The following is a 576,716-nucleotide window of genomic DNA, read 5'->3' on the forward strand; positions in this document are numbered from 1 at the left end:
AAAAGTAGCGTTATATCGAGTCAGGTTGCCAGCGGACGACAACGACGCCTCCCAAGCCTTTATCTTGCGCGGAATAAAAACTTCATCTCACTCCCAGAGGAATTTAATTTGGAGTAATGGAAGTGTTATATTGACTTAACAGGCCAGAAGCTCCCCTAACGCGCAGTTACAGTTATTAAAATGGAGAAATGTATTATTAGCATTTCGTTCGCGTTACACTATTTACATTTTAATTTTATTTGTTCTGTGATTCCATTAGTCACAGTGAAATTCATTAAGTACATTGAATAAACCCATCCATAAAAAGTCTTAGTGCGTCAGGGCGAATTCAATTGTACGGTTTCTTTAATTACTAGCAATATTTCGCTGAATTTGGCAGAGAGCTTTGTATGGTTAACCTAACATTTTAAAAATCAAACTACTAGTATGTTGCGTACGACTTAATTTTAATTTTAGCACATTATTGCATCAATTTATAATTGGAACTCGATTTATTTTCTTTCATGTCGGTACACTGGGGAATAAAATTGTCAAATTGTTGTAACAAGAAGTGTGACACGCACTTGCACCCAGAGTGTATCATTTATAGTCCTTTTGTCGCCGAAATTATATTTACAGAAGTGAGCAGACAATTTCACGCTCTCTTCCCTACACCCCATCGTGGACTCTAATCAATGAGCGACGAGACACAGTGGACATGTACTTAACCCAAGTAGCAAACAAGAATTGTGATTAAGTCATATATGTCTAAACTTTAGCTAAAGTGAGATTTATTCAAATCAAATAGGACTAAATAGGACTTCATTAAATCATTTCTTTCTTTAATACTATATAGTTTTCAAAAAATCCTACTTTAGATAATATAGAATACACAAAACCAAGTTAAGTATTCTCAAAACTGTTTAGTCTTAAGTCAGCCTTAGTCTTAAGTCTAAAAGTGTTTTTTTACTATACTCAGATTATTTGAAGGCTCACTTAACACTAAATTGATTTACTGAAGTATGAGTTTAGTCTTGTATAGTAAAAATTGATTCCCAAGATATACTTAAGGCAATTTTAATACTAAGCTTTGATTACTCTAGCTTTGGTTGCTCTTGAACAAGACTGTTTTATTCGTTTTTGACTAAAATAAGTAAAACATAAGAAAAGTCTATTAACTGGACGATAAAATCGAAATAGAAGCAAGCAGAAAATGGACAAACTCCAAAAAATAAAAAGATCCGGTGGTTTTCGAAGGCGTCTATCCAAATACCAAAAATTAACCTGTGTCAATGCACATTCTACTGCTTTTGTTAGCGATGCGATATCTTTTTCGATGCCATCAACATCAATATCAACAGGAAGTATCGTTCTAGAGGAAAAAGAAGAAGAAAATTTGGAAATCAAATCGATGTACAGTGATTCCGACTCTAATGAATCGATACCTGAAAATGATTTTAATTTTAAAGACCAATTAAGAAATTGGTCTATTGATAACAATATACCCCACTCTGCAATCAATAGCCTTTTAGAGATAATAAATAAACACGATCCAGGTTTAGTGCCAAAAGACGCAAGAACACTCCTCAAAACACCAAAATCTATAGATATTAAGTCTTGTGGAAGTGGCGAGTACTGGAATCATGGATTTAAGACATATATTGTGGAATATTTCGGGAATTTGAGTAACGATATCAATTTACACATAAATGTAAATATCGATGGGCTACCCACATTCAAAAGTTCTAAAGTAGAGTTTTGGCCAATTCTATGCAACATCCATGAAATGACCGCGGTTCCCGTAATAATCGTTGGCATTTACTGTGGAGTTGGAAAACCACAATGTAATGAATTTTTAAGACCTTTTGTAACAGAAATGAAGGAAATTTTGCAGAACGGTATCAAAATTAACGACTATTTAATAACTATAAAATTGCGATCATTCATATGTGATTCACCAGCAAGAGCTTTCATAAAACGTAAGTATTTACTATTTTTTCTCTATTTCTTATTAAAGGTACATTTTCTATATACAGGGTGTTAGCGACATCGTAACGAACGCTTTGAGGGATGATTCAGACCATGATTTTGAGTTGTTATAAAGTGGAATTTTTGGTTGCAAAAATATGGAACTGATTAAAAGGTCTAAAATTTTCTCGACTTTTCAGACGGAAAATTCTACTTGATATTAACTCAGAATCATGAGCTGAATTATCCCCCTCAGTATTAGTTACGGTGTCTCTAACACGAATCATCCTCCTCGGTATTAATTACGATTTCACTAACACCCTGAATATTGAATGGGTCTGACTGCATTGAGTAGCGAGAAGCTGCAGTAGTTTTAGGCGGATGAGACATTCGTTATGTAAATATTTACGATTCAAAGTGTAACTATGTTACCTACTGAATAAAGATACTGAAGAAAGTGGAAGTCTTTGTGCCTGCCCATGGGACTGGAACTTCCTATCTACTTAAAACACATAATACCGGGTTCTAGTTTCTATCTATTTATTTGCCTTTTATCAGGCATGACCTCAACCCTGACTCTACGGTTGCTGGAGTTGGTCATTCACCTTAAAACCGTTAACTGTACGTAAAAGTACAACTTCCTTAATAATTAATCCTTTTTATTTTATTATTTCAGATATAGCTAATTTCAACAGTCAAAATGGATGTCCGAAGTGCACAGCTGTTGGAGAATACTCTTATGAATCTCATTGCAATGTATATCCTAGGCGTGAGTTTCCTGAAAGAACAGATGAAGGATTTCGTAACAAAATATACGAGGATCATCACAAAGGTGATACTATTTTAACGGAGTTGCCGATATTTTTGGTGGGATTAGAAACCATGCACACGCACGACGTTAATAAATTGCAAAGGTTCCTTGTATATACAATATTCAACAGATACTTGTTAATTTTTACAAATAAAATAACATTATTTTCGTTGGCAGTTAGAAACGCGGTGATCGTACCTAATTTGCGTCAGCGAACCATGTGCTACCTATGAGAATGTAAGCGCGGTGGCTCGTTAGCAAATTGAGTTTATGTTTGTTAGTTCCATTTGTGATAAATATTAAACAAGTAAATCACATTCCTATCCAAGTAAGAACTCAGCATAACAATATTTTTTATCTTCCACGAGTCGAAAAAATTACCTCTTAACAAACGTACTTTCCATAGTTTTTAAAAGCATGTTCGATTTTAATTGTTACTTGTTACATAAATGATTCTGGCACAAAATAAACAAACATGATTTTACGACATTACTTCACTAAATCAAAATAGAGGATCACTTTAGATATAAGAGTTTTAAGTAGGAATTCACTAAATACTTTTTGTCTTAAGTTGGTATACTCCTAGACAATTGAAGTAAACTTTATCTTAACTAGTACTTGATGAAGTGCAACTTGACTTTACTTTTCTAAACTGATTCTTACTAAATCATTTGTTTCTAAAGTCTTACTTCATTTAGAAAAATATTACTTAACGCCATTTTGCACGTACAGGAAGAAAACATGTAATTTTTTTTTGACAATATTATCTTCAAAAACTGAAGTAAATTAATATATATTTCTATTGTAGTAACAATTACTGCTTTCAGCTGTCACATATTAATATAAAATGAATTTCTCTGTACCATATGTGACCATTTTTTTTATTTGCTGAATAATCAATCCAAATTTTATTATTATTTTTCTGATATAATCAAGGCCCTTCTGTTTTTTACCACTTTCTATCGATTTTACACGAGAAACAATCATGCGTTTATAATTTCCTGTATGTGAAACGGCGGAATAACCTTTTGTAAAAATAACTTAACAAGTATTTTAGTCGCCATTTTCTTACAGACCGTCATTTCTTGTGTTAACGTAAATGTTCGCCATTATATTCTAAAATAAAGACGCGTGAAGTAAAAATCGTTTTAAGTATGACCTGAAGTTTTACTTCGTTAAGTTACAATTGACTCAGTGCAATTCAATCCTATAGTCTTAACTAAGTATTGTAGATATCTTCAAGTGTACATTTTTGGTATTAAGTGATACTACAAGAATTCTAAGTTTAGAATACGCAAGAACATTGTCTAAAGTAGGGTTTAAGTCTGACTTAGCGTTGTCTTAAGTCTGTCTTGTATAAGAGTTAAAGTATGTGCCCACTTTTACTAAACTGTGTCTTCAAGATATCTTGAGGGATATCTTGGAGACATATAAGACTTATCCAAGACAAGGGCTTGATTTAGTCTATTTGCCTTCAAGATATCTACAATTCTCTTTTAAGACAATCGGTTGCTACTTGGGAATAAGCTCCAAGATACTTAGTGGAAATGCAACGTTTTGCGTAGTCGTCATCAATTAAATACATTATAAAACTCCTTACGTATGCATTATTTTTAGTACTTCAAAAGAGTCTAGTTGTTTAAAAAATCAAACCAAATATGTTTATATGTACAATTTATCAACCAGTCATTCAAATCAAAATATCTAAAAAATGTACCTATGATATCCCAAAAACCTGCAGTCCGTGATATGGTTTATACATAGTAAAATACACGAATGTGACGTTTCGGCAGGTCTTGTTTATTCTAGCGGTTCACCCTCCGACCAATAAAAGGGTGAGCGGACATATGAGCGTAAAAGATTGTCCACATGTTCTGAATAGGGCAGCGCGGTACTCGCTGGCAACCCGCGCGGTTCTCGTCCACAACCCGCGCAGTTGTCATCCGCAAACCGCGCGGTTCTCACCCACATCCCGCGCGGTTCTCGCCCGCAACCTGTGCTCATCTGTTGGCGCAACGAGCTTGCGCCTGCCGTTCTCACGTGTCACGTTTCACGCTCGATACAGCCAAGTTCTCGAAGGTGTAGATAACTCTTTATAATTATTAGCATTAGTTATCAATCACTTTACTACGAACCGATTGTTTGCTAATCGATTCCATCCATCAGTATCTCGGAAGCTTCTCTTAATCGTAAAGTTTTAGAAGTTACACACCAAACAACATGTTTTACAAATAGATAAAATTTTAAAAATGATTCACCATTGTGCTTCGCTGCGGGTTTGGTCCCCGATCTTCCAGTACCTCATCTAATCTAACATCTTCTTGTACATTGTAGCACGTAAGCTATTACATAATATCTAGGTTTAAGTTTAAGAAAGTATGAGTTCGTGTGCATTTAAATTCCTCTGAGTAATACGTTATATTATGCAGTATGACATCGGCGTACATTGTGAACAATCATAGCGTCGTCAGAGTCATAGATACTTCCTGAAATTGACAAGCAAATAAATTGTTGGATCAAAGCCATTGAGCGTTAACAGTAGCTTAGAGAATATCGCTAAGGGGCGGCGGGTAGTCCGTCATTTGACGGCACAGGAAGCGAGGACAGCGATAGGAAGCGACGGAAGCGAAGCATGGCGCCGAGCGAACCTACATCCGCCTAAGGCGCCTTCACTTATCCCAGCGGGGGGCACAGAAATTGCCCATCATTCCCCAATATTTTATTTCCGACCAATTTATCATTCGTCTCACAAATACCTACATACAAACAATTTTGACTCAAGATCATTACGTAAAATATCTATTTTGTTTTATAAATAAATCAAATACTAAATTTATACTTGTAGTTGTACTTTCATTATTGTTTTGTATACATTTACACGCGTACACAACCACGGCCTGTGCGATAAGACGTCAGGAGACACGTTACAGCCACTTCTGATATTGATGCTGCTGTTGATGTCCAACTGTAAATAGGTAATGAGGAATTATATTGCGAAAGGAAAATTCTATCATTAATATTGGTTAGTTTTATTTTAGTTGGTAGACTTCTAGTTACTCTGTCAAATTAGGTACTTATTGGCCCCGATTTCCACAGACACATCCCAATTTTATTTTAAATTATACCTCTCATTTTTTATCCGCCGAAAAGCAAAGGGACGCGTGAACGGATGATTGACAACTGTTAAGTTCAAAATGAATGACTAACCCGGACGAATAAAATATGCATCTCGTTCATATGCAACCCGTTTGACGTGTGCTGTCAACTTAATTTTGTCGGGATGGCTAATATAAAATTTTGGAAGGAATTTTAAATTTCTGCCTTAAATTGACGTGACTTTTATTCCTGTCGATTACCTGTCTCTTTCTTTTTCAGCTGATAAGAAAATTACAGGTATAACTTAAAATAAAATTAGATGGTGTGTACAGGAATCAGCACCAATATCGGTTTATTTTAATTTAAAAAAATATATTTAAACTTACTTAGGTAAGTACTTATTTTCCATTATTGGCTTATTTTTTGCATACGTGCTTTTCAAATACCAACAGTATAATAAAAAACAAAATGGTGGTGAGCCATAGTACAATTTGAAATGTAATCATAAGTGACTCGGGAACCACAAAATTGCCATAAAGGAAGTAGTTATCAATTTTCAAAATCAAATCGTCGGTTTCATCGCGTGCTCTGGAAATTAATTTATATCCACTTGTTTATTTTTGGGGTTCAATACAACAAAAATATAAGCCATCTATTGTTTATACTAAATAGAGGTAGGTACCTACACAGTGAACTTGCCTGTCCTCTTCTTGAAGAATATGAGTGTCGCGGAAGAATGTTTTAAAAGGAAGCATATGATTTTGGAATGTTAAGACTCTAATAACTGTGTTTTTCTATTTTACTGATTACCAGAAAATTTATTAAATAACTTTTACTGAAAATAAAAAACGTATCAGTCAGATATACCAGTCAAACCCATCAGTTAGTTTTTGGTTAGAACGCGTTTTCCCTACTTTAAGCTAGTTTTAACTAAGCGAAAACTAGAAATTCCGAAAAAAATATCTATACTTAGTAGGTTAGGCAACTTACCAAATCCTTAGTTAAATTAGTATGCTCATAACAGCAAAGAGAGCTAAATTTTAGTTTTAACAGAGGCTTAAGTGAAGTAAAAATTAAAACGCCTATACTAAAAACTGTATTTTGACTAACATTTTCATTTAAGTACTTACATAAAGTAAGTACATACAAAAACACATTACGACATACATACATACATTACAACACACAAGAGTACATTACGCTGTCCAATGCTGGGATTATTTTGTTCACACGAAATGTAGTATCGTTTTTTTTTTTAAATTCAATGTTGACTTTTCTAAGAAGGAGTCTCTGCAATAACGTAACGTAATTAAGCAGTATCGGAGGAAGGAAAGTTTCTATTTTGTGAAGAACCCGCGGTGTGTGTGTGTAGCTCACGAGTGCCGTGAGGGCTGAGTGCGGACCTGTGTACTATAAACGACTTCTGTAATGAGTTCCGCTAACTGCCAGGGACATACGATAGGTAGCCAATTTCCAAACTATTTTAGTACGTTCCTTACGATAAGATCAACAACACCGAGGTAAGACTTCCCAACAATTTTGTAATTTTCTCAACAAACGTAAATGAACTTGAAGTTTATTGGTTTTAAGGGTTCGTGACTCTGCCAACGAATTTGTTTCGCCTTAAACTTAGATGAATAGGTATATATTTTTTTTATTTATTAGGTTCATTATTAAGTATAACAAGATTAGATATTATCCTAATTGCGTAAAAAATATAGTTAAACGCCGCTTACACTAATCTTTTGACGTGTTGTGACGTAAAATAATATTTAAACTTGACATTTTTTTTAACTTATAACATACCCCTACACATACCCTGCACATGTTTAATGTCGGTTATTTCATGGCAATCATTGTACAGCTTACAGATTCTTGGTAAATATTACGTAAAAGTAATAAATATTACTTACAATATTAATTAGTGCCTATACCGCCACATTGACCTAACACTTACAATTCCATTTACCTATTTTTTTACTCCGTATGATCGCTAAGCTTGTAAGCTGCTTTGACTATCGAAAGGACACTACACGTGAGAGACAAATAATAAAGTACTAATACCAATTGACTACATGTATCTTTCATCGGATTCCATTATCGGAACATTGTGTTAGAATTAGATCTAACAAACAGAAAGCTGTATCTAATTCTTAGGTCGTTTTCATTTTCGAACTGGATGGTGTAGTAACATAATAAAGTAAATCAGGCAGAAAATAATAAATTGCACCAATTGTGCAATGTGCAGAACAAATGGTGCAACGTGCAAAACTCACGGACTGACGGACATCTGGCTGGTGTTCGACGTCGGTCGGACGCACAAGTCCCTAGAGGCGCTGCGACTGCACGCTTCGACCTTATTGGTAAAGAAAACACCAATGTTACGACTTTCACAAATTTAGACATGTCTTAGATTAGTAAATTTGCCCAGGGCGGCATTCAAAATAAATGGGAAGCGATGTGTATAATTTCACCCGAAGCAGAAATTAATTACAACAGCATAAAGCAGACTATCGTACACTGGATGCAAGAGTACCTATCTACAATGATTAATACTAAATGTATGTTTCGAAAAAGCTACCGTCAACATTACAGAATATTCATGCCACTGATTAACTAATGTTCCAGTGTGATTGAATATTGACTGTTAGTTTGTCGTAGAATTCACAATGCAGACCTGTACCGGCCAGGGGAGCGTCTCTGCGCTCACGCTACAGGAAACATTACAGACTACTATCATTATTGTTTTATTTGCGAAATAGCGCGCAATGGCCCGCTAATGCCAGGGCTCGCTTCACATGGTACTTAACAACGCCTTCTTGAATGACAAGCCCCGCTTCTAACAGGTAATCGCTTACTCAATTGTGTTGTCGTAATAAACGCACCGCCTCACACCGACAATGGAAGCACAATAATCTCTGCCTTAAATACAATCCGATACTAATTCATACTCTTATGACTCCACCTAGCCTTATAGGAAACCTGCCTATACAAACGTACTTACGTTTTTATTTAACTACATGTATTCAAACAAAAGCGAAAATTCCCGTACCACAAATGAAATATTTTAATTAAATCACCTTAATTGAGTTTCCTAGGAGTTCTTTACAGCTCAATAAAATTCAGTTAGCTATATCTTTATAGGTTCAAGAAATTATCGATACGGCCGCAGAGGTTCGCGACGATATAGAGTTCAAATTGGCTTTTTATATTCATTGTAATGGAATTTAAATTGCAGCAAAGGATAGCTTCCTTTAAACCATTCCAGTCTCGTTTACTGTGAACTCTTTCTGTAGTCACGACGCTAAATTATATCTAAATATAACCCCTGCCTATTTTAAATGTGCTATCAGATGCTTCTAAAAATGTTATAAATCTGTTTAGATATTAAATATTTCTTTGTTTGTAAATATATTATATACTTCACACAAACAGGAAGATCAAAAACCATAAGTGACACTAGGCTAAGTTTTAGGAAAGGGATTTTATAAATTACTTAGTATTTACTTCAGCGGGGTCATCAGGGTCGGCGAGGTCGGCGCGGCAGGTGCGGCGAGGTGGCAACGTGGGGACCACTACGCGCCGCACGCGCCGTGCAACCCAATGAGATCTCAAACGGGCGAAACATTCAAATTTGCAAACCGCCCGCGCCTACCCGTATCAAATGTTGTTTTATAGCTAATTCCCAAATTCGGTTATGGCCTATAAACGATCCGGTAGAATAATTTAAATGCGAACCCACCAGTGTAATGTGCGTACTTTACTTCGAAATTAGGTATTTGTATGTGAAATGCGTTTTGAAATAGGGTTCTCTGTTGACTTTTATTTCTTGCGCGCGGAGATTCCGCGAGAGTCGAAAATTCGCTTCATTATTCAATCATTGCCAGCGACTTTACCGCGAATCATTTTTACTGGCCGATCGCTAATGATTATTAATTCGAAGGAGTAATAAATAACTCTGCTTTACAGGATTCACATAACTTTCCGATGAACGCTTTTTCCGTTGTGTCTGTATGGTTTCTTAGAAGCACGAAGTGGTCACGTCATAATGTGGAGCAATCAAATGACAATACTTAATAGTTCTTTAGAATGTAAAAACACTTTCTGTTACATTAACAAAGAACAAGTAAACTACATTAGTTCCAGGCAAGCACTCCACTTTTCAATTTAAAACGTTTTAATATAATAAACGGTGCGCTTTTAAAGGTTTTCTCTTGTTTCCGAGCTAATTTCCAGACGGACATTTCCGTTCATTCAATATGACCAATTGTTTATTGGCAAACTGCGCTTCGCAAGACAATTGAACAGAATTACTTAGTTTAACGGGACTACGTGTCGCTTCAACACTGCTTTATATTTCCTGAGTTCAACCGTAAGCATAAGTATTTAGCTATTGGGCTGACAACAATTTGTGACAGAAGAACAAATAATAATATCCGAGCCATCAAACACGTACTTACAACACGTACTTATATAAGGTTGATGGGGATGGTAATCCACCTCACAACTCACACGATAGAAGAAGAAGGATATAAATAACTAGATTCCTATGTGAAGATAGTGAAATCAATGACTCGTTGTTATGGCAATTTATCATATTACCAGTATCAACGACTCATCTTCGGCTGCCAAACTAACGGCACGATGGACGAAATGTAATCACGACAAATCGAATGCCACCTATTTATGAAGACGAATGACTAAACAGCTTTTTAATACGATTCACACGTTAGCGGTTATAGTTAGTTAATTTTTTATGTCGGAACATTTCACGGTGCGATGTATTCAACTCTTATTATATGAAATGTGATGCCACATACCGGCTACTGATGGGATCTATTATTGTTGATCCACGGATCAATATTCAATCATCATGCTACTTCCATTTGATAGACTGCTCGTTATAAAAACACATTTCATTCCAATTCCACCGTATAGCTCTCGATATAGTTTTCAATAAAGAAAACTCGTTAGTAATTCTAATGACAGTTAAACTTAAATTATAAAGTTGCTCAGTAGTTAGGTACCTACTTAAAAGTAGGAATACTGGAACAACTTGCAATGTCGGAAGTCCATTAGTCTCTTGTTTAAAAAGCAGAACAGGAGACCTTTAATTATAAGACGCCTTTAACTAATTAATCTTAAAAAACATAGAATGCAGCACCCTCACAAGGAACCGAATGAGTGCAAAGTGCATACAAAATCGTGATGCGGCCTTTTAATCGGTTTCACGTTCGTTCCCGAGCCAGTTTTTGTATTCGGATTTCAGTCTGCCAATCTGAGGGTTTACTGGCGACCGGGGCTCCTTGCATGTGGGTTAAACAAAAATGTGTGATCAGAGTATTGTAGTAGAGCTTATTTTTCTAGTTCGGAAGAGTGGAGGATAGTCGTGTAGCTCTAGGAAAGTGGTACAGTAATAAGATAAAGAGGACGCATTTTGTTTTGTAGCAAGCTCACTCCAATTTACGCGGTGCAGTGGCCATTAGCATAAGTCCGGCGCTCAGAGCGTGATGCGCGCGATCGCGAGCGGCGTGACGCCCGCGCCGCCGCCGCGCCGCGCCGCCTGCGCCCGCGCTCTGTAATTGCACTCGCGCGACACATTTGTTTACTATTGTAAGCCGTGAAGATGCCATCGTACACGGCACCGACTTCACTCTTTCAAATTAGCACCCTTAATGTTCGCTCCTTGCTTTTTTATCTTCACTATGATGTGTGTAGTCGGCTACTTAACTGTTTAGATATGTATACGTAGCAGTAACGTATTAAGTACTAATAATTTCTTCTCATTTAAAGCATGCCTATTAAGGATGGTGATGGAATATTACATATTGACAAACTCGTACATTGGTATGTAGAGCAAAATATACTGGGCCTACATTTTAAATTATACTTAATGGACGTAATAAAATAAATTATAGTCACTTATTTGTACAGTTATTGGCGCAAATCATAAACGGCGAGAATAACTAACCGAGACACGGCTGTGGTAAGGACGTGTTTCGAGATAGGTATAATGACATTTTAATTAGATCTCGCTGAGTCGAAAATTATTATGATTTTTAATCTTCAAAAAATGTTATAGTGTCAAACTATTAGTATAGAGACTTCGCCGATAATAATAGGAATTTAAGAAAGTCTATACAAAGTAGGTAGAGGTCTAGTGTACGTAAAGTTAAGAAGTATTCTGAAAGTTTTTTTAAATTTTAAACCTCTGTCATTATAACTAACGTATAATTATAAACAATTCTGTTTTGTTTTTAATTCTGTATTGTATGTTTTCCTTATTTAAGACTACTCTATTTCTATTTGTAATATATACCTACTAGGTACCTATCTTGTTTCAAATTCAAAATTTGAAAATTGAAATTCAAATTATGGTGGTTATAAGTAGTTTGTGGTGCTGGTTGGTGGTGTGAAAAAACGGAATAACGCTAGGAAGATGAGATAGTGGTTTATGGTGAATTTTTTTTTTTATTTAGTCGTATCGCTTGATATTCCTGAAATACGGATATGAGTTAGAATTAGAAATGAATACCTACCACTAATACCAAAAGGCATGTAGGTACTTAAGTACGCCTCTATTTGCCGTTACTTTTGAACGAACATTCAAATGACCATTTTCTTAACATCTGATCCATATGAAAATAGAATGTCGCGTTTGCTTGCATTGTATGCCGGATATGATGCAGGTAGGCTAAACCGAGATAGCCGCAAAGGCGTTAAGTATAAACACTGTCGCATTAATATTGATTGATGCCTCCACATTCTCAGTACCCGCGTCATTTGTACCTACTTCGTGTTATATCGGCCGAGGAGTGCCGGGGCAGGGCTGGCCAACCTAGACCAACGCATAAGTTTAAAATCATATCATTCAAACTATAAAATTAAGTATTTTGCACCACAAGTTGACATAAAATATACTTAGACGAATTGTTTAATTAGCTGCTTCACCATTACTAATTTAAGAGCCACGCTCTTGTCGGTGTAGCATTCTCCATGCTGCTTTTTTAGGGAAATAGGGCAGTGGTTTCCCTCTTGCCTTCCGCCCCGCAGTACTCTGTTTGACGCGAGTTTGATGGCGCCCACAGTAGGCTATTTCAAAGCCGTACTATGACTCCTGTCCTCCGCCTCTGAACAGTACTGACAGTTACTACTGCTCTCTGTCAGAAACCAGGTTACAGTCCCTGTGACTTGCCCCTTCCGTCCTGCATTACCGTTCCGATGGCTCCTATCTCCGCCTCTGCAACCGTTGATTAGCTGCTTACAAAAAAAAAAGAAAAATAAATGAATGTCGGTTATGGCAAATCGACATATCCTAAATAACATAACAAATACTCCTACCTAATAATAAGGCAGGTCAAAAAATTCAGTTACCACCTAAGACCTAACCCAAGCACCTATTAAATCCATGTAAAAAGCCTAGGAAGGTTACGTTTATAATCCTTAAAATCCATAAAACCGCGCTACCATCCATCCATCCGTGCTCCATTGCGAATTTCGTTTTCTTAGAAGATCTCTGAAATATTACAATTGTAGGAAAAAGCAAGGTATAAGGAAAAGAAAAACGAAGAAAGCCCTTTGCCCTACAGCACAGAGCAACATACAGTTATGAATAGGTAATAAATAAATAAATATAAAGGCACGACTATATTCCCATTTGGAGTAGTCAGAGGTACATCATCGCATGGTGAACTAAGTAACCGCTTTTCACCCTGTATTATTAGACCAACGTGATAGGCGGTGAACCGTATCGCTGCGCAATCTGTCATTAATGTAGAATTATTAATGTAGTCATACCTACTAGCGACATCGATGGAGACAGCCCTACACGGGTGCCGCGAGTAGCTGCGCACGCGCGAACCGCGAGCCATCATTAGAATGTAGCATCTCGAACGATTTTCCTACTTTAGACACGGTAATGGCCATAAAAACTGCCTCTAAGGAAAAACTCACTGCATAAAAATATTGTATCCTTACTGCCTATAAGCCATAGCCATTTCTGAAAATCATACGGAGCGAATAGCAAAACCGAGTCGACGCACATATTTTGCCATACTCAGGCGCAGTTAACGAATGCAAGGAGGATTTTAATGCCGCTAATGTGATTCTCGCAATATACATTTATATGTCCCGCTGATACTTGCATTAAGTAAGCTGAATATTTAACAGCAGTAGGAGAGCTCAATTACATTGTAACTGCGCTTTTTTTGCTGTAATTAAAATAAATACCGTTCGATTTAATTAATCCTAAATTTTGAAGAGCCGATTCTATTTAAAGCGCCACTATTTATTTAAAACATTTACATTAATAGGTATTTTAGAGGTTCCATGCGTGGTCTAGCACTAACAGAAAACTTATTTACGTTGTCTATCGTCCCGTATGTAGTCAACAACATTTCTTTATGAGATGTGATAAATAAAGTAACAAAACTAAACATAGATACTTTAAAAAATCTACTTAAAATACGAAGATTAAATTCAATTTACGGGAGCTAATAAAATAAACAGGTCTTAAAGTCGATTGTGAAGGAAGGTTCATTCCCAAAAAACTAATCGAATAGGTACTAGACTTGACTAGGTTAATCTAGTCAAATGAGATAAATCTCATGAAAAAAAAGAATCAAAAAAAATTTTCAAAAAATATTTATTTGCTTATAAAACATGGTTCAATAAAAGTTTTACAATAAATGTGAGAATCTCATGTACTACTATGTATACTTTTTTACGAATTAAGTAAGGCGTGGAACTCATTGTTACGTCCTAAGTAATTAATTTGAGTTCGTAAATCTAAGTACTTAAGTCAAAAAGGATAAATATTTTCTGAAGAATCTTGAACTTACCATTATTTTAGAAAAATAAGTATAAATAACAAAACACCGATGTCGCGTTACATTCACCTTCATTAGAATATTACGTTACTTGTCGTGTCCGTTATATGACGTCCCGTTCGCGAGATCGCGTATGCGCAAGAAATCTTGGAAAAACTCGCACTTGAAAGTAGTGCCAAACCGGGCGACGGTCATTAGGCCCCATACCATAACCGACGCATCCTGAATAGGTAGGTGATGAAGCGTGCCCGGTCTGTAGCAGAACGTGTCTACACCGCACACAGCCGAGCTTATAGGCATAGAATAAGGAATAATACTGCATATAGGACGGCAACTCTCCGCTCCCCACCAGCGGCTGAGCTAGGTTTACCTCACCCTTGGTCGGTCTTACTTTAGTCTTCAATCGTATGGGTGTCAAGTGTCACACACACGTCAATGTGTAGTAACTGTGTAAAATAAGACGTTTTGTATGAAGTGTCCGGAGGTTGTTTTGTTAAACGGGAAAGGAATAATATTTATTTATTTCCTTGCATCTGTACTAAACTGATCATAGAACGCGTGTCTTAAAAACCTACAGAGGGATAACGTCCTCTTACTACGTGAATGTAGGAGAGGTGGGTTCATGGGTGGCTGCCATTGACCTCGTATATAAACAAATAGACTACCTCTGCAAAGAAGCGTCCGAGGCGCATCTTGTCACTAAGCGACGGTGTGTCAAGATCGAATTTAGACGCAATGGGCGTAATTACTGAGTAACTACGTACTTAAATATGTTTTTTTTTTATCAGTTTTAGACAGTCTTGATCGACGGGGCTGGCATAACAAACTTTGTTAAAAACCCCTAAGTAAAAGAAAATATACACTATACAACCGATATTGTTCTTTATTTTAACAGCCATAAACAACATCTTAATTTCTACGTAACTTAATGTATACGTATTTGTGGTATTTACAATACGGTTCGGACGCTTTTTATAGAAAAACTCCTTAGCGAATGTGACTCTACTTGTTTATAGCATCTCAGTGATAGCTGCTTTTCATATTTGACATATTTTTTTGATACTTCGCTATAATTACAATTGTAAACGGGATGTAAAATACAGAAAGTATCAGAATATAACGACATAATCAAATATATTCTCTGTGATGACGTTATCTGAATTTTTCAAATTAACCAATTAAAAAGTGCTTATGACATACCGACGGACGGACAGACAGACATGACGAATCCATAACGGTTCCGTTTTTGCCATTTGGCTACGGAACCCTAAAAATTGACCTTATCTGTTCTGCTACAGTGATTATAATTCCATAGAAAACCGAAATTTTTACAGCGCTTACGATGCGTAAGAATTTTGGTTTGCTCTCAGCTAAAAAGGAACCTTCGGTGATTCCCGAATTTTCCAATCTTCCTGGTAATACCTAATACCGATTTTTCTTTCCATTTAAACCACATTTGGACTGAAAATATACAGGTTCTACTTTACTAGTAGATTAAACTCTATAAAGAAGATCTTTCCTCGTCCAGAATCGTCATGTATAATCTTTCTTTGTCCGTTTTTAATTTAAGAGGAAAGTTTTTCTATGACTCTTAAAGGCAACCGCAATAGTTTAGGACCATTTGCTCTATTTCCAACTGTAAAAAGTTCTTGTGCATACCAAGATGATTATATTCCATATGTAGAATAACATTTGCCTTATAGGTTTAAACGTTTACGTGCTCTTCACATTGTTTGGTATTATTAACCGACTTTATAAAAAAGCAGGTTCTCAATTGGACGAGTGTTTTTGTGGTATTTTGTACCGATTGCGCCAAAACTACAAAACCGATTTGTGCTATCATTGGTGAAGTAGGTAACACTTTTTGCCCAGACGTGTTTAGATTGTTACTGAGTAAATCATATTTATATTAATACTAACTTATAATAAACGTTATCTTTTTAGTAAATCGATAAAAAATGTGTACAAAAACATACTTTACTCACAGGTTAGCTAAGTGTAATTTCTATTTATTAAATTTTCTCCGTTCTTAGATAAGTAAGTACCTTTATAATTCTTGAAATTGATCACCTAACTCGAAACAATTTTAGAACACATTCAACTCTCTCGATGGTTAGAAGTATATCTTTTGATAGAGACATAATAATCGAATGATATTCAATTTCATAAAGCGATCACGCGTCATACGATTGTTAGTGGAACATTGAATAGTAAGACAATACATAATTAGGTAAAATGTTGATGTGGCGTGAGAACGCGTAGGGTGGCCGGCCCAGTGGTGGTCGGCATACAAATTGAAACAGTCAGATCGGGCCGATCGCAGCCCCGCGGTGCTCTCACGGAAGCGATTACCCTGCCTAAGACAATGCTCGACAAGCCGTGCATCTATTACCCTTTTTAAGCCTTCGCCCTTTGAATGACTGTCTAATGAATGATATCGACTCTGATTACCGCTTAGTATTAACAGACACGTCCCTCGTTATGTCAATCGTGTTGTTGTAGAAAGTTGTCGCCTTAATTATGGAGACCTTGTACGTTACGTGTTTAAAATTAGGAACGACCGTGTGTCGACTTGAGGAAACGCATAAATAGGTAAGTACTTACCTATTTCGATCAAACGACCTTGTCTAGGAAACAGGAGTACGATGCAAGATATGACACGGACCGGATCTGACACTTTCTCTTAATACACTGTCGAGTATGGAAGGATTCTATTATACTGGTAGAATGAAAGGCACATAACTAAGACACAATATTGATATACACAATAAAGTGTTGCAAAACAAACAATAGAATTATCCTTACCTACATTTCCGAGACATTGGGGTGGGTGAAAAAGTATCGCAAGGATAATGTTATTGATTGATCGGCCGCGGTCCCGGCCCACTTCGTTCCTCTGTTTGTTCACTTCATACACACCGGAACGGTTATTTCCACTTTCTGTACACACACACACACACACCCATTATTCCCACACATTCCCGCATCAAGGACTTACCTCGCACCACCCAATCTTTGTTTTTGTTCTAATAGGACATCATCTTGGCTGACACAAGGAATATTTTTATTACTACGAATTTCCATTTGTAAGTATACAAATATGTAAGTAACAGTAATAATTAATATGGATTATTTTGCAGTGAAATAGAATAAGGAATACGGTTACAACCCTAATTCGTGAACAAAATGTGTGTACTCAATAAAAATATCATTTGATATTCTGTCAACAAATCAACAATAAGTGCAATATCGCGGTGCAGGCTTGCGGGGCAGAGGGAGGGCGCGACAAACAAATGACGTACACAGAAACGTACTCCGCGCCCCACGCCGCGCTAAGCTCTATGCAAAATAAAACACTCCATTGACATCTCTTTGAAATTTATTAAAAATTCACCCGGCTCCGACTTTAAATGGGGGGTTAAACGCTCAAGTGAAAGGATTACCTTACGTCTGAAATGTCGTTAACTTTATCCTTGTTATTTATGAAAGGATTAATTTACTTATCCCATAATATACTTATTTTATTGTGACCCTCATCTTGGCGTCCTAAATGAATAGTAGACGAATGATGTATGGAGGACAATGCGTGTAGAAAAGAGGTAAAAATGTGTATTTATCAAAGATGGCGGGTTATCTGTTTATGATGATTAGGCAGTGGGTGGTTGCTAGGCAACGGGGGGCAGTGGTCAGCGGCGGGCGGCGCAGGGGGTCAGTCGTTCCTCATACTCGAGTCATCCGCACAAGCTCCCTCCCCGACCCTGATAATTATTCTCCTTGTACTAGACCGTGTTAACTTTAATGTTGCTCCATCGTTATATGTCTGGACTTCACTTTATACGAATTTGTATAATATGAAGGGACGTGCTTAAATTAAACAAGACGCCTAATGGCGCAGTTCTTAGGACTTTTAAGGGTCTTAAAGGATTTCCTTGATTATTGTTTGTTTATTATAACCATTCTGTACTAGATCATATACCTACGGAAAATATACAAAATAATACTTCTCTTTTCAAAAACGTAGGCACATTTTACTTCTTCTCTCGTGTGGGTTGTGAGGTGGATTACCAACCTCATCAATCCTGGTGTCATGGTTACTATTGAGCCGCCAAAGGCCCCTGGCATAACTCATGTAACGACTACTTACTTAGATCAGTAAGTAGTAACCGGGACCAACGGCTTAACGTGCCTTCCGAAGCATGGATCATCTTACTTTCGGACAATCAGGTGATCAGCCGGTAATATCCTAACCAAACTAGGGATTACAAAGGAATTTTTGTGATATTTCCCCACCGGGATGCGAACCCGAGACCTCCGGATCGTGAGTCTAACGCTCAACTACTGAACCACGGAGGCACATTTTATAAAAATTCATATTAAAAAGTAAAGCTTAAATCTTGAATTAAGAAAGATATCTACCCAAATGTAAACGAGATCCGTTTGAGCAATCAGCCGCACGCTCTAGCTGGTATTCCATTTTAACGGACGTCGGGTCATTAAAGAAATAAAATGAGCACAATCGCGATGCAAAACGACACAGTCAAGTACTGCACACACTCTACGGGATTTTTCGGCGGTTCCATCTCATTTCTTCCTTTACGGACGGATTCGGGAGATCGTAATCGCCCACGGTCAAGTGGCTAGCTAAACAGCTCATGGATTATTTCGTAGCGAGTTAAAACACTCTTTAAATTGCATTACCATATACCTAAATACGAGACCTAGATACATATAGAATTATATATACTCCCTACAGGACAATATTATTCTTCTTTCGTTGATGAAACTGGTCAATGACCCCATCAATCTTCTTACCAAGATTATTTATTCTTAGGCCGCCAAAGGCCCCAGACTATACGTATGTAGTAGTAGCAGGGAGCAACAGCTTAACATGCCTTCCCAAGCACAGATCATTTTACTTTCAGACAATCAGGTGTTCATCCTGTAATGTTCTAACCAAACTAGGGATCACAAAGTGATAAGCATTAGCACCGGGGACCTCCGGATAGAAAGCCCAATGCCAACCACTGGACAACGAAAGCCGTTAAGGACAGTACCTATTAGTGCAGTGAAATTGCGTAACAAAATTTATAATATCAGTAGTACTTACCTAACTTGTACCTACTTACCTGATATCCGCACACGAAAATGGCGATGGATTGTTCATGTTGTTAGAAGAACACCCGACCCGACGAGCTCTGACCTGGTGTGCGTGGAAAACACAAAAGGGGGCGGCCCAAAGAAGCCTGGCGCCGCTCGGTTGACCGACAGTTGAAAACTCTCGACGTGTCATGGAAGCAAGTTACAGAGGCTGCAAAAGATTGCGAGGAGTGGAAATCTGTTATTCGCGCCCTACATCCCAACAGGGGATAGAAGGTTTAGAAGAAGAAGAAGACCTACCTAACTTAAAATGTAAAGTTAGTAACTACCCAAACAAAAATAAAAAATCTGTATTATTTATAAATCCTTATTATGTATAATACGAAGTTGGACAGAGATCTATATATCAATTTACCTAGTAAACTAACTTATTTTCTAATGGAAGAATATTCTAATACAACTTCGAGTACAATACAATAAACTATCGCACTATCAAGAGTGCATTCAACTCTAACGCGGCACTATTATTAAACGGAATTCGATTTAAAGCCGAACCCTCCTCGTCGTTTGTGAAATTGACATTTATTCTTCGTTTTTCATTGTTGCTGCAGTCGGATTCGATCTATTGTTAATTAGCTTAAACGGCCCATGCGCTATGCCACGCCAAACAAAACCTGACGGCGATACTAGATAGCTCCCAGCGTAAAGCACGATTAAAACGACCGTATTTTTACTTGTGAACTGAATTTTTTGCAAAGTATTTTTTTACTTCTGCCAACTTATTGGCGCTGTTCGCTATCGGCGAATCGTGGAACTACAAAATATTGGCCTACTCAGGTACACGTAGCGCCATCTGTCATCGAATAGATTTACTATATAATGTAGGACAGCTTTAAGAAGTTTTTCGATTGGTACCTGTTAAACTAGATTAGATTAAACATACTATCATTTATATTTATTATTTAGAAGAGAGAAATGTCACTTTAATCTTTGCAAGATTCTAAACATATTAGTCTTATAAGAAAGTAAGTAATGGAATTCGTTTTAGTGCTTCTAAGAAACTTTTCCTACATATTTTACAATAATATTATTTTTAAATGTGTCACTAACGTTTTGTATTATTAAAAGCTTTACTTATATATTAATATGAACTAATATGAATTCCGAAAATGTTGGTAAATCTTTTTACGATTATCCTCGATTGTCTCGCGACAGTTTCTTGTTTCGATGTTATCAGTGGTACTGTGTGTGATAGCACCTCTCTGTCGGCCAATTGTCAGTTGTGGATGCAAGTTTGAAAAGAGATTAATGTAATTAATAGACAACACAAAAATATATACTTTATAGTTGACCCATAAGCGCACTTTACTTAAGTATATTCATTATGTAAAAAATAATTACGTACTTACAGACTTTATTTGATAACAATATTAATGACAAGAAAACAAAAATATACAAATGATATAATAAAGCAAATAATTAAGTAGATACTCGTACATTTGATATGTTTATGACTTGACACAATATACAGGAGGTGGGTGACGTATATTCGCATTATAAAGGTGTATCCACAGGCACATTATTACATACGAGAGTTATTCGCTCCCCATCCAGCGAGTGCCTCGATTAAAGCCGTAAATACTTTGAGATTAATTATCTCGTAAACAGTCGCAGTGCGCGTTCGCGACGACTCGAATCGCTCACCTACGCCGTGAACGCGATACAAATTCAACTTTTCCAATTAAATTTCGTGAGGCATTAATAATTATTTGGGTACATCAATTTGTTTCGTCGCGCCGCCCGCGCTGCCGCCTTCTGAGGGCGGGCGGCACATCGCCAACTCCCTACGACGACGTATCTTAAGATATTTTTAGTATATGTTTCCGATTTGAGCAGCAAAAAAATTTAAAATAACGTGTTGGTAAAACAATCCGTATTTAACCAGTTGTTTGATACTGCAGCAGAATTTTATTGTACCAATATTTGTGCCATAGTTAGCAGTGGAAAGGAACGGCCGATTTACACAGCCGCCCAAACCTCCGATCATACTCATTTATATGTTAGACTAAGTTTTTATTAATAAATAAATTAAAAATTTATATGTAATTACAAGCATAATTTGTATTTTACCATTTAATAATAAAATACAACAATATGAAATAATAAAAGAACTAAAACTTATACTAACAGAAAAGAAGGCAAGTCAATGTGGTAGTTTCATATCTTCAGATTTGTCCCCGAAATTCTGCGCTACTACTTCTCCTACAAGCTCTAACTTTGGAATTAATTAAATTAAACTTGAAAATGAAATATTAACACTTTAACGTATAAAATTTAATACCGTTAAGTTATAACGTTATTATTCAACTCCTCGGCAATTTCCAAAACATCTTGAAAATTAAATTCGCTGAGCGATGGCAGCGCCTCTTTGAGCCGAGCTTCCGCTTTTGTGCGCGAGGCGGGCGAGGCGAGGCGGGCGAGGCGCCGAGCTCGCCACTTCGCACTCTGAAATTAATTTTCTTCGTCTTTATGTAATTTAATTATAAACATTTCAATATGGCGCTCGGGGAATTTCCGCCTGGGAGGGAAGTTAAATAGAAACGTTTGATACTTATCTTCTAATACACTTCTGGGATGATTGCGCGATTTAAACGGAATTAATTATTTTATTTTATAAAATTTATCCGTGATTCAAACTGGAATCGCAAGCCCGTTTTCAAAATTTATTCACCGTTCTATTTTATTTGGCGCGTAGATTAAGTTATTCATTTAAAACGTTTAGAAGCTAATGTTCAGTTAGATGTTAATCTATGTAGGTAGAGCATTGTTCAATGCGTTTGTACAGAAGAATCGTTGCCCAATAACATCCCATCTACAAAATTAAAAGTATCTATTTGTGCAGAACTCGCAGTTAACAGATGCCACTAGCGTTAGTGCAATTTTGCTCTTAAACCGTTCACGCTCCGACGACGAGAGGCGACATCAAACATACGCGCTGCCTGCGAACCTTTTGCCAGCTTATCTCCCATTCACTATCTGAATCTTCCCAAAAATATCTACAATCCATCCATTGTACGATGTTTATTAAATTTCATTTTACGTTTATACAACAACACTTTTGTCGGCTACTTTTTGTAGTGATTTGGGACATTTTACGGGTGGATTAGCTTGTGACGTCTGCTTTTGTGAGCGCCGGCAGCGACGTGTTTTTGTGCTGGCCCAGCATTATGGTCGGTATTGCGCGCATTATGTCATAACAGACGAGCACTCGACGCACTCGCTTGTAAGCTTTTTGTCAAGCCATTTTATCCTAAATCGAATTCTACGTTGACAATGTCATGTCGGTAAACGTCCTGCCTTTTTGTGTACTTTTAATAAGTCGTCGGTTGCACTATACCAAGTATAAATACACTTATGTAGGAGTTTAAGCCGGAACTGCAGATATCAATTCTGCTTTTTATTGAATGAATAATAATTGTGCTTTTCTGCAGACCCGTAATTAAATTTTAAGTGTCTCTATAAGTGGCAGACATCAACAATGATTGTCTGAAAGAATAAGTAGTTTGGCCTCGAAACTATACACCTTAGATTAAAGCATCGAGCCCTGCGCCGGTACTAAAAGCAATAAGACTTACAACTCCGCCCCTACCAAAACAATCCTGTATCTCGGTGTCTTCACTAATGGCGCAAGTTCGACAGTCGAAGTTAGTTCGAGTGTTCTACGGCTGCAATAAAGATAAATCCAGCAATAATATGTTCGGTTGGCCTTACGTGTGGGATTGCTCGGGCACCAAATTGAATTTGCATGGAGTCTTAAGTCGACACCGATTGAGACGCGGTGCGCACTCAGCTGTCTCCTTCGGTGGACAATTAGGAGTTCACCAACTGTAGGGACGATTACGCAGTTAAGCCGATGGACCAAGCTCCGAGATATCGGCCTAGATATCGACAGCAATTGCGTGTCGTGTACCACTTCCTGTGTGTGTAAAACGAACGACATGGCGTACTAATACTGAGTTTTGTTAGTTAGAAGAAATACTTCCAAAAGTAAAATGTTGTTTTTACCGACATTTTTCATATAGTAAGATGAGAGGCACGTTCGTAAAATGTGTGACGTGAGCAGCAATCTTGCTCAGTGGAAGCGCTCTAATCCAGCCGGCGGCGGCGGAGGGCCAGTCCGTATGAAAGGACGTTCCTTATCCCTTGATCCCGTTGTTTACCAGACATTAAACAGATAACAACTCTGCGCCCTGATACCCGCCAGATTAAAGCCTGGCTGCAGTAATCCGAACTTCGATTAATTTCATCCAATACTCACGGACTACTTCTCTGCTTACTCGTGATCACGGTAGATTACTTGATCGATATAAGTTTAGATAAATACAAATGTGTTTGGTATGCCATGTTGTTCAGGTCTCTTAAACATTCTTTACTCATAACAGTAAACATGATTGTAACTGTAAGCCACCCTTTTACAAAATTACACTCTTGTTTTTAACCAACGAAAAAAAAAAATCCCTTAGTTATTGTTATTACCTACTGTTGGAATTGCCCAATATTCTTATAAGAATATATGATAGTCTATATCGGCTTTTAAACATAGCATAAGCTCATAATTATATCACAATTGTAGTAGTCAGAGGTACATCCATCAACGTATACTAACCAAGCCACGCCTCACTGAGCTTTCTGTTACACCAATATGATAGGTTATGAGTCGTATTACCAAATATCAATCAGCCTGACTCATCCCGCTGTGTAAAGACCTCCTCCATTTTACACTCCACAATATTCCGGCCGTTGCAACGATGTTATCTGACAACCGGACCGCTGGTCTACTCACTGACCTTTTTCCTTTGCCGTATCCACCATTCTGTAACAGCCATTGTCCACCGATCATCTTCGCGTCTAGCTAAGTATCCGGTCCATTTCCACTTAAGACTCGTGGTTCGCCTACGCACGTCAAAGACGTATATGAACATTGGGTACGCTATCCACGAGAGAGATGAACGCTGCATGGGTCTATGTACAACTTTAACTTTGTGCATGTGCTCTTTGCTAAGCGTCCATGTTACAGTACCATACGTGATAATGAGCAGGACACGTTGGTTGATAATTACTTATTTTCTCAATGCTCGGGTATATAATTATTCAAAAAGAAATTGTTGCTTGATGTATGAGATAATTGTATAGAATTATATTGCTACATATATTGCTTCTCTGTATTTTGATCAGAATAGTAATGGGTGTAAGATGTGTTGTGCCTGGGTATAATAACAAGGGCCATCATTTATACCCAAAAACGAAGGTAAAAGAGGCATGTCTGTTATCTTTAAAGTGAGAAGTTTAAACGAATTAGTTTATTTTTATTTTTTTAAAGAACGTCTAGGGCCCTGTGCCGAGGTTTTTCTTGCAGCTTCTTTTCCCCGGCTATACAGGTTGTGAGAAGCTGCAGTAGTTTTAGGCGGATGAGACGTTCGTTATGTAAAATTGACGATTCAAAGTGTAACTATGTTACCTATTGAATAAAGATATTTTTGAATTTGAATTTGAATTCGAAGGCAACTCTGTACAGCGTCATCTATATTTTTATGGGGTACGTGGCCTGGGAAGTCCCTGATTATGTACACAAATCTTAGCAAAATAAAAGAGAACCACGATACGTCGATTGTAAGCACATTGATATACATTTATTTTACTCTAATTAAAATCGGATTTCATCAAGTTAGATATCAATCAACTAACACAATAGAGTTTAAGATTTGCATGATAGGTAATTAATTATGCCAGTCTTCCCGTGACACGTCGAAATGAAGACATCAATATTCAGGTGGTATTCCACCGTCCGGCCTACTGATTAGACTACCGGCTCGACCAACAAGACTGATTCCAATATTTGTGTTGGTGTCTTAAATCACATTTACCTGAGCCTGTAACAAGCAGGTATATTTGTCCACCGATAAAATTTAGTTTGTCCTGATTGAATTCAAGTCGTGTGCCACCGGCTCGAACAACGGTTAACCACACACGATAGTTGTGCCCTGGAAACACAAATGTAACCCGCGCACGTCCAACTTTCGGGTTAAACACTTACTTTTTCACTTATTAAAGAATTTATATGTCTGGCTGCTGACAAATTAAGACGGGTCCACCGTGAGCAACAAGTAACCATTTAAAAGCCGTACAAGTGGGAGACCAACCATCGCACCATAGGGTTCTGTACCACCATACTAATTATATTTATCGCATATTTTCCCGAGCCTTATTTACGTATATATTAGTACCTACGAACTACTACGGAAACTAAAAAGACTCAACGGTAAACAAATACATCTTTATTTAATTACAGTTAAAATATCTTACGACTTCAAAAGTCGTCTGACTTAACAACATTATTAATAATATAACTTCTCAACCACAGGCATTCGAATGACAAACTGTAAGGCGAAGTCTCAATCTGCAAACACAAATATAAAGCTAATTAAAAAGTTTCAAACTAAATTATGAGAGGGGTTACGCGATGGTCTCCGTACCAAGATTGCCGCAAAGATTTAATCAAAGGGGTGTCGTTGGCAGGAATGCGGCGCGACGGAGCTTCGCGCGCGGCCGCGGCGTGTCGCGCGGTGTCGCGGCGGCGCGCGGCGTGTCGTGGTACCGAGCGGTTGTTTGCTCGCACGCCGCGATGCCAGCACCAACAAACATCGCTCTCACACTCAGAGAATTCCAAATTTAGATTACATATTCATAACAGGCACCGAGGATCTGCTCATTTCGTATAAATCCCGTCAACGGCGCTACCGTTACCGAGTTCCAGCGCGTGATACAGTTATGGGAATTTAATTTGCAAGCCACTTTTTTGGACGATTTCCCACATTTTACTTGCGAATTTTTAACACGATTGTGCGATGTGCTTAAAGAGGGGCAAATAAAACAATAAAAGTGCGTTCCCCGGAGACGATCAATTCAAGTCAAAGCTTCGATGCGACAAAGGCGAGTCAGCTCATAAAATTTATAGGCGATCGAATGAGATAATATGGTCGACGTTAAGAGCAGCTTAGACAGTTTGGAAATTTAAATGTGAAGTAAGTTTTGCGAGATTGGTGGGCATAAATCAGGTGGCGCGAGCGCGGGCGATAAATCCGCGACTCCCCCGGGCGCGGCGCGGACGCGGCTGCGTCTGCCCGCGCACCAGCAGCCGCAGCAGCCTCACCTAGTCATTTGACAAACAACAGCAGCACCAAGTAATCTAAAGATTCTATGTATTGTGCTCTAATTAAATCCTCTGTCTATTAAGAACAATAAATAAATAAAGTATGAAAGCAGTTTAATTGAGATGCCAGCCTTTATAGTTACGAGCTCAACTATGTGACGACAAAATTTTGTAAGTTGTCAAAACATTAAAAGCAACCGGAAGTTAATTACCATATTTTAAGTTAGCACTTATCCCATCCGTCAAGCCGTAGCGTTCAAAGTATTTCCGCGATCTCCCTAATTCTTTTTCACGCTACATTTCAACAATCTTATTTTTGTAATTACAAAAATGTCTAGCAGCCGACGTTATCCTTAATTGCTGGACATAAAAATTCCATTTAAATTTCCCTTTTAACGATCAGGGAGAAGTGTCTAATTGTATAATACACTCGTTTGCGTATTTTTATTGTCGCTACAATAATTAGAACATAACGTGACTTCGCTCTTTTTAGTAGTACTGTAATTAAACTTTTCTGAGGAATTGTAAAAGAATATTGTGCGATGCGAGTACCTTCAGTGGAGCGGCAGCGGATCTAGCGTGGTGTCGCGGGCAGCATGGGCGGGGTTGGGCGGTTATTTAAGAAATGGAAAGAAAAGCAATTTACTGCTTATCAACGGGAGGACCGACCCACGGGTCACTCCGAATAAAAAAGTAATGTCGACTGAACTCGAACAACCTTTGCGAAATCCTACTGACTTTTAATAGTAAACAATTTTTTACTTTATTACCTAGCTATTTCACTTACAAGTTGAAGGGAACGGGTTTAGAGCGAAGACCTCATCTGTGTCTGAAGCAATACAAAAATGGATGAATCCCGAAGTTTGTCTATTATAAGTTGCGATAAGTTTAGTGGAGCAGGTTAGTCGACAAATTCCGCCTGTAAGTTCCGGCACCTGCCAGCGAGCTCCGCTAACTTTTCGCGACAGTTTCGCATGACACCTCTCTAAGCGCAAATTACTTAATACTATTACTTACTCCACGTAATGCATTTTTGTTTCACGTGACTTATTGTAGATTTGCCGCTGATAGCATAAAGTAAGTATTTGACTGGACAGATGGGGAGCTCTGAGGGCTCTCACCCAGTATAAAATAAGACGGGTTCACCGTGTAAAATCAAGCCTGATGGTACGCAGTCGGGAGTCTACTTCAGCTCAGGGAGAGGATAACTTATATATTTAAAATAATAAATCGACGATAATGAGCTGATAGTAATAAGCGCTGAATGAGGGAATACTTTGTACACGCCGGCGGCACCCGGTGGGTCGCTATCGGAGTCCTGAAATGTTTGGTAGCGAGCTGATTGGCCGCCTCTATCTATGTAATACATTGTTATGTATAATATTACTAAAAAACATTCTTCTTATCGAGCCTAAAGTGTTCCACTGCTGTGCAAAATCCTCTCTCCATTTCTTCCAGGACTCTCTCCAGTGTTTCCTCCGGCCAGCCTTTCAGGAAAGCATCCAAGTCGGTATGCCACGCCTGCGTCTGTCTCTATTCGGAGACCATTCTGTGGTGATCTTAGCCCACAGATCGTTAGGCATTCGACAGACGTAACCCTCCAAGAAAACATTAAATATCAAAAATACCTGTTATGGTAAATATATTTTTCTATAGGTAGTAGGTTGTTATCAGAATAAAACTTACAACCTGCTTGCTAAATTAGTTAAGTATAGTCCGAAGCGAGAAAAACGCATTCTCATCAAGGAAGTTTTCTTCATTCGTTCATTTCTCTGCTGATTTATTCAACTACGTTAAAATATTTGAACATCAGAAATCGTCTACAAAACAAGTGTCAAATATATGCATTGATAAGCGAGGGTGAATGCGTTGGGTGGATGTAGGGTCGCGACCCCCGAGCCAAATATTTAGGTGTCAATGCCGACGGTCAAATAGGATCAACATTGGAATGGCATTCATTCATTACAGTACAATAGAGAATTTTTATTAAAAATATTAAAAAAGAAAGGGTTTCTGCAATTTTTTTTACATTTCTGCGATGTCCTCGAAGTGTCTGATCTCTTCAATGAGCAGCCATAGCATATTCAAATTCAAAAATATCTTCATTCAGTAAGTAACATAGTTACACCAATATCGTATTTTTTTTACGTAACTTTCGCAGCAGCTTTTCACAATCACAACCTGAATAGCCGAAGAAAAGAAGTTACAAGAAAAACCTCGGCACAAGATAAACTAATGTATGTCGGATTTGTTTTCGAATTCATGTTTAGATTATAAATGATTATCACGTTCTCAGCGGTGAAGGAAAATATCGTGAAGAAATCCACATTCCCGAGAAATGCATTTTCGGAGGTATGTGACCTAACCTGTATTGGGCTGGTTTTCCCTTCGCAAGTTGGAAGGTCGCTTCTGTAAAAAAACGGGTCTGTCAAATTTTCAGGTTAGGTAAGCGGACCCTGTGGAAAACGGGACTATGCTAGGGGGATCATGAAAATCCGAGGACTTCTTTTGTGGCGCGGATTTTAAACTTTATCTAGTCTTAATTTTATAATAAGGCGAAATAGGTATTACTTATTAATGCAGAGTCGAATCCTGTAAGTCATTATAAAATAAAATAAAAACCAAAACTTCCCTAATGATCGATGGTTTTCAAATCAGTTTAATGTTTATTAACTGTATAAATTATACAAAAGCTGAAATTGCGCTCGATCACTTATAGCCAATATAAATTCCGGCGATGTTCCTTGAAACGCTGTGTCAACCTATCAATCAGTGTAAAAATTCCCGGTTGATCCCCTTAATTTAATCAAAAGATCGCTTCGGCTGGTCATGGCAAGAAAAAACGAATGACGTAACGACGACACGGCGATATAAAATTTTCATCGGACGGCGGAGGGGGGCGGGCGGGGCGGGGCGGGGCGCCGATGTAATATCCAAGTCGAGCGGAGTAACCAATAAATTACAATTTGACATAAACAAAACCCCACTCTACTACACGTAGCTTCGAATTATTTATTACAAACGCTCGATACCTACCTTCTATTGGAATAATACCTGCTCAAATAGCCTCATTGGGATTCCAATGTTAACTTTAAGTAATATAGTTTCAATATGCATTTATTTTCAATAGACAGAATTAGTCAATTATTATGGTCTTATTTTTATTGATATAGATTACCTAGTAACTAGATTAATTAATTAATGTGCGTTTAGACTTTAAGTACCTGTTTTTATAAGCCGATGGTTAATTTAGGAATAATAACTGTTATGAAAGTAATCAAAGTTATCAACGGAAATTACAGATAAGGACGTCACCTTAAGGAATCGAGTGGTATATTATGGATGACACGAGATGACACAGGAGCTGGTGTAGCCGAGATCCGCGCCCCCCTCCCCCACCCTCGCCCGCAGATGTAATAAAATTTGCATACTTTTAATCAAGGGCCGTGTCGCGGAGAAGTTTCCCAATAACGGAGCCCCGTGATCGATCTGCCAGCTTGTCCTCCCATTATAATGCTGTTTGTTGGCCCGGCACACAAATACCACTCTTAATAAAATTACAACCTTAAAGAAAAATTTGGTAATTAAGTATTTTACTCTGATAGTATCAGAATTTGCGTGGGACTTTTTAAATTGGGGTGGGGACACATGGGGTGTCAGGCACCCGAGGCAAAAGTTTAACTAGTGAATTTACACAAAGAAAAATGTACGGTACATCGGCATGTAATATTGTAAGGACTCCTGTAGAGCAGCTTGCAATAAATTAGCCAGCTTCTAATATAAAACGACAAAACCCCGACGGAGCATCACGTCCGCCCCGCCCGCCTGTCCATCTCCGCCCCGCATTAATCGTGTTTAGTTAGCGGATATTGGCGGCGGAAATTCAAATGCAATCAAATGAAAATAGAATTGGAAAAAAGCAAAGAAAACAAACCGACAGGCGTCAGTCTAGCGGGGCCGGCTCCCGCGCCGCGCCGCGCCACGCCACGCCACCCGGGCACCCGGAGCTGACCGTACTTACACCATTTTAAATTGTACATATCTGAAATTCCGATCTGTCGCGCACCCACCCCGCGCTATGAAATGAAACAAAATAAAACTAGAACGACACGGTGCGCCCGGAAAAAATCAAAATCGAAATTAAAAATAAAAGGCTTTTCCGAGCGAGGGAGGCGGTTGCAATGTTTGCGGCCGTCATTCGATGCAGTCCGCAATAAAAACATGCGCCTCACGTCTACATATAAATATGTGTAGCGGGATTGATTGGAATTGAATATGTGTGGGTGGGGTGGTGCAGGAATCGAAGGTGAGCGCTAAGACTGTAATCGGTTTTGCCCGGGGCTAGCGCTCGAGCGGCCGCGCACCGCTCACAATTAAACTTTGTTTGTACATGTGTCGCTGGAGATTAGCCACAATGCTCTTTTTAAGTGCACCAGCTGCAGTCCCGCATGCAATTTAAGAATCTAGCACAAGTTTGGCAATTATCTAACCTGTGCTTGGTAAGCCGTTAGTGCGAGCGCGGTTGTTAGGAACAATTGTTTCTTTTATTTCAGTAGGTACCCACTTTCTAATGTTGAAGATCTAATTTTATTGACACTGAATTAATACGATTTAATACTACTTATCATTAGTATTAAAGGCGATAATTTGGTTTCCATCAGACACTACCAACACTTTACAGTTCACCATCACATGTACATGTACAGTCGCAACATCACAGGACAACTACCAAAAGACCTTCAGGGTAGTTTTATTCCTTCGTTCTCATAATATTATATTCTCAAAATATTACCTCCTGATCACTAAGTGGGTTCTGTCTATGAAAAAGAATAACGACGAAACGCATGAATAAAGTACCTGTCATCAGAATTTGTCAATGTCTGTCAAATTCCAAGTGAGCGAGCGCCGATCATAGCCAGCAGTCGCAAGATGTAAATGCGGTCGGCGGGGGCACCGGGCACGTAAATCATGAGGGGCGCTGATTGCCCCCATTATGGCATTAGCTTTCATGACTAATTTTATATTGCCCCCGTCTGCCAGGTCAACTACTGCGATCATTTGTCATGTCGTTCCTAGGTACGGTCACAAGCATTAATATGTATACACATTGGTACCATGTTACATTCACTTTTTTGACAAATTGAACTGTAAGTTTCACTAAATGTCAAATATATTAGTGCGACAGAGTCCTAAAGTGGGTACATTATATTGCTCATTACTGTACAGACAGAGAAAATGCAGTCGTTTTACTGTCAAGTCTCAAAATTATCATGTGCTGTTTTACAGTTTGTCATATGTACAAAAAATTCGTGTAATTCACAAAACAAAAAATATTGTTTGAAACTGTTTGAATATTTCAGATTTTGATCATACCCACACTTACTCCAAGGACGGTTTTCGCACATTATTTTTTACCGGCACAATTAAAGTCTTTCTGATTTTCTACCTAATTAAATGGTAGAGTAAATACTAATAACTGTTTAGGCCTCAAAAGACATTCCTCCATAAATGGTGCACTCTACCCCGCGTAGGTAACTCAGCAGCAGTTCAATCGATCAATCACTCCCGACATAACGGTTACAACCGTAAAGTCTTGAGGGGCAAGACAAAGATAATTCCCGTTTAACTTCCGTTTCCAACTTATCGAATAATTTAACTGAACATTTATTTTTGCGCGCTCATCAATCAAGCGCGCCCGCGCTGCTCCGATAAGCCGCGCCTCGACGCCGAGAAATGACTAGGCATTACATAAATCCCCTCGGATGATGAAAAGTGAAGTCTAACAGATAAGAACCGACAAAAAGTTACGATGAGAAATGAATCGCGATTTATATCCGCCCGGCAATTCCCGCAGTCGTCGCGCCGCCGCCCGCGCCCGCGCCGCCTCGCAGCCTTCAAGCGGGCGGAGTTACCAGCACGCGGTTAGGCCTCTTATGAAATTTGTTCCAGTATTGGCTACTATGAATATTCATGAAATCGAATTACCATTCATGAAATAACATTAAAGTTATTGGATAACAAGAAAAAAATACACGAGACGTTGAAATATTTAAAAATGAAATATTTATAAAAGGTTAGACGTTAAGCGACACAATACATTTAACAGCAAAAAAGTCAAGAAAACTCCGTACATAAAAAAGGTAAAGTTTAATCTAAAGTTTTCTCCGGGTGGCCATTATTAAGATAAACAGTACAATACATAAGCCTATCTCGACATTTATTTTATCACGGGTTCACATCACGCCCGCTATTCGCTGTTATGATACGGCCCGTACCTGAGTGGAGCTGAAAGAAAAGCTATAAACCTGTTCGGAGCGTTCCTTCCGGCGCGCCCGAGCGTCGCGGACGCGCGCCGACTGCCAACACCCGCGCGCGCCCCCCGCGCGCCCCCGCCCGCTCGCTCCCGCGGCACCGCCACTTGCCCCCCACATCTGCCGACCATATTTTCCACTTTATGTGTGACAGTTGAGGTAATATCGAGACTCTCGCCGCTCTCTGATTGGACGAAAAATACACATTAAAGGAACCTGCCGTTTGCGAGCGAGCGATTCGAAACTGTATTCCCGTGGAAAATGTCGGAAAATATTGTATTATGGGGGTGGAAAATTGCCACCCTCCCACCCGCTCGCTCGACTCGGCAAAAACTGTCGAGTATTTGTTTTTGATGAAAACGATTTATTATTCTACGTGGGTTGGAGGCAATAAAGATAAGCCGGCGAGGTGGCGGAGCCTTATTACGGCTAACCCTCGCCTTTGTTTCCTTATAAAGAATAATAAATGAGGCCGCCACGCTTATTTACCAAGTTCCTTAATTATTTATTTATGCGGAAACATTGTTGATATTTGTTAGATAAGCAAATTGACTTTGTGAATATTTCCCCTCGGTGTTCGAAGTTGTAAGTAAGGTTTGTGGAGATGAGAAGAGATGGTAGGAGATGAGCAGACGTGTGGTGGTAATGATGGAGGTGGCAGTGAATCATGGTAAATCCGGCGGCGGCAGATAGCCCGCCATAACGCTAATGCCACAATTTGCATTAACACCCCGACTGCCGGCCACGCGACACAATCCCGTGTAAACATATCTGATATCATGATGCAATTATAGCAATGCAATTTGTAAGCTAGATAGCCACTTGTGGATAAATCATCTCATATTATGGAAACAAGAGAAGTAAAAAGATGTGATGACGTTACAATCATTCACAGAAGTTTCTAATGAATAAAAAAGAAAAACAATTGCAGCCTTTAAATAACCCTAAAGCGAATACAAAACGACGATAAGTAATTATAAAACTAATTTAAAGATAACTAGTTGTCGTTTTCATGCATTGTTTAATATTATGCATTTTGATGAGATGGGGTGTATGAATCTGTGCAGTAATCTGAGCACCCCTGCTGTGCGCACGCGTCGGTAAACGCACCGTTTTGTCACATTCATAACTTTTATTACGGACATAACACCGACATGCATTCCACTTGTTTATATCATCTGTCGTGTTTGGTAACCACATACTTTGTTACTATGATTAATATTAGACGGTTATATCCAAACAAACTTGCTAATCATATGGACTATTTCTTATATTTTCCCCTCTATATTTTGTAAAACGCAATTTTTATTTTAACGTAGGAACTCTAGGAACACATAGTGATAAGTTACATAATATCACAAAAGCTATTTTGTTTTATACTGTTCTTCGATCCTCTAATCTTTAAAGAAAATCAAACCCTTATAACATGATACTCGTATAGGTAAGTAGTTAGATACAAAATTAATTCTAACTAGAGAGCCAATTTTAATAATTAACGTGCTGACAAACGAGCCAAGTAATCGATAGCATGTTACAGTTTAGCTTGACAATTTGTACAAACAAGCTGCTAGCAGTCCCTGTCTGGGCGACGTTTAAAAATTTAAATATCGACAGCCGACCCTCCTAAATTAAACTGGCGCATCTCTGAAACTGGACGAAGAGCCCGAACGTTCCTCGGGCATACAATTTTCCTTGTCTCTCTTTATGGACGGTTTTATGCAATGATTGTTATGAGGATTGTCATGTTAATATTAGTTTTTAATTTTATTATAATGTAACTTCGTAAAATCGTAATCTCATAACAAAAGGAAAATAATATTATTGTCGAAAACTAACTTTGTCTTAAATTATAGAGGAATTATAATATAATACAGAGTAGAGCGTGCAATAAAGTGTTATATTATTATTATTATTTAAATCATTCATACCTATACTAGGTACATTTACAGTACCTAAACTTGATGAACGTCTAAACACGTAACATCGCATAACGCGGTCCGAAGTGCCCCAAAATGACGCGTAGCGGATGCGGTATAAGTTAACTCGTACTATTTAACCATCCGTTCATACGGCGATGACACGGCACCCGGCACCCGGCTCCCGGCGCACCCCACGCGGATCGCTCATAAATAAAATACAATATGGTGAGCAAAACATTGAATTATGCTGGTATTATGTCACATTTGGCCTTTGTGAATTAGTCGCTGTGAATAGACAGGGGGAACAGATTGGATGTACATCGGTGTCGTCAACCGACCGACACATACCGTTTATTAACTTTTTATTGCACGATAAAAACTTTGTTTCAATTGATAAAATATCCTTATTAAGTAGGTATTTTATATATACTTACAGTCGATTCCTTATTGATGTAGATACTACGACAATACAAAAGTGTAGAGAACACTACATAAACATAATCTGAAATCAGTTCACCGAAGATACCTCCGCTGTTTCAGCTTTCTGTATTTTAAACGAGTAGCACATTGAAAACACTTCAATTTATAAACAAAATGCTCACTCCGCCAGGCTATAAAGGGGAAAACGGCGCGCCCGATTCAGCGAAATCATAGAAAAGCACATAAATTGGTGCGCATTAACATTTCCTTTATCCTACGTGTCGGGTATGACGGGGGCGCTCTCCTCCGCGCCCGCCCAACACAATAAATTTACATATTTCACCCCTCAAACAGACCTTTTTTGCCATTCCGCAGAATTACGCACATATGGGAATATTCTGTTGAATATATCAGCAGTAAGGAGAGATACTCTCAGAATAAAATTATCTTATACGTCGCCACGTTTGCGATAAAGAGCCCCTTCGCTTTGACACCCTTAATACGGAAAATTGAGTTCTTTTATATGCGGAGGAATATTATATTCTTAATCACATTAAGTTCCATCGAAAATGAAACCCTCTATCCCACATGTTTATACACAACCTTTGAAAAGTAAAAGGAAAACTGTAACTATATATTATGAGCATTTTATTGCCAAAACTTGTTTTATAACCATTATTTCCTCGTTCGTCCCTTGTCTATTTAATATAAATGTCATTCAACTGTGCAGTAAATGTTTTCAATTCGCCACGTGTATAATATGTATTTAGCTCGTTTACCTACTATGGCGTGTCAGGTATATAAGCAGATTCAGAGATGGAAATGTAATTTTGCGGTAGAGACACCCTTCAAAGGGTCAAATCAAAATCATTTTCACAGTCCAGTGAAGCGACGTACGGTCGGCAGCAGCACTCTGTATATGTGTGCGTGTGTGTAGTTGCTATCCCTACTCTATCTTTGCTCCTGAATAGTAAACACGTTCAGAGGATTATAGTAATTTGGTCGGAACTTTGAGATAAACTGGCTTAGACGTATATTAGATTTAATCAAAAACAATATTAATATGTTTTTCGTAAAAGAACACATAAGGGAATAAGACTTTCCTGAATATAATTACTATGTGCAAATATACAGTGCAATATTAATGGAGTTTCCGTTGAGAAAATTACATTATGAATCAAGTGTAAGATGGTTTTCTTGTGACAAAATTCTTACGTTCAATTAAAAAAATATTTCACTTTGCCTTCTATCCCGTACTGAATGCGGCTTCAGGTTTTTCAAAGCGGATTATGAACATGATTCTACGTGAGCTTTTCGAACGCCTATCATGAATATTTATTTAGATTTCAAAACGACACAAAAAGAGATAGATAGTAATCTAAAACGTATCGCAAAACGCTTAATTCACGGAGGCATCACGAATTCGAATTTTCAGTGCATACGACCTCTGTATAGACGGAGTACCTATCGGACGGACAGACGGGTGACACTAATACTCATTAGAATTACATGCCGGACCGCCGCCGGACCGGAGCCGCCCGTTCATAGCCGGATTATACCTCTACAAACTACCGACCTTCATATATTTTCAATTTGCTTCATAGATTGTTATGAAAGCCGTTATAATAGTTCCAGTTAGACAAATAACCTTATAAATGATGTCTTAATTATTTTATCAAAAAATATTTAGATGCGGGTATTGTAATTAGAAGTAAATACTTGGGGACTTATTAATTCGTTTATCCCAGAGTCCTGACCAAAATAAAAACTTATATCTTTCCATAGCATAGCATCACGTCTATATCCGCGAAAGGGTACCCACCCTTAAAAGGTGTATAATATTTTAGTATAGTATTATTATTATTATTCCTTCCTGGCCGTATTCGGCCACAGCGACTCGACAACTAATGAGAGCGTCGTTCGTGTGCTCTCATGTGACTGACATATCCGATCTTAGCATTAAATGTACGACCGCATTCAATGCACGTCAGCACTCCTCCTAAATAATTATAATTTATGGCAGCAGGTGGTCGTGCCTTGAGCTCGTCTCGTTTCGTATCGAGCTTCTGAAGTCTCTCCTTCTCGAAGTCAAACACCTTGGTGTTCACTGTACGCCTCCATAACGACCGTTCAGCTGCCTTCGCCTCCCATTGCAACGGGTCTACGTCAGATTGTACTATGTGACGCTTAAGCACATCTTTGTACCGCAGAACTTGCCCGCCTTGTTTCCGCTTGCCAATCTGAAGTTCCGAATAGAAGATGCACTTCGTCACTCTGTCATCAGACATCCGGGAGACATGGCCGCACCACCGCAACTGCCGCCGCATTAGATAGGCCTCTATTCCACTTTTTAGTATAGTATAGTAACTCCTCGTCAACTAGAAGTCTCATGTAGGGAGCCGGCCTATTACCATTAACTGGCCACAATCCTGGAAACCACGTGATATCAATTATCTATGTTCCAAACATGAATTCAAAGTCATAAAATGTAATTCAGTGGTTTTAGACCCCAATGCAGGATTCGAACCCGCGACACTGTTGTAAGTAACGCGTTTTCCTAACAGGCCTTTCGCGGATTTAGATTTATTTAGTGCCTACGTACTATTATTCTTTATTCTATGACATAAGAAATAAAAGAGGTTAAGGTTTATGCAGGTATATGTGTAATATTACTGGGAATGATGCAGCGTGGTAGTAGAGGAGATCAAATGGAACTGGGGCGCATCAATATTCATGGATGGACAGTCTACATGTCTCTACACCAGATATCTGACTTAACTGAGTTATTGTCCGCCTGCATACTGAACCAGCAACGGAATATCGCTCGCTTCTACCCCACATGAAAATGTGGGGAAGTAAAATTGTTTCTAACATGGAATGATGTTTTACATAACGCGTTTTCATTGCAGAAAATAAAGTCATCTTGATTATAATCAACTCAACACACGATAATTAACTTATTCATGCGAAATTACCAACCTTACTTAGTTAAAAGTTGACGACGGAACTTGAAGTAGGAGCGCCAAAATATGCAAGAATATAATGTAGAGTGAAAGCTCATAAATAAGAATATAGAAAAAATATATAAGAGGATAGATATGGAAGAGATTGCTACTTAGCAATAAGGCTGCCTATTGTACTCTTTCTTTTTCTCTTTTGTTTTGCATTTTCCTCTTTGTGCATTTAAGTAGTTGTTATGTTATAGAGTGAAGCTTAAGATAGTACTATAATAAGTAACTACGAACAATTTAATTAATAATGTAAGCTCCGGTAATAAATAAACGGATGTCAGTTTAAAAATTGTACAAAGAAAAAACACAGTACCTAACATACCTACAAATGGTTTAGGCGCCTGATAGAACACACGCCGCACCTGTCTGTGGTTTTGCCATAAGGAACATATTCTTACAAGTTTGGCTCAGGCGTTTTATAAACGACGTAGTTTTTTAATGTAAATGTGAAGTTCAATTTAAATGAAATTATTAAAAGTCGCGTTAGATTAGGCGTAATATTATTGGTACGAAGCACACAACAACCCTATTCTGATTTGATTTTTATCATGTCAATCTCTACCTACAGGCAAGTTTGTTTCATTAACAAACAATAGATACCTACACCATCAAACCGTATAACAAAATCCACCCCCAAAGGGAGCTCAAGTTGGTAATACTTCTTACTCCGATTGTATCTTACGATGTATAGCGTTTCTGGGAAATATCGCATTCTGTGCACGAATTCCACCACAATCGATAAGAGATGACCGCTGGCCGCGGGCGGGGGTTGGGGAGATGTTATTTGATTAGTCTTACCGAGAATGAGCTCGCCTCTACTTAATGGGGTGAGGGCCTGCAACCCAACCACGTATAATTTTCACCACTTGTACTCCCAACTCGCACCCCACACTTCAAAATCAGGAACACAAAACCTAACATCGCCTATTAAATCTACTTATCCAGAAACAATGAAACTATTCAACGGCACGTGTACGAGTAAACCCAAAAAGCGTTCATCCTATCATCGCTTAATAGACACGCATTTCAACATAAATGAGTTTCACTTTAAATTAATTAGTAGCACATTTTCCATTATAAGGACAAATGTAAAAGCGACCGCTTAATAGCGCGGTGGAAAACTCGCTAGTTTTCGCTCGCGAGAATACGGCCCCAGAGAAATTGCGGATAGACATAATCAGTCTTCTGGCTTTGAGGCCGCCGAGCCCTAATGCCGCTGCCTCTCCACCTGATGAATACACACGCATTACTCGCTGATGGAATTCAATATCCACGTTTCATTTGTTCGGGGAACAATTAAAATTTTATACGACTCTCGTCACAAGATTACTTGTTTATGGTGTTCGCACAGGTATACGTATAGGTACGCAGTCTACTTAACTGGATCTTCGAGAAAAGGTGTCTCGAGTTACGATCAAAAGCCAAATTACAACACCATAACAGCAAATGTGTTGAGAGTAAAGTTTTGCAAAACGGGAGGTCGGCACGAGGACCGTCCGCAGCCGTAATGACCCTGCCCCGATCTTACAAAAGGCAATTACAATAAAGTTCCATTCGCACATGCTCGTTAACTGGGCGATATATCTTGGATTCCCTCAGTCAAGTCGCCGTACGCACTCGTTTCATCTCGCCGACTCGATACCTTACGAGACAGTTTTCATTTTCAAAACTGCGCGATTTAATGAAATCGTTAAATTTGTGTCTTTAAAAATGATTGCTTAAGATCGATAGTGTGATTCTAAACTGTACCTAGACAGCTGCAGGTAGGTACTATCTTAAATTATGTTTAATTTTCTTGTGTGACTCATAATTAATTCGTGTGAAATGAATTGACAGAATGATGAGCAGTCGTGGTAGAAGTGAGTAACACGGTAGTTGCCGCGAGGTGTGTGTGTGGTCGCCGCCCCCTACACCTTAACTGCCGCCGCGCACACTTTACGAGCGAGGGATTAACCCGTGTAACGAGATTCATTAATTCTTGTCGTTAAAATTTGTCGTTCTCGATTAATAAGGAAGTCCCGGGCGGGCACGTTATTATCAGCGGACCGCAGCGCGGCCGGCGACGGCGGCGGCGCGGGCGGCGGAGACACCCAGCGGCGGGGGGCTGCCGCGAAACTTCCCACTCTGCCCGCTTTATTTACACTATCGAGTAAATTAAACTCGCGCTCGAGTGTCGGAGAAAACTTTAACAGAACTTTGTGTGTAATAAGTGGTGCAACAACACGAGTGGAAGAGCAAACGTCGGACGCGGTCTCCGCTCCGCACTTCTCTCCCACTTAACTCTTTGGGACATATTTATTCGACCCTCCGGCGACCGCTGCGGCACCCGCCGCCCGAGCTCGAGAAATTAACCTAACGAATCAAAGGCGCCTTTAAATAGTTACCGACCGTTCTTACGTAGAATCTGTGCCCATTACGTTATGAATGCTCGCCGCAACCTCAATCGATTGAACATTCTATAAATTTTTGATCGTTCTTGGAAACGAATCGAAACAAAGAAAGTACGGCCGCATTATTAGCGTCCGTTCCTTCTGTTTGTATGTAATTTTTAATGCGGGGTCAATCAGGGAGCTATATCGTAGATCTCCGTCGGGCGAGGCAGTAACGATAATGAATCGACGCTGTAAGTGCGCCGGACCGCACTCACGAATTATTAAGAGCTGCGGGGATACTTGGACAACACGACCGTCCACTCTATTAAATACCGCTCTATATACCTATTCGCTCATGTCTTATATTGTTTAAGCATGTACTAGACCGCACTTACCTATTTTACTAAAAGGGAGTCTACAATGGCCACTACCTTGCTTTGAATATAAGATTAGCAGTAGTGGTCAGTGTCGTAATACGGTTTCAATTAGATGCCATTATTAATGCACAAAGAACACCTTGCGGTTTTTCACACTGGCCGCATTTCCTTGTCCTCTAAGACGACCCTCCCCGTGGAGGCGCCAAGTCCACTATATTTGTTTTGCCTACCTGCGACCCTCCTACAATTGTCCACTAAGTGTTGATTGCTTGTAAACATTGTGTGCTCTTTGACTGTTTACATTCAACCGATTCTTTGAAACTAAATGTTTGTAAAGTTAGCAAAGGGACACTTATTTAGTTGTACCAGGAGGCTGCGTCATAAGTTTAATGCGAGTGTGGAGACACGCGCGGGGGGATTGATAAGACGCGCGCCAACCTTTGCGTCTATTGCTCGAAATTTATTGCTGTTTTGGGTTTTTATTGTTCCGTTTTACGGCCTCCTCGTGTATAAATCGTGGAGATAGAAGATGAATTCCGTGCTGGAGCGACCGCTATCGAAACATCCGATACTTCTCTACAGCACCTTTACATATTCATGCCAACCGCCATCCTTAGGGTATAAGGTAGAAAGATATTATATGAACATTCGGAATAAATAAGCCTTGCGGAAAGGCTATTATTTTCCGGCCAAATGCCACCCTACATCGACTCACGACGATTTTCATAGAGGTCCATCACGACGGGCGGTGGCCACGATATATCACACGAAATTATAGTCGGGCACGTGCCGCAGCGGCGAGCGCGACAGAGACGGCGCGCGAGACGCTGACCCTCGGCCGTAATGTACGGTCCGGTTAGGTACACGACTTACGGGAAATAGGTACCTACGTAACCTCGGACCCCGCGCCCGCGCCCGCTCCCCGTGCATGAAATGCTTATTATACGCGGCACGTACGCCGCGCGCCGCCCGCCCGGCCGCCGCCCGCCCGCTCGCACGCGCGCCTGCCTGCCTGCCAGACAGGGACGCACGACCGATATTATAGCAAATCGAGGATTGTTATGTCCGGTCCGGCAGAGGTCGGTGTAATATATGGCCACGGTATTCCGGACACATATATTAACACAGAACTCGCCTCATACGAAAAGATCTTGCACGATGGAAACAAATGGCAAGGAAAATTTTGCCAGTAAAATTCATTGAGACGGAAGAACCAAAAACGGCGAGAAAAGTTGCGTAATTTTTAACAGAACCTAAGTAGTGCTCGTAATAAAACTAGGTGATTGAAGATATTACTGAAAAAATAATTATACCTAATATCAAAACCCGACTATACGCTCGACTGCGTGGAAATAAAGCAAAATAAAAAGAGGTACCTACCTAATCAATTTTTGCTTCACAGTCGAGTAAAAAGGATTTCCATTACACACTAAATATTTTCCTATGTTATCTTACTACCGAATTTTAGTCGGGTTTTTTTATTTACGTTTCGTTATTAGTGTCTAAGTATAAACACTGTTTCGATGAGACGTATAGATGTGACCTGATTCTACTAACACAACTTTCAGGTTGTGTATTACTTAAACGGAGCTTCTGACCGTAAAATAGTCTAGGAAACATGGTCTTCATTTCGAAAGACCTATTCAATGATATGCATATGCTGTATTTATTTTTTTCGTCTTCACCGCCATATTGTATATTTCGCCCGCCATTTGGAATTTATGAAAACAAAGCCATAACCGTAGCCTTTACCATTAAAAACAAATGAATATACGTAAACCTCATTCAGTTAAGATGTTTCGCGGATATAAAAAAAATCCACACAAACATAGATAAGTACGTGTGAAACTCATAACCCTTCTTGACAGTCAGGAAAAACTACCAGCATAAATAGGTAATGAAAGAAGAATTTAAAATGCTAAGTATTCAAAGCGTGGGTTCAATACCTTAATGGAAAACTTGTGAGACGGTACGAGGCGTACATAGACGGTCAAGGGGATGATCAGGACAGGCGGCGGCAAATGAAGAATGATCACCGTTGCAGCGGAGCAGCGGGGGGACGGGGGGACTGCACTGTATGACACGTCGCGCTAAGTGAATGATGACGCCGCAGAAAATATATCAACCACTTGCGAAACTAAACTTATAAGCGAGTAAACGATACGGTGATATGGCATTTTCTATCCCGCGTACCTACATTCACAAGTAAGTAGTACTTAAGTAAGTGAATGTATTCCTACACACATTTTTCCTGACATGTGTTTTATACTGAAAGTAAAAGTAGGAAAATAATATTGACTTATAAGGTCAGGCCATGGCCTTTGCCGGCGACGTCACCTACCAAGCAATTTATATTGAACTGCGACATTGCCAAAGTTTCGCTAAGTGAACTAACTGCCATTCGTTTCAAAACTGATTATTTGGCGACAGTCGCCGGTGACGTGGAGACAATAGTTTTTCAACGGAAAAATCAAGGCCTTGGTACCCTCGATGCGCAAGTCGGGCTTGCTCTTGACGTGCTTTTTTAAACATAAAGACAACCCAATGTGTTGTTTTCTTTGGTCACTATGAATAATGTCACCAAAAATCTAAATAGCACTAACATGCCGCCCTCGTCTTAAAAAATAAAAGACCGTAAAATGTGTGTGGGGTGACCGTCAGATTATCATGCACTCACTTCACTAAGATGGATGAGCTAGAAATGTGTGATGCATTTATCACCTTTTATACAGAACTAAGCTGTGTGTACACTTGACAGAGGGCGATGGAAATATTTTATAAATAAAAAACTTTCAACAAGTTGGAAGAGCGTAAGCGATACAAAACATCTTGTACATTATAAACACAATCACGCCCTCGCGATAAACGTCTGGGGGGCTCGCCCGCGCCGCCTAAACGAATTTAAATAAAATCGGGTATTAAAATCTCCAGGCGATCTCACAAAATATACCTATGTCAGGAGAGATTTGAGCGGAATAAAAATTCCTCAGACTCGTCGCATTATCGAGGGGCGGGGGCGCTCCTGTTTTCTTTTATGGCTGTCGTAAGGTATAATCTTCAAGAAAAATGCGATATTTAAATGAAGGGAATTCCTCCAAGGGGATTTCCTTAATACCCAAATTTTTCAGTTGCAATTTCGTTTATTAATTCCGAGAGGTGTCTGTTCCTTGGAAGAACATTGTTACAAGGTTATTATTCTGTTCTTATAAAAAAACCAACATTGTTACATTATTATAATCAGACACAACTTATTTATTCAAGCAGGATTTGACATTCTACAATCGTGGAAATGTAATCCATTTCAAAGCATCAGATTTCCTTGATAAATGGCTGTGAGAGACAATAAGGATTATTATTTAAACGTATCGTTATCCTGGCGATGGTGCATCATGCCGAACATAAACATTGCAACGCGAGCCTGCGCGTGCGGCGCAGCGGCTCAGGGGCACGTGCGCGACACGCGCGACACGTCACTAATTGCCCTTGCATAGGGCTTGTGACAATATTGGACAATCCAGTGAAAATAACACCGACCTCTCGGGTGTAACGTTTGAGCTGACAATAATCTCTCATTTTAATAGATAAGTGGAGGCGGAGTCCTGTGATTTGTTAGCTTTCGCCGCCACCGCTTTGTTCCTTCACCCTCGCAACGATAGCTCTGTAAATAATACGCCTGTTATAAAACGAATATGCTTCGTCCGTAATTAAACTGTGATTAGTATAATCAACGCAGGAAATTACACGACAAAAAAGTCCGCAGCTAACCACATTTTGTGACCGTTCCAATAAAATTAAAAGAAGTTAAGTCGTGACACAAGACAAACTGCCGCCTAGAGAAATAAAGAGAGCAAAGCAAATGAGAAGAACTCATTTGGACGGCCGCTGAATTGTGTTCGAGAGGATAATAAAAAGGGAAGCCATCAGTGACACGCACAATAAGCATCAACCTCAAGAATATCATAGATAACTGCGGGCGCGCCGCTGGGACCTCATTAGGAGGCCGCAGGGAAATTAAAAAGAAAGCAAGATCTCGGACTCGATTGCGACCCGAGAAAAACGGCGGCCCTTCCTCTCATAACATTACATACAGCCTCCGTCGATTTTCCGGACAATTATTATTTTGTGGTGCGTAAGACGGGGCCGGAAAAGTAGTAGTTAATGGCGGAGTGGCGCTGGAGTTGAAGCCAGCACGACGAGCATAAATCAGGCGACAGGCGATGTAATTACCGCCAGACCACGCCGCGCCGCCGCCACACAAGGTACATACCTCAAGCATAACATATAAAAACATTACCTGCCATAACATGGCATTCATAATTTGTATTGATCAGGATTCATTATTTTATGAATAAGTAAATAAATACAAATATGAATGGTATAGTGAGTTCTTCTAATAAAGCTGATGCAGTAGGTAGGTAATTTTTTTATATTATTTTTATCGCTCGCTAGTATTTGCAAAAACCTATTCCAGCTCCACAAATAAAGGAAACAAAAAAGGTATTAGACTCGAGCAACATAAGTTTCGACTAAATACCTAGATTATCAGCTTTATAAAAGAATGCAACTAGAAGAAACGAAGGAAAACAATTAATTGCCTTTTCCGAGAACAAATTTCGAGTCTTCGAACTTACTCGATTTGCTAGAAAGAAACCTATAGAAATCTTGCATTTATGCAAAACAAAGGCAATCAAGGCCCGAGCGAACAGAAGAAATGAGCTTCATTAAGCGACGGAATGAAAACTTTAATAATGTAAGATGCAAAAAAGTCGACAAAAAATACTTAAGAAAATCTGTCGACATAAAGGCTGTTGTAACCGGGGACTCGCCGTAAAATCATTAAGATGCTAATAAAAACTTCCTTTTGTAGCGCAGAGACGAACTCCGGGGCGAACGGAAAAATATTCAAATAAAAAACTCGATCGGGGAGCGGAATGGGAAACGGTGGCCATGATTATTCTTCAAAACATAATGAAGAGAATTAATGTAAATATTCTTTTGCTGGAACTTTTCGCCCTCCGGAAAGTTTTATTTTACGTCGCGTCGTTTAACAACGTCCCTACTTATTGACATTCAATTCGAGGGGAAATTGATTTATGAAGATTGTGTCCTTAATTGAGAGAAGATTTTTTATAGAGTTGATAAGCTTGTAGCATGGAGAATATGAAAGAGTGGTGTATTGTTTGCTGAGAGTGTGACAGTGTGTTGCCGGGGGACAATGGGCTGCATTGTTGCATTATTGAGGAGCGGGAGGTGCAGCTGCAGTGATTACCGCGTCACTGTCAGCGCACCCGCGACAAGCGGAACAAATGCCGACAATTTTTATTCATTATCCATTAAATTAGTAATATAGCAATCACTATATTCAACGTTGTACGCAATAAAAAACAAACAAAAATTCAAGTTGAAATTTTAAAACACATGTCGTGTTTAATGGTATTTAATCATTAGATCATGCCTAAATCGTTTATACCCTTAGAAGAAACACTAAAATGTACTTTTATTGACGTGACATATGAGACGTTTGGCTCAGATGGCAGTAATTATTTGGGCGGTATTAAAATAGACATACTAGAGAATTGTATATTTTATACAATTACTTGTAAGTAACTGTAAGTACCTAAGTAGTACCCTTGTATATTTTCATTTCACATTCGTGTACCAACATAATGAAACAAAATGAATGAAACATTTTAAATAGCAATCCGTATATAAGGAAATCCATACAAAATGCTCCTCGGAGGAACATTAATAAGGCTCGGGAGAAGGTATCCTAATCAAGCATAAGATAAGTACGATACCCTTTTACCGGTCAGTATTTTTCGGGATTTGGAACAAAATATCCGTAAATAATTGGAATCTCTCCAGAGGAGCCGTCGTGGAAGGGTCCACACAAGGTCCGGCACCTTTTTACGGTCGATAAAAATAATAAGTCGTTGCGTCCGCCCCTCCCCGCCCCCTGGGGGGACCCCCGCCCACGCTCGGACACCGTTCATTTCTTGTTCGTGACGTTTTTCATTTACGAGCATTTCCAAATGCCGAAGTAATTAAATACAGCAGGCAATACAGAAATAAAGGCTTTGTGCTGGAGTCACCGGCTCACGCCCGTATCGACGGGAGGTCACGTGACCGGGTAATGCCCTACACAAACACATTACACCAAGTTACACACATTAAAAGTTCCCGAATCGACTCCTAATATGCAATCACATACTTTATAGAAAATTTATCGTACCTATTACAAGATTCGCATTTAACTACCCAGAAAATCTTTAACCTAAGCTTTAAGCTTATAAAAGCTCGGCGCTAATGGCCGGATACCGGAAATTGCGCTCTCATATATCTCCCAACAGATTTATGAAAGTACCCACACATGTACCGGTGTCTCCGCCACACACGCGCCACCTCCACATACACACTCACACAGTCTCCCGCTAAACTTTGACACTTATTAATTTAAAGGATCATTAATTTTGGAGGACTGAGTAATCAAAGCACGAACGCTAACCACGTTCAACAAAACTAAAACTTTGATAACTATCTCGTCTACTCAATGAAAATTCTTTGAACTAAGAATGTATTTACTTACATGATTCAAACTGATAAATAAGCGTTCTTTGTCAACTAAAGTGCGTTTAGTTCAAATCTATACTTTATTTAGATACAAATCTTGGACTTCTGCAAATGCTACGCTCGTAGCAACGCTACATCGTAGCTGCGTAGCGGATAATCCGCGTCCAGCGGCGTAGTCACACGCCTCCTGGCGTAGCCGCCGATATGACTGTGATGGTCTTTCCTTGTCATGTTTAATGCATCTGTCAACCCTGCATACATGTTTAATAATAATCATGCAGCTTTGCACCCCACGCTCTAAGCTGTTTGTCCTCGTTTGGATTAGTCTCTGTTTACATTTCATTTCATAGAGTAATTTAAAACCCCATTTACTTTATAAATAAAATCATAAGTTTTAATTTTAATGTTTAAAATAAAAAATTAAGACCAAGAAAAGAAAAGATGACCAAACACTTCCATCTAACTCATTTCACAAAAGTGTTTCCACTCCCAGCCGCAAAAATAAGATGGAACTCTAAACCACTTCGTCAACCTAAGTCAATTGTGGTAAGAATATTAGGTATATTCGCGGCTGGACTGTTTTTTTAGGACGGTAATCTTTTTTGGCGTATCCCGCCTGAGCTCCGGCGAACACGTACCGGCCATTGTGACGTGGAATACGTCTTCCGTGGCGCTTCTTATATGAGCGTTACAAGTGCTTTCTAAATAATCTAAGTCCAGCTGAAGGAGAGTATTGTATTGACACAGTGGAGTGGTGGCCGGCCGTATAATGCGGCGCGGGTGTGTGCGCGTGTCGGTGCACGCTGGCGTGGCTGTGTGCGCTGATAGAATAAGCAAGTCCCCGCCGCCCCCCGGGCCGGCCGCCCCCACCACCCCCGGCATCTTCAAGACTGGACTCGCCGCCCCCTGCCCACTACATGTCTTCTGTACCACTTCCCGTGGCCGCATCCCGCTCTAATGGGCCTTTATGTTATTTTGTAAGCAAACTTTATCATTACATTAAGGCAGACGATAAACATTGTTTTAGTGGAACATATTTCATAGAAAACAATGCCGGAACTAACTGTCAAGTAATTGTGTATGACTTTTGAATTTATTACTTTATTTCTAACTAAGCACTTATGACTAAGTCCTTCTTCATCTATTCTATAAAAATAAAATTGAAACAGAATCAGTAAAACTAACCCGCTATTATTATACTTGTACAAAATTTTCCTGTACCCAAAGGTTGCCTGGAAGAAATTGCTGCATGAGCAATAAGGCCGCCTGTTGTGCTTTTCTGTATATGTTGTCCTTATCTCTGTATTTTGTGTCCATTGTGCTCAATAAAGTATTCTATCTATCTATCTATCTATAAAAAGACATACTGCTTAATTTACTTTGTAAAAGTACTTACTTGTTGGAAATGCAAATGATTATTAAGATTAAAAGCAGAAGTGTCTGCCTAGAGTAACATTGACGCCACTGCACGAGAATACAAATCATATTAACCAGACGGCATGTTCGCATGTCGTATAAAGTCTAAATGTAGAAGGTAACTGAGATTATTCTACGTATTTTAACAAAACATTGAAAACCTCAGAGTCAAAATTGTATGAAATTTGCCACTTTTTTGGGATGTGTTGCATCTATGCTATATGCTAGTCAAATTATAGAGACGCCTTTACGTAACCATGGTAGCAAGAAACATTCCAAGATTTTCTATTGAATCCAGACCTATAATCTTTTTTTCCCATTGTGTGTATTAAACATTATATTTAATCAAACAAAACATATTTGAAAACCTAACGGCGAACAACCCCGTCGAAGTTCTATAATATTGGAGATAAATCGCGCAGAATGTTCGAGAACAAAGTGCTCGAGCCATAAGTTATGTTGGAATACTTTTAACGGGCGCGGGCCGGTATGAGTAGATTTACAATAAATACACCAAACAAAGAAAAAGGAATCTCTCTGCGGGGAAAACTTCGCCTTTTGTGCGCCGGTACATTGGACGCTAGGTGAAGTGGCCGCGCTTATGTGAATACAGCTTACGTCATACCTTCGCGAGTACCGGTTAGTATGTATCGTTTGTATCCGATATGTAACTGCGCCTTTGTTTCTTTTCGGGCGTTTTGAACTATCTGCGGGTTTAGTTTGTTTCTTTCATTAAATGTATACATGAGATATAACGAGTGTTTAACTTCAATAATCAAGCCTCATTCAAGAGTCGTATTATGTAGATGTACTACTTAGTAGAGACATTTTGACAACCCTCAAATGAAAAAAAAATGTAGCGTTTCCTACAGACTTTAACAACCGCCATTTAATAATTTGATATATATTTTTTATTATTATTAAAATAAATGAGTGCCCATTTATATTTAATCTGTTGATTATTCCTTCTGCAAACTTTCATCGCAGCCACCCAATACTAGTACATCAAAGTTGCCATAACAAGAACAAATCACTCACATAGGTAAGTGAGCACAACTCGCTACGGATCTCATCCAATGATCCGATGTTCCTGAAACGAATTGATGCCGTCAATATAATGCGGCGGATAGAGGAGCGTTCAAAAGGCAACCTGACAGGAGCAAAGACATCGCAGACAAAATAAATAGGAGGGCGTCGTGGCGGCGAGGCGGAAGTATTGGGGATCAACGCGACGAGTTTTGAAGTTCAATTATATCGCAGGTGGAGCCCGCGGCAGCCGTCACCCGCAGCCAGTCAGACACCAGCCCAGATGCAGCCACTTCACATCAAATGGAAAACTAACTCAAACGTGAAATAGATTCCCCATTTTCTTCAAACTGTCTCTAGGATTTCTAATTTTATAATAAGTTCTTACTCTACTTCTTCTTAATAAAACGGGAAAGTTTCGACCGAAGACATTAATTACGAAATCAAACAAAGCAAAAGAATCGCGTTTCTGTACGCGATTCTTTTGCTTTCACAATCTAACCTGCGGTCGGGAAACATCTTGGCTAGTTACGAGTAACGACGAGGGAACTCCAAAATCAGCTCATGCAAATACAAGTGTCGTTTTCGGCCACTCGAGTAGCAAATCAAGAAAGAAACTCGGGCCGGCGGTCGAGCGTCGTTCACGCCTCAATCAACCGCCAGTTACGAGCCTTTGTACGGCGAGGGCCTCCTCTACCCACCGCACTCCGCCGCACCACTTGCTTAATGAATTTCAAATCGTTACTCTAAAACTTCTATAAGTACTGAAACAAATACCTCAGTTAAAATAATTGGAACATTCACGTCCCTCCTTGTAACTACGGAATTGAAATGTCAGCTATGTAGAGAGCCGAGGCAAAGGACTATTCCAAATATGAAAATAAAGAAAATAAGCTCGCCCTGACCGCTCCTCCAATCGCGCACCTCGCTTTTATTACATCCATAAATTCATCATATCGCGGCGGCAGCGCGCTCGCCATTGGCCGAGCGAGCGGGACCGCCGCCGGCTCTCGCTCGCACCTCCTTCATATTAATATTGAATTTTTCTCGACCCCCTCCCGCCACCCTCCGGGAGGCTCTACACTCGTTCGCCCCCGTATTGTTGTTATCTTTAATGTTGTGGAAAACGCGTTTTCTTGTGTCGTTAACTTTTATATTGCACGAGTGATACTTTTGCAGGTTTGATACATAAAGTATGTGAAGCTTTAACATGACGCAGAATATTGAAATTTCGGTTTAAAAATACCCTGTATGTGGTTTCTTTAATAATCGTTTTAGCTTTGTACAAACACAATTCACTAAACGTTTTTTGCAGTTTCTTAAATGAAATTGATGAAAATGACTTTTCAGACATATTAATGCCACAACTTACTCACATTATATAAAGCTTTTAAAATAACAATATATTTTATGGGTTATAAATTGAATACACTGTTTCATACTTTTATAAAAGTAGTCACTAACAAAGTAATCAAATGGTTTTATTTCCGTTAACAATATAATAACCGTCATGTTCGAGCAATCCACGTGCTGCAATAAATATTAATTGCTCGCAATTTGTCTCTATTACGACAGTCCCCACCGTAGCCCCACGAGCCCCCTATGTATTGTTTTATTTTACCAAAATCAAAACAGAAACAAAGGACATAATAAATTAATCACCAGGAGTGGGGTCGCGGCTCCCCCGTAATGTTTTCCTTTAGTGCATTGTCTGCTGCCAAAATTAAAAAGAGGAAACAACCCGTCTCCGTTTTAAACGACAACGACCTCTGGTATTTGTTTTTTGAAAAATGGCCGCCTTTCCTAATTTAACACTTCGTCATCCCTACAGTTATCCTGTTTTTCACAGGGTCCACTTACCTAACCTGAAAATTTGACAGGTCCGGTTTATTACAGAAGCGACTGCCTGTCTGACCTTCTAATGACCCGAGAAGGAAAAACCAGCCCAATATAGGTTAGGTCACTTACCAACGAAACGTATTTCCTGGGGCTGTGCGTTTCCTCGCGATGTTTTCCTTCACCGCTGAGTACGTGGTACACATTTATGATCTATTTATGATTTATTTTGCAGCGCGACTATCGAACGGATGCAACGCTGCAGGAACGCGACTAATTTGAAGGCGTCCCTAATATAATATTTTAAGCCAATTAATAGAATTTCGGTATAGTAGGTAATTAAACGCTCATCTATCAAAGTCAACTCAACAAATAATTATACATACGTAATTAAAATTTGCACATAATTTTTATTTTATTTTGTACAGTCTTTTTTGGTATTTAAATTTTGAATACGTTTTATAAAAATATTTCCCTATTTAATAATTGGCTACGAACAGTAGAACAACAAGTAGAGTCCTAACACCGGCACTCCAACATCCTCTACTTCTCTAGTAAAAACATAATTGTACAAGGATAGTTACATCAGGTTACATATAAGTAAGTAAATATTTTTTATATATTCTGTGGTTCTTTCATGTTACAATTCCTTTACTCCGATCTAAATTTCCATTACATAAATAGCAACGAAACATTCACATTGTGCAGCAAACTCTGAAATCCGAATATACATAAACATAAACCGCACATACAGAAAAGAAAATACGCGGAATCTTTTTAAATTCCCTCCCTTATATTTCAAAGCTCAAAAGAAATCGCTAGCAATATCTGTCTGAAAAATATATCGGATTGCTTTGTCGCAGCTTTGGAAATCGAAATCTATTTTCCTTCAAATCTAAGTGAATCCCGCGCGGATTGGAAATGTACCCTTTACCTACCGGCGGGCGAGGCAATTGATATTCCAACAATACAATGTATGAATAAAATATAAACTGAGTTCTATCAGCCGTGTTTGCTCCGGTCCACAGTCGCCGCGATTCTTTACTAAATTTTTTATTATTTTCTAAACTTGTTTTCATGTTTCACGGGAATTGGCTACTTGACAGAGTTGTAACAATAAAATATGAAATAAGTATATCGGATATGGTAGTTTATCATTTAACTATCCGATTTTTTTTTAATTAAGAATTTTTTAATTATTTTATTATTACAAAGAAGTCATATTTAAAAAACTATCTATCAGGTTTCAAGTTGTACTTACTGTCTGACAGTTTCTTTGTTTATTAAAATGTGACTTCTCTCGGCAAAATGTCACGTGACCAACCGTTTTCGCGCGATATTTTAAATAAATTAAGAAAAATATTTTTTATTTTTCTATTATTAAAAGCTTTTTCGAAACAATAAAATACTTTAAGATGTATTTTTATACCTTAGATTATTGTGACGCTTATTTTTAAACGTTTTTAATTTTTAAAACACTTATCAGAAAACTGTCAAATAATCAATTCAGAATTTAAACATAACTTTTGATACAAGTTCTTTTAACTCATAAGATTATGTAATAATACGTATAATTGTTAGTAAAATCATCAAGTAGATTTCATATTTGCACGATTCTCGATTGAAACTATTAACGCTCTAAGTAGTTACACCTATACTAAGTTAAGTAAGTACATCTCGTCTCTACAACCTGAAAATAAAATAATAATACGCAATAAAAGTACCTAGTTAGCTGTGTAGGTAGATCTGTATCGTAATTTTCTTTATTGTTCCTTACCGCGACGGGTAGTAACAAACTCGGCGTCCTTATTCTGAGCTATTTAGCAACCAGATTTGGTAGAATTAAATTTGAATTTGGATTGATTACTAATAAGCCGGAGCAGGCAAAGTACTACAAACAAGCATAGTAGCAAAAGTATGATGCTAAAGGAAATGCCCTCTAAGAAGCTCCGCATAAGTACGTATGTAATTCCTTCTGTTGTTTATGTTATGATTATAATCTACGGACAACTATCCAAACATATATTAAACATAGAAACAACTTAACTTGTTTATTAGACACAAATTAATAATAAATAAACAAATACATTCCAATAAACTAAAATTGTAACAACACACAATATTAAAAACAATTTTAAATACTTAATAATAATTAACTTATAAGTAAAAAATGTCCTCCACATCGAGGCAAAGTCCCTAAAATACTGGCCACGTTGCCTCTCTGCACCGCCAAACTGACTCTTTGTTCAAAATAACTACCAGCTCTAGGGTCGGACGTTGCCTCCATGAGACGCGCTAAAATACATACACGCATGTTTCTAGTGTATTTTTGCTTGGTACGATTCTGATTTCCTGATGTACCTCTTTCCGATCAATCTCATCTACTTAAGTCTTTGTACGTGCTTGTCAGTACCCTATCTATCTATATGTATGTGTATATTAGTGACTATAGGTAGCATTTATTGAACACGTCCTCGATTGAGATCTGCTACGTAAACCATCTTATACTAAGTACCTATCTCTTTCGTCTATTTTATCAACGCATAAACTGTAAATCGTTTCACTTAAAAAAATAAGTACCTATATTCATTATCTGTATACTTACCTACAACAAATCGTTAAATTAGTTTTTGGCTTTTATCTCTTAATCTGATGGGTTAATTGAAATACAATGGATGATTATTATTATTATTATTTATGATTTTTTTATCTATTACTTATAGATTTTAAGAAATTACAATGTTTGTAAGAGAGAGTTCAAAAATTGCAGAATAGGTACGCAGATGTTACTACGTCCCCTACTCATTTAGCTGTCGGAGAGTTATTTAATACTGCGAGTGACCCTCAGCGAGCTTGGACGCTGTAAATGTATTGAACACATCTGCCGGACATTCGAGACACTACCCATACTAATAAATTAAGGAATTTAAATCAATCTTGATACAATCTCATAAATTATTGTCAATTTCTATATGTTTGTTGCCAGATATATACCTATATGCGTTAATGTAGAGTTAGAAGCCTAGACATGTTGACTTTAATACATTAGGCCACCTGATTTATAGATAAAGGAAACCTAATAGAGAAACAGCTTTAGTTTGTAAGCCTACTTATTAATTAACTCGCAATCCAAGCTCGCAATACAATTACTTTACGACGTCTTAAACACTCATAGTCAAAACACAGCACGATCCCAATGTCCGTAATCTTCAACATCTTAAATAAAATAGTCCAGGGTAGTGCTATATGGCCGGTATCTTATGAATTAAATATGAGCGCTTTATTCGATTCCCGAGTCCCTCGATATCTGATAATAAAAAAGAAATTTATCGCACACATGGATGCGAGCGAGGCCGAACTCATCGCTCGCTATTTTTTACGGCGTCCTTCCGTCGACAATCACTTCATAGCGACTGCCGACCCCTGTCCGAGCGTTCGATGACAGAATTATTTATCAGTTTGAAAAATGACGGGAAATTGAATGTAGTCGCAATGTTTACAACGCATTTTCTGTCCGGTGTCCTCGGGGGCTCCTTCCCTCGCGTTCCGATGTCCACTTTTCAAAGAGGCCGCTCGGACGAGGGTCGAAAGTGTCCCCAGAGTAAAAAATAAAAAAATATATATTGTATCTTCGTTCGGCGCATGTTACCTTACATGTGTACGGCGCGGCAGATGACAAAGAAAGAGTCGCCTCAGATGAAAGGAGGAGAGGAGGCCGTCTGATACTTTATTCATTTTGTCGTATAATTGTTTAGCCGTGGGCCGGCGGGCACGGGGCGCGGCGGCGTGCGGCGTGCGGCGTATGACGCAATCTCCTCGAGTGACCCGAGCGGGCCATATGTCCGCGCACCCACTCCACTACTTCCGACTTCTCCTATATTGAATTATCTAACTGTGATAAAAGAACTTCCAGATAACAGACGGGAACTCGAAATGAAATGTATTTCTTGTAAAATACACATTGACTTACTGAAACAGAAAGATCAATTGTAGGAACCTACAAGGATTTAATACTTAACATGTTATTTAAGTATTTGTGAATTTTACTCCTCTGAACCCCATAAAATACAATGTGGAAAGTAATCTTCTTTCTACTGTAATGTAAAACAAGATTACAATAGGTACATACGTAATATAATAGCAGTAACTCTACTAGTAAAGATTGATAGATCAGTGACAAGATTACTAAACCACCCCGTGTCGTCGTGTGGATTACATACAAACACTTTTATACGTTATTACCTGAAGGCATATAGTAGATGTAGATGTATGTTATAGCACCCATGGCCGGTCGTAAAAATGTTTTATTCACCCCATACTGCGTCGTAAAAGGTGTAATAACGCGAGAAGGTATCGTGGAAGCAATTACCGATCTGTTATAGTTTGTTACAACGCGCTTGTTTATTATCCTTTTATTATCTACTCATTTGGCGAACAAGGACGCTGTTTAATCCAATACACACTTTATTACAATTGAAATCCGGCGAGATCGCAATATGAATCCATTTGAATACCATTACCGTTCGCCGCGAGAAAATTCGTAACCCGAACTTGAAGTCAAATTTGTATGTGTTTATGTTCTGTTTAGTTTAAGATAAAAATATCCCGATATGAATAAACAGATGACATGAAGTTAAACAAAGAAACGAAAACGAATTTCCCAACAGAAAAGTCACAACAGAACTTTTTTATCTATCTCAACAAATAATCAATATGAAGACAAAGTTCCCAAAACTCGTAAATCAAAAGTGTACCTACTCCGAGACTTAAGATGAAAGTTGCGCAACAAATCCTTATCTACGTTTCAGGTCACGATTCTGCAAAATCGACGAAAATAAAATCAAACGTTCCGCCGCTCAGTTGACGAAACGGAAAATGTGATATCGGCGAGAGGCTCGGATGTCATAAGACTTGCGGCTTTACTCTCTTTCCTCCGAAGCCCATAAAGAAACAGCTCAAGCAAGACTTAATACCATCTAACTCCTGAATTACTCCAAGACACGACCACTGCTGCATAAAATACCTAGCTTCTTCTCCAATACATTTTACCTAAAGGAATACATACATAACGAGCACTATTAATCATAATCTAAAACAAACGCTCGCACATAGCGACCCCGGATTGGAGCAGATGCCCCTCGCTCCCTATTATAATCATAACAGAATATCATAAGCCCGCCCGCCCAACGCGGAAAAACTGGCGAGTGCAGCCGACCCGCCCGCCTACAATATCATAACGCGCTGCGATTGGCCGTATGACTCGATATAATATCATAACGCGCGGGGATTGGCGGAAGATGCAGGGCTGCCCCCCGCACTCCTCGTAAAGGTTAGTGCACCGTAGATGGTCGTCGTTATAATAAGTTTTACGTCGGTGTGCCCCCGCCTCGATAAATATGTGGCGCGGGGGAGTATGAACGGTAGGAAACTGCCGGCCGGCCGCTAGCTGGATCAATAATAATACTCGGCCATATCTGCAGTGGACTGGATGTGCTTGAGAAGCCGCTGCCGCGAGGGAGGGAGGGATATACAAACAATATAAATCATTTTCCCGCGCCGCCCGCCAAGACGCGCCCGCAACCACCCGCGTTACACTGCCACAATGTCCTATCTTTCATTATTTAAGACGAGAGTAATCACTAAGTATTGCTTTATGACGTTTTAACAAATAAAAATATACTGGAGTCTGATGGTAGGTATTTACTGAAATTCTGTAAGTAATATTATTATTATGTTGTGGGCTATGTTTTCTTTTTACAGTTAAATAAGGTTATTTCACAACAGGAAACGCATTCTCGTCATAACCATTTTTTTTTTCAGGGCGTTTCATTAATATAAGTTTTCCTGCTGTGACCTACTCTCCGTCGTGATTGCGATATTGTTTACATGTGACATCGCGAGGACATTAACGGCCCGTGTACGTTCACTCGATACGTGCCGATCGAGTTCGTGGCAGAGCAAGAGAACTTTGCACAATTTATCAAATTGAGTTACCGAGGGGCAATATCGCAGAGCGAACGCAATATTGCAGCGCGTGACCGCGTCTGCAATACGCGCTCAATACATCGGCCGGCGCCGCACGTCCGCCGGCGCCCCCCGCCCGTCTTCTAGCCACCCAGCGCCCCCGCCGCTGACCACCTAGATATTTAGCTAACAATGGCTCGCGCCGCCGCCGTCCCGCTCCCGCCGCTGCGCCCGCCGCACACACAACAGAGACGCCCGCGCTACCCTCCGGTCATTGCTATATTTATTGGCGACGCTCATAAGTACGCGGGTCAGGTTATAAGTTCCTCGAAATGAATGTCCGAGGCACGTAGCGGGTGAGCGTGCCGCCGTACCGCGCCACCGCGCCGCTGCTCGCTCCACAAGGAGCCTCCACTCGACTTGGCAGGGGGAGGCGACCGTCCCCGCGTTATAATTAAAAAACAAAAGAATACAAAGCTACTCAGCCTCTTGGCTGCCGGCAACCCCCATTCGACTTTCATGCGAAAAATGCAACGAGTGACAGAAAACCAATAAACTAAGTAATGTAATATACGCTATGGGATAATTTTAAATAAAACAGTGTAGTAAAATTTAAGTATTACAATACAACCGACTGAACTTGTTTATCTATAATAAAACGTTTCCTGCATAGGTGCCCTATTAATTTGGGAAGCCGGCTGAAATAATGAAAAGAAAATCACTGGGCGCCGCCCGCCCACCCCGTCTTAATGAAATAAGAAACAATCCAGATGGATTTTTTCTCTGGAGTTAGGTTTTGTACCATAAATGTGACGTCTATCTATTAGTGTTCTGTTATTAAGTACACACAATACAAGCTTAGTGTTTCACTGTAATGAATTCTGGTTAATAATACTTACACGTTTTAAGTACTAAGTAGTTCTTGATCTCTTACCAAGTTAAGTATATTTAATTTATATTCGCTTATTAACATTACGATACTATGTATTAGGATTTTGTAATATAATACGTTTTGTTAATTTATGTTGTGCGGGCAAAAGGTTCAAAAGAGAAAGTTCCGGCGGTCGATGGTATCCAAATTAATGTTATAAATAAACCATCAGACCCATGTGTTCGGCGGCGGCGATCACAACTCATGCGGCCCGCTCCTATTACAAATACCATTACGGAGTTCGCAGATGACCGCACGGTTTTATAATGCGAAGGCACCGTCGTCCGGACCCCTCCCCCCGCCCCGCCCGCTCCCTTGACCATCGACCGACAATTGTAAATGGCACATAAAATAAATGAATGTGCAGCGGGACTCGCCTCTGCAGCAGACAATATAAATTACGACCGGACGATTATATTCCGGCGGGAATGAAGCGTTTTCCTTCAGATACATTTTACACCGCGCGCCCCGCGCCGCAGCCTCTCCGTATAATTCAGCTGCCCACCACCCGCTCTCGTTAGCCGTGCGTGTAATTGGCTACTTTGTTTTCAGAACCTACTTTGATTAGATATAATTCCTATTCTAATTTCACCTTCGACTTTGATAATTATTTTGTTGAAACAGTAGCGAAAACTTTCACGAGAAAAGCGAGTTGTGTAGTAAGTACCTATTACTTATGCCTGCATGATTTAAAGAAACAATATAGTGAAGCCCTGATATTTTGCAAGCAGTAGCTACTCAGTGTAGGTACCTATATCTATTGTTTTTCACATCGAGACAATACCTATTAGGTATCAATATAACACAGTCAATCTTGCAAAAGCAATTTTCGAAGGGTCTCACCCGTGATAATTTAAGTCCAGCGCAGACGAACCTAATGGCAAATTTCCAATAACATCTCATTGATCTTGCTAAGTGAAATTTATGGTATAATTAGGGCGGCTGATAGCTCAGTGAGCACACAAGGCGCCGTTAGTTTGTTTGTGCTTGGCGAGCTGGAATGGCCATCGAATTACTGATGCACGGAATAAATACGAAACGAAAATTGAACAGTCCATCTATTACTTTCATCAAAACCTTTTTTTTTTCTACGGAAATAGTCACGTTGTTGAGTACAAAGAGAAATAGCCTTTGCCCATAACATTGAGACAACCAGAGACTAATCACGAGCGGAATGAGTCATTCGATATCGCAGACCAGTCATTTGGTCAGTGTCGCAAAACTAATGACACATAATGACGGCCGGACCAGCGACCGGGGAAGAGCGGCTCTGCTACCCGCAGATACACGCGGGCTGGAGGATTGTAGGTCGTATGTGCAGGCACTAGGGTGGGTGGGAGTGCGCGCACATCAGTCAAGGTCTGTTAGCTGTCTCGGGGGGAGGTCTTGCCCACTCGGGTGCAGTCGCGACCAGCGGCCACCTGACCACCCCGCCACACCTAATTGGAGCTCCCTACGGCAACGCGGCACAATCTAACATATTGTACGATTGTCATTCATTACAATCATTTCTGTTCTAAGGACAAAATAGAGATAAGGGAGGTTAAAATGGCCACATCGGAGCAATTCATCTAAGAAAGCAATATTGCAAATTGACATTTGCGCATAAAAAAGTAAGTGCGCAATGCAAACAAATGTCAAATAGCAATATTGCTTTCTTAGATGAATTGCTTCGATGTGGCCATTTTAACCCCCAAGTTCACCTGCACAGATTCTTTTTAGGTTCATCAACATGTTCTAGGTACACACAAACATTTTCTAAACTTGTTTGCGCTGCCGATCAATCACCCTAACATGCAGCAGTTATGATTCATTAATGGATAAAAATAGATTATATCGTATACTAATTAAACATAAAAGTAACAATTAAAGTGCACAAAGTGAAAAGTTTGTCTCGCAAGTGCAACGCGAGCAATGGAGTGAAAGTGAGTGCATGTGCGGTAACACGCATCCGTCTCCAGTGGAATTACAGCTCTACATTGCAATTGTAATAAATATCGATAATTCACTTTGCAATTATAAAACTCGATTAGAAATCACTACCGGATAATGACCAGTTCTTAAAGAAATAATTAGTCATTTCAAACATTAACGTACAATGAAAGACACATCATCATAAACAACCTATATATATTATGTCCCACTGCTGGGCTCAGGTTACCCCAATACCGACCCCGCCGGCGTGGTCGACGACTTCCCTCAATCAGCGCTTATCGCTATCGACCCACTAGGATCGATTAATTCTTTCAAATATTTTTCCTCTCAGACCACGCCCTGATCCGAGGTTCGCGCCCAACTGGGCACCCTGAGGCCTGTTGTCTTAAACGTTGTACCGGGTGAGAGCCTTCAGCGCTCCCCATTTGTCCGGCCAAGTAGTTAATGTCACGTCAAAAAAAAGCGGGGCTCAGGCCTCTCCTCAATCAACAGGAAGGGGGTATGAAGCATACTCCACCACGCTGCTCCATTGCGGGTTGGTCTGAAAGACACATAATGAAAATAATATGTTCTACCACACCTTTTTGTAAACGTATTTACTCGCTCATGACCCTGCCTATCGGACAGGTTTATTAGGGATCTGAGATGTAACTTACGAAGATCGGACAGCGCCTTGTAATGGCAACACGGTAATCGGTTCCAAAATCAAATTGACAGTTTTACAGACAGACGTTATGGTTTACAGGACGTCAGAAGAAGCAGAACAGGATACCTAATCAAGAGAACTGTATTCTAAACGTACCCCAGAAAAAGTACGTATGTCGCAAGAGTATAGTTGAATGCTCGGCGCGAAAAGTTGAGTGCTCGGTGCAAGATATCTTTACAGGTGCTAGGCCTTAGAGGGACCCATCCCCATATAATACACACAAAAGTTTAAATCTTTCTTCAAAAGCGTGCATGTACGAAACTCGTACGAGTGATGTGTGCAATTGATTACAATGAAGCCACATAATCATAGCTTGCTACAATATGTTTTTATTCGCGTGTATCGTGATAATCCATCATTCATCATATTACGTCGATCACTTACCTTCTGCGATGGGTTAATCTGTCATATTACAGTTCACATCCTTTTCTAAAAGACGCCTCAAGATGTCTTCTGTCGACCTGCAGTACAAGCGATAGTTTAATTCCACATTTAAAATATTGATTAATTAAAACCTTTAACGTTCCAAAGTTAGGTATGTTTTGTATTTGTATCAACATCATCAGCCCATTAACGGCCCCACTGCTGGGGCACGGGCCTTCCCTATGGATGGATAGGGAGATCGGGCCTTAAACCATCACGCGGTCCCAGTGCGGATTGATGGTTATTAACGACTGCTAATGCAGCTGGGACCAGCGGCTTAACGTGCCTTCCGAAGCACGGAGGAGCTCGAGATGAAAACTTTTTTTTTGTGGTCACCCATCCTATGACTGGCCTTTGCGAAGGTTGCTTAACTTCAACAATCGCAGACCGAGCGCGTTTACCGCTGCGCCACCGACCTGTATTTGTATAATAGCAGATATTTGGCCTTAAAAGAAAAGGAAAACATTCTCCATAACCAACCTTACCTGATTTGCTTTACTTTCCTGTAAAGATACTTTCGATAATAAAATACCCATAAGTAAGTCAATAACCCACATAATAATACATGATTGTTACCTAGTCGGATAGAACCATGTTTAATAAACCGCAAGCCCTACAGTTAGATCCGACAAGCATCGTAGCCGTTTAAGTGTTATTTTCTAGTGCGCGCGCATCGCAAATCGGAGCAGTGGGGCAACTCCCGCGCATGTCGCATGCGTGACCGCGCTGCGCGTGCGTCCTACAGGAAGCTGGGAAGTTATACTGTACTACACTGTATCGTGCACTTATTGCCATTAATATTATAATCACCAGCGACACGCGACAAGTATCAGAAATATACTGCTCATTTATCTATATAGCGATTTATGCTAATATCTAGTTCAATTGTATTGTGTTTATTCGCAATCTGTAGCGTGTTTTACTATATGTCTTTTTTTTACTTTCAATGTGGTTACGTGATGTCCTGTGTACAACTAATAGAGAATAGCTTTCTCGATGTTATTTTAGGGAACGATAGAATAGCACTAAAATACTTAAACCAAAAAAATACGTACGTACGTAAATAATTTTTAACATTAACCATTACAGAATTGAAAACAAAGATAAAATTATGAGAATTGGAAATTTTAATGTAGATAAGTAACAACTTATACTAGCTTATATAGTATCAAAAGAATACATTTATACTTAGTATGTAGTAGGTATTACAAGAGGGTCGAGCGTGTGTGGAGCGGCGGCGGACGTGTGCGGGCTAGAAATGAAATTGATGAACTTTTCTCGCAGCAATAATGGCTTTGGCACGTACCAACATAATTCCCGGCAAAACTTCCTCGCAGACCCGCCCCGGCTCAGGGCTGTGTCTCCGTACACGGACACAGCTTCCATACTTAAATACATGCTAATTCTGCAAGGAATTGCGTCTTCTGAGATATTATAGGTAACATCTACGAAACAACTAAATACCCCCCTCGTCTGCAACCCCCTTGACTGAAGGTTATACAAATACAACTATTCTTTATTGCACGAATAAAGAAACGACTACAGAAGTAAAAGTGACATCTAACACGAGGCAAATAGCGGCCTTATCACCTAAAGGGATTTCTTCCAGGCAACCATAAGGTGAGGAAAAGAACACCAACATACATAGTCAGAGGCACAACCATCGCAAGATGAACTAAGTACCCACATCTCACCGAGCTTTGAATTTTTTAAGTAATAGAAGAAATATTACTTTATAACATATACCTAATGAATATTGTTATTATATTAAATGTTATGTAGGTAAGATGTATTTTAAACGAAATACTACAAAGCGGTGACCGTAGTCTAAAGTTCTACAATGGCAGCTGAGCGCATTCAACTCATATTGCACCCAAGAAAAAAAAACAGAAAGTTAGTCTAGTGTACGCTATAGACAATTGAAAAATTAATAAAATCCCCGTAAAATTGATTCCCGTCTGTTAGTTAGTGTTAGTATAATACTTACTTCAGTCTAAACATTAATGCACATCCATCGTGTTGAATAGCCCTCAGCGCTCCCCATTTGTCCGACCAAGAGTTAATGCCATTTGCGGCAAATCTGCATTAAGTCACGTAAAAAAGGGTATGCTAGGGCTAATCATTTTATTGCGATTGTTATTACTCTTAGATTACCGTGGCTTTCACATTTAGCTCATTTCATTGTATAATATAATATTGCCTTCACAAAAATAGATCTCTATTCCTAGTTTACGTACTTTCAATTAAATTTAAGAAAGCCATTGGAAAATGACTTAAATTCTTAGAAACATACAAAATCATATATGATGAATACCTAAGTTTGTTAGTTTAATATACTTACAAGGCTCAATCAAACAACTGACATCCAAGTTAAGAGTGCGGCAGCTTCACTATATTTAATATTAATAAACGTATTTCAAGATAGACAACCAGAAGATAATTGTATATAATTATTCAAAAATGTTTTCTTTTTTATAATGGTTATCAATGTTTCCAGTGGACAGCCCTGTTACAAAGGACAGCGGACGCGGCGGACGGCGGCGGGCGAAGAAGGGAGCACATCCAATATAAGAAGAGAACAAAATAGGTTTATGTTGGATACTTTGACCATTCGCCCGTAAAGTAACTTTGCTGTACGAGTGACGCCCGCAGACTCATATATTATGTGCGCCTCTATAATAAAACACACACAAACGCGCTATCTTCAACATTGAAATGAAAATACTTCACGTAAATGTGAATCCTACATAGAACGACTTCCACATTGAAGACTGATACCGACATCTACTAGTTGGTAGGTACAATATACAGACTAGATAATATACACATGCCTAAGAGGTAGGTAAGCCGGTATAAATGGCATCGGAATAGCAAATTCTCCATTATCATTACTCAATTAGTAATCTAGAGAGACGACACGATTGTTGGCCTAATTTGAGACTTGGAACATCAAGTATTGAAGCGGGCAGCCGCCTGAGTCGCTCGCCACTCGCCAGTAATATTAGCAATGCGATGGACACCCCGTCCCGCGGGATCACAGCACCTGTCACATCCAACACCCTTGATAGTCGACACGCTATATTTATCTTCAGGTACAATAGCAGAAGATGTTTATTTCATATTATAAATCTGAAATACGAATTATAAAAAAAAACATGTAATTTTGCAATACTTCCTATAGTGCCTATAAGTCAAGAAAAACTATATGAAATAATACGTTGCTTATTCACGAAGAAAGTTGTAAATAGTCGGTTCATATGTAAGTAGAGAACTCCAGCTTAGTTTCAAAGACACGCTTCGAATGTCGGACTCGAATGAAAGTGTCATCGGTAAGACAAATAAGGCACGATTCGCTTCATTGATCCGGAATCGGACGCATGCTCGATAAACCTAAAATATTGCAAATACAACTACTTAAATTAAAACTCTTGTAAATGTGTAAAATACGAGTGGGGAAGTTAAAGATTGACAAAGTCCAAAAGGTAATCAGTCCACACGATATTCGCAGGGCTCGCTGACGTGAAGCCAAAGTCACCGCGAGTGCACCGCTTAATCAGCGTTGGACCGCCGGCCCTATATTTGCGTATGCAAAGAGCCGGTCGCATTAACGATGCCATATAGCCAGCGTAGCGTGCTGCGATTGGGCAAACACATATCTGCATTATAAACAGCGTCCGAGAGCACAAACGCGCACTGTGGTCGGCCTGCACCGGCGCACGGCTAATCAACGCGCTGACCTCCTGCGAACAAACGCCGCACCACTCACGCCACACGCCGCAGCATCGCCGGAAAATACTAAACGTCCTGTCGGTCACTACTAGCCTGTATACTAGCCGGTCACTGTTCTGTAGCAATACATAAATTATCACTATACAGAAGTACTTAAAAGTTCTAATTACAAACAAATTCAATAGTTTCCAAATGAGTTGTGTTCAACGATCTCGACTCGATAATAATATTACTTGCGGAGGTCCGTGTTGCTCTATATATTATTATTACTTACTTAAGTAAAATAATCTCTATAACTTATAAATTACGAAGACCATAGAAACGGATTATTCGATAAATCTATGAAGACAGTAACGTCAGTCAAACGTGAAAATCCATAATTGGGCGCATTAGCCACATTACCTCGATGGGCAATAAAGCAGAAATGATCATAACAAGCCATGTATTCCAAGTGCATGCGTGCATGTGCAGTGAGTCGATTAAGACTTTCTACTTTCCACGCTCGTAGCCAGTGCACCCACATTAACGGAAAATCTCGACACATTTCTCGGACTCCTCTCCACTAGAGCGAAGAAAGAAAGCGTGTTACTGCGATAATTAAATCATCGACTTTGTCAGATCCGCAATGAATAATGTACAAGATCAACAAGCCAGAAGAATACTATAAAAACTTGGTCAAACTCGGATAACTGTCGGCTATGAAAAAGGCATGTCTCGCTACCTGCCACCACGGAAATGGTAACTAATTACTAAAAGTGATTATTTTAATGCTGAAATCAATACCCCCTATAAGTACTTGTAAAAGTTCATTCACTCGTACTGTTAATTCCGTGCGGTAGCATCGAAAGGTTTCGTGATTCAAAATATCATGTCAACACGACACCAGGTTCTCATTACTGCCTGCTTCATTAAGGTATCGTGTTTTGTTTAAACTGCTACAAAATTTTACTCAACCATTTCCGCGATACAGGACTTAGCATACATTACTTCCAGTTTCTGATTTCGACAATATTTTAAGATTGGAGCGTCGGCAGGTGGGCAATAAAACTAGATTACGGTGTGACATTTCTTTTATTATCTCTTACATCACTTTAATAAATTACGTTAAACATACAACCGTAGTCACAAATAAATAAATTACATTAAATAATTTACTGACATAGATTTGAGAACGAAAGTGGACGACCTAATCGTCTAAGTAGGATGTCCACGACATGGACGTTACTTTGGTTTGAGGTTATTTGTGTGGGTGTCGGCGCGGCGGAGTCGATTGACGATGGCGATGGCGAGGCGGCGGGGCGGCGGGTGGCGGCGCGGGCGCTGCGGCGGCCGGCCGTGCTACGCGCTCACCGTCGTCTGCTCGGCGTAGTACCGGTAAGGATCCACCGCGCTTGCTTTTGCTGGCCTCACCACATACAGATTCCGCCTTCGAATTAAAGACTAGAATTAAAATATTTTTAGAATTAAAACATGCAAATACATTCATAATTCCATTTTGAATAAAAGCAGTGCCAATGCGCGAAGCATAAACACGGTATCAACTCATATATCCGACTTACCTATGGTGTCCATCTGCATGGACCTGGAAGGTTGTCTCTCCGGTTGCACCGTCGTGACTGAACAGCTTCTTGAGGGCGATGATGCCGGCAATGGTCAGCGCCACCTTACTGGCGATGAGCGCTTTGCCGGCGATCGCAGCCAGGGTCTTCAGGGCCATGCCTCCCACAATGCTCACCGTGGTGAAGATACCGAGCAGCAAGTACGGCAACACCTTCTTACCTAATATACGACAATTGAGTTGATAATTATTAAGCACGTTGAAATATAACGTACCTATAGATCTAACTGTGGTCAATGTTGATACATACCTCGGCCTCTGCCCTCTGAGGCAAGATCCATGCTGACGGTGTGCGTGTTCAGTAATTGTTCGAATTTAGACCGTAGCAAAGTATCGAGCTTCTCTTCGGTGGACATGCCTGGGAAGAAGCGGGGCTCCGCGACCGCTGCGGGAGCGTCCGCCTGCTTCACCAGCGACAGTCCGTCCGCGAGCTGCACGCTCTCCTACAACACAAACAAACGTTAGGACACTCAACTCACTCGGCACCAACAATAAACACTATTTATGCACTAGCTTCACCTGTTCGACCGCCCTCGTGAGGGCTGTGAGGGCTTTCCCCTTCAGACACATCGTCAAATGTTTTTGCGCACTGCAATCGTCATAAACTTTCTGTAATACTGCGAACTCCGCCGAAGGCCACCAGCTCTCCTCAGCTCTTCCACTGTCGATTTCGTTCTGCGCGTAATCCTCGACGTCCATCCTGCGGGATCTCCGCGGCCCGTGCACATGGCCGGAGGCAACGACCACACAGATAACAGATACGACGACTATCCGGAAAACGGAGCACATTTTGATTAAATTCCACACACGACACTAAAACTAAAAATGGACGAGTGCGAGGGTGGTCTAGCGGCAACTGATGGCCGGCGCAGCGGGTGCGAGCTTATAACAGCGCGCCACTTCGCCGTCGAGCACCACCAAACATCCGCTATTCCGCACCAATTCTCCAGCACGCGCACTTACGTAACTGAACTTGAACATGATCGAGAACCATTTTCCAAGTGAATTTCTCCGATAAAATGCACGACAAAAAGCGAGACACACATCTGTTGCCAATTATGCTGTGTGTTGCACTACTTATTGTGTATGTGTGAGTTACAAATCGTAATTACAGATAACTTTGCGTGCATCATGAGGACCATTCAGTCCCCCGTTTCACTTGCGGAGAACCGATTTCAGTTGAAACACATGGCTTTGATCAACGCAGGCAACATCGTTGCAATGTTAATCGGCTGCGCGCGCGCTGGCTGCGAGCCCAGATTTATCCATTTGCAGCTGTCTATGCTTATGTCTGTCATGGAAATATTTTTTTTGTACATATATAAGAAACAGCAATCATATGTAACAAAAGAAAGTAAAAGCGAAACCAAACGGTGTCGATACATTACCCAGATATGAATTGGCAAATATCTGTAGGTAAATATCCATAACATACCTACGTGAACTAACTCAGACGTTGTTATAAATGATCTTTTCAGGCTTAAAATTGCGGAAATTCTGAGATTATTCCCGCGATTTATAGCTGGAGCCACTGTCCGTGACCAAATGCGATAGGAAAATAATTTATACACCGTTTTTATTAGTCATTGTAATATTGAGATTTCAAGAAAAAATCAGGTGTGCGACGCGCCACACGCCACACTTGCAACTCGTCCCGTCTCTCCGACTTGCGTGATCTCTTTACTGTATCCGCTTAGCGACGATTTAATAGGTATGCATCAGAACTTTATTGAACCCACATAATTACCTACCTGTATTATTTTAAAGCCAAGAAACTTGACGCTTTTGTATCACCACTACATGACAAGTGTCTGTTAGCAAAAATTACAATCCGTTAAGAGATAATATACGTAAATGCAACTAATGAAGCTTATTAACGATCTGACATCTCATTAGAATCAATTGAGGCAACATTCCCAGCATTATCCCGTTTTTCACAGGGTCCGCTTACCTAACCTGAAGATTTGACAGGTACGGTTTTTTACAGAAGCGATTCCTGTCTGACCTTCCAACCCGCGAAGGGAAAACCAGCCCAATACAGGATAGGTCATATACCTACTTCCGAAAATGCATTTTTCGGGAATGTGGATTTTCTCACGATGTTTTCCTTCATCGCTGAGCACGTGATAATTATTTATGATCCAAATATGAATTCGAAAACAAATTCGATCATCATTGGTTTAGGCCTGTGCTGGGATTCGAACCTGCGACCTTAAAGTGAGAGGCAAGCGTTCTACCAACTGGGCTACCACAGCTACAATTGAGGCAACATGTCGTCTGCAATAATGAACCTATTTTGATATCATAGTCAATAAGTAAAGCCCACATCACGATCAATCATATTTATCTTAAAATAGATTTATTATGAGAGAAAGAGGCTCCAATATTTAACTTTAATAACAAAAGTGATTGAATCACCTACGTGTGATCCCGAAAGAATTTGACAGTGTGTGTTTCGTAAGTATAGTATGTAGGTAATTAGTGTACCTAAGTGCAAACTACAAAAGTACAAGAAATCGAATAGAAAGGGAATATATATTTTTAATGGTATTGATTTCCGTCCAACTGTGAGGAACAGCACGGATCACGCACGTATGTGTAATTATAGGCAAATATCACGGTTGCTCAGTCAGTGTAGTTCCTGATGAAAGCGGATATAACGATGTACATAGTACGAAATGTACTGTACCAACACTACGACCAACCACTCAGAAAGCAACATATATATACAGGGTGTGGTGGTACATATATATATATATATATATATATATATATATATATATATATATATATATCCCTCAAAGTTTTCGTTACCTAAGTGTTCACTACTTTATAGCTGAACACTTCGACGAAACAGCTTTGACCACGGGCCTTAGCGCATTTTTTTTTTTTGCCTAATCCTAGTTATTATTAATTTGACAAATTAGTAATACGTTCAAAGTACAGGTAAGTAGGTAGGTACAGGTACCTACCCTTGAGGTTCTACATGTTAACCCAGTTGGGGCTATCTAGCAAGCAATGTCAGGGTGAAAACCTCATAAAAAAACATGCGAGTAGAATGAAACAAAATGTATTGTAAGAAAACTGGGTTAATTATGAAGTTTTCACTCTTCAGCGAGGATTTGTGAAGTGGCAAACTAGATCAACATTTGTGAAAGATTTCTCGCTTCTGGTTAAGTTAGTTGTAACGCTTCAGTGGATGTGTGGAGTCACGAGACGTGAAAAATACGCAATTAGTACGGTTTTTATAGTCTCGATATATATTCTCTTAACTTACCTAAGTATATCATTCTGTTAGGTGAAAAGGTGAAGCAACCTCAGGCGCGTCTAGTCCTTTACCAACAGTACAGTTGACGTGCACATACATAGTACTTTGCTCTATACTGTGATTGGAACTATAGTGCAGACTAAGAACTACACTAACTTTACGATGGATATATTCAATAGAACTACAGGGAAAATAACAAAATTTAGCTATCGGGTGAGAGCCCTCAGCGCTCCCCATTTGTCCGGCTAATTAGTTAATGCCATTTGCGGCAAATCTACAATAAGTCACGTCAAAAAAATATAATACTAAACAAAATTTGGTCTAGAGTTCAAGCTTCACAGAGCAAGTGAAGCTAAAAGACGTTAAACCAAGTTGAACGCCTTCGGGCGACTGGGGTAGTATTAGATCAGTTGCAAAACTATAACACTTTAGTGGAGAACTTTACATCGCCTCGCTGATTAAGGGAATTGTGTCCTATCATTAATGTTTTACTCTGCTGAATATAATGTATAGTAGGTAATTTCCCTTTGGTAGGACGTTACAATTATGGAGTCGTTACACGTCAAATACAATGGATAGATAAAGAATGGAAGCGGAGCGTAAGACGTACCAGTGATATAGCGAGTTTAAATGATGATGAATCAGTAACATATCATTATTATACATCAATGAATGCCAATATCATCAGCCATCTTGTACAATAGACTATTGTCATGTAAAATAATCCAGCTACTGACGCGAGGAATTTGCCAAAAAACCGCACCGTGCTGTGAACTGTCAATGTCAGCGACGACGGGACAATTTTATTTATGCGAGTGTCAACATTTGAAACTAAAATATTATAAAGTGGTTTTGAGTAATTTTCAAAGGTAATGTTTGACTACTAGCGCCACCATTAATAATTTTGTATATTTGTAAAAGGCAGAAACATGTGGCAAGCTGTTGAGTGAAGCTTTAGCGAGTGAAGTGATTTTGGGAGTTGTTGACATACATAAGTTATTAACTATACTGTTAATAAAATACGTACTTAATAGTTTTAAAGTAAATTATATATTATGTAAGTAATATTTAAATACTTACTATTAACTATCACAATTAGGGATATGAAAATATTATCATTGAAGTTTTTTTTAAGTTTTTAAATGGAATAGTGTTGTAATGGCCCCGATTCCTGCAGACATCTCTTAATTTTACTTTAAGTTATACCTGTCATTTTCTTATCCGCCGAAAAGGAAAGGGACGGATGATTGACAGCTCTTAATTTTAGGAAGAATGAGTAAATAGATGAATAACCCGGGCGAATTTTTAGACGGTTGTTTTAGATTTGTGCTTAAAATTGACGTGTGTTCCATAAATTTTATGCTTGTCGATTACCCGTCCCTTTCCTTTTCGGCGGATAAGAAAATGACAGATATAACCTAAAATAAAATTAGATGGTATTTACAGGAATTAGCACCATTGTAACAATAAAAAAATACCTTATCATTTCAGCTAGGTATTCAATAATGACGACGGAAGATCTGTCATTCTATGGCAGTGATCCAGGAGCTGTGAAATATGGGAATTTTATAAACTACTATTCATTTCATAGTGCCAAACAGAGGATAGACAATCTCCATCCACAGATGTTCCCTCGGACTACTGAGACTTCAATACTATGCCTGGATATTGGATGTAACACTGGAGAACTTACCACTGAACTACATTCCTATCTAAAAACCATATACTCAAATGTAGACATACACATGCTGGCTATAGACATCGATCCAACCTTAATAAATAGAGCTCAAGAGACCAACACCAATTCTGATATCTCTTTTCAAGCAATAAATATCATGGAAGAAACTGATTGTGATGTAATTCATAAGTATTTGAAATCTCATGAAAGAAAATCATTCGATGTAACATTCTGCTTCTCAGTAACAATGTGGATTCATTTAAACAATGGTGATGATGGCTTGAAACAATTTCTACAATTTATAAAAGATATTTCTAAAACAATCATCATGGAGCCACAACCATGGCACTGCTACAGAAATGCTCAAAGAAGAGTCAAGAAATCTGGCAACAGTTTTCCTTTATATGAACAACTAGAAATAAGGAGTGATGTTGATATTGTAATAGAAAACATTTTAACACAGAATTCTCATAGAAAAAATTATGAATCATCTGCATCTTCTTGGAAAAGAAAAGTTCAAAGTTACCAGTGCTCATAACAAATAATTTGTTAAAGAGAATACTATATTTTTTGTGATAATAATTTATTGTATACATAATTAATGTAATATCATAATTATTGTCAATTAATTCAATTGTTACCTAGACTATGTGATTGAGGCACAAGCACTTCATGTGGTCACTTCTTCAGTACTGCCTTCAAATTCTAATTTTACTTCATTCCCTATATCGTCTACATCCATTTCAGATTCCTGAGCATTCAACATATTGAGTGTCACCTGCAAAAACCACAATAACAGGATTAATATTATTAATATTTCTATAAAATATTCAAGCCATAACATACCTGCAATAACTAAAATATTGTATATTAAGGCAACTAAAAAGCTTAGTATAATTACTAAAGAATAAAGACAATTTTGAATAGCAAAGACCTCATCAAAATATGTATTTTAATATAAAATGTGATATTTCAATGCATCTCATCAAGGCTTGGGGAGAAGCAAGAGCTGATAGTTATTTTTGTCAAAGAGTAAGTCTGGCAATTCAGAGAGGCAATGCTGCCAGCTTCTTGGGCGCCTTGCCTCAATGTGACGCATTGGAGGAAGTGTTTTATAAGTTAGATATGTGTTTGTTTGTACACTTGATATTCTAGTTTTAAAGGAATATCCACACCTCAGCTGATAGGTTTGGTAAAATGAGTGATGTCGGCCTCATATTAACAAACTGTAACAATTGTTTTTAGTGTGAAGTATGAAATTGAAATAAAAACCTGTTGTGAAATAGGAGTGCTATGGACATTCTGTTGTGCCTGAGCTGGTGCAACATTTGTTGGAGTTGTTTGTCGCTCCTCTACCTTCTTCTTAATAGGGGTTTTTGTCGCAGGTTGACTACTAAAAGGGAAAATAATAAATATACATTTGTTAAAATCTGTTACACATATTAAAGTATAAAAAAGTAAAATAAGTATAGTTCAATCAACTTGGGAAAACTTACTTCATAGGCAATTGTTCAGCCATAGGATGCAGCAACATAGTCATCTCTGCTAGCTTATTGAAGGCTGCACCGGCTTCCGTAAATATTTCGCCAACCTGAAAACAACATACTATTTTTTATTTATCAAAATTTTGAGACAATACTATGTCTATGTTGTTATATCCTGTGTAGGAAAGGGATGTTTTTAAAGGCTGAATATTATTACCTATGTCGATAGGTAAGGCAGTATGAAAAAAAAACAAATAAATACCTTTGCCGCCGAGTTATTCATTGTAATTTAAGGAAGTACAGTAAAGGGGCTTTGCTACTAAAGAAAGTTTATTTATTTTTTCTTATTTGATCTAGGCCAATCAACTTAAGTAATTGTTTATATTTCATTAAAAATAAACAATTAAACTGGGACGCAACTGACTGTCAGTGACCGCACGGAGACATTGACAGTTGACAACTTGACAGATATCAAAGACCTTATAGAGTTAGGCCGAGGCGACCTCTAAACGGTCAATTCCAAGCCACAGACCAAGTAGAGATGCTACATGGGACTTTTTGGCGGGAGAGAACGAGATAGCCGCTTTCTTTATTGAATAATTTAAATTATTAGTACGAAGTAGTGTTTTGTGGTTAATGATCGCATTAATTTAGTCGGAAAACATTCGCGATCATAGACATAGAAAAGAGTATAGTATAATTTCCTATCTTTATGTTCGCGATAGTGTTAATTACACTTCTCATCAAAAAAATCGAAACACTGTTTGTTTCTGTGGCTTTTCGGCGGGAGACGGGAACGGGACAGTTGCTTTCTTCATTGAGTAATCTAAATAATTAATACGAAGTGGTGTTTTGTGGTTAATGATCGCATTAAGTTAGTCGGAAGACATTCGCGAGTGTTATTATATTGGAGTATTCAATGAACAAAGTGTATCTGCCTATTTTCGCTTCGTGCCGGGAAGCCGCTTCATAACTCAAAAGTTTATGCGGACTTTTGAGTTAATTCGTTTGGGGTTCGGAGTAGGAGTCTACTCCGAGGGTGGGGGCTTAGGTTTCATCATCATCACCTTTCATCATTTCATTAATCATCAAGAAAAAAAATACGTCAGACATGGCTGTATGGGCATAGTTCCCTTTGCCTTACCCTTCGGGGAAAACCAAAACAAAAAAAAAAAAAAAAATGTTTGTTTCTGTCCGAATTTAACATAAAAAAGAATTCATACGATGAAAAAAAATACATAAATGTATAGCTGGCAGTTTGGCCATTACAGTAATAAGCGAAAATTCTAAAGTCAAAATTAGAATTTCATTTGTTTATCTTATAAACGAAATGAATCACTGTTTTGAGACAAATGTGTGTTTAGGGTTGGAGTACATTTAGCGTTTAAAAACTAAAAATTGGCGCCTATCCTTAAACTTTTTGTTTTTTATTTCAATACTGTGACTTTGGGGCGTCTGAAAAAAGGTTTTTTTTCTAAAACGTATGGATACTTCGCCCACAGAAGCCGCCCAAGTTGTGGCATTGCTGGATTCTGGCCTTAGTCAGCGTGTTGTGGCTGCAAGACTGCATCTAAGCCTGTCATCTGTTCATAGAGTCTATAAACGTTATCGGGAGACTGGTTTGTTCACGCGCCGTTCAGGATCTGGCAGGAATCGGGTCACTTCTGAGCGAGATGATCGATTTATTGTAACAACTTCTTTAACCACTTGACAGTCCAGGCGCACTAGCAAATCTAGCCTCAACAGTCCAGGCATTTCGAACTTGCGCGGCGTTCGGTGGGCGATATCATGGCGTGTTATAAATAGGCTTGTAACTCAAAAACTACTGTGGCTATAATAAAGAAAATTCAGAAACAGCAAGCCAGACGTGCAATGATTCTAATTAGATAAAAATAAAAAAAAATTACATTATACAATCTATCTCAAATCCAATTAGAATTGACAGAATCCGCTCATTTTTTCAGTTATCCCAGCCATGCCTGTTAATAGCATGTAAAGTATCATGTTCTAGGGACTGTAATAATTTTTATTTGAAAGCGCATTTCTTACACTTTTTACTAGTATTCAAATTATATTTTAATGTTACTTAGTTTAAACACAAGAAATATAAATATAACACCTGGTGACGACTTATTTGTAACACCGTATTCTTACCAAGATGGCCGCCCTCGCTAAGTTTCTGTTCGCACTGAGCGTTCCTGCCTTTTTAACCTCGTAAGCCCTGGGGTCCTCTGAGAAGGACCAATTAATTGTAGTCATAAAGGCCGAAGGTTTTGAAATAGTTTGTTCTAATAATCAACGAAGGTACTTTTAAAAGTACCAAAACTTTGCCTGTCAATTTAATTCAAACCTTTGCGCCGATTGAGAAAAAAAGTATTTTGTCTATGAACTAGTTCATTCAATTTCGTGAATAGGTGGCTTTAATAAAAAAGAAATATGTATCACTTGTCGTAATTTGTCATTTTATTGGTAAAGATGGTGCGCACACGGCGACGAGGTAAAAAAAAAATCAAGTCAATAATCGAATTTCGTAGTTTTTCATACACATTATTTTCAGAAATCGCAGGTAATATAATAATCAACAACATGACATAGTTATTTTATCAATTTCGTATCGATATCGTTAGCAATATGAAAGCAAACTTTTTTAGTCCTTTGCAAGGGACTTTAGGTGTCATGTCCGGATATTTTTCAAATACTTTTTTAAATTGTTATATGTGATTAAATCATACCGGTATAGACTGACTTACTTACGTGATCTTATTATTAAAAAAAACTACCGTCTTCATTTTATTTCCTTTTTCCTTCTAATGATGATCTAGACTGACACCATGAATTAATTTCTTTCCTAATAATAAAAACCTAATGTACTTCCAGAGGGACTAATCACAAACTACATCATAAAAACTAAAACTCGTTACTTATTTTATATTTAAATATGTAAGTATATACACATATTTATGACGTAAAAATAGGTATGTATGTTAATGAAAAAATACATAACCCTTTATAATAATAATATTTTTCAGATTTTACTAAAAGTAGTGACTTCAACCGGGAGTCCTTCTGGAAGAACTAAAAAAAAAACGTATTTTTTTTCAAAAATGTCTTCTATTCATCCTTACATAGGTCTCCACTTAATTTGAACCCGATCGGATAACTCTAACACTTTAAAATTTGTACTTGAAGTGCTTGGCCTTTACGACTACAAAAATTTGGTCCTTTTCAAGGTACCACCGTCGTTTATTACTTCGAAATCGTAATTATGCTTCGGCGTTACGAGGTTAAGTCGATGGTAACTATAGTTACCAATAACGGGGTAAGATTAACATTTTGTGTATGTGATTTCAGGAATTAAAGAAAACCAGTAGAAAAATTAAGGTTTATTAATATGAACTAAAACCAATTTATAATTGAATGCTTGTTTTATTTACATTTTTTACCAAGCACTTATCATTCGGACCTTAAAAATATTTTTTTATTAGAATTTAAAATGACAGTCTTACAATACAATATACTTGATTGCACAAAATGACGTACCAAACAAATAAATCGAGACACTAGAGACAAAAGGCGGCCTTATTGCAAAATCTAATTGCGCCTGCCGCTTTCTGTCCGTAAGCTCCTGTCGGACATCTACTGACAGTTTGGTAATTCGTTTTTTTTTGTAATTACTCTCTGTCTCCTCTCTATAGCTGAACTATAGCATCTCTGAAAAAAAAAGTCATTGTTTAAAACTGAAGTTAAAATAACGCTAGCGCTCCGTTTGTACGAACCCTTAAACCCAGACAAGTCGATGGTAGGTTTAGTTACCATGATGAAAGTTGACCAAATTTGGTGTACCCTGTAATCAATATCCTGGGCATCTGCTGAAATAATTGTTTATTTCGGTAAATAATGTGTTTCCACGAGTAACTAATAAGTAACGTGATATATTTAAAACATTATAAAATATAATGCGTCGTGTAATATTCTGTAATTTGCCTCCATTGTAGTGTCAGGAGACGTTTTTTTGATACGATATTTTTCTCTTAACGTTTTTGGAACAAAATCATGACTTAAATGTTCAGGTTTTCGTAGAAAACGGTAGAGGATATATTCAAGATGTATGCTAATCAATAAAAATAATATATTTTATATACTTACGGCATATTTCTTGTCTAAAACACTCACTCGCAAACACAGTAGTTGACAGTAGACTCGACCAACACTCGTCAGACTTTAACAGTTGTTTTTTTAATGTTACCAACTCATAGGGAAGAGATGCAAATACCACCTAGTAAGGATTTTTATAGTACACAATACTAGTATAATTTTATAATCTATACTAGCTTTTAAAACTAGTTAATCCATAAAATTGGTCACCCTAACGGAACCCCGACTATTGGTAAGTATAGCTACCATCGACTCCTGAGGTGAATTTGGAATCGGTAGCTATAATTACCAACGACTGTAGAGTGGTTAAGAAATCGACGCCTTAACGCTTTTCAACTGCAGCAGCGGCTTCGTGTTGTACGAAGGGTGGCTGTAAGTGACTCTACAATTAGAAGAAGGTTGAAGGATCGTGGACTGGTACCGCATAAGCCAGCAAATGGGCCGAAATTAACTGCAGACCATCGAAGAGCGCGCCTTAACTTTGCACGTGAGCACCTAAATTGGTCATACCTACAGTGGAGCAAAGTTCTCTTTTCTGATGAGTGTAAAATTATGCTGTATGGTAACGACGGAAGGAACAAGGTCTACAGAAGAGACGGAGAACGCTATGCACAATGCTGCATTGAAGAAAAGGTCAGCTATGGTGGCGGTTCGTAGACGGTTTGGGGAGGAATCAGCGCCGACGGTAAGACAGAGCTTGCTTTCGTGTCTGGGCCACGTCTGCCTGCACTAAACTGTCATCGGTACGTCGAAGAGTGTCTCGAGCCTCATGTGATGCCCTATGCACATTTTATTGGCAACGGCTTCATATTCATGCACGACAATGCTAGGGCTCACACCGCGGGCGTCGTACGAGATTATCTTAACGAAGTCGATATCTCTATTATGGAATGGCCAGCAAGAAGCCCGGACATGAATCCCATTGAACATCTGTGGGATGAATTAAAGAGACGAATTCGAGCAAGAGATCCTGCCCCAGAAACACTTAGCCAGCTGCAAGATGCAATCCAAGAGGAATGGGACAATATACCACAGCATGTGATCGTGACTCTCATCCGATCGATGAAGAACCGTATGGAAGCAGTAATTAGAGCTCGGGGAGGGAATACAAGTTATTAAATAAACGTTTTTTACCTTTTTTTTTCATTTACGTGTGTTGTTTTATCCATTTCCTTTATACTCCATACGGAATAAAAATGACTCATTTAACAAAATACGAAACCTATGAAAAATTCATTTAAATTTAGAACATTAACATTAAGATTTGATAAGCTCATATTACTCACTATTAAACGACATTTAACATTTATTCCTAAATGTACACATTTTTCTGATAATCCTGACAAAACGTAAACTTGCAAGGTGTTTCGATTTTTTTGATGAGAAGTGTATATCGGAACGGAATATTCAATAAACAAAGTGTACCTATCTATTTTCGCTTCGTGCCAACAAGCCGCTTTATAACTCGAAAGTTTATGCGGACTTTTGAGTTAATTCGTTTGGGGTTTGGAGTAGGAGTCTGCTTCGAGGGTCGGGGCCTATGTTTCATCATCATCACCTTTCATCATTTCATTAATCATCAAGAAAAAAAAACGTAAGACATGGCTGTATAGGCATAGTTCCCTTTGCCTCATCCTTCGGGGAAAACCAAATAAAAAAAAATTGTCTACATACATACATATGTCTGGTGCGCTATGTGGTTAATTCGAAAAGCAAGCGTGAATATTATTATATTTCTTTAAGTATTTAAACTATTTACCTCTTCAGCATGTACAGACCACGCCTTCCTTTCATGGCTGATAATTATAAACAGAATTTTAGGCCGCCGTTTCAAATAAGGTCGAATTTTTCGCCAAGAGGAAGGCCACCGCGTTTTGGATACCAATCCAACCAAAGAAATAATTCATTTCCAAGGCAACACGATGAAGAATACTGGTGTGAAACTTGCGACAGAGGGTTCCCAAACGCTGGAATTCTGGCAAAGCATAAACAAGAACACGAGGTTGGTTGAATTATCGGTACTTAGTATTAACTAGTTTTAGTTTAATTTTAAATATCAGTGTTGTCCAAAACAAAGATTAAACTATAGTCCATGTCACGAAAGAGGTCCCGCAGCCGCGGCGCTACAGTCACCGATTCTGAATTTCGTGATGCAGATTATCATTTTAAACCTAGTTGGTATCATTTTCATTTTATAATAACACTGAAGGTATCTTCTCATAGTTAATGAAAGTGAATCATGAACTACTCTTTAATGGGTATTTTACTTTATTGACTTGTTTCAAAATAAGACTTATTGAATGTTATTATTTATTTATTAGTACACAATGAAACAGACACAAGAAACATACAAAGAAAACAGATAGTACAGGCAAGCTTATCTCTAAACAAAGAGATTTCTTCCAGCTTACCTACGTGACAAACCTATGTGTTAGTTTTATTTAATGGATTTTATTTAACCAATCAAAAAAATAATTTTCAGACTTGTAATATAGACGGATGCAAATTCACAGCACATCCAAAAGTGATCACAAATCATATTAAAATGCAACATTCCTCGGGATTATTCAAAAAAATTGCAAACTTAAAGAACCCTGAAGAAATTGAAAAATGGAGAGAGGAAAGAAAGAAAAGATATCCTACTAAAATTAATGTAGAAAAGAAGGCAGCAGAAACAAAAGAAAAAATTGAGAGGGGAGAGAAAATGGGTTTAAAACATGACAAGAACAGAAAATCAGGTTAGAAAAGAAAATACTAAAAATATTCAATTATGAATTTTCTTTAATATAATAATAATATTTTAATTACTGAATTCTTATTTCCATTTTTTCACAGATCAAACCCACAAAAGGACTCATGAAGGAAGGAACAATGAAAGTGGTGATAAAAGAAAGAAAATTGTAAAACCTAACCTGCCTAAAAAAATGCCTGCTAGAAAAGAAATACCCCTACCTGTATTCGAATATAATAGGAAACTGAAACCTTTTGCTGGGATTTTGAGCCTGACAATTGATAGTGACAATGAAGAGAATGCTAAGCAAGATGTAGAGTGCAGTTATATAATTGAAGATGATGAAGATTGTCCCCAACAGACTGTTCCAGAAACTAAACCTTCTAAAACTGGGGAACCGTCAGTATGTAGTGCACTATCATCTCTTATGTGTGAATATGGATCTTCTGATGAAGAAAGAGAAATAACACATCCACCAAATATTTCCATAGGTCCAAGTGTAAATAATTCTAAAGAAAGCAAAACACCTATAGAGTCTGCATTATTATCTCAACATAAAAACACAATAGAAAAACATGAAAGTGATGATGATAGTGGCCCTGAAGAAGTAAAGGTTGATAAACAAACAGAAAATGAAACTGACATAGTGCCTGAAAATTCAAAAGAAAATATAATAAGGAGAATACAAAATAAAAGGCATAATCCACTTAAAAAGCCTGTGAATAGGAAACCAAAATCAAAATTGCCTTCTACACTTCTTCAGAAATTGCTTCATAGAGAAATTCAGCAAGAACGCAATATAGTTCTTCAGTGTATAAGACATATTGTAAAGCATAATTATTTTGATAAGTGATTAAATAAACTGTGACGTAGATGGAAAATCGACAGCAGGCAGGAAATATTTGTATTACTTACAACTATCTGTAGTAGTGTACTATTCTCCCTAATAATCAAGCTGAAATATGTAGACTTAATTCTTATACATATGGTTGTAGTATTGCATCTTCTGGTAGGGTGAAAAAACTAAATATAATTATTGTCTAATTATGATTACCAGAATATTTACATGGATAGCAGAGGTGCTACATGAGACTTGATGCATTTGTGAGACACAGTAAACAATTGTATTATGTATAACATAGAGCTCCCTGACGCATCAATAAATAAATATTCGGGCTGGTAAGCATAAAATAGATAATAATTATTTTTCGCTTTAAACTTTTAAGTACCTATAAAGATAATATTTACCTATACATAAGGTATCATACTGTAGTGGTTTTTTTTAAATTTTACTACACCATTACGCATTTCTACCGCATCCACCGACGTCACGAGATGAGGGTTCCATGTTACAGCTACAGATCAAGTTGCACCCCCAATTCCATCATGTTGGAATAAGATCAATCAAACGAGTCCATACTCAAGAGGATTGTTGTTTAGATCTTATGACGACTACCTTCCAGCGTGTGCGTCAAGCTAGCGGCCTCAAAAAAATAGTACCTGTTGTAAAAAAAATAGTACCATCACGGTTTTTTTTTATTTATTTATTCATTCATTACAAAAGATATTATAAAATTCTTACATTACGACACTGAAACCCATAATGGGTTTAAGATGTGTCAAATTCACGTCAGGCAGTACAGGTATAAATTAACCCTTAACACAATAAATTTAAGGTTGAAAAAGTAATATAGGTACAATACGAATGTATCCGCGGGTAGTAACTCGGTAATCAATTAACAAAATATAGTTGGACGGTCGGACCGGTATATTGGTAGGCACAGGCGAGTGCAAGTGAGTTTTACATTCGCCTGTCCTTTACATAGTGCTTTGGTGATAAGACATACAGGAGGCTCCTTCTTTGAGAAAAGATTTTATTTTATTATTAAATTTTGCAGTACCGAATTGTGTTCTTATATTATGAGGTAGTTTATTTAGCAATTTAGGTAAGATAATTTTGGCAGTCCTTGTTCCGTAGTAGTTGGTGCAGGTAGGAACAATGTATTTTTGTGCAGTCATAGCGCGGGTGGTTATCCTATGGGATATTTTATTCAGATGAACGTTACTGGCAGAGTTGTTATTATATTGTTTTAACAGTGTTAATTCAAATTGTTCCGTTATTGGTAAAGTGTTGAAATGATGAAAATGGTTCTGGGTTTATAGCCATGTTTTATTGCACTTGCTAGCTTGACGGTGAGCGAAATTTGGCGAGAGTTAACGACAAGGTCTTTCGCTTTGATTTAAACGCCAAAAATAGTACTTACCGAAATAGTACTCACCCCCTGCAAAATACCGAAATTAGTACTTCAACGGTTCCAAAGTTATAAAGGCAGTTCTTTGATCCCGCTGGCTTGACCTTTTTAAAATACCTATTATCTGGGGAACGCTTGCATACTTCAGTATGTAACTTGGCAATAAACTCGTATGAAATAGTACTCCCTACCATCATAATTTTGATCAGATTCTCTTTGTAGAAATATGTGTTAAAAAATCATTATAACCTATGTCATACATTTATCAAGCCCTGCAAAATACCGAAATTAGCCGTGATGCTTCGTCGCCACGTCACGCGCGCAATTTTAGAATAAATAATACACAAAATATGTTCGTAAATTGTTCGTTATTTGTTCTATATTGAAAAAAAATGTACTATAGTAGATTAAGAAATAATAAATAAAATATGTGGCGTTGCGACGAAGCCTACTTTCTGCCCACGCCACACTTAATGAGATTTAATAAGGTCTTCTATGGTTCCAAATACATCATTAAATAAATGTACTGTTATTGTTCGTTGCATTAAACTTATAATTCTAGGAAATAAATAGACAGAACAAGAAATAATTAAAAAATAAAAATAAGGAGTGGTAACTTTCGATGTATAAGTTCACTAGCAATACGCACAATGAACGTTTGCATTGAGAGAAACATCAGGCGTTTATTCAGTTAGTTTCCATCACAAACTATTTTCTACTAATTACTACTACTAATTTTACTATAATTTTTTTATTATACTAATTTTTTACTAATAATACGTAAATAAAAATAAAAATTGTTAATTTTTTATAGGTTTAATTCCCTATGTGTAAAAAATCTTCAGAATTATTTACTTATACTCGTTACTTTGGTTAGCCTTAAGATCAAAGGATGTACACATAATTTAATTGTTTGTGTGATGTGCAGAGAACAAAATATGATTTACTATATAAATAGATAAACGCCCTTTTTTTATCCTTTCCTTATTTTTAATTATTTCTCTATATTTCTTGAAACTGTATGTTTAATAAAACTAACAATAACAGTACATTAATTTATTTAATTTATATGGAATCTGACCAATAACGCCTGATGTTTCTCTCAATGCAAACGTTCATTGTGCGTATTGCTAGTGAACTTATACATCGAAAGTTACCACTCCTAATTTTTATTTTTTTTATTTTTTCTTGTTCTGTCTATTTATTTCCTAGAATTATAAGTTTAATGCAACGAACAATAACAGTACATTTATTTAATGATGTATTTGGAACCATAGAAGACCTTATTAAATCTCATTAAGTGTGGCGTGGGCAGAAAGTAGGCTTCGTCGCAACGCCACATATTTTATTTATTATTTCTTAATCTACTATAGTACATTTTTTTTCAATATAGAACAAATAACGAACAATTTACGAACATATTTTGTGTATTATTTATTCTAAAATTGCGCGCGTGGCGTGGCGACGAAGCATCACGTGAAATTAGTACTTCAACGGTTCCAAAGTTATAAAGGCAGTTCTTTGATCCCGCTGGCTTGACCTTTTTTTAAAATACCTATTATCTGGGGAACGCTTGCATACTTCAGTATGTAACTTGGCAATAAACTCGTATGAAATAGTACCTCCCTACCATCATAATTTTGATCAGATTCTCTTTGTAGAAATATGTGTTAAAAAATCATCATAACCTATGTCATACATTTATCAAGACATGTTTTAGTTTTATTTTAATTTTGTTTCATATTTTTCTAATATTTTTGTTACAAACTGAAGTATGCAAGCGTTCCCCAGATAATAGGTATTTTCAAAACGTCTAGCCAGCGGGATCAAAGAACTATACGCCTTTGGACATGGGACATTCTGGGGGATATGGTCTTTCTGGGACGGACTTTTTGGGATATGGACGTTTTGCACCCGCTGGACATTTCGGGATTTGGACCTTATGGACCTAAAGGTTTTGAACCTATCGATGGTATAGATGATTTTCAAATATCGATAGTTCGGCAAAACTAGAAAAATGAACCGACCAAGATCTGCAACTGATATCGGATTGGAAAAAATGCGTATAGGAAAAAAAGAGAAACCAAGTGTTTTTATAGGTTTTTTATTCTTATAATAGTCCAGATATTTAGGACGATGGCGCAGCAGCCGGAGCGGCGGTGGCGGCAGCCTCCTCGCGGATGCGGTCCTTCTTGAGCGTGCCCATGAATGCAGCCTTGTCGGCCGGAGTCTGGAAACGACCATGACCAAACTTGGACGACGTGTCGATGAACTTTAAGTTGATCTTCTCCAGAGCCGCCCTCTTGGTGTGCACGCGCAGCGACTGCAATCATAATTTCCAATTAATACCAATTATACTTATCAATAACAATTATCAGGAACTTGACATTAGTAAAGTTTGCATTCCCTTTAACTACCTAATAGTTTATACTTACTTTTCTTAAGGTGATCACACGCTTCTTGGGACCCATGCAGCAACCCTTGATCATGACAAAGTCATTGTTGACCTCACCATAGTGGGGAAAACCACCCATGGGGGTGATAGACTTCTCAGACAAGTCATATTCAGTAGAAGCATTGTTCTTAATGACTTTGCCATCCTTAGTGTGGATACCTATGGAAAAATAAAGTTTATTGTCAGTCTACTAACCTACCAAAATCAGTAACTTACCAATAGTATGTAGTATTTCCTTATTCTATGCTAATAGTAGATATCAAATGAATTATTTTTTACCTTGTCCAAGACGGTAGATCTTCTTGTTCATCTCAGTACGGTGATGGTAGCCTTTCTGACCAGCACGGGCCACAGTGAAGGACACTCTTGAAGGATGCCATGCTCCAATACAAGCAACTTTGCGGAGACCCTTGTGCGTTTTACGTGGCAACTTCTTTGTATGCCAACGGGAAGTGACACCTAGAGAATAGTAAGATATTAAATAAAAACTTCTACTCCCATATAAAATACTTTCCCATTTCTTGCAATTCATTATATTCCAATATAAAATGACAATATGTTTACTAACCTTTGTATCCTTTGCCCTTGGTGACACCAATGCAATCAATCATCTCATCCTGGGTAAATACAGAGTCAATTGGGATAGGCTTCTCTAGATGTTCCCTGGCCCATTTAACTTTGTCTTCAATAGTTCCACCATTGACTTGGATCTCCATGATGTGAGCTTTCTTCTGGCGCTGCTTAAGCAGCTTCATCTGAGTGTGGGCAATGACTCTAATCACACTGCAGTAGCGGATCATTTTCTTGAAGTCCTTTTCAATGGACTTGCGCCCAAGCTCATCTTGCCACTTTTTGCTAGCCTTAGTAAAAGCCTTCTTCTTGCACTTGTACCTATTTCAATCATAAGATGTAGGTGATGCTGAAAGAGATCCAGGCAGTCTCATCGTTGAGCGGAGACCACTTGGTAACAATATGCTCCAAGCATATCAGGGTTATCAACTCTCATCCAGCGATAGGAGAGCTATTCCAAGTCATTAATAAAAGTTTATAAATATGTAATTTTAAAATTTAAAGAACTATTTACAAAAAAAAAATTTACTTAACCTCGTAAGCCCTGGGGGCCTCTGAGAAGGACCAAATAATTGTAGTCATAAAGGCCGAAGGTTTTGAAATAGTTTGTTCTAATAATCAACGAAGGTACTTTTAAAAGTACCAAAACTTTGCCTGTCAATTTAATTCAAACCTTTGCGCCGATTGAGAAAAAAAGTATTTTGTCTATGAACTAGTTCATTCAATTTCGTGAATAGGTGGCTTTAATAAAAAAGAAATATGTATCACTTGTCGTAATTTGTCATTTTATTGGTAAAGATGGCGCGCACACGGCGACGAGGTAAAAAAAAAATCAAGTTAATAATCGAATTTCGTAGTTTTTCATACACATTATTTTCAGAAATCGCAGGTAAGATAATAATCAACAACATGACATAGTTATTTTATCAATTTTGTATCGATATCGTTAGCAATATGAAAGCAAACTTTTTTAGTCCTTTGCAAGGGACTTTAGGTGTCATGTCCGGATATTTTCAAAAAGTTTTTTAAATTGTTATATGTGATTAAATCATACCGATATAGACTGACTTGCTTACGTGATCTTATGATTAAAAAAAACTACCGTCTTCATTTTATTTCATTTTTTCTTCTAATGATGATCTAAACTGACACCATGAATTATTTTTTTTCCTAATAATATAAACCTAATGTACTTCCAGAGGGACTAATCACAAACTACATCATAAAAACTAAAACTCGTTACTTATTTTATATTTAAATATGTAAGTATATACACATATTTATGACGTACAAATAGGTATGTATGTTAATGAAAAAATACATAACCCTTTATAATAATAATATTTTTCAAATTTTACTAAAAGTAGTGACTCAAACCGGGAGTCCTTCTGGAAGAACTAAAAAAAAAACGTAGTTTTTTCAAAAATGTCTTCTATTCATCCTTACATAGGTCTCCACTTAATTTGAACCCAATCGGATAACTCTAACACTTTAAAATTTGTACTTGAAGTGCTCGGCCTTTACGACTACAAAAATTTGGTCCTTTTCAAGGTACCACCGTCGTTTATTACTTCGAAATCGTAATTATGCTTCGGCGTTACGAGGTTAAGACAAGTACCTAATTATCTTTTAAAATCATGGTTAAATGCATACCAATTCTTGTAGAAGCGACGGCGGCAATCCTCGGACATGTGCTCGGCCCAGACGGTGAGCAGAGCACGGAGACCGTGCGGAGTTTCGATGTAGCCGACCACACCGACAGCCACCATCGGAGGCGTCTCAATGATGGTCACCGCCTCTACGATCTCCTTCTTGTTGATCTCTGAAAGTCACAGAAGATACAGATTAATACTACAGCTCAGTCCTAGTAACAAAGCGAGCATTAAGGGACTAGTTATAACAGGCGTACGAGGCTAGCGCCCAGTACTGCACACAAGCTGGGGATTGCTATCCCCAGCAGCATATGAAGTAATTTAGTTGCATGGAAATTCATGCAATTAAAGAGCGCACAAAACGCAACGTACTAAGCGCGCGAGTCGGACGCCAAATACAAAATCACCTATATTCCAAATGTACTTACTTGAGCCAGGACGGTCAGGTTCACGAACCACATGGGTCATACCAGCTTTGTAGCCAATAAAAGCAGTCAAGTGTACGGGCTTGCTGGGGTCATCCTTAGGGAAAGCCTTGACCTTTCCACGATGACGGCGGGACCTCTTCTTGGGGTAGAACCCCATAGACCCATGACGGGGTGCTGAAAACTTCCTGTGCGACTGAAATGTAAAACAATACTTTTTAATCTTGAAATATCATAACAGATAAAGCTTAACTGATGAAAAACATCAGTCCGCCCTAGTATAATCTTCACACAGATTCAGGTTCTAACCGTATAATTTTATTTAGGTTGATCATCATTTGTACCACATGTACGCCAAATAAACACTTTTGTTACAAAATTAAACGGGTGTAATACGCATAACACAATAACACATTATAACTTAAATGAATGCCACACAATGCATAAGAGATTCTTTAAATATTATAAGATATATTTTATGAAATTCGAACAGCACTTCGTAACTTACCATATTCTATGATAGTCGCAATGAAAATGGCCGAGTTGATAGGACCGGTGTTGCAAGGTAATAAAAAAAAACACAATAGTGATGTGCAGGTATCCGAAATAATACGACGAGTGGATAATTTGGCATGGCAACATACATAAGTTCAGAACCAACAGAACAAGTTCAGAATCTTTAAAAAAATAAATATCAGTGTTTTGATTTTGGCAATAAATTGACAAACAATAAATCACCTTACATCACATGGCAGTCGATGGAAGAAGACAGGTCAGTCATAATAACGTCGGTTTTTCTAGTCTCTGCCAGCATTCATTGTCTGTTTGCTACAAGGTCTTTGGTCTGTTTGGTCCTTAATGGCTTAATCTGTGATAATTATGTGGTCACTCTTTTGACAGATAGTAATGTAAGGACCATACAAATAACGATCACTGTGCAGTAACAATAAGGTAGATTTTTGAATTTCGTCGACCTCTAAGTCGTCGACATATTGTTAGTATGTGTTTGAAAGATGTAGGTAATGTATAGCGCTCGATTGAGTCATTGAGATTCAATTGAGATTCGATTTGAGACGCCATCCACTTCAATCAATCAATCCATGTATCACAGTAACCTTCACGGAAAGGCGTCAAGTTAGCAGACATTAAGTGAAGACTGAAGACGTTAAAGGGGTATTACATCTATCATCGATCACTGTGATCGTTATTTCTAGCAAAGATTTCTAGGGTCGTATATTCGTCTGATTGACGGAATATCTCGGTTTCACCACGGAGTGCCACGGAGCGTGATCGTGGTTTCTTGTCAGTATTCCGTCAATCAGCGTGCGTCAAATCAACAACAACACTAATTCCGTCGGTGGACGAACACCATAGACATATAAGAGTATGGACTGGAAATACCTACAAAAAAAACGTGCCACTTCGTCGCATAAAATGGCGGCCTTTACTAGGGCTGCAAGCTGTTTCAATACTAGGATTACCATACTCGTACCTACTAGGTATAGCATCTTCTTCTTTGCGAGTCGATGGCGATCGATACTAAATTTTTGCTGACCAATAATAGGTATAGCATTATAATAATAAGTATTCATAAGAGAACAGAAAGGGAAGGTAAAGGGTAATTAGGTGGTGTACTGTATTTTTCGCAAATTTTTCGTGTATGTTTTGTGTAAAACTTGTTCTTTTTGGTATGTTGTGTGCAATAAAGTATATTTGTATTTGTAAAGGGTTTAGTCAAGATTTATCTAAGTAGTTTCCTTAACAACTCTATAACATTGATTACATTCTTTATTGCGCACAATTCGAATCCACCTGGAGTGTATAATGAAACATAAATTATAACGTAAATCTGTTTATTAGTAAGTATTCATTTCACACATTATTTATTATGTAACTACATTATATTTACAATAAATACAAATCTAAACAGTGTCAATTTGTTTAGAAATTGTCTTTGTGATACCCTGTCACATTGCATATATAATTATTATACGCTTTCGGAGAAAGAAAATGTAAAGTTAAAGCAAACTTTCTTATTTCTTGGGAATACTTCTTTGGCAAAGGTAAACCTTGAAATTTGTTTACCTGCCTTTTCAAAAAGTCTTGAGGTCCTGCCAATTCTTCCATCAATACACTTTGCCCTTTATTATTTGATTTTTATTCTGAAGATCTTCCATAATATTCTTCAAATCTTTTAATTTTTTCATCGCGTCTTCTTGAACAGACTGAAATAAAGTTTAATAATAATGTTAAAACAGTGTATGTATTAAAATATATCTGATTTAAGTGCATTGTGTACCTGGTTGAATTATACTATATCATGTTAAAAATATAAAATTATTTGATAAATACCTTTTCATGTACTGACTTATGAGACAGACGTACGGGCAATGGCAGCACAGACGACGTTGCAGCTGTGGATTAGTTTTCCAATATCACCTGTATCAGTAAATCCAGTCGACAATTTTGGATTGAAAGATGGCCTGAAATGAAAGATAACATTCATTTATTTATATAAAATTTGTACAACTCATAATTGTTTCGACATATAATAGTTACAGACTAAGTATATTAAGTACATAATAATATGTAGTTGAATGATAGATAGTATAAACATGTTGTGATAACATGATACAAATATGTTATCTATCTAGCCAGTAGTGAGATGATGCAAGCTAGGCTGAAATTTAAATATAAATTTAAATACCAACAGCCTCTCTCTAACCATCGTCTTCTCAAGCTTTTATTTCTTGGAAACCTGTTAACGTAAAAATAATAACTAGTATTCTTAGCCAGTATTATTGGCGCAACACTAATTTGACTATGACGAATAAAGATATTGGAAAACAAAGAAAAATACGGTTTGTAGTATGACAATTACTCAAAATATATAAAGGTTTAATACAAATTCATGGCTCAGTTGCGTTGTAACATCAAAATCTATAGGATTGTTTGTATTATTCAATGAATACGGGGTACTAACCTATGAAGTGACAAATACGATTGATTTCTGTCCTTTCTGGCACCACACTGTACAATACAATACACGGACATGTTGAATAACACTTTTTTCAACTTCAACTTCGATTTAGCAAATCAAATCCTCGTAATTTATCCGCAAAACACAAAATACGATCTCATAAACAGCTACTTGACAGCAGAAGTACCACAAAACACAGCGCATAAAATGGCGAAAAATGGCACGCACCTAGAGCTGCTGTGACGTCATCACAAAATGTTGCCATAACTAGAAATAACAAATATATATTTATCTCTTTTACCAAATGAAATTTTGTACTAGTAAAAAAGAGACAAAACGATTATTGACGACCTGTTTCATAAACTACTCATATTTGTATAAGATGATGTTTATATAGTAGAACAGGGCGCCTCCATATAATTTCCTATCTCTATGGCTAAAACCCATAGACATAGAAAAGAATATTTGCAGTAGACCATACAAATAACGATCACAGTTATAGTTATAACTAGTTATAATAAGGTCGTTTTTTGTTTTAATCTTAAATCATGATTGACGAATTTGTTGACGAATGATATGTCTCTTAATATACGGGATTCTACAAAGAAAAGGACGACCGAAGACCAGGCTGTATGGGCTAAGTACCCTTTGCCAGCCCGAAGGGATAAATCGAAAAAAAAGCAGAGTTAAAAAAAAAACCTACTTTGGACGTTTTTGTAATGTAAAATAAAATAGGTCCTTTTGGGATTTTAGGCCATAATATATATTAATTTATACTGTTAACTTATCGCCGAGTTCATGCCTTTGTACCCAATACGTATGGGACGTATTATAAATCCTAACTAAAAGAATCAAAGCATAGGTCCCATTCTTCTGACGATGGCTGGTCCAATGGAAAGAATCCAAGTTCTCGATGATATTGAGAAAGATATAATAACATGTCTTCAGTGTGCAGGTTAGTGGAGACATAAAAGAAATATACCTACCTAGTTGTATATGTGATAAAGATAAACCTAAACTAAATCTTTTATTTTCAGCTCAAGCACTTCTTGAACTCAGTAAAGAAAAATCAAGTCAGAAACAAGCTGAAACAAATACTTCACAATTTCTGAGGACACTGAGCCAAGTAGAATCAAAATTGAGTGACCAAATAAATTACTTAACCCAGGTATCTACTGGCCAGCCTCATGAGGGATCAGGGTATGCCTCACAAAAGGTTCTGCAGATGGCATGGCATAGATTGGAACATGTGCGTTCATGGGTCAATGAACTGGATCGCCTCAAGGCCTCACATTTAGCTGCCAGCAACAGAACTACACCAGGGAATGTTCCCAATGGAAACATGACTTCCTCTGGGACAAGTACCTGATATTATTAAAGAACGATGGTCATATTTGTAATGAATTGACCATTGTTGTATAAACTAAACTTTATTAAGTGTAATTTTCTTTTAAATGAACAATCGCTGTTAGTGTAGATTATTAAGCTACTCGGAAATCTATCTTTACTAAGTAGGTACCTATATTCCATTATAGTTTATCTAATGTAGCATCATCAGGATATTGTAAAGATTTTTTTATTTGTTTTGCAGTATGCAGATCTCATACCACATGAATATTGCAATCTCTTCAGTGTTTTCTATCATACTCCATGTTGTTAGGTATATATCCATGTTTTACCTATTTATAGCTACTAAAATAAAATAAAACTAATGTGACTGCATGGTTATCTCTAATTCATATCATGTCTAACTCAACTGCATAATGTTACAGATTTTGTAACCTTGCATTTTCCGGTGATTTGCTTCAAGATGTAAACCAACCAATGCAATACAGGTAACCAACATGGAACTGAAGTATAATTATAGAAACTGGATGTTCACTTACTAGTTCTAAAGGGGTTATGTTTAATGTAAAGCTGGGTTCCTTGTGCAAATTTCTACTCTACATACATTTCTCTACATGGGTATTTTACAATGTTTCAACAAGTTATTCTTGTAGATATGCCAGAAATCCTTGCTTATGTTAATCATAATTTTATTTGAAAGCTTTCAAGTATGATAACAATTTATTCTTTAAATAAAATGAATCTAAGACAGTACTAATGGCAAAAAATATTTGGTCTTACTAAGTGTTTTTACATCACAGCTGCATTGCATTGATAGTAGTAGGTTTAAGCAATTTTGAGTAGATTTTTAAAATAATGATATTAGCATATTGCACATAAGGGCAAACAACCATAAGTCCTGTTGAATTTGCTATTACATTACAATTATAAATTTCAGTAGTGTTTCTTTTACTACACAACATGCACTACTAACCCATTGTGGAATTAATCAGTAATACTAAGTTTAAATCATATATTACATACAATTCCAAAACATTTCACAAGTTCCATATTATAAGTTCTAAATTCATTTATACACAATATAATTCAGGATTGTTGTCATGTTATCTTACAAGCTCTGCAAGTTGCTGTAAGAACCAATTGGTTATTTCTAATATTATCCAGTAATATCAATATTTCACTCAATCAGATGGACCATGTCTCATGAAACATCAAAATAAAGTTTGATTTCAATGCTACTTTACCAAAACCCTACAGCCTGGAGCAGTGTGGTGGAGTATGGTCCATACCTCCTGTAGTAGATTGAGGGCAGGCCCTGTCCCAACAGTGGGACATATAAACTGTTTACTAAAATGCTTGTAAATAATCATTCATTACAGATGACAACTATTACAGTTATAAATGAATAAAATCACACTTCATTACGAAAAATAAATAGCCATCTAAATTGCATAATAGCGTGGGTTGTACGTTATCAGCACGATAGTGTTCAATGAAACCAAGCGGAGATCACTCCTCCTTTCAGCTTCGTTGATTCGCATTTGCCTTGGTGAACTTTTCTATATCATCCAGTGATCGCTTTGCTTTGGATGATATATCGTCCATGGATCTTCTGGCTGTAGAAGTGATATCATCAAGGGATTTCTTTGTCTGGCTTAACAGCTCATCTGTGCTTTTACAAGCAGAACTAGCTAGTTCTTTTATCTCTGTATCCAATTTTCCTATGACCCATTCTATGGCTTGTCTGCCTTTTCCAGCATTTAAGGATATTTTATTTGTTAATAAATCTTCCATGTAGCTGCTGAGTGGTACACCCTGCAAACAAATATGAAAAATTAAACTGATTACTTAAAGTGTAAAATACAAGATGCATAAAATGGAATGTTAAGCATTACATCCCCCATAGAAGAAAATAGCACTAAAAGAAGACTGTTTCCAGGGATACATAAGTAAAAAAAATTAAAACATTCATATCACATCCCAGACAAATGTAGGTAGGTGGACCTTGAACCTTGGCATTGCGCCACACACGTCGCCGCGTCGCCGTGTTCGAAGGAAAAATGACGTAGTTATCAATGTTGCATATGTTTTGTATACTGTGCATACATGACATGACGCATATGACGTGTATCAGTATCGCTGTGACGTCACGTCACGAGTAGTCGCTATGTCGTGCTATTATATTACATGATAAAGCATATAAAAAGACTATGCAACACGTGCCGATGTCGGGACACGTGCCGCCGTTAATAGTTCAGTCAGAATGAAGATTGTGTTAGATGCCAACTACAAACACATACATATGTTAACACACACATGTTGAAAAGCATAATGTCAGATTCCAGTACAAAGGCCTTGCCATTTTTTATTAATAGTGATAGATATACTTATAATTTATTTTATATTTTTTTATACTTTTATTTTTTTAAATGCTGCACTGACATGAGTGTGGCTCTTAAATTGATGATGATGATACTTTTAATAAAATGTTTTTTACTAAATATATACAGAAACTATATATATTATAATATAAGTATACATAGGTGCTGATTCCAGTACACACCATCAATTTTATGTTAAGTTAGATCTGTCATTTTCTTATTGACTGAAAAGGAAAGGGACAGGCAATCAACAGGCATAAAATTTACAAAAACACATCAAACAGGTTGAATATCAGCTTGATGCCTAAATAGACATCAAGCTGATATTTAACCTGATTCAAGAGTGAATTAATTAATTCACTCTTTCATTTAAAAAATTAACAGTTGTCAATCATCCATCTCTTTTCGGTGGATAAGAAAATGTGTGTGCGTCAAGCTAGCGGCCTCAAAAAAAAAATGGGCACGAAAAAATAATTTGACCATACCAAAAAATAGTACTCTTATTGAAAAAAATAGTACCTGTTGTAAAAAAATTAGTACCATCACGGTTCTGGATTTATAGCCATGTTTTATTGCACTTGCTAGCTTGACGGTGAGCGAAATTTGGCGAGAGTTAACGACAAGGTCTTTCGCTTTGATTTAAACGCCAAAAAATAGTACCGAAATAGTACTTACCCCCTGCAAAATACCGAAATGAGTACTTCAACGGTTCCAAAGTTATAAAGGCAGTTCTTTGATCCCGCTGGCTTGACGTTTTGAAAATACCTATTATCTAGGGAACGCTTGCATACTTCAGTATGTAACTAATTTCAATAAACTCGTATGAAATAGTACTTCCTACCATCATAATTTTGATCCGATTCTCTTTCTAGAAATATGTTAAAAAATCATCATAACCTATGCCATACATTTGTTGTTGATACAGTCACGTAGACAATTACATAACCTCACAATTTATTCGTAAGTATTGCCATTTTGGAGGTCTACCCTACCATTTCTTTGCACTTCAGAGTGTTGCTATTACAAAAAATTGCTATTGCATACACCCATATGCAATAATTTTAATAGAAAATGGCTGCATGGGTCTAGTTCTTATTGAAAACAATCTGTGATTTTAATACATCATAATACATTTTTAATCTGCTGTTTTATTTTATAATTTATACCTTCATGTTCAATTTGTTACGGATCGAAGTGTTACAATTTGCAGTATTTGTAGAATAACTCAAAGAGTTTCAACAATGATATTACTTTCATCTGACAACCCTGGCACTTCACCAATTTTTACCCAAAAATGGGGAAAAATAACTAAAATCTGACAACATTCTTCTTGAGCATGTGTAATAATTTTGTTCGCGACTGTACCTGTCTTGATAAATGTATGACATAGGTTATAATGACTTTTTGACATATTTCTACAAAGAGAATGAGGTCCAAATTATGATGGTAGGGAGTACTATTTCATACGAGTTTATTGACATTAGTTACAAACTGAAGTATGCAAGCGTTCCCTAGATAATAGGTATTTTCAAAACGTCAAGCCAGCGGGATCAAAGAACTGCCTTTATAACTTTGGAACCGTTGAAGTACTCATTTCTGTATTTTGCAGGGGGTAAGTACTATTTCGGTACTATTTTTTGGCGTTTAAATCAAAGCGAAAGACCTTGTCGTTAACTCTCGCCAAATTTCGCTCACCGTCAAGCTAGCAAGTGCAATAAAACATGGCTATAAATCCAGAACCGCGAAGGTACTAATTTTTTTACAACAGGTACTATTTTTTTCAATAAGAGTACTATTTTTTGGTATGGTCAAATTATTTTTTCGTGCCCATTTTTTTTTGAGGCCGCTAGCTTGACGCACACGAAAATGTTGGGTTTAACTTAAAATAAAATTAGGTTTATGTAGGAATCAGGGCCGTAATGAAATGGTAAGAACTAGAAATGTTGAATTGAAAAATATAAATATATATTTTGGTTATACTTCACTCAATTGGAGACTTATAGTTACAGTTATAAAACTAGTCCTAACATTGAATACTAGTCCTAAAAGAATGCTTACTTGTACAGTGACCACTGCTTCCTGTGTCAGAAGGGTCTTGGCAGGATCTGATGGATGTGGAGTGTACCGAACTGTCTCATCCACAGCGATATACCGACAGAATGTTAGATTCGTAGTCTTCAGTGACATATATCGCACACTTGGGTTCACTTCTGACCTCTCACTTGCATAACATATTTTGGCTGACCCAATCAACTGAAAAATAAAACATAACTATAAGTTTGCAGTAGGGATTGTATGGAACATGGAACCATTTAATAATAAAAAGTCTCATTCATGAAATCTATAATACATAAACAAAGCATAGCCAAGGTCAAAGGTCAACTTTAACTAATGTTAATGTTCCTGTCTACCTTATAATGTTCAACTGTATTTTTCTAATAATTTTATTACAAATATAAAGATACTTACAGCCTGTGCCCATTTTGGGAAAAACCATTTAGAGCTAACGAGTCTGTGAGTGACTAATACGCCGTTCACTACTCTTCTCTCCACAACGTCAGTTCCTATGACTGCTGGGTTCATAGGATTAGGGTATTTTCGCCATGCTGCCTGAGCAACGGTCTCCCAAGGATGACTACACAAAAAGATAGGAAAATTATAAGAACATGAAGTTTTGAAACAAGGAAGGTTGCGTCATATTATACTTACTTGAAAGTGTGTTCAGAGGTCCAAATCTTCATGATACTATAAAAAATCTACGTTATAAAAATCGAACTATGAGATAGTACTTATCTCATTCGTTATAACTACTTTCTTATCATTTCACACTACAAAACACACGATACTGCTCCACTCCACTTCGATGGAAAGGAGGAAGGAATTCACTCTTTTGAGGGACGAACGTCAAAATTATAAAAGCTATTTTAAAAATCATTAATGTGTTAGAGCGAGATATATGTACCTATATTTTGTTTCCTTTTTTACCTCAACTAATACTAGTAAGGTACCAAAAAAACGATATGACGTTATCAATTCATTCATTAGATCATTTTCATTCATTCGTAGCATAACTGCGGTAAGGCCACTATGGTATTTGGACCGATGCCCGCGACGTACGACGCACACTGGTGAAATTCGCTCAAAAATTGGCCAAAATTACGTCAAGTCTGTTATGCTTATATATTGCTGTAGTATGTCTAAAATAATAGGTTGAGGTGCTTTAAAAAGCAAAACTATTAGTTCGTGAAACACTTTGCCACTTCTGTTTATACTGAGAAATAAAGTGAAACAACTCTTGTTTGATATACTTTGGGTATTCATCTTCACAGTGTGTTTTTTCCCGAACTTTTGTAACTAAGCGTTGAAATTGTATCTCGTGGTTATTAGATTCACCCGTTAAGTAATATAACTCAATAATTCTCTTCGACTAATTGGAATGCTATGCCTGAAAAAAATATTATGAGTATTTTATAAATTAGTATACATTGTAAGTTTTGCACTATTTTGTTTAGGTGACGCAGTTAGACGCAGCAAATTTTGGTGTCATATGAAAGCTATAGATATGTTCTTTCGAAATATGTAAAAGAAACGGGTTGAGTGCGATTGAGTATGAACTTTTTCACTGAGTAAAACAAAAAAAACTGTTAAAATATACACTTCTCTTCAAACCTACATATCTATAACATCGCAAGTAATGTAAACTGTTTAGTAATACAGAAATAATAAACTAACCTGTAGATATAGAATCCATTACGTTTTACACCAAATATCAGCTAAATAAAATTTAAACGTTATCATTAAACACAAGCTCAAAATTTTAATAAATTACTCAACAACCAAAACTGTTTCAATCGAGTGTTGTGGATATCTGAATAAAAAGTGTCAAACGTTAAAATGGTCATTCATAGATGGGGCCATATGTCTTGTTCCTAAATTAGGCTACTAATTTAGAATCGGAGTAACTTTGCTTTTTTAATTTTGGCCACAAATTACGTAAATTTCACCTGTGTGCGACGTGAAGACAACCACGCAGTATTGTTACGATAGAAATAGCTTGGGTTGACAGCAGGACAGAAAGAAGGTATTACCTTACGGAATGTACCCATACAACTTGCCCCTCCTTTATTAGTATATGTCAGGCCAAGACCTCCAATGCTACCCTTCTAGTTTTCACATAGTAATTCATATTTGGCAGCATATTTACCACCACACATGCGGGATGATGTTGATGCTGGTGGCGTACTGGATGCTGCAGGTGTGACGCAGACCGCAGTTGACTCCGACTCTCAGAAGATGTAGGAAGCTGTCAAGGGGTCGCCAATTTGGCGGCGAGGGTGTGATGCCGCCAAACATAAAGATTGGTATGAAATCATATTTAAGCTAGAACTCTCGTCGACTTGCTTGAAGATCAGACAACACCACTTCATTGAAAACTGTAAGTTTGTCAGCTGATGTCCCGGCACACAGCCTTTTTTCTTTTTCGCTATTTCTTTGAATGCCAATAAGGGACTTTACATTCCACGTTACCGGAAAAAAATAGGTGGCGCTGTGTACTTTGGACGTGATAATTACATATTTTCTCATTACTCAGGAACATGATTATCCGAAAACATAATGTAATGGCAGAAGTATAATATAAAAATAATATTTGCTTGATATTTAGATCAGATTATGTATAGAATTATGTTACTACCTATATTTCTTTTTTCTCTTTATATTGATCAGAATAATGAAAATATAATACGAGTATTTGGGGCGGAAGGCAAGACTATTGCCCCATTTTTCCCGAAAAAGGAGTATGGTGAATGCTACACTGATAAGAGCGTGGCTCTTAAATTAGTGATGAATGAAAATTATAATGATAACGAAAATGTTAAATGGCCGAAACTTTCCGTTTATTCCGGTAAAATTGAGTAAATCACATGAAATTTTCGGAAAGATTGGGAAAAAACTATTTTGACGCATATTTAGTATAAAATCGTTTTATCTATAAAAAAACAGAAATAGTGTGCTACAGCCTTCTTAAAGCAAAATTATTATTAGTGGGTGGATTTTTTTGCAAGTAGCATGGAAAACGCTGCACCGACAAGAGCGTGGCTCTTAAATTGATGATGATGATGATAGATTTTTTTTGGCTTAGTTTCTTCGTTGCACACATGCTTCACGCTTTGAAATGAAAGTCAGCTTTATAAATACACTAAATATATGCTTTATTACAATAGAAATATTTTCAAATATTTAACATAACATAACATAACAAATACTTTATTGCACAAACAGGAAAAAACAAAATACAAAAAGAGAAATAGAATTAGTACAATAGGCGGCCTTATTGCTAAGTAGCAATCTCTTCCAGGCAACCTTTAAGTATAGGAGATATTGAATATTAGGTAATATAGCGGGATAGTGCAGCATGGGAATATTTGTGAATTTTGTGAGAATAATGGAGAGTTGTGAATAAAAAAATAAATTGCAAGTCTAAGAAACAAAATTTTTACGTTTAATATATTGATCGCTAATATCAGATCATTCATATCAAGACCGACTTCATATGCTGCTTCTTACAAAGACGCAAATTAAATGTCCAATATTGTGATCCTGGAACACGAGTTTAAACTGCATAACATGTAAGTAGGTATGTGATGGCATCTGCTTGAGAACCTACCTTTCTCTTTAGTGGACATCGGCCTAGATCAAACCATCCATGCCCAGTGGTTACAAACGGGTACAGTTATAACAGCGACTTAGTTAAATTGTCATCGGCACAACAGCACAATATTTTTCAAAGCGAGGGTATTCGTTTTCCAGAAAACCGGCTATGTTGAGATAGAGGTGCATGATTTTACTCAGTTGGTGAATTGCCCTACAAAGGGTACTTGGTTTCACAGCCTTACTGTTAACTACTTAGAACTTTATCTAACAACTGATCTGCACCAATGCCTATATCGATGACTTCCCCTCTAGGAAACCGATATTTTTCTGGTGAAATCTGCGTCTGTCTATCGTCTCCCTCTAAAATATCTAGACGGGTAAAGCATTACAAGTCAGGAAATCGGGATAAGAGACGGCACTTCTGTCATAGAAGAAGGAATAATACCATGTATAAAACGGCAACTTTCCACTCCGCCCCAGCGCCTGAGCTAGGTTTATTAATCCAAACCCCCTGGTTACACCTGATATTAATCCAAAGAGTTCGTTTCTTGTAATATTGGTGATAATGACAACGAGAACAATGACGATTTCTGGAAAGTTCACCGCCGCCCGCTACAAGCAATATAGGTACAATTTAACAAAAAACAAACAGTACAAGTCTTTTGTTTCCAGAATACTTCGTTGTCGTTAATTAATAATTAAACTACCATGCACAAAATAATTGTAGCATTGAATCCAAATAACGTTTGAAATGATATGAAAGTTAAGAGAATTAATAAAAAAAACTACAAAAAATAAATAAATTAATAATAAGTAAAACGTTAAACCCGTATTTTATTTTACTTATTATTAATTTATTTTAGGTAACTTTGTCTAGAATGAATTTTATTAAGAAAAAAAGAAATGTAGCCAGACCATCCAAGCAAAAGGTTGCTTAAGGGTCATGCGCGCACGAGCAACATAATCGTAAAGCGATTAATTTGTTTCTTTCGACAAATTAATCTCCTCCTTGCCGTAATGCGTGCCCGAGAGCGACAGCAACACGACTTTTTGCTACGCAGTCATTAACATGGAAGTTGAAAAGACGGCTGTGGTCATTCATTGCACTGGTATAAAAACTGACGCAAACCGCGAAAAACACAATATTGGGTGCATTCACTATGGAGCGATCTGTTGACTCTCGGAAAATTTCAGACTATGTTTATGAAATTCAGAGCAAGCCCTAAAATATTTTTTCGTTACTTCAGAATATGTCGTTATGTCGAGAGTCTGCATAATTCATCGAAATTAATTGTAGTGGAGGTTGCAGTTGCGTCGCGGACTTGTCTCCGAACCCGTGGACAAAAATATCTCCCAGGAGTTGCGTCGCTACTTGTGCGCACTTCCATAGACTTAATGTGAGAGATAAAAGTTGCTCATGCGCGACTACCCGAATCATAAACAGAAAAGTCGTAGGTTTAAAGTACCAGTTTAGTAGAACAGTACATGTTGAACAAGTGGGTAGGCTTGCTGAATTAATGCTTCATATTGTTGATAGACGCTGCTGGACGACATTATGTAATAGTGTAAAGTTTTTTTTTCTGGCTTCCACGGCGCGGTTAGGTAGTGAGCAAGTTAGCGGGCGATGCGCCAATGACAAGGATCAAGTATTAGATACTTCCTCAGATACTTCGAGATACTTGGTTTTTGCATAGAGATAGGAAATTATATGGAGGCGCCCTGTTCTACTATATAAACATCAACTTATACAAATATGAGTAGTTTATGAAACAGGTCGTCAATAATCGTTTTGTCTCTTTTTTACTAGTACAAAATTTCATTTGGTAAAAGAGATAAATATATATTTGTTATTTCTAGTTATGGCAACATTTTGTGATGACGTCACAACAGCTGTAGGTACGTGCCATTTTTCGCCATTTTATGCGCTGTGTTTTGTGGTACTTCTGCTGTCAAGTAGCTGTTTATGAGATCGTATTTTGTGTTTTGCGGATAAATTACGAGGATTTGATTTGCTAAATCGAAGTTGAAGTTGAAAAAAGTGTTATTCAACATGTCCGTGTATTGTATTGTACAGTGTGGAGCCAGAAAGGACAGAAATCAACCGTATTTGTCACTTCATAGGTTAGTACCCCGTATTCATTGAATAATACAAACAATCCTATAGATTTTGATGTTACAACGCAACTGAGCCATGAATTTGCATTAAACCTTTATATATTTTGAGTAATTGTCATACTACAAACCGTATTTTTCTTTGTTTTCCAATATCTTTATTCGTCATAGTCAAATTAGTGTTGCGCCAATAATACTGGCTAAGAATACTAGTTATTACTTTTACGTTAACAGGTTTCCAAGAAATAAAAGCTTGAGAAGACGATGGTTAGAGAGAGGCTGTTGGTGTTTAAATTTATATTTAAATTTCAGCCTAGCTTGCATCATCTCACTACTGGCTAGATAGATAACATATTTGTATCATGTTATCACAACATGTTTATACTATCTATCATTATTATGTACTTAATATACTTAGTCTGTAACTATTATATGTCGAAACAATTATTATATAAATAAATGAATGTTATCTTTCATTTCAGGCCATCTTTCAATCCAAAATTGTCGACTGGATTTACTGAAACAGGTGATATTGGAAAACTAATCCACAGCTGCAACGTCGTCTGTGCTGCCATTGCCCGTACGTCTGTCTCATAAGTCAGTACATGAAAAGGTATTTATCAAATAATTTTATATTTTTAACATGATATAGTATAATTCAACCAGGTACACAATGCACTTAAATCAGATATATTTTAGTACATACACTGTTTTAACATTATTATTAAACTTTATTTCAGTCTGTTCAAGAAGACGCGATGAAAAAATTAAAAGATAGCCAATTTGAAGAATATTATGGAAGATCTGCAGAATAAAAATCAAATAATAAAGGGCAAAGTGTATTGATGGAAGAATTGGCAGGACCGCAAGACTTTTTGAAAAGGCAGGTAAACCAAGGTTTACCTTTGCCAAAGAAGTATTCCCAAGAAATAAGAAAGTTTGCTTTAACTTTACATTTTCTTTCTCCGAAAGCGTATAATGATTATATATGCAATGTGACAGGGTGTCACAAAGACAATTTCTAAACAAATTGACACTGTTTAGATTTGTATTTATTGTAAATATAATGTAGTTACATAATAAATAATGTGTGAAATGAATACTTGCTAATAAACAGATTTACGTTATAATTTATGTTTCATTATACACTCCAGGTGGATTCGAATTGTGCGCAATAAAGAATGTAATCAATGTTATAGAGTTGTTAAGGAAACTACTTAGATAAATCTTGACTAAACCCTTTACAAATACAACAAGAAGAACAAGTTTTACACAAAACATACACGAAAAATACAGTACACCACCTAATTACCCTTTACCTTCCCTTTCTGTTCTCTTATAAATACTTATTATTATAATGCTATACCTATTATTGGTCAGCAAAAATTTTGTATCGATCGCCATCGACTCGCAAAGAAGAAGATGCTATACCTAGTAGGTACGAGTATGGTAATCCTAGTATTGAAACAGCTTGCAGCCCTAGTAAAGGCCGCCATTTTATGCGACGAAGTGGCACGTTTTTTTTGTAGGTATTTCCAGTCCATACTCTTATATGTCTATGGGTTTTTGGTCTTTGTCTTATTGTTGTCTTATCTGTTTTTTATGTATATTCGACGACGAATGAATGAAATGGAATGAATGAAGTTATTCTTTTCTATTGCAAGATTGCTTGCCTGCGTTGCTTTTTGTGTAATAACTCCGTCCCGTACGGACTTTATACCAATTTACCGCGCGGAATACTTTGACCTTGTAGTAAAACTAGCGGCTTTTCTTAAGTTAATTATATTATAATTAAATCTGCCCAGACCTTTATTTATATCAGTTATGTGGTATCGTATAACTAATTTGATAAGGACATAAACTTTTATAGTAGGTAGAATCACGATAGTGCTCGTGTGGATTAGTTCGTGTCTTGTGTAAATAAAGAAATGACGTCGGAATCAGAAGAGAAGGCTCTTCGTTACCGACGGGCGCAAAGTGTGACACGGGCCGAAGAAATTACTGAAAAGGAAAAAAAGTTTCGAAGTTTACAACTTGATAGACCGTAAGTATAAACATGTGTGTACGGTGTATGAATGAAATAAATCTGTCAGATAATAACTTTCGATGATCACTATCAAGTTCAGTAGTCCAGTTATGTAGGTATTACTTTATAAACTCATACAAACTTTTGATCTAAGTATCATTTTACTATAAGCAATGGAAGTGCCACAAGTGGTGAAAAACAGTTTTATATCATTCAATAATGTACTTTTCTATTTTTACATTAATTTAGTTGTCACAAACCAAGAGACTCCCTGTTCTCATGGAGCTCAGAGTTTGCAGACTTCACGGGGCTGGTCAACTGGGGCTTCTTGATGCTTACCATCGGTGGAGTGCGCCTATTCCTTGAAAACATCCTGAAGTAAGTATACATGGAAAATTATTAGAGCATTATCTTTTTTTGTAAACTAGCTTTCCACCCGTGACTCCAACGGTGTGGATGTATGTCAACTGTAACTGGACATTTATTTTGTGGATTATAAAATGAATAGGTTATTTTTAATATACTGATATGCAGTTTTAAAACTAATGTGGGTATCTATTTAATTCATCTTGTGATGGACATTCCTCTGGCCAGCCCAATTAGAAATATAGTTTTTTTTTATTCAAGCCTATTATAAAAATAAATAGTAGTGTACTAGCAATTATAAAGTTAGTAATTAAGTAAGAATGTAATCTTTTAGTGAGAGTATGTCAAGGCTAAATGCAATTTGATGATTATGACTTAGAATAATGAAGGATATGAAATATTAATATAATGTAAATTGGTGATGTTGGTACAAACTTATGGTTATATTATTAGAACCTTGACATGCTGGCTGAGGATATAAGTCATACACTCTTAACTTTTTATCAGTATATTAACTTGTAATAAATCTGCTAAAACCTTAACAAACACTGATTTTGAATTTAGTTACAACAAAATATAATTTCTTATATGTATTTTATTTGATAGAATTTGAAGCTGGTTTAATTTTTTTTATTACTTTTCTAAAGTCTACAGAAGATAACTTATACACTCTGGACACTTTGTACAAATAACCTCGTGTTATACGGACACTACACATTGACATTATCGTGTGTGTGTAATGATGTCTGAGGGTTGCCAACGAGGGACTTTCCAGGCTTCGTTCCTCAAAAGTGATATAGGATAATTCTGTACATAATGTGATCCAAATATCAAGTAACAATAATAATTACTTTTATATATGCTTCTGCCATTACATTGTATTTTTGAATAATTTTGTAGGTACCTGGATAATGAAAAAATAAGCAATTGTTACATTAAGCAGTGCCATCTATATTGTTTTCCTAAAGTCCCTCATTATAATACTTAATTTAAGTGACATAAATTTTTAGGTAGTATTACTTACGAAAGAAGCTTTTATAATCATCAGTTAATATTTATTTAACAACAAAAAATACAAATAAGAAATTTTAACATTAAAGGTTCACAATATAAACAAATAGGTTTTACACTTGACTTAAAAAATTTAGTGAACTAATTAATTGTATTTACAATATTTTTACAGTAGGCACTTTGCCTAGGGTCAATTTTATTGCAAATTATTAGCTGACCTTGCAACTATTATATGAATAATATAAAAAAAAAATACATGAATAATCAGCACTATAACCATCTGTAAGGATAGGTATTACAGTTTTTCTTGCCTTTCGAAGATTGTTGTTATGTTCTTGTCATGGAATGTTTAAATATGTTAAGTATAGATGATGTATAATGTCGAACACAATGTAAAAATTGTTAACGATTACATAAATAATAATAATCGAAGTTTTCATACTAGCTCTATACACATTTTTCGTAAAAAAAATATAAATCCTTCACTTTTGTGCATGATAGGGATACCGGCAGAAGACAACTTACACCTCAGGTGTAGGTTGACTTGCGACTCTATCCACTTTGATATGGATGCTGAGCGTGACTAATTAACCGACTTCAGAAAAGAAGAAATCCAATCCGACGCTTATATATATTTTTTTATGTTTATACAAAACCTCTACAAAACTTTCATAGGTATGGATTTCGTGTGAACCCTATTGAGTGGATTATTGTACTGACTGGCTCTAATGAAGGACAGAACAGCCAATATCCTAGCCTGGTGCTGCTGATATGTAAGTGTCTTATATACAATGTCATAATAATATAAAAAATAAGATGATGTAGGTAGGTTACCTACCTATATTATGAAATCTCAGAAGAGCAGTAGGTGTACTGATCTTTAATGTTTTTTAAATTCAGTTTCGTTGTCGTTCATTACTGTGGCTCAGTACTTATTTATTGTCAGTAAAGAAAAAGTTTCTAGAATGATATTCTATAAATAATAATGATTTTAATATTAGGTTGATAAAAATATTACTGTAATATCATAATAATATAGAGTTGATATTACCGTTCAACGCCTAACCTGGCTTAAAAATATTTATGTAGGTGTTGATAATTTTTTTAAAAATTGAATTGGTGTGCAAAACATTATACATATAGGTAGTTATCTTAACTAAGTTTTTTATTTCTTTTAATTAATAATACTATTGCTATTTTTTCAAAGTTATTTAAGGCCGTGGACTTCAATATCAACTCTATATTATAGACTATTATCAAGTTTAGGTAAATGGACATATGCCAGTATGCCACTGAATTTGGGACTTTACGTAACATGGGTTTTAATTACCAGTTTTGCATGCAAGATTCCAATGTCTGTAATTATTTTGCAGTTTCAGTGGTGCCTGTAGTGATAAGCCTGCTAATCGAAAAATCCATCGCAGTGGTAAGCAACCATTAAAAATATTAGAAATTAAACACACTATGTGTTTAAAAAAAATATTTATTGTAATTATTACCTATATTCGTATATTTCAGGATATGATATCGGAAAAAGTCGGATTAGCATTACAAGTGTCTAACATCATTTTTGTGATATCCTTGCCTATGGCCGTCCTTCATTTTAAGGGAGATGAATTTAGTTTTGGTAAATACATTTCAATTTTATCAACGACTACCTACAACTTTTTATTTTATATCGTGGCAACATTATATATGAACATTTTGTTTTTGTTTCTAGTGGGAATATCGACAGTGTGCACACACTATTTGATTTTGTTCTTGAAACTCTGGAGCTATGTGCAAACTAATCATTGGTGCAGATGTGGCATTAAGAAGAGGTTCGCAAAGAATACACTGAGGCGGCAGAGTTTATCAGCACCTAACTGGAGTGAGTTTACCTAATACTATACATACACTTATAATTTCACATCCCTAAAGGGTAGTTGTTAAGTTGTTTCAGTAATGAAATAATAATTCTTCATATTAAATGTAATGCTATTTAATTTAATATATTGAACTACTGAGACTTCGCGCCTAAGTAGGTATTTTTTTTTTCATTTTATTATGTTTTAACCAGCGGGGTTGAGTAAATGAATACACAATGTAAATGTGTAGTAAATGAATATTGTTACTTCTCTATTTATTATTCAGTTGGGTTTGATAGTAAAGTTGTTTATTGTAGTACTTATTAACGATTTCCTCCTTAAAAACGGTTCAAACATAACAAAATATTGAAGCACAAAGAAAGCGAAGTTTTCATTCCCAAAATAAGTTTAATATGTTTGCACTGCAGCATTATTGTCTCGTTTGTTATGTTTATTACACATGTGTATAATTTTGTGAGTGTAGTTATAAATCAGTGTCACATTTTATAGTGTGTTTGAACCGCGATGTTGATATTTCAGATGAGCTTGTGAACGCGACACAGGAACGTAAGTCAATGCCCGTGTGTTTTGGCAAGCTTTACGTTTCGCGCATTTTTTTATTTTTGTATGCGTTTTCTTTGTTTTTATGAGTAATTAATTCCATTGGTTTGTGTTTTTTTTTATTATGTATTTTTTGTTTACGCTTTTCGGTGAAGGGACTGACTGTGCAGTGTAACGTTTTTCATGGTTCTGTTTTTATGATTGTCGGAGCTTATTGCACTTGTGGATTTTGTGCCTTACGTAGTTACTTCTAGCAGTTTTAACACAATGTACCTATTCGTAGTTAACCACCACACAAGTTTGTAATGCCTAGATGTTTATGACTGCAGTTTATTATTATGTATAACGCAGGTTACTTGCGTACTCTTATCAGGTATTACTAAAATGTTCTTTTTTAAAACTGAAATTGCGTTCTATTTATCGTAAAGTTAGATTTTTCGAGATCGGTACGAAAACGACTTTAGGGTCTTACGAGTATCTTATCAGTCAGTAAGCTCCGCGTTCGTATTCTACCTTCCGCTGTATTGTGTTACCTACTTTACATAGATACGCCTTATAAACAACATAGCAAAAGTAGCACACGAACGCGAGACGTTTTTCTGTCCAATGGGACCCTACAGTCGTTCAATCAGTGGTTAATGACGCCGCAGGTTCCCTCTTGTTGTTTGTGTTTAATAGACAACCCCATTGACTACTTCCTGTTGTACTCATAACGTGTCATAAACTGTAGGTAGTCTGTCAGTGTAGCAATGTGTCGTATACAGAGACAGCCGAAGAGGAGCTCAACGACGACGCGGCGGCGGCGGGCCTGACCAAGTACCCAGACAACCTGTACCTGAAAGACTTGTTCTATTTCATGCTGGCCCCCACCCTCTGCTATGAACTCAATTTCCCCCGCACCGTACGGTTAGTCCTGCATGTTGTATTACTTGCTGTATATACCTTGAGGTGGCTCGGAGGCATTTTAGACTGGGAAGTTTTGGTTTTCGTATTTGTACACACGTATACAAACATGCGTGCTGGCACGTTGTTCGGTTTCATACAAAAACCCGCATCGCGACCCGGAACGCTGTCGATGCCTCTGAAGTATGACCCCCCTCCGGACCCCCTCCGCCGGATGAGCACATAGAGTGTTTGTGTTATGCTTCCTTTACCATGTTCAATACCGGTATTCACATGCATTTGTAAATATTTATACCCGTACTTACCGATGAACTTCTAGAATATTCGTGAACATTTTTGGAATATTCGGAACTTAGTACTTATAAATGTGATTATTTCATATTCCAGCATCAGGAAGCGTTTCTTGATAAAGCGGATGTTGGAGGTGATGTTCGGCGTGAACCTCGTGCTGGCGTTGTTCCAGCAGTGGATGATACCGTCCGTCACCAACTCTGTGGACACGTTCTCGAGGATGGATCCTATAAGGATCACCGAACGACTGTTGAAGCTTTCGGTAAGTTGACATTTAACCACCCGCGAATTGTATCAAGGGCTTCGACCCCTTATGATTACTTTATCTATGATGGTTCTTTGGCGAAAGGTATGCTGACGAAATTTTCTGCCCAGCCATTTCCCGGCCTAGGATCAGGCTCCGCTCGGTCTCCAAAGTGAAAATCAATATATTATTACTCGAAGAAAAATAATGTTGTACCACTTTTTATCCACTGAGCGCGTACGGAGGAGTGTGAGATTTGGTACAGTTAAAGTTCACATCGAGAAGGAATGCCGAAATATAAAATTCTGAAAGATAATTATGTGTTATTACGATTATTATTATTATTACGAATTACGGCCCAATTTCTCTTATTTACTGACGGTATTATTTATTTATGAATATCCGTTATACACCAACGTGGTGGATTGCCACGTCACTATTGGTATTGGTTATTATAAGGTTAGTGATTATTTAGAGATATAAGTGCCTGGGATTAACTGTCTGAGATATGATATTAGGCAGCTAAATTTCTCAATTGTATAACAATATTTTATGTTTTTTTGTTAAATAACGTCTCGGCCCTGTGCCGAGGTTTTTCTTGCAGCTTCTTTTCCCCGGCTATACAGGTTGTGAGAAGCTGCAGTAGTTTTAGGCGGATGAGACGTTCGTTATGTAAAAAATGACGATTCAAAGTACCTACTCAATAAAGATATTTTTGAATTTGAATTTGAATCCTGTTATGTTTATCGCAGTATTTCGTAACCAACGAATTTATATCCGTAAAATTATCTTCTTAATGACATTATCAATTTATCAATAGCAACAGGCATTCATTTTATGTTAGTTCATTGAGATAAGATAGTTTTGTTTATTGGAAAGTATTAATAACGTTTTTGAGGAACTAATGATAAAAAATTACTAACAAAGAGTCTCGTGATATTCGAATGTTCTCTGTTGTACAAAACTGATGTAACCTCCAAAGGATTTTCGTATATTCCGGCCACAACATGGATATCGAGACTTTGATTATAGTACAGTTTATAACATTGCATTGAGGTAAAATAATACGTTTCACAGCCTCCGTGGTCTAGTGGTTAGAGCGTTAGGCTCACGATCTGGAGGTCCGGGTTCGATTCCCGATGGGGACATTGTCGAAATCACTTTGAGACTGTCCTTTGTTTGGTAAGGACTTTTCAGGCTTGAATCACCTGATTGTCCGAAAAAGTAAGATTATTCCGTGCTTCGGAGGGCACGTTAAGCCGTTGGTCCCGGCTATTAGCCGTAAAAACACCTCCACCAACCCGCAGTGGAGCAGCGTGGTGGAGTATGCTCCATACCCCCTCCAGTTGATTGAGGGGAGGCCTGTGCCCAGCAGTGGGACGTATATAGGCAGTTTATGTAATACGTTTCACACCTGTAATCTGTAATCCAAATTGGGGTGGGCATAACAAGTCACTGGAAGACAATTAGAAGATGGAGCACTGTAGACAGGACACTCCATGCAACAATCTCGTTCTTACCGTGTAAGTGCGCGCGTAACAGACAGTTTGCGCGCACTTACTCATTAACGGCTTAAGGAATTTCCTCTTTATCTTAGAAGAAGAAAGATTATTTTTTAACGGTCGATAACCGAACCCTGAAGTTAATCTGAATCCGCACCGATACGATTTGGTGCGGGGAGGAGAGTGTCCATTCTATACGTATAATTATTATTACATGCTATGTTACGTGGTCGTGGAGCATAGGCTAAATTAATTAATTATTATTATTTATGTTTATGTAAGTAAGTAGTCGTTACATGAGCCATGTCAGGGGCCTTTGGCGGCTCAATAATAACCCTGACACCAGGGTTGATGAGGTTGCTAATGTACCTCTCAATCCACATGATAGAAGAAGATTTATGTTTTGCTATAACGTATCACACATAGCATGTATTCCAGAGGCGTATAGTTTAAACAATAAACCCACTCCTCACCAGATATGTTTATGTCCCATAGGGGGTGAGCCTGTTACCATTCACCGGGCACAAATCCTTCTAACCACGTGATATCAATTATTTATCTATGATCTAAACCACGATTGTCTCAGGACGTCCACCACCGCCTTATGATTATTTCGACAAACATCCGTCTTGCTTTTTTTGTAATTGTTTAGTGGAAATTTGATGTGATGTTGTTGTCTTTTTTTTTGTTTGTGGCGCCCTTTTATAATAAACTATTTCTATTCTATACTATATAGACACTAAATCGCACTATTGTCTATTTTACAGGTACCAAACCACTTGATATGGCTGTGTTTCTTCTACCTGTTATTCCATTCGTTCCTCAACTTGATGGGCGAGTTGTTACAATTCGCCGACCGCTCTTTCTATGGGGACTGGTGGAACTCTAATAACATCGCGGTGTTCTGGCGGTCCTGGAACCTGCCCGTGCACAGGTGGGCGGTGCGACACGTGTACACGCCCATAACTATGAAGGGATACAGCAAATCCACTGCCGGAGCCGTCGTCTTCCTAATATCGGCGCTCTTCCATGAGTACTTGGTGAGTGTGATAGCTATTATGCAGAAGAGTGCTTGACGATGGCGCAGTAGAAGTTTGGGATTGAAATTAAAATACTTAACACGTTGGCGCGCGGTAGTTTTTCGTAAATTAGCAGTAGTAATTATCGACCCCGTACTGTTAAATTTATGAGAAATCAAAACACTACATAACGATAGTAACATCTATGACAGTAATCTGCATATACCGTACTGATGAGGGTAATATAGAAAAATATTTACTTAGGATCAGTACATCTAAAACCGTAGTCGCAATAGCCGTACTGTGTCTACCTAGCATAATATAAGATCCAGGTGAATCAAAGTACGGCTTCAACCGCAGTGCTGTCATGACCGTATTTACACTGTTGAGAAACACATCTCTCCAATCTAAGATTCAGTACAGCTTCAGCCGTATTATGGCGAACAAAATTGCATACACCTATTACTGTTATAACCGTAGTGTGGATGTGTGTGTAGACTGCATATGTGTGAGTTATGGCTCAAAGAAACTTAAAATATTTTACTCAATTTTGACAGTAGCAACAAAAGGGTCTGTGTCTAAAAAAGAAGTGGGCGTGGCCTAAGTGATTATTGTATCGAAACTGGGCTGCATTGACCGTAGCAATGATTATAAGAACTACAACTATTTGCGGAAGTGACCGTACCGTGCTATTTTGTGAGTCCAAATTACGGTTATAGCTGGTACCGCGCGCCAACGTGTTAAGACATCTTCTATTATTGTATTCCAAGAAACCGATCTTCTTTTATCTTGTGGGTTGTGAGGTGGAGTACCAACCTCATCAACCCTGTTGTCATGGTTACTATTGAGCCGCCAAAGGCCCCTGACATTGCTCATGTAACGACTACTTACTTACATCAGTAAGTAGTAACCGAGACCAACGGCTTAACGTGCCTTGCGAAGCACGGATCATCTTACTATCCGATTATAGAAGTCAAAATGTCACATCATAAAATATTTATTGAAATAGATTGTAAATTATTATAATATCTAACGGTACAGGGCGGTTGTCGTAAGGAAGAAAGTGAAAGTAATAATCGATGATAATAATGAATTAAGGCAATGCACCATACAGCCTAGTGTCGAGTTCATAATATATAATTAATGAATATATTTCTATTAATAGCAAGTCATTATCTACGACCATACCACGGTAGGTCAGAATGTTCCCGAAATCAATCAATCCAAGGTATCTTTATGCGAATGCGAGTGATCGTGAGTGCGATCCTTCGTTGCTTCGCCTAGTTGTCACAATGCTTGATTTATACGTAATATAAAAATGGTTATTGCACGATTTCCATATAAAAATGAAAAAAGAAATATTCATAAAATACATAAAATTCGTTGATGAGACTTCCCAGTAAGTAACAATAGTACCATATGGTTAGACTAATCGTTAATATTTTTAAATATTTCTAAAGTTGATGAAACCGGAGATAGACATATAAGGTAGATTATATAAGGTAGAAATTAATAAACTAACTACAAATGCTTGATACCGCCGCGTTTTAGCGACTTTACCTTATGAATCTATCACGCCTGGTTCAAGCGAGACTGAGACTAACTTAAAGAACTATTGTATATATTTATTTATTGTGTTTCAGGTGAGTGTCCCCTTACAAATGTTCCGCGTGTGGGCGTTCCTGGGAATGATGGCGCAGCCGCCGCTGTCTGTGATCTCGCGCTTCGCTGAGGTGCGGTTCGGGCGCCGCTGGGGCAACCTCATCGTGTGGAGCTCCCTCATCTTGGGCCAGCCGCTCGCCATCATGATGTACTACCACGACTACGCCGTCGCGCACTTCACTCCCGCGCAATGATACCAACATAAAGTTTCTTTAGTTTCACCAAATGAATAATCTGAGTCAGTGTATTGCGTTTATGACGGCGAAGCGACCAATTTGATTCTTATTTAAAATCAGCTTTAACTTCAGTGGCACGCAGTAAGGCATATAGTTATTTAATAGGCGCTGGATCATTCGCACGGCATTTTTTTACCTTGCTTTTTAAGTATTTTTAAGCATAGGTATTTCAAAGACATTACAAGATCTTTAGATTGGTCACTTTATCGTCAATTTGTTCTTCATTAATTTTGTTTAGAGTAGTGGGAGCCTAGTCTAGAAGCAAGGGCAAGGGTAACAAATGTGGTCAAGTTGTAGATGCTATTATTATTTGCCAGGCGCGGAATAACATATCAGAAAATGCAATCTACATCTATAATAATGATACAAAATTATATTGTATACAAAATATTTTTACCAAAGCAATATTATTGGCAAATAAGATCATCTAGTGCTCGAGTAGTTTTAAATATACATACATATATATGTTTTGAAATATTTTGTGTCGTTAAATATTTAATATTGTAAACTTCCGTTTTAATGTATTTTACTATTGTTAAATATAATGTAGGTATTGCAATTAAGTTTTCAGTCGATTTTAATGTTTTAGTTCAAAGATCAACAGTAGTTTTATGAGTACGTTTTGAGTACCTAGATCAAAATAATATTTTATTTTTATGTTGAAATATTTATTAGAAGTTAAGGGTTTGGTGCATTTTGCTATGATGTATATTTTGAAACGATTGTTTATGTAAGTACATAATACCTGCATTTTAAATATTCCATTTACAAAATAAATATTTTAGAGCTGTTGCAAGACTGAATACGCAACGCTACCGTAGTATTGATTGTGATATTCTTGCCATAAACCAATTATGAATTTATTTTACGAGTTTAAAGCAATTGTATACAAATGTGTCTAATAATGGTGCTCATTCTAGGAGACAGTTCATTTTGAATTATACCTTTCACATTCTTATCCGCCGAAAAGGAAAGGGACGGGTAACCGACAGGTTGAATGTGTGTATGTAAATTTTGGGCATTCATCCTAATAAATGATTTGATATTATACGTTTAAGGAACGTTGGCATTCAGGTTCAGGACAGAATTCAGTTGACAATTGTCAATCATCCGTCCCTTTCCTTTTCGGCGGATAAGAAAATGGCAGGTGTGGCTGTGAAATAACATTAGACGGTGTCTGCTGAAATCAGCATTATTTTATTAATTTAAATTTATTATAGGAAGATGTTGTTAAGTAGTAAGAAATGTATATTTAATATGTTAACTATATTTATGAATATAAATAATAAATATGGTCTATTGTGTTCGCGATTTTTAAGCTTAAAATCATGACAGTTTATTATTAAATTAGAAATGGTTTCTTACTATTTATTATTATTTGCTAGCTATTTTTATATTTCATATTAACATTTTATAAATTGCATATCAGTGCTGATTCTGGCGGACGATACTTAAATGTTATATCGTTTAACTATTTTAAATAGTGCCGTTCTTTACTTACGATAAGAGCTAGAAAGAGACAGCTAGTTTAGGAACTGTCAAACTATATCAAAATTAAGTTTATGCGGGTCAGAATTGGCACCATTATGTTATATGTCATTTAAGAGTGGGACTTCGATTACGGGAACGTATTGACTATAAACGTAAAAATATCCTACAATCTTTTTGCAAATATCCACTTCGAATTTATGTAAATTTTGATTGGATATTTGCAAGAAAAGACAAAAGATTGTTAGGATATTTTTGCGTTTACGGACGGTAATGGTTTTTCCAGAGTTCGAAGAACCACCATTAAAGATGTTGCGAATGTATTTTTATATTAATATTTGATAAAGTTATCACAATTTAATATACCAATTTATATTTTTATACCAAATTTTGTATGAATGAAATATAATATTTTTAAATATGAAACGCTTGTAGTTTATATTAGAAACCCTGTTTCCCTGTTTTTATACGTAAGGTGCAATGAAAAGTATCTGCGTAATCAGCGTTAGAATGTAGTTGGGTTATCTACAGTGAACTCAGATTATACATTGGTCCAAGAACTAATGTGTCATTCACAAAGTCCATTGACCTGATACTACTAAACATTCACTGTTAAGATCCCACTCTGCTGGGCAAAAGCCTCCTCTAACTTATCTTGACATAACGACAATTTTTAGATATATCTGTCAATAGAAACGAGGGCAAACGAAGGTTCCATTGACTCGTGACTGAGCTCATCATGCTGAGTTAATATCAAGTGGAATTTTCCGTCATAAAATTACCTAATGTTTTTTTTTTTATAATTGATATTAAACTCAGAATCATGAGTTGAATCATCACCCTCTATATTCGATACGGTGTCACGATCACCTTGTATACATATAGGCTGTAAGTATTTAATGGATATTACGTAAAGAGGACTTCAGAGCGTGCAACCTCTGACTCGGCGTGTTACATGCGCTCGGGTCGATGACCGCTTATCCGATCTTGAAGGTCGGACTTACAGCAATCTCATCTAACTTGCACTTTATTGATAACGTTAACCCGCATTTCCAATGTTCTGTATATGTCTTATTTTATAGGGTAAACCTAAGTATTATTCAAGGCGATCTGGAGTCGGATTTTCTTTAAGCGATTGTTCACATAGAAATCTGTTGCGGGCTGAGTCTGCTGTGACGCGGATTCATACAATCTTCCGCTTTTCGCCTCACAACAGCGTTTCCGGGACATCCAGCCTTATAGGTAGTTATTTCACGTAAATTATTAAGTAATTACTTAAACACATCAGTTAATCAGTTACGTAACTTTTACGAAATGTCTTTTAAGTAGATACTTACATAGTGACTCTCGTACTTTAACGGAAAGTTAGCCGACTTAAAACTTTAATTGGCAAACCATGTATTATGTAAAACCTGGTGAAATACTTTTTAATGTAATGAAGTAAGTGCGATTGAACTTGGTGGAGGGTGAGGTTTGAGAGGCCAGGTTCGGATCGTCGGCCGCAGGAGGAGGCCGAATCGATTGATGAAGAGGTCGAGATACGCCGGAACGTGTCTCGCCGCTGGGAACGACACGGCATTGTTTACTGAACAATCGCTATACAGGGATACATTTTAGAGAAAAATAGTCATTTTTTAGAGATATTTTTTATTGTGTTAGGTATCACGACGTGTTTGAAAATATAAATTGGTGACGCAGTGGTATGCCAGTGACTGACCAGGCACTTTCATCATTGATACCAAAAGTGGCTTCAAGACGAATGGCTAGCTTGTTGCGGTTCTATTTACTTACCTACTTATCATTTCTTTGAACTGTGCAAGCTATGTTTAAAGTTATTAGACAAGAAAGCTAGGAAAATCTACTAAGTATGTTAAACAAACAAGCATATACTTACAACCATAAGGCATATCGTGATCATCACAATAGCTGGACAATACTTGCCATTTTCATAATACACGGCTCTGTCCATTCCTTTAAAGGTACTTACTATAAGCGTTTCCAAAGTTGGCACTTTCCTCTTTTCCGATTTAACGTGATAATTCCCTATTTTCTCATTACTCGGGGTAAGTACATAATTATTCAAAAATGTAATCTAATGGCAGACATACCTATATATGTATATATATATACTTAAGCAATTGTTGCTTGATATTTGGATCAGATACGTATAGAATTATTTTGCTACAACTAAACCGCTTTGTAGCTTCTGTAAAAACCGGATCTGTCAAATCTTCTGGTTAAGTAAGCGTGCTTACCCTGTGAAAAACGGGACAAGCTAGGGAGATGCTTGCTTCTCTTTATTCTAATCGGAATAATAATGGGTGGAAAATGTGTTGCCTGGGTGTACTAACAAAAGTCATAGTTTTATACCTAAAAACAATTATAATATTTGCATATGTCCGTTATCCGTGAAAATGAAAATTTAAACGAAGGCAAAACAGTACAGCGCCATCTATTTTTTTTGGGAACGTAGCCTGCAAACTCCCTCATTAATTATAAATATGTGCAGATGTAGGTTATTTATAATCATTATGAAGTGAAATACCTAATAATGCAGTGACGTACGCAATTCGAGCGGGCAATTAACAAAGCGAGGTCAAACAAAAGTCGGGACGTGTTGGTGGGGGTTAATCATGTAATAACATTTGCGGGAGGAACTGGTGCGAACCACACAGGGATGGATTTAGTAGGCCCTTGTGTCCGAGAATGAGGAGTAAATTCTGCTCTACATCTACAAAGACTGAAGGGCATATATCTAATTAGGGACTTTTCAGAATACCTATGTACCCCAAAAAATATAGATGGCAACCTTCTAATTGCATGAATAACAGACAGCATCTTTTATCTTTGTTTTTAGGTATAAATGATGACCCTGGTTATGGAAAAATGGAAATTCGATGGAAAATTCCACTTGATATTAACTCAGAATAATCAGATGAATCATCCCTCTCAGTATTCGTTACGATGACACTTACACCCCGTACAAGTACATACGGTAGCCATATAAGTAGGTATGGGTGTTAGTGACACCGTAACGAATACTGAGGGGGATGGTTCAGACCATGATTCTGAGTTGATATCAAGTGGAATTTCGTGTCAAAATTTCATGAAAATTTTTCTTTTCTTTTTAATTATTTTCCAATCCATACTTTTGCGACGGAATTAAATTTCTACTTGATATCAACTCAGAATCATGGCCTGAACCACCCCTCAAAGTTTTCGTTACGATGTCACTAACACCCTGTATATTACAGGGAAGTTTATATTTATTGAATCAAAAAAGGCAATATTAAATATTGAACATCACCTATTTTATTGCAAGTCAAGTTATCCTAAGCCATACATCAGAAAAAAAATGAGACCAGCCAAATAGTCCACATTTCCTTTTCGCTCAGGTTCCCTGCGCGGCCCTGTGGAGTGCGGGCGCTCGGTAGCGGCGGTGGCGGCGCTAACAATGTTGACCCACCGAGCAAACAGCCGCGTCAGCGCACAACCCTATCTCTGCCAGTTATAATATAACATACTTACATCAAGACACTGATTGAATAATTCAAATTTAGAAAATATAAATCTTTAATATAAATGTTTTCAGAGATCCATATCTTCGACATTGATAGCTGTACAGCCATAGAAGTGTTTTACGGGAAGTTATAACAAGAACTTCTAGATGTTCTGTTCTGACCCGTTTTATTCATATGAATAAACATCATAATCATAACTCATGGCGCACATGCGCCAGTTTATCGTTGAAAAATATTAAATTTACGCCGCTGCCGATTGTACTTCTTTTGTCACATATTTTGTAATTGTTTTGAGTGTTGTATTTATATGTGCAATAAAGCGATTTTGTATTGTATTGTATTGTAAATTTGTAGAAAAAGTGGTCTTTCGCCACAAAAGGACTTAAGTAGATATCTACATTTTACATTGGTGCTTTATTTCTGTTCTTCAAATTATATTCAAAAAGATAACAACAAGGGACAAAGATTAAGATAACCTTATGTTCGTGAATATAACATAATCTTTGTAATATTATTATTATTATAAGTGTCAGTCTCTCCAAAACATCTTAATCTTACGCATATCAGGAAAACGTAGGGAAAATATTTTTAATATTGTAATTTTTATTTCAACGAAATATGCAGTTAGTGCAGCCCTAAATCAAAAGATAGAATTATGGTTCATCGTTTGCGTAATAACAGGCGAATGGTTTCAATTATTTCGGGTTAATAAGAAGGGGTTAGATGTTTAGAGTGTAGGTTGGTGATTAAATGTAACTCCGTTTGGCCCGCTACCCTCGCCAGCCGCGCGTGAAATCACTTTGTTCCCAGTTTGCCCTCTCACTGCCATGGTACGTATGTACACCTCATTATTTTACGCTAATCTATGACTATAGATTGATCTTATTAATTATGTACTTAAGTAAGTCATAGGTTTACGCTAAGTACTACAGAGCGCCGTTACATGACATTGCCCGCCGAATGGCCTGAAAAATAAACATTAATATTAGTGTTTTTATTTCTAATTATTTATTAACAATAGTTGTAAATCACACGAACCATTTAATAAATTCACGTAATAAATTAATTAGATTTGTACGTTTTTCGTAGTTAGTGTCTACGGCGTAGCAAATAGCTACGCTTACATTTCTTTTCGAAAATGTATTTAGGATACACACGCAGATCCCTATCTAAGTCTAAATATGTACTTACTTATATCGAATGTGTTAAAAGCTAACACGATATGGAATTACTTCCCAACACTACATTGTAATAACATCAACAACACACATAGCTATATCTGTATTGGTAGTAACTATAAATATGTAAATAATATATCATTACATACTCGTATATTACATAAATGTGTGTCGTGCTGTGTTTATAATATGATCCTGGATGGCGTTAGCAAACTTATGGTCGTGAAATTAAAGGCTGTATATGTGTGTTGCGCGCGTCGCGTAACGTCATTGGGCCGGAGGGCGGAGTCGCGGGCACGCGGCCGCCCTGCGGCGCGCGGCAGTCTTGTTCCGGCCGGCGCGCGCCCCGCACGGCCCCATGGTGGAGCACGCGCTCGTCGACTGCTCCCAGGCGAGCGCCATGCAGACCCTGCCGCCGCCGCCGCCGCACGCGCACCGTGACGACGAGGAGGACCACCTCGCCGATGAATACGTGCAGAACTTTGAACTCGACCACCTCGAAGACCACCAGCAACTCAATGTCAAACGCGAGCCTCTTCGCGCGGGATGGCACGAGATAACCGAGGCCCCGCCGGCCTGCGCCCGCGCCTGTCGGCCGTGGCCGGATGCGGGACCCTACCCGCAGCCGCACGTCGCCGTCGCCGTGGACCCCAGCACTCCTCCGGAGACACCCCCGGCGGTCATCGGCCGCAGCCCCTGCCGCGCCGCCTTCGTCGACGACGTGCTTTGGTTGCCTAACATGCGGGAACCACTCGACATGCGCACCGTCCCTTGCGGGGCATTCGAGGAATGGGATCGTCGCGAGTGGCGCGAACAGGAACACCACCACAACATGCAACAAGTCGCCCTCCGCCCGGCGAGCTCGTGCTCCGGGCTCTCACCCCGGACCAGCCACCACCAGTCATATCAGCCATCTTCGTGTGGGGACGATCTCCTAAGCGACGAACAGCTGATGACTCTGAGCGTGAGGGAATTGAACAAACGCCTGCACGGGTTCCCGCGGGAGGATGTCACTCGGCTAAAGCAAAAGCGGCGCACGCTGAAGAACCGTGGATACGCGCAGAACTGCCGAAGCAAGCGACTGCAGCAGCGGCAGGAGCTCGAGATGACGAACCGGTCGCTGCAGAACGACCTGCACAAGATGCAGCTGCAGCTGGCGCGCGTGACGCACGAGTGCGACGTGCTGAAGCAGCGGCTGGCGCTGGTAGGGCGCGAGCACGTCGTGCCCAACCACGCACCGCCCACGCCGCACTCCTCACCGGAGTTCTTCTCGGAGCTCTGACGGCAGGGCGCGGCGTCGGCCCGCGGCGCCTCCGCCTCCGCCTGCGCCTGGCAGCGCTACTGAGGCCGCCGGCCCGCGCCGCCGCCGCCGCCGTCGACCGGCCGCGCCGCTCTTCACTGCGTTTGAGCTTCTACCATCAGCTCTCTTGTGCTTTTGTTAAGTTTGAAATTTAATTATCATCAGTTCCAGTTTTATAGCTTTTTTTTATTAAGGTGGAACTTTAGAGCCGTGATCGGCGTGCTCGTCTAATTCAACACCGTGTTAAATGTATGGTTGTGTCGTAAGATATGCATAGCTTCGTTACATATGTATTACTAAAATTATACATAAGTTAAAATGACTCAAATGATGGATAATGGAGTTACTGTAAATAGATATATTACGAATTACGAATATTATCTTTAGGATCTGTGTTTTCCTAATAAAATATTCATAAACTAAATCTTTTACTTATTTTTTGCTATTAAACAAACCTTACATAAGGCTACACTTTTCGTAATCCATACACGCAAGAAATAAACAATAATAAAACATTTACAACAGCTTTATTGACGAATTAACTGAGTACCTATTTATATTATGTACCTACAACAATTTAACATTAACACGATTAAAATACTCAAAACTTTTATAATACATTTCCGCTTATAATCCATAAAATTGAATAGCTAGGTACTTACTTATAATATTTTTGCCACATTTTCTATCCATGAATCTTACATACTAATCTTACATAGTTCTGTCTGATCTAATGAGGGACTTTCCAGGCTACGTTCACCAAAAACAACGTAGATGACGTTGTAGAGCTTTAACGAGATAATTACCTATTTTCCAAAATATAACGTATGGCAGAAGAAGTAATATCAAGAAAAAATAATTGTTGCTTGATATTAGGCTGATATTATGTAAGTATAGAATTATGTTGCATATCTATATTGTTTCTCTTTATTTACATCAGAATAATAATGGGTGAAAGATGTAATTGTGCCTGCGTGTAATAAAAAGTGTCATCATTTATACCCAAAACAAAGATAAAAGGCGCACATTTGTGTAATCCATGTAATTAGAAGGTTAAACAAAGGAAAAAATATACGACGCATTATTTATTATATTAGTTTTACGAATTTAAAGTCGTAAAAAAGTATGTTTTGTACTAAATGTACTAAATGTGATCCAACCTAGGAGCAGGATAAGATAGATTTATTGAAGCGAAGGTTGCTTACCAGCATGCCCTAATTTGCCCTACCGGGCAAATTGGAGATGTCTAGAAAAAGTTTAGTAAGTACCTACTCGATTTTTTCCAGATTATAATTATGATAATATTTAACTTTTTATTTATATATACTTACATAAATAGTTAACTAAGTACCTACTTCCTCAAAAACTCAATATCTACCTACTCAGGCTGCGAGCATACTCGTATTTGGTATGAAGTTATAGGTAAGTATCTATTGATTTACAATGGACATTAAGTTTGAAAATACGGTGTAGGCATTGAATCCAATGACTTGAATAAGTATGATTGTGCAATGTAGCATGTCAGACGCATGCGATTGCTCAAGAGTTGCTGAAACCAGGTCATCTGTCCGGCTAAGTATATTATAAGTTGCAAATTCAGCTGTTTAATTAACATCGATACCTAACCGATGCCCGTAACACAGAAATAACTTATTTTCGTATAATAAAAGATAAATTTCTTGAGGCGAAGGTTGCTGGTGATGTTCTTAGAAAAAGTTGAGGACGATCTACTCTGAACCCGCGTACATATATGAAACGATTCATGAATGTGGAGGAGGTAAGAGAAGTGTATCCTAATCGAAGCAATCGAATATCATAATCTCTGCTTACCTCGGTGGGAAATAGGTGCGAGTTCATGTAATGTACCTATTTTTACCGACTTCAAAAAAGGAGGAGGTTCTCAATTCGACCGTATATTTTTTTTTTTTTTTTGAAGACGCATTTGCTTTCTTATTATGTCATATGAAGTGAAGTGAGATAGTTATCATGTACTTATACCTATAGTTACATAATAGTTCATCATTTAGGCTTTTGCATCCCCTCGGACTTTTCTGTCTTCTTGGCTCTGGTAGGTTATAGTTCTATAGAGCTCTTGGCATTTACCTGCAGTGGAGCAGCGTGGGGCTTGTCCCATCCGTTTTTCTATAGACAGGCCCGCTATTTAATAGTAATACTATAGACACATATATAAGCATATGCCCGTTATCCCGACTGGGGTAGGCAGAGACACAAAAAACAGAAGGCTTTCACAACCCATATGGGAAAAGAGATGTAGCTACTCTTGATTAGCAGTCCCAAGATGGATACGATGAACCTTATGGGGAGACCGCATCACCTTTAATAATTTTTTTTCTCTTGTTTGTATTTTATTAATAATGTATTAAACGACACAATTCCTCGGTTGGTTAGTTTCATAATAAATTCGAATATTTCGGTTTTTACGATAGGAAGTAAGACGTAGGGTGTTATGAATTACATTTCGATATATACAGGGTGTTAAAGACATTGTAATGAAAACTGAAGGATCATTCAAACTATGATTTTGAGTTGATATCAAGTGAAATTTTCTGTCGCAAAAGTATGGAATTGAAAATACTTAATAAAAAAAAAACACTAAAATTGGCATGAATTTTCCGACATGAAATTCTGCTTGATATTAACTCAGAATCATGGTCTGAATCATCGCCCTCAGTATTCGTTACAATGTCACCAACACCCTGTACGTCAACTGTTATGTGTCCATATTATGTGACACGTGATGATGTCAATTAACACGTCACTCTTGGGATGGTAAGCTGCATGAAACATTCTAAAGCATATATGCAAAGAACGTGCGTCTGCGCAGTACAATCGATCAGTGTCCGTGAATAACGGATAATAGAAAATTACAGATCTCGTATGACGGATATCGGATATAGTGTGCAAGCTACAAATGGTTCTACGACCACTTCGGATCCTTCATTCTCGGACACGGCTCGAATGTACTGCGAAAACCTAAACAGTGTTACTACAAAACACATACTAAAAATAAACTAGGTTTGAAATAGTATTTCGCGCCGCGAAAGAAGTCGGCGGATTTTAATGAAACTAACTTGACAAGTCATAATTATTCTATGCAGAATCTGCGACAGTAGCGCCGCGGCCTTCGGGACTTCTTTCGTATACGGATTATATTTTAAACATAGTTTATCTTTCAGTCTTTGTTTTGTAGTAACACTGAGCGTATTTTTTACCTTTGGTGGGTTGCTCTTGGCCCCAGACTTGCTCGAAGGCATTGAAAAGGCCCAGAAGGTGCCTGTTCACTCTGGCCTTGAAAGCGTGAAGAAGTTTGAAGCGTGTCTTCATTTATTTAATTTAAATAAGTATGATATCGATAGTTAGGTATAAACAGGATACTTACATTGTTGCAAGACATAGTAATCGTAATTTAATACGCAGTTGTTAGTAGGTATTATGAGCTACTAGTCAGAACGTCTCATGTTCGGCGATAGCGAAACTATGCATTATAACATACATAAGTACATAAAATTACGCCCACGTGATCCCTAATGGGGTGGACACAACCAATTCAATTCAATTTGCAGACAGGGGGGCTAAAAATACCACATCGAAGCAATTCATCTTTTATTGTAATTTGACTAAAATGTCAAATAGCAATATTGCTTTTTAAGATGAATTGCTTCGATGTGGTATTTTTTCACTTAACTAAGTTTCACTGCATTAGAAAAAATCCTCCATCGGGTTACAATGGACAATGCTATGCTCAGGGATGTTACTCCACCAGACAGGGACAACCCTCAGCCACTTCTAATATATGCCTTAACACGGATATTGAACCGCTTGGTGATAGGTTACTAGTTCATCGTTCATAGATAGCTCATCATGTATGGAAGAGCATGACGTCCTAGTTCTTAGCACAACCGGGACACTCTGAGTTACCTTACCGCATAAGTATGCGCGAGTCAGATAATCCGTGCTCAACCTTACTCCTTAGCGGCTTATGACCATTTAGACTAAAGTAAGACCCAGAGGGGGTGAGGTAAATCTAGCTCGGTGTTCGATACGAATTGGTGCGGAGCGGAGAGTTACCATTCTACAGACAATATTATTCTTTATTCTAGAATCTTATAGTCGCTTATACTAGTGGAGTCAATAAAGCCGGAATAAACTTCTAGTTTGCCAGGGACAGGTCTGATTTTGAAGATTTTTTCTTTTGTAGGGATAGTTTTTATATCATTTAAAATCAAAAACATCTTGAGTGGGATAAAGAAATAATATTATAAAAAACTACCCCTACAAAAGAAAAAAAAAACATCAAAATCGGACCTGTCTCTGGCCAGCTAGAAGTGAAGCCCTTTATTGACTCCACTATACGGTTGTACCCCCAGGACGACAAGTATCTTTTTTTTGGGCACGCATTCTGTATATTTTGTTTTGATTCCCAGACCAGGAGAGAAGTTCTCCGTCATGGTGACGCCTAGGAAAGCAGCCAACTTATCAGCTTTTCGACTCTCTCTCCAAATTGAAAAAAGTGCAGATGTAAGCAAAAAAAAAATAACATAGCTGGTGAGTAGTATTTAATATACACTTCTGCCTGTCCTTTTGGGGATACAGGCGTGATACTATGTTGTTGTTTGTTATTGTTATTTTAAAGATTTTGTCCATCCACATTTACAAGTTTCAACCAAACGTTTCATACATTCGAATTTATACCGAGAGCGATGAAATTAGGCGTAATATAACCAAGTCACTGAAGCCTGAAATGTGTCTATAGTACCTACATGCTACATAGTTACTTGGATGCTACGGCACTTGTACTACGGTTGTATTGCGTACGGCGAGGGGCGTGTCTCTTTCCGACACGCCTCGCCAGAAAGAGACGACGATAGCCCCGCCCATTCGCGCCACCACCTAAATTTTACCCTTCACTTATCAACCACGCTCGCCCAACCACCCTAAACACTTACCTTTAAGGTTGAAATTGAAGAGAAACTGGTATTATAGACAGTAAAATAAAATTGTAGTAGTAAAGCACAGCCACCCACGATCTCTTCTCTTGTTCGTAGTGTGGTTTATATGAAACATAGTTATGCATAGATTCTTGTCTGGAGGAATAAAAGTTAAAGACCAGATGGAGAGAGTACAACTATAAGAGAGATTGTCATTCTGCCGTATTAGGTATTTTGGTTTGTAACTTAAAATAGTGTATTTTCAGAATTTAGAAAAGTTCGAAAATTCTTTTGTAAATGAATTTCCAAATTTTCGGGAAAGTAATGTCAATATATCATATTTAAAAAATAAGCTGTACTTCAAATGCGTAGTTGTAAAATAGCCTCCGTGGTCTAGTGGTTAGACCGTTAGGGTTACGATCTAGGTTCGATTCCCAATGGGGACATTATGAAAATTACTTTGTGAGACTACTTTGTTTAGTAAGGACCTTGCAGGCTTGAATCACCTGATTGTTCCAAAAAGTAAGATGATTCCGTGCTTCGGATGGCACGTTAAGCCGTTGGCTATTAGCCGTAAAAACGTCACCAACCCACAGTAGAGCAACGTGGAATATGCATCATGCCCCCTCCGGTTAATTGAGGGGAGCCTTGTGCCCAGCAGTGGGACGTATATGGGCTGTTTATGTTTTGTGTTATGTAGTTAAAAAAATATATTGCCACATTTAAGTAGTGCGATCTTTAATGCACAGTTCATATAGGTATAAAAATTCCTAACTTCTGTTATAAAGTCTCCCATATTTATTCTTTCCCAGCTCCAAGATAAGGCTGTCATGCAAATGGAGGCCTGTTAATGAAGTCGACGAGAATTATGGCCATTGTTAGTGCGGGTCCAGCAATGTAATGGCCCATTTTGTAGGCATACATCATAATAATATATGGCACATTACATATACAGTGCTATTGGACTGCATTTCGGTGTGGGAATTTATGATAATTATATGTACCATTGGCCATGCGGCCATTGGGCAGAAGACCTCTGGACAATATTGTGGGCTTTAATATTTTACAGGAAAGAAAGAAGAACGCATTTCGTTTGTCATTGCGGCAGCCTGCGTCCACAGCGTAGCAATACCGTAGCAGCGTAGCACAGGCTACGTCACATGTATAATATTAAAGGATTCTTTATAAACCACAAAAATTACAACTAGTGAAAATATACAATCAACTACGAATAACATAGTTATCGTGGTAGGCAATATTTAGTGGTATAAATAGATAAAAGTATATGTCGTTTATGTGGTGGAAGCGAGGGTGCGATGGCCGGGCGTTGTGATGAGCCAGCACCGCTCGCTGCGACGCGGCACATTTTTCTAGTGGCAAGGTCGGAGCCAGCTCTGACGTCACCATTACACTCTACTTTCCATTTTCTGAGCTTACCTGACTGTCGCAATGGCATTTATTTACTAAAAGTTTCATTGCCATAGTTTCTGTACCTTTTTATAATTTTGATCCTAAAAAATATTCCTATTTAAATAGTGCTTATATTTATATATATCATATAGATTTATTACTAAAAGTCATCTGGATCCGCAAACAAGAAAAAATAATATAAGTAGTCATTTCGTAACGGACAGTTGGACATGTCCTCATCGGTAATTTCTTACAGCCTAATTTGTTTGGCTGTTTGACAAATTTGTATTGTAAGCAAACAGTCAAGAGAGAGTTCTCGGAAATTGATTTTTCACTCACTCCTATAATTCATCTTGGTAGGTTCAGATGAAGTCAGAAGTAACCTACAGCTACTCCAAGTTAATCGCTAAAGACGTGGTGGATTTAATCTAGAAATCGACATCTTCTACTATACTTAACCTCTCATATGCCGAGATACCAGACACAATAGATTTTACATTGTGTCTGGTCGAGATCCGCGTTCCGGCGTTCGAAAGATTAAGCATAATAAATTTTGGTTAATGTACGTATTTTCCTATAAAGGCAGTATTTGAAGAATGTGTAAAAACAAGACAAGCCTCGTGGTACTCGCTTTATATTAGTGGCACAAAAAGGGCTGATGGCAGCGCACGGCGGCCGGCGAGCTTCGCGCTGAGCCAGCAATGCTGGGTCGGCAGGGTCGCGCGGTCGATACCCCGGGCCCCTCCACACTGCCGCGTCACACAATCAAAAACAGATCATATTTTTGGCTTACAATAACATGTAAAAAGGTAATTTATAAATTACATTGTTCTAAATTGAAAACGAAAAGAAAAAATAACTATTTATAACAGGTGGGTTTATTTTTGGTAAGTATGTTTTTTTTTCTAAGGCACTGCGTTAAGTTTACAGACTATGGCAAACGCGACCTGTTATGTTAAATTTTAATAACTTTAACAAATAATGAAAATTTGTAAGTTGGTGGCTTTTCAAGTTATAAGTACATACCTTTTATTTGATTTTCTTTTCGCTAACACAGTTGGCTGGACCATTATAGACGGCGATACGGCTCACCATCTATCCGGTTGGTCTAACAGCAAGCTCAGTGAGGTGTACTTAGTTTACCTTGCGATGGATGTACCTCTGACTACCCCAATTGCAATATATAGTTTTTTGTTATATAAGTTAATTTGTCAGTAGTTAGTATGGAACTTTTTAACTTACAATTTAATTGCGTAATTAGAAATAAATTAAATTGTAAAATATATTATGTTTTGTTTCAATAAAGCAATAAAATACTTAAATATATGCTTCATAATATTACAATCTAAGCCTATAAGCTAATAAGAAATTTATCTTTAACCTAAAATACCATAAATAAAATATGAATTCCGAGTTTGTCCATTGATACTTTCTACTATTAATGGATTCAGCTTAATTTAAAGGGAAGACACTTTGTTCACGTGTTTTTAAATACACATCTCGATCACCGATTTTTATTGTTCCAGTTATTTCGTTACAATAAACTGTACAATTATGTGTAAAAGATATAATAAATAGACTCAATTTGAACTGCAAGTCAGCTTTATACAACTGCAAGTTACAACCGTATTCTATTGCTGTTGGTTGTAGTACATTTGTGGCTGTGCAGTTATGCCCATTGCACGAATATTGCATTCCAACAATTTATCAACTTATCATCTTCTTCTTATCGTGTGGGTTGTGAGGTGGATTACCAAACTAATCAATCTTGGTGTCAAGGTTATTATTGAGCCGCCAAAAGCTCCTGACATGGCTAAGGTAACGATTACATACTTACATCAGTAGGTAGTCACCGGGACTAGCGGCTTAATGTGCCTTCCGAAGCATGGATCATATTACTTTCGGACAATCAGGTGATCATTCTATAATGTCCTAATCAAACTAGGGATCACAAAGTGATTTTTGTGATATGTGGATTCCCCACCTGGATTCGAACCTGGGGCCTCCGGATCTTGAAGCCAACGATCAACCACTGGATCACGGAGGCCGCTACCAACCTATACTTAGCTAGCATAGGTCTCTCTATTTAAGAGCTGCGCTCTTGTCGGTGGAGTAATCGCCTTCATTACTCCATAGATAGGGCGTGTAGAACGGTGGTTGCCTCAATCGCCTTCCGTTCCGCAGCACACCGACGACTTTCTCAATCGGTGATGTTCTAGCTAGAGCCCTACCAGAATCCATTTCCTCGGCCTCCAACCAGTACTGAAACCGCTGCTGCCCGGCATCAGGGGTGCGCTTTTGAAGTAGCGGCGCCTACTCGCTACGTCACAAGATCGTCATAGAACCTAAGTAGCATTTTATAGATTAGCCCGTCCCAGTGAGCTACCCACTACGTTCTGCTAATCCTGTCGCTGTTTAGTCGGGGACTGCTTATTTTTATATTCGCAGCTAACCATCATATCTGATGGCCGTTCCACTATCTGTGGACCCCGTAGATGGCCTACAGCTCAGCCTACAATAGCCTAGCATAGGTAGTTTACCATAAATAACAAGATGATGTGAACTAGGTGAAACATTACATAGGTAGTTGTGATGTTGTTTTGTTTTCTGTGACCTCTAAAAAGCAAAGAGACTGTTGCTTTCGTCGATGGTAGACTGCTGAGTGGATCACTGACGCAGCGCTGACGACGCCTGACGGCAGTGTGCCGGCTGGGGGAATACTGAGCTAATCGATATGGGAGTCATTTTACACAGAGAAACAGCTAAAGTTTTACTATTTACACAATGTAGACAACATTGACCGGATCTGTAAAATCTTATATCATACTTAAGTAAGTATCGTACTCTGTTTACAAGATATTAGGCCTATTGTGTTTATTATTTATTTACTTATTAAAAAAAAAACATGCGGCTTATAGACAATTAGCCCAAAACACTAGCAAGTCATTATTTGGGAAATTATGAATTGCTGATTACTAAACAAAGACAGATCTAGAGGTGACAAAAAAAGTTTTCTTTTTTCTATTTAAGTAACTTATTTAAGAATTTTGTAAAGAAAAATGTGTCTTTTTATAACTACTTAATATGTAAAACTGGAGTATTTGAGATAACAATACAAACGTTGGTAGTAAAATTTCGTAGTACATGTTTCAGAGTTGAGTCTGGGAGAGGAGAGGCGCGCGGGCGCGAGCGGGGCGGGGGCGCGCGGGGCGCGCGGCCAGGATCGCTAACTAGACAGTATTGCCAATCGATAGGTCGTTACTTGAGCGCCCACCCCGGACACGCGCGACTCATCACTTTAGATGCTGCCACGTCAGGTCACTCTCCTTTTCCCGATGTCCTTCAAATTAGCTTTGTAGGTCAGGTCTCCAAGCCCACGTGGTGTTGTTGACGCGATCACGTCTGGATCACGAGTCAGCAAGCGGCGACCACCTGCGGCTGCGACTGCTGAACACTTTGTTCTCACTCAGACTGTTTACGTCTGCCGCATCATTCATCTACGTGCTTTCCGGTGAAGTTTCACGTAGATGTCGCTAGGTAGGTGCCTACTAATACCTGCCCAATGTTATCGCAATGCATTCGTCACCAGGGGGTTTAAAAAGGCTACATTCATTGGTTCTATTTGATATTTGTTGATATTTGCGCACTTAGTACTTTCAAATGCGCAAATGTCAAATTGCTTTTTGGATGATTTAATTCAATATGGCATTTTAGACCCGCGAGACGCCTTTAAAAATAAAATCTTTCATTTCGTCTTATTTCCTTAGTTTCTTCATCAGCCTGTAAATTCGAGTGGCTACAATGTTTGGCTTATCATCGAGTTCTTGGAAAGCCGACGGTAGGATAATGTAAATAATTAATAATCGCCGACTGCCAGCTCAGCACTTTCACTCCGGTCCTCAGTACCTAGCAGCGTGGCCGCTAACATGTCAATATGATAGCAGGGAACAACGGATGTTATGAAATTATAGAACTACTTACATACTTACTTACTAATGTTGTTGAGATAATAAACTTCATATAATATGTACCTATTACTTACATAATTATTCTAATAGACTGCTCTAAATTGTTCTTTAGTGTACGGTTGTTTACGAGTACCATCCTAAATATTATGATCAATAGATTTGCTCGTCGTTTGTTTTGAACTAACAATTCAAATCTACATTATAACAACACAGCGTAACAAATACATTATTGCACGCACAGGAAATACAAAATTACACACAAAGAGAAATAGAAGAGTACCTACAATACGTGGCCTTATTGCTATGTGGAAATCTTTTCCAGGCAACTTATGGCGAAATCTACTTGTTCCAAAACAGATTTCCGTAATCAATAAAGCTGTATGATATTATATTCTATGAATTTTGAGTTTCCGAAAGGGGTGCCACTGTTTGCCTATGCAAAATCTTGACGAGTACATTTTGCATTCGTCTTCCCGCATGTGTTTTATATTCGTTTACTCCGGTCGGCCGAGCCTGTAATCGTCGCGCTGTTTGCGAGGGGAGCCTTGCTGACTCCCGCAAATATATGTCGTAAGATTTAATAGACATGTAATGGATATCTGGATGACGCTTTAAGGATTTGAGCAAACCGAATATGTCATTTATTTCCCATTGGAATTTTATTTGCGGGATTTTTGGATTATGCCCTGTCCTGTCGGTTTATTTGACATTGAATTGTTGAGTGTTTTATTGTTACTTAGTAGTGTTTTTGTACTGTATGTAATTAATAATAATTTAGTTTATATTGTGTTTAAAACTGACATCCAAAACATGTCGTAATTAGATTTTTTCTTGGTGATACTTAGCACAACCAAAGTGAAATTGAAAATGATATAAACAGCCTTGTGTTTGGGTACCTATACAAAGTAAGTAAGTACTTATGTTGAAATAATCATACCCTATTAAACACCAGGGTTAAGAAGCTTTACAAAATACAGGGTAGTAATTAACCTAATAACCTTGTCTGCTTATAAGTGAAGCTCTATTAGACATGAGCTTGAAAAGAGGGATTTAGCGGGTAGTTGTTTAAGAAGGTGACGGAGGTGATTGTGAAGCCATGGCAAACGTGCGGGCTATGATTTAGGCGTGATTTAAGTGAATTATGTCGCCCGCGCCGCGCCCCGTGCGTGCGCGCTTTCAACTCGCTTTCACGCGTCGCGGGGCACACATCAAACGCGTGGCGTTAAGGTAAGTTGGTAAGTATGGAGTACGAGGCTACCTTTTTAGGTGTCAATTTTTATATTGCGCAAAGACGGATTTGTAGAAGTAGGTTAAATTTTGTTTAGGTGTCAGCCAAAAAGTGGGTAATACTCGTTATTTACACTATTTATAATAAATATTTGTAAATAGGGTGACGTTTAAGATGCTCGTGTGACAAAAATGATTCCTTTTCATTAAATACATATTCGACCAATTACGTCAAAAAAAAGACCCAAAGAAATCTTCAAAACAAACTGAATTTGCCACTAAGTTTCTACCGCTATTTCAACTACTATACTTACTTACTTATGTAAACTTTCTCCAATATTGTGAAAATAGTTGGTGCTCCATGCGTCGGCGAGGTAAGTGAGCGTCAAACCGAACGCCGCAGGGCTTCGCCCCGCGATTGTGGGCAAATGAAGCGACAACCGCGGCGCCGCGCCACCTGCCACGACTCTTATCTATTCATCAACTATCTATATAAAATACGTTGAAGTTCCATGCAAATAGTGAGGAATGAGGCTTGAAGAATTAGGACAAGAGTCAATGTTTCGACGAATTTTAATGCATACTGACTTGAAGCTTTTATTGTACGTATACACATGCAAAACATTGTGTTTTTTTGTCATTATCTAGACGACGATACGGCTCATCACCTATCTCGTTGGTCTAAAATAAAGCTTGATGAGGCGTGGATAGTTAGCTCATCATGTGATGAATGTAGGTTTGAAATATTGTCGTGAGCTTACGGTGTTGTTGTGTTGTTAATTGTATACGTAGGTAACTTATTTAAGTGAACAGGCATTTGCTAGGTAAGCAGACCACATCGTTACTTACCATCAGGTGAGATTGTGAAAAAAGAAAAGAAAACCTACATGTTAACGTTATTTAATTAAAATTGATTATGCTAATATGATATCTCCAACCTGGGAGAATTGTCAAAGGTGACAGATGCCATACTTCAAAAATTGAATTGAATTGAACTAATATGATACTCCTACTATTATTATAACTACGTAAGCAATACCTGTGTTTGTGGGAACAGACAGACAGATAGACAGAAATAAATAAATAATCCTTAATCCCTATCAAGGTGGACAAAGTAATCAGAATACAACTTCTTGAAGTGACGTACCTCAGATGGCATACACTACTTGGCCAGACAAATAAAGAAGACAACTTGTAGCCAAGTATAGTCCTCCGGTGGATACTTTAAACATCGGATAGAGGAGTGAAGAGAAGAGAAGTGAAGTCTGCTTATCCAATTACTTTTTATTTATTTACTTACAAAATAAGAAATACAATCATCGTTGGTAAGTACCTATATATTATGGTATCGTTACGAAGAAACGAATGTAATTCGACAACTGGATATTCCTGTGAAAACAATGTTGCTATCAGTAAGTAGTCACAATGGCGTAGGTATAGTACAAACATTCAGGTGTGAGGTTGCAGGCGACATCCTGTTGGCTGGGTTACTTAATTCCTCACACAGTGTAAACGAAACTATAGCGTATTGTTATGTTATATTGATAGATTATTAAAAATAAGTATATGCAATTACTTACCTAATGTCGGAGGGCGCAGTGTTCTGCCAATCAGTATGACGCCGCTATGGAGCAATAGGACATTCCAATTCCAATAAGTTAAGATTGGATTTTTTTTTTAAATATTTGATATCTTTTAAAGATAAAATATCTAGTGACTACTGACATTAGTAATATGTATAAGTGGTACAGATAACGATGGTGTGGTGAGTTGCTTCAATCGCCACGTACACTTACTTATAATACATTAAATTTGGGCGGCCGTTCTGATGTTAGCCTTGCTCATGCAGTTCCGTAAGTAGTGATTAATAACTACTTAAATATACGTTAAAGGAGCAAATGTTGTACTTTATTGTGTTCATCAAGTTTCGTACTAATTTATAACTAATTAAATATAATATGTACTTTCATCCGGCCGTCATTATTGCGCCCAGTTTGGCTAAAGGTAACTAACAAAGATGGTTTTTTGACACACCGGAATAAATACATACACAAGATACACGCGTAATTCCCGTTGGGGTAGGCAGAGACTACGGAATTCCACTTTCTACGATCCTGACACACCACTTTCGCTTCTTCCATTCTTATCAAAATCTTCGTGGATGCTCGCCGGAGCTGGGTTAGAGTACTCTTGACCTGGGGGGTTAAAATGGTCACATCGATCATCAAAAAAAAGCAATATCGTTGTTTGACATTTGTGTGCATTGCGCACTTACTTTTATATGCGCAAATGTCACAAACATACATAAACAGCCTACTTATATATGTCCCACTGCTGGACACAGGCCTCCCCTCAATCAACCGGAGGGGGTATGGAGCATACTCCACCACGCTGCTCCACTGCGGGTCTGCGGGTCTGCGGGTCTGCGGGGGTGGGGTGCGCAAATGTCAAATTGCAATATTTCTTTTTAGATGAATTGCTTCTATGCGACCTTTTTAACCCCCCTGGCGTCTCTTTAAAACATCCTGGTCCGCGGCATGTGTGTCTAGGCTTTCCTTTCCAACTCTGTCACTTACATCCACAAAAAGTATATACATATAGCATTAGATTTACTTATGATATATTTTGTCATACAGTGGTGCAGATCATTTTGCACTATTTTTAGAGAGAAGGTACCTGTTGACACGCGTAGACATCATGTGTCAGCCACGAAAATGTGCCAGTATGATTCACGGCACTGCGCTGTATTGATGAAAGTGTTGACGAGACAATTATCTGCCGTAGGTGTCTTCCGTGAGCTGTGGCCTCGGCCTCATCTTGTTTACTTTTTAATTTCTAAATAACTTTTGTATTCAGGACATTAGGGTGCTAATCTTAGTACCAGAGCTAGTATGAATCACAAGTCTCTAAGACAGTTTGCACCTACATTTTGTATTGATCCCAAAATGGCTATGATTTACCGTATTATATGTATAAATCGACTTTAACCAGATACCTGGGGTACTTTGACTTTAAAGACCTTTTGTATGATGTCATCTGGAAGTACTTACGTTAATATTAAATACTTAGTGCAGTAAAAAATACGCTCAAAATATTCGTAATTGAGCAAAACTTTATTGCGTAGTTGAATCGAAAATTAAATAACAATGACCACAGAAACAAAGATTCCAGAGTCGCATGACAGCCTAATGTAAAACAATGTCGGCGTGTCCAGTTTCACAAACCCAAGGTGATCGTTTCATAATCAACTCACACCATAACGGGACCAATATTCATTTACAATGTTATTAAGTAAGTTCGTACTTACTACAATACACGTTTGTAAAGATTTATTTAAGTATATTTATTCAATCTTACAACTAACATTATAGATACGATATATACTTACAAGTACACGCGTGATCCCTATTAGGATTAGCATGGACAAGTCACCAAAAAATAAGGTTTTAGAAGTTATTTTTGCGAGTACTCACTTACAAGAAACTGTTTGATTGATTTTGAATTTATTTTCAAATTTATGTTACGATCTTAAATAACATCGTAAAAAAAGCCGAGAAATAGGTTTAGAGGGTTTGTCACCTAACCTGTATTGAGCTGTTTGTTTATTGACTGCCAAGTCAGATAGGCAGTCGCATATGTAAAAAAAATCTGTCGAATCTACGGAATAGGTCATCATAGGTCCCGCATCCAAGCTATAAATGTTTGTTTCCTTTTGTTGGTTGCCTGGAAGAAATTGCTCTAGAACAATAAGGCCGCCCAAATTGTACTGTATTCATGTGTTTTGTCTGATTGTTGAATTTTTAGTTCTGTGCAATAAAGTATATTTGATTTGATTTTGATTTGATTTGAATAGGTAAGCGAACCCCGTAAAAAAAGGGGATAACGCTAGGGAACTGATGATAAGACCGTGTTTCACCACTTGGTGATAAGCTTGCTGATTCCCTATCTATCGGATAATTATTAGATAGCATTATTATTTATAAGTACAATCTGCCAGATACATTTTGAACACGCTAACGAGGTGAAAAATGCTCTTAATAAGCATTTTTTTTGACGTGACTTATTGTAGATTTGCCGCAGGTGGCATTAACTACTTGGCCGGACAAATGGGGGGCGCTGAAGGCTATCACCCGGTTCTTAATAGGCACTTTATCATATAAAGAGTTAAAAAACTAAGTTTAGAATTGTGGTTTTATCCGTTTGTCTATAAATCACGACAGAAGGGTACGACTGTGCGATTTGGGGAAAGAACAAAAGCGATTATACAATTAAAGGTAAATCGATTGACGAGCGAAACAAGCGCTCAATCAACATGTGGTCAGAGGGCGCCTACGGTGCGTAATCTCTTTAGGGCTCCGATAAATGACGCCAAAACAATACGCCCTAATGATTCCATCAAACTGAGTAAGTATCTCTAAAATACTATACACGTAATTATATACAATATATTATTTACCTATAAGAGGCTAAGTAGTTTCCAACTAGTCAAATCAGTTACTTTTACTAAACGTCAAAACACGAAATTACCATGGATTTTTTATGAATAAGCGCACTGTGACTTCATAGAAAATGTGATAACGGACTTATTATTACGTTTTCTTGATTAAAATTCACAAATAAGTTAAATAGAAAAAATAAAATATTTTTCGTCAGTTTTAAATCTATCTTTATTTAGTAATCAGAATTTTATAATTTATCTTTGACCTAGGAAATTGCTCAATTCTACTTTTGTTACTCTTTGAATATAGAGTAAGTACCTACTATATTCTATGTACTTACTCATAATTACATACAAAGATAAATTCACGGCGTAATCTTCTAAATAAAAGGAGAAACTGACTGACTGACATATCAACGCACAGCCTTAACGGCTAAACGTAGGCACTTGAAATTTGGAAGGGACGTAGCTTAGGTACCGTAGAGGTGCACTAAGAAAGAAATTCCCGAAATTCCCACGGGAACGGGAATTAGCGGGAAAATCCTTTTGTATGAAAAATCTAAACCACTTAAGATACGAGTGGATAGATGTTTTCAATCTAGCATGCATGTATACCTTAGTAAATATAAAGTTTAGTTATGGCTGTACTTATTTTGAAAAATGGGAGTTAGCGGGAAAAAATGTTGTATCAAAAAAATCTAAACTGATTAAGTTAGATGCTTGAAATTTGACATGCACTCCCACACACACAAAGATCTCTATTTTATAACACGCCACGCGGACGAAGTTGCGGGCAAAAGCTAGTCATTTATAAAACAGCTCGGTCATATCGACTAGAAAACTAAAAAGATTTCATTAAAAAAATCTTATTGTAAAGTACTTTTTATTTTTGATAGGTTATTTTTAGTTTTAAAATATAATTAATTGTAACAATATTTTAAGTAAGTAAAAAGAATGCATGTTAATTAAAACACTGGTTAGAAAGACTGAAAAGGAAAAATAAAATTGCCTTAAAATATTTTTTAAGAATATTTTAATTTGTTTTGTTTTTATATATATGGCAACCAACAATTTTTTACGTGCTCTTTTAACCAGTACGAAAGTATTTTTTAAATAAAAATGTCACATAATATTAACCAAAGAGAATTTAATTCATCTTTTTTAAACTATTTATTTCGTCCGAAAAATAACTTGTAATTTTCAAGAATTTGTTATTATTATAAAACACATTACTCATCATATTGTAGGTACCTACTCGAATCGATCACGTTTGCAATAACAGTTAGCAATAATATTTTCAACGGAATTGCAAAATGCTGTTTTATGTAGGTAATTATGTCTTTGCGGGCATTCACCTCTAAAATACTAATCATAATTTATTTTACATACTTATTCATTTATATAACACAGTAAATAATGGAAAATAAAATAAAGACTAGGTATAAGTAGCATAATAATAAAGACGTACCTACTTATCTAAATAAAAGATATTTAGAATTGGGTATAATACTACAAAATTCAAATGCCGTCGGAAAAAGGTACAAAGATCTACCCATGCTAGACATATAAGATAGTTTGGAAAATATTCAAGAAAATAGTCCACGGTCCCTTTTCCCAGAACGGCATCTCTAGGTATTTTGTCAATCCAGTGTTGTGGTCCAGATCTATGGCCTAGTGATATTGTAAAAGAATTGTGTAGCTTGCCGGCTTAGCTGCTTTATATGGTGGTAATTGTGGTGTCCAAGCCACGACCCACAGCCACTATTGGAATATGCCGTTTACAAATACGATTTTTTACAAGGATCATTGTCTGCTCATCTCCTCGTTATTCCGGTCAGTTTGTTAGATAACGTATTATGCGGCACGCAAACAGGCGTTGAGGCAACGCGGCCGATGGCTAATCCAATCAGGTAATTGGACTTGACGTTATTCATTCACCGGGTAATGACTTTAACGCACCCACGGCTTCCACGGTATAATCTACGTGGCGTATAGTTTATACCGATTACGCAAATATAGTTCATTCTGATATAGGACGCTTGGTATAGTCGGCTGATCCTCGAGGAGAAGCGGCTTCAATTTTGTATTGAGTAGGTATGTGTGTATTGTCATGATCACTCATATTTTAAAAGAAGCTTAATTATCTGCAAGTAGATATACCAATATCTAACATGAATATTAACTAGATTAAAGTTAAAAAGTTGCGAAACGATGGAATTTCCATATCAATTTCCTATTATGCAGGTAAATTAATAGGAATTTCCTATTAATTTACCTGCACTTTTATCGTTCAAGCAAATGGGCCCATAGTTTAAAAGTATTTTAATGATTTAAAAATTATTAAATAGAATTAATACATACATACATAAGCTCACGCCCGTTATCCGTAATGGGGTGGGCAGAGCCACAAGTAATCAAAGACAACTTGCAGCCACTGTTGATACGATGTCGTAAGCTGGATATGATGAACCGTATGGTTATAGAATTAATATAAATTATTTATAATTGTGAATGTTATACGACTAAGTAATTAATATAAAAAGTAAGTAAACAGAAAAGGCGGGAACGGAAGTGAGAAATACGCGGCGAAGAAAACGAATGAAGAATGGGATTGTATTGGTTCCCCGACTTTTCTAGAAGACGTTTGTTGTGGAAAGAATTACGATGGAAATTAATAAATAGTCGATAAAGTCACCCAATTACAGTGTTGTCTTGAAAGTATGTGTATCCACTCACAGTACTCACATTGTTAATCCCCATCAGTGTATGGAGAAATGCAATTTCTCCGAGGACAACGTGCAGCCACTTTTTGTATTGGTCTGCATATCGGCACTAACCTCCGGCCAAGTAGTTAATGCCGTTGGCGGCAAATCTACTATAAGAAAAGGAAAAAAAGGCAAGCTCAGCACTTAGTATTTATTCCACTGTTAGATGACGATTTGAAAGATTTATTTTTATTCCTAGCCATGCATAGAAATAGAACTACATTGACCATTTTCTGGTTTCGATGGTATTAGGTTTTTGTTTTGACGTGACCTGATTGTAGGTGTGTCCGGAAGTGTAGAAGGGTCTAGAATAAAATGATGAAGTATCAATATCAATTATCGCAAAGTAAGTAGGTTATACTTATTACTTTTATACCTACTAAGCTATACAAGTTATCATCAACATCTCCCCGGTATTATCCAGTTCTTCACAGGGTCCGCTTACTTAACCTGAAGAAGCTATACAAGTTATCGAATTCTAAAATTAGCAAAATATTAAATGTCAAGGATAAATTCAAATCTACTGCTCGTTACTAGAGTATTTGGCGAGATAATCATCAGAAATTGGACAAATTAGTGTGGTAGAGGTTGTGATGTCAATCAGGAGGTGTCAGCCGTCGTCAGGGGCGGGCCGCGCCGCCTACCACCAGCTCGTTACGTCATCACACCCTCGGGTCTCACTTCTAACGTTATTAGACACACTTATTACTATGCTACTATACTCATTATTATGTTGCGTTAGTATTTCGTATGTAAATGGTTTTATTCATACGTAAGTACTTTTATAGTTTTAATAAGATGATCAGTTCTAGTTTTCTGACGAATCAAGTAGGTACATTCTGTAATACAATACTAGCTGTTTTTAAAACAGTGTAACCATTGGAATAAAATAAATTAGAATTGTCTCATTATTAGGTTTCATTTATTAATTATCACCTGAAGTTGTTATGGAAAAGTAATAATAATAATAAAATCTTTATTTACTCTCACAAAAAGTAATGCCATTGTAATATAACAATACATTATGTGAGAATCTGGTGCCTGATCTAGGTATAACCCTGTGTTCCAGGTCACCAGGTTCCCACTCCCGGAGGTCACATATACATGAAATTGGCGACGTTATTTCAATTATTGAAAAATAGGTGTGTGTGTGTGTGTGTGTGAGTGTGTGTGCGTGTGCGTGTGTGTGTGTGTGTATGGTTGTGTGCTAGTCATGCGAGTGGTGTTCCTTTTTTTAGTTACCTAATTTACTACTATCTGCATATTGCGAGCAGTTTCTCAGTATCATCGTACGTCAAAGATTGTAGCCACATTATTAACGTTTTTCTGCATTCTTTCATATTTTTAGGATTATTAAAAAGGTTTATTAACGTTAGATTTTTTTTAAAGTATCGTCAATGAACGCAACTAAAGCGCGAATCAAACGCAATAAAGTCCACAGTTGTAGTATTAGCAATGACTACTTTGTATGGAATAAAGAAAAATGTTACATAATCATTCATTTCGTTTGTTATTGAACATCATTTTGTGGTAGAGAAACCAACGTACCTACCCATCCAGCAATAAACTATATTAATAAAAGATCTTTAAGCCTCTTCTATTCTACCATGTCTGTAATAAAATAATAATAAACATCAATAATATGTATTAACATACTATTATGGGCATAGTATTCTATAGACAACGAATTATGATGATTAGGTAGAGTTAGGCATAGTATAGCAGAAACCAATTTAGAATTATTAGCGAGATAAGTATTATGGGCGATCCTATTGTATATGAATTGAGATATTGATATACAAAACGTTATATTTATTGTAATATATACATTCAAAGTAGGTACTTCTGGCATTTATTTGCTAGTTAAATGAAAGTATAATTTTATGTGTATAAATGGTTTAAGTATAGAATATTTGAAACATACAGTGCAATAAAAAAGCGTCCTAAAATAAAACTACAAAATGTAAATTCTAGAGCAGTGAATAGTGCCCCAGGATACGGAACTACAGGTGACGTCCAAATTGCCTTAGTTTACCGTTCCGTCACCTCGCTCCGTTACTTACATATATTCTACTCGAAAGTGCAGGATTTATAATAAAATGGGTATAATAGAGGTGGTTATAATAGGGGAGCCGTGGTAGCCCAGTTGGTTGGCAGGTTCGAATCCAGCACAGGCCTAAACCAATGATTGTCGAATTTGTTTTCGAATTCATGTTTGGATCATACATGATTCTCACGTGCCCAGCAGTGAAGGAAAACATCGCGAGAAAACCCACATTCCCGAGAAATGCATTTTTGGAGGTGTGTTACCTAACCTGTATTGGGCTGGTTTTACCTTCGCGGGTTGCAAAGTCAGACAGGCAGTCGCTTCTGTAAAACCGGACCTGTCAAATCGTCAGATCAGGTTACTCTGCGAAAAACGGGATAATGCTAGGGGAATGATGAGTTATAATAGAGGTAAGGTAAGTGCGTAACTTCTTTGTTTTTAAGTTGATTTCTTTCGGGGTAGATATGATGAATGTCGCGTTCTTACAAAAGAAAAAAAAAGGTAGGTAAGTAAATAAGATCAAAAGGTTAGTTTTTAATTTTAAAGTTGTCTGAATACACTTATCTTTTCTTTTTTGGCTGGAAGGTAGAGTCAGTTTTGGCAACAAAAATGACTAGATACTTACTTAAGTATAACTTAAATAAAACGAACTGTGTTATTTAATTGTAGAGGTTTATGTAGTAGGTGCACATTTATCCATTTAAGTACTTTATATTCACTTCCCGATAACAATTTATGCTGAAAGAGGAACAAAGCGAAACAACAATATAATGAGCCTGATCCATTACGAAATTATCTTGCAAAGGAGCGCAATAAATACGGATATCTGTCTGTATTGATGCCGGGACAATATTTACTGGGTTGGTTCTCCCCTGGAACGGAAACTTATAGTTTAGTTGAGGCGCCTGTGGAATAAAATACTGCTGGCTGGGTTATAAATCAGATGTGACGTGGCCACAGCCGGTGACTCGCCCGACCGACGGCCCGACTGTCTAGGGATGACCAGCTACAAAGCAGATCACAGATATTGATACAATTGATTTGTTTTTACTCACAATATTAAGGGCACGGGCTAAATCATTTACGGGTTTTGGAGTACGGTACGTAATGTAGAGTTAAAGTACAAAACTATATTCTAAGTAAGTATATTTTCTTTTTTTCTTTCTATTGGTATTACTTAGGTAATGAAGCTAGTCATCATTTGCAATATAAGTACTTAATGCATTATCACAACGGAAGTAAGTATGTAGAAATATCGGTGTTCATTTGTTTCATGTTATTTCTCCATCTGCTTTTCAATAAATACATCCAGCGAAATACATCGAAATATTATGTCAGCACAAAAGAGTGGTACGGCCTCTATGGTCCAGTGGTTGAACGTTGGGTTCACGATCCGCAGGTCCAGGATATGAATTCCGGTGCGGACATTACAGGCTGATCACCTGATTTTTCTATAGTAAGATGATCCGCGTTTCGGAAGGCACTTTAAGCCGTTGGTCCTGGTTAATACTTACAGAAATGCACCACGGTTGATGAGGTTGGTAATCGACCTTACAACCCACGCGATAGAAGAAGAAGAAAAGAGACAGTGTGATAAAATAGTAAGTAAGTGATTCGATTTATTTTCTATAGCATCCATCTCTACGAGCCCTGCTTGCACCTTCGCCGGTCGCTACATTTTAATAACCGGACTCCGCGCCGTGAATGGTCACTGACAGGTTTTATTTCAGCTCATATATTATGCCCAGTCGTGCACGTGGATTTTTTATTAACAGTTGTCTCCTTGTACAATATAGAAAACAAATAGGTACTTATAATTTGATAATGTTAGACTCGTGTTCGTCTTTTTTACCTATTTATAATATAAATTATTTTTCTTAAGTGGTTTCGATTTGAAGTGACGATACTGCGCCACTGAGGTCCTTAGTGGGCTTACTTCACAAACGGGGAGCGTCGGTTCCAGCCCCGTTGTCGGACTTGCACCAATGAGTTATTTTCCGCCAACATAGTTAGCCAGACTATTATAGACGGCGATACGGTTCACCACCTATCGCGTTAGTCTAACAGAAACTAAAGTATAGTTCATTTTGCGATACATGTACCGACCTCTGACTACCCCACTGGCATATAGTGAGCTTATGTTAGGTATGTTGAAGTGACGACATCGCATATCGATCTTCCATCATACAGAGAGAAGACACTAGGTACTACTAACACCTTATCTCTTTAATATTTTCATCGTAAGTGTAAAACACAAAGTTTTCAACTACGTCCATTCATTGTAAAGTTAAGGTGAGGGCGAGACAACGGAAATGGCTCATATCTCGAGTGTGCGATGATTTTACTCGGTACGTGAAAGTTTCAATAAGTACGATATGTATCGCGGTTATGGGCAGTTTTACGGCGCGGTTGACCGGGGGTGCGCAGCTGTTTTTTACACGCTCTCTACTACCTACACCTCGATACGAGATATCACAAAAAAAACTTAGAGACGAAATTGTTACATCTAAGGTACCTACTTTCTAATTTAATACATTTTTGAGTATGTATTTTGATTGACGATTCATTTCTATTATGATTCAATCATCTTATTACCGCATACAAACTACTAATATATCAATTGTTTGTTTGTATCGATTGTATTTGGAAATAAGATGATTGTTTAGGGACATTTAGGGCGCTTACAGATGGATGATGCTTACAAGTCGCCGCGGCATGACAACGACGTCTTCTACACCATCGTCGCTGGTCCGTAAGCGCGCTTAGAAACTAGAAGCATTGTAATTAAAGCCTACGTACTTCATGTCACAGTACGGCTAGTCAAGTCCAAAGTAGGTACTTTATGTGATATAACCTCGATGACATGACGAAGATAAAATAACGGATAACTACTGACCATAATGCATGCCCGTTTAGGATTATTCCTCCGCAAATTATCAATAATTCTTTCAGCAATACTCTAGCGAAAAGTGATAGTGTATGTGATGGAGGATGTAAATGAATACAATTGAATATTAATATTGTCTAGTCACAGAAAAACACTTGTAGGCAAGTTATCAGACAAAATCGATTGATACTTAGTCGCTTATTGTATTTGGCTAGACTGCAAGCAATAAGGATCATGAATTCATTATCTAATAAGTGCTGAAATTTAAAATAAGCACTCGCTTGATACACGTCTTTACTAGAGGCCTGAAACTTTTAGTTTATATATTTAGGGCCGCTCCACTGCATTCTAGTGCTGAAGTGACCACGGCTATTACAATAAAAATATTAAAAACCGCATAAGTAAGAGGCGGAAGGTCGGCGGCAGTTCGGCGCAAATGTCGCCCCGGACACTTACATTATACTGCGCCCCCGCGGCTCCGGGGGCGGCGGCGACTTCGCCCCGCGCCTATTATCTCAATACTTTAGATAGTCACCGGGACATTCTCCTCCGATCGGACGCCAAATGACCGCCCATTTGCCCAGATCCGATTACTCATGATTGTGTTTGTGTTCTATAAAAATATAATCCCCCGAACTCTATCAAAGGCTCCACCGCCTTTGAAGATTCCCTTAAAATTTAATCGAAGTTCTAGTAAATTAATCCGTGAGATTATTTTACTCGACTGACTTTGAATATCAGTCCAATTTGACAAGTCTTAGAGGCAAAGAAAGTTATTAAATGTAGTTTCTAATAAGACAAGATCTTGGAAGCAAGCAATTATTAAGCTGAATTTCAAATTAAGATTGATTTGTGTCCATTTCAATATTTTGTAAGCTGAGTACTATCTCCTTAGCGCAGGTAACCGGTAGAGTAGGTAAAAAAGGTACAGGTTTGGTTTTTACAGAAGCGACAGCCTGTCTAGTCTACTAACCCACGTAGGAAAAACCAGCCCATTACAGGTCAGGTTATATAATGTGGTTTCCTTCATAATGTTTTTCTTCACCACGGAGCACGTGATGTCATAATTTTAATTTTATAAGCTGAGTTATTCATGCAAGATCTGCGTGGTATGCGTGATATGTCGTAGAAGTAGTCGAACATCATGAATTACTTAATTAATTTTAAGTGATCTATCGACTAGACAATGCATTGCTGTCTATATATATTTACTTGTTTTAATTAAACCAAGAGTTGTTGCAAGTTATCTTATGACTTAAGCCAATATCTATTATATTTCTAATCGAACATATTTTAAGTGAATTAAACACGTCAATGCACGCGGTAAGTACATGGAATACCTACTTGGTATTATCAGGTTGTACATGACAGGGGCTGGTGTGAGCAACAGGAAACTTGCAAAATGCTGACGGGTGGAATGTCACCCGACACCACGCCTCGAACAATACGATTCACAGTATTGTTATTGTTGGTGCTTCGTTACATTATAAATATATTACACGATACTTATAACTAGAAAATTTAATGCGCAATTGATTGGTATGATATTTCGTGAGACATTTACATGTACATACTTTAACCCGTTTTGTAACGAATTAACATTAGAAGTAGCATTTCAAATATTAGTGGAGATTTTAAATAAATAACTGCGATCGTTACACACATAAAAAAAATCTCCACTAATGTCTGAATACTTACTTCTAATGTTACTTCGTTACAAGACGGGTATAAAGTAGGTAAATATGTAAATCTTAATAATGTAAAGTTTGCAGAAGTTAAAAAGTGATGAATAGTCGAAACCCAATAATATTTGAATAAGACGCTCAACTAGATTCAATTAAAAGTTCAAAACTGCAATTATCAACTTTTGTTGTAGATACAAATTGTGATCAGTGGTGTGGGTAGATTTAATAAGAAGTTATGATCATCATCATTATTATCTTCCTAGCGTTATCCCGTGTTCACAGGGTCCGCTTCCATAACCTGAAGATTTGACAGGTCCGGTTTGTTACAGAAGGGACTGCCTATCTGAACTTCTAACCCAAGCAATGCATTTCTCGGGAATGTGGGTTTTCTCACGATGTTTTCCTTCACCGGATCCTTCACCTTGAGCAAGTGATAATCATTTATGATCCTAACATGAATTCGAATATAATTGGTTGAGGCCTATGCTGGGATTCGTAACTGCGATCTCAAAGTGAGAGTCAAACGTTCTACCAACTGGGCTACCACAGCTCCTAAACAAGTTAAGGTCCATTTTCGTAATAGCCTAGTTAGTTTGAAAAGTACTACTTACAAAAAACCGGAACTTTGACAAAACATATTGCAGACTACATGATTCCAAAAAAGATTTGTTCCCTTATAGATTTGTTTGTATTTTTCTTTTACAAGATAATTTGTCCATCTACCTCTACTCTACGTCCGAGAGGATAAAGACCATGGTTCCTTCTTTAATGCTTTTCCAGACTGCAACAGATCGATATAAGTAGGTACCTATTTAATTTTGATTTTATACTTTGTATTTCAATAGTTGCAATAAGTTTTCCAGTGACAAGGAATCGATTGTTTGATGCGATGGATGGCGCAGGGGTTGCGCGTTCCGGTCGGTTGTGCTTATCGGATGAAGTCGGTGGAGAACCGTTCTGCTCCATTATGTTCCAACGTAATTCTTCAACTACCCTGCGATGGATAGTTTCTCAATTTTAAAACAATAACTTTTATTTTTTTAAGCATCATAAGACCAGTCAACTCCGGATATTATGAAAACGCGGTAAGTAAATTAACATCGTTAACAAATAGTTTAGGATTTTACGAACAATACTGCGCCATTTTAGAAAAATCGTCACCTACCTAACTAAAACTCTCATATCAGATGGCTAAAGTAAGTATATCGTCTCTCTTTCGCTTTTTGCGTTATGTCTAACCGAATCACTATTACTACAAATCTATGAGGGCACAAAGCGTTCGCCGCGTTTAAAATGACATTAACGTCATACTAGAGACGTGCCCCGAGCCTGGAAGAGCTGGCTACGCTCCGGCGCACCCTGATCCTATCATAACGCAATCGCATATCTCCACCTCTTCACTGAGACAAAGTTCCATCCTCCACAAAGCCAAGATTTCAACCCTATGCTACACGCAGTAGAATTAAACTTCCGTAGCAAGTGCAAACAGAACCTTATGCCAATAAGATGCGGGATTTCTGCAGATATTTACGTTGATAGCCTCCTAGCAAAGAAGTGGAGTAGATACGTGAACTCGATCAGGGAATATAATAATGTAAAGCTGACGTTATTCTGTCGATAAATGTAACGTATGTTAGGATTTTTCCGAAAACTGAAAACCGAGAGTTTACTTTAGTTAACACTTATTTTATTGCTTAATTTCATTTCGGATGGTCGGTTGGCAAAAATAAAATAATATTAAATCATAATATAATATCTAGTAAGTAGGTAATTAACTAAAATTGTCATTTTGCATCGGGTTTGCCTATCAAGGGACCCGATATTTTCTTCGCTTAAAACAATTCTCGAACAAAATACTATATGCAGACATTCAGAGGGGTCATAAAACATACATAGCTATTTTGAACTTTGTAGAAAATCCAGGTACTTACTTAAGTACTTACTCCGAACATAGCCCGAACATAGTCCGTTTACTGCCGCCAGTGAAAATTAAATTGATACTCAAGTACCTAACATGAACAAAACAAAGTAAATTAGACCGAATTCAATTGGAAAAAATGGGAAAGTTTCCACAAAACCCATGAAATATCCCCCTAAGCTTCCGCTCACCGATAATCCCTTTAGCGAGGGAAAAACTTCAAAAGTTAGTGCGGGCGTGGCAGGGGCTTGAATTTTTGATCTCTATTAAATTGTTTCAAATGGTTTAACTTGTCGCGGCTCAATCAGTGCGGTGGGGTGGCGGGCTTGCAGACCTGATGCAGCTTCATGCTTCACGCCTCGACTGCGCGTGATCGCTGAGCTGAGTAATCTTGCTGCTTTCTTTTTCACCCGACGGCGGCGAAGCAATAAGGAGGGTTATGTGTTTGACCGCTATGTATGTTCATTATACATATATATGTATGTGGGTATACACGTCTGTTCCAACCTATCTTCTAAACCACCTGTCAGAATTTAACAAGTGAGAGCGTCTTAATTGTCTGGTTATTTGACGGTCACGTCACGCTCGGTCGTAATGCCAATCTGTCCTTTGCCAGCTTACGACCACGGGTATCTCCTAAATATCACTATTCGGAAGAATTTCAAAAAAATATACCCTATTCTTACTTTTTAGGGTTTTAGTTTTTGAACTTAATACTTAATATTTTTAATGGCACATCGCTGTTTTAGTTATTGTTATAGTGAAGATAAGTCTTGTCTTGTTTATGTAGAAGCAAATAACGTGTAAATAGCAAATAATGTAGAGCAGCATTGATGCACGCAGCAGGAGGTGGCGCAGCGGTAAACGCGCTCGGTCTGCGATTGTTGAAGTTAAGCAACTTTCGCAAAGGCCGGTCTTAGGATGGGTGACCATAAAAAAAAAGATTTCATCTCGAGCTCCTCCGTGCTTCGGAAGGCACGCTAAGCCCTTGGTCCCGGCTGCATTAGCAGTCGTATATAACCACCAATCCGCACTGGGCCCGCGTGGTGGTTTAGGCCCGATCTCCCTATCCATCCATAGGGAAGGCCCGTGCCCCTGCGGTGGGGACGTTAATGGGCTGGTGATGATGATGATGTAGAGCAGCATATTTTTTTTTTACTGTAACATGCGACTCTGTTGCTGAGGAATTTCAAATCACGAGTGAATTACCTAATTCAAAAATTTTAAAAAATATAACACGATCGGTTTTAAACAAAACAGATAGAGAAAAACTAAGTAGGTAATATTATGATATTTTATTTGTACTTGAACTAAGTAATGTGGTTTAAAAGCGCAAATGCTTTCATACGATAAAAGATACAATTTCTTTTGTGTATAAATTTTAGGTACAGTTATAAATCAATGTTGCAGCTATAGTTGCAAATTACGTCTCACAAAATTTTTCCTTTGCAGCATATACACATTTCACACAGGTAATGAAATAACATTAAATGTACAAGTACTTACTAGCATATAATATTTTATGATCAACAACAATGAAAGTAAAATTAAGAGTTTATTGTGAGATCATGTTAGTGAAGAAAGAGAGAAAAAACAAAAAAGAAATCTACTAAACTATTATTATTATGGATTCAAATTCATATTGTTGTGTGTGTTATATCCACATCACCCTTTATGAGTCTGATAAATACGCCTACTGAGAGAAACACGGGCACAAATGTCTGCTTCAAAAATATTCCCTTTTCTTTTTTATTTTTACACTTTTTATCACTTTTAACACGTCCCAAGAATTGACGGAATCACGTACCTACTGAACTTGTTTATTCTTATGTGATGGATTGGTAATTTACCTATAGTCAGGTATTTACCTAAACCTAGATACAACTACAAAGTATTCAATGTTGTAAAATAATTTATAGCGACCTGGTGGACTTTTATGAGCAGTCAATTAATATTTTATCTCCGTTATAATATTGGCGGGGTATAAATCCCGATAGTTGGGGTGAGGTGAGGGGTGCGCGGCGAGGGGTGTACACCAACTGATTTATTCACTGGTGATATTTTATAGCGCAGTTTGTTCCGCCCGTTATTGTATTAGGGCGGCTGTTTGTTACATTGCCCTTGCTAAGATAGATTTCTTATAGAAAACCTTATTGTTGGATATTTCGAAAGATTATTACTGCTACTGATAACGTCTGTTGATAGGCAAAAACTAAACTTATTCATATACCTATCTGACCGATCTGATTAAAAATTAGATATAAAATCCCAGAACGACCGAAAGAAAAAAAAATGCTTTCTACTCTCTGTGCATAATGAGATAAATGATAAAACGATGTAGAGTCGGAGTATAATGTGATAATTAGGTGTAATTAAGTAAGTGCTGAAACAGGGATCGCTTGGTTAGTCCGTAATGGGGAGCGGAGATGCCTCCCGCGGGACTTAGATAAACACATCGCTTCTACTAGTACAATGGAGAGAGAATAAAATTACATTGTATGACCAAGAAAAAATCCTTTTGAACGCAACTCCATTTATCCAGGCTCCCCTTCAAAACAGTAACAAGTTTACCCGCTAACATCCGATTAATAAACTCAGCCGTACTATAAAAAATAATATTTCCGAGTGTCCCCCAATTTTTAAAATTGCGTGAAATTAAATTTAGAATGTACATTTTATCCCTCGAGTCTGACAAATGGCCGGGAGTGGAGCGGCGGTGCGATTTTGTCACACTGTAATTGGTTTTTTAATGCGGCTCTCAGTACCACCTTCCGCTTTATGAAGTGAATACATTATCAAATCGTTAGGCCGCGGCCGCGCGCCCCCGCCGCACCATGAATAAGAATCAAATGCGTTCACACACCACAGAGGGGTAGCAAATTAGTGATTGCTACTCCGCATTTCAACGGTTTATAAATACAAATTATACCGTAACGGTTATTGTTATTAGATCTGGTAGTCAATTATAAAATTGTGTTTTCAAATGAGATTGGAGTTATGATACGGATTGAGGGGCTGTAGTCTTAAACTATGAACGGAAAAAATGATAGGCACGTTTTAACCCATAAATGTCTGAGTGATCGTTGAGTAATAGCGACAGGGGTTCTACGCGGAGAGCTCACCTCACTGATAGTATAGATGAAGGGCGCAGTAAATTTGACAAGCGCAGATATTCAAAAAGGTAACGCATTTCTGCGATATTTTGGAGCCGCATGCCCGCACGAGCGGGCGCGTACTGTGCGTACCCGTAACACGGTACCCGTACCCGTAACCTTTTCTTGTCTTGATTTTCTTCTGAATAGTTTACCTTTTTACCGTTATCAAATATGTAAGTAAGTATCCAAATTAGTATAAATTTCAAGCATTACAGATATCTTGTAGTAAATTGGTTAAATAATATTTTTTACCTTATTGTTTGTAAAAATACAACAGCTATTGATACTTACTCGTATAAGAAATGCAAAAACATCCTGACTTCTTATATAGCAGTGAATGAATAGTTATAAAGTAATATAGCATATTAACGTAGTAGAATGGAGCCACACGGCGCCTCCCCGCGAGCCATCTCGTCACCCGGTCACGTCGCGCGCCACGTCCGATCCTCTGTCTATCAGCATCCTCCATACACCGGCGACAGGCGGCGGGGAGCTGTAACGAGCCTATTGGCCGCCGGCTCATCATTCGCACTCGTAAAATGCGTGTCCGTTTTACGAACACGTTAAACTCGCACGCGGGTTTTGTTGTGACGATTATAGCTTTATACACTTGCCGAATCAAGATACCTCGTTTGCCTACAAACAAGTAAAAAGCGTGGCCCAACTATTATCGTAAATACCTAATGCAGCCGGAGAGATGCGCGGAGCTTGTCTCCGTGGTTAAGTGGGCTATTCGCGTGCAAACGAGCGCGCACTTTAAAAATAATAAAAACCCTTTAGAGCCGTGCAATGCGGCTGCGAAACGTCGCCTTACACAGGACAAGCGCGCCCTACACGTCGATGGTCCTTTACGACCTAAGCGTTTCCGGCTATTAACAGGATTTAAGTCAAATCTACTCTTCTCTCCCCTTCTGTGGCACAGTAGATGACAGTAGTATGCAGGCAGCGTAGTATGGGAGCGCCGCCTGTGATTGCATTACTCAGATACTCGCCGGGCGGCGTGTGTGCACAACCCATCAGCTGACCAGAGACGTCCCGCAATGTAAACAATACCTAACTAACCGTAATTTCACACCTTTTCGACTTTATTTTCTTGTCATCTTGATTTTTTAAGAAAATAATGCAATAAAACTGGTTTTATAGACTTTTACTGAAACGTTGGTTTGTGCCATGTAACTTAACCATAGCTGGCAAGGTGTGGGTATATACTACACACCTGTGCCTACCCCTTCGAAGATACAGGCGTATGCTATGTTATATTGTTACTAAAAATGTTTAGTTTACTTACCTTTTACTAATCGAGAAAGAAGAGTATGTACCTACACGACCACAATTATTTAAGTATGTCAGAAAAAGTAAGTACTTTTAGAATGTCTTGAATTGATATAAGCAGTCGAAAAATTAACACTACCTAGTTAATAGTAATACTACTTCATTTATTGCACAAAAAACTTACCTATTTACTTACTAGAAAAAAACGTAATGAAATAATACGGATCACGAATGCATCACAATTCAAATACGTACTGCACAAGCTTTATTTTTTAATTCGAACCTCGGCACCTTGAAAGAACAAATACAGAATCAGATTCCTTTTAAAATGTGCCCGTATCTGTGCCGGTGTCGTGTGAGGCGCCGCGATCTAGTTAGCGCGGGAAAAATGAAATATAGAGGCAATCCAAACAGATTGTTATCTACCCGCTGTTTACCGGCGCGCCGCTCGCACTAACAAGGACACCCATTCTGCTAACACCACCCTGCAAGCAAACCTAAAGTTTAACATACACTGATGCCTTTCAAACAACTCTAGAAAATCCTAGTTGAAGTTACAAAGCAATGCACGATAAAGTCAACATTAATGTTTTCCAAGAATGGTGAGGAGGGTGGGAGAATACGTTTCAACTTCTAACGTGGGACGTGCAAGACGCTCCTAAACGCTATAGGTACGTCGGGTGACAGATACACAATTTGACGACAATGTACGTGGCAGGTGTCCATTAGAGCTCTTTATTCTAGCAGTCAGTAGTATCAGGCATTGTTACAATGTTCACGTCCGATAGTAAAGTTGTTTAAGAAAATACTATCCAATCTGTTACAGCTATACATTGTAGCTTAATATATAAGTATATGACAAAAGCGAAATGTGTTTAGATACAGCGCGCTACTGCCCATACGGAGGGGTAATAAAAATTTATACGCGATATTTCCGCAGTATTAATTCGTGGTCGAAGCTAAAACTATAACCGGCGGCTAATCCCATGTATCATAGCAGGGCGGTCATTGATTCGCCGCTATCGTGCCCGGGGTGACTTATAGACGTCCCGACTGCGCCCATTAGCGGGACAAGGGGACACCGGGACGCGCCGGGACAAACTACACGCACCTTAATACACCTCATCATTCCTTACCCACGCGCTATTCGTTCCGTAACTAATTGGCCGTAGGCGTCGTACATTCCTTTTATAGCAAACAGTTTGTCAGCCGTATCGATACTGTCCTTCATCATTTACCTTATTTACTGAAAGGTATCTATTTGGTAAATCGTAATTGTTATAATGTTATTGTCGCGTGGTGAGAGACAAAGCACGATAAGAGAATTACAAGAACACATTAGCATAATCTCGGCGCGGGCGCAAAGGAGATAGCGGTAAGGTGCTTAGGAAAATTAAGTCAACGTCCCCGCTACGAGCTACGCGCCACGTAGCGCGTAGCACTTGCCCTACGGCGTGCTTTCGCCTTATTTAATTATATGATAAATACTTATCAGCAATTATTCTATGGTGTGGTGATGCAAATAAATGAAGTAAGTACTTTATTATTATTGCTACTTTATTTTTTAATAAGTACAATACTGTTTTTTACTTCAGAGATCTTTGATATGAACACAATACATATATGACATAAATGTAGCAACTTTATCATTGCGGATAGGATGAAGTCGACAAATTGTAACAAATATCTACTTATTGGAAGTATTTTATTTACGATTCTAATTCTGTCCCGATTTTATATACGTTTTATTACTTCATCTAACGTTTTCCAAATAAAAATGGAACAGTTTTGTCGTTGCACAATCATAGGTAAGTACAATGTCTTAAACTGTTTCTTGAGGATTGTCGTACAGGGGTGTCGGCAGCACGTTAGGCCACTGGCTGTGATTGGATTAGCGTCGCCGTCGCTGACGAGCCCCCAGAGACCCCGGCTAATACACTGCCAATACAAATAAAACGGACCCATCCAACTATGGCTCTCATACACGGACATCGTAAAATTATAGAAACGCAGCTCTTTTTACTGCACTTTTTGTCAGTTGCCTCGTAAAATACGTTATAGCTGTAACTTGCTTCGGTCCGGTGGTAAGTCGTATTAGTAAAATATAATAAAATAATATAATAAAGTACGATTCATAAAACATTACAAGTGAAGTGAAACCTCTTGTTAACCACTAAGGCAGCTAGTTCTTTCTATCTCGAAAAGAACACGGCTATAGGTATATAAACAAGCGACGACGGTAGGCGACACTATGGACAAATGTATACCTATTTATCTTGAAAATAAATTGCAGAATTATTTGAAACCAGTCTAGAGTGTTAAACAAATAAGTAAATCGGCTAAGTTTCGTACCCCTGTCCAGCGTTAGTGAGCCTATTTAAAGGAATTATTAGGTGCAATTACGGAGCTTGTTGTGCGTGATTGGAATGCACGGGGCGATAGAGGAACGAGGGTCCGACGACAAATTCCTACAAATTAATACATCTATCCGCAGCCGCGATACGTGTAGAATACTTTATTATTCTTACTTATCGCGATTTCTTGATACACTCCTGTTGACATTGAGTAGCTTTGAGAGGATTGAAGTCATACAGAATATTAACAGGTTGGTTTTATAAGTAGGTAATGTTCACTGTGACAAGTAGAACCTAAAATGATAATAAAATGCAATGAACATTTTACTGTTCTAAAGCGTTCATAGGATAAAATGAGGGAGGAAGAGGAAGCCATATTTGAAATAGATTTTACATTTATGAGACTCTTGTTCGAGTGTCGTGCAGAAGACAATGCCGCGACACAGCGGGGAATTCCATTCGTAATCTCGAGCGTAATCTGCCGCGTCAGCCGCGCTGCAATATGCGCCGCCCGCGCCGCCGCCGCCCGCCGCTTCACACTCCTTGTTTCGAGAGCTATCGAGGCGCCAATAAAAAAGACGATCGTCGCCCCGGGCCAGCGACTTATTTACAGAACACCCTGCATCGCTATTTATTTTATTGACTGCCATTTGCTCTGACTTTTATCGCCGCCCGCTTCCCGGATAAAACAACGGCAGGTAAAGATTGTCCTGAAACTAAAATCATCGGTCCACTCACCCTCCAAATGAAACTGCCCAAAAGTAATCACGATCGTTTTGATCGAATTCAACTAAATTAGGACATTTGGCGCCACAATAAATGTATGTAGGTACTTAGTTATAAAAAGAGGGTTTGTTTTTTTGCTGCCCTAAAATTGCAAATTCTATTTTAGAAATGGTTAAACATTATCGTTACTGCACAATAAAGTACTTAATAGAACTATGCCCATATTTCTTAGTAGCTACGATAAAAAAAATCGCCAGAAACAAATCGTTTGGGTTATTTTATTAGAGTCCGATGTCCTGTGCGGGGCAGCAGGGCACAGAGCAAGGGGTGAGCCACATTTTCCACACATCATTGCATCGGGCCGCAGATTTATTTGCATGCGGGCCACTGGCCAGGATCCATTACTGCCATTACGAGCTATCTGATCAACCGGCACGAGAGTTATGGCCCTCTTGTTTTTCTTAACTATATATGAAAAAATGCCAGCAAATAGAAAAAAAAACTGAATATTTAGGAAGCAACGCTGAGAGAATTGGATACAGTACGGGTTATAGTTTCCGCTATATTTATTTTTATTCTGATGGCAGTGGTCGAGGTCATTTATTATTTGTTATTGCAACCAAAAGAAAGGGTAAGTAAGTAAATAATATTATATCTGTGATGATTAAAAAGGAAAAAGAAATCTGTTACTTACCGGAACAAAGTTGGTTCAAGAAATAGCTTACTAATCGACATTCACTTTATCCTGCCAACGACGGAACCTTGTGGAACTTCTTCGGAACTTGTCAAAGTTTGTGCAAGTCGTTGGACGACTATTTGGTGCGTTTCATTCAGATTTATTCGCCGACCTCCTCTTTCAATGCGGGTAATGAACGGGGAGGAACTATAAATCTACTTAGTCGCGAAACTTGCGTAGGTAATGGAGAAAAATTGCGGAAGTAAACACTCATTTACATTATTGATAGATATTCATGCCCAATAGTTAGTTAGGACTGTAATAAGTAACTGTAAAATATGATGATATAAAACTATTTCAATAAGTAAATATAAATTAAATACGGACTTACTAGTTAAGTACTTTTAAACCTTCTGATGACTTGTGGTCTTTAATTATTTATTTTCCGTGTTTTAGAGGTATTTGATTGGATCACAATAAAAAAATGATCATACTAGCGCTCAAGAAACCATTAGGTACATCGTTTACGTCGGTTGCGTATTAAGGCAGTGTGCCATGCTATTCGAACCGTCTCGTGAGGTTTCCGCCTAAGCGTATTAATCTGAAATTAGGTCGCAGCTAACACCGTGTTAAGTGCGGGTCAGTGTTCGATGTCCGACTGCCGGCCCATTGACATTCACTACAACGCTCGATGCGTTGCAGATTAGTAATTCATTACGTACTAAGTTGTGAAGTTTTAAATAAAACTTGACGAAGGGTTATAAAAACTTGTCAAATTAGATAATATTTTTTGGAAATGAGGCGTCCGATAAGGATAATTTTGTTACTAAAGTTAGTAAAGTTCTAAAAATGAGTCGTAGGCATTTTTTCTGTTTATTCCATTTATTGGACCTATTAATTATGTTTCTGAGAAAGAGACAAACTAGAAGAACATCTGAAATAGATTAACAAAATGTAATATAATACTTTACCGAAACTTACAATGCACGAATACCGCTCTGAGACTTTTCATAACAGACAATATTTTCGACACCAATATCGCTAAATCTAGAACTAAACAACGCCGTTGTGGTTGGAAGGTTAGGCATTCTAGTTGGAATCTCCCACCCACAACGAAGGACAAGGAAAACAAACCGGCAGTGATTGCCCGGGTATTTATGTCCCGAAACGACATGTGATTATGCAAGCGGCCCACAATGGCAGTTACGATATTCTTGACCGTAGGGCGACTCGCCGACTTTACTCAACTGGGCTTTATTGGTTTCGTTGACTATCAATGCGCAGGGATGTGTAGGGATGTCGAGGAATATGGATGTTTTCAGAGAATAACATTTTTTTAGCTGAAATGTTATGAAATTCTAGACTAAGCTCTGGATTACGAACATTTATGGACTCTTACATAATTAGTCGGCTAAAAATATGTGACCAACTTATTCTAAAGATTTACTTTTATAACTAAGGGATGTAAATGCAGCAGTGATTGTGCTTCAATCATTTTAAAGCTTCGGTAGGTCAAAAGCTATGCGGTACAGTTTATTAAGTACTTAACAACATCGACTTTTTGTAGGTTTGCCTCAGATATGGCATTAATTTACTTGTTCGTACAAATAGTAGCGTTGAGCGGTGTCATTATAGTTCTCCAAAAAGTGTCAAAATAAACACAAAATGATACCTATCCCTAAAATACATCATATCAATACGAAGAATAAGACAGAACGGAAGATCACAACCCTAGTGGTCATAGCTTCGCAGTGGTCGCGACAAATCAGCGCGGGTATGGGGCGGCCCCGTATCGACGGCTCTGATTTATCGCCGCGTTATCGTACGCCCGTTTGTTGAATGTTTAGATTGTTTAGCTACTCCCACGCAGTGCCGCGCCGCGCGCAATGCTCTCATTTGTAAGTTAAAATAAGGGTTTTGATTAATATGTACTTAATGTAAAGACTACATTGGTCTAAGTCTTCCTCTCCAAACAAAACTCATCCAGTCTGTTACTATGACTGTAAAAACATTCCATACCTATTATAAAAAGTACGTAATCTCTTTTCCAGAACAAAAAAAGTTTTTGAATAAGTAATAACAAAAAGATTTTATACCAAATACTTCTTCTAAAGCGATCTGGTTGAATTTGCTCGAAAAACATTTGCAAAAGCTATGAAAAAAGAAAAATAATGCTATTATTTTTTTAATTATTAATGGCTACTCATTAGATAAATATTTTTTTGACGTTTTGTGGCCAGTAGATATAGAAACTTTTTATTGATTTTATACATTGTTTTTTCATTATTATGGAGAAAGAAAAGAGGGAATATAGTATGCGATCGTTTGGAGAAAAGAGTTTTTATTATTATTTTACAGAATGGGTAATGTTGTCTTTTCTCAAATTGAGATAGGTACTGATTGTTTTTCTCAAAAAAGAATTGCCAAAGATATTTAAAAGGAGAATGGGCGAATCTGGTCCAAGAACCTCCACTGATGAGACTTATATGTAATGAAAGCTTATGCTTTCCCTATGAATCTGGCAAAGTTCTATCAGATTCTGTCCCGGGGTTCTTTTTTTACGGCCATGTTTGTCTTAGCTAAAAATGTGATAAAATACAGTGGGAGCTAAAATCGACTCAAGATTTGTTGCTGGATAACTAAGTCTACATAAATAATTATGTATCATATTGTATATCATTTTAAAGAGGATCTTTTCCAGAATCCGAAACATAAAAAAAAAAAACAAAAAAATCTTTATGTAAGCGAATTACACTCAATTTACATCTGCAGCACCATTGTTTCTCGGTAGCTAAGTTCAAGTTTCATGCCTTTTACCCCTTCCAAAAGTATCTTACCGATTTCTTTTTTATATTGCTTCCGGAATTTGATCTGAGTGATAATAACAAGAAAAATAAATAGACACCTCTCCGATAGAGACCGCCTAAGCTATTGCCTATTGCAAGAAATTGTCATCATTAGCAAGTCATTACGGTATTGCATATAAGCTTATCAGCAACTTGGAACTTGGTCCAAGAACCTCCACTGGTGAGACTTGCATGTAATGATAGCTTATACTTGTCCTATGATTCCGGCAAAGTTCTATCAAACTCTGTCCTAGGGTTTTTTTACGGCCATGTTTGTCCTGAGTGTAGTGGACTGCAAAATCACCTCAGGATTTGTTGTCGAAAAACTATTTAACTAAGTCTATATACATAATTATATATCATAATGTATATCAATTTTAAAGGGGAAGGTTATCAGAATCAGAAACACAAATAAAAAAAATGCATTATGTAAACGACTTTTAGCCAACTCACGTCCGTAGCACCATTTTTCTCAGCAGCTACGTACGAGTTTCGCGCCTTCCAACCTTTCCAAAGGAGCACAATCATTTTTTCCTTCTTCTGATATTGCATTCTTAACTTGACAAGTGACAACAACAAGAAATAAAATAGATACCATTCCGATAGAGGCCGCGTAAGCTATGGACCTATTGCAAGATAACGTACTCAAAGGCTAGTCATTATAATCCAACAGACGTAACATGATTAGAATGCGGGAGGACGCAAATGTAGTATGTTTTCTTTCACCACAATCTTGTTTTATTAATCCAGGCTTATAGCTTGTATTATAAACAATGCCGTATGGTACAACAAACGTATCGTAAACGTAAGGTTGCCTGGTAGTAATTGCTACCTTGGCAATAAAGCCGCCTTTTGCACCAGTTATTGCCTGAACTTGTTTAATAAATGTGTTTCTTTTGTATACAATAGAGTCATTGTTAACAAGTTCAGGCAATAACTGGTGCAAAAGGCGGCTTTATTGCCAAGGTAGCAATTACTACCAGGCAACCTTACGTTTACGATACGTTTGTTGTACCATACGGCATTGTTTATAATACAAGCTATAAGCCTGGATTAATAAAACAAGATTGTGGTGAAAGAAAACATACTACATTTGCGTCCTCCCGCATTCTAATCATGTTACGTCTGTTGGATTATAATGACTAGCCTTTGAGTACGTTATCTTGCAATAGGTCCATAGCTTACGCGGCCTCTATCGGAATGGTATCTATTTTATTTCTTGTTGTTGTCACTTGTCAAGTTAAGAATGCAATATCAGAAGAAGGAAAAAATGATTGTGCTCCTTTGGAAAGGTTGGAAGGCGCGAAACTCGTACGTAGCTGCTGAGAAAAATGGTGCTACGGACGTGAGTTGGCTAAAAGTCGTTTACATAATGCATTTTTTTTATTTGTGTTTCTGATTCTGATAACCTTCCCCTTTAAAATTGATATACATTATGATATATAATTATGTATATAGACTTAGTTAAATAGTTTTTCGACAACAAATCCTGAGGTGATTTTGCAGTCCACTACACTCAGGACAAACATGGCCGTAAAAAAACCCTAGGACAGAGTTTGATAGAACTTTGCCGGAATCATAGGACAAGTATAAGCTATCATTACATGCAAGTCTCACCAGTGGAGGTTCTTGGACCAAGTTCCAAGTTGCTGATAAGCTTATATGCAATACCGTAATGACTTGCTAATGATGACAATTTCTTGCAATAGGCAATAGCTTAGGCGGTCTCTATCGGAGAGGTGTCTATTTATTTTTCTTGTTATTATCACTCAGATCAAATTCCGGAAGCAATATAAAAAAGAAATCGGTAAGATACTTTTGGAAGGGGTAAAAGGCATGAAACTTGAACTTAGCTACCGAGAAACAATGGTGCTGCAGATGTAAATTGAGTATAATTCGCTTACATAAAGATTTTTTTGTTTTTTTTTTATGTTTCGGATTCTGGAAAAAATCCTCTTTAAAATGATATACAATATGATACATAATTATTTATGTAGACTTAGTTATCCAGCAACAAATCTTGAGTCGATTTTAGCTCCCACTGTATTTTATCACATTTTTAGCCAGGACAAACATGGCCGTAAAAAAAGAACCCCGGGACAGAATCTGATAGAACTTTGCCAGATTCATAGGGAAAGCATAAGCTTTCATTACATATAAGTCTCATCAGTGGAGGTTCTTGGACCAAGTTTCATACAAAAGTGCCCATTGTCATTTAAATACTATTTATTATTATTTTAAATTATTTAATGGTTTGTAAACTTTTTTGGCGTTTAGTCGTCAGTACTTTTTAAGTTAAAGAAACTTTTTGTTATTTTGTTGCGTTATGTATTGTTAGTATAGTAACATAATATTATGTACATGAATTAATGTAGCATACAAGCTACGAGACCATATATGACCATGTCGTAAAATTGGTCCTTCTCTTTTCACGTGAACCGCATCTTTATTATAATTCAACTCCATTTTAAAACTCGAGCGGGTCACGCGATAACATTAAATCGGCGTTCTCTTTGCAGAGGACGGTTAATCGGCTGTTAACTGCGGGTGACCGTGGTAAATCTCTGGTAATCCGGTGCAGAACAAATATAGATGAAGTTGTGAGCCAGATAAGGTGCGTCCGTTGGTCCGGGTTGACCGCGGGGCAGTAATGTCCCATTTGTATGATGATTCGCTCCCCGGGTGCAGGCCTGCCAATACCTCGTGAGCGGACTCGCCACGGGCAAGCATGTGACATGTCGTTAGCTAATGGCTATTGGCGATTCTGACGGAATAGTTATGGGATCAAGCCGTTATCCCCATAAACGGTGTGGGAGAAAGAAATTATTGACAAGGGCGTAACCGTAACTACCGTTTTGATTTTGTGACTGCCAGTCCGTTGCATTCGTTGTGCGAGTTTCTCTTATTCAAATTGATAATTCAAGCTTCAATAGACGCCCTGTTAGGTCTTTTATCTTTAAGAACTAACTACAAAGTTGTTCAATGCCCAAAGTATTTCTAGAGGTCATTTGAATTTCATTAGAATTAGAAATTGTTATAACAAACAACTAATTTTTTAATTAAAAAAGCTGACATGACTCTAGTGATAGAAAATTATAAACCATCGACTTAAAAAAGCACGAGTGATTCTTTCTAATCCCTTTACATATTAGCAGAAAAAGAGAAAAATATCGCAATGTTACAAAGTGAAATTGCTTCGCTAATCCCATATCGAAATTGGTCCAATAATTCTCTAGTATATTGCGTTTTTAAAGAGCGTGTATGTTGGAGATTAGAGAAGAGTTAGGGCGAAAAGAAATGAGAAAACACGGCGGTATATTAGTACCGCGGTACACAGACCGTGAGTGAAAACAGAGGCGGGTAAACATTGGAGACAATATTTGTTGTTTGTTGGAAAAAATGAGTGCGGCCACCGGCGTAGGTGCCGGCTACCGGTCAGTTAATTTACATGGTAAACGCGCGCTTAGAATGTGCCGGCACGCGCGCTGCTAGTCTCCAGATATCAAGGACACGCGTCCACTCATAAACTGCCCTGGATGACCGCTTTTTAATTCCTCATCATAAATACTTTGTACCCATAGGCCAAGGAAAATACTACGCATGGCTCTACGTAACTTGCAAGCTAAAACAGTTGGCGACAAAGGGGTTTTCCTCCTTTTTTCATCACGTGATTCTGTTTCTCATGTACCTATATACATACATACATAAACTTATACGCGCGTAATATTTAATGATGTTGTGACCACTTTTGACGAAGTCTAACGAAGTCCTAGTATGGATATGACGGATGAACCTGATAAGTGATCAGCCCATCGTCCACGTTAAGTACCTCTAGTATGGTTCTTTATTATGGAATTGAATGTCTAGTTTATCAGTCAGTGATGACAGACGACTGGGGAGGCAAGCAGCTAAACACGGTCTATGTCCTTGACTCGTTTCCAGCCCCAGTTGATACACTATTTTTTTTAAATCATTTATATCTATTATTATTTATATATCTATTATTTATATATATTAATCTATGGATCAGTGCTAACTGGTATTGAAAAAGAGACACATTATGACCGTGAGAGTTTTTATGTTAGGTAGTCAGTTTAGGCCTATTAACATCACGTTAACGTAGACGTTTACACTCGAACGTTAACCCGATGAATCACAATTTTGCAGCACCTAATCTACACGTAGAAGGGTTACTTACAATCTGTACCAGCTTCAGGTACAAGTGGCATGATAATGTGGTTTAATTTAATTTAGTCGCTGCTGGATGAGTCGGCGGTTCAAGTGTCATTAGCGGTTATCACTCCATTCCGGGTGAAAAAACTTCAACAGCCCTCCAGTTCGCCGCCGCTCTCACATGAACTTAATGATTTATTAATTTTCACCTCCATAAAATATGGTACTCGTCCCCGCAATGAGTCCCGCTTGTCAGTCATTAAGTGGAAAATACCTACTGCCTATCTAGACACGTTGACTCACGGCTGCAATCTCTATCGAGGTAGGCAGTTCTCCAAGTTGACAACTAGCAGCTATTGTTGCGCGCTAGTAACTATTCACGCAAGCACTTTATGTACTTAAAAGGCCCATTAAGGTAGACCTAAGAGAGAGCCTGGGTGTCACTCATGCCTTACCTTCAGAAATAGCATTCCACCGTAGCTTTATTTTGTTAAATTCTACGATAAAAATACGGCAACTCTATATTTCGCAAGTTTAGTAGTAAGTTACTAGTCTCCACTCTCTAGTTTAGTTTGTAAATACTTTGGTACAGTGTTCTAAGTAGACGATGAACCACATTTTTCTTGCAGTCTGTAGTCAGTAATCCTGTATCATATATCTATCTCCTTCGCCTCGTTAGAAGATAGCTTCTATTAATAACATACAATGATTCCTAACAGGGTGACAGAGCTACACCAAAGCGCGGATAAGATATATAAACAATGTAAGTTTACGTTTCAGGCTTGTAGAATGTTGCAGTTGGAGATATGCTCGTGTACGGTCGGGACCCGTTGACCCGGCTGAGCGAGTGCCGAGTCAGCAACACGCGCGATCGATACCAGCCAGCCCTGTCTCCAGCTGCTCGCCTCCTCGGTAGCTCCTAGTAATAACGTAGGTACTTACAGCTACTAGGTAATAAGAAGATAAACTGGCCCAAGGCAAGTCCTAAGACGGATATGAATTGAAAAAAAAAACTCAATTGATACGTTTTAGGCTTTTAGAATGTTGCAGCTACGAGATACGTTCGTGTATGGGAGTCCCGTTGACCCGGCTGAGAGCGTGCCGAGTCAGCAGAGCGCGCGATCGATACCAGCCAGCCCTGTCTCCTCTGATCTCGCCTCAGTGGTCTACTTTGCGCCCTTTTGTTTCTTGTCTCACTATTATGGTACTTATAGCAACGTTGGATCTTAAGGGACCATTTTTTTAATAAAAAATATATAGGTTAATAAAAAGGTAACTAACTTAGTTACCTCTCCACCTTTGACACGAAATTTATTTTGATATAAAGTTACCTATGATAAACCATACACTTAAGGACTCCGATACCGACCCTGCCGGCGTGGTCGATGCTTTCTTTTTTTCAGCGCTTATTGTTATTGGACACTAGAGTCGATCGTTTCTTTAGACAACATCGGGATGTTGTGCCGACAGGTGCCGAAATTCGCGCTTAACTAGGTCTTTCAGGTCTGTTGTCTTATATTTTGTACCGGAAAAGAGCTTTCAGCCCCATTTGTCCGCCCAAATCAAAGTCTTTAAAATATGTACGATAGGTTATCACCATCATGAAGCAACACGGGCCTCCGGGCGGCTGTCACCATACGGTTTCATCATCATCATCATCATCATCCAACTACGATCCAAACCCTACCAAAATTAAAAAAAAAAAAAAGAAACGTCAAACGTGCAAACGTCAGATCAAATTGTCAAAATAATACACTTCTTGTGATGGATTTGTAAATTGTTTGTTTGTAAGAAATACCCATTAGAAAGTATTGTCAATGCGTTAAAGCAAAAGATTTAACGCTAATTCCACACGCCAGCAATATATAATTTAAATTGGTTTAGAAGTTTCAAGAGTCACTGTGGCATTATTCATGTAAAGTGGTTAGCCTTGAAGTAGATGTCATCTATTAACTCGAATGAGTGTTGTTTATTTTACATTTTAGTGATATTAGTTGTGAATTCACGGTTATATGGCTGTGTTATTTGACTTATGTCTTACGGCAAATCAGAAGAGGCATGATTTATCCACGCATTCGGGAGAAAGGTGCAGGTTTAGTGGTCCTCAGTTGGACTTGCCTGGCCGTGCTGTGCGCCGCGTCCACAGCGCCGTGCGACAAAACGCGCAGGGTCTTCACCGAGCCCAGCGGCATCATCACCGATGGGCCCAGCAATTCTAACTACACACAAGTTGGTTTCACAACAACCTTTACACTAAACAAAGTTTTTGCTTGCTCTCCCTAATAATATATTATTTTTTAGGACTCTCATTGCGAATGGCTCATCAAAGCGGGCAACAAAAGCCAGTACATTACACTTAGCTTTATTCGCATGGGCACAGAATGTTCCTATGACTATGTTTTTGTATATGATGGAGATTCATTTGATGCTCCACTACTTGGGAGTTTCAGTGGGAAAACTGAACCTCAGAATGTCACTGCTTCTAGTGGATATGTGAGTACTTTAAACTATTAGACGTTAGAAAATATTTATAGATAAATTAAAGAGGAGAATATTGTGTTTATGAACTGGATATGGTTCTTGCAGATGTTAATATTACTGTACAGTGATACAAACTATGTGTTGGATGGATTCCGTGCCACTTATGCTATCCACAACTGTCCCAACAACTGTACGGGGCGGGGGGTGTGCATGTCCCACAAGTGCTTCTGTGGCGGTAACTGGGGTGGGCAGGACTGTAGTGTGGAGCTCTGCCCAAACAGCTGCTCAGGCAACGGACAGTGTAAAGGAGACAGATGCCTGTGCAAAAAAGGGTATTTACACAGCTCATATTTCTAACTGAATAAATTAACATTTAAAACCAATATTAACATAACAAATGTTCCATCATTGAAATATTGACAGACACATAAAAAAATATATTTTTCAGTATACATGTTTGAATTTATAGGTACTCTGGGGAGTCATGCTCTCTGAGAAATAATGACAAAGAAGGCAACAGCTGGCACTGGCTCTCTCACACGGAGAGTGGTATGACCCGACGAGCTGCACACTCGGCCGTCTACGTCAATCACACTGACTCTCTATATATTTTTGGAGGATATGATCTGAATAAGGTGTTAGGATTACTGGAAATTTATAGGTGAGTTATTTTTTTTATTATAATAGCTGTAAATAAGTGAACATCATGTCAAGTCGCAGAGATAAAGTAGAGACACAAAAAAGTGTTTCTCTTTTATTTGCCTCACAGGAATAAGAATGAGGAAACAGGGCAAAAGCAGCATTAAGTGCAGTCAACCAGTCAGTTTGCCAGAAAATAATTATAGAGTTAAAAACTATTTTGTTGATAGGTAGTAACTGATGGGATATGAATATTAAAACTACAAATGTTTGTCTTGCTAATTCCAATGTCTTGCATGTAACTTGTGAATATGAAACTAGTTTAAGAAGAACTTTGATCAAAGGAAAATCCCTTATAACTGTGTTGTTACATTAATGGCACAAAGTTTTTTTTTAAATATAGCATAAAACAGAAACGTAATTGGCGTCATACTAAATGGCTTTTTAATTTGATATACCTACTGAAGTTTAATGTTGTTTACACAGGTTTTCTACTAGTCAATGGTATGATGAAAATGGAAAAGTTTTACGTAGATATCCCACTAATGAGGAGATTGATAAGTCTGTTCTGACTCTCTTTACCCAGGTAAGGATGTGACATGAAATATATAATATTCCACTTAATGTCAGCTGGCAAACCTTAACCTAATTAGAGATTAATAAGATAACGAGTTGTCTCTACAACATTGCGCAGTAACAAAGTGCGCAGATATCAAGGACTTGAGATAATTGGAGTAGGTAGTGTTTTTTATGCTCTCTCTGTGGTCAATGTTTCCATTTCGAGGTCGCGTACAATTGTTTCCTATTATGCAAAGTTCATTTTTTATCTTTGTTGCAGGGCAACGTCGATGGCAGTTGGCAGATAGGAAACAGAAGCTCATTGTTTAATTTATTATTGTCGTCGTTTTCACACCATGACAGGACGACGTTGCCCCTTATGTACACGCACTCACCGACGCCGTACTCGGAGAGTTACCTGCACTTTACTGATCGACCTGAGATGATTAACTCGGGAATGAGGTCGAATCTTACTAAACCTGAGCCGAGGTACGGTCACTCGGCATGCGCTTACGGCAGCGGGTTTGTTCTGTACGGGGGTAAGCTGTCGGATGGCAGTTTATCCTCCGAGCTGTGGCATTATGACGCGACGACGAACATTTGGACGCTGAGGGCGGTGAACTCGACGCTGACGCCGCCGGGGCTGACGCGGCACACGCTGACGGCCGTCAAGGGCGAACTGTATCTTTTTGGCGGGAGTACGGTGGACGGCGAGTTTTCTTCTAGGTAAATTAGTGGGTTATTAGGTATATAGAGTGTTTTATAGGTGATGGGTAATGGATGTTGTATTTGTGTTCCAGCATGTACAAGATAAAGCTGAGCTCCCCCGGTGAGGAGTGGTGGGAGCGCGTGCAGGTGCGCGGCGGGAAGGAGCTGGACGTCCGCGTGGTGGCGCACTCAGCCGTCTACCACCCGCACTCCAACTCCATACTCGTGTACGGTGGTGTCGTCGCCAGCGTCGCCAGGTACATATTTTATACCTCGTTTTTATTTAACAGCATACCATTCACTACCGGGCCTCCCCTCAATCAACCGGAGGGGGTATGGAACATACTCATCACAGTTGATGACATATAGGTATACTACCTATACTTTCTATGCTATTATGTTGTTATCCTCAATTTGGTTTTATCTAGGGCCTGATTATAATACCTATTATTAATGTTATTGCATTGTGGAAAATAAACAGACCATCATTAATTTTAAACTGATTATGAATGATAAAAATGATACAAATCAATGTCGTAACCTGCAAAATCACGGTATCCTTTTTACATTTTCCTTGTACTGTACATATTAAAATTACCTAACTTTGACTTTTTATTTTCCTGTTTCCTTTGATTATAGTGTGATAAATTTTATTGCAGGTTTTCAAAACTCTCAGATAGAATGTTTGCATTTGACATAGACTATAAGCATTGGAGTGAAATACACTATCCTAGAGCGCATTTACGCGACACCTACGTCCCGAGGGAGCGCGCTTTCCATACGTCGACAATAATAGGTGAGACTTGTTTTAAATTCTATAAATCGCACAATCATTTCATACTATTTAATACACACACTACATACTATTCATACTATTTTTTATTTATTTTTATACATATATATATTATACTATTTATGCATTTTCGGAGGTATGTCGGAGGTATGTGTGTATATTGGGCTGGTTTTCCCTTCGCGGGTTGGAATGTCAGACAGGCAGTCGCTTCTGTAAAAAACCAGACCTGTCAAATCTTCAAGTTAGGTAAGCGGACCCTGTGAAAAACGGGATAATGCTAAGGAGATGATGATTTAATAATATTTAAGACATAGAACAATTGCTCTTTATTTTCAGGCAACTATCTAATAGTGTTCGGCGGTTATTCGCATCGTCACAATCGCGAGGAAATATGCTACGACGGTCAAATGTACATTTACCATCTCGGTTGCCACTCGTGGATACCGCTGGACGTTCTCGGCAAGACTCGCAAGTTGTATCCGAAAAAGCAAGGGGTGTTCGCCCATGCAGCCGCGCTGAAGCCCCCTTCCACCTTACTCATTGCCGGAGGTTATCATGGAAACGTTAATGGTATTTAATCATGAAACTAATATTCTAATTAAAAGTTAACTCAATTATCTGCACATTAAAATAGTCATTTAAAAATAAACGAGCCATAGAAATAAAATTAATAGCTCTAGGGACGTTATTTATGTTATTCTTCCAATATGCTGGCAGTACGTAACCAATTACAAAACAACTTTTACAATAAGTTATATTGCAGTAAACAACTGCAGAATATATTAAGCGCTATTATGAAGGTTGTCAGTTGATAGTGGTTATTTTTACTTTACGTTTATGTTTTATAGCAGGCGCGATTGGATTTTATGCATAAATATGTAAATAAGTGTTGCCCTTGAGAACGTGGCTGGCGCGGCAAATATATCCAACTAAATGGCTGGATCAATAATTCATTTCACACAATCAAAACAATAACATTTTGCGAGAACAGCGACAATAAGAATAAATTAGCACAGGTGTGACATTGTCGATTGCACGGTTGTCGCTGAGTATACGACGATTTACATTCGGACGCTTTGTCTGCTCAAACTGTCGTATGTGTTCAATTTGCGTCGAAAATATGTGATTTACTCGTTTCTAAAGTGTGAATTTGTGAGGCAACTATTTAACTGCCATATTAATCACTTGTATTTATGCACATCAATGTTACGATGTATTTTTCTTACGAAGTATTAAAGACTGTGTAATGGAAAAAAAGAGTGCGTTCAATTCTTGTCGTAAATTACGACTAAGGGATTATGGATCCTGTATCTAAATATGCAATAGACAGTAACCTTGCGGTTCATCTCATATTCATTGTAGGTCTTGAATACCAACTGTGGTGGCAATTTTTTCTTGTGAAGAATTGCCCATCCTGTATCTGTAGGAGATCTTCATAATCAAACCATAACACTTTCAGAACTTTTCACGCTTCATTGATTTTTCTCTTAGCATGTAGAAATTCTCAAAAATCAACATGGGTGTCTAAAAAGCCACATTATTGCAATTCCACTAAAAAAGCAACATTGCTATTTGAAATTTGCTGACATTGCGCACTTACTTTTATTTGCGCAGATGTCAAATTACTTTGCTTTTTAAGATGAATTGGAGCAATGTAGCCTATTTAGACCCGCTGTTATGTAGTGGAAAGCATTAAGCAATCATATGTGTGTTTCTAGGGGACCTGTTAGCATACGTGGTGCCGGCGTGGCAGGCGGGCATCTCGAGCGCGGAGCCCGAGGCGGCGTGCCCGCGCCACCGCACGCAGCCCGAGTGCCTCGCCGACCCTGAGTGCGGCTGGTGCTCCGCTGATGACGTCAGTATCTCTTGTTATACATTGTACAAGTAAACTCATGCGAAGGAATTGGTCACCTATTCAAAGAGGTTGTATACCAACGAGATTTTTAGTGGATTCATAGCAGTTATATGAGTAGCAAACAGATGGAGAAAGTATTTAATTGAGACTCAATAGTGCAGTTCTAAAACTAGTTCTATCTCTTTCTTGCACTTATTGTAAGTGAAAGATTGGACAAAGAGTTTGCCATCTCTTACGTATAAAATATGTATGTGGGGTTCGGCACGACGTTTACCGTCACTGCTAATCCGATAAAACAAATTCAGAAATCATTGGTTTAGGCCCGTTCTGGATTTGAACCTGCGACCTAACCATGACACTGAGCGTTCTTCCAACTAGGCTACCACGACAGGGCTATATTGCCGCATACTATCACGCTTATATTGTGAAATTAATCACTAGATTGTCTAAAACTGTTTTAGGTTGGCATTGATGTGTACATCGCATTGTTAATCTTGTATGCAGATTTGCTACGGGAGGACAATAGGGTCGAATTGCACGACGAACCTTCAGTCGATTCGGTGCGGGGGCATCTGCCCCGCGCTGGGGGACTGCCACTCGTGCCTCATCCACGGGCCGGCGCTCCGCCCCGGAGACGCCCGCGCCGCCCTGCCTTCCGTCAGCACCAAGTTAGGCCTCTACCAATGCAGCTGGTGCGTGCAGAATGCTCGATGTCATCATAAGGATGGTACGATTATTATTTTCTTTTATTAATCCGTTTTTCCGTTTAACGTAGATCTAGAAGGGTACGTAGATATAAGGGTGCTACCACACCGAACGACCGATCATCAATTGATTTTGTCGATTGTCGACTGAATGGAACAGTCAACCAGTTCGATTTGTATGGTAACAACGTATCGTTCCTGTTTGCAGATAATTACGGCGTCTGCGGGGAAGACACACCATCAGAGAACCCGGGCTGGTGGGGTGCCACTGGCACTGAGGTCACTTCCCCTGAGCAGTGCAAGATACTGGACAAACGACCCGGGTTGACCTTCTTGCGATACCAGCAACCAGCTGACTGGAACCATCCGGACGGGGTGTCCGTAGTCAACGCAACTACTGTAGATTGGGGCACTGGGGGAGGAAGCAATCACATATTCACCGGGCCGAGTGAATCTAGATTAAGGGGATGGCTGCACATACCACAGCATTGGAACGGCACGGGCGAGACGCTGCACGTGTGCGCGGGGTACTCCAACATATCGCTAACATTAGGAGAGAGCAAGGAAGCCGTGGCCAATCTAACAGCTCAGCCTTCCTCTTGTTCGCTGGTCGACTGGCCCGCGCTGTTCCCGGGCCGGCTCTCTGTCGATATGCACGCCAATGATTCCTTGCATACCGGCCTGTATCCATCACATCATCACGCCAAAATGGAACTGCTTCACAACAAGTCCCTGGAAAGCGCAAAGGTTAGCAGTGACAAATAGTTAATGTCAAAATATGTGGTTTGTAATTAAACAGAAGATTCACAATCGATTATTTTCAGGTTTTCACTTTCGAATTTCTGGAGCCGTACTCGGATGGTCAGTGTTCGAACTACGACAACTGCCTGCTGTGCCTGTCGGACGCGCTGTGCGGCTGGTGCGAGGTGACGGGCCGCTGCGAGCCGCGCGGCACGGACGAGCGGGCCGCGTGCGCCCGGGGCGGGGACTGGCGCTACCTCACGCTGCAGCCCGCCGCCTGCCCCAACTGCTCCAACCACATCAGCTGCGAGCGCTGCGTGGCCGGCAACTACTGCGAGTGGTGGGCCGACGAGGCGCGGTGCGCGCGCCGCGGCCGCGCCGGCGGGGCCATCGTGGACGCGGCCGAGTGCCCCGCGCCCTGCCGCCTGCGGCTCGACTGCGAGCACTGTCTCGACGAGCGCGGCCGCTGCGTCTGGTGTGAGGCCACCCGCCAGTGCTTCAGCTTCAGCGTCTACACGAGCGAGTACCAGTTCGGCCTCTGCCGCGAGTGGTTGGACCGCGCCTCCGTACCCACCGACGACGCGACGCGCAAAGTGACCCAGTGCAAGTCCTGCCAGGCGCACACGCAGTGCGCCACCTGCCTGCGCAGCATGGGCTGTGGCTGGTGCCACTCGCACGAGAACCCCATCAACGGCGCGTGCACCGAGGGAGACTTCACTCGCTCACACGTGTCGTGCGCGGCGCTGCTCAACGTCACGAGCGGCGACGCGGGCTGGGCCTATGCGCAGTGCCCCGACGTGGACGAGTGCGGGCTCGGCCTGCACGACTGCCACGAGCACGCCGTCTGCAATAACACGCATGGCTCCTACACCTGCAAGTGCAAACAGGGTTACATCGGCGACGGCAAGAAGAGCTGCATCCGCACCTGCTACAACAACTGCATCCACGGGTACTGCACGGGCTCGCCGCAGTACAAGTGCCACTGTGATCTCGGGTGGACGGGCACCGACTGCTCCATCAACTGCGGCTGCCATAACCACTCGACGTGCCGCACGGGCGTCGGCCGCTGCGACGAATGCCAGGACTGGACGGAGGGCGAGTTCTGCGAGGCGTGTAAGCCGGGCAGCCACGGGAACGCCACGGCGGGGCAGGGCTGCCGGCGCTGCGACTGCAACGACCACGGCGATGCGGCGCGCGGCGTCTGCGACGTCGCCACCGGAGAGTGCATCTGCAAGGACAACACGCAGGGACAGAACTGCGAGCGCTGCAAGCCCAAGTTCTACGGCGACCCGCGGCACGGCGGCCGCTGCTACTACCAGTGCGAGCCGCGGGGTATGCTCAACGCTACGGAGACGGAAGGGATCGGCTCCTATATGACTGATCCGAACATCAAAGCTATTGGTTTATCGAAAGAATGTCTGTGGATAATTTCAGCAGAGGATATAAAGGATGCGACAATACAGTTTTCAATAAACTCGGCTCATTTCGACGTACCTTGTGATGAGAACGCTGTTTACGTGTACGACGGTCTGGGCGGGGTGCCGGACATCAGTAACAATCAGCAGAGCCAGTTACTGGGCGTGTTTTGTAACGGTGCTTCAGGGGTCGTGGAGGCTCGCAGCGGTAACTTGACTGTCCACTATAAGCAAGGTCATCCTGAACAAGGATTCGAAGGATCTTACAAAGTGTTAGCGTGTGACGATTATTGTTACTGGCCGAGGGTGTGCAACAAGCACAGACACTGTGTTTGCCGCGACGGATACGGCGGTCCTAACTGCGAAGTGGAGATCTGTCGGAACAACTGCAGCGTCGCGAACGCTGCCGGCGTGTGTGATACCAGTTACGGACGATGTTTGTGCAATGAAGGTTACGGTGGTGAAGATTGCTCAATTAAATTGGACAAGACGCAGCTAGTATTTACGGAACTATTCAACTCTGAATTTTTGTCCGATGGATTGGATCACTTGAGGAAAACGTTGCCGAGATTTGGACATAGCTTGGTAGCAGATCGCCGGGGTCTATGGATGTTTGGAGGCTATTCTCTTTCACACGGCCCTTTGAATGACATTCGATTCTTCGATACAAAGAATAACACCTGGATGCAAGTTACTGTAGAAGCAACGCCTGAGGCTAAAATGCCTGAAGGCAGATATTTCCACGCGGCAGAAATCTATCATTCTAAACAGAATATTTATATTTACGGTGGCCTCAGTTTGCAAGAGAAAAGCGGATTAAATAGGACGTTGGATGATTTCTGGCAGTTCAGTCTGAAGGATCAGCGATGGAGTAACATCAGCAACAAGGAAGAGCGACCGCCGCCGCTAGCCGGACACACCCTCACTTTACAAAAATATCAAGACTATGAGAGTTTGGTTTTAGTTGGAGGGTTTTCTTTAGAACACGGTTTCATGACTGACGTGTGGGAATTTGATCTGGATAACGACAAGTGGATCAAGTTACAATGTGGAGGTTCAAAGCCAATCGGTATCATCGGGCATAGCACAGTTTATCACGCTCCTTCTCAGAGCTTATACGTTTACGGAGGTATCTTATACTCGTACAACGGAACTACCCTTTCCAACAAGTTGTTCTCGTTCCATTACCCCTCGAAGAAATGGAGCGAGTTGCCGACATTCCCGAATTTGAACAGCTTCATCAACCAGCCCATAGCGACATACTTACACTCAGCTGTAACGACGAACGACTATATGATCGTATTTGGGGGGAAAACAGACCCGTATCTGAGATCTGAATCTCTTCTGGCTTATGTCTACAGTTGCAATCAATGGGTCAAACTAGCTAAAGGTCAGTTTTTGGTAATTGCGCAAAAATAATATCGATTTTTTTTCCAATGAAGTGTGTTTTAATATATTGTTGTTGTTTTTCAGGAGTAAGTATAGTAGGCCATCCGCCGCCTCCAACGATAGCGCACGCAATGGCGATCGATATAGAGACAGAAAGCGAGGGCTTCATCTACATAATAGGCGGGTGGACGGGCAGTGCGCATTGTCAAGTCACGCGAATATCCCTACCCGAAGATCTGTGTTCACTATGGAGCGCGAGTAAACTGGAATGTCGGAGTCATATGGGGTGCAGTTTCTGCAGTACGGGGAACTATACGAAGTGTTATTCGGTGGACAAGTCTGGGTGTGAGGGTAGCGACATGGTGTCGATAAACTCGGGGGCAGCGTGTGACGCGGAGCTGGTGGCGCGGCGCTCGTGCGAGAACTTCACGACGTGCTCCACGTGTCTCGCGGCCTGGCCCATGTACCCGGAGGAGAAACCTGCGTGTCGGTGGTGCGAGACCTGTGCCGCGGGGGAAGGTGCGTGTTTCTTACGTCTCTCTTTTCGTCGATCCACCATTACTTAGGATTCCACCACTTATATACTCCATTCAAAAACGACTACTATTCCAATATTTTTATAGGAACTCCCCTCTACTTGCTCTTCTGGGCTTAAAACTAACCATTTTTCAACATGGTTGTGATAATTGATACTTGGAAGGTGGTGGTTGAATTTTAATAATTTTGGCTTTTAAACGACGTATTTTCAATATTATCTTTATGTGTGCTGTAAATGATTACAAAAAAATACAGATAAAAAATATCTGTATTGTTTTAGGTGAATGCGTGCCAACGGATGAGTCGTGCACCAATTTAAAATGCAACGCGGGAACGACATACATCAGCGAAGCGGAGCAGTGCAAAGAGATGCGCTGTGCTGCGTCCGACTGCGACAAATGTGTGTCCAGTCAGTGTACCTGGACTAGATTCGTCAGGAGAGATGGTGAGCTTATTGTTTCAATTACTATTGCCGATTTAAATGTATACATGGTTGTTGATGTCTAGGCAAGGTGTTTAATGTTGACGTTAATGGTATAACTAAGTAGCTAACTGACATTTAGGCCGTTTAATAGTGGCTCAATTGAATATGGCATGGAAGACTCCTTAAAATATTAGCAGTTTCGTTAACGTAACTCCTTATTGTAGCTCAACATACAACACCATCAGAGGATCCTTTGGAACTATTCAACTGGACTTGTACAGCTATAGAAGAGCCGGGGCGTCCTAACTTACGAGCGCGGCCTAAGGAAGAGTGTCCGAATCGTTGCCACTTGTTTGAAGACTGCCAGTCGTGCTTGAGTTCTGACGGCGCTGAGGGAGGCTTCTCAGAGTGCCACTGGGCGACGTACCTTGGGAAGTGTATATCGCCGGCTTATCAACCCGTGTACTGCGCTGGGGGAGTCTGCGGTCTAGTTCTGACCAAAGCTGATAAGAACAAGTGTCCAGCACCTTGCGGCACTTTCGAACAGTGTTCAGATTGTCTACATCACTCTCACTGCGGCTGGTGCGCCCTAGAAGACGCTAACGGTGAAGGCGTGTGCGCTGAAGGCTCTATTGAATCTCCCCTCGACTATTCCACCAGGACAACTTGCGCCGCAGTTTATGAAAGTGTTCATCTAACGAACAATACAAATGATACTTTTTCGTGGCACTACACGCGCTGTCCGCCAGAGAACGAATGTGAAAACGGTCACCATCAATGTAAAGCTGAATCTGAGGTTAGTGTGGCCTTTTTATTATTTTGATAGTTTATTTCCCAGCTCTGTATGTCTTGTTCTTTTAAAACTTTTATTTGATGTTCAATATATACGATATTGCTCCAAGTACCCAACAAGTGCCTATGCGAACAGACTGAACATAGATATTGACGGAAACAAGGTACCTATTGAGCGATAAGGTAATTGGCATGTGGCCATAATCGGAACTAATGGATCCTAAGATTGTTGTTATAAGATGAAAGTTGTTACAAATGAAGAATATATGGAGATGGTACATAACAGTGTCCTCCTGTCAATGTCATCCAAGAAACACACAATCCTTGTCGACTTCTATATTATAACCTCAGTATTACTAATCTTTACATTACCAATTTTATTATAATATTGTGCATACAAACACGACCTGTATTGTACATCAGGTGTGTCGCGACCTCCCTATGGGCTACGAGTGCGAGTGCGGGCAGGGCCACAAGCGCGCGGCGGCCGGCGGCTGCCAGGCCGTGTGCGCGCAGGGCTGCGTGCGCGGCGTGTGCGTGTCGCCCGACGTCTGTAGGTGCGACTTCGGATACGTCGGCGCCAACTGCACCATACAGTGCCAGTGCAACGGCCACTCGCATTGTGAGGGACCCGACAAGCTGGACAAGTGTATCGAGTGTCACAATAACACCATGGTGAGTGTTGCACTATTCCTAACCCGTTGTCTGTGTCCCTCCCAATGTGTAGATGCGTCTTCGGATACGTTGGTGTCATCTGCACCATACAGTGCCAGTGTAACGGTCACACGCATTGTGAAGGATCCGATAAGCTGGACAAGTCTATCGACAATAACACTATGGTGAGTATTGCACTATTCCTAAACCGTTATCTGTGTCCCTCCCAACGTGTAGATGCGTTTAAACTGGACAAAAAACTGGATTAGGTGTTTTGATCAAATGCCAGATGTTATTGATCTCTGAAGTGGATGACTGCAATGCCTTAGGAGACTACTTATCGATAACGCCTGGCGTGAGAATTATCAATACAAATTATTTGGCCCCACACTTCAACGAAATTATTTTTTTCAGGGCAATCAATGCGAGAAATGCAAGCCGAACTTCGTAGGCGACCCTACAGACAACGGACAGTGTATCCCTTGCTCGGTGCACTGCCACGGTCATACCACTATTTGTACCAACGACATGAGCGAGGTCGCGCCCACGTCTAGGGACGTGAGTAGTGCGGATTTGGAGGACTATTACAGGGAGACTGGGTCGAATGCGCGGGCGAGGTGCGTGCGCTGTGCGAACAACACTGATGGGCCAAGATGCGAGCGCTGTATTGAAGGATATTTCAGAGGTTCCGAAGAACTACGGGACCCTTGTCGACCGTGAGTATTCCATTAAATTGTTGTATGCTAGTGGGTAGAGGAGTAATTTTATTTGATTTGGCAAAAAAAAAAAACTAGTTTAGGACTTGTTAAAATGCTTGTTGTATCGCCTAGGTGCACTGAACTCAATTACAGTAGTCAAAATTATACAAATCTATCGAAGGTCTGCGCAATGTTTGGTAACCTTTCTTGAACGCGATCGAGCTACTCGCGTTAACGTTCAAGATAACATAGCATTATAATCCGTTTACCTCACAGTTGCGAATGCCACGGCCACGGCGACACATGCGACCCAGTAACAGGAGAGAAATGCAACTGCGGCAATAACACCGAGAGCGATGTCTCCTGTCAGACTGCTAGTTCGAGCAAGAACTCTGCGCAGGAGTGCTGGCGCTACCAGTGCGTCAAGTGCCGGGATCTATACATGGGCGACCCGAGGAACGGACACCAATGCTACAAGACCATCAATATCGAGAATAAGCTGTGTTTCGATGGAAAGTCTATTGGTAAGTTTTTGTCGTATTAATATGCAACACTAGTGCTCAAATCTGCATAAATTCATATATGAAGATATTATGCCCTCCGGCATTTGATCTTAGGGGTGTATCCTTGTCCAGTAATATTTATAAAGTGAAGAAGAAAAGCGCACAACAAAATACTTTTTATCACCTTTAGTAGGGTTATTATGTGTACCGTTAACTTTGGCATAATCGACAATATCAATCGTCTATTTTTTCAGATGAATGCAAGATGAAGCCCCGCCCGCTGTACCCCGGTCAAACGGTGTTCGTAGCCGTAAACCCGCGCTACATGAACGTGGACATCCGCGTCATAGTGGACGTGACTCAGGGCGCTGTTGACTTGTACCTGAGCCCTAATGACAGCTCCTTCGTAGTATCAGTGAACTCTAGTAGTGGCTCCCATGCGGTGGAACTAGACCCGACGTACTACAAACACGAGCCTTTCAGGAAGATGCCCTCGTTCGACGGCCACATACCAGAGAAGCCAAGGCAGTCGTGGTACTACGACAAATTGGAGTACACGTTAGCCGATTACACCGCTAAAGACTTAGCCACATACGTGACTGTAGACAAGAAGAACATACTGCTTCGTGTCCGCAACCTGCGCAACCGATTGGTTCTCACCCTGCCTCATACCATCCACGAGCTGACTCATACGAAGTTCTTCATTATACTACGAGCTCGACCCTCAGATGATGGTGCTGCGAGCTTTGGGATAGTGTTCTTCAGGCAGGACCAGCTCCACATCGATCTGTTCGTGTTCTTCTCGGTGTTTTTCTCATGCTTCTTCCTGTTCCTTGCGGCGTGCGTCGTTGCTTGGAAGGCGAAGCAAGCGGCCGACGTGCGACGGGCGAGACGGAGACATGTCGTTGAGGTGAGTAGGCACTACCGTTTTCAAAGACACATTTTTTTGTCAATTGATTTATTAGCTGTGGAATCGAAATTCACAAAGGACGATTTAATATCTAGATCTACTGGTTCTAGTATCTAGATTTACAGCAAAGTCAAAGTATTTATTGGTAAATATCCTGGGTTCGTTTACTACTTAACCGGCTGACGTGTCTTTAAAACAGATGCTACACATGGCGAAACGTCCGTTCGCGGCGGTGACGGTGCTACTGAACGGCGGCAGCGGGCCGCAACTGGGCGGCGGCGCGCGGAGGCGGCGGGCGCCCGACCTGCGCCCTATCGCCATCGAGCCCACCGGCGACGGTCGCGCCGCCGTCACCTCCGTGCTTGTCAGGTCAGACACAAATCTCGAGGGGGTCGTATAAGACGGAAAACAGTGTTGTAGTACATAGACATACCCCATACAGCATGCAGGAGCATTATTTTCTTGTGTTTTCTTCCGCAGACTGCCGGGCGGGGTCCGCGCGCCGGTGCGGCTGGCGCTGGCGTCGTCGCTGGTGCTGGTGTCGCGCGCGCCGGCGCCGCGCGGCCGTGCTCGGCGCCACGCGCCCGCGCCCCACACATAGCCTCACTACACGCTGTAGCGCCCTACATATAGCCCCGATACACGCTCTAGCGCCCCACACGTAGGCCCGCTACACGCTGTAGCGGCCTACATACAGCCCCGCTACACGCTGTAGCGCCCCACACATAGGCCCGCTACACGCTGTAGCGGCCTACATATACCCCCGCTACACGCTGTAGCGTCCCACACATAGGTCCGCTACACGCTGTAGCGGCCTACACATAGCCCCGCTACACGCTGTAGCGCCCCTGACAAGCCATAAATCGTACCTAAGTAACTACTATAAAAAATCCAACGTGAAATCCAAAAAAGATTCCCATTTAAAATCGACCCTTAGTATAGTGTCAATTTTCGAATTTGTTGTGCCACTTTTCAAAACAGGGTAGTTTACTTCGACTAACGCTACCGTATTTATGTCCTCTAATTCACATTTATTTTTTATTGGACATCCTGTATCTAAATTAGTGATGTGCGCAAAGATATTATTATTTACGCTACAAAATATTTGAGTGATGCTATTTGTATATTTTGTTTTAGCGCCTTCACTGAAAGCTCAATTTGAAAATATTCTACTCGGCCATGTTAAGATAAATAAATACCCATATTATTTTTTTAAGAACCTTGTTGGTTATAATGTATATTTTGTTTTATAATACGTTTAAATGTTCTCCATAAAACATACAAGGTGTGGCAGGAGTTCATTGCAATGAGTTGACGTCGCGTACCACTGCGATTATGATTCGAATCCAATGAGCCAAAGGAATCAAAATTGTGCGCAAGCTTGCGTGGGTTGTGAGTAGCCAATAGTAGCAGAGAGTGTTACGTTGTTTATTTCAAAATTTTATTATATAATGTTGGAAAGTTTATGATTTAATGCCATGTTACTAATGCTATGCATTTCTGTCCAAAATTTAGGTAAATTTTATTTTACAAACATAATAATTCTACAATATATTTTTAGCATTGTAATTTTTATCATTGAATTATTTTTAGACAATCTATGAATCTCTTGAAAGATATGATTAGTGATATTTTTTCTTATGCTCGTACATATTTGGCAGCTTTTTTTTTATAGTAACTGTAAGTTCAAGTCGAATATTTGATGCTTTTAGTAGTACAAGACCCTCTTTACTGTACACATCTATTCTCAATTTTTGTAACTAGATAATATACTAGGTATATTAGACATAGATAGAATCTCAGCACTCTGTGTGTTTGATGTACACCTGGAAGAGTGCAATAGGAGCATTGTTCCGTGGGAGTAGCTCGTATGCTCGCATGGAGGTACATTGCCGGTTGTGCGACTCTCGCAGCGTCTACGTAGCTCATTAGTAATCAGCAGTATTGTGTAAATGGATTGATCAATTACTCGACGTGTAAGTAGAGTGATGTTGCAGGATTTAGTTTTAAGATTATAAATAAAACTTATATTATAGAACCTATATGTAAGAGAGTACTGATATTGTTAATACTATTTTAAAATTATACATAATCAATAATTATACCTTCTCATGTGGAGGTGTAAATCAGTCCAAATTACATTCCAATTGTATATCTTTGTACATATGTAATAATTATATTATGATTGTCAAGTTTAGATCAGGTTTTGAAGAGCTTTAAGGATTATACTAAGAAAATGAATTGCTCATTTTATTTCAATTGAAACTGTCTCGATATTTAAAAAATGCATTTATTTATTCTCATTTTGAAGTGGTGGTAATAAATAATTACGTAATTACTGTCTAGATAAATTGGTGTTGTTAATTGGTAATTTAGGTTCTAATATTTTGTCTAGTTAAACTTTCTAAGCCAGAATACCTATAGCACAATATTATTATTTAGTATCTAATGTTTTACGGACATCAGTATCTTGATATACTATTATGCATGACACATTTTAGTCCATTTTCTAAACTTTTACATATATTTTTTCTTTACACTTTATAATTTTGATCCTTGTTTTAAGTCTTATTTAGTAAAAAGGTGTGTGTTTTGTTAATATTTTTGTTTGCATTTTTAGATAAACTGTTTTATTTCTATTGGATAAAGGTGATGTATATTTTTTTAATTAAGCAAAAGTTACTTGCTCAAAAGACATTTTGGTAGACATATTGTAACAGCTCAATAGTAGGTGCTTCTATCTGAATGAATTTGTTGTTCATGAGTTCTCAAAATTATCTTGTATTATTTGGTTTACATGAATTACTTCATAATACCCATTTGGACAATAACTTTAAATTTTATTTAAGAACAATACTATGAATTGAGATTTATTTAAGAAAACATTTTTTGAAGAGGTGCAATACAGTTGCTAGAATGTTTTGTATAGCTGATCTAATATCTTGATGTATATTGTACAATAAAAGCACTGTTTCAGTAATCTGTGGTAACCACCCTTGTGTGGTAACACTAGTGAGCAATATTATATTTATACAACTTACCTACAGGACATTCATGTGGATTGATTCTATCACAGTATTATGTAAAAGCAATACATATATATTTTTGTTTAACCTAAATGTGTAAATGTTTATAATAAAATATACTGTTGGTTGTAATAAAGTATTTTATTTCCTTAGAAAGATACTAAATAGTGGACATTATTTTAATCTTAAGAATAAAGTGATATTAACTTAAATATTTAAATACATATAACACTTCAAGTACATTCGTAAATGTTGATTCATGCTTACAAATACATTATTTTTATATTTGTCAAAGAGAAGCACTGAGGTATAGATTTCATTGGTCTTTTTGAGTCAACAAGTGTGTTTTAATTTTCTGTAGAAGTTCTTTTTTGACAGTGTCAGGTACCAAGGCTCTAGCACGAGGGGTGACCCGGGTAACCAACATATCAAGTGTAATATTGCTTCCATCATTATCCTTCACTACTTCTCGACAAAGCATTCGCACTTGATCTCTCCAGCCACATTCTATCAGTCGACGCCTCAACAGCTCTTTGAACCTTCAAAAGGAAGATTTATTTATCTTTCTTATATTATTCACATACATAGGTTCCTATCAACAAATAAGTACATAGATAGGTATTTCTTACCTTTCGCGATCACCACTAAGAATCAAGCGTTGATGAGCGATAGTATTGTTTACGGTCATGGTTGTATTTACACTGAAAACGAAAATAATTTAAAGAACCACTAACAATACAAGCATCAACAAACGAACAATTTCAATATAGGTTAGGATATTTTTAGTGGCTTACCGTGTATAAATACTGTGAACAAATGATTAGGTATTGTAAAACAATCCAACCACCAAAGTAGGTAATCAAGTGAACCAAGCTCAACCAAACAAAAAGCACGATTTGTTTATTTGACATTGACAGCTGATAATATTTTTTTTGGTTGGTTTTCTATACTTGGTCTTTGTACAAAAGTTATATATTATTAAAGCGATGCAATATAATTATCATTGCTTGAAAGATATTCAAGGATAAAGATTTAAAAATATATAAAATACGCAGCGCCATTGGATTTAACGACAAGGGTGCTTGGAATTTTCTATGCCGCTAGCCTATTTTTCTAAGTAGTAGGTAGGTAGGTAGGTAGCTGTAGGTAGGTAATACTAGAAAAAACAAAGTATATAGTGTAGTGTCTGTCAATTTCACTTTGACATTTCTCAATCTTCTATCGCAAATAATCGCAATATCATTAAAAAATATCTTTCGTTTTTGTTATTATTTTTTGAGTGAAAACGCCTGTGTATGTATTATACTAACAAAGTTAAGATATGACTCAAGCTCAAACTCAAGTTGTTATACTGGATTCATCCACTCAAGATGATATTTTGGTTTGTGGTGTGTGTAAATTAGTTTTTAATTCTTTGCAATTATTCATCGATCACAAAAAGTTCCAGTGTATGAATCAAGAAAAAATTGACGAAAGTAATGTTTCATCAATACATTACAATACTACAAATTATTATGCTCAAAATGTTTCAACCTCATATTGTAATAATATTGAAAAACAATGTACCAACAATATAACTGAAACACAAATGGACAACATTTCTTGTTCAGTTTGTAAGAAGAAGTTTAAAAGGTTAAAATGTTTGTATGCACATCTAAAATTACATGAGAGACCATCTCAGTGCCGGGTTTGTGGAAGATGTTTTGAAAATAGTTCTCATTTAAAAAGACATGTTGCCACACACAGAGTGTGGCCTGATGGTCTGAATGAAACAACACCAAAGTCCTCAGAGGTAGACCTATTGAGTTACACTTGCTCATATTGTGACGCCGTGCTGTCCAACTATAGCCAATTTAGGGCGCATCTGAACACTCACTTATCATTAAAGAAATTCAAATGTATACAAGACGAGTGTAATGATTTTTTTGAGACAGTGGAAGATTTACTAGAACATGTACCTTGTGTACACAATGTTGCAACATACATTTGTCATATATGCAGGAAAGTTTTCCCCACCCTAGATGAGATTGCTCTTCACCACCAGAACCATAACAAGTCAGTAAGTGAAGATTCAAAGGATTCTCAGATACATCAATTCAAATGTTCACAATGTGATGCTATATTCAGAAAACCTGAAAAGTTATCTTTGCATTTGCTGACAGAGAGTCATAACAAGACCTGCATACACTGCAAGAAGGCTTTTACCAGTGATAAGAGGCTCAGAACACACTTGCACATACATAAGAAATCAAAACCATTCCAGTGCAATGTTTGTAGTAAGAGTTTCCATATGAAGAAGTATTTGACTTCCCATATGTCGAAACATGGTGATAGACAATTTGCTTGTAAGATTTGCAAAAAAACATTTAAAAGACAAGATGTACTTCAGAGGCATATCAGGACACACACCCAAATTAAAAAGTTCAAATGTCCTTTTAAAGATGTCAACAATTGTTTAAAAGAATTCAGTCGTAAAGATAAAGTTAGAGAACATTTAAAATCTCATGCTAAGAAATTGAAATCATCTTCAATAAAACAGAAACAGAATACTGATGTGGAGACTGTAGAAATATGCATAGTCCCTCTGGATACTGGGGCAGTTGAGAAAGTTATTGAAGTGAGATAAAAATAAATAAATTATAGCTGTAAGAATATTTTTTTATAACTCAGGATAACCGGTTTAATGTACTAAATCTAGGTTGTAGAAAATTGCCAGGTTTTGGGTCAGCTCTTTTATTTGGAAAAGCAGATAGATTTTTCCACATACCATATAGGCTGACTACAGATTATTGGGAGGTAAGCCAGAAGTGACTTATTTAAATATAATACTGTATTTTTAAGGTTTCCTTTGTATGTAGGTACAAAGTTGTTCTGTATTATCTAATTAAGCTAGGGGCTTTTACTCGTGGCATCCACTTCTCAGTATTGATTGGGAGGGTAAGGTATTGCTATGAGTTTTTAAAACTTATACAAAGTCTATCAAAACAATAGAAATATAAAGTACAGTACAAAACATGCATTTCCTGAAGCTATTCTTTCCTTTGGTTTCAATTTTTAACTGTTTATATTTGTGTGAAGTGAGTGCTCTTTTTAAATAATAATTTAGTAATATAAATAGTTATTGCATCATGTGCTGAACTGGCATGTTACCTTCCAGTGTCGTCAGTTTCGTGTCACAGACCAGGTGTATCTTGATATCCACAATGAAGACGGACATCTAGGCAGGGTTGTGATTGGTTTATTTGGTGATCTTGCTCCTAAAGCTGTCAAGAACTTTATAGTTCTGGCCACTGAGGGCATTAAGGGAAAGTCATATAAAGGAACTAGCTTCAATCGCATCATCAAGAGGTTTATGATACAAGGTAATAAATAATTCTATAATCTATTATTCATTTTCAGAATTTCATCATTTTCGGTTATGTAATATTTTTTCTTTTTAGGTGGAGATGTGGTGTCTGATGACGGTTATGGATCAATTAGTATCTACGGCGAAACTTTCGAGGATGAAAATTTGGATGTCCAACACAGCATGTCTGGATTTGTGTCCATGGCAAATAAAGGTGACTATTTAACAAAGACTTGTAACATTACTTGAAAATATGCTTGGTGTTATTTGTTCAAACATTGCATCACATAAGACTGTTTTCTGTCTTCTGTCTTCAATTGTTGAAGGCAAATTAATTGGATTTACCTGGCACCTTGTAATCTTTTAAATTAACTTAAATTATGTTGTTAATTTATCTTTTTATATAGCACTGTAACTGTTGATTTTTCCTCAGTATTTATTGCTCATATTTCTTCTTTTACAGGAAAAGATACAAATGGGTGTCAGTTCATAATAACAACACGTGGTACACCATGGTTAGATGGCTTGCATACTGTAATAGGAAAGGTAAGTTACGTAGCTTTTGATATAATCGCTTTTGCAATAAGAGCCATCAGTTCATTAGAATTACGCCGCTCCTATGGCGAGGAAGTTTATTATGATTTTCTTGGGGTGAGCCAATCCAATGACAAACAATCTGAAATTGGAATGTTTGTTTTATTTGCGTGTGCGGTTTTATTCTTAAACGGTGGATAGGTAATTAAGTAAGTTATTACTGATTGGTTACAGGTGGTGGAAGGTCAGAACACGGTCCACGTGGTGGAGCACACGCCGACGGACGGCGAGGACCGGCCCACGCGCCGCGTGTACATCGCGGATTGTGGGCTCGTGCCCACGCCGCAGCCCTTCTACATCTCCGACGACCCTTACGAGTAAGATACACTCATAATATAGGCTAGTTTCCAACTAGTCAAATCTATTACTTTTTACTAAACGTCAAAAGACGAAATGAATTACTATGAAACACTGTGATGTGATGTCATAGAAACACGTGATGAAATGTCGGACTTATTATTACGTTTATTTAATTCAAATTAAATTCTAAATTAAGTTAAATAGAAAAAAGAAAATTTTTATCGACAGTTTTAGATCTGTCTTTATTTAGTAATCAGAATTTCATAATTTATCTTTGATACTACCTAGTTAGAAACGGTCACTTAAAATGGCCACAGTGTGTCACAATTCCGGCCAAGTAGTTAATGAGATTTGCGGCAAATCTACAATAAGTCACGTAAAGAAAAAATGTGTCGCAATTAATCGGAAATCAACTAAGTCTTAAGATTTATATGGTGAATGTATGGTGATAGGTGATCAGCCCATCATACATGTTATGGTCCTATTATTTAAAGGAAAGGAAGGAATCCTTCGGTCGGTTTTTACCACGTAAGGAAAATCATTTGAACACGATCTTATTATACGCTCCCAGTCCAGTATTGAAGCAAAAAATATGGGATAAACCGGGATAAACGCATGTGAAATGTGTTCGGCTGGCCCCATTACATGTGACTTAAACATATCTGGTGAGGAGTGAGTGTATACTAAACACCTCTGCCTATAGGAATGATACAGGCGTTATGTTTTTCTATCGCCTCGGTTGTGAGGTGGAATACCAACCTCATTGACCGTGGTGTCAGGGTTATTATTGAGCCGGCAAAGCCCCTGACATGGCTCATGTAACGACTACTTACATCAGTAACTACTTACATCAGTAAGTAGTAACCGGGACCAACGGCTTAACATGATTGCGTGTAGGTATTGTTAAATACCCTTTTGAAAAGTATGTGTTTGTTTCCAGTCTGTGGGCGTGGATCAAGGCGTCGGCGGTGCCTCTGACGATGTCCTTCTCCATCCTCGGCTTCTTCCAGTGGATGATGACGAAGATGGAAATATAATTTGTAAGTTAGTTATTATAAATAACCTTACTTATCAACTGAAATAAAATTCCACCATTAGTAAAATATATTTTTATTATCTCTTGTCTGATAAAAATGACAAACGATTTTTAGTTTTAAATTATTATTATTTAACTTATTATTACTAATTATCTAAAGGTTATATACAAATAGGGAAAGTTGCTCGTCTGCAACTGTCTTCCAATAATAAATCACATAAAATTAGTTCATATCACATTAGTACATTAACAACGCTTATTAGAATAAATAAGTGTAACTTACATTACACAAATATTAATGGCTAATTATAATACAAAGAATTTACGTCATGCAATTTTCAGTTCTTTCATAATAATTTATGATTTTGGACTTTTACAATTCAAATTCGCGGTCGAACGTGAAAGTGCATTGAGCTAGTTAAGGCCATTCACATGCATCTCATTCTTTACAATAAGATAGTTAAAACGACCCTTAACTCTAATCAGGGTTCATGAGGTCGGTGAAAAATAGCCACGACTTGACACAATAGAAGAAGAAAGTGAAAAGATAAACAAAAATATTTGTGTTCTATAAGTTGGCAAAAAACGATGCGGGCTCCGTTTCCACGCTCTACGTCTAGTCTTCTTATTAGATTTTTTAATTAAATTTTCGGCTCGGCTACTACTCGGTAGTAAGTCTGTTTCCACTGAAGCGGAGATTTGCGAAACAGGCCATTCACGGCGTGTGATTGAAGACTCTTTATTGGTCGATTTCTCCGCTCGTCTGCATTCCGCTTCAGTGGAAATGTTAATAGCAGTCGTGCTATATAATCAGTCGCAAAAGACGCGCCACTATCGTAGAGCCAGAGCGAGCGCTAGCAACATGAGGGTGGCGACAGGCGTGATGGCGGCGGCGCCCCCGCCAGCGCCGGCGGCGTCCCGCGGCCGGCCGGCGCCGGGCTGGTCGGCGGCGCGCTGGCTGGCACTGGCGCCGCACGCGCGTGCGCACGACTCCCACTCGCGGCACGCGTCGCATGACGTGCTCGGGATCGCGGAGAAGAAAACGCGGGCGCGGTGACCTAGCGGACGGAAGTTTACAATAAGTTACAGATCTAGAATAGTTATAATGATCCTACCTACATCTTGAAATGGGCATTTTAGATGTAGTGATGTATGGTCAATTACTTATAAGTTAATTAAATTAGCAGTTTGGGTATACAGTTCATTTTCAGCCGTGAAGGCTATTTTTCAAAACACGTTGTGACAGTACTTATAATTACTTAAGTAAGTACGTAGTCGTTGCATGAAAGATTACTGTAGTAGCAGTCATTGGCAGACAACTTCTGCGTCCTAACATAGATAATATGACACATACAACGTAGGCTCACGATTATATCTCAATTGGGGTAGTCAGAGGTACAACCATCGCAAGATGAACTCAGTACCCACTTCTTACCGAGCTCTTTGCTAGACCAACGTGATAGGCGGTGAGCCGTATTTTCCCTCATTCAGCGCTTATTGCTCTCGACCTCCTAAGGTCGATTAATTCTTTCAACTCAGACGACGTCGTGAGCCGAGGTTCGGGCCCGATTCGGCACCCACAGGCAAAAAAAATAAATTATACCAGGTGAGAGCCGGCAACGCTCCCCATTTGTCCGGCCAAGTAGTTAACGCTACCTGCGGTAAACTTACAGTAAATCAAGTAAAAAAAGGTGAGCCGTATCGCCGTCTATAAACTCTGGAGTGTAGATAATATGACGGGTTTCATATTAAACTTATGGTATAGCTATAGTGAGTAAACGTGGGTGTATACTGACTGGAGTCGTAGAGGTCCTCGAGCGTGGCCCAGCCGGGCCGCTGGCGCGCGGCGGGCAGCGCGCGCGGCGCGGCCAGCGTGGCGCAGCGCTCGGCGGCGGCCGGCCGCAGCCACGCCGCCACGCGCGCGCCGCCGCGCTGCAGCCGCGCCCGCGCCACCAGCCGCGCCGCCTGCGCCACGCGACACACAACATCAATAACGTTCACGCTCTCTGTTGGCGGTCAACGAAACCAGCGTGCCGTCTGCGGCGAGCGCGTGGTTGTAGCTGTCGTTCGACTTTGACAAATAATAAAAAAATATTCTTCAAGCATCTACGCATCATTATTGTAACTTTAAAATGTTGTAGCCGATCTGCTCCATTCCGATGCATCTTGTTCAATTAAAAGATGTATTCTTTCTTTTTAGCAATGTTTTGTTACATAAAAGAAGTTTTATAAAAAGTTACAATAAGTATGCGTAGATGCCTGAAGATACTCTACTTATATAATATTCCCCTACTCAGGTCTCGGGCAAGATAATCTAAAATGCAAAATGACGTAGATTCAAAAATGTTAAATTTATCCATGATAATTACGTTGAATAAATGATTCTCATTTCCACAAGTTTAATGGGGAAATAAAAACATTACACGTCTAGCAATTTGCTGTCAACTGCAGCTGTCGACAGTAAGGAGCTGCGAATGTGTAAGGCGCCGTATCTATCATCATTCATTATAAAAAAATAACTCAACAAAACGTGTTGATCAAATAGATAAACATAACTACATTACAGTTTAACAGAGAATGTTGGCGGAAGTATACATTTTTATTTTTTTTTGTTATGTTTGATTGTTAAAATTTAGTTATGTACAATAAACTGTATGGGATTTGATTTTATAACCAACTTGTTTAAGAAATCGTCTTATATAAGTGCGAAAAAACCAACCGTCAATTCAGTAAGTGTGTTGATGTCAGCCAGGTAGCCAGAAGGCAGTTGTACCGTGAGCAGCGTCAGACCACTCTCCGTTTCGTTGCCTTGCGCTACAAATCTATAACAGTAAACAAATAATCATAAGCAACCATAATATAATTTTGCCAAGCGTAGGATTAACCAAAAGATGACACGAGTTTCGTATTTGATAGAGCAACGAACTCTCATTAATTTTTCTCTTGGAATTTGAACCATCCTTTTCTGACTTATAGTAATCACATACGCACAATATTTTGTTATTCGTCATTATTAATAGTCAGTTAGGGTTGTCTTTCCCTGTTCTTAGTTTACAAGTATTGTTACCCGACACAAATGGAGAGTTGCAGCCGGTACTTCGTCGACACCTGGTCGACTCTAGGGTCGAGCGTGTACCGCGGCCAGGCAGCCGTCACATTCGTACTGCCCTTAGCTGACAGTCCTACTACTGCTACTCCTCGCCCTTCAGTCACGGCTAATGCTGAACGGGCACTGCGGACCTGTGAAAGAGATTATAATTTATTATAACAGTTTATTGTATGCAAGACAAGACGGAAACACAAAATATACACACCGAGCACAAAAAAAATATGCGAGTGTAAGTAGCGTAGTTGGAAGAGGAAGGCATACATACCACGATCAGATTCAGGATGTTTTAAAGAAAGTTCAGGATAAGAGTACTACCGGCAAGCATGCATCTTTGAGTGGAAGAAACGAAAATGGTATGCCAGAATTGTACTACGTGAAATTCACGGGAAATAGGCGTCTTCTTGTGTATGTATACACCAAGCAAGTTACTGGTGATTACACACAAGCCAGACCATATTGTCGTTCTGCCGCTTAAAACCAATATAGCCTAATTGAAGAGATTATGCATAGGTATCGCGCATGGATGGAAAATAGTTTTAAATTCTACACGTTCGCTGCTACAGAAACATCGATGACCAACTTACAAGTTTCTGAAGATGAACACAAAATAAGTTTGTCAAAATATTGCCACATTGACCACGGTCTTGGGTCTTCCGTCTTGGGTACTTGAACGGCTTCTTTGCACTATGGAATTTTGAGAAACTTCTTATTCATAGTGGGTAGTACATAATTACTTACCAGCTGAGTTTGAACAATAAGTGCGTTGTCATCGTCGATGGTGAACTGCCTTGGTTCTTCTAAGCCGGTGACGTTCACCGACACGCGTAGTTTCGTGGACGTTTTGATAACGGCAGAATATTCAGCTAGCGCGTCCAGCTGTGAACATATAGTCATGTCTTTAATCACAGAAGATTAAATGACAATGACAATCGATATGTAGGATAGGAAAGTCTACATTTAAATGGATAGAAGATGTAACATAGTATACATCAATCGTCTTATTTACTTAAAGCTAAATCAAATCAAATATACTTTATTGCACACAATATACAAAACAAATTAACACAGATGATGATAGATACAGAAATCATGAAAATGGATCCGTAGCAGCTCTGATACAATAGCCTCAACATCACATAACACATAAATAGCCTAACACCACATTGTTGGGCACGGGCCTGATTTCAATCAATCGGGAGGGGATATGGAGCGTACTCCACGCCGATCCAGCGCGATTAACCTCAAAGTAAAACGAGAATCTCCAAATATCTCACCACATCGGGATCCTGGTCGTGTAGTCGATACGATTGCAGCAGGAACCTGGCGACGGGCGTAGCCTCTTCCACCAGCTTGGACGCGAGCATGGCCTTCAAGCCCCACGCCGCTGTCGCTGCCTCCAGGCTGTTGCCTTTCAGCCAGGGATTCTTCCACTCTGCGCCGTAGATCTTGCGGGACCAGAATAGTGTTGACCCTGCAAATGCGTCGTAAGTTTCAACCTTTTTTAAAAGTCTAAATGCAGATTTACCATAAATTCAATACCCATACAAATTTATCTAATGATTAGTTGTTTGATTGATTAGTTGACGTGATTTTTCCATCATGCATCAGGGTTGGTGAGCTTTGTCATCGATTTCACAACCCATGCAACTGGAACATGTTGATAGCGTTTTTCAAATCTTCACGGGTACTCTCAGGCGGATCTTAGGATTCTCAAGCAGCATTATTGTTCTGTGACGTTGAGTATTGTGTTTACCTGTAGCATTAGAATGTTTGTCCAGTAGTTGCAGCGCCTCAGAGGTGCGAGGGTGTCTGTCAAGGGCCAGTGCGTAGCTGACCAGGGCGAGAGTGTACGCGTCTAGATCCGGAGATAGCTCCCGTGCCACATACTCCAGCGCTTTGCTGATGGCATTCCTATATAGAATGTCACTGCCCTGGAAATTCCAATAGCTTAGTTACATTAGTTACATAAATGTATTGGATTGAATTGTGGTTCATGTTTACACTGACTAGGTACATTTTACCTACCTATATTTCAACATAGCTTGAAAACAAGTCACTTTGAATACACCTAACATTTTAACTTACAATAAATTCTTCATTTCCTCCGAAATGCAAAGGAACATAACAAAATAACCGAACCGATATATATTCTAGTTTTGGATGAGATAGAATCATTAGTGGTGTCATAAGGGATTCCGTAGCCTACCTATCTGAAATGTGTGTTTAATCAAGCAGGTATATGACACAAACCTTAGCTTGCTGTAAAGCCAAGAGCGCATGTGCAGCGAGTGGCAAGGAGCGTTGTGCTCTGGGGTCGTTCTTGGCCCCGAGCGGCGGCCGCCAGTCCCCTCCACTGAGCTGCGTGTCTGCCAGCCAGCGCGCTGCGGCCGTGGCTGCCACAGGGGTTACTGCCACGTAGCGCGCCGACCGAGATAGCCAGCGCGCCGCCATTGCTGTCATCCTGGGAAGAACATCTAATATTGATACTAGGTACTATGTGCTCGGACTTTCGAATATTATTAAAAATTAGGTATCGTCGATGCGCCTAAATTAGTCGTTTTATAGGTGCAGATTAATTTGGTACAAATACGCCAAGTAGAAAACTACAAAGATTTTTTAACGAATGACAGTTACGAAAATTGTTCATTTGTGTTTGTGTTCTATTGTCTCGTCAATCTTTGGTCGCGATTTGTTCGAATAAATTCATTTAATCTAACAATACCTCAAGGTCTTCTGTATCTTACGGTAGATGGAGCTTCACCATGTTAGGGCTAATTTAAAATAAAAAATAGTACTAACAAGACATCTCCTTCGGCGTCGTCATCGAGCACGGCAGCAAAGGACCCGTCCGGCCGGCGGTACGCCATGAGTCTTTGGAACCCTGTAGCCACCTGCGCGCGCGCCTCTTTCGTTAGTGTTATCTCGTCCGGGTCTGTTGCCTGTAAAGAGATTGCGTTGTCTTAGGAATACCACAGACTTATAAGAAATACAAAAATCTGGATGTCCTGCAATCAAGGTCCATCAAATGTCAACAAATGATGAATCAGCTTGAAGAAAAGTATATAAGTACTTACACTAAAGTATACCTACGTAATTTGTTTCTTATTTTTTTCAAAACCCAAATGTGATGGCATTCTTTTTTTCTACAATTTATACTTAGTGCTTGCAGTTTAGTTACCTATGGCTGACAGGCATGTTTGAATTTACATTTTTATAACATAGGCACAGAATAGGTACATTAAATGATATGATTAGAATATGTAACCAGCGACAGGGTTGCCCAGGCGAGCGCCAACCGTGGCCTAACAATGTGAAGATAATCTACAGTTAAAAAAAGTTCTGTAAACCTACCTCAAGATAGTCCAGTAAAACAGTAGAGACAGCCAGCGGTCGTAACGCATGGATAGGATCAGCAGCGGCGGCGGGTGGGTTCCTTACGGCTTGCAGAGCTCCGGCTAGCAACGACCCTGCTGCTACTAGCGATACTGTGCCCAGTCGAGTCCCAGCTGTGGGCTCTAACGTGATATTGCTTCGAGACACGCCGCGACGAGCGTCCAAAAGACCCCACGTCCAGAGTTCTTCTTCATATCCATCCTGAGAATGTCAATATATGACTAAAGTCTCCAAATAAATAAACAGCTTAATGTAATCGGACATGATATCACGGTAAGCATATATTTTACCGTGGTATATACCTTAGGTAAACTCGGAATTAGTTGATAAGTATTCGTGATTATTTTCTTTAAATACAACGTTAAATGCAAATGCAATGCAATGCGTTGAATGCTAATAAGGGTTACGTCTTTATTGCTTCCAATAATCTCTTCCAAGATTAATGAACCAAAAAATCCAAATAACTTTGCCTGGAAACATTGAATTGACATGAGGCAGCTTTGGCAAACAAATCACATTGATCCTTGCAACTATTGGGGAGGTAGGTATATTGTCGAAGTTCTTACTTTGACATCGACGGTACGGAAGAGAGAATCAGAGACGCCATTGCCAGTAGCCTCCACGATGACTGGAGCCTCTCCACTGCGCACCATCGTCACCAGAAAGGCGGTGCTGGCCGACCCTCGCGCAGGCACAGTCACTCGCGTTCGACGGAACAGCTCGATTTCTAAAACGGAGTGAAATGTTCGTTGTTTATGCTCTATTCTTTTTTTGACAAGACTTATTGTAAAGCCTCGAATGGCATTCATTACATGGTACAGAGCTATCATCCGGTACAAAATTTAAAACAACGAGCTTGACGGCGTTGTCTGAGAAGAGAAAGTTTGAGTGATGCGGCTCCGAGTGGCGTTGAAAGAGGGAAAACACCAACCACGCGGGCGGGGTTCTATAGATGACTTGAACCTGTGCCTGAAGTGTTTGCTGTCACAAATTACACGTATTTTAAACAATATGACAAGTATATTAACAAGTCTGTTAGAAACTTACCTTTTGAAGGAAACTTACTTTTTGAAGAGTCGACGTTGTTCTCCAGGGGTTCAAACTCGAAGTATTGGTCGGAGTTATGGAATGTGACTTCAACGGAGGTGTCCACAGTGAGACTACTTTTCAATATAATGACGACTGCTAGGGTCTCCCCTCGTTGCATGGAGGCTGGTAGCTCCGCGGACATGGAGAGAAGGACGCTCGTAATGAATTTCTGTGGTGTGGCCAGTCCTAGGCCGAGAGTTGGATGTACGGCAAACGCGCCCACTGAGTACTCTCCGGGGGCCACTGGTGATCGACGTTCCCCTATACCTCTACCGTCGTTGCTGTGAAATTAACATTGTTTTTGAGTTCTCTTGTTTTAGGTCCCACTACATAAATTGGTAGCGTCTCCTTTGATTTGAGTTCATTCTATAGAGATCGCACAAATTAAAGTCTAGTCTGAAAAATCTGACGAGTTGGTTGACTGACTGCTAAAGAATGCCTCTCCGAGTATCCAACAACATTAACGTAATGCATGTAGCAAATTATGAACTTGGTCAGATCACAACATTAGGTTACACCGACCACCGGAGATATAGCAAAGAAGAAAATATTAAATTACAAATTCCGCACTAAATGTTTTTGTTATATTAATTAAGGTCACGAGTATAATTTACTTAACCTCGTACCAATTAATATGAAGGTATATTTACTCAAGTGTGACGTTCGTGAGCATCCAAGTTGGCTGCGGCATCACGGTGAGGTAGTAGCGGGGGGACGGCGGAGGGGGCAGGCGGCTGAAGGCGTACGGGCCAGCTAGGGGGGGTCTGGTGCCTGTCTCTGGAGCCTCTCTTGATGGATCACCTAAAATTATTTCAATCTTTATCACCTTCCCTGACATTTATCCTATAACTGAAAGATTTTTCCTATAACAAATGGAAAAATCATCAACCTGATTCATTCGGGTGAGATAATTAATGAAAGAGAATTACTTACCTCCAGGAATAACTGTTTGTGTTTCCACACCTTCAGCCAATATCACGACGCCTGCGTTCTGAAAGAGTTATTTTATTATTGGATTTCAGATTTTTATAGTGGAGGTGTGTACTCGTAATGTATGCAAAGAAATTGTATGTGGTAGGCAGGTATGAAGTGCGTAACAAACCTTGAAAACATCTGTGAAAGAGGAACCTCCCAGATCCAAACCCATGCCTGGAAGGTGGTCTTCGTTTTTGTATATGGAATGCTTCAGGCCGCTGAAACTTTCGACTTCTCGTTCGATCTGCAATACAAGAGACTCGGTCATTTTCAAGAGTTCTACTCAAATCAGATTTAGTAATGTTGTTTGCAGTACTGCCGTGTTGGTATTTCAACAGTATCAAACCATTGTTAAAGAACATTTAACGTCCGAAAGCCGCATCGAAATATGTACTCGAAGTAGCTGCTTATACAAATATCTAAGGTCAAATTATAATAATATGGTTAGTTTCGTCTAATTGGTCTAACTTAGATATCTAATCCCAGAGTCTGGAGTCATAGGTACTTTCGGATAATCAGGTGATCAGCCTGTAATGTCCTAACCAAACAAAGTGTTTTTTTTGTGATATGTCTCCACCGGGATTCGGGAGGCAAGTTAAGCCGTTGGTCTCGGTAACTAATTACTGATCAAAGTGAGTAATCGTTACATGAGCCATGTCAGGAGCCTTTGGCGGCTCAATTGTAACCCTGAAACCAGGGTTGATGAGGCGGGTATTCCACCTCACAACCCACACGATAAGAAGAAGAGTCAGGAGTCTGGTGTCTAATCCCGGGAACTGGTCAAAGGATATTGCTTGAAAAAAAAATACTTGTATAATTTACCGTATGCATGTTAAAGCCGCTGCCGAGTCCATCATCAGCGGAGAGACCAGCATTGACAGCGGTGAGGTCCACTCCGAGGAGTGCTGCCTTAGAGCCGGGCTCGCCGGACACTCGCAGCTCCACCAGCCCGTTGGGGCGGTAGCCGGCTGTTGTTGATGATGCTGGTGTTATTGATACCTAGGAAAAAAATATTTTGGATTCGGAACAACAACTTGTAACATGAAGATATTTCTTACATAAGCCAATGACTGCGAAGCATGTATCGTAATACCTAATCGTAAGTGAAACGTGAACTTGTTTTTCAACTCCTTCATATAAAACAGGGAAGGTGTATGTCCTTAACGAGTACTTATATTTACTCGCTCACTCGTATATTAAAATATTTGAATGCACATTTGCTTGATACATTAAAATGAAGAAAAAGACGTTGCAAATTAAATCGTATGTTGATATGAGATAAACAAATAAAACCAAAATGTCTTATGAAACAGTAAAGTTCTTTATGGAGCATATAGGTTGCGGACTGTATGATATTGCTGAGGGGGTCCAGTAACAGCAACGTTAACCACCTCGTTATTAAACTATGAAATACCTTATTCATTAGTAAATTCTTCTGAGGAGCATACACGGCAGCGGACTGTATTGTGTTGCTGAGGGGGTCCAGTCGCGGGTACCACGCCAGGATGACGCATCCGGGGGCCATGCCCACCGACACGGGCGCCGTTATGTCCACGCTGCGACGCGCTGGGTTCAACTGCATGAAAAACATATATGTGTGTGTGTGGTCAGCGAAAATATTCTTTTCATAATGTTGTTTATTGTTTTTCCTTGCTAATGGTAGCAAAGGAAATATGATTTATCCACGTAGACAGCATTCGCTGCGTCTACTGGTCAACACACTCGATATAATTCGCGCAGCCCGTGCTGGTCGGTCATCCATAATACATAAGCATACTAACCTCCAGTGTTTTAGCAACAAGCACGTCTCCTCGTCCAATTACAGCATAGTGCACAAGGTCCATGGCTTCTGTGGAGGAGATGCGAGCGCGCAGGTCATCTCCGACGGAGGTCCCGCGAGTTAGGACCTCCACAGTCAGGAACTGACCTCCGGAGGCACCGCCCGAACGCACATTCACTATCCGCTGAGACACTTCTTTGTATTTCACCTGGTGAATTTTGATTGAGAAATGAAACACGCAGTTTTTTTTTATAAAGTCTTTAGGAAAGTCCTAGCTAACGGAGAAGTAAACTTATCTATTTAGGATGGTGTTGATGAAATTCTTAAATATGACACCTCTAGGTTTTGTTAAGGCGTTACAATTTAAAACATGAGACATGGGAATATTTCAGTTACTAATTCAATATATCATCATTAAACATTAGGTTCCCGTCTATTTTCAGTTCGTCGTGCCTGTCATAGGCGGTAGAAATTATTTTTACATTATACAACAAAGTTCTCTCAGGAAATAGATGTCATTTTCCACATTCCATATCTTACCACTAAATTGAGCGTGGTGTTCGTATGAGCCTTGTCGGCAACCAACGTGTAAGTGGCGAGTCCTTTCGTCAAGGTAATTGTGGTCATATTAACCGGCGCTCCGTCGTCCCACAGCCGTGCCACCGACACATTTTCATTTATGTCCATTACTTGTCCAGACGAGTCGACTAGTTCGATCTGTGGACAAAAGTTCACTTGGTTTTAAAGTTCATTGTCTATTACACAGCACCAGCTACATTTAAAATGATTCCTGCCTACCTGCACATTGTAAGGTAACATCGGTTTGAAGTAATCAGGAGCAGAAACCCTTAATCTATAAGGCGTTCTCAGTAACAGAATCCTAGCGGATACATTTTGCTTTATCAGTGTATGGTTTTCCTCTAACACAGCTTCGACGACGAGCGGCCTCGCCGCGTCCTCTGCCAGGTCAAGGTCAGTCTTGAGGTCATATGTGACGTCAGCCTGTCCGTTGAAGTCAATGACCTTCCTCGCCGGTGACGAGAAGACAGGCTGCAACAGTCCCGAGAAGAACACTGGATACGCGGAAATCGTCAGCTCCCCGCGAACCGGCAGTCCGTTGAAATGCCTGCAAAACAACGATTGTTTGCGATTCTTCAAACTGCTAAATGCATTCACAACAGCATTGTAAAAACCTTAATAAACAGGAAATTGTTTGATATCAACTTACAAAATCTAATGTTGAATAATTTACTTTCATAACTTACTGCGGTTTATGCTAGCAAACAGAATATTAAAATGTTAATTATAGGTAGCTATTATGCTATAAAACCTACTGCAAGGTATTCTATAACGTATTCTCGTATCGTCTGCTTGCTACGTTTTTCACACATAATTTATGTTTGCAGTCAATTCGATAGAAGTGAATGATGAGTTTCCTTCATTATGAATAAAGACAGCTTTCTCTGAGAAAATCCCTTTGTTCTCAGAAGCGGTGTGAAATTAGCTGTATTATTTTTGTTCTTTGTTTATTATTAAGCAGAGTTGGTAGAAAGGGAATTGTTATTTTCTTTTCTTGTAAGTAATCAGATTTAGAATAGGGTAAGAAATATTAGTTACTTTGCCGTGATGTTAATGTTGAATCGTCCGTCGCGGAATAAAATTTCCTTTGGCATCTGAATGTCCATCTGGAACTTGGGCATCACGTAGTCAGCTACCAGAATATGACGTGAATACGTCTGTCCGCGCGCCTCCACCTGTTTTGACATAAAAGTTAAGTATGTACAAACATTATAAGTATCTTCTGTACTGAATTCAAGTTTGAGCAAAGTCCGAGTGGGCGGGGTGTAATGAAGTTACGTCGCTGTGTCAACTTCCTGGGTCTGACCTGTATCGTCCATTCCCCGAGCGCCGGCTCGTCGGCGAGAAGCAGTTCCTCCGTGATGATACCTCTGTCCAGCGAGACGGCAGCCCATTGCCGCACGGGCGAGCCCCCCGCGTCCAACACGCTCACATCCACAGTCCCCGCCAGCGGCAACAAGTACCTGCGCGAGAGCAGAGGTCAACGACCGCATTGTAACCACACGTAATCTTACGCTCACGACTCCCGCATCGGTGATGGTATCGAAAACGAAAGTGTCTTTATTGCTATTGGTCGACATGAATGAATGCAACGAAGTAACAGGTAGTATCAAAAAAACTTACTTATTCAAGGCAATGACCCTGAAATGTATGGTGTCTCCAGGCTGGTAAACGCGTTTGTCTGTCTGCATGAAGACGCAGAAGCTGCGGGGTTGGTAGATGAGCGGCGCGGATGATGAAAATTGCGGGCCCGAAGTGGAACGCGCTATTAGCTCGTATTGTCCAGGGCCTGGATCGCCGATCTACATGACACAAACAAAACCTGCATGACTACAATCTTACATTGGTAATTTAGCAAAAAAGCTACGTAACACTTTATATGATTCATAAAAGTTACGTGTGTGTTATGAAAGGCGGTTGTTGCGGTTAAGTAGACAGTGCTTACGTCTAGATCGATGAGCCTGGAGCTGGCTGCTTGGACCTGGACTTCTCGGCCCTGGGAGAACTGCTCGCCGGTGGAGCGGCGGCCCTCCACGGCCACGTACAGCGAATGTGCGCGGGAGTCGCCCGCCACCGCCACGCGGTACGATGCGAACGGACGCAGCACTCGCGGGCCCACTATTGATATGCTGCATAATAAGTAATACTTAATATGTGGAAAACAATATACACCTACAGTTACTGATCTCGGCTTTCTTCTTATCATGTGGGTGGTGTGTGGTGGATTACCAACTTCATCAACCCTGGTATCTGTGTTATTATAGTGTCGCTAAAGGCCCTGACATGGCTCATGTAACGACTGGTTACTTACATCAGTAAGTAATAACCGGAATCAACGGCGTAACGTGCCCTCCGAAGCAGGGATCGTCTTACTTTCGAACAATCAGGTGATCAGCCTGTAATGTCTTAATCAAACAAGGATCAAGTTAAAGTGATTTTTGTGATATGCCCCCATCGGGATTTGAGCCCGGGGTCTCCGGATCGTGAGCCCAACGCTCAACCACTGGACCACAGAGGCCGTTATCTCGGCTTTGATCTTCTTCTTTGCGAGTCGATGGCGATCGATACTAAATTTTTGCTGACCAATAATTGGCCACGCTTACGGCATTGTCAGTGGCTTCGTAAAGGTCTTTGCAGGTGTTAGGGCACTTAGGACAGCACAAAAGGTGAGCCATAGTTTGTGGTGATACTCCACACTCGCAATCATCGCAACCAGCTTTGATAAATATATTGTTATTATAATTATGTAGAATTATTTGTCTTATATAACAGTTATTTTTTATTATGGTGATATCTTTAAACTTATAAAAGCTTAGTCGCGGCTAATCAGCTCCTGAGCCATCGTTACAGTTCTCAAAAGTATTTCAATATTTGATGTAAGTTCCTACTTATTCAATATCGTAGTAGGTACAACGGAAATAGCATTTTATATTGTTATTAATTTGAAAACCTAACTAAATTCTTAGAAATATTTGCAAAGCCAGTAGCTATGAAATGATTAATAATTTTGTGACATTACGTCATAATTATTCGCCTGTGAATACGGTAGAGCTAAAGAAGTTGATTCGCAAACGTCTTTTTTTATATTATGAGTCACTAATCCAGTCGACTAAGTACTTTTGCGGTGGCTGTTGACACAAATGTTCGCGTACTGTACATTAATTACGCCGAGATAAAACGCAATACGGAATACCGGTTGTAGAAGCATGAATATTCTAGCCTAGCTACCCAGTAACCTAGGTATTTAGTTACCATATTTCTCCATAAATAAATTGTAAATTCATTAGTGTACGTTCGAACGTCTAACCGCCTCACTGGTCCAGTGATTGAGCGTTGGGCTCACGATCCGGAGGCCCCGGGTTCGAATCCCGGTGGGGACATATCACAAAAAAACACTTTGTGATCCCTAGTTTGGTTAGGAAATTACAGGCTAATCACCTGATTGACGTTAAACCGTTGGCCCCGGTTACTACATACTTACAGTTCTCAAAAGTATTCTCAAATATATATCTCAAAAGTAAGTTCCTACATATCCAATATCGTAGTACAACGGAAATAGCATTTTATATTGTTATATTAATCTGAAAATCTATCTACATTCTTAGAAATATTTACAAAGCTAGTAGCTATGAAATGATTAATAACTTTGCGACATTACGTCATTGAAATACTTTTGAGAACTGTAAGTATGTAGTCGCTACATCAGCCATTTCAGGGGCCTTTGGCGGCTCAGTAATAACCTTGACACCAGGGTTGATGATATTGGTATTCCACCTCACAACCCACACGATAATAAAAAGTATAAGTACGTTGTAGTTTAATGCAACTCACCTGTGTATGAATGCCGGTGCAAACAGCACCACAATGAGCCACTGTAACATCACTTTGTGAGTCATCTTTCTGTAATTAAAATCCAAAAGAATCTAATTACGATATTCGTTGTGAGTATAAATGTAAAACAACCGATTTAAAACGTTTTAAACAAAACATTGCCGTTTTAAACCTCAAACAAATCGTTTTAAACTGTTAAAAACTCGCCTACAACAATAAAAGAACTGAGTTTTAAATTTCATTATGGGTAAAATTTATGGTCACCTGACGTCATGTTTCGTTTTAATTAGTTTATAGAATATCAAAATAGAAAGTACCCACGACCGACTAACTAAATCTAAACACTCTAAGTATATATAATTATCAATAACAGTATATTACACATTCAAAAAATATTTACACAGTTTATAGGTACTCCGTTATATCCCTACGTCGGTAAAATCAAGAAAATGTAGTTATACTTAATAATTAAGAAAAACATAGTCATCAACATCAGCCGTTATAAACCGAAAAATGGTTGATGTCGGTTTAAAATGGCTTTTTTCGTTTTAAACGGATTAGTTTTAATGGTTTTAAACCGGCCTTACATCTATAGTTGTGAGATAGTATATTGATCAGCATCGCGAATATCGATTGTTGAATCTATAATAACAAAAATGACAGCTCCAATCTGATGTATATTAATTCTATAATTACTTACTGGTTTCATAAGTAAATTACAATGGCATTAATATTGATTGATGTGGTTTTTTGTGCATACTTTGCTTTTACCTGTATCTCCCACATCACGGACATGTCAAAGAAATAAAAAAAAAATATATGATAATGATATCAAATCGCTTCTCATAGTGGTGTGAAAAACTTGTCTATATGTTTCCGCCGTTTAGTCGGTGTGCGTCGGAACGTAACGATTTCAAAATCAAGGATGATCTTATACATCATCTTTGATTTTAGTTTTACTAGTACAGATATACATACAGACCTATATCTACATATCACATAAAATACATACATAACACACGCCAGTAAACCCATCGCGGTAGTGTTAATTGTATTCCTAATTTTGATAGGATGGAGCATACGAGATGGTAACCATATCATGGTTCCAAAGTCTGCCATTGGTCATATACTTAGATAATCCATTGTGGTCCTAATACTCCAGCATACATGCTTTCAACACGGTATTGATATTAATATTTTGCATTCAATACCATCAATAAAGACAGTCAAGACCTAAATGTATTGAATTCTAATATCTAAGATCTCGAGTATCCTTAAATGCAGTTTCGAAATAATCTGATTTCATTTGCGCAAGAGTTTGAGAGAGTTTGGTTTGTTTGTGTCCAAATATGGAACCTTAACAGCCTTCCGAGCGGGCACCCTACATGGTGGCCATCAATTACCACACACAATCATTGAATATGTTTCAATTATTGCGTCAACTATTATTGTGAGTGCTTATATTTAACTCTTTCATACATACATACATAAAATCACGCCCATTTCCCGTTGGGGTAAGCAGAGACCACGGAATTCCACCTACTACGATCACACATCACCCACACTCACTCTTGATGACAAGATAAGATAAGAATTAGATCCAGTAAAACTAATATAGTACTCTAGTAAGTATAGTAGTACTAGTGTTTCATTTAAGATTGTTAACGGCGCCAAGATTTTTCAGTATTGTAATTTCAGAATACCTAAAAAAGAGCAATAGATTTTTTATATCTACAATGTTTTTCTTTAATATTATCTGCCGCGAGCAACAATGGACAACTTGTCCATTGACAAGGACGATATTGATGGTTTGTTGACTTTGCATTTGTAGTTTTCAATGAGACATTAATCATAAGTAGAGTATCCATATGTACTTTATATTTAATATACTCGTACCTAAGTATCTTCGATTAACGGAATTTTCAAACAGAGTTACGAATATAGATAATAGAGGCTCAATTCGCTCAATAAATATTTAACATGTGTTTTGAACAATACGTGACAGAACTTGTACTGGCTTGTATTTGTCGTGGGTGGGTTATTATGTATAGAATTCACATGTTTGCCGTATTGAGCTCACCGTCCTTGCGTCCAGCTCGTCTGACTCACAGTGTCAACATTGTGCGTTGGCGGAACAGCCTTTTTCGACAGATAAGGTAAAATCACTTCCAAGTAAAACAACAACTTGAACTTTTAAAACTATCTTCCTTCACTTAAATTGCCGTTACAACTTCCTATACAAGTTGTAGCGGCAATTTATTTCAATCATAGTAATTTAATACTATGAGAAAAGTAATAGATTGTGGTTGGAGAACTTTCTCTACACACTCGCGTCGTGTTTACCTCCCTGCAGTGGTACATAACAATCGCTGCATCGGGACTCGTGACTCCGTACAATGCTCTACAAACGTGAGCAATGGACCTGCCTCGGATAACATTCATTCACAATATATTACAAATAGTATTGTTTACAATGCTTTTAGATTCTCCAACTAACTTGAAATCTAGGCACTGAACATGGAAACTAAAAATAGAGATTGCGCGCTCACGTTTGAATGAAAACTGATGTGATGATGATGACCTCACCTGTCATACGAAAAGTCACTTCTAACACTAAATAATACTGTAACTTAACACTATATCACAGTTCGTTTCGAACGGGTGCACATAGTATTGTGCGGCGTCGTGCGCACACAGTCTGCGCGAGGTGCAGTGCGACTGAGGCTGCGCGGGCGGCGGCGGCTGTGGCGCCTACGCAGTCCGCAGGTGGGGCGCCGCGAAGCCTTGCGAAAATCCGCCGCCGCCACCACTGACCGTGCCCGCTGCACCCACATCCCCTCTGTCACCACCACCAGGAAGTACGGTACTACGTTACGCAGACGCGCCCTTCGCTCGTTTTAATTGTTACGATTATGAAACAAAAGACGTGATTTATCGAAACTGGTACGCGTTGAAGTCTTTTGTATTGCAATCCGTTTTTTTTAAAAAGAACTACAATTTTGACTACAGCATTATCTACTTACTTATGTATACGTACATATTTGTAGAACCAAAACATTGAACGACGCGAGACGCGTCGTCAGGCGGTCAACCCCGCGGTCGACGAGATGCATTCCTAGGAACGTGTTTTAGCACAATGCACCACGGTGACCGCAAAATACCTTATTCAATGACCCGGAGTTAGTGTCGCTAAACTGCGGTGAAACCGTAAGAGTGCAAAACTGAAGTTAAGACCCTTTAAATAAAAATGTAAGTAGGTAGTTATAAAGCATATATGTACATATAAGCAAGAATTTGTGGAAAGGATACGATGACCTTAACACGGTGATAGCATAAGATTTAGACATGCAAGTCGTAAAGAAACCTGTTTTCTGAATAAACAAAAAGTTACGTCGCATCAGCGGGTTCTCCCACATATTGTTTTGTATCTTGCGTGTGTAGAGGTAATAACTAATATATTTTAGATGATGACGTTATATGTATATCGCAAAGATAGCGATAAAATCGTAAATTGATGAGGTATTTTTGTACTTTATTATCGCCACAAAGGAAACCATAAATATTAAAAAAAAAGTTAAAGTGCCAAAGTTTATTTGGTACATGACAACCTAGCTAAAGTTTAGTGACGTAATATACATATAGTTAAATTGATGTCTACATCTATAGTAAATAGAAATTACTCAGCTAAGAATGAGTCAATGGGGCAGATATTGGTTGACGCAGACGGCGGTTGTTCTATTGGTTGTTGCGTGGGTTCATCATTGTCTGAAACGTGCAGTTTGGCCGCCAACGTTGCGTTGTCCGCGAGGGCTGCGGCCAAGGCCCGTTCAAGACGCTCTGTTCCTGCTCTCTCGGCGTCTAAAGCCGCCCGTGCTTCTATTAGCGCCTCTTCATTACTATCTATTGTCTGCTTTTCTTTCGAAAGATCAGTGCTCTTGAACAATGCCAGACGGCACTGCAGTTCAGCTACCAACGCGCCTAGCTTGGTCACTTCCGCTACAAAACAATGCATGAGTTATGATGAGTTGTTAAAGTAAAATAGCACTAGTTAAAGATAATATTTAAAAATGTGCATATTTTGAATACCTTTAGCGTTATGTAATTCCTGCGTGGTGTGTTGCAACTCCGCGGCGGCCAAGCGTCTCTCTCGTACATGCGCGGCCGCAGCCAGGCGGGCTCGCTCTCGTAACTCTGTGCCACCACTCGCGCATTTCTCCACTCTCCTAAGTTCAGCTTCTAATCGTGATGCTTCGCTGTTTATACATAACAATAAGTTAAGCTTTTATGGGTCGTAAAATAAAACAATGTAGCCACCGTAGAAAATATATTATAATTAAGTTTATATAATTACTTAGATCTGAAAATGTTACTAAGCCATTTAACTAAAAAAATTAAAATATTTCACTTTATTCTCTCAACTTGTTAAACATTTTGAGAAATGATCTTATTTCTAATAAAAAAGAGTACTTACTTGGTAAAAAAACGGATAAGTACCAGTAACGGTTAATATGTTAAAAATGTATTGCTTAAAAGTTTGTGTTTATTATAAAAACATAAAAATGGAAAATACAAAGAAGAAAAAAAAAATAAATACAAAAAACAGAAAATACCTTAACTAAACATTGTAGCAGGGATCCCTGCTTAGTCAAACAGGCCCCCCCTCGCCTCGCCCGAAACAATTTTATTGTTATTCTTAAACTAAAAATCTTTGCAATTCTTTAAAAAAAGTTACGTAATTAGATTTTAATAATAAAGAAACAACTGGTCAAAAACGCTCACAAAATCCATTAATCGCCATATTATATCAAAAAATAATGTGAAATATTTTTAAACGTTAAATGGCTTTCATGCAAATATTATAACATATAACAGCCAATTCCGAATTTTAATATTTGCTGTAAAAATATGAATAAAATCTCTTTTGTAGGTTTACCAGTAAGTAAATTATAAATTGTCTTGGTCTACAAACCTACGAGCGGCGTTTATAGCACTGTGGACGTGTTCTTGTAGTTCTGTGTACTGTTTCTGTAAATTAGCTTGAGAAGTTTGAAGCGGTTTTAATTTTTGTAATTCTCGTCGCACCGTCTCTAGTTCAATCGTCATTTCCGAACACTTTTCTTCTAGAACAACTCTATGACGTTCCTATGCAACCAACAATAGTACTTAGGTAAGTATTCATAAAGTAAAATAATTGATTAGGTAGTAAATGAAACACGATAAAAAATGTTTTATACGAGGAAGGTAGTATATTCAAAGGTAATGTAATCAGTAAGTAGGTACATCTGTGAAGGTTTTGTAATGTTTAATTTCAGCTCCTTTGTACTTTGAACTTGCATGCTCCATACACCTTCCGGTTGATTGAGGGGAAACCTGTGCCCAGCAGTGGGACGTAGGTATATAGGCTATTTATGTTATTAAGTATGTTTATGAAAACTTGTTAGGTTCTTGTGCCTATTGCGGTATAGGATGTTTTATTTATACTTACATAGTAGCCTACCTATTACCATTACCACGGAGTAACTTATATACTTACTACGTAAAATTACTAATCAGCGTAGGTGCAGATTGTAATCTATTCTGAATTGAGGAAATTAAATTAGATAACATAGATGTTTCCTACCGCCAATTCGAACTGCATTTTAGTAGCTGCAAGTTCATCTTGTGCCTTGGCCAGAGTAGTGGTGATTTGCGCGGTGCTGGCAGCGGCGGCGGCAGCGGAGCCCCGTGCTTCCGCTGCGGCCCGCTCTGCGCTGTCCCTCGCCGCCTCTGCTGCCTCCGCTCGCGTCGCTTCCGCACGCAATGATTCACGGAGACGATTTTCTGACGACTGAATTGATTAGATAGGTGAAAATGTGATAATCTCTGATAGTAAAAAAGAGTGGGTACTTTAGGTAGATTATGAACAGGTAGGTCTCCCATCTTTTTATAGGTAATTCTATGATAGATACATGTAGATACGGTGCTTCTATTATCTTATTAAGTGTTTTCCGGATTCTCCCATCAATCATTGTAAGTACCTACTGCCGAATACTTACAAACGAAACTTATTTCCATGTCCAAAACAAAACCACGATTAAACTTAATTCTGGATTCAAATTCTGATTTTAATAATTGATGAACGTGCCGCATTCACTTGTATTCGGAACTACTTAAAAAAAGAAAGCAAATAAAGAGTATTTCTATTTCTACTTATACGTTGATTGGAAAGTAGAAGCACTCTGTACAGGGCCCGAAGCAGGTTACTTACCTTCTATACGTATATTGATGTATGTTTTGGGGTACGATCACGAGCATTAATATGTAGTATACACGTTGGTACCATGTCACATTAACTTTTTTGACAAATTGAACTGTAAGTCTCACTAAATGTCAAATATGTTAGTGCGACAGAGTTCTAAAGTGGGTACATTATATTGCTCATGACTGTACTATACAGGTGTTAGTGAGTATGGCTACCTGTACGTACTTGTATGGGGTGTAAGTGTCGTCGTACTAAAACTATGGGGGTGATTCAGTTGAGTATAGATAACACTAACACTCTAAAGTAGATTAGATACCTACTGCGGAGTGTAAAGCAAGCTAATTTTTCTAAGATTTTTTTCCCTACTACACGCATGGAAAATTAAAATAGATAATTAATTTTATATCACTTACAGTAACTGTCTGAAGTTCTTCAATAAGTTTTAGAATTTCTTGTTCGAAAGATTCGAACTCTGTAACGTTAACACCCATTTCTAATAAATTACCTATAATTTTATAACCTGTCTGTTGTACTTATTTAGACGTAACAAATGTGAAATTGGCGGGAAACAATATGAATAAAAACCTTTTTTTTTTTAATAATTTTGTTTTAAACACCATTCTTAAAATCCATCATCATCCATTCTTATTCTTTTTTTTTCTTTTAATACAATAACTTACAATAACATCGGAATTCGTAGAAGGACACCTTTTTATTTAAGTATGTTTTTCTTTGTAGATGAAAGATCAACAAATTATTTACCAATTCAGAGTCTGCAAGGGCAATCTAATAATCGGTACGGAGAGAAATTATAATATTTCGAAGCTAAGTGAAGCAATTTACTGTGGCTTGTGTAATAATAGAATATGTCAATTTTGATCAATTTTCAGGCTGAACTGTAGTCCGCGCGGGGCATATTAAAACAGGGGGTTGTTTGTTTGGCTTGGTGCGCTCTGCTATATAAAGTGCTTACTCTATCTCAGGGACTCATTCTGCCGTCGCTTCCTGACTCATAAGGTAAGACAAGTACATATTTATTAAAGGTACTTAGATTTTCTCTTTTTTGTCATTTTAATCATAATTACTTACACTTATTATTATATTGCCAAAACCAATGATGACTTTTTTTTTAAATTAAGTATGAATTTCATTGAAACGATAAGAAGAATAAGTAAGAATAAGTAGTAGTGAGACCACTTTTTTACTGTTCACATATACCTATCGATCGGACATTTAAATTGACATCATTATTTTTTTATCTTTTTAGATTCTCAAACCCGGACACAAGTTTTTATTACCTAAGAAGGCAACTGGTTATTTTATGTGCGTTTAGTTTTAATACATTAAGTAACAGGTATTACATTTTTAATTTTATTAAATCTACTTTTTTATAAACGTTAGATGTGATCATGTGACTTTACATTGGGTACCTGTAGGTATTCAAGAAAGTATTTAACGATTCGACTAGAATTATTAATCAGCCATTTCTATTAACGGAAATATTGTATTTATTTTTATTCTTCGTATCTACTCATACTTGCCTTGTCTTGGTTGACTGGAAGAATTTGCTACTTAGCAATAAGGCCGCTATTGTACTTTTATTTTATCTTTGTTTTTTGTATCTTGTATGTCCCGTGTACGTCTACGTGTATTTGTCTGATTCTTCCTCCAAGATTTTTTATGTATGTTATGTTATACTTATCATCATAATTTTCTTGGATTTTTACCTTATTTTTATTTATCTATATTTATTTCTAAATTAAAATCTGTAAGTTTACTACCATGGGACTTGGTATCTGTTGCAGTACCAGATCACCACAATGAGAGTGGTGACGTTCGTGGCGTTGGCCTTGGCCATGGCGTTGGCAATGTTCGTGCGTCGCAGCGAAGGTGCCAGCCTGCACCGCTTGGCTCTTGATGACGATGACGACTTCAGGCCGCACCACCTGTACCGGGACTACGGCCTCGTCCGCCCCCGAAGCGCGCGTGCCGATGACGCATTCGACGACTACGGACACCTGCGCTTCGGTCGCTCCGGTTCTGACGACTGACGCCCAAAACACCACCACGCTATGCATTCACACCAACGACGATTGCAACTCTAAACTGATGTGTACATAAATGGCATGGTGATGAAAGTATATAATTATAGGTAATATACAGGAAAATATATATTTACACTAATATACTCGGGTGTGGAGTATCAGTGGCTGGTATGATATTTCACACTTGTTGTTCTATAGACTTGTGAAAGTTAATAATTGACTAATTTGTCATATCACGCCCCATAATAAATCTTATAGTTTTCTTTGTTTATCGGTGTCGGATATCACAAATAGCTTTCACAATTCAATTTAAACAAAATTATATTGTGTAAGTACCTAAGTAACACATTCATTACCTATAATGTTTGTGATAATGATAAAGTATAGATATTAAAATTATTTGATAGCGTAATGGAGTCGTTATTTACCTTCAGTATTTATCAATCAAATGGTTAATAAAATAAAACTACTTAAATGTTTATTCGTCAATATTTTAATGAATAATATAACCAATAAATACATTTTACAACAGTTATTTATTACAATAATGTGTTACATAATTTCGCCATAAACTGGGTTTATTCTATTACCATCTTATTTTTAAATGTAAATAGCTATTAAAATTTTAGATCACTGTTAAGGCGTTTCCTATGGCTTAAAACCACAAAATAAACTATACCACAACTGGTGCCATCAACCATACATTTCCCGTAACATTTAATATTTCTCTTCGATCGTTGTACTAAGGCAATGCTTTGTTACAACTACATCAATTACCTACACTATAACAAGCGATTTTTGCATTTTGTAATTGAAATGTTGTGCATGATATTTTCGTGGGTTGGTGATCTTAGTAATTTCATATTCCAGTAAAAACTTATTACCTACTGGAATGAAATCCTTAGAACTTGTTATTTTCAATAGTTATATATTGTGTTGTTATTAATGTTCTAGGTACGTACCTATTAAGACATATTCGTTGTATTCGGTCTTCACGGCCTCAGATAGGTACTGAGTAATTGACTCTTACAATGCTTATATTCTGAACTTTTACACCAATATGGCGGGCAGGACTGAATGTACTATTGTATCTATGTCTGTCTAAAAGTAACTTATATAACATTAGGCACGCATGATTACACTAAACTATCATTAAATTAATAATGAGACTAGTTAGTTGTTTTCCTAAACTAAATTATTAATATAATATTTATACTCCAATTACTTTGCGTAAATAACCCTAATGTTAACACACGTACGGTTAATGAATTGTACTTGGTGAAAATGAAGCGTATTGGAAAGAAATCTTTGAAAATATAACTTATTTATAGTAACATTAAAGTTCACAATTACCAAGTTCAATTTCTTCGCATATTTTAAATCATATTCGTAGAATGGTTAGGCAATAAGTAGTCGTATGAAGTAAGTGTTATATGTTCACAATAAACATGTCTATCTCATGCGTGTCACGCACGGGTTGAACTGAGTATTTGCTTCAACAACAGATCGAGTCCTCGTGCTCTGCGCTAACAATGAACCATTTTCAAATGATGTCCCGTTTCTGGGAATTGCCTAGTAGAGCCTGTAAACAAGAAATTATCAAATCAATACAGGTAACATACAACAAATTATTGATACAGTTTAGCTAACGGGAGCAAAAGATTTCACTTAATCCTGTAAAATGGCATAGGTAGATACGGAAAACTGATTTGACTGTTTTATTCTAAGGTGTGATCAGATAAGTAGTACTGTATTTCCAGACATTTGCAAACACAATAGTTAAACAATGAGGTTTGGATTTTAAAACGATATTCGGTGTATATAATTATTCCCCAAGGTATCTTGCACCCGCCTAGTTTAGGGACCCCTGTACAATTTTTAATATTATTAGTTTGTAAGAACACATAACTCTCTTAAGTGATTTTATGTAAATATTTTTTGTGCAATAAAGTTTATTACTATTATGTTAGTGCAGTGACTGTTCGTTATACCTACCTGTATAACTGTTAGTGTCACCGCACTGAATACTGAAGGGAATGAGACAGCTCATGATTCTAATTTGATATCAAATGGAATTGCCCGTCGTGCGTGTTACCTTGTTGACGAAGTTGACGATGGCGGTGGCGGGCTGCTCGGGCTCCAGCTCCGCGAACACGTGGCACTGGTTATCAGCGCCCAATGACGCGCGCGCCACAAACGCGAACACTCGTCTGAGAAGAACACAACGATTACTAACATGTCACCTACCACCATCATTCAAAAATAAATATCATCATATATTGACGAAACTTTTGTGGATTTATGGATTATTCTTGTTTTAGTTGGTGGATTTATTGCTGTTTTAATTAGTGATGATTTATGATTTATTACATCAATAATATGTTTCATCATAGATTATTTTCAATGTGGTATCTTCAAAGGACACTTATTAAATGTAAATATTGTACTTTAGATCAATCCTTGTTATAATAAAGTGTAAATACATACATAAACTGGCTCTCGCAAAAAATATATATTCACAAGCCAAGCAAGCTAAACTAAAGACATCATATAAGAAATCAATATAGTAGAACTCACTTCTCAGTTTGCGTGCCATTGTCGACGTAAGTGTACCGTCGTTCATCAGGATCGAGCCCTGCATAAGAGACCCCGTTGGCGGGGTAGTGCCGCCTGAAGAACAGCTTCCGTGTGGAGTCCGTCAGTGTGATGCCGCCGCCGAACACTTTGAAGTGCACCACGCAGGCAGGAGCCTGAAAGTAACAAGCGTGTTGTGATTGGGTTTCTGTCAGATTCGGTTTTGTCTGTTACTATGTACTGATAAAATTTGAGCCCTCCGCTAAGCTCTGGAATCATTTAGTACCTAATTAAAACGGAACTCCTAAAACAAAGTTTTTATTTTATTTTATACTTTTTTTGGATTACCAGAGACCCTTCCATGGTGCATTCGTTTGATATTCCTTAATAGTTATAAGTACCTACCTAAATAAAATATGAAACAAGATTTTATACATCACATCTAATCAATCAAAAACCTAAGCTTTGTAGAACTGAACAGGATTGACTAAATAACAGAGACTGTTCTAACAAAATCCTCAAAGTCTCCTATATCTCACCTTCTTCTGCAAGACAATATGTACGGCCCTCTTCACAGCCGCAGGCCCGGTCAATGCCTCTGTGTTCTCAGACCCGAGCAACAGCACGTGGCACGCAGCACCCGTCGCGAGCAGCGCACGCGCCGCTGCATTCGCAGTGCCACCCGTCCACGGATCCCTGTGGGAAATAATGCATGAGTTTTAATTGTTGCGTTTTATTTACGCCCGATTTGTGCTGGGATAATGGCAACGGGCTCGCCCCCTTAAGTCCTATGTAACGCCTGCCGCGTTTTACTACTGAGTGTGATTGCTCTTGTTTTTCTGTTAGGAACTATCAAAAAGTTATCATTGAAAACACTTAAAAACTACTGCTTAAAACTAAAATATTATTACATAAATAAACATATACAAATTAATTTAACAAAACATAGCTATTTACAAAATAATTCCGTTAATATTGTACGACTTTAATAATTATCACATTGCGTAGGTAGCCGTACCTACATTCCACAGCCGAGCCGTTACTCTTCCGGTCGGATGTTCGACACAATCCTTCTGCCTTTGTAGCGAGAACACCTCGATTACTCGTATATTTTTTAAATACGTTTTTTTACTAATTTTGTCTACGATATAATAATTTATAGTGTTGTGTTATCCCCATTAATTGGGTAAGTGTAGCAATTACTATTTTTATTAGTTTAAATATCAACGTAGACTAGTACATGCTTTCTTTGTTCATTGCATGACTGTCATTTTTCATAATCATCGTGTAAATGTATTTTCACGCTTTAGTGCTTATTTTATATCATAATTAGCAATCTTTTATGTTCAAAACAACATTTAAATTGTCAATTTTTCTAAATTAATTCTACTTAACCAACTTAAAGTTATCTTTGTACCTAAGTACTTTCCTTGTTTAAATAATTCTTAAATGGAACAATAATAATGTACAAAATACGTTTAATATCGTTACTATTAAAATTATTCAGCTTAAAATATTCAATTTTACTATTTTGTTAGATAGTTTTTTAAAAACAACTACCTACCATAAATTTATCTTGTTCTTTGTTCTTTTTCTAAATTTATTTTGCTAAATTCACTTTTATTGTGTGTAATTTGCTGACAGCCACATCTTAGATTGCTAAGCTTGCTTGCTATCCACTTCCCATCTTCAATCAAGCTAAGGAATCGGCATGTGGCAGTCAGACGGGGAATTCGGACAATTCTTGAAATGACTAATTCCGGGTTCCAGGGTTCACCCTTCGAGTTCTACAACCGCAGGACCCACTACCGGTCCTGTACTTACCTCTACCGCTTCACCTTTCGGGTTCTACAACCCGCTGGATCCACTTTCGGTCCTGTACTTACCCCACCGTTTCTGCTGCCCTGCTGCGCGCGCCGGTGTACCCCGTGTCGTCGTGGGAAGAGTTACAGGGAAGTGGTAGTTTTCCTACTGCACCAAGGGTGCTCAGCCAGTATCAAATTACCTGCGACCCAGAGATCCGATCTATGTACTTGCTAGGGATTTAATGAAATAAACTTGGTTTAATTTCTATATACCGTTTTATTTTCCCTAGTAAGTACAACCTATTTGATTCGCGTGATAAGAACGTGACAATGGCGCCCAACTAAGGAAATACTGAGCTGAGTATCCTTTTTGCTGGTTTTAGCATTTTTGGTCATCTTTGGTGTTGGTCTGATTATTTTGTCTAGCTTTAAGTGAATTGTAACTGCAACTTTTGTGTGCTGTGGTTGCTTTGTGGGAATACCTTACTATTTCTCTTTCAAGGTGATTGCATACAATTAAAAACTCAAAATCGAACCTACCACATCGCACAGAAGGAAAACTTTGATTTTGCACTGCCAACCTCTGTCTACCCCTGTGTTTTAATTGTTGTGTACTTTTGATAGTAGCATTTGTTTTCTTGTTATTTTCCTTCTGCCGTTTGTTGTGTTTTAGTTATTAAGACTTCAGGTACTTGCAACACTTACTCAAAAAATAACTATTCAACTAAACTAATTACAATTTAAACATAAAGTAATAGAGATGTCTCGTCCAATTAAATATTTATCACTTCAGAAAGATGAACTCCTTTATGAAGAGGTACATGGCATGTCAAGGATATTAAACTTACAAACTATTCTAAATAATTATATCTAAACTTTTACCTAACTAAAATAAAACTTTCTATATTTACAAAACTTCCTTGCTGGGATGGAAGTGAGAGAAAAACATAGAATCCCCCAGCTGCTTACTAATTCTCGAGCAGACTGTAAGAGTCAGTCAAGAGATTGATGTGTAATACCATCAAACGCCTTAGGCCTGCCAAAAACTTAAATCTTGAGCATGGCATGCGTCTTCTAATATCTTCTAATATTCTCTAAAAATACCTTACATACTACCTTAAAAAAAAAAAAAAACTAAAACTACACTTACTAAAACTATACTAAAAAATCCAAAACTAGCCTAAAACAATGTCTTACTTACTAAAACTACCTACCGTCTTAAATATATTTACTTATATATAGTATTTCTAATTTTTTTTTTACAAAAAAAAAATATTGAATCTCCAGGCCCTACCCCTAGGACATTCTATTTATTTTATCTTCGGCCCTACCCCGAAGATAAGAAAATTATACTATAAAAAGAAAAAAAAAAACGGTTACCTTAAATCTCCTATTGATTACGTGTGAGTACTAAGCTGCGGTTAAAAGTCTAGTACTCTTTTTGGAAAGGACGCAGTCACTTAAAACTAAATAAGATAACTGTTTGTGTGTGAAAGGGATGAAAGAAAGTAGGGGGGTGAATGGAAGGGTTGAAATGAATGTGTACCACGTAATTTTTAGAATGGTCAATAGTAAGAAGGACAGACTAGGTTACATTTTAGTCAGCGGATTTTCTTAGCGAAAATCCTACCCAAAAAAGGGGGGTATGTAACGCCTGCCGCGTTTTACTACTGAGTGTGATTGCTCTTGTTTTTCTGTTAGGAACTATCAAAAAGTTATCATTGAAAACACTTAAAAACTACTGCTTAAAACTAAAATATTATTACATAAATAAACATATACAAATTAATTTAACAAAACATAGCTATTTACAAAATAATTCCGTTAATATTGTACGACTTTAATAATTATCACATTGCGTAGGTAGCCGTACCTACATTCCACAGCCGAGCCGTTACTCTTCCGGTCGGATGTTCGACACAATCCTTCTGCCTTTGTAGCGAGAACACCTCGATTACTCGTATATTTTTTAAATACGTTTTTTTACTAATTTTGTCTACGATATAATAATTTATAGTGTTGTGTTATCCCCATTAATTGGGTAAGTGTAGCAATTACTATTTTTATTAGTTTAAATATCAACGTAGACTAGTACATGCTTTCTTTGTTCATTGCATGACTGTCATTTTTCATAATCATCGTGTAAATGTATTTTCACGCTTTAGTGCTTATTTTATATCATAATTAGCAATCTTTTATGTTCAAAACAACATTTAAATTGTCAATTTTTCTAAATTAATTCTACTTAACCAACTTAAAGTTATCTTTGTACCTAAGTACTTTCCTTGTTTAAATAATTCTTAAATGGAACAATAATAATGTACAAAATACGTTTAATATCGTTACTATTAAAATTATTCAGCTTAAAATATTCAATTTTACTATTTTGTTAGATAGTTTTTTAAAAACAACTACCTACCATAAATTTATCTTGTTCTTTGTTCTTTTTCTAAATTTATTTTGCTAAATTCACTTTTATTGTGTGTAATTTGCTGACAGCCACATCTTAGATTGCTAAGCTTGCTTGCTATCCACTTCCCATCTTCAATCAAGCTAAGGAATCGGCATGTGGCAGTCAGACGGGGAATTCGGACAATTCTTGAAATGACTAATTCCGGGTTCCAGGGTTCACCCTTCGAGTTCTACAACCGCAGGACCCACTACCGGTCCTGTACTTACCTCTACCGCTTCACCTTTCGGGTTCTACAACCCGCTGGATCCACTTTCGGTCCTGTACTTACCCCACCGTTTCTGCTGCCCTGCTGCGCGCGCCGGTGTACCCCGTGTCGTCGTGGGAAGAGTTACAGGGAAGTGGTAGTTTTCCTACTGCACCAAGGGTGCTCAGCCAGTATCAAATTACCTGCGACCCAGAGATCCGATCTATGTACTTGCTAGGGATTTAATGAAATAAACTTGGTTTAATTTCTATATACCGTTTTATTTTCCCTAGTAAGTACAACCTATTTGATTCGCGTGATAAGAACGTGACAGTAGATTTAAACATATCTGACGAGGCGAAGATATCTGGGTACATCTATTTACGCCTATCCCTTAGGCGTGATGTTATGTCTATAAATAAAGTTATATCCATAATCCCCAACGAGGTGGAAGAAGTCACTTGTGATATTTAAGAAATACGATGTGATCACATAATAATTGATTTATTACACACAAAACAACACAAAACGCTTTGATATCAAGAAAAGCGACAAAAGGAACAACTTATTTCTGATGTAAATTTAAGATTTGCATAGTGAGTTGGAAGCAGTATTTTACCCTACTTGCTGTACATGATGTCAAGGATAGACCACCACGCATGCCACCCTTATTTACCACCGACTTGTCCACTAGTAAGACATATAAGGTAAGGCAAACTCGGCTACAAACCTGTCAGGCAGCCTCAAAGGCACGGGCAGAGCGAGCGGCGTTACGGTATGCTGGTAGACGAGGGCCGACAGCGAGCTGAAAACAGGCTCGTCGGGGCAGCCTCGCAGTCTCACTCCTTTAGCCGTGGGCTCCACGAGGAAGTGTCGCACTCCGCCGGCGGGGCCTGCGCGCACCGCCAGCCCGAAAGCTCCCGGGAACGAGTTGGAATCACGCACGATAAACGCGCCCTCTTCTAAAGGCTGGAGTGCTGCTACCGCTGTGGAGTGAGGAAGTTGTTAGCAGGATATTTTGTAAGGTATATAAGAGAAATCACGGGGTCTCTTTCATAAAGTTGAAGTTTTATCAAAATTTTAAAACGTAACGATTGCGAGTTCCCTATCTATTCGAAGCGCCAACTAGGTATCTACTTGTGGATTGAAAGTAGGTTCCTACAGTTCGTGTTCAAGTTTGTGGAAGAATAGAAATAAAATTACAAAAAACTGATTTATTAATGAGATTGAGAGATGAGTCCTTTTAAAATCCAATTTCTACTCGAACTCGATGTAAAACGACGTTTCGAGAAGTTGAAAGTGTTACTAACCATCGTCTCTGGAGATGTTGGGCTTGTACCAGTAGTGACTGGTGTCTCTGGCGAACCGCACGCGGTCGTCGGCCACGTGGTGGGGCTCCGCGCTGCCGCCAAGACTGGAGCGCCGCGAGCCGCAGCTGCCGTTGTACACGCGGTACTCCGACTCGGGGCTACCTTCGCGCTCTTTTCTATAAACATTATGAAAAAAGTTTGTTATTATAGTGGGCGTGCAACTATGCTGAGAAGGATGATTTTCAAATCACAGAGTAAATTACCAAGAAGAGGTAATTATAATTAAAACACATAATAACGGGATGACTCATCCCGTGATCATGGCACTTGCAACAGTGTCGAAATATCGGGAGTCTCATATCCCCATTTAAACGCGGTAAGAACCCGTTATTATGTGTTTTAATTATGATAATAACCGCGTAAACTTAAAACAAGAGGTAATTAGTTGTTTAGGGTAACATAGGTACCTATCTACATAAACTCCAACACAAATATATAAGAAGTTAGTTCCTAAAACAAATCAATAAGATTGCGGTATAACGTATAATTCCGGCTTTATAACATGTAAGTATACTTAGTCAACAAGATTCCTTAACGGACCATATTTGTATGAATATATAAGTCATGATTCAATTAAAAACAATTTTACCCTAAAAAGGAGTACCTACCTACATACTTCGCAGTGTGTTCATACACGTTAGCTTGATGGAGATAATTCTAGTGCTTTTTAATACCGACTACCAATAAAGCCGTTCGTGTTGTGTTTATGTGAGAATTTAGTTGTGTAAACACACAAACACACATAACGTACGCACACGACTAAACTCCCAATTAAGTAATTAAAATTAGAGGCACACAACATTTTTAAAATACGTATAATGGACGAGCGAATATAGTAGAAAAAGAAGAAAAGTTGTATTGTATAAATTAAAAAGTAAAAAAATACAATTTCGGTTGGATGTTGCCAACAGTATTTTATTGTAGGGTAGCAGTGTTACCTGGTGACGGGCGGCGAGCGCGGCGGGCGCGCGCTGAGCGAGGGCGTAGGCGTGGGCGGGTAGGGCGTGCGCGGGTGCGTGGGGAACGCCGGCGTGCCCGCACGGGACTCGCGCGACCAGCTCTCCGATCGCTCGCGGATCTATCATCGACAAACACGGGTTAATTTATAGTAATTATTTATTAAACTTAGCTACTTGTATAAATTCAGTTTTGTTGGCATGCAATCAAGATACAAAACTTAATACCTAGGTAGGTAACATAGAAAACAAAAGTTCCCACTCGATTCATGGTTGATGGAGTGATTTGGGGAGTTCGGTGGCGCAGCGGTAAACGCGCTCGGTCTGCGATTGTTGAAGTTAAGCAACTTTCGCAAAGGCTGGTCATAGGATGGGTGACCACAAAAAAAAGTTTTCATCTCGAGCTCCTCCGTGCTTCGGAGGGCACGTTAAGCCGTTGGTCCCGGCTGCATTAGCAGTCGTTAATAACCATCAATCCGCACTGGGCCCGCGTGATGGTTTAAGGCCCGATCTCCCTATCCATCCATAGGGAAAGCCCGTGCCCCAGCAGTGGGGACGTTAATGGGCTGATGATGATGATGATGATGATGGAGTGATTTGAAAAGGTACTTAATTTATTTTTGCTGGCTTTAAATATCTACTTTGTTTAACAGAATTTGGTTTCATGTAAGATAACCTCCTAGCTTCAGTAAGTACTTGTGTAATAATAATCTACTCTTTCCGGACGCAGTACGTATATAATTATTACTAGAAACATTATTCCCATCATATTAAAAATATAGATGGCGCTGTACATATTTGCCTTCGTTTAACCTTTGAATGTCATGCACAACAGAAATATGCTAGGTATGCATCTTTTATCTTTGTTTTTGGGTATAAATGATGACCCTTGTCATTACACCCAGGCACAACACATCTTCCACCCATTATTATTCTTATCAAAATATAGAGTAGAATTGCAGTGTGCGTCAAGCTAGCGGCCTCAAAAAAAAAAAATTTGACCATACCAAAAATTAGTAGGTACTCTTATTGAAAAAAATAGTACCTGTTGTAAAAAAAAATAGTACCATCACGGTTCTGGATTTATAGCCATGTTTTATTGCACTTGCTAGCTTGACGGTGAGCGAAATTTGGCGAGAGTTAACGACAAGGTCTTTCGCTTTGATTTAAACGCCAAAAAATAGTACCGAAATAGTACTCACCCCCTGCAAAATACCGAAATTAGTACTTCAACGGTTCCAAAGTTATAAAGGCAGTTCTTTGATCCCGCTGGCTTGACGTTTTGAAAATACCTATTATCTGGGGAACGCTTGCATACTTCAGTTTGTAACTAATGTCAATAAACTCGTATGAAATAGTACTCCCTACCATCATAATTTGGACCTGATGCTCTTTGTAGAAATATGTCAAAAAGTCATTATAACTAGGGTTATCACGTTAAATCTGAACAGCGCCATCTATATTGTTTTTGGAGAACGTAGCCTGGAAAGTTCCTCCTTTAGACGAGTTGATGGCGCTTCACTCGTCATCGTCATTTTCTCGTTCATCATAAATAATCTTCTTCTATCATGTGGGTTGTGAGGTGGAGTACCAACCTCATCACCCGGTGTCAGGGTTACTATTGAGCCGCCAAAGGCCCCTGACATGGCTCATGTAACGACTACTTACTTACATCAGTAAGTAGTAACCGGGACCAACGGCTTAACGTGCCTTCCGAAGCACGGATCATCTTACTTTTTGGATAATCAGGTGATCAGCCTTTAGTGTCCTAACCAAACTAGGGATCACAAAGTGATTTTTGTGATATGTCCCCACCGGGCCTCCGGATCATGAGCCCAACCCTCAACCACTGGACCACGGAGGCCGTTATAAATGACTAGCTTTTGCCCGCGTTTTCGTCCGCGTGGAAGGATTTTCCCGCTAATTCCCGTTCCCATGGGAATTTCGGGAATTCCTTTCTTAGTGTACCTCTACGGTACCTAAGCTACGTCCCTTCCAAATTTCAAGTGCCTACGTTTAGCCGTTTAGGCTGGGCGTTGATAATAATAATAATATCTTTATTTCGTACCATTAAAGCCTTAAATATATGACAATATTTGTTTACATTTATAAATGTGTAGTTACAGGCTGTGACATAATTGCTATGAGTCATGTCAGTCAGTCAGTTTCTCCTTTTATATATTTAGATGTTACTATGTTACTCACTCGAGTGTCTGAGGGCTCGGCCAGCGACAGCAGGCCTGGCACCGGCGTGGTGGCGGGGGTGCTGCTGGCGCTCCACTCGCGCATTGTCATCTTCTCGTACATGAATTTCCTCGAGGATGTCCTGTAAACAACGCACACTAGTTACAACATACACGCTGTCAGATTTGGAAGTAAGTAACTTTCAAGAACTTTGAAGTGTGAAAGAATCATTCCGAAATGACGTATACTTCTTATTAGGCAATCTGCAAAAAAATTGGTGAATCCTTTCATCAGGCAAGTCGATCGACACGAAATACCTAGTCAAGGTATATGAAGCAATTTTATACCCCCTATTTTTAATACTTAATAATGACTGTTAACTAGGGGTGGTATTAATAAACTAATCTCAGCTGAGACTGCCCTCATCACAGTCATCCGTCCCTTTCCTTTTCGGCGGATAAGAAAATGACAGGTATAACTTAAAGTAAAATTAGGAGGTGTCTGCCGGAATCGGGGCCACTGTGTACCTGTCGGGAGCTTGTGGGCTGATGCTGTCATTTCTAAGCGTGGTCCTCGTGTTGACATGCAGTGGCACGCTGAAGTCCTCATCGTCGTCCGCGAACGCTGTTGTGTCGCTCGTGTAGCCATCCACACTGGAAACAAATATTATGACGATGTAATGACCTCTGTGGTCCAGTAGTTGAGCGCTGGGCTCAGGATCCGGAGGTCCCGGATTCGATTCCCGGTGGAGACATATCACAAAAATTACTTTGTGGTCCGTAGTTTGGTTAGGACATTACTGGCTGATCACCAGATTGTCCGAAAGTAAGATGATCCGTGCTTCGGAAGGCACGTTACTAATTACTGATGTAAGTAAGTAGTCGTTACATGAGCCATGTCGGGGGCCTTTGGCGGCACAATAGTAACCCTGTCACCAGGGTTGATGAGGCTGGTACTCTACCTCATAACCCAGACGCTAGAAGAACAAGAAGACAAATAGTATAGACAGTTACTACCTACTTTGTACGCTCCAGGTTAAGAGGATTATTTTATCACCCTCAATCGAACATCAATCAGGAAGTGACCCTGAACAATATTGACGTAGAAATATGTCAAAACTTTTTTGTTTTTATACTTTACCTACAATTGACATCATCGAATTTTTCGTCATGATCACAACATTAACCCGTTTTCACAGGGTTAGGTTAGGTTACCTATGTCTAGTAAAGATTTTACAGGTCAGTTTTACTCAAAAGATCATTCAAAATCATTGGCGCATTATTGACTCATGTAATTATTGGAAGTGAAAAAAATACCCAGTGAGGTAGGGCCCTTAGATTCTTAAGAATGCCATATCCAGTGCATGAATCTTACCGATGGCTGGCAGAGCGTCTGACGTGTCGGGAAGCAGGGGCGTCCCACTCTAATGGAAGCCTCGCGACCCTCTCTCTTGCCTCCTTCCTCTCCCGCAGCTTCTGTTGTTGTCGCTGCAGCCACGTCAGCCCGGAGCTCTCAGTGCCACTCTCTGACCTCCTCGGCTCTCGTAACCGGGTACTCTCTTGCCACCCCAAACTGCTGTTTGACCGCCAAGTCCCATTTTCGGGCAATGCTTTTCTGGTGCTGCTAGGTGGCCGGTCCACCCACTCCGCGTCACCGTTTAACCATCTGATGACAAAACAAATAAAATATTGTGTATATGATTTATTTTTATTGCAGTACCGAGCCGTATATGGTCATCCCCTTTAAAGTAACCAAGCTCTAAAGGTTAAAGTAACTGAGTTTTTGCACGTGTGTATTTAACCAGCTGTGTTATCTTACGTTTTTGCTGATACGACGCGTAGGTTTACACTCGTAACATTTTAAACCTTACGGCAAACACAAATGCGTATGGTCTTAATTTTGTGGGTGTCAGTCGAGGATAACGTAGTATCATCGATTAATTAGTTTGAATATTTATTATCTTCCGTATGAATCGAATGGAATGTGATAATTTGCATGTTGGCAACCTTGAGATCTTGTTAAGAAGTAGTTGGAGATAAATACGGATTTGAAATTTACATTAGTGAAACGAGTACGTAAAGTTGTAGGGAAATCTGAACAAAGCGGCATTTATTAGAAAGTATAGCGCATGGTGACAGAGGCGTCAGCCGGCCGCCGGCCGCCGTTTATGGCGACGTTTATCTCGAAATAGCAACTTGTTTGGGTCACAGCGGCGCAATCCCACGCCATCGGTTCAAATCAGTACCAGAATCGCGACATAACTCGGTAATAAGGACCTCAGTACTTGTCAATAAGGTAGAGTTGAAACCTACATATGGATGAATATTTAAATTAAAACATACTTATGACACGCGACGACGAGCTTATGACCAAAACGAAGGACTTTTTATGTATTTTTCCAATTATGTTTAGGTAATAATATAACAGTTTATTTTGAGAACGGTCAAGCCCCTGAGTCAATCATGAGAACTTCAAAGTAGTTAAATAAATCTGGCTCTGTAGTAGTCATAGGTCCGCCGCGCCGGCGCAGGCGCCGCATAAATAATCGCAATAGGCAGTTTATAGTCGCATGTGCGGCGGGTAATGTCGCAGAACGGCCGCCAGCTAAGTAGTTGGTACCCGATTCGATCCCAACCCACGCCTACTCACTACAATTATGGATGTTGATTTACTTCCGTTTAGCTTCATTGTTTGCTAGTCATTCAGACCTATTAAGTAATGACAAAAACGAAACGATTGTCTGGTTATTCTTATTTATTTTCTTAACACTAAATGTTTGTAGATATTGAGATATAATCGACAAGATCGACAATAAGCGCAATCACTGCCACTACTCCGTTTAAGTCGTCGATGTAACGCTTTGTAGGGGTACATTAACAATAAGTGGTATGATTACAATGCATTATATCGACATTGATATGATTGACACGAGAGATATCGCGCCATTATCGATGTTCCGATCAATACGACTGCGGAACTTGACATGAACCGTCGTTTACCTTGCCTCCCAGTGCTAATGCAGTGCTAATTCATTCTTCAACTCACGTTTGTATCCTTATGATTGTTATAAAGACACACTACGTTGCATTTTCATATCAACGAGATGCAACGTAATAAATAGTTTGAACTTAATGTCTCTATCTGTCTTATTTGAATATCTAGCATTCCCACAGGTAGGTACTTATTATCGAATGCTAAGCTACGGTAAATAGCACCTAGTATTCATAATAAGCGTCATAAAGAGTGGCTGTGTTTACAGAGGAATGCGATTGCGTAAGTTAGGACGAGGAGTCGGCAGCGGCAGTGCTCTCGACAGAGCCATTACTGTCGGGCACAAGGAGGCATTATGGCCGCCACACACGCTCCGGATAATAACAGTAATTTGCTCCTTGTTACGTTGACATTCTTAATGATTAAGGACTACACGCCACAGGCTTAGGCTGCTAAACACATGAATTACTGTTCGTTACGAGACATAGTATTATTTGTAAGAAAATGTCGTCAAATGATATTTTCCTCAAGGAGGCTGTGGTTTTTAACAAAATACCACTTACATGCTATAAACAAATAGACTAACATTCGCAAAGGAGATTTTTTTTTAAAAAAGCGTCCAAACCTTTTTGTAAAAACGTATACATTAAGTTATGCAGATAGTACTTATAAGTTCGTTCCCTCAAATTAAAATTTATGGCTGTTCAAATAAAGTGCAATATTGGTGTTGTTACACACCGTCGTTTGTGACAAGATGCGTCGCGGACAGTTTTTTACAGAGATTGGTTGTCTATTTATTGTGCGAGGTCTATGCACACTTATTTTTTCCTTGTAACATACAACAGTGTTAAACGAGATTTTATAAATAAATTCGTCCGCATCTGCTACCTTTGTTTATAATAACACCACTGATATCTGCTCCAAATAAAGCGCCGAGTTTTTTAGTACTTACTGTTCATTGTAAAATGTTGTTATTCAATTAAACACCCACGGGACTGCTGCGGGGATCCCACGCACCAATCCGTATCATTTATCGATCAGCTCGCCCCTTCCCAACTGACATTTTTAGCAGTAAAAAATGTAAGTGGAGCAATTGCTTAGTTCTGAAGTTTCGACTTTTAAGCGAAAAACTGACGTTTCAACCAAATAGTTTGAGAAGTTAAATAATCTTAGTGGGGGTCACCGATTCTTTGATCGGAAAGGTACCACCGAACTTAATCTGTTGGCACTCTTGTGGCGCATCTGCGTCATAAAATAAATGGGTCATTAAGATTTTATTGGGGCTCGAAACTTATATGTAAGTTATACTAACATCCATGACCGGGTTGATAGTTGATGCGTTCCTATTATAGTTCCGTGTTGCTAAGTAACACAGTGGTCTGGAGTTATTATGGAATCCCAATTACAGGGGTCATAAAGATAATAGGCTCGCAATATAATGGTTGAGATTTGTTATGGTATAGAATACGGCGGTTCATTGAGTGGGGCGAGGCGTGCGGCGGCCGTAGAGCGCGGGTAAATAAATTAAGAGATGTCGCTTTGTTGTTGTCTTGTTTGCTGTCACTCCTCGTCAAGTCGTTCGTTATCTACTGATAGACAGGCCTGGCCCACTATGGATCTTCTCACGAGAATATTAAATGCTATTGACTAAACAAAGTTGAAAGCTCAAGTACCGTGTTGTATTAATCGAGTATTGTTGTACATTTATGATCGCTAACTTGGACCCAGAAATACTAACTATAATATATAAAAGAATGATAGAGCTAATGGAATGACGGCACGTAAAAATGTATGATTTCTGTTAAAACTAACATAAATAGTGAGGTTCCGAGTGTAAACAGTTTGTATGGAGCGATGTAGGCGGTAAGGTCGCCGCCTACAGTACAGGAACACATGTTTATACATCTGCCATCAGATCCCAGCTTTTGACTAAACTAACATTGATTTATAGAATATCTGTTCCGGCATACATAAGGGAAAACTTATAGCCCTTGAAGTATTTTGTTCGTAGGCACTAAACAAATTAAATAAGGGTGTACACAATGTGATTGAAAGACGATTTCAAAATCATAACAAAAACTAAATCAATCCCTATAAGACGATTATAAATTATTGTAGCTATACTGAGTTAATGAAATGAATTAGAAACGTTAATTTCGTCTGTTCTGGAAACTGGTTGTGTCTGGTGTATTATTTATGGAATTAGTCCACTCTATTTATTATTCCAATTGTTGCTTCTATAATTAGGAAAATAGATTTCTTACCTTCCATTTCTGAGAGGTGAGGGCGTCGTTGCGGCGGTGGAAGTGGTGGTGACATCCTCGTGTGTGAGCTTGCGCAGGGTGCGCGGGGAGAGCGGGGTGCGGACGGCGTCGGGGGTGGGTGCGCGCTCGTCGTCGTCGTCCTCGATGGGCTTGTAGGAGCGATCGCCACCCAGCGCGCGCCGCACCAGCTCAGGGCTGGCGAGGCGGTTGGGCGCGCGCAGCATGCCCGGCCGCAGTCCCGGGGCGCCGTACGTGAAAGGCGCGGAGTCAGCGCGCGCGTGATACGGTATGTCAGGCGCGCGGTCGGCGCTCGACTGCGAGGTGGGCGCGTCCGGCAGCGCGCTCACCGTGCGCAGCATGTCGCCCAGCAGCGCGTCCAGCTCGTCGGGCGGGCTGGGCGCGGCGCGGCGGCCCGCCGACGAGATGCCGGAGTCCATGGACGCGCTGAGCGGCGACGCGGGCCCGCCGCCGCCCGCGCGCACCACCGTCGCGTAGATGGACCCGTCCAGCGGGCCGAACGTGTGCGCCGCCTCCCCGCTCTCCCCGGCCTCACCTCCGGACCCCGAACCCTCCGCACTGCCGTTATTTTCACCTGCGAAATTGATGATTTCACTTAATTTGATCAGAAAACAACATTCGTAGATACAGAAGACCATTCAAAGATTTTCAACTTTGCAACAGAAGACCATTCAACCTTGACGACTTTGAACGACCGATACGCGTTCGTATGGGGGATATAAAAACAGGCGCCGTTTAATGGTGCGCATTTGCAATTCAATAAGGATATTAAAGTTGTTCGAGAGATACAGATTCTTCGCAAGTGGCGTGACGACTCGGCCGATGTGTTTAGTGACGGTTAATTACAAATAGCTTTTAAATTGGATACGATTCGCTCCAATAAACTCGCCGAGCCTCTGCGCAGCGAGCTCGCCCGCAAACATAACGAGCTACCTACCTATACATATACATGCTATGTATAGTATGGTACAAGAATCACTTAACGTAATTTGCGTAATTCGCACTATTAGAATGTAATTACTATCGCATTCACAGGTAATGTGGGCCGGTTTCGCGAGGAAATGCTGTGCATGCACCGTTTGTTCCCTGTATCGACGTCGGCACTGCACCCGTTGACGGATCGACTCCTTAAAAGGACTAACTTCGTTTCCCGTTACCGCGCAGCGGGATGTCACCGTTGTCTGATGGAATCTTGCAGGATCACTTGCTGTATGCTCAGCCGATAGTGTACATACTTAAGACATTATATTAATATTGTATAGGTGCTTTATTTCGGACATTTCCACATCCATATCCGCTAGGAAAAAATACAACAATATTTAAAAGCATCATGATACAGGCTTAGATGCTGATGGGTCCAGTGCTTTATAAACCGCAATTGTATTTCATATCATAACAATACATAACAGGAAGATTGTAAGGCTTTTAGTTCATTGTACATAGTTTAGGTTTATAAATACAGCTTAGAGCTCAAAGAGCTTGTTCGAAATAGCAGTGTCACATTTCGATTAGAGATAAGATTTGAATGACGCAAGCTTGAGATATTGGAAGTCGTCGGTGACCTCGATATTGTCAAACAGCAGAGGAATCGACACAGGCGGTTCAAGGCGTGTACCTTACTAAGGAAGTGACCTCCAAATATATCATCAACCACGGTTATTATAACATTTCATGTACCTAATAGCACCTACTCGACGTGTAATCGCCGGAAAATTGCGTATGATAGCATGATTTAACAATTAAACAGTCGTTTTTTACCCAAAATTAGGACTCTGCATTTGGCTGTTGAATTGTGTCGAAGATTGATATTATATTGTACAACATACATACATACATAAACTCACGCCCGTAATCCCAAATGGAGTGGGCAGAGCCACAAGTAATCAAAGACAACTTGCAGCCACTGTTGATACGAAATCCTAAGATGGATATGATGAACCTTATGGTGATAAGGGATCAGCCTATCGCCCATAACATTAGTCCATCATGTTAGAGGACGCAATCCCTCTGTCGGTTTTTACGACATGCCCGGGAAGACAAGCAGCTGAACGTGTTCTATGTTTTTTATTTGCTCCCAGAACAGCATAGAAGCATATTGTACAAGATTTACGTAATTTATGGTTATCTTTTTGCATTTTGCTTTAATACAATCAGCTGCAACAAGCAGCTTATTAACTAGTCTTAAAATTCTTTATTAGAAAACGTTTGAGCGTAAGCGTCGACATCTTGTAAGTACGTCATGTCAAACATTTCGGCGGAACAAGCATCTAAACGATGCTCGAAACTGTCGGCAAATACTGAATGCAAATAAGGAAGAGTGACACCATCTGTGCGCCTCTCATTTGCATAATGAGCGCGTCTTTATCTGAGCCCCATTTTATTTGCGAGTTTCGTCTTCAGTTAATTGTTTGACGGCGCCAGTACATTTCGAAAGAGAACTAAAAGTGAAGTTGTCAATAACGCAATTAGTGTAAACATATCAACGTCAGCGCGGTGACCGTCGGCGCTGTTAAGGAAGACGCGGTTATTTCTGTGATGTCAACCAAAATAACGCTCGGCACGGGCGGGGGCTACTGTTACGAAATGTGCGCCCGCGCAGGAAGAGGATGTGTGCCCTACGCCTGTCCTGCGCGTATCGCACGCACCATCTACATTTAATAGGCGCTTGAAACAAATACATTTCATTAGTTCATTCACTTATACTCTCGGATCGAATATTGATGTTATTGATGAGAGAAAGAATAACTAACTGGCGCTGATACCATTACGTCCAATGGATGAATAATGTGTCAATGGGATCATAATCATATCAATCGTGGGTCGTATCCGACAGGCTTTCAGTTCGTTAACTAATGAAAATGAGCGTGACCACGACACTGGGACACGTCGTTCGGATCGTCTGCCTGACAAGCACGACACGCCCACCTAACGGGCGATCGCTAAAAAGCTTTTCTGTAACACGAGCTTTGTTTAATTAGAATCTAACCAAGGTTACGTCACAATTAAAGTCAGCTGTGTAGCTTGGAATAATTTATTAATTGTACAATCTCAGTTCAATTAATCTCCAATCTCGTGTCTATTTCTGTCACCGGATATTCGGCGTCGACACGTAAACCCAGGCACGCGTGTATTTTGTTGCCTTAGAACATTATAATTATAGAGGTTGTTGGAGCGATGAATGTCAGTTGTTGTATTGTAATAATATATAACTATACGTAATTGTTTAAACTTTTTTGTAGTAAAATGTAGCGCTAAATGACTGGAGCTAAACGTTGCGATTTTGAGGTCGTTCATTTATATGTTTTAAGCCATGAAGTAACGAGTTACGCGATCGAAGGTGATCGCGTGAGGACAGCCTCTAGTCACAGGCCACCATGACGTCATCAGGCGGCGCCGCGCCGACCGCCAGCCCTCGTCCGTCCGCTCTTCTCCGAAACTAAGCCCAATATTATTATTCACCTCGCTATCTGTTCGTTATTCATGTTACATCCAAATCTTGTAACCAGTTTGACTCTTTTATATCTTATTTCAGCCTTGCTTTGGGTTATTTTATTTCGCAAAGAGCTAAATCTGTCGGCCTTTACAAATGTTGCGAGCATAAACTACTTATGCGATTACTTTATAGCACCTATTTAATTTATACACCTGCATTTTACTAACTCTATCAAAATTATAACGTAATTCAGGTAGAGTTTGTTATAGGTTTAACTTACCGATTTATTGCTTAATCACATTGGCAGTTAAATGTAACGGCTTTTCAACAGAAGTAGCGCTCTGACAGCTTGACAATTCACTATTTATCTAGTAGATACTCTGTAGTTGATACTCAAATCTGCACCGGTTAGTTCACAGTATCACAGTATACGATACGAGTAGTTGTACGCACGTCCAGTAGTATTGCACCTGTGAGTGAGACTGTCCAACTGAAATGAAAGCTCGAGCGATAAGTTAATGCTTGTGCCAACTCCAGAACGTTATAATGTAACGCTTCAATCACCGGCCGTTGCGTATTTCTTTATCAGTTGGATTACGCACAAGTGTTAAGTACAACCTTAGTAATTTTCATTTAGGTTTCGTATTACGATATCTATTCTGATATCTTTGTTTTACAATCTATTTGTTTTGCAGTGCCTATAAGAAAGCATGGTAAAATCTATACTCATTCACACGCCAGCATTACAAATTGATAATTAAGACACGTTGTGTGGGATCTCCGTCAGCTGATTTTATACAGCATCAGCACCGTCTATGTTCAGACTAATGGGAACTTAGTTGCTTACTACTAGCAACAGTAGCAACCCACCTACTTCGCTTGAACTTTGACCAGAATTTGTCATCGTCATGATTCTTTGTTATTGCTCGGCTTACTTAGAGTAGGCTCATTTGTCAATAGTTTTTGAAACTAGTGCATTCAAATACCTTCTTGTACAAACAAAGGGCTTTTGAAGGGCTCCGTTTATAAGTAAGTAAGTATCTATAATGCGTTTACGTACGGTAAAACGCTTATCAAAACAAGATATTAAAAGTAGGCGCATTTTTGACATCTAATTTCTACAACAGTTGCTATTATGCCGCAGCGTGTGTAAGGTACAGGCGCCTGTAGTCGCCAGACAGCTATAATGCGATTAAACATTTCGCTAGACTGTTACATGGGGTTTCATGTTACAACTTTAAATCACTGGTTTTGCCACAATGTGTTTAATCAATAACATCGTTCCAGATAGTCTTTTTACGGCCGTTGACATGTTGAGTGACGGAGCGCGATCGGTCGCGGTTCTTTCGAAGGGCCGGCCGGCGCGGCGTGACGAATGGCCGACTGCCCCGTGAACGACAGGCGCGACATACATCAGCGATTCACCACGCCGGTCAATTAAGTGCACACGAGTGCAGGCGCCGCAGCGGAACCGCCGCTCCTCGAGCTTCGCGCCCACTTAACCGATATTTCGGACGCAGCGATATGTCACACTTTCCACGCCGTTTAACTCTTTATGCCCTCCTCGTTTCCTCTAATATTTCTTTCCAATTCATTCCCTCGTTTGACTTAGGTAAAGAAAGAAAAGGTCGGTCGCTTTTATTTGTAGAGATGTATACGAGCCTTTAAATTTGACATGACCAGAACACACACAAAGCATTATTATCAGTACATTTATCGTGCCGCTTTTGTTAAAACGAAAACATTTCTGTCTTATTTTTTCCATTTGAACGCTCTGTTGAAAGTGAAATATCATTTTACGGTTGATTTTATTTCGGTCGGACCTAATTTGTAGTAGGTAAGTATTTTAAAATAATAATAAACCCAAGGGCTTCGTTTAATGAGACGCGTAGGCGTTGTACGTTAGTCGAAGAAAATAACGTTACTAAGTGCAAACTTGTATATTTTCCCACTCACCTCGATTGTGTTTTCGTCCACTAGTTGCTCCGGAACCGCTTCCGTCCTATTTTATTTTTAGAACTTTTTAGTACGGTTTTTGCCGACAGATTTCTTTAGTTTTGAGTTTTTTATTCAACTAAATGTTTGTTGTTTATTGTGGAGATTTATTGAAAATAGTAGTAGTGAATAAATGTGTGTATGGCACGTGTGTGCGCGCCGGCAGGGCGGGCGGCGCGACTGCGGCCGACTGGGGCGGCGGCGGCGGACACACCAAAATAGCCCCACACCTGCATCGCCACAGATAAACCACGACCTCTCTTTTAACTGTCGCTTTGGCGATTATTGTATGACACAGTTGACGGGAACTTTGAAAGTTAACTACTTCATAAAACTATTTATTAAATTTAAGTATAAACAATGACAGTTTAATCTATTTTAAGTATAGTTCAAGGTACAAAAGTTATTGAGTATTAATTTAGTAAACATAGAGTTGATAAATTATATCATCATAAGACATCAAGTGGATATTTCATTCAACGATGATTTAATTTCGTAACCGGTGTGCCAAAGGCTTGACATCGCTACCTGTTCGCTGACTAGGTTTAACGGTATTGTAAATACGTAGGTATATACATAGTTGCGGCGTTCATAGGGCTTTATCGTCTTGGAGAATGTGTTCCAGGATGCATTTGGTTCGCGTTAGTGGTTTCCTTCAATAGGCAATTGAAGCAAGTTGCCCAACAATGTTGCGAGGGCCGGGAATTGCGGATGTCTGCTGGCAATATCTTTGGTCAGACTTCCTACTACCAGCAAGTAGTTTGTTCATGTGAAATTGAAAGCTAGGATTCACTACCTCTTGTTAATAAGTCGGTAGTGAGGTAATCCCATAAAATGCAGTAGCGTTTCCATGCAATTTGCAACGAATATGAATAAGTTCACAACAGTTATTAGTTCGGTCATCTGCTAATTTTATTAATACACATTGATACGTTTACTACATTTTAATGGGAGACTGTTGTTTGGCACATGTTTAAAATGAGTTAAACATATGTATTTATAGCACAGGTACCTAATACTCCGAACGGCTCACCGCCATCATTATGACGTTGGTATAAGAGATGGGTTTCGGCAAAATATGAGTCCTTGTCCAGTGCTCAAAAAATGAACCCTGGGCGCAGGCTGCAACAATTCAAACAAGCGTGGGTACTTAGTTCATCATGCGACGAATGTACTTTTGACTACCCGAATTGGCAATATAGCCGTGACTAATGAAGACTTCGAAGAGGTTATTAAAAAAAAACACTTTACAAAACGGTGCAACGTTAACTTTAATGAATGATACTCTCTACAATTTTAGATGCGCGAAAGAATATCGGGGTGTTTATATTTAGAAGCGATTCTTTACGAGAGATCAAGAGAACCTAAGTTGTGTGACCAATGAGGGACTTTCCAGGCTACGCTCCTCAAAAAAAAAATAGATGGCGCTGCTCAGATTTAACATGATACCTATTCCTATTTGCTCGGGCACATAATTATTCAAATAATTAGGTTTAACGAAGGCAACTCTGTCCAGCGTCATGTATATTGGGAAATTTAGTCTGGAAAGTCTCTCATTAAAACAACAAATTATTATCATCAACATAAGTATTTCGTATATACCCTGCCAACGGGTACGGCGGTTCCAATGCCATCCAGTAATATTAAAGCTCCGGATTCTTTTGATGTTCCATATAAATGTCATCGATACTAAGGTAATTTTGTCATTTTTACATAATACCTGGTTGTTACCGCGTTAATCAGGGACATGAGACTCTGAATTTGAATGTGATCACGGCACTTGCAACATTGTTGATATTTCAACGGATGTCTGTTTGCAATATCTTTGGTCAGACTTCCTACTACCAGCAATAGTTTGTTCATGTGAAATTGAAAGCTAGGATTCACTACCTCTTGTTAATAAGTCGGTAGTGAGGTAATCCCATAAAGCTTAGTAGCGTTTCCATGCAATTTGCAACGGATATGAATAAGTTCACAACAGTTATTAGTTCAGTCATCTGCTAAATTTTATTAATACACATTCAAACGTTTACTACATTTTAATGGGAAACTGTTGTTTGGCACATGTTTAAAATGACTTAAACATATTATGTATTTATAGCATTGGTACCCAATACTGCGAACGGCTCACCGTCACCATCAAGACGTTGTTTTGGATTGTTGAAATATCGGGAGTCTCATATCCCTGCTTAACGCTACTGCGTCTTACTAGATAAGAACCCGGTATTATGTGTTTGAATTATAGGTACTTAATAACCGCGTAAACCTCAAACAATTTTGTCATTATTGGGAAGAAGACTTTTGCCAATAATAATATGTTTGTTGAAGAATCAGTATTAATCACCAATCCCCACAATTCAATGGCATATCGGGAAAGACACAGGCTAACAATAGAGAATCTAACATACACAATATTTATAAATATAATATTTATATAAACAAAATATTTATAGGAGTTGCCCTTCGGCTGGGGTGTAGAATGTGTGAGCCACATACATGCCGCTGTGGTAAGCCGGTTGGCTCTGATGGGCGGCACGGCCTCGCTTGCCTAAAGTGCGCGGGAAGACACCCCCGGCATCATGCGCTGAATGATGTCATCCGCCGTGCACTGGCGTCGATCGACGTACCGTGCAAGTTGGAACCGCCGGGTCTAAGCCGTACAGACGGTAAGAGGCCTGATGGGCTCACGCTCATACCCTGGGAGAGGGGGCGCGCTTTATTGTGGGACGCCACCTGTGCTTGCACGTTTGCAGCAACGCACCTGCCCCGTACTACTCGAACCGCAGGGGCAGCTGCCGAGTGGGCTGCTAGCCAAAAGCTGGCGAAATACGGGGACTTAACGCGGACCCACGATTTTGTCCCTTTTGCCGTCGAGACTTCGGGTGTGTGGTGCTCGGCGGCCAAGGATTTTATTCGTGTTTTGGGGAGGCGCTTGAGGGACCGCGGTAGTGACCCCCGCGCCAGCTCGTTCCTGGTTCAACAGGTTTCCTTGGCAATAGTGCGCGGTAACGCGGCCAGTATAATGGGCACCTTTGAACCGGGTACGAGAGGGGGCGGTATTTTAGACTGACTCACTAGTCATAGTTTGTGTTATAATTTTAAATAAAAAAAAAAAAAAAATATTATATATATATATTTATAATGTAATAATGTGTTGGAATGGTTCAATATTGTCTCATTAGCTTGCATATATCATAATAAGTACACATCATAAACAGCCTATCTATATACGTCCCACTGATGGACACCCCTCGGCCAACCAGAGCGGGAATGAAGCATACTTTACCACGCTGCTTCACTGGGGGTTAGTGGTTTGAGGTAATTGAGCTTGTAGCCCAGAGAAACTGTTTAAAGTGCCTGCGACCCTGTACCCTGTTGTATCAGCTACAACAAAGGTTTTTTTCGATTTCAGCTTGCGAATTTTTTTTATTGCAAGTAAGTACTTACCAGGGTCTTCATCAGTGAGCGTGGACAGCGGTCGCAGGTGCTCGAGCGAGTCATGGCGTGCGAGCGCGTCGGGCGCGGCCCGCAGCGGCGCGGCGGGGGTCGGCGCCGGCGGCGCGCCGCCCGCGCCCTCACCGCGCGCGAACACCAACTCCACTGCGCCGTCGTTCGGGAACGCCGGGTCTGGACACAGGTGGCATTATGGTATGGGTATGGGGAGGTGGATGGACAGTGTTTATAGTACGTAGTGGACCTTCTTCTCAAAGACTAAGAGAGCAAGAGTAATCTGCAGATTGACATGCTCCTTGTTCTCTAGTTGATTTTCATACATAGGTATAAATGTGAAAGAAGACCAAAATTTTTCATTGCACCGATACAAGAATATAGGTCTGCTTTCACTTTATACACTTAACAACAATATTATAATTTTAGTTTTATAAACTGCTTAGTAAGGTGCGCTTGTTTCACGTGAAATATTTGATATTCTATGTAGTGTGGGTATGCCGCGTGTACTTAGTATCAGTTTGTCATGCTACTTACAAAATGAATTGTCAGTTAATTATCAGAATAATATTTCAATGTCAATTAAGAGGTAGAAGATCGTTCGATAGATTTTTGGCTGCAAAGTTGGTAGTTTATTTATATACAATTGAGAGGGAAAGTGATATTTATTGTGAGAGTAGCATGATGGTTTAGTTTAGCTTCGACATTCTTATCAAGTGACGAGGGCTACTCTGTCGACTCGCTCATCAAGGAGTGTATTGTATTAAAATAAGTTGCGTTAATAACATTTCAATGTTTTCTCGTGAGCTTCTCGACGGTAACCCTCATGTTACCGGAAGGAGAAGTGGCAAGCATAGTTTACCGTGCGCAGCGTGGTCGAGCTGTTGCTTAGTAAAGGAAAGCGTGTGGTCGGCGACGGCGCAGGTGTGGAACTGACAGGCGAAGACGAGGCGGCGCGGCACGGACGACTGCGAGCTAGGGTGCGCGTGCGCCGCGCGGCGGTACGCGCGCACCACCACATCGCCGCGCAGCGCCAGGCGGCCCACGCCCACCGTCCAGCCGCCACCGCTCACCATGTATAAGCCTACGACAGAAAGGAGGAAATTTAAGAGTTATTAAGCAACTTTGTACGGTACTGTCTTCGAGCTACGGAAAATTAAGAGACTGTCAATAACTCCCTATGGCAATTTGGAGGATTCGAATTGAAGGGTCTATTGATTAACAGTTATAAAAGCCTATTTGCTGGTCTTCTGTCAGATAATTTTTGGTTGTAAAACACATGTCAACGTGTGGTGAAATTTTAGGAGTTTTAATAAAAGCGACTGCTGCAGGTTGTCTGATGATTACTTTTGGCTCGGCGCACCTCAATTAGGGGCGAGAGATTATTATAATGTATTACCTGAAGTGTAGACGCAGACGAAGTTCTCATAGATTTTGAGGAAGGCGATAGTGGGGGTGGCGGGCGAGGCGAGCGTGCCGGCCACGCTGACGTGCGTCAGGTGTAGCGGCGCCGCGTTCACGCGGATCTGACCCGCCAGCAGACCCGCAAATGTATCGATGTATCTGTTGGAATTACAAACTATGAGAGAGACGCATAAGAATAAGTGGTTTTTGAATTAAATATATTTTCTTTTTGTGTTATTATAGGGTAACACTGTTGGAACTTTATGCTATGACAACGCTTCTAGCACGAGACTATAGTGTAAAATTAAAAGTCCCATGCTGGGCGCCATAATTTTATCAATGATTTTAACATAGATGGGTGGATGGATGTCCGAAAAGTTTATTTATTGATTAGATATATGTTATAATTAAGTTGGAACTTTATCTTAAAACTAGGCTAGCATGAGATTCCAGTGTAAAATTATAAGCCCCATACTGGGCGCCATAATTGTATCAGTGAAAAAAACAAATAGATGAATGGATGTCCTAAAGTTTTAGTAGTATTTTTAAAAATATTTTGTCTATATGAATAAATTAATAGTGACAATCGTCATGTCCGATTTTTTTATCTGGGCTTTTGGCACAATAAACGGACAATCTGACCTATCTTACCCAAAAGGAATTGCTGGTGACTGGTTATTAAGAACTCACGGTTTAACCCCATATACTTAGCCGGGTAATGTATGTTCCCGACCACTATCATGCCTGGGAACCTTTAGCCTAGTGGTTACTAGCAAACTCCGTTTCCTACAAAAGCTACGGCCGATCTGATCGTCTTACTCAGAAGTAATTGATATTGATAGCATACTGACCGTTTATTCGAAGGCAGATGGAAGACGGGGACCCGGTCGTCGAGGTACCGCCGCATGGCGTAGCGATCGAGCGCGTGCTCAGGCGCACCGCATATCGCCGAATAGTGCATGTACGCTGCCACTAGCACGCCGAGCCGCTCGCGACTGCCCCTGCAACGAACAAGCATACAACAATAAATATATAAATCGTATTATTTCTAAGGTAAAACGTAGATAAGTTTCGTATACTACTAAAGACTCTATGTATTAATATGTACGCTCTTTATTATTTGGCCCGCTGTTGCTGTCTCATTACTTTAATAGTAGTAAGTAAGTAGTTTATTTATGTCCGGTCATTTATATTAATGGAATAAATGCCACAGAAACCTAAAGTAGTACTTTTTTATAGCACTTTAGCAAGGATTTTATTTTTATTATCCAATAAACTTTACTATCTACACTTTCAAGGTTGTACAAATATCTACTTAAAAGACAACAGGGATTTGGCGATAGAATCTCTTTGCCAATTGACAATCATTATTTAAACTAGGTCTTTTTATACCTAAATGTTTTATGCGTGTCAAATGAATATATCTAAAAACATATACTATTACTTAGTACCTTGTTATTTGTACCGTAATCTTTTCATATACAATTGTGGCGCCCAGCATGGGACTTTGCTATCACTTTTGTTGCAGTTATAGTCATTGGTGAAAAGGTGGGATCTTAGTGTATATATTATGCTTACCACGCAAGCAAAATAGCGACGTTCTTAGGATGTGCGGCGAGCCAACTCTCAATATGCTTGCAGGCAGCGCAGAGCCGTTCTAACGGCGGCGCGAGGTCCCCCGACCAGCCGAGGGACCGTGCGCGCCCGAACACCGCGCGAGCCACACGCCCGTCACCCGAGCCGTCACAGCTGCTTACTTCAAACACCTGGAACAGATAGCGAAAGGAGTTGGAGAGATTTGAATAAGTATCGGTGTCTCTGATGATGGTAATGGGGCGGCCATACGTAGCGCAACTTACGTGTGATTAGGTAGGTTAGGTTTGTTGATCTTTCGTGAAACGATTTCGTGAAATTTACTTATAATGAAAAAGTTATATACAATAATTGTAATGCACACAATGCAAAACAAAACAAATACACTTATCCAAAATAGGTATATATTACATACAAGTTGTACATTTAGTACAACAGCTTCGAATCAGAAGTATTGGACTGCCTTTGACTAAACTTAGCAAATAACTGTGCCACAGGTACTGATTTGACGTGTGAAGGGTGATTTAGCACCGAGTATTTGCGTATTTACGTATTTTTCCCGAAAATGAATGTGCACTCACCATGAAATGCTCGCCATGTTTGTTGGAGAGCATGTGCGCAGCCTGCGCCTCGGCATGCGCGTCTCTCTCAGGCAGGTGCAGCGCCAGCATGCGCTCTGCCACGTAACACAGGTCCAGCCGGGACCCGCCTGCCGGCCCTGGGTAGCTCGCCGACCGCAAGCCACTCTGCCGAAAAAAATAATAGCTTAGTACCCATTTGCAACACGACTCACCACCTAACACGTTGGTCTAACAAAAAACTCGGTACCCCTGTACTTAGTTCATCATGTATCGCTGACTACACCAATTGTCTTGCTTGATTGAGGAAAAACCTGTGCTCAGAAATGGGACGTAATGGATGTGTTAGGAACTAGCATAAACAACACCACCAACTCGCAAAGTGTGGTGGAGAACGCTCCAGATTCCTTCCGGTGGACTGAGAGGAGGCCTTAGCTCAACAATAACAGGGACATATTTATCACTTGATATAAGTCAACTAGGGTCATCATCATAAAAATAAATGGAGAAATAATAATATACATAATGAAGGAGACATAACGAAAACCCATTGTATCATAGCTAGTGTGTTATGCTCACCAAAATAAAATCGAAAATAAAGATTCGGATAAAAACTTAACAAGTCGCAGATCCGGTATCAGGCGATGGTAATGATGATTGAGGTATGCCAATATAACTTATACCTGTTCTGAGATGTTATTATACCTCTTTACAGGTTCGCTAAAACAACACCTAATAAGAGAGCACTTTAGCCGACAAAGTAAGATACCACAAAAAACCTCAAATTTCCTTCACGAGCAGGATAAATTGGGTTTAAACTCGTAAAAGAATCTTAAAAAAAGTTGTTCTGTATCCAAAGTGAAGTAAAAAGTTTTGTGGCAAATAAACTCCAAGGTTGTTCTGAACAACAGGAAAATTTAATCAACGTTTTACGTTTGCAGAGCGGCAGCAGTTATTTCGGGACCCCTCGACGCTAAGTGGCGATCACAGCACGTGCACTCTGCATGCTGAGGCCTTCATTGCTATTTATTGTTATTGTTTTAAATTACTCCACAACTTCCAGATTATTCGTTCGTTTACACGGTTCGCTGGTGATAAACATGGTGTCCCGAATAAATGAAGCCATAAATCTCCGCAACACGAGTGTTTATCGTCGCCTGACAGCTCTACGTAATGTAAACGGGCACCGAATAACTTTACAGCCTCTGTTTCTATACTTACTTTTTATGTCATCGATATAATAAATATGAATGGACACGAAGGTGTGACACACAATGAGGTTGGTTACAAAACTGTAAACAAGAGGTACCTAAGCTACGATAAGGTTCTCATAGTCGCGTATTGTGTTACTTAGCTAATGGAGTGGAAACTATAAGTAAACAAGTAAAGTGACGGTAAAGAGTGAAAAGCCCTGATTTGGTTTAGTGGCTTACTCGTGTCAGATTGGTATACATAGGGTCGTAGGCGCGACATAACTCCGGGAAAGTGACACAGTGCGCGTAGGCGCGGCTAACATGTCCCGACGCCCGCCGGCCGTCCGGAGCCGCTTCGATGCATTTAATCGGATTAGTCTAGCCAACGCATAAGCCCTGCAGCGCAAATTAAGACCATTCTTGCATAAAGACGCGTATTTAGTCTGTCGTTAAAATTGTTCTGTCAGATGTACAGTCGCGGTTACTGTTGTAAATGTCGAGTGTAGGTTTTGTACGTCGGCTCACAATGACGCACGCATTTATAATTGCTTGTGTATAGAAACACGTGTTCGGAGGTAGTTTGTCTTGTCTTGTACCATAATTACCGCCAGGGGATATAACAAACGAGCTCGAACATCTCAGTGTTGTTCCATACACAATTAGGTATCGTAACCTGTGACCTAGCAAGAATGCGCTATCACGTTTACTTAGCGAATAAATCTGTCGCGGAATGTAATTAGGGGTTTGATAAATTACTTAATAGTTACACATTTATTGTAATGACGGACTTCAAAAAGTTCCTCAAAAAGAAATATAGATGGCGCTGTATTGAGTTGTCTTCGTTTAACCTTCCAATTTCATGGAACATACATGCATCTTATATCTTTGTTTTTGGGTATAAATGATGACCCTTGTTATTACACCCAGGCGCAACACATCTTCCACCCGTTATTATTCTGATCAAAATAAAGAGAAACAATATTGGTAGCAACAATAAAATTCTATAAGTACCATATCTGATCCATTTTTATATATGCCTCTGCCATCACATTATACTTTTGAATAATTATGTACCCGAGCAATGAGAAAATAGATAATTAAACACACACGATAGACGTTAAATCTGTACAACGCCATCTATTTTGTGTTTGGTTAATGTAGCCTGGATAGTCCATTATTATAGTATATAGCTCATATAAAGAAGGAACGTTATGTTTGAAAGTAGGTAGTCATCATCACCATCACCAGCCTATTAACGTCCCCACTGTAGGGGCACGGGCCTTCCCTATGGATGGATAGGGAGATCGGGCCTTAAACCACCACGTGGGCCCAGTGCGGATTGGTGGTTATTAACGACTGCTAATGCAACCGGGACCAATGGCTTAACGTGCCTTCCGAAGCACGGAGGAGCTCGAGATGAAAACTTTTTTTTTGTGGTCACCCATCCTATGACCGGCCTTTGCGAATGTTGCTTAACTTCAACAATTGCAGACCGAGCGCGTTTACCGCTGCGCCACCTAGCTCCTCTTGACAGTAGTAATAGTAATCAATTAAGTGTTTATTAAATGTTAAATACATATTAGAACTATCAAAACGTTGAATTTATTGGGTTTATTGGGTTGAAATCTTGTTTTCATGTAAGTGCCATAGTTTTGGTATACGGTTTATATAAATTCCTTTGGGGGTAAAGTTTCCACCAGCTTCGATATGTGTGGTTAGTTTTAGTATAATTGTGTGAGTGTAGTTATACCTGGTCCCGGGCGAGGGGTGTCGCGGGGGTGGCAGGCGCGCTCACCGCTCTCGGCTGCAACAAATTACACGATTCACTTACAAGTTACAACACTGTAAAGTCTGTAAATCACTATAAAAAAGGTAGTCGTAACTCTACTGTTACGACATGTTATCTAATGTTTGAAATCCCTCTCGTAGCAATCTAGTTGAAATTTGCTTCGACAATGTACGTAGTAATAATTCTAATAATACTGATTTGACTAAGCAAGAGATCTTAAAAAGGCTGTTGTTTGTTTACGTTGCGCACGAATTCTTACATGCGCAAATATCATATTGCAATAAATTTTTTTTTTAGATAAATTGTTTCAATCTAGCCTTTTAGATTCCCAGCTTTTTGGTATAAGAGCAGTAACTTTAAAGATTTAGATGATTTAAACAAGTTTAAGTATATGGGAATGACATCTTGTGCACTAGGGAATATCCGCCATCTAGTGGGTACCTATACTTAGCTTTAGAACAGAAAAAAAATGAGTGACTTAAAAAATAAGTCAATATACTCAAACTGAAACCCGACTACGGAAAAAATCACGCTCTAAAAAGTATGAAACAAGAAAATAGGTATATTGGATAAATTCTGAGAGGTGGATTAGAAGTTGGGAAAGACGTGCATACGTACATACATACATACATAAATGGCGGTCAAACATATAACCCTCCTTTTTGCTTCGCCGCAGTCTTACCCGACTGGTGTACCTACAATGTACCTAGGTGTAAAAATAAATACTTCATCATCTTTGTCAGAATAAGAGCCTGAGATTTGATCCTAAACAAACGTATAGGTAGGTAAGTAATTATCATTAAAAAAACACTAACTCTATTGCGAAACAACTGAGGACTTCGACAAGGTCGTATCAAGTCTGTCATTAAAATGAAATCAAAAGTCGTAATTTAATTCTCGTCATATTTTCTCAATGCCGCTACATTCTGACAGGAGATATTATATTCTGTTTCAAGATAATAAACTCGTATTGAAAAGTAACATTGAGGAATTTAATTTCACTATCACGTTTGATCTTAGATATCTGATTTCTTCGAGTATTTTAAGCAATAGCTGCTACTTGCATAAAATAAAATAAAGTTCGTAACCCAGATTCGGGTCAACAAACACAACCAATACAATGATTACATGTACTTAATATAAAATTTTCTCCCATAATACAGGCTGTTCGTGACATCCTAACAAATACTGAGGGGATGATTATTGTGGGCATCTAGGTGTGGTCGATGCTCTGCTTGATGGTATAGGGAATAACACAGCTGGATAGTGTTGTTGACTGCACCTTTATTAATTTTTATATTATAAAGTTTTAGCACACGATACACGTTAGTTAGATTCTAGATTCAGAAGGCAAGTATTGCCATACTTAAAAATATGAAATATAATTTTGTTGGGGATGCCAACAATTATCAAGTGGAATTTTCCGTTGCAAAATTCATGTTTTTTTATGTTTTTTTCAGTTATTTTCAGTTCCATACTTTTGCAACGGAAAATTCCATAACTACTCAGAATAATGGTCTGAATCATGTCACTAACACCTCGTATAGGTACCTATTTTCCTAACATGCTGCTAACTAAGTAGAGACTTCTATACACTTATAGCTTTTTGTGGCAAGTTTGCTAACAACTTAGTAAAGGTAGACCTTAGCTAGATTAACGAGGTTAAACTCTCTCGGCGGGATATTATGTCGGAGGTGTCGGCAATAATCAACCGTTTAGGGGTGAAATACGCTGGAACTCAGCGTTGTTACGTTTATAACAATGGTGCATAATTTGACGTGCCTCTATTGCTTTTTTACTTGCATTTGGGTAAGTATGTTTATTTATTTACATATTCAAACACATTATCATAACAGGCCAGGCCCAATTCGATAATGCTTAATACAATCCAATTACAATACATAGAAATTCATATAAACACACAACATGCATCAATTAAATACCAATAAATCTTTTAAAACATAAATCAATAGATAACAAAAATAATAATCAAATACATCATCAATAATTCCCATAAATAGAAACAATAAATGTCAAGAAATTAGAACATTATTAAATTATTATGTCAAAAATTTATTAAAAAGTTAAAAAGCTTCACCACCGTGCCGTGAGCCGTGGTAGCCTAGTTGGTAGAACGCTTTCCTCTCACTTAGAGGTCGCAGGTTGGAATCCAGCACAGGCCTAAACCAATGGATTGTCGAATGTTTTTTCGAATTTAAGTTTGAATCATAAATTATTATCACGCGCTCAGCGGTGAAGGAAAACATCGTGAGGAAACCCACATTTCAGAAAAATGCATTTTTGGATGTATGTGACCTAACCTGTATTGGACAGGTTCTCTCTTCGCGGGTTGGAAGGTCAGGCATGCAGGCGCTTCTGTAAAAAACCGGACCTGTCAAGTCTTCAGGTTGGGTAAGCGGACCTTGTGAAAAACGGGATAATGCCAGGGATATGATGAAAAAGCTTCACCACAGAGTCGCTACCGATAGCGTTGTGATAATTTGTGAACGCGTACTTACATACGAATTTTCCCTCCCAGTGCCACCATTGAGGTGCATTAAGTTTTATATACGAATGCTCATTTCGAAATTAATAGATTTAATAGAAATAGAAATGTTTTATTGCGACTATGTGTTCGTACAAATTGTGGTGTTATAAAAATACAGAAGTTATTATAGTATCAACATGGACCTGGTAATGCACTGCAACTGGTAGAGAGGACAACATACTTAATTAATAAACATAACATAGCTCAAGAGAAGTCGATATATATACTATATAACTCTGCAACTTCGGGAATACAGGAGTGATGCTATGTTATGTTAGGTAACATAACATAAACAGTCTATACTATACGCCTCTGCACGGCACAGACCTCCCTTCAATCAACCGGAAGGGGTATTGAGCATACTCCGCCACGCTATTTCACTGCTAGTGGATAATATAGCAGTGTTCAAAATTTAAATTAGGTACCAAGAAGAAAATGTAGCTCATTTTAAACTCAATGGGGATTTTCTTCAACAATCCGATAGGTGTTTGGCGCTTAGCATTGGTTCCAGCCAGTTGCGATTCGCCAAGGGTACCGTCCATATGTCCGGCTCGTGCTCGGCCATCGCCGAAGGCCGGGGCTATCGTCAGATCGGCTCAATAAGGCTGATAAACGAGCCCCGTAGGTGTGGCTTAAGTGATTACTGCAGCTCGTCTCTTCCCGCACTTAACGACTATTAGCTGCATTGTTATTACTTAAAGCTACTTCGCGGCCGCTTAGCTTTACAAGCTGATTCGGTGATAGATGCAATCTTGATAAATTGGATCTACGGCGTTACAACATGATGAAAAATGTAAAAGAGTTGCGTTAGCGAGAACATTTTTAGTATAATAACTGCCGTGAGCGCGTTGAACGCTATCGGTTAATAGGAGTTCACGCTTGGTTTATGAAGTATCACGTGTGGCTATTTATAGTTAACACGCGTCATGTTACTGCGTCTGACAGTATTAAGTTTATGAAGGAAGTTGGCGATATGAGACGCACCGGTGGTCGTTTTCGGTGAGGTACGGCGAGACTGCGGGAGCGACGGGAGGCTTCACGTATCTTGCCTCGCTGCAGGTAGAACACAGCTCGCCAAAGCGCGAAGGCCAACCGATGCAACGCCCGCGCTGCCTCGGCGCTGTCCGCGCGCACCACGCGCCCGCGCATCCTCGAAAGTCGCACGCAATCGCCATGCGGTCTTCACAACTCGATAGATCCTCATTTGTTTATAAGCACTTTTGTTTGTGGTAACATTATTGTTGTTTGCAAGGCACTTTAATTTATTAGGCACTGAATTGACAAACTTGTAAGTATCCACTTTTCCTGTACTCAGGTGTATGAGATGTTAAACAATAATATCACAAGTACATCTACCTATGTGTTAAGAAATGCATCGCGCGGCAGTCGTGTAACATCTGCAAGAATGTAACGTCCAGAACTGAAAGTCACCTCTACCGTACTTCGTAGAAAACCAGCCTATATCTGTGTTACTCAAAATAGGTACGACAAAAAGCGTCGTTAAGTCTACGTCAACAAAAACAAAGGATGCGGTGAAAAGCTCTTGGCCACCACAGGAACGTGTGGAGTGCGCCCCAGGGCATGTGCCCGCACTGCGGCATGCACGCCGGGCATTGCATATTGACGAATGTCCTGTCAGCGGCAGACATTTATTTTAGAAAAGAAAAAATAAACCACAATAAATATCGAACCCAAGCAAAATCGATTCGATGTTTTAATTATTATTGTTTAACAAACGTTGAGAGTCAATGACGTTTAAGGTTATGCCTTATCGTTTTGTAAGGCTCGCTTACAATGTGTGGTTGCAACAAATGCGGGTGTTGCAGCCAGCTACAGTCACCACAAACATAACCCTGACCTTCCCCATAAAACGCGCGCGGGTCAACGACCGGGGGGTGCCATGCTCATCTAAATAAAAGATCGTCAGAGCGGTCACCGAGCGTGCTTTTCTTTCATTCAGCTGTTTTTCTGCTTTGTACGTATTTATTCAAAAGGCTGTCTGCCTTGGAAAGTAGGGGGACGCCCTCGTATGAAAATATTCCAATGCATGAAACGGAATGCCAATCTGCTAAGATGCGGAAGTAGGACCTGGTGTAATATTTGAAATGGAAAACAAAACATACATTCCGATAAGTTAAAATACCTACATAAAGCAGAAAAAGCTTTAAGGGAAATGCATAACAATGCTCATATATATATATGTATGTCTGTTCTTATCATAATTGCAGTATTAAGAGTACCGTTAGATACAATTGATAAGCACAATGTTTGCCCCGCGCTCCATTTTATCTTATCGTGGAATGAATAATTACTATCTACTTTATCGTAGATTTGTTTTGTAGAGATAATTTCAGTATTAAGTATGTGTAGTAATTTGTGATATGTATGTAGGTTACGAACTAGACTAGAGCTAAGTAAAACAGAAACAAAACTTTAAAATTCCAGTAATCACAATTCTAACACTAATTAACACGCACGATGAACGCACACGCACTTTTTCAAAAGTTATAAAACACTATTCACTAAGTACGTACATTCTATTTTTAAATAAGGCACTTCCATAAAACTTTAAGAACAAATTTTTCTCAATTATATTTTTTCACGTATCACGTTCTTTTTTACAAATGATTTTAGTGCGTAGAGCAGTGTGTTTTGGCCGTGATAGTGCGGAGTAGTGTCGGTGTGGTGAGGTTTGGCCGCAGTGGCGTCGCGACGGGAGTGGCGCCGGCACTGCAGCGTCCCGGCGGCTGGCGACGCAGGGTTGCTAGGCAACGCACTGCCGAGAGCACCGATATCGTACACTGCATACAACTCTTTATCATGACAGTAAGTAACAATGTTCAGAATTTCAGTAAATATTTCAATAAACCTATGTATGCAATAAAGTGATCTAATAGATAGATATATTATAATACTTTCTAATGTAATGATCCTGAAATGAAAATTATAAATAAGTATAGAGATATTTCAGGTTCCCTAAGTATTTCATACATAAGATTTTTAACATTTCAAACGTATTAATTGTATATAAGTAATTATGTGTATTTTATAATTAAGTATGGATTTGTGAATTGTCGAAGTAAATTAAATGAATTATTAAATTGAATTGATCTTTTATTCTTTTCTCAATTTAACTGAAAATATCATGGAATTTCAGCTAATGGTGTCGTATTCATAAGTTACACTTATCTAATTTTAAGTTAGATACTTACTTAAGTAACCTTAAGTAAATTGATTGTGAAAATATGAAGTCAATATAGCAAGAATATGTAAGTAAGTATTTAAATTAATAAATAAATACGAACATGATGGAATAGTGTAGAGACTTCTCTATAATTAGCGGCAAGGAATAAGTAACATTAGTTAAAGTCAACACATCAATTAATTTTATCTTTCGCTTTTTTATGTGTTTACGTATAAATGATAAAGGTACCTAGATGTAATACATATCACAAGATACATTAGATAAATATGTAGGTATATGATATACATACAGACAAAAATAAGCGTGTAGAAGTGAGAACCTATCAATAATTACAAAATAATTAGGAATCTGTTTGGCTTACAATAGAACACTGAATTATAAACAGGTAGGTACTTAATTATCAGGTTAATATATATACTTTATTGCACTTAACAACTAGTTACATCACAAACATGAAATGGACGTTTACAAGGGAGGACTTATCTCTAAGAGAGATCTCTTCCAGCCAACCCAGATGTAGGTTCAGCTTACACCAACGGCGGCTGCAAGTTGTCTTTGATTACTTGTCACTCTGCTCACCCCATTAGCGAATAGGGGCGTGAGTTTATGTATGTACTTGAAAATACGAGAGGTAACTCTTGACATATAGACACAGTAGAATATAATATCAATTGGTATTGTTCAGAGAGTGAACAGTGTACTCTAACTGCACCACATTCGCTTTTTATTTTTATTTCACACACAGAACTAATCACTGGCCTGATTTATACCAGCCATTGTGATTTATGGCGATTGTATCGTCGAAATTAAAAGTTATTTTATTCATCGACCATAAAATTGCCGAACAAAGAAAATCTCATATTGATAGCTATTATAATTATTATACGTAATACCAGTGATCACATTAATTTTAATAAAATCCTTTACCCCTGACAGGACTTTATTGATCTTTTATACAAATCTTTATTGAATCAATTTCCGCAATTTACGAAGAGACTTAAAAAAACGAATGATTATTTATTTATTTTTCCACAATATAAGTAAGTAGTATGTATCCGGCGATTTATGAATTGGGTCGTGTACTAGGTTCAAAATAAATCATGGAATTCTGATTAAGTAAGAACTAAATAAAGACAGATCTATAACTAAAGGAAAACATTGTATTTTTTCTATTTAACTTATTTATGAATTTTAATCAAGAAAAACGTAATAACAAGTCCGACATTTTATCACGTTTTTCTATGACGTCACGATGAGCTTTTTCATACAAATTCAAATAGAGTAATTTCGTGTTTTGACGTTCAGTAAAAAGTAACTTATTTGACTAGTTGGAAACTAGCCTATTAAAGATTGACAGTTTTGTCTAGCCCATTCACGCGGGGGCGCTAGAGCGGGGCGGGGCGGCAGCGGGCGGGGGCGGCGATGCACTTCCGTAAACAATCGCGCGTGTCGACGACGCGCGACGCGACCCGGCGACGCTCAGACTGCGTGATGCTCGCAGCTTCTACTTTACGACTATTGCCGCCCCCACCCGAAATGCAGTCTTCCTGAATTACACAATCATTACCTATTTTTATTCGTAACACATTCCTCGATACCGTACTGGAGCATGAGTTTCCTGCACGAATAATTCAGTCAAGCTCTTTATACTGACTAATCTTCAATAAACGATACTTTTAACGTACTTTAAAGAAAATATGCTCGCTTAATAGCAACTGAATGCGATGAAAAGCTGGAATGTTTTCGTTCCGACGTTTAACAACATTACGAGTAAATTTATTTGAGATGGCGTGCATCCTTTATTCCCGTAAGACATTAAACAAATAGGCAGATATGATCACGATTTCCCGGGCAAATAGCGGCGATCACAATGTAGGTTCTCACGGCACCTGTCGACTGCTGTATAAAGTTAAGGGCCAACTCGTGCATGCCAATCACGTCCTATGATTTCGCCGGCGGCTCTGCTCTGCCGATAAACGTCAAATCGTATTTACCTACTAGCATCTGTAACGAACCATGTGACGACTTTCTAACAAGTATTAACAATAGCCGACTACGCCAACGCTACGTAATTGTATTTTGATTGCAGAAAGAATGATTTCTCTAAAATCATGTATTAGGTAGGTACGGTGAAAGTTGCATCATGTTGCATGCGGTGCTAATAAATCTGTGCGCGTGTCGCCGTGTTTAACTTTCAGCTATTTTTCATAACTGTACAAAGGACTGCAAGCTTTTTATGGCAACGCGCCAATACCATAAACTGCTAGAGGATTTGTAGAAGCTCAACTCAGAAGTAAAGTTTATTTTCTGAAATATAAGACTTTTAATCTAGCTGCACTACTGACACACAGACGTTTTAAATGAAATGGCTTGTGACTAAACCAATTGACTCTGTGGCGATAGTGTCTTAAAGTGCACGTAAAATAAATATTCATGTAAAGGCCGTATGGAAGCGTAACGTCCGACAACGACGTGAGTAAATATTTACACAGAGACTACATTTACATAACAGTTCTATGGCATAAACTTTCTTTTTTTCTACTCTATTATTACTACCGTGTGTTATGTTATTGTTTTTATGTTAAACTCATCATTTCCCTAGCGCTTTCACGGGATCCGCTTATCCTTAGCTTAGCGCTTACGCTTGCACTAAGATAAGTTATACAAGAATATTAACAAATAGGAATACGATTTTGAATCACCTAATTCATCATAGCTAACTCGAATTTCAAAAAAGTCGTCCGAATGTAATTTGCAAAAGATAATATTGAAAGCTGAACGCAAAAATATAGCTCCAACACGCCCCGTTTCACGTCAAATTATAATTAGATCATCAATCATTTTGGGAGAGCTTTCATACTTCGCCCGTGTCCTGGTTGAAATCGTTTTCCTGGTCCCGACTGATATTACTGATCGATTGAATTTTCCTACGACAGTTTTCCGTTCCAGTAGACTGCAGGTAAAATACGGGGTTTCCTCTTGACTATAATATTGTTGTACATTTGCATATTAAATGCGCTTCATTGCCTCAGGAAATTTAAAGGACGAGAATGCATAAATTCATTGTAAGTGTGCATAATTTTGTGATCAAAGTAGATAATTATCTTCGTAAATATGAATATATTCCCGGCTAGGCAGTATTTCCCATCGTGTCGCAAGCTGCGCCTGCGCCGCCGCCGCGCCGCAGGGCGGGGGACGGCGCGCGCGCCGGTATCGTCGACCATCGTGAGAAAGTTTCGCGATCCGCCGCCCAATCACTCGCCTATCTAACATTAATCCTACACCGCGGTCTCTTTGACAGCTAAGTAAGGCCAAAAGCGATTTGTATTAATTACACTTTATCGGACCGTATCGAACGATAGGAATTTCATTCGGGTTAAACTTAAATCAATTACAAAGTTATGATAAATTGACAATGTCAGCTTTGTCCTGAGTATGGCGTGGGGTATCACGTTACGGCGGCTCAGCGGTAGCTGTCTAACTCGGATGTTTGATGGCGCGGTGTATCGATGGGTCTCGGCGGGTGGGGCGCGACGTCCATTGTCTAAGTGTCGAATTTTATTTACGACGACGTGTGTGCGCCTGCGCCGTCACCTGACGCCGCTGATGACTATCTCGCATCATCGCCGGGTGGTCGCGTTTTCTCCGACCCACTGTAGTAAACGGATTACCTGACTCTAATGTAAATACTGCGCCATGCTGGCATATACAGGAATAATTACAGTCTCAGATAGCCATTGGGCTTGATTGCAATCAAGACTTGTCTTTCTTCCAGATCTATGAGGCTATAATGATATTTTATCTTAATCACTGCATATTTGCCGCAATACATGTTTGTTGTGTTATATTTAAACAAGTTATGTGTAATGACATCATTCAGCCAACATAGTGTTACAAGATTCCATGCTAGTGACGCAAAGTCGTCAGCTTATTTAGTTTTAGCGGTTTTAAGCAGGTTTTTGTTTGCTGTGAAACATTATGAGTCAAGGATAACGGAGCTTCCAGACACATTGCTAAGTAACGAGAAAATTCTTTGCATTGTAACTGTCAGCCATACAGAACATATAAAACAACACTGTCGGTACTCCGGCAGTTATAAATAAAATATCCAAGGAGATCTTGTCAATTATTGGAACTTAATTAACATTGTCTTAAACCTTATTAAGGATGAAATACTTGATGCTATATGTCATTAACGAGGATCGAAAGTAGGTATATGTAGTAGAGTTCCCCTCGGTAGCAATGTAAATCCTCATTTTCATTGCCGCTTGGACACTGATTAGATCATAAGTATATTTGCAATGTTAAGCACGGCTTCACACGGTGACCCAAGGCGAGCTTGGAGCATTAAAATTCCATAACCTCTTCGTTACTAGCAGTTGTTCTCGCGCTGAATGGGTAAATAAAGTTAACATAATGATGCAACTTCGTGTGCGTACAACTCGCCGCGGTACTACTTGCTGTAATCGCAACATTGATGTTCAATCATTGAATTTCACGGTACAATGTATGCACTGGTCTTTTGTGTGAGTTAGTACCAAATTGAATAATATCCGACCGTCGGGACCCGCATTACTCTCTGCAGATTTAAATAATATCGCGCGCTCTTTTTCTATGTAAAATGAAAGATTTTTAAATTAAATTTTGAATATTACTAACTGCCGTTTTCTACTAATAATACTTATCTATCTATCCATAATTTTGAAATTCGTGATAGCCCTGTTCGGAAAACGCGTCTACGTCGTAGGGTCACGGGTTCGAACCCCGGCTCTAGTTCTAAACCGCTGAATTCGACTATATGAGTTCATGTTTGGATCATAGACAATAATTGATACTTAAGTATCACGTGGGTGGTTTCCAATAATTGGGTCGCCCCCTATTACAAGGGGTGTAAACACAGCAGATGAGGTGTGGATGTAATGTAATGTAGTATATTTACATCTCTGCCTACCTCTTCGCAGACACGGGTAATGCTATGTTTATGTCATGTTTTCGCATACTACAGTCACTTATTTTGGATTTTGCCACTTATTTTGACGTATTTCGCATCATAGTAATTCAACTCGTATGCGGTATTAACATGGTAAACTATGCCATCCATTACGACACTAGCCATTTGGTATGATTACAATGAGCGGAGGGTGCGAGCGAACACCCCCGACCTTTTTTCTTTCGTTGTCCATTCCGCCGCGGTTCAGAACAAGAAACATAAAAGGTCCGGAATATCGCACCAAACATCTACACGCCCGCCGTGTCCTTCGGGTTCTAAATTATTCATTCCCGACTTCAGGAGCTAAAATACGTTCTCATCTGCGAACTCGTATCCTTTTCTTTGAACGCATAAATTATTCATGAGCCTTACGTGATTTTCTTCGCGATTTAATTTCTATACACCTTCCGAGGTTTGCGCTCGTATACAAAATTGATACAATTTGTTACTTCTTAACGTAACAGCTCCAGCTAGCTTTTTTTAAGTTTATATTTTTTTTAGTCACTGCGCTTTAATACACTCCAGTTGTATTTCCTATGGGAGTCGAGGCTGTGTAAATAGACAGCGATTCTCAGAACCTTTATTTGTTTCTCAAACACAGAGACTCATCGTGTGGACTGGGAAATACTAACATTCTCTTTGCGGCAGAAAGTGGAAGTAACTTCAAATCAATGTGATCTGAAAACAATAAATACAAGGAGTACACAATCTTCGAATAAAAATATAAATAAGTAAGTATATGACACTTCTAAGTTTGGCACAAGGAGAGCTTGTCAAAGGAAAAATATTTTTAAAAGTTTGTTATTTTCCGTCACGGTCGCCTGTATAGTATAAGTAATTTGGTAAGAGCGTGGGGAAGACAACAGATGGACTAAGGCTTTATTGTATGGTGGCCAAGGGATGGTATGCGATATCGAGGCAGACCATCAGCCCGATGGTCGGATGACATTGTGAGGTACGCCGGAAAACTGTGGATGAGACTTGCACAGAAACTTGAAAGCGAAGAGGCCTCTACTCAGCAGTGGGTAGATACAGGCTGAGTAGATAGATAGTTGGTGATGTTTGAACCGCTTGGCTTCTGGTTGACCAATGCATTAATGCCGTCGGAAGAAGGTGCCGGATCGCGCCATCAATTACTCGGGGCACAATTACCCCATTACCCCAGGCCGGGGTTGAGAGGCGCCCTCGCCAGCCCATTGCGGAAGTGTTATAACAACTTTAGGGGCGCTTCTTTTATAAATAAATAGCCTCTTAAATGTGAAAAGTTGCCGCGATGAACCTTTACACCGCCACAAGTTTCCATTAAACTCTTCTACTTTTAAAATTAAGTACTCTCATTTTATTTTATAGAGTAGAATTAATGGCAAAATCAATCAGTGTTGTAAACGATAATGTTCCCAGCGTAATTAAATTAAATAGTCGTTCGTGACCGTATGTAGAATCCTACCTTTTAATTAAGTTGAATAATTCGCCTGCATGCAATATTCAATGCGGCTTAAAATAACATATCATTTTCCGCTTTTAACCTAGAAACTAAATAGATATTGGCCACTAGATAAAATGACTTCATCGTTAGCCCGTTCGCTTAGGAATTGCACACACTAACGTAGAATTATGTTAGGCATCCAGCCATTTTACAAATCATATGCAAGACTTTATGTTGAAATCTCGCCGTAATATTGATTTTATCGCACTTACATCGTCTACACGATATTTAGAAAATAATGTTATCAGGCGTTTATTATCGCTTAAAGTCCGTTTAGTATTTCTTAATACTCACAAGTAGAATAGGATTATTGAATTTAAAGTCGTTTTGTATGAGGCATAATGATTAAATTCTGAAGAAAACATGCCGTGAATGCGCGCCGCATTTCTTTACATAATTGTATAGTAAAGGTAAGTAATGATGGAAATTGTTTGACGATAACAGTTGCGTAGGCGTTGGCTTCGAGGCGGGAACTAATGGTCTCCGCGGTGTCTCTGGTCGATGGCGACTCAATATAAATGGCCGCCACATCCGGTCCAGTTCGCCTGATTCTGTCGACCCTCCACGCACCCACATTTGTTATTGACAACGAATCATAAATAATCAATCTTCGCACATTCTGTAATTGGTTGGAATTTATGTAACTTTTCAGAAGACAAGACAAAATGAAGAAACGTTACTAGCATAGGATCGTGTAACGACACATTGTTGTGTATACAGTTACGTTCAAAAGTTTATAAGATAGCATAGCCAAGTAAGTGCTTAGTAATAATTTTCTCTAACAGAAAATAAATTTCCTTGAAGCAAGCAGCCTGGCTGTTTGGTAGGCTCGTGGGGTTCAGTGACAACGTGCGGTGGTCCCGGCCACTCACCCTGGGTTTACGAGCGCGCGCACAAAGGTGCATTAGTGGAACAACAGGAACTAGCACGCCTCTAGCCCAGCTCTAGTCGGCGGATTATGATTTATGAGCCGTTAATGCAAATCTATAGTTCCAACTTCGAAAGTCGAGGTTCTGAAGCCCGCTGGCCCGCTCTATGCGACGCTGCCCGACGGCTTTAAACAATCTTATGATCTCGATCTAATCACCGCACATACGTCCATTCGATTCAATTTCCCGAAGCGCCTACAAATTACGAGTGCATCCATCACATGCCCTCAATCGTTGGAGGCAGAACGTCTAAACAAACAACTTAATTTACGATTAGAAACTGTGAAAGGTATTGCAGGTACCTACGTTACTTTGATTCATGTGTAAGTTTGACTCCGAAACGTGATTATCTCAACATTCATGATGATTTTGATAACCTTTGAACTGTTATAAATTGGTGTAAACTCTGTCTTGTATTTGATAAGGTAATTTATTTAATGCACAAACACAATAACTTTTTGAATAAAATAAGTTCACGAGTTTCAGAAGTCAAATTGTGTTAAAGTAACATAATTAAAGAAGCTAATTAGTTCACAGAAGTTCTGTCAATCGCGTCAATTTTCAGTTATCCAATTTCCGAAACCAAATTAAAGATTCCGCTCATAAAATTTTCTCAGATAAAATCTAATTTGGATAAGTATATTTATGTTCTGTTTTCATAACGTCGTCTTTTTGTGCACACGAGGAAGCGAAATACGTACCTATTAGATTTATTACATCGCCGCGCCGTGTGTACAAACACTGCATCGCTTTATTAGAAGTTTCGTATCAACAATAATTTACTGAAATTGGCCCACGTAGTCCTCTAACTTGTATGAAGATAACTTGATACAACTCGTATAAAACAAACATTTTACGGTGCCGTTATTGTTCTATTCTATCTAAGTGTTCTAGTATCGTAAATGTCTTTGTATTTCATATTTATACAATAGAAATGCATTTGTAAACATGAAATACTAGGATATACGATAGGTACTTTAGCTACGTCATAAAATAAGGAACGGCAACTCTCCGCTCCTTACCAGCGGTTTAGCTAGGTTTACCTAACCCCCTTCGGTCTTCAATCGTATGGACGTCAGATATCACACACACAAATCCGCGTGTACGATAACGTCAATGTGTAGTGTCTGCATAAAACAAGTTGTTTTGTATGAAGTGTCCGGGGCTACGTACTCTATTTGAGTCAAAAGTACACCTTTGCCCTTTTTACATGTTGAATTTTGTTGATATACCCGATGCATCAAAGTAGTCGCGGAATAAGTTAATATTGATACTTACAGTGATGGTGTCATAGATGCCATTTTGATCTGTCCGGAGTTGGGGCGCGGCGGTGGTGACCGGCGGCGCGGGCGCACGAGCGGACGGAGGCGAGAGCGGGAGCGGGTCTCCATTTCGCGCCCATGTTCGGTGAATCTGCCAACTGGTATCCGAGAACCGTGCCCTGTCCTGTATAACAAACATTGCTAGTTTTAATCGTCTATTTAAACTATATTAGTAGGTATAATGTAACCTTGTCCAAACGACCAACGACTATGCAAAATTTTTTTATAATACACAATGTCTATTCTATTCTATAAATTACAAGTTACCTATGACTAAATGTTTACTTACTGATAAAAACCATGTGATTAAAAATATCACTTGGATAAGTAAACCATATATTCTTTATTGCTTCAATATGTACTCAATAATCTCTACTGATTACTATGCAAACATCATCTATTTTATAAACATTATTTAAGTAGAAGTAGTTCCCTCATTACACTAACAACATAGTCAAGTTGAGATGTAGGTATGTGAGTTGCAAATACGCTCGCAAATTGAATTAGTGTAAAAAGTGAAGTGTGTCGTGTCATGAGTCGTGCTATTAGCGGCGGGACGCGACGCTGCGCCTCGTGGAAAGCCTCTTCTTCAACAAAGCCTCCCAGATCCGGGTTTAAATTACAATGAACTATTCTAGCACAGCGTCTATTATTCTTTGGACATGCGATTTTTTTCAGTTTCACCTCCAAATACATTAATATTACTCATGAGACGAGCTAAGACGAGTCTGGTCCACGGATCAATACGATCGCAATGAGCAATTCAAGTCACGTCCGAGCCCTCTCAGTTGGACTTCTTTGTAACACAAACTGTGGTCGTACAGGATATAGGCTATAAATAAACGAAAAAGGCGCAGCGTCGCGACTAGGTAACCCAATGACATACATGATGCTATGGTGCTAACATCGCCGCTCTTGGATACAACAACAGCTTATCACGTATGCACACATGCACCCCGGCCTTATTCCCAAAATGGTTCCAGTCCAAATCTGGCGATAAATTAAATGGGATAGTTTGGAAGACATCGATGTTCCAAGATCCAATCTAGATAATTTGGGAGAAATTGAATAATGATTGGATCGATAACTTACGAGGCTTGACAGCATCTCTCGCGACGTGAGAATTATTACAGGTCGTCAGGCAAACTGATCACACTTCAGAATGAACACATGTTTTATGTATTCGTTATGAATGTTTTGTTTTTGCGACAACTCACAAATTGTAGCAAATAGGGAAAACCGCTTATTATTCAACCACAAAATAATGAATCAAATTCAAATCACTCCCGCATAAGGACGTTTCGCTACAATGTAGGTAATTTGAGGAAGATTATCATTAAGTAACGTAAGTCATAAACAGACTGTGGTGTTGAGTAGAGCTATTTACATTACAAGTTACTGCAACTGCATCGCTCTTGTTTATCTCAGGTGCTAAAAAGGCAGGTTGTTTCAAAATCTTCGCCCTAGATTGTGTGAAAATAGCACGGTGGATTAACTAGTGCGGTGATAAGATAATAAACATCCCACGTGGGCCGCTGCAGATAGCTGGCAGCGTCGATGGAGCGCAGCGCAGGCGCGTGGGTGCGTGGCCACATGCACTTAACATTTGGTTACTACTTTCGACACGTATCGCCGAGATAACCGGCCGAGGAATTAATAAAGTTATCCACGCCGGTTGTGAACACTTCACGCTGTTTTAATATGGTTAAATTAAATCAACCTTCACAGAGTCTGTACAAGGATATGTTTATTTCTCATAGTAGGCATCGTAGTCGTAAAATCTGCCGGCAATAATATGATTTCATCAGTCTTAAAGAAGATTCTCTATAAGTTACTCATTTCTCCGCAAAAGCATCTGTTTTACTACTTAGTATTTCCATTTGTATCTAGCAGTAAAGTATTCCGATTAATAGTTCTCTCTTTTATCCAAATTTGTCGAGAAAGTGATAGAAAATGTAAGTAGGAACATATATGATTACTGTTACAAAAACAAACGTGCACAAGATTTGTGTCTTTGCTGTTATTTCTATGCGTATTCATAGGAAAGGACACGCCTATAGAATAGAATAGGATTCATTTGGAAAGCATAGTTTCTTGAATAGTGAAATCGTAAGACTTGGAGAGAGTATGAATTCCGAACGTCGGTTACGCCCACTTTGTTTAGTTTTACACATGCAAAGTGCGGGTTATTGAAAATTATGATAATCGCACACTTTTAACACCTCTCGAGCACGAAGTATACCGAGGCGACAACACGCTCGTTTCAATTATGAATTGGACCGGAAACGCCTTGAAAGTAATGTCGTATTAATAGAGCTCGAAATTATAAATTATAACGTAATAATAATGCTAAATAGAACATCCATTTAAAAACCATTAATATTTAAATGTTTACAATTTACAACACGCGTGTTTTAAACGTCTTGGTTTTGGTAATAGTCTATTATTAAGTATATTTTTAGAATTGTAATGTATGTCGCAGGTCAAGTGTTATCGGCGTGTGATGCTGATCGCACGGTTACATTCTTAGAATCCTGACGTAATATTTATGATAATAATACTAGAATGAACAAGGGCTGAGGTCATGGGTTCCGTCTTTCAAGATGTAAACATTTATAGAATATAAAGACCGATGTTCTAGTGATTAATTTTGTCATAATAACCTCATAGCGCCTTTTTGTAAAATTATATTCTGATGTTATTTTGTTAAACAATACTTACTTACCTCAATTTCATGTATCTAATCTGAAGGACCATTATTAATTTTGGATTAAAACTTGCGAGTCTATTGTGAGGTTTTGTTAGAAAGAAATATATCCAAATGTGATTTGTCAAAAAGGCGCTTACATGGTATTCACTATACCTAAGGCGACGATATGTAAAACTATTATCTAACGTGTATCCAAGTGGCGTCGCTAAACAAGCAAGGGGCAAGGACGTCGGGCAGTGAGCATTAGCAAGCTGATGACGTGACAGATAGTGCGCCGGACACGCGTTTTCGCTACTAACAACTCACAAGGTTTCTTTTCATCCTTTTATGTTGACTGTACCTCTTTCTGATACTATCTTACCAACATAAAAGCCATTAACGTCGTAGGTATTTATGTTTTATAGCTCTATGCTGCTTACATTACACATGGCAAAATCATAGTAAGTATGCTATTTTATTATCATTTGGCATTGAAGACTGGATAAACATCTGCGCATACGTCTTTCGATTCAATAGATTGTTGTACGCTAATACAAGTAGAAATAGATAGTTATTGACTCTACATTGGCAACTGAATAATCTTGTTGTAGGTAGGTATTTTCGTTGTTTGTGAATATCTCTTGAGCATGTGCGAAGGTTTTAGATCGCAAGGAAGGTAGTAATATATTTAGTTTCACGGAATTGACTCGCAAAGTGGCTAAACCGGCGGAGCGCGCAGTTCGCGTGAACTGCCGGCCTCTCCTCTGATAAGATAACCTTGCCTTTCAATTTACTTTGCCGAGCGAATACGGAGCAAGTCTAGGAAACCTACTCTAATAAATGCTTATCAGTCGCTGACGCCGCACGGAAACTTCTTATTCTAAATACCTACTAGCGTGGAGTAAGTAACTTATACACCTACCTACTAGGAAGAAATATTTTAAGTAGCTGCGCTGAATGTTGTTGTTTCATGTTTCCGGCTCGCTATCGATATCAATAAAATTAAACAGCACAAGTCTTGTTACGTAATACCTACTGTTAATGCCTGACGTTGTAATTTAAAAATGAGAAATATATTTAAGTACGTAGGATGTAAATAAGCATGTAAAGGGTATACATTGAATGAAAGATAATGCGTCGATAATAATATAAACAGTGATCTTGGTGGGCTTATCGGAGTAGAAAGTGTCTGTGGGTGCAATATTGCGGGCATTGTCGGGAGTGGGCCGAGTACCTCGTGTTCAAAGGGGTCGTCTGTGTGGGAAACCCGTTTCTGTTTATCTCCGCTGAGCGACAGCCTCCTCTTGAACAACTTCATCTCGGCGCCGTGGTCGCCGCCGGCGTCGCGCGAATGTCGCCGCTCAACACTCGCTCACACGACCTACGCTCATTACTTCTTAAGATTCTTAAGAATGCGAGCAGCTTTTATCACCGTCCAAATTGTGAAACTTTTGCACTAAGTTCAAACAGGTTAACCTTTGACGAGTCAAAGGTAACGGTTGACACTTTTAACACTGTAGCAAGGGATAACTTAGACGAGATTTATAGGAAAATCGCTTTAACTGCCTTTTGTGATGGTATTGGGTATTGTTTACACTCGCGGTGCGGCTACCGGCGCATGTGGTTCGTGCAGTGTGCGGCCGTGGCGCGCGCCTGCCGCGCACTGGCCGCGCGCCGCATCACCTCGTCACCTCGCGCCATCAGCCGCCGCCGCCGTCGCACCGCAGACATCACCAAACACGCCCCCACAATTCCAATTCATTTATCAAAATCAACACCCTCACAATCTGTTCGTGCAAATGGATCTATTTCGCCAAGAAATTGTTACAAATGGACACCATTATGGAGTCAGCTCTATTGTTATAAAAGTTAATCGTCACTTCAATCGCTATAGAACTGGCCTGCTCGATATAGAGTTTTATAGAGCTAGGATCTGCGGAGATTGAAATATAGAATTAAACTTCCTTTACCGAGAACCAAGTGTTCACGAGCAGCACATTAGCAGGGCGCGCAGCATCCGTTGTTGCCATAAACATTGTTCTAAAACTGTCGGCTGCTGGCTGGTCTGCGTTTGACAGATGTCAATTACTAGCAACGTGCTCCGAATACGCGTAATAACATTATACTACATGTATTCAGTGTTCTATAAAACATGTGATAAAATTATCGATCGATTCAATAAATTTTGTCGAAATGGATAAGTTTGTTTTTTCCCTCCACGTGATTTTGTTCGTAGTTTTGACGGAACGACATGACATATTAGCTCAAATCGACAAAACGAAATAATTATATCGTCAGAATAAAAAACCCCAACACCAGTGTTGATGGCGTTGGTAATCCACCTCACTACCCACACGATAGAAGAAGATATCGTCAGAATCGATAAAAGGACCGTGAAAACATTTTATCACCTTGCGCATGTTAGCCCTACAAATCTACCTTACAAATTAACTTGTAGAGGTAAGACAATATAGATCGTGTGTGTACTCGTAGATCGCGGACGACTCACCCATATCAGGCGCATATCAGGTGACAGTTGGTGTTTGATACTCGCTCTTTCATAATACCAATAACTAGGTGACTCTGCCTGATCACAATAAACTACTTATTACTTAGGTATTTACCTACTTACTGACAGCATTTCGAAGGGGTGGTAATACCCAACTATTAGCATATCTACAGTTACGTTTTTAACCTAAATTCATGTAAGTAATCTTACCTGAATATGACCTTCGTGTAGAGAAATACCTAATTATGGAACTATTCTTAAAAGTTTCTAATGCTCAGATAATCTGATAAATGGCAGAGATAGAAAATAACAATCACATTAAATAGAAAACATATGGAATTGCCTGTCACGATAACTCTTAGGAGAAAATGGAGCTAGAATTTGTTGTTAAATTACAAAATGACACGACAGTAAATCCACATCACGTAAATGATTCGGTGGATATAAATTACACCAATTGAAATACGTACCTAGGTACTTAACTACTATGTAGGTATTGGTAGAACTTGTATTAGTAACTACGCACATAATTATTTCATTAGTAGGTAAGTACCTAAAATTTAAACGTAAACACGATTGATGAATGTGGAGGAAGCAAGAGAAGTGCGCCAAGATCGACGCCGACCGAATGGAATTTTATAGTCTCTGCTTACCCCGGTGGGAAATAGACATGAGTTTATGTATGTAATTATAAATAGGCTGCCATGTTAAATACAATTTTGCCATGACCATGTGACTTGACACATCAATGACAGTCAATGAGGAGGTGTGTTTCCAATTAATAAGCCATAAGTTATAAATCCATCAATATTCGTTTCTTTCAATTTATTTATAAACTTTAAATCATGAAATTGTCAGCAATATAAATTATAAGGAGCAAAAGTATTAAAGATATACATAACACCATAAATCTAATAGACTTTTATGTGTGACTGTACATTCCTCATGGTTGCATTTGCATACATTGGGACATGGTGACGAGTTGACATTTGTGCAACCTTCGCAAATATTTCATTGAGAGTCATAAAGTATAATTGATTGCGCGACCGCCGCCGAGGGCGACGTCACCCGTTTATATCACTTAAATAAATTATCTCAACATATAACGGGATAAGCGTTTTCAAATGGGAATACGCCAGCCTCATTTATCTCAGCAAAAATAAAATATATCAGTGACATTTTCAATCGCACTCATTCTTCCATATCGTATGATCGCTGAGTCACAATCGAGCCATTCAGCTACTAAGCCATGTTTGTCAAACTTAATAAGGACCTCTGCGGTCTTAAATTTGATTTATTGTATACGATTTGAGACATGAATGCATATAAACCTGATAAATTTCGACCATTATATTAGGTACTACATCTTTCTTATTTTAGACAATGCTGAACATAAAACGACATCTTTCTTTCAGATACAAAAACTACTTTCTAAAAGGATTGATTTTTGATGCCGTAAGTACCCATAAGTAATGTAGTAAGTACTTTAAATAAAACAAATCATTTCTAATATCTGTGAACAAAACTGTTATGAAGTCCGATGGAAACTAAGTAAATTCCAGAGTAACACGTTAACCAAATCTCGGCTCTAATGGTTTGTTAGTGTTTGGATAGAAATCAAACAGGAAGAGGAATGTAGCGGCATGAACCTGTCGGTGTTTAGACTGTCGTTAGCACTTTTTAAATCCTTGCTCTATGTACCCTCGCTGCACTCTATTTCAAAGATTATAATCCAGATTTAAGTAAATACTTAGCACAGTTTGAAACCCCCATTATCGGAAGCGGCAACTGTGCCTTAACTCCCATAAAAAGCTCGAACTTTTATCCTTTTTAATTTAAACTGAGAACGGATAAATGGTAGGTAGTGAAATTTTATTACGTAAGTTTGTTTTTTATGAATTATGTAATTTCATATGCATATCAATATCAAAAGTTATTATGGCAACATTTCATTAACCCAAACAACTTTTTCAGCCCGACCCCGAACTGTCGTCAAATGGTGTGAAAATTAAGTCGACGTCTCGGCGTGAGCCACGTTTTGACCCGTCCCGGCGCGCCACTTTCTTGTACCTCCATAATCATAATCATAATGGGAAGTAATATCGGCAATTTCCAACCGCGAAGAGCCCCCTTATATCAGCCGTATCTCGCGACGTCAGAGACGCCCCGAGTACCGATCACCGACCGAATATGCGAAATTTAACGACCGGCCGCATCGACAGATCCTTTGAAGGTGCCTCCAAGATTGTCGTAATTTCATTTCCACTACACATTTCCAGCAATTATCGGCTAAGCGACTTTTACATATCCACCATAAACGGGTTGGTTCATTTTACGCAATATGGTTTTTATATGAAGGCTATAAAATTTCATTAGGGGTGATAAGGTTTTGTTTTATGCTGATAATGCTGTTAAATGTGGCGGCGTTAATGAGAGGTAGAGACGTGATCAGATTTATTGATGCGAAAATTTGTAATAAATTGTAAATAATGATACAATCTTCGTTATTACCAAGTTTTACAGTTATTAAATATTTTACCCTTGCCCGCCTGTTATTAAACTTGAATTTTTCAAGTCTTCATTTCTTTATAAAAATCCGAAGTAAATCATGCAAAAAATAAAAAGGCAAGATACGGAACAAAAACAGGGCTGAGAAAAGGAAACGAAAACAATCGTGGTATTCATTACTAATTCAGGGGACATGGCCGTAGCAATTAAGCGGCGAGCGATGTCGGTGTCAGTAAGTACTGTCAGTTTCCATTGAGACGGTGTAAAGTTGGTGACTTACCGAGTTGTGGAGTTGAGCGAGCAGGGCAGCGTTGGCTGGGTCAGCCAGCTCCACCGCGCCAGACACCTGCAACAAACACCCGCTCCATTAACTGGGTCAATTGCTCCCGCCGGGACTCGCTAGATCCTACATCGCAGAAACCAGTACTTTTATTAGTCCGAGACATCTGGCGGCTTTCAGCCTTCATTAAAATACAACAGGTCCCTTTGTAATGCTAAATTCGTACTTTGTTACTTGGAGAGTGGCTCTATTTTCCGCGATGTCTCCAGTTGTAGATTTCAAGGGTAAAATCTTGGTTTTGTAGTAACTTTAATAACTACCTAAATATTAACGTCATCCTGTCTCGTTACGTAATAAAATACATTCCGTAGTAGTTTTTAAAAACAACATAAAACAATGAATCCCGTTTATGGCAGAGATGGAAGTGAGATAGCTAACTGCATCAGGAATGTAGATCTGAGGCACGTATGAGGCAGAGCGAGCGAGTCGACCTTGCACTGGGAATGTATTCACGGTGGATTTGCAACCTTAGCGCGCCATACCAAACTTCTCAACAATAAAAAACGAAAATTTCTGGCCCGTCGGCATCGAATACAGAGGATTTCGGACAAGTAGACATAACTCTAGTGCCTCGCCTAAATAGCTATGTCTAACCCAGACAACTCACGGGTGAAAATTGTGACTTTTAATTGTATGGCAATTAAGAGAAGCCTCGCACATATAACAGAGTTATGTGAAAAGTTCGATATTATTACTTTACAGGAATTATGGCTAATTCCCGACGATATCGACTTTTTATCCCGAGTACATCCAGACTTTGCATACCATGGGATTTCAGCAGTGGATACCGCGAGTGGGCCCCTGATAGGCAGGCCATATGGTGGAGTCGCTGTCCTGTGGAGAAAGAATCTGTTCCCGGACGTTACGCCTATCGAAAGTTATAGTAAGCGGATCGCGGCTGTGCGTTTTGTATTGGAAAATCGAAGTTTCATAGTGATGTCGATTTATATGCCTACACATAGTTCGGTAAACCTGCCTCTGTTTTCGGAAACCCTCGGTAAAGTGAGTGCTATAGTTCAGGACACTGATATTGAATGTGTTATTATGTGTGGTGACTATAACGCGGATGTAAAAACTTCATTTGGACAGGAACTCAAGGCTTATTGTTCGGACCAGGACTGGGTATGTGCAGATTTTTCTTTACTTGGTGAATCATCGGGTACGATCACGTTTCCACGAACTCCCAGCTGGCTTGACCACTTTGTAGTTACCTCAAGTGCAATGGAACTTATCAGTAACATCTATGTGATTGACGACGTTTTCTGGTCAGATCATTTTCCACTCGTCTTAGAGTGTGACTTAAATTGTATTAGACCGAAGTGTAATAATAATACCCCTAGTGCGTTAAATGTAAACAAAATAAAATGGGGTACTAGGAATTTTGAACAAAGCTCTGAGTACATGAGGATGTGTTATAGCTACCTGACTGATGTTACTTTACCTGACTGTGCGTGTGTGGGGGTTGCATGTGACTCTCGCGACTGTAGGCACGTAATCGACCAATATTATGATAAAATAATAAATTGCCTAAGTAAGGCTGCAATTAACTCGTATATAGGTCCATCGTTGATACGGAAGAAGCGTCAAGTAACTGGTTGGAACGTACATATTAAAGAATTACATAATAAAGCTAGACTTGACTATCAGCTGTGGAAGTTGCATGGAAGCCCTAAGCAAGGCACTACATACAATAACATGATTAGTTCAAGAAATAAATTCAAAAACAAAATTGTTTGGTGTCAGAAAAATGAAAATCAAATAAAGATGGACATAATAGCGAAGCGAAGGCAGGAAAAGGACTTTTGTAAATTTTGGAAATCGACCAAAAGTTTAGATCTTAAACCTACACACCCACTTAGTGTTAGCGGCACCCAGGATCCTAAGCAAATCGCTAATATGTTCGCAAGCCAATTTAATGAGAAAGCTGTGACTTTGAATGACAACGGGACGCACACACCTCTCTCGCCTCCACCTTGCAGTGCAGTGGGCAATGAAATTTATTTCACCCCTGATCAGGTGCTGACATGTGTGCGTAAAATGAAACGTGGGAAGTCGCCGGGCCACGACCACCTCAGTTTAGAACATGTATGGAATGCCGGTCCCATACTTTTTGAAAAAATGTCTGTTTTATTTAACGCGTGTCTGGCGCACTGTCACCTGCCTGGTGCTCTAATGAGGACTACAGTCGTGCCACTTGTAAAGAACAGGACCGGCGACGTCTCCAATTCATCTAACTACCGCCCCATATCGCTCGCCACTGTTTTTTCTAAAGTCTTGGAAAGGCTCTTATTACCTAACTTGTCATCAAATATACATCTGAACGATGCACAATTTGGTTTCCGTGCCGGTCATTCCACGGACATGGCTATATTCGCTCTAAAGAACACTGTCAAAAGCTATTTGCAACAGAAAACTACAGTTTATTCATGTTTTCTCGACTTAAGCAGAGCTTTTGACACTATAAATTACAATTTACTGTGGAACAAATTAAGAGCAACTGGTGTTGCAAAAAGCGTTACATGTCTGATGGAGTACTGGTACGCAAACCAAACCAACGTTGTGAGATGGGGTAATGTTGATTCTGAAAGCTACAAGCTAGAATGTGGGGTTAGACAGGGTGGGCTGACCTCGCCGATCCTGTTCAACTTATATGTCAACGCCCTTATAGAGGGGCTGAGCCACACCAAGGTCGGCTGTTACGTTAACGGTATGTTGATAAATAACTTAAGCTATGCGGACGATATGGTGTTGCTCAGCCCCTCTGTAAGGGGTCTGAGGCAACTTATATCTGTCTGCGAAAAGTATGCCCTAGCCCATGGATTGAAGTACAACGTAAGGAAGACGGAAGTCATGGTGTTTAGGTATAACAAAAGCCCTGAGAACCCTCTTCCCGTCTATCTTTGCGGCACTCAACTTAGACTTGTATCTAAGTTTAAATACTTGGGTCATATTGTCACTGAGACCCTTGAAGACGATGACGACCTAGAGCGGCAGCGACGTGCGCTGGCCATGCGAAGCAACATGCTGGCGAGGAGGTTTGCTCGCTGCTCGAACGATGCGAAGGTTACCCTGTTCAAGGCGTACTGCCAGGCGTTCTACACCAGCCACCTATGGTACTCATTTACAAAGCACTCATATAACACCCTGAGAGTGCAATATAATAATGCTTTTAGAGGCATGATGCGATTACCGTGGCGGTGTAGCGCGTCTGGCATGTTTGCTGAGCATAGGGTCAACGATTTTTTCGCAGTATTAAGAAATCTGAGGGCCTCCTTCGAACAGAGAGCACGTGCATCCCCGAACAAGATAGTAGTATCTATATACTACGGCTTTTATATACATGACACGAATTTTAACAAGATTATTTATATGTGACATAATGTATATCCTGCTGACATGTTTAACCATTTAATTTAATTTATTTTATTGCATGGTATTTTATTTTATTTTGTTTTATTGTATTTTTTATTGTATTGAAATGTAATTTGTAATGCTATGGGACTAGTACCTGAAATAAACGATAAATAAATAAAATAAAATAAATAAAGTTGCCTATACAGACTGAGCTCATAAATCGTATCTGTTTCAAGGTATCAGACAAAATAATAAAACAATGTTACACAGAATAATGTAAAAACACAAAAACCTTTGGATTAACCGCGTCCTCGCTGTAAGATACTTAGCTTTAGACAGACTTTCGCCTGACTAGACGCGGACTTAGTTAATTGAGTTATTATCGACATCTTAACCTACGCTGGTGGCTATTTTCAGTTATTACATAGACGAAACTAATCTCAACAGAGCGCCGTAAAACTTATCGAACTGAAATCGTGTTCATTTGGATTAGCTATAAAACGAAGTGTGGAATTGATGTAATAACGTATCGGGAATAGGGTAATAAAAAGGTAGTGAAAGTGATAGAATGGCGGGAGTAGACTTGCTCACGTGCGCGCGGCCCGAGGGCGGCAATTTGCGGTTATTGTCTTCGCGGGGATATCTCGTGCATTTGTCACGGGTATGCCCAACCCACCGCCGCTGTGCTCTATGCGTATTATATACTAGAGTAACGACTGAACCTACTAACGATACTCACTGAATAATAGACCCATTGTAATTCAGAACATAAGTGCATCAGAGACAATAGTTGTGCGTAATTTTATACCACTAAACCACCAATACTTACTTAAGTACTTATTAACTTTTTTGGAACTTATAAGAAATGTTAGAATCGCAATGAACGCAAGCGGAAAAGCATAATATGTATTACGCTTAAACGTAGCAAAAAAAATTTACCGAATTGAGACCTTTATATCCGTAGTTACAAATTGTGGCAAATCATAAAGTATTCTCCTCCCTACGTGTACTAATGCCCAAAGGACCGGTATATAATGTAGGTACCATACACGGCTTTATTCCGTGATTTATCTCCTCTGAGCTCGGATCATAGTGGTTTCTTAAGGCGTATTCTAAACAAATTACAACGTTCACAGGTGCTCACAACTAAGTTTAAACTTGCTATGGAAACCATTATTTTGCATACAAGTGCATTTACCCTGGCAAAACTTGGGAATTTATGCATATTAAATCACACATAGTAGACTCTATGGTAAACAATTTAAGGTAAAGAAGACCATTTCGTGTTCCGTTACATTTCAAGAAAATACATCCTATTCAGTATTCAGGATAGTTTACTTATAAAAACCAACACGTTACGTACTTACTTACATAATTATATGCTTACTGTCATAAAATTCGTCGTAAACATTTTAAATAAATAAAGCGCAAATTATACACATCGCGATTTTCTATAGGATGTATTATGAACATGTAAAGTGCTTAGTAGTTGTTATCTTCTACACAGTTAGTTAGAACGCTCTATAATTTCGGAAATGTGCTAAAAGGTTTGTGCATTTTACTTTATCTAACATATAGTTGCAAGCCTTTCAACGACCCGTCAGAGGAACTGAGAACTTACAGCGACGTCTCTCGGGCTTCCGTATTTATGTCTCGTATGAGAAATAATTGTTTTCCGTGAACATCGAGTTTTAAGACTCTCACCACTAATGATATAATGATGGATGACGGAGAAACCGCTGCGACACGTAATATTTCATGGAGTAGGCTGGCTAACCAGCGCGGTAATAACAGGGAGCAGCCTTGACAACACAATCTACGCGCGTCGAAAGGATGCCGGTAATACAATTATAAAACTCATCTCCCATGTGTGGGCACCTCATCCATTACCACACGCACGAGTACAACGTTGCGACGTAAGCTCACGATTATATTTCCAATAATTTAGTCAGAGGTACATTAATAGCAAAATACCGTTGTTTCAGTATATCTATGAAAAATTCTGTGCTAAAGAAATGGAAGCAACGCCTCAAGTAGTTGCGAGACGTTACATCACTCATGATATGGGTGTAGTGTGGATGTCACCTCTGAAATTTTATCGAGTGTCCCTAGATAATACAACGACTTCATAACAATAAACTGTAGGCAATAATTTAGTCTCCGTGGTCTGGTGGTTAGAGCTTTAGGCTCACGGTCTAGAGGTCCGGGTTCGATTCCCGATGGGGACATTGTCGAAATCACTTTATGAGACTGTCCTTTGTTTGGTAAGGACTTTTTAGGCTTGAACCTTCCGATTGTTTGAAAAAATAAGATAATTCCGTGCTTCAGAGGGCACGTTAAGACGTTGGTCCTGGCTATTAGCCGTAAAAGCACCTCCACCAACCCGCAGTGGAGCAACATGGTGAAGTATGCTCCATAGACCCTCAGGTTGTTTGAGGGGAAGCCTGTGCCTAGCAGTGGGACGTTTATAGGCTGTTTATATTATGTAATATTTTAAAATAATCATATAACCAGCCTAAATCTCCGACCATAATAATAAAGTAAACGACCCTGTTAATTTTCAGGAGACAAATAGGATTATTTTCGCGAATTATAGCCGGTGTGTTATGGAAAGAGGAGAGAAAATTATAAAACCGTGGCTTAGGTATCATGAAAATTGCGGCGCATCGTACCTACTAATACCATACGCGCGTACAATATATAAAAATTCACGCATTTTTCTTCCGGATGTGAACAGAGTCACAAATCGTTAGCAAATTTGTTGTGTCTTGAAACTCACTAGCCCATCACTTATGACATTTTCATCATGTTGAGGTAACTGTGGTATCTCTTGATCGACTTCTGCTAGCTACATGTCGAGAATATGCGGTATTTTGAAATTTAATAACAATTCCATAAAATTTAAAACCATAGATAATAACAGTACGCAGATACACATATCTAGTATAATTTTAAATTTGGTACTTACTGTTGAAATATAATCGCGACGTGTTACGTATCCGTTAATTACGTGGCAAAATTTACTCAACACACAAGTATGCCTCGGTTGTAGATTTATTAATAGAGTAAATGGTTTCTATGTAAATTTGCGTGTAATCGGAAAGAGCTGAGTAGATTAAGTAAACGTTTACTTAATATATTGTAAAACAAGCTCTGCTGGGAGAACGAAGCGTTTGTACTTGGTAGTAAAAGGCTTCCGGACTTGAAAAGGCATTAGCTCTCCGAGTTGCGATGAGTCTAATTTCCTGAAACAGAGAAGAGCCTACCGACTATCTATTTATATCTATTTACCGACCCCCGGGAAATTGTTCACGCCTGCATTTTATCATGTAAAATAGAAGCACTTCACAGAAATTCCCTTTTACTATGCCTACGTATGCAAATTGGAAACACGACGAAGTAAAAAAGTTATATCAAAACATGAATCTTATTTAGTGTTGAGATTTATGCCTAGTGGTTAACAGCCTCCGTGGTCTAGTGGTTAGAGCGTTAGGCTCACGATCTGGAGGTCCGGGTTGGATACCCGATGGGGACATTGTAGAAATCACTTTGTGAGACTGTCCTTTGTTTGGTCATGACTTTTCAGTCTTGAATCACCTGATTATCCGAAAAAGTAAGATGATTTCGTGCTTCGGAGGGCACGTTAAGCCGTTGGTCCCGGCTATTAGCCGTAAAAACACCTCCACCAACCCGCATTGGAGCAGCGTGGTGGAGTATGCTCCAAATACCCTCCGGTTGATTGAGGGGAGGCCTGTGCCCAGCAGTGGGACGTATAGAGGCTGTTTATGTATGTTATGATGAGATTTATGCCATTATATTTATTAATGTTTCGAGACAAAGTTACGTATTTTACTTATTTGTAAGTAACACAAAAATTTTGTTTTTAAATTAGGTACTTATAGGTAGAAGGTACCTACGTGGTTCTAATTCTTTTCAAGGTTTTATACAAAAACCCTCACAGGCAGTATTTGCCCGACGCTCTGTTAGCTCAATTAATATTTATAAAACCAAATAAAAAATAACGAACTCGCGTACAATTGCTATTCTATTTTTTCAGTTCCACATAAAAATAATAATTCTGCGAATGCTGACTTTGTTCTTTTATTTTGTTAGCTATAGACCTTTTTTAAATGGTAAAATGGGTTATGATTGTAACAATTGAATGTGTAATAAAGAAAAATAAGGAGTAATTTTGATAATGGTCGAAACTGCGCAGACGAGGCTCACGTCCGGTGGCGTGACGTATTGCCGGACATCAGTCACTGCGCCGGCGCAACTCGCAACTAATGTTACACCGGCCATCCGTATTCGTTACTGTAGATTGTCTCAGCCTGAAGATAACGTGTGAAACTAACACATTCAGACAAGTTCCGTCCGTTTATTGTTTGCTATACAAAGGATGAGACACTCGCTCGGAAAAACCTGGCTTCTTGTTTTTTTAGTTCAAAGTTTTTTCAAAAGAAACTTTAAACTTTCAACAACATTCTGTATTCGTAAGGTATTCGTTACGTTCCTGAAAATTTTAGATCAAACGTAGCATATAAATGGAACTGTATAACGTGCACATCGTCTCTAAAGACATTTCCTTCCTCAGAGCACATTTAGGTTATAGAAATTCGCCGAAAGAACAACAGTATTTATGCGCATAGTGAACGAGCCCGCGTATTCAAACTCGCAGCGAGCGGAAACTCTCAGAGTTCCGACATATTGAGGAAAATTTTTGAGGCTTGTCAGCCAACAAAAGTTTGGGCAAACAAATTCTGACTCCGTATAAGCCACATCAGATGCCGCAACATAGTAAAAATAAACCCGCAACACCACTCCCAGTCCCTACGGGCCGCAGCCGGCACTCGGCCCCATTCGCAGCGGCTGATCGACTGCAGACCCACTCGCTCCACCAATAGACTCCATGTTTATTAGGTCGATCAGGAAATGGCGACGGTAGAACCCGACAGTTTATTTTCATAGTTGTCGATCCTCAGTACGCTGCGGTTACGCACGCACGAGACGTAATCTAAATCCGAAGTCCATTGACGAGTGACGAATCAAAGACTCGCCGTGCAATCGATTGGAGCGAGATCACGCTTATGCCCTTAAAATTTACTGAATGTAAATAAATTGCCTCATACAAAGTTAGCCAAATTAAAGTTAAGTCAATCCAAGACCGAAGCACGCAGACGTATAATTTCAGTGTTTACTGGTTTTGCTGCCAGTTTAAGTGCAATTTGTGAACATGTTGTTATTAATTATAATTATGGCATGGTGGTCTCCCTTTCGGCAATATAGCGCTCGGCAGTTTGTGCGCGTAAGAGAAAACAAAAAAGCTTTCGAATTGGTTTTAATTTTCCTCACCCCCGTCAAATCACGACAACTGCGCAGTCCAAAACAAATTGCTTTGTATTTGTATTCAAAAGTAAGTTGGTTATTTTGTGTCGTAGTAAGTACCAATTAACTTACCATTAATAAAACTTCTCATGTAACTTACGTAAGACGTAGGAATAAAATACATTTTTCAATAACTTTATTTACTTACTGTAGATAATAATAAATAAATATCTTATTTTGCATGAAAGATAATTGTTGGCGGCACAACCGAAACCACTTACAGCATCATATCAAGAAAATATTTTGTTAAACTTAAGTAATCGTATATCCCTCGCGTGCTTTGGTCGGTACAACATTAACCGTGAGTGCGACGTCTCAATTCGTAATAATGACATTTACTTGTCTTTATAAATAAAAAGTTGTAAAATACGGTGTGATTCGACGTAAAATATGATACGACTGGTTCAGTAAATTGTGTAGAGATTGGCCAAAATATTACGAGTAATATTGATATACGTACAAAAACCGTTCGCGTAAGAGATGCCAGCGCGGTTGGAACCCGATATGGGTACAGGGATATCAAAAAAAATAAAAAATATCACGAATACAATATCTTCGTTGCACACCTTCACTCGTGACATACTTGACGTATTACTGCGGCATTTTCACACGAAAGTTCGTTTTTCTCAGAAAATATGTGAGTATATATTAAATATTGCCATTGTTGAAAATCATTTTTATTCACGGGAACATACGACATGTAATTCTATTGTCGCTCTCGTCTAGAATTGCCTAATTTGTTTCGCTCTGATGCTTCACGTGATGCTTGTTATACGGAGCCCATCAAACGAAGTAAATTTTAGTAAACATTTCTCTTACGAACATCTCTCTAACGATACCAATTATAAGAGCATTAGGTAACTCATGGACGTACAAGTAGTCTAGTACGTTTATTTGATAAAACAATATTCGTCCAAACAAGTACCACTTACTCGGATTAAAAAAGTTTGCTTTCTTCCACTTTATTTTCTTGTACTGTACACTTTATACTTGTTTGGACGGTTTGTGGTTTTTACTAATCCAGAACAACAAAGTTAAAAGACAAACTCGATTACATTTACAGCACCCGCTCTCTCCATTCAATACTAGACAGTTCATCGGAAAATTATCGCAAACAAGAAATCGATTATCACGTTTGTTCATTTATATGGTTCTATCGCCGATCTGGTATTCTGCGTGCGGAGACTGGAGCCACGCCGCTCCTCGGCAGATGTGATTGACTACTAGTTCCGGGTCAATCGGCGGCTATTGATGTTTTTTTTTTTAATATGTAATGTCTTTGTTGGCTAAATGTAAGCCATAAAGTTTACTTTGCATGAGCGATGAATTCACATTTTTTATATATATTCGACTTTTTAGCCGAACATTAAGCTAAACATTTACTTAAGTTTACCATAGTGGAATCAAGTAGCTACTACTACTGTGGTTTTACTTTAAAATACAAATGAACATTCTCAGAGCCCCGAGCGAGCCGCGGAGGTATACCCACACGTAGCTATTTAACATTAGGAGAGAAACTCGTACCAAATCGTAACAAGCAAGGGTGTCGGCGCCCATAATGAGCTACCGAGTACTACCGACACAGAACCTGCCTCCGCAGCCTACACAATGTTCATTCACGGATATCGAGCGAGATTTGTAAATTAGAACATTAATTAATTTCAGGAGAAACTGCGTACCTTGCCGTTAGACCGGATAAATATGCAATACAAACAACGAGTCGAAAGTCGTTGAACTTGTAAATTGCCTGAAATAAACATTTATGTACAAACTTGTTCAAAACACGCAAACAAACTAATACAATCGTCGAATACCGACGAGACGCTATGTTAGCGGCGGATATAAATAAGCCCGTATGTCTCCGTCCTTATGGATTTATCTCACTCACTACATGTAGGTGGGTCTCGTATCTGGTCATTCTGGTTTTATTAAATAAATTCTGGACACTTTACGATACTGGGCCAAATATTTGGTAAATTCTTTCTTATTTCCTTGGACCCTTCCACGATCCTACATAAATTCCCAAGCAACGAGGTGACCTCGTTGGTATCGTCCCGGTTTTCTTTTATAAATAAGTGAGCACGGAGTTTTTCGATCGTATAAGAACAACGCTTAAATCGTAATGTATGTATACTTATATTTATATATGTGCATGTAACAGCCCTTTAGATTATTGGAAAAGGGTAAATTCCACATGCAAAGTTATTCTCCACAATATAAACCACCTGACATAATCTAGTGAAGCCAACATTGGCATATAAATGTGGGTTACAACCACAGACGCAATCTTCATGGGGAATGTTGGTTACTTATTGCGGCTGAAACATGGCCAAACAAAGTTCCACGATAAATTGCCGGGTTAACTGCCAACAAAGCTCATCAGTTTAAACGACGGGACGCCTTAAATGACAATGGGCACTTTTGTATGAAACTTGGTCCAAGAACCTCCACTGATGAGACTTATATGTAATGAAAGCTTATGCTTTCCCTATGATTCTGGCAAAGTTCTATCAGATTCTGTCCCGGGGTTCTTTTTTTACGGCCATGTTTGTCCTGGCTAAAAATGTGATAAAATACAGTGGGAGCTAAAATCAACTCAAGATTTGTTGCTGGATAACTAAGTCTACATAAATAATTATGTATCATATTGTATATCATTTTAAAGAGGATCTTTTCCAGAATCCGAAACATAAAAAAAAATAAAAAAAAATTCTTATGTAAGCGAATTATAGTCAATTTACTTCTGCAGCGCCATTGTTTCTCGGTAGCTAAGTTCAAGTTCCATGCCTTTTACCCCTTCCAAAAGTATCTTACCGATTTTTTTTATATTGCTTCCTGAATTTGATCTGAGTGATAATAACAAGAAAAATAAATATACACCTCTCCGATAGAGACCGCCTAAGCTATTGCCTATTGCAAGAAATCGTCATCATTAGCAAGTCATTACGGTATTGCATATAAGCTTACCAGCAACTTGGAACTTGGTCCAAGAACCTCCACTGATGAGACTTGCATGTAATGATAGCTTATACTTGTCCTATGATTCTGGCAAAGTTCTATCAAACTCTGTCCTAGGGTTTTTTTACGGCCATGTTTGTCCTGAGTGTAAATACAGTAGAGGACTGCAAAATCACCTCAGGATTTGTTGTCGAAAAACTATTTAACTAAGTCTATATACATAATTATATATCATAGTGTATATTATTATCAGAATCAGAAACACAAATAAAAAAATGCATTATATAAACGACTTTTAGCCAACTCACGTCCGTAGCACCATTTTTCTCAGCAGCTACGTACGAGTTTCGCGCCATCCAACCTTTCCAAAGAAGTCCAATCATTTTTTTCTTCTTCTGATATTGCATTCTTAACCTGACAAGTGACAACAATAAGAAAAAAAAAGATACTGTTTGAGCCACTTGTTCTGTCTTTTTTATTTCTGTTAATACGCCTAGCTACCCAAGGGAAACACCAAAAAGACTTTATAAATTAAAAACAAATAATTAAAAACTTTTTGCTTGAGTGTGTGAACCCCGACGGTGTTAGTGACGTTTTTGTTCTTTCTTCTTGTTTTCTGCCTGCTTATATATATTACGTTTTTATTCTTGCAAACCTCATTGTGAATAATAATAAATAGACTGCTGTGATTGCGTGTGCTGTCAACAAAAACCAGGCCTGGTTAAAAGAGTGAAGAAGCTGATCACGTAAGTGTTTCCCTTATTCTTTGAGCTGGGCTATTTTCAGGGTATGGAGACAGCGCAAGTGGTTAGGATTCTTCCTTTCCACCTTTTTTCTTTTTTTGCATGAATGTGTATCAAACACATAAGATGGTCCTTCGAACTACGGATTCATATCCGTGAACCAGTAATTTCTTACCGCAAAATCGCATTCTTTGATTCCGCAATTTGTTGCTCTTTCATAAGTAACAAATGGTAATAGCTTACAGACCGATGGGGCTGTAGTTATTTACTTCTATACTGCTTTATTACTTAAGTACTGCATTTCTATACTCAATTTCTCTCTATTCGCTGATTATTTTACCGCATCTTAACCGCATCTGCATCTCAATTTCTCTCTATTCGCTGATTATTTTACCGCATCTTAACCGCATCTGCATTTGAATGTACCATTATTTTTGAATAAAACTGCTCGCTAATAATATTCAGTAGTGATTTTTAATAAAATAAAACGCAACGCATTACTTTGTCACATTTTTATCCACAATTTTGTTACGAGTGTTCAAGTTATTCTACTAACTAGATATACTCATCCTACTTACGTATTGAGCGCATAACCAATTCTATATCGCATCGCATTAATATAAAAATTGTTTCTTATTATTTTATAATTTTAATTTTATTGCTGATACATTTTTTATATTTTATTTACAATGTCTAAAAAGGCACCTGTTGACGAGGATGTCGAGGGCCCCATGCCACCTAATATTCTTATAAATGAAGCTCGAGTGCAAGCTTTCTTTCAAAGACTACAAAGCATTTATGACGTTTCACGGAATATTTCCACAAAAGAATTGCAAAATCGCTTCATAAGTTCAGCTGCAAATATAGAACAATTACGCGCTGAGTATTTAACCGCGTTAGATAATTTAAATATCGCTAAAATACAATATGATTCCACTTATAAGCCTGATTACTCATCTTTTCTCGCTTTTGAAGATATTTATTCTTCTATAAAAAACAGTTTGAAACAACTGCAAGTCTCAGTAGACCAATTGAGATCAACATCAATGGAAAAACCACGTCTTAAACTGCCGCCGATTAATTTGCCTACGTTTGACGGGGACATTAAAAATTGGCCAACATTTTTTGAATGTTTTAACAACGCAGTTCATAATAACACAAGTCTAACTGACTCAGACAAAGTCTTTTATTTGACAGGAGTTTTGTCTAAATCTGCGTTAACTACTATTGCTGACATTCCTCCCACTGCTGATAATTATAGCACAATTTATTCTGCTTTGGTTGATAAATATCAAGATATTCGCACGCTAGGAACTACCTATTTACAACAGATAGTTAATTTGAAACCGCTGACTTTCGCGTCAGCTGATGGGCTTAATAACTTTTTAGATAAGTTTGCCGCATCAGTTTGTGCATTTGATCGATTAAAAATCAAAGATAAAGTTGATTTTATCTTTTTATTTTTGGCTTTGCAAAAACTTGACAAGGAAACTGCTTGCCTTTATGAAAATTCCGTACGATCAGAGAAACTGCCGACTTATGATAGTTTGATTCGGTTCATTAAAGAGCAAATTAAAATAATTGATCGTACTAGTAACAAACCATGTCAGATTTATGGCAATAAAAACAATAATAATCGCTTCCAATCGCCAGCTATTCCAAAAATTATTAACAACCCAAAGGTTACGAAATCTTTTGTAACTTCGTATAATGCAAACGCAGTATGCCCTTTGTGTTCAAAATCGGGTCATGAACAATTTTATAAATGTCCTGAATTTATGAAATTGAGTCCCAGAGATCGTTATGGTGTTGTTAAAAAACATAATAGTTGTTGCAATTGTCTTAGTTTCAGTCATAGAACATTATCATGCAATTCTAATAAAAATTGTAATATTTGCCATTCGAAAACGCATCATTCATTATTGCATTTTCCGCAACAAAATGATTCGACTACTTGCACCCCCGCGTCCGCACAGACACCCGGTCCGTCGAGTGCTGTGTATGTAGCCGCAGCGTGTGACGTTAAGCCGTTGCTTGCGCAGCCTCTGCCGCAACCTGCAGTCACGTCGCCTTTTCCTGCTCCACCTCACGTTGTCACTGCGCCTGTTACTGCACAACTGCCATCGAATGAGTTTTCGCAGTTGTCGCTTTGCTCGCAAACATCGCTGCTTAATCAAAGCGCTAAAACGGTGTTGCTTGCTACCGCTCGCGTTGTAATAAAAAATACTGATGGTAGCGAATATATTGCACGCGCACTAATTGATAATGGGTCAATGAATGACTTTATTACAGTTGAGCTATGCAACCGCTTATCTTTAAAAATGCATACGCTCCCCGGCCAAATTACCGTGAATGGGTTTGGTGGGTCTTCAAAACAAGTGAAAGGGGTTACTAATGTTGTAATTCACTCGCGTTTTGATCATAAAGTATCGTTTCCGCTACAACCGCTGGTTGTTGATAAAATCACTGACCGCATACCAACATTGCCTATTGATAGGTCGATGTTACACTATTTGTCTCGCACTCCGCTCGCCGATGATACATTTTCTGATCCTGGAGAGGTTGAAATGTTAATTGGTGCTAAGTTATTTCCGCGCTTACTGCTTTCGGGACATATTCAGGGCCCACAAGGGACACCTGATGCAGTTCAAACCCCGCTTGGTTTCATTTTGATGGGTGAAGCTCCGATTCATAATCGGTCTCCCTGCAATCTTGCACAGGTTACACATAATACTACGTTATGTGCTTTTACTGGACAATCGTTAGATACTATGATGAATAAACTTTGGGAAGTAGAAGAAGTTTCTACCCCGCGCTCCGCTACGTTTAGTAAAGATGAACAGGCCTGTGAAGAGATTTATAAGTCTATCACTACTCGCGACCCGACATGTACACACGTCGTAGCACTGCCGTTTAAAACAGACCCTTCTGTTTTAGGTGACTCAATTACGAGTTCTAAAAAAGATCTTAAAGATAGACTCCCCACAAAGACTCGCATGATGTTGGACGCTAGTGCGCCCACAGACACTTGTCTGTCTCTCAATGATGTTTCACATTCGAACCGCTTTCAATTTGATAATATTTTTGGTTTTACGTGGGTTCATTCCAGTCCACACAGACTGAAGACATTCGTGGCGAATCGAGTCACAAAGATACAAGACTGCTTATCCAGAGAACTTACTCCTGCACAGCTAGTTGATCATCCAACGTGGATGAACGCGCCTTATTGGGTACGCAATGATATTTTGGAGTGGCCTATTAAAGCTTACGTGGCTAGTCAAAATGATAATGATCTGCCCGAAGTTAAAATCCTAACATTGTCTAATGTTACGGTACCCTCTGATGATAAAGAGGAATCGCCTCTACGCTTATTAAGCAAACGAATCTCCCAATGGTCGAAATTGCTCCGCACAATCGTCTACGTTTTGAGATTCACGAAACGTTTAAAAACTCGCGGCCATATTACGACTGATGATCTAAACGCATCGGAAAAGATCATAGTTCGTGCTGTTCAAAAAGAACATTTTCCAGATTTATTAAAGGCGTTGCTACTTAAAAGGCAATGTCCAGCTGCATTTCGAAAACTAAGGCCTTTCTTAGTCGATGGAATTATACGAGTAGGAGGACGACTGGAAAATGCAAACTTGACTTTCGATCATAAACATCCTATGCTTATGCCTAACAAAGATAGGATTACTGAACTTCTTATTGATTTTGTTCATCGCACTGCTTGCCATGCTGGACCGCAACACATGTTGTGTTTGCTCAGGCAAAGGTTTTGGATACTTTCCGCACGCCGCACTGTTCATGCTAGAGTGCACTCATGTGTTCCATGTTTTAGGGCACGCCCTAAACTTGCTTCTTCGCCTGTTATGGCTAATTTACCTTTATGTCGTTTGCAAATGTCCAAACCTTTTGCTCATACGGGCGTCGATTATGGTGGACCGCTGTTTATTACCCTAAATAGGAAACGCGGTGTCAAAAGCCAAAAGGCATATTTATGCGCATTTATTTGTCTTACTACGAGAGCAGTTCATATTGAAGTAGCTACAGATTTGAGCACTGAATCATTTTTAAATGCTTTTAAGAGATTTTTATCTCGAAGAGGTCCAGTAGAAAAACTTTATTCGGACAATGGCACAAATTTTATAGGTGCTAAGTCATATTTGAACGAACTTTATAACTTTTTAGAGTCTGACGCTTTTGATACTGAATTTAAAGCCACTTTGGCTAACAACCGCATTGCTTGGGAAATGATCCCTCCCAACGCTCCTCATTTTGGAGGAGGATGGGAAATTACGATTAAAGGGTTTAAATCGCATTTATTTCGCGTAATTGGTTCTCAGATTTTAACGTACGAAGAATTATTGACAGTTCTATGTCAAATCGAGGCTTTGCTGAATTCCAGACCGCTAGGAATATTAAGTGAAGACCCCAGTGAACCTTTACCTTTAACTCCTGCTCACTTTTTGAATACCGCTCCACTGGCTCATTTACCTTCCGTTAATGATCCTGCAGTGATTCAGAATTTGTTATCGCGATGGATGTTACTAGATAGACTTGTGCACTCGTACTGGCGAAGATGGAGTAATGAGTATTTGCATACACTTCAGCTTCGTGACAAATGGAACACTGATACGTGTCCAGTAAAGGAAGGAACGGTAGTTGTTATGATGAAAGACAACTCACCGCCCTTACATTGGCCGTTAGGTATTATAATACGCACTTTTTACGGAGACGATAATCAAGTTAGAGTTGCATTAGTCAAAACTAAAACTGGTACATTCAAACGACCTGTGGTTCGTTTATGCCCCCTCCCTCATTTAACTTAAAAACGCACCGCTTTTCATTTCTTTTATTGTTTTTTGTTATACTTAGAGTTAATTTTTATTTTGTTATATTTCTGCTTTATTGAAAGGAAACCTTTCAAGGTGGGGGATGGTGTTTGAGCCACTTGTTCTGTCTTTTTTATTTCTGTTAATACGCCTAGCTACCCAAGGGAAACACCAAAAAGACTTTATAAATTAAAAACAAATAATTAAAAACTTTTTGCTTGAGTGTGTGAACCCCGACGGTGTTAGTGACGTTTTTGTTCTTTCTTCTTGTTTTCTGCCTGCTTATATATATTACGTTTTTATTCTTGCAAACCTCATTGTGAATAATAATAAATAGACTGCTGTGATTGCGTGTGCTGTCAACAAAAACCAGGCCTGGTTAAAAGAGTGAAGAAGCTGATCACGTAAGTGTTTCCCTTATTCTTTGAGCTGGGCTATTTTCAGGGTATGGAGACAGCGCAAGTGGTTAGGATTCTTCCTTTCCACCTTTTTTCTTTTTTTGCATGAATGTGTATCAAACAGATACCATTCCGATAGAGGCCGCGTAAGCTATGGACCTATTGCAAGATAACGTACTCAAAGGCTAGTCATTATAATCCAACAGACGTAACATGATTAGAATGCGGCAGGACGGAAATGTACGTAGTATGTTTTATTTCACCACAATCTTGTTTTATTAATCCAGGCTTATGGCTTGTCTTATAAACAATGCCGTATGGTACAACAAACAGAATCACTTGTCAGGTTAATCAATATCAGAAGAAGGAAAAAATGATTGGACTCCTTTGGAAAGGTTGGAAGGCGCGAAACTCGTACGTAGCTGCTGAGAAAAATGGTGCTACGGACGTGAGTTGGCTAAAATTCGTTTACATAATGCATTTTTTTATTTGTGTTTCTGATTCTGATAACCTTCCCGTTTAAAATTGATATGCACTATGATATATAATTATGTATATAGACTTAGTTAAATAGTTTTTCGACAACAAATCCTGAGGTGATTTTGCAGTCCTCTACTGTATTTACACTCAGGACAAACATGGCCGTAAAAAAACCCTAGGACAGAGTTTGATAGAACTTTGCCAGAATCATAGGACAAGTATAAGCTATCATTACATGCAAGTCTCATCAGTGGAGGTTCTTGGACCAAGTTCCAAGTTGCTGGTAAGCTTATATGCAATACCGTAATGACTTGCTAATGATGACGATTTCTTGCAATAGGCAATAGCTTAGGCGGTCTCTATCGGAGAGGTGTATATTTATTTTTCTTGTTATTATCACTCAGATCAAATTCAGGAAGCAATATAAAAAAAATCGGTAAGATACTTTTGGAAGGGGTAAAAGGCATGGAACTTGAACTTAACTACCGAGAAACAATGGCGCTGCAGAAGTAAATTGACTATAATTCGCTTACATAAAGATTTTTTTTTATTTTTTTTATGTTTCGGATTCTGGAAAAGATCCTCTTTAAAATGATATACAATATGATACATAATTATTTATGTAGACTTAGTTATCCAGCAACAAATCTTGAGTTGATTTTAGCTCCCACTTTATTTTATCACATTTTTAGCCAGGACAAACATGGCCGTAAAAAAAGAACCCCGGGATAGAATCTGATAGAACTTTGCCAGAATCATAGGGAAAGCATAAGCTTTCATTACATGTAAGTCTCATCAGTGGAGGTTCTTGGACCAGATTCGCCCATTCTCCTTTGAGTTTAGGCATTGAATTAATGGGAGAGAATTACCGAATTAAAGGCTTTCTGTAACAATGTCAAAATATTTATAAAATTTATGTATTTTGTTTTGAACATGGATATATTACAGATTTTACATTGACAATTGTAGATTTGAAACGAAGGCTAAAGTGAAGCTCGTGGAGCATGCCTCCGCCTAGACCGGTCGACACCGTTGTTACTCTTCCGCAGGGACGGCGCGGCGCGGGACCAACCCGGAAACTGGGCGACATTTAAATATCGACCGACCTACCGGAACAGATATGCAGCTCACTCGCAACTCACCACACCTAATGCAATCATACCAGTGACACAATAAATGTACGTTCGCCTGCCGCCCGGCCCACCTCGCGGGTAATCTACGATATAATTCGACTGTCATATTGAATGCGTCGTATATCTGCGGTAACAGCGCGCGTGTGCGACTTAACGGGTTTCCTATCGGGCTATCGGGATACTCGCGGAATGTGCGACGTGTTAATACCGATCGACGTACGCTGCTTTCCTGGTACCCCTTACTTCGAACCAGATAATAACTTCTCTACACCGACTAATAGAATCTCAGGAAATGAATTCACTCTAACGTACTCAATTTTATGTCAGCCGACCAGGAAACGGACTGTTACAGACAAGACAGTAAAACCATTTTCGCTGAAATTATTCGTGTAGAAGTTATATATACTTATATAAATAGCCAGCTTACGACCAATCTTTGAAGGAAATGACAACTTAGTCAAAACGAGTTCTGATCGCCGCCAAATTGATGAGTACCGGTTCAGCAGACAGAAGGACGAATTCTACAAAAGTTATGTGTCCGGAATCTATATCTGTAAATATAAATTGCGTTTATTTTATAATAAATTTGCCATTTAATTACAATTTGACGAACCAGAACTTTATCTAAACGATCAAGGTGAGTAATAAAATCAATGTAGGTATGTGACGATAACTGGATTTAGGAGTCTAATATCCCTGATTTTAAAGTAGTAAGAACCCGCTTGTATGTGTTTTAACTGGATTTAGGTATAAAGGTAAAATATTAAGTTGCCAATAAGGACACATAGTGTTACAAGTATATGAAGTAAATCTGTATGTTCATCATCGTAGGAAACATTGCGAAATACCTATATGGGTCAGCGAGTAGGTACTTACAATTATCATTGTATAGCTAGGTACTTAAATAATTCCGATTTGTTACGGTGTTTGACCATTTCGAAAACCGATAATTATTTACTCAAATTGTTACTTGAGCCATTGATTAGAGCGGGTCGGTGAATAATGTTATAATATGCGTTTTAGTGTCGGTCGGTACAGCGGCAGCGCCAGCGCAGGGCCGCGGGCAACGAGGCGCGGGCGCATTCCAGGACCAGCATAGTACCTATTTGTCTGAATCACAGTTTCCATTTCTGATTATCTCGACAGACTGTCTGCTCGCGCAGATGTATCTGGCATTCTCTCTGTACTTATATTTAAAAGTTAAAACAGATTTAAGCGATTCAATACAATATTATTATGACCTTTTCCGAATCTTGTTCCTTTATGTTGTCTTCTTAAAGTCAACTTTGCATACAACATTAAATACATATTGTGAGGAACATCTGGAAAGTTGGCATTTTAATCCTTCAGTCTTGGCATGTTGAAGATGAGAGAATGGTTTGACAGGAGAAACCGATTGAGAAACCTCACCTGCCAGTGAGCCAGTGTCACCTGACCCGCGAGTCGAGAGGCTCCCTCTACTCGTGCTCATGCATTTTTTTTTATTTATTTCAGTTTATTTGCTAAGCAAACATCGTTGCTGTCGAGCGTCGAGTCAGTTTGCTGCTCTGTCTGTATGTGTACTCGCTCTCGCATAGAGTTAATAACCGACTATGCTAAGATGTTCGTACTCTGTATTGAAATCCGTACCCAAAGTGACTCACAACATTTAGCACTTTGTGCAGCACTACAAGAAACTGAAACGTGCCGTTTTAGACACACAAAAAAAAACAAAAATGACTCTATTGTTGAAAAATTACGTGCTACAATATTTAATTTCGTTTAAAGATATTATTTCGATAACGGCTAGTTAAACCTGTAACACGAATACAAGCGGCTTGCGCTTGCGCCGCCCTATCGTCGGTTGGAAATCTTTGACCCGCGGGCTAAGGGTACGCACAATCAATGCTGACATTGTTCCGATATTGTTCAAACTCACATAATGACGTGATTACGCGGACCTATTTAGGTGTACCTACTTGTGCTGTGTCTGTTTATTTAGAAGGAATTCTTGAAGTAAAATATAAACTACAGGCTAAAGATCGACGTACTTATTATAAATAAATTATCTGTAGCATCTTGACCTTATCTTGTTGACATACTTATATATTTTTTTCTGTTGCGTGTAAGTTTAATTAGTATGTTTATCATTTATTAAAACGTTGGCTCTTTTTCAATAACAAGCGATATCAGTAAGATTTGGCAATTGTAATGACATTTGTATCCTTTTATCGCCTTGTGTGATATCAAAACGGAAGAGTTTAGCGCTGTCTATTTCAGCAATATATAATACACCTATTAATTTAAATAGGTAGAATTCTATATTTTAGTTGCTTGTCATTGTATAGTTTTTGTATATACATCTTGGGCGTTTTGTCCTAAGTACCCATATGAAATGACTGCACTGCAAGTTGTCTTCTTTCTTTGAGTTCTTCAGGCTATAGAATTTACTGGTGGAGCTTTATGTATGTATGTTATAGTACACGTGATATTTACCCGCAAGTCGGAGCCTCCAGACGATGTGGAGGTGCTGCTGTTACTGCCCAGCCGTCCGTGATGATACATCTTGCTGGCCCGGTAGGTTCAGAACTCTTACAAACCGCCACACTCACTCACACATTGTCTCTGACTATTAGTTCGGCTTTCTTTACTTAACAGTCATTAGCGCGGTCCATTACACACTTTGTTACAGCAGAGAAGCCTTCAGCTTTGATGGTTAAGTTTTTTTTTTAATAGAGAACTAAATAAGAGAGAGATCAATAAGTTTTATTAAATAACACCATTTAATAACAACGTTAATCACTCCGCTAACAATATTACAGTGTAAAGTTTACACCTGTGTTGAGTTGGCTTACGTGACTCAAGGAGGTTGTTTATCGATAAGCCTGAAACAGCACCGTTTTATCGCCAACAATCGTCATTGCCGACTCTATCGGAGCTCTATTTTTTTAAGATAAAATACCTACTGTCACCTTGAACGTTCTCTTTTACAGGTTGCATATCAATAGGAAGTGGGTAAGTAACGCAAATTGAATTACCCCGCCGGAGTTTGAGGAAGTTGAAATAGAAGATGGTATTTATTCTCAATTTATTCCTTCTATTCACGCCGTTACGGTTTAATTAAAGCGCAAACGCATCGTTTGGAGCATTCCAAACCAAGAATGTTGTGAAGTGAAATATTACACAAATGCGCAATTAAAAGAATATTGCCCTAGATAAAGTGTCAGGTTCAAGTTCAGCGTGTTTACTAAACAATGTAAGAAAGTAAATAAAACACTTAATAATAATTAAATTGCTTTATTTACCAGGTTGCTTCGACACTTTTAATAAAAGGGGTTACGTACTTATTTATCACTTAAAGTAGTTAAGTATTGATGTACTTAACGAGGCATTATTTTCTACTTTTACGAAAAAGGTAAACAAAACAGTTTGAATTAATAAAGTATCCCACGCTATATTTAATAATCACCCAAGAAGCCGTCGGCCGGCGTCGAGCTCTCCTTATTTGGTTCAAAGTTCCTAATAGTTGTATATCTCAAGTTAATATTCTAAAGAGGAACATTTGCACAGATTCCGCGGGGGCGTCAGACCGTAGCGAGCTCCCGCTTACGATATTTATAGATCGGTCAAAGCGTTTACTGTATAAGGATTTTGTTTGAAAACGGTGTGTTTACTTTTGGCGACTGCGTAGCGCGATTGCGAATATTTCGCGTGCGCGTGGGCCAGGCGGCGCGCGCGGCGGCACTGTGCGGCGCGGGCGCAGCGCGGCGAGGCGCGTGCGTTGCACCTGACCGCCGCCGCCCGCTCCCGCCAGCTTCCAGGTATCACGGGAGATGCAATCCCGACCTCGCCGCATACCAGCACGCCCTTACTCGCGTTACTTCTCGGTACTATCAATGAACTTGCCATATAAGACACTTAATTAGGCGATCGGCAAGGCCTCTTAAAGTTCCACAAAAACTTCATAAAGAGTAGCCGAACCGTAAGCTCTAAAATTGTACATTACTCGATCAAACAACCATTAAAAGCCAATATTAGAGATACTTACACATGTTCCGGCAGCAAAAAAAAAAAACTTTTTAAAACAAGTACGACAGTAACTAGTAGTTATACCTACTTACTCATTATTCCGCTAACACAATCACAGGAATTTCAACAAAATCTGAATGCTTTGTTGGAGTTGAAAGAAAAAGTAAACGTTTGAGAATTCAGCTGAATGTTTCCGGGGCTAGTTTTCCCAGTACCGCAGACCGCTGTGGCAGCAAGCAACGTAGGGCTCATTTGCATGCACTCCCGCGCACCGCGTTTCACTACCGACCTGCTTGAGAGGAAGTCTTCGTAGGGTTGAACCCTACCTTTAGAATATAATAGGTTTTTACTGTTGATCTTTACAATAACGTATGTCTAGTTAATGGCAAATCTAAAAGGGCACTCCATGTTTCTATTATTTAATTTTAGGTCTTTTAATGGTAATATATGCATTAAAAATAGAATAGCCATCCATTCATTACTAAATCACGTGCGCGCCCAAAATTGCCAATTATAGGTACTCATTTGTAACATAAAACTTTCGAACTCCAACACTTATTATCCTCATATTGAACAAACGTTTCTCTGTTTAATAATGTTTAAAAGTAAAACAAGAAATATAAGTATGCCTACACGATACAATAGCGTAAAAAACCTATAGATGTTAATCTTAATCAAAGAAACCATTCTCAAAAACCGTTCGACACATGAAACTTCGACAGGCATGTATTCAGAATTTGATTATGTTGCGGATTGATTTTGTAACTATTTTTAATCGACTTAAAAACCGACTTTTCACCTCAGGGAATAATAGTACATGTGTCAACAAACTCGCATTAGTAGAAAGGTCTTTTGTACGACGGAATCCCTTATAAATGTTAGTAGGACCATTGCTGCGGATGCGGGTGCTGGCTGGTGCTGATGCGGTTGGGTGAGTATGAAGCTGGTATGCTGGGGAGCTTGGTGATGGTGAGGTTGGGGGCATACCAGTAAAGGTAGTGTAGGTACCTATATCGCTTGGAGGAGTGTAGTGTTTGACCACGTCACTTCCGCGAAATTCGTGCCTGTCCTGGTTGCTACCGGAGGAGGTCATAGCCGTATAAAGTATGAGCTCTCATAATATTATGAGTCTGGCTAAACAACATATTTACACAAGTGGCTCCGATGACGTCACACTTCTGGGGTACCGCACAAAACGACACCCTTGTACATAAATAGTTGCTATTTAAAACGACATAGAACTTATGTTTTAGTCACCTTTTTTGCAAAGTGAACAGACTGGAGTGTCTAAACTGTGCCTCTTCTTATTTGATTCGTCATCGTGCTGATGGGATTTGCCATGATTCGTTCGCAAATTATCTAAATTAGCTGAACTTCTCCCTCTCGCACCAACTTCCAAAGTTCATTACTTAAAAATAATACTACAGAGAAAGTTCTAGTGACATCCTTACACTAAATTATAAAAAGATATTTTATTTACTTAAGATGTTAAATGTAAAATACGCAGAACCAACTGCTCTTGAGACTGTAATAAAATACAGGGTCATTTTATTGCTTTGGTGTTTATCTTATCGTGGATATATCGATTTGCCGTATCAGATAGTGACTGCTGGCCGAATGTTTTGAGTATATTTTGTAAAGAATGCGAGGTGCACTCACTTCACACCTACGCCCAGTTCATTAACGCGCATAAAACATCAATTAACCGAACGCTAACAATATTTCGATTTTACTTCACTCTCATACAATTAATGACGCGTAAGAGCCACAAAAAACATTATAGAATCTCCCAAATTCTAAGAACCTTCAGAAGTGTATCGAATTAAGCTGAAGTACCTATTCAGTAAGATATATCGCTTGGTACTCAAGGATATATTTTCAAAAGCTTCGACTGCTATCAAACCCTTTTCGCGTCCCTTCAAATGTGTTTGTATTAACTTTCTAAGGGATACCTTTAAGAACTTCAACACTAATTGGGGTAAGTAAGTAGATCAAAATGTGAAAAGATTTCCTCTTTGAAATGGAATACTCTGTGTCTCTGTAAAACTCTAAATCGTTGAGGCAACTCTTGACTGTTTCATTAAAATGTATCGCACATGAAATCGGTGTTCCGCCGGTGCGGTGTCAGCGCGGACGCAAACACGCGGATGCAAAAAAAAAACGTCGTCGATCGGCGCTGATACTGTGATACATCATCGACTTAATTCGCCTACACCGCACTGATATACTTACAATCGCGTTAGGATATCTTTTGCCTAATACGTTCGTATTGCTTTTAGAATGTTAGAGCAAAACAAAGCCCCAACTTCAATCACGGGGATAGTTCCCCGCCTCTACAACTTCGTGTCCAACACATGCATTGTTTGTTAACTTTCAACTCCAGTACGACCGCGCGTCTCGAACGTACGCCGCGGTTCAATTTATGAACATTTTACGATTCAATTTACATTTTCAAAACAAATAACGGTTTTCAAGCGATATCTCAGTTTCGGGAACAACGGCAGTCTCACTTTAAAAATTAATGTTAGAGCATACATTTACATAACTTCGTGATTTACCTACTACATACTTGGGCTTCTGTAACGCTATTATTATTTGAGTGACACGACACAGCTATCTTTATTTTTTAATCTACTTAGTCACTTCGTAAAAATGCGTTAAAACTGACACACTGACAGGTTTCGATCAGCGCTGATACAAAAGACGGGCTTCTTTGACACGAGATTAATCAATTTCACTCTCACTAAAAATGTACGGGAGTAGACCGTGGCCCGTACTTGGACGAACCGGTCCGGCAGTGCGGCGGCCGGTGACTGATAACGGCCGCGGTGATAGCGCCGTACCCTGCTTGTCACAACATACAATTTACGGCCAATTAATTGTTCGGTTCAAATACATCCGACAACGATTCTTTATCTCCGGCGTGCACCAACTGGAGCGCGGACCTTCCAAAAGCTGCAACTACGAGAGCCATTAATAAACTCATGCATTTTATCATAATTCGTAGCATTACCTACAGTCGCATCTATCGCTAATGGTCGCATGATCACCGACGGTGAGAAGTGATTAAGAAAGAAATTGCGATTAATTTAAATGACGTTTTGCTCGTACTCTATAATCTCCATGTAGTCAAGGGCACCTATTTACAAGATATTAATATCTAATGTCGACTGACGCTACGAGCCATCGTTCATTAGCAATGCAGATTCATGAGTCCGACGGGAAAGTGCGATCTGATAACTGTTGTCCAGATTGTGATGAATATTTGCATTTCTATGTCCTTGGACGGAACTTGTCAATATCCTGAATGTTCGATTGATTAATCATGCGTCAGCGCTTGTTGTGGAGTCATAAAATTAAAATAATCTATTCTGTTAGCTTTGTATTATTGTTGTTTGAATAATTATCTAAGACATTATTTGAGGTAAGTAGATATTTCAAATAATTGTGCATGAGAAAAGGATATAGAAAGTTAGTAGAACTGACGTCAGCGAGACCTTTAGGACTCCGCCCTCCAGCTTGAGACGGAAGAACGCTGTCTCAAGACCTTGCGGCCATCCGGCGACCGAACAGTTCACACGGTACCTATGTTATATTCAGCAATTTCTCTTCATAAGTTCCAAGCTGTTCCAAGTATTCGTTGAGAACTCAAATTAAATATATATCATCATAATCATAAACTGCCTATATACGTCCCACTGCTGGGCACAGGCCTCCCCTCAATCAACCGGAGGGGGGTATGGAGCATACTCCACCACGCTGCTCCACTGCGGGTTGGTGGAGGTGTTTTTACGGCTAATAGCCGGGACCAACGGCTTAACGTGCCCTCCGAAGCACGGAATCATCTTACTTTTTCGGACAATCAGGTGATTCAAGCCTGAAAAGTCCTTACCAAACAAAGGACAGTCTCACAAAGTGATTTCGACCATGTCCCCATCGGGAATCGAACCCGGACCTCCAGATCGTGAGCCTAACGCTCTAACCACTAGACCACGGAGGCTGTTAAATATATATCAACAGAATATAATCATCGAAAATTAGGTCCAGTAGAGGTTTAAAGCCGTAGACAGTATCACGCTTGTGTCCCCGAAGGGGTAGGCAGAGATGTATGTTACATATACCAACTCCTCACCAGCTATGTCTAAGTTCCATGTTTTAGGGCGCGAACCTAATGCCAACTAGACACAAATACTGGAAACCACGTGATAACAATTATCGGTGATCCAAACGTGAATTCAAATTCATAAAGTTGTATTCAGACGACTTATTGCCTTAGAATTAAAGACATACCAAAACAAAAGCTTTTCTAGACATAAAGAATAAGAGGTTAAACTGGCCGCTTCCCGTACGGGAAGCTTTATTTTTTTTATTGCTTATGAGTATCTGATCTGATTCCATAGTCTCTGCTAGTCCCGATAGGAAATAGGCATGATGTATGTAGGTATCTCATCGCCGATCTAGAGTTGCTATCAGACAGAGGCACTTATTCGACATTACGGCAACCATCCTGATACATCAGTAAGAAATAGACACAGTCATTTTTTCTAATCCCTTATAGCTAGACACAACAGCCTTCGTGGTCTAGTGGTTAGAGGTACGAACTGGAGGTCCGGGTTCGATTCCCCGGGACATCACTTCGTCAGACTGTCTTTTGTTTAGTAAAGGCATTGCAGGCTTGAATCACCTGCTTGTGCGAAAAAGTAAAATGATTCCGTGGCTCGGAGAGCACGTTAACCCGTTGATCCCGGTTATTAGCCGTAAAACACCTCTGCCAACCCGCAGTGGAGCAGCGTGGTGAAGTATGCTCCATATCTCCTCCAGTTGATTGTGGGGAGGCTTGCGCCCAACAGTGGGACGTATATAGCTGGTTATGATGTTATAGCTAGATATTTAAAAAAGTCTATGTAATCAGTAGTGGTAGTAACGGCACTGAGGCAGGTTTCTTCCGTATACCTAGACAGACAGGCTGACGACTCCTGCGCACTCCATCAACTAGGCGACAGGTTTACGGCCCCGACCACATACCTGCATAACTAACTGATAAGCAACTCATTTAATTACGATCTGTCATATTATTGTATAGCAGGTATCACCTACTGCACATGAAATACTTATGTACATTTAAATTTATTGATACTGTTTTAAAAACAGGAAAGAGATGAAACTGAAATGATAACTAAATCTAAGTACTTATTCTCAATTTAAAACGAAATTCCTGTAACGATATTTCCTACACGAAATTGGTTGTAGGAAAGTAGGTATGCACCTACATTTAAATTGAAATTAATTCAACTTTTCCAAATATCTATAACAAAGTCAATTTAGTTATCGGCTACTCCATTGCTGTACCCCTGCTATTATCAGATATTACAATCTTGTAGTTCGCCCAATTTGTAACTAAATTGTTGGTATTGTTTGTTTTAAAGTCCTCAATTTGGGCAGGCCGGGAACAATGGAAGCGTGACTCGGCGGCTGATTGGCATCAGGCTAGTTGCAGCATGGCACCCGCACTAACTCTGGCAGGCACCAAGTACCTCCAACTAGCCCGCTATCTACTTTATGAATAAATTCCAATAAGCCGGGATTAGCCGCCGAACTGCGATGCCCTGTCACGAACATCCGTGATACCAGAGTAATAGCCACCGTATTTGTACACTAAGCCATATCTAATATTATCATCTCAAGAATTTGAATAGATAATTTGAGATATTATGTAAATAATCAGATAACTTAGATGGAATGTCATATGCGCAAAGTTGTGCAAGCAACCGCCATCTAGTAGCCACACCTATAAACCAGAAGCTAAGTGAACTAAGTGATGCGTAAGCGCACGCTGGGCTCATAATGCTGACATGAGCTTTAGATGTGTATGCGCGACGATAGAGGGCGGGACAAGCGGGAAACATTGTCAAATACAACTGATGAGAAATGTTTACCGTCAATTCCAATATTAACATTAGAATTAGTTACTTACCTTGCTCTCACATGTCGTGTGACAGACATATTTGCACACTGAAACAAACAAGATTATGTGTAAATAACTGTACTTCTCGTGCAGTGCAGGTTACATTCTTACATAGTAGATACTTGCATATAGTATGTAGGTTATGTAGGTACGTAAGTATTAGAGCTGATATCGTTAATAGAACACTTTTCTGAAAACTTTTACAGATTTGACTTAAAACTTGCTTCAAGCATGCTATAAACGGAGTGTTATGATTCAAACCGCGTGTGCTGTGAGCCATCGAGGTCGATATCCTCGGTATTTGCCGGCTATGGGAACATTTCTGTAGTATTTGATGTCAAAACATCATTGGCGATTGATTTTCGAAACGTGACATTTAATTTAAACATTCGTCTTCAGTTCTAACAAGTCTGTCGTCAATGACCTTTGAATGCCAGCCGTGAAATAAACCGAATGAATGTTAAGTACCCACTTTGCTTAGAATTTGAAATTCAAAAGGTAAAGCCGCCCTTTGATATTGTTACACATATTTTACTGCTTTTAAATTAATTAAATGTGCTATATACCTACTCTTTTGTTAAGTATGTTCAATGAATAGTCAAGGATAACGGAGTGTCCCCCCCTTTTCTGCTTATCATTCTGGACGAATGACCGGCCACGTTTCTAACCTGCCCTCTCCAAAAGATATTACAGGCGTGATTCGAAATGTATGTCAAATTTATAATGTATAAACATTTATTCATGGGAGAGGGGCGAAATTACTTATAGCTATTTCATAATTAATTAGATGAAAATATTTGTGATAGAGTATGCTCCGCATCTGGTTGATTGAGGTCCCTTTGTACGCCCAGTAACGGGTCCTTCATATGATATCATACTAGAGGTATAAGAGTAATAGAATATATTGAGTGTGGCACGGGCCTCAATCAAGTTAGTAGGGTTCTAGTAGTATTATATGCTGAAATATCCTAGGAATTTGTCGCCCTGCATAGAAGACGTCTTTTTGAGTTCGAAGATTTAACGATAGGATTATAGCAGATGTTCAAATTCAAAATTATCTTTATTTAGTAGGTAACATAGTTACACTTTGAATCGGCATTTTTTACATAACGAACATCAAATCCGCCTAAAACTACTGCAGCTTCTCAACCTATATAGCCGAGGAAACGAAGCTTCAAGAAAAACCTCGGCACAGGGCACAAGAGGTATTTAAAAAAAAAAAAAAACAAATAAAATACTGTTATACAATTTAGTAATTTGGCTCTGATTTGGTTTCGATTCCAAGTTTCAAATGATTATGAAAGAAAAGTCATCCGTGGTCAATATCTATGAAAATGTTAAATAGATACTTACCTATAATTATAATTTAAAAACCATATATTTACCTCTGCAGTAAGACGCCTGGTTGGTGACAGGCTGGTGGCACCAGTGGCAGGGCCGCGGCTTGCGGAAAGACTTGCTGCGGAACGCGTGCGCCTGCGCCACTCCCTCCTTCTGCAACCAACAACAACCGTCACATAAACCACGTCATTGTCTCAAACTGATTTATTTAATGCGCCTCGAAGTATGTTAGTGGCGTTTCGATGGATAAGCGCGCGTTGATGTCTTTTGTTCCGAAGAATGTCTATGTTTTGCGCTTGTAAAAGATTTCAACAAAGTCTAATATAAAATTATTATTATTTTATTGCTATTGCCTAGTTATATTGCTGTACCTGCAAATGTGTACTTCTCCGTGTGCGTACGTGTTTCACAAGTATTTTTTTTTCAGCATGTTAGTCTGTCAATTTATGGCCCTACCTACAGCAATATGAATTAGGAACATAAGTATAATATATGTACGTAATAAGTTTAATATTTAGCTAAGTAACCAATGACACAGAGCTTATCTTTCAATAATGGGATAAAATAATTTCCAATGGAATGGATTTTTTTTATGAAAAAATAAATAAATTTGGAACACTATTCTACGAGTAGACGAATAGAGAATATCAGACTATTGAGAAATGGGCTCTAAGAGAAAATAATCTCGACACGTTGTACGCCAATCAAGGGGCTATTCTAAACACGCGGCCGTGGTCAAAGCCTGGCCCGTTTACCTGCCCGATCCTGCGTGCCTCCACCGTACACGTACGTAGCTAGCTAAACGTATGCTTAGAATGAATACCTTAACCCTGTAGGGAATTTGGTCTCCATTGACAATAGAGATGGTAGATACACAGCAATACGAAATGGTCAGTTGTAAATGTATATCTCTAAATAAATAAACTAAGCCAAATTCTCACGTGAATAAAAGACGATCGTGTTTATTATTGTTGGGGATTAAAAAAGCCAAATTGAGGTAGTTCATCTAAAAATAAATTATTGCAATTTGACAATTGCGCATATATGAAAGTAAGTGCCCAATGTCAACAAATCTCAAATAGCAATATTGCTTTTTAGACGAATTGCTTCAATGTGGCGGGCTTTTTTAACCCACAGTGGAGCTGATTCCTGTACACACCATCTATTTTTTTTTTAAGTTATACGTGTAATTTTCTTACCCCCTTAAAAAGAAAGGGACGGGTAATCGACAGGCATAAAATTTATGGTAAGTACACACGTCAATTTTAGGCAGAAATTTAAAAAACCCTTCCAAAATTGTATATATTCCAATAACCCGACATAATTAAGTTGACAGCACGCGTCAAACGGGTTGCATATGAGCGAGATGCTTTTTTATTCGCCCGGGTTATTCATTCATTTACTCATTCTTCCTAAAATTAATAGCTGTCAATCATCCGTCCCTTTCCTTTTCGGCGATAAGAAAATGACAAATATAACTTAAAATAAAATTACTATAAAATTAGGATGTCTCTGCAGGAATCGGGGCCAGTCTATGACTAAAGAATTAAGCAGAAAACTGCAGAAAATGGCCCCGATTCCTGCAGACACCGCCTAATTTTATTTTAAGTTATATATCCGTCATTTTCATATCCGTCGAAAAGGAAAGGGACGGATGATTCACAGCTCTTAATTTTAGGAAGAATGAGTAAATGAATGAATAACCCGGGCGAATCAAAAGGTACGTCGCTGGTATGCAATCCGTTTGACGTGCTATCTACTTAACTGTGTCGGGTTATTGACGGATGTAAAATTTTTAGACGGTTGGTTTAGATTTGTGCTTAAAATTGACGTGTGTTCCATAAATTTTATGCTTGTCGATTACCCGTCCCTTTCCTTTTCGGCGGATAAGAAAATGACAGATATAACTTAAAATAAAATTAGATGGTATTTATAGGAATTAGCACCAATACACGGATTGGTTCGTTTCGCATTTTCTATATGTCAAGAATTAATAATTCATGCAGTTACTACAAATATTGAAGAGACATTCCAAATTCAATTACAGTCCATCCTAACTTAGACACGTTTATGTGTTTTATTTTATCGTAGGTGTGGTCAGCACCTAAGTGGAGAATGCACGATCCATGTTGTACGTGTATGCGTCCAACTATTATTGAATCTTTGCGTTCACTACACAATGGTCGAGCAGTGGGAGGCGACGCCATTCAACCGGCGCACGAGCTGCAATTACCAACAACTTTTTATTTCATTTACCACAAACGAAGCCTTGGCCTCAACAAAGCTTTATTTATTTAGTTAAGACGACAATAAGATGACCGAAGATAGTCAAAGCGTATTTGTCGGGCGTCTGTTAAGGTTGAAGACTCTATATCTACTTTAATATGCAGCATCTAAGCTGTGCTTAACTTCATTGCTTATCCAAATAAAGCATTAGATGTGTGATTTCAATCAAAATTAATAAAGGATCGTGTTTGCTTTTACTTAAGCTATGAATTTATGATAATGAATAACTAGTTCGTTGTCTTTCGCGGTTGAATGGGATTTTCTCTATTTACAAACGCAAGTCGACAGCCGACGACAGGACAATGCGTGAGTAAATAATTAGTTTCTATTCAGTCAAACTCCGCGGCTCTAATTTGATCCGTGACTACAATTTGCATTCAATATACCGGCCTGCGCGCGCGCCGCCCTCTGCAGCCCCGATCTTTATCTTCCTCCTCTGACATGTTTTGCACTCGTTAGCAAATTGTAACTGACAGCTATAAATCAGATCTCGTTACGTCGATGGTTTGCGCGGAAAGGAAATAGGTAATTCTACTGGTATTACTCTAATTGGTAAGCACGGAGCGATGTTAGATATGAAGTGAGCACATGCGCAATTTGCCGAGCAGAATACAGGCATTGTGCGGTCTGGTGAGTGACGTCAGGGAATCTGCGCGGCACAGGCGCCGGCGCCGGCCACTGCTGGCGCCATTTGCGGCGCACATGATCGATAGCCGCTGTTCTCTGCTCTGAAATCGTCCGAAATAAATCACTCTCTGTCTTACTTATCTACCAGTGTTCAGCCACCAGCCGCTCGAGTGCTTTTAACGCTATTATCCAGAAGACTATTCAAGCCATAAATAAAACATTAAAGAAGCTAAATGTTTCCCCGAGATAAGTAACTACAAATTAATGTGCAAGTTTTTGTGAGTAGAGTTGCTTTGAGTATCACTTGGATTTATCCATCCATGTAAAGAGTATCAAAAGTTCCCAGCTGTTTACAAAGCAAATAACATCGTTTTGAATTCAACGTCTTTCAAACAAGTTTAGTTAACTGGATTCGGAAAAAAATGTTTAGAATGTTCTTACATAACAACAAATCACCTCACGCCCGCTGCCGGCGCGCACGCGGCCGCTCAGCGGTGCGAGCGCTGCACCTGCCTCCGCGCATGCGATGCTCAACAAAAACTTTACAACTGCACAGTAGCCCTTAATAGAGATTGACATAAAGCTATCACACACGCTCCATTAACTAACTGAATCAAATTTCATTGAACAGCTGGTTTGAGCAGATTGAATTCAAACAATGACAAGTCCAACTGTCCCGACAAATAGATGACTCTATTCTCTTAATGATAGTATAGCTATCGAGCGTAAACGATGCTTTTGAAACTTTCTAGTTCACTTTGTAAATAAATAAAGTGGCACAATCAATCACAATAGGGTGCCGATGTCGCAATAGTCGTAGGTTGGTGAACCGAAATCCAAACACAATAGAACTGTCGTGCACTACAAGCCGGCATTAATTCTCGGAAATGTATTCAGCGTGGAGTAATTCGGCAAATCCCTGCGGTAAATTGCAAGAGGCTCGATGCGACCCGCCGCGCCGTCCTCGCCGCCCCCACGCCAGCAGCGAGACTCGCACCGGAGGGTGCGAGGTGGGGGGAGCCCCACCTCACCCCGCGGGCCACCACCCTACCACGTGGTGACATATTCATAATATTTTTTCTAATAACAAGCGTATGAAATACACACTTGAAAATAAAAACACAATGTTGCTTTTTTAAGGAGAATTAATGCACGTGAAGAATTTCACTTCCCGTCTTAGTTTCTTTTACTTTTGTAAGAACAACATTTTTTTTTTATAAAGGACGTCTGTGTTAATGCGTGAGTTATTTCTCCCGAGGGCCCTTCACAATACTTAGGTATATGGTTTTTTAACATAAGTCAGAAGAAAAAAAAGGAAATTGTTAGCATGCGATGCGGTGTGGCCACCATTTATCCCGGGGCAGCCTCCCCTCTGATTGAGAGGGCTCGAAAAGGTATTAAAACGCGACCTTCACCCACTCCATTGTGGTTGTAACGTTTACTTCTCATATCCTCTTATAAGTATACGACTCGAGGTGGCGTACTGTCGCTTCATCTGCCGTTATTAAAAACGCCAAGTAAGAAATAACGCGAAATACAACACGTAGGTACCTACGAGTACTTTATTGTCTTCCATTTTTTCCTGCACTTATCGTACTTATATCAAAATGATTCTAGATATTACGTCTAGCTTAGGACGTAATATCCTTACAGAAGATAAAGAAAACAAGACCCAGATAAACACACATACTTATTTGTTTCTTTTTTAAAGAGGAGCTTTAGGAGTAATCCTTCGATCGCCTACACAAAAAAACAAACTATGAATGAAGTTCTTTGGGGCTTAAAGTGAAACCCTTTTCTCTGTGCACTAATCGTATGAAAGCCAAATTGATATTCGTGTCGGAGAAGCGTTATGACCAGGGGACATGTGACTCGGGTTTTGAGAGACTCGAGGCTCAGCCTGGAACAAAGGCTCTTGTCGGAGGGCCGATAAATCAACGGAAGCGGCAACGTTTGATGATCCACCATCATTGTTTTGTTCCGTAATGATTTCAAGCGAGCTATCATTTACATTTATTACGGTACCTACTTTAAATGAATTACAAAGAGTAACTTAAATGAATAATTAAGCATCTAGGCACCGAAGAGCTTATGTAACCAATTAGGTACTTAGTAAGTGACAAGTTGATAATGATAAGACTTTATCCATATTAGATCAACAAAGGCACGAAAAAAATTACGGCAATTCTTCTGATAAGAGACCAAATTGTCACATAGACTTTTATGTCGATGTCCCAATTTCGCTGTTATCTGTATACTGAAGCTTTAGCTCCTTACGTAAGTCGCACGTGCCGGGATTTGTGTCAATCGGGTTCTCTACCTCTATGTGCGCATCCGGCTGTATTCATATCCACTGACTGTAAACGACGTCTTTCAACCTTTATGTCCTTTAAATCGGCACAAAAACTAGTCGCAAACCATCTGTTCGATGCTTTCTCAAGCGTATGGGCACGTGACATCCGTTCAGTTAGGAGGTGTTAAGCGAATAATCGTAAAATTGTCTCACGCGCCGGTACAGTGTCACGATTGCGCGCGGGCCGCAATATTGCCACCAACATTGATATCGGTCGGGCACTTGTTACAAGTTCGTCACAACTTGCTATTAAAGCGAGTTGATTAGAAATCTCATTAAAATCTCGTATCGGATAAAACAAGCTAAAGTAATCACAGTTATTTAGAAAAAGACATGTCATTAGGGGAAAATTTCTTGATAATCGAGATTTTAAAAGGCTCTCACATTTATTGGATTTGTTAGGTACCTACCTACTGGATAAGCATTACTTTCTCTGGCCTTTACATGTTTTAGCTAAAAGCGCTAAAAGGTAGAGAGAAAATCTATTATCCTTTGTTTCTTGAAATAAACAAGTAAGTAGATTGTATTTCGTATCTTTCCTTATCTTTATAGTTATTTGTTCGCGCAACTGTTCTGGCGTTGTGATAACATCGTTATACTCGTAAACAACTCCATAGACTTACTATTTTCATTTGAAAGAGGACATATTTAACGTAGGTATTTGAATGATATTGCCCCTAGGAGGAATGTTAACAATGGCCGAGCATGATTCGGTCAGTGGCTCCATAGCTCTGTGGCTCTAATTAATTACCAGTTCCAATTAAAGTCGGACCCTTTGAACGAGGCGCGTTATGGTCGAAAGTCGTTCCATCCATGCCCCGCTTTTGATTGAAACAACAGACGCGCAACTTTACGACTATTAAACGTTAAAAACAAATTTAATCCCATTATTTTTTTTTTCAGAAGTTTCATATTTTAGTTAGGTACTAACTAATTACTACCTAATTTAGCTAGGTAGACAGCCCCTGCAGGCACCATGTTGAGTTGCTATGGGTACCTACTCATATTTTATTCTGTAATACCTACTTACGTGGTTTTAAATAGACAGAATAAAATAAAAGGCGAAAAATAAACAACTAGTTCATTGATAATCCTTAGCCCTCCCGACCCGTGGTACAACTGTGATGTCCAACTGCGATACTCCATCAGTCGCTATAGAAATAGATCGGTAATTTGGCAGCCACTGTTCGTAGCAGAGTGGCGCAGTGGAAGCGTGCTGGGCCCATAACCCAGAGGTCCGTGGATCGAAACCACGCTCTGCTATAAAAGTCTTTTTGTGTTTTTACATTTAAGTAATTTTGTTTATTTTGAAAACATTTCCGACATTATATTAAACTAAATTTACTTTTTATGTCGGTTACTGACGTTTGTTTACAAAACAGCTTTTCGATTCCGCTGAAGTTATATTTCCGTGACGAAAGAAAACATGAGATTTATGATCGCATGTTGTAACTGGGTTTTAAAACTAATATTCCGTCTTCCCCCAGCAGTTGAATGATGATGATGGCAAGACACTCCCTTGCTTTATGGTGATATGGGGTTCCCCCCTCGTAGGGGCAGTTAGCTAAGTAATGGACACGCAAGGTAAAGCTAACGTTATATAACTGCTGATTAGATAAAATTAACAACAACAATGAATGATGCAGTAAGTTCTAGATCATGTTTTGATAAACTTTTGAACCAATATTTTATCAGTCTGGCTCCATTATAAACAATATTGAGTTTAAATGAAAATGCATGACCATGTGATTGTGTATTTGTAATATTTCATGGAATTATTGGTCGCTTGGGTGGGCCGAAATAACCCAATATTGACGTCGATGCACGCACGCGTCGTCTCCCCTAAATAAAAAGCAAATTATCGAATTACGGTGCTTTTACTATAATTATAAATCATGTTTTATGCAGATGCACGTTTCATTTTATCGCTTCATTAATTTGACGCGCCTAATAGGCTGAGCAATGAAGTTCAGTTGTTGGTTAAAAAAAAATGTCAGGTGACTGGTTTGGACAAGCGGGGACTCATTTGGGAAAACTTTGACGTGGTGGGAACTTTTACAGAAGGTTCACATTTTACTTTGAAATGGACATGTGAGGCTACAAAAGAAAACTAAAGGCTTTTACTTTCTAAATCGGGCACATAAAGTACGCGAGAACGTGGTTCCCTTTTTTGGTTATTTTATATGGCCTGCACTTGGGAAACCGCTTTTATTCGTGATCATGAATGACTGACAGTCGTGTCGGTCGTTACCACCATATTAGTGTACCTAGAGAAAGTAGAACCTCGCCTGTACCATATTGCGAACAACAACGTATAAATATACATGTACCCCGTAATGATGCGCTATGAATGGTTCATCATTATTTGGCTACTAATTAAGACGCATATAAGCAACAGTAATAAAAATATCGAGTTATGTGTTATGAAATATAATTTAAATAAATTGGAATGTGTGTGTATTTAAATAAAATTATTAATTTATTAGTGTACAGAGTTGCAGCCGTGAGCGGTGGATTTAAACCGGTTGGTAATTTCTTAATTGACGATTTCCCAGTACTGGTGCTGATTCCCGGGGACCACCCGTGCTGTGGTTAACGTGTGACTGTATTTGTGTCGGTAACTTATACGGCTTGCTTTGAATAACGTGCGCATGAGTGGAGTAAAGTGAAATATGTGGAGCCCCGACCTGTGCGACCTGTCCCGCCCTGTGCCTCGAGACCCGTGCCTCGTGCCTAGCTAGCATGCCCCGTGCCTCACTATTCAATGAATACACCAATTATACAGTTTAAGATGTATCATTCTCATGAATACAAAAATTCATGCTCGATTTCACAGTTCCAAGCTGTTTATTGTATTCCCGCGCGCGGTTAACTCTGTTTGACCCTTAAAAATTGATTTTCCTTCGGTATTGTCAGAAACCGTCGTTTGGAAAACAATTTGTTATATTTTATTGTACATTTAGACGCACATTGTAAAATAAATTAATTGGAATCTCCATAGTTAGATATATTCCTTTTTGTGTAAACAAATAGGTCTAGATAGAGCTTCCCATACACTCTAATGAAACACGTCAATTTGAATGGTAAATACGTAGCGGAGTGTAGGCTTTATCTAATCAAAACTCTATTTATCTCCATTAAATTTGTGTTGGTACTTATCACAGCAGTCATCTATTAAATTAAATCTTCGCTATACGGGTGAAGTTAGAGTACACGTCGACCTTTGAATAATGTTTTATTTAATCAACGCAGCGACGTGTGAGCCCATCACTCGTAACGTAATGTGAATATGCACTCTTAAAATGTTTGTATGTGAATAAGAATTAAGCTTTCCGTGAACAAAGTCATGAAAAATTTAAGTTGTTTCCTACAGTCATACCTATACATTGTTCGTCTGGAAACGAGCGCGGAATGCTTGTGTTGCGGGGCTGGTGCCTGCTGTGGTGTTTGTTGTGTGTTGTAACCAGAGTGACGTCACACGGTACATCCACCTCCGTGTACCACGTACGTACCACACTCGGCCGCACAGATGCCTTGCGCAACATACAGTATCTGCCGGCTTCAGTTTCAGACACACATACCTACGCACAGCTAACTACGCCAAACTTTACTTTATTATTGCCCATTTTAAAACACAATGAAAATTGCTTAATATGCATGGATATGCTAAACAGTCACCTTCCTCGAATACGACATTTGTACGCGACCTCACTGCCTACCTACTGCTACCATACCTACTTACAAGGCGTTAACAATTTTGGCAATAGCTTAATTTGTGTTTTACTAAATCTGTCTTAGCCATAATAGTTTCAAAACAATGGTATGATCCCATTTCTAGAGCAACAACATTTACTTAGAAGCTTTTACTTATCAAAATAAGTGTATGAATTACACGTAAGCATAGTTCTGACCTTTATCTACTTAGTAAGGTCGTAATAAAAGTTGAGAACTCCCTTTTGTGAATAAACATACCCTCGGTTTACTTCAGAGTTTTCGTTTCTCCCCGGGGTAAACAATTTGGAGGCTTTGACAAAGAATAATGTTACATATTTATTTTTGACTTTGGATATTAAAGTTCACTTTTCTAATGCTGATGGCACATCTCAGCACATGCTACGTTTTTAGTTACTCAATAGGTGACAAGTTAATTGCTCAAAGTGTCAGAGAGTGAAAAGAGGGGAGAGAGGTGACTTGATGAGGGCCGCCCGGGCGTGACGCGCGCAGGCGAAGCGCGCCGGGGTGCCGGCTATGTCTAGCTCTACAGGGTATCGCCAACAAACAACAAAAAAAACAATAACTTCTCAAAACGTTACAATTACTGAGCAATCCACTGGGTTTCCTCTCCGCTTAAAACATTATCGTGCATCATGCGGTTGGATTCGCCATTTTGGGAGGTGCGAGTATATGAGCCATGAAGTTCATTAAGATACCATGAAACACCGTGTGGAGTGGACGGCACAAAATAAAACCAGCTACGGTATTAAACGCAGAATGTTGGTGACTCGTCCATAAACTGTGTGTCGTCCGCGGTGGAGACGCGCAGGTATTCGGGTCAGCAGGATTATTAAAAAAAATGAGTAGTCAAATAATTTGTTGCGTTAAAGGCTGAGATTATAGAGCGGCGTGTGAAATAGTGCAACATTAAACGTAAAATATTTCTTTTTTACTATAGGATTCCATATGACATTTAAAAATATAACGTGTTTGCATGTTTCTATGTGCATAGACCAATATTGTTAGTGCATAGGTTTGAAATAAGAAATAAGACATGAATATCGTCAGAATAAATAACTCGTTATCAACACCCAGCATTTTCGACGATCTCTACCTCTACATTATAAACTGGATGAGACCGCGAGATAATTTCTGGATAGACAATCAATTCAATTCACGAGGAAGTTGATATGTATCTATCCTGACCTCCCACGTAGAATCTCAAACTCGCCTAATACGGCCGCGCTGGGCATTTCGGATAATTGGCCTCTATTCAACCGTGCATAACTTAGAGTCCACAATTTACCATTAGCTTACTCATATCGAATGCCTACTTCGTAAACTGTTTATAAACACAGCTATAATAATCTCCTATCCAGAAATACAGATTCTCAGAAAGGGAGTCTCGAAAGCAAAATAATCAGTTCTTAAGAATTGTTAAAGTGCCTTTTAAGAACCAAAATAGAAATATCAGTACGAATAATAATAGAGTAAGAAGATAATGGTAGTCGGACAAATAAAAAGTAAGCTACTTAATATATCTGGCCTTAAGGCCTTCACCCCTCGTCTATCGCCTTCTGCGCGATAAATTAATTGGGTCGTATACTAGGTTCAAGAAAAATTATGAAATTCTGATTACTAAATAAAGACAGATCTGAAACTTAACGAAAAATATTTTCTTTTTCCTATTTAACTTATTTATGAATTTTAATCAAGAAAAATGTAATAATAAGTCCGACATTTTATCACGATTTTCTATGACGTCACAGTGTGCGTTTTCATACAAATTCCATAGTAATTTCGTGTTTTGACGTTTAGTAAAAAGTAACTGATTTGACTAGTTGGAAACTAGCCTATTCATTGTTTGTTCTTTGTAGGTATAGGATAGGGGTGGCGTCAATACGCACACGTACGAATAATACGCTTCTTCTTTCGCCACTTCAAATAGCAATATGTTCCCTAGAAAAATAGTCAAGGGTTATTTTGCGGTTGTATTGTGTGCAACCTAAAGTCCCATAAATTATGTTCTGGCACTCGAAGTAAGGAGAGTGTACCAGGTGGCCGGAGCTATTTTTGAACCGCTGTTTATGCACCAATAAGGGAATGAAATTTATTTTATGACTTCCATTCATACGTTTGATTCATGGTCATGAAGGAACAGTTTAATGTCGAAGTTTATTCGAAGCACTGCAGGCGCTATTGTTAAATAAACATGTAATTTGTAGAGCTGCTGTATGGAAACGCTTGAACGTAAACGAAATGGTGTTTTTCATGTAACATCGTGACAATACGAGAATAAGAAACAATTGTACACTTAAAAATATTATTCAAGAAGTAATGCTAGAGAAAGAATAAGATTTCTGAACATCATTTGTTCACTGGTTAAGTATTTATCGCTTCATGCGTTTTTGCTTGCTAAACTTAATTTTGGATATGTTTAGTTGATCAAACTTACTCGCTCCACGATTCTATAGCACGTGTATACCTACCGGTTTTTTTGGTGGCGTTGACAAGACAAAATAAAATCATCATCATCAGCCCATTAACGTCCCCACTGCTGGGGCACGGGCCTTCCCTATGGATGGATAGGGAGATCGGACCATAAACCACCACGCGGGCCCAGTACGGATTGGTGGTTATTAACGACTGCTAATGCAGCCGGGACCAACGGCTTAACGTGCTTTCCGAAGCACGGAGGAGCTCGAGAAGAAAACTTCTTTCTTTTTTGGTCACCCATCCTATGACCGGCCTTTGCGAAAGTTGCTTAGATAATAAATATCAAAATGATAATTTTATTTTCTTCAAAATGTAAAGCAGTACCGAATATTATAAAGGAAATTGTTCTTTTTAAATAAAATATGGGCAAATGTAACCGAAGAGCTTTTTCCTCGTCGGTAAGCCGACCAGCTGGCGGGCATGTTTCGCGAAGCGTGATCGTTTTTTGCCCAATTTTTTTCTAACTCTGTTTAAATTTCAGTAAAGGAACCATGCTCTGGTAATAGTATCCTCAACGTGAGGTTATGACCTCTAGAACGTATCTGTCGCGAATTAATTAGTTAATTAAAACTCATTTATCTAAGCTACATGTTCGTTTTTTTGTTAGACAGTGTTTGTACAGGTAAATATAGAATGGAGTTAAGATTGTGCTTGCGATAACAGAAGTTTATTTATTCCTGACTAAGTAGTTAAGACTAACATTCTATTTGCAGATAAAGTTATGTAAGTTGCCTAGGAAGATTTATCCTAAAAAATGCATATTTGTAACGGCTAATTAGTTTTAAATAACTTAACATGAAAATTTACACTAGATCATTTCATCAGTCTGATTACTCTACTAACGGCTATTCAAAAGAATGGTACAATATTAGTTGGTCGGTTGCGGAATACCTGGACTAGAAACAACTAAAATACTTACAACAGTTGCCAAAAAACTCGATTTGGAATCGAAACTGGGACGCTGAGTTGGCGATTGAAGGTATTGTAACCACTAGAGAAGCAGGTACTTAAATCTACAAATATAAACGCCCAGAAATTCTATCAGAATAGACTTAGCATAAAAGACAAACTTCTTCACTTGTGGCATTTCGGAAATGTCATCTAGAAATATGGCGTTGATTAGTAACGGCAAGTGAGCAAATTAGTGGTCACAGTCTGTTCGTCTGTCGCCTGCTTGTCTCAGTGAGGTGCCGTTCCCGAGAATCTTCCCCGAGTGGAAATTTTCCTGATGTAAAAAGTCTTTAATAGTAAAGCCACTGGCTGTTCTTTCTTGTACTCTGATCATATCTTTCTAGGCTAGGCAATAAAGCTCTTTTTACATAACTTATGCGCCTTTTTCCTGCCAGGAATGTTCCCAAAGAGGGAGTATTCCCGGAAATAGCACATCACTGTTTTTGCCACACCACCGCCATGCGCCATAGCGCCATACCGTCGGCCATACCGCCCAGAGTGCGCACTTCCGCTCAATACGCTCGCGAGTTCCGCGTTACGCAACATCCGCTGCTATCACAATTACGCATACAAATTCACCAACTTAACACTACAGGAGTACAGGTGCAACCGACAAAACCTCATTTTATTAACTAAGTAAGTATTAGCCTCATGCCCGTGTGCTATCGGACCACATAGGCGTTTTCCTAAGATTGAACAGAGCCAAAAGTCATAAGAAAACAAGGATAAGCTATAAAACAGGATTATATGATCCAAAAAATAAATAAATGTGTTTCTGAATCTATGAAATTCAGAATTTTCTTTAAGTTCCTAGGCTTTCATAATCTCTTTACTTGCGAAGTGTATACTTGAAAGGTAATTAATCAAATGGTTATTTGATGCAGCAAACAAGGAAGGAATCGTAACAGCGAGAGGACGAAAACTCGCAAAGCTTTTGTTATGTCACTGTCGCTTTGTTTACCACATTACGTCATTCTTCATTCGCTTATGGAGTGGTGAGTAATCTCACAACGCTTTAGTGGAATGGTACAAATAAAGCGATTGAGCTTTGTCTGTCATCGGTCACACGTGAAGCAATTTAGGTCCCACCGCGCAGGCGCGAGGTGGAGCTCCCCGGAGGAATGCGTCGTAAATCATCGTCGCTCCGTCTCTTGCGCTCGCGCTGCTAGCCCGTCGCCCACAGAACTTTATTTTCTATACACTTATAGAATGGCTATCTATACTATATAACCCAAAGAACAAACTAAATACTAGCTAAAAATCTGTGCCGATTTGAAGCGCCACCGGCGAAAGTACTTCGCAACTCATGCGAATTATTTCAAAACCTCTAGGCGATGCACACCCCGGACACTTCATACAAAACACCTCGTGTTACACAGACACAACACATTGACGTTATCGTACTCGCGTATTATGTGTGTGTGTGATTTCTGACGCCCAGACGAATGAAGACTAAAGTAAAACCGAGAGGTGGGGGCGAGATAAAGGTAGCTCGTATGCTGGTGGGGAGCGGAGAGTTGCCGTTCTATACGTAGTATAATTCCTTATTCTATGGTCGAGGGTATGAAGTTATTTAGTCCCAAGTACTACCGCTATAGTTTACTATTGACGTCCAGCGCCAAGATGGTGAAGATCAAGCAGGCACAAACATTAACATGCCACCGCCCGCTCACGCACAAAGTATATTAACACTTAATAGGTACACCGCCGCAAAGCAAGCGCAGTCGTGGTTGTAAATATCAAAGAGCTTTGTTTAACTTGACCGCACCATAACTGACCACCTCAAAGCTAACTTGATATCTCTTGGAGTATCGTGACCTGTCAGCGTTGTGAGTTGTATGATTCTGTATTTAGATATGGTTGGTTGGTAGATTCAATTTACAACATATCTAGATACATTATTTTCAAAGTACATTTCACACACAAGACTGTCGGACTCGGCATCCTAAGGACATAAAATACGATCTCGATGACCCGATTACTCTAGCCATAGACGTGGCCGATCAGTTCGCGACAACAAACACTTCAGAACCCCGATACCGATCCCGCCGGCGTGGTCGACGATTTCCCATTCAGCGCTTATCGCTATCGACCCATTAGAGTCGATTAATTAATTCTTTCAAATAATATCCTCTCAGACGACGCCCTGAGCCGAGTTTCAGGCCTGTTGTCTTGTACCGGGTGAGAACCCTCAGCGCTCCTCACTTGCCCGGCCAAGTAGTTAATGCCATTTACGGCAAATCTACAATAGGTCACGTCAAAAAATCAACTGTCGGACCCGATTTCGGGACTAGGGAGTAGGAAACTCTCATTTTTTATAAGCTCTTGATGGGATGTTTTATATACTTAACGCAATATTCTTTTTCCGACATTTTTCATCGAGTGATCGTGATGTATGATCAAGATTCTCTTTTGCGGTAAGTATCTGTTAAATTCTCTCTATCAGCGCATCGTACACATTGTGGTTGTCTACGTGGAATTTGAATTTTAAGATTAATAATTCTTTATGTAAGTAAGTACTTAAAACGAATTAAAAACATGTTGTTGTAATTCTTCCGGTAGACACAAAAATACTCTCGAATTGCAGTCACTGATGCGAATCGTTTCTCGTCAAAGCGGCGTGATACCGATCTCTGTGACATTCGTAATCCAACACCGTAACGATATTTCATCATAATATTTATTACAAAAAAAACGACGCTTATTTTTTTGGATCACTTTTCTAATCAATAGTATCGAGTAACGCACCACAATTAGATTAGTTAAAAAAAAATTAAGCGGCGGTTTTTTGTAGTTGGTTAGAATTACGATCAATGATCGATGTGTTATCATAGAGCCTTCACAATTTAATTAAATTTTCTTAAGAAGCGATTTTGTATTCCCTGTGACCTGAAACGTCTGCGTCTGTTCATTTCATGCTATAAATCCACCGAAGTATAACTTTAAGAAGATTAGAATAAAACAATGCTATCGTCCGCTGCAGTGTTGCCACCATGAACAACAATATAATCAATTCGCTACAGCTTGCAACACTACTCCATTAAAGAGACACTGCCTATTCTTTATGTAACGAGGGAAAACAACCAAACTTGTTTAAATTCGATCCACGTCTAACAAGGACGAATTGTTTTACATTAACCTAATCAATGTCCGGGTACGGTTTAACTGATTGTCGCTTTATTTCCGATAGGTTTGTAAAACAGTTTCAGAGCAGAATGAAATATTTGTCTGCTGATTTAAAAAATATGGAGCAGTCTGGAGGCGATTTTATAGCTTTACAAACAAAACTTTTTAAGGAAGAAGTTAATAAGCATAAGCTTTACGTGTGTATTATATACATACATAAGTACATAAATAAACTCACACCTTTTTCCCACCGGGGTAAACAGAGACTATGGAATTCCATTTCCTTCGATCCTTTCACACTCCTCTTGCTTCCTCCATATTCATTAATCTTTTCATACACGTGCGTGTGCATGTGTATTACCGTATAGAAAATTTTGTTTCTACCTATCTCCACCTTTCCTCAATCAGCTTAGGTATTGTTTGAATATAAAAAAAAACATTTATAAAAATCAATTTCGTTTTTTTGTCCTAAATTCTCCAATACGGGCCATAGTCTAGTGTTCACACCTATGGTACGACTGCTAGGTACGTATTTATCTAGGCATCCCAGAATTCGGGCGTTTCTCCCGCGGGGAAACTGGGTCAAGTTGTCTGTTGCTAATGTAATCCTGCGCCTTTATTCGCAACCGTTTTACTTTATAACATCCCAACTTTATACATTTCCAAAGGTAAACAATCTAACTTTAACTATACTTCTCCCGGATTCACTGGAATTAATTAAAAAGTTAACGCAAGATAGGTTGTGGTCGTTCAGAGAATGCGCTGTGGTTTGGTTACTTAATTAAAGATAGACGATTGAAATTTGTATTATATTATCTAAGGTCCCAAAACAGACTCTAACAGACATGATTTATTAATATGTCTCTTACTACTTGTACTTATCTTAATTTTCACGAAAAAGACACAACTTAGGTACTTATTCAAGTAGGTATGTTACATTAAACAAATGTTAGCCTAGCAATGAAAATGTACTTACTACAATTTGACGTCTATATCAGGTATCGAATGCTGTGGGACTCAAAACGTCAATCTATAGTACTTACGGATCCCATAGCATTGTATGTAACAATAAGCACCAATAGATGTGCGGCCGAGTTAATTATGTGGATCGTCAAAAGCGCCGCCCGCCAGCACACTGAAAGGGCACATTGTGCTCTCACAGCCGCACGCGCAGCTTCACATATGCCTCTAATTAACTTATAAACGCTGAATAGATAATAAACGGATGAATACACTGACACAACCACTCCATTTTAGATACATATTAAGACAATATGATGCGCAGTTTCTTGTACTAATGCAGTCATGAGCACGTTAACACCGAGTGAGTATCAACTTCAAACATATGCGTGGATGGGATTCAAATGGGTTCCAGACACGACGAATTATGGACGTTGCGAAACAAGAATCAAAGGGAGTCAGTACTAGATCGGTATTGCCACTGCGACACAGATTTACGACTGACCCACAAATCGTGTGTATGTTTAGAGTCACTAGTAGGCGGCAAGTAGTTGTGTCTATAGAATGTACTTAATTGTTGAATTAGGTGACAATGAACTTGAGGCGATGTTTGTCCGGGCGGCCGGCGCAGCGGCGCGGGCGCGGCCCGTGGGCGGTGCACTTGTTCTTGCGCAACGTTTTGGGAAGCTTGGGGTCTGTGTGTGCGCATGCGACAACACCATCAACTCGTCTCTACATTAGCATTCTACCGTTAACTCTACTACTTGCCAAGGCAACCTAACCATGTCGTACATACAAAACGATAGATAACAATGTCGCGCTGCCTATTTTGATACGTAATAAATTAAGTTGCACTATTAAACGTGGCAGCCTTTATTAGTTTACAGCTGCGTAACTAAAGCCTATAGATAAATATAATTGAATCGCGAGATAATAATGAAATATACCTAGGCATTTTGAAATTTATTGTTCATTAAAATACGGGTGCTATTAAAATGAATGAGCTGTCATCGATCTGCATATTAAAAGAGGTATTTCATCAGAAAATGGATTATGGAAACAATGGATTGGAGGAATAATGCAGGTCATATAGTGAGGTGAGCATGTATTGGCGCATGCTGCATAGGTACTGCATAGTGCGGGCGATAAGATCGGTCCGCGAGCGACCCAGCCGACAACGTCGTGCTCGCTCGCTACCGGAGTACGGACCACTCAATGCATGACATTCATAATTCACGTGGTTAACATGCGACCTGACTTCCATAAGAATATTTACACGCCACTTGAAAGGTTGCATCGGCTCGTACTTCGTAACGCGATCATAGAGAGCACAGAACCAAAGAGGTCGCCTTAGAGACACTGTAGGTTTTTCAACGCTTGTTTAACACCATTTAAACAGCCTAAATATTGTCGTGTATACTCTAGCATACTACGGTATTGGGTGAGTTTACTATGAGCACCAACTAGATAGATAGGACACCAACCAAGTTTTTAAAACTTATGAAATGCGGAAAAGCAAGCCTGGGACTATCGATTGCCTAGAAGCCTCTTACCTTAAGTACCTAGCTATAACAAAACCTACCTATAAAAAAACCTTGCCCTTTAAAAAGGATCAGGGAAAAAGTGTTGCAAATCGGCCACCCATTGGCCTGGTCATGACTTAACTTTTACGATCGGCAGATGGTACTAAACCGCAAACTGCTCGTGATTATATTACAAGAGTCGTCTAATCTCACTTCGTTCGCAGCATCTGTCGTGGGCGCGAAGAAATTTGATCCGCTGTCTCCAATACGCGAGAAAAAAGGAAAATAAAGGCGAGTCATATCAAAGCGGAATGTTGACCGCCGCCGACTGCGACCAATTACGTCTTATTGTGCTCATTAGGAGCCGCGTGGGAAAACACGGATATCCTCACAAACGAGTGAACCGTGCCAACAAACGAAAGGAAAAGCTATCTGGTCCAAGCCAAATTAATATTGCCATTATATGTCACGAGATGAAAAATATCACGATGTTTAGGTGTGTTATCTCTCGCCTGTTATTACATTACCTACAGGTACTAATGAATTGCATTTCCGACGCGTATACGTATGTAAGTAGGTATTGAATTTTTGTTGTATGGATATGAATCGGTGGATATCGTGTGCACACGTTTTAAAACTTGTGCTCTTTTCAAAGAACTTTAACATTGTATGAAGTTTTGGTGTAGGAAAGACGACGATAAAGATCCTATACATATGAACTCGTATTTAACGTTTATAAGTGACAAAAAGACACTCATTTTAAAATCCCGAATGAAATAGGTTGAAGTGGCGCAATGCCAAAGGTAACACAAAGGGAAATATGCGCCGCTCTGCCCAAACAGTTCAGTAGGTCATGCATGAGAAATAAATACATGAACGAACCACGATTTCAGAAGCTGCAATAAGCGAATTGCATTTCTGGTTTACGAGGTAGCTAACAAATGTTACACCTACCAATGCAATGTGTGATAACGATAAAATTTTATGTTACAGTAAGGAAAGGAAATGTATTGTGTGTAGGTAATATGTTACATTATGGACATACGAGTAGATGGGTAACCATTCACTCACTAGTTACCTTAAGACAAGATAGTACGGCCGGCAGAGAGTACGGCCTCCGTGGTCCAGTAGCCTGAACGTTGGACTCACGATCCGGAGGTCCCGGGTTCAAATCCCGGTGGGGACACATCAAGAAAATCGTTTTGTGATCCCTAGTTTGGTTATATGACATTACAGGCTGATCACCTGATTATCCGAAAGAAAGATGATCCGTGCTTCGGAAGGCACGTTAAGCCGTTGGTGCCGGTTACTACTTACTGATGTAAGTTAGTAGTCGTTACATGAGCCATGTCAGAGGCCTTTGACAGCTCTATAGTAACCCTGACACCAAGGTTGATGGGGTTGGTAATCCACCACACAACTCACATGATAGAAGAAGAAGAAGACAAGATAGTAATAAAAGTGATTGTAAGATGGTTTTGCATATGCCTTTACGGAATATAAAAAAAAATTAAAACTAACAGCGTTTACCCAGATTTTAGATAATTCAACTTCAATTTGAAATGTAGATACGTCATGGGTAACTTAGCAGGTACTTATTTAAAATGAAGTAATTAGAAGTATCTATTGAAATATTCTCGGTAGGTAGGTACGAATTTGTATGGCAATGCATGTGTTACAACACATACATAGGTGTTTGCATAGGTGTACTGTGTTTGCTTCATTTTCATCTACTCGTGTTAGGAAATGTGTATTACTATAGATTATTATCTCTACATCGTAGTAAACAACATACTACTCGTACGTGGACTAATTTTAAGGCGTGACAGAAAATTCAAATTTTTAATTACGTAGAATGGTCCACGGTTAAATAATGTGGACGAAGAAAGTTGCATTATCCACATTTTCACCTACCCCAGAAGATCGTGGCGTGAAGGTTTATAACTAACAAAAAAAAAGTGATGCTAAGTTATGTTGGTTATTCATATAAGTAGGTATAACTGTACAGCACCGTATCGTATTCCATTTTCACTATATTTATTTCTCGCTAAGGTTGAATAGAAGAAATTGCTATTTAGCAGCAAGACCGCCTAATGTATTTCTGTTGTCATTTCGTAATTGACCTTTATGTTGTGTGTTCGGGCAATAAAGTGTTTTGTAAGTAAGGTACTCACCCATTTTTATTATGTTTTACATAGATGAGTTTCACGCTTTTTTACGATATCTTAAACGTAATCCAGGGACATTTACCTACTTTTATAGATTGCGTCTTGGAGTTATTAAATAAATCGCATATTTCAGTCCATGTGACTTAAGTTTTTTTATTTATACTTGTGTTTTAAAAACTATAGTAGGTAAGTTAATTAGTAAGTAGTAAAAGATATCCACCCACCAGTATGAGATGAAGAGGAGCACTCACGCGGCATGTCGGCGGCGGAGGCTCGTATCCCCACAAGCAGTTCCAAGGCATGGCTGTTCATTACCCACTCCCCATCTTACCCGCTTATTATTACATCAATATTTATTTTTATTTATTTATTTACACCTCATTTTTAACGTCATTTTTTTATTTTTCAAATCACTTTTGAAAAAAGAAAACTGTTTTTGCTTTTTTTTTAACTGCCAGTATATGAAGCATTATGAAGATATGTTTTGTTTTTTTTTAATGTAGAGTACGTTCGCCGGTAATAGAGGCAGGTGCAGTGCGGGTGTGCGGGTACACGGGCGCTCTAAGACTGAGCCGCGTTCCCAGCTGATTCGTTCTCCTACATCTAGTAGCAGTACTGCAAGCCCGGATTTTTTTCGAAAAAGATTATGTAGAATTAAAGACATTATGTAGGTTCCTAAAGGTATTTATGTGTTTTACATAAAGATAACAGTATTATTCGCGTTATCAATTTAAAATGACATTTATAACGATCTTCGGTCAAAAGTTATTTTTATTTTATTAGATACTAACTAGTAAACTAAAAGTAAATAATGAAATAGCTACAGTAAGGAAAATGAAGAAATTAATTAACGGGACAGTGCAGGTACCTAATGCGTTATTAGTAGTAGAGGCTGACCATTCCTGGACTTCCGTTACGAGCGGACCCTCATAAATATTGTACCATTGTCGCCTACTACGACAAAAAGTGATCTTTTGTCAACGATTTTACGAGGATCATGTCACTTACATTACGAAAATCGAGAAAGATATTTCGTATTCGAATCATCTATCAAAGGTATGATAATTATATGAACTATGTTTGTAAGTAACATTAACAAATACCGTAGGTTTAAAACATCGGCAATCATAACTACTTACAAGTATACACCTGCATTACCACTTAACCCCTGGCATGCTTACTAACATAATTTAGATCGTATTATTTTTATGGATATGACATTAACATGCATACAGCACTTAAAATCCATTAAAACAAACCTCGGGGATTATGTCGGACTACCAACATTATCTCGGCACGATTGTCCCACTATAACTTTCCAATCGTGTAGGCAAGTTTGTCACTTATGAATTCTGTAATGGGTTCATTGACTATCCTCTATCTTCAAATTATGTCTATAAAAAACTAGAACAGCGTGTGAACTTACCGGGTGGTAAGGACAGTTGGATGTCCCTCTGTGGGAGGTCACAAGAACAACAATATGAAATAATTATGTGTATTACATACATTGAAATAACTCATGTTGTTGTTTGTTTTAATTACATATTCAAATGAGGCGCTTAGATCATCTAGATACTAAAGGTGGTAAAACAAACAATAACGAACCTGCACCAACAATTGCAGTGGCGGGCTGACCGCAAGCGGCCGCTGGCGCTCGCGCGACCACGGACAACACCAGGGCATGCTTCTGATATTACGATCGGTCTTTGCACTTCTGACCTCTCCGCATAATTGTGCTAAGTACCTATTCACACCACTGCAAAACCTTATCAATAAAGACGATAACTGTTAACAATGTTTCTTCAAAATAATGGAATTGAACAGTGCCGAAAGTTTACGAAACGCCGGCATTTTATGTATTTGGGTGAAGCGTTAAGTAGCACTGTTTATTGTGTGAGTAGGGAACTAGCGAGCGATGTTCGCGAGACCGGTGTGCGTGCAACAGGATAGCGGGACGTACGCATGCGTGCGTGCGAGCGGGCGCGTGGCTCGGGACTGTCGGCCGGGACTCCTCGGGACTCCGGGATTGCGACCCATCTACGTCTAGAAACACTCGCACATTTCCAACAGTCCCACAGCCGGCACAACGCGCCGCCACCCGCCGAGAACGCTCGCAGGATAAGAGCCGTAACCAATTTCGAACACCTAGTGTTCGACATGAATGAACCGCACGTCGCTCCAATGAAAATATTACGCTGTAATTCTTATTGCCTTATTAGGTCTTTACCTATGAAAACGCTGTATTTTTTTAGGAAGTTCATTAATGTATCCGCTACAAATTCCCTGGGCAGAAGGCAGGACAAACTCTTATCCCCCTTATAAAATTTCTCCATTTCCAAAAAAAAAGTAAACCACTGATTTTCTGCCCTAAGGCAAGGACTGACGAATATGGTGGGGACGGAGAGAAGCTGTAGTTATTCATTGAGCTTTAATTTAAAACTAATTTGAATTTGACTTTATGCAGTAAAGTGTCACATAAGCTTACCTAGCTAAACACGTGTACACGCGCTTGTTGATTAGATAACAAGAAACATCTTGCTTACAATTTCGGAGTTTTAAGATAATTAAATATTATGATGTTCCCTAGTCGCTTATGAGCAAACGTAGGTACCTACATAGATACAACTAATAATCGCTAATGGGGAGCTACTGGTACGAATTCCCGCCTTTCCCCTTAATATGGATATATATTATGTAGAATATTATGGCAGGTGACCAGCCCATCGCCTGTTAATGGTTCATCGTGTTAGGACAATACATACCAACGACTGTCGGTTTTTACAACATACCCGAGAAGATAAACAGCTGAACGTGTTCTATTATTCTGTGTTAAGTTTTTCGTCGTCCCTGGTCTAGCATGGAAGCACGCATAAGTTTACTAAATACATTACTTACATTACAATGAATACCTAGCTTTTGCCTGAAGGCTTTGTATAGGCAATGATTACCCTTGTAAATAGGGGGCGAGCCTACAAATCCTAGAAACCGTGTGATATCAATTATCTATGATCCAAATATGAATTGAAATTCATAAAGTAAAGTAAAGTAGAAGTCAATTCGAACCCCGAGACACTACGATAGATTTAATTTTGTGGATACATATTTATATTTATTGGATACAATTTACTTATTGTATAATTATGTACTTACTGAACAAATTCTCGAAAATATGCTCATCACTAGATCGGATGCCTACCTAATTCAGTAAGTATATTTGAGCGCACGTCCGGGGGGAATTTAGGCCAATTTACATGCAATTCCGCGCGACCTCGTCAATTAATTTACCTTATCGGCAGTGGATGCGTTAATCAGGCCAAATTAACGCTCAACTTAGCAAAGGTCGACCCTTATATCTATCCGTATGGAGAACCAAGGCTCTGACATTGCACGTATTAGAAACAGCTATGCATTGATTAGCTGTGAATATATTAGTCGCCGACCAATACAAATTGCATACATAATCATACGCCCATAATCGTTATTAGGGTGGGCAGAGACAGAAGACAACTTGCAGCTAGTCTGTGCCGTCATCATTATGATTCACATTAGAACGTAGATAATTAAAGAATACGATCCCTTAGCCGGGATGATATTGTATATTATTTTTATTTTCGTTCGTTCCTAATGAGCTTGAATAAGCTTAGCATTAAATACTAGGAAATATATGCGAGTTAAGCGAGCGACTTGAATACTCTGACAACTGATATACTCTAGCCTAGCCTTTAAGAATTATTATTTTAAAGTGTGTATATGTAGGTTTAGGGACATACTTATTACTATATGATATAAATAAATAAACGCATTTACCAAGACCGGTGGTATTCTCCATTTCAAAGGCGTACAATATTGTACAATATTTTAGATGAGTTGCTTCAATGTGGCCATTTTAACCTCCCCTGTACACAGTTATTGGGTCGTAGGTATAACATAATGCTTACTTATAGACTAACAATACAAACGTTTTGACACTTACCCCTTCCAGTAGCACTTCTTTTTTGTTCTTATGAAAACGCCACCAATATTTCATGTTAGTTGGATTAACTGCACTGTATATCACTACTACACTTGCCGCTACGAAGGAGGCTATCAAATAGTATATTTTGTTCGATATAAAATCGTACACCAAGTCAATAGAGTACATCGTATTTAAAAATCATTGTGGAGCAGCCTGTCACATCGACTTTCAAATTACTCGTGGGAAAGTTGAGAGAGGCACGGGAGTCCCTTACTACCCTGTCTACCTTTACTGAAACTCTAAAATAGAATGAACGATAAACGGTTTTGTGGCGTAAACCCCGTTGCCATTGGTACAACAACCGAAGCTGTTAATTTAAATTAGCGCACTGGTACAACAGTGTTAATTAGACAACTCATAGCCCCGAAAATTCTGAATGAAGTAAACAAATGAAGGCGCCATGTTTATCTTCCTTTGGGACTTGTCATAGAAAGAACAATTTCGTTCCCAATACAAATAAGTTTGTATAGACTTATAATTATAACTAAATACATGCAGAAATAAAAACGCTCATTATTTAGATATTAATATATTTTCGAATCTAAAATGTACAAAAAATACAACTTAAACGTAATGTACTCATAACGCCTGTTTTCATCAATGAATAAAACATTACAATTGGAATATCGCGGAGATATTACAGTACAGTGTGTGATTTCATTAATTGACGAATACCGAGTGGTAAATGTCCTGGAACAAGCTGCTAGGAACGAACGGAGCGCAAGCCACACCCATACTACTCATTGTTAAAATACTCTATTTTTTATTATATTCCTTTTGTATTTATCCAACTTTTATACCAAAAATAATAAATTCGATTTCGCTAATATCAGGGCGGTTGTGTAAAGGCTTCGATAAGACATTGGATGTACCCATATACAGCTGTACAGTTTGTTTTACTCTTAAAAATAAACATAACGACCTATATTAAATTTATTATTTAATCAACCATCACTTTTATAACAACTTTGGTTGTGTATTCTACTCGTAAAAATATAATGTATCTTAGCTATGTACAATATATAAACAGACATACATACAATGCTTAGAAATGCACAGCAACACAAGAGGCCTTAACTAACATCTCATCAACTAAATAACACAGACTTAACGGCCACCCGCAAAAAAGATATTTGCGTACAGCTAAGACTAGTTTGTTTCCATTCAACGTTTTATAATGCGCCGACGCAGCAGAGTGCTTGGCTGGCACCGAGAGCTCCGTAGAGTGTACAGGGGTACAGCCCACGCGGCAAGCGCCAGGTAAGAATCACTGTGGATGTTCCAACAATCGGCCAGCGGGACCTCTAAAGCCTACAAAATTAAGTATCCGCAAAAATCCTTTTTGCAACTGACCAACATTTAAGATCACTTTGCATAGTTTTAGAAAAACATAACTAGCTCGTATACATAACCTATAACAAAATGTCATGCCTAAAATGTACACAATACAAAAATACCCTCGGTCATAGACGACAGGCCAAGACAAGAGGCACGATTTTATACAAAAAATAAAATCACACGTACGGGAATAATACCTCATTGTGTTAGCGACTGTCATCCAACTATAATAATATAAATATTTATCACACTTAAAAAATCTTACAGAGGAATTTAATGTCAGTTAGGATAATAATAATAATAGCAAAAATTAACGATAAAGTATGTTATACATGAATTAAAAACGTCGTACTAATTATGTTTTTCCCTGAAACAAAGATTCCCGTACACATCAACGTTTCTATTACTTATGCAAAGTGATCGCAGTCTTTACCCACAGAGTAAATTTAATTTTGTTAAAAATAACTTCTATTATACACCGACGTATCACATTGTACACAGTCCAATTTGGTATCTTGCTGTATCATTGGATGGAAGATTTGGACCCTATTATGTTTTAGCTATATAAATTTACTCTGTGCAAAAAGACAAATCTTAAATCCAAAAAAAATATTCGTTATTCCAATCTTCTTACATAAAATTCCATATAATATAACATTTCAATATAGACCAATTTTATCAGAGATGTAAAATATTGTAAAATCTATTTGCCTTTATAATATTTTTTTTTCACATTTAGTTTCGAAAGGTCCATTAAATTTTATTATAAGCCAAGATTCTTTAAAAAGTTCATACGGCAATCACTATTTCATACAAAACCGTAAACATGCATCCATCACTTAGCAGCACTTGTTATATTTTGTATTCTTCGTGTATGTTCGTGTATAACGACGTTTAGTATCTGTTTGTACAACACAGTGTGAATAATTTGCTTACGATGACGTACAACTATAACCCGTTACACCGAGATGAATATTAATATGGTTATTGGCCAATTGGAATTTGATTATTTTAAAGCAAATAACGTTAGACGTCCAAGTTACATAAATACACTGATTTTAATAAATATTTAAATCTTCGTTGATGATTTCGAATACAGCCACCTTTTTAAATTCTTTATTCTCCCTTTGCATGTAAAGTTATGAAGAAGTTATATGAGAATGTTTAACAGTATAGGTATACTTTTATATTTATAGAGGTTTAATCAGTCACTTGTAACAAGTGGTGGCAATTCAGTATTCTCAGACCTGGAAGACATTTTATTGAAATTGTTTTATTTTTTGCAGACACTTTAATTTTTGTACATTCACTTCCTATGTGTAGGGTAGTCCAACATCTACAAATGCACGTAAGTACATCTTTTTATTATTCAAAAGACGGTTCGTCATTCTTCTAGAGTGTCTTAGTTTTTAAATTTTTACATATAGGTTTAATTGTAACGACTTAAAAATATGTTTATCGATGTAAAACACTTCTATATTTAAAGACTTTCTTTATATGGATCTAGTTGTCTAACTGAAATACAAAATTGCCACTTTAGCGATGTTTATATAAATGTAAGTTCTACGTCTTATTTTTACTTGTCTTCTATTTTATTATATCTTTTATCGAATGCGTTGAAAAAATATGTTTTATATGTAATGTTGAGGCACCTAAGCTTTATTGCGGCTCGAGTTATTTACAATTTACGGAAAAACTCAAGTATTACAATGCATGTAATGGACGTGTTTTACTTTAATCTCAGTGAGATACGTGTGTTCGTAAATCTGTAAAAAATATAGCCTTTATGTACAATTTCATTATCTTGTCATTATCATGTTATCCATCTAGCGATCTGATAAATATACATCTTCATTTCAAATATACTATGTAAGTAATATGGACTAATCGTCAACTATTTACCGTAACGTCGTCACCCGTCACGTCCCAAGGCCATCACTTGTACTTTATTGGTTTGATATCCACCTAGGTAGCCTGCCTCGCCTCCTCCTCCAAGTAAGTGGAATGAAATGTAATATTGCTACAGTTGACAGACACTGTAAAGCTTTATTTCACTAATTACTTTAACCGAGGCGTATGTTATCCTTCAAATTTTACTCAAATAAAAATGTCAAACGAAATTGGTCGGTGGCCTACTCCTGAGAACTATTTTATTTCATAATGGTACAAAAATATTTTTTTTATTTTCTAAACAGTTATTCGTTTATCGGTTTTATGGATACTCTCTATATTTTATTTGTACGTTCATCATTAGGTAGGTAATATTACAACACATCACAATTTACTTTTAAGTGTAGTCTACATGCTATAATGGTTGGTGTTTTGTGAGAGTATCGAATTATAGTAACTTATCGAAGAGACTCTACTAGTCGTCTCCAACATCTAAGTGAGCAAAACCCCCATAATTATTTTAAGTACTTTTGTCATATCCTTTTTAATTTATCGCCCCAAGCTAGTATCAATTAATCACTGGATTTTAAAGTCACGATGCAACTTTAGTTTCATGGAATCTGGTAGTAACAACAACGTGGAGATACTATGTAGGTAGGTGTTAGCGAGTATAGCTTCAGATATGGTCCCAAATGTAACATTACTAGGGAGCAACAGTATCCATTACGAATTACCTTTAGATGAGTTTACTTCCAAAAGAGGTGGATTAATTTTTGAATGTCAATTGCGCTTAATTCCGACAATAGATTTACACATCACACAAATAAGATCTTACAGTCACCCCTTAAGTTACTTTATAATTAAATTTAGACAAGTAATAATTATATTGTGCAACGCTAAATTTCTTATAATTTACAGTGTAAACTGCTTTTACAGGCAGTAATAATGAAGAAGTTGTGAACATAGAAAGCTAGCTCTATATGCACCCGACATCTCCGATTCATATAAAGTACCTGCCTCTCTCATAATATATTATAATATTACGTACGTATTTGATCACTCTTACTGCCCGGAACAGCTTGCACACAACGGCTAATTTCAGTGCCTAATTATAATAGGTACTAACGTTGACATAGATTTTTGTAATTCTTAACCATAGACGCTCGAAATGCCCGAGGCCGTTTATCCTCGCGAAATTCTCGTTGGTTACTATGCGTCACATACTTGCGACAAATGACAACATTCAAATAAGCTTACTTGTCGCCACATTATATTTTAAACTCCAACCAAGGGATTATTGTGGCAACTGATTACTAAACGTGCAGGACTGTCGACAATGTTACATTGATATCGATTTATATATCATATTGAGTTACAACGATTACCTAACATCACGGCCTTGCCCCACGTACACACGGTGGTGCTACTACATCAACGTCAAAAAGACAAACTGTCATATTAACACGATCACATATTTTTTTTAAACGATTCATTCCAAGGTTATCGATATACATTTACCGCTAAATCCAATTATTTAAACTGGTACAAACACTAATGCTACCTAATACCTACATCACTCTCTCCCAGATAGTCCTATTGTTATGTGATCTAGATTATAAAAACGTACAATCGAAGAGGAACGACAATGATGCCAGAAAGTACTTATATCAAATGGGGGCTCACACTGTACTACGACAGTTATCATAAATACATTACACTTGACAAACTCATAACACATAATTTTGAACTTATCGAAGAAGCGCCAACGAAACTTACGGATTTATAGCATGCGATAACAAAAACTTGTTAGCAATTAAATGAAGATTTGATAATGGGAGTAGGTCTTTAGGTGGAATTTAAAATTCACCATAATATTATGAAATAAAAACAGGCTATATAAAGTATATATAGATTTATATACAAATAAAGGGTATTAATAATAATTTGTTTTGGAGGATTGTATATAATCTGTATGTGATTATAACACTTGTCAAAGAAGTTAAAGTAAGGAGTTCGAGCTCGTTGGCTACAAAAATAACTTCGTAAAATCATAGCGTAAGCTTTGTAAAGATTTAATCAATATCAAATAAAATATTAAAATCATTAAAAGTATATCTAAGACGTAACACAATGAAATATAACAGAATATTTACAATAAAGCAACAGCTATAATTTAACAACACATTATTTACACAAGTAAATATAATTTTCTCCGTCAGAGAAACCACTTCTTGACAACTCACCATATACTATAATACAAATTACTTTAGTCATAACAGGTAACATCTGACTTTCGTACTATAATACATAACGTTCACAACGCCAACATAATGTGTTTATTTCTATACAATATTGCACGCGGTATATTTCTATTGTACATTGTGTAGGTATACTAGGCGCATGAGTCAATTATATTGTACAACACTTTTTTTTTCCGTCAAAGGAAGCTACCGTCGTATTTCGTATCGAACCGTACTATATCGTTAGAAAGACTATACAATAGACAATAAAGAAATAAGATCATTCTTAAAAATCGTTCTCAAAGAACTTAAGACAAAACGTATGAATTAGGTATCATCAACGAAACGACTTTTACAACTCGAAAATATCACTAGCACTACTGTAGTCTAGCATTTTAACACTCACTGTTTACGAGATGTAGGTGCGTGAACGCCAGCGCCGCCGGGAGCGGCGCAGATCACAGACCTAATATTCGTACTCACATCTCTAACACAGTCACTGTTAAAAAGGCAAACTACAGACTACATTACGACATAGGTACTATAAGACATTCTATAAATACGTGTACTTAATTATACTCACTAATGTGAGGTTTACAGCCGCAGAGGTACCACGTAGACCGTAACACGGAACGACGACGTTCGTTACGATGGAATCTAAGTATCGTCGGTGATCGTCCATCAGAAACGGCGAGAAAGTAATAAATGCAAAAGTTCAGCGCAGGTCGGGAGTGGCGGGCGTGGCGGGTCACTGCGAGAGCAGCTTCTGCAGCAGCGAGGCCTTAGCCGCCGCCGCCGAGCCCTGCGCGCCCGCCGCAGCTGCCGCGCCCGCCGCAGCCGCCGCAGCCCGCGTCCCATCACCGCCCGCCGCCGGGGCCGCCTCCACCGAGCCCGCCTCCGTAGTATTCTGTGCCATACAAACACACATCAGTCCACTCCCGGCCGAATGTCTACGGCGAGCTAAAGTAAATGCTAAGCGCGACTACACGTGATCACCCCTTCGAACACCGGCATTCGGTAGTGTTCGAATTCATCAATTTTGTATCACAAGCATTCATGCCACAATTTTTATCTACGAAGTCATATCAGTATTGTTAAATATAGATAAAATAGAGCATAGTTGCGCTTTGGCACTAATAATTATAATTATAAATGTACTTATTCTATAAATAAATTAAGCGAACATCACCCATATTTAAATAGAATTATTACATAATAGAATATCGTACATAGAATGACATAATGTAGTGAGAACGATCGTAGTAACCGTCACATAAAGGTTACAACAAAGACGATATTTTATGATCGTTAAATACAGAAACAATATAAACCCTAATAACATTAAATACAATCATTTATTTCAATATAACGTATAATTACCGTAAAACTTTTATTCTAATTCCGCCTAATCGACGAGTTTATAAAATACAATACATAATAATGTATAAAGCCTGGTGATCTTTTAAAAGTATTTAAATAGGTTTGATTTGAGCAGAAAATATTTTTAAAAGCGAATTGAAGAATCATTGATCTAACTTACAAGAGGGGACCAAAACGTAATCCGAACGATAATTAAATTAAAATTTGAGATTTTTATAGTATTACAAACTGAATAGGGCAGGTGACAAGTGACGAAAAATTTACTTTATATTATTTACAAAATAAACAAATTTATAGCAGAATATGAAAACACAATCGAATTTTGATGAAAAATTAAACAGTTACAACCGAGAAATGGAAACAGGAACTCGTGACGTCACATCACATATTCCACAAGGTACAATCGTCTACATACAAATACCGTTTTGCTAGAACGGAACGAAGCATTGATTTTAACTATTAATCTCCGGTGTCACAAAAGAACAACTGATTTTCAGTATATGAAATAAAAAAAAAAATTTCAGTCACGTCAGTAGTTTGGTGAAAAGGAAAAAATATCATCTACCCTATTATGTAAAAAAATGAGAAGTAACAGCAAAGTTTATATAATTATTAATAAAACAAGAACATTACTTTTTGATCACCCTCAAATCTATTGAGAAGATTATCGACTGAAAGTTCGCGAATGTCACCATGCAATCGCTGGAATTATTTCTACGTAACTCAATCAAATAAATATTCCGTACGCTAGGACAACATTTCAGCGGCAAACAATAAGCAAACTATTGCAAAAACATAGGTAATCAAATCACAGTTGTATAGGTAGATAATATACAACGTCACAGAACCTTCACCATGTTTCAGTCTGGGCATGCGATTTGTCCCCAACGTTTTGTAACAAGCTTAAATCCGTAAGAAGTCCTAAAAGCGATCGTTTTATTATTTAGTTATTTAATTAATTACCTTTAGTAATATCTGAAAATGTATGCAGAATTTAAATAAGAGCAATAAAACTGTATTAATGTTGCAAAAGTAATAATACTGGAAGCAACCGTCTTTTGCCCCAGTACCACATCGCGCGCGTTGTTATATGTGAATAATAGAATTGCGTTGTTGGTTCATAATATTAATATATTGCAAAGCACGCGATATGTGCGTTGCAGATGCGGGGCAGTTGTCGATTTAATGTTCTTATTTTTTAGAATGTTACTTGGTTTAGAATAATAAATAACGTTGAATTCTAACGTAATATAATACAGATTTATCACTCACTAGTATTCGCTAGTATAAGAAATATTAGACATCACATCACAAAAGCTTTTTTGAATAATTCTAGAAATGTACCAATGTATTTTTACGCCTTCAATCTTTTATATGGAGAATTTATGTTAAACTCATTAAAATGACATCAAAAGCTGCAACTTTGGCACATTTCTCTAAATCAGCATCTAAGTATCAAGATGATTGACTCGACAACACACGCAGAAGAGCAGACTCAATACGTAATAATCATAGGTAGGTCTACAAAAATAATGAAAACCGATACAAAAGTAGTGGAGTGACTAGATGAGAGGTCTCGCTGGTCGCGTCCCAAGCTTACCGGGGTGGTCTGTTGCGACTCCCACGAGCTAGCGGCCGCGGAGGGCGCTCGCGTCCCCAGCACACTGCCGCCACCTACGTACGTACACACGTATACATTGGCGGCGCCCGGGTCCGAGCAAGGGGCATTCTACGTACGGACATTGCACCCAACACTGTCCTACTGTTTTTCAGCCTGCACCTCAAATTATAATTTCTCTTTTCAAATTATTTTCTTCTGTTCGTTTAAAAATAAATACGAAACCTCAGTTCGGATAATCATCCTTCTGACTGAATATATTGCATGGTGATGCGATACCACTTATCCAGTAAGTATATTATTATATTTAAACATCAAACATCTTATGGTAGGGTGTCAATTTCAATCAAACGACCACTTGCGTAGCTTTAGGGAGATTTTAAATCAGAAATGAAAAATACAGTAAGTTCGAATGGCATTCTTATTACGCAAGTGGTACAAGTTTGTGATGTTTCAACAATTGACTCTCGTGAATCATAATCTCTTATCTCGTAACAATCATAAATAAGTCAAGTTAATTCCAACAGATTTGGTTCGGTTTTAACGTCAGTTAAAGTCGAGTCAAAAATGTGGTTCATAGTCAGAATAGAACAGTTACAACGGTTATCGGGGGTGTACGTGGACAGAGGCGGCACTCACCAGGTGTGGGCATGTCGAAGGAGATGAGCGGGTCGAGGTCGGGCTGCGCATGCGCGTGCAGGTCGGGGCGGGAGCGCGCGCCCACGACGGCGCGCAGCTCGTTGCGCACGTACTCGCTCGTGGCGCCCGCGCCGCCGCCCGCGCCGCCCGTGCCGCCGCCGCCGCCGCCACTACCTGCGCCTGCACACGGACACTAGTTACAACTTCGGGACGCTTTAACGCGGGGCTCCTCCAGAACCGACCCTCGTCTATTATGCGAGTACATGTATAAAAACGTAAATTCTGGAAGACGAAGCCTGTTCGCATCGTGAATTTAATGTTTTACGAGAGCACTTTGGAAAGCTCCTGCGTAATTTTTAATGGCTATTCGGGTCACTGACAAGTTTCAAAGTTATCAAAAAAAAAAAAGGGAAAGGTAACAGACTGATCCAAACTGAAGTAATAAGTAATTCGAGTCTACATCGACCGTCACACTATTAATTAAATACTAATATACATTATTAGAAGTGAAGAATAGGCAAGGAGGTAAGCGAAATTTTTTAAGCGCAGAAAAGAAATGTCATCATGCAGAGCGGTATTCAAGAGACTAAGATTATAAAAAACACTACCACCGTCCTCACACCGATATCTACTCGTCTTACCTTCCCATAACAAACGTATCATTCGAATAGAAATTGCATGAAAAATCTTAAAAAACAATCGATAAATATAAACGCTATCGCTAATTAAAACGATGTGTATCCCTGGAAAGGTGTAAAAAATTACAAATGCCAGTAAATTATGTTAACGTGAAAACCTCGTTCTACTTACTGTGCGATCAGGCATTAGAAAACAAAGGGAGACATAAACCGTAGCCATCCGATCCATCGGATCAAACTCATAAAGAGCGTCCGTGCCTAACCTAGAAGGTAATGTAACATGGGAAATCTAAGTAGTGCAAGTACGGACCGCTCCCTAGTGCCAATAACAGAGGACAGGAGGTATGGGGTGTGGGGTGAGGGGTGTGGACAGTCGCGTCAGGGCGCGTTGCGGTACTCACAGGGCAGCTGGTGGTCGGGCGGCGCGTGGTGCGGGTGGTGCGGGTGCGGCGGGTGCGCGGGCAGCGGCGGCAGGTGCGGCCGGCGCGCGTACTCGCCGCAGTAGCCCGCGCCGCCCGCGCCCTCCTCGTAGTAGCCGCCCACTGCCACACAGCCGCGATATAATGCCATTCTCAACGCGCTCGCGCCGACACACCTACCTACTTCGATGCGCCCGACCCCTCGCGGCCGGCAAATCGCGTATTTGAAAGGCTCCGAAATCGGATCGAGGACGCGCGTTGGGACGTTTTTGCGCATCGTAAACCGGCCTCGGTTCGTTCCGCGATGTATTTATTCTACGAGCGACGACCCGAGGGTCGACGGTGGCTCCGCACCGCCGACGTTTCTTTGCCTCGGTTTCAAAATTTCGAATAGAAAAGCGATATCATGCAATTAGTCTGAGATTTCGGGCGGCTCGAACCCGAATCCGATAAATACGCTATCACTAATGTTCTACAGGGCATGCTGAAGAAATGTATGTTCTCAAAAGACATGCTTTCACGTAAAATAAAATCGTTTTGCGATGTCTATTATCTATTTCTACATTAAAAGAAAATTTTAGTAGGTTCAGTGAAAAAGCAGACCATACAAAAGATACCGTTGGATCAGACTGAATGCAACCTATGTCTAATTTTCATTGCACCACCGGAAGACATAATATTACTTATGCATACGTACCCTCGACTGCCATTGGTCATTTCGGAATTAAAATCATTAGATCGGATTCAAATTAGATTTTAGGCGGAAAAATACACATCACAGGTTTGAATTCAAATACATGATTTCCATAAAACAAACTTAACGTCAGTGCACCCTCAACTACACAAATAGTATCTACTTATTGTTATTTTAGTAATTTAAGATTAGTTTACAAATTAGGGTCAATCCGCATGAAACTGCGGTCTAAGTTACTACTAAGTTACTTATGGGGGAAACGGGGTTGATGAATGGGTTTGATTGAGTGTATGTGAGGTGTGTGTGTGTAGTGTTTTACCTAGCTGCGGGCGCGGCGCGCGGAGGTAGGGCTGCGGCGTGAGCGGCGTGTGCAGCGCGGCGGGCGAGTGCGCGCCCGCGCCGCCGCCGTGCGTGTAGCCGCTCGCCGCTGACCCCTGCCACACCCGACATTAACATTACACCACTATACACTGTTACAACCTACGGACACTATCTTCGCCATACTTTTTGACCCGGAAACTTATTATTATAAGGTCGAATTTGTCCGCTATAGTTCTCCAACAGCCTCCGTGGTCGAGAACGTTGGGCTTACGTTCTGGAGGTCCGGGTTTGATTCCCGATGGGGACAATGTCGAAATCACTTTTTGATACTGTCCTTTGTTTGGAAAGGACATTTCAGGCTTGAATCACCTGGCTGTCCGGGAAAGTAAGATGGTTCCGTGCTCCGGAGATCACGTTAATCCGTAGGTTCAGGCTATTAGCCGTAATAAAAACACCTCTTTGGACCCGCAATGGAGTAGCGTGGTGGACGATGCTTCATACCCCCTCCGGTTGATTGAGGCTGTGCCCAGCAGAGAGACGTATACATATAGGCTGTTTATGTAAACACTTACACTTAATTGCCGACTCAGCATTGGGTTTTGTTGCGGTGATGTTAATTTATTTGTACCATAATTTGAACCCATTTGATCTGTAAAATAAAGAAAAGTACCTACATGTAAATATGCAACAACGATACAAACTTTGGTAAAACGGCTACTAATCAATTCGTATCTTGAAGAACTTGTATTTAACACGGCGTTCGCCACACTATGCAATACCACTTATGCCCCTTTCAACGTGAGAATAGAGTGACTTATCTCACGTCTCGTTCGTACTAAGCTGTGCACCGTTAGTGCCAAAGAGACATCTCTCTTCTCTTTCCCTCTAGGCGATGTACTATATCTCTGTCCTGCTGTAATTATAACCATTGCACATTAACTAGATACTCATCAAAGGAGTTCCGTAATAGCGAGATGTCTATATAATTCGCGTGTATTATAGATTATTTAGATGATATTAAGCTCCCTGTGCCTTACTCCAAGTCTATTGACAATTGAGAGAGGCGACATCTTTCGAGACAAAAGCGAACTTCTTACCCCACGTAGCCATACTTTCCATCTCCTGACACATTTTCAACCACGTGAATATAGCCAACCAGCAGCCAGCAAATGCGGATTGCGCCAACTTCGCTCCAAATATCAGGCGACGTCGCGCGAGTCCGCCATTTTCTTCATTGGCTTTTCGTTTTTCGAACAGCGCGGACGTAAACTCTTACAGTTTTTTAAATATCGAATACATTTTTCGTTATATTCTTTATAAAATTTTCAAGTAAATATTTTGTTACAAAATTTTAAAAGTTTCGTTAAAAGTCGCGTTAAAAGTTTATTTTTGCGTAATTTTTGACGTGATGGATCCCCCACGTGGCGGAAGCGAATACGACGAGTCATCGCGGTCTTCATCTTCGAGCAGCGGCCGTCGAGGGCGGAAACGATCTCGCAGCCGCCGGAGACAGCACCACCGACGCCATCGATCATCAAAATCTCGGCTAAGTAGACTCGAATATGCTTTTGAAAAAATTAGCAAGGAGGTTTCTGAAATGCATGCTCACTTTATTTCGAATAGGGAGTCACACGATGGTGACGCTGTTCCGGGTATCGTTTCGAGTGACCTTGAGAGCACGTGCTCGAGAGTTGAACAGGGCGTCGTCACGGGAGAACAAAGCGTAGGAAAAAATATTGAACTAAAATTTGAAACTACCCTCAAAAATGAGACTACCCGTTCTTCGGAAGCTCATTTAGAGTTATTAAATAAATTGCAACATTTTGACTCCCCTGACTGGCATCAAGTTCGTTTCTCGGATGCGCAAAAACTGTACAATTCTACACCAGGTTTTGTTGAACTCGAAAGTAATGACTTAATCAAATCTTTCGACCGTACTCGTGCCCTACAAATTTCAGAGCGGTCCATCGCCGCTATAACCCACGCGCTCATTATTCAATACGACTCCTTAAAGGAAGGGCTAAATATGTTGGTTTCTTGGTTAAATGATCAGGCTGAAATCACTGCGGACGCTATCTGCGATAAAATAAATGAAATCTTTACTAACGAAGAATCTACCTATTTAAAGGTCAATTTACATATCCTTCAGATGATTTGCGGACGACGTGCCGATATTATTCAGCAACGGCGCGACGCTATTCTCACTTGTGTTCCAAACTTGTTCACACGGGAGTCTTTACGAAAAATTCCCCCCACAAATGAACATTTGTTCAATGAGGTGCAGCTCTCCGAGCTCATCTCCAAACATGGAGGCCTATTCAAGGTCTTCTCTCACCCGAAGTCTACGCAAGGCTCTACCAAACGCCCCCTTCCTGCGCAAGGAGGGAGTGCAACACGCAAACCTACGGCCCCCGTGCGCAACGGAGGAGCCCTCGGCCCTGCCCCCAGTACTTCCATACCTGCGCAAGGGAGGAAGCGGCAGGGGGAGAGTGCATTTCGCTCGCAAGCGAAGCGTGCAAAGCAATCGCTCTCCCGCAAGTCTCATCGGTACTCTGGCAGAAGGGACGATTGACAGTTCACATCAGATTTTTCAAGCCGGCCAAATCAAACATCGGCTAGACGTTTGGAGGAGATTAGGAGCACCCCAGTACATATTAAACATAATTCAGGGTTATCGAATTCCTTTCCTTATAAAGCCCCCGTTAGTTCACCCGTCTCGCATACCTCAAAAACTTCACACCAAGTTGTCGCGAGATATGTTAATTCAAATAAATCTCTTAATAGATCAGGGCGTATTGGAAAGAGCTCGCGTTTCTCCGAGCTTCATTTCCAACATGTTTCTAGTGAAAAAGAAAGGAATCGAAATGTCATATCGCCCAGTGTTCAATTTAAAATTTCTGAACAAGTTCGTACATGTTACCAAATTTCGTCTAGTGAACATGTACAGGGTGCCCGATTTCCTCCAACCTCAAGATTGGCTTACAAAAATCGACCTTTCGAATGCCTACTTCCACTTACCAATTTTGAACTCCCATCGACCTTTCTTAAGGCTAATGTTTGCGGAAAAGCTGTATCAAATGACATGTCTACCTTTCGGTCTCGCAACAGCGCCAAAGGTATTTGCCAGTCTAACGAATTGGATAGCCCAAATGCTTCGAGAACAAGGGGTGAGGATTATAGTCTATTTAGACGACTTTTTAATTGCAAACCAGTCGAAGGAGACGCTACAGGACCATACCAATCTGGTTGTTCGGACCCTACAGGATCTGGGTTGGGCAGTGAATTTCCAAAAGTCCATTTTGAATCCACAAAAATCCATCGAGTACCTGGGAATAAAGTGGGATACTTGGCTGAACCGCAAGGAGCTTCCCCGGGACAAGTTAGTCGGTGTGAAAGGCAAGACAGAGAAGATGCTTCGCTCAAAGGCTGTGTCTCTGAAAGCAGTACAGAGTATTCTTGGTTTATGGAATTTTTCCAGCTTTGTAGTCCCAAGAGGACGCCTAAATGCGCGGGCGTTATTAAAATTATTGCATCGAATGACTCTTTTAAATCTCAGAGTGATAAAATTACCTTTCAGTGCTTGTCAAAATCTAGAATGGTGGCTTCTCAATCACAGAACCTCTTCACAAATTCACTTCCCACCTCCAAACTTTTACTTGGCCACGGATTCGTCGAGTCAAGGTTGGGGCGCGCAGCTCAACACGGAAACTTTATCAGGAAGGTGGTCGAAGGAAGAAACGTTTTTTCACGGCAATATTTTAGAGATGTTAGCGATTGTACGGGTTTTACAGCTGAAAGGGGCGATGATGCAGAACTCAAGTCTACTTGTACAAAGCGACAACCGAACTGTTGTAGCTTACCTGCGGAACGAAGGCGGCACGAAGTCGGAGTCCCTTCTCGATCTCACTTACAAGGTTCTAGGCGAACTAGATCGTCATCATATTCATATGACTGTGTATCACATTCCAGGTCGTTACAATTACGTAGCCGATCGACTTTCGAGAGCAGATTCGACCTCAGAATGGCATCTTTTGAGCCCCTTAACCTCCGAGGTTTTTCGTCTTTGGGGCGTACCCCAGGTAGACCTCTTTGCGTCCCGAAGGGCACATGTAGTTCCGTCGTACGTGACGTTAGAAATAGCGGATCCGAAAGCTCTTTTCATAAACGCTTTCAGTCGGATATGGGTATACAGGTTAGCATGGATATTTCCGCCCCCCTGTCTAATTCCGAAGGTGTTAGCACATTTGAACCAGGCGATAGGCAAATACATAATAGTTGCTCCCCGTTGGGAAAAGGTGTTCTGGAGAGCGGATCTCCAAGCTCGTTCGCTGCAACTTCCACTGCTAATTCACAACCTACACCAAGTACTGATAGATACAAAAACGAACTGTCCTCCGCCACAGGTGAGCCAGTTACATTTAGAAGTGTGGTTGATACAGGGTGGTCGTCACTGTTAAGTGCATGGAATCGGGAACAAGTAGAACTTCTCGATCGGAGTTGGAGAAAATCGACTCTAGGTTCCTACAAGCCCGCTTGGCAGAGATGGTGTAAATGGTCTAGAGAAAATAACGTGAGTGTCGATAATCCTTCTCCTCAGGATTTGGGTCGTTTTCTAACAGATTTGTTTTTGAAAGTGAATTTATCTTACAGCTCGATCTGCCTCCATAAATCTGTAGTTTCCACTTTTTGTAAACCAGTAGCAGGTGATCCACTTAGCTCACATGTCATAGTTAGACAAACTTTGAAAGGAATAGCTTTGCAACAACCACCAAAACACAAGCCACCTGTATGGGATGTAAATACTCTGGCCTCTTACCTAGCAATGCATGACCCATGTAGCGATTCTTTATTTGAGGTGTCGAAGCGAACAGCTATATTACTTTTGTTGTGCTCCGGTCGACGGATTCACGACTTGACTCTTTTACGAATGGATCGTAATAGTTTGATTTTTGAAGAAGATTCTATCGTTTTATGGCCAGAATACGGCTCAAAGACGGACTCTAAGTCGTATAGGCAATCTGGTTGGCGCTTACTTAAATGTGAGTCTAATCCAAATATTTGTCCCGTCCTATGGGTTAGGAAATTACTGGCTTGTACTTCATCTCGTCGAGAAGACATTAAAAGTTTATTTGTTAGTGTATGTGGTCCACCAAAACCGGCTTCCCGTTCTATCATAGGTGGGTGGATCAGAAGGGCTTTGCAGGACGCAGGGATTCACTGTAGCCCAGGAAGCGTGCGGTCAGCGGTCGCTTCTTCTAGTTGGCTAGATAACACTCCCATTGATCAGATTCTAGCCAGAGGTAATTGGCAATCGGCCGGTACCTTTCATAAGTATTATAAAAAAGAAGTTACCACATCGACTTCTCGTGGTTCTTCTCATTCTCTATCTAATTTATTTCAAGTAGTTTAGTTTGATTCTTTTTGATTTCTTTATATAAATACTTGCTTTTTATATTATAAAATATTTTGTGTTCTCCTGATTTCTTAGTGAATACTGACCGTAGTGTTATAATTTGTGATTTAACAAATTGATATTGATTGATCCAGCAGCCGATACCAAACACTTCTCAATTGTCAATAGACTTGGAGTAAGGCACAGGGAGCTTAATATACCAATTTTACCTACCAATAAAATTGTTATTAAGCGTACTTCCCTTACTCCAAGTCTATTTGTATAGCTGTCTGCTGTACACCTAATTACAATTTCTTTTCAGTATGTAATAGGTTTGTTGTAAACCGACGTGATCGTACTTGCATACATATTTATCACGATCGGGTCGGTAACAAGCCAATTGATTCGCAATGAAGAAAATGGCGGACTCGCGCGACGTCGCCTGATATTTGGAGCGAAGTTGGCGCAATCCGCATTTGCTGGCTGCTGGTTGGCTATATTCACGTGGTTGAAAATGTGTCAGGAGATGGAAAGTATGGCTACGTGGGGTAAGAAGTTCGCTTTTGTCTCGAAAGATGTCGCCTCTCTCAATTGTCAATAGACTTGGAGTAAGGGAAGTACGCTTAATAACAATTTTATTGGTAGGTAAAATTGGTATATTTTGTACATATACGTCATTGGTGCATTGTATGCGAAAGTACTGATCGAACGTGTGATGAAAGAGACAGAGGAACGTACTAGCGGGATTTACAAGAGGTATCGGATGCGTGGATCTGGTCGAAGAACTTGATCATCACCATACAAATTGTTGATCAAGTTCTTCACGCACCATCTGCGAAGGATCTTCAGTACATGGTAACTCTAATGGTAGAAGAATAACAAAAGTTTTGGTGATGGACAGAGAAGAAAATGTGTCTGAATGTAGAATTACTATTGGGAATGTAAAGGTTGAACAAGGGAATGAATTTGTGTATTTGGGTACTATGTTTACAAGGGATGGTAAATGTATAGAATGGAGAGTAAAATTGAGTAACTCAATGAATGGGGCAATGCATACAGTTGTTAGTAGCCAATGTACCTCGCAAGATGCCAGGATTGTTGCTTATAATGCAGTACTTGTCCCTACGCTGAAAGAAAGACCTAGAAGGACGTACATTGACCAAATTAAAGATGTTCTTAGAAAAGGTTTAATACAATCTACTGTGAACCGGCGTGCGTGTATGAAACGATTGACGAATGTGGAGGAAGCAAGAGAAGTGTGTCAGGATCGAAGCAAATTAAATTCCATAGTCTCTGCTTACCCCGGTGGGAAATAGTCGGCAGTTTATATATATGTCTATGATACTTACTGGATGGGTGGTATAGGTGATGATAGTCGGTGCGCGTGAGTGCTACGTTAGGGGGTGTGGCTGACACGAGCGCGTTAATGGTCGACCCCAGGTCCTGTTGTGACTGGTCTGCAGCCTGCAAACGACAAAATAACACAATTTTAATCCAAGCAAGGATTACGAGTATATAAAACACTGGAATAAATACATGGTCTACCGTTAACGGTGTATACCGTGTTACGTATTAGTGCAAATCATCTATCAAGGCATTTTATTATATAAAAGGCAAATTTCAGTTTAACTCATATTGAAAGGAGATCATCGGATTTCGGCCCAGAAGTCAAAGTGCCGGCCAAAAAATAATTTTGCTATATTCCGTTAGATATTATCCACCTGAGCATTTATTACTATGGCACCAAAGCTGTAGGGTCAATATCTTCGGTTTTATTCGAATTCAAAAAACTGTATTTTTCATACATTTTTGGTCAAAATGTAAAGTGCCGGCCAAGTAACAATAATGGTATATATCCTTAGAACTTATCCGTCTGAGCATTTATTACTATGGCACCAAAGCTGTAGGGTCAATATTTTCGGTTTTATTCGAATTAAAAAAACATGAATTTTCATACATTTTTGGTGAAAATGTGAAGTGCTGGCCAAGAAACAATATTGGTATAATCCATTATAACTTATCCGTTTGACCTTTTATTATTATGGCACCAAACGTCTATGACCATTATTTTGACTTTTGTTGGACTTTACGTTATAGTTTCTGTGTGAAAAGTGCCGGTCAGCAAAGAACACATGTCAAAGCTATCGAGAAGATACCTGTAAACATTATTCACTATGACAAAAATGTGTATGACCATTAGTTTGGCTTTTGTTAGATTTAAAAAAAACTTGATTTTTGATTCATTTTGTAAAAAAATATAATATAACAGGCACGTTATGTATAGGATCGTCAAAATGTTTATTACTATGGAATTAAACGTCTATGACCACTATTTTGGACTTGATTCGATTTTTCAAAAATCTGGTGTTTTCATAGATAAGTACCTACACTTTGGCGAAAAAAGTTTTTATTTGGTAATAATGGAACTATCTTGCTAAAGGCGTAATATAGTCGTCTTTTTGACACATTTTTATAAATTAAAAATAAGTTTGCGTTTACGCTTTAGAAGCTACTTTTTTTTAAGAAAAGTGTGCATACAAGGAAAATACAGTGGGGTGATAGAGGTACTACGTTATCGGCCGAGTAGCACCAGGACATTGTGATCGGCATACATGCAAAGTACAACTGCCCGACTCCTGTCTTCCCTAACTACTTCAGACGTCATGCCAAAATACGAGTTTCGTCACTAGATGGCAAGCTTATCTTTGGAGGGTGGTAACCATCTACGGTCATAATAATTCAACCTAAACTTAGGCCGTAACGTTGAGTGGAATGCAAAAACTACAGCCAACGTTATATCTAAAATCAGATGGTATTAATATAGAAGTTCACCTATCAACACACAAAACAAAAACACAAAGTATTTATCTGACTAATAACTAGTCATTGGGAAAGCTCTGCTTGTTGTCATTGTTAAAATGTATAAAAAAAATAAAGATTTTAAAAAAGTCCAATAAAAGCCAAAGTCAAAATAATGGTCAAAAATGTTTTGCGCCAGATTATTAAATGTTCAAAGTTGTATTAAGGGTCCTTTGTAATCCGCCGTATCGCAATTTTTGCCCAAAGCACTTTATTTTTAAACAAAATAAATAAGAAATCAAGATTTTCAAAATAAAATAAAAGCCAAACTAATGATCGTACACGTTTGGTGCTATAGAAAAAAATGTTAATAGGCATCTACTCGATCCCGTCTACATGGTATTTTTGCTGGTCGGCACTTTTCACATTTGAACTAAAACGTAAATTCCAATAAAAGTCAAAATAATGGTCATAGATGTTTGGTGTCATATAAAAAAATATTGAGAAGCAACTATTAGACGGATTCGACGTATTCTTTTCGATTGCCGGCATTTTTATATATTAACCAAAACGGAAAGTCCAATAAACGTCAAAATAATGGTCATAGAAGTTTGGCGCCATACTAATAAATGTTCTAACGGTCCTTTGTAATACGCCTGTATCCCCTTTTTCCAAACGGACATAATATTTTTTTTTTACAAAATGTATGAAAAATCGTCATTTTTAAAATCCAATTAAAGCCAAACTAATGGTCATACACGTTTGGTGTCATAGTAAAAAATGATCAGAGCAATCTACTCGAAAGGTTCGACACATTTTTTTTCTCTGGCCGGCACTTTCAAATTTGGGCCGGCCAAAGTATGGAGAGCCGATGATCTCCTTTTGATTTGCGAAATGGCATGTTCTCTTCTCTCAAGTGGTTAACGTGACATGTGGCAAACCTACAAAGAGTCGTGTGAAAAAATAATGTGTAGGGTACCTCAGGCGAGACGAGCATCTGCTGCGAGCGCTGCATCTGCAGCAGGCGCGCGCGCTGCTGCTCGGCGGCCAGCGCGCGCGCGCGCGCCACCTCGCCGCCCGCCGCGCCGCCGCCCGCGCCGCCCACCACGTAGCCCGCGCCGCCCGCGCCCACGCTCGCGCCCGCGCCCATGCTGCACGTGCCCTGCGGCCCACACACGTGGTCAGCATGCGTCATTGTGTGGGTTTATAACGCGGCTTACGCACCTCTTCAACCCTGGTGTCAGGGTTATTATTGAACCACCAAAGGCCCCTGACATGACTCATGACTACGTGCTTACATCAGTAAAGTAGTTCTCTAACTCACGTCAGTATGTGAAGCGCCCGTATTAAGACATTTCTGACTGGACCGCTACATCGATTTACCCGCCATTAACGCAAGTGCTGGTTGTGATAGCGCGATACTAAATACGCAATGAGTGACGTGGAAAGTTTTATAATTACGATTGTTGATTCAGTAAAACGTTCCGTTTTGTGCTTATTTCGGACCTACTCTAGAATAAGAAGTTCGTGGGTAAAACAGATCCTAAGATAATAAAATATTCCTTATTAAAGAAGAACAAAAAGTATATGAAGAAAAAGATGAATAATAAGACAGTGTGTACTGCGGAATGTAATTATCGATAACGTTCAGTTTAGATTTCGTTTTTGAAGTACAGTCTTTTATTAGTATCTAAATAAAACATTGTAGAGAGTAAACAAAACTCACCTGGCTTTGAACAGCATACACGGGTGGGGCGCCTGGACTCGACGACACCGGGCTCTTGGTGACCGTCTCGCACTGCATTAGACTTTGTCGTATCGCATTTATCATGGCATGCTTCTCCTTTACGCCCTGAAAATATCAACCAGTCACCAAATTGTTCATATAAAAATTGAGCTTCGAAACTTAAATATTTAAGGTGCAAATAAATAGTGAAACAGATGGACTTTTCACGAATTAACTTTGAAAATTGTAAAGTGACATTGCACATAGTCCAGCCGAAAGGAAAATGCCACAATCCCTGTAAACTTTAATGTCTTATCAAACTTTATAATCTCCAAATATTACGCATGCACTCTAAATAAACCAAACACATTTGAAGGATTCAGAGATAGTTATTTACAAGGAAAAATACTTTACTTTTTTAATATCTATATTTAATTGGGAATGGATAAAAACAAAACGCGTTCAGATATTTATCTTTCTCCATGCCATGTCGTCCTCACAATAGACTGAGAGATTGTGTCCTGTCTAACATCACGGGCCATACATATACATATAGTCGACAGGTCGATAGGCTTGACACCATATTATGTTCATCATATCCATCGTAGAACTTTGTATCCAAAGTGGCGGCTTGTTCTGATTACTTGTGGTACTGTACATCTCATTAGTGTTAAGTAAATTGCTTAGAAATACTAACCGCATAATCCGGCCTGAGCTGTCGGTTGTTCTCCAGTTCGCCGAGGACATTGACCTCGGGCGCAGGCCGGTCCGCGTCGGGCATGTTGTCGATCACCTCGTCTAGTATGTCCGACAGGTCTTGGTCGTTCGGGGCCTCCGGGTCGCCGCCCGCCGGCCCGGCCGGTGCTCGCGCGGCGCCGCCACTGTATAGGAAAGCATACATAAGTATTTATTACAGTTTTATAATCGGCGCGTATAAAAAGCAAAAGCTGCTTATCTTCAAGGGCATGGCCTAAAAACCGACTGAGTGATTGTGCCCCTTCTAAAACGATAGACTGGTCACCTGTAACTATACGGATCATCATATCCATCCTAATACTTCACACACACGCCTGATTTATAGATTATATTGTTAATTTCTGTTTATCAGATAACAATATTTTAAACAATAATCTGCTTTTATAAAACGTAACCATCAGGCATATGGCGCACTCTGGTGCCAAAATACCGCTAGAATAAGCGGAAAAAATTGCAGTAACAAAAATGTTCCAATGTTGTGCAATGGACTAGTCATAAAACAAGGTCAAGGTTTATTACTTCGGAATATCGCGGTGACACGCGGCGCACCGCGACGCGACTATTACGAATTGCCAGGCTTTTTAATAGTTTGAATATTTATTTAGATAAATAATCTGGGGAAATCCCCACCAACTTAGGCCACATCTTCACGTATTGAATCATACTGCATGATCCCATTGCTGGGTCAAGGCTTCCACTTGACTCTTCAATTTCCTCGACCTTGCGCGATCTCCGGTCTCTCCGACCTGAATAAGTGTTAAGGTCGTCACTATTTTTAATAAAAAAGTGTACTGACGGCGGCTGCGCATTGTAGACGTGATGCGGCGCCGTGTTGGCGTAGATCATGTGCGGCGGGTGCGCGGCGGGGTGCGGGTGCGGGTAGGGCTGGCGCGCGCCGCCCTGCAGCACCATCTGCAGGTGGCTCTGAGGCGCGTGCTCGCCGCCGCCGGGGGACGTCACCGAGGCGCCGCCGCCGTTCACGTTCACGCCACTCGCGCGGCTGCTGCGGGACACAGAACATTGTCATTCACAGAACAATTGGACGGACAAAAACTCACGCAACTCACGGGGATGCAAGAAACTCTGAAGGGTATATTTTGGTTTTCATTGTTCCTCATTACTTTTGAGCTTTTTGAGGTAACATAGGTGAGTCTAAAATGCGAAATACGGAAATATTTCAAGCTGTTCTGCAATTCAGAAGGTAGCTTTTATTGCCACAAATATTGGCTTCTTGTAAAATTCTTAGAAATACTTACTGTTGTCCAGTGAGCATTGAAGACAGAGTGGAGGGGTGATGCCTCTGCTGATGCTGCATCTGTTGGTGTTGGTGCGGGGGGTGTTGCTGGTGCTGCGGATGCTGCTGGTGTTGCGGGTGCTGCGGATGCGGGTGCTGCGGGTGCGGCGCGTGGTGCGGCAGCGCGGCGGGCGGCGGAGGGCGCGGGCGCGGCGCGGGCCCGTACTGCGCGCGCAGCACGGGGTTGGTCTGCGGCGGCGGCGTCGGCGGCACCGTCTGCTGCCGCGCCAGTAGCGCCACTAAGATCTGGTTTTTCTGGCACAGCGGACTCATGCCGGCGCTGCTCGTGGACGGGCTCACGGCCGTCGATGATGGCGCTGATGACGCCACCGAGATCGCGCTCGATGTCACCTGGAGATATACAAAATGTTATAGCTTGCATAAAATAACGGTTTTCTATTATTAGGCCTGTCTGACCATATAATATGTATTTTTAGTTTAACTAATAACCATAGAAGCACAGAAGAGTACGACAAAACCTAAACCTCACCTGTTGGTTTTCAGGGGTAGCTCGTTTGATCCCGGCCGCTCCCTTGTTCTCATCCATTTTGCGTTTCATGCCGGCGTTAGCCATGCGATCGAGGTAGTTGTCGCCGTGGTCCTGCGAGCGGTGCGCGTTAGGCCCGTTACTGCTAGACAATAGCTGGGACAGAAGCGCACTCGGCTGCGAGGTGCCACAGTTCTCCGAATTTCTCCTGTTCTCGTCACCATCTTCGTCCGACTTTTTTAATATCTAAAATTAACAAATACGTGATTAATAGAATAAAAAGAGAAAGTTCTGTAATATTATTATATTGTTGCTACTAAATTAATTATAGCTGTTGTTTCTCCGAACATTAAATAAATAAATAAATATTCATTAATTTCGTTTCGGTTCGAAAGCTAAAACTTACTTTCAATAAAACATCGGAGCTGTTATGGTGCGGCTGCTGCATGTGTTGTCCATGCTGAGTATGCGAGGTATGCGGCGGATGTGGAGGATGCGGCGGATGCGGCGGGTGGGGCGGCGGGCGCGCATGTGCCTGCGCAGAGTGCAGCGGGGACAGCGCCGCGGCCGGCGTGTGCGGCGTGTGAGGAGTGTGAGGAGTGTGCGGCGTGTGCGGGGTGTGCGGCGTGTGCGGCGCCGACGTCTCGCTCGACGTCGCCTCCTCGTCCTCCTGCTTCAGCAAGTCCTTCAGAATGGTGCTCGAGTTGGAAGATGAGTCGCCAGTGCTGAGCTTCTTGGTCAGGATCGTCCGCAGACGATTGGGCTCCTCCGCGGCCACGGACACGGCGGCGGGCGCGTGCACCGAGGGCGGCGCCTCCACCGGCGTGGAAGGCGCGCGAGACGTAGAGCCCTCCGACTGCGTGTCCTTGCGATCCTTCGTGTCCTCGCCGGACATGTCGCTGAGCTGGAACGGCGACGTCCACTGGTCGAGGTCGAAGTCATTGATCGAGAACTGCGGGTCAGTCGGGCTGAGCGGGCGGTAGCGTGGCTCGCAGGCGGACGACTCGCCGTTGGCAACGGAGGTCATGAGCGGGCCGCCGACGGGCGGGCGCGCCGAGCTCGCGTCCAGCAAGTCGGCGTCGTCGTCGCCGAGTACCGTGTGCGTCGACATTATGAAGTCGGGCTCGTTGGACGAGGAATTCGCGCGGAACAAGCGGGACCGGGCGCTCACTCGCAACCACGGCTTGTCGGGCGCGACGCGGATGCGGAACGGGTCACTCACAGCCGGCGGGGCCGGGTGACAGACGGCCTCTTGAAGGTGGGCCCTCACGCGAACGCGGTCACAAGATTCAACTAGGTCTAGGTAATGAGTACCCACAAGAGATATAGGATAGTTCGAATAGCTTTCCACTCCACTTAAATCACAAGCTGGAACAAAAAGAATGCGCATTTCAGTTACGTGAGTCCATAAAAATGTAGTGAGTCGGTCGGGTGTAGTGAGCATACGTACAGAGAACAGTAAGGGTAGAGTCGAGGCGGAACACGATGTGGTCTGCGTGCTTGGCGGCGATGGCGGGCGGGCCGCCGTCGACGGGGAGGAGAGCGGCCGACGCGTCCTCGCAGCGCCGGATGACGCACATGACGGAGCCGGCCTCCTCCGCCGACGAGCCGCGCACCGGCGCAGCGTGGATCACACACTCCACGTACCTACAACGCACCCCGACATCATCTTCTGGGACTACTACTATAATAGCTTACACAACTTAGTCAAATGAGATACTATTTACGAAAGGTCAAAACGAGATTTTTGTATGAAAATACGAAAACATCACCAACAAACTTGATCGAACGCCGAACTCTTTATTACGTATTTATTATTTTTATTTATAATAAAAACTTTATAATCAATAAAAAATCGTTAGTAAGGCAAATTGTAACATGTGCCTCTTTTTAATAATTTCGACTGATTTCTATTTCGATATTAGGTAGTATTTTATAATTTATCTATGACCCAGTCGTCCACTCAATTATGCAAGTCATGTCATTATGGGTTTCAGTGTCGTAATGTAAGAATTTTATAATATCTTTTGTAATGAATGAATAAATAATAATAAATAAATGCTTCATGTCACCTTTCCATCCTGTCATACATAGCGAGTATCGAAACACACGCAACATTTTGCAACAATATTTTTTACATATTTTACCAAACGATCAGGGATTACAGCTTTTCTACCGATCGTAAGTGTAATCGCCCTGTTATCGTCCGTCGGACACAATCGCCTATCATAATGAAATCGCAAAAAAATGTTAACATATCAATAGCTAACGACGAATATGTATCAATCGATATCTTTGGCGAGTGATGTTACAGAAAACTTATGTTTTTGAATACTTACCCGGTACTATCGGTCCCATTAGGATTTTTGATGAGAAGACGAACTTGGATAGCTTGAAACTTGTCGATTTCAGCTGAGCCCCAGCCGAAGGTCTGTATGTTCCGGAGCAACGGCCTCAACTTCGCATGATCGTTCGCATGCAAAAGTGAGAAAATAGACTTCCTGTACAACTCCGTTCTGCCCTGCAGAACGAGCTCCTTTATATTGTCGGTGACACACTCGATTTCACCCTTTGAGTTAATTTCCAGCAAAATCCATCCGAGGTTACTGGTGTAGTGTTTGAGCGCCTGTAAAAACAAAAAATATTGATAAATACCTACTTAAGTTTAACGACTATATGCATAGATACTTATGCAAATCTAATAATTACTAATACAGGAAACGTAAATACCAGTACCATAATAAAAAAAGACCTCAAAAAGCAATGAGTATTATCCAGTACAATTGATACAATGAAATGGTACAAAAATATCTACAAGACAATTAAACATTTCTTGAACTTGAAATTCGGCGAGTGGGTTTATGCATGTATGTATTAGTATTATAATAAAAAAGCCCAAACCAATTTATGAAAGGGACAGATCACAAGCACTCTAAACATTGGTATGAAGATTACAATGAGAGTAGAAGAATCGAAAGTGGTGTGTAAGATTGTAGTAATTGAAATTCCGTGATCTCTGGTTACCCCTTGGAAACAGTGGCGATGTTATGTTACGTAAATAAGCTGATGCGCAGGCTGGGTATGTAGGTACCTCAATGAGCGTGGTGAGCTCGGAGTAGTGGAGCGGCGGCTGCGGCTGCGTGGAGGTGACCTCGCCGCCCTGCACGGGGGAGAGGCAGTGCGCGCGCACGGGGCAGTCGCCGGGGCACTCGAGCCGCCGCCGCAGCACCTCCTGGATCTGCTGGGTGGCCTCGCGGACGATGCCGTTCTTGTCCGGCTGCTTCACCTCTGCGAGACACGTCACCAAGAGCTCCTCGAGCTGGTTTATCGTCTCGTTTTCGAGCTCCCGACGACGCTTTTCGTTGTGACACTTGTTTCTGTAACAGTATGCCGACGTCATTACACACAGTGAAACAATCACAACAGTGCCGATTATAACTAACGGTGCGATTTTTTCTACACGGTTAACATTCAATTACATAGCCAAAAATAAATTACTAAATAATTTTAATTACACTATATATTTTAAGGAAAATACAACAAAACCAGTTTTGACGGGATATTAGAAGAAGAACTGTCTTGCCTTGAATTTGATTAGAATTCACATCTTTCAAACATTAAACCAAGTAACTTGCATAATTTAATTTAAAATAAATTCAACGCTAAACCGAGAACACAAACTAACTAGAACTGTCAACTGTTAGAAAGAATAATTATTTTTCCTCATAGCTGCTGAAGGTTGCACAGTGTACAGTCATCTATTCTCACTAAGCTTATCATATGTTTAGTGAACCGGTATACAGAAAGGTACCATTCATATACACGTAGAAAAACATGCATAAACATAATACAAAACCCAATAAAAACAAAATAAGCCCACTTCCTTTGTTTCCTTAACACAAAGACTACCACATGGCCTTACACCATACGAATTTAGCAAACGAATTACGATCTCTTCATGGCAAATGATTTGTCATGATCTGAGTCACTACAGTACTAGCCGTGATCGACCAGACAGAAGTCTTTGTGAGAATAAACAAACATTTATCTAATACAACTTACACATACAGTTAAAAATATTCATTCGTATGATAATTATAACAAACCACTATTAAAAGCTTACGAATAACGATTGAAGAATATAATATGTAGGTGGTGAGGTGATCAATAATGAAAGCCATTAAAATGATATGACCAACACGTTTAGTATGAACAACAAATAATAAAGGCGAAAGGAAATTAAATTAATGATAAGGCAAGAATGTTAATTTGTGGAATTCTTCTAAACTGTCATAAAATAAATAATACGTCGTACCTAGTTATATTTGTATATTCACGGCATATTGTTCATCGTGATTCGTGATCGATGACTTAATATTTTTTCTCAATTAACAAGATAAGAAAATAAGTTGCAATATTACCTTTATATCAATAAAGGTAATGCCTAAATTGGCACAGCTTACTTTAAATAAAAAGTATGTGAATGTCAGTCAACATTCACTTATTTCAATAGTAAAGGTGTAAAAAATAGGAAATTATGATTGCATAAATGAAACAAAATTGTATAAGGGAGTGCAAAATCAAAAGTGATAATTTTTAATTTTAACGACGATGTAATAATTTCAAAACTAACATTTCATGAAATATTTTTTTTTTATAATAAAAGTTGGATTTAAAACAACAGAGTACAAAACTCAATAAAGCCAAGTAGCTAAAAAGTCATGAGCAAAAATAAAATATGATATGTTTTTAAAACATTGATATGTTTTCACAATGGCGGTGTGTCCAGCAATAATATGACTAACTGAATACCAACCACATCACGTGTCAAAGCAGGCCGACAGGCACACATGAGCCATTCCCAACTAAGTTGAGCTTAATAAAGCTTCAGGACGTCGCAAAACCCAATAACTTGACAAGTTTATTTTACATTTATGAGAGTTCTATAGTGTATTGATTGATACATACATTTGAGATTGCGGCTTATTGTCTGACTTTTTTCTTATCTTCTTAACCGGCGCTGTCACGCTCATCTTGTCTTGCATCCCCCTCCATGTGTCTCCCGGTTGGAGGTCACAGGACTCAAGTCTACGGAAGCAGAAGACAACCTTTTATTAACAGCTCGAGTATTGTAATCATTCTATATCTTATCTTCTACATATACAGTCATTGTAGTATTTTATTGGGAATATAGTCGGGAGCTTATGTTATACTGTAATAAATCGTATACAACTCGTATATTGGAACAGAACAGACACTATAAAAAATGTAGACAGCTAAAACTATCTATTTAACCTCGTCTGTGCGCGTTACACAAAAGAATAAGTAAGGAACTTAAATTTGCAGAACAATAAAACGTACCTATCTCCTTTCCGATGTAAGTGCTTAATGACAAAGATCAATAATATAATGTTATTATTTAAGTTCTAGAGTCATTTTATTTTATAATCGAAATGTGGAGATTACGTGAGTGTATAAAAAACACAACACACATGTGCTAGAAAATCCACACATAGGTACCTAAGTCATGTATTGTAATTAATTTTGGTACGAAAAAAATTATACTTTGCATTACATGCTTTAATATAAACACTTCTTTTAAAATAATCATTAAATATTGTGTAATAGGAATGTATTTATAATAAAGAGAAACACTAGCGTATGAAACTTACTTAAACAACTAGGTTCCTACCTACCTTCTAAGACTGAGTGGCTTTGATTTCTTTGGATGTTTGTTTGATAATAAAGAAAAATATTGCTAACACTATCTGAACGATTCCCCAATCAGACATAATCATTGTGCAAATAGATGACTCATAATGGTTAAGTAAACTAGCTACCTAATTATATATACCTATTTTTACAATGTCAGTACCTACACAATATTACCATGTTAAAAATAATAGGAATAGTTTAATTAATCATGATGGTAGAGGAATAGTATCCAGATCGTGGCAATTCATATCAAAAAGCAAGTACAAAGTAGACTGAAGCTTAATGCGAAAGAGAGACGGAGATACTAGTGGAGTAGTGGCGCGACGCGACGCCTACCGAGGAGCCCCGCTACGCAACCTCACTGCGACGCGCGACGGCCGCGCAACCTTGAAATAATAATGTTCGGAATAACAACAACGCGCCATAAGCGTGACCAGAAATACTATAATAAAAATAATACTTCAAAAATTTGCCTCCTTTTAGATCCTACATCCTGCCTAGACGATTGTTAGAACAAAAATTAGATGTACCTATCTACATTGTTGAATAACACACATTGCAGGTGTCATACGTACTGTAACGATTCTCAGCCATATGAATATGTCTTACTTATTGATCTAGCTAGTTTCTATTGTACAAACATAAAGATTTCAGTTTCGTTGACACTTGAATCCAAATGAGTGAAAGTTGGTAGGCATTGTAATTTGTAAACGTTTCGCGGGCGAAGGTTTCGCTTTTTCAATCATTACTCAACAGGTATTCGTCATCCGCGACAACTCTCGACGGTTACATTTTGTCAGTTTTATAAAACTTGTTGAACGGAAGTTATAATTGAAATGTTTAACGTTACATCAAAGAAGGTTTTTAGATTGGACAATCTTAATTTACGTCAGAGAGCTCGAGAGCACTGACTATCTCCAATAAGACGTGTCTGTAACTATGCAAAACTTTGTTTTATATATGTAAGTAATCTACACGACATTAACTTCTCACGTCTATCAAGTTATGCAAGTCTGTTCTGCAAAACGTTTTAAGCCTTAAAACTCAAGCACGGTTTAGTTAATTATGTTAAAACTCAACATCCGCATGGCCGGCTGAATCAAAATGACGCATTATTAAAACATTCTCTTTTACGTAACATCACATTTTGTATGAAGTACCTGAAATAAATATTCATTATAGCCGTAATTTTGGTAAAGTGCAGGATAAATTATATTATACCTATAAATGAGCCAAACTTATTAAAATCACAGGTAAACCATAAAGCATTTTCCAATATTCAACGTATAAATTCGATTTTTTTCCTATCAGGTACCTCTCTACCTATATGGTACTGGTTCAATCAGAGCATTATTACATAACTCTTATTGAACGTGAATACGCTCATTTAGTTTAATACAGATATACTATCAGTTCGGAATGTCTTGTGCCTGAGGAGAAAAAGTGACTAGCTATAGTCTAAGAACAAAGTATCAATATTTTTTAGAAAATGATTATCTTTATTGTAATGAAATGTGCCGCGCTTTCCAATATTTACAATTGTGTAAGTGTAGCTAATAATAAGGAGTCATACATACCTATGTATGAATAAAATTAGTTTTAAAATATTAGTAATAGTTTTAAAAGAGGTATTCACGAATAACCCCTAAAACGACGACGACGACAGGAAAATAGTGTCACGAACACCGTAATCAAGAATATATTTTTTGTACGTTTTGCAATACGTATCTCGTTCAATGTAGTCAAGTTCAATGTTTGCACATTTATGCACAACGAAAGACGATTTGATAAGAAATAAATCAACATCACGGAGAATACCCAACTTCACTAGTTGGCATAGGTCTGTACGACACACGAGATTACGGTAGGTCATAAGACAGTAAATGATATGATAACAAACGATGCTTTTTGCTTCTCTCAAAACCAATATAGCACTTTATTAAATTAAAATAGCACTTACAGTACATAAGTGGTAAATAAAATAAGCAACGTTCTGAGAGATAAAACAAATTCAGACAGTGACAGATAATATTTGCTTATTGATAAGTTCAATAATGTAGTTAAGTGCAAGGAGGAATGGGCTGACTTGTGAACATTTACAAACTCAACGTATATGTTTCAAAAAAATCTGTTACATCCTGATTTTCTTGAATTGAATTCGAATAATTGTACCCAAGCAATTACAGGAGTTACAATAAGCTTGAAAAATTTGTTCAGGTGTTTGCAAATTGTCGACGTCTTCGGAAACTTAATCGTTTACCCTTAGTACTATCAAAATACCTATGTTTTAATCCAATAATGCATTAATCACTTTTAGCCATCAGCATCATGGATATAAAAGTGCGTCAATCGGTTAAAATTTTGGATGGGCCAACCAATTCCAACGGTCGCTACAAATGTAATTGAACACATTATAAGAAACAACCATCTCTTATTTCTGAAGAGCGTAAATTATCGTTGCGGATTTAATTCAATACGCTAATGCTGTTTTCGCACTACCTGCATCCGAACCAAAACCTAAAATTTCGGATCCAAGGTGGTCATAGAACCATTTCTATGGTAGCTTACGCACTACATCCCATATCTGTCCATCAATCATCCTTTTCTTTTTTTTTTGACGTGACTTTTTGTAGACTTAGCCGGACAAATGGGGAACGCTGATGGCTCTCGCCCGGTACAAAATTTAAGACAACAGGCCTTAGGGTGCCCAGTTGGGCGCGAACCTTAGATCAGGGTATTGTCTGAGAGGATAATATTTGAAAGAATTAACCGACCATAGTGAGTCGATAGCGATGAATAAGCCCTGGATGAGTCAATCGTCAACCACGCAGGCGGGGTTGGTATCGGGGTTATCCGTCATCCGATATCTGTAGTAATTTTCTACTATCCGTCAATCGCGGACTCTGATCGGATTCGGATCTGAGTGCCAAAACTCCCTAACAATTCCTTAAGACGTGACGTCTAGAACGGTTCGTGTAACACAGTTTCAGTATTGATAGATACAATTTCAATCATGTGATTGGGTGAAAATGACATTCCTGCCAACATATTTAAATTTTAGCCAAAAAAATGGGATTTAATCTGCCAGGATAAATGAATACTCAAACCCGTAGCACGTAACTCTAAAATAGGTACCTATCGTATGACTTCCTTATAGGTATCCTTTGCCTGTGCTATATCACCATTCCTTTGCAGGAAATCATAAATATAATTTCATGATGTTATTCTTGGCTTTTGTTTTCTCCAGGTATCGTTTTCACGCTTGCTTTGCGCACTCATGATAGGTAATTTGATTCTTTTAGTGCTTTCTATGTACTACAAATACACAAATGCTTTAGCACCATAAACCACTATCCTTTTGGTCGCGTGCTTATGTGTTACAAGGAATGTAAAAATATAGACAGGTATTTGCAGTAATTAATTTAGAAACTTGGAGAAATTCATGAAATAATCTCTAAGGTTCATATGCAACATACAAAAGTATTAAAGCATTATTGCACTCTGTTTGTTTAAGTTAGTTGTTATCGTTAATTATTTTATCGGCATTGAGTGACCCACATCCATACAGGTCTAAGTGTTTTGTTATTGATGCAGTTTCATTATTTCTTGAAATATTTCCAACGTCATCACTTTTAGAAGCAGCTTGCTCCAGGCCACCCAATTTTTTATAACGTACTATTTTGTGGCAATCCAATCATTGAAACTAAACATCAACACTTTGACTTTTTTATTCGTTGAGTACAATTTACCTACGGTTTAAGCAAATTGCGTTGTAGCTACGCTACTCTAGAAGTCATTCAACAAATATTTTGCTCCCGATAAGCCGACGGCTTCTAATTACCTTGAGAATGTATTAACAGCGACATCAACATCAAAGAAGATATCAACAAGCTCTTCGACTTCGGAGTCAGGTGTGAGCGCGGGCGGCAATGTGGCCGAGACAGGAACCGCTTCATCCGAGTGCCCTCCGCAGTTGAAGAGCAATGGTTCCGTTTGCACCATAGGCAGCATGATCACAGCACATTTCACAAATGGTCACTGCCACAATTCAGGAGATGTACTTCTCCCTGGCTCAGCTTCAAAAAACACAGTTGCCAACCGTATCCAAACACAGTCTGCATTGCGCCACGTTTGCCGCGACGCCGTTTTTTTACTAAGAAAAGTCTAGATAATCACAGCTCCGTATTTTTGTATAACATCAGTAGTGAATTACAATATTTTTTCTATTACGTCTTTAGAATGTCAATCGACAAAAACATGCAAGAACTTTATTACGTAGCGATAGTACAATTTCCTATCGATATCTGTGCGAAACGTTCGCTACAAAACGACGATGAAAGTCAACTGAAAGACGAGACATACATATACATACATCCTTTTCATTCGCCGCTTCACAAATTATCAACAGTGCGGCGCGACACGAACCGAGCAGTGGCGGCTGCGAACAACGCCGAGCCGAAACCGAAGAGACGGATTGACTGAGCTATATATCTGCTGCAGTCACACCCACGTCGCGTTTATCTTGCCAAACTCTCTAGCGATCTCGCTCACCGAGACGACATTCATAAACTTCGCGTCGAACAAGGCCGATAGTACACGAATTAATATGATTGGATTGGATAACACCGACAAATTTTATATTCTGTTTCATTTGCTTGTCTACTACATTACGAAACGCTGGAGAAAACATATTAAATAATCAATAATAAATGCTTCAAATAAAATTGTTTTAAACACACCCATATAAATCACCTCCATTTAGGTATTCAGTTTTCAGATATTTCATTATTATTTTCTCTTCAAACATTGATAACTATGTTTTTCCTCAGGATCAGAAGTATCTCTCTCTTTTTGGGAATATAACATCTACTGTACAACCCAATATATATTCCAGCAGCAAATTACTGCACAGGTTGCGTAGTTGTAGTGGCAGCTATACATGAAAGTGAAATGGAACAGCAATCGTGTCAAGTGCACGATTTTAGATAACAAGGTCAATTATTGCATAACACAAGATACTACAATTTAGGTTTAATTCAAATAAAAGAAATAGGTAACATGCTGATACAATTTAATGCTTAATAATACAGAGTAAAATGGAAAATTTTGAAATTAGAGAGATACCTCAAGGCATTTCTGTGCAAAAGATTTTAATAGTCAAGAGATCTGAATGTAAATACCAAAAATACAGGTATTATACTATATGAAGATATAAAGTGGTAAATTGAGTAAGAGGGCAGTAGAGGAAGAGCGTGGCGCGTGCAGATATCGGTGCAGGCGGCCCCGCGGAACTATGTCAGTGGGTCACGGCAATGACGTGGCACACGGCCGCGGCGAGTCGCGGCGCGCACTTCATTCTAATTCCGCTTTACCGGTGTCTTCATTTTAACTGGCTATTTGTGCCCTAACCAGTATACCTGCCAAATCAGTCACTACATCAATCAGACGAGCAATACTGTTATCATACATAAAACTTTAAACAAAGATACGCACGCCGTTGGCATACAGCGCCTGTTAGCTTATCGTTGGCATTGACCGACTGAAATAATTCACATGAGAAATTTACTCATTTCCAACAAGTTCATTAATTCAAAAATGAGAATGCGGTTGGGGGGTTTTCCATGATGACAAAGAATGTGCTAAAAACGTACGCATTAATTAGATTTGTAAACTACCCCGTGTCGTCCAACATACGATTATCAATTTATCATAGTCAATTTGCAGACCCTATTTTTTCTGTCATCTGTCACAAGATTAGTTTCTATAGCTACATTACTACGAGTTTTGCTTCCGATTTCTTATTTCATTTAATTAACGTAATGGGTCTCTAGCAGCATGGCTGGATTAAGAAAAAGGCGATATAGTTGATTTTATTTTAGCCTAATTTCTTTCTTTTAATTTCGAGATTGCTTTTTGTTCTTTAATGGACTTCACGAAATTATTTTCCTTGTAACGAAGTCTACCGGACAAAGTACTTTCGATGATTTTCAAAAAGTACCTATTTTATTTAAAATTTCCTTGATAACATGATTGCGGATGACTAAACTCTCTTTTCATGCGACGTAAACGATCTTGCGCTTGGTTAATTTTAAATGGATCTCCACTAATATCGTGTTGACAAGACATGATGAGCTGCTACCTCGAGGGAGCGTAAGTAATCTGATCAAATGAAACAACTAATGAGAATATAAATGGCGTAACATATTGGTTGGGGACCGAGTGGCTTGTTCCAGTCTTATATACCAAGTCTCCATTAATAACTTGCAATTATTTATGTTTGTATAAGCGATTTTAACATCAATGTTTAATGCAAGTATATAGTTTAAAAACGATCTCCTATTTTATTTAATATTGGTCTTCAAATTTCAGTAATTTGGTACTCTATATATTTTATTAATGTTAGTGTGAGAAACATGCTCAAATAAAAAGATTACATCAGGCCAAGCAACAAGCTGTTACAATTACACGTGAGGAGGTTTTTATTTGTTAATGTTTTTATTAGACATGTTTAGATATTACCCAAAATTTATTTAGATCTATTGATATTTGTCGCAAATTATAGTACTATTATATATTATTATTGGGATTGGATAACAGCAGGACGGAAAGCCACACTAAGTGCTCTTAGTGCAAAAGAGACCAAGAAACTGATATAATAATATATTGACAGCGGTCCTACGAACCATGCTATAGCGCAAATACCTAGTATAGTACCTCTGGCTTGGGGGAAGGAACCTCCCAGTGCGTACCACGTGTAAATGAGTCCTATAATCTAGGCGATTTACAAAAATACATTATATAACAATCCGCGAAACCCGTGCCGCCAGTGCTGAAATTACAATATGACTTCGTGATAAAATGTCAAACTGATGAAACCTTGTCTGGATTTTGGTTCAACAAACAAGTTTCAACTCGTGCAATTAAATGGTAATAAATCTAAGTTTGTGTTCGAACTTTAAAAGAGCTCGTGCCTTTAGTTAGACAATGTAAACCCTACATAAATAATGCTTGGAAAACATTTTAGATGTTCATCATCATCTCCGAGTGTCCATCTCGTTAACCCGTTTTTCACGGGTTCTGCTTACCCAATAACCTGAAGATTTGACAGGTCCAGGTTTTTTTGCAGAAGCGACTGCCTGTCTGACCTTCCTATCGGATGAAAAAACCACCCCAATCACAGTTTAGGCCACATTCCTCACGACGATGTTTCTCTCTCCTACCCGGAAACGGCCTGCTTCATTTTTTAAACGTTCGGCATTACTGTCCCAAATTTAAAAATAAAAAACAAATAATAGAACAATAAAGTTTAAAAATGACAATCGAGCTCGGCTCGCTGTGATGTTGTAGGTGGGTAGGTATATGAATTCTCAATGAAAAGGAATACGCATACAGAAATGTCATATTTTCCTTGTAGGTGTAGCACTATGTATCACTCTGGTGAAAGTACGATTCCCAACCCGAGTGTATCAAACTATACTATTCTATTATTTGTATTCTCTTGATGAATAATGATCCCAACATGAATTCGAAACCAAATTCGAATATCATTAGTTTAGGCCTCTGCTAGATTTGAACCTGCGACCCCACTGGGGAAACAGCCGTTCTTCCAACCAGACTACCACGGCTGTCTTCTAGGTCTATTTTAGGTGTTAAATAAAGTTATTTCATATTGAGAAATACCTAAATATCTAGGCATCGCCTTAGGAGTAACGTTCGAAAACAAATAGGCAGCCTAAAAGGCTGGGCGTCTTGTATCCGTCAAGTGTGATAGGTGAGTGACGGGAGCTGGAAACAGGTACCTGTGGCACCTGGCGAGATCAAAAGTGTTTTCAGACTTGTCCGCAAAGAATCCCCGCAAATGCGTTGCGTCACGTGGGCGGGCGGATCGATGGCGGGGGCGGCGGTAGGGCGCTTGCGCGAACTCTATCCTCTCCTATATCGACCGCCAACTTTTAACTCCACGCTTTTGGGGCAGGTTAGGCCTATGCTCTGGGGTCAAGGTCACGCTCCTTCCCGCTGAAATATAGCTTACATACTACACAGTCACACAATCATATCTAACAAACGCGGAGATCGCGTTTTATCTTTCGAAAACATTAATATATCAACTTCACTTCATCTCTCGTGTGGGTTGTGAGATCAATGACCTATCTCATCACCCCTGGTTTCAGGATCAGTATTGAGCCACCAAAGGCATTACATGGCTTTAAGTATCGACACCACATACGTACATACTAACCATGACATCAGGGTAGGCGAGGTTGGTTATCCATTTCACAACCCACACGATAGAAGATCAACTTGACAAATATATACCATTAGTCATACTAAAAGTTATGTTAGTTTACCTACCAATCGTTCACTCTTATAAATAAGCATATACAATTAAACTGACTACTAAAAAAAACCAAGCCAATTAGCCTACGCTGTCAATTTCGACATTAGACAAACATTACGACCTGATCTTACTATTTGAAGAATAATCGTTTTACTATATACCTAATTATTACCCTTCATTCTTTATAATAGTGATCAAGTATAAATCTGTACGCCCATAGTAGTAACAACATTTTTCTTTCACAATATTAACACACCCGTACCATACATATTTAATGAGAGCTTTTCAATACATCTGCTTGTATATAAATACCTAAAATCCCAGCCGCCAGCGAGGCTTCTAAAACTCTTTACGTAATATTGGTTAGAAAGCATGCCTCTCATTAAAAAGTTCCGTTGACATAACATTAAGAAATAAATCCTTAAAGAAAAGTAATTTGGAAACCCCAAAAACCGCCACAGAATTAGAATTAAAATCAGAGAGTAACTCTTAACGACTAGGCGAAAATGGGCCATGTTTAATTTATACACTTCTCATCAAAAAAATCGAAACACTTCCGTTTTCATTGTTTCTGTCCGAATTTAACACAAAAAAGAGTTCATACGATGAAAAAAAATACATAAATGTATAGCTGGCAGTTTGGCCATTACAGTAATAAGCGAAAATTCTAAATTCAAAATTAGAATTTCATTTGTTTATCTTATAAACGAAATGAATCACTGTTTTGAGACAAATGTGTGTTTAGGGTTGGAGTACATTTAGCGTTTAAAAACTAAAAATTGGCGCCTATCCTTAAACTTTTTGTTTTTTATTTCAATACTGTGACTTTGGGACGTCTGAAAAAAGGTTTTTTTTCTAAAACGTATGGATACTTCGCCCACAGAAGCCGCCCAAGTTGTGGCATTGCTGGATTCTGGCCTTAGTCAGCGTGTTGTGGCTGCAAGACTGCATCTAAGCCTGTCATCTGTTCATAGAGTCTATAAACGTTATCGGGAGACTGGTTTGTTCACGCGCCGTTCAGGATCTGGCAGGAATCGGGTCACTTCTGAGCGAGATGATCGATTTATTGTAACAACTTCTTTAAGAAATCGACGCCTTAACGCTTTTCAACTGCAGCAGCGGCTTCGTGTTGTACGAAGGGTGGCTGTAAGTGACTCTACAATTAGAAGAAGGTTGAAGGATCGTGGACTGGTACCGCATAAGCCAGCAAATGGGCCCAAATTAACTGCAGACCATCGAAGAGCGCGCCTTAACTTTGCACGTGAGCACCTAAATTGGTCATACCTACAGTGGAGCAAAGTTCTCTTTTCTGATGAGTGTAAAATTATGCTGTATGGTAACGACGGAAGGAACAAGGTCTACAGAAGAGACGGAGAACGCTATGCACAATGCTGCATTGAAGAAAAGGTCAGCTATGGTGGCGGTTCGTGGACGGTTTGGGGAGGAATCAGCGCCGACGGTAAGACAGAGCTTGCTTTCGTGTCTGGGCCACGTCTGCCTGCACTAAACTGTCATCGGTACGTCGAAGAGTGTCTCGAGCCTCATGTGATGCCCTATGCACATTTTATTGGCAACGGCTTCATATTCATGCACGACAATGCTAGGGCTCACACCGCGGGCGTCGTACGAGACTATCTTAACGAAGTCGATATCTCTATTATGGAATGGCCAGCAAGAAGCCCGGACATGAATCCCATTGAACATCTGTGGGATGAATTAAAGAGACGAATTGGAGCAAGAGATCCTGCCCCAGAAACACTTAGCCAGCTGCAAGATGCAATCCAAGAGGAATGGGACAATATACCACAGCATGTGATCGTGACTCTCATCCGATCGATGAAGAACCGTATGGAAGCAGTAATTAGAGCTCGGGGAGGGAATACAAGTTATTAAATAAACGTTTTTTAGCTTTTTTTTTCATTTACGTGTGTTGTTTTATCCATTTCCTTTATACTCCATACGGAATAAAAATGACTCATTTAACAAAATACGAAACCTATGAAAAATTCATTTAAATTTAGAACATTAACATTAAGATTTGATAAGCTCATATTACTCACTATTAAACGACATTTAACATTTATTCCTAAATGTACACATTTTTCTGATAATCCTGACAAAACGTAAACTTGCAAGGTGTTTCGATTTTTTTGATGAGAAGTGTATTTTAAACTTTATTGAATAAATGGAAAAGTAATCGAGGAAGAACTCCAGTTCAGGAAGAGTAAATATTTAGAAAACAACCCTCCTGCAAACACGTGTAACCGACCATCCCTTACACGTGTCTCCTAGGTGGAACCGTTCATTTTTCATTTTCCTTCTATTACTGATCGCTTGGCATGTCAAAAAGATTTGCTTATGAAGTATTTATCATTATTTGAGGATTTGTTTTAGTTACGTATGTTATTTTTGTTTTGCTCGGTTCGGGTCTGGGGAGCTTGTTCTTCCGGGGGCCGCTGGAGCCGAGATGTTGCGCAGTGCGCGGGCAGAATGCGCGGCGGTGGCGCGGCGGGCGGCTTCCTCCGCGTAATTGATCGCACCCGTACTCCTGGCCGAGGCATGCGGAGCCTCCGGTGTCGTCATGGAGACCGCCTGCCGCTGCTGCCGTCGCAGGGTCGCCATGATAACGGCGCCGATCCAATAGCTCCCCGATAGTGAATACTCACTCTCTAATGGATATCGTATTACCTAATTACGGTATTATATCTCCACAACAAAGCTAAGAAAATGTTTTAACTAGACATATTATGAGTAGAAAAGATCTTAAGATTTACGCATATAAATTATTGATTGATAAATATTAAATGTATTGCTTCGATTTAAAATTGCAAAGTTGTTAAACGTCCTAGCTATTCGTCTTTAATGTGGCAGTATTGGCCCACTTATTTGTATTTGTACCTCACTACTACTATTTGTCTTTATATTGTACAAGCTTCGTAACATAATTAACTTCTTATTTGGTGATATTAAATGAGTAAGGGAAAAATATAGGTATCTATAGTTAAAAGTAAAGAAAAAGACACGAGAACAGAGTTGGTTAAATATTTATTTTGAGAAGAAAAATTAAAGGATTTATAAACTTATTAAAACAATAGCCGTAACTATCCCAAGCAATGAACCATCGTATGGTCCAAGCAGACTTTATAACTATCGTAAAAGTACCATCAATCTCCTGGGCCCTGTTTTATAAAGCTGACAATCCGACAAGTCGACATATGTCAAAAAGTGACAATCCTAAAATTTTTCTGTTTAATAAAACTGACAGGCGACAAATTTGTCACGGTGGAAAATTTACAAATATGTCGAATTGTCGCGACAATTCGACATATTTCTGTTTAATAAAACTTTTTGGGCGACAGGTGACAGGTGACAATTTGTCGTGAAAAACTTGTCAAATCAGCTTTATTAAACAGAAAATTGTCACGACATATTGACATATTTGTAGAATTGTCCGACAATTCTGACAGGAGAGTTACCCTCTGTCGCGAAACTATATTTTGAATTTTAAAGGAGTAAGAAAGTGTTTATAAAACACGCATTACAAAAAATGGTACTATCATCGAGCAGTGAAAGTCAATTGGGCACTAAACTTCCCAAACAGTATGTTTCTATTTTCATAGATAATCCCCAAAATACTTAGTTTCTTGTGCATTTCCATCACACGCGATCAAAACAAACAATCGAAGTTGCACTAGTGATTGATTCTTTCTTTTACTTTGTTAATATTTTTTTCTATTTTACCCTCATTTAGCTTCATAAAACATTATTATTTACAAATATGTCAAAATTCGACATAATTGTCACGACAATCCCACAATTGTGGTGACGTAATAATTTGACTGTGGTTTTTTGACATATGTCGAGTTTTATTAAACGCTTTTTTAAATGACAAATATGTCACGTTTTCACGGTCGATTTTTGACATAATTGTTACCTTTATAAAACAGCCTAAGCGCGACAATTCTACAATTTTGTCATTTTTTGACAGATATGTCGAATTGTCAGCTTTATAAAACAGGGCCCTGGTAGCTGTTCTCGCGTCATGATGCGCGTAAAAACATGCAATCAGAAACCAATAAACAAACATTATAAAACCTGTTGTTTAGATTTTTCTTCAACCAAAAAAATACTTTACCTAAAAAATAAAATATGCTAGATTGATTGCACATGATGAGCCCGTAGCTCAGTGTCTGTTATTTATTGGTAGGGATCAACAATTAAGCAACGGTGCGGTAAGTCATTAGATGAGTGATCGTGTTATGTAAGACATTTCCATTTTCAGGAGGGTGCCTAAGTTGCCGATACTGGAAACACTTGTCAAGTAGTCCTTAAACCTAAATTAGAGGCATTCTTGGAGGTGACACGGATAACTTTATGGGGTTGGTTACTAATCGACACCAAAACTATGCCCGCCAATCCCACCATACAGCAGTTGATTGAAACGAAACCTGTGCACATAGACTGTATAATTATATCAAGGTATGTCAAGGAAAGTAGAACTGCGGTACTTTTCCAAAACAAATTACTTATCGATTTTCCTCCTAGTCTCATGTCCTGGTAATGTTTAAAGGTAATGGATCTACGCATGACCGGGGCGCATAATCGTTGTAGCGGATTTGAAGTTTCCCGGGGAATCGCACTTTAATCATTGCTTGTTAGCATAAAATATTCACCGTATTATATATTATTTGTCACTTTGTAATTGTTCTTTATATTGTGTTTTTGTGCAATAAAGCGTTTTATATTATATTGTATTCTCCGCTATGTTTTCGTCTTACTTCTTGCCCTTGCTATCTACCATTGAGTGAAAGTCTCCTGTACTGCGCGCCAATTTCTACGATGTTTAGCTTTTCAAATTAGGTCTCTTTAGTAACTTTAAGGAGGTCGTTCATCTCATACAAGGCATGCCTTTTAAGTTTTGTCGTTTGAAGAAAAAATAACAACGATAACCTTATAGTACCTTTTATTGTTTTTCAAAGTATTCACCACGAAGTTTAATACACTTTTCCATTCGCTAGAACCAGTTATTATAACATTTATTACATTCCAAAGTGGGGGTGTCACAAAATGGCTGACTTGAAAGCATCGACCGCTTCTTCACCGCACTTAATTTTAGGAAATGTAAAGAAATTGTTAGGGCTTAGATCAGGACTGTTTGGAGAATGGTCAAGAATTTCTACGTTTTCCTGCTTCAAATACTCAATCGTTTGAAAAGACGAGGGATGTGTGAGGTTGCGTTGTCATGGTGCTGGACGATGCGTCGATTTGGACTAGATTTTCGAAGTTCAGCGATGACTCGTGGTAAACAAACTGGTATACCACTCCGCATTAACCATTGTACGATCTTCAAGTGCAAATCTTGTAATCAGGATCGTAGGCATAGATCCGACAGATTCGTCACCACTGATGATGTTGTAGACGTGATTTGAATCTCCTCGGTTGAACCTCTTGAAGAGTTTTCTTACACCTTTTTACGCGGGCTACCTTATGATCGCCGGAAAGCAAATGGGGAATCCAACGGCAAATTCAAATTGGCAAATATTCGAACGACAGAACTTAAAAGGCATGCCTCGTAAGTGCCCATGCAATACTTTCTTGTCCAGAACGTGGTCTCCACTCCAACACTTTTCTACTCCATCTACAGATGTATCATCGTCCGTCCGTTCTACGATACAGGTACGCTTGTCATAACGAAGCCCGTCCGTTTCCATTTTTCCCACTACTGACTTCCTTACCTATTTCTCTCTTAATTGAATGTTTTTAATTATAATTATATTCCGAAACGTTAATAAGAAGCTTACAGTGAATAGGATAATAATAGCCCAGAGCCATCCAAGGGGAATACGATATCGATCGATACGAGGTAAGATTATTTTGTATTTGTATTTTGAACCTTCTTTTAAAAGCTAGAAGATATTTAAATTCAAAAGAAATCTACAATCACATGATAGTAGAAATAAGAAATAGTAGCCTGTTATACTTTATATAAAATTCATGTGCCATACTGAATAATAAAATTCAGTTGAATTCTGTTCTTAAAATAATATTTAATGTAGAATCTGCCACGTGCATAATATTCGTCAGAAACCAATTTGCAGCCACTACTGTTGTTGTTCTTTGTGTCCATGAATCGTGAATAATATGATGTTATTTCGGTATTGATAGATTGATTACATGCATCGTTTAATTTGTTTATTTTTCTCTTACCGCGCATGACGAATGTACTTACATACCCCGCATAGTTGAATAAATACCCTTATGTACAAAAATCGGGAAATCTTGGAACCGACAGTCGAAACGAATTTCAACCAGTGCAGTGAAAATAGTGAAACTTGTTACTTGTTAAAATGAAAACACTGATAACTTGTTTTTTGAAAATGTTGTCTTCCTTATTCTACAGTGGATTATTCGCACTACCGACAAGTCTTCGGAAGTCAAAGTCGTAACAAGTTTTGATAGCTTGCCATACATATAATATTCACGAGTAAAATTCCAATCCATTCGACAGACTTAGGTGTCGATAAAATAAAGCTTACGGAACTTCCCTGGTTACAGACACTGCAATGACGCTCCAATGCGTGACTACAGACCATTTCGCATTTTTAATACTTGAAACAAGCGATTAATTGATTCTCAAACGGACAGTTTAATAGTTAATAGCTAGTTACTCGCTTTAACGAGAAACATGAAGCAATATGACATCGTAATATATCATTTTTTACACGATTCATCATTTCAACTTCTTCACTGATATGCCTATATGAAATCGTATTAAAATTTCAATCAAATAATTCAAGCAGTTATGTTAGCAGTTGCTGCATCTACTTAAAATTATATTTATCCCATTAAAAACCTGAATATAAGACACGACAAACGAATTTCATGCTTGTATGGTTATTTATCGACTACGAATCTTTTATTTTATTTAAGTTAAAGTTGGTTTGTGGTGAAATCGAAATTCGTTATTACCTGCTGTTATCAAAACAAATTATTCAACTGATAATAATCTATAATCGTCAATAAACGTTTAAAGACAATAGGTATATCGATGTAATTTTACAGCAAATGGGTTAGGGTGTTAAATCAGATATTAGGGAAGAAATCGACCGTTTCTGAATTTATTTTCTTTTTCATTGCGCGCGCATCATCAAGACATACATGGATTTCAATGCTGTTTCTGATAAACATTTGATTTTATTGTAAGAACAACAACATACTATAACTCGATAAGGCGATTTAGATTAAAGTCTACGGGATATAAACTTTAGTTGCTTCTTATTATTTATTACAAATTCATTTATTTCAAGTTATCAATTTCAATAAAAATATAATAATTTATTCTTTTTATCTCTTATACTATAATTGCATTGATGATATTGGCAATAAAACGTTACCATTAAGTTTTAACTACTTAACACGGCTGTGGCATGGTGGCCTAGACTAAATGGGCAATTAAATTTAATGCTCGTGTATAACCGAGGTATTCGCTTACCTTGCATCTTCAATAGCCAAAACTGGCATAAATGGTTCATTGATGTGTGTGGCGCCGACGAGCGCCCGGTTCTGATGCTCCGTGGCGACGCGGGGTCAAGTGCAGCGAAACCACAAAAATACCTTTAACAAACCAACGAATATTTTTAATACTCGTGTATGTCTATAAAATAAAAATATTCTTTATTATTTATTAACTAAATTCAGATTCAAAAATATCTTTATTCAGTAGGTAACATAGTTACACTTTGAATCGTCAATTTTTACATAACGAACGTTCCAAACTCTCTCGCCTAAAACTACTGCAGCTTCAACTATTTGAATTCTTCTTCTGTGGACTGTGAGGTGGAGTACCAACCTCATCAACCCTGGTACCAGGGTCGCTATTGAGCCACCAAAGTTGCTATTTGAATTTATTCCTTGTAATCACCTTGTAATGACAGTTTTTAATCAATTTAGGTATTACTTAAAAAAATATATAATATAATATACGCACTCCTGAACAATAATCAGAATTTATCACGGCTCAGGCGTCTTATCACTACGATGCCCTAGCTCGGAAACGTCTGGTCTAGAAGGCAACCAAATTGTCAAATATGGACAAAATATAATAAGGTTAAAACTTTAAATATTATAGTTCCCAATGTCGTCTTTTTATCCAAGAAATAAAACCATTTCTTAAGTGTTTTGAAGTGCGATAATACTTATACATCACAACAACAACCCACACAACATTTTGAACTTTTGAAGGGCCTTTCTTGGTAAAATAATATAACTTATGAATATTGCAAACATAGACAACGTTCAGCTGCTTGTCTTCCGGGGCATGTCGTAAAAGCCGATAGAGGAATTGTGCCCTCTTACATGATGGACTAATGTTATGGGCGATGGGCTGATCCCTTATCACCATAAGGTTTATCATCGTATCAACAGTGGCTACAAGTTGTCTTTGATTACTTGTGGCTCTGCCCACCCCATTAGGGATTACGGGCGTGAGTTTATGTATGTATGTAAGAATATCGCAGAAACCTCTGTTAATGTTGCCATTATTTTAAATAAACCTTTTTTGTTTTAACATCGGCACAGAGTTGATAGACTAGCAGGTGAATTTGTATTGTACAACATAAAAATGTACTAAAGGTGTTTTTGTTCAAGGGGTTATACATACATAATCGTTCATAATAACATAGCACCCTGAGTTCCAAAAACTCACAAAAGTTGATCCTACGTCGCGATAATGAATACTTTATTAAGGTAATTAATTGTAAAAAAAAACATGATTCATTTTTATCAAGAGGTCAATAAAATAGTGACATGTACCTAATTAGAATTACTTTATAATACACAAACTGTTAGAACTATGAAGAACATGATGCGCCCATTTTAAAGAGATAAATAATAATAAAAGAAATGCTATCAAAAAATAAAAGTTTTACTCTCTGGATCGGGTGAATTACAAAGTACTGTACCTCAAAAGATTTTAAATCAATAGAGCCATACTACGTGTTTCAGTCGCCATCATAAAAATAATAATGAAGAATACTTGAGGATCCCTAAGGAAAAAATCAACCAACAAATTGATTTTACTTGTTTCATGTGGATCTGTTATCAATCACCCCCTCAGAATAGCTACTATTTTTACGGCGATACAAAAAGGAGGGCTATGTGTTTGACCACTATCTATGTTGTATACATGTATGTCTGTTCTCTCCTAACTTCTAAACAAAATAGTTTAGCTAAAAGGAGGGTTCCTTTTTACTTCGACGCAACCGGGTAAAAACTAAAACCGTACTAAAAATCCCGCTCTAAAAAGTATAAAACAAATTGACATACAACTACGGCGAGATAGCCGTAATAGAGATAATATTACCTGGCTATAGAATTAAAATAGTTCGGCTCCTATATAAAATATAAGTTGTCTACTTTTTAGATGACACAACACACTTTCACATAATTTGTTTGTTTATAGGTAAACATTTCGACGAGAAATATTTTCTTCCTTCATACTTCTTAGAACACGGTTTTAGTTTATTTTTCTTTTATTATAATAGATAATAATCATATACTATTTAACATAGCATGATTAGAATGAAAGCAAGACAGAGATTTATAGTACATCGCCTAGTGCAAAAGAGACAAGAGATATGTCACCCTAACCATGCCATATTAAATAAGGAGCAAGCTATTTCTCATAAGTTGGAAGTGTATGGAGCATATATTATCGATAAATGTAATATTATGGGAATCAAAAAACTAATGCACAGCACAGTCCAGCCTTTTTGATCATACCTACTTAAATAAAGTTGTAAAAGGAAAGTCATAAGGAAGTTCAGCACAGACGTCTAGGATGTCTTAAATTTATACTATGTAGTGATAAAAACTAAAAGCTCAATGTAGGCGGCAGCACTGTTGAGTGGTCCTAAGTTTTGACAGTTCTCCATACTGTCCAGCCATAATTCGTGATAAATTGCTATAAAATGTTAAGCAACATGGAGTGTATCCTGTCTAAAGGATGAATTACGGAAAAGAAAACCCATCAGTTGGAAAAAGGCAGTTTTGATTAAAAATAAGTGTTTTTAAGTTTTCTTCTTTCCAATCTCTAGGGAATAAATATAACATTATGATTTTGCTTTTTAATAGCATTATAGGGTTATAGTGTAAAAATATAATCAAAAAATATGTTTGTTTACTCAAATAGCATGGGTCGCTGTCAAAATTTAAGAAGTCAATTTTTTTTTTGCCGTAGCTTATTCTAGATTTGCCGCAGATGGCATTAACTACTTGGCTGGACAAATGGGGAGTGCTGAAGGCTCTCACCCGGTACCAAAATTTCAGACAACAGGCCTGAGGGTGCCAGTTGGGCGCGAACCTCGGCTCAAGGCGTCGTCTGAGCAGAACACTCAACAGTAGCATCACCTAATGGGAGAAATAGGCAGTTTTTATCCTCATTGCGCAAACAAATGTCAAAATAACAATATTGCTTTTGATTTTATTAGATGCATAGCTTCAATGTGGCCCTTTTTAATCACCAGATATAAAATATTTCAATGTATTCCAAGTCTTTTGAAGAAGACCTACAGTAGGTTTAAACAAAATTAGGGCTATCATTTGAGAAAAAATCTACTTCTGCACCTCTTCTATTGTGTGGGTTGTAAGGTGGATGGCCAACCTCATCAACCCTGGTGTCAGGGTTACTATTTAGCTGCCAAAGGCCCCTGACATGCCTTTTGACACTTTTGGTAGTTAATATTTACACTACACTATATACTTAGAATATTTTATGTTACATACTTAGAATACCTTTAACTATAAAGTTTGGATTTTGGGCTTCATACATTAGCTTCTAATTATAACATAAGTGCCTACAATGCACCAATACACCATGTTAAAATTCAATGTAACATTGGTAATATTGATTCTATGATATTTTTGTAATTGTTTAATACTTTATCTCTACTTATTTCTTAACCCTGGGGTCTCTTTGATAGTGTAGTGTAGTCTAATAATAAAAATCTCAACCTTGAAGGCCTCAGGTACGAGTTATTTTCTTTTTTGTTTATTATAATTGTGCATGCTAGGTACTTGATGATCCGGGAAGAAGGAAAATCTTTCAATAATTCCATACTGCTTATCATGTCAAATATGTTGCAGAGCATCATACAAGAATATAATAAATGCAAGTAATTACAACCTATATTCTATCGTCTATATTCTAATCTATATTGTATCATGTATTATGTAGGATATACAAGCACATATTAGGGAATGCAGGCAAGATATGCTACAAGTTAATGAGTGTTGCCCAGGTTTCTGAAAGTATGGCATTTTGTCCAGTATCGGTCAAAGTCATTTGACAGGTAGTGATGGTGTGCACTAACACCATATTATAATAATAACTCTCCCCATATCAAAGACGTCCTCCAGACTATTCTCATTGCTCATGGTCAAATCTGTATGAATAATATATAAACTAGTGGTAATTGCAAATGATGCTTGTGATAGAAGACTTGGAATCATGATTCTCGATCAAGCCTTGGTTTTAAAATATGTTTTTTTTTTCAATAAAAACAATATTTTCTCAAAATTGCTGTGTTTGCAAATTTATCGCAAATAATAACTAAGGAATGCTTTGGTTAGGCACAGCATTTCAGAAAATGTTAAAAAATAATAATTACAGACTGGAAGTTCCCAAGGTACCTATGAATGAAATGAAACTGTCTACTTCATTTTTTATGGTAAATTTTTTTTGGGCCTCATCAATATGCTGGCATAAGGGTGCTGAGCTCTTAGTTGCAATACTCTTATTACATATTTACATTAGGGAATTATTATTAACATTCATTAGAAAATAACAGATCTCAAAGGAAATAGGTCAGTTTTGTATTTATTTAATCGGTTGTCTAGTATACTGATGGATATATATATATATATATATATATATAAAATCTAACAGCCAATATGTAGGTATATCCCTTTACATAAGATAATATAATCAACTGGAGGGGGTATGGAGCACATTCTGGCAAAATATTCCACTTTACAGGAGCACAAATGTTTTATCATTAACCAAAGGCGGTAGTGTTAATGTTTCTCCTCAAGATCGAGAACCACACACTTATAAAGTGGGGTGAATAGATGTTATGTTAATCCAAGTGGTGGTATTGGTGCATGTACAGTCATGAGTAGTAATATGTATACACTTTGAAACCATGTTACATTAACTTTGTTGACAAATTAAACCATAAGTCTCATTAAATGTCAAATATGATACTGCAACAGTGGGTACATGATATTGCTCATGACTGTACCTATCTATCTAATCCTCTATGCCTATGCCTCTTTACCTATATGTCTAATCCTCTATGTAATTGGTGCGTCTAATTGTTGCTAGAGCACCTGATGATAGATCATCACTATGATTTATCATATCCTCGTAAGGCCCAGATTTCCAGACACAATAGTTAAACAATGGGATTTGGTTTTTAAAAGGACTTTGGGCCTTACGACCATATACATAACAGGACTGCGACCCTAGTATGGCCATACATGTCCCTTCCAAAAACATGTGTCTCGTCTCTTTGTTCGATGGTCTTATCATCTGTCACCCTTCAATACATATTCGAAATCAAAAGTTTTGCAGCTTTATCATGTTTGGTGAAAATGATCCATTTAGCCCTATATGGTAAGTAAAGTACTAAGATTTTCCATCATAGTATGTGCGGTCATTCAGATATACATACATTCATGTGTTATATTATATTGCTAGCCGTTACCTGTGCTAATGGTGTGAATAAAATAATAACATACGCCCTTCAAAAACATAAAAACATTAACAAAACATTTTGTACATAGTATAAAACATAACGAGTCCTAAAATCGCTAAACAGTAACTGTTGGTTATTAGAACAAAAAATAACCTCTCATAACAGGTGATCAAGGCTGAATTGTATACTTTGAAATGTCTTGTCACATTATCAGTGGGCGCATCAGGGTGGTTTAGGAGTACATGACTACGTGTTTATGAAAACAAATTAAAATGTCCACCGAATGTTTGAAAACAGTATCCATGCTCAGTTTTGAGCTGAATCTAGGCATTCGATAGACAGTGCCTACTTACATGCAATGACGTCATTACATTGACTGTCAATAAACCACAGTAAACAATACAATTTTCTTATTTTACACACATTTAACGAGATTTTGTCATAAGATTTATAAAAAATACGTTTTAACACAGCTTAATTCATATAAACAAGGCATTACTCACAGTTTACTGCTAAATGGGACTAAACCTCCAAGTTTTATGCAGGCTAACCGCGATCACTAGTTGACAGAGACACTAAATAACATGGCGGCATCTTGTAGCAGCCGGTCTAACTGCGTTTGACTCATTTACAAAGTTCAAGACCAACGTAAACCGTGCACAACTCGACGAGCTTTTCTTGTGAAAATCACTTTCCCGTGCAGAGGCAAAATAAATAAGCTCATATCACACACTAAAGGCAAAATGACGTAACATTCTCAACCTTCACGGTCGCATAGTACAAATGGTAGGTACATGAAAATATTTGTTTTTGATTGAATTCGACGGTATAGTCTTTTTAGCTTTGGATTTCACACACACTTCATTTACTAATTACACTTTATAATGAGAAAAGCAGTTTACAGAAAAATAAAACGCATTTTATTCTGCTAAAAAGATATAAACGTGACACGCAGTCAAGCAAGCCCGCTCGCTAGCGATGGGCGTTATTAACCATAACTGGTTATATATGCAGTTACGAGCTCGAACAGTGATCACTCGTTTTCCACTACAACAAAAACTAGTGATATTCATAACGCCATTTAAACGATCGAAATAGGCATCAGTCTTCAATAACTCTTTTAATCACAACGCCATAAAGTTAAATCGAATTCACTCTTATGTTTAAGGCATAGCGTCGATGTTTGGCTACTTTCACTACTCACGCAAAATCACTGGTTTTACAATATTCGTAATGACAAGTAACCAAACGATTTTACGTTACAATTATCACGTTTGCTTCAGAACGTTGTGAAAATAACTAGTTATAAAAATCACTAGTTAAGAAACTAGTTATTGGAAATCACATAACGCTTACGTTACGTTATCTCAAAAACCGATAACGACCCATCGCTACCGCTCGCTCTTTTTTTTTCTGTTCATTTAGTGACAGTGTTACCATAAATAAAAAATAATAAAAAACAAATAAATGAAGTTATTTTTATCTCCTAAATAAACCAAATGAATTTAACTCCTTGTCATTTAAGCCCTAGTCATACACACAAGTTAGGTTTTTAAAACATAATGTTATTAAATTTGTTATTAAATCACGCAGATTCGTGCAAAAGTGATCAAAAAATATCGTTATACTTAGCAGATTGACTTGCCTTGGCTTGGTAATGCTGTTAGCGTAATGAGTTCGTTTGGTTGGACCATGTATGCCTCAGAGCAATGTTTTTACTTATTTGTAAAATATACTTGGCAGCTTGTTTCACTAAAAAGATATAAGTTGACATGAAAAGTGACACGAAGATTTGCTATTAATTTTATTGGTACAAACTTATTTTAACAAGCGACGTGTTTAATAATTTAAATTTCGGCAAATATTAAGGGTGAATAGTTATTTTAACACGATGGCTTTACCATGGCATATACCTTTGGAAGCTGCACCATCTCTTCAAGAGAAGCCTGCTCCACCACAACCGACACTGCTAAAACATTATTGCAATTTAGATATAAATGATAATCCATGTGAAGAACTTCAAACTGGCCTTATGTGTGATATAGGCACTAGTAATCGAGACTCAGCCACGATCCAACGATTAATTGCTTCTGGCATGACGGTAGCTCGACTAAATCTTCGGGATTTAGAACCAGATGCATGTGCACAGCTTGTTCAGAGCATAAGGCAAGCTGTCTATAATTATAGTGCAGAACTAGAATATTTATATCCTCTAGCTCTTATAGTAGATGTTAAAGGACCAGATATTGTAACTGGGGATCTTAAAGCTGGCCCAAAAGCCACCATAGAAATTCTTGTTAATAATCTTATAAGATTAACAACTGATGCTAGTTGGAGAGAGAGTGGCACTGCTGATTGTTTGTATGTTGGCTACGATCATTTAACTGATTTGCAAAAAGGTGACATAATATTTATTGATAGTCTTACACCTGGAAAAATAAGACTAGTTATTTCTGAAGTTGGCGATGATTCAATAGAGTGCATTGTCGCTGAAGGAGGAACTATTGGACCAAAAATGACTGTCAGAATTTCTCATGTGCCTCATGATCTGGATGGTGGAGATGGTCGTGGTGATAGTGCAGACTCTTTATCCTGTAGTAACTCTTCACAAGACCCTTTCGAATATATGGAACAACAAATAGCTTGGGCAGTTGCTTCTGACGTTGATGCTGTACTGGTTCCTAACACACAGAATAGAAATGATATTCATTCAGTTAAAGAAATTCTTTCAGATAAAGGAAAACATATTCTCGTGTTTGCATGTTTAGAAACTACTTTGGGATTACAAAACATTGACGACATTTTAATTGAAGCCGATGGCATTTATGTAGACCGTTGTATTTTGAGTACCGATTTGCCTGTTGAAAAAATATTTATAGCTCAAAAAATTATCTTATCAAAATGTAATGCTGTCGGTAAACCCTGTTTGTGTAAAGCTGTTATAAATGAACAGATCCCTACGCTATGCGTTACTGATATTGCCAATCTCGTTCTTGATGGTGCAGACGTCTTGTCGCTAGAATTACACTATGACTCGCCTTTGAAGAAATTTGCACCTTCTTATGATGCTGTTCGCATGGCAGAACACTGTTTAGCTGCTGCTGCTGTTATTTGCAGGCATGCAGAGAGAATTAAGTGGCAACAACAAATATACGGGAATTTAGAATTAATGCAAAGTCCTCTAGAAGAACCAACTAAAGCATTGTGTGTTGGAGCTGTTGAACTAGCTACGCGATCTCGAGCCACTGTAATTATTTGTCTGACCAATTCTGGACGTACTGCTAAAATTATTTCACACGCAAGACCAGCTTGTCCTATAGTTGCAGTAACCAGGGCATGTCATACTGCAAGGCAATTGCGTTTCTGGCGAGGTGTCCGCGCCATGCATTACTTTGAAGTAGCAAGAGGCAACTGGAGTGCTGAAGCGGAATCTCGTGTGCGGGCAGCTCTCGATTACTGTAAAGCAAAAAGAATTTTACGAGCAGGTGATCCATATGTGATCGTGACTGGTTCACGTCGAGGCGTTGGGTACTGCGATTCTGTTAGACTTTTGTATGCTAGTGCCCGCGATACTGTCCTTCTAGAGTAAAAAAAACACGCTTTAAATTATGTATTAATAATTGGCACCTACACCTTCAGAAAATTTCCAGTTTTGATTATTTTCTTACACGTATTTGGCCGAAGAGATTATATTTCCTTGTATTAAAATTCTTTGATTTTAAATTTTAATAAATATAATCACTCATTTTAACTTGTTTCAGTAGTCAATTATTAATTAAGCCTGGCTAATATATTTCAATACTTTAGTCAATCAACAAATCTGCTGGTCAGGTAGTACTGACAATATAATTTGATTGCCAGTCTCACTAAACTTCCATCGCAAAGTTCCTTTGTTACCCTTTCCGAAGTCAGAGTAGCTGCAGCCGCTCTTATTATGAAGTATTGTCGTCGTCATGTTGGGAAGTATCTACGAAGATCTGGAGACCATTGGCTCCTAGCTATTACATCCCTTATCGTAAAATTGATTATTTTTGCATATCATAATAGAACCAAGGGTTTTTGACTGCATTTCTTGAACGAAACCCGAATCGATCCATGAATTGTAGCATTGGAAAATGGCAACTCTGATAAAAAAAAGAATGTCAAACACATGACATCTGGCATCGCACGATTTTTTTAAATTTTTTGCTTGCTTGCTTCATTTTCGTCAACGCTTGCCTGACGTTGTGAATTATTATTACTGCCTGATTAATTAATTACCTTGAATTCAACAGATTATTTGTGTATTTCTTCTGTGTACTTCGGCTACAACATGCCCGGTCTAGAGCCGCCTATGAGTGACGAAGATTATATTATAACAAGAGCTAAAGAAGCGCAGAAACACAATATTCATTCCGCTAAGGCATGGATGCTTACGGCGAAGACTTTGTTTCCCTCTAATTTTAAAATTCAATTTGAAGCTTATTTAATGGAAAAGCAATCTGGAAATGTCCAAGAAGCTGCAGAATGCTTTAGTTCATTGATGATGTCAAGACAAAATCTTCCCGATCTGTTATCCGAGATATCTGCCATCGCAAATGCATTAAAAACTACTGAAACGAGTTTTTTGAGTCAAATGTTTGATAACATAATACCTGATATTCAATTAACCATTCTAAAAACAAGTCTAGAAAATAGCGATGATACTATGGAACACTGTCGGTTACTGGTACTTTTACTGAAAAAGTTTCCACAGCTGGGTGTTGACAGTCTTGTGAAAACGTTAATAAATGCAGAAAAGTTTTTCTATGATAATCGGTATGCTAGATTACTTGTGGTGGAGACCTTACCACTTTTGAGCTCATTAGAATCCCCGAGACTACTTCAACGTTTATTAGTCAAAGCAATAGATTTCTACAACTCTTATGTGTATGATGAAACAGAACATGATATAGCAGACCCATGGCAGAGGCTCTATGGAGTACTTGATTTATTAGGAAGACAACTGGGATGGGACTCATACTTGGTCAACTACAGTAATAGCTTGAATAAAGATACATATTTCCAGAAACTATTGTCTTTGAGAAATTGTGAAGATTGTCGACAACTTTTGTATTGTGGCACAACTTTCTTTTTAAGAGCCCTTTATGAACAACGTTCTATGAAGGGTAATCATATATTAGTGGAAGCATTATTTGATCCTGATCAGCCACCACCCAAAAGAAGGAAAGGTGATGTAGAGGTGACTGGTGCATCTGCACATCAGTTCCAAGCTGCAGCCAACTGCTGGGAGCTGCTGCATAGCAATGAAGTCATTTCCCGTGAATTCTCAAAGTTGACTAGTCAGCTGCAAGTCAAACCATGGACTGAAGGCTTTGTTGAAGAGTTAGCTCTCTTTCGTGGACGTTATGATGAAGCCCTTCCGCCCTCCACTTCCAACTGTCTTGTAAGCAATATTGTGAGAGTTTCGATCAATTTCTCCCTGAAAAAATATGCACCTTGTATTGAAAACATTTTGGGTGCATTACCACAACTTCCAAATGTTGAAGGAGCTTTGGAAACAGAATTAATTATTGGTGGTAAAAATAGACACTTGCACTTTTTGCCACTGAGTAAAATGCCTATTATGCACTATTTTTGTACTTTGTTAATAAGGATCCTGCTTAATTCAGGAAACAATTCAGATTTAACATATGGACATATTTTAGTGTTGATGCAGCTGGGTTGGCCCCAAGAAGAAGCAATTTTCATCCGAATATTGGATATAATAAGACAAAGTGGTGTTTTTCATTATCACCTCTTCTCAGCTTATATTATACATATTGATATATTGGAAGAACTCAGTTTCATATGGAATGAACAGGGGAATAATGTTGCTCTGGACATTCTGCCCAACTCACAGCAACATTTGGGCCAAAGAAGAATTGGTACTCGTGGAGCTGACAAAGGAGTTAAGGAAGACTTCAAACAAGCAATGAAAGCACAAGTATCCAGAAGTAATGAGTCTATATTGAACTTAATGATACAGTTTATAACATCAGAAAGGTCATATCTCTTACAAATATTATGATCACATTGTTTTATGGTTCCTTGTCCACCATATAAATAAAGGACATGGTGAAACGGTTTATGCAAATTACAACACTCCTTTTCTTTAGTAATCTGGTTACATACAAAAAATATTGTACATTGGTCAAATAAAGATTTATATGACAAAGTAATTGTAATTTATAATTATTCTTACGAACTTCCTTCATAGGTACCTACAGCTAATAACAGATTGCGTCTCGAGAAATGTAAGGTTTTGATAGGTGAATTCTTTGTGGCAAAGGAGCGTAGTAAATATTTGTCATCCTTTGGTGCCGTGTTGCCTGTTCCATTTTCTTCAGCTGTGACTTCTTCAGTAATTGCTGCGAAGTCCCATAGCTTTATGGTGCAATCTAAAGATCCTGCAAATAGAGGAATAAATATAGAAATCAAGAAACAAATTATAACTCCTGAAAGCAAACTCGTAAGATTTTGCATACATACAAAAAGTAGAGCTACCAGCCATACATACTTAAACCACAGCATATGTCCTATTACGAGTGTGAACTCGTAATCGTGCCTCGCGCCACAAGCCGTCTAATGATACTACTTCGTATTTTAGTACTAAAATATATGTCTACATATGGCCCTTTGGTAATGACTCTGTCTATGACGGAATTATACGCAACTCACACGAGTTACGACTCATTTTGAGTTTTCATAGTTCCCACACTTTTTCTTCCTGCCTGCATATTTATATATGACAGTAATGCAATTCTGCCCCTTTTCAAAAAGGCACTATGTATTTATTAAGTACCTATACACAATAGGTTACCTAGAAATATGTAACGCACTTTACGAGCAGGTAAAGTATTCTTCTACTGTGTGGGTGTCAGGGTTATTATTAAGCGGCCATATAACATGTTCTCGATTATATCCCAATCTACCCCGTTGGAGATACATCCATCGCAACATGAACTAAGTACCGAGCTTTCTGTTAGTTAGACCAACTTTATAGGTGGCGAGTTGTATCGCTGTCTATAAAAGGCCATATAGTCATCATCATCCAAGCCGTGTCCGGCGATGGCGACTCCTAAATGTCTATCCCAGGTCGATGTTATGATAGGCTCTAATGTGGCTAGCAAAACCGAACTTCGATTTGAAGGTTCGGCCACATGGCGCACAGAATAACTGGCCAGCAGAATTAAACGTATAGTTGTAGGAGGGTTTGTGTCGAGTCTAAATATTTTTTAAACTTAAGAAACATCTTTGCCTGAGGCCTCAAACTGGATGACTGCGGCGGCGGCGGTGCGGGGAGCGGCGCGTTCAAATGCTAAGATTTATATTGAAGTGTTCTCGATGGCAGCGGCGCGGGAAGCGAGCGGTGCGCTCTAGTCGAGCGGTGTCTCTGCGTTTGGAACTCGCCTATTTGTTTCCTTTGTTCATTATAGGGATTCAGATCTTCTTTTGCCCATAATAATTCGTACGAAACAAAAGAACTACAATCGAAAATGCGTTGTCGCCGTTTCGACATCGCGTTCATTTGAGACACAACTCTATACCGCCGCAACACCGCGCGATCTGGCCGCTGTTGGCATCGAAAACGGAACAGAGGCCGCCGCGCCGCTGCCGCTGTCATCCAGTTTCAGGCCTGACGGCTCAATAAGGATATAAGCTATATTTACCAGTAGACAAAATAGTTCCGTCGCGGCTGAAGGCGAGCGCATGTATGGGCGCGGTATGCGAGGGCGGCAGCGTGGCTGCGGGCGCGCCGGTAGACAGGTCCCACACCATCAGCTCGCCCCTGCCGCCGCCCGACGCCAGCCAACGCCCGCACACGGAGAACGCCAGGGTGAATATTGGCGACTGCAAGTTATAACAAACAATTTTAGAGACTACGAATACTAGGGGGATGATTCAGCTCATGATTCTGAGTTAATATCAAATGAAATCCGTCGATCTTTTGAGATTTTTACATTCACAATTTCTTTTTTAAAATAGTTTGGTATTAAATTATTCAATTACCTTATGTCCAGTCATTATACGAACTTGGGTTCCCGTTAAGCAGTCCCATACACGCACTGTACGGTCACTAGAGCCCGTTGCGATGTAATTCGAGTTTGGGTGGAATTGAACACACTGAAAAGACGAAAGATACACAAGGTACAATTTCGAAGAAAAAAATATATGTTTAAAAACTTTTTTTCGTCCTCTAGAGGGCGCCACATTGAATTTAACGTGACGTCACAATTTACATAGCCTTTAATCACCGGGCAATTAAGGCGCTTCTAATGACACCTCATTTGTTAAATTCTGACAAGTGGTTTAGAAGTTGGAAGTTTGGAACAGACGTTGTATGTACGCCTGTTCCACATACATACATAGTGGCTAAAACACATAACCCTCCTTTTTGATTCGCTAGTGTCGGGTAAAAAAGCTTCAATCGTTTATAAATCCACAAATATGCATCATTCATATAGCACTGCTCACATCATATGAGATTACACACGCGGGGCTTACAACTACTCATACATTTCCTTTTCGTACAATTACTTACTCAAGTCAAGAGAGTAATTAGTTACTCAAGAGATATTTACCCCCCTGGCTTTGTCAATTGGCAAAGTGATCCCCCTGGTGTAGCGGGTGTAATTGGGTAGTTTCCTAGGTCGGAGATAAATTATGATTACTTAATAAAGACAGATCTAAAGATGACAAAAAACGTTTTCATTTTTCTATTTAACTTATTTACGAATTTGACTAATGAAAAATTTTATTGTACGTGCGTTTTTCCATGACGTCACAGGTTGCTTTTTCATGCAAATTCCATAGCGATTTCGTGTGTTGACGTTTTGCTTAACATCAGGCGATCCGTTTACTCGTGTGCCCCTTATATTATAAAAAATATATAAAGGGGAGTTGTCGAGCGCCCGCGTTCCCCTCTGTCGAAAGTACATAAACGATCGTTTGTGTTTTGTTATTTGTGTGACAGTTTTGTTTTGGTATATATTCATAGATACGTTGCTTTTTTCTTACGAGTGTGCGGCTTTGAGTCAATGTATGCTGTAGGTATATAAGTTACCTCTCTGTTAGACCTTATATTTATACATAATCTAAAAACAATCATCCAAAAAAACATACGTCAACATCAGAAAGGTGTCCGGCGAAGATTCTGAGTGGTTGGTGGTGATCGGTGGCCCAGAGACGTGCCGAGCGGTCGTGGCCGCTGGTAGCGAAGTAGTGGCCGTGGGGTGACCATCGCACGTCCCATACCGGCCACACGTGCCCCCGGTAGACCACCAGACAGGTCCAACATTGCAGGGACCATAGTCTCACTGTGGATTGACATAAATACAGTTAGGGTGCGTTTCCCCCAAAGAGACGTGGGAGAGCGAGAAGACGGGCTATCACTCTCTCAAGCAGCTCTGCATTGGTGAGCTTTTGCGCATACAGCGTGACCCTTTAGTAATCCAGTAATTATACTGTGCCTTTAAAGTCGTAACGCCCAAGGTTCATTCTAATTCCAAACCACAATTGCTATTGAGTCTGGACATCTGGGCCCAACAAGACGGCGCATTGCTAGACGTTAGACGCAAAATACTATAGTATGGACTATAAAATGATTGCTATATTATTTAAACTTATGTATAGGTAGGTGTATGTGATAAAATGTACGAAAGATTACCTGTGGAATCTTCAGAACACGACAGTAGCATAGTCTTGAACGGGTCAAAAGCAACTTTGTAAACTGGACCGGAATGTCCGAAGAGCGTGCGACAAGTGTCGCGGTCTCTTTCTTCCATCATTCTGACGAGGACATCACCTATATGATGAGGCAATAAGATTATATTAGTAAAGTTAGTAATTTTAATTGTAATTTGAAGTACTATCTAGTGTCACTTATACGCCACTATCGACATTATAGATGGTTTTCAAGGTCAACTATCAATTGTTCAATAATCGATAAGTAACATTACAATAGTACTATCCTATCACCCAAAGGTAGCCTGGAAGAAATTTTTACCTTAGCAATAGAGTCGCATTCTATATTTTTTTTGTTTAACACTTTGACAGTCCAGTGATCCATATAGGAGTCATGACGGACTAGCTCCATACGTCCGTGACCCATACTTGTTCAGTGCCATGAGTGCGGCCTTTGAAAGTTCTAATTTTTCATGATAGTGAGATATGGTTTACTTTCTATTGCACTCAATAGGTATTGTGAAGTGTTTAGAATTTGAATATATTTATTATTATTTCCGTTTTTAACAGGACGTATACAAAATTAAGTAATAAGCGGGACTTACAACGAAGTCAAAACATTTTGTATGGGGACTGTCAACGTGTTAATTTGTATTATATATTGTATTGCACTAACCTGCTTCTCTGTCAATATCTTGCAATTTTTCAGCAGATTTCATGCCGCGCAATTTGACTGGAGTCAAAGTCCACACCTTTAACATAACAATATTATGTATTATAATCACACAAAAATAAAAAATCACAATCAAGAAAATAAAGACGTGATTAAGTTCTTACTCTTTGCTTAGCAGTAAAGTATGCTATAATCTAAATAAACTAGTCTGTAATAAAACACAAAAAGTACCTTTATGGTAGAGTTGTTGAAGCCGACAGAAAGCAGTGTGGAGTCGTCACATATATCAGCGCAGAGCGCCGTGTGGCCGCTGTTTAGAAGGGTATAGAAGCAGATGGAGGGTAGACTGTCAGGGCCGAGTTGCACGCGTTTTGACGCCTCTCTCAATGCCTTGCCTTTTTCAATCTTGTCCGTTTCTTTTCTGCAATCAAAAGAATAGGTATTATAAGATTTATAAGACAACACAAAGTGTAATGGAAGTAAGCACATGGAATTCCATACTCTCTGCTTTCCCCAGTGGAAAATAGGCTTGACTTTATGTATGTTTGTATACATAGCACTAAGAAATCCATTTGTGAGCTATAACTTCGTATTTCTATTTTCATTATAAAAAAAAGATACTGATTGCAGATATAGCCAGGAAAAAAAAAATTTCATTATGCCGCCGTGTTTTGGCGGCTCTCTATAGCTAAGCGTCATCAACCGTAATGGTGCATTCGAAAATAGGCAATTCAAAGAGATATGAATTGTACTTACAAGTCCGGCAATGGAATTCTATCATTAGGAGGAGCATTGGGGTCCGATTTAGGTTTCTTCATGAATATATTATCTTTCTTCGCTTTTTTCTTTTTTGGTTTATCTGGTGTTTCTTCTGGCTCCTCCTCGTCCTCTATTGGCGCTGGCAGAACTTGGATGTCAGGCTCTTTCAGAAGACCATAGTATACTTTGGTGCGATTCTCTGAAATTTATAAAATTTCCAGATTATATCAAAGTCATTTTATGTACTTTGTAGTACACTTTGACTTTGATTTTTGAAAATTAGAGATTTTAGAAATACAATTGGGTCGTGTACTAGGTTCAAGATAAATTATGAAATTCTGATTACTAAATAAAGACACATCTAAAACTAACGAAAAACATTTTCTTTTTTCTATTAAACTTATTTATGAATTTTAATCAAGAAAAACGTAATAATAAGTCCGACATTTTGTCACGTTTTTCTATGACGTCACAGAGTGCTTTTTCATACAAATTCCATAGTAATTTCGTGTTTTGACGTTTAGTAAAAAGTAACTGATTTGACTAGTTGGAAACTAGCCTATTCAATTTTAATTCTGAATGTGATGTGATGTTCACACTAACTCTATGTCTGACCGAATTTTCGGTTTCGGCCTATCTACGGGTTTCGGTTTCAACTGAAATCTGACCGAAACTAAGGCCAAAACCAAAACTTAGTTCAAGAGATTTCTAACGTCACACTCATGTCTAAGCAAATAGTATATCTCTGTTTTGCATTTAGTTTGTGTATACTGCATTAATGTACCAACCAGATTTTGAATTAGAATATGATGATCAACCAACCAATCAATTTTTGCTTATGGTATACCAAAACATACCGTTTCTAGTAGCTTCTCCAAGTAGGCCCCCCGCTGTGGCCCTCACTTGAGCCTGAGTGCGACCAGGTCCATCATGCACCTCAATCTGTATGTGGTTGTTGATGACGTTTATAATTACTGTGGAGTTCTTTTGCTCATGGAGGAACCGTTTTAGCTGGGATGATGCGTCTCTGGATAGCTGGACAACAAACTTGTTGGAGCTAAAATATATATAAATAGCATGTATTTTTGTAAAATGCTTTTTTGTACACCTACACCTATATTCACCTTTTACATTTTGAGTATTTTTTTAAGTAAACTATGATGAATCAAAGTTAGTACATGTTTGGTTTTTTCTTTTTATCTCAGAGCATCATGCATAGAATACCATGATTTTCTTTACCTTGGTTAAGAAAAAAATATAACTATCCTTGTCAAATGAATTAACAAACATTTGATAAACTCCTACTCATACATTTCCTACTTATAAATTTTATATTTTAGACACTACCATTTGAAAACTATTCTCTAGTTGATGAGACATGAGGATTTTAAAATCTTAAACTAAAGCGTTTATCACCTGTAAGCTTCAACCATGTCATTGCCTTTAATTTGATCTACATTTTTGACAACGGAAAGCTTAGTTAAGTCCTCCTGATAGTAATCCTCTTGCTCTGGTCCAAACTTTTCCAGGAAGTTTGCTGCATGCTCATTGTGTCCATACAATATCAGGCTCAAATACATGTGCACAAATACAGGGTATAGTAGAGTAGATAACTCATGCTGAAAATATAAAATGTTCACACTTGTAATTCTAGGACGCTTGAAATGGTGGTTAATACAACCGAATTAGTGTAAATACAAGTCCTACCACTGTGGATAGAACAGTTACTATTGTTAGGAAGCAATATGTATGTGAGTAAGAGTGGCAAGTTGTAACATTTATATAGCACATTTTATTTACATAATTCTTTTTGATTACTGCAGCAAAATGAAACACAATAGGCACTTACTTTATACATGTCCAAACAGTTCTCTACGAATTTCTTCAGACTATCGTAAGCAAATTCATAGCTGTAAGGGTCACTTTCAGTATGGTGAGCTGTGAGAATACTGGCCAGCTCAACCTCCGGTAAATCCAAATTCTCAAACTCTACATCGCCAAGACTCGCTTCTTTTCTAAGTATTTCTTCAGTTCCCTGAAACCCATCATTATCCGATATTGATCCAAATAAAAATATTTGGTATACAACGGTAAACAAGAGGTATAACTTGAGGATAAATTACCTTCAAATTATATTTCCGTAGGAGCTGCAATACTGCTAGGAGCGGAGTCGATTTTTCTGTCATTTTGCTTGGAAATTCCTCGTCGAATTTACTTAAAAGTTCTAGTCTTCCCGTTTAATTCAAGGAAGCATCTTTAACAAAATTAACACATTCACGTTGAGAAATCGTCATCGAGTGTCAAACAAAACTGACAGGTTGTCAAATTTTGGTAATACAGACTAAAAAGCAGCAGTGGTGGAAAACAATGTAGGATTTTTCAGGCTACGTTCCCCAAAACTAATATAGATGGCGCTCAAAAATACAATGTAATAGCAGAAGCATTTATTAAAATATTTATTATATTGGGTATTATTGCTATATTTATGGGTGGAAGGTGTAGTTGTGGCTAGGTGTAATAAAAAGGGTAAGAAGAACATTTATATCCAAAAACGAAGATAAAAGATGCATAATATGTCTGTCAAAGGATATTGGCAATTAGTAACATTTATATAGCTTACTTTATTAACGTAATTATTTTGTGGAACGTAGTCTGGAAAGTCCTTCATCAACTTAAAAGTACCTATTATGTTTGACCTATAATACAACGCCATCTCTGTTTTTAAATATGCAAAACTTACGCCTACCATCTATTTTAGTTCATACATAGTATGGTATTTATTTACTAAAATGTAAAAATAATGCGCCTAAATAACAGAATATATGTTTTTGAAAATGTAATTAAAAAAGAAAACATATTATTATATCACTCCATAATCGTTATAATCTTTGTATCTCAGATTATTGTATAATAATACCAAGAGATGGCGATAGTCGTTGTACAATTCGTCATTGAATAAGTCACCTCTTTCCTATATTTGTTTTTATCTGTGGTAATTTTTACTTCTTAATTTACTTTACAATTTTTGCCGTTTTGGATACAAGACCTTTTAAATATGATGGATAATGATGGTAGAGTTGAGTTGGTGTATTTAATTAAATAAACTGGAGAGCGGTGACATGACTATGTCCGCGAAGGAAGCGGCGGAGAGGGAGCGGGAAGACTCTGTCGGCGGCGACGGGCGTACTTGGACGCAATCGACCTTGACGTCCACAACATAGGTCCCGTGCTGTAGGGCTCCCCAAGTGTTCCGGGCAGCCCCCGGCGGAGGGGGAGGCGCTTGACGCGCTCCCATGGGCTCCCGTATCCCCGCCACAGGGCGGCAAGGAGGAACACCGTTGGGTTTTAGTGGGTATACCGGGTGGCGACACCCGGGGAGTCCCACATAACCATGCGTAATGCATTTCCCAACGTAAAAAAAAAATGTTTACGGAGCAGCTTCACCGGACAAGACCACCGCTAGCTGACGGGCGCTCACTGGGCCTCTCCTAACGGGGAACCACCCGGTGGGCTCGGCCTCGCTAGCGGCACCACGGACTCGACTTCAAGGATCCGACTTCACCATCGGGCTCACGGAGGGGCGTCTTCGCCCGCCGTGTCCCAACCCCGTGGCACGCCCGTCTTTGCGGGCGGCGAGTGCGGCCACATTAAAGGGGCCACGCCCCGAGAATGTCTCCCCGTCGCAGGCGAAGCCCGAAGATGAAGAAACCTCGGGCGTTAGAGCTATACGCTCACAAGGTAGAAGTGAAATATGCATAAGTCGGGAGTTGATGAGGCGAGTAAACCGGCTCGCTGAAAGCGGTGTACACCTCTCGACACCCTGAGCTGCTCACAACCATGTTGCTGCCTTGCCGTCCAGTCGCGTCGGTTAGATAGATGGCCTATCCAGTGAGTGGCGAGTCACCGCCTGTTCATTGTATCCTTGTTATCAACATTGGTCGAGCAGGCGCAATAGTCCCCCATAGCCCCAGTATCCACTAACCCGCAACTCGATAGCCCAGTTCCCTTTGTTCCCATAATCTGCAATAGTCCTACACGAACCGGGGATTGTCTTTGGGTGCACTCCCATAGTGCATACAGGGATAATCGCCGGTTGGTGTCATACCACATTTAGATTATCGTGTTGGCTTCGGCCCCACGCACGCCTTCCAAAAGTCCGGGACTCCATAGGCCCGAGATATGGAAATGACCAACATAATAATATAATTTCTTTATTGAGGCATAAAACACCCTTACAATTACAACTAATAATGTCAATAGAACAGACACGTAAAATTAATTATAATATAGAAGTATTAATATTGTTAATACTGTCAGTCTTACTTCCGATTTGCGTTCCGGTGTACATACAGCCAATATTTAAAATCGGACTTATTACGTCCTCAGAGATTACTTTCAGAATGCTGTTGCCAGAATCACGCAGTCCATCCCAGGAGAAAATATTATAATAATCTTTCTTTCTTTAGAGCTTTTTTGGGTAGTTTATAGTAGGTTAATCATGTAAATAAGTACTCAAGTCAAGTCCTTGATTGTGAAATCTGCAACAAAAGCCTCCGTGGCATGCTGCACGCATATTGCGCGCTACCGGCTAGGCCATAAATAAAACAATTCTAATGGTTCACATATAGTCTCGCTGAGATATCAACGTTGTTCTAGTAGTTTTACTAAGTAGGTATGTTGTATAGAAGCTCAATAGGTTAGCTATTTACTACTTAGCTTTTTATTTATATACATCGTTGCGAATAAAACCTATTACCAAAATCGAGGGCCGCAGCATGGCACCTCAATAACGCGTGCGGCTCGATAAATTAACTACCTACCTTAGCGTCTATATGCGGGTGCCATGCTACGGTTACTGATAAAACTTTGAATTGAAACTACGACACCGGTCTTATCGTTTGTTCGCTCAACTTAATAGGTGTAGTTAATTAAATAGAGAAATTAAAGTTCTGACTACCAGGAACAAGGTCTTCATTTAAATCAAAATCAAATTAAGTTTTTTTATGGCTTTCCTCTAATCAGTTGAAGTCGTATCAGGCGCTTTCTATTCAGTCAGTTCAGTTGACTAAGAGAGAAATCTGTACCTAACACCGAGGTAGGTATAAAAGATTACATACTTATAAGTACTTATACATTCTGAAATTATGTGTAATGTAATTATTAATGGAGTAGGCAGCGACAAAAGTAATCAGAAGGCAACTTTCAGCACCCCGGACACTTCATACAAACTACCTCGTTTTACACAGACACTACACATTGACATAATCGTACACGCGTGTCTGTGTGTGACGTCTGACACCATACAATTCAAGTCTAAACTATGTTCGAGGGGGGGGTGAGGTAAACCTATCTCAGACGCTGGTGGGGAGCGGAGAGTTGCCGTTCTATACGTAGTATTATTCCTTATTCTATGCTATTTTTTAATTACGAAGACCTGAGATGGAAAATGGTATAATTTATTTTGATCATTTCTTAAACATAAACAGCCTACATAGGTACACGTCCCACTGCTTTGCACAGGTCTTCCCTTAAACAACAGGAGGGGGTATGGAATATACTCCACCACGCTGCTCCACTGGGGATTGGTGGTGGTATTTTACGGCTAATTTTTACTATCCGGGACCAACGGAATCATCTGGTGAAGCAAGCCTGCAATGACATTTCATTACCAATCGTCATTATGAAGTGATTTCGACAATGTCATCGTTATGACGTGTTTAAGCATGCAGTGTGAGTAGTCCTTAATAAGCGAACAGCAATAGCTTAATGCTCCCACAACTTGGCACATGTCTAGATACCTCGATTAATCGCGGAGTATGGAGCATACACGTATACTTACTTTAGCATTTGTGGGGACCTATAAGAATAGGTACCTACCCATTCAATATTTTATGTATGGGTTGGAAAAAGCTCTTCATCGGTTTCCGGAGCAATTTCTCAGGACCATTTAACAGCAACACATTCCAAAATAAAGCACAATCTTTCTAGTTAACCTTAACTGAAATACGTAATCTAAGTAGGTAAGTACTTTAATAAGACATTTTTCAGTACGAAATAACCTCACCTCAATAACCTCTAATGTAAATATGTCGAACCTAACGACCACTACCACCACGATAACGACCTCCGTGGTCCAGTGGTTGACCGTCGGACTCACGATCCAGAGGTCCTGGGTTCGATTCCCGATGGGGACATATCATACAAATTACTTTGAGGTCCCTAGTTTGGTTAGACCATTACAGGCTGATCACCTGATTGTCCGAAACCAAGATGATCCGTGCTTCGGAAGGCCCGTTAAGCCGTTGGTCTCGGTTACTACTTAGTGATGTAAGTAACTAGTCGTAACATGAGCCATGTCAGGGGCCTTTGGCGGCTCAATAGTAACCCTGACACCAGTTTTGATGAGGCTGGTACTCTACCTCACAACCCACACGATAGAAGAAGAGAAATAATATGTCGAAAAATACGTTATGGTACCTACCTAACTATTTTAATATTGCATCAGTACGTATATCTGCAGTTCGGCCGCAGAATTTTGGCCGGAGGCGACTGTGTAAACTGTGTTGTAAACCTACGTAGTTAGCGGTGTTAACAAACCATTGAAAAAATGAATCAGATAAAAATATTATTAAGGAGATTTTTATCATGTTTATGAATATTTAAGGAGCTCGGTGGCGCAGCGGTTAACGCGCTCGGTCAGCGATTGTTAAAGTTAAGCAACTTTCGCAAAGGCCGGTCATAGGATGGGTGACCACAAAAAAAAAATCATCTCGAGCTCCTCCGTGCTTCGGAAGGCACGTTAAGCCGTTGGTCCCGGCTGCATTAGCAGTCGTTAATAACCATCAATCCGCACTGGGCCCGCGTGATGGTTTAAGGCCCGATTTCCCTATCCATCCATAGGGAAGGCCCGTGCCCCAGCAATGGGGACGCTAATGGGCTGATGATGATGATTGACACGTGCAAAATATTGAACAGCATTTTAATCACAAAAAATAAATACTATAATTATTTTTTTCTTGTTTATATGGCATTTTAATAAATTTTTAAGAATCATTAATTATAAGTATCCTCATGGAACAGATTAAAGAGAAGGTAAATGTCGTGTCTTATAAGGAAGTGAAAGAATTGGCCTTTGACAGACAAAAACGGATAATGCTACAATGACAAGAGCTTGGCTCTTAAATTAGTGATGATACGTATTCTAAAATACGATTTGTTTCTTCATATTAATTTTGTGCTCCGTGAAGTACAAAATTAATCAGCCTGCGTTCTCATGGCCCCCAGTGACCTCTGATCCTTCGGGCCCGGCTGTCGGTACAATAGAAATAGATTCGCAAAAGGGTATTTTACTAATCAAACGAAGTAATTGATGATAATGCTTTAGTAGTCGGGTAAATATCCGTTCCGGTCGAGTAGTAGAACTAACTAAGGGGAGTTTGCGGTCATTAAAACAATTCGTAAAGGTATACAAGGTTTATTTCGCGCTTCGGGACCTGTATTACAAAATGATGGATACCTAAATAAGCACTAATACGATAATACGTAATATACGATATACCTACGTGTGAGTACGTAGATACTAAAATATTTCGCAAGGCGTCAAACAGTAGAACAAGGGGTCTGAAGTTGGAGATGGCACTTAATAATGATAAATGATAGGAAATTTTGGGGATATGATGATAAAGTTCGACAAGGTGAAAAAGTGTGTTAATAGGCAACGTGGCGATAGCTTACAGGTAAAAGAATTTTCAGAAATTATTATAGGTAGGTATACCTACATGTACAAAGAAGATTCCTAGAACCAAGAAACAAGAAACAAGAAACATTTATTGAGAAGTTGTGTAGGTACATACATGCAGGTGTCAAACATTATAAAATTGTCTCAACAGCATGTCCATGTCGGACGTACAATATTACAAATAATGTCAGTATTGAGCATCAAGGAATTAAGTAAGTACCTAATAATTTGTCACATTATAAACATTTGTCAATTTTAAATATCATTGTTGTTGAAAATATTCATTCAAGTCATAAAATTCCATATCAACTAGCCAATTTTTTAGACGTTTTTTAAATGTCTTACCCTCTAACAATTTTATTTCGGTGGGTAAGTGATTGAAAATTCGGACGGCTGATACAAATACACTTTTATATAATACTGAACCGTTTGATGATGGAAGATAAAAGTTATATAAATATTTGGAACGTAAGTTTTCCCTAACTGAACATTTCTCTATAAAATATTATATATTCCTTATGATTTTTTACAAATGTACAAATTTCCAACCCTTATTAAACTTCGATATTATTCAGAACGTGTTATTATAGCTGTGGAAAAGAAGCGGCGCGGCGTGAGAAATGCGCAACAAATTCTACTATGTATATAACGTATGAGACATATAGGTACAAAGGTACCTAGTTAACTGCGCTTACATTTCTGTTGGAGTAAAATAATACTCAAAAATATAATAAGCTCTAATTCCTGAGTCTCCATTCCATTTTGTTCCAGCTTGCCGTATGATATCAGAATAGTTTCACACCAACTACCAAATAAGTCGGTGTAGTTTAAATTCTACATACAGTCTACATATATTACATCCATACATAAACTCACGCCTATTTCCCACCGGGGTAAGCAGAGACTATGGAATTACATTTCCTCCACATTCATCAATCGTTTCATACGCGCATGTCGGGTCGAATATTTTATGTATTTCTATTAAAAAGCGTAATAATTTAATAACTCTAGTTTCAAAAGCTATCTGCCTGGTGGATACCTTTTAATTGGGTTCCAGTCATAAAGTTTTATAAATGTTAGCAGTATATTTTTACCTAGCTTGTTATCAGAACTTTTACCTATATCGTTGAAGAAATGTTTTCAACGTAGAGTGAGTGTCAATTACCTTCCAATTTATCTCATGTACCTCCTGCTTGTGCGTGTAGGTAGGTATAATATCCGTTTAAATTGTGCGTTCATATTAATTTCGTTTATTGAGTTTAATATTAAATTATCTGCCATCTCCGATAAGAAGTGCATATTTATTTGCTTCAGTTCGGCGAATTGCCAATTCAGTGAAATTAACTTGCTATCACACTTTTGACTTGGAATATTATTCAATTATGGAATGGATGTGTGGACTTCATACTTGAAACGAACTTCCCACTGCTGGTACTTTACTGTAGTTGCTTTATTAAGTCAAAATGTTTTAAAGTATTATAGCAATCATTTAGTAGATATCTGATAAAAATGAGTTTAAAGTAGGGACTCAAGGATGCCTTTACCATTTACGTCTGTAAATTTGGTAAGTAGAGAAACTGAGTATGTGGGTAGGTATCTACTTATAAAGCACCTAAGTAATAAATTAAATGGTGAGGTACAAACCAAATTGTTCGCTAAACCCTTTCCAGCCCCAGAAATGTACCTCTAGTACCTACCTACATTACGTAGATAGATGATCAAGTGGAAAGCTAAAAAGCTTTGTCATTGTTTTACGTAGAACATTTTACTTTTAACAATTACCTAATATTAGGTGGTACGTTCAGGGTTGCCGCCATTTTCTGCTAAAGCTGCCAAATCATGCGTAATGTAATAATGGAGGGTGGAATTACATGAGCGAGGATCAGGAAGGCCTCGTATCTATCTATACTTAGTTTACGATTCGAGACGCGACCAAAGTTCTACAAGTAATACATTTGGCACTTACCGTCGACCCCTGGTCGGCCCTGGGCCGTACACGTTCTTACATTGCACAGAATTGTACGTATTATACCCACTTATGCCCCGACATGTATCTTTAAGGATAATTACATTTTGACGAACTTAGGTACTATCTGACGCCCTGCGAAGTTTGACCTGAGAATATGCAGTAAACGGTTGACGCTGGTAAAATATAACGACCTTATCAAATATATAGGTATAAATATACCAGACTGATACAAGATACTTCAGAAGAATGTAGATATTGACTTTAATAAAAATGTTTCTTGAGGAAACATACTGCTTGATCAATACAACGATGTTGAATTACCTATAATAAAGTTAAATATTACCTTAAGAGATATGTTTCGCAGGTAACTCTCGCAGAGAAAGTATAGAAATAAATCGTAGCAAATCTAATCTAGACAGGATAACAAAAACTAGATCCTTTCTTAAAGGAATAATAAACACATCTTAAGATGAATAGTAAGATTAATGTTTAGTCTTATTCAACGTAGTAAATGTACACTAATTATTTGGCGAGTCAGAAACGCTCAGTCTTAAGATCCGTCTATTATTACCACACAACGATAAATATTTACAACGCTAATATTGCATTAGGAGGTATGATTACGATAATACTTACTAATAAAAAGGTTTTATTAATAAGATCAATAGTCTACACGTCTATACCTACGGTTCACTCTATGTTTGGTCGTCGAGAAGTAAAGCTAGGAAGGTTCAAACAAAACATCTTAGTAAAGATTTAGTTCTGAAAAGATAAAAGTATGACGATTAATTGTGCTTTATGTAAATAGTTATTTTTATATTATTAGCATTCTCGTTATCAGAAAAGTGCTGGAGATTCGCGATATTTCACGACGACGTCGTGACGTGGAGATGTGGATGGACACGATGCTGTAAGGATGTTAATGAGTTTTTCAGCAAATAGCCATTGTATTGTAGATAAGTCTTAATATTGATCATGTTTTCGTTTGTAAAATAGCTTTACGTGCTTTACGAACATAACTATATGAAACATATTTTTAGCTTTTCAGAAAACTTTGTATCTTGAAACTAAGTTTTCCAATACACTTACTTAAGTAGGTACCTACTTTAACAAATTGTAAAATTAAATTTATAGAATATAATAAATAGGTAAGTAAGTCATTCACTTTTCTCTAATGAAATAACAAGTTGAACATCATTAAATTTCGACTACCTAAGTAAATTATACTTTAGACAATATTGCCTAAAGTCAAATCTATACGGACGATGGTAAGAGGCAAATCTACGCTGATAATTTGTCTAAAAATTATTAAAGCTTGGGAGAATACATGATTTAATTCGCCAGTTACATTATAAAGAGTTGGTATTCGGAGTGGCGCAAAAACTTTATTCGCCGGTAGACCATTGTGTAAGTACAATAGCTGCGGGGACGGGCTTAATTTGAACATTTATTTGACGTCCATTACCGGTCTTAGAAGTACCTAGCAACTTCAATTATGGTTATCTAACAGTATTGGACGTGGAACAAACGTCAAAGTGAATCCCATTCGGATCGTCGGGCAGTGAGACAAAGGCGTGATTTTCGCTATTTCCAGGGGAACGTTTAGCGCGATTTCCTTAGCCGACTCCTGACGACGATTTACAAGTCTTGGCTGGAGCAGTTGTGCACGTCGAGTGACCTCGGCGGCATGTCTTCATACGGCGCGACGTGGGCTGATGCCAACTCCTTCGCCACTTTCTCAGCCGCGTTGAGCACACGTAGCAGGTTCAGCCCCGCTAACTTCTTCAACTCTTCTATACTCCAGCCCTCTTCCATCAGCTCCGCGAACAGCAGCGGGTATGACGATACGTCTTCCAAACCTTGGGGAGTGCTGTTGAATAATGTAACTTAGAATATTTACATCTTCAGACTTCTTATTAGCAGTAGTCTAACTTGGAACTATCCGATTGTATCATAACTTATAATGCTTAACTTTCTGTCCCTAGCATTCAACATCTCATAAATGTATTTTAACACCGGAGGTTGTTAGCAGCTAAAATCCTTTTGAAATACTTAGGCATTAAAATGTGTAGGGGTAGTATATTAAAGTGAAACATTCCCGTTTACAGTCTAAGTAAAGCTGGCTCTGGTGTGGTCATAAAACAGCGTTCTACTCACTAGTTGATTCCGTCGTACCCCGCGCCGAGGCCCACGCTATCCACCCCGGCTATATCCCGTATGTGGTTTATATGTGCTGAAACAGATTTCTTTACGTCAAAAGTATACCTTTGTATGCGTAGCGTCCTAAACTAACAGTGCACGGTAAGAAATTCGCATGTAGCCAGCTCTCCCGCCCACGTTTCAATCATAAAATTATAAATTTTCGTCTTTGTTTTACTAAAGGAGTTCGCTTGTTCAGTTATACTTCAGGGAAAAATGTTTATAAATGTAGCGGAAACCGGATAGGAAACCGGGGATGGGATGTCGCGTACATTGTGGTGTATATTTTGTTTGCGAAACGAGTTTGCATTTGAAAGAGAATATTTGTGTAAATAAATAATGTATATAGTAGGTACCTATGGCATCCTGGACTGTGGCAGTCTCCTTGCAGGTGAGGAAGGAGGTGTAGAAGTTGACCATGATGAGACCTTTGTTGGCGGCGAGCAGGCGCAGCACGGTGTCTGGCACGTTGCGCGTCACGTTGCAGAGCGCGCGCGCCGACGAGTGCGAGAACACGACGGGCGCGCGCGACACCGCCAGCGCGTCGCGCATCGTGCGCTCCGACACGTGCGACAGGTCCACCAACATCCCCAGGCGATTCATCTCCTTTATTACCACCTGCAAGGTGAACCAGCCATGAGCCACAATCTCTCCTCTTTTGTTTAATTCAACAAAACCCTCGTTCCCACTAAACGCTCCCCGGGAATGCGGGGATTTGTTTGCCCATCTTTTGTTTCCCCTCTAGGTGTTATGATAATTAACAGTAAATTAGTAAAAATTTCGTATTGCAAATGCAGCGCGCGCCACGGCTGGTTGAATATTTATCATAAAGAAGAGACCTATTGTTTCAGACGCCCGCCCGCCGACTTTGCGGTAAGTTTGTTTTAATACTTAATTTAATTGCTGGATCTCGGGATCTTTGTCAAAGTAAATTGGAGGTAGAAACCGATGAAACTCCAAAGTGATTCTACTCGTATTATAACATTTACTTCAATTTCACAATTTTCTGCCGAGTACTTAATTTAACTTTAAGGACTTCGGTAAAGTAAGTATACAATGACATCTGAAAGCATCGCTTTTCTGAAATCGTTTAAATGTAACGCAACGCGTATTTCATGCGCTGCATACTGTGAGTGGTTTGAACAAAAGGAAATATTCGAAAGTATCGTTGCAAGGAAACAAAGAACTGCTCGCAAGTACACGGAGTTCATACAAAGGAAATATTGCGGAGCCGCAGGATGTTTATGATTATGGCACACTCACTCTACCCGACGTCTCAATCTTTACGTTTCGTCTTGAGTACCTGTTTCAATATTACGAGTAAGTACTCGAATACGAGACTATTTACTCGCGCGACTTTGGTCGTGGCGTAGCGCGGCGTGGATACGACGACACACAGATCACATCACATCACACGCGGTTGCACTGCACCACTTATATTTTTCTAGACTAACCCACAGATAAACCAGAACCTAATAAAGGGATCGAGACAATGACTCAAGATAATAAATCCACTGCTAACGAGCCACCTTCTTATAATCTGTAAAAGAGATTACAACTCCCCTAATCTTACTTAGTCTGAAGAAAGAATTAAAGAAGGAAGAGATAAGACACAGATTCGGACAAATAAACTGAAGTTTTAATTTCCGTTTTATTTGTATTTTCCGATTGAAAACTTCATAAAAGATCAGGAGAAAAAAAGGTTTTCTTCGAAAGTAAAGTTTGGCACGTTTACAAAAGCTTCAACCTATTACACAGAGACTTTGAGTTTGTAAAGCTATTGAACTGAAGCAATAACTTCGGCTTCAAGGATATACTTAGATGTAGGTAGGTATAGCAAAGTAAAGATTGGATTAAATAAAATATTAAAAATAAATAGCTAAATAATGAAAGCTAATTTGAGATAGGGTTGTATAAATAGTAGAGAGTTGTTTGTCCACGTTGCGAGGTGCTTACCTTTCCGAAGGGTGTGAGCCCGCGGGGTGCGGGCTCGGGGCGGTCGGCGGAGGCGCACTCGGCCCAGGGAGTGTCGCAGGTGGAGGTGAGAGTCAGGTACCTTACGCCGACCTGGTACAGTGTCCGCAGCACGCCCAGCGAGCCTCCTATGGCGTGCCCACCTTCCACTCCCACCAGCGAGCACACGCGGTGGTTCGCGTGCGCCGATATTATATCTGCAACAATTATCGCTTTAGCCTACACAAATCTTACAGAAAAAAAAACGGTCATGTGCGAGTTAGAGTTACGCACCGAGGGTTCCGTTTAAACTGCCGTAAAGTAACAAAGGTAATCTAAGGGAGGCTTTGATTTTGCCGTTAAAAACTATTGTCTTCAAACATCGACATACTCGTACGTTGCGATTAGTTTACGAACTGCAAATAAGTTTGTAATCGCAAAAACGTATTTTTTTGTGATGACACAACAAATTAACGCTTTTCAGATATTTTCATTTACTTATGATGAGAAATTTAGACGCTTGTTTTTTTTTCAGCTTTAAGAGATCGCAGACCTAATTACTAGATATTAATTTCAACGTGATATCCCCACGCGTTGCGTTCCCGAGAAAAAGGACAGAGAACAGATAGACGGATAGCCGGACGAACAATAAAGTTTTGCTCCGTTTTTCCTATAGAGGTTCGAATCCCTAAAACACAAAACACGATGTACAGCTGTACCTATATGCGTAGGTAGGTAATACGTGAAAAAGTTTATTTAGTTTCACACTACGAAATAGCATACCAAAAATGCAGTTTTAAATCCGCGTTCTGCGTTTTACGTGGATTTTGTGTAAGATTTGATTGGGGTACTTACACATCCCAGCGCCGCAATTAGGGTTTGTGGACCCTTAAAGCTTCACCTATGGCGGGGGCGCCATTTTAACTTAAAATAAAATAAAAGGTGTTTGGTCACTCATAAATGACTTTGTTTTCAGTATCTACTACTTTTTTAATATGAAAATCTCCAGCCATAGCGACAGTGTTATTAATAAAATTTCAGCACACATTGGTGCTCACACTTTTCCATCTACCTAATTTTCGAACCAATTATACCTATTTGTGACAAGTAGTGTTTAGTTAAGGTTGGTATATGGTGGGGGTCCTTTGTGGTAGAAGCTCCTAGGCTACAGCATAGAATAAATAATACGTATAGAATGGTACCTCTCCGCCCTGCACTAATTCGTATCTGGCGTCAACCTCATCCCCTCTGGGGTCTTACTTTAGTCTTAAATAGCCGTAAGTCGCTAAAGAGTACCTAAGAGTGAACATACGGACTCTCTGTCTCTCTCGCACTTAAGCGTTAGGTGGTACGGTCACGAGTACTAATATGTATACACTTCGAAACCATGTCACATTAACTTTTTTGACAAATTAAACCGTAAGTCTCATTAAATCTCAAATATGATAGTGTGACAGGGTTCTAAAGTGGGCACATGATTTTGCTCATGACCGTACACGGTAAGATTGAATTTTTGTATGGTGTGTCCGGGCTATACCTAATAACCTATGTGCAGGTTGCACTTGAACATTGCGGTCTCTTTTGTATGTTATTTTGTATTTGTCTATTATTTTTTACTTCTTTGTATTTTGTTTTATTTTAGTTGTCATTATACTTTTACTTATGTCAGCCGCTCGTTTCGTTCTCCCAATTTTTCCCTATTTTTATTACTAGCTGTCGAAGGCTTAATCACACCGCTCTCATTTTTTGGTCCTTCGAGCGGTCTTTCATTTTTTGGTCCTCACCGGGAATATGAACACGCGATCGCGTAATAAGCGGCTGGCATCGCCGGCTAAAAGTCTAGTGGGACGCACGGAGACATGTGCGCCTGCTGTGGGTGGGCTCGGTCGGTCCGCAAGTCAGGACCCCCTTAAGACCGATGCCACCGAAACACCCATAGCACCAGGTGTGTCGCGCACGTGTCCCGTCTCCACGACCGGCGCTGCGGTGAAGTATGATGATACTACTAGTTGCAGGTCTCACAAAGCGAGCTCGTCCCGTTCGTCGGCGACCATAAGAGCTCGGAGGCTGTCTGCGGAGGCCGAGTTGGCCCGCAGAAATTTGGAGCGCGACCAGGAAATGCTCGAAAAGGTAAAGCAGTTAGATAAGTTAGATATGGAGGCGGCCTTGGCAGCTCAGGAAGCCGAAGAACGGTCAGCGCGATCAGTAAGTGATGCATTTTCTAGGACTGCGTCCTGGGTAAGGAAATCAAACCAACGCGATCGTCCCGCATGCGAAGTCTTCAACCAGGACGACCGTCCATTGCCTGTCAACTTACAGAATAACGACATTATGTTGAAGGCCATCGCGGATACTGCGGCTGCAGCAAAGGCTCTAGCTACAGGTGGTCGAGCAAAAATAGACCTCCCCGCTTATTATGGAAACGGTTCTCAGTGGCTACAGTTTAAGCGTTTATTTTCTAGTACTGAGTCGTCTTTTTCTCCCGCAGAGAATGTAGCGCGTTTGCAGAATGCGCTCCGCGGCCCGGCGCGCGAGGCCGTAGCGTCGCTGCTTCATACAGCAGCAGCCCCCGAAGAGATCATGCACGCCCTCGAGAGGTCATTTGCGTGCCCCGAAATGATTGTTTTCGGAGAGGTGCAGGTTTTGAAGACGCTACCGCGGCTCGGCGCCGACTTAAAAGAAATTGGTATTTTTGCCAACAAGGTACGCAATAGTTTGTCTACAATGAGATTGCTAGGCTTACGTGAATATTTACAATCGCCGGAGCTATTCCATAGCATTTTAGGTAAATTCAACCCGATGATGAAAATGAGATGGTCTGACTATGCGTCAGAAATGTCAAATTCTGACATGTCAAAGCTTGAGCTTTTATCAGATTTTCTAACACGTGAACACGAGCGATACATTAAATTCGCTTTATCGCCCGATATAGGGCTGTCTATCGCTTCTGTTGCCCCGCAACCGTTCGGCAAACCATTTAAAAAAGAAAATGTTAATATTATAACGCAGGAAAACAATAAAACTGTATGTGTCTATTGTAAAAACAGTCACAATATTAAAAACTGTCGCGATTTTGTAAAGTTGTCTGTCGACGATAGGTGGAGTTGGTTGCGTGAGCATAAAATTTGTTATAAATGTCTAAAGCGTAGTTCACATCAATGGAAATCGTGTAAGGTTAATCCTTGCGGCGTCGACGGGTGTACTTTTCGACACCATCCACTGTTGCATGGCAGGCAGGTAATGTTTACGTCACCGCAATCACCCAATGCGCAGGTGTTCAATAATACTGTTGATACTACTGCCACCGGCGATGTTGGGTGCGAAATTGCGTCTGAAAGTGATGTCCAGCTAGCATCGTGCCCCCCTGCTGCCGCTCAGAAGATTTCTAAAGAAAATGTGACAGTCTCCAATACAGGTATTTTGAGTGCCCATGCATCAACATCAACCAACGCTCAGACTAATAATACGTTGTTGAAAGTAGTTCCAGTTACTGTTAGTGGTCCAGCTGGTAGTTATGAGACCTTTGCCCTTCTTGATGACGGCTCGACGGCCACGCTAATTGCCGCTGACGTGGCTGCTCGTATCGGGCTGTCAGGTCCTGAAGAGCGTATTACTCTCAACGCTGTAGGTGGCTTGCATAAAACAACTACAATTTCTTACGTTGATTTCTATATTCAAGGTAAATACGAACATGAAAAGTTTTTAGTCAACCGTGCTAGGGCTATGCCTTCACTCAAATTGAGCACGCAAACATTGTCCAAACAAACCATACAATCGTACGAGCACTTAAGCGACTTGACTGATTATTTGTCATATGCTGATGCTACACCAACCGTGCTTATTGGTGCTGAGCACTGGCATCTGTCAATTCCTCGTGTTGTCCGCGCGGGCAAGCGTAATGATCCTGTAGCTTGCCACACTTTGCTTGGTTGGACATTGTATGGAGTGGCTTCTAGTAAGATTAAACCAGTGGAGTTTATAAATCATTGTAACCTGCAAACCATTGATCTTAGTAAAAATGAACGTTTAGAAATGCTTATTAAGGAAAACTATAAACTGGATTCGCTCGGAATTTCTAAACGCGAAAATCTGCTCAGTAAGCAGGACGCTCGAGCAGTTGAAATCTTGGACTGGTTCTCTGGTCCCTCATTTCTTCTCAGTCCTCCGGAAGGTTGGCCTGTGGAGCCGGCTGGCCAGCCGTGGGATCAGGAAGAGCGCAAGCAAACTCCTGGCCTGGTGGTTGGTCATCTGGTACTTAAGGCAGATTTCAGTCGTTTTAGTGACTGGTTATGTTTATTGCGTGCTACTGCTCGCGTTTTGCAGGCTGCGGCCAAATTTCGCTTGGTTTTGGATCGCGATAGACACACAGGCCCTAGCACCGCTGTTTGGGCTCGTCCTCGTACAAACGCGTCTACATCCACCACTCTGTTACCCCTGTCAGCGGAATTACTGCAAGCCGCAGAAAGGCACGTCCTGCGAAGAGTACAGGCAGAAACATTTGCTGAAGAAATCCAAAGAATTGAACGTGGAGAGTTGCTGCCTAAGAGTAGTCGGCTGGCGAAGCTGTCACCCAAGTTAGGAACAGATAGGCTGCTACGCATGTTCGGTCGGATAGAGGCTGTTGAGGACGTCGGTTCAGGAGTCAGATCGCCCATTCTTTTAGATGGTCATCACCCAGTTGTGCGCCTATTGGTACTGTTTTATCATCGCAAGGCTGGGCACGCGAATAATGAGATGGTCGTCAATGAGCTAAGACAAAAATACTGGCTTCTTCCCCTACGCAGCACCGTCCGAAGCGTCACTAGCAAATGCTTGTTTTGTCGGATCAGAAAAGCAAAGTCGATGGATCCAATGACTGGAAACCTACCTCCACAGCGGCTTGCGCATCATCGTCGCCCATTTACTTTCACTGGTTTAGACTATTTTGGACCAGTAAACACCACGGTTGGTCGCAGGAAGGAGAAAAGATACGTAGCCCTGTATACTTGCATGACGTCCAGAGCGGTTCATTTGGAGATGGTCCACTCACTCTCTGCGGATTCAGCGATAATGAGTTTGCGCCGTTTTATCGCAAGAAGAGGAACTCCAGAAACTATATTCTCCGACAACGGCACCTGTTTCATCGGTGCTAATCGCATTTTAAGGGAGTTTTACCAAAATGAGGTCAATGACTTCGCTGCTAACAGAGGAATAAGGTGGAGTTTCATCCCTCCTGCTGCTCCATTCTTTGGCGGTTGCTGGGAGCGGCTGGTCCGGACGGTCAAGGTCGCGTTGAACGCCACATTGCGTGAAAGAGCGCCGAAACCAGAGGTGCTGGAGACCCTACTTCTAGAAGCCGAGGCAATTGTGAACTCAAGACCTTTAGGCCATGTCCCAGTTGGGCAAGATGACGAAGAAGCCTTAACACCCTTTCATTTTTTGATTGGCTCCTCGTCCAATCAATCACTTCCTGCAGTTTTGAATGACCGGGACCTTCTGGGAAGAGCGGACTGGAGGAAATCTTTAAGGTTAGCCGATCACTTCTGGAGCCGATGGGTTAAAGAGATCCTGCCCACAATGCAGCCACGTCGGACACCTGAATACGGGCAACATAGTTTGAAGACCGGAGACCTTGTCCTCATAGTAGACGAAAACCTGCCGCGAGGAACATGGCCACGTGGCCGCGTCACGAAGACATTCCCTGGCAAAGATGGTGTGGTCAGGGTGGTGGATGTAGCCACACTTGGTGGCATTCTTCGTCGGCCCTCCAAAAAACTGGTCAGGCTAGACGCTTAATTGCGCCAGATCCTAGCCTGGTTAGTTTTGTGTGCTTTCGCACACAAGGGGGTGGGATGTGCAGGTTGCACTTGAACATTGCGGTCTCTTTTGTATGTTATTTTGTATTTGTCTATTATTTTTTACTTCTTTGTATTTTGTTTTATTTTAGTTGTCATTATACTTTTACTTATGTCAGCCGCTCGTTTCGTTCTCCCAAATTTTTCCCTATTTTTATTATTAGCTGTCGAAGGCTTAATCACACCGCTCTCAACCTATGTTTAAATGCGGCACTGACACAACTTGTCCAAAACAAAACGCCGCAACTAAAGCGCGTGTTTGAAAACTTTGCACTACTTATACTCGTATCTATCGTACAGCTGTTGTGAACAACCCGTATGAAACATATTACAAATGTCGTAAATTATTAAGTTTATTCCACAGAGACGGGCCGGATATTTGCTTTCTTGCTGTGGTTATTAAACGTCTGTCACACTTTGATACATTTAAATACATCTACAACTCGATTAGAGTAGGCGTTTGAATGAATTCGAAGGAAAGGTAACCAAGTGTGTATACATGTAGATATGAATACATGATGTATACCTACTTAAGTATATTTACGTTTTATAAGAACATTTTAATGGTTCCAAGTCCAAGTTGTTATCCCATAATAATTTTTCAACGTCGGCGTCAGAGTGTAGAAAAGTTGCACGATTTATGTACAGTTTGATTTTAAAACAGGCTCTCTGGTTCCCATATATTTATTTACACACGTAACATTAATTTAAACTTTTTCCGTGTGTCGATGATGGCATGTGGATGTGGGTAATATTAATGAAACGAATTCCATCTCCGTAACTAGGAGGCGATATATATACAGGGTGTTAGTGACATCGTAACGAAAACTTTGAGAGATGATTCAGAAAATTATTCTGAATTGTTATTAAGTGGAATTTTCTGTCGAAAAACTTAATGAAAATTTTTGTGTTTTTTTACATACTTGTACGGGGTGTAAGTGATATCGTAACGAATACTGAGAACAGTGATTCAGCTCATTACTTATTCTGTGTTAATATCAAGTGGAATTTTCCATCGCAAATCTACAGAATTGAAAATATTAAAAAAAAACGCAAAAATATCATAAATTTTGCGACGGAAAATTCTACTTGATATTATTAACTCAGAATAATGGTCTGGATCATTCCCCTCAGTATTCATTACGATGTCACTACCACCCTGTATATATATCGACTCCTAGTTACGGAGATGGAATTCGAAAAAAAATATTTTTTTTTGATTATTTTTTTTGGAATGGAATTTAAAAATTCCGTAGGTCGAGCATTTTCCGGAAGCAGAAATAATTCTTCTACATTGACATAAAAGACTTATTGACAAAGTAACCAAATAAATAGGCTATCGAATCGAGTACAATGGCGCAGTTCCAAATTGAATGAGAAGGCTCTATAAATTATCGATTTGAAATCACATTAAGATAAACACAGCCAAGTAACACGAAATTCATTCATTTAAATCGACCTCATTTGAAAAACAATGACGCAGAAGGAAGCTCACCAATGGAAATTAATTTTAACCATTTTAAGGATATTTTTAATGTAACGGAGGCAAGACAATGAGTTTTTCATGCAAATAGACGGGATGGTTTTGCATCCACTCTTTAGTGGATTACAAAAAAGAAAATTAACTGCGGCCGGCTGCTATGTAGCGCGTTATGATTTATTTAATCCACGAAATGCAAATTGTACAAACAAAGCGTCTGTTCGGTGCGAGTCGAGATTCATTTATTACGTCACGTGTGAACTATTACGCTCGTGCCTACTTGCTCAGTGCTCTGCTCACCAGTGCTCACACACTCAGGCTAACAAAAAATGTTCATAAAGTCTGGTTGCTGACTACTAACTTTTTTAACCTCCGTTTATACTTACACCGTTACGCGGCATTAAGAAAATTCATGAAAACGAAGTAGGGAAAATACTTGAGTAAATTAAAGGCAGTCTTTTTTTAAAAACAGAAATTACTCTTCGGGACTCTTAAGTTATCGTTTTGTTTTGTACGCGGAGTTGGATCTCTTTCGTGAATTTGTAATGGGTTTGAATAAAAGTCAATGCTTGAAAAAAGGGTTTTGTGTGTAAGTGCTTAAAGGATTCGGGAGTTGTGTTTGTCGTATTTTCCCTTTTTTTACCTACCTGTATTTAAATTGGTATTATTAATAGCTAGTATAAGTGATCAAAGACAATCTGTAAGCGATAGGATAACGTAATATGGGTAGCACTTACCATCAGCGGAGGTGCAGAGCGTGAGTTGCGGCTGGTACTTATCGGTGAGGCGCTGAATGAGGTCGATTTGTTCGAAGGTGAGTTGCACAGCGTCCCGGTGCTGCGCGTCGCACGGCACGTACGCCGCCCAGAACTGGTGCACGCAAACATATACGTCATTATCAAGCTATACGTCTGTTCGTATAGCTTGATAATGACGTATACAGGGTGTTAGTGACATCGTAACGAAAACTTTGAAGGATGATTCAGGCCATGATTCTGAGTTGATATCAAGTGGAATTTTCCGTCGCAAAAGTATGGAATGGAAAATAATTCAAGAAAACACAAAAATTTTCATGAATTTTCCGACAGGAAATTCCACTTAATATCAACTCAGAATCATGGTCTGAATCATCCCCCTCAGTATTCGTTACGGTGTCACTAACACCCATACCTACTTGTATGGCTACCTGTATGTACTGGTACGGGGTGTAAGTGACGTCGTAACGAATACTGAAGGGGCTGATTTAGCTCATTATTCTGAGTTAATATCAAGTGGAATTTTTGATCGCAAAAGTATATAATTGAAAATAATTAAAAAAATAATAAAAAACATCATTAATTTTGCGACGGAAAATTCCACTTGATTTTAACTCAGAATCATGGTCTGAATCATCCCCCTTAGTATTCGTTACGATGTCACTAACACCCAGTATGTTTCTACGTCATTATCAAGCTATAAGCTATGGGTCTACTGCTGTCAGTAGACCCCGTTGTCTAATGGTTAGAGCGTTGGGCTCACGATCTGCAAGTCCAGGTTCGATTAACGATAGGGATATTGTCGAAATCACTCTGTGAGCAGTCTCACAATGTCTGCAATGTCAACAAAGGAACTGTCCTTTGTATGGATATAGCAAGCATGAATCACCTGACTGTCCGAGAATCACCTGGTCCGGGCTAAGTCGTAAAATATCTCCATCAACCCGCAGTGGAGCAGTATGGTGGAGTATGCTCCTTATCCCTTTCGGTTTATTTAGGGGAGGCCTGTACCCAGCAGTGAGACGTATATGTTAAGCTGTTTATGTACATATTATGTACACGTACAGCTGTTTCGACATAGACACATAACTAAGACCGATTCGCGTAATCGTTAATGGGATCGGCATACCAATACTTTTGATACGAAATCCTAAGATGGATATGATGAACCGTATGGTGACGCTCGAGCAGCTTGAGGTGAGGAGCTCGGTGGCGCAGCGGTAAACGCGCTCGGTGCTTCGGAAGGCACGTTAAGCCGTTGATCCCGGCTGCATTAGCAGTCGTTAATAACCATCAATCCGCAATGGGCCCGCGTGATGGTTTAAGGCCCGATCTCCCTATCCATCCATAGGGAAGGCCCGTGCCCCCAGCAGTGGGGACGTTAATGGGCTGATGATGATGATGGTGACAGCTGATTAGCCCATCGCCCTTATAATCCATCATGTTATAAAACACAATCCGGGGCAGATAAGCAACCTGCTGGTCGACTAATATAAAATACGTATAGTTAGGTAAGTTGGTACGTAAACACTTATACTGAGAAAAAGTCAAAAACTTTTTTCTTTTACCGAAGTTTTATTGTATTATTTGCGGCGCTGACCACCCACTCCGGTAGATAAGCGAATTCGAGTGAGCTGACATTTGTAAAGGTATGAATTTACTTATATTGTCCATTATAGGAGTAAACTTTTCAATCGAACTTGTTCAAGATTCAGAATACTTATCAGGTATACCTTAACACTACATTAGACTCGGTTTCGTAACAGCTATTAATATTTTCCTTCACGAAAATAATTATAGTAACTTTGAAATCCGTCCTTTCCTTATTCATCCCAGCCCACTGGTAGACATACACTCTGGTTGAAAACGTTCTTCGCAAACTGAAAAGACAACTTGCAAATGCAAACTAAAATAGAAAGACCTCGTCGGTATGAGCCGGTGTTTGCGCTCAGTGAATTGCAGATGCCAAGCTACGTACGGTATCACTGTTTTGACGTACCGCGTGATTAAATAACACGCACGAGCCACTCGCTTCCTTACCACGGTACCGCGAGGCCCGCATTGCGGGAACGCGGCGACACTCGCGGGGTTGATCAACTATACACCGCGGATGCAATTTTAAGATATATTTTACTTGTCCTCATTTTTTCAATCTTTGAAGCAAAATGTCACTATCTAGTTTTCTTGTTAATGTTAAGTAGTAGTAATAAAATAATAATAATTTTGCCCATTTAACAGAAATCTTAAATAAATAAAAGAAAAAAGCAATTTGTTGATTGGAAAAAATCGTTGAAAGTAGTATGAAGTTTATATGAAGTTGAAGGGCCTCTATTATTCACAACAAGGTATCTGGCTCGTTACTGCCGCATGAGTGCGCTGACGGAACACAAGTAGATACGAAGTGAATACACAAAGAGAATATTATTAAAGAAAATTGAAATTTTATAATGGGGTGTTCAGTGATGAAAAACGTGAGGAAACTCCGAACATTAAAAGAATGAACAAAAATGTGGGCATGCGACAAGCGAAGAAAGGATCTTTGCAAGTTCATTTTAATTACGTGTCAAGTTGTTGAATAAAGTCATAAATCGATTTACAGCTTCTTAATAGGTAAATGTGCCGGGCGGGATAAGTTTGCGTATAAAATGAGTATGCTGCATCGAGCGAGGGATCGGGAAACTTAGCGCGTTCTCGATATTTTATTTTCATCGTCGATTACAGACTGAAATAAGATCACGTAGTTTGACAAGCTGACGGTGAGACTCTCGAAAGGCAGGTTAACTGCATTCGCAAACAGATGCAGCGAGCTAAAATTATAATAAAATTTTGACTGGGACTAAGTAAATTAAACGCAAAAGTTTTGCAGCATTTTGTTGTGCTAAAAAAAATTTTTGAACTAAAACGAAAAGAGCGTGTTTCGGACGGGTCTGCGTTGAGGCAATTTGTCGTTTAAATGGCTAAAAAATTGGTGTAGGGGAGTGTACCTGAGCGGCGACCCGGCCTTGTTTCAGCCGGGGCAGGTCCGTGTGGCTCCACGAACTGGTGGCCCACGGGGAGATCGTCCGCAGATCCTCGTCAAACCTTACAAAATAAGATTACATTGAAGCAAACCTACATCTTTGCCTAGTCTGACGTTATATTATGCACATATAGTAATGACTATATTCACTTGCTAATGATGTACATTCCTATTTTTATGTGAGTTTTAACAGTCAATACGCAGGTACCTATTTTAAAATCATTATGCGTAGGTGTTAGGTAGGTACTAGGTAAGTATATTGTATTGATCAATGGGGTGTAAATAAGGAATTTCTTAGTAACAGCCATTAAAAACATCTTAACCCATCACGACCTCAGTCAAGGCACCTAATTTCTAAGAAAATATAACAGAAAGGGAAAGAAAATATGCTCGGATTCTGAGAACCGCCTTACCTAAAATCCTTAATCCTATTGTGTAAAAACTTCCTTATGTTCCAGGGTAGGTCGTTGTGTCCGTCGACGAGTGGCGTGTCGTGGAGGAGGCGTTCGGCGAGGCGCAGGCGCTCGTGCAGCGGGGCTCCTGGCGGCGCGCGCAGCGCTAGCGGGCCCGCCACACACGCGGTGCCAGCCACCAGCACGAGGACAGCTACGCAGCACCAGCGCCGGTGCCATACTGAGAACCCTGGTCGGAAAGAATAAGGAGAACATACATACATACATACATACAGGGTGTTAGTGACATCGTAACGAAAAATTTGAGGGGTGATTGAGGCCATGATTCTGAGATGATATCAACTGGAATTTTCCGTCGCAAAAGTATGGAACGAAAAATAATTAAAAAAGACACAAAAAATTTCATGAATATTCAGACTGAAAATTCCACTTGATATCAACTCAGAATCATGGTCTGAACCATCCCCCTCAGTATTCGTTACGTTGTCACTAATACCCATACCTACTTGTATGGCTACTGTATGTACTTGTGTGGGGTGTAAGTGACATCGTAACGAATACTGAGGGGAATGATTTAGAACATGATTCTGAGTTAATATCAAGTCGAATTTTTCGTCGTATGAGTATTCGTTACGATGTCACTAACACCCTGTATATAAACTCACGCCTATTGCCCTCCGGGGTAAGCAGAGACTATGGAATTCTATTTGCTTCGATCCTGACACACTTCTTTTGCTTCTTTCACATTCATCAATCGCTTCATACACGCACGCCGGTTCAGAGTAGATCGTACTAAACCTTTTCTCAGGACATCTTCAATTTGGTCAATGTAAGTCCTTCTAGGTCTTCCTCTGCCAGCCCTACCATTAATAGAAAATAATAGAAAGCACAAGCTTAACAACCCCAGTTAAATGGTCCCGGGCTACTAGCCCAAACACCTCCTGCAGGGGAGTTTGCCCTTTACCTCCTCCGGTTGATAGAGGGTAGGCCTGTGCCGCCCAGTAGTGGGACGTATAATAGGCTATTTAATTATTTACCTTTTTGTTTTTTTTTCTCAATTTGCTATTTGCGAGGAACTATAAATGGCTTTCTGTGTTTACCATAAGTTGCTACTAAATTAATTATAGCTGTTGTTTCTCCGAACATTAAATAAATAAATAAATAAATCTGTGTAAAATGTCAGCATGGGATCCCGCAGTCTAGTTGTACTTGCTCATTGTTATTGATCAACAAAGTTAACAATGTTGGGAGCGTACCGTCATTGGGGGGGTGACTGTCCTATCATTTGAGGCCCTCTTATTCAGAGGAGCGGACTCCTACTTAAGGTGCCAGCAAATTAAAGTTTAGTAGGTAGCAGTCGTTAATAACCACCAATCCGCACTGGGCCCGCGTGGTGGTTTAAGGCCCGATCTCCCTATCCATCCATAGGGAAGACCCGTGCCCCTGCAGTGGGGACGTTAATGGGCTGGTGATGATGAGGTATGATGCGGAAGAATTTTGGTCTGTTTTCAGCTTTAGACCATAAGTTTAGGTAGGTATAATACGTACAGCGGATTTAATGGCCCAAGTAAAAGCAATTGCTCAAATAATTATATGGAACAATTTAAAAACGAACTTTTGTGGACTGGATAAAATATAATACAAGATAATTTTTTTTATTACACCCAATAGGTATTACAGACAATACAACACAAATTACCAAAGATAAAAATTGTCGTTCATTAGGTTAACAAAATTGTATTTTAAATTTAATCTTTTTTATGAGAGCCGTGATAGCCCAGTTGGTAGAGCGCTTGACTCTCAATTTGAGGTCGCAGGTTTTAATCCCAGCATAGAGCTAAACCAATGATTTCCGAATTTATTTTCATGTTTGGATCATAAGTGATTATCACGTGCTCAGCGGTGAAGGAAAACATCATGAAACCACATTCCCGAGAAATGTATTTCGGAGGTATGTGACCTAACCTATATTGGGCTGGTTTTTCCTTAGCGGGTTGGCGGGTAGACAGGCAGTCGCTTCTGTAGAAAACCGGACCTGTCGAATCTTTAGGATAGGTAAGCAAAACGGGAAACGCTGGGAAGATAATGATGATGATTTAATTTTATGTGTATTAATTGACTATAAAATAAGATCTCTTTATTTTCCTTTAGTCAAGCATCAATAGAAGCATTGGATTTTGTCGGTGAGGTTAACAAGATAACCGCGGCGTAGCACGGGTGTACAATTAGAGTCGCTAGTGTGCGCCATTATGCGGCCGGTAATAGGCGGCGTGTACGGCCAAACTATGTCGCGTACCAACTTGTACAACGAGCATAAGCAAACCCAAACTGTACGTTGTCTGTAACAGCAACTTATGCTGCATAAGTTTTCGGGGTCGTTACGAATATGTCATCGGCATGAGCCGAATGGAGTTACTCTCGCCCGCGGCTTCCCTCAGCCCCCTTCTCTTCACATTCGGTATTCGAAACACGAATTGCCTCGCGACAAAGGCTCAGAGGATTTCAACGACGACGGGTAATAAATTTTATTCTGTTATAAAAGTTTTGGGATTCATCAACACGAAACCTAATTAATAGAGTGCTAATTAAAGTTCCCGAAGGTGAAAGGGGAGTATGTAATACCTTACTTCGGAGGTCAGTAACTTTGGGAAAGTTTTATTAGGTATTAATAGAAGTATGAAGGTTGACGATATCGATCGCTTGCTTTGTAAGGACGGATTTGTCAATAAGTTGTGTTGCGCAATGGTTCCCTGTAAATGTTATATTTCTTAGTACCGCGCAACGTATTGTTTTCGGAATTTCAATTTTATTGCATGCGGCGATCCAGGGAAAATTGAAAATCGGCGAGCTAAGCAACAAGGCGGGAAGGCTAGTTAAAAATAAAATGGTTTTGTTACCACCTAGCGGCCATAAAATACGAAACCAAACAGTAACATATTGCCAGTGAAATGTGCCCCCGTGCGTACAATACACTATAAGATTGGAAGCACGCCCTAACATGTGAAACTTTCTTGGTTTATAGGTTTGTTTGTGACTCCTTCGCGGGTCAGTGGCACCATGAAAATGTATTACGGATCCCACTATCATGGTTGTTGCTTGAACGTGTATTACGAATTAATACTGAAAATCGTATAACATAAGTGAGTACCTACCTACACAAAATAAACTATCATCAAATGCTATAAAAACCTATTTTGTTAATTAATATAATGAATAAACCGTGCCTACGCGGTAAAAAAAAATCAATATGAAAATTAAAAAGAAATCGTCGGCAATAAACAAATTCGGAGTGCGAAAATAAAAATGAAATCTGCCCAGTGTACCTAATAGGTAGCAGTCGCATTAGTGGAATAACATCAAAACCAATTTGGGTCAGCGATCGGTCGTTACGAAGCTTCCGATAATCTTGCTGTCAAACGCAAACCCGATCAGCGTGCAGTGGATACGCCAGCTTACAAGGCTTAAAGGCCCCGGACTGTGCTTCTTACTCCGTCGTAATTGCTACTGCGGAATGTAATGAAACGACCCGCCTTGTCCGCTCCACTGCTTACGCACTTTATGGGACTTTGAAGAACGTTCTTACGTCTTGTGTTGTATCGTTTGTGAACAACATAACAATAAACATAAACAATAAACAGTCTAATATGTGGCCAAGTACTGGGAGTTGGTGGAGTAAGGATGTTCTGCTACATTTTGAGTTGTGCGAGATACTATTTGAAATGCCGTAAAAATCTAAAATAAGTACTATCGGGCAATAAAGTTCTTAAAAAAGTAATAAAACCTTGATGTTCCCCTTTGCCGTGAGACACGTCACGTGATATCAATTATTCAATAATAGAAAGAAATAACTTATAACATCGGTCGTATTATGATTACACACAAACCTTAATTAACACTCGATAAGGATAAAAGGGCAAACAAAAGACATTTGGGCAAAAAGAACGGAAATTACAGAAAACATACAAAATGGCTCACACGTATTGTGTGGTGGGCGTTCAATATAATTGGAGAATACTTTATAAGTATTTACCCAAGTTCTAGTTATAGGGAAGATAAAGTATATTGTGCAAAGTATATTACAATATATCCTCACGCAATGTAGAATAAGTTACGGGACGGCATGGCAGTTTAAAGGGTTGACCCTATACGACTATTTTAATATACGGTGTAGTTTAGTGGCAGTAAAGGCAAGATAATCTTGATATAAGTAGGTAAGTATGGAAACTTGTGTTCTTCGTTGTGGAACGTCTGTTTATGCTATACATCTCTTATGCTCTTTAGTCTTTATCATTCCACGAGAAGAACACGCTTGTACCTATAGAGTTGACCTGTCACTATACCGTTTATCATAACCGTTTCATCATCACCTTCCTAGCTTTATCCCGTTTTACACAGGGTCCGCTTACCCAACCTGAAGATTTAACAGGTCCGGTTTTTTTAGAAAGCGACTGCCTGTCTGACTTTCCAACGCGAAGGGAAAACCAACCCAATACAGGTTAGGTCACATACCTCTGAAAATGCATGTCTCGGGAATGTGGGTTTGCTCACGATGTTTTCCTTCACCGCTGAGCACGTGATAATTATTTATGATACAAACATGAATTCGACAATCATTGGTGTAGGCCTGTGCTGGATTCGAACCTGCGACCTCAAAGTGAGAGGCAAGCGTTCGTTAGTTTATAGTTCAAATTTAATATACTTACTTATACTTATATGTATTTCTGAAACTAGCTTCAGCGTCGTTCTGTGACCGATTCTCTTATGCAATGGGATGCATGATCTCAATTATCCGATATCTCTTTTTAGGGATAGGATAGGATACATGATGAAGTGCCGATAATTAAACTCGATATTAAGTTGTTAGAGCGTAGCGGGTTACCTATACGCTGCAATACACAATTTAATGGACTATAATTAGACCAAAACTCTTGGTAAATTGGTGTTTCCTTCACCACGATGAAACCAAGTTAAAATAAAAATAAATCACCCAGTATTTTGTAGAAACCAGTTTCTACAATTTATCTTGCCCAACGTGTTCGTATCTTCGCACGTCACGAGCTGAATCTGTGAGGCTATAAGGTGATAACAGGGTGTGATTGAATACCTACGTAAGAAACAACAAAAAGAAGATTTGAAAAGTCCAAAATGTGTGTGCTTTGCACGAACTGAGGCGGGTCGGACTAAATGAGCGAACACTGGAGCTACTCAGACTCAAAGAAAAACCAAAGGAAGAAATATTTAAATTAGGAATTTATCCTTGACGTTTTAATTGAATCGACATAGCATTTTTTTTTCTCAGTAAATTGAAATACCCTACAAAAACAATAGATGTTTTATTTTAATGAATTATTGTTCTCTAATGATTTAAGTACCTTCCTTGTCAGTTTCAGGAGCGGTCGGCTTGTAATATTTTTAATATTCCGCGGGATTCAAAAGCAACCTTCATTTAAGGGGTGGGTAATAATGCCTAAATAATCCTCGGTGTTCCCTGAATAAAGTTTCATTTGTCAGCATGGATGGGTTAATGGGAGGGATCGTACTCCTAATTATTGTTTTCTTAACACAATGTAAAGTGCGGAAGGAAACGATCGCGATTTTCTGAAGGGGGCGCAATCGAGAAAATTACACGAATAGGAAGTTGGCACTTCGTCATGAGCATCATGACAATTCCGAAAGGGAAACAGCGTGAAGACATATATGTATGTGTGAAAGGAAACAACTATTTGGTCCACTGAAGGCACATAAAACTCAACTACCGGACAGAAGAATAGGGGTGACGCTAAGTCGTATTTACACAGGACCCGAAACCCGGATACTTTCTCGTGGCTTCAATTATAGCTGGCCCATTATTGTGGTCTGAGAAACTCATTCTCTCCGGTAACTTTAACATGACGAATAACCGTTATATACGGTTATTGGCGTTATTTCCATTAATAATGGCGAGCTGGAGAGCGGTGGAGTTGAAGTACCCACGCGTATTCCATTGACGTTTCACGATCAGTCAAATGCCGACCGAGTATTAACTGATCCAGGGTTATGCCTCAAATTGGATAACACTAGAACTAGGTTAATATATTGGTTCTGCGGCGACTGGCGAATAACTCAAACATGCCACCACAATGTATATTGTTAGCGCAACGAATTAGGTTTTCAGAGTGTTTTATTATTTTGTAGAGTCCGGCTCTGGGACAAAACGTAAGTTATGAATCACGGAGATATTTATGTTGTACGCTGTTATTTATTGTCGATATTATTTTGTAAATGACACTCTTTTATGTATTGAATATAAATTATGATGGTGGGTAGAGTTTTTGACGGTAACATATGGCTTGTCGGAATTATGACAGTACCTACGTTTTGAGGATACCTAGTACCTACTATTACGCACATCCTTATGAATATTAAATAGGTATCTATCACCACCATATAGCATGGTTACTAAGCAAACAACTCTGCCTACATTAGGACGGAATTTAAAGAATACGATGACGGCCAGTGTGCCGTGCCGTTTAAAGTACCTAATACATACACATACATACATACATAAACTCACGCCTATTTCCCACCGGGGTAAGCAGAGACTATGGAATTCCATTCGCTTCGATTCTGATACACTTCTCTTGCTTCCTTCACATTCATCAATCGCTTCATACACGCACGCCGGTTCAGAGTAGATTGTACTAAACCTTTTCTAGTGACATCTCCAATTTAGTCAATGTAAGTCAGAAGAACTTCCTCTGCCAGCCCTACCATCAACTTTCGCTTTATATACCGCTTTAAAGTACCTAATCAAGCTTTAAATAACTACTAAACTAAAAAAATAAACAGAAAAACACTGTTTCGGATTTGCCGACGTTATATATTAAGCTTGGGTACTAGAGTTACCTTACACGTTCAAGCCTGGGTGCACCACCGGTGGCGCACGGGCTATTCGCTGTTGTAGCGTGGTGTACCACTGGTGGTCACTCCATTATACACTACACTCTTAATATACAAAAAAAATTGCACCGCCCTGGGGGAACATGTTGTAATGAACATTTTGTCCGTCCAAGTAGTTAATGCCATCCGCGGCAAATCTACAATAAGTCATGTCAAAAAAAAAGTAATGAACATGTTCCCGCCCTATAAAGTGGACTTTTCATACCAAACCAATTCATCAATATCCGCTTATTTTTTTTCCCTAGGATCACGTACTCCACTGAATTACAACAAGCTACAATTTGAATCGGGGCGTGTCACATTGGGTCGAAAGTGCTATTGCAGGGACTTACGATTCAACTTTCGTTTATCACATATTTGATTATGCCAATAGATAGAGCTAATCAAACACAATAAATGTTATGTTAGGTCATTTTTTCCTAAAGTGTATACTTTGGTCAGAAAAAAACATTTTCTGTTTTTTTTGTATGAAACGTATCAAAGACAGTTAAATTTCTGCCAAGTCCATACCGATCCAGCCGCGAGACCTTATTTTCTGTAATCTTTGTCTAGTTGACTACTCAAATGCAAAATCAGCATCTGCCTAAAGTTGCAATTCTTTGAAAGAAATGGGTCAGAAAAGGACAAAAAATTCAACATTTCAAAATTCAGTTTTATGTTTTATTAATTTATTATAAGCTTAGTTCTATGTTAAATACTATACAGAAATACATTACAACACAAGTGACAAAGTTAAAATGAACAAAAAATTATTTTGAAGGTACCTACCCAGAGCATTATAATTAATGAATAACCTTACCTTATGTTTTTTCGTTATAAAATTTCTCAAAATTAATTAACTTCTATATATCACTATTGCTCGCCATAAATTGTGACAATACATTCTTACAACTCTTAATCATTGGTTACCTACATAAGTTTTAACAAAATAATAATATAATCTTAAGAGATAAACAAAAATATACTACTTAACTTGTAAAAGACAAAAGATATTAAATACAAAAAAGTTAGCCATTATTTTAAAATGCTATTCACTTCACTATCACTAGAACTATCTTCTAAATTACTTATGTCTATAAATTCTATATCAGATTCAAGCGGATAATGCAGCAAAAGCTCTCTGGCTTCGGAAGAAAGAATCATTCCCTTTTGCTTTGTCATTTGAGGTCTAAGACTCGTTATCACTGGATCAGAAGACAATAGAAGATTATGCAAAATGTCTTCATTTGTCGCTGTCCTACTTATTTTTCTGGAATGGTTCTCTCTGTATTTCCGGAAGTCTTTGTTACGAGCTTCTGCTGCTTCTTCAGATAGTTTTCCTATGGGCATAGCACCAAAAATGGATAAAATTTGCATAGCACCAAAATGGGCATAGCACCAAAATGAGCATAGCACCAAAATGTTTAATTATATCTGCTCCATGGATCAATAGCTCGATGGCATGTAATACCATGGATAAAATTCCTCATACATCTTTGCAGTGTTTTTACAGTACTGAGAAAATTTTGAATTTTATCCATTTTTGGTGCTATGCCCATAGGAAAACTATCTGAAGAAGCAGCAGAAGCTCGTAACAAAGACTTCCGGAAATACAGAGAGAACCATTCCAGAAAAATAAGTAGGACAGCGACAAATGAAGACATTTTGCATAATAATCTTCTATTGTCTTCTGATCCAGTGATAACGAGTCTTAGACCTCAAATGACAAAGCAAAAGAGAATGATTCTTTCTTCCGAAGCCAGAGAGCTTTTGCTGCATTATCCGCTTGAATCTGATATAGAATTTATAGACATAAGTAATTTAGAAGATAGTTCTAGTGATAGTGAAGTGAATAGCATTCTAAAATAATGGCTAACTTTTTTGTATTTAATATCTTTTGTCTTTTACAAGTTAAGTAGTATATTTTTGTTTATCTCTTAAGATTATATTATTATTTTGTTAAAACTTATATAGGTAACCAATTAATTGTAAAAAGAGTTGTAAGAATGTATTGTCACAATTTATGGCGAGCAATAGTGATATATAGAAGTTAATTAATTTTGAGAAATTTTATAACGAAGAAACATAAGTAAAGGTTATTCATTAATTATAATGTTTTGGGTAGGTACCTTCAAAATAATTTTTTGTTCATTTTAACTTTGTCACTTGTGTTGTAATGTATTTCTGTATAGTATTTAACATAGAACTAAGCTTATAATAAATTAATAAAACATAAAACTGAATTTTGAAATGTTGAATTTTTTGTCCTTTTCTGACCCATTTCTTTCAAAGAATTGCAACTTTAGGCAGATGCTGATTTTGCATTTGAGTAGTCAACTAGACAAAGATTACAGAAAATAAGGTCTCGCGGCTGGATCGGTATGGACTTGGCAGAAATTTAACTGTCTTTGATACGTTTCATACAAAAAAAACAGAAAATGTTTTTTTCTGACCAAAGTATACACTTTAGGAAAAAATGACTTAACATAACATTTATTGTGTTTGATTAGCTCTATCTATTGGCATAATCAAATATGTGATAAACGAAAGTTGAATCGTAAGTCCCTGCAATAGCACTTTCGACCCAATGTGCGTGTGCTTTGTGACTCGGCGCAACGAATGACGTGAAATGTCAACGCGGGCTGCTCAAAACTGAATCGCAGCTTTCACGGGAGCGGGACCATTCCAAAGCGGATTTTACACACTTTTTAATGACTATGTAGATGAAAGAAAGGATAGTAGTAGTGAACGAGTAATTACTATCAGAAAGTGGCCTTTCTACTATCTGCTGATAGTGCCAATGGCCGAAGCGTCAAAAATATTTCATCTTGGAATTACGAAGCACGTTTCATCATGCTCTTTCCCTGTGCGTTAGTCTCGATAGATTACGGTGGTCATATAGTGTCCGTTAGAGTCGCCGGTCACTCGTATTTTGTAAGCGTATTTTACGTTGAAATGGTGCTCAATAATTGCTGCCCACTTAGTGACCAGCGATTCTGAGGGACACGTGATATCTAGAGTTTCCTTTATTGTTGGAAGTAAGATTTAGGTGGGTAAAAATAATAAAAAAAACATGTCAGGCAAAAGCGGAATGTTTTATCAACTAGTATACATATCTAAACTCGCGCCCGTAATCCGTAATGAGGTGGACAGCGCCACAAGTAAACAGACGACAACTTGCAGCCACTAGTACGAATCACTAAACGAAGATATGTTGAACTTTATGGTGACAAGGTATGATGCCTATCGCCCATAACAATTGTCCATCGTGTTAGAAAGGACTTATGTTCTCTGCCAGTTTTTCGACATGTCTGGAAAAACAAGCCGGTGAATGTGTTCTATTTTTTTTATTCGTTTCCAGAACCGCATAGAAGTTATAACTATTGTATATGTCTTGTTCTAGTTGCTCTAAGTGTTGTCATTATCACCTAATTTTATACCAATTTCTGATTAATAATTTCGAGGCACACTTTATTTGATCAATTAGTACTAGGGAGCTATAAAGTAAATGCTATGTATCCTTACGAGAGCATTTTAGTACTTACTTAAATAGAAGTAATTTGCAAGTTAACAATTTATCTACGTTATTAATTTTAGCGCCAGGAGGTCGGGCGCATGAGTCGTGCTACAATTTATATTTAGCAGCGTTTAGACAAGATACAAGATACCTTTTAGCCTCTTTCAGACAAATTCAAGCACTCTCTTATTTTATCCATTTACTGTACAGTATCTGTGGTGTCGTTCAACTTGTGAACTAAACTATTGAGCTCTCTAGTAAGTGCCCGCCTGCCCGGTCACTACTTGTGTCTTCAAGGTAAGAGTGAATAAGCACTTTTTTGGCGGACGCGTTCCACTTGCGATCTTGTAAGTGCGAATCAGATCAAGGATCAGTTTGATTACCTTCAGTTAATTCTGTTACTTTTGCTGTGAAAATACTTAGGACATTTTGTAAGGAATATCGTTCGATTCAGCTTTTTATTTTATATAGTTATTACGAAGATATAACTATGTTTCAAGTCTTATTTACGATTAAATTAATAAAAACAATTGTTCCAAATTCTGGAGTAATTAAATTCGTACCGACTACAGCATGTGTATAGTTCAGCAAACTACCTTTTAAATTCGATACATCTATATTTACTACAAAAATGTGGAAAGTAGAGTATTTATAAATTGGCTGACAGAATTTTATTCATAGCATCTTCAGGCTTTGTCTACTTTGGAACAATACGTAGCGTAAAAAAATGAAAAATGACTGATAAAAAATCCATCATTCTGTCTACCTCAAAAGAATATAGGCATAAAGGCATGGTTTTTGACGCTGAATCGTTTTAAATGCGAAGATAAAGTGATTATATTCCTGTACAACAATTTGATGTACCTATGGCCAGGAGGGAAACGAAAAACTTGTTACAATGTCAATGCTGTTTATCATTCCGGGCACGTTTTACAAGTTGACTAAGGTTCCGCGACCTGTCTAACTTGACGGAATAATTTATAGGAGATGGGCACACCACTATTTGTATACTACATATTTGCATAGGACGCTAATAGGAAGAGGAGCTACAAATTGTTTTCTGACAACCTGTACTGTGGTTCTATCCTCACCGATGTGGAATACAGGTAATGACGGTTTCAGGATTTACAGTAGGCGGTACAAGTAGTATTACAAGTATACTAACTACTAAAGAAATTGGACTGGACTTTTTGGGTACTGAGAAGGTAACTGGGCACCCTCAGGCCTGCTGTCTTAAACGTTGTATCGGGTGAGAGCCTTCAACGCTCCCCATTTGTCCGGCCAAGTAGTTAATGCCATCTGCGGCAAATCTACAATAAGTCACGTCAAATAAAAAATAATAATAATGACAGATTTGCCTGCACACACATCGATGAATAGACGACTTTTTTTTATTTATTTTCTTTATATCCTTAATCTAAATACATGGTTTGAATGATGCCGTTAAACCACAGAGGTTTGTCTCGGCACCCATTCACAATAAACAATTTCACTGGCGATAGACTTCGACAATGTTTGGTTAGACGCAAGGCAAAGCCATGTCGCATAGTGATGATATGCCTATAGAAACCATCTTGGGTCCGGCCTGTCGTACTATTCATGTCAAAGCATCTTGCAACATTGCATTCTCCTTGCTTAATGATTCATAAACGTTAGAATTCCAGCGCTGCGCTCTTATGGGATAGTCGTCCGGTCGGTGGGACCACGTGATCTAAAAATATAGGTTCGGAATCGGACTACAAGTCCGATTAGGAGATCGAACCAAAAGGAAAGAAAAGTTTATGTGGTCCGATTGGCAGTCAAAGCAGTCGGACTACGAGACGCCCGGGGGTTTACTGTAAGTAGTGCTTTCGTTTAGATTGACACATGATTTTTAACCTAACCAACTTCAAAAAAAAGAAACGTTAAAAAAAGAAAAGAAAAAAATAAAAGTGAAAAAAATAAGAAAGAGAGAAGGGTGAAAAGGAGGTCATCAATGTTTATATTCTACGATAGGTACGCATTATGGAACTAAGTTTACTTTTTCCACAAAGGAGAATGGGCGAATCTGGTCCAAGAACCTCCACTGATGAGACTTATATGTAATGAAAGCTTATGCTTTCCCTATGAATCTGGCAAAGTACTATCAGATTCTGTCCCGGGGTTCTTTTTTTACGGCCATGTTTGTCCTGGCTAAAAATGTGATAAAATACAGTGGGAGCTAAAATCGGCTCAAGATTTGTTGCTGGATAACAAAGTCTACATAAATAATTATGTATCATATTGTATATCATTTTAAAGAGGATCTTTTCCAGAATCCGAAACATAAAAAAAAAAACAAAAAAAAATCTTTTTGTAAGCGAATTATAGTCAATTTATATCTGCAGCGCCATTGTTTCTCGGTAGCTAAGTTCAAGTTTCATGCCTTTTACCCCTTCCAAAAGTATCTTACCGATTTTTTTTATATTGCTTCCGGAATTTGATCTGAGTGATAATAACAAGAAAAATAAATAAACACCTCTCCGATAGAGACCGGCTAAGCTATTGCCTATTGCAAGAAATCGTCATCATTAGCAAGTCATTACGGTATTGCATATTATAAGCTTATCAGCAACTTGGAACTTGGTCCAAGAACCTCCACTGGTGAGACTTGCATGTAATGATAGCTTATACTTGTCCTATGATTCTGGCAAAGTTCTATCAAACTCTGTCCTAGGGTTTTTTTACGGCCATGTTTGTCCTGAGTGTACAGTAGTGGACTGCAAAATCACCTCAGGATTTGTTGTCGAAAAACTATTTAACTAAGTCTATATACATAATTATATATCATAATGTATATCAATTTTAAAGGGAAAGGTTATCAGAATCAGAAACACAAATAAAAAAAATGCATTATGTAAACGACTTTTAGCCAACTCACGTCCGTAGCACCATTTTTCTCAGCAGCTACGTACGAGTTTCGCGCCTTCCAACCTTTCCAAAGAAGCCCAATCATTTTTTCCTTCTTCTGATATTACATTCTTAACCTGACAAGTGACAACAAAGAAAAAAAAAAAATAGATACCATTCCGATAGAGGCCGCGTAAGCTATGGACCTATTGCAAGATAACGTACTCAAAGGCTAGTCATTATAATCCAACAGACGTAACATGATTAGAATGCGGCGGGACGGAAATGTAGTACATCGCCTTATGCGAAAGAGACGAAATATGTGTCTCTTTAACACTAACAGCAATACAACTATACAGCTTAGTACGAGAGAAACAAGAAATAAGTCATTCTAATCAAGATGCAATACAATGACTCTATTGTATACAAAAGAAACACATTAAACAAGTTCAGGCAATAACTGGTGCAAAAGGCGGCTTTATTGCCAAGGTAGCAATTACTACCAGGCAACCTTACGTTTACGATACGTTTGTTGTACCATTCGGCATTGTTTATAAGACAAGATATAAGCCTGGATTAATAAAACAAGATTGTGGTGAAAGAAAACATACTACATTTGCGTCCTCCTGCATTCTAATCATGTTACGTCTGTTGGATTATAATGACTAGCCTTTGAGTACGTTATCTTGCAATAGGTCCATAGCTTACGCGGCCTCTATCGGAATGGTATCTATTTTATTTCTTGTTGTTGTCACTTAGTCTTGTCAGGTTAAGAATGCAATATCAGAAGAAGGAAAAAATGATTGGGCTTCTTTGGAAAGGTTGGAAGGCGCGAAACTCGTACGTAGTTGCTGAGAAAAATGGTGCTACGGACGTGAGTTGGCTAAAAGTCGTTTACATACTTACTTAATGCATTTTTTTATTTGTGTTTCAGATTCTGATAACCTTCCCCTTTAAAATTGATATACATTATGATATATAATTATGTATATAGCCTTAGTTAAATAGTTTATCGACAACAAATCCTGAGGTGATTTTGCAGTCCACTACTGTACACTCAGGACAAACATGGCCGTAAAAAAACCCTAGGACAGAGTTTGATAGAACTTTGCCAGAATCATAGGACAAGTATAAGCTATCATTACATGCAAGTCTCACCAGTGGAGGTTCTTGGACCAAGTTCCAAGTTGCTGATAAGCTTATAATATGCAATACCGTAATGACTTGCTAATGATGACGATTTCTTGCAATAGGCAATAGCTTAGCCGGTCTCTATCGGAGAGGTGTTTATTTATTTTTCTTGTTATTATCACTCAGATCAAATTCCGGAAGCAATATAAAAAAAATCGGTAAGATACTTTTGGAAGGGGTAAAAGGCATGAAACTTGAACTTAGCTACCGAGAAACAATGGCGCTGCAGATATAAATTGACTATAATTCGCTTACAAAAGGATTTTTTTTTGTTTTTTTTTATGTTTCGGATTCTGGAAAAGATCCTCTTTAAAATGATATACAATATGATACATAATTATTTATGTAGACTTAGTTATCCAGCAACACATCTTGAGTCGATTTTAGCTCCCACTGTATTTTATCACATTTTTAGCCAGGACAAACATGGCCGTAAAAAAAGAACCCCGGGACAGAATCTGATAGGACTTTGCCAGAATCATAGGGAAAGCATAAGCTTTCATTACATATAAGTCTCATCAGTGGAGGTTCTTGGACCAAGTTTCATACAAAAGTGCCCATTGTCATTTGTGCTTTAGATATCCAAGTGAAACAAAAGAGTGTGCGTGACCAACTACGAGATGATACGCACCTAAAAGCTTGGAGGGAAATACCTGACAGTATCTAACATATCTCGTATCTACGAGTGGGATGCGTGGGATGATTTAAGCTGTAAGTATACAAAAAAAATATGACCTGGTGGTACTTACGCGATGAGTTGCCAGTTGTAGTAGAGCTGTGGCTGGTGGTGGAGGTGGTGCCGGTGGGAACCCACTGGGGGGCCTTGCACTGGCTGCAGGCCACGCGGGGGTTCTGGGCGCGCTCCGTCACGTCCGGGGCTGGGGGACCACGCTTTTTCTCCTACAACATACATTACGTATAGGGTAAGGAGTAGTGGACAAAATACTGTGGAAATGGCGGTGGATTGGTCATGTCCTTCCATAGGTCTATGGAACACCCGTCCCGACGAGCTTTGATCTGGTATGCGCGTGGAAAACGCAAAAAGGGGGCGGCCCATAAAGACCTGTGCGACGCTCGATTGACCGACAATTAAAAACTTTCAGCATGGGAGCAAGCTACAGACGCTGCAAAAGATCGCGAGGAGTGAAAATCTGTTATTTGCGCCCTACATTCCAACAAAAAACGGGGATAAAGGGAAATAGAAGAGAAGTTAATGCCGAGGCAATATTACAATAAAATTCGTCAAAAACATCCAACTGGTCAAAGTACTGTGATGAAGTCTTCAAATGGATTAAGTTTCCTTTTTCTTGCATATCCCTTCATAAAAAGCAACAAACATTATCATCTGTGGTCTGTGAACCCGCGACGACTCTACTCATTCCAAAGATTTCATTTCATCTATCTAGATTTCGAAGTTAGGATTCTTCAGTTCTGAAAAGTTTTCGTCAGATTATTTTCTTAGAGAATACTTCTCTCTGCTCCAAGTTGTAACAATGAAAAATGCATGAAAAATGTTACTTTCTTAGAATAGAAAGTTCAAAATGAGACACGAGGTTTGAATTACTTATCTATCTAGACAAATATGTATTTATGTAGCCTGTCTTACGTTCTAGATATGGACAGATTTTAGATAGTCTTTGAAGTAAGGTTGTTCTCACACTAGCGTTTTTTCTAAGCGGTGTGATACCGTGGCGTAGCCAATGCTAGTGTATGGAAATAATCGCGGCAAAATAATCGTAACCGTAAACCGTATTGTCACGTAGAAGAAAATCGATAGTGTGAAAGCAGCATAAGGCAAAAGTTACCTGTACCTGTGTATCGAAGAATATGGAAGGTATCCGCGTGGCGCGAGCGGGGTCGCAGGTGCAGTGTGCGCGTGCGGCGCGCGGCGTACCCAGCATGATGACGTCAGCGTCCGCGAATGTTTCCGCCTCGTCATCCACTAAGTCCGTGTGAGTACTCCTCGATTCGAGCGTGTCCTCCCGAGCCCACGTCTCCGATATTCTATTATCCCTAAACCGTTCACTCGGAAAATCGTTGTATGACATTTGCCTTCTTATACTTCTACATCGACTGCGATTATCTAAAGTAGAAAATTTCATTGAATCCAAAGAACAGTTTCTAGACGCGACATCGTCGTTATTATCGAAGCTACGCATTTTAATCATTTTGTGAGTCGATCGCCTATTCATGTCCGAGCTTATGTTGCAGTCCCTTAATCTGTCAAAGCACTGGTCTACGTTGCCAGAAAAGTTCGCGTACGTCGATGCGTGTTTAGAATCGTCTTTAGGATATCCCGTCGACGAATAAATGCAACTTTGGCTATTAACTCTTCTCTGAGATTTATCGGCTAGAGACAACATCGACAGTTTCTTGAGAGAGCTCGAGGAGCCCGACGTTATCTCCGCCAGTTGGACCGCGTTCTGGTGTTTTTTTGACATAACTTCGCCACCCATCTTTTTTAAATTAGACAATTTCCGTTTTATTTTCTGCATCAGCGTGTTCGTGGGATCATACGATATTAACTGTTTTGAAATATAATTTGACACACCTATAGTTTTGCTTTTATTGCTCTTCCGGTCAAGGCTGCGATGCGAACCAATCGCGAGATGGCTCCTTCCGGCGTCGCGTTTGATCCTCTCTAAATCATAAATATTAAGAGTGTGTCCTCTGTGATCGCCGATATCGCGGTGGCAGTTAAGGTAATTGTTTTGTTGAACATTGCAGTTACATACTAAGTCGAATTCCTGTTCTGATATGTGTTTGTCGATGCATTGTCGTTGTGCGGCGAGAGCAAGACAGGCCTCGCAGTCGACGCCGAGTAGCAGCTCGAGGCTGGTGTTGCGGATGAAGCCGTCGCTGAAGGTTCGCGAGCGGAAGTGCGCGGCGTGCGGCGCGTGCGGGGCATGCGGCGCGTGCGCGGCGAGGCAGTCCCAGTCCTGATCAGCGCAGGCGGGGCCGGCGCTCGCCTCGCCCTCCACCATGGTGGAGGCGTCGCGGTTGACCGTGATGACGCGCGGCTGTCGGCCCGCACGGCCCTCGCTGCGCACTGAGCTCCGCGAGGGAGACGGCGACGGCCGCTTGAAACTCTCCACTTGAATCATATTTGAGTTCTCAACTAGCGCTCCGTGGGTACCGCATTTCCTGGAACAAAACGATAACATTATTTCAAGTAAGTGACTTACATTGTGGTAGATAGTAAGTGCTACACACAAAAGAGTCTGCAGCATGTGCTTAGCCTCGATTCAACGATAAAATACAATAACGAATATTGCGCTTTCTTTAGAAAGGGTTCAGTCATAAACTTCGCCAATATTATCTGCATGAATATCTGAGACTTTGTAAACCTATTATAATAAACTTACAAATGAGATAGTGAAACTTAATTTAATGAAGTCAAAATAAAAGGTATGCGCAGTAGATTTCACAGTCCCGCCGAGTAATTAAAAAAAAAACAGAGAGCTTTGAATAAAGCTGGACCGTTCTAGTCACTACATTTTATTGGAATTCTTTGATATGGGGCATGAGGTGAATTGTTATCGAATTTACAAAGGGCGTGGAATGTACCACCCAGTCGGTCGGCAGGGCTTTTACCACTTCAAATTTTCGGTCAATTGAGCTGATGCCCTACCCGTAGGTATTTACATAAATCCCATCAATATATTTTGGAAAATATGTTTGCTGTGCCTTCGGGTCGGAGCCTTCTGTGAATGTTAATGAGAAGAAGGTCCAAATTATAGGTTGGAGTTCTATCTACGTTGATTTACTACCCAATATTTACGAACCACACCTACCATACGAATAGGTCCTTAGTGCTTATTAATTTCTTATCATGATCTTCGCCTTCAAATAGAATAAAATGATTAAGGTACATTTACATACAACAAATTTACTCGCTGAGGCAATAAAACATCTTTCAACTAAGTAGTCCATATCAATGTTCGCATTATTAAATGAAGTAGATACGAGTAAGTGAGTTAGGATTTCCTTGTTAACAATCTCATTAGCGAGTGGAAGAGTATCAGTGCATGCACATAAGCCAATCCTGGCTTCTTCGAAAGTTACAACGATTGAAATCGGTCCCCACAAGATACCGGGCGCGGGTCGCGACTTCACACCCGACATTCGATAAAATGGCGCGAAACTGCCACAGATTAATAATGTAACCGACGCGACGCCATTATCGCGCCACACGCCATTGTGATATGTTCGAAAATTAAATCTATTTTTTTAAACATTATTTATAAGGAGCCTTGTATGTAGCATGTGCGTGTGCTAACTTCGTAATATGGTTCACACTTTGTCAGTAAAATGATAAAATCTAGAAAACTATTCTATAAAAATAAAGGATAATTCCAGCTAAAAATACTCTAAAGATATATAGTAAATCAGAAGCGATTCATGTACCTACATATATAAGTTTGAAAAGAGTTTTCTCCTTAGTAAGTGCTTTATTTTTTAAGTAAGCATCATGATCATGAGAGAACGCGTTTTAAGTTTTAATTTACCTATTTACTTTCTTTGATTTGTCCATTACGTACTTTCTCAAAAGTTTTAAAAAATGGTTTCATTTAAATACCTACGTACTTACAAAGAACATAATATAACAGAAAAATAAGCTGTGAAATCTTTGCTACGTAGGTACCTAAATTATTTACCTAATGGTAAAAGTAAGTACATTTTAATTCTTTATGACTTTAACAGATTATAAGGTGCAAAGTGTGAAATTCGTTTATTAAAACGTTTTTTAGTTTCGTAGAGTATCTTGTTTATAATGTTTCAAAGGAAACCCTATCTATCTTTGTGAAAAAAAGTTTATGAAAAAGATTATTTTACAAAAAGGATTTCTTCATTAAGTAATTAGAATAGAATAATAATACTAGTATAAAATATTATGGTTTAAAGAACCTTTAATTATGGAAATTAATAAATAATAATAAGTAACAGGATAAAGCAAAAGCGAGGATAATATTTCAAAAATAATATTATTAATTTTCACCTACTTATATTCGCTAATGATAAAGGTAAAGGTTTTAAAAGCTTAATATACTTGCTCCATTAACAATAATTTCATAATACATATTAGGTTTAAAACATTAATCCATCCACATGAAGAGCTCATAAAATTAAATTATAATGTAACGTCCTATATTTCCGCATGAGTTGCTGAGACTTTCACACTAACGTGATTGGGGACGAGTGGTTCCCGGAGTGGAGTTCCATGAATAATTTGACATGTTTACGCATCGTGAGGGCATCAAGTCACAACGACGACGACGCCTGAATGAAAGATCTCGGCTCGAGACACGTTCGCCAGACGAGAATAAGCCATTTTTGTTTTATGTTTGTTTTACCGCTCCCCCATGACAATACAGCCTTTGTGTTGAATGTTCATTTCAGCATTCATTATCATCAGATTATACGTGCGGTGCACGGAAGGTTTTGTTACCAGCTCTACCTACCGTGCCTTCAAGAACAAAAAATCTTTTTAATAAAGCTAAGAGTACAAGACCCGTCGCTATACAAACTTTTCTTATAGTTACATGGAGCTATGCAAAAACGGGTCGACGACGCGGAAAGGAAGTTCAATAGCCGGGACAAATTAGTTATTGGACCTCCTTAATCATTTAGCTGTGTCCCCGGTGTGGACCCTTGTAAAATCTAGTAATCTATTGAAAATTATGGAGCTAAGAATATTATGTTTCTGAAGCATAGTTCGTACGATTTTCAGCTAGTGATAAATGTAAATGACGTAATAATAAAGGTGTAAATGAGGTAGGTAGTTGTGGCTCACGGGGGGTAGAATTCTATTCTGTCTAATGCTAAGACGTATAACTCAGGTGACGGGGCGTCTACCCGCCTGCGAAGATGAATAACTTTTGTTTTATTTTAGGGCTTGAAAAATTGCCTAAAAATTCCGCTTTGCATACAAATTTTGTCGGTCCACTCATTTTAGGGGCACAAGCAGCTGGTGTCGGAATTCGCCTTCATTTTCTATGTACGCCGAGGTAAAATTACATTGTCCTCGTTTTAGGGAGATGACTCAATGTCTAGCTTAGGAGTGTGCACACACGAAGTAAGACTGCGGGGTGTTCCTTAGTTTTTGATAAAAACTACACTCCATTTACCTAGTTCATGTCTGCAAAGTGTATAGCTGCTGTATCATATTTTCGCACAATGATTGAGTTACGGCGTAATTTGCCGTGTACAGGACAAAAATGACAATTTATCTTTTAATAACATTGACCACAGCCTACATTAATTACCAGATTGATATTATTTCGGTAAACCACCAGCCGCACAATGCAGTCATAATAGAGCTTGATGTATCGTAGTATGTTACAAATTTGGCCGTCTTTTAGATAGGCTCACATTGTTTGGGCATCTCTGAACACCGTTCCATTAACAGAATAATGGAAGATCTACAGGAGGGAAAATAAAATGTGGGGAAAAGATTTCTCAGAACCTAAGCGGTCATTTGTAAGCGGCCGAGAAAAATGCTCACTCGTCCAGAAGAAATAATCGGGCGGGGTAACCGGCGACGACGGTGCCGCGGCCACATTCCTCAACATTACTTGGATGGGGCCAGTATTACCTTAAAGCTCGTCTAATTGAGGCCCCGAACTCTCCAACTAATTTCACGTCCATTTAGCCTTGTTATCACTCGCATCTTCCGGTATTTCTTTTGTTTGTTTTGCCGATGGCGACTCGACTCTTGTTTATTTTAACAATCCGACTTAGAATTAATTATCCAGATTCTTAGAATTGTGAATTCTATTGAACATCTGTGACGTTGTTGGTAGTTATGTCGCATGGCTGTAGCTCTGTTGTGTAGCCGTTAGACATGTGGTGTTAGGTGAGCAGACGGGTATGTAGTGCATCATTATAGTAGAGTGTGGTAGCGTGTCGCAGCCGCGGCGGCGATACAATCTCGTGTTACGACAGACGTCCGACTTTGCAGTCCGTACACCTGATTATCCAATACGGACGAGCTCAGCTGTGTTGCTGTGTAACTGACACTGTTATCGGGATCTGAGACACCTTCGGGTCGAAACCAACATAATAATGTAAAGGGGTTGGTGATTACTAAAGCGATTTACCTAAAACGGTTGGCGCTACAAATGTTAAGTAGATTAGATTGTATTATCTACTCATTAAGGTAGTCGTTAGATTTAATTGTGTCATTTTTGTCCTAGTGCCTCAAAGGGTAGCTTAAGATTATGAATATTCCTATTTCGACAAAGATAAACATTAAGTCTCGAGAGGTGTACCTACTTCATTCGTTTGACTTTGTAATTTTAGCAATTAGTACTTGGTGAATATGCTTAATGAAATTAATGTCTACAGTTGATTACGGAATAAAGAACGATTTTGTTTACGTAGCGCCAGAACATCTTTAATGTATAACAGTGTAATCTGCATGGCACCAAAAATTTATAATCATTTACCTAAGAGCATAAAACTATGTGATAGTGTACCGGAATTGAAAAAGTTGTTACTTACATAATGTTTTGGTAAAAAATGCTATTATAAAATTAATGATTACCTCTCAGACTGTACCACAATACAAATTGAATGTATAATTTACCTGCTGTATTGGTCTACTTGAAAAATAATTGTTTTGATTGTATAATTATGGTTTTCAGTCTAAATATTTATACGCCGACAGATAGAGATACATTAACTGTAAGTACCTACTCTTACCAACTTAATCTACAAATAAATGTCTGATTTGTCTCGGGTGAGAACAACCTACTTTGGGTCTACTTGGCAAAATGAATTTAAGCTGATGGTTTTATATTTTTAAACTATTTTATTCTCAAATCATATTTGATGATGTCTGAAGTTATACTTGCAATGGTAACTTCGTACGTATTAATATTAATTCTGCCTCTTTTGACATTCCCCTCATAAGCTAGCAGTTGGATTTACACAAATTAGATTCTAACGTACCAAAGCTACCTGTACTAACTAATTTCAGTATTATCTCTTCATAATTCATGTTTCTCACTATTCGTTTCGCACTACTATAAAAAAGAAACAACTCCAGAAATGTTGAAATTACGTACTATGTTTTTAGGTGGATTTTTGTGTAAGATTCGACTGGTGTACTTACTAAGTTAATAGGTATTAAATCGTTCACAGATAAAGGCATAAAATAAATTTGGTTCAGAATGCTTAGGTATTATAAGTAAGTACCTAAATAGGTAGGTACCTATTCCGTTTTCTTTTGTAGAAAAGATAAAAAAGGAAAATATACAAAAGATCGCACTTGGTTTGGTGTAGGTTGGTTAAACATCTCATGCAAAAGATCTCTTAGCTATAAGTTAACTTTAAGTATCTTAAACATTAAGCGAACTCCACTCCCACAGACAAACCGAGGAATTGGTTTTGTGGGGTTTTTATTGTACCAATATTTTCTGTATTTCTTATGAAAAATAAACATTTTTACAATTACAATTACAATTACAAATATTATATTCTTAGGATATTACTATTATGTATGATGTATTTTATTTATTTCAATACCTGTCTTGTATGTGTGGTTAGGTATATTTTTAGTATATATGGATTATATTAAATTGAGTATTTATTAATATATATATGTACGTATAGTATAGAATATTTATTCTATTAACTTTAGTTTTACTTTTAGGTATTTATTTATTTATTTTTTGTTGCACCATCCCGCATCCAAGTTGTAAATGTTTGTCTCCTTTTGTTGGTTGCCTGGAAGAAATTGCTCTAGAGCAATAAGGCCGCCCAAATTGTACTGTATTCATGTGTTATGTCTGATTGTTGAAATTTTAGTTCTGTCCAATAAAGTATATTTGATTTGATTTGATTTGATATAATGCAATACGTTGCCGATTGGGTGATAACCTTTGATATCAAGTTGTATGTTTCCAGACGACGCCTTGTGGGATTTGTCTTCTCCAGTATACTGTATGTATTTATGTACTACTGTATGAAATATGAAAATGCCAAACTAGTTACTTTGCAAAAGGGGCGTCCATTTACAACATATACCATAAATATATTCCGTTTAGGGGTTCCTGGGAGGGTAAAGGAGGGAAACAGATAGGTCGGAGTCTTTGTTTGTTGCCCAAATGAAGGTACTTAATGTCACACACTACCAGCGGGCAGCCAGCCGATGCCGCGAGATGTGGAAATAATGAAGATCAATGGTCGCAGTTTGCTCTGTCCACCCCGCCGCGCCACCACATCCTCCACCACTCCGCTAATAAACAACCAAACACTTTATGCCACCAACCACGAATAGCGGAAACTCAAGAAATGAACACCGTAACTTTTTTTTCATTAGCACCGAAATAACTGACGAATATAAAATGTGAAGATAAACATTTCCTAATTCATGTTTTTATATAAACACATAAAACTATTTAATTATCTAATGGAACAAGTCTGCGTAAGAGATAGGTTTTTTAACGTGACTTATTGTAGGGTTTTAACTACTTCGCTATGTAGAAGTAGACAAAATGGTAAATGTAATCAAAAATGATAGTCGCAGCTAGGTTTTGGTGCTGAAACAACAAAAAGGATAGAAATTCATTCTCCATACGTACATACAATACCTAGGTTTTGTTATTCATTTTTTTCAAAGCTTAGGACATGTCTATTTCGGCATCAATTTGTTTTGCTCATGTTCTGAACATTTGAATTTCATTGTTCTCAACAACAAGAATGTTAGGTATTAAAAATATCGTTTCATTTTCCTAAAGTAAAAGCTGTTTTGTGAAAAAGACAATGCCATTTTTACGTATGATCCCCACAAGTTTTACATACATAAATCAGGTAACGCGGAGTCAGCCAAATCGTCGGAAGCGGCCATATTAAATATTGCAGGCAATCGATCATCTACAATATGTAAAATCACCTGAGACAAGATGTGCACCTTCAGGCAACTTACATACATTATACATAACCGAGACAAACGTGTCTTGGAAAATTTAAGTTATTTTCGTTTGGTCCAACAGTAGGAATGGTAGGCTGAATGAAACGTAACGTAAAGGTGTGTGAAAGAGAGAGCGAGGAGTGAGCAAGAGAGAAGAGAGGATTGCGGAATGACAGGGAAATGGCGGACGGTTGTTTTTAAAGGGAAAACGTACAACATTATAAAACGTTTTAAATAAACTAAGGTAGACAAATATAATCGTTTCCTTCATGCCCCTTCCCACAGTTTTTAATTCCTACGAAAATATGAAAGTGTGGTTCCCGTAGCGCCTGCAAAAGATCGGATAAACGATATTTACTCCCCGTATATTGATGAGGGTATTAAACAACAAGTGGGTCATTATTTAAAATTCTGAAGTGACGTATCGTTCACTTCCCCGTTTGTTTCGTTCAATCACGACAAGGGTTGCGGCCGGTACCTATATAATATATATTTTTTACGAGAAGGGTCAAGATTAAAATACAATTAGGTTACTTTTTATCTAGATGAGGCCCAGATCTCTTGGGGGAAAACTATAGTCAGTAAGCTGAGCTACTGGGCTTGTTGTTTTATGTACAAAGGCTGTTTGAACAGTGACCACTTTGCTAGAGATAATCTTCAGAGATTTAAAAGTATATTAATGCTAAAGCAAAATATTCCCGAGTGTTTGTGCTTTTATTCAGTTTCTACAAAGTAGTTCTTATTTACCCGAGTTTGGATAAGTATCGACGAGGGTTAAAAATATATTTTTATCACTGTCACTGTTGTCATAATCGTTTGCAATTTGGCTAAGTCCCCAGGATCTACGTCGCAAATTGCAATAATTTCATATATCGGGAGTACTAAGTAGTTTCCAATACGGAGCCAAAATGCCAAGTTTCAAGTTCCAGAAGTTTTTTTGGAACGGTTAGCGTTTCAGGCTGCATCTAATACAAACTTTAGATCTAATCCTCACGACTTTTCGGAAGAACTAATACATGTATCACCCGGTTAATTAATTAAGCACCACTAAATAAATATGTGTGTAAGTGAGAATTCTTAGATAGAAATAACATCTAGAAAATCTAGAAAATATACTTAAAACTCCCCGATTTAAAAGAAAAGCCAAACATACGGTCGTCGACGAATTTAATGGAGAAATATTATACCCAGGGAAGATGTAGAGCACACGTTTCCAAGAAGGCGGTTGAAAATATAGGTGCTTTGAGGAAAACTGATTGAGGAGATTGAGTAGGTACCAAGAAGAACAAAGTTTGTAACAAACAAATGAGAAAGTTACAAACGAGTCTATTTAATTACTAGGTCATTAATAGGTCGACAAAACTAGTTAATGACATTCGGAATCCATTAAGTAGTGTAATCAACGGTTCGTTCAGTTGAGCGCGGTGTCCAGTGTGTTCATGAATAATGCACTAATTGCGACTAACTAGAAACATGGTACACAGGTCCGATCACCTGCGCGCCGCCCGCGTAATGACGGTAATCAATGGACACGATTACCGCTGCGATGACAAATGGCGCACATCAGTTCTCGCCTCTATACACTGTAGATTTTATAAGGATATTAGCTTTTGCGCACGCGACTCCGTCCGCTTTGAATTTAGAAAATGCACGCGGTACTTACGTAATATTTTCTACCCGCCTTTTCATGGTCAGAAATCACCTATACTGGAATGAAAAGTATCCTATGTTCTTTCTTGAATCTCAAATTCGTCTTAGTAGTTTAAGGGGGTGAAAAGTGAAGAGAGGTAATTTCGCATTTAGAATACAAAATACCGTAAAAAGATACTACTTCGGTATTTTTCATTTTCATTGTTGTTATTACGTTATATTTGTTATTACGTCTGGCTGATGAGACGGCGCCTGTTCTCATTAGTGAGATTTACGGTACATTGTGCTGTGTAGGCATGTTAACTTTATTTGTAGTCATTTTATGTTGAACATGTTGATGTTTCATGTTTTTTAATTACGTCAAATGGTCCAATTTTGCTATTTAGCTGAAGATTTAAATGTAATTTAACAAATCGTCTTTGTATATAAATCAGTGGATGTATTGTAGCTTTTAGCCTACTAAAAACTGTTAGTACCAAGCTGTCAGGCTAAGTAGGCCTTCAAGAATTCCTTTTTACGAAATATAATAATATCTTTGGACTTTATTTAACAAAGAAAACGAAAAGAATATTATTTAGCCCGTAAGAGAGAACAAAAAGGTCTTTTTCATTAACACTTTTAGAAATGCATAATTTTTCTCGAAAATTCTCATACCTACGAGTATTCTAAGATACATGCATATGCATAGAAAACCGTATCTCAATCAGATTTTTATGTTTGTGTATGCCAGTTTCCAATGCTACAGGATGTTTTCTGCCTCTATATTATCTATGGTGTGGTATATACCTATAAGTCGAATAAGCGATGAGGATGACTAAGCTATATCGGCTATCTACAAACCTACCTCAGCATGAAATTATATTGTAAGATGATTATAATATATTGTAATAACATGCACAATAATCTCAAATGCATTTGTTTCAAAATTTGATTGTCAGTATTTAAGGTTATTTTTATGTCTATAAATGTAGTCGCCAGTAAGTATACGTTTTTACAATAAGATTCCCAATGACATTCAGAATTTACCTTCGATCTGTTTTAAGATAGTAATTAAATATAAACTTTGTATAAGATTAGTGATTATCTAAAAGATATGAATGCATAAGATTAACTGTCTGAGAACTGATATTAGGAAGCCAAATTACTAAAATGTATAACAATGATATATGTTTATTTTTAAAAGAACATCTAGGGCCCTGTGCCGAGGTTTTTCTTGCAGTTTCTTTTCCCCGGATATACAGGTTGTGAGATGCAGTAGTTAAGCCGATGAGACGTTCGTTATGTAAAAAGTCACGATTCAAAGTGTAACTATGCTACGTACTGAATAAATATATTTTTGAATAAGAATTTGTTGTTATTGAAAACTGTAAGTACGGTCACGAGTACTAATATTCACTTTGAAACCATGTCACATTAACTTTTTTGACAAATTAAACCGTAAGTCTCATTAAATGTCAAATATGATAGTGCGACAGGGTTCTAAAGTGGGTACATAATATTGCTCATGACTGTACTTTGATGACTGGTGCCTGAACGCTTCCCCGAAGTTTAAGTACGCTGTCTGTTACACCGTTATAGATTATGATCTATATTCGCAGAATAGAAAATGCCAATTTCTTTTTGAATCGCAGCCACGTATTTAGGTCGGGCAGCTGATATAATATAAATACAAGTTCAACCTTACACCGGTTTGCAACTCAAATGGGAGTAGCGTCGGTTCGAAGTCCGGTACCGGACTTTGCATCAAAGAGTTATTAATTTATCTTAAGTGCACAGTTGTCTCGACCATTATAGACGGCGATACGGCTCACCACCTATAACGTTGGTCTAACAAAAAGCTCGGTGAGGTGTGGGTACTTAATTCATCTTGCGATGGATGTACCTTTGACTACGTTATGTTATATGTACGCTATGTTAGCTTATGTTGTCAACATAAATTACCAATATACTCCGCGATGGTCTAGGGGTCAGAAAGTGTGCCTTCTTCTCTAGAGGTAACTGGTCTGGTTGGAAAGACATACCTATAGATGTCTTTCGGTAAAATTGGCAGTCGACCCAGACTGACTGTAGGTACAGTCGCGTCCAAAAATATGTGTGCGTCAGCTAAGATTCATAAACATGTACTTATCTAGCTATTTTTGAAATTATAATTGTGTACTAGTATTTAAATATTTGTGAATCTTTGCTGACCTATAGGTACGTATTTTTAGACGTAACTTTACCTATTTGAGAGGATAGGTACTACCTTTTGCTAATTTCGGTTACCGTTGCTTTGTAATTAAATAAATAACGTTTCAGTTTTGCATAAGTTTTCATTTAGGTATATCAATTGAACTATCCATGTGACCGCCGAATACATTATACTGGTTGATTTAGTTAGTATAATTAATATTCATTTACGTTTATTGCATGAGCTGTGCACTAATTACTGAGATTAAAATGTGGTAATATGCATAAAATGTATTTATAATTGGTAAATTAATTTGAAGGAGAGTAGGTAAGTATACAACATTGCCCTCCAAGATCAGAATTATTTAGAATTTTGACTCTGTTTGTACACTTCTATTATTTACATTATATACTGCTAGTAAGGCCAGACAGGCAGTCGCTTCTGTAAAAAACCGGACTTGTCAAGTCTTCAGGTTAGGTAAGCGGACGCTGTGAAAAACTGTGGAATGCTAGGGTGATGATGACTGCTAGTAAAATCAAAGCTTTGCTTTATTTTATACATGTCTGTTCGATAACTGTTGAATGTTCTATGTTTATTGTAAAGTGGGTAGAGAGAGAATAATAATAGGTACAAATGAACTTGTCAAATCCTCAGATTGGGTAAATGAATCCCAGAAAAACGGGATAACGCTAGTGAGATGATGATAAGGTAGAGAATAAATAAGTAAAATACGGGAATAACATTTCATTTGAAGTAATAAGTTTTCTTGATTGGACAGGTTGACAACACAACAACATAACATAACAACATGCCTGTATCACTGAACAACTTGACAACTTGTGTCGATGACGCGACCAGATCGTAGAATTGATCATTTCATGATGTGTTCAACCATTTCATGAAATGTTCATATAGCCATCTTAAGTTGACCATACCGTTGAAACGTCAACGTTTAATGATATTTACTTAAATCAACGTTTGGCCATATCGTTAATGTAGGCGGTGTTCATGCTATGTGGTGTAATAAAAATGCGAACACCTATTCGATATGGAAAATTGTACAATTAATACATTGATTCATCGATTTTATCAAATTTTAAATATAATCGACACCAGTGCTAATGTTACTAATTTTACGATACGATTGCCAATGTTTGGCCATATCAGAAAGTAATCATGCATTTAGTTGCTCATATCGTTAAACGTTTTGTATTCATTGATCTGGCTAAACTATCATGATGTGGGCAACGAGCAGTGATATTCTAATTCATAAAATATGACCATTTCATGAAATTATAGAGCACATCATGAAAATGATAAATACTAAGATCTGGCCACGACATATACGTATATGCTTATTAGAAGATATAAAAGTACCTGTAGGTTTCTATCTAATGACATGTATCTACCTATCGGAATCATATCATAAAACTGAAGTAGGCAAGCCGCATGACAGGTAAGATTATTTTATAATTCATATAATAAGGACCTCAAGTCCAAAACTTCGTTCTTCTTATCGTGTGGATTGTGAGGTGGAATATCAGCCTCATCAACCCTGGTATCAGGGTTATAATTGAGCCACCAAAGGCCCCTAACAGGGCTCATGTAACGATTACTCACTTAATCAGTAAATAGTAACCGGGACCAACGGCTGAACGTGCCTTCTGAAGCACGGATCATCTTACTTTCGGACAATCAGGTGATCAACCTGTAATGTCCTAACCAAACTAGGGATCACAAAGTGATTATTGTGATTTGTCCCCACCAGATTCGAACCCGGGGCCTCCGGATCGTGAGTCCAGCTCAACCACTGGACCACGGAGGCCGTTACAGTACATTTAAATAAATACTTATTTATTATATAAGACAATGTAGTAAAATGTTTTATTGTCATATAACTATCAATGTTGGTACTTGGATTCTATATCTGGGTGGTACGTTAAAAACTTCGTTTTGTCTTTTAAGTTATGTTCCCGTGCACAATAAACTGTTAATTAAATAAATTTAAAAAAAAAAAAGTCTCTTTCCAATCACTTAACCTATAAATTTAATGGTAGCTGACCAAGGAAGGAAAATTCTTTGATGAAAAATAAATAAAATTATTGTGTACACAGGGGGAATATTTAAGGAAACATTGCTTGGTTTTTTAATAGTGAAGAGAGAAGAGTTGCTATGCCAGTCTTTGCGAATGTCCGGTAAAAATAACTTTTATTTCATAGAATTTATGGAAGGCCTAGATATATAGCTCTAGAATATATAGACGGCCTCCGTGGTCCAGTGGTTGAGCGTTACGCTCACGATCCGGAGGTCCCGGGTTCGAATCCCGGTGGGGAAATATCACAAATAATACTTTGTGATCCCTAGTTTGGTAAGGACAGTACAGGCTGATCACCTGATTGTCCGATAGTAAGATGATCCGTGCTTCGGAAGGCACGTTAAGCCGTTGGTCCAATGTACCCACTTTAGGACTCTGTCGCAGTAACATATTTGACATTTAGTGAGACTTCAGTTCAATTTGTCAAAAAAGTTAATGTGACATGGTACCAAAGTGTATACGTATACATATTAATGCTCGTGACTGTACATGAGTCATGTCAGGGGCCTTAGGTGGCTCAATAGTTACCCTGACACCAGAGTTAATGAGGCTGGTAATTCACCACACAACCCACACGACAGAAGAAGATAGAATTTATAATACAATCACTTAACGTACCTAATTTTAAATATTTTTGAATTTCTAATGATATATTATTTTTTATTTTATTTTAATAAGTAAGTTGTTTTGTGATGTTTGCTGGTATCTCCTAGCCACGCCGACAGCGACAACGAGATGCAAAACCTAGATAATATATTCTGGTGTCTTGAATATTTGAAGTGGTTTAGGTACACGCCGTCAATCTGTGGAAAGCAGGTGTGGCGGCTATTCAAATTCAAAAATATCTTTATTCAGTGCGTAACATAGTTACACTTTGAATCGTCAATTTTTAAATAACGAACGTCCCATCCGCTTAAAACTACTGCAGCTTCGGACAACCTGCATTGCCTGGAAAAAGAAGCTGCAAGAAAAACCTCGGCACAGGGCCCTAGACGTTCTTTAAAAACCTAAAGGGGCGAACTAGGTATTTTTTCAGATCAATTTAGAATCTTACCAATTTCATTTGGCTATTGACCTTAACTGAACGTATATTAACACAAAACGTATTGGAAAATCAAATATCCCGACGGGACCCAAGCCGTCCCAAAAAGTACTTAAAGCATTAAAGGTGAGGACTTATTTTTTTTGTGTGTTAATTGTAATCATTCCGCGCAAAGGTCTTGCTTGGGGTGGATATTTTTTACGAGATCGCATTTACGGTAATTGCTTACAAAGCCGACCCGTGTACGTATATTATATCGTTATATTATATTATCACGTCCTTCATACCGTTTTATGCGCGCTCAGGGATGAAAAAAACTTGAATAAGTACCTATTCCTACATAGTTTCAAGTTATTACAATTAAAACACTAATAACGGGTAAATTATGGATCTACCTACTCCACTCCAATCTCATCAGTCATCCCGTGATCATGGCACTTGCAACAGTGTCGAAATATCGGGAGTCTCATATCCCTATTTCAAACGCGGTAAGAACCAGTTATTATGTGTTTTAATTATTCCTACATACTTAATATTCATATAACAAAATACTTATAGCGAGAAAAGAAAACGTTCACACAAAAACAAATTAGGCAAGATCCAGAAAAAGGTAGAAAAGGAAAGTAACAAAAACTTTTCGTGTTAAAAAATTGTTTCGCTAAAATTATCGAATTTATGACAGCACATGTCGAGCCAAATCCTTTCCTCGTATGTGCAGTACGCTTTAATTGCAAGAGCATTGCAAGTTTTGGGAAAGTTATGATCTGAAAATTAACGTGTTATGACTTCATAGAAGCAATAAACTTAAAAGTACTTTGTTTATATAAAGTACTTATTGGGAAAGTTGTGAGTTTGTTGATCTGAAAATTAAAGTGTTCTAACTTCATGGGAGGAATGCCTCGCTCTACACGAGAGAGATCATTTAACGATAGTAGAGTGAAAAAGCGGAAAGATTTGAGTTAATGGGGTGGGACATTCTTTATTCTACGTTTTACTGGGGTGGCATAGTATCACTCTGTTCTTTGTGCGGATGCCGAGAGAGATGAAACGTATTGCAAAAGCATAGCATAGGTCATATTCCTTTGTAAATTGAACTTCATTTAAGCCTGTGAGAGGCTTGTAGTCTAGTTGCACGTGACAATGGGAAATGATAAGAGGAAGAATTGTTAAGGAATTCTCTATGTGGGTAAGTGGTGACCGACTACTTCAATTAGTGGACTTTATTTTGAGCTCCAATAAGCTTTTAATGATTTGCGGTCTTGAGTAGACCCATGTGTTGAAGATTTTACTTTTTCTCAGCGTGGTGATTTGTGATTAAGACACAATACTTCCTTGGATATCAATATATTGACCAATATTCACTTAACACAATATTTGGCACAGAACAAGTGCGAATAATTCTTCGGACTAACAGTTTTATTCCATCTCCACCACTCTACCCCTGTCGTCGGCGAATGGAAGGGAACGGCCAATGGCGAGCGACGAATGACGAACGATCAACAGACATACTTTTATATCATTCACAATATTTGAAAATTTAGTTATAACGTACAAATAACATAACAAAATACAGAATTAATTTTAAAATATACAATAAATGCTAACACATGTCAATAGTCGACCCCGTACGTGCTAAACGTAAAGTCAGAATTTTCTACTTAAAAGTTAATTTTGTACGTCGACCAAAATTTAATAATTCTAACAGATTTGTCCATGCTCTCGACATTTGATAAGGGGAGGCCGGTGTTCAGAGATAGAAACCTACACAATGCTATATGTACAGGCTGTTTTTGTTAGTGGTTTTGTAACAAGTAACGTGCAATGCGGTGTTGGGGACAGCCACTAAAACTTCAGTGCACCAAACTGCGGGAAATGGCAGGGTAGACTATTAAATACCTTTTAATGCTTGGCTTGTACTTTTTCTGAATACCCCGAAAAAGACACTTATGCCATGCAAAAACTACCTCTCTCTCATTTTGGCTACAGCGACTAATACTGTAACTTTATGACTCATTGCTAACTCAAGGACACTGGGAAGCATTAAAAAGACGATCGAAAAAAAGATGGATGGACTGTGATCGATCTCATTGTCATAGAAGATAAAGCTCGTGAAAGGTGTGTTCATAATAATAACAAACTTATTCTTTACCTATTATTAGATATCTCAGAGGTTATGAATGGACGCGTAACAGACACTATTGTTGAGAAAATAGAATAATATTTAACACCAAGAATTTTAAAGGAGATAGCTAAGATTACGTTTTTCTTTTTCGCTTACTAAACCATCCCTATTTTTAATTAGGTACTTACAATTATTAAAAATGGGAATTTTATACTGAGAACTAAACAAAAACAAGATTCTGGGTTGAAAGAAATCTAATATGCTTTGTTCGCCTACTTGTTGTATCTACAATATTATGCTTTCTTTATAACGTGCATTTTATATAAGATATTTCAACTTTTTCTGAGAGATATATGGCAAAATAGACAAAGAATATTATATTAATTTCAAAAATACGAGAGAAAGTACCATTTTAATGGACAGGATTATAGCTAGCATGACGAATGACCCAATTTAACACCTATTATAGAAGCCCGTTTGATCACACGAGGGAAATTTTTCACTCTGTTTCATATCCTATACATACATATATTTACATATTAAATACCGCCCGTAATCCACATTGGGGTAAGCAAAACCATGAGTCATCAGAAAGTTAGATCTTGCATCAGACACTTTATGGGCCCAATCTCACTAGGACACCATGGTTGCGTCGCCAGTGGGAAATTATTCGGGTTTCGGCAACAAATTGGTTGCGCAGCCAAGGAACCCTTTATACAACTGCATTAAATTTGACGGTACTGTTTTGGTGGTGGTAGTCTTGGTGGTGGTAGTTTTGGTGGTACCGCGTGGAAAACATCGAAAGGAGTGGACTTGTGGATGCTGAAATTTCTTCGAGACATCCATAGGATACTGTACAAGTGTACAATAAAGAAGATCACGTACAAGAACAAATACAAATGGACAAAATTAGTTTAGTCGATGAGTTATTGCTAAATTGCGATTTCTTCTAGGCAACTTCTAATCAAATCAAAAATTTAATCTGGCAAATTATAATTGACGAATTACCAAGTTGACATTCAAAGCAAAGCTAAATTTAATTGAACATCTTTCCAAGTATCAAGCACTTGGTAAATTGGTCTATCGTCATTTATGATTACTTACTTAATTTTATTTTTAGTCTCACAGGTTCAAGCTCTGTACCACTGAATTCGACTTTATGAGTTTGAATTCATGTTCCAGGATTAGTACACAGTATTTTGTTGAATTTGTCAAAAAAATGTAAAGCTCATGTGAAGCTTACTTTATGTTCAAACTTATTATAAGAATGATTACTTAAATGATAAAAGTGCCTGGTATTAAAAATTCCTCTAGTTACTAAATAACTTGCAATACATTACCTCATTGTATTAAAAAATGTGTTGCTGTTGCAGTTTCTTGTGTTGTCATTTCTTCTCCACCTTGCGAAATGACGTAGATTCAAAAATGTTAAATTGACCTTCAAATAGTTTATCAATGACCATTACGTTGAATAAATGATCCTCATTTCTGATAATGGCAATTAGGATAGCTCACTATTACATAGGGCTTAGACTTAGCTGACGAGTGGGTGTATGTACTAATCACCTCTGCCTGACTCTTACAGCATACGTGTGTGGAGCTATGTTCGTCATCACCAGCCCATTAACGTCCCCACTGCTGGGGTCCCTATGGATGGATATGGAGATCGGGCCTTAAACAACCACGCGGGCCCAGTGCGGATTGGTGGTTATTAACGACTGCTAATGCAGCCGGGACCAACAGTTTAACGTGCCTTCTAAAACTGGGGTTCCTTCTGTATTTTTTTTGTGGTCACCCATCCTATGACCGGCCTTTGCGAAAGTTGCTTAACTTCAACAATCGCAGACCGAGCGCGTTTACCGCTGCGCCAGCGAACTCCTCAATGAGCTATGTTATGTTGTTAATTTTATGAATAAATATGAACACTTCCAAGTAACATTGTTACGTATAAGCAACACGGACAAAAAATACAATGTGGGTCGGGCACTCTCCACATATCTTCCTACGTATGAGAGTAATCTGTGTAAATTTGAGCCAAAACCATTTCCCGTCCCCACCTAATTGGGGATTTTCATCCCAAATCATACGAACCAATGGAACGTCTACTCATCGTTTATGAAAAGTTCACACGAGAATGTGGAATATTTTACACAAATAGTCTTCGTTGCTATTTATTGCCAGGTAGAATAAATAGCATAAGCATATTTGTAGGTACTTTCTTCCTTATTCGGCGTATGAAAAATACAATTTATGAAGTCTTTATGAATATCTTTTTATGTGTAATGTGTGTGACAGACAGGTTTTACCTATTGCTTTATACAACATAAACATATTTTTTCTTAAATTGGCTTATTGTAGATTTGCCATGGGTGTTTGTCACTTGACCGAACAAAAGATAGAGTTGGAGACTCTCACCCAGAACATTTTAATTGAAAGACATAATTTTCTTTTATTTTTTTTATTTTTACTTTTATTTATTTTTACCACAATCTCACCTGATGGTAAGTGAAGATGTAGTCTAAGGTGATAAACGATTATCTAGTAAATGCCTGTAACACATACGTAAGATCACGCCTATTTCCTGTTAGGGTAGGCAGAGACCAAGGAATTCCACTTACTACGATAGTGACGTTATCACTTTCACTTCTTCCTCTTTCATCAAAGACTTCATGTATGCTCGCTGGTTTAGACCTGGTCTTTCTTTAAAATATCCTGGATCTGATTGCGGTAAGTACGCCTAGGCCTTGTTCTTCCAACCTCACCACTTACACCCACACCCTAGATCCATAATGCCTATAGCTTAATGAAAAATAATGAATAATACATGGATAAAATCGATCCATATGTTATCAGTAAACCCTTTCATTCGTGCCGGGGGATAATAAGAAACTTCCCATCAAATGGGGAGTTATTAAAAGGTTTTTCGATAAACGTATTAAAAAATCGTACTTCACTTTTGTTCAGATTCCCCTTTCGACGTCATTAGCTGTGACCCGCTGCTGTTTGCTTTCAAAATCTCCTAATCTCTAAGGATGATATTTCATTGGAAGCTGTTTCGAAATTAATCATGGCGATTCAATCGTCCGACTTGATTCTGATGAGCTTTTTGTTAGTCTAACGTAATTATTTGAAAAGTTCGAGGAAAATTGGTAAAGGCTTTTATAATCCAAAGTTACATAGAAAATTACTCAACTATTGAAAATGTTCCCGTAATTCTAAATTATAACTAGGCATGGCAGGGGAATAGGTAGATGATAGTTTTTTTTTAATTTAAAGTTAATAAAAGTATTTAATGTTTTGCATATTGTTTTCCAATACGCCATTTCGACCCGAGAAGACATTGTTCTGTGTTTGGTTCAAATAAGAAAATTTAATTTCCATTCAAGTTATGAAATCCCAGCTATTGACATTAACAACTTGAAACAAAGCCTTAATGTTTAATGTAAAGGGTCGTGCACACCCGCACTCTACGGTTCCGAAAACAATTCCACTAATGTTTTTTCCCATTGTATAAAAATAAACGTGATATAATATTAAATGTTTAAGAGTATTTTTATCTACATTGAGGAAAACACGGTACCTTATTTCTATAGAATTCATCCGGCTATAACAACTATCGTAGCGAAAATCTTCGTGAAAATTATATTTTATTATTGAATATTAAAAAATATGATTAACCTTTTCCACCTACACGATCCGCCTCTTAATTTTTAGCACCAAGCAAAATTTAATTAAATGCCAGGTTTAATTAACACCAGACTGATTCAACGTGTTTGCTTTTGGAATTATGTATTAGCCTCGCCACAGGAAAACCATTTTTGTTGTGAATTCATCAATGTTCTAATTTATTGAACCCGTTTAATAATTATTTCCCCGTTAAACAGGTCCTAATAAAGCTTTTTATTTGTGTCTAATACAAATTAAAATATTGTAACTATAAACGATCAATTAATCAAAACGTGTATGTATTTATTGTGTAACATACAGGTAATATTTAAAACAAACTTTTTGATAATAAAATAATTTAAAACACAAAATTATATCTAGTGGTTTAAAAGTAATAATACAACTTACCTTACTCGTAAGGAATAGCAATACAAATTAAATTAAAAAGTTTCTAAAACAAGAATTAATTATGGATTAAGTTTGAAATAGAACAGAAATTAATTACAAAATATTAGAACAACGTCGTGATTTCAACCGCAATCACTTATACTTACATAAAAGTAGCATTAAATGTGCACTAAAATATCACATGGGAATTACACTGCAATGAATGGTTCCACAGGTGCTCGCCATGATATTTTATGTGACATTAGTCTCGTCATTTGAACACAGTGGGGTTGTATTAATGGCACGCTTTTAATAGCGAGCGCGGTGAAAGGTTACATTACGCGCGGAGGCGGCTACGGCGCTATGAGCTACGAGCGAGAGGCGATAGCTACGAGTAGCTACGGCGTAGCAGACGGGCGGCCGCCGGGAGCGCGTGGGTCGCACTGCCTGTGCCTCCGCTCCCAACGAATAATCCATACGCGGAGCGAGGAGGCTGTGTTTACCGGACCGCGGGCCGCGGCCGCGCGCCGCCGGGCCCGGCTCCGGCCCGGCCTGGCCTGCCCTCGCATCCTTCATGTTGACACACTTCCAAATACACACACCACCACTACAATCTGCATTCGCCGCCAAACACTAATGCAAATACCTCACGTAACAATACTCGTGCAACCTAACAACCCCTGTCCAGAATAAAAAGGAAACTATTTGTCCAAAACACAAATACCATTAATCAAAATAGACCGAATGGAAAAGTGGTAAATTGAATTTCGGTTTTCAAGTGATGCTGTACAAAACTTTGCGAAATGAGTATGAGGCATTAAAATTTTATGGTTATTGTGTGGATTGCGGATTGGGCTGTAAATCCATTGGTCATAATAGTAAAAGTTTATTGTAGTAGATAAATCAAAATAAATATGAAACATTGAAATAATTATTTAATGCAATCTGATGATGTCGTATTTCGAATAACACATTTTATTATATCGTATTATTCGTATTTTGTCGCCGTATTTTAAGTTAAAATAGTGCCCAATAATTGCTGCCCACTTAATGTCGTCTAGTGCTTATCACTAGACACTTGCTTCCAACTTATTTTAGTAATGAAATAACATTTAAAGGTGACCGGTGGTTCTGACGTCAGGATGGCTAGTCACTCTGCTTGTTTATGGCTATAGAGGCCAAGAGACGGTAATATTTATAAGCTAATAATTGCTTCCCACTTAGTGCCCACAAACTTATAACATGGGCAGCCTATAAGTTTTACTGAAAAAAAGATATCGCCAAATATTAGAGTTCTAAAAATATTAGTACTCAACGTCTCGGCGACGGACACCTAAGTGTTTATTGTATTATGGTCTAATTTTGATCGTATAGCATACATTTAGATCTAACCGCAATAATAATAGAATTGTCTACAGAGCAAGTTATATTTTTTCACCACATCCAAAGGGTTTGAGCAATAAAATAAGACTGCTGGTGTAGATTTCTTGTTCTGTGTTGTTGCTATAACAATAAATAACGTTGACGTGACCAGTTTATTAGTCGCTGTATTAGGTAGGTTTTTTACGCTTTTTGCAGGTAAAGCATCTTTAATGGAGTCTAAAAACATGCGGCCGAATTGAGGAAAATACACAAATATTTCGGCCATAAGTTGTGAACTCGGCCGCGGCTATCTGAGTCCTGTTTGTTTATTGACCATATCCTTTGTGTTTAAATGGCTTTCCGCAATGATTTAGTGCCGTGCACCGCTCCGCCTGTTTACATAACATTTTTATTCAAAACCACAATCATACTTTAAACACCCTTTGGCTTCCGCGGCAATCGTCTATTTCCAGTTACTGGACAAATATTTTTTTATCTCATCAATCAAACAAACTTGGGAATGATAAAGAGGAATGCTTGAACTCGTAAAACGTAAAGTTTGATTGCAGGGGCGAGAATATTTCAAAGAAATATAAGTGTAACGGCGATTCGAGCATAGAAAGGGAAAGGGCGGAAAGGTAAGGAGTAAAGTGGATGACAAGAAGGGCAGCTACACCTCTCGAGAGCAAAGTAAAAGATGTTTGGGTCGCGTCAACTGACGTGTACATTTATGAAAGCTTCGTACCCTCTTCAGTGGAGGTAAAGATTTTATACGCCACCGCCACTTTTTCAGTAACTAGATACTCCGCTATTGTAATAACAATGCTTTTTAACGTTGTTTTTTTCGTGAGTCTTCCCATTGTTACGTTCGCGGAAGTACCGGGAACATGTCGGTAACTTTTCAGCGGGTAGTAGGTAATACATAATGCGTGCTCAACCGCAGTATCGCAACTTACAACTTTGAGCAGTTTTGTCGTTCCTCTGAGATCGATTATCTTGTTTTTGGTGAGTTTAATGGCACGACTCTTTTGTTTTGATTATACCTCTATTAACTACGTGCAAGCAATTACAATAATAGTAGACGTTCGTGTATGAATACGACAATATTGTCGTGATTTATGTCGGATAATGTACGGTCTCAATAAGCGTAGCGTCGTGTATGTATAGTGTAGTGTAGTGCGGTATAGCAAACCTTAATCCTCCATAAGCGTACCTGTAAATTTACCAAGAGAATATTAATGCTGAACGCGTTTACCGAGTTAACGCGTGGATGTGCTGTTTGGAAGATATCGAAGTTAGTGGAGCGTGGGAGATACTCAAGGGCCATGATACAACTATTGTCTGCGCTAAGGCCATTAACAGACCGAACAACTTTCAAGCAGTTTGTAGGACACCAATGTTCATGTTACTTTCAGCGGTAGATTTTTGCCGCACATATAAAACCTTTCCAGGCTACATACATACATAAACTCAAACCTATTTTCCACCAGGGTAAGCAGAGACTATAGAATTCCATTCCATACACCATCATTCATCATTAGCGCCATCTATATATTTTTTTGAGGAACATAGCCTGGAAAGTCGCTCATTGATAATCAAAACAGACGTAACGAACGGTAGTCATTACACGCTTGAATTAAACACGTCAGAATGTTACACAAAGAAGCACACACGTTGAATAATTCCCAAATTGTCCGCATTCAATTCATTCCAATCAAAATTAAGAAATGAACTACATAGTAGCACCGCATCGGGTTTAACTGAGAGCAGTAAATTGAACAATGTAATTTACTGCCGAAGGTAAAAGTTAATTTTTCGCAGGCGTGTCGAACGCTGTAACAACAATAAATGCTACGTTTGTTTTTATAGTCTTTTCAGACGTTTTAAGCTAACAGTTTTGTTTTCGAGGGTTCAGTTACATTCATTTAACGGAGAACTTTTTTATGGTTCCGTTCCACTTGGACGAAGAAAAATTTCCGAAAACAGGAAATAGAACATTGTCATTTTAGGAAAGGAGCCCGATTATTTTATATTGACTTTTTGAGGCCCGGGTTCCTGGACGCAATGGGTTAACAATGGGCATTTGACATTTAAAGTCTACTGACTGAACAATCTTAATATTCGTACATCATTTTCAGGACGGAAACAAGGGACGCTTAAACCCAACAGTGACATCGAGTAACATATAAAAATATACACAATATTTCCCGTAAGCTCCGAGGCTTAACCTTTATATAGACTGATAAATTTTAATTACAATATAAGGACCCACATAATAAGATTACAATGTGCCGCAGCGGGGGTGAAATTTTAATTAACAGGGATTACCTAAGTTTGATAAGCGACTTAACTATAGTGAAAATTCGGCGTTATTTATTTACCGCAACCAATAATATAAATAGGTAACTGAAAACAAAGGGAAAGATGGAAAGTTTGAAGAAACTTTTAACTCACTTTCACTAAAAGACTGCGGGCGAACTTTCCTGGTGGTTACTCCCAAAAGATTCAGTCTCAACTTCTCGCGCCGCCAGACAGAAAACAACCTTCTCTAATAGGAATTTCTTCGAATACTGTAAATGGAAAGACGTGCTGGGGTAACATTGTTATCTCACACATATTTTCGTCTCGGACTCTACGGATTTAGCAGAAGTCCCGTTTTTGTAAGGGTACGACGTTGTGTTTGGATTTTCAATAATAAGCTTCATATTCAAGAAGCTGTGTTGTCGGGTCGGATTATTTCGTTATGGCGAACGAGACTGTATGCGGTTCACGGATGGACTTTTTAAAACCAGACGATGTTTTGTATAAATAATGTACTTAGATATGAACGTCTTTGAACGTATACCCGCGGTAGAGCGTGGTGATGCTTCCAATGAAATAGCTTGCTAGATGTAAGTAATTCCAAACTGTTTTCTTTCACATTACCAATAGATACCGTACCTTTTCAGGTACAGATATTCATTATAATTAGTAAGTAATATTTTGAAGAAATCACCAGATCACGTGGATATTTATTACCGAATTATTATCGACCGCATATTGCGATATAAATCATACTCAATCCACTTTATTTATGGCCACATTATACTCTTATTTATGGCCGAAGAAAGCTGGAGTATCTTGATATAAATGAATCAACAAGCTATCTATCAAAATAAAGGCGCTAAAGGAAAGCCAAGGCATGTTGACTCAGCTCTTATACTGTGCCGTAAAAGAATGAATAAAACCTCTCTATTGAAAAATAACCTTATTTGTTGGCGTCTAGTGTACTTTGGAGGGAAATAAATTTGTTCTGGTGGATATGGGAGCCCCAGGGCACTCACGCGACGTATTGGGAGAAGCTGCCCTCATATACACCTATTGTTCTGCCGTCAGTTTGTCTAGTAAGTAGCCGGTGTTATAGACTTCATTTTATGGCCGAGATGTGAATTTGCTTATATGAAACACGTTTAAATACGCAGTACTGGGCGCAAAATACTTTATCAATTTATTTTAGATAGGCCTGATAATAAATAAGTTTCGTGCCTATTGTACTCTCGATAGCACATTTCTATATAAAAACAAATATTTTCTTATATTAATTAATATTAATAATGCTTAAAAGATTTTTCCAATTCGTACGGAAGAATACGACATTTCACAACACTTTTGCCTTTTGTGTTGAAAAAGTCTGTTAAATTACCGGAAATGAAACAATGGTGTATTTTTAAGGACATAAATAATGAAGCTCGCTGCTGCGAAGCCGCGATCGAAATAACAATTTATTTTGCTTAATCTCGAAGAGAAATATTTGGTTCCCCAGAAATGAAATACGTACTAACTAATATGAAATTAATTTGCAGTTCTACCGACGAGTACGTAACCGACCCAATGCGCGACCAAGTAGTATTTCAATACAGAGAATGTGTAATGTTTGCATTTAGTGGTCTCTTGATAGCATCATAAATATAATGAACAACCCTAATTCATATTCCTACGGTACTTATCTACTTAAATGAAGTGTTTGCTCCGAAATTACAAACCAAATTTCTGAATATTTCGCGTTAAAGCTCCCGAACCCCATTGAAGTAAATTTCCGAGTTTTCATTTGAACAACATTTAAATGTTTTTTTAAATTTCTTTTAATAATAAAAAGATCGCTCAAGACTATGACATGAAAGGTGCTCAGAGTTTTGGCTCAAAGATAAACTTTAGTATGTCAAACTGTCAGCATCGTAGCTCCTTTTGGTACATTACGACGCTTATTAATTTGTGCAAGTACTCATCCTCATATCAATAAAGTACCAAACGTACGTTTGATAAAACGACGTTGACATAGGTAGAAGGTAGCAGACACAATTTATGTAAATATCTTCATATAGATATTTTCATAACGTTTCATACGAAATCCCCTGCGATGCAGAGTGCGATTAGATTTAGAGATTAGGAAAATTTATGAACAATACACGTGGCGGAGACAAAGGGGTGGAAGACACCTGACGTCGGGGTTACTTCAGCATTGACGTGTACACGGGTCCTGTGGAGCTCCGTATCGCTGGAGAGTAATATTTTCGTGCTCCGGACCCTTGAGAACAAAATGTCTATAAGTAAGTCATAGCGAGGTGATTCGTTGATTTATTCGCTGATCGGGAGCTAGATATCCCGGCGCGCATTACTCACAGGGTCGTCCTACCGTAGCGGCCGGGCTCAGGAAATGGAACCCTTGCGTATATATGAAACAAATACCTTCCATTGACTTAGATATTTATTGACTATTATGTTTATCCTCTATTATCACAAAAATGCTTAGGAACTAACGATTGGGTATATACATATCTGTTCAATCGTACATTGTTAGAAGTAAATTGTGTCTTTTGTCTGCCTAGTCTAGGCCTAGAATTGTTTTGTTTGATTTTCTACAAGGTGAATTGTTCACATTGAAATCCCTGTTGGTTGGCATTGAATTGTTTATTCGACTCGTATAGCTCAAAGTTCGTCATCGATGTCTCGTTTTGTCAAGTTCATGGCATATAAGTGCGAGTAGCCTCCTCCGAAAGGAAATCCTATCTTAGCAGCCGCCTTCTGACAGTCCAATTCGGTTTCGGGTGTCTCGTACAATCTCGACAAGGCGTACATGGTCAGATCTTCACAACACATCATACCCATATAACGATCCACGAGCTTCATTCGTACATCAGCAAATTTTATCAGGGGGACCGGGTGTGGGCGCACTGAAAAAGAAAAAATAAATTGAATTAAAAACCCGCAGAGATCCTGATTCCGCGAATCTGGGTCAAACAAAATCCGATGTAGCGTTTGCCCACCATTAAGTAGTAGATATAGAATTTCAGATAGAAATTGAAATACGTTTTGAAAGCAGCTTAGCTCACAACTATCGCAAACGATGTCCTTACAAATATGTTCCCTCCTTCAAGAATAAGGAAAACTTGTTTGTGCTTGTTGAATAACAAAATCCTTCGAGTTTTAAAGTTTTTATATTTGGTGCTGTTATGGCAAATTTTCGCTTGAAATTGCATTTTCTTTAGTATTCAATCCCCGTGACCGATCGTTATGCGAATATTAACAGCTGCTCGCCTGTCAAACTAAGTTCTCAACTATGATTAAGGTTATTGCCATCTGATGTTTGGTATTTCATTATTTTATCGTCCCTCGTTTGACAGAAACAAAGCATGGCATTAAGTTATGATTTAGGTATTTATGTTATAGTTCGTTAGAGTAGCCGCGGGCTATTGTAACAGTTAAGTAGGTACCTAATAATCATTTATTCGGTAAACTGGCTGTTGATTTTACTTTTTGTTGTTGTTTAGTTTTGATTTTCTTTGTGACTCCGATAAAATATAAATGGCAAGTAAAAAATACCATTCGTACATTATCACTTTTTTTCATTAATTTCTTGGCCGGACTAATGAGGGAGTGTTGAGGTGTATCACCCAGTACAAAGTTTAAGACAACAGGCCAACATTTTCACAGATTACAAATCTTATATGAAACGACCTCATTGTTATATACCTATCTCTCACACACACGCCATATCATTTAACCCTCAGGGTCAGGTGAGATTGTGGTCAAGCGCAAAATAAAAAAAAACTACAGACATAACTTATCAAGAACAATGGGTCACCTGCCCTAAATCATTAGCGGGCGTTACACAAAGTAACACAGGCACGCCATTACTCTACCTGCCTCCTTTCGCCCTCGGGCAGAATACGGGTAACTTTTCAAGAATAAATTTCAAGAGGGTAATGAGTTAGCATTTAAGGGTTCAAGGTGGTGGGTAACGAGAACAGTTACGGTCATTAGTAAGAAACGTGGTGAGAAAAAAAAAGTTGTTTGCTATGCTGTTTATTGTCATTATGACTAGGGGAAGCCGGGCCGGAAATGGCGCGAGAGGAAAACTGTCCGGAGAGTAATATCGTCGCACCTTTATTGCGACGCCGACCCGACGGCGCTTGCGCTTGATGAGCGAAGGTGCTGATGAGAAGTAGCACTCGGTCACAAGGTCATTCTTTATGGCTCCGTCCAGGGAAACAATCTGCCGTTTATAGAAAATAAAAAGTGTACCAATTTACTATTAAATTGGCTTTAAAATGTTCTTTCACTTCTGAACTACCTATTTTAAATTATATTTATGATAAGAATGGTCGGAGAGTTTATGTTTTATAGGTAGGTGCTGTGACGTATTATGTGTGTTGATCATGAAAAAGCGTCTGCCCGATGACAGCAAACATTTTAACACACAACACAACACATCAGCTACACTGCAGCTGTTTAAGTGCATCCTCTGCCGAAGGTTGTCTAGAGATCTTAGCGATAAGGCCGCCTTTACCTTACCTTAGAATAAGTTTATCCTGTACATGTCTTGTAAATTTGTGTGCAATAATGTGTTTTATTATTATTATTTAAAACTACAAACATAAATCACGCCATGATGACAACTGGAAGGCTAACAATTTTTGCCCTAAAATGGATTTGACAAAGCTTAATAGTGACAGTTTCCCAACCCGATCACCCAAATAAACAGCCTATTAAATATTAATAGAGGCTGCAAGTTGATTGATGTTAATTGTTTGTGGCTGCTCACACCAATGCCTCTAGTTTAGTAATGCACAGGACGTAACCAGTGTTGTAATGTTCCCAAAGCAGGAAATTTCCCGTTATATAAACTCTTTATTTTTTGTAAGGAAACTAACTGCTTTTTTTTTCAAATTGTTCTTTCTTGTACTCTTTACCTTACCTTATAATTTATTTATTTATTCAAGTATCAAGACTCATTGGATTAGATATCTCACTTTTTTTTTGACGTGACTTATTGTAGACTTGCCGCAGATGGTATTAACTACTTGGCCGGACAAATGGGGAGCGCTGAAGGCTCTCACCCGGTACAACGTGTAAGACAACAGGCCTAAGGGTGCCCAGTTGGGTGCAAACCTCGGCTCAGGGCGTCGTCTGAGAGGAACAATATTTGAAAGAATTAATCGACCCTAGTGGGTCGATAGCGATAAGCGCTGATTGATGGAAATCGTCGACCACGCCGGCGGGGTCGGTATGGGGTGTATATCTCACTCTATGTTAGTAAAAAGTTCAAAAACAGTCTATTTATTCGTAGGTTAGAACTAGTTAGTCGCCTCGCCACACCACCAGCAATAGCACAGCAGGGAGATACGTACACGCTGTCCAACCTAGCTAGTTCGTATCCTGCGCACCAGGGATGCTCATTTCTTGCGCATTGTGGCGTAGAAGCAAATAACGCGCGCTTCAGCGAACATCCCTAACGCATTACAAACGAGGCAACCCCAACAGCACCCTGAATGCGTTGTTGTATTGCACGCAGAGAGTATTAGGTATGTGATTTTTGCACATATCTAGCCTGCAAACTGCACGTATAAAAAGAGGTACAATAGGCTGTGAAGAGAGTTAACTTGTAGCAGAGTACAAACTCTGCACATACTGGCCTTTCGTTCTGACCGTCAATCATTTTAAATTTCGAAATTCTCATTCCATTCCGCATTTCGAATGGAATGAGAATTATATATATATATATATATATATATATATATATATATATATATATATATTGCTGCTTGCTGCTTGCCTGTAATTTGTCATCGTCATCACCCATCATTCCTCTACTCTGCCGGCACGTCAGGATACCATCCTCACCACCCAGCGTGCCGCAAACTTCACCGCTCTTGAGCTCCGTGCAAAGATTAGTTAATAAAGCTATTTTGACATACATTTTGCGCCTTTTTAATATCAGGAATGATCCCAAAGTGGGAACATTTCGGGGAATGGCACGTAACTAAGCATAATTTTGAGGTTTTGTTTGAAAACAACGACGTTATTCTGAACTATTTTCGGCATTCCCGTATTGATATTGGTGTTTTAATTAATGCGGATACGGCTGGAATTCTTTAGACTCCACTGTCTATATTCAGACAAATATGCATTCTCATACTCGGTTTGATCTAACCTGATCTAACATAAAGTAAATTACTTAAATTCATCTTTTTTTGGAGTTGTGTTACGTTTTTACAATAAAATACCAGACAGTATTTTAAATTTCTCAGAAAATATATTTAAAGATCATGTGAAGCTTACTTTATGTAAATAAGCTTATTATAAGATTAATGGATTACCTAAATGATAAAAATGCCTGGTAAGTATTAATTGTGTTTCTCTAATTCTTAAATAACTTGTAATGTATACTATTAGTAAGGTTCTCTATTTTTACGCATAAATTTTTATGTAATAATTTACCATGGCATAATGTTACTTGTCCTATTATTAGTTACGCATAGTATTAATTTGTCATAACTTTTTAAGCATATTAATTTTGAAACTCATAACTATTATAAGCATAATAATTAATGACAATAATGATATATAAGCATCATTATTATAAGCATAAAAACTATACTCGGAATAAGAAAAGTTTTGGCACAACTTTAAACATTTCCGAAACTTACTTTTTCCTTGGCTGCATTTGGTTCATTATTGTGACTTTTTATATTTTTTGACTCTATTTCATGCTGTTGGTCATCATTCAGCATACTTTTCGTGTGTAAGATAAACATGCTGGCGGCGTACGCACCCTAACCTACTGTTATGCCTTGTAAAAATTATGACAAAACACTATTATTCTAAAAAAATAATTATGGATACTTACCTATTTATATGCGAATCAAATTTATACCAACAAATATTAGTCCAAAAATAAGTTATACCTAACAAACCAGTATTCTTAGATGTTATTATGGGAAAGTACTATTATGCTTAAAAACGTTATGCGAAAAGGATTATGGTAATTAAAATTATGACAAAACCATTTATGCATTTTAAGAGAATCCCTATTAGTAAATGTGTATACTAAAGATGTGTTGCTGTTGCAGTTTCTTGTCATTTCTTCTCCTCAGGCATAACATTTTGCGACCATTAGGTGTATAGGTACGGCGATACAGCCTACCACCTATCACTTCGGTCTAACAGAAAGCTCAGTGTGACGTGTTTACTTAGTTCATCTTGCGATGGATGTACCTCTGACCACCCCAATTGGGATATAGTCGTGAGCTTCTGTTATATTAAAGGAAAGTTATACAGGAATTTCACCCCGTTTTGCATTATTATCTAAGGAATCAACTTTTTATTAACGACCTCCGTGGTCCAGTGGTTGAGCGTTGGGCTCACGATCCGGAGGTCCCGGGTTCAAATCCCGATGGGGTCATGTCACAAAAATCACTTTGTGATCCCTAGTTTGGTGAGGACATTACAGGCTGATTACCTGATTGTCCAAAAAGTAAGATGATGATGAATTTACTACTTACTGATGTAAGTAACTAGTCGTTACATGAGTCATGTCAGGGGCCTTTGGCGGCTCAATAATAACACTGATATCAGGGTTGATGAGGTTGGTAATTCACCACACAACCCACACGATAGAAGAAGAAGAAACTTTTTATGCTTTGTACAGATAGTTTATGTAAAGGTTTTTATTTAACTGCATTTCCGGAGACAGGATAGGACGATACGTCATTCGATTTGTATGTAAATAAAATAATCGTATCGCATCGTAACACTGGTGCTACGAAAGATAGACTTCAATTTGATATACTTGCATAGTAAACTGTACAGTTGGAGAATGGTACAAAGATTTTGAATTTAATGACACATTATCATCTCCCTAGCGTAATCCCGTTTCTACAGAGCCCGCGTACCTAATCTGAATATTTGTCAGGTGTTGTTTTTACAGAAGCGACTGCCTGTCTGAGCTTCTAACCCGCCAAGGGAATACCACTCCAATATAGGTTAGGTCACATATCTCCGAAACGAATTTCTCGGAAATGTGGGTTTTCTCACAATGTTTTCCTTTACCACTGACAACGTGATAATCATTTATGATCTAAACATGAATTCGAAATGCTGGGATTCAAACCTGTGACCTCACAGTGAGAGTTAACCGTTGTTTCAACTGGGCTACCACGGCCCTCTTTGAATTTAATTGCACGAAAATTATGAAAGTAATTCAATATTTTCAATTACGCGGTAATGAACTGATTATTGTCACATTAAATGGCTGCAAATTGTCTTCAACAATCGAACCTTGCTACTTTATTGCACTAAACACAAAACATGAAAGGAACCTTATTACTCGCCAACAATTTCTACCAGGCAAACAGTATTCTGATGTCTTTTCATGATATGCGCGTGCGCGTAGGTTAGAACGCACGATCCATTGATTTCATCACCGTTTTCAACCATAAACAGAAGAGTGAAACTCATTAAGAGTTTAAATACTCTCAGGTTTTGGAGCGTGGTTCCTCTCGTCAGTCGAATATTCAAATCACAAGTCGAGATATTCATGTCCATTGCCTTTCCACTCATGCATATTCAAATATGCATAAGCGAAGAAAAAAACTCAAAGAGTTAGAAGTTATCTGCAGGGATGAGACATAAATGTAACCCGCTGCTTATCATCCTGGAAAATCGTGGAAGTTGATAAATAGAAGTATGTCGCGTCTGACGCGGTGCACCTGTGAGTAATAGGAATGTCACGTTGGATAACTATCATTAAACAGATTTTCGTATTTTTCTAAGCAACAGTGTTTTGTTTACGTCATTTTATGCAAAAATTGCAAATTCCATATTATGGTATGCCGTTTATGATGTAAAAGAATCCCGTCACCGGTAGGTAGGGTGTTAGTGATGTCGTAACAGATACTGAGGGGGATGATTCAGACCTTGATTCTGAGTTGATATTAAATGGATTTTCAATTCGGAAAATTTATTAAAATTTTGGTGTTTTTTTTTAAATTATTTTCCGTTCCATACTTTTGCGACGGAAAATTCAACTTGATATCAATTCAGAATCATGGTCTTAATCATCCCTCAAAGTTTTCATTACGATGTCACTAACACCCTGTATGTATAGTACTGTGTCCATGCAATAAAGTATTCTTATTATAGGACTTTTTTATTTATCTTAAGTGCAATTTTCATTATCACAGTTGGCTTGACCATTATAGACGGCGATACGGCCACCGTTGGTCTAACAGAAAGCTCGGTGAGGTGTGGGTTCTTATTTCATCTTGCGATGGATACTAGGGAGATGATGAACCCGCGATGGATTAGTGGTCAAAAAGTGCACCTTCTACTCTAGAGGTAACTGGTCTAGTTCGAAGGACTATAGATGACTTTAGGTTATGTTATGACTTCTTTAATTTACTAATAAATTGGCGTTTGTCCACAACGCACGGGCCCCGATACCGACCCCGCCGGCGTGGTCGACGATTTCCCTCATTCAGCGCTTATCGCTCGCTATCGACCCACTAGGGTCGATTAATTCCTTCAAATATTTTTCCTCTCAGACGACGCCCTGAGGCGAGGTTCGCGCCCTACTGGGCACCCTCAGGCCTGTTGTCTTAAACGTTGTAACGGGTGAGAGCCTTCAGCGCTCCCCATTTGTCCGGCCAAGTAGTTAATGCCATCTGCGGCAAATCTACAATAAGTCACGTCAAAAAAAAAAACACAATGCACTGTAAGGTGAGTATTCATTGAATGCGGCCACGCTTGCCTAGCAAATGCCTATTGGCGATGGGGTTCACTACTTATAACGTTGGTCTAATAAAGTTTGGAGAAAAGCGGGTAGGTACCAAATGGGAATAAGTCATCAAGTTCTACCTAATCTATTCACTCTAGCCTTAAAAAATCTGTGACTGACAAGATAAAATCCTTACCGGTGTTCCGTTGCTCCTTCTTGACAAGCGCGCGGAAGGCGCCAGGGGTTCCAGAGTACATCAGCATGACCTGGACACCAGGTCGCGGCTCCATGACGAGGGTGGCCAGCCGCCACTGCACCGCACGAGCGAGCTGCGGGTCCACCACCTCCAGCACAGTCCTAAACCTCTCGATTCTCTGAAAACGTTTCAAGTCAACGTAAGTCACCCTCTATCCTCGATTTTACGGGTACCTAATAATTAATTTGTAAAATTCTAAAAAAAATGAATTGTATAAAAAATAACTCACACGCTTGGCTGGCAACGAAAAAATAATGGGATATAATTCCGTCGTGTTAGCCCAGAAGTAGAAGATCTTCCACATGGAGTCTATGACCTCGTAGGGGTCGAAGCGAGCACCGTGCTCAAATTCTTCGCAGGTGTACGGACGGATCTCTGGGTCGGGGCCAAGCCTCGCTAGCCCCACGCCGAGCAAAACAAATTCAAATATCCAGATCCCCGTAAACATTCTCCTGGTGCCATTCAGCTAGTAATTTCGCCAGTGTTTACATACACGGACTTATATAGCAGTGCGCGACACAGACTCGCCAGCCGCGCAGACAATCCGCGGGATTCCGCCCGCGGAATATAAACTGTATGTCGCATTGCCCGACCATGCTATGCACACTTATAATATAACATATTCTTACTTACAGTTCATATATGTAAGAATGAAGCCTCAGAATTATTATTTGGAATTCATAACGCTGACATAAATGTACTCACAAAATCATAGACGTCAACTAAATCTTGTATTACGAGTACGACTATTGTTACGATAAATGTAAAGAAGGCATTTTAGGATCGTGACGTGAGGCATTACATCTTATCTTTGCATGGTTTATTTGGATATTATGTTCCTTATAAATATTTTTAAAGATGAGGTAAAAATATTTTGTAAGTAGGTAAAATGATGTAGGTAGACAGCACATGTCATTTACAACGCTGTCGAATCTACGTACAAATTGAAATATTGATTCCTAAAGAATTCACAACAACCGAGCATTTGGCGTAAATGCTTTTCCAAACGTACCTAAATACATAAACAGCATAAAGAGCTCAATGATCGAATTTAACTGTAATAAAGTTAAGGAAACAATAGAAAAAAGTCCGGCTCCGTAGTGCTATTTGCGAGATTTTATTACCCCTCTCTTTAGGAGGCTCCCGAGGGATCCGGTGTCGTATATACCGTAATATTAGTGCGATGAAAGTACACTTTACTATTTAGGTCCTTTTATGAGCTAGGAAATTGTTTACACCGTAATATATATAAGAGGGGTGCCGTTACATCGTTTAAACGTAACCTTTATAAAAATGTTGTTGTACTTAAATTCGTTACAACACACTAGTTATAAATAAACCAAATAGTTTACTCAGGTTTATCATAAAATGGTACCCTTATCAGAGAATATGGCCTATATTAAAAAGATTATCTATTCCGTCTGGCTGATATAGAATCTGCGGAGATAGGATTTTATCTTGCTTTGGCGTTTATCACAGGCGCAGCGGAATAGGTTCGGTGCAATTCGCATTCGGGATTCCTTCTCGCCTGGAGCCGTAAAACACGTCGCTGTGAGATACTTGCATCTAGTATCCTAGTTTCATTGCTCCCGGCATTGGAAACTAACTTGTAACATAGTTTAGTTCCGCAATTATTGCGATCGCTATCTACACCTGCTACTGATACTTATCAATGAATTAAACTACTTTGTAATGTTTCAAGTATTTTTAAGAAAATCTTTTGCAGTTGTTAATGCGAAGTGATAGCAAGTATTAAATAACTTTCTAAACTTTAATACATAAGGATCGTAGATGAGAGTTTCTCGATAAAACTTGCAGTAATTACTTGGTATTACTTGGCAACAGGTGAGATTAAAGTGCGTGAGATATGATGATAGCGTGCGTGATCGGACTGAGCGTAGGTACGTGAGACGTGACAAAGATATCATGGAGGTGTAACCAGCCTACACGTAGCCACAGCTGTATTTAAGCTGTATATAGGTCGTACACATGTGTTCCAGGAAGTCGAACCTCTGTCTGCATTGTGCGCAGCGTACTGGGATTACGTAACGTACAATCATCAGCGTAAACAATATATTTTATTCAATATACCTACTATACAGCCTCTACTGTAGTCTCTAGATCCCACATTTTCAAATGGATTGTTGCAGTGCTTTTTCAATATTCAACTCCGTTGTTTAAACGAAGAAATTGGATTGGAACCGCTATTCGTATTCCCGGAAAATTAAATCTTGTAATTTTGGATAGAAGAAGACTTTTGCAAATAGGGTAGTGGGTCGCAAGAGTTATGTAACATAATTGAGGTATTGGGAACATTCATTGTTCGGCTAGTTCACTGTTATGAAATTGCAATGTAGCAAAAATCGTGTCCGAATGTTGCATCCGAGTTTACATTCGCATCTGTAGAGGCGAAGAAATGCTTAAGAATTAAGATACCTATTACGAGTAAGCGTAATCATTTCGGTGAGGTGTGGGTATTTTGTTCATGGATGTACCTCTGACTACTCCAATTGGGATAACAACGTGAGCTTATTAATATAAGCGTTATGTGTCATTATTTCATATTTTAACATTCAGTGAAAACATGATCTCCGCGCGTAGGTATTGAATATTAATATTAAAGTGAAACATAATAATTATCTGTTTAACCACGTCATTGAATCGAAACTATCTTGAAACTCAGGCTTCAGTGATTCTCGAGTGAAACACAATTGAAATGTAATTGAATTCAGTAGCGAAGTAAATAATCAAGTTTAATAGTTTAGAGGCGAAACGGTAACTCGCTCGTACGATATTCATATTGTATCAGTGGCTTCAGATAGTTAACCTGGCAGCAGATAGACGTAATTGACTTGCATGAGACAGCTATTGTGATTTCTGCTCCAGGTCTAATGCCAGAGCTTGACTATCTAGCCTACGTTACAAAAACACGAGCTCGTTGCATCGCGCATCGTGCAGTGTCGGTTGCCGTTCCAAACGATCTCCCTATTTATTTATTTTGTACACAAATGCCTCCAACATGTAACTATCAGTTCGAAGAGCCACAGATCACTAAAAATAGATAGATATAAGTACCTATTAATTTACCTTTCTAACATAACCGGATGGACAGTTTTTATGAGATCTAGGCTAATCCTTTGCAACTATAAAATTCATCATGATTCAGTTTGGTCAGGACATTACAGGCTGATCACCTGTTTGTCCGACGGTAAAATAATCCTTGCTTCGGTTGCTTCGCTTGCACGTCAAAGTGTTGGTCCCGGTTACTATTTACTGATGTAAGTATGTAGACGTTACATGAGCCATGTCAAGGGCTTTTGGCGGCTCAAAAATACTGACACCAGGGTTGATGCGGTTGGTAATCCACCTCATAACCCACACGATAAGATCATTATCCACATTAGGACTTCGTACCAAGAGTGGCTGTAAGTTGTCTTTGATATTCGTGGCTCTGCCTACCCAATTAGGGGTTACGAGCGTGAGTCTATGTAAGTACCTACTTTAATTTTCTTTAGATATTCCCAGTCCAGCATAGTAGGGAAGAGTATATACGTCCCACTGCTGAGCACAGGCCTCAGCAAGTGTATTTAATATTTGATGTAAGTACACTTAAAGATATTTTTGTAATCGATGACTTGCCCGACAAAGGTCATTGAATAGAATCGATGCATGTAGGTCAGAAGGTTAAGTAAATAAAGTGTTGATAGCGAGGACGAGGAGAGTGATTTGAGATATTATTGTAACGGGTTAAGTGTACTTACCCCCTCGGGTGATAAGGGGAGGTCCTGTTCTCAGTTGCACTTTAATAAGACGTCGAGAGACGGTTAAACTCTTTATTAATACTTATTACTTTAGTATATTAAGTAAATTGATACGTGCTTCGGGTATCTGTTTGTGCTTTGGTCCCAGTTACTACTTATAGTTTTATACCAAACACAAAGACACAATTCACTTTAATAATTTAATAAACGGTATCCGGAAAGATTGATATTACCAAAAATGAGAACTGAGCTTATAAGTAGAAACAGCCATGCCATGTCTGTTAGAATTTTTAATAATCTGCCTGAGTCTTTAAAATCACTCCAATTTAACAATTTTAAGCGCGCACTGTCCTCGTAGCTAACGGAAAAGTGTTTCTACTCAGTTCAAGAATATCTAAGTAAGAAAAATAATTGAGAGATTTCTACCCGCATCGTATATGTTTGCACTTTGTTTTATTATTTGAACTTTGACTTAACGTTGTTGAATGAAAAATATTTTTGTTATACTTCTATTTTTATTTTAATGGTTTTCTATCATTTTTATTGACTTTTATTAATTTGAATTTGGTTTATGTGAATTAATTTAATGACATTTATTTAAATCTGTACAACAATTAATTTCATTATAGGTCCTTGTATGAATTGACACTTTTATATTTTAAATTTTATAAATTTTGCATGATTTATGTAATTTAAATGCACGGTAAATTATATTTTTTGTAACATCTGTCACACTGCATTTATGGCAAATAAAGAATCTAATCTAATCTATATTAGTGATGGAAGTAAGTAGTCGTTACATGAGACATGTCATGATGTGAGGGGTCTTTGTCTAACAGCTGACGGCTCCATAATCCGGAGGTCCTGGTTTCAAATCCCGGTGGGGACATATCAACAAAATAACTTTCTGATCTCTAGTTTGGTTAGAACTTTACAGGCTGATCACCTAACTGTCTAAAATTAAGATGATCCGTGCTTCGGAAAGCACGTTAAGCCGTTGCTCCCGGTTGCTACTTACTGATGTAATTTAGTAGTCGTTACATGAGCCATGTCCGGGACCTTTGGCGACTAAGGTTGATGGGGTTGGTAATCCGTTTCACAACCCACACGATGGAAGAAGGGGATTTTGGAGGCTCAATAATAACTCTGACACCACGTTTGATGAGGGTGTTGAGGCGCACAACCCACACAATAGAAGAAGAGACTGTTGACAATTGCAACATAAAAGTACCTTTTCAAAAATAGGGTAAATAAAATAATTATTCCTTACTTTTTGATATCACTTTGTGAGACTGTCTGGTAGGATTTTTCGGGCTTGAATCACCTGATTGTCTGAAAAAGTAAGATGATTCCGTGCTTCGGAGGGTACGTAAAACACCTCCTTCAACCCGCAGTGGAGCAGTGTGATGATCTATCTCTTATTGTCGAAAGAGTTTGTTACCTTCGTAACTAATTAAAGTAAATTAAATGCGAAGGGGCAAACAAATCAGCGTTTTTTACTACAGTATACAAACATACGTACATAAACTCACGCCTTTGTCCCACCGGGGTAAGCAGAGACTATAGAATTCCATTTGCTTCGATCCTGACACACTTCTCTTGCTTCCTCCACATTCACTACAGTATACGAGTGGTGAAATTAATTAAACCATACTCATGTTAACAGAGACTTTTTTTTTGACTTGACTTGTTTTAGATTTGCCGCATATGTTATTAACTACTTGGCCGGAAAACTTTAGTATGCTTACCTAATTAATATAGCTGGCGATGTGTGGGCGTATATATATACCTACTACACACCACTGTCAACCCCTTCAGAGATACAGGCGCGATGCCGCGTTATATAAATATTCTACGTTCATTTATAAAGAAAAGTACGTAAGAATAAAATAGAAAGACGGCCTTTAAACACAACCTTTGTCGACCAAGAATACAATGTGCGGTTATTTTCGTTTTCCGTCCCTAAAGAAAAAGTATAATATCTAGGATTCGGTCTCTGTGGTCCGGTGGATGAGCATTAGACTCACTAGCCCGAGGCCCCGGGTTCGAATCCCGAAAATCTCGGACACATCACATAAAGTTGTAATCCCTAGTTTGGTTAGGACATTACATGCTGATCATCAGATTGTCTGAAAGCAAGATGATCCGTGCTTCGGAAGGCACGTTAAGTCGTTGGTCCCGGTTACTATTTACTGATGAAAGTGAGTAATCGTGTTTTTGACGGCTGACATCAGGGTTGATGAGGCTGGTATTCCACCTCACAACCAACACGATAAGAAGACCTAGGATTATTATACCAAGTAGTAACTAACTAGTAAGTATAAGTACTGTCTATAATGCGTCTAAAATAACAAACAACAATCAAACAACAAACTTAGAAAGGTAAGTTCTTTTTTAGTTTGTTTTTGTTCCAGACCATATTATAGGGTATTTGATTTGGTTAAGGATAAATTATAAAATACTAATCTAGAAATAGAAGCCAGTCTAAGATGATCAAAAATCAATTTCATTTTACTATTCGATTTATGTTTGTTTGACGTTCAGCTGCTTATCTTCCCGGGCATGTCGTAAAAACCGACAGAGGGATTGTGTCATCTAACATGATGGACTAATGTAATGGGCGATAGGCTGATCCCTTATCACCATAGGGTTCATCATATCCAGTTTACGACATCGTATCAACAGTGGCTGCAAGTTGTCTTTGATTACTTGTGGCTCTGCCCACCCCATTAGGGATTACGGGCGTGAGTTTATGTATGTATGTTATGTTTGAATTAAGTAACAATGAGTATGACGTTTGACCGCTTTTATTTATGACGTCACAGTATTTCCATACAAACTCTAAAGAAAAGTAAGAATGAAATGTCTACTTTTTCAAAAAAATAAAATGAACTTTCGTTTTGACGTTTCGTAAAAAGTATCTCGATTTGACTAGGTTAACGAAATGTCGATTAAAAACGATCTGAAATATAATAGGTATAATATAATTTCACGCCAGTAATAAGTGCGGTTATTTTCGTTTTCCGTCCCTAAAGAAAAAGTATAATATCTAGGATTCGGTCTCTGTGGTCCGCACTTTTGGCTTTTGCATACAACTTTCGGATGGTAGCTGGTATCCTTAGCTGTAACTACATATTTATAAATGTAAACATATATTGTCATATATTTAAGGCTTTAATGGTACAAAATAAAGATATTATTATATTATATTATATTAAGTACCAGGCTTGGCAGAGTCATAAGACCACAAAAGTTGCAGGACATCTATGCCAAATATCGCCAATTCTACTCCTTGACTACTTACGATCATACTGAATATTCCATAAAGATATGCATATCCATTACCAAACACTTAACAAGATGGGAGGTGTTCGCAGGGTGCTATAATAATGTTATAGCAAGGCACGTTAGGTCTGAAATTAGGTCAATTTCTTCTTGAATATTGTATAGTGCTACGTATAGGGCGTTGAGAACCTGCCAAGTAATATTATTACTACGACCGACCGTGTCGTTTGGCCACTGGTGATTTTTCCAACCGTGATCGTGAGCCGGGCAATGACCGATACCACCCAGATATAGAATCCAAGTACCAACATTGACAATAAAACATTTTACTACATTGTTTTACTTACTTATTTAAATATAATAAATGTATTGTTACGGCCTCTTTGGTCCAGTGGTTGAGCGTTGAACTCAAGATCCGGAGGTCCCGGGTTCGAATCCCGGAGGGGACATATCACAAAAATCACTTTGTGATCCCTAGTTTCGTTAGGACATTACAGGCCGATCACCTGATTATCCAAAAAGTAAGATGGTCCGTGCTTCGGAAGGCACGTTAAGCCTTTGGTCCCGGTTACTACTTACTGATGTAAGTAAGTAAGTAGTTGTTACATGAGCCATGTCAGAGGCCTTTGGCGGCTCAATAATAACCCTGACACAAGGGTTGATTAGGTTGGTAATTCACCTCACAACCCACACGATAGAAGAGAAGAAGAATGTATTTTACATCACATGTAGTCATTTATTCACAATATATCTTTGAAAACTTAATATATGTAAAAAAACATATAGGATTATTTGCAAAAAATAGCGATCGGCACATTGTTAATACCAGGAATAAAAATAAACTTGCTTTACAAGTCAGTCGATTACATAAGATTACTAAATCTTTTAAGGGGCAATGTATACGTTTTTACAATAAGATTCCCATTGACATTCAGAATTTGCCTTTCAACTGTTTTAAGACAGTAGTTAAACAAAAACTTTACAAAAAAGGTTATTATAAAGTTAGTGATTATTTAGAAGATATGAATGCATGGGATTAACTGTCTGAGAACTGATATAGGCAGCTAAATTACTCAATTGTATACCAATATTTTATGTTTATTTTTATTTTTTTAAAGAACGTCTAGGGCCCTGTGCCGAGGTTTTTCTTGCAGCTTCTTTTCCCCGGCTATACAGGTTGTGAGAAGCTGCAGTAGTTTTAGGTGGATAAGACGTTCGTTATGTAAAATTGACGATTCAAAGTGTAACTATGTTACCTACTGAATAAAGATATTTTTGAATTTGAATTATTTAAAAAAAAATTTAGTTTTGAGGCGTGATCGTAGCGACACTTGGTTAGACATTCGGTTCGGGATCTGAACCACTGAATTCCACTTTATGCGTTCGCATTAATGTTTGGAACATAGATAATTGATATCACGTGGTTTCCAGGATTTGTTCCCAATCAATGGCAATGGGTTCACCCTTATATTACATCTAACAAAAAAAATGGGCATTATTAGTCTGAAATAAAAGATTTTTTTTTATTTTTTTTTTATTACATGGCATGAGACTTAAACATAGCTGGCGAGGAGTGTGTATAATTGTATTGTATACAGGGTGTTAGTGACGTCGTACCGAATACTGAGGAGTATGAGTCCACCGTGATTCTAGTTAATATCAAGTGGAATTTTCTGTCGCAAAATGAATGTTTTTTTTTGTTGAGATTTTTTAACTTACCTTCGATTCTATACTTTTCCGATGAAAAATTCCACTTGATATTAACAGCCTCCGTGGTCTAGTGGTTAGAGCGTTAGGCTCACGATCTGGAGGTCCGGGTTAGATTCCCGATGAGGACATTGTCGAAATCACTTTGAGAGACTGTCCTTTGTTTAGTAAGGACTTTTCAGGCTTGAATCACCTGATTGTCCGAAAAAGTAAGATGATTCCGTGCTTCGGAGGGCATGTTAAGCCTTTAAATTGGTCCCGGCTATTAGCCGTAAAACACCTTCACCAACTCGCAGTGGAGCAGCGTGGTGGAGTATGCTCCATACCCCCTCCGGTTGATCGAGGGGAGGCCTGTACCCAGCAGTGGGACGTATATAGGCTGTTTATGTGTGAATATGTGATATTAACTCTGAATCATCCTCCTCAGTATTCCTTACGATGTCACTAACATCCTGTATACTATAATACACCTCTGCTTACACCTTTGGGAACACGAGCGTGATGTTATGTTGTAACTTTTGGTCCTATTTGAAAAAAGACGTCTTTTGCGAGTTTATTAAAAGAATTACGTATTACCTCTATACGCGATTTCACGTGTACCATCCCTTTAAATACTGCTAAACTTTTTTGCTAGCTAACGTTTACCAAGTGGTGGTACCAAGCGGGAGAACCAACTTGCTGAACGAAGCACCACTCAGGCTCTGAGAATCAAATCAAATCAAATCAAATACACTTTACTACAGAGAACTTAATTTAACAACCTGACATAATACATGAATACAGTACACTTTGGGCGGCGTTAATGCTCTAGAGCATTTTTTTCCCAGGAAACCACTACCAGGAACCAGGAAGCAACAAGAAATAAATAAAAGAAAACTAAAGTTAATATAATAATTACTCTATACGTACATATACACAGAACTGTTAATTTAATTAAAAGTAAGGTTATTTCCCTGATCTGAGTGAATTCACAAAGGTATCATTGTTTATTATTACTTATAGGATGTTGATATTGTATTAGTGTTATGTTGCTTTGCTATCGCATTGGGGAGACCTGTAATGATAGTGTATTTATGTGATAAATAAATGATATGGTATAAGAAGACCAGGTATGCTCAGTACTATGACAAGCCGCCGTTGCTAGCACTTGATGACGTAAGTGTTACCATTCAATTGGTATCACCAACATTCCAAGGACGTAAATGTTATTATTTAAAATTATATATTATTTAATAAAAATAATAGTAATTATTTATCACATATATAAAAATCATTAAAACTGTACGTAAATCTTTTACCAAAAGTACAATATTTCCTTGCAAAGTAAATTAAAAACGTTGTACGTGGGTAACTTATTTTTTACAAAATGGCAACTTAGGGTGGGATGACGTCAGCTGGGCTAACCTTGAAATGGTAGCTGTCAGTTTTGAGCATACCTGAGGGGTTAAAATGGCCTCATCGAAGCTAATCTAAGAAAGCAATATTGCTATTTGACATTAGTTTGCATTGTGCACTTACTTTTATATGCGCAAATGTCAAATTTAAATATTGCTTTTTTAGATGAATTGCTTCGATGTGGCCATTTTAACCCGCCTGGTTTTCTTATACCATGATTTAGGCCATATTTGTAGGTAGATACCTACGTCTTAATTTTAGTAGAATATACATTTTAGAATATATAAACAAACAGGTATTGTAATATGGGTATACTCAAGTGTGATAATATACCCTTTCCTGGATCTCGCAGGAGACAAAATTAACTCTCCGCTTTTACGCGGAGAAAAATTGTGATAGCTGGCTCCGGATGGCAGATAGTAGTGAAAGAAATCAACATTGCACCGACCTGTTTTAACCTATGCTACCTTTTGGCACATTCGATTGTAATATTTCCATTGAGGGACTTTCTAGGCTACGTTCACCAAAATCAATATAGATGGCGTTGTACAGCTTTAACGTAATAATTACCTACTTTCTCTATATTCCAAAATACAATGCAATGGTATAAAAATAATTGTTACTTGATATTAGACCCTATTGGGTTGATAGCGATAAGCGCTGAATGAGGGAAATCGTCGACCACGCCGGCAGGGTCGGTATCGGGGTTCTGAAGTGTTGATCAGACCATCGACCAAATAAAATACGTAAAACATGAAAATAATGCCGAATTTTAATTTAACGAAAAGCTGTTTTTAAATAAATTCAGGCTTAAATTCCGAGAAGTTCATTGCTATTGCTACGGGCGGGGACTTGAATTTAGCACCTCTAGTTTATGAGCAGAGCATTCTACGAAGCTAACTCTGCTATGCTATTTGCAATTAAAGCATTTTATACTGCTTTGGTGCGCTATAAGTTAATGAACTGATTGGGATTGGCTTCTACTTGAATGCGGCAAAACCCAACAAGAGGGTACATTTTTATTAATAATCAAAATCTTTAATGTCTCACTTTGTTCGGGTTGATATTTGTTGGATATGCTGCATACTTATTAATAATTATTATAGTAAAAGCTGTTTATGCAAGCAAAGCATATAATATAAGCATGAATAAAAGGCGCAACAAACTTTAAAATATTATTTTAAAATGCCATTAAAGTGAAAGAAAACGATTCTTATAAAACGAGTTCTAAATATTTTTTTGGTAATCTGACCATCATTTTTATCGCTTTATAAACCGGTTTACATTTTAGATACCTATTTCCATAAATAAGTATGGTAGAGTACCCACTCTACCTAAAATGCCTAACAGCGGAAGTCATAATATAGATCGCCCATAATAGGAATCTATAGAAGGTTAGCAGAGCCACAACCCATATGAAGACAATTTACTCCTGTGTGTTAGCCTCAGACATCTCATCAAATATGTACTTACTTATAGCTAAACGTCACAATCTGATTCATATTAATAATACGTATTTACAAGGGGAATAAAATGGCCACATCGAAGCAGTTCGTCTAAGAAAGCAATATTGCAATTTGACATTTGCGCATATAAAAGTAAGTGCGCAATGCAAATAAATGACAAATAGCTTCGATGTGGCCATTTTAACCCCCCCCCCCCCCCCCCTGGTAAATAAATTCCATTTGGCGTTTCTTGGATTCATATACCGGATTGATGCGTCTTTAATATTTCCGGTAAATGACTGAAAAGAAATAGGGATATCCCGGGATTTGACCTTAAGATCTTAGGATTCTAGGTAGGCGTTATACCATGTAGAGTCCGATAATACATAATAACTTCCTTATCTTTTATAAATCTCATAAAAATATACTCTTTTCGATAAAGGAAAATGGAACTCTTCTGTCTGTCTGTGCTTTGTACTCAGAATTGAATTACTAAATAAAATAAAATCACAAAGAAACTCGACGGGAATCATAAAAGTAAACTATAAGTAAGTTTTTCCCGCAATATTGCGAGCCTTTATATAGTTTATGAGTGCGATATTTATTTTATAATCCTGTGGAAACCAGGATTAGGTTACATACTTTTTGGTAAAAGGACAAAAAATAAATTTTCAACGTTATCTAGTAAAATTATCACCGCATGTGAGTTATTCAGTGTTAAGAAATTTGAATTCGCGGGTCAGGTCAACGACCGGTTTAGGCTATAAAATTAATGCGAGTTTATTTTATTATCAGTGGCCGCGTGAATGTCGGAGACGCGCGTAATTTTTGGTGACTGCCCATGCCCGCCAGTCCGTTGCTCCGCACTGATAAGTCTATTAATAATATCTATCTCGTGTCTCGACTCTGCCCACGAGCCAATCACCGGCCACCATAGAAAACGCACAGTGAACCCAACTACTACCCACTTATCGGCAAAAATTTAATCAAACCCTTCTCCACAATTAAAACGCAAATTAATGTACAGCTGCCTACTCAACATTTCCTACCACTGAAAACATACATAAATACGAATTTTATAGAACCAACCGACGAAGTCAGCCATTAATCAAATTGTATTCATTGATGAACGAATACACTTTTTATCTTTTCAAATTCAATTTTCGGTTCTCCCACTCCCATCTTTGAGTTTAATGTCGATGAAGTGACCCTTGAAGACAATTGCTTTTGCGTAGTTAATTAAATTAGGACATAAATGATGATTATCGTCAATTCAATTCAATTTTTGAAGTATGGCTTCTGTCAACTGATAATGCCATGCAGATAACTCTGTCATTCCTGACTTCGTGATTGGGTATTAATTTATGTTAATATAATCTTTAGTTTAACCTCAGCGCTTCTATCGTTAATGGTTCAGTCTTCATCTAATCGTCACATTGCGTTGTTTACTCTGTTCGCTGGGAGGGAACCAGTTTTTCTGGTGATGCGAGAATTGTGTGTATAAAGTATAAAAAAAATCCCAGTTATAACTTTGACTAGAGGAGCGTGTGTTGAGCGCGGTGTGAGGCGCCACGGAAGGTATCGTAGTACACGCGCTCGCTCGTGATAGTGCTTGTTTGCGCGTCGTGTTATGTTGATGGCTCTCTAAACACTAGCTTATTTTTTTATTTGTCTATTGAATAAAATATATTGTAGCGTTCCGTTCGCCACAGCAGTCTAGCCGGAAAACTATGTAAGTATTTATAAAAATATATGCACATTTAATACTCCTACTAAATACGTGGAACAATTTATAAAGTGTTGTGGTAAATAATAAAATGATTCCCTTGAATAAAAAAAATACTTGGAACTAAAATAACTCTTAATGGATAACAGAAAACAATTTCGGCACGTTTAATATAGATTTCCCAATGTGAACCGTGGAGCTTAGTTGTTTGTATAATACGGTCTCGACGAGTATTCGACGATTTTGTGGTAAAAATAGTTTGATTAAGTTCGAATATTTTCATTGGATATCTCTCGCTCGACGTCCCGCGGTTTCTTAATATTTCAATTAGTTTCGATAACAATACGTATTGCACGTTTAATTAATTATTTATATTCAATATACTATATTGTAAGATAAAATATGAAGACCGACTGGAAGAGTTGATTAAATATTCACGGCGACGTTGTCGTGTGTACTAATGCGACAACCTCTTGACAAGAGAACGCTCTGAAATAATAATAAGAGTGTCAATAGTAGAGGTCCCTAGCAGCGATTCAAGCGAAACATTTCACGCGGTTGGGACCGGTTCCATTAACACGTACCTACCTCTAAGCACACGAACGCGATGCATGTTTTTTTCTAGTTAACAGCCACTACACTCCACAATAACTCATTTTAACGCCCTTCGAGCTCAGGTGGGTGTCGAGGCGCTTAAAATATTGTTGTCACCCAAAACGATATTTCTTCAGCTGCAGAAATGTCTCGCCGCTTTAACAGAGGCCTCCCCAAGTTTTTCGTGTAGTGATTTATGTTTAATTACAGTTTCCTTCACATTTTTGTGTCAAGTACCTCCGGTAAAATTATAAGGAACTTTTCGAGTTCAAAAGGAATTCGGGGAATTTTTAACATTACTTAAAAGTTGGTTCAAACATTGAAATCGACGTCAATATATGTGCTACACAGCAATTTCATTACCTAATCATGTTTGGAGAGACAGTGAATAGGTATCGTTATTGTATTTCTGTTTGATAAGGAACTAGCGGAGATCAAAGTTCTGTGGCCCTCTGTGCTCTCGGAGTCACGTTCGCGATAGGTAGGTCGACGAGATTTATCGCTTACCTACTTGCATTACTCTGCTATAAAGAATAATAACTTGATAACTTGTATGGTACGGCGGGGAGCGTAATTTGTTGCTGTAATCACAACTTATTTTCTATCATATAGAGAGCTATAAGATTGGTGAGTTGGACAGTTAATGTATTAAAACGTCGGTGTGGAAGAGTAGAGTACCGTCTGGTACTCATAGAGTACTATTATGTATTCTATGGTCATAGTAACTTTTTTGGCCGTTTTCTTGTCATCGGGCGCACCGTTCCGTAGTTGAAAAGTTAGCTAAGTACCTACATTTAAGTGCACATAGATAACGTGTAATATAAAAACATAATGGTTTATAAATCACCAATGGCTATTTCGACTTTATTTAGGAAGAAATTAAAAAAATAAAAGCAATGTTATCTGCAGTTTCTACGTGGTTATCCGACACCACTTACTATTGAAGAGGGGAGGCTTACAGAAGTGAGAAGTAGGTATATTGCGAACCCGAGAACTTTCTTTCTCGAAGGTAATAATATAAAGTATAACCGCGCCCAAATTCCGTATTAGGGTAGGCGTGGCAATACAAACTTGTGGCTAGGTACTTTCCTTATTTCTTAAAGTAGATATGATGGATTATATTAGTGACATGACAGGTTATCCCCTGTGGAAACCATATTGGAAGCGCCGTGATCTTTAGTAGACTTCAACAACTCGCCCACAGTATAGGGCACTATAATAATAATTATCCGAAACAAGGCGTCTAGGTACCAACAGTTACAATCTGTTAATTATTTCACTGAATATTGTTTTACTGTTGTCATCATCCAATATCATCTATCGTCGAGCTGCGTGTATTAATTTAGATGATTATTGAAAGCAAAACAGTGTAGATATAACGCATGACCGATCACCGGATTCCGTGATGGAATAATTCGGGACAATATCAAAATTATCAATTTCTAAACACAAATATTACATGTTTGTTAATTTAAAGAACATTCCATATAATAGATAAAAAGTAATTACAAGATAAATAGCTATAAATATAATTTGTAATATCATGTCGCTGACCGATGTACTTAGTTAAATGATACATAATTATGTAATGTATACATTATTTTCTATAATTTTTTCTAGCGACGTTCTACAGTTTAAAACTGTTGTTATAAGTAGGTATCTAGCTTAATACCTTGGTTAATTAATGTAGATAAGTAAACAAATAAATATAAATACCTATCTACCCGGTAATAGAGATGATGTAACAAAAAGTAAAAACCTCATCATAAATATTGACAGCCAATACAAATTATGTGATTGTAGAATGTTAATGTCTTATCAATGCGGTTATTTGTTTATTTGTCGCATCTCGACATGTTATTAATTCCTCCTCGTAATAATATAAATGTTATCAGGTATATTTGCATGAATGTCGTGCGTTTTATCAGAGTTCAACAGAGGAAAAAATAACGCGCAAAAACATGAGAGGAATTTACGTAAAAATATGTTTTTCAGTTGCAGAACGTAATTAATAATCGGTAAATCTGTCAATGCAAAGCTCTCCCGCTACCTTCCGTTCCATTTCCGAGCACAAAACGATATTGATCGCATTTATTTACTCCGACAGGAAACGTCGGAATATTTCACAATCAAATTAACAATTTCACAGACAAAGACATTGTGGGAACAAGTCTGGGGTAAAACAAATAGTCCTGACCTAAAACACCAACATTACTACACCATTGTTAGCTTTCCGTTCGAGTTTTTGTTTGAGTAACTCTCCTGAAAAAGTAAAAAAACTTGTTTCCGTAAAACATTTTGTTTATATCAAACTTGGGCTAAGTCAATCTAACTTGGTTAGTGTGGTAAAAGATTTTTTTTCAGTTATACTTGCGTATAAATGTAAAAGAAATCTATGTTGGCATAGAGACAGACTAATAATGTTAGGTATACTTTACACAGATGATCAAACAAACAAAGCATTATAGAAAACGGGTAGCATTTCGTATGTACTACCTACCTTAGGTACCTATATTAATTTAATACTCTATCTGGATTCCATCGTAACAATACAGGGTGTAAGTGACGTCGTAACGAATACTGAGGGGGATGATTCTGAGTTAATATCAGGTGGAAATTTCCGTCGCAAAATTCTTGACTGTTTTTTGTTATTTTTTAATTATTTTTTTAATTATACTTTTGCGATGGAAAATTCCACTTGATACAGACCGTAACAAATACTGAGGGGGATGATTCAGACCATGATTCATGAGTTAATATCAAAAGGATTTTCCTGTCGGAAAATTCATGAAAGTTTTAGTGTTCTTGTTAATAATTTTCAGGTTTTTTTTTTACTTTTGCGATGGAAAAATCTACTTGATATCAACTCAGAATTATGGTCTGAATCATCCCTCAAAGTTTTCGTTACGATGCAGCGATGTCACTAACACCCAGTATATTATAAATACAACAAGGTTGACTTTGGATTCACAAAAAGCCGATATTTACGTGAGAAACATTTAGATAGTCCCGCACACTCAATTTCCTACTCGGATCCGACACTGAATTTAGTTATCCGTAAAAATGTGACAGGTGTCGTGAAGTAGCTACAGGGGCCCGGGCCCGCGCCGTTTACGAGCATTTAAATATTGGATTACGGTCGCTGATTTATGTTGACATTTCATTTCAGCTTGAGCACGTGTTGGTGTCATGACCCCCCCGACTGACGAAGCCGCGGAGCCGCCGCATGTAGTGGTGCTAGATGGGGGGTTCTCCACACAACTATCCTGTCATGTGGGCCATGTCATTGACGGCGACCCGCTCTGGAGCGCGCGGTTCCTCCACACACACCCCGACGACGTCGTCAACACACACCTTGACTTCCTCAGAGGTAACATCTTTATTTATTGCAAGAAGATTGGAATAATAATCATACACAACTGCTGGACATCATAAGCGAACATGCTAAGTGAGTACACCTAGTTTGCGCGTATCATCTCCGATTTTTTCAACAACCTTTTTCTCCGGAAAATAAATGTTAAAATGTGTGTGGATTGATTATTTCACCACTCGCAGACCGTATTAAAGAAACGCTGATTGTTTTGCCACTTCGTATATAATTCGGTTTTAGTAGATAATTACAAAGGTTACAAACACGTCCGACAATAAGAGAAGTTCGATGAATACAAAATTAATTTAAAAAATAGTAAAGAATTAATATTTTTTTATAACCTTTTTTTAAAAGGTATTTTTATGTTGCAATTGTCGACAATAAAAGCCTGACTAGGTAAATCTGTAGCCCTCATAAATTATAACATCTCTTTATTCCTCGCAGCGGTTTCTAATTTTAATATAACTTCAGTAAAACACGTTACAAGATGAATAACTTCAGCGAAAGTACGTAACGCATCACGAATATCATTCCGGCCGTGTAAACCATAAAAAGTCTAATATAACTAGACTAAACTTGCCAATTTTGTAAAAAGGGAAAATTTATAGCCAATCCTATGCGACGGATTATTATTTTATATAAACGTGAAGGAAGTTTTTATGGTAAAATCCGATTAAAGATTTTTGATATGTTTCCTGTGTTAATCATAATTAATTGCATGTGGTGAGCTGAATGGCTCAGACACTCATAATAGAGAAGGATGATGCATTTTTTTTACATAGATATCACTCGGGGACCACTCGCGTGGTTGTGGGCGTACACGTGGTAAGCTAATTTTAAATTCCCTTTCTACTACGTAGTTTGTCCGTTGAACTATATCGCTTTATATAAGTACAACGTAAATTCCTTCATATAATATATGACAATGAACGTTCAAGCTATTCCCTGAAATTTTAAAATATACCATTTCATGCCAACTGAAATAGACAAACATTTTATGTACTTAATCCATTTAATAGAATCCACTGGATAAACTCAACTCATCTAGGTATAGGTATGAAACCTACTGATACTCTATAATTGAGATAAAAACCTAATATAAGGGACTGAAAGAGCAATCAATACCTAGGTAAGTATTGAAATAAAATATCCTTTTAGAAATTAATCATTCAGAACCGATTCGTGGACCTCTAATTCTACTAATTGTATAGGAGTGCAAATAAAAGCAGCTCGTAGGAGTATTTTTACCTGCGTCACGTGTAACCACCGCATCCCTTCTGAACTGCAAAGTGATTGCGTTGTTTTGCGTCTCTCAGATGGAGTTTGAATGAATTTCAAACACCCACGTGTGCGAAGCCACAAACGAAAGCTCGTTGCGAAACAGCATAAGTAAGCTCTTATGAAGTTCCCATATTACGTACATACATCACATTTTGCATGCATAGTACGCGTGTTTTGACGAATTACACGTTAGCTCGCTTTTACCCCGTCATTTTCTTGCATCTGACAGCGAGAGTGCGACCTCGTCTCGTGTCATCGTCCCCTGAAAGCGCTTTTCTTCGCCACAAAACGGACCGTTTCTTTTCATAAGGAAAAGCTGAAAAGTGTCGGCAAGCAAATAACTCCCTAGAGGGGAAAAGCCTACTGCCTTGCTTTGCTGCCTCTTATGGAAGAAATGATATGAAAAAATATAAAATACGGCCTCGTCGTACTTTGTGGAATGGTAATTACATCAAAGAAATTTATAAAAAGGGAATGTTCGAGCGCGCTTTCTTTAAAATCTGCATAAGTATTTTCTTAAGAGGTCTCACAAAAAGTGTTGATTACGTTGCCAATTTTCTTTATGGATAGTATGGGTATTTAAGAAGCAGCTGTGGCGGCGTGATTATTATGATTGACGCTGTAGCGCTGTGCCAAGAGACGGCGCTATGCCACGTCTAGTTACTACCCACATTTGCATAGTACAGGGCGGGCAGGCGAGCGGCGGGCGCGAGTGGCGGCGGCGAGCGGCGCGCGCGCGTTACACCCGCCCGGGATACAAGACGCCACACATTGGGTCGAAAGTGCTATTGCAGGGACTTACGATTCAACTTTCGTTTATCACATATTTGATTATGCCAATAGATAGAGCTAATCAAACACAATAAATGTTATGTTAGGTCATTTTTTCCTAAAGTTTATACTTTGGTCAGAAAAAAACATTTTCTGTTTTTTTTGTATGAAACGTATCAAAGACAGTTAAATTTCTGCCAAGTCCATACCGATCCAGCTGCGAGACCTTATTTTCTGTAATCTTTGTCTAGTTGACTACTCAAATGCAAAATCAGCATCTGCCTAAAGTTGCAATTCTTTGAAAAAAATGGGTCAGAAAAGGACAAAAAATTCAACATTTCAAAATTCAGTTTTATGTTTTATTAATTTATTATAAGCTTAGTTCTATGTTAAATACTATACAGAAATACATTACAACACAAGTGACAAAGTTAAAATGAACAAAAAAATATTTTGAAGCTACCTACCCAGAACATATAATTAATGAATAACCTTTACTTATGTTTTTTCGTTATAAAATTTCTCAAATTTATTAACTTCTATCTATCACTATTGCTCGCCATAAATTGTGACAATACATTCTTACAACTCTTATTAATTGGTTACCTACATAAATTTTAACAAAATAATAATATAATCTTAAGAGATACTTAAACAAAAATATACTACTTAACTTGTAAAAGACAAAAGATATTAAATACAAAAAGTTAGCCATTATTTTAAAATGCTATTCACTTCACTATCACTAGAACTATCTTCTAAATTACTTATGTCTATAAATTCTATATCAGATTCAAGCGGATAATGCAGCAAAAGCTCTCTAGCTTCGGAAGAAAGAATCATTCCCTTTTGCTTTGTCATTCGAGGTCTAAGACTCGTTATCACTGGATCAGAAGACAATAGAAGATTATGCAAAATGTCTTCATTTGTCGCTGTCCTACTTATTTTTCTGGAATGGTTATCTCTGTATTTCCGGAAGTCTTTGTTACGAGCTTCTGCTGCTTCTTCAGATAGTTTTCCTATGGGCATAGCACCAAAATGTTTAATTATATCAGCTCCATGGATCAATAGCTCGATGGCATGTAATACCATGGATAAAATTCCACATACATATTTGCAGTGTTTTTACAGTACTTAGAAAATTTTGAATTTTATCAATTTTTGGATAAAATTCAAAACTATCTGAAGAAACAGCAGAAGCTCGTAACAAAGACTTCCCGAAATACAGAGAGAACCATTCCAGAAAAATAAGTAGGACAGCGACAAATGAAGACATTTTGCATAATCTTCTATTGTCTTCTGATCCAGTGATAACGAGTCTTAGACCTCGAATGACAAAGCAAAAGGGAATGATTCTTTCTTCCGAAGCTAGAGAGCTTTTGCTGCATTATCCGCTTGAATCTGATATAGAATTTATAGACATAAGTAATTTAGAAGATAGTTCTAGTGATAGTGAAGTGAATAGCATTTTAAAATAATGGCTAACTTTTTGTATTTAATATCTTTTGTCTTTTACAAGTTAAGTAGTATATTTTTGTTTAAGTATCTCTTAAGATTATATTATTATTTTGTTAAAATTTATGTAGGTAACCAATTAATAAGAGTTGTAAGAATGTATTGTCACAATTTATGGCGAGCAATAGTGATAGATAGAAGTTAATTAATTTTGAGAAATTTTATAACGAAAAAACATAAGTAAAGGTTATTCATTAATTATATGTTCTGGGTAGGTAGCTTCAAAATATTTTTTTGTTCATTTTAACTTTGTCACTTGTGTTGTAATGTATTTCTGTATAGTATTTAACATAGAACTAAGCTTATAATAAATTAATAAAACATAAAACTGAATTTTGAAATGTTGAATTTTTTGTCCTTTTCTGACCCATTTTTTTCAAAGAATTGCAACTTTAGGCAGATGCTGATTTTGCATTTGAGTAGTCAACTAGACAAAGATTACAGAAAATAAGGTCTCGCAGCTGGATCGGTATGGACTTGGCAGAAATTTAACTGTCTTTGATACGTTTCATACAAAAAAAACAGAAAATGTTTTTTTCTGACCAAAGTATAAACTTTAGGAAAAAATGACCTAACATAACATTTATTGTGTTTGATTAGCTCTATCTATTGGCATAATCAAATATGTGATAAACGAAAGTTGAATCGTAAGTCCCTGCAATAGCACTTTCGACCCAATGTGCGCCATCGCCATTAATCACCTTGTCTGTCTAATACGTTTCCATTCGCAGGCCGAGCGCCGACACCTATTTATTACCTACATAATTATTTTCTTCGACCCGAACGCCTTTTGCCGAACGAACGGTTCCATGTTATTGAACTAGTCCAAGTAGGCGGTCTTGTGTTGCATTACAAAGTTTTAATAACATTAATTGTTTACGCCTGTTAGCCGCACCCTGCTCACTGTTAATATAGCGACGACGTACAACTCGTACAACTTAGGCAATATTTATCGAGTTAGTTTGTTAATATAAACTTGTAGAATATGTATAATTGTGGAAGACAGGAAAGGAACGAAGACATTGCGGAATAAGTTAAGGGCATTAATCTTGTTCATTATTGTTTCCATTACGTTTATTGGGATGATTAATGTGACCGGAATTGGGGGTATGAACTAACGCAGGGTTGTTTGTTTGTAGCGGGCGCGGACGTGATTATCACAAACACGTATCAGGCGTCGCTGGAGGGGTTCGTGGAGCACCTGGGCCTGTCTGAGAAGCAGGCGTATGACCTGATGCTTCGCGCTGTCGAGCTCGCCAAGCGCGCGCGCACGCTCTACCTCGACGAGTACCAAGACTACGTCAACAACGGTACATATTTTTTAATTTCCTTTACGACCTACAAGGGTCTAGACGTAATAAAGAGGTTTCTATGAGAGACGGATATAAATGCCACCCTTGATGAAACGAACGGACAAGAAAGTGTTCCTATAAGGGTTCCGTTTTTCCTTTCGAGATTCGACATCCTAATGACGACGACGGTACCTCCTTGTTCTCTCGTGTCTATTTCCCGTGTCTGTTTGACTCCCTCCGAGTCTTGTTTCGCCACTCTGGGCGTAACTGCGTTCATTTCCCTGAACAACGGTAGCAATAAAAGAGAATACCTAACTAAAGACCTTGTTAAATTAACACTAACTTCTCCCGCCGGACAGAAAGAAACTTCACAGTGCAGTTCCAATTTTCCACGTTTAATTAATACTTCGCCATTGGAATTATAAACTTACAGTAAAATAGTTAAAATAGTTATTTATCATATTAAAAAAGTCAAGAATGTTTGCATTTTAGTGTAAACAAAGCTTCTCGAGTCCGCATACCGCAAGGGACGGGTGCAAGCACGCATTAATTACACTTTGCAGGGGTTTAGAGGTATTCGTAGAGATAGGGTTGAGAGTGTATGTGGACGAATGAGTGGGTCGGGGCCTTGGCGACAATAATGTGTCATTTGTGCAATTTGTTAATGTAGAGCACGGGCCCCTGGTGGTGGGGTCGGTGGGCCCCTACGGCGCGCACTTGCACGACGGCTCCGAGTACGACGGCAGCTACGCCGACACCACTTCTGTACAGGTACATCCATATCCCATACTAAAATTATAATAATGGGAAACTTAAGACTTTCGAAGCCCAAATCTCTCGCCTAATTGGTCTCGGTGTGCAAACACCTCCTAATTTTATTTTAGTTATACCCGTAATTTTCTTATCCGCAGAAAAGGAAAGGGACGGATGATTGGCAATAATGTAGGTGTAATAATGTAGTTATTTCTATTATTTTTTAATATAAGTAGTCTATCTTGTTTCTCTTGTTCACTTGATTGTGCATGCTGTGACTACTTGTTTATTTATTTATTTATAGGAAAACCAACAGCTACATCAAATAGTATAAACATAAATATAAATCACAAAAGAGCCAATTATAGGTTTCCACAGGTAGACTTCGGTATATGTTGGTCATACAGCAATAATAGATAGTAAAATAAACTAGGTGCCTATACAAACATAACAAACACATTTTACGAAAAAATCAGCTAGTCGCCCACAATGCCTGGGATAGAAATCTGCAAGCAGAAAAATGCCTGCGATCACGTAATTACAACGCATGATACTCCTAACCAACTAATATCTTTTTGCCAATTTCCGCTTCACTGATGGTATACTACAGTTGAAGATATCAATATCAAGATCTTTTATTATGTTATTAAGGTTTCTGGCACTTGTAATTGAGCTAGCTCTTAATCTTTTTTATTGTCTGTAACTTTGCATGTGCAGAGTGTAGCTTGTAAGTTGTCCATAATAATAAATAAATAAGTACTTAGTGTACCTACGTTTCAGGAACGTACGGAGTTATATAACAGTTTACTGCGATATAACCGAGGTCCACGTGGATAAAGACGCGAGCGAAAAGCTAGTATTCCATAGATAAATTACACCCTCACGTCTCCCAAACAGAACCAGGTCATGTATTTCAATAATGCAAAACCCGCTAATCAGTTCTTTGTCTATTCCCGTATCTACGTCATGATTTGCTTTTAGAGGCGCCCATTCCGAATCGATTTTTAATTAAATGTCAAAAGGTTAAAGCTTACCGGCTAAAAGCTTTAAATTCAAAATGAGTATTTTTATAGAACATTAACTTGTAACAATTTAGGGTTCACTCGGCAGAGAAGAATTCCAGACGAAAAAAAAATGATTACATTATTTTCGTATCAGTTTACTAAGAATAGCACAACATCTCGTTTATGTTATTCTGATGTCTCTAAACGGCGATAAATGTCCTGGCAATACGCCATTACTTTTATCAGAAAAGAAACTACTCACTACTATTACCCATTGTAGCAGTGCACTGCACGTAAACAAGGACATAAAGATGTTTATTTATTTTATTTTCAATGAAAACGGCAATGAATGCTCATGATCACTTCGCGAGCTATCCAGAAGCGCATTCGAAAGATATTTCTTAATTGTCTCAGTTATCAAAAGAAAATAAAAAGATCCCGGTTGATTCCTTGCAATCGTAACATCTATCTTGTTCAAATTGTTGAGCTCAGAAAAACCTGCCCTGTAGCGGCGGGGAGCCATGAATGCATAGCCTAATAAAGGTTGAAAGCGCCAGCTAAATCGTAAAGAGTGCCGTAAAGTTGCCTGCAAATTAAAATTTACATCGGCAATATGAAAAACTCCCTCCATTGCCTGTTGTTTTTTTGCCCGACAGCATTTGACTGGGGTGGACGGACAGTTAATTAACGAAAACTAGAACAAATGGGCATTAGGAACAAACACTAAGTTACTAATAGATGTTTGTTTCACACAGTCCTGGTTTTGTAGTTAAAGTACGCCGTAACAGCATTAGTGTTCATTCAGCACAACTAATATGTTTTCAAGCAAACACCGCGAACGCTTCGTTATTAAAATGTAATTACTAATGATAGATTAAGGTTTACGAAAGATAAATGACACTAATTTAATTCCTCCAGGATGAAGGGACAACTTTAATCCACATCTGAGTTTAATAAAAAAGGAACTCCGACAACTAGCGTAAAGAACATACATACATACATACATAAACTCACGCCCGTAATCCCTAATGGGGTGGGCAGAGCCACAAGTAATCAAAGACAACTTGCAGCCACTGTTGATACGAATTCCAAAGATGGATAAAGAAAAGAAAAAAAAAAAAAAGCGTAAAGAAATCCTAAAGTAAGATGATCAAGAAGTTGTAAAGGGCTTTCGCAATTTGCAATTTTGTTAACGGAGCGCGACCTCCGTTTTCTAAAATTAGAAAGTGGGTAAGGTTAGATTTATTTCTATGTAAATTAGCTGCGCTGCATTTGCATATATATGTAGCCAAATTGGATCACCTAAATATCTCAAAGCTAAACGAATGTAGATTCGAAAATATTTTTCTTTTTAAAATTCCTTTTCTTAGTTTAATCTTGTTTGGAAAGATACCAAAAACACGTCCAGAACTCCTGACAGTCTAAACTTCCAAATAAACATGACACATTTTCCAGGTTGATATTGTTTGCTTTTATGCAATGTGGGCACTCGAAAAAGCGTTCGACTATAAGCTTGGTACTATTAAGAAATAATTTTGGGTTGAAAAATGTCGGTTGAAACTTGAAACCGTCCCAGTGGGGCGTGCGTCAGGTTGAAGTATTTTTTAATAATTTCTTCCCCTCTAGCATTCATTTCGGCAGTCCCTGTGGTAGCTGCGACGGAATTCAGTAAAAGTAAGAAGGAAACTTGCGTTTAATTTGTCAGACTATGCGGGAGTGGCACCGGCCGCGTATCCAAGCGCTGGTCGAGGCGGGCGTTGACCTGCTCGCCTTGGAGACGATCCCGTGCCAGGAAGAGGCCGAGATGCTATGCGACCTGCTCAGAGAGTTCCCTAACATAAAAGCCTGGCTATCGTTCAGTTGCAAGGTAAGTCACTTTTACCGACCCATTTTACAAAACCTTTGCATTTTATATTCGCCTTAGGCCTACAATTTCATCACTAATCTGTTACTATTTAAGGTAAAAATCGATACCGTGGCATTGAATGTCTGACCCCGTATATAATAATAAGTGTACCGGTATTAGCATCGCTTGTCAACTGAACTATATTAATATCAATATCTACTGGGTACTGGCACATTTGATGTAGTTTTCAGTGCACTATATAAATGTCTGTATTATTTGTGTAAGTATAGATAGTTGATTATAGGTAATTAAGTAAAGATATAAGGTATAGAGTTTAATATAAAGCTAATAGAATAACATAAAAGATCTAATTAAGAGTCAGCACAAACTCGTCTTTTAACATTTAAATATTAATAACGAAAGAATTTCTCTACAAATGATGCTCCATAATGCAGCTAGAAAATGCAATTGGACGAAATGAGAAATTTTGATGAAGACTCTAACTCTTCCTGCAGACTAACAGCGTCAAAAAGCTTATTACGGACTGACTGTACGATCTCGTGCAATTTTAGACTCGCTTCTATATATTAGAAGGATTAATTAAGAAATACGAGTGTATTTTTCAGGATAGTAAGATAAAAATTGTTTAAATTATTGTTTCTGTATAACTTCAAAAATTCGAAACGTTTGGAAGTCAAACGCAATTCAGTGGGCCGTGAACGAGGCTGAGCGTATTGGCCGATGTTATCTAACCCTACTGCGGGAACCTTGTTTATCCAGTGTTTCAATATTTTTGTATGTGTTCGTACACAAAACTTGAAGTTGTTTATTTTCCGCCATTCATTCTGTCGGGACCGAAAAAGCAACCTTAAGTGTCGTGTGGTCGGAACTACTTAGAATATATTGTAAAATATTGTTTTACTAAACCGTCTGGAATTGTATTCCAATAATTTTCATACAGTTTTCACAACACGCTGCTAGGTATCTACTAAAATTTGTGTAGTTTATTAAACAACTTTTGCTCTGCTGCAAAATAAGCCGAACAATTCCATTCAATGCGAGTTACCGGAAGTCGTAAAACTAAAGTTTTCGTAATGAGCGGGAGAGCCGATGGTTTTCCTGTAACGGTACTTTTGCTGTGTTGGTCGCATATTCACCTGCGCGGTGTTTTATAGTTATTTGTTGATGTTTCAGGACGACCAGAGCATAGCACACGGCGAAAGTTTCCAGAAGGTGGCAAAGAAGTGTTGGGAGACGAACCCAGAACAGCTGGTCGCTGTGGGAGTCAACTGCTGCGCACCGTCCTATGTGGCCAATTTAATAAAAGGCTTCAACGACGACCGGCCGCACGACCCCATTCCACTTATCGTCTACCCCAATTCAGGAGAAAAATACAACCCTCAAATAGGGTAAGATATCGCGCTTTGATAAGTCGCACATAACTTCACTAGTTTAACGAGAGTAGACGACTGTGTAAAGTTCCTCAGGGGTATTTCAATGCAGGTAAATGTTGAGCTATCAATCTAATCGGTTAGCCATTTCAACTACTGTATCTGGGGCAGGATTGGCATTTATTTCCATTATTCATTCCTAATTAAGGATTCTATTATCATACAAATACAAGACGTTTCCTTGTTAGAGGCACACATGAGATTTATTAGATTCGTGCAATGGAGCGAGCACAGTAAACACTCGGCAACATTTTGGGACTTGCTACAATTTACTTTCAATGGCAAGGAAAATCACCGGGCGTCTGTAAAAAAAGACAGTTACAAAGACTTGTTCTTTTATTCTAAGAAATACGTGTTGTGAATATTTTATTTGAGGAAGTACAAAGAAATCAAATAAATCTAATTTTATCGAAGGTAGGTATCACAGCTTTTGAAGTCGTGTTCTTGGTAGGTAGGTAGAGAAGATTAGATGTTACATTACCACTCCATATGAAAAAAAAAACTTATTTTAAACAATATATCCTACAGTAGGCTGAATGATGTTAATACCTTTGCCTTTGCTTAGGTTTTATTAAAATTTTAATATTGATTTGGATAGGTACTTTGTTAGGGTAATGTGCCCACACTGTGGCCCGTCCCTAAGAGTACTCAGGCCCAATACAAATAACATTTTGCTATTTTTCATTTCTTTTATTACGTTTGTATAGTTCATGTTTCTAAATTCAAATTCAAAAATATCTTTATTGAGTACGTAACATAGTTACACTTTGAATCGTCAATTTTTACATAACGAACGTCTCATCCGCCTAAAACTATGCAGCTTCTCACAACCTGTATAGCCGGGGAAAAGAAGCTGCAAGAAAAACCTCGGCACAGGGCCCTAGACGTTCTTTAAAAAAAATAAAAATAAACGTAAAATATTGATATACAATTGAGTAATTTAGCTGCCTAATATCAGTTCTCAGACAGTTAATCCCATGCATTCATATCTTCTAAATAATCACTAACTTTATAATAACCTTTTTTGTAAAGTTTTTGTTTAACTACTGTCTTAAAGCAGTTGAAAGGCAAATTCTGAATGTCAATGGGAATCTTATTGTAAAAACGTATACATTGCCCCTTAAAAGATTTAGTAATCTTATGTAATCGACAGACTTGTAAAGCAAGTTTATTTTTATTCCGGGTATTAACAATGTGCCGATCGCTATTTTTTGCAAATAATCCTATATGTTTTTTTACATATATTAAGTTTTCTAATATACATGATAGGGGGGTGATTATTATAGAAGTTATTTCATTAAGTTTGTTAACCGCACACACCTTAGGGGGCACCTTACCCTAATGATGACCACAGATTATTTGGCATTTGGCAATGACAATTTGAGTAAACACAATAGGTACCTTTAGAGGTCACATGACGGTCAAATAAATAGGTACACGATCATTGCTAAAATAAACACCATCCGACTGATTTGAGAGCTAAAAAAGAGAAAGAAAGCTAATTAAGACGGAATCTCAAAATGGTTTTAGAATTAGCGTAACTTTTTTCTCCTTACTGAATTGTATTAGTTACCTAATTACGAAATAAAATACCAGGAATGAAGATTGGAATTAAGTATGTATAGGTACATATCTTAGCTAAGAAACTTGATATAGACGGAGGCTTGAAGACGACAAAATTAAATCCTCTGTCGCTGAAATTTTGCTAGGTTAATACATCAACCATGATGTCAGGGTTATGATTGAGCCACCGAAGGCCCCTGACATGGCTCAAGTAACGATTAAATAGTAACCGGGACCAACGTCTTAACGTGCCTCCGAGGCACGGATCATCTTACTTTCGGACAATCAGGTGATCAGTCTGTAATGTCCTAACCAAACTAGGGATCACAAAGTGATTTTTGTGATATGTCCCCATCGGGATTCGAACCCGGGGCCTCCGGATCGTGAGTCCAACGCATTTAGTACGCAATATAGTATAACATTAGGTGAAACATGTATAAAAAATCCAAAAAAAAATCACACTATTGGGTGGAACACGAATTTTTTTAAATATTGATATTTTGTTAGGGTAATGTGCCCAAACTGTGGGCGGTATTTACCTCGGTATATCAAAAATCTTTAAATAACATTTTTGAGTTAAGTTGAGGAATCGCTATTATGGAAGCACCTTGATACAAACTTAATGGCGACAAAGTCCCGATTACAATACAATACATCATCATCACCAGCCCATTACCGTCCCCACTGCTGGGGCACGGGCCTTCCCTATGGATGGATAGGGAGATCGGGCTTTAAACCACCTCGCGGGCCCAGTGCGGATTGGTGGTTATTAACGACTGCTAATGCAGCCGGGACCAACGGCTTAACGTGCCTTCCGAAGCACGGAGGAGCTCGAGATAAAAACTTCTTTTTTGTGGTCACCCATCCTATGACCGGCCTTTGCGAAAGTTGCTTAACTTCAACAATCGCAGACCGAGCGCGTTTACCGTTGCGCCACCGAGCTCCTCAAAAAAAAAAAACATACCGAGATCAATATAGCTTATGTTATACGTGACTATATTCTCAATTGGAGTAATCAGATTTGGGTACATTGATCGCATGATGAACTAAGTATCCACGTTTCACCGAGCTTTCTGTTAGACTAACGTGGGTAGGTGAACCGTATCGCCGTCTATAATGGTCGGGCTAACTGTGCAAGTGAAAATTGCACGTAAAATATATTAATAACTTATTGGTGCAAATTTGGGAACGGATCGGTGCTTCTCATTTGAGAAACTACAGGCCCACAATGCTTTAACGTGTCTTATTTAACACGTTCATTGTGTAACTGAAAATTAGATACACCTCACGTGCAATATTATTTTTCGATAAGTACATTGGAATGTATGTGCCTACATAGACACACTATGACAAGACAAAAACAATCTGAAAAGCCTCCCGTCGGACTTTTCTTTTTTGCCTAGTGCCCCACATAATTATTATGGGGCATGCTCGTATGAGTTTCAAATTGATTGTCACATATGTGGTTTATACACAGTGAACGTGTTAACGTAGAGTAATTACCTTATAATTATACTATGTCTGAACGTGAGTAGGTAATTGCTTCTTTTCGCCTAATGTCTTGTAGTCCACACTGATACCGTAACGAATACTGAGGGGGATGATTCAGCTCATTGTGTTATTATCAAGTGGAATTTTCCATCGCAAAAGTATAGAATTGCAATTAATTAAAAAAAAAATTAAAAAAAAAAAACTAATACATCATTAATTTTACGACGGAAAAATCCACTTGATATTAACTCAGAATCATGGTCTGAATCATCCCCCTTAGTATGCATTGCGATGTCACTAAAACCCTGTATAGGGTTATATTCTGAATGATAAATTCCTCCAGTGAAATTTTCATTGAAATCTGCTAAGTAGAACGTGCGTGTTGCGAGTATAAACAGACTAACAATAAACTGCTATTTCGGGTTCTCTCTCGGGTTACGATCGACACAATTTTCTTCATTAATATTATTAGTGTAACGATTAAGATGAAGCAGTCAATTTATTTATTTTATATATTTCTGTATTGCATGTCTATTGTGTTCAGTAAAGTATATATATTTGTATGGTATCATTGTTTAACTTTAATAGAATAGTAGTAGGAAGTCCTGAGGCCCAAATTTCCAGGTAGAATATTACACCTAATAAAGTTAACGATTACTTATTTTGGAACCCTGTCACGAGGATTGATGAGGTCAGTAGTCTAAGTACCTCACAATCTTTCTATCTTCATCTTAATCTTCAAAACTAAGAGGGAATAGAATGTGGTCAATCGCAAACTTATTTATAATATTAAAAAAAACGATATTTCCAGTTGGATAGACCGCGACAAGTGCGAGGCCGTGGAGGTGTTCATCCAGGAGTGGCTGGACCTGGGCGTGCGGTACGTGGGCGGCTGCTGCCGGACCTACGCCGCCGACGTCTCCCGCATCTGCAACCAAGTCCACTGCTGGCGGGACCGCGTCCGCTTCCAAGCAACCAACGCTAACGCCCAGTCCAACCCCACCCAATGACTTATTCAACAACTTCCATCTAATCAGTCTATATGGGTCACAGACTAAAAAGTAACTAACCTCGCGTAGCCGAGTTCCACTTAAATTCTGTCGCTCAGCTCTTCTCATTACGCGCGCCCGGTATCATTCACAGACGATGACCATTGTGCTAAGAACACGTAAGATACCCTCTACTCATACAAATTAGTTCTTTATTGTTTTCAAACTAAATTTGATCAGTCTATTGCGTTCTATCCTATGGAATGGACTTCCCGATTGTGACCCAACTGGGCTGATTGGATATGAGCCATGAAATAATTACGTAATTACCCTAAATGTGCCATAGATAGCTATGTAGCGAGTGCCACCAAGTTTAATGACGCAGTCATATTCAGGCGATCGTGTTGGAACGACTCAATTGAAAGCCTATCTCGGGCCACATACACGGCTTTTTACTGTCATTGTCATAAAACTTGAATCGCACTCCATAAAATATTTTTTGAATGTTATACGTTGAGTTTAGGTACTTTATAAATGTTATATTAGTATATGTTTAATTTAAGTATACGTACTATCTTGTTATGCTAAATGTTTTATAAAAATATATACATGTAAATTTACCTACCTATCTATGTTATTGAATACTTATAGCTTTTCGTGGTAGATGGTAAATTGGTATAAAACGAAACGAATTTAAGGCATCCAAACCGTATAATATTTTTATTTTACCATAAAACGTTTTATCAAAGATTTTATTACCAAAACTTTATGTTTATATATGTACCTTCTTATGTGTAAATACATGCATAAAACAAGTTCCTATTAAAGTATGAATAACGCAATGGGATGAGAAAATAACTGAGCAAATCTGTCATTCAACCTTTATAACGTTACCAAATTAATGAGACAATATTGTTATTACGAGAGCAACTAATTTATTACGGTTTGTCGTAATAAATCAGTACAAATGGACTTCGAATAAGTTGTTAATTGATTGTTAATGACTTGTCAAACTCACCGCTCAAGGGATTGTTTCCCTCCACGATAAATAAAAGTTTCAAAAATAGAACTGAAGTTTTAACATTAAAAAACAATAAGTCCCTCGGCTAAAAATAGCTTTCGGAATTCCATTATTATTTTAATAAGTTCGCAAAAAACGGGAAGAAAAGTTTTGATGATTTAGTTATTCCATGTGGTCGCGTTCGGCGCGGCAGGTCCGCGTCGGCCGGGGATCGCGCTGGCGGTAAATTGGAAATGAAATTAAAACGGTAACGTTTGTTGTTGTCGCGAGCCGCGACGACAAGCGACGATCGCTCCAAACCACCCGTCATGGAAGGAATAAAATAACAGCAGCAACGTCGCGTTTTTCAACTAGAGCGCGGGGAATTGACAAGTAATTGGATCGACTTCTTTTATCTCGGAGGTACTTAGGTGGGTACGCTACCTAACTTGGCTGTCCATCGAAACAGGATCGCATTCGTCTTCTTTGATCTTAATAACCTTAAACAGTCTTAATAACTGTAAGTAGCTTATTGAGTTTTCTTGGCTTGCTCTGCCCTCTTGATGTCAATAGTGATCAATTGTGGTTCTAAATCTCTGGTACACGTAAAGTTATAGATACCTAAGTGACTAACGTATCTAAGCTTAAGTGATCTGGTGTTTTAGTTTAGTGTGAAATTAGCTCTTAATGCAGTAGAGTGGGCCGGCGTTTAAAGAGGTATTTTTCCCGCTAACAGCACTTTGCGGCCCTCTGCTTTACACGTACACAGAGCGCGCTCCGCCCGGCTGAGCACCCAGTGAACCGAACGGCGTCACGACCCAACCTAGTTTACAATAGTTTCACTTGTATATCGCTCCGTTACCACGTCTACCTCAATTAATTAATCCAGGACGACTGCAGTATAATTTGTACCTCCGAAGTTACTCGACATGAGTTAGCTTGTCAACGAATCCATCGGGAGTGTGGGAACTAACATTACCAAACAACAAACTTTGTGTAAAGCTCGTCACGTCTATATATTTAAACTAATTTGTTAAGTAAACAATTGTAAGTAATACTCGTATAAAAAGTGAGTAATTAACATTTACTCTCTTTAGCGTCCTTAAATAGGTGTTTGGGTTGCAAGGCGGCGATGGCAAGAGTGCGTTCCTGCTTCTCCTCGTTGAGCTGCAGCTGAAGGTTCTTAACGTCTAGTTTGAGTGTTTTTATTTCGTTCTGGAGCCGCATGACAATGGTCCAGAGGCTCGGCGACCCGTGGTTGGAGGTGGAGTGTATCGGCAGCGAGGGCGACCGCACTAAAGCTTCTATCGCCATTGGCGGTTCGTCGTCGCACTCTGCAAATAAAATGGTGTCACACAATAAAATAGGCACCTTGTAGTTTTGCTGCTTCAAATACCGATCGATACCCACCTTGGTTAGAAGGCAGTGAATTGCAGTTTAGATTGGCTAGTGTAGTGGGTATACAGTGCTTTGTGAATTGCCTCGTACTGGACCGAGCGGTAATTGTAATTTTGTGTGAGGTGCGTGTTGGACAAAAGGTCGGTGGAGTAGGCAACATACTACTGAAAGATTATACTACGCAGTTACTGTTGCGGCGTACAGATAGACAAGTAGAGTTGGCCAGGGTTAGATATTAACAAAGATAAAATATAGGTTCAGATATTTATTTCGAAAACTTACAATTCTAATACAATATGATTCAATAAAAAAATAAATATGTATATGATCACACTACTACAATGGTTATATAATTGTTAAAGAATATCTGTATCATACAACGCTATTAGTTATAGACAATAAATGTATATGATCTAACAATGACTTATGCCACATTAGGTAATATTATAATATAAATTAAATTTCCGAAATTTTAAGTCGTGGAATTAATAAATTATAATAAATATACAAATAGTAGTAACAGTGTTATATCTGTCTATGGCTAACGACTAGATGAGGAACAAGACCAACTTGAACCATTATAACAGTGAAGTATGATCATAGTTCGCAGTTCTTATACGAGTTGTAATAATAGTATTAGTAAAGTATTCATACGGCGTAATAGGTAGGCATTATGAAGGAATATTACAAAGCCGGTAACAGATTTATCTTATACATAATAATGTAGTGGCCCCATGTAGGGCGCCCCTATTCTTGTCAAGCCGATGCCTTCCGCCCGGAATCCAGGGCGTTATCACGACGCTACAAAGGATGCTAGTCAAACGGCTAATGAATTATTTATTACACAAAGAAACCACAATAGGAAGGATACGAGATAGCCGCGCAAGAAAGATTCACTTTAAAAAATAATGTTTTCATTCCCCTATTTATACGCAACAAGAAAATTAAATACAACGTGAGGTATCTACAAACACACAAACAGTTTAAGCACCTAAGAACAACAACAACAGGGAAGTAAGTAGATACCAAATATATAATACGTTTTACGTTACAATTACAATTTGTGATATTTTTTTTATGCATGACAATACGTAAATAGAATAAGAGTTTTGGGGACTCGAGTGAATAGGTACTATATTCTGAAACAATGGAATCAACGTATATTTTCTTTTCATAAATGTTCTTTTTTCGTTACTATTACGTTTGTAAGAACTACAAACAAATGTACGTTGTTTTAATGGACGTGGTATGAAAGAAATTTTCAGCTTCCACGTCTATTAATCAATGCCAGACACGTAGCATTCGTTTGACAAACTACTATTTTTTAGTCGCCGGGCGCGGACTCTCCGGCCATTACGATGTGTTTGAGCGTTCACTCATTTACTTGACGAGCTTCTTCGTACTACTCACTGGAATTCTGAGATTCCGATTCACAGTTTCAAATATAATAATTCTATTTTGAAACAGATATCCTATACATAAAATATTTCTATAAACATTCAATAAAATAACAATTTTTGGTACAATAAAAGTATTAGAAGCACGGATTCAACTGGGCTAACAAAACGAACGAATGTTTTATTCGGGCACAGAGCATCTGGTTAAAGTTTGGGCGATATTGTAGTTGGCACTGGTTTAACGCGGCGTCCATATATGTAAATTTTGCAGTGCACTGCGCTATCCTGTTCAATATTAAATGAATGGTACGCGGCGGCCCGTGCCCGCTCTGATTACCGTTGCACAACCTAATAACTTGCCACACTTGTCTCCATTAGCCACGGTTCTGGAGGGTTATAGGTAATGACTGCCCCTCCTGAATATATTAAGTCGAAGGTAAAGCGTTTCATAGGGCTGAACACACATTCAATCTAAGATAACATCCCTTCTTTACATTTCAGGTCCTGACCCGCGTCGGTGACATTCTAAAAATGGAATAAAACACGTGTCCAATCTAGGTTTATGAGAATCGCTGCCGTTAAGAAACTCTTACTTCTGAACGTCACTTGTCACAGACATATCAAACACTGTCTTATAGGAACCTAATGATGAATAGATTTTTCCTAAATGATCCAAATGCCTGGTACAGACTAGGATGCGTACATTACTGTTAAATATTTTGGCACATGGCATTTAATTCTTAATACACGTTAGAATAACCAAAAATAAACGATAAGGTAAAGTGAAAAAAGCGGACAAATAGTTTACTCAGGGCCGGCACATATCAGAAAACGAGTATCGCGTTTTCAGCCAAGTGTGGACGAGGCATAAACTACGTTTTGTTTATTATTATTTTATTGAAATAGTTCGGATAAAAATAGTTTGAAAATGTTATTGTAGCAATAAATCAAACTACGTAACACCTGCGTACGGCCCGATCATCGCTGTGACGCAATGACTTTATCAGCTAACAGAATCCGTCCAATCAGATTAGATTACATAAGGGGACATATAACTATTCATAAAAGCAGAGAGAATGTTGACTATACACTTTTGTTATAATACTTTTGCTATAATAACAATTTACAAGCACCATTTCAACGAAATAAGGCTGACATGACGAGAGTTGTCGTTATAATTATAATCTTAATGAGACCATTTCCGCTGCATGTGCGGGCGCGGCGCGGAGGTGGACACCGACACTACCATCATAAATATATTAACGATGCGCGCCTCTCCGCCTGCTTCTAAAATAGTCTCACCTCATATTAAACCCAAACTACTTCCAATAATGACGCCATGTTCATAAAGCTACAATCATATTTATCACACATAATGTCACCTTCACCTAATTTCTACATAATCTATATCTAATAGTTCTTCATAAAGACAATATAATTATCTTATAATGTATAATAGCTCTAATAAAATATACATTTCGTAAGCAAAAACCATGCACATTCATGCTACGAAAGTAATGCACCATGAATATTATTAGTAAGCGATTATTTTAAATTAAATATTATGTAATTTCTAGATAATACTGCACACATGCTCTACATAATATGAAACAAATCTATGTTGACATAGATAACTAACATATGTATCGGGCATTACGTGAACGGAGCCTGCGGCAATGGCACACGTGACAACAACACAGTGACTTGATGCACTTATCACAACCTCTATGTTAATAGCCGTCTTATTATCAGGTTCATTAAAATGTGATATAACTTAAAATAATTAAAGTATTTTGGATATTTTATAATAAATTAGTGGATGGTATCAGCTTTGGTTAATGTCGAGACTGAAGGCGGAAAACACCAGTCAATGATCACGCACACCCGGAGGGAGGTGTTAATGGTTACTGGGATCGGGAGGAGGTTCAACGGTATCGTGAAATTGAGCATCAACCGAGGAGGATCTACTTGTGTCAGTCGAAGTGGGTTTTGGTGAGTTGTTTGACGAAGGATCCGCAGCACCAGGTGGTGGAGCGCGCCGAGCGGGGTGGCGGCGGCGACAGCGGCAGCGGCGCCCGCAGCGGCGGCGGGCTGGCGGCGCCCGGCCGGCCCAGCAGGCTGGGCTGCGAGCCCGAGCGCCTGCCGCCGCTGCCGCCGCCGCCGCGCCGCCGCTCCTCCGAGCACTCCCACAGGTTGGGGTTGGAGCGGTTCAAGTGGAACTTGCGGTCGGCCAGCAGCCGCCGCGTCTCCGGCGCGCGGTACAGGCACACGTCGGCCGCGGACGAGCTCTTGTTCCGCTTCACCTTGCTGGCCCTGCTACAGCCCGTGAGCTCGGGCGAGTCGCCCCGCGCCGCCGATTTAGTATAGTTATAGTGAGGGATATTAGTGGCGGGTGCGTGATATTGTACTTTACCGAGAGGAAAGTGACCGTAGTCCACTGCAGGTGCGATATAAAGGCGGCCGCATGTAACAAAATAGAAAGATTCAGACTACCGTCGCATCACAGTACAGGCAGAGGGTTAGGTTGTAACAGGTTTATTTACATACTCCACCGAGACAGTGCTTACTTTTACGGATTAAAGGCGTTGGAAGCCCGAGCACAGTATTAACGGAAAACATTGGTTAGTAAAGACTAGTGCTTGATACGATACAAATGCAATATGATTGCAAAAAAAAAAAATATAAGAATAATATTCAAGATTAATTAAAATAACAAAAAGATTGTAAAACCTTATGAGATTCTAGTTTCAACAGCAGAAAATACGTATGTCTACTTAAACATTACTAGAGAGGCACTCGATATCATGTTTAGCTTGCGAACATTTCGATAATATCTCTACGACTAGCTACTTTGTACTTTTACGTACTACGTACTTATATTGGATCTAACTAATCAGATCTATAATGTAACTATATTTACGTTGGGAATAAATATGATATAGTATATATTTCAAAGCATGCTGGAGTCATGCGCTTAAATATGTGCAAATATATATAACATACATATGAGAGCGTATAATAGAGTATTATAATGAGAGTATCATAGTGTTAGACGAGGTGCGGTCATGACACCAATACAACAACTATGACAATATTAGTTATTGTAAAGCTTCGTAAATGACTAGCGTCATATTTGGTTTCATGAATGTGTGAGTATGCAGGTGTTTTACTCTAAGAACCAACTGATAATACGGTTTCTTGACTTTGCGTGTCTCCTCCTTGTCGACTCGAATATCTCCAGTGGTATATTGGGTACTGCATAATAAATACAGCTATGTTAGTAGATAACCTTCGCCTAATGTTATGCAAAAATAAAGAAATTACATGATAATATAGTTATTCGTGTGCGTGTATATTACATTGCGTCCATGATACTAACTAAATCACACAACTCACAGCGCGTGAACTGACAATATGACGACACGGTAACAAGGTTTCGATAAATGAAAGTGATTTCGAGTTGAATAATTATCAGGCGTTAATGCCCATCCAGCTAGAGTATCTAATTTCCAGTAGATGGCTGTGATTAACTATATACCGCTTGTTGTAATTAGCATAACGACGTCAATTTGACAAACAGTCGTTGTTATTTCATTGTCACGCGGGAGATTACATAAGTAGCGCGCGACAAACGGGGCCCGTATTAACGTTTGTCCCGGATGGATTAATTAATGTTTTGGGATTAGAGGGTAGGCGTACTCACCGGAACTGACAGCGTTGCGGCAGCGCGCGGAGGTGCAGTACGCCTCGATCACTTTGAGGATGAGCGCGTCCTCCTCGTACGAGTTGGACTTGCGCTGGTGCGGCGCGTACGGGTGCGTCGGCCCGATGTTCTCGTCCGAGCCCACCGTGAAGGATTGCGGCCGCAGCGGCGGCGCCGGCCGCAAACATGTTATGCTCCACCCTAAAACGATTCCCCGCTCATTACATTGTCGCGCAACGCAATCACAACACCTTTATACGCACTACGTTGTTTGAAACCGAACGTAATTGCTTTTCTGAACTAGGCCCAAAGTCAATACGGAGTTGTTTTCTAAATAATTAACGCCGCGTCTTACCTTTATTGCTGTAGTTCGAGCCAGACGTATCGATGAAGTCAACAGATGAGAATTTCTTCCCGATGGGGCTTTTATTAGGTTTGGCAGGCGATTGGTCGAGGGAGTCACAGGAATTTAATAGCCACCGCGCAGACTGATTCTTTTGTTTATTTTTCTGCGTGTGCTGCGTATGTTGAGTGTAGCTTTGATGATTGTTGAATGAGTGGGATCTTTTGTGACTTGTGAGTCCGGAGGTTAAGTCTGAGTTATTGCTGTCGCTCATGGCCATCTGTAGAAGAGACAACGTGATTACAAAGGAGGCTAAGAAAAGAGAACATTTTAGTATTTATTTTTTCATTTCAAAGCCGCGGCATGTTGTTTTAAAGACGCTAATTAGGTTTGTATGGTGTTTCCGCAAGTTTACAAAATAATGAAGAGCAGCACTCGTCACACTCTATTTAAAGCACGGCATATACACTGTATGTACGCACATTTGTGACCCAGCTCCACCGCTCTATGAGCATTTAACGAATTTATCTTGTTTTTAAATTTAAAATTTTCGCCACTTAATTTGTATTAAGGTTTCGCAGGTAGCTTTTTGTATAGTGGATAATGATGATCCCATTTACCTTTCGTGGTTTTAAATTTACAAGTCCAATGTTTATCAGATACGATATCAAATTTCTGCCAATCTTTGAAAGTAATGTACCCACGAAACCTCTTCAGACAAAATCAGATAATTTTCGGCATTCCACAGAACTTGGCAATATATCTGGACCCAGGTTCAAATGGGCTTCACTAGACAGCAGCAGTCTGCTAGGTCGAAAGGCTTCAACCCATCTTTCCACAGGCTCATGGGAAGAATAGAAATATAAAGCCTTTCCATGCAGTGTTCTTATTTGGTTAGTATGTATGGTATCTACTTGCAGTGACTTTTCAGTTAGTAAGATGAATAAACACAGGCAAGGATGATCAAGTAAAGCACTGCAACACTGGGGTAACTAATGACAGTATTAATCTAATGGTTACAAAACTTCAAGGCATTATTATCTTCAAACCAGTGGTACACAAACAGTATCTCTTTACAAAACAATGATCCTTGCCTGAGTCGGTGACCACGGTAATAGGTAATTTTGCTTTCATCCACCAATGGGCATACAAGTCTGAGCGGTACACCACAAACCCAGATTGGGCTTCGGATAAACCCTTCTGCGTTTTTGACATATCTTCGCTGCGAGATCTCGATTTCCGCGCACAAGCTCTCTCATCTTTTTCTCTTTGTTTTATTTCTTTTTCAAACAATTCACAGTTGCGGGGCATGCGCTTACGTGATTGTCTTTCTTTGCTATTGTCTTGGAGATTTTCACGGTAGATGCGCATATGGTAATGTAAACTGGGCTTAGTACGTTCTGTTATATTCAACGTGCTCCATTGGCATGGCAACGGCTGGCGAACGTTTTTAGGAATCTCCAAGTGCGTACTTGGTTTACGGTAAACTCGCGGAGGAGGATCGGGTTTCAACTTGATTTCAGGCACGTATCTTTCAATATTCCTCCTTATAGAAGTCCTTTTGATTTCTGGTGACAGTACCGGAGGGTTTGCCGCAAACGTTGATGTTACGTGCATGTTGGAAGAATCCATTACATCGAGGCTGTTTTCTGATGTCACACTCGTCACGCAGGATGTTCTAGCTGTAGACCCAAAGGGCGATGTACACCTGCATTGATCTTCAAATCTTGCTGCTTCTATTTCCGACAACGTTAGTTTCTTCCGGCGGTCACCGTCGAAAGTATCTTGGGATAGGTTGGTGAGGGAATCTTTAAGAAGCTCGGAACTTTTATCATGGCCGTCAGAATCGTTGCCAGTATGCATCTGTAGTTCTGGTGAAGCCAGATTGCAACTTCCCACTACACCCGAATCTGAAGATCGCGGACTTGGGCACATAGATCTGTTACAACAATCACATTTCTTATGAACTGCTTGATTTTCCGATTGCGAACTCATTCGTTGTATGCGAGTGTCTTCAGTTCTATTGAAATTTTCTTCAACCATTGACCTCGACACAGATCGTCTAATTTTTTTGTCCGAATTAAGTGAATGCTTGCGGAAGGGTATATTGGTATTCAGATTGACGTTGATAACTTTCATGTCATCATCTTCATTTCGGAACATTGGAGGGGGGTCTAATATTATGGATTCTACCGGGTTATAGTCTCGATAATATTTGGGCGATGCTGGCGGGTCCAAAAGTTGCAATAAATCGTACTTCAAAGATTCGTCATCAATATCATCTCGACAGTAATTTTCTTCGGTGGATTTCCATAGTTTCTGAACAGAGTCATTTTTGGCGCTTAAATTCGGGAAACTTCGCCTAGTCGGGATAAATTCTATTTCCTCGTTACCAAGCGTATTGCCAGTTAATTGTGTGTTCTGATCCATGTTTACTAAGTCCTCACAGGCTAAGTAAGGCCTGGCTTCAAAACTTGAATTTTCGGTGCTTTCGGAATGTTGCATAGGGGGATGTAGACTATTGTTAACATGAGGGCAAGACGCGAGGAACCGCGTGTCATTGTCGGCATTGAGTGCTTTGTATATGTCCGTGTTAGAGGACGTCAATTGGAAAAGATTTTTAGTACAATCTCCTTTGACAGTTGGTTCGGAAAGATCAAGATTGACGTCAGCAGAGTTGTCGCCATAGCGAACGTAGCCGAAGTTACTGCCCCAACTACTACATGAAGCGGACATCGTTCTAGGACTACTGGTGTCCATTGCATCTTGTCTGTGAATTTTCGACCCACTTGCCATCTCTGCATCTGTACAACTCGAACTAGCATAAGACTCGGTGGTATCAGTTTCTCTTTCACTGTCGCTATCAGAACAATCCGTCTCAGTTCCAATAGTACCGTCATCCCCAATCCTTAACCTGATTCGATTTTTATGTCGTCGCATTACCGGCATTCCCGTTAACTCGAACGCTTTAGCCCACGTTCTCTCATGTAAAAGCTTGCGTAACATTTGTCTTGTTATAACTTTTTTCTTAACGAGTCTCGCAAAATACTTTGTTAGAGAGTAATAGGGTGAGGCAGAAGGGTAACTAGGTGGCGGCAGCGTGACGTGATAGAGGCTGCGACGGCTAGAGTTGATGCTAGACAACGCCCCTTCGGAGGGAGAGCGGGTCAGCTATGTAACATTTAAAAAACAACCTTAGTTTCATAGTGTACATCTAATATTTATTATATCGATTAGAAACGGAAAATCTTGATACTTACATGTGGTAAGGACTGCGGTTGGCTGGGCTCGTGTGACGGGCTACTGGTGTTCGAATGCTTTTGCAGCAAGCTCACCCAGTTGTCCGCTTCGGCTCTCGTTTGGCACACGGCTACTATCGTATCTATCATTGGTCCACTAATTTCAAATGCATTCTTTCTCGTATCTGTATCGTCTAGTTTACATACTGTGATACCGGTCAATGGAAGACAGCCCTAAAATAATAGTGACGTCATTAGAATATTCGTAAAGCCAATAATCAAAATAAAGTGATTTATAATAATTAGGGTAATAACCACGTTTTGCACTTAGTCTTAGGAAGTAGTAAAATAGCCAGTACTTCTAAAATGAACTTTATTACTAAACACAAAGATCGTAAATAGACTGTTTATACTTCGTTAGTTATTTTATGTCAGTTTTGAGGTGACCGGACTGTACCTACAGGAAAAATGGAAAGAAGAGTAAGGCCTTTGCCCTGCAATGGGATCTTATAGAAAAAAATAATAGATTATAACTATTTATAATATACATATGACGTCACTTACCTCATAAACAAAGGCGGACACTCTCTTGCTGACCGAAAGCAGAAGTAGTGCAGAAGGGAAGAGAACGAGGTACCGGTCCTGGTGCGAGGGGCCTACAGCCACACTGCCCATGTGGAGTACGTCCCCTAGCGAGGATAGCTCCCCGCCGGGCCACCCGCGGACCTCCCCCGTCACTACTTGGAGCTCCAGCTCTTTCTGGCGTCTCAATGCTGCGCAACCACTCTGCAAAAAATGCTTGGAATTACGAAGAGGAAGATATGTTTTTGCTTTTGCTTTTTGCCCCCGTAAAACTATCAGTCTTTCATCATTGACTCATGCTTTCGATCTTATTATTGCTTTACTGTGATTGTTACTTGTATGGTCAAATTCTGAGTGATAAAAAAAATCATACAATTGATTGTCATCAAACCACACTCAGAATAGGATTGATTTTTCTTCGACTCGTAAGTCATGAATGATGAAAGACTAAATAGATGTAATCGGGCCTCTATGCTTGCTGCACTTAGTTCTGGGAAACCGAGAGAAGCGGGCCGGGCCCGGATTATTTCTCTCTCTCTCTCTCTATTTAAGAGCTGCGCTCTTGTCGGTGGAGTAACCGCCATTCCTCTCTTCTTCCCGCCAAAACCTTCACCTCCCGATACGACACGACCTGCACCTTCTCTTTTAGGTATTTGTTTCATAAATGTTATCTTAGGTCTACCCCTTCCTCTCTTCCCTTCAATTTTTCCTTCTATAATGTTTGTTATAAATGAATCGTGTCGTATCAGGTGGCCAATCATATCGGATTATTTATGGATCCACAATCACGCATTCCCGGGTCAGTATGTATCACAACCTGTACAGAGTACATATATCACATTACATAGTCCTATATATAAATGCAGTTGTCCTATGGATTGAAAAATTCATACTAATATTATAAATGGGAAGTGTGTATGGTAATGGGAACTGTTTGTTTGTCCGTCTTTCACGGCAAAACGGAGAGACGAATAGGCTAGTTGACTAAATTTCAAATATTGGTTAATAATATACCTTAATACGCATTGTACCCCAAAAATGTATTATTTATGAAAATAAATTATATTTTCAATAAGTATATAGTGATTTTTTAATTGGAGATATTTGAAAGGATGGAATCGGATTTCGAGTGACATAGGCTACTTTCTGTCTGTTTCTAACCCCCTTTAAAAATTGATATGCGGATTATTTGTCATCATCATCATCAATTTAAGAGCCACGCTCTTGTCGGTGTAGCATTTTCCATTCCAGTCTATCAAAGGCCAATTCCTTGACTTCCCTATAAGACACGACGTTAACCTTTTCTTTAATCTGTTCCATGTAAGCTCTTCTTGGTCTTCCCCTTCCTCTCTTTCCTTCTAGCTTTCCTTCTATGATGTTTTTAATGAATTCGTCGTGTCTTATTAGGTGTCCAATCATCTTGCCTCTTCTGTCCTCAATAATTCTCAGTATTTGTCTCTTTTCCCTTACTCTTACTAGCACTTCCTCATTTGTAACCCTTTCTGTCCAACTTATTCTTTCCATCCTCCTCCAACACCACATTTCAAAGGCCTCGAGTCTCTCTCTGTCTGTGATTATTTGTGACTAACAAAAAAGTCGTGCGTCATTTTTTTTGTGGAAATATGCCGCCAACCCATTTAAAGTGGGGGTGAAACTTTATACAAGACTTTAACGCAGTTTACAAGGTAGGAAACTAAATTTTGGTACATTAGGGAAGGGTAAAATTCTTAAGTGCAAAAAGTCTCCGGGTAAAGACGCTATTACAGCCGAAGTACTAAAAAACCTAGGACCACGAGGCACAAAGGCTATTACCGAAATCTGTAACACCATCTGGAAGACCGGAAGATGGCCAAAAGACTGGACAGAATCGGTGTTTATACCATTGCATAAAAAAGGCTCTTCAAAAGACTGTGGGAATTATAGAACTATAGCGTTAATATCGCATGCGAGTAAGATCCTCCTCCATGTAATTAATCGACGTCTTAACTACTTTTTAAACCGACAGATACCCGAAGAGCAGGCAGGTTTCGTCAGGGGCAAAGGGACGCGGGAACAAATACTGAACGTTCGCCAAGTCATCGAGAAGAGCAGGGAATTCAATAGCCCTGTGGTCCTTTGCTTTATTGACTATACAAAAGCCTTTGACTGCGTGCAATGGGATAAACTGTGGAGTGTGCTACTTGAAATGGGAGCTCCTGAACACCTCGTTGCCTTAATACAGAGTCTGTACACGGGGAACCGTTCTTTCATAAGAATAGGCACCGAATGCTCTAATATGTTCCAGACGAAGAAAGGAGTGAGACAAGGCTGCATTTTGTCTACTGCACTTTTTAACATATATGGAGAATACATTATTCGGAAAACTATAGAAAACTGGGAAAAGGGTTTCCCCATAGGGGGGAAGAGACTATCGAATCTCCGGTATGCCGACGACACCGTTCTCTTGGCAACGTCCATTGAAGAGATGAGTGAGCTATTTCAAAGACTCGAGCTGGAGAGTGGCAACATTGGTCTCGAGGTGAACAGAAGAAAAACAAAGGTGATGATAGTGGATCGAGCCGGAAAGCTAACAAATATCACCTGCAACATTCCTGGTATTAGCATCGTCGACCGCTACGTTTACCTGGGCTCCCAAATTTGCAATGATGGCAGCTGTGTCCCGGAGATAAAAAGGCGCATCGGGATGGCAAAGGATGCTATGACCCGTTTAAACAACGTATGGAAGAAACGAGGAATCGGTATCAAAACCAAGATGAGATTGATACGAGCCCTGGTATTCCCTATCTTCCTGTACGGAGTAGAAACGTGGACAATCCTGGCCCGAGAAAGACAAAGGATTGATGCACTGGAGATGTGGTGTTGGAGGCGAATGCTAAGAATACCTTGGACTGCGAAGCGCACTAATGCATCGATCATGACCCAGCTCCAAATAAAAACTCGTCTATCCACTATATGCCAACAACGCATCCTTTCTTATTTCGGCCACACGATGCGCAGAGGTGATGACAGTTTAGAGAAGCTGATTGTGGTTGGGAACACTGAAGGCAAAAGATCGCGTGGTCGTTCACCGACTAGATGGACTGACCAAGTGAAAGACGCGTCGTCATCCAAGTTCTACACAATAGTAAGGGAAGCGCTGGACAGGAACCGGTGGAGGCAGATCATACGCTCCAGGTGCAACCCTGATGCTGACCACGATCCTCAGATATGAGGGACCGACCAAGAGAGAGAGAGAGAGGGAAGGGTAACCGTGTTACTCAGAATTTAACGCGAGCGAAGCCGCGGGCAAAAGCTAGTATGCTATAATAAAGAGTTGCATAGAAATAATCTCTGGAATTTGTTTCACAGCCAACATACTTCTAAAGCTTACACAAAACTTATACTTACAGCGATGTCCTTATAAACGACGGAGGCGCGGTGGGTATCTCCTCTATCAGGATGTGCTTCATGCACATGACGAGCTAGCTCTTGCAGCATAGCCGGGTACTTGCCCAGCCGTCGGAATGGCTTGGACAGACCAGCCGTCAATACTAACACTCCTGGACACACCGCACCTGCATTCTCCATCCAAGTGTTCAGTTTTTCTCTAAAATAGGAGTGGAATTATTAGTATGTTACATTATAATTGACTAAGTTGTATACTGAAGAACTTCGAAGTTTGAGATTGGTATTTAAAACACACTCAAAAATATAAACTACCACATTTTTTCTCTTGGATCGGAGACAATTCAGCGTAATAATAAGGACGCTTGTTAGAACACACATATATGCTGTTCCAAGGCTCAACTCTAAGACTGATTAAAAGGTGAAAGTCACCCGACTTTTCACGGCGTTATACAAATATTGCACTAAAATAAAAGGAAATATTTATAAAAGATATAGGCGTTATTATTAGATGCAGGAAGATGATAGATACAGAAATTAGTATTCATGTTCAATAATACTTTCGCATAGTTTGTTTCAGTGTTACTCACTTGTATTTGTCCAAAATACAAACAGCTTTTGGATGTCCAGAGCAGTATGTTTGATGCACAGCCTTGATTTTTGGCGCCCATTGTAGAAAGAGACCGCCCACTCTTTGGTCAGGCCCTGTTTTCGTGGCGCATTCTTCTAGAAGGGCGAGAAATTGTTCGTGAATTTGAAGCACTTCGCTTATGTTGCCTGTTAGCTGCTTGAACTCATCCTTTGTCAGCCTAGAAAAGAAAAGGATTAAATCAGTACATTTTAGTGAGTTTCTAGTACATTGAACTGCCATTGGTTGTTATTAGTCATTATACCTACCTATCTACCATAAGAATAAGAATAAACAGTACTTTAGGTCAAATGACACAATGAATCACAGAGAGTATGTTAATAAGATGATGAAGAAAATGGATGATTAAAATTGTGCATCTATGATAAAAAAAGTATGACAAGAAAACTTACAAATATAGCCAGTCCTGTCAAATCACTATATTTCATAGGCATTATGTAACTTATCTGGGTTCAGTCTCCTGAGGTCCAGATCTCCAGGCAAAATAGTTAAACAATTGGGATTGAAGGAGAACTTCAGACCTTAAGACCTAAACTACTTACATGTCACTCTTCTCCAAGGGCTGCAGAAAGTTGCTGACCAGGCCCTGCATCTCAGCCACGTGAGCCTTCTCAGAGTCAATGATGTCTTTGAGTACAACATTTCTGAAGGCTTGGATTTCTGATGGTGCCCGGATTGGTGATGTTGTCACTGAGCCTGTTGGATCTGGTGATAAATAAATACATTTTTAGACAAAGAAAAATAAATTATAGAGAATGCCAATTTTCAGTTACTCTTATGAATATTAATTAGGTATAATAAAAGCAACATATTTGGAATTATTAACAACTTTGTAATCTTAAAAATTTGCCTAGATAATGCTTTGAAGAGAAAGGCATTAATTAGACAAGGTTGTATAACTCCAAATCACATATTCACTTACCATTAGGTTAGGTTGTAGTCAAATACAAAACTATGTTTCAATAAAAAACTTTCTTATTTTCTGAGATGGTTTCAACAAAACTCATTTTACAGGCACTACACATTGACCTTAACATGTACACGCACATCTATGACATCTGACGCCCACAAGGGGGATTTGCTGTAAACCTAGCTTAAACTTAACCGCTGGTGGGGAACAGAGAGTTGCTTAGTATTTCCTTATTGTATGGTAATAGTCAAACCAAATAATGCCTAATAGGTATTCAGTTAAATCATTATTTGGTGCATCTATACTTAAGCAGTCTGCTAGTTTTGTATTAATAGAATGCAAAGCTAAGGAATATAAATTAAACTTTACCTTTAAATTCAGTCACATAGTTGCTAGGAAACCAGCCTGTAGTCTCCCCTAAGGTGCCTTCCCACCAACCACCTTCTTCTTTCTGGGTGACGGTGATAATGTCACCCTTTTTGAAGCACAATTCATCATTGTTTTTGCCTTTAAATGAGTATATTGCCTTTACCAAACAATTGTCGGTACTCATCTTATTTTATTTCTAGCACCATGTTATGTATTGTTCTGAAAAGGAATTATAATGTTAGTCTAAGCAGCAAAATTACCTGTTAACCTTGTGATTACATAGAAAGTGTAGTCCAAGGAGTACTTTACACCCACACCAATTTAGGAGGAAATGTCCCATAACATGACACAGTAATGTGGAAGTTTCTACGATTGCTCTAAATTACTATTTCAAAGTTGATTGATGTTTGAATTAGCACAACTGGTCGTTAGGCCACTTTCAATTGATGGATAAACATCACGCAAAACTCTCGTAAGAATGCAACGTGACATTGATTCTTGGAATCTCCGATCTACTGATATTGTAAAGGAAATAACAGGAAGATGAGTGGTCACCAGACTCAAGCCAAATATTGAAGGCGCACCGTTTAGATGTAATTAGGGGTATATACTCCTTGTAATTCACTGTTATTCCAAACTAGATATGAGGATTGTGACTAAAACAAGGTTTCTCTATAAATTAGGCACTTTTCTACGTACAAAAAATGTAAAATTAAATCCGACTTCACGGACTTCCAAAAATAAACACTTGCTAGTGTTGTATCGATTTCGATTAACCAAGCGATTAAAAACAAAGATTGATTTTTTCAAAAGATCGATTACTATATATCGATTTTGTTAGATAGTTTATAAATATTGATTATAAAAAACATCAAAAATGTTTATTAAAAAAAAACGCACAGTCTTTTTTTCTAAGGAATTCAAAAATAATACATATATTTTTTGCGGCGGGTTAAGCATGGGGCAAAGAGGGTTATTTTTTTTTTTTTTGGTTTGGTTTTCCCCGAAGGGTAAGGCAAAGGGAACTATGCCCATACAGCCATGTCTGACGTATTTTTTTTCTTGATGATTAATGAAATGATGAAAGGTGATGATGATGAAACCTAAGCCCCCACCCTCGGAGTAGACTCCTACTCCGAACCCCAAACGAATTAACTCAAAAGTCCGCATAAACTTTTGAGTTATGAAGCGGCTTCCTGACACGAAGCGAAAATAGGCAGATACACTTTGTTTATTGAATACTCCAATATAATAACACTCGCGAATGTCTTCCGACTAACTTAATGCGATCATTAACCACAAAACACCACTTCGTATTAATTATTTAGATTATTCAATGAAGAAAGCAACTGTCCCGTTCCCGCCTCCCGCCAAAAAGCCCAAAGAGGGTTATGTTTTTATTGATTGTTATTTAGAATGCACCGTGCACACCACTGTCAGTCAGCCAAATCAAATGTCAAAAAAGTTTGATAGATTTGGATTTTGGATTTGATCAATGAATTGAATTATGAATTAAATTGAAAAATGTAGTGAATAAAAATCTAAAATAAATGTATAATAAACTTAGAGTCACTCGAAATAACAAGACACAAGACGTCGTTTTGTTGTTTTTATTTCATTTTCGTATAAGTAATAAATCGGAATTCAATTAGGTTTTGTGCAGTATTTAGCGCGTAAGTAGGTGTAATCATTATGGAGAAAACTCTTGAAGATAACTTGTATCGAGCTATATTAGTACAGGGCCAAGATGCGGTATCGCAATTGCTTTCACAAGGTAAACAATTAATTCACATCACATCGAGATGAATGCTACCATGACCTTACACACTATTTTGTTTTTGTTTTAGGTGCTAATCCAAACAAGACAACTAGTCATGGAAAAACATGTTTAGGTGAAGCAGCTAATATGGGTAACATTGGCATAGTGAAACTATTGGTAGATGCAAGTAAATCCAGTAACAATCACAAAATAGCACCTCACTCCCCACAGAGAAAACGCCATGTAAAATCACACAAGCGAAAAATCGTGCACGAAGAAGCAAATGATGAGACTGTAGTTAAGTGTAAGACTCTTAGTGATAGGAATTTTATGGACTATCATGTTGGGAGAGAGAATTTTGGGCCTACAACAGCAAACAGTAAAGATAAAAATCAAGGGTACTTTGTGTTCATACATAGTGAGGGTTCCAGTAGTGATGAGGGCCGGGTTCCAGGGTTGAAGTCTCCTTTAAGTCCACCATCTCTCACTCCCTCTCCACAAGCAGATTTAGAATGGGATGAAGAAATTGGTAATGTTGCACCAACCACCAGTGAGGATGAGACCTGGTCTTCTATGTACAAGTGAGTTTGAAAATATTTTTTATTCAAAGGGTTTACAGCTGAAGTATGTACAGTTAAATGACATTAAGTCACTATGTTAAAACACTTTGCAAATAATTATTTGACATGGCTTTATATTCCAGATGGTACGCAGCTATTCTTGAGAATACAGGGGCTGCCATAGCGGCAGCTTCAATAGTAACAAATGGAATTGATCAACAAGATGCTTTCATGAGGACTGCATTACATTATGCTGCAGAGCAGGGTCACACAGGGGTTGTCAAGCTGTTGTTGGATTCTGGTAAATATAACATAACAAACACTTTATTGCAAACACACAAAATAGAAGATACATAAGAAAAGAGAAGAATTGGCAGCCTGTTCATGATAGTCACTTCAGGAGAGTATCCAGTTTTTGTATCAGGGGGGTCTCTAGATGGCCGGCAACCTATCTACGTAGAGAATTAGATAAAATTACCCATGACTCCCATGACTCATTTCTGTTGTTTTTGTGTTTGATTCCAAAAAAGAAATACCTTCTTTGTTGTTGTTTAGCATAGGTCCTGTGTTTAATCCTTATGCCAGTGGTATCTATATTTTCAGCCCTGAATAGTATCACTTTGACCTATTATTGGTAGCTCTAGCTAGGCATCTACTTACTGCAGTAGGTGTCCTAAGGTGATCTGTCTCTGTTTTTGATATTATTTTAACCTGAATAGAGGAACCGTTATATTTGTGGTATTTTCTTATAAGTACACTACCAGTATCTCCCTAACTATATGTATAAAATGTTAACAAGTTACTAGAGATTGTTGCATAACATGTTTTGTCTTTATCTTTGCAGGGTGTAAAGTGGATATCACAGCTGGCGATGGTCTGACACCCTTACACGTAGCAGTTATAAGAAATTGTACGGAAATAGTCAAAATGTTAATACTAGCTGGTAGTCATGTAAATTATAAGACACATGAGAAAATGACACCATTACATTTTGCTGCATCAAGGGGATTTATAGACTTGGTAAGTTTTATGGGAGTGAGTATAATGTTTACAGTTATGTCATGAGCAATGTTATGTTTCCACTTTAGAACTCTACTGGACTAATAAATTTGACATTTAGTGACACTTACAATTTGTCAAAATTTGGTATCATGTCACATAATTAACTACACATATAGTAAGTGCACGAACATATTGTCTTGTTTTTGTTTGTTTCCTTTTTATTATAAATAATTTCTATTCAATTCTATTCTATTGATCAGAATTGCATAAATGGAAAATAACGAATTTGATGGAATTTTACCTCCCTCTGGTTGATTGGGGGAAGTCCTGTGCTTAGCAATGGGACATATAATATATAGGCTATTTATGATAAATTAATAATAATATAATATTTTTATTAAAAGTAAAAAACCCCAATAAGTACAATGATAATAACTGTTTGTGTTATGAAAGTTTGCTCCATTTACTAACATTGTTTTATGTTCCAGGTGAAAATTCTAGTCAGTAATGGGGCTAATTTAGAAGCGAGGGACACAAATGAACGTACGGCATTATACTTAGCCGCGGGTAGGGGACACGTGGATGTGGTCCAATATTTGATCTCAGCAGGAGCCAATGTTAATGGTGAAGAAATACATGGTAAGGATATTTTTTATCAATTATTTTATATGTATGATTGCATCATACATAAGGGTTGTCGTTTGCAGACCATACCTTCTGTTTAGGATATAACAATTGTTGTGGCAATATTACAGTGTGTAGTTTTTCGGACCCGACAACGTTTAAGGGTGCATTCTACGAGTAATTTCATCGACAAAACACCTCCATATGTAGGGTGAAATCTCTAGAAATATTCTAGAAATGGCGGCCATTTTAAATTTTCTTCATAAAAATCATATCTCGCGATTTAAAGGCCTTATGGACATGAAATAAAATGCTTTTATCTGCAAAAAGCCGTCTCTATCGAATAAAAATATCTACAACTGCTAAAAAGGTACATAAAATTGTTAAAAGCACCTAATCTATTTTTTTTGTAAAAAAAAAAAACAGCAAAAATATTATAAGCTTGTCGGGTCCGAAGAACTACACGCTGTATAAGATTAGAGTACCTGCAGCCAAGTGCGCAAATATATATATATCTAATCAGTTATTCTGATAGCTGTTTTAGTTAGTAGTACAAAGCTTTCTCCCAAAAAGACGTTGGATCTATTCGAACGGATCGGTCTAGAGGATATTTAAATGTAGGGATTTAAGGTCACAATAGATCTGTCAAGGTCGCAGTGACCTCGCGGGCTGCATTCGGTCCGGCCCTCACAACTTTCAAATAATAATAATAATAGTAGTACCAGCCATGCTAGTTGAGTTAGTAGCTAGCCAAGTTGCAAACGTTTCAATGTGTAGAAAATGTAATGTGTAAATTAACACTATGTCAAGGAAGATGCATACATGCGAAGCGTCTCAATTCGCGCGAGTTATACGTTAGAGCAAGAAGCGAAACAGTAATATTTGCAACTTGGCCAGGTCAGAAAATAGTACAACCTTCTTGTAGGTATTTTTATTGATTATTGTAATTGTTAATTAAAATATTAAAAATGTTTGGCACAGGTTACACACCATTGTGCGAAGCAGTATGGCAACGGTACGCCGAGGTTGTAGAAGTGTTATTAACCTCTGGCGCACGAATTACATATTCACACAAACTCCTACATAATGCCATCATACAAAAACAGGTATTCTTCTTCGATCGTGTGGGTTGTGAGGTGGATTACCAACACCATCAACCATGGTGTCAGGGTCACCATTGTGCCGCCAAAGCCCTATAACGTGCCTTCCGATGCACGGATCATCTTTCTTTCATCAGCCTGTTATGTCCTATAACCAAACTAGGGATCACAAAGGTATTACTTTATTATTAATAACTTATAATTTTACCCAGCTTGAGAAACGCGAGTAGAAAATGGATGGTTATAAGGTTTTTTTTAATTTAGTAGTCAGCACTAAGTGGGAGTTTCCACCAAATCGAAGAAGAGTGGAGAGGAGTGGTATCGACCAATGACAGTGCGCGAGAGAGAAGATGCTTCGTCGCTGTCTCCCTAGCGATGATTGGTGCAATCACCAATCGCGATTGAAGCGATTGAGATAACTACCCTAATTGTAGAGCTCTGTCGTAACAGCAGCCTCTTTATTAGTTTCTGGGGGGTTACAATGGCCACATCGAAGCAATTCATCTAAGAAAGCAATATTGCCATTTGACATTTGCGAATACAAAAATGCGCAATGCAAACAAATGTCAAATAGCAATATTGCTTTCTTAGATGAATTGCTTCGATGTGGCCATTGTAACCCCCCTGGTATCTTTAACCTTACTGTAAAATAAAACAGTTACAAATATCTGATAGTTATGCAATTTGTAGGAGGAAATAGTGAAAATACTTGCTAAAAACAGTGGAGGGATAAACTTACACAATGACAATGGTGACACGCCGCTGCTGGTGGCAGCAAGGTTGTCGCAGCCTACAATCGCACGTATATTGCTTGAATGTGGTAAGATTAAATTTCTCCCTTCTCATCATAGATAATAAGCTTCAGACTGACATGTAAGTACAATCAAAGAGCAAAAGTGCAGTCACAGCCCAGCGAATTATGAACCATTAGTTGTCATACAGAGGGCGGTCCACGCAGCATATAGCCGTACCGAGTGGAAAACCATAACCGGTGGTCGCGATCCTCGGCAGTGAGGGAACGACGAAGAAGTTGTCATAATTATAAAATTTATCAGTGTTACCACAAAACACAATCTAAAAATAAACTAGGTTTGAAATAGTATTTCGCGCCACGAGAGAAGTCGGCGGATTTTAATGAAACTAACTTGACAAGTCATAATAATCCTATGTAGAATCTGCGATAGTAGCACTGCGACCTTCGGGACTTCTTTCGTATACTATATAGATTATATTTTAAACATAGTTTATCATTTAGTCTTTATTTTGTAGTAACACTGTATATTTTTGTAGGTGTTTTTGGTCAATTAGAGAAACGACATGTAACCATGGAGGTCTTAAGTGTAACGATTTAATTTATTACTTTGCAAGAAACTGATTGGACTTTTGCACCTTATCCTACTTAGACCCTAGAGGTATCATCATTGTTTTAATTAAAGCACATAATAACGGGTTCGGGATGATGATAATAACAGCGTAAACTTAAAACAATGTATCATCATTATTTGCCAAGAAAAATATCCTAGCGTCACGTATTCATTTTTGCAGGTGCAAATGTTAACGCTTGTAATAGTATAACAGGAGCAAACGCATTACACATAGCTGCCGAGAGTACAGAATATACTATATACAACTTTAAGGAATTTGAGGAATTGCTGATCTGCCTTCTAGAGTATAGGATAGACATGAACTCTACTGCGTTGACTGGAGATACAGCTTTAAACAGAGCCTTATTACTACACAAGTAAGTTCGAATAATCTGTCTGGTTTTAGCGGTGTATCTACATAACACTAGAGTTACTTTTACACTTTTTACTGTTTGTATTTATCTGATGTTGCTTAAAAAAAATTGGAAACATTGCTCTTCATAATGTAAGTATGGTGTTTATTTGATAATAGTATTATCACTTGGATTACGCGACTGATTGCAGTAGTCAATCTTTAATCAGAAATGCCATTTGAAATAATCAATCAACCAGTCAAAAAATATTAATGTCGCTAATCGTAAACAAACACATTATCATAAAAATTAATTGCTGTGACTTTGCCAGTCAACATGCAACATTGCAACGCGACATGGAAATACAGACATTACAAAGTTGATTGTTATTTCAGTGATGCCGCAGCAATGTTGCTGATTCGCTACGGCGCCGACGTCAACTCGTGCGATCTCCACTCTTGCGGGCTGGACAACTTGTCTATCGCAAGTCGCCGAAGCACGTGTAACCTAGCAAGCATGCTACTCAAGGCCGGCCACTATGTAGCAATACCCGAACCCAACTCCCCCATTCCTAAACCAGGCACAACAATGAATTGGCTCCACTACGTTTCAAAGCAACCACTCAGTCTATCAGATCTCTGTAGAATAAAAATTAGGTTTATAGGCAGAAATATGATTCTGTCTCGATATATACAATCATTACCACTACCAAAGAGTTTAAAGAGATATCTAATGATGGAAGACGAAGATTATATATAATTTGTGATCTGTAGAATTGATAAACCAGGCTTGCATTTTACTTTATATTATTATAATGCAGTAAGTGAAATAAGTATTCTGTTATCAAATATTTTATTAGTAAATGATACATAAATAGTACAAAGGTGTACAGTGAAAAATATAAAATATTTTTTGATTACAAAACCTATGACAGACTATCTATAGACCTGACCACAATGTATTGAAATAATGTTTTGTTTAGTAAAAAATTATAGTGGTATCTAAATACCCCTACAACAATGTATAATAATAAATCATGTTAACATCATGATATACTTTGCAATATCTAGAAAAAGTTCAGCTGTATAGACGAACAATGCAATAGTGAAAACTTCAATAGTAGAATTTATATAATTTCTATAATGTGATTAATATTTAATAAAAAGTTTTGTTCTCACTTTCTACTAAAAAGTAAACAAACTTCATATATATTCTAACATGTATTTTACCTATCCACACATATAGCACAACATAAAATAACATTTAATCACTTCCTCATTCTTAAGAAAAAATCAATATGTAAAGTTCACACAGCAGTGCACACAATAAATACTTATTTATAAACAACTTGAAGGTTCATATTCCAGTGTAACTATTGTAAATGCAAGGAACTATGTAGTCAAACCTATATAAGATGATATGAACAGTTATTATATTAGGTATACACTTGTCTACAAATACAGGGTGAGTAAAATACTGTGTATGTTAATAAAATCCTTAAAATACTTTTTTGTCAGTGATGACATGACATTTACTTGAGAGATAGTTTTACATCTACGAATTTTCACAATGATAAAATGTGTTGTAAAACTTACATTTTCTAACGTATACTGGTGCCGATTCGGGCAACCAGCGACTTAACTGGACAGGACTAAAACTAGCTCTATCTTTTTCTTGCACTTGTTGTAAGTAAAGGACGGCACTAGTTTAAGAGCTGTATAACTAAAATTAGGTTAAGTTTGTGTGTGCCCCAATAGGCACCAATATATTACTTAACATTTTCTAAAACTAAAATAAATGAATAAAAGCTTATTAAAAGCAAAGGAATGCTTGGAAACAAATTAACAATAAAAATAACATTAGTAAATATAAATAAAATTTTTAGTTTACACCTATAACACAAATCCGAATTGCATAGATATCAATTCGTAAACATAGCAAATAAATTGTTGATTGAGATAAAATTATAAAAAAAACCACTACTTCTAACTATAAATAAATAAAATGGCAATTTTTCATATCCTAGCAGATGGACAAACTGCTGTTTCCCCTTTGGAATCCTCAACTTGGGCGAGGTGAGGGCAAATTTCCAACAAGAGTTGAAATACTTCCATGTTCTTATTGGCAGCGGCTTTGTGGAGGGCAGTCTCACCATCCACATCCTGCATTTTAATGTCTGCACCAGCCTGGATCAAAATTTTGACTGCTGCTACCTTCCCTAGAATTTATTTGTTGCTGTATTATCACTACTATACTATACACCCTCTGTGGTTTAGTGTTTAGAGCATTGGGAGGTCTGGGTTCAATTCTCGATAGGGACATTGTCAAAAATACTTTGTGAGACTGTCCTTTGGTTAAGACATTGCAGGCTTGAATCACATGATTTTCCGAATAAGTGAGATGACTCCATGGTTCTCAGGGCACATTAAGCTATTGATCCCAGCTATTAGCCGTAAAACACCTGCACCAACCATGTTGGAGTATGCTCCATACCCCCTCCGGTTGATTGAGGGGATGCCTGTGTCCAGCAGTGGGACATATATAGGCTGTATTATATTATGTTGTATGTTTATACTATAGAAGTCAAGACTACCTATTACATTTGTACCAATGGGCATGTCCATATAGAGAAATTGGTAAGAGGTATTTTAGAAGTAAAGGAAAATAAAGCAGTTTTATTTGTATGTACCTGCAGCTGCTGCTTTATGTAACGGTGTAGCTTTTCCACTCTTTGTATTAGCGTTGACATCTGCTCCATTCATAAGAAGCATCTTGCAAACATCCACATGTCCTTTACGTGCCGCATAGTGCAGTGCTGTGTATCCACTATTATCAGGTGCATTCACTGCTTCTTTCGGGTTCCTTGCTTTGTTAATTAAATGCTCAACTCTGTCAATCTCACCATTGAAAGCTGCAATAAAAAATAGAATTTTAGATTTATATTCTATGTAAGAAAGTATTGTAGTTGGTGTTCTTATTTAGATGAAAGATGTAAATTTATATACACTCTAAAACACTTGCGTATGGTTGCACCAATCGCAATTAGCATGAATTTGAAAATACAAAGTGGTTAATATAGATTATATTTACCTGCATTCCACAAGCCCCTCTCCCAATCCATCTCTGATAAAGTTTGACATACTGATTTGTTTGCGCTATGTGCACAGTTACAGCCACATTGGTGATCCATCTCTTACATTTATAATAAACACATATAAATAAACATCAAAACATTATATTGTGTGTGCTGAAATGTGTTTATATCTCGCGTACAAGGGTCCAAGTGATTTCTGTTTCCCCAGTGCTTGAAACAAGCTTATAGCCAAGTTGGGCCAATGCATTAATGGCATCTAACACATTTGACTTAATGGTAATTCCATTAACAACACTGGTTCCTGACCCAGGGAATTTCTTACACAATGCTCTTATTTCTTCTTGTCCTAAACCGAAGACGGAACAGTCATTAGCATGTAAAGAGCCCTTGATTGCTATATAATAGACACTGTCCTCAGTTATTGGGACGGGGGGCAAGTTGCTTGTGAGCACACCCTGACCACCTTTAGATTCCATAATAAAGGTTTGTATCAAATAAAAAAATAAAATAAAAATACTTCACAATCTTAAACTTCGTCGTCTTTCGCAGGAGTCTGATAGTTGCCCAAGTGCATAGCCTCTTTGTTAAAATTTGTGTAATTATCCTGCTCAACAATGATAGATGGCTCCGGCTCAGAGAATTCCTTTCTCATAGTCCACATGTATTCATTGTAGTCCTGTTTAACAGCAGTTGAACTGGAAGCTACGACTTTGTAACCCAATACCTGTGAATTATTGATTTAGATTAGCTTGGCTGAGTCATAGTCATAACATTGTTATTAAATTAGCTTCACTTGTATATGTTAGTGGGCGAAAAATATCTTACCTCTAATGCACTGAGGATAACACAAGGATGCTGTAAGTAGACAATAGTGGAATCGTCGCAGTATCCACCACATGCGAAGCGTTTTAGCTGCTCTATATCGCCAGCTACATGAAAAGAAAAGCAAACAATGCACAATCGGTTTTAAATACTAATCACGTAATAATCCACGTACACTAATGAAAGCTGTGCAATGTAAATCTTATCTGATAATACATTTCCAAATAGAACGCAAATGAATGTCAATAAACTATGTACCTTTCAAGCCGGATACCAAAACACGCCAAGGGTTTTTATGCCCATATGATGCGAGGTTACCTCTGATCAAAATGTAGGGCATTGAGAACGGATGTATTAGCACTTATAATTTACTTTAAACTTTGAATTTTACGTAGAAATCTAGAAAAATAAAATCAATTTACTTACGACAACTGACGTGACTGACAGAGATGACAGAAATGTTTTTTTTAGACAATAAGACAACTCTCTTCAAGGGATGTATACAAAACATCGACTTAATTTGAAAAAAGATCGATGAATATGAATTTGTCGATTTGATTCATACGATTTAATATTTAGCAAAAACCGAGATTTCCATTTGAAATAGATGAGCAGTGAGGGTAAATTAAAGGGTGCCGTCGTGGAGTCCCACGATTTATTAATTATTCTGAGTTTTATTTAAGATTTGTATATTTTATTTTCTGGAATTATGTTTTGCGTTTTTTAAACGTTTTTTGTTTGCGTTTTATGTTTTTTTGTTTGTTTGGTTGCTGGAACTATGCCCATACAGCCATGTTTTATGTATTTTTTTTTCTTGATGATGATTAATACAATGCCCCCACTCTCGGAGCAGACTCGTACCTACTTCGAACCCCAAACTAATTAACTCAAACTAACTTTTGAGTTATGAAGCGGCTTCTACTCTTCATGCACGAAGGGATAATAGGTACACTTTGTTTACACTATCGCGAATGTTTTCTGACTAATTTAATGCGATCATTAACTACAATACTCCACTTCATATTAATTATTTAGATTATTTTTAATAAAGAAAGCCACCATATCGTTCACATTCCCGTCAAAAACCCCGCGCCGCCGTACACTTATAGGAGTTGAGTTTTTTAATACCGCCTTTTTCGTTGTCGAATTTGAAATGTTTTTCTTGTGAAGACAAAGTAGAAGTGAAACCTGTATAAAACTCCAAATTAAGTACATTCCCTTGATTTTGCAAGGTGTTTGTATTAAAAACTAGTTAGTGCAACATTTTTCGGCGTGGGGAGTGTGGTGTGGACCCAATGTGGACCCGAACAAAATCGCCGTCCATATTGCGATAAGGGATCTGTCTGAGTCACATACAGAATGAATATCTCGTTATTTATGTTCGGGGAAAAACAAATCTTTATCAATATATCGTTAAATACGTATTACAGACGGCATCATAAAGGGCCAAATCTTCCTAGAGCCGACCTATTGTAGGACTCTTCAGGATTTACCGACACTGGATATGACTTTTGATAAGTATTTCACACGTAAATTACTTTAAATGAAAGGTAACTTATGTATACTAAATAAGGCTTATTGTTATAAGTAGAAGTCATATCTTTTTTTTTAATTTATTGCAAAATTGGTAAGTAGGTACCATTTTATTTATTACAATTTTAATGCAATGCTTTTTTCTATTTTTCGTCTTAATCTAGTTTAAAGACTATGGATAAGCTAATGAAGAAGCGCCTCTCGTTACGGGATGAGCAAACAGCTTTGTACTGTAGCGACCGACATCACTAAACTAACACAGATAAAAGGCGTGTCCTTAGAAGAGCTTACAACAGTAAAGATTAAACTTAAAGAAAACTTCTTCAAGTTATACACGCTCTCCGAATCTCGACATAAAGGAATAAGACCAGTATATGCTTAACCAAATTAAAGCAGAAGACTTTTCTGCTGAATTGGAGACATTTGGAAACGATCTACCAATTGAACTGTCAAAATGAAACCCAAATCAGAGCAACCAAGCTGCCGAAACTAGAATTCATGATGTTTAACGGCGATGTCTTGAAATGGCCAGTGTTTCGGGACAAGTTTGAGTCTAATATCCATAACCAACCAATAAGTAAGGCTGACAAGCTTTCCTATCTGTTCTCATCTGTTGAAGGTACCTAAGGCTTTAGATACTCTTGAGAGGAATTGACATCACAAATAGGTAATGGTTATGATGTGGCAACATTCTTAAAGATAGATTCGGAGACAATAGCCTTGTGGTTGATGCTCATTATGCAGAACTGTCAACCACAATCGTTAAACGACGACTCTTTACGTCCCAAGTAACTGCTTATCATCCCTCATCACCTCCCTAAGTAGTGTTTATTCCGTTTGTGATGGGGTCCGCTTACCTAATCTGAAGAATTGACTGCTATCTTCCCTGGTATGGCATAAATAAAAAACTGATCCGATACATACGTAGGTAGGTAATTATCCTTTTTCACATGATGGACTTGGTTTTTATGTACACATGGAGCTTCAAAAGTGGCTGCAAATTATCTTCTGATTGCTTGTGGCCATAGGGCCACCCTTTTTAGAATTGTGGACGTGAGTTTATAGGTGTGTTTAGATTACAGATTGAGAGGAATTTAAATGTTGTATTTTAGGTATTCTAACTTTACTACCTACTTATCTACGAATGCGAATCATTATGGACTTTTATTTTATTTTAAGTTATATCTGTCATTTTCTTATCCGCCGAAAAGGAAAGGGACGGGTAATCGACAAGCATAAAATTTATGGAACACACGTCAATTTTAAGCACAAATCTAAATCAACCGTCTAAAAATTTTACATTCGTCAATAACCCGACACAGTTAAGTAGACAGCACGTCAAACGGATTGCATACCAGAGACGTACCTTTTGATTCGCCCGGGTTATTCATTCATTTACTCATTCTTCCTAAAATTAAGAGCTGTGAATCATCCGTCCCTTTCCTTTTCGACGGATATGAAAATGACGGATATAACTTAAAATAAACCATCTACCTATTACTAGATACCTATTGTGCTTTTAAATGCTAATTCTAGCCTAACTAGATAATGACTGTTACTTATAAAAATACCAGATCGATGTCGTGTGGGTAGGTAGGTACTTAGTCATCGTCGATGGATGTACCTCTTACTACCCCAATTGGGATATAGTCATGAGCTTATGTTATATAGCAAGGTGATCGAGTGTAAGATGTTACATAAGAAAAATCCAGGTACTTCCTCTCGAGGGTGCAGCCACTGGAACCATAAAAGCTTTAAAATTTACGCCACAACGCACAACATGAAGGAGCTCCTTCACTTCTGACCGAAGCACTTCTGGCCGAAGGGTTTTAGGTATCCTCGCTTCCGCGGGCACGCCACAGACGTTCATTACCGAAGCAGCACAAAAAGCTTATAGCCGGGACCAACGGCTTAACGTACTCTCCGAAGCTCGGAACCATTTTACTTTTTCAGACAATCAGGTGATTTAAGCCTGCAATGTCCTTATCAAACAAAGGACAGATTTACAAAATGATTGCGGCAATTTCTCCATCAGGAATCAAACCCTGACCTCCGGATCGTGCGCCTAACGCTCTAACCACTAGGCGGCAGAGGCTGTTATAAATACCTACTTAAGTAAATAAATACATTTTGAAATGGACATAATAAATTCTCTCAGTCATTTTTTATGATAATACGCTCGAGCTACGTGCCATAACATTATTAACCATTATATCGCCGCCGTGGTTGGGATAACATACTTTATAGTATAAAATGGGTATAAAGTTTATACCCATCTAAATAAATCTGAGATCAATCTTTCTTTCTTCAATGATAATGGTGACATGTCACTGTATAATCATTATCATCAATGCGTGTCGGTGTCCTGGATTCGATTATCCGTTTCAAGTCGCTAAGCCCGCAATATAGCTTAACATAAAATTATGTTATCCGACCTATATCCGTTTCAATTTGTGCTAGGAACGTTCATGTTTTAATCATTTACGCGGCTGTTGGTTTCTGAGGTCTAATTTATTGGGCCGTATGTTGCCTACATTACATTAAATAATTTTGGTTTAATAACTTTCTAACGATAGCTGTATTTAGACGAGTTACCTACCTACTCGTACCTACATTTCTTGTGACATTGAAAGTTGGTTGGTGTTAAAGACAAAACTAATCATTTGATTGCTTAAAATTGTTGCAGACAGTGTGCGTACTTGTTCGTATTGTATATTAGGTAGGTACTACTTGTGTGTGCATAACTTATTACTAATTATACATCTACTTAAGCTTGCACACAGAACAGAGCGGAAAAGCTCGCGATTTTGTTTTGTTTTAGGCAACGTTTATCACAGGCACCGTGCATTTTTCCGGGATAAAAAAGTGTATTTTGTGATATTATGAATTTATGCCTTCGTTCTCTTAATATTATATTCTCAAAATATTACATTCGCAAAACATTACATTCGCAAAATATTATATTCTCAATATATTATCTTTTGTATAATGAAGTACAAAAGTAAATGCACAGGCACATGTCTGTCGCAGCAATGCCGGAGATAAGGACAGTCCAGCCTATCGCCGATCATCTGCAGGATGACATTGGAGCTGGCCCGCACTCTGCGCACCAGGGACATGACGCGGGCGCGCACCGTCGCATGGAAGCAGGCGGTGCGCGCCGCCGCGATCATGCCCGACGCGCTGCAGAACCGAGGCAGCCCCAATATCACCCTGAACGCATTATTGTACAGGATACGGAGGTCGCTGTAACATCGCTTAGTGTAGTTCGCCCACAGGCTAGGGTGTATAGTGATGTACAATACGCTTAGTTTCTTCTCAAGCCGCAGATCGCTATAGAAAGTTAATTGATTTTTTTTCGTTACTAGAGAATGATTATTTTTTACATATTTTGTGTTTCATTGTACAGGTAATATTTTGAGAATATAATATTTTGCGAACGTAATGTTTTGCGAATGTAATATTTTGAGAATATAATATTATGAGAACGAAGGGAATTTACTGACTTATGAGTTTATGACACTATTTGAATTAGGCATTACATTGAACACTGGAGAAAAAAAAACGTACTTACTTACCTACCTATCACTCTCCGGGTCTGTTTTATCAGAACAGATTTTTACATAATATTGCAACACCGCATTGTGTTAGCTACCTAACGAACGAAGATCCGATTTGACTGTGATGTTCGTATGTTTTACTTCCACAGACGAGAAATCCAAAATAAATTCCTTAAGTACCTAAAACGTTACTATAGGTAGGAAATATATCAATACCTAAAACGGACAAATCCGTAAGTCTGGCAAACGCTGCTTCGGCCCATAAACGACCTCTGTGCAAAAAGTCACGTCCCGATCGGTTACCTACTACTTACAACGTGAAAGCAATGAACATGCTTTCTCACTTATATCTAATACTTATTAGTAGGAAAATAGTGTTAAACTACTCCATCATGACCGAGACCTACCTAGGTACCAATATTAATCTTTGACCGTTTTTCGTTAATCATACTTCTATGCTGGACTGGATGCGAATAAAAAAAAACAAAAACGCGTTCTAGGGCATGTTATAAGACCGACAGAAGGATTGTGAAAATAGAAAGGATTCCAATATTTTGGCTATTATGTATTTAGGTAGGTATAAGAGGAATGGGCTGAACATCTTTGTCTATCTCAGGACTTTATAATTATCAAGTTTAGTATCTGTAAGTTGTCATCTGCTTACTTGCGGCTCTACCCACCCCATTGGGAATTAAATGAGTGTAAGTAAGTATGTTTAACCGTTTTGGCAGATTATGCCAAGAAAACATTCAAATAGTTCTTCAATTGCATTTACAGAATCCTAGAGAATTTTATATATTGCGCCCACGCGATGTTTTCCGATATATTTTTCAAAGCTGGTGGTAAATATCGGTATACTCGTATTGTGTGTATCCTGTCTGGAATACAACTTGGAGTATATCTTCAGCCAGCAGCTGCAGGCTGTCGATAGCTTAAATATATTTGTGTGTGTTCGATGTGCTGAGCTAGGAGGTAGGTACTTATACATAATGTGGTCATAGATTATTTATAGAGTTCGGTGCTCTTTGTATATTTGGTAAATGTATCAAAAGACTCTCACCGTACAGGTTTACTGATATTACACACAAGAAGTCCTGTTAGTATACTATCGTGGAGTTCCGTGCGTCGTAAAAGCTTGCGGACGAGTGAAATGCAAAGTTGACGTATGAACTATTTGTTCATACTTACTTAAATGGCGCGCGTTTCGAGCTCACCTGGCCCTTCCAAACTCTTTCTTCTATTCCGTGACCAGCACTGTAACTTAATAACCTTATTATAGCCCATATCATTCTTGCTTCATCAGAGTGTGAAATTAATGTACCAGTACTGTTTATTTCTAGTAATTCGCATAACATTGGCCGCTATCTGTTTTATACATTAGGGAAGTATATCGTTTTGTAAGTCAGTGATAGAATCAAATACATACATTCCGCTAACATAACATAAGTTCACTGTATTCCCAATAGGGTTAGTCAGATATACATCCAATGTAAGATGAACTAAGTAGGTACCCACTTGGTACGCTTCACAGCGTGAGGCTAGGTGAGGCTAGGTCGTGAGCAGTTATGTGCCGTTCCCGGCAACATTCCCAAAATGAGAATTAAAATGTTCCTGTTACAAGGAAAACTTTAATAGTAAGGACACTGGCTGTTTTGTTTTCTTCAAAATATTGTCTTGTACTCTGATCCTATCTGCCTAAAGGCTGGGTAATAAAGTTCTTTTTACTTTTGCTCATTTTACTGGTGGTAAGCTGTATCACCGCCGTCTGTAATGCTTGATAGCCAACTGGATTAGAATGCACTATGATGAATTATTATTTCAGATACTTAACGAGAATTGAATTGGTACTGCCCGTTTCAGAAGCAAGCCTGTGGACCACAAGACCACAGTGACTTTATACCACTAAATCCATGCAATAGCCCCTTCGGGACTTTACACAAGACTTGGTCATTGTCCAACAAGTAATTTGTAATTTGATAGTCCAGTGAACAAATCGGGCTTCACTTAAATTCAACGTATCTTTGGATTTTAGGAAGTTACTTCCAAACCTTTGGGTTTGAGAGTAAACTCGTGATTTAGTAGTGAAGATGAGCGCAAGCGAGTTCTACATAGTCGAGTGTCGAATGGCACCCGAGGGACTGTTTTACTCGGCACACATCCAAACTATTTAGTACTTAGGCACACCCCGGACACTTACAAAACACCTCGTTTTACACAGACACTACACATTGACGTTAACGTACATGCGCATCTGTGTGTATGTGCCGTCTGACGCCCGAACGCTCGAAGACTAAAGTAAAAGGGGGTTTGAGGTAAACCTAGCGGAGAGTTGCCGTTCTATATTCCTTATTCTATGACTTAGGTATGCCTAAATTTTTAAATACCTTTAGTAGGTAGGTAGACATAGTAGGTGTAGCAGAGTACAAACTCTGCACATACTGGCCTTTTGTTCGGACCATCATCATTTTAAATAATTACGAAATTCTCATTCCATTCCATTCGCATTTCCTTTCATTCTACTCACTTTTGACTCACTGCATCCCCGACCTTCATTGAAACAACAAGTATATTATACTATTTAGGGCCGTGCCCTCTAATTCCTAATTCCTAAGTCTTGATTCTTTTGTGAAATGTGTATACGTATATTGTGAACTATTATGTTTGTGACTATGTTACTAAGTTTGTGAAGTGCTTTTAATAAACTGTATATATTCCTGTTGCTGTTGCTTCTGCTTTATCATCGTCAATCATTCCCCTACTCTGCCGGCACGTCGGGATACCATATCCTCACCTCTCAGCGTGCCGCATAGGTATCTATAGAAGTAGTGTAATTAAATTACAGTAGACATAGAGTCGTAAAACCGAATGTTCTTTTATAATCCAAACCCAATTGTTTAACTATTGTGTCTGGAAATCTCGGCGTTACGAGGATAGAGGAAGGTCCTAAGTTAGGTAGTGGACAGGGAGAGTAGAGACAAAAAATATTTTACTAAAACATGTTATATTAGTCACACAATTACTATTATAGTATTTTGAAGGTGTTTATAAATTGACATCATTTTTTAACACTTATAGATAACTGTTTCAAAATTGTATGGATAATGAACAATATAAGTACATAAAAACACTACACGTGTTTTTATATTTTCCATAATTTTAAATCTAAGTATTTTAATTTTCAATATGTGCTCATTCATTTAGTATGATATAGTATGGTAGAACGTCAGTCCAAAATTATAGATTTCGGTCCTCACCATTCAAAATAAACTTCATTATAATAATATACCTACTTAGTGAATTAGTGAAACCGTAATCTTGAGATCAAAGTAAGTTTCGTTTTACCCAACTGAAGTCTACCGATCTTGTTTGCTAAAAATAATGCTTTTACTGATAGACATCGGAACCTTTTACCTACAGAAGACTATCTACTTCGCTTTTAGGTAATCGGTCTTTAAATAGATAAGTTGGTATACTAAATACTTTTAAGTACATGAGGTAAAAAAATAGGGCACGCAGTAGACATAAATCGTCTTCAGCAGACGGACGAGGCCTATGATTTATTAACAAGTAGGTATCTAACCAATTTCCAGGGGCCGGTAACAAATCGTTTCGTGATAATTTAATAACTTTTACTCCATTCTTTACTCATTTTTAAAAAGTTTTACGACTCTGGTCCGTTGTAGGCGCCTAAATCATTCGGTAAATGCAGCTTCAGAGTACACCTCGGTAGGTGGGGATGACCCTAAAAAGTCAGATTTCCATTTATTTGACCAAATAGAGAATGCTGCCCGATAAAAACGTAATTTCACTAAATTACTTAAGTATTTCATTCAATATTTAGTCAGCAAATTTAAAAACAACATACGAGACACCTTATTTACTTAAACCAGAATAGGTACCTTTAAGTATTATTTATTCAACGTATCATGGGTTTACCTATCCTACAGACACGTGCAATTAATTTAAAATAAATCAACGTAAAAATATATTATGAAACCCTTATCTAAATCTTCTATCATTATTTAAACATTAAGCTTTGCTACCGCGAATCCGTCCGCGTCAATTTCGGTTATCAAGTACCTATAAACAAACATAACAAATACTATATTGCACAAATAGGAAAATACAAAACAAAAGAGAAATAGAAAGAGTACAATAGGCGGCCTTATTGCTAAGCTAGCTACCTACCTTATTACAGCTTATATTATACATATTTAGCGCTTGCAATTATACATTTTCAAAATACCTATCGGTTCAGTAGTAAGTACCACAGTTTACTTCCCACAAACATACTTATAAACTTTTCCTCTTTATAATATTTAGTAACTACTTACCTAGAGAAGTAAGTATTATATTATATGTAAATACATTAGTAAGTACAGAAGTAGATAAGTACTTACGTTGTTCGTTAAAAACGAAATGCACGTACTTACAGGGTATTTCTTGGTGCGGGGACTGCGGGGTCTTAGATATATTTAAGTTTTTGTGAAATAAAGATATTCTTATTATAATCTTCTTTCGCCTTTACCACCCAATGTACGATTTTATACACTACCATGTGGCTCTTGTAACTTTATGTTGTTACAGTGTCGTCACGCAAATTTCGAGGCTTATTTGAACTTCAAGTACACTACACTACTTATACTTATTGTGACCCCGGCAACGACGACCTTGCGCCGCACCGTAATGGTTGTAAAAAGAACATTGCGGATCAAATCTTTATTTTAAATTCTGACTGTTTGCTGAGAGGAATACTTAGTGTTTATAAGTATAAATAAGAATATTGAATAACGGAAAGTTTACTACCATTTGACACGGATCGCGAAGCAGCGGGCAGCGATATCCGAAGTCCACGCAATTTTTTATTGTTGTTTCATCAGATGAAAATAATGTTTTTTGTATTTACAAAATATATTTGCAATTGGTTAACTAATGTGACGTCGTCGATGTATGGACACAACAGGCCCAAATGGCAAAAAAGAGAGAGGTGTATAATATTATACACCCAATTCTTGCCAGCTATTTGACGTGTGTGTGTGTTGCGTTTGTTGTGTTGCAATATTGTGTTATGTGTATTGATTATTGTGCTATATTTTTAACGGCAAAGTCAAAGCCTCCCTTAGATTATCTTTGTTAACCTCCGACGACACAAGGCAGAGGGAGGTGTTATAAATTTCATGATTCATCCCTTTGTCCATATATCATAGCTCCAGAACGGATTGTCCGTTTTCGATGTACTTAGTTATTTTAGTTTGATAGGTGGCACTACCGAGAAAGTTCTTAGATATGTTTAAAGGATCCCTTGAACAGCTTTTTTTATTAAGTACGAACCTTTTTATCGACATACCTATAGCGTGGGCAAAGAAAAATAAATGATATACCTAGGTACATATTTCAGATTGCCGAAGGTAGGTCTGTACTTATCTGTAACAACTACTTATAAGAACGACGGGCGTGGAAAGTGCTTTCAGCCGCTTATAAATTTTGGGTAACATGCCTGAGGGTATTTGAAGCACCGACCATCGGCTTTAACCTCTCTCTGAAAATGTGGCGTTTTCTTTATTGAAAAAATAGACAACTCTCATTGTGTTGCCTTATAGTGAAAACCACATTAGGACTTTTTAAAAAATCGCATTCTGATGTCATTTTCTTCAACAAAAATGCGACGTCATTCAATTTATTTCAATCACATTTTTTACTTGGATTGAAACTAGCTTGTATATTGTGAAGTTTTGTTAACAAAAATAACTTCCGAACGTGATTCTGAAAAAGACGTTGACATGGTTTTCACTATAAGGTGACGATGTCGTGTAGTCTGTTCCCTGAGAACGGGCACGTGGCGTTTCCTTCAGTCTGCGTGCGAGTACTTGTCACCGCCTGAAGTAATGAACCGCTGGATGCGAGAGGATCCAAGTTTTTCATGGCTGATTCCTGGTAGTGGTTGTCGGAAGAAATTGCTTCAGAGCAATAAGACCGCCCATTTGTACTGTTGCTAAATGTTTATGTTTTGTTTGTGTGCAATAAAGGATATTTGATTTGATTTAAGAGGTTATTAGCGGCCTGAATGTTAAATATATAGACACGGCCACTGTGATCCAGTGGTTGAGCGTTGGGCTCACTATCCTACATACACCCCAGGTTCGAATTACGGTGGGGGACATAATATCACAAAAAATACTTTAGTGATGCCAGCGTATTTCTAAGATTGTGAGTACTTTGATAATTTTAGACCTATTTCTGTTTCAATATTAGCATTCACCATCTCCCAAGCGTTAGGTATCCGGTTTTCACAGGGTCCGCTTACTTAACCTGAAGAATTGGGTATGTTCCTAGGTGAAAGATAAATTATGAAAACTGACGAAAAACATTTTCTTTTTGCTATTAAACTTATTTAAAAACGTAATAATAAGGCCGACATTTAGTCAAGTTTTTCTGTGACGTCATAGTGTGTTTTTTTTATAGAAATTCCATAGCAATTATGTGTTTTGACGTTTAATAAAAAGTTACCCACTGATCTGACTAGTTGAAAACTAGCCTATTGATAGGTTCGGTTTTTTATAGAAGCGAGCCTGTTAATAGTCTATAGGTAGACCGTCTAAATCAGACTTCTCCTGCGCGCAGGAGCGCGGTGGTATGGCGACAGGCGAAGTCTGATTTAGACGGTCTACTTACAGTTCCAACCCGCAAAGGATGGTGGGATGGTTTACCCCAATACAGGTTGGGTCACATACCTTCGAAACGCATACCTCCGGGAATGTGGTTTCCTCAGTATGTTTTCCTTCATCGCATCAACAACAAATAAACATAGAACAAACGAATTCGACAATCATTGGTTTGAGGTATTTGACTGGGTCAAAGATAAATTATAAAATGCTAATGTAGAAATTGAATCCTAAGATGATCAAAAATGAATTTCATTTTACCTTTCGACCTATTTTATAATTTTATTTATGAATTAAGTAACTATGAGTGCAGTGTTTGACCGCTTGTATTGATGACGTTACAGGACAGTATTTCCATACAAACTCCAAAGAAAACTTTCATTTTGACGTTTCGCAAAATAGCCTATTATTGTTATTGCACCACATAATACTTACCAACTGTCGATTTAACCATTAGTACTTAAGCGACTTTTCATACCCTGATGTTTTTTTGGCTTGGAACGCTCGCATTTATTATAATAGCTACGATTAAAGCACACTTGCGATAAAAAAGCCTTTTAAGCGAAGCGTGTGAGTTGTTTTATTTATGTATTTTATTTTAAAATTCAGTGTTTCTGAAAAGAAATCACTGACTAGGAGTTATTCAGACTAGGTAAATATTCAAAAGTCGTCTTTTCATCTTCAATCTAAACTCTAGAAGTCATCGCTTACTGCTTTTTAAAAACGGATCACAAATATGTGATCGTAAGGTCAAACATCATTATTAAATATTAGCCCTTTACAACTTTTCTATTTACTTAGTGCAACACTGCAAAGTCAGTTATAATAAATTAGTAGTAATTATTGTCAAAAAACTAATTTTAGCGCCCATTCTCCAAGATGGCGGCTACGTTCTTTCTAAAGATGAACTCAGATATATTTCCAGATAAAATTACCAAATAGTAGGTAAGTAGATACAATTGTATAACAATATGTTGTTTTATTAAAAAAAGAACGTCTAGGGCCCTATGCCTAGGGTTTTCTTTTCCCAGGTTGTGAGAAGCATATATATTGCAGTAGTTTTAGGCGTATGAGACGTTCGTTATGTAAAAATTGACGATTCAAAGTGTAACTATGTTACCTACTGAGTAATGATATTTTTGAATTTGAATTACATTTTGTAGATTTCAAAATTAAATTGTCTTCCAAGTTGTCTTCCATGATGGGGTCACTGCGTGCCATAGTTTCCTGTATCCCACGTGGAATTCGAATGACAATCTACAATGCACTGATCAAGTCTCACCTTATATATTTAATAGAGATATGGGGCAACACATCTAAAACTAAATTATCGGAACTACAAACCATACAAAATAAACTAATTAAATTAATCTTCCATTATCCTTACCTTACATCTACATCAAAAATTTATAGACAAACCGGACTGATGGACATCAAACAGCTTTATCAATACCATACTTGCATGCTTATTCGCAAAGTATTAGGCAAATCCATTCACACGTCAATCACACTTACACAAATAAAACAAATAACAAAGCGATCTACGCGTCGTGCTAGCCATATTGTGCTTCCAACGACCAGAACAAATTACGGTAAAAGAATGTTTACATATGATGGAGCTAAATTATACAATAATCTACCCTCACTTATAAAAAATAGTAATTCTTTCGACATATTCAAACGCAAACTAGCTCAGCATATTTCACAAAACAAGTAAATGGCTATGTGGTTTTTTGTGATGTTTTTCTCGCGGTGGTTTCTGATCTTAGCAGTTATACCTATTGAGCGATACCTTTAAGTATGGCGGTGCGTACGACACAGCATAAATAACTTAGTTATTAAGTTAAACTATAAGTTCTCTTCTCATGTAAGTGACTGTATGTCTTTTTTGAGAATAAAGTATCTTTAAACCGAAATCTAGTCGTAATATTTACTGAATACCTATTCTAAGTATTATATTTAACGTTCTGTTTTTATTTTGTTTGCTAATTCTTTTACCTTGAAAATACGTTTTATTCCTTCCTGAAATAAAAATCGTGCCTGTTAACCTGAAACGTTGTTAGGTGAACAAGGGCCCCGGGGCAACAAAAAAGTACCTAGCTATGCCCAATATCCCCCGCCGTTATTGGGATGGGATCGTATATTCGCTGTTTATGTAAGTACTGCTATATGGTTTATTTCCGAAACATACAACTTGGGCCTCTTCAAGGCAAGAGTCACTGTTTAGGTTGGCATGTCCCATCCTTGACCACATTGTCACTTATTATCAGGTAAGATTGTGGTATTTTTTTTTTCGCCTAATTACTATTTAAATATCAGAGTTCAAAAATACTGCCGTACTTATTGAGGATTTTTTCCGTTGGGAAGCGGTTAGATAGTAGGTTACTGATTTTTTATTTTGGTAGAAGCGGGAGATTTGCCAAGGGGCCCATATTGTTTGGGGGCCCCGGGCACCATCTTACTTTGTATCTGGTTAACTACCGCACTGCTGTTAACCATTTTATGTGCGCAATGTAAACAAACAGCGTGTTATTACAAAAGTTTCTGTTCATGAGATGACGGCTCTGTATCTTTCTCTCAACATATTATTATCGGAAGGGAAACTGATTTTATATCTATATCTATAATATATTTCTTGTAGGGCTAGGTGGAGCCACTAATTGTGAGAAAACATACCAGTAGCCAGTTTTGGTATTTGTGATAATATTTTGTAACAGTAGATCCTGTATTCCTAATAATTCCGTGCTTAGAAAGGCTCGCTTGGCCGTTGGTCTTGATCACTACTTACTGTAGTAAGTACGTAGTTGGTACACTAACCATGACATATACACATAGGGTCTATGGCGGCTCAATAATAACCTTAGCGTCAGGGTTGATGAGTTGGATCAACGATTTCACATCCTACGCGATAGAAGATTACTTCAGGGATAGTAGCTCAATAATTTACAGATTGTAATCTAAATTATCACTAATAACCGACACGTGTATTTCGTAATTTTGATAAAATACATTCGCGCTAGGGTAGTCGCAGAAATCTGTATAAAACATTTGAAGGGCAAACGAGCGAGGGAAAAGTTAATGAACGTTTCTGTTGTTGTATCTTTATCGGTTGAGAGCCCTCGGCAATCAGCTTTGATTTCTTCGACAAGAAACTAGAAAAGTATTGCTTATTTTTTTTTTAATCCGTATTTTATATTTCTTTGTTGGAACGGGATTAAAAGAAACTAGAATGCGTTCGTAATATCCTGACAATAAATATAGAAAGTTACTTATTGACTAGATAGAATATACTTATAACGAAAAATGTTCTCAGTACTAGCCTCTTTCTTTTGCGCATTCCAATAACCCTCATCATCCCTCTAGACTTCATTTTATTTTGCACATTTTAACGCATATTAACCTAGAAATCTTATTCACAGTCTGGGACGTATTGGACTAGGGTTCAATCTAAATCTCCCGATTTTGTTTTTTTGGATTCCCTCAAGGAGTCCCAGTATGGAACCAATTTTATAGGCGTATTTACATCAAAAAACCTATTAGGTACCTACATATTCATCTTTATCGGTAGACACGCGCTATGAAAGTGACTGGCTGAGATTTTCACACTTTATAATGATATTGATATAAGTATAAGTAAAATAAAAGTTGTATGTTTTATGGTCATTTTTAATTTGCCACTAACATTGCAATAAAGAACTCAATAATGCAATTTTAATTCTAACCGCTGACGACACAAAACAATAGTCTGGAAATCAAGAAACAGATACATTATAAGAAGAGCTCTTGGCTGTCTTTGCTTCTACAAAAATATTTTCCGAAGTCCCAGAAGTAATTGGTATGTGCATATTGAATAGGTAAAACCAACGGTCGGCTCCTTAACAGATAACAGTTATCCGGCGAAGTGATGCCCTAGGGACCCCGGCGTGCTTTTAGCCATCTGAATAAGAATATGGTCATCTGCGTATAAAGTCGACGAATTTTGTGATAATAAAAAAACGAGCTTCTATGCTGTTCTGGGAGCAAATAAAAAACATAGAACACGTTCAGCTGCTTGTCTTCCCGAGCATGTCGTAAAAACCGACAGAGGGATTGCGTCCTGTAACATGATGGACTAATGTTATGGGCGATAGGCTGATCCCTTATCACCATAAGGTTCATCATATCCATCTTAGGACTTCGTATCAACAGTGGCTGCAAGTTGTCTTTGATTACTTGTGGCTTTTGGGATTACGGGCGCGAGTTTATAAACAAATGTATGTATGTAAAAAAAATGAGAAAATCCTGTAACATTTTATTTACTATTTTTTCGGTATTTTTATTTGAGTCATTCTACCAGAAGAAGAGCTCTACATAAAATTACTACATAACAAGCTTAAGACTATATTCCAATTCGGGTAGTTAGAGGTAACTATAATAATATTTAGAGCTCAAAACTTTTCAAACACATTAAACGATTATATTATAAGCTTAACCTGAATTTGTTGTGATTATTTAAACTGAAAATTACTGTAACCTTCACCTTTTCATAAACTTTAATACTACTTATAGTTCAAATAGTTCTTTAATAATGATTTCCCATCTATTTATGTATTTATCTACTTCCGCTGTTACTAACCATAAAACTCGAGACGTAATATTTGGCTCACACAAAATATATGGCACTATTATTGTTGCCTTTGATAAAAATATCAAAGCAACATAAGTATCCCTATTTTTTAATAATAATGGCCCGTGAGGGATGTAATTTCATTCTGAATTACATTTGTACTGGCTTTGTACGCAATTTCATACGCGTAGAATTTTCGAAAATTAAACACAATTCCCGTAGCAATGATCCTTAAAACGGGCGTTTATTTCTGAATGCTGCTGAGTATTAAGTGGGTATTTACTTTGCCACTTGCAGATAAAGGGTTTTACCACACGGTACCTAGGTATTCAGCATTCAGTACGTGTTAATGCTTGGACTCGACCATCCCGTGTCACGTGATATGTCAATACCTACCAAATCAATAAAATTCAATTAGTTATCAAAATACTTACATCTCCTCTCCGTTCCGTTTTGGTTGAGTCTGACCCTAAAATCAACATCCCACAAGTCATCATCATCATCATCAGCCCATTAACGTCCCCACTGCTGGGGCACGGGCCTTCCCTATGGATGGATAGGGAGATCGGGCCTTAAACCACCACGCGGGCCCAGTGCGGATTGGTGGTTATTAACGACTGCTAATGCAGCCGGGACCAACGGCTTAACGTGCCTTCCGAAGCACGGAGGAGCTCGAGATGAAAACTTTTTTTTGTGGTCACCCATCCTATGACCGGCCTCTGCGAAAGTTGCTTTACTTCAACAATCGCAGACCGAGCGCGTTTACCGCTGCGCCACCGAGCTCCTCAACAAGTAAAAGCTAGTAATTTGTACATATAATTTGTAATGTGCCCACGGTGTGATGCTCCGTGTTGTGTGATGCTCTCACCGTGTTGTGTGATGCGCTCTTTTTTTTTTTTTTTTTTTTTGGTAACGAAGGGGAAATCCTCATGGATACCTCGCCACCCGGGGGAGCGACGAGGTTATGTCGGACTCCTACCGACTAAAACCCCTCCGATGGCCCTCTGCGGTGCATGTCGGGGAGCTCCGGGATCTCTGTCGAACGCACCGGTGCTCCCCTCGCACTTGCTTTCACTAAAGCGCGTCCCGGGGTAGATCCCCACCCCTACGCCATCCCAGTTTTACGGCGATGCGAGGCCATATCGCATTGCCGTCCATCCCGGAGATCGTGTGTTGAGTGGTTCGGGCCCCCGCCCTTATCACTCACGATCCCCAGTGTCCCCTTTCAGTCGCCTCTTACGACAGGCAGGGGGTACCGTAGCCCTATTCTTGCGCCCGGAACTACAGGGCGGATGTGTGATGCGCTCTAACCTAACCTAACCTAACACGGTGTGATGCTCACACCCCGTGTTGGGAAATACTAATGGAAGAGAAACATTTTTTTCGTCCTCTGTTTGTGTCCTCTAGAGGGCACCACATTGAATTAAACTTGACGTCACATAACCATGAGTCTGAGTTGATTTCAAGTGGAATGTCCTGTCGGAAAGTTCATGATTTTTTTTATTTATATGTCGTTTCTGTAATAGACCAAAAACACCTACAAAAACATAAATTTTATAATTATGACAACTAATGGTTCATAATTTCACCACTGTTTACAAATAAATCGCTGGGCTCAGTGACTGAACCTTTGCTCTTTGAATGTACATAATAATGTATATCATACATAGCGGTCAAATACATAACCCCCGTTTTTGCTTCGCCGCAGTCGGGTAAAAAGTAATTAAAATCATCAAACCCTTAGCCGCTTATCTTGACGTCAGATCAGGGTCAATTGATGATAGCCCCATCGTGTAATTAAGGTCAAAATGAAATCCTACTTGAGTGTAACCGATTACGAGATTCCCGGGAAAATAAACAGGACACATTAATTCAATGGGACAACTAGACACACGACTATAGTCTCTAATAGGGTGGACAGAGATAAAAACTTTTGATACTTGCGAATTTCTAAAATTGAATGAATAGGATGGAAACGTTCTTCTTCGTCATCAAAGCACAAAAGATCAATATTTGTTTTTATTGTTCCTAAATAAAAACTCAAATAAGTGGACAAAAATAATCACTTAGGTAGGTACTTACAAATATAGAGTTTTCTTACAGCATACATCTTTTTTTGACGTGACTTATTGTAATTTTCCCTCAGATGGCATTTACTACTTGGCCGGACAAATGGGGAGCGCTGAGGGCTCTCAACCGGTACAAAATTTAAGACAACAGGCCTGAGGTGTTCAGATGGGTGCGAACCTCGACTCAGGGGCATCGTCTGAGAAGATTATATTTCATAGAATCCGTACCTAGGTACTTACATATTATTTACCTATGATTTAGTGACAGATGCGTTCGTTCAATTCTGTCGCGAGTTCGAACCGGGCTATGTACCATCCATACATTAAATTGATATGAGTAAGTAATATTAAAGAAGTAGGTACCTAGCGAAGAAGAAATATAACGTTCAAAAATGAAAAATCCAAAACAACACTAAGATATTTTTATAAATCTTTTAATGTTCTTTCGTAATTGTTTTTCTTATTTCTGATTCTGACTTAATTTTGACGGATTGATAAGATATAGGTAGGTATATATCTGGTGTGTAAACGTGAATACACACGAAATACAATAAACCATTTACATAATTTAATGCTCACACGAAATGGACTTTTATTGTTTACTTATGTTTAGGTATATTCTACGTAGGTAGATAAATGTTCTACAATCACCATCATCACCATCACCATTTGCCATGTACCTAGTTAAGAGTCTTTTGTAATTATTTCTTTTTAATTTGGTGCCATAAAGTATAATTTGTATTTGTAATCACGCTATCAGTGTACATCATAGGTTTTTGTATCAAAAGTAGCTGGTAGTAGTACGTTCTTATTACCTGGTGGCTCTGCCTACCCCAGCACCGATTTGTGGAGTATAAATATTAAAGCACATAATAACGGGTTCTTACCGCGTTTAAATGGGGATATGAGACTCCCGATATTTCGACACTGTTGCAAGTGCCATGATCACGGGATGACGCGCTTTAAACGCGGTAAGAACCCGTTATTATGTGCTTTAATTATGATAATAACCGCGTAAACTTAAAACAATGTACTTAAATGTTATTCTGTCAATGTCCGAGAAAATTTTTCACTGGATACTACAATAAGAGTGTTTAGTCGAGAGATTCCTTTGCGTTCGCTTAGCTGTTTCTTCAATGTTTATTCGGCTAGTTATACCTATACTGGGTGTTAGTGACATCGTAACGAATACTGAGGGGGATGATTCAGACCATGATTCTGAGTTAAAATCGAGTGGAATTTTCCGTCGCAAAATTAATGATTTTTTTAATTATTTTCAATTCTATACTTTTGCGATCGAAAATTCCACTTGATATTAACTCAGAATAATGAGCTAAATGAGCTCCCTCAGTATTCGTTACGATGTCACTTACACCCTGTACCAGTACATACAGGTAGCCATACAAGTAGGTATGGGTGTTAGTGACACCGTAACGAATACTGAGGGGGATGATTCAGGCCATGATTCTGAGTTGATATCAAGTGGAATTTCCTGTCGGAAAATTCATGATTTTTTTTGTGTTTTTTTAAATTATTTTCCATTCCATAATTTTGCGACGGAAAATTTCACTTGATATCAACTCAGAATCATGGCCTGAATCATCCCTCAAAGTTTTCGTTACCATTTCACTAACACCCTGTATATGCGTTAGGTAATTAAAATGTTCGCAGTCTGGCGGTGCTTGGTATATGGAGAACCGTATTACCGCGCGGATAACTATGGGCTACGGTATGTATGTGGTATGTAAGTAGTATAAAATAAAACCTTCCACGCGAACAAGCGAGCTTACCACCTCGCCATGTAGTGCTACAAAATCTGCTTCACCGCATCCGCCTGCCGCAGCGGTGTGAGGGCGTCGTGTAAGCATTCCTTTATTTAGTTTCTTATAGTCAGCGGCGGCGCGTGTGAATGAAACGTCTGATGAATGTGGAGGATTGGTGTGCGGGAGAGGATTAGGTATGTCAAGCAAGAGCAATTGGAAATCCATAGCCTCTGTTTACGCCAGAGGGAATTAACGAGTTGTCTGTAGGTAGGTATGTTAATTATGGTGTGGTTGTATGTTTATACGTTACATAGACAACCTGTTAACGTCCTGTAACGTTCAAAATAACATAACATAGAATCACGCCTGTATCCCCGAAGCTATGTTTGTGTTACGTGTAGTGAGCGGAATAGGGAGCGAGCTTATTACTATTAACCGGGTAAACATCCTGGAAACCACGTGATATTAATTATATATGATCCAAACAATAATTCAGACTTATAAAGTGGAATTCAGTGGTTTAAAGCAGAAATCAGAATCATTTATTCAACGTAATGTTGAAGGAGCTACGTCATTTCGCAAGGTGTTCTGGCTGAGGAGAAGAAATGACAAGAAACTGCGACAACAACACATCTCTTAAATCAATGTAGGTATAAGTATATTACAAATTATTTAATAACTAGAACATTTTTATCATTTAGGTACCTATTTAATCAGTCTGGTAATAAGCTTTTTTCGATTAATTAAGCTTCACATTTATTTTCTGATAAAGTCAAAATATTTTATTGTAAAAACGTATTACGTAACCGCAAAATAGATGAATTTAGTCTACTTAATTTACAATTTTGAATAGCAATTTTATTTGTATTCCTTGTATTGTAAATATGTATGAATTGAGAGGTAAATTTTAAGTACATAGGTACCATATTAACTTGCGACTTAAGGTTTAGTACGATCTACTCTGAACTGGCGTGCGTGTATAAAGCGATTGATGAATGTGGAGGAAGCAAGAGAAGTGTGTCAGGATCAAAGCAAATGGAATTCTATAGTCTCTGCTTACCCTAGTGGAAAATAGGCGTGAGTTTATGTATGTATGTATAACTTGCAACCGTATATTTATTTCTTTAAACAGCTCCCTTAGATAGTCCCGACGAGCTACAATATAAGACACGCGTTCTCCGAGCAGGGCTAATCATAAAAAAAGAAACATAATTGAGCTTCATAATTATAAGTTTTTGTTAGAGCCATTTCCACATAATTGTCCACATAATATCAGCGTCGTGGTTCACGCCGCGACTTGTGCTGAGTGAGGCCCTTTTATCTCAGGACGTCCACCACCACCTTATGATCATTTCGACAAACATCCGTCTTGCTTTTTTGTAATTATTGTAGTGGAAATTTGATATATGATGTTATTGTTTTGTTTTTTTTTTTTGAGTGTGGCGCCCTTTTATAATAAACGATTTCTATTCTTTTCTATTTCCATATCAACTGGAGGTGATGGTATTCAATAAAAACGACTTCATTCATCTTCTCATATCGCATGGGTTCAATCTAAGACGACAGTGACTGATCTCAGCTACCGTGGTGTCAGGGATATTATTGAACCGCCAACACCACAAAGTATTTTTTATCTATTTTACTTACAAAAGTATAAGTAAAACTAATAAACCACATTCCGAACTTTACGCCAGTAATAAATAAGCCTACGTGAAGGCAGCTGTGCTATTTCGTAATTAAATATCTTATATTAGTATATCTATCTACTTTAATAGCTTTCTTATTATCCTTGAAACTTTTAAGAATCAATGTTCCATTTGATTCTGGATAGCATTACTCAACTAACCTCATATTTATGGATAATATAGAGCTATATTTTGTTTCGATATTATTATGGTTTTCTCTTTTATAATAGCTATTATCTCGTTTTTCAAGGGGTCCATAGACCGGTCTGGTATTTGTTATTTAAACTCAACCGTCTGACCTTCCCGAAGGTAAAACGTGCTCTGTTACGAGTAACAGGTTACGAGACCAACCTCTGAAACTTTTTCCTTCGACGTTAAGCACTTAATACGTATCAATTATTAATTATGATCCAAAAAAGACTTTCAAAACAGCTTGACGTGGTTTAGTACCAAAATTTGAACCCGCTACCTTACGACGCAGGTCACACGTTCCTACACGTAGGCTACTAGTACAATGAATAAAATATCTGTAAAAATAGTTATAAACCAGAAACATAATCTATGAACCAGACTTTAATTTTCAGCTCAGCTTATTTATAAAGCTGTACCATACGAAATTTATAGTAAACAAGATATGAGATTCACTAAGTTAATGGTTTGGGTTATATTCGGCGGTGAAAAATTGCAGGTTTTAAAATTATTATTGCTGTCCTACAGTGAAATATCTTTAGTCAAACACACCTGAAAATAACTTGCAGTTAACTGAATGGTTTTGTTTTTTACATTATTTTCGTAAGCTGATGTTTTGTTTGTGAGTGGGCTTTTATTAATTTTCTTCTATCTAAATCGGGAGCATATTTTTTTTAATAGTGGCGTGAGTGATATAAAACATACGATGCCCTTCGGGGGTTTAGCGCACCCCTGGAAGCCTAGAGGCCGGTTTCAGTATGGTTCAGTTTCAGTGTTGTTGTAGCCAGGATCCAACGTGGACGCCACCGGTGCGCGTCCCGCTGCGGTCCCCGCTCGTCGCTCCTTCAGTTTAAAGTGATAGTTAACAAAGTTTCTAAAACCTTGTAAAAGTGGAAATATTGATATTTCAACAGTTTGCTACGGAATATATCTGCTTAAAGAACAAGTGCAATAAGTTTGGGATTATTTTTCCACCGCGTAAACTGGTAAGTCAAATGAACTTTCTGCTAAGAAAATATTTTCATGTTTTTAATTGATGTTTAAGAAGCGAATAAATTAGTAAAAAAAATAATTTAGAAGTAAAAATATATTTTTAGCTTTGTCTTTTCATATTTTTATAATAAGTACTTCTTAAAATATTTAAGAGACCCCATATCGAATTCCTTCTAAAAAAATATTTTATTCCTTTAAGATTGTTTAAAATTAGAACTTAAGAAAATGATAACGCGAGAAGAGTGTTCATTACTTGGCAGTATTAAGTGAAGCGTGCCATTTCTCATTTTCTTTGATTTTATCTTAATTAAGGGGAGATACCAATTGTCATAAAATGGGTATTTACATTTTGGATTTAAAGAAATTATGAGAATACCTATAGTTTTTGTAAACTAGGTAAGTACATAACATAATAAGCTTGCGACTGTAAGTTTTTATTCCAAATGGGACTAGTAGAAGTTTTTATATAGGTATACCTAATACTTTTATTTTACTTATTTAATCTTTTATATAATCGTTTATTGCAAATTTTACAGCTTATAATAATCATAACTAAACCTGCCAAACGATACGTTTATATATTTTTATTGATTATTTTTAATAGACGCTTCTATCTTCTTAAATACCTACATGTAAAGGTGGTAATAGGCTATATTTAGAACATTACTTAATGTTAATGAAGATAGAGCGACATTATTACGAGAAATTGATTTTGATTTAGCAGAAACACGGTGACATTTGCAAAAACCTACCAGGTAAATTGCTTGGAAAACTTTAGACAGGAAAATATGTTTTTAGGACTTTGTGGACAGATGTTTGAGGATTTAAGTACGAGGATTATTATTAGGACTTAGACATGACCTTTTTCGTGAACATGAAGTTTCGTGAAACTACGAAATGTTTTCTTGAATTATATAAACTCACGCTTAACACGAAACATATACTAAATAAGTAATTAAATGGTACAAAAGGCCAGGTTATTGATAGGGTGGCAATGTCTTCGAGGCAACAAAGGACGTTACCCGCAATTAATTTTCGGACGGGCAAAGCCTCAACTTGCGGCTGCTTTTGGTATTGGCATTCAAAGATGAATTAGATGTTACATTTTACCAACCGACTGCCCACATGTAGTAGGCAACAACGTTTTGGTTTCGATTTTTCAGCTTATAAACTTTAGCCGAATTCGGTCATTCTGACGTAATTTTCATATAGGTAGCGGAATAAATGATTTACACCATATTAGTATTCTTAAGCCTCCCTATCCATTCCATTTTTTGTCCATAAGAGGAGTTGGGCCCTCCTCTCTATTTGACCGAAATAGTGTTTGCGAATTGTTATTAAAGTAACTCGAAACTCTGACGATCTTTGTAAATTTTCTCTGATTCAACTCTACATAATATATAAGTCTCATCTATTATTTAATCAATCTAAGACATAAGTAAGTACTCAAATTTAAAATAGGTACCAGTAGACCTGTAACACTTACTCAAAAATTAAATAAGTACTTTTTTAAGTATATTCTTCTACTTCATTGCCTCAAAATGTAATGTCACCTCTAATGTTTTGGCGGATAAAGTATAAACTTTTTAAGAATTTATTAATTTAATTTGAGTTTTTTGAATTTTTTAGGCTTCTGGATCTTTTTATGATCATATCCAATTCTAGGATTTATTTCCATATTACGCTCTTGAAACGTGACTAACTTATCAAAAGTAAAGAAACGATTTTTTTTGTAATCCTCGTTTACTCAATGTAGGTAAATAAATAAACTCACGCCTATTTTCTATAGAGGTAGTCAGAGATTATGGATTTCCATTTGCTTCGGTCTTGACTATATTTCATTGCATGGTCGGGAATGAAAAAATAATTGTACACTTACCTTAGTGGTACGGTCACGAGCATTAATATGTATACACTTTGATACCATGTCACATTAACTTTTTTGACAAATTGAATTGAAATTGATTCTGAGTTGATATCAAGTGGAAGTTTCCGTTGCAAAAGTATGGGACTGAAAATAATTTACCAAAACACAAAAATTTTCATGAATATTCAGACTGAAAATTCTACTTGATATCAAGTCAGAATCATGGTCTGAACCATCCCCCTCAGTATCCGTTACGGTGTCACTAACACCCATACCTACTTGTATGGCTACCGTATGTACTTGTGCGGGGTGTAAGTGACATCGTAACGAATACTGAGGGGAATGATTAAGCTGATTATTCTGAGTTAATATCAAGTGGAATTTTCCATCGCAAAAGTATAGAATTAAAAATAATTTAAAAAACAAAAAAAAAATGAATTTTGCGACGAAAAATTCCACTTGATATTAACTCAGAATCATGGTCTGAATCATCCCCCTGAGTATTCGTTACGATGTCACTAACACCCTGTATATTTCTGCCGTTGAAAAACTGTTCGCCCCATACATCGATATAAGTCGCGATTGTTTTACTAGCTTCAAATAAGTTTGTAATTGCAAAAAAAATATGTATTTTGTGATAAAACTACAAATTTACGATTTTTCCCTTTCGTCTTGTTAAATTTCATAATTCTAGGTCTATTGGAAGTACCCCATAGGTTTTGATTCTTTACCTTACCATGTATAATACTTCTTCTTCTTCTAATCCTATCCCCTCTGTAGCTTGCTCCCATGATATGCCGAGCGTTTTTAACTCTCGGTCAACCGAACGTCGCCAGGTCTCTTTGAGCCGTATAAAACTTAGTAAACAATAAATACATACAACGTAAAAAAACGGGATGTGGTTTTAACGTGTAGCCGTTAAGTAAAGCCGGCTTTTACGAATATATCCATAAAAGACAGCGGTCCCTGAGGAGACGCCTGAGGTCTATGATAAATACTCAGTTCAATAACAATGCTCAACAGAGCACTTTCCACTAATATTTCGTGCAAGAAAATAGGTAGGTATTAATTTCCCACAGGTATGGACAAATATCTACACGTCTAACATTGATAATGTAGTTTCACGAATGCCACGCAATGGAGTGTATTTCTCGTTTTCGTGATAAGGTAAACGCTCCTATTACCGCCAGGTTAAGCTATGCTCTGATTACCTCTCAGAAATTAAGTACTTCTGTATTTGCTAGTGCAGCTTATTTATTTTATTTGTATTGTTATGACTGTCTTCTGCTAAATACATCAAGAATTTTTAATTTTGAGTGAATATTTTGGATAAAAAATAAATTTATGTCCGAAAACCCACTTTTCTCTATTACCGCCACATGAAATGCGGTTTCCTTCTATTACCGCCTTTGCTGCATCGAATACCGCCAACCAGATATCTAACCTAGTTATTCAGGTACAATAAAATACTTTATTTTAAAAAAAGGTTGTTTTTGTATTTTTACCACTGTTAATGTAGTTAATAGATACATAGATTGGGAAGGCACTGTCTCTCAAAATACAGGTTCACCTAGTTTGAAAGACAGCGTTCCAACAAAAACTGTAAACGAACTGTTTTCAATAAACTTTATAATTATTTTTTTATTAAATGAATAAAATTATGACATAAACTACAGAAAAATCTTTTGGTTTCTTAGATTTATGTACATAATCGACGTCTGTCTCTGTCCATCCGTCTGTCTCTGTCTATCCGTCTGTCTCTGTCCGTCCGTCTGTCTCTGTCCATCTGTCTGTCTCTGTCCGTCCGTCTGTCTCTGTCCGTCCATCTGTCTCTGTCCATCCGTCTGTCTCTGTCCGTTCGTCTGTCTCTGTCCGTCCGTCTGTCTCTGTCCATCCGTCTGTCTCTGTCTATCCGTCTGTATCTGTCCTTCGGTCTGTCTCTGTCCATCTGTCTGTCTCTGTCCATCTGTCTCTCTGTCCGTCCGTCTGTCTCTGTCCGTCCGTCTGTCTCTGTCCGTTCGTCTGTCTCGGTCCGTCCATCTGTCTCTGTCCGTCTGCCTGTCTCTGTCTGTCCTTCTGTCTCTGTCCGTCCGTCTGTCTCCATCCATCCGTCTGTCTCTGTCCGTCCGTCTGTCTTTGTCCGTCCGTCTGTCTCTGTCTGTCCGTCCGCCTCTGTCCGTCCGTCTGTCTCTGTCTGTCCTTCTGTCTCTGTCCGTCCGTCTGTCTCTGTCCATCTGTCTGTCTCTGTCCGTCCGTTTGTCTCTGTCCGTCCATCTGTCTCTGTCCATCCGTCTGTCTCTGTCCGTTCGTCTGTCTCTGTCCGTCCGTCTGTCTCTGTCCATCCGTCTGTCTCTGTCTATCCGTCTGTATCTGTCCTTCGGTCTGTCTCTGTCCATCTGTCTGTTTCTGTCCATCTGTCTCTCTGTCCGTCCGTCTGTCTCTGTCCGTCCGTTTGTCTCTGTCCGTTCGTCTGTCTCTGTCCGTTCGTCTGTCTCTGTCCGTCCATCTATCTCTGTCCGTCTGCCTGTCTCTGTCTGTCCTTCTGTCTCTGTCTATCCGTCTGTCTCTGTCCATCCGTCTGTCTCTGTCTATCCGTCTGTCTCTGTCCGTCCGTCTATCTCTGTCCATCTGTCTGTCTCTGTCCGTCCGTCTGTCTCTGTCCGTCCGTCTGTCTTTGTCCGTCCGTCTGTCTCTGTCTGTCCGTCCGTCTCTGTCCGTCCGTCTGTCTCTGTCTGTCCTTCTGTCTCTGTCCGTCCGTCTATCTCTGTCCGTCCGTCTCTCTGTCCGTCCGTCTCTCTGTCCATCCGTCTGTCTCTGTCCGTCCGTTTGTCTCTGTCCGTCCGTCTGTCTCTGTCCATCCGTATGTCTCTATCTGTCCGTCGGTTTCGGTCTGTCCGTCCGTCTCTGTCTGCACCGTACCGTACCTAATAATAGAATAAATGAACGATTCACAAACGAGTTTACGTTCTTGAATAATGCATCACCCTGTATATAAATCATAAGAGGGAATCTATGGTGGCGGTAATAGAAACATGTATGTAATTTCTGTGTTTCAATTTCCGCCATATAAAAATTAGCGTTAAGAAAACAAATAAATATTCAAAATGAGAGCTACGTATATAATAACCAGTTTCAAAGCATATTTTAATGAATACATAAAGTATTTAAATTAGAAATTCACAATTACTTCAACTACTTGTTCATACATTTCTTAAAAAAATACATTAACTTATTTATGCAGCACAGGATACTTGAATTCCACCAAATGTGTGGCGTTAATAGATTTTAATATAGTTCATGAACCATACTACAAAATGAGATGATAACATTATGAATGAATGGGCATGTTACCTTAAATAACTAAAAAATACAAATATCATACAAAAATCGATAGCCGCCATAGGTGGCGGTAATAGAACCAAACTACAAATGTATGCTTCTATCACCGCCACATTTTAAAACTCAAATTAATCATTTAAAACTAACACAAATGTCAAATATAGCATGCTTTCTCAGTTCTTAAACGTACTAAGAAGTAGTTACAATTACTAAAATGAAGAAAAATATGTTTCATAGGACACAAAACCTTAAGAAAAAAATGTTGTATGCTTATGCATTTCAGTAGTGACTTGTATGGAGCGCATTGCTTGCGCGGACACTGCTCACTTACAGACCAATCATAAATTAGACTGTTGTTGCCAACGCTCAGGGGTATGCTCGTTTCATGGTCAATTAATACATGTATCTTTTGACATTTGAATCAAATTTCTATCTCAGACACAATCCAAAATATCCGCAATTTAAAAAAGGTGGCGGTAAACGATGTCGATTTTTGGGTGGCGTTAATAGGAGCGTTTACCTTACATTGTCTCTGAAGATTATACTTGTAAATCCCTAGGCAACAGTGTTGATATTATGACCTGTAGCTATCACCACGCGACTGATAGAAAAGTATTTACACCTACGTGTATTGTACTGTTATAGAACTGATTTTGTTATTATTCAACATGTTTGGATCAAATAAACACTTCTATTAAATATTCATATTAACCTAGATAGGTAAGAAGATTTCGTACATTGTAGAGGTTGGTAGGTAAGTATGTCTATGTGCACATTCATGGAAATAACAAAAATACTTAGTTCAAAAACTATGGAAAAATCACACTTTCAAAAATGAAACAAGAAAATATTTCTCCGCGCGGACTATAAAACACACGTTTATTACGACCATAAATAATATCAAAACTCAATGTATACTACATATAGGTATAGATATTCAATAGTTACTCAAGAAAACGGCCAATACCAGTACCTACAGTACCTACGCAACGGGTATGTATTTACTTAAATAAAATACTCTATAAAGGAATTCCTTAGAAAGGGTCCGTCTAGGAATTTGGCAGAACTTAGTGTGAAACCATACCCTAGTACTAGTAGAAAAAAATACGTAAGTAAAGCTGCTCTGTTGAAAACGCGTATGTATTAGGGTTCCATTAGTTCTATACAAAAATCGTATCACAGCAATAGTCTTTTTAGATTGATAAAATTCTGGAGATCTTCTAAGAAGTAGATGGCATTGTATAAGGTGATAATATTTAATTTGCAAGTTAGAGATCGTCTATTGTATTTCTTCGTTAAAATTAATTTTATCAAGACCTCTGAATTTTGAAAGTTAGGCAAAATTTTAGTATTAAAGTATCTAGATCTTTCTATCTTCATAATTTTACTAGAATAATTTTATTATTTAATTTAGTTAGTAAACCGTTTGACATTGTAACTCGTCGTAAGTAAGGATGTATTCAAATACTCGTATGCCGAAATTATAAGGCTTCCATTTTCCAGTTAGCTTAAAACCCTAAAAATGAACAGCAATTTCATAGACCTGGTTTAATGATCCACTTTAGTAATTAATAATATCTAAACGTTTCTTTCTTTAGAAAAAAATAAACAAAAGGTTTAATCTAGTCAGATCACGTATTTTATTAACCTTGACTGAACCTAAAGCAAGATTTTCAGTAAAGGTTAATATTTCAGTTCCTATTCTCAAAGGGTTTTCAATCTAAATCGCGAACGAATGCAACCCTTAAAATGTTTTGACGCTGTGGTTTACGTGGTGGACTTATACTTTCCTTATTGCGTCTGCGCAGCGCGGCGCATTGCGTTTGATTATTTTTGTAGTTATATATAACTAAAAATTTATGACAAATTGTTATGGGCAATAAAGGCTGATACCTTGGTAAGGTTCAAACTCACATACATACATAAACAGCCTATATGCGTCCCACTGCTGGCCATAGGCCTCCCCTCAATCAGCCGGAGGGGGTTCAAACTCACATGTTAAAAGTCAAATGTACTTTATTGCAACGAAATAAAAGAAAATAAGAAAGAAGGTTCATCATATTCATTTTAGGATTTCGTATCGACAGTGCCCGCCCCATCAGAAATAAAGCGCGTGAGTTTATATATGTATAAAAACGTTATTTCTGAAAAATGACAAAATCACACAGCATGAATGAGCACGGAAAAACGGAAAATGGGGTCACATTCCGCGAGGTGTCAAGTTGACTGGAACATGTTGATGTAGTAATTTATTATCCCAAAGCATGTCTCGTTGAAATTGAGCAAATGTACACGTGTTATGTCGAGATACCTACAAGTAAATTAAGTAAGTAGGGTCTTAAATTTAAAGTACCTTTAACAAGGCTTATCGAAGTTACTACTATCTTCGAACACAACCTAAAACGCGGATCATCCTTAAATAAAGTTTACAAAATTCATTATACCTTATTGTCCTTATAGGTACTTGGCAAGTTAATAGGTAGCCATTATGTTAAAAAACGTAATGATGGATGAGTTTACTTTTCATGTGACTTATTTTTATTAAAGGTTTGCTCGGATGGTATCACTACTTGGTCCGAAAAAGAGGAGCGCTGAGTTTACACGAGCTTGTGCATCCTCAAGCATCTTCTATTAATTATTACACACATTCTGAATAATGTGAGCTTTCAAGCGGTAACGGCGGTTGCGGTGGACGGGCCGAATAGTAAGCTTCGTCCGAGGCTTAAATCCTCGATGTTTTCCTTTATTGAACAGAAAATGAATCATTTATCTATTCTACTTATTCAATTATAGAAGAATTCGATTTTAATTATTTACGTTATTGTTTCTTAAGTAATTACATTGTTTCAACCTTTGGAAACGGTATGGAAGTGGCATACTTTCTTAGAACTTGGATTGACATTAGCTTTATCTGATATAATCATCACAAGGTGAATACAGGTGAAGTTTGTTATCGATGTGGCTTATTATGACCATCATGGAAAAGTTCTAAAGGTTAACTTAGGAACTACGTCCTGTCTAACAGGATGACGCAATTAGAACCATTTCATTGTGCTAGTATTGGTAAATATTTAGGTAACCTAATTATTGTACTATTGACAACTTCAAATGCAACTTAATGGACATAACAACTGAATTTATATCGTACGAATGGTACTTCCCTGCACCAAATCGCGATACCGCACCAGTCCCCGCACGCTAAGGAAACTGTTTAGCGTTAGACGTCTTGCGAGTAAATTGTATTTGTCGTGTCTAAATAAATTATTATGTTCATGTCGTGAAGTATCAGTGAGTGTTTACGCGTTAAATTAAATAAGTGTGAGTGTTATTAATAGTTGTAAATAAAATAAAGAAACAGCAAGCTTAGCAGACTATGTAAGCGCGACGCGACGCGATTCGAGATACCTAATAAGGTCGTGGGTACACGCAACTACCGGAACATCCGCGATTTGTTCAAGATGTCGCACTCCAAAGGGATTTTTTTTTGTATTGTAAGTATATTGCTTATATAGAAGAGCCAAGGAAAAGAAAAAAAAAACATAAAGGTACCTATTATCATAAGAAATAAGAAAATTGATAGTTTTTAATATAATTTGTGTGAAATTGTGTGACATACATTTCGATGTGTGAATGGTTGGTGAATGATGAATCTTGGCAACTCGCGCTTTGACGTTTACTCGCTCTACTCGCGTAGTTAGCGTGCTAGGGTTGCAGGTAACAAGTATAATAGTGTCAAAATGTGAAAATTATTCAGACTATTTTCTAAATAGGTAGATATACTTTTTGCGTACACCCGTGTAGGTCACTCACACCTTACGCGCGTGTAACAGCGCAAATCAAGTCGATTGTGAATGATGTCCGCCCTATGACCGAACAACCTTTGTATAAGTCATTGGAAAATAATTTGCAAACCACCATTGGTAAGATTGAAATTTGAAGGCGAACATGATGATGTACTAATTGTCATGCTCCTCTGTTCCATAATTATGCTACTTGACAACCTAGTCAAATGAGATACTTTTTACGAAACGTCAAAGTGAAAGTTTTCTTTGGAGTTTGTATGGAAATACTGTTTTGTGGCGTCGCCAATAAAAGTTGTCAAACGTCGTACTCGTTGTGAAATTCGAAAATAAGTCGAAAAGTAGAATGAGTTTGATTTTTGATCACCTTAGACTGCTTCTATTTCTAAATAAGGATTTTATAATGTATGTTTGACGCAGTCAAATACCCTATTTGTTTATTTAACAATATAGATTATGTATATATTTGGACAATAAGTGGATCACTTTAATGTATTTTAGGTAGTTACCTACGTGTACTTATGTATTTCCGTATTTTGCGGCATGCTTCGTTATTTATTAAGCACAGTTATATTATTTCCCAACACCCGGAAGAAATTAATCCATCTGTTAATAATAAACTACCTATCTGTTTTGTCGTATATTTTATGTTATATGTATGTTCTTATTGCGGTATAAAGTATTGTGTATTTTATTGTATTGTACGATGAACCATTCCATAAATGGTGATTGGTTACCAGCGCATTCGTTGTGTTGGAAGGACCGTACAAATCCCTGGCTTGGGTAGTCTATTGGCTCGAACGGCTTCCTTACGATGCTTTCGGTTTGGAGACCCAGACATTGTAGTAGCTTCTGTGAAAAAAAAAAAAACATTTTTTTAGGTAAGTGGACCACGGAATTTCATCGGGATAACTGATGATGATATTATGTAAATCACTAAATCTTGTGGCTTGAAGGAAAACATTACGGATAGTGGAGGGGTAAGCCTTTGGATGCTGTTTCCTAAAGGATAAAACATCCTTATTGTACAATTTACGTATGTAAATTGTATTTGGTTTATGAATATAAACCACGCTATTTCCCACCGGGGCAAGCAGAGGCTCCATTTGCTTTGATCCTACACACTACTCTTGCTTCCCTCTACATTCATCTTCGTTTCATACACGCACGCCGGTTCAGAGTAGATTTTACTGAACGTTTTCTAAAGACATCTCCAATTTGGTTAATGTACGCCCTTCTAGGTCTTCTTTGTAAAATAATGTGTATGTGATTGTATAATTTGTATTACATAATATCAAATTTATGTAACAATTTATATTTTTCATACAGATTTCCCTATTTTTTGCAAATGCCTTGTTTGATCTCTTGGCAGAGAAACGGGCCAGGCGACAGGACCTGCTGCCAGAGACTACATCTGCAGAGCATGTGGTAAATTTGGCCGCTCTCGCATTGCGTTATAATGTCATGAAAAATATATAAGTCATCTGGAAAATATGTACGGGGCCTAATGATGATGATCACGAATTACGTTAGGTGGTTGATACAAGGCCTATATGGTAATAAGCCCTAACTTAACCGCGGAAAATAAACTTCACCGAGACGTAAAATACCGTCCCTCTCCGCGCGCTCCATTTCGTGTTGCGTTATAAATTACACTATTTTTGTTTACGCTTCTCTAAGATATTGTTTCTTTCTATAAGTTAATAAATTGTAAAGTTTTATAGACAATTTGTACGTGTAACATCGAATAAATCGGCCGTATTTTTCAGTATCAGGGTAGGCCGGATAAGGAATGAGGAAATAGAGGTTATTTCCCACTGGGGTAGGCAAACACCACGGAATCGCTGTAATTCTCTTGACAAAGCACTTTATTCAAAATCACGCAATGAAGTAGTTTTGTATACTTGCTTTTATCTTACGGCCTTATTTGAGCAAGGATTTCTTTCTAATAAAGCCTACCCAAAAAAAATATCTTTCTTATTCGTATTTTTGAGAATTTACGATAGTGCCTAGGTAATCCTTAATTTTGTTATTTTAAATTTACTTTATAGTTCATGTGTTTTTTTTAAATAGTTAAAAAGTCAGTTTGTTTGAAAAACTTCGTAACACAAAAAAACCGAGGGGTGGTGGTGGTGCTGTTAATGAATTGCATTTTGTTTTATATCTACTCAGTTTAAATGCAAAGTTTACTTTGAACTGGCCACATCGAAGCAATTCATCTAAGAAAGCAATATTGCAATTTGCCATTTGCGCATATAAAAGTAAGCGCGCAATGCAAACAAATGTCAAATATCAATATTGCTTTCTTAGATGAATTGCTTCGATGTGGCTATTTTAACCCTCAGTACTTATTTTAGACATTCCTACAATCACAGTCATGTAACTCTAGGGAATAAGTAGTTACGCGGTGTAGCTTACCTTCACAAAATTTATCACCGTTACAGACCTAGACTATTTATGACCTTTTTGGTGTGCTTACCTTGAACGTGATTGATTTAGGTGTGCTAAAAATGTGGTTTGCTACCTAGACCTAAGTATTACTAAATAGAACCAAGTACTAAATTCGACATACAGGGTGTTAGTGACACCTTAACGAAAACTTTGAGGGATAATTCAGATCATGATTCTGTGTTGATATCAAGTGGAATTTTCTGTCGCGAAAGTATGAAACTGAAAATAATTAAAAAAAAAACATAAAAATATCATGATTTTTCCGGCAGGAAATTCCACTGGATGTGAACCCAGCCAGAATCATGGAATCATCCCCCGAAGTTTTTGTTACGGTGTCACTAATACCCATACGTACACTCTAACGAATTCTGAGGAGGATGATTCAATGTTAGGTACGTGTTAATATCAAGTTGAATTTTTGAACGCAAAAGTATAGAATTGAAAATAATTTTCACAAACAAAAAAGTGAATTTTGCAAAGGAAAATTCCACTTGATATTAAGTCAGAATCATGAGCCGAATCCTCCTTCACAGTATTCGGTACGATTTCACTAACACCATGTATATGTTAACAGAAATGTATGTAATCCGACATTGTATACAATTCCTAGGCAATGTATGTAATTCCTAAAATCGCACGGAAATGTGTGAAATAAAATATATTATAATTACACATTTCCTAGGAAATCTATATATTTCCTAAATAGCAATAATAGCAATGCAAGTGGGAACGCGGGGACGCATTTATAATTAATTACTTAATTATCAGGCTGATTACTTGCCAAATGAAAATTTGATTTTATAAGAATAAATATAAGTAAGTTGATTTTGTGATACGTTAAAAGTTAATAGATAGTTGACTTTAGAAGTTTTAATTGGTAAGATAATATGAACATATTATTATTATATACGAGTGGACACAATCTTTTAAGAAAAGCAAATTCAAGTGCTCTCAAGCATGAGATCGTATATAATCTCCTTTTCCCTCCCGAGTAGGAGTGAGCGATTTCGAAGTAAGTAGATAAGTTAGTTTCACTTCTCGGCTAGTGTGGGAGTAAATATCTAAAATAGTATACAAATAAATCCACATTTTTTTTCTTTCTAAAGAAAAAAACCAAACGCGCGCCATGTATAGAACTAAGCTAGAACCGTATCTCTCCGCCCCGTTTTATTTGTTTGTGACGTGGCTTATTGTAGGTTTGCCTGAGACGGCATTATGGCATTAACTATTTGGTCGTACAATTGGGGAGAACTGGAGAACCTCACTCCCGATCAAAAATTCAAACAACAGGTTTGAGGGTGACCTATCACTATACGTTTGGTTTGGTCTGGAATGGAGAAAAATGACTTCAAGCTTAATAAGCCCAATATTTCAGCGATTAAGTATATGGTTCCGTATTATGTGGGGGTGAAGATCCGTTTCCTTATAAGTATTTGTTAAATGGGTCACGGTAAAGGACTTAGTTAAGCAATTTCGGAAGCAATAACTTGTTAATAAGGTAAGGGGTTCACATCCTTGTAATAAAAGCGTGGAAGTAGATATTTAGATGGATATTAGTTATAAGAGGGAAATGAAACAGTTTTAATACGTCTGCTTTTATGAGACTTATTGTACATTTGGGTGACATTCACCACTTCGCGGGATATTTGTCCATCTGGTCTAAATTTTAGACAGCAAGCCTGTGGGGTGACCTGGTGCAGCGCCAAAGCATACGCTGCATGAGCTAGGAGCCACACTACTAATCGAATCTTGCTTGAAATGTAAAATTGGTACACTGTTTTACCAATACATGCTGAAATTTTGATAATCTATTTTCTATGAGCCACGCTCTTGTCGGTGTAGCATTTTCCATTCAAGAGCGTGGCTCTTAAATTGATGATGATGATTTTCTATGAGTACCTAAGTACGTAAACCCACGCTAGGTGTAGCCTAGCGGCACACCTCGGACACTTCATACAAAAATCTCGTTTTACACAGACCTGTATCTGTGTTTGTGACGTCTGACGCCGCCCATACGATTGAAGAATAAAGAAGACCGAGGGGGTGAGGTGTCACCTAGCTCAGCCGCTGGTGGGGAGTGGAGAGGTATGGCGTTCTATACGTAGTATTATTCCTTATTCTATCTATGGCAGCGGGCCACAGGTCCTAAATGCGGCGCTGTACACGTGAGCGCGGACCTCGGCTCGTTAGAAATTAATGTTTATCATCCTTGACTAAAACGATATATTAAATATAAACAAATTTTGTTTAAGTAAAGTGGAGATTATAGATTTATACCAAAGTTTGAAGGCAACAGTATCAACAAACAAAACTAATCTTACAATTGGATTCCCAAGCGGATTTGTCTCGCAATTTAGATTTTATCGGTTGATTTGAGGTTCGACAGTATTTTCGATGTCGCGTCGTAAAATATTGCAATATTAATTTGGCAATGGAAGTTAACTGGCTTGTATTGTGAACGTTTCTTTTTTGGAAACAGTAGGTTTCAGAGTTTGTATACAGTTGATTGGGATTCCACTTTCCATGACAACCACGCGTGGAATTTAAAGAATTTCAACTTAATTTATATGAAATTACACTCGAAAATAAGTTTACCCGTAAATTACAGATTCCTCGATTTGTCCTTGACTCTTCAACCCTCGTAATGATTTTGTAGAATCGTTTTCAAAAGCACGATTTATACGCAGGTACATGCACATTAGGCTGTTATCACTATTTGGGTAGGCAAGCCTCCTTCATCAATAGACAGAAAGCAGAAGTCATCAGTAGACAAGCAGAAGAATTCGTTATTGATGACCAAAGTTACTCATTACAAGGTCAAGTTCCTAGTTAATAATGGTAATTTACATTAATATGTAAGTAGGTAGGTAGGTAGGGTACTTAAATAAATAGAATATAAATATATAATATATGTATATATGTATGTGTATAATATATATATATGTATTCGTGTAATAGAATATTAATTCTAAGTACACAAATACTTACATTTGCCTTCCTGACCGCAGTAAGCAGAGTAAGTACGTTACAGTTCTAAGAAAACTTGCAGAATCCCACATTTTCAGCTCTTGTATTGTTAGTGAAATGAGAGTGCTTTTAAATCTACTTTCATAACTGTGTTTTTGCAAAGAACACGAAATTGAGGAGACAACAGAAAAAGCATGTCGTAAGCACTTTTATGATTTTTTTACTTTTTGTTATTTAAGTTTGCATGAGCTGGTAAACAAAAATAATAATATAATTATTAAAGTCTCAATGTCACCCAGTCATGGTTAAAATAACTTGGACATTTTGTCAAAGTTTTGCTTAATTATATTTGAGTTGAGCGTGGGGTTCACGATACGGAGACTCCGTTTCGAATCCCGGTGGGAACATATCACTAAAATCGCTTTGTGATCCCTAGTTTGGTTAGGACATTACAGGCTGATCACCTGATTGTCCAAAAGTAAGATGATCCGTGCTTCGGAAGGCACGTTAAACTGTTGCCCCCGGTTACTCTACCCGGGTCTTTAGCGGCTCAGTAAGGGTTGATGAGGTTGGTATTCCGCCTCATAACCCGCACAATGAGAAAAAGATATTTAAAGTATAGAATGAACTTATTAGTATTTTCAATGTCATTTCGTACAATAACTCAAGCAAAATACGCGTGCCGTTTGTCGTTCAAGTCAGTTAAAGAAAGCAGTCACACTATGTTGATTATAATTAGTTGAATCGAATACTTTCGTCCTTCACACTTTTGATCCCATAAGCGCGAATATAAAACTTATCTTACTTCAAGTGCAATTTAAGTAGGTCCCTACATATTTCTACTTAACCTACTTACATAAAAAAATTAAAAAACAATTTCAGTAAGTATAAAAATTCAAATACTTATAATGTAATTTTATGTTGAGTACCTTTTTTACCCCTATTAACATAATACAAGCAGTTTCCTAACTTTTTATCCTTAAAGAATTTTCTCTTAGTAAAGGTGATTCTGTAAATCTGTGGATTCTTTTTTAAAAGAAGTTACAAAGACCCGAATCAACGGAAAAAAACGGAAAGTAGGTAAATGATGGTACTTGTACAGGGTAGCATATTCACAAAATCGCTAAACGTAGCAATTTTAAGAATATAAGATACTCAGCGAAAATTTCACAGACGTTTTCCAATAGGTATTGCTTATGTAAGAATTTACCAGTTTATAGTAGTCGTGAACTCTGCACTATTCTGCAGCGTTTTATTATATCCTCCAATGCTATGTGCAAAAATGTATAATTTTTTTTATGGTTCAAATAAATTTTAAAAAGAACGTCCTTATTTCCAGACACGTTAGTTGAACAATAGTGTTTGGGTTTTTAAATGACATTGGACTTTAAGACCATAATTATAACTGCTTAATTATTGTCTATTAGAGTTTTTGACATGATTTACTTTCTGTATACGTACATATTTGCTTACTGCGATCGTTTCTCCTTCGAAAGAGAGCTGGCGAGCTAAAAAATTGACCTTTATCATTTTTATGGGAACTATGTAACGCTCTGCGGTCAAAGTTCAAGCTAAGTATAGGTAATTATGATATCCGATAAGTATTTAGATAGAATCGAACACAAGAATATTTTATAAATTACTAACTTGAACAACTACGTTCGTTAAGACTAACACTGGGTCTGAAGGATTTGCCCTTGAAAGAACGGCGTTGGTGCTGAGTTGTGTATTTATTATAATTGTTGCTGTATACTTTGATGATGATGATGATGCTGTATACTTTAGTGTCACTGTATTATAAGAAACTGCCGAATTCCAAATAACGAATTCCGAAAACAAATTAAGGACAATAGATCTCGTAAAGGTAAAATGGGTTCCCATAAAATATTCTCTTTCACTGCGTGTTACAGTAATTTATGATCCTTATACGTATGAATCCAAACAATTCATAGGTGTTCAATTGAACTCATTGTGAAGTGGCGAGCTTGAATGCTTCATTTCATTAGTTACGACCTTTGGGTCGAACTGTCTTGTCGGATTCATAGTAATCACTACATTCGACATCTAATTTATATCACCATCATCATCTCCCTAACGTTATCCCGTTTTCACAAAGTCTGCTTACCTATCCTGAAGATAACGGGCCCGGTTTTTTACAGAAGCGACTGCTTGTCTGACCTTCCAACCCGCGAAGGAAAACTAGCCCAATACAGGTTAGGTCACATACCTCCGAAAATGTATTTCTCAGGAATGTGGGTTACTTCACGATATTTTCCTTCACCGCTGAGCACGTGATAATCATATATGATACAAACATGAATTCGAAAAACGAGTTCAAAAATTATAATAGGATTTTAGGCCAGTGCTCGATTCGGACTTCAACATAAATTTATATATTTTTGGATATTAATATGGCCGCGGTCGCTACTTAAGTTACAAAAGCACGTCTCTTTATTAAGCTTATTTCTAATAAGCGTAAAAGTAATCTCATTTAATCAGCAAGAAAAGCTAGCTGGGATTTATTTTAGATTTGCGATGCGTAGGTAAAGAAATTATACTTAGTATTCCACGAAAATAACGGCCTGAATGCCCTACTTAAAACGAAAATGGTTAATTGTTCGCTAGTTGGTATAATGCGTATAGGCGAGTTACTCGATTAAAAGTAAAAAATGATTTAAGTAATATGTATCTAGTATTTGATTTGCTCGACACTGAGAGTGAAGTGAAATGAAGAGTTTAGTGTAGCCATTCGGTGAAATAAATAATTCACAGTCTAACTAACGAACCACCCGGACTTACTTGGTAAGTAAGTCCTTAAGTAAAATCTTTAATTCCTCCTCAAACTAAAAAATAATAATAAGTGAAGTATACAAGAAGTGGTAAAACTGTAATACAGTAGTACCTACTTGTACTATTCTGGTTTTTAAACAGCCAGACAGTGGTAATCGTGGAGTTTCGTAATTTCCTTAAGTGGAGGCTTATAATTTCGTTATACTCTACTGAAAACTAGAAGCGTTGAAAGCATACTAAAACGTGTCTTTGAGAAAAGTTCTGTTATAAGTCACTCCATCCGTTCTGTAGTTAAATTACATTAGCAGGAACATTTTTATTTGATTATGGATTTTGACAACCTAATGTTTTAACATGTCCGATTTTGTGTTTTACTTATACTTCGAATCATCATCATCATCAGCCCATTAACGTCCCCACTGCTGGAGCACGGGCCTTCCCTATGGATGGATAGGGAGATCGGACCTTAAACCATCACGCGGGCCCAGTACGGATTGATTGATGGTTATTAACGACTGCTAATGCAGCCGGGACCAACGGCTTAACATGCCTTCCGAAGCACGGAGGAACTCGAGATGAAAACTTTTTTTTTGTGGTCACCCATCCTATGACCGGCCTATGCGAAAGTTGCTTAACCTCGACAATCGCAGACCAAGCGCATTTACCGCAGCTGCGCCATCGAACTCCTCAATACATTGAATATTATGTAGGTAACATTATTTTAAGGTATATGTAAGTACTTATATAAACTTACAGCAAAAATAAAGAAAAACAATTTTTCGGATAACTGGAGAAATCTATCAAAGTTTTTCATTTAATCACGACGGGGATTGGGTCTTTGACTTTTATGGCCAATAGGATATTTGGAAAATGCAATTTCAAGTTGTGGCAGAACGTTTGCTAAAATATGCTATTTTTTGTGGTAGTAGGTACTCAGGTACATTAAAGTCTCGTAAAATATGTTTCACAGAGGTATATTGCAAATGTATAGTTTATGACTGCAATATGTCGTGGTACGACGGGTTGTGAACCTCTATTATGACTACAAGTATATATTATAGGGGGCTTGTATACTCAATGATTTATAGTTATGTATGTCCCGTTTAGTGAACTGTTACTTATGTTTCAGTTACTTATTCTTTGAACTAAGATTTCAAACGACTCACTAATTGTATGAAAGTTTTGTACCAGTGATCTTTTGACATTTTATTATTTTATAATTTCTTCCAGACTCAAAGGTTTGAAATGACGAATTCATTTTCTTTGTTATATTCGAATATTTTTCTAAATATTTCTCTTTTTTTAGGGTTTTATTCGTCGCGAATGCTCATGATATAAATACACAATTAATATAGGAACGTAGAATACCTTCCATGCGTTATATCATGTTCATTGTATGACTGTATGGGCTGATAGCTCATTACTTACATACCATACTGTCCAGTTTATCAGTCCATCACTATATTTTAACTAGTCGTATGTTGTCTATTGAGAGAGTACTTGCTTTGGATTTCTGTAAATATGACATTTTTTTTTTTAGATAGGTACTGTGATGTGTTTTACTGGCCGTTGAATGATTCATGGTTGTATTACTTGAATTTGTATTTTTAATTCTTTTCGAAACTGCCGATTGTTTTCAGTGAGAAAGTTGAAATTCGGAAAGGGCAGGTCAAAATTTATAAAACTGCAATTCTTCAAAACTCCCGACACATTTTCCAGGTTAATGATGCCAACCAAATGACTCGACAATATCGTAATAATAAAAAAAAAAAAAAACAAAAAATACATTGTGTTTTCTAGTAATCGAGACTGTAGATTTTGAACGTATTTTACTGAACACTTTGGTTTGTCTTAAACAGTCATATTATTTTCCTTTACGTTTTCTGGAAAATACGATTTCCTGTCCTTATATTTGATCGTGATCTTTACGTTCGAGCTTCGTGCGGTTGTGTAAGTAAAGATACATACAATACATACAACAATGGTGCCTACTCATTGTAAGTTTTCTACTCACCCATATTTATAATTTTGCGTTTGGACTTATTTACATACATCTTCTTTATAATCGACTTCTATGAAGGGAGGCGATTCTCATTTCGACGTAGTACCTACTTACATGAAATATGTTAAAAATTGTAGAGTCTGTAGTTAGAGAAATACCGTTATGGTAACAGTAATAACTGCGAGAGAATCTGTAGAGAGCCGTGCTTGAGAAGTTCAAATTCAATTGAAATTCAAAAATATCTTTATTCAGTAGATAACATAGTTACAATTTGAATCGTCAATTTTTACATAACGACGTCTAATCCGCCTAAAACTACTGCAGCTTCTCACAATCTGTATAGCCGGGGAAAATCAGCTGCAAGAAAAACCTCGGCACAGGGTTCTAGACGTTCTTTAAAAAAAATAAACATAGAATATTGTTATACAATTGAGTTAGTTAATCACTAAATAGTAATTAAAAGCATATTAATTGATACCTATTACTTGGAACAACAGTTCACCAGCGTAATATATTGCTCCTTAGCTTTTGTAGAATTGAAAAATAACCTTCAGTGTAAATTTAAATTGAAATCCATCGCTCGTGCAATTAGCACGTCGATTAAAGACAACATATTTCATTTAATTATTACTTTGTGGTCCTTAGTTTGGTTAGGACATTACAGGCTGATCACCAGATTGTCCGAAAGTAAGATAATCCGTGCTTCGGATGGTACGTTAAGCCGTTGGTCTCGGTTACTACTTACTGATGTAAGTGAGTAGTCGTTACATGAGTCATGTCAGGGGCCTTTGGCGGCTCAATAATAACCCTGACACCTGGGTTGATGAGGTTAGTACTCCACCTCACAACCCACACGAGAGAAGAATATTTAATTATTTTTAGATTTGAAAAGGTAAAACACTCCAGCGTAAATACTCAGTCAGCACTGTTCAACTGATTTGAATTTTATAATAAACCTTTTTATTATGCCAGCCTGAAATAACTAAAAACAGGGTTAGTGCGCGTGTCGGACTCGCGCACCGAGGGTTCCCTGTGAAGAAAACTTCACAATGGGGCACCACCCATAATAAGTAAGCAGTCTATTACACGTAGCGTCTAGCATTTCGGCTCTAACTCAATTTGAACGTGAACGTTGAAAGAGCTGGACATTATTCACTTGACATAATAAAAATGCCAATAAGTCAAACTAAAGGCCTGGAGGAGAATACTACTAAGGAATACTAGGAAAGTTGTAGTCTTCGAATAAAGCGAGTCATATAACGATCGAACTTCACTGAGAAGTTCGTTTTATTATATAATAATTCAATAGTACTTAGTAAGTTTTATAATATAATACGGTGGTAGCCCAGTTGGTAGAACGCTTGCCTCTCATTTAGAGGTCGCAGATTTGAATTCATGTTTGGATCATAAATGATTATCACGTGCTCAGCGGTGAAGGAAAACATCGTGAGAATACCGACATTCCCGAGAAATGCATTTTCGAAGGTATGTGACCTAACCTATATTAGGCTGGTTGGTTTTCGCGGATTGGAAGGTCAGACAGGTAGTCGCTTCTGTAAAAACTGGACCTGTCAAATCATCAGGTTAGGTAAACGGGATAACGCTAGGGAAATGATGATTTCTTGGTACAAGATGACACCCAAACAGATACTAATTTCAGAGTATATTTTTTTACTGGTCCTTAAAACCGAGATGTTCGTGTACAAATATTTATGTAGAGTGATTTACGGAAGCGTTAGAGGGTAGGATAGTCGAGTGTGTACACAGAAATTCGCGAGTGAGTATATGTACCTAATTCCCGCTCTCCTGCCCGCGACGCTCTCGATGCCGTCTCTGTGAGTAGAGGAATTTTAATGTTGTAATTTGTATTCGAAGTCACGAAGCCTTTTTTCAAACGTTCCAGTTCAAGGGCAAATATAACTTTATTGATGGTCACAATCACGTACCTTACGGTACATTTGAACTTTCAACTCCGCCGTAACAAATGCAAAGTTTGTTATAATAAATTTATCGTAAAATAAAATTAATGAAATCAACCAAAAGCTTGTTCGCCGAACACTGAAGAAATCGCGACCTTTTTGGAAGCAGGTTGCGATCACACTTTGATATAATGGGTATCATCATCATCATCATCAGCCCATTAACGTCCCCGCTGCTGGGGCACGGGTCTTCCCTATGGATAGATAGGGAGATCGGCGAGCCCAGTGGGGATTGATGGTTATTAACGACTGCTAATGGTATCATCTTGTACCTATTATAGTTGTAACTTACTTAACTGACTTACGTTTACGTTTCTGAGAACGCTGAGTTTCTCACAGCACGTGATTCGAAGCATTGAGCGCATTCCTCTTTAAATACTATAATAGGTACCCACCTATATAATAGGTATAATTCTATATAGACTACAGAGACAGTACGTGACGCACACGCAGCCAACAGCTAAATAGTAGTATATATTTGGTTGTTGATGCTTGTTTTGGCTTGTGATCTGAAGCGTTCCTAGTGTCTATCTGTATAGGTACCTTAGCGATGTGTATGAATCCGGGATTTCGTATGAAATCGCAAGCAAAATTTCGCGCCTCAGCTCGCTTATCCCGCTTTTCTGGTTCAAATCAATCTTATAACTGAAGCAAAAGAGGGTAAATTCGACGCGTATCTATAACTCTACTACTTTATAACAGAGTGATTTTTATTTGTTAAGACCCGTGACATGTCACCTTCTAGTTTCTATGACGTTTACTTCTGTTTTTTTTTCTACCAATCTTTGTGACTCTTTCGCGGAAATCCCATCCCATCCAAGGGGTACCATCGACCCCTTGGGAACAGCTGACCTAAATACTTGTATAACGGGCTTTAATAAAAAAAAAACATGAAGATTTCTGTTTTATAATTAAGAAGCTTTTTGGTAGATTAAAAGCGCAGCTGGGAATCCGTTCACAAAAATTCATCATTGGAAAATAATCAGTTTTTACGTACCCACCATTTACTGGATTTTCAAAATGAGGAAGAATTTTTAAATGGAGATTAGCGAATAATTACAGAAAAAGCTCGTCGGAGTAGAGATCTTGTAAAATAACTTTCCTGTAAGTAAGTAATCCATGTAGTAAATGATTGCACAATAATTCTTGCATATTCTGAAACTCTATAACGAAAAATTTAAAAGATAACGCTACTTAAACAATAATAATGTTTTCAAAATAAAGTAAACAAAATAAATTTTAAAGCCAGCAAGTTAAGCTGAAAGCAGAGCAGGGGGGTTAAAAAGGCCACATCGACGCAATTTGACATTTGCGCATATAAAAGTAAGTGCGCAATGCAAAGAAATGTCAAATAGCAATATTGCTTTCCTAGATGTATTGCAACTACGTGGCTTTTTTAGACCGCCAGAATTCTTCCGAATTCGGATGTCACTCAATGGTGTTAGTATGGAGGTGTTTGAACATTACGCGCCAAATTCTTCAAAATAATCAAAACAAACACCCTCCGTGGTTTAGTGGTTAGAGCGTTAGGCTCACGATCTGGAGGTCCGAGTTCGATTCCCGATGGGGACATTGTCGAAATCACTTTGTGAGACTGTCCTTTGTTTGGTAAGGACTTTTCAGGCTTGAATCACCTGATTTTCCGAAAAAGTAAGATGATTCCGTGCTTCGGAGGACACGTTAAGGTGTTGGTCCCGGCTATTAAACGTAAAAACACCACCAACCCGCATTGGAGCAGCGTGGTGGAGTATGCTCCATACCCCCTCCGATTGATTGAAGGAAGGCCTGTGCCCAGCAGTGGGACGTGTTTAGGCTGTTTATGTAGTATGTATGTAATCAAAACAAAAATCGACTTCATCTGTTATGTGATAGTGATAATAAATTCCTTATAAAATCGAATATGCTGACAGCGCGTATAATCCGGAAAAATCCTGATGTGCTTTCAGTATTACACAGAAAAGTATAGGTATCTACTATGAATATTTTCAATTTCTGTATTCTTTAAGGATACGATAGCCCTGTTCGGAGAAGGCTTGACTTACATCGTAGTGTCACGGGTTCGAATTTTAACTCAGACAAACCACTGAATTCGACTTTATTTATATTTATGTTTGGGTCGTAGATAATTGATATCACGTGGTTTCCAGAATTCGTGCCCGGTTAGTTGCAATAGGCTCGCCCCCTACTCATCACGATGCACACTCTTATTTAATACTAGCTTTTGCCCGCGACTTCGTCCGCGTGGCGTGTTATATAAGAGAGAGATCTTTGTATGTGTGGGAGTGCATATCAAATTTCAAGCATCTAACTTATGCAGTTTAGACTTTTTCATACAATTTTTTTCCCAATAACTCACATTTTTCAAAATACAGCCAAAAATAAACTTTATATTTACTAAGGTATGCATGCATGCTAGATTGAATCAATTGATTGAATTGATTTTTTTTTAATTGATTGTTCATTGAGTTTTAATTTTAATACACACTTCCTCTCTTCCCTTCAACGTTGCTGTGCCCTACAGGGTCCATGTTTTAGTTCCTATGCCTATGTAACACCCCATTGTACTACATAGAATGCAATAAATAATTTAATTGAATTGAAAACATCTATCTTACGCGGTTTCGATTTTTGCATACAAATGTTTTTTTCCCGCTAACTCCCGTTTCCGTGGGAATTTTGCAATATCCTGTTGCAACTAAGCTTTAAGTTAACTTAGGTACCTGCATGCCAAATTTCAAGCGTCTAACTTAAGCGGTTTAGATTTTTCATACAAAAGGATTTTCCCGCTAATTTCCGTTCCCGTGGGAATTCCGGGAATTCCTTTCTTAGTGCACCTCTACGGTACCTAAGCTATGTCCCTTCCAAATTTCAAATGCCTACGTTTAGCCGTTCAAGCTTTGCGTTGATATGTCAGTCACTGAGTCAGTCAGTTTCTCCTTTTATTTAGATTTGATTTTTTCATACAAATGTTTTTTCCCGCTAACTACCGTTCCCGTGGGAATTTTGTAATATCCTGTTGCAACTAAGCTTTAAGTTTACTAAAGTACCTGCATGCCAAATTTCAAACGTCTAACTTGAGTGGTTTAGATTTTTCATACAAAAGGATTTTCCCGCTAATTCCCGTTCCCGTGGGAATTTCGGGAATTCCTTTCTTAGTGCACCTCTACGGTATTTAAGGTACCTGCATGCCAAATTTCATACGTCTAATTTGAGTGGTTTAGATTTTTCATACAAAAGGATTTTCCCGCTAATTCCCGTTCCCGTGAGAATTTTGGGAATTCCTTTCTTAGTGCACCTCTACGGTACCTATGGTACCTGCATGCCAAATTTCAAACGTCTAACTTGAGTGGTTTAGATTTTTCATACAAAAGGATTTTCCCGCTAATTCCCGTTCCCGTGGGAATTTCGGGAATTCCTTTCTTAGTACACCTCTACGGTATCTAAGGTACCTGCGTGCCAAATTTCAAACATCTAACTTGAATGGTTTAGATTTTTGATACAAAAGGATTTTCCCGCTAATTCCCGTTCCCGTGAGAATTTTGGGAATTCCTTTCTTAGTGCACCTCTACGGTACCTATGGTACCTGCATGTCAAATTTCAAACGTCTAACTTGAGTGGTTTGGATTTTTCATACAAAAGAATTTTCCCGCTAATTCCCGTTCCCGTGGGAATTTCGGGAATTCCTTTCTTAGTACACCTCTACGGTATCTAAGGTACCTGCGTGCCAAATTTCAAACATCTGACTTGAATGGTTTAGATTTTTCATACAAAAGGATTTTCCCGTTAATTCCCGTTCCCGTGGGAATTTCGGGAATTACTTTCTGAATGCACCTCTACGGTACCTAAGGTATCTGCATGACAAATTTCAAACGTCTAACTTGAGTGGTTTAGATTTTTCATACAAAAGGATTTTCCCGCTAATTCCCGTTCTCGTGGGAATTTTGGGAATTCCTTTCTTAGTGCACCTCTACGGTATCTAAGGTACCTGCATGCCAAATTTCAAACGTCTAACTTGAGTGGTTTAGATTTTTCATACAAAAGGATTTCCCTTCACTACTCTGCTCCTATTGATTGTAGCGTGATGAAAAGTATACTATAACCTGTCCAGGAGTGTGAAGAATAATTGTACCAAGTTTCATTAAAATCCGTCCAGTAGTTTTTGTTTCTATAAGGAACATACAGACAGACAGACAGACAGACAGACAGACAGACAAAAATTTTACTGATTGCATTTTTGGCATCAGTATCGATCACTTATCACCCCCTGATAGTTATTTTGAAAAAATATTTAATGTACAGAATTGACCTCTCTACAGATTTATTATACTTAAGTATAGATTAGGAATATTTTCTTATATTCGCAATAATTTTTATGACACATATGAACGGTACAGGAGAAAAATAACCCAAGCTACAGTTTGTATCGTCGATGAGTTCTATTTCGAATTTTGCAGACGAAGTTTTGCTGACAGGGAAACGTTTGGAATTAGAACCGGTGCACGTCGCATTTTACCACAAAGCGGTCGAATAACTTACCGGTGTATTGGATTTTCCAAATTCTCAAGTCTTTTGTTCGCCAGTTCTTTGTCAGCCGTTTAATACAGCGTTATAACTTGCTTTGTGCAGTTGGGAACAGTTGACAGCGAGCAATCTTCGCCGTTAATTAGTCAAATTATTACATAGAAACTTAATAAGTACCATGACCCGAACCCAGTTGGAAGAACGCTTGACTCTCACTATGATATCGAAGGTTCCAGGAGCCAGCACCGGGTGGCTCAAAGCACGATCATTTTTGCATGATAAATGATTTTACCTTCCGTTTCCTTTTGGTTTTCCCTTCATGGGTTGATAGGCGAGGTAGGCAGTGGCTTATGAACAAAATAGGACCTATCAAAAGTTGTAATTAGATAAGCGGACCCAAATGCAATAACGTTAGGGAAATGATGATGTTTTTGATGGCATTTGGGGCAAACCAATGCATAAGTTACGTCAACAAAATATATAATTGAATGTCACGCGGTGTGTTTTGATTAGGAATATCCCCAAACTTTTATTTATTTTTGTGGTATGTTTGCAAAGGCCAAAAAGGGCTCTTGCCCGAAAGTTTAATACCCCATAACAAGATCCGGAGTTAACTTCCGGGGTAACAAATTTTTCGAGTGTGGGCTTTATATGTTCCGTAATATTTAGTTGAAATTTATTCTGGTTCGTGTATGGTCACTTGAGAGATCATAAAAAGGGAGTAATAAAATCAGTTGGGAAAACTGGTGCTACATATACCTAGCAATCCATCTATCAAGACGAGTAAACCAAAACGGAAGGGCAGGGATTTACAGTCCAGGACGTTAAGAGGGTGCGCAGTTGAGCAAATACAAAATACAAATATACTTTATTGCACCAAAATAACAGAAAATAGTAACAAAAGAGACTTAACTAGGTACATGGTAAATGTATTAAAAACATAACATAAAACATAAACAGCCTATATACGTCCCAATGCTGCGGCTTCCGCTAAAATTTATAAAAAAAAAGTATGAAGTTTAGCTGCATAGATAGCATACGCTTCGTCTATTGGTCAAAATCCTTGATATGGTTCGCGTTTGCAGCGCGATAGCTGTATAAACAATAAACATCTAACAAAAAGAGAAGTGAAATGTCAACAAAAACATTTTCATGTAAAATTGATGCTGCGATGTTAAAAACATATCAGATCTCGTGTAGAGCTAGGCTTCTAACTCTACATGCCCTAACTATACAAAAACTAAAGTTCACAAACTCCACACATTAGGCAAAAAACGTTGGTTGGCCGTTTCGCTACCATTACATGAGCATTATATGAGCATTAGATACATGAGTGTAAGGTGAAACCACTATTTTGCTTCCGTCACTATGAGCGAAACGTAACAAATTTATTGACTGTTCATTGCCATTCTGTTATATAGTTCTTGTAGCAACAAGACGGGTAAGCCTTTGTGTAGACTTTGTGAACTTAGTGTTTGTATAGTTAGGGCGTGTAGAGTTAGAAGTTTGGCTCTACATGCGATCTGATAACTTTTGACATTGTGATCGATATGACTTCGTCTTGGCATCATTTTACATGAAAATATTTTTGTTGGGTGGGTAATGACTTTAGTAACTAAGGGAAATTACTCAGAACAATTTCTGACTAGGTAATATTGAAGTCAATTTGTCCTCATCGTGAAATCCTTTTAGTTGGAATGGACGTTAGATACCCTTCGTCCACGTTGATAACAAGATTTACCTAACCAGTTACGACAGAAGATTTTCTTCGCTGTTTTGTAACTAGTTGTGGAAGCAGAATTATTTTTCTATATTTGTAACTTTTAATAAATGTACCTCTGACTAGCCCAATCGGGAAGGTATGCTTAGTCGTTAGCTTGTGATATTGTTATATTATTATTTTTATAAGATAATATTATCCGGTTGAATAAGATTTGGGAGGCCTGTGCCCAGCAGTGGGACCTATATAAGCTATTTAAGTTAATTGAAAGGCATATTGAATAGTAATTTTACACATTTTACATATCATAGAAAGAGGTATAAACTGTTCAAAAAATACTCAAAGGGATTTGATTTGGGATGAACTTGAAGGAAAATCTGATTTACAAGGGTTACTCAAACCCTTTGGAGGCCCGATAGGAATAAATTAAACTAATGTATGCATTGCCATTGAAATGCTCGTCCGGCAGGCTGACAAATAGATAACCTTCCGGCAGCCGACGACAGTACTGTGCGTCATTTTACGAGTTCTAGGGATAGTCTGAACTATAGGTTAACAACGTTGTGTACGATATGCGAGTCTAAAGGCGTGTTTGAAATTGTGTTCGCGTTAAGTCCGCATGACATCGCCTATAAACAAGTTGATTTATGACACAATCAATGTGTACCGTTCTTTCCTTCGATAGTCATATTTTGATACGTTTGAGACCTGTGTTACATATGCCTACTATAAGACTATCGCCGACGCAGCAAACCCTTCGTTAGCGTTAACATCTAGAATCTAGATGTTAACGCAATCTAGATTCTAGATTGAGGACAAGCGACGACACGTTCCGCGGACTCAATATTATTTCCCCACTATTTCGACATTTCCTTTTTGATGTAAGTATAATTTTAGATTGTCATTACTTATTCTTGTATCGAACAAGTTAGGTTCTCTTAGTTTTAATTAATATAAGTTTAAATATTGTAATTTCAATTACTGAAATTAAATAGTTTTATAAATCATTTCGGTTTTTTTTCGATCCTCCGGCAGTAGCCTACGTAATTCCTGCCACTTCGTTTATTGTATGGTTTCGATATTTATTACAATTGAGAAGGAAATTTCTATTTCATCAGGCTCTCATTTTGCCTATCAAGGGCTTCAATATATGATTTTATACCTATATGGGTGTGTGTTTTAGGGAATTGTATAGGTATGCAACAAAGTAATATTGGGAGGGCAAGTACCTGTGTCGATACATCAATTTGTTTAGGCTCCGTGGTTGTATAAATTGCAAAATGGATGGATGAACTTCTTGTTTAAATAAATATCGGATGCTTTGTTTTAGGGTTAAATGCTCCAGGCTCAAACAAAATCCTATTGCTTTCGGTTCGCGTCCCTTCTGTACGTTACAAGCCTCACTTGTTAATGGAATAGATTACAGACAATGTTTATCTATTATTAACATAAAATTATATAATTTCTATAGTTAAAACTTTGTAAGCTTTGTTATTATTAGAACTCTTCATACAGCCCGGATCCTCCATACAAAATATTAAGTTACAAAGTAAAACCCGACTACGGACAAATAACGCTCTAAAAAGTATGAAACATGACAATGGGTAAATGGGTGGGGGTTCAGTAAGTAGATAATAGTAGTAGATAGTACGATAGGTACTTGCGTATTATGTGTATGAGTATGTATATAAATGTATGTAGATGTATACATGTGCGTGCTAGGTAAGTACGTAACGTTTAGAAGGTAGCCGTGGTCGTCTGCCAATCTGTCATTCGAGTTCGCTTACTACGCATGCCGTATTACTACTTAGGTAGTACAGCGACTGAGTAATGGCCACAATCTATTTCTTAGGATTAAGCAGACATGAAAAATATTGTTACGTTATATCTACATGGAGGAAAAAATCCTCGTGTCTTATTTATTTTTCATGTGTAAATTGTTTACCCAATTTCCCCAGAAAGAGGTTCGTATTTCTTCTAATTATCAACGTCTGCTGTTTAATATAAGAACTAACGTTTTGCTTAAAACAGGGATTTAGTAAGTAAGTATGTATAACTAAGTACCCAATATATAAAACTGCAGAGAAGTATTTGTTATGAAACTCCTAGAAGGTAATAGCCCAGTTGATTCTGAGGGCTTTATTTTAGAATTAATTAAAATCTAGTGAACATATCTTGTACCTAAGTACTAGCAGTAATTTAGGTAAGCAAAATTTTCCAACACGTTAGGTGCGGCTAGTATTTACCTAAGCTAGTATAGGTAGGTAGGTAGGTAGTAGGGGTCAGTCAGAATACCTAGTTAAGTTATGGAATAAGCTCAATATGTGTGATGTGGTTGTACTTTTTTAAATAAATAAAATAAAATAAAATAAGTACCTGTAACTGGACTGCTTTCCCTTCGAGAAAGCCTGATTGTCAGTCGTTTCTTTCAAAATATGGTATATAATACGGACGCAGGAAAAAACTGGATAAGCGCTAGGGAGATAATGACGTAATGTTCCGGGCATGCCCGCCTATACAGTTACAGCTGACTGGCTTTTAGAGAAGAATTTGATAGGCTGCCTTAAGGCAGCTCGACAGCCTGGAAATTATTTTCTTCAAATAGATAACAAGCTTGTTAAAGTCTGTAAAAAGGATGTTGCGATTTTTATACCTATTACCCACACCTCGAGAGCAAGTAGTCACTAGTAGATAAGTAGTATAAATATCATCGCAATAATCGTAATCGTAATTCGTAGGTCGCGCATCTGTTGTATATGTTTTAGATGCAACATAAAAAGTAATGTCATATCTACGTAAGGGTAAAAATCAGGGTCGCGCTACCAGGTTATAAAAAATACCGAGGTAAATCTTCAATATATCGACGCAAAAGGGTTATATACTACGTGCATTTTTCTCGTATAGTCTTTGTCTGTGACTATTACTCTCAGTTTATTTTGAGTTGAAGTGTCTGCAAATACGTATCTCAGTTTGGGACACAAAATGCCGGCAAAAGAAGAGATTGGGTACAATTTTACATATGAGTTATCTTGTGAAATAGACACGAAATAGAATTGTTGTTATGTTTCGCTAGTGCCTATTGTTCTGGCTACGCTCCAGGCGCAGCTTCAACTCTGAATGGGAGAAGTTGGAACATCTGGTTCAAATTGCATTTTGCAATCTGTCCTTCATAAACTAAGTGTCTTTTTGATTCTTTAAGACCTGATTTCTAGAGCGGGTTGTTTTTTTAAATGTTATGTTTTTGTAATCTATATACTTATATACATATATGTATATAAATCAATTGCTGTTTGTTTGTATCGCTAATACTCGAGTATGGCTGGCCCAATTTAGCTGATTTTGATTTTGAAATGTTTGTCGTTGTCCAGGGAAGGTTTAAACGGTGAGAACATATGCAAAGGATGGGTGATTTGAAGTTCACTGGGTTTTCTAGTATAAAATATACGTAAAGACACTTGCACTAGTCCGGTAGGCTATCATCGAAAGATGAAATTGTCCTTGAAATCATCGACGAAAACGTCTTATAAATTAGTTTGTAATTTTATTAATGAAGTTATCCGTCCCGGCTTAGGCAAAAAATATTCTTTGTATGAATTTCTATGGCGTAACGCCAACTGAGACCGTTCCGTCACCGACCAACAGCTTGGCGTGCCATGCATGAACCGGCCAGAATTCTCAGTACATAGGGGGTTAGAACGGGATTGCTCCGTTGCAGTGGGCATAGTAGCGTCCAGCATGCACCGGTCCAAGCCTGACACGGTTCTAGCACGGTCCTAGATACGGTGTAGTGGGAACAGGCCTTTACAATTTGAAATCTATTTGACGTCTTGCTTTCAAAGCTTTCAATGTGAAATTATGAATGCCCTTATAGTCAGCGACGAAAAAGAGTCGCAAATCTTCCTCGTGACTGCGTGCCTGTACATTTCAAATTAATGGTTTGTAAAGCAGTCCGCTATTTCTGTCGCCCATTAAAACTGTTTGTTTTTCTAGTGTTTTAATTTTCATTGCTGATAACTGCGGGGTTTATGGTCTGTATAATCAAATGCCAAGTACTTATCTTCAAATATAACCAACATCAAAAAGAGTTTATTTTCCTCTGCAACCGCCGAACGTAATAAATCAATAAAATAGCCGGTCAATTGCGAGTCCAAGTCGGGCACCGAGGGTTCCGAGGCTTTGATTTTGCCGTTGAACAACTATTGTCTCCATATATCCACATAGGTAGCGATTAGTTTACCAACTGCAAATAAGTTTGCAATGCAATAGTGAAAAACGTGCTTTTTGTGATGGAACAACAAATTTAGGATTTTTTCTTTATTTATGCCGTAAGTCATTCCTTTTAGCCAAATTTTGTGAGTCTAGGTCTATGGGAAGTATTGAATCCCATACAAAAAAAATGGCCGTATCTTTGGATTTATTTGGATTGCCTTTTTAGTAGCCTGATTTTTTACAGCTTCAAGGGACCGCACAAGTATTATGTCAATTTTAAATAGATATCTACATGCGTTTTCGAGAAAAAGGGTCTTGACAGACGACGGACGATAGCCAACAAAGTGATAAGGGTTTCGTTTTTCCTTTTGAGCTTCAGAACCCTAAAAAAGAATATATTCTGCTAAACCACAGAAGTATTTGCTACAAGCCAATAAAACACTCGCTCTGCGGTCTGGTTTCACTATGATTTCCAATTTTAAATTCAGTGTTCATCAGTATCTGTTTACCTGTCGAAGTGGTTAAAGTACGCTTTTAAGAACTCTACAGCTCAATACTTTAGAGACTAACTTACATTTGCATGAGATAAAATAAATTCTAACATATTTTATTGCAGTTTATACCCCAGACAATTTCTTGCAGCTTCAAAGTTCTTTCGCAATTTATTGTTCACAAAAGAATTTAAATATCACTCTTTTGCTTGGATACAGTAAATTTCTTACGAAATATTATTTTGGACATTGTGTTACATTACTGTTATCGTTAATGTCTTAATTTTGTATTCTCTAGACTACAGCACCTTTTTAAATATTATTATTTCTTAACGTCATTAAGAGTTGTTTACCTAATTTTAGTCTCCTGTTATGTATATGTGGAACGAAATAATTTCATTTTAGATAGTATAATGAAATAGGTACGTATTAAGTACGTGGGAAAGTGAGTTGAACGGAACGTAAGATTGGTAAAAAAGTAAAACAAAATACTATCGAAGAATAATGAATTGGGATTTCGTTGTTTATGGTATGAATTTAGAATAGTTAATGAATGGGACGGAAGAAGTTTTTTTTTAATATTAGATGTCTACGATTATTGGGGTCAGACAGTGTGAAGGTGCACTTTCTAAATAAAAGAAGTGAAAAAAAAAACCAAAAAATTTTCGTGTAAAATGTTGCTATGACGAGATCATATAGATGTCCAAAAAATATTAGATCTCATGTAAAGCTAAGCTTCTAACTCTACCCACCCTAACTATACAAACACTAAGTCCACTAACATTACACGTTAGGAAAAAATAGTAGACCTACCGGTTTCGTTGCTACAAGAACTATATAATAGAATCGCAATGGTTCAATGATGCTAGTTAGCATAATCACTGTTTGTACTTATTTTTTTAAATAAATAAATAAAATAATAATAATAAACAGCCAATGAAATTGTTGCTTTACGCTCAAGTGACGGAAGCAACGAAGGGCACTCACGTGGCCCCAGATATCTTTTTAATTCTATATCCCACATTTTGACTTAATAACTGTACCTTCCTAATTCAAATTAAAGTCATCAAGATGTTTAGCACACCGTTCCCCCGAGAAGTGTAGGTGTAGTGTTAGACACGTGTAGCAATTTGTGATCATATAAAACGTGTGCGTGATTGTGCCGCCTCTGTAATAGACCGTCTTTACTGTCTCCTAAACAAGTGTAGTAAGTGATCCCTCAGGAAATCTACACAACATGCAGCCGTGCGATCATAACCTAAGCGTTCAGGCGAGTCCCTCTCTATTTAGTTCACCAGACAGAGGTGATAGAAAACAGTTCCTTCGCATTGAAAATCTGCTCATTGGTTTTCCTACTATTGCAAAATGGCTCAAATTAACCTCTAAATGTTTCTTCGATTATACTTCACACCCCATTGCGTTGGGCTTCGGAACGGTAATGAGGAGAGAGAAACATCAATGCTCGAAGGAAGGAAGGGTATAATTCTGACGACCAGATTACTCTAGCCAAGAGGCGATCAATCAGCTTGCGACAGTAAAGGCCTCAGGACCCCTATGCCGATGTAGCAGAATTTTTTATGGGAGATAGGCAAGCAGTTGAACACAATTTCACCTGATGGTAGAACGTAGTGACGATGTGGCCGAAGATAGGATATCCCTCTTTCAGTGCTTATCGCTATCAGCCCATTCTGGACCGCATATCTCTATTTTATAATTCCCTTAGACGACGCCCTGAGTCGAGATTTGCGCCAACCAGAACACCCTTCAGGCCTATTGCCTCACATTTTGCACCGAGTTAGAGCCCACAGCGGTCCCCATTATTTGTTGCTGTTAGTCGAGGCTTTTCGTCTATTGGTTCTACAGTTGAGAATTGTGATCAAATAATATAAATATTTAAGTGGTTACCTGGTGCAGTCTGCGTTGAAATGCATTCGACTCAAGTTTCGTTTGTATAACGATGGAGTCAAGTTATAGTCTAGAACTCTTTAAAACATGACTCTCTAAGAATCTACATAAGTTTAAATCTGAAGCTGCAGGAACTTTAAAACGAAATGAAAAACCTGTCAAGTATCATATTCCACGCGATATAGGACAGCTCGTACATTCAACACGTCTAACACATACAAAGCACTTTGAAACTCAAAGCAATAGGACGTTCCACGTTAGAAATGTTTGAAAGAATTCATCTCAGAACTAGACAGGGTATCTTGCTGTTTATTTTTTTAAGATGGATTATTGTATCATACGATTCATCTTATCGATCTTAAGTGGCTGCTTGTTGTCTTCTGATTACTATTGGCCAACGGGATTGGGAATAAGGTTTAAAAGGAAAACATTGTTTATACTTTTCCAATATTAAATTCCAAACTCATGCGTTCTAATTACTGAGCACAGGACTACGTACACTCCATTCGTTGAAAGAGCTATTGAACTTACTCATCATATTTGAAATCATTTATGCTCTATTGCTGGTTGGTAAATGTTTGGGTTGGTAGCAACCCAGTTGCCAGAGTTTCTATTGTTCCCTCTGCCATTATTCCTTTATAAACAATAAATTAGCCGTCTTCATTTGTTTTTTCATATTTCTTTCTCATTTACCGAACTTATTAAAAAATAATACATTTTAGAATGGTTAAGTATACTACGAAACGAAACGTAATTTTCACGGAAAATGGGATTTTAATTATTCATTTGTTGTTCCGAATTTCCGACACAGTTTGCTTTCTCGTTCCTTTCGTCATGGAACAAGGAATAAAACTACTTTCATCTCCATTATTTAACATTGGACCTCAGTTTCTTCTAATCAAGTGCTGGTGTCAAACTGTGCATATTTCCCTCTGGGGTGATTGTTTAATAGCTCCATGTTTCGTGGTAGATATACATAGATGGTCCGTATAAGTACAATAGCATAGGTACTTTTTATATTGCAAATAGCTCCTTTTTTGGCTAAAATAGGTCTTTAAGGTGGCAATAACTAAATGGCGTTTAGCGGATAGAGACGGCCTCAGAATATTCGGTTCATTTGTGAGATTCATCATCATCACTGGATTGTTTGTCGCCGCTTTAAGTAAAATGATGTCGTTGTAGGTATCTAAGACAAGGGCCAGGAAATTAGGTTAATTGCTATAAGAGTGCCGCAATGGATAACATTAAGCCCCCATTTTTGTCTTAAATGTCCAAAGTACATTTTATTGTCGATGTGAACGGCCCAACTTGGGTTTTTATTATCGTTTTTAGAGTGCCGGTAAGGATGGTAGAACCATGAGATGAGATTTATCGTATGGCGCGTACCCCAAAATTGCGACATTTTAGTACGAGGGTCCCTTAGTAGAAAATTTTCAAATATGTACGAGTGAGTAAGTGTTTACTTTTAAACCTGTCCCAGTAGCATGCATACAACGCGCATTGCGAT

General features: G+C 38.5%; 28 protein-coding genes, 4 long non-coding RNA genes and 3 other non-coding genes across 55 annotated transcripts; 17 read left to right on the forward strand and 18 right to left on the reverse strand.

The window, feature by feature from the left end:
• Positions 1 to 67,095: 67,095 nt before the first annotated feature.
• Positions 67,096 to 71,982, reverse strand: LOC126366189 (uncharacterized). 3 transcript variants are annotated; one of them, XM_050009200.1, is made up of 5 exons: positions 71,902 to 71,982; positions 68,073 to 68,320; positions 67,804 to 67,996; positions 67,495 to 67,714; positions 67,096 to 67,361 (listed from the first exon to the last, which is right to left on the reverse strand). In XM_050009200.1, exons 2-5 carry the CDS (start codon positions 68,250 to 68,252, stop codon positions 67,274 to 67,276), a joined length of 681 nt encoding a protein of 226 aa, XP_049865157.1. In that variant the 5' UTR covers positions 68,253 to 68,320; positions 71,902 to 71,982; the 3' UTR covers positions 67,096 to 67,273. The 3 variants fall into 3 exon arrangements, with proteins under 3 accessions (XP_049865157.1, XP_049865138.1, XP_049865147.1); XM_050009181.1 differs by lacking the exon at positions 71,902 to 71,982 and having other exon boundaries at positions 68,073 to 68,726; XM_050009190.1 differs by lacking the exon at positions 71,902 to 71,982 and having other exon boundaries at positions 67,238 to 67,375; positions 68,073 to 68,726.
• Positions 71,598 to 73,114, forward strand: LOC126366203 (probable RNA methyltransferase CG11342). 2 transcript variants are annotated; one of them, XM_050009217.1, is made up of 2 exons: positions 71,598 to 71,690; positions 72,313 to 73,114. In XM_050009217.1, exon 2 carries the CDS (start codon positions 72,327 to 72,329, stop codon positions 73,035 to 73,037), a length of 711 nt encoding a protein of 236 aa, XP_049865174.1. In that variant the 5' UTR covers positions 71,598 to 71,690; positions 72,313 to 72,326; the 3' UTR covers positions 73,038 to 73,114. The 2 variants fall into 2 exon arrangements, with proteins under 2 accessions (XP_049865174.1, XP_049865171.1); XM_050009214.1 differs by having other exon boundaries at positions 71,616 to 71,878.
• On the reverse strand, positions 73,086 to 74,421 carry LOC126366232 (uncharacterized). The gene is made up of 4 exons (XM_050009284.1): positions 74,246 to 74,421; positions 73,996 to 74,090; positions 73,772 to 73,892; positions 73,086 to 73,277 (listed from the first exon to the last, which is right to left on the reverse strand). Exons 1-4 carry the CDS (start codon positions 74,264 to 74,266, stop codon positions 73,170 to 73,172), a joined length of 345 nt encoding a protein of 114 aa, XP_049865241.1. The 5' UTR covers positions 74,267 to 74,421; the 3' UTR covers positions 73,086 to 73,169.
• A 1,773-nt stretch (positions 74,422 to 76,194) lies between these two features.
• Positions 76,195 to 78,451, reverse strand: LOC126366262 (uncharacterized). The gene is made up of 3 exons (XR_007566323.1): positions 78,130 to 78,451; positions 77,797 to 77,852; positions 76,195 to 77,694 (listed from the first exon to the last, which is right to left on the reverse strand). It is a non-coding gene; the product is annotated as an uncharacterized LOC126366262 (long non-coding RNA).
• A 1,374-nt stretch (positions 78,452 to 79,825) lies between these two features.
• LOC126366182 (nuclear fragile X mental retardation-interacting protein 1) lies at positions 79,826 to 81,731 on the forward strand. Its single transcript, XM_050009153.1, has 3 exons — positions 79,826 to 80,140; positions 80,621 to 80,876; positions 80,974 to 81,731. Exons 1-3 carry the CDS (start codon positions 79,907 to 79,909, stop codon positions 81,720 to 81,722), a joined length of 1,239 nt encoding a protein of 412 aa, XP_049865110.1. The 5' UTR covers positions 79,826 to 79,906; the 3' UTR covers positions 81,723 to 81,731.
• Positions 81,732 to 85,209: 3,478 nt separating this feature from the next.
• LOC126366174 (60S ribosomal protein L3) lies at positions 85,210 to 88,819 on the reverse strand. Its single transcript, XM_050009139.1, has 7 exons — positions 88,732 to 88,819; positions 88,227 to 88,419; positions 87,800 to 87,968; positions 86,145 to 86,467; positions 85,856 to 86,035; positions 85,557 to 85,735; positions 85,210 to 85,444 (listed from the first exon to the last, which is right to left on the reverse strand). Exons 1-7 carry the CDS (start codon positions 88,732 to 88,734, stop codon positions 85,250 to 85,252), a joined length of 1,242 nt encoding a protein of 413 aa, XP_049865096.1. The 5' UTR covers positions 88,735 to 88,819; the 3' UTR covers positions 85,210 to 85,249.
• Positions 88,485 to 88,561, reverse strand: LOC126371432 (small nucleolar RNA U43). The gene has a single exon (XR_007567043.1). It is a non-coding gene; the product is annotated as a small nucleolar RNA U43 (small nucleolar RNA).
• Positions 88,820 to 91,909: 3,090 nt separating the features above from the next.
• LOC126366221 (mediator of RNA polymerase II transcription subunit 11) lies at positions 91,910 to 93,486 on the forward strand. Its single transcript, XM_050009257.1, has 2 exons — positions 91,910 to 92,158; positions 92,241 to 93,486. Exons 1-2 carry the CDS (start codon positions 92,083 to 92,085, stop codon positions 92,570 to 92,572), a joined length of 408 nt encoding a protein of 135 aa, XP_049865214.1. The 5' UTR covers positions 91,910 to 92,082; the 3' UTR covers positions 92,573 to 93,486.
• Positions 93,259 to 97,821, reverse strand: LOC126366210 (protein slowmo). The gene is made up of 4 exons (XM_050009229.1): positions 97,641 to 97,821; positions 97,401 to 97,566; positions 96,990 to 97,184; positions 93,259 to 94,365 (listed from the first exon to the last, which is right to left on the reverse strand). Exons 1-4 carry the CDS (start codon positions 97,670 to 97,672, stop codon positions 94,072 to 94,074), a joined length of 687 nt encoding a protein of 228 aa, XP_049865186.1. The 5' UTR covers positions 97,673 to 97,821; the 3' UTR covers positions 93,259 to 94,071.
• Positions 97,822 to 102,367: 4,546 nt separating this feature from the next.
• LOC126366267 (uncharacterized) lies at positions 102,368 to 103,576 on the forward strand. The gene is made up of 3 exons (XR_007566324.1): positions 102,368 to 102,704; positions 103,178 to 103,308; positions 103,436 to 103,576. It is a non-coding gene; the product is annotated as an uncharacterized LOC126366267 (long non-coding RNA).
• Positions 103,577 to 104,380: 804 nt separating this feature from the next.
• On the forward strand, positions 104,381 to 116,277 carry LOC126366163 (diacylglycerol O-acyltransferase 1). Of its 2 annotated transcripts, XM_050009118.1 has the most exons (11): positions 104,381 to 104,739; positions 104,971 to 105,099; positions 106,774 to 106,871; positions 107,472 to 107,524; positions 107,617 to 107,725; positions 107,819 to 107,968; positions 108,486 to 108,512; positions 109,271 to 109,412; positions 109,797 to 109,962; positions 112,214 to 112,486; positions 114,109 to 116,277. In XM_050009118.1, the coding sequence occupies exons 1-11, from the start codon at positions 104,624 to 104,626 to the stop codon at positions 114,319 to 114,321; spliced, it is 1,476 nt and encodes a 491-aa protein (XP_049865075.1). In that variant the 5' UTR covers positions 104,381 to 104,623; the 3' UTR covers positions 114,322 to 116,277. The 2 variants fall into 2 exon arrangements, with proteins under 2 accessions (XP_049865075.1, XP_049865085.1); XM_050009128.1 differs by lacking the exon at positions 108,486 to 108,512.
• Positions 116,278 to 120,864: 4,587 nt separating this feature from the next.
• On the forward strand, positions 120,865 to 122,274 carry LOC126366185 (transcription factor MafA-like). Its single transcript, XM_050009168.1, has one exon. The coding sequence runs from the start codon at positions 120,909 to 120,911 to the stop codon at positions 121,830 to 121,832; it is 924 nt and encodes a 307-aa protein (XP_049865125.1). The 5' UTR covers positions 120,865 to 120,908; the 3' UTR covers positions 121,833 to 122,274.
• Positions 122,275 to 166,085: 43,811 nt separating this feature from the next.
• On the forward strand, positions 166,086 to 183,305 carry LOC126366042 (multiple epidermal growth factor-like domains protein 8). The gene is made up of 22 exons (XM_050008942.1): positions 166,086 to 166,575; positions 166,648 to 166,839; positions 166,933 to 167,159; positions 167,297 to 167,488; positions 167,953 to 168,052; positions 168,305 to 168,750; positions 168,825 to 168,989; positions 169,392 to 169,528; positions 169,862 to 170,095; positions 171,244 to 171,380; positions 171,885 to 172,107; positions 172,293 to 172,831; positions 172,909 to 175,630; positions 175,714 to 176,148; positions 176,447 to 176,611; positions 176,815 to 177,386; positions 177,806 to 178,057; positions 178,451 to 178,752; positions 179,011 to 179,258; positions 179,492 to 180,147; positions 180,347 to 180,516; positions 180,628 to 183,305. The coding sequence occupies exons 1-22, from the start codon at positions 166,405 to 166,407 to the stop codon at positions 180,746 to 180,748; spliced, it is 8,406 nt and encodes a 2,801-aa protein (XP_049864899.1). The 5' UTR covers positions 166,086 to 166,404; the 3' UTR covers positions 180,749 to 183,305.
• Positions 183,296 to 183,955, reverse strand: LOC126366242 (enhancer of yellow 2 transcription factor-like). The gene is made up of 2 exons (XM_050009297.1): positions 183,803 to 183,955; positions 183,296 to 183,712 (listed from the first exon to the last, which is right to left on the reverse strand). The coding sequence occupies exons 1-2, from the start codon at positions 183,859 to 183,861 to the stop codon at positions 183,490 to 183,492; spliced, it is 282 nt and encodes a 93-aa protein (XP_049865254.1). The 5' UTR covers positions 183,862 to 183,955; the 3' UTR covers positions 183,296 to 183,489.
• A 1,867-nt stretch (positions 183,956 to 185,822) lies between these two features.
• Positions 185,823 to 188,512, forward strand: LOC126366248 (peptidyl-prolyl cis-trans isomerase 6-like; the record flags this gene model as incomplete). Its single annotated transcript, XM_050009309.1, has 6 exons — positions 185,823 to 185,969; positions 186,331 to 186,535; positions 186,614 to 186,733; positions 186,983 to 187,065; positions 187,288 to 187,430; positions 188,354 to 188,512. Coding segments are annotated over 6 exons (795 nt in total), but the record flags the coding sequence as incomplete, so codon positions are not given.
• LOC126366049 (CD109 antigen-like) lies at positions 188,508 to 205,941 on the reverse strand. 3 transcript variants are annotated; one of them, XM_050008962.1, is made up of 26 exons: positions 205,792 to 205,941; positions 203,206 to 203,274; positions 201,320 to 201,503; positions 200,998 to 201,176; positions 200,681 to 200,837; positions 200,413 to 200,549; positions 199,594 to 199,921; positions 199,336 to 199,512; positions 198,797 to 199,003; positions 198,430 to 198,591; positions 197,838 to 198,014; positions 197,143 to 197,259; positions 196,974 to 197,031; positions 196,691 to 196,841; positions 196,017 to 196,321; positions 195,518 to 195,678; positions 194,910 to 195,152; positions 194,358 to 194,497; positions 193,809 to 194,019; positions 193,312 to 193,489; positions 192,833 to 193,029; positions 192,297 to 192,434; positions 191,517 to 191,689; positions 191,169 to 191,271; positions 190,246 to 190,414; positions 188,508 to 189,507 (listed from the first exon to the last, which is right to left on the reverse strand). In XM_050008962.1, exons 2-26 carry the CDS (start codon positions 203,268 to 203,270, stop codon positions 189,281 to 189,283), a joined length of 4,344 nt encoding a protein of 1,447 aa, XP_049864919.1. In that variant the 5' UTR covers positions 203,271 to 203,274; positions 205,792 to 205,941; the 3' UTR covers positions 188,508 to 189,280. The 3 variants fall into 3 exon arrangements, with proteins under 3 accessions (XP_049864919.1, XP_049864911.1, XP_049864929.1); XM_050008954.1 differs by having other exon boundaries at positions 205,755 to 205,936; XM_050008972.1 differs by lacking the exon at positions 205,792 to 205,941 and adding an exon at positions 205,286 to 205,396.
• An 844-nt stretch (positions 205,942 to 206,785) lies between these two features.
• LOC126366256 (lamin-B2-like) lies at positions 206,786 to 209,937 on the reverse strand. Its single transcript, XM_050009322.1, has 5 exons — positions 209,860 to 209,937; positions 208,826 to 209,032; positions 208,175 to 208,347; positions 207,292 to 207,458; positions 206,786 to 207,201 (listed from the first exon to the last, which is right to left on the reverse strand). The coding sequence occupies exons 1-5, from the start codon at positions 209,935 to 209,937 to the stop codon at positions 206,882 to 206,884; spliced, it is 945 nt and encodes a 314-aa protein (XP_049865279.1). The 3' UTR covers positions 206,786 to 206,881.
• Positions 209,938 to 210,132: 195 nt separating this feature from the next.
• On the forward strand, positions 210,133 to 210,795 carry LOC126366272 (uncharacterized). The gene is made up of 3 exons (XR_007566325.1): positions 210,133 to 210,242; positions 210,337 to 210,463; positions 210,714 to 210,795. It is a non-coding gene; the product is annotated as an uncharacterized LOC126366272 (long non-coding RNA).
• Positions 210,796 to 211,966: 1,171 nt separating this feature from the next.
• Positions 211,967 to 318,770, reverse strand: LOC126366099 (tensin). Of its 5 annotated transcripts, none has more exons than XM_050009042.1 (23): positions 318,678 to 318,770; positions 296,913 to 297,021; positions 295,537 to 295,574; positions 266,209 to 266,274; positions 258,179 to 258,346; positions 243,704 to 243,757; positions 240,764 to 240,928; positions 240,168 to 240,355; positions 239,441 to 239,590; positions 238,585 to 238,748; positions 238,048 to 238,269; positions 237,186 to 237,365; positions 228,293 to 228,884; positions 224,412 to 224,702; positions 223,565 to 223,690; positions 223,059 to 223,179; positions 220,836 to 220,975; positions 219,838 to 220,013; positions 219,258 to 219,513; positions 214,605 to 214,761; positions 214,069 to 214,241; positions 213,587 to 213,701; positions 211,967 to 213,073 (listed from the first exon to the last, which is right to left on the reverse strand). In XM_050009042.1, exons 1-23 carry the CDS (start codon positions 318,753 to 318,755, stop codon positions 213,035 to 213,037), a joined length of 3,768 nt encoding a protein of 1,255 aa, XP_049864999.1. In that variant the 5' UTR covers positions 318,756 to 318,770; the 3' UTR covers positions 211,967 to 213,034. The 5 variants fall into 5 exon arrangements, with proteins under 5 accessions (XP_049864999.1, XP_049864995.1, XP_049865001.1 ...); XM_050009038.1 differs by lacking the exon at positions 318,678 to 318,770 and adding an exon at positions 317,297 to 317,625; XM_050009044.1 differs by lacking the exons at positions 243,704 to 243,757; positions 318,678 to 318,770 and adding an exon at positions 317,297 to 317,625.
• LOC126366277 (uncharacterized) lies at positions 261,756 to 288,614 on the forward strand. The gene is made up of 3 exons (XR_007566326.1): positions 261,756 to 261,812; positions 264,836 to 264,875; positions 288,527 to 288,614. It is a non-coding gene; the product is annotated as an uncharacterized LOC126366277 (long non-coding RNA).
• Positions 303,326 to 303,397, forward strand: Trnam-cau (transfer RNA methionine (anticodon CAU)). Its single transcript has one exon. It is a non-coding gene; the product is annotated as a tRNA-Met (tRNA).
• Positions 318,771 to 321,600: 2,830 nt separating the features above from the next.
• LOC126366068 (hormone receptor 4-like) lies at positions 321,601 to 372,843 on the reverse strand. 6 transcript variants are annotated; one of them, XM_050009010.1, is made up of 20 exons: positions 372,030 to 372,841; positions 366,264 to 366,385; positions 349,687 to 349,806; positions 347,810 to 348,095; positions 347,058 to 347,344; positions 346,169 to 346,365; positions 345,125 to 346,086; positions 344,722 to 344,964; positions 344,194 to 344,582; positions 343,734 to 343,940; positions 342,879 to 343,062; positions 342,182 to 342,307; positions 341,435 to 341,617; positions 339,006 to 339,120; positions 332,837 to 332,913; positions 332,263 to 332,377; positions 331,232 to 331,372; positions 330,193 to 330,372; positions 329,536 to 329,609; positions 321,601 to 327,462 (listed from the first exon to the last, which is right to left on the reverse strand). In XM_050009010.1, exons 2-20 carry the CDS (start codon positions 366,290 to 366,292, stop codon positions 327,304 to 327,306), a joined length of 4,074 nt encoding a protein of 1,357 aa, XP_049864967.1. In that variant the 5' UTR covers positions 366,293 to 366,385; positions 372,030 to 372,841; the 3' UTR covers positions 321,601 to 327,303. The 6 variants fall into 6 exon arrangements, with proteins under 6 accessions (XP_049864967.1, XP_049864984.1, XP_049864950.1 ...); XM_050009027.1 differs by lacking the exon at positions 349,687 to 349,806 and having other exon boundaries at positions 372,030 to 372,843; XM_050008993.1 differs by lacking the exons at positions 366,264 to 366,385; positions 372,030 to 372,841 and adding an exon at positions 354,275 to 354,797 and having other exon boundaries at positions 343,734 to 343,937.
• Positions 372,844 to 373,417: 574 nt separating this feature from the next.
• Positions 373,418 to 375,115, forward strand: LOC126366155 (pyruvate kinase-like). The gene has a single exon (XM_050009106.1). It carries the CDS (start codon positions 373,418 to 373,420, stop codon positions 375,113 to 375,115), a length of 1,698 nt encoding a protein of 565 aa, XP_049865063.1.
• Positions 375,116 to 375,680: 565 nt separating this feature from the next.
• Positions 375,681 to 377,726, forward strand: LOC126366146 (integrator complex subunit 10). The gene has a single exon (XM_050009094.1). The coding sequence runs from the start codon at positions 375,839 to 375,841 to the stop codon at positions 377,573 to 377,575; it is 1,737 nt and encodes a 578-aa protein (XP_049865051.1). The 5' UTR covers positions 375,681 to 375,838; the 3' UTR covers positions 377,576 to 377,726.
• LOC126366135 (transcription initiation factor TFIID subunit 5) lies at positions 377,495 to 384,960 on the reverse strand. Its single transcript, XM_050009083.1, has 12 exons — positions 384,787 to 384,960; positions 384,513 to 384,698; positions 384,080 to 384,282; positions 383,521 to 383,720; positions 382,661 to 382,862; positions 382,136 to 382,325; positions 381,908 to 381,983; positions 381,215 to 381,352; positions 380,671 to 380,864; positions 379,558 to 379,671; positions 379,218 to 379,398; positions 377,495 to 377,954 (listed from the first exon to the last, which is right to left on the reverse strand). The coding sequence occupies exons 1-12, from the start codon at positions 384,847 to 384,849 to the stop codon at positions 377,746 to 377,748; spliced, it is 1,956 nt and encodes a 651-aa protein (XP_049865040.1). The 5' UTR covers positions 384,850 to 384,960; the 3' UTR covers positions 377,495 to 377,745.
• Positions 384,961 to 393,650: 8,690 nt separating this feature from the next.
• LOC126366124 (uncharacterized) lies at positions 393,651 to 425,621 on the reverse strand. Its single transcript, XM_050009072.1, has 9 exons — positions 424,329 to 425,621; positions 423,267 to 423,417; positions 408,024 to 408,252; positions 407,576 to 407,672; positions 404,574 to 404,706; positions 396,526 to 396,740; positions 394,926 to 395,187; positions 394,528 to 394,603; positions 393,651 to 394,240 (listed from the first exon to the last, which is right to left on the reverse strand). Exons 1-9 carry the CDS (start codon positions 425,619 to 425,621, stop codon positions 394,009 to 394,011), a joined length of 2,688 nt encoding a protein of 895 aa, XP_049865029.1. The 3' UTR covers positions 393,651 to 394,008.
• LOC126366226 (uncharacterized) lies at positions 398,077 to 399,123 on the forward strand. Its single transcript, XM_050009271.1, has 2 exons — positions 398,077 to 398,652; positions 399,011 to 399,123. Exons 1-2 carry the CDS (start codon positions 398,314 to 398,316, stop codon positions 399,017 to 399,019), a joined length of 348 nt encoding a protein of 115 aa, XP_049865228.1. The 5' UTR covers positions 398,077 to 398,313; the 3' UTR covers positions 399,020 to 399,123.
• Positions 425,622 to 451,653: 26,032 nt separating the features above from the next.
• On the reverse strand, positions 451,654 to 459,707 carry LOC126366214 (uncharacterized). The gene is made up of 3 exons (XM_050009244.1): positions 459,447 to 459,707; positions 459,158 to 459,335; positions 451,654 to 452,137 (listed from the first exon to the last, which is right to left on the reverse strand). The coding sequence occupies exons 1-3, from the start codon at positions 459,663 to 459,665 to the stop codon at positions 451,893 to 451,895; spliced, it is 642 nt and encodes a 213-aa protein (XP_049865201.1). The 5' UTR covers positions 459,666 to 459,707; the 3' UTR covers positions 451,654 to 451,892.
• Positions 459,708 to 466,640: 6,933 nt separating this feature from the next.
• On the forward strand, positions 466,641 to 466,712 carry Trnal-caa (transfer RNA leucine (anticodon CAA)). Its single transcript has one exon. It is a non-coding gene; the product is annotated as a tRNA-Leu (tRNA).
• A 5,498-nt stretch (positions 466,713 to 472,210) lies between these two features.
• Positions 472,211 to 491,525, forward strand: LOC126368386 (homocysteine S-methyltransferase YbgG-like). The gene is made up of 8 exons (XM_050012348.1): positions 472,211 to 472,388; positions 472,523 to 472,542; positions 476,300 to 476,500; positions 481,207 to 481,377; positions 482,030 to 482,130; positions 484,822 to 484,983; positions 486,157 to 486,371; positions 490,279 to 491,525. Exons 3-8 carry the CDS (start codon positions 476,320 to 476,322, stop codon positions 490,475 to 490,477), a joined length of 1,029 nt encoding a protein of 342 aa, XP_049868305.1. The 5' UTR covers positions 472,211 to 472,388; positions 472,523 to 472,542; positions 476,300 to 476,319; the 3' UTR covers positions 490,478 to 491,525.
• Positions 491,526 to 492,447: 922 nt separating this feature from the next.
• Positions 492,448 to 508,208, reverse strand: LOC126368364 (rho guanine nucleotide exchange factor 7). 6 transcript variants are annotated; one of them, XM_050012321.1, is made up of 11 exons: positions 508,015 to 508,173; positions 507,431 to 507,649; positions 506,694 to 506,856; positions 506,093 to 506,311; positions 505,506 to 505,704; positions 502,101 to 502,322; positions 501,558 to 501,770; positions 498,310 to 498,577; positions 497,955 to 498,155; positions 496,665 to 496,688; positions 492,448 to 492,790 (listed from the first exon to the last, which is right to left on the reverse strand). In XM_050012321.1, the coding sequence occupies exons 2-11, from the start codon at positions 507,612 to 507,614 to the stop codon at positions 492,534 to 492,536; spliced, it is 1,950 nt and encodes a 649-aa protein (XP_049868278.1). In that variant the 5' UTR covers positions 507,615 to 507,649; positions 508,015 to 508,173; the 3' UTR covers positions 492,448 to 492,533. The 6 variants fall into 6 exon arrangements, with proteins under 6 accessions (XP_049868278.1, XP_049868284.1, XP_049868292.1 ...); XM_050012327.1 differs by lacking the exon at positions 496,665 to 496,688; XM_050012335.1 differs by lacking the exons at positions 492,448 to 492,790; positions 496,665 to 496,688 and adding an exon at positions 496,696 to 497,506.
• A 694-nt stretch (positions 508,209 to 508,902) lies between these two features.
• On the forward strand, positions 508,903 to 515,666 carry LOC126369067 (ankyrin-3). Its single transcript, XM_050013362.1, has 9 exons — positions 508,903 to 509,204; positions 509,278 to 509,770; positions 509,893 to 510,050; positions 510,594 to 510,769; positions 511,240 to 511,390; positions 512,357 to 512,481; positions 513,166 to 513,295; positions 514,021 to 514,216; positions 514,588 to 515,666. Exons 1-9 carry the CDS (start codon positions 509,123 to 509,125, stop codon positions 514,949 to 514,951), a joined length of 1,875 nt encoding a protein of 624 aa, XP_049869319.1. The 5' UTR covers positions 508,903 to 509,122; the 3' UTR covers positions 514,952 to 515,666.
• LOC126369076 (ankyrin repeat domain-containing protein 39) lies at positions 515,028 to 517,423 on the reverse strand. Its single transcript, XM_050013371.1, has 3 exons — positions 517,283 to 517,423; positions 516,882 to 517,103; positions 515,028 to 516,410 (listed from the first exon to the last, which is right to left on the reverse strand). Exons 1-3 carry the CDS (start codon positions 517,380 to 517,382, stop codon positions 516,208 to 516,210), a joined length of 525 nt encoding a protein of 174 aa, XP_049869328.1. The 5' UTR covers positions 517,383 to 517,423; the 3' UTR covers positions 515,028 to 516,207.
• A 27-nt stretch (positions 517,424 to 517,450) lies between these two features.
• LOC126369095 (uncharacterized) lies at positions 517,451 to 517,762 on the reverse strand. Its single transcript, XM_050013391.1, has one exon. It carries the CDS (start codon positions 517,760 to 517,762, stop codon positions 517,451 to 517,453), a length of 312 nt encoding a protein of 103 aa, XP_049869348.1.
• A 50-nt stretch (positions 517,763 to 517,812) lies between these two features.
• LOC126369087 (uncharacterized) lies at positions 517,813 to 518,508 on the reverse strand. The gene is made up of 3 exons (XM_050013383.1): positions 518,367 to 518,508; positions 518,112 to 518,215; positions 517,813 to 518,010 (listed from the first exon to the last, which is right to left on the reverse strand). Exons 1-3 carry the CDS (start codon positions 518,446 to 518,448, stop codon positions 517,813 to 517,815), a joined length of 384 nt encoding a protein of 127 aa, XP_049869340.1. The 5' UTR covers positions 518,449 to 518,508.
• Positions 518,509 to 576,716: the final 58,208 nt, after the last annotated feature.

This window comes from Pectinophora gossypiella, chromosome 1, assembly GCF_024362695.1.
Source record: "Pectinophora gossypiella chromosome 1, ilPecGoss1.1, whole genome shotgun sequence".
NCBI lineage: Eukaryota > Metazoa > Arthropoda > Insecta > Lepidoptera > Gelechiidae > Pectinophora > Pectinophora gossypiella.

What these genes read in the sequence shown, in the direction of transcription:
- LOC126366189 (XM_050009181.1), bottom strand. Translation starts at nt 68,342, where the DNA reads ATGTGCTCCGTTTTCCGGATAGTCGTCGTATCTGTTATCTGTGTGGTC. An exon ending in CTCAGAGGGCAGAGGCCGAG is followed by an intron (nt 67,715 to 67,803) that starts GTATGTATCAAC and finishes GTCGTATATTAG; the next exon opens with GTAAGAAGGTGTTGCCGTAC. An exon ending in CATGCAGATGGACACCATAG is followed by an intron (nt 67,362 to 67,494) that starts GTAAGTCGGATA and finishes TTTAATTCGAAG; the next exon opens with GCGGAATCTGTATGTGGTGA.
- LOC126366203 (XM_050009217.1), top strand. Translation starts at nt 72,327, where the DNA reads ATGACGACGGAAGATCTGTCATTCTATGGCAGTGATCCAGGAGCTGTG.
- LOC126366232 (XM_050009284.1), bottom strand. Translation starts at nt 74,266, where the DNA reads ATGAATAACTCGGCGGCAAAG. An exon ending in TGAATAACTCGGCGGCAAAG is followed by an intron (nt 74,091 to 74,245) that starts GTATTTATTTGT and finishes TGTTGTTTTCAG; the next exon opens with GTTGGCGAAATATTTACGGA. An exon ending in GCACTCCTATTTCACAACAG is followed by an intron (nt 73,278 to 73,771) that starts GTTTTTATTTCA and finishes TGGTTTTTGCAG; the next exon opens with GTGACACTCAATATGTTGAA.
- LOC126366182 (XM_050009153.1), top strand. Translation starts at nt 79,907, where the DNA reads ATGTACAGACCACGCCTTCCTTTCATGGCTGATAATTATAAACAGAAT. An exon ending in AGCATAAACAAGAACACGAG is followed by an intron (nt 80,141 to 80,620) that starts GTTGGTTGAATT and finishes AATAATTTTCAG; the next exon opens with ACTTGTAATATAGACGGATG. An exon ending in TGACAAGAACAGAAAATCAG is followed by an intron (nt 80,877 to 80,973) that starts GTTAGAAAAGAA and finishes ATTTTTTCACAG; the next exon opens with ATCAAACCCACAAAAGGACT.
- LOC126366174 (XM_050009139.1), bottom strand. An exon ending in CAAGGGCAAAGGATACAAAG is followed by an intron (nt 86,036 to 86,144) that starts GTTAGTAAACAT and finishes ACTATTCTCTAG; the next exon opens with GTGTCACTTCCCGTTGGCAT. An exon ending in GATCTACCGTCTTGGACAAG is followed by an intron (nt 85,736 to 85,855) that starts GTAAAAAATAAT and finishes ATTTTTCCATAG; the next exon opens with GTATCCACACTAAGGATGGC.
- LOC126366221 (XM_050009257.1), top strand. Translation starts at nt 92,083, where the DNA reads ATGGCTGGTCCAATGGAAAGAATCCAAGTTCTCGATGATATTGAGAAA. An exon ending in AACATGTCTTCAGTGTGCAG is followed by an intron (nt 92,159 to 92,240) that starts GTTAGTGGAGAC and finishes TTTTATTTTCAG; the next exon opens with CTCAAGCACTTCTTGAACTC.
- LOC126366210 (XM_050009229.1), bottom strand. Translation starts at nt 97,672, where the DNA reads ATGAAGATTTGGACCTCTGAACACACTTTCAA. An exon ending in TCCCAAAATGGGCACAGGCT is followed by an intron (nt 97,185 to 97,400) that starts GTAAGTATCTTT and finishes TTTATTTTTCAG; the next exon opens with TTGATTGGGTCAGCCAAAAT. An exon ending in AAGCAGTGGTCACTGTACAA is followed by an intron (nt 94,366 to 96,989) that starts GTAAGCATTCTT and finishes ATTTGTTTGCAG; the next exon opens with GGTGTACCACTCAGCAGCTA.
- LOC126366163 (XM_050009118.1), top strand. Translation starts at nt 104,624, where the DNA reads ATGACGTCGGAATCAGAAGAGAAGGCTCTTCGTTACCGACGGGCGCAA. An exon ending in AATTTCCCCCGCACCGTACG is followed by an intron (nt 109,413 to 109,796) that starts GTTAGTCCTGCA and finishes TTCATATTCCAG; the next exon opens with CATCAGGAAGCGTTTCTTGA. An exon ending in CGCTCTTCCATGAGTACTTG is followed by an intron (nt 112,487 to 114,108) that starts GTGAGTGTGATA and finishes ATTGTGTTTCAG; the next exon opens with GTGAGTGTCCCCTTACAAAT.
- LOC126366185 (XM_050009168.1), top strand. Translation starts at nt 120,909, where the DNA reads ATGGTGGAGCACGCGCTCGTCGACTGCTCCCAGGCGAGCGCCATGCAG.
- LOC126366042 (XM_050008942.1), top strand. Translation starts at nt 166,405, where the DNA reads ATGATTTATCCACGCATTCGGGAGAAAGGTGCAGGTTTAGTGGTCCTC. An exon ending in TCGATGTCATCATAAGGATG is followed by an intron (nt 172,108 to 172,292) that starts GTACGATTATTA and finishes TCCTGTTTGCAG; the next exon opens with ATAATTACGGCGTCTGCGGG. An exon ending in GACGGAGACATGTCGTTGAG is followed by an intron (nt 180,148 to 180,346) that starts GTGAGTAGGCAC and finishes TCTTTAAAACAG; the next exon opens with ATGCTACACATGGCGAAACG.
- LOC126366242 (XM_050009297.1), bottom strand. Translation starts at nt 183,861, where the DNA reads ATGACCGTAAACAATACTATCGCTCATCAACGCTTGATTCTTAGTGGT. An exon ending in CTTAGTGGTGATCGCGAAAG is followed by an intron (nt 183,713 to 183,802) that starts GTAAGAAATACC and finishes TTCCTTTTGAAG; the next exon opens with GTTCAAAGAGCTGTTGAGGC.
- LOC126366049 (XM_050008954.1), bottom strand. Translation starts at nt 205,798, where the DNA reads ATGACAGGTGAGGTCATCATCATCACATCAGTTTTCATTCAAAC. An exon ending in GACGCCGAAGGAGATGTCTT is followed by an intron (nt 194,020 to 194,357) that starts GTTAGTACTATT and finishes TGTTCTTCCCAG; the next exon opens with GATGACAGCAATGGCGGCGC. An exon ending in ACACACTTACTGAATTGACG is followed by an intron (nt 190,415 to 191,168) that starts GTTGGTTTTTTC and finishes CGCGTGGCGCAG; the next exon opens with GCGGCGCGGCTGGTGGCGCG.
- LOC126366256 (XM_050009322.1), bottom strand. Translation starts at nt 209,937, where the DNA reads ATGGGTGTTAACGTTACAGAGTTCGAATCTTTCGAACAAGAAATTCTA. An exon ending in GCTATAAACGCCGCTCGTAG is followed by an intron (nt 207,459 to 208,174) that starts GTTTGTAGACCA and finishes ATGTATAAACAG; the next exon opens with CGAAGCATCACGATTAGAAG. An exon ending in GGAATTACATAACGCTAAAG is followed by an intron (nt 207,202 to 207,291) that starts GTATTCAAAATA and finishes ATTGTTTTGTAG; the next exon opens with CGGAAGTGACCAAGCTAGGC.
- LOC126366099 (XM_050009042.1), bottom strand. Translation starts at nt 318,755, where the DNA reads ATGCCCTGGTGTTGTCCGTGGTCGCGCGAGCGCCAGCGGCCGCTTGCG. An exon ending in CACCCCTCGCCCGGGACCAG is followed by an intron (nt 240,929 to 243,703) that starts GTATAACTACAC and finishes TTTTTTCGGCAG; the next exon opens with AGTGGCTTGCGGTCGGCGAG. An exon ending in AATGGCACGCAAACTGAGAA is followed by an intron (nt 213,702 to 214,068) that starts GTGAGTTCTACT and finishes TGTTCTTCTCAG; the next exon opens with ACGAGTGTTCGCGTTTGTGG.
- LOC126366068 (XM_050008984.1), bottom strand. Translation starts at nt 354,444, where the DNA reads ATGCTGCCTATGGTGCAAACGGAACCATTGCTCTTCAACTGCGGAGGG. An exon ending in AGATGCTCGTCTCGCCTGAG is followed by an intron (nt 339,121 to 341,434) that starts GTACCCTACACA and finishes TGTCGTTTGCAG; the next exon opens with GCTGCAGACCAGTCACAACA. An exon ending in AGTCGCAACAGACCACCCCG is followed by an intron (nt 327,463 to 329,535) that starts GTAAGCTTGGGA and finishes TGTATGGCACAG; the next exon opens with AATACTACGGAGGCGGGCTC.
- LOC126366155 (XM_050009106.1), top strand. Translation starts at nt 373,418, where the DNA reads ATGGCTTTACCATGGCATATACCTTTGGAAGCTGCACCATCTCTTCAA.
- LOC126366146 (XM_050009094.1), top strand. Translation starts at nt 375,839, where the DNA reads ATGCCCGGTCTAGAGCCGCCTATGAGTGACGAAGATTATATTATAACA.
- LOC126366135 (XM_050009083.1), bottom strand. Translation starts at nt 384,849, where the DNA reads ATGACAGAAAAATCGACTCCGCTCCTAGCAGTATTGCAGCTCCTACGG. An exon ending in ACTGTTTGGACATGTATAAA is followed by an intron (nt 384,283 to 384,512) that starts GTAAGTGCCTAT and finishes TTATATTTTCAG; the next exon opens with CATGAGTTATCTACTCTACT. An exon ending in TCAACAACTCTACCATAAAG is followed by an intron (nt 381,984 to 382,135) that starts GTACTTTTTGTG and finishes GTTATGTTAAAG; the next exon opens with GTGTGGACTTTGACTCCAGT.
- LOC126366226 (XM_050009271.1), top strand. Translation starts at nt 398,314, where the DNA reads ATGAACACGCGATCGCGTAATAAGCGGCTGGCATCGCCGGCTAAAAGT.
- LOC126366124 (XM_050009072.1), bottom strand. Translation starts at nt 425,621, where the DNA reads ATGATTCAAGTGGAGAGTTTCAAGCGGCCGTCGCCGTCTCCCTCGCGG. An exon ending in TACAACTGGCAACTCATCGC is followed by an intron (nt 408,253 to 423,266) that starts GTAAGTACCACC and finishes CTTTCCGACCAG; the next exon opens with GGTTCTCAGTATGGCACCGG. An exon ending in GGGTACGACGGAATCAACTA is followed by an intron (nt 394,241 to 394,527) that starts GTGAGTAGAACG and finishes ATTATTCAACAG; the next exon opens with CACTCCCCAAGGTTTGGAAG.
- LOC126366214 (XM_050009244.1), bottom strand. Translation starts at nt 459,665, where the DNA reads ATGTTTACGGGGATCTGGATATTTGAATTTGTTTTGCTCGGCGTGGGG. An exon ending in TTTCGTTGCCAGCCAAGCGT is followed by an intron (nt 459,336 to 459,446) that starts GTGAGTTATTTT and finishes AAACGTTTTCAG; the next exon opens with AGAATCGAGAGGTTTAGGAC. An exon ending in GAAGGAGCAACGGAACACCG is followed by an intron (nt 452,138 to 459,157) that starts GTAAGGATTTTA and finishes TTTCTTTTTCAG; the next exon opens with TGCGCCCACACCCGGTCCCC.
- LOC126368386 (XM_050012348.1), top strand. Translation starts at nt 476,320, where the DNA reads ATGACCCCCCCGACTGACGAAGCCGCGGAGCCGCCGCATGTAGTGGTG. An exon ending in CCGACACCACTTCTGTACAG is followed by an intron (nt 482,131 to 484,821) that starts GTACATCCATAT and finishes TTAATTTGTCAG; the next exon opens with ACTATGCGGGAGTGGCACCG. An exon ending in GGCTATCGTTCAGTTGCAAG is followed by an intron (nt 484,984 to 486,156) that starts GTAAGTCACTTT and finishes TTGATGTTTCAG; the next exon opens with GACGACCAGAGCATAGCACA.
- LOC126368364 (XM_050012302.1), bottom strand. Translation starts at nt 507,614, where the DNA reads ATGAGTACCGACAATTGTTTGGTAAAGGCAATATACTCATTTAAAGGC. An exon ending in CTATGTGACTGAATTTAAAG is followed by an intron (nt 506,857 to 507,430) that starts GTAAAGTTTAAT and finishes ATTTATCACCAG; the next exon opens with ATCCAACAGGCTCAGTGACA. An exon ending in TGTCCGCCTTTGTTTATGAG is followed by an intron (nt 501,771 to 502,100) that starts GTAAGTGACGTC and finishes CTATTATTTTAG; the next exon opens with GGCTGTCTTCCATTGACCGG.
- LOC126369067 (XM_050013362.1), top strand. Translation starts at nt 509,123, where the DNA reads ATGGAGAAAACTCTTGAAGATAACTTGTATCGAGCTATATTAGTACAG. An exon ending in TAATGGTGAAGAAATACATG is followed by an intron (nt 511,391 to 512,356) that starts GTAAGGATATTT and finishes TGTTTGGCACAG; the next exon opens with GTTACACACCATTGTGCGAA. An exon ending in AGAGCCTTATTACTACACAA is followed by an intron (nt 514,217 to 514,587) that starts GTAAGTTCGAAT and finishes TTGTTATTTCAG; the next exon opens with TGATGCCGCAGCAATGTTGC.
- LOC126369076 (XM_050013371.1), bottom strand. Translation starts at nt 517,382, where the DNA reads ATGGATCACCAATGTGGCTGTAACTGTGCACATAGCGCAAACAAATCA. An exon ending in GAGGGGCTTGTGGAATGCAG is followed by an intron (nt 517,104 to 517,282) that starts GTAAATATAATC and finishes TTTTTATTGCAG; the next exon opens with CTTTCAATGGTGAGATTGAC. An exon ending in ACATAAAGCAGCAGCTGCAG is followed by an intron (nt 516,411 to 516,881) that starts GTACATACAAAT and finishes AATAAATTCTAG; the next exon opens with GGAAGGTAGCAGCAGTCAAA.
- LOC126369095 (XM_050013391.1), bottom strand. Translation starts at nt 517,762, where the DNA reads ATGGAATCTAAAGGTGGTCAGGGTGTGCTCACAAGCAACTTGCCCCCC.
- LOC126369087 (XM_050013383.1), bottom strand. Translation starts at nt 518,448, where the DNA reads ATGCCCTACATTTTGATCAGAGGTAACCTCGCATCATATGGGCATAAA. An exon ending in TTTGGTATCCGGCTTGAAAG is followed by an intron (nt 518,216 to 518,366) that starts GTACATAGTTTA and finishes CTTTTCATGTAG; the next exon opens with CTGGCGATATAGAGCAGCTA. An exon ending in TTATCCTCAGTGCATTAGAG is followed by an intron (nt 518,011 to 518,111) that starts GTAAGATATTTT and finishes AATAATTCACAG; the next exon opens with GTATTGGGTTACAAAGTCGT.